The sequence below is a fragment of the Dipodomys merriami genome, unplaced genomic scaffold (assembly GCF_024711535.1).
Source record: "Dipodomys merriami isolate MVZ:Mamm:240054 unplaced genomic scaffold, mDipMer1.0.p SCAF_1, whole genome shotgun sequence".
NCBI classification, from domain to species: Eukaryota; Metazoa; Chordata; class Mammalia; order Rodentia; family Heteromyidae; genus Dipodomys; species Dipodomys merriami.
Genome location: NW_027202270.1, coordinates 133694540 through 134271255, shown reverse-complemented (window position 1 = coordinate 134271255; position 576716 = coordinate 133694540). Strand labels below are relative to the sequence as shown.

The following is a 576716-nucleotide window of genomic DNA, read 5'->3' as shown; positions in this document are numbered from 1 at the left end:
AAGCTGGGCAAGAGCCTAAGGCCCTGAGTTCAAGAGCCTTAGCAGTGGCTTATCAGTTACTAAAAGAATATTTAGTTACTATGCGTAATGGAATATGCCTATAATCTCAGCACTTGGGAAGCTAAAGTTGGAAAGTTAGGAATTTGAAGCTAACCTTGGCTATCTAGGAAGACTGTGTCAAATTAAATTTAATTTAAACAATTAAATAAGACAATGTATTGTTAATTCTTGCCAAGAAAAATAATCTCCATTCCTGATGAAATAAAATAGCTAAATATCTTAAACTTTCTCATGCCTGGATTTAGGTAATATTTTGTTTTGATGAGTTTTTATTGTAAGAATGTAAGTACTTTAATTATAATTGAATTGGAGTTTTCTTTTGTCACTTCCTTTCAGAGTATACTCCTTGTTAGAATAGGCAAAGAGTGATTGATAGATAGATGGCAGATAGATAGATAGATAGATAGACAGATAGATAGATAGACAGACAGACAGTCAGAAAGATAGATCTCACTATTTCAAGGTTTGAGAATCTAGTGTGTAAACTCCAGGTATGTCTAGTTTACCTCAGCCCCAAGCACAATGTTGGGCTTATAATTAGTACTTTTAAGTATCCTGTCTTGACCTTATGAAAACTGATTGATAAGGAGTAATTCACAGAAAACTCTTTGTTTTTTTCCCAGTATTCATCAAGCCCTTAAAGACACATTTAGAAGGATCTGAATTTGGAGCTGATTTTCACAGTACAGAATACAATCAAGAAGAACATTTTTTTGAATAGCAAAAGCAAAACTACTGTTATGATGAGTTTGTGCCTGTTGTCTTTTGTTGTGATTTTTTTTTCGGTCGTGGGGTTTGAACTCTGGGCCTGGGCGCTGTCCCTGAGCTCTTTAGCTCAAAGTGAGCACTCTACCACTTGAGCCACAGCACCATTTCCTGTTGTGATTTTTTAACACCATTTACCACTTTTCCTCCTATTCTAGATTCTGCATCTATATAACTAGAAACAATTATGAAGCAAGAAAACCCAACCCCTTATGAGTTTACTGAAAGTATCTATTGAAAGCATACTAAATTTAAGTCTTGAAGTTAAGTCCTTTGGAGATCACAATGGGAAAAAAAAGCATACTTTCTACCATCATCAGTTTTGGAGGGAAATGGTCAGTGACAAAAGGATCCTATAAATCACTATCTAATTACCAGTTAGGAAAGTGCTGTGGAAAGTAGGATAGTATGATACATTGCAGAGGAAGAGACAGACTGAGCTAGGTTCTGAAGCATGAGTTAACAGTTAAGTAGGCAGAGGAAGTTAAGAGTTAAGATAAGGTATCGAAACTGGTTCCAAGGAGATGGATCTGCATATGCAAAAGCAGAAAGATCATGGAGCATCCTAAGAAATGGAAGATGGCCAAGATGGCTGAGCCCCAGTATGAAGAGTGCAGAGTAATGAGATCACAGGAGGAGGCCAGGGCTATATCAGCAGGTCCCTGCACACATACCCGGGCCCCAGAGCCTTGTGTTCTCAGAGTTCCTCCAAGCTTGCATCTGACTCAGATTTACACATTTTCCTCATGTACTTTAAAATCTCCTTTCACTCCTCCTTCCTCCCCAGGAAAACACCAGGCTGTCCTCCTGGACTAGCTTACAGAAACATTATACTCAAATCTCTGTCCCTTTTTGTTTTCTTTTCTGCCTTCTTGTTTTTGCTGCTTTATCAGTGAACAGTCTTGCCACTTTTTTCTTTCTTAGTTCAAATTTACTTAGACATACCCCGCCATCACCATGATACATAAATATCTGCCAAGGATATTGAACATTAGAAGGGAAAACAAGGCTTCTCAATTTGATTTACTTTGAAGGGCCTTCAGGGTTGTAGTTTTAGAGAGGGAGAAAGTTGTGGTTTGACATACCTGAGTTCTTTTTTTTTTTTTTTTTGCCAGTCCTGGGGCTTGAACTCAGGGCCTGGTCACAGTCTCTGAGCTGCTTTTGCTCAAGATTAGCACTCTACCACTTGAGCCACAGCACCACTTCTGGCCTTTTCTGCTTATGTGGTGCTGAGGAATCGAAGCCAGGGCCTCATGCATGCAAGGCAAGCAATCTAGCACTGAGCCACCTAGCACACACCTGAGTTTTTTAAACTTGCAATATAAGCACATACCATTTTTTCCCCAAACAAAAATTTTCCCACTTCTAGTGGAAATACAAAACTGAAACCACTATCCCAAGTTTCCATAGACCAGTGAGGGGTGAGGTGCAATTTTTGTCCCCAGGAAACTGAGCATACTGTCTGGAGATATTTTTGGTCTTCACACTAGAGTGTGATGGATAGTGATGCTGGTGACAGCTAGTAAGTAGATGTTGTTGACATCTGAAACATCCTAGAGTGCACGAGATAATCCCAACAACCAAGAATCACCTAGCCACAAATGTTTAGACTGATAAACCTTTCAAAAACTCCCTTCAACTTGGAAATGACAATTCAAGGTCAACATTCTTGATTAATATTATTCAACTGTCAATTATCTCCACAATGCACTTAAATAATTAATGCATGTCCTTTCCTTCATCCATCTTGGCTCTCCTACTTAGATATTTGAAGTCTTCAAGAAAATGAAGCAACTTTAATGTACATAGTAACCAAAAAAAATCTGGTTGAGCAATTGGCATTTGGCAGTCTTACTCTATGTTGATAGAGATTGTTTAGGTTCCCAGGAAGTGAAAGAAATGAAAATGCACAGCTCTCATCCTCTTCTTACAGTCCCTGACCTCAGCTAGCCCAATTACTTGGGCTAGTGCTGAATAGACAAGGTAGACAAGCACACTGTAGTATGGCAACCTTAACATCTCAGTGGCTTTAAAACTATAAGATTTTATTGCTCTCCATATATCTTCACTGTAGACTATCATGGGATTTCACTCTTTCTAGCCATTTAGTGTCACAGGTTAGTGAGTGTTCTGCCATGTTGAGGTTTCAGGGCTCATCTCAGAAGATCAGAAGTGCTAGAGAAACAGGCCCCAGTCATGAACTGATAGGTCACCTTTGTTCATGGCTCAGAGGCCAAACATTATCATATACACCCATCTAGACTACAAATGGCAGTAGGCATAACTAGAGCATGTAGGAGAACAGATAGATTATTATCTAATATTGAATGCCAACATTACCATATATTACCTGGGAGTGTTTACTTCTCTAAGCCTCCATTTCTTCATCTGTAAAATGGTAATCATAATAAACATTACTGCATAGAGTTGTTGTGAACATTAAATGAGATGTTCTGTGTATGATCCATGGTATATTTCAGGTATATAGTATGAAGTCCCTATTGTTATTATATGGTGACAGTAATGACAATGTTGCTTTTTCTTGGGCAGCTTGCATGCCTAGGTCTAATAGATCATAAGGCCAAACAGACCTAAGAAGAGACTTCTTTGCTGGTGGGCTTTTGTTTTTACCATGGTAATTCAAACTTTTCTTTGTATAACTGAGAATTAATAGTGCTTTGTCAACAAAAAAACATTATTGAATACCTAGTGTATTTTAAGCATTATACAAGAAGCTCAAGTAGAAAGATGATAGAGACTTCAGTCCTATCCATGAAGAGTTCACAGTCTAGGGCTTGGAAAAGTCTAGGAAAACTTTCGGACAGCACTCAGCCAATAGGGGAGCAAAAATCTTCTGTGAAGAAAAGATGACTACAGGGCCAATGGAAGTTATCAGGGAAGGGAGTAATCAGGACAAGGGTGAACAAGCCAGCCAAGGAAGGAACGTTTGCAACCATATGTAAAGAACTTAGTACATCCTGTTATTTAGTAAGGTCAGACAACTGAGAAGACAGGAATGGCAGGAGATGGGACTGGAAGGGCTTTATTATTATCATGATTATTATTTATTTACTATCTTTAAGTAGTTGTACAAAGGTATTGCAATTCAACAAATCAACTCATAAATACAATGCATCTTGGTCAATGTCACTCTGGAAGGACTTCTATACAAAGAAAATATTTAAGCAGATCAGTGACAGAATCATATGTATTTCTGAAAGAACCTATAGCAAAATAGCTATGGACTAGGTGCTTAAACAACAGAAATTTATTTTCTAATAGCTCTGGGGACTAAGTCCAGGATCACAGTGATATCAAGGATTAAGGCCTCTCTCCTTGGATGCCTCCTCTCTGTGTCCTCACGTGGCCTTGTCTGTGTGTATGCATACTCCTAGTACTTCTTCCTCTTCTTATAAGGACACTGGTCCTATTGGATTCGTGTCCCACCCTTAGACCTTTATTTGCCTTAAAATTAGCTCCTTAAAGGGTTCATCTCCAGATCATTCATATTGGGGCTAAGACTTAAATGTATGAATTTGGTTGGGGAAGACAATTCAGTCTGTAAGAGTAGGCATGCTTGAGAGCAGGCAAGCTAGAGAAGAAAAAGCTGCCACTATGCAAGTAAAATACTATAGCCTGCACTGATTGAGGGAGCATAAAAATGAAGTTGAAACTATCTGAAAAACAAAAAATTGCTAGGAGTAGGTATATGGTCTCACGCCAGAATGAAATAGAGGCTAGAAATAAAAGAACATGGCATTATCAGCATAGTTAGAGGCTAGCTAAAGATACCTAAGCAGAAAGAAAAGAAGAAGTAGCCCAAGTTCAAACTTTAGAAAATACTATTTGAAATGTAGATAAAGTAAGAATTACTAGTGGTTACAAAAAAAAAAAAAAAGGAATTGAAAATTCAAGAACATTTAAGGTTAGGAAGTGGCGCTGTAGCTCAAGTGGTAGAGCACTCCCCTTGAGCTGAAGAGCTGAGGGACAACACCCAGGCCCAGAGTTCAAGCCCCACGACCGACAAAAAAATAAAATAAAATAAAATAAAATAAAAATAAAAAAGAACATTTAAGGTTAGGAGACAGAGAGAGAAGTGGGATAGGGAAATTTCAAGAAAACCCTAGTTATAAGGGTCAAATGTCACCAAGTCATTAGCAGTGTGGATTTTAAAAAAGATTAAACACACAGATATCACGAGTGACCTCAATGAAAACAGTTGTGAAAGAGAGATAGGAAAGGGGAAAGGAAAGACATCCAGTAAAAGAACTCTTTGCAGTTTGACTGGGAAAGAATGGAAATTAATTATTGCAAATAAAGGAAACCATGGGACCTATATTTCTTCAGGTCTGGCTTATTTCACTTAATATGATTTTTCCCAAGTCTTTCCATTTCCTAACAAATGGAGTGGTGTCATTCTTTCTGATGGAAGCATAGAATTCCATTGTGTGTATATACCACATTTTCTTGATCCATTCATCTACTGAAGGGCATCTGGGTTGGTTCCATATCTTAGCTATGGTAAATAATGCTGCGATAAACATAGTTGTGCTTGTAGCTTTAGTATGGCCTTGTTTGTGATCATTTGGGTAATTTTATCAGATGAGCAGAAAAGCTCAAAATCTATGTACATATAACCATGTAAGATGATGCTAAGCAAAATGAACCCCAAGATATGGACACAAGAGGTTTTTCTTTGTTGCTATTGTTTTTAATGTACTATTTGATTTTTTTGTTTCTTTTGTATGTTCTTCCCCTTATGGTATATCCCCTGTTGTCATTGTATTTGATTTTGGTACCGTGCATTTTGTATATACATTTATCTAATTTGGGGAGGGGAAAGGGAATAACAAAATGCTGAAACAAGGACACAGGATGACCCATTGCAACAATGATACCCACAAGACACTATGTTGCAAATGAACTTTACAACTTCTGGGAGAGGGGAGGAGTGAGGAAGGTGGGGGAGGGAAGAGATAGTAGTAGAAAAACAAAGGAAGAGGTAACAATGTTCAACAAGAAATGTACTCACTGCCTTACTGATGTGACTTTAATCCCTCTGTACAGCATCTTTACAATAAAATAATTTTTTAAAAAAAGAATGAAAACTAAGGGGGAACTAATTAGCACATGAAAGGTGTAGGTTTTGTTCAGACTTCAGCATCTTTACATGCAGGTCCAAGTTACTAGATCAACTGAAAGTTATATAATAGACTATAGAAAAGAGATGACTTATGAATCCCAGAGCCTCGTCCATAATCAAAACAGAAAATATACGTCTCCCTCTGTGGTCCACAGAAATCTTGGACTAATTATTTTTTGCATACATGTCTTCTACTGTTTTACAGACCTTTGTCCTGATCAAATATCTCTCTGGTTTTTGAGGGCAAAGACATTTTTGTAGGTTGGGCTATTGTTATCTAGACATATGGGATTTAGCATAGTCCCTAGTGTAATAGATTCAATAAATCCTGGTTGAGTAACTCATTTTAGGGGCAGTGCTTTAGCCTGTGCAGGTAATGCCTTGCACCTTTCATGGACACCAGTGAATGGACCATATGGTAGTCAGGTGAAAAGGAAAAGGCAGGCAAACTCACACAGAAGCTCTCTAGGAAAGATTCATTATTCATTCCACAAACATTGACTGAGCGACCGTATGGTATTGCCTTCAGCCATAGAACAGATGGCCCAAGGCAACTGATACACGAAGCCTCCTCCAAGCCGGAGGATTCCCTACTCCCCACAAATGACAAATCAGTAGCTGTTACATGCACCCATCTGCCAAGATGTAGAGCTCAAATATTCACTCTAAATCCTTAGCATGGGGAAGCAGATCACTACCAATTTTTCTTTCTGTCAACAGGAGCTGAGGAATAATTATGCCCAATTGACATAAGCAGCTCCAATTGCCTTCAGAATTTGGCCTGAAGCCCAATTATATTTTTCTAGTTGGTGCCACAGTACATGAAAAGTACAATTTGTCTCATTTCTTTTTCTTACTTTTTAGAATATTCAAGAAATTTTTCACTCAGTGAAATCAACCAAGCATGTTCTTCAAGAATAATTTGGAGCACAATCCATAGCCAAGTTATTATGATGTATATCCTAAGACAAATTCAGTTGAAAGAAGCTAGATATATTATTTTAAAATTATATGCACATGAGTAAAGTATATTGCATACAAGTAATTTTAAAATGCTGTTGCTAGGTTGAATATAAATCAAGGTTATAAATATGTTCATGTACACACATACACAAGGTCCCAAATTCACCAATGAACTGTTGTGTAAAAATTATTTTCTAAGCTGGTTGTTTGAAATTTAGATATTTGTTTCCAAGAATAATGCAGAAATGATAGGCACCTTCCTAGGATTGTCTCCAAAACCCAACTTCACCTGTTATTCAGATGAAGTAGGTAAAACTGGTCTGGCCCCCAGGGCCAGAGGAGAATGTCTTTAAAAGGGATAAAAAGAGAAGGATAGGGGAGCAGAGGACAAGAGAAAAATAATGTCAGAAGTAGTCTTTGCTTCCTCCCTATTCCAAGACCCCCATTGCTGCCCTGTATCTCATATTCTAGAATCTTTTCCTTGAGCCTAGACTTCCACTTGATAACAAAGGCTCCAAAAATCCACTGTGCTCATCCCTGTCCATAAAACAAAATCCACATTCCCTCAAAAACACAAATGTCATTCCAGTACTGCCTAAGGGTTTACCTTCTGGAGTAGGTCCCAGTCTGGAACACATGGGTGAGACTCAGATCAAGGGAGAACTTTGGATCACTCAGTGTAGACTTGCTTAGTTTTTTTTCTCCAAATTGATTTAGTTGTTAACATTCTAAAATCAAGAGTAGAACAGATATTACTTGTGAGATGAACATCTATTTTTCCTCTTCTGGGCATACTTCCCAGACCCTTAGCTGTAGATGAAGGCCAGTGACTGCCTCTGCCCAATGGACTATGAGAAGAAATGGGTGTCTTTGAGTATGAGGAAGGAGAAAGCTCTGATATATGATTACCCAGTCTTTTTCTTGGGCTGCTATAATGAGGTACCACAAACTGAGTTTGGAGACTTTGGGAGTTGAAGAGGATTTGATAAGCTTTTCAGAGAGAAGCCATCATAATTGAGTATGGGTGGCTTCTTTGTATCAGGAAGGAGAAAGACCAGAAGACATGAACACATTCCCTGTCTTCTTCCATGTGATAGCATGTGCTATCACAGAATGCTGCTGGCAGGAAGGCCATCACCATATATGGCCCTTCAACCCAAACCTCTTGAACACTACAATCAGTCTCTTTTCTTTACCAGCCTATTTACTGATCACATCTTGATCAGCCTCTGTGAAGAGGCTGTCTCTAAATAAAAGATCACATTCTGAAATACTGGGCATTAAGCCTCTAACAAAAAAAAATTTTTTTTGAGAATACAGCTCAACACTAGCACTTGGCTACAGAAAACATGGAGATTCAGTGTTGAGATGGTAGACTGTGGATGGTGGAAACTGCTGAGACTCCAAGGATATTTCTTACGAGGGAGAAATAAACTTGTCAAGCCCCTGGGGTTTAGGGAGCTCTTTGTTATTGTAGCATAATCCAGTTTAACCACAAAATGATACAAAAATATTTTATGTAAAAAAAAAAATCTAGATTTAGAGCTGGGCACTAGTGGCTCACTCTAGCCACTCAGGAGGCTGAGATCTGAGGCTCACAGTTCAAAGCCAGCCCAGACAAAAGTTTGTGAGTTAACCACCAGAAAACCAGAAGTAGCACAGTAGCTCAAAGTGGTAGTACTCTAGCCTTGAGTGCAAAAGCTTGGAGACAGTGCCCAGGCCCTGAGTTTAAGCCCCAAGACCAACAAAATAATAATAATAATGATAATAATAATAATAATAATATAAAGTATCCAGATCTAGATTTGCTCCTTGGATGATCTAGCCTGAAACATTTTCATCTCTGCATAGCAACCAGCAATCAATGGAACAGCCATTTTCCCTTAGAATGAACCAAAAATGATTCTTCAGTCCTAATTTCCTATCATTGTCTTCATATTATCAGTTACCATTTTTCATTTGGTTTCTCCTGCTATTTTTCATCCTCTTCCCCCTGTTCCATTTGTTTTTATCACCTGCCAGCCCTCTGTAAGCCTGCCCTCTGTGAGACTGCCAACTATGTTCTAAATGGATCCTGTTATTCCTAGCTGCCTCTTTACTTTCTGACTCTTGAAATGATAATTTTTGTTTGTGTTCTCGATAGCTCCCTAGGCGGTTGGAGGTTATAATGGAAGAGTCTTTTCTAACTTCAGGTTCATAATTACTTGTTTTTTTCCCCCTGTTCACTTTTAATGTAGAGACACAAACACAATTCGGGGTAATTCTAAATGTATGTTGAAAAGTCATCATAAATGGAACTTTATACCTATGGTCAAAACATTCTATACTCATGACAATTCCTACAGGCTTATGGCAACAGTATTTTTTAAAAATCTTTCTTGTAAAGGTAATGAACAGGGCAGCTGGGGGGGGCAGTTACAGTTACATAAATAAGGTAATGAGTACATTTCTTTTTTTTTCTTTAGAAATTTTTTATTTGTTTTTATTGTAAAAATACTGTACAAAGGGGTTACAGTTACATGAGTAAGGTAATGAGTACATTTCCTGTCAAGCACTGTTACCCCCTCCTTTGTTTTTCCCCTACCATCCCTTCCCTTCCTGCCTCACCAACTCCTCCCTCCACCCCCCCTCATTTTCAAGGTAGTGTCTTGTACACCTCATTGTTACAATGGGTCAAATGGGTCAACCTGAATCCTTATTTCAGTATTTTGTTATTTCCCTTCCCTTGTCTGTTGTATGGCTAGGGAAGCCCAATCTATGGGCTTTCTGTTTATCTTGCCAGCTATGCCCTTTGCCATGCAGAAGCTCTGCAGTTTGATACAATCCATTTGTCCAACCTTTCTTTGATTGGTTGTGTTTCTGTATCTTTTTAAAGAAATTTTCAACCTGTGCCAAGGAGTCCTACTGTTTCTCCTATTCCTTCCTGTAATATTTACCTTGGGGTCTTTGACCCATTTGGAACTGATTCTGGTGCAGGTTCATATATAAGGATCTAACTTCTGTTTTCTACACATATATAACTAATTTTGCTGGCACCATTTATTTGTTGAAGAGGCTTTCTTCCATCCTGTATTGGGTTTTTTGACTCCCTTATCAAAGATTAGGTGGCTATAAGTCTGAGGCCATGAGTCATTTCTAGGTCTTCAGTTCTATTCTACTGGTCCTCAGATCTGATCTAAGTAGCAAGCCATTTTTATTACTTTGTAGTAGAGTTTGAAGTTTGGTATTTATATCCCTCCAGTACTGTTCTTCCTGTTAAGGATTGTTTTTGCTATTTGGGATCTATAATATGAATTTTTGGATTGCTGCTTCTGTTTCACTAAAGAATGAAGTTGGGATATTGATGGATATTGCACTGAATTTGTAGATAATATTGGCAGTATTGCCATTTTCACAATGTTAATCCTCTCAATCCAGGAGCATGGGAGGTTTTACCACTTCCTTAGATCTGCTTTAATTTCCCTTTCCCAATTTTTAAAGTTTTCATTGTAGAGTTCCTTCACTTCTTTGGTTAATTCCTAGGTTTTATCTTTGACACTATTAGAAAAGGAGTTACTTTCCTGCTTTCCACCTCGCCCTTCTCATTGTTGGCATACAGATGAATGAATTAGTTTTATACACTGCTATTTGCCAAAGTTTCAGATCAGCTCAAGTAACTTGGGAGTGGAATATATGGGGTTCTCTAAATACAGTATCATGTCATCTGCAGCATCAGTATTATTACCATATCTTTATCAAGGAAAAGATAAAGAATAAAGGAGATGTACACTTGGTTCCAAAACTGTTCCAAGTGAAGTTTGTTACACCTATGTTTTTAAGCCAGGCATAGCATTACAGCCTGTGATCCTAGCACTTGGGAGGCTCAGGCAGGATGATTACAAATTTTGGAGATCTACATGGTGGGACTCCCTTTATTAAAAAAAAAAAAAAAAAAAGAGCCATGTTGTTTTTCTCAATGTCTAAATCTCAGTTTTCTGGGCTGGGAAATTGGCTTAGTAGTAGAGTACTTGCCTCGCATGCATGAGGCCCTGGGTTCGATTCAGCACCACATAAGCAGAAAAAAGCCAGAAGTGGCTCTGTAGCTCAAGTGGTGGAGCACTAGCCTTGAGCTGAAGAGCTTGGGGACAGCACCCAGGCCCAGAGTTCAGGCCTCACAACTGACAAAAAAAAAATATCTCCGTTTTCTCACAGAAAAATGAACTTACTTGACAAGTAAGTACAAGTTTACGAATTCATTTTTAATTGTGGAACTTTATTCTAGCCAAAGTGTGCATGAAGCAGACCAAACCAGATAAATAGTTCTGGTTAAAGTAAAGATGGCATTTAAATTCAGGAGAAAATACAATTCACTAAATATTTGCCTCTTAACATATATAGCAATTTTCTTTTAATTCCTTAATGTAGTAGTTTGAACAGTAGCCACTCTCCCAAAGGTGTGAATATTACCTTATCAAATAAATAACTAAGTATTTCTTTCTTTGGATAAAGGGTCCTTGTAGATATTTAAATAAGTTAAGGAGATGATGAATGATCCTAGACTATTTGGGTAGGTTCCAGGCTAGTGACAATTGTTATTGTAAGACAGAAAAGACAAAAATATTCAGGGAAAAGCCATGTGAAAATGGAGGCAGAAATTAGCATTATACAACCACAAACCAAGGTATATCCAGAACCACCAAAATCTTGATGAGGAAAGATTCTCCTTTAGGAAGGATGTATACCTTTACTAACAACTTGATTTCAGAAGTGTGGCCTCCAAAAAACGTGAGTAAGCTACCAAGTATGTGCTAGTTACAGCAACTACAAAAGTCTTATGTAGCCTCACATTTAAAAAAGTGGGCGGGGGGGAGGGGGACATAAAGCCAACCTAACTGCATAGTATCTCGATTCCAAGGTGAAGAACTGAGTTCAAGTTGAAGGATACAGTAATGAGGGATGAAATTTGGAGAATATGAGGCCCCTGGCTACACCAAGTCACAAATTATTTCATTCATCCATCACAGTTAAAGACATTTTTGTTACAAATACTTAGCTTCTTATTCTCAGCCCAAGAACACGTAGGAAATTGCCAATTATATTTCTAGTAGTTCTCTTAGAACTTTTGGTAATATTCCTAGGTAATGCTGGTTTGGAAAGATAAGCCTAATAGTCCCTGATATCCCAATGCAATTAGACTTCTAAGAACTATGTTTAAAGTGTTTCCACAGTGAAAAAAAAAAAAAATATATATATATATATAAATTCACACAATAGATAAATAAATAAAAATAGAAAATAAAACTCATCATAACAGCAGTAGGGGTTGAAACAAAAGTAAGGATCAAGGTGTAGCTATTACACACATAATTGCTGATAAAGACTGGTGACTTTATGAATTTACAAGATCCATTTGTGATGACAGAATTCTATCAAGACAGACAAATCAAAGAGCCCTGTTTCACCCAGAAAACTGTCAACTGTCACTGATCTTCCAACACCCTGAAAGTCCCTGAAGAGACCTTAAGAAACTCCTAAGAGATCTTTTGCCAGAGTTTGAAAAATGTTGTTAAAGTGCCTCTCCATTGTAACATTCAATAAATGGGTGTGGATGTGTTTTACAGACAGTCATTAAATAATATGACACAACCAAAAGCTATTAGAATGGATACCCATAAATTAGTTAATGCCTATCAGCAATCAGAAAACTAGTAACTTCTCCCTCTATTGATACTTATGGCTGCAACTTAATGAGGTTTTTACTTAACCGATGGCAGCTGTCTCCATGAAGAGCTATTAGTACATTAGCTCTTTATTGAAACTGACAAACTAATAAATAATGTTTTAGCTTCTCTTTTGTTCACAAGGTTAATTGTTATTTAATAATATTCTTGTAATGTGTTAAGAGCTTCCAGGAAATTGTATATCTGAACCATTAGACTAAAATAGAAGTCTCAAAAATCTACTAATTTACAAGTTGTTGATAGACATAAAAGTAACAAAGTACTGATGATTACCCAGGATTTTGTACTGCTTTACCTTTTAAAATATATAGAAGTTTTCTTATCAAAAACCTTAAGTTACTAACTCTAGGAATTATGATGGTTAATAAGACACCATTTCTGTACTTGGGAAATGTCCAATTTAAGTGAGGATACTAGACCTGTGTAAGAACATTGTTAAATGAACTACATTCAAGAATACAAAAGAAAATTACTCCAGCTTAAGTATAAAAAAAACTTTCTTGTATAATGCTCTATTTCATTCACCAAAATGTGTTTAAAATTTTTTCAAGTCCATGCAATTTGTTTTAGCACTATTAATTGGTTACTTTGTTATATTCTGCCAAACAGACCCTAACTCAGCTGTGGTCATAGGACATCACGTTTTTCAGAGTAGAATAGGATCTGAGTGATCAGTCATTTTGATCTCTCTATCTGCCAAGGAGGAGAGTAGAAGCCAGAGAGATGAAGTGTGGGCCTGAATCACAAGGTCACAGCAAGTCTGAAATAGGGTTCAGGGCATCAAATTTCTCATTTCTTTGAGGTCTTCAAAGATGGCCTAACATCTGCCAAGACATCTTTTAGAGTTTACACAATTAGAATATAAATCTTAAAATCCCAACACAAAAATCAGACACATAATATAAACAGAAGAAAAGAGGTTGGTGGCGGGGGAGGGGGGATGTCAATGGCGATGATGAAGAAAGAAGAGGAGCAGTACAGTAAGTGGAGAAAACAACTAAATCTAGTGAGATGGATCAGGTGATTGTTTTTCAAACACATCTACTGTAAGCATCTAACTTTACAGGCAAGGAAAGAGAGACGTTAAATACCTATGGTCAGTCACACAGTAAGAGCTATTAGTAAATGTGAGATTCCAGATTGGTCTGATTTCACAGCCCAGATTGTCAATCAGAACCTTTCATGGCACTAATGACGGGGGGGGGTGAAACTTCTTATAAGCCCTGACCACCTTGCAAGGCTAGACCAGCGTTTGGGCAGTCCTCATTGCAAGTTACTGAGAAAGGCCTGAAAAGAGCTCAGATTGTTACATACCCCAAATAGCATTTCTAATGTTCTTACTCTCTGTGGTGCATTCAGTTACCAAGACAATCGTCTCAAATAAGAATTCCACTGAAGCTCAGAGCAAATTAATTAGCCATGCTGCAGACACATTAAAACTCTGCAAGCAGTTACCATAGTAGGTAACCTTGCATGTTTTACAAAGTGTGGCGTTTTCATTTCAGCTCATGTTGAATAATGAATAATTTTCCTTGCCCCCTGATAGTCAATGATGAGAAACCCCTTGGTAATTCAGTAATGTTGAATTAATCTCATGGTAAAATATCCACATTTTCTACAAGCTATTGCACCTTACTCTAGTTGTATCTGCAGTCTTACCCATCTTCTTCCTCCAACAAGTTCCAATAAAAAAGGTCGCAGTTCATTTCCAGCTAAGAAAACATCAGAAAAATTTCCCATGGTAAGAAAATGGGTGGGAGTAGGAGAGAGCCTAAAATTTCAGACCATGCAGATACTGTGGTATAGTACAGCAGTCTTAGTGCCCTCTTTGAACCCACCCTGCTGTGAGGCATCATCACTGGGCATGCCCACCTAAGGGAAACAAACACCCCTTGTCCTGCTTTATATGTCTTCAGAGAAAAAGAAAAAAAAAAACTTTATCTTTCCTCTTGTAGTCATTTCCTTCCACTGGATATAACCACCATTATGACAAGAACTTTGTTCATTCTTGTCTCCCCACACCTACAAGAGTGTTCAAAACAGAGAAAGTACAAAATTATATTTACTGGATAAATAAATAAATCCCAAATGCATTTACCAGTACTGCTTTTTTTCTGAGAATTTCCTAGGTAGATGGAGGAGAGAATAAAATTATATCACATAGCAAGACTTCACACAGCCTCCCATTACTCATCTGTTTTCTGATCTAACTCCTGTCATTTTCTGACCTAGCCTTAACAACTGTCCCTCAAATGTCCCAACAATCTATGAGTCTATGTGCCACCATCAAAACAAAACCCACAGAGCTTCTGTATCCTTTATCAACATCAACCAAACCATTCAAACACCAACATGGAACTGTAGAAATAAATTATGAAATGTTCATAAAAGAAAGATGCTATTACAATGAATTAGGTTAATGGCAGATAAGTGGTAGGTAGGTAGATAGAGAAATAGACAGACAGACAGACAGATAGATAGATAGATAGATAGATAGATAGATAGATAGATAGATAGATAGATAGATAGATAGATAGATGATCAATGGATAGAATGATAGTTTAATCTTAGTAGACTCTGGAAACACTTGAGAAATTATTAACTATGTGTTTTAAAAAGATAGCCAGGAAAATAAGCCTGGGGACAAAAAGACCACTTTTGTGCATTTGTAGGGGGAGAGGGAGAGGTATAGCTGGGTGTGGGTACGTAGTACTAGGCCTTGAATTCAAGGTCTGAGCACTGTCCCTTAGCTTTTTTACTCAAGGGTGCTGCTCTACCACTTAGAGGCATCTCCTCTTCCAGTTTTAGGTCATTAATTGGTGATAAGAGTCTCATAGACTTTCCTGCCTAGTCTGGCTTGGAACCACAATCCTCAGATCTCAGCATCCTGAATAGCTAGACATGAGTCACCAAAGCCTGGCAGGAGACTACTTCTTCTATTTGGGGGCAGGAGAAGTTACAGTATTAGAAGGAATTGTGGTGTTTGAACTTTTTCTTCAAAAATTAAATAATAAATAAAATTAAATTAAAATTAAATCATTATATATTACAGAAAGAGAAAGAGTACAGATGGACCAGCAATTGGATAGTCAAGCAAACCATCAATCAATTTCAGCATACTCCTGAAAGAATTCATCCAACTAAACAAAAATTTAATGCCACAGGGTGCCTGCTGATAACCTAAGACTTATTTCACAGGAATTGAATCTTCACCCTTCCATTCTCTGTGAAAGTGAAACCTTAAAGCACAAAATGGCAATGGCTGGATCCCAAGGCCAAAAAATCTCAGTGAACTGATCATCAACTTAAAAATGCATTTGTTCCAGAGAAGCTATTTAGATGTAATTTTGGAGTAGCTCTTCCCAGAACTTTTAGCTCCCACAGCCATTCTTTTCATGGAGAACAATTTCCCAACTAGAATAAATTGTCAAGACAATGTAAGAAGTGTTTGTAAACATGTTAGACCTATCAAGGACTCATCAATCACATCAACTTGGTTTTCTGGAAATTTCTTTCTCACTAAAGTATGTGTTATCTGCTGGTCCTGGTGCCTGCGTCAGCTACCTGCCCATGAGACCTAGGAAATTGCCAGGGAGAGAACAAGAGCAGGGGTTTCCTGTTTTGGCATCAACATCCTGGGGTAATCCAGTTTGGCTCTCTAAGGTACTGTAAACTCACCTAGCAGGGGAGGTATGCATTCTTTGAAAACTGTTAACTACTAACTGAGCCTTACATCCGAACTCTGAGGGACAGCTAGGAGTTAATCCAAAGTCCAAGAAATGTGCAGTCAGGGATTCTCTTAACTCCTACAGACCCTGACAGTCTCCTCCCTTATATACCTGCACCAAAATCTCATGACTTTTCTCTCTGACCAAGTTGGTCCAAAGGTAAGGGAGATTGAGTATAATCAAGAGAAAGAAAGATTAGTGAACTTCAATCTTAAAAGAAGTGAGGAGAATTTCTGTTAATGTGGCTCTGTATTCTTGGACACTATGAAGGAGATCACAATGGAAAGAACCATGTTTAAGAATAAACAAGATTGGGTTTGTACCTCCAAAACAGTTGAGAAGAGAAAGATTTGGAATAAGAACTGAAGAGTAAGCCCCATGCTACCAAATTCTTGATAAGCCTGATGATTCCTGGCAGTACAGGGGAAAGTAAGTTCAGAGCTATAGACATATTGAGCTATAGACATATTTAGGCTCATATCTTCACAACTCTCTAGTTTGCATCTTCCTGGAACTAAAGAAAATGTGCTAATGTAATCAGCAAATCCCTGGATCACTGACAATTGCAGAGGAAAATTAATAATATGGCATTTTAATTTAGGGGCTGATTAACTAATAAAAGAGGCGCCATTTAGTGCTGAAGGATACCACACTTCCAGCCTGAGAGCTTCACTTCCCTAAATATAAGGCCTTGGCAATCATTTGCAATACATTAAAGATTTAGCCTACTTTAAGTTCTTATCAGTCATTTAAAACCTAATGTGAGTTAATACCTTTTACATATCTCCTTAAGTATATCCTACATAATTAAGAAGAGTGAGGAAATGGGTGTAGGAAAGGGATGGGTGAGAATGTTGAAAGGGGTGACATTGATCAAGATACATTGTATTCATAAACTGCTTTGTTAAGTGGCAATTCTCTTGTACAAGTACTTAATGATAAAATGATTTTTAAAAAAAGAATAGATTTTCATGAGGAGGACTGAGAGCAGTGTCAATTGTTTCAGTGGATAGGATAGTTGGGTGCTATCATAAAACAGGGTAACTGGGAAGAAAAGATTGGAGGTACAGAATTAACACCCAAGTCAAATTTCACATTTTTCTTGACAGCCAGGCTTTTAAGCAGCAGAGCACTTTGATTACCACACATACTTTTGTGGCTGAGTATAAGGTGCTTTCCTGGCATTTCCTAATTTATATAACTGCATCTTTTGAGAGCCTCATCTAAAGGTATCTACTAACTGTCCAAACTCTGGTTGTTTGGCCCATTCTTTTTTTTCTTTATTGAAAAAGTGATGAACATGGGGTTACAGTTACATAAGTTAGGCAATAAGTCCATTTGTTTTTAATCATTGTTACCATTCCTCATTATCTCCCACTTACTCTCCCATTCCCCCCACCCCAAGTTGTAATGTTCATATCCACCATAGTGTCAATCAAATGAGTATCAATGTTGTGGTTCATCCATTGTCATGCTATTTCTGTGATTCCCTTTCCCTTCCACCTATTGCATTGTCTAATATGCAAAACACACAGTACAAAAATTTTAAAAAAAACTAAGAGAAATGAAGAAAAAAATAAAACGGGAAAAAAGAATGAACTGCATACAGGGTATAATAAGAACCTCTTGTTTCCATAAGTTGGAGTTTATGTAAATATGCTTCATTATATATGGTCCTATGCCCTAAGCAGTTGGGTTATAGAGGACCCCTGTTAAAAATAGCATATACATATTCTAGTTCTTACAAATGAGGGGGATCATGTGACCTACTTTTGTTTGGATCTGGCTTACTTCACTTAATATAATTTTTCCAAGTCTTTTCATTTCCTTATGAATGGAACAATGTTATTCTTTCCGGTGGAAGCATAGAATTCCATTGTGCATATGGACCACATTTTCTTGACTCATTCATCTATTGAGGGGCATCTGGGTTGGTTCCATATCTTGGTTATGGTAAATAATGCTGCAATGAACATCGTGGTGCTGGTAACTTTAGTGTGGCCTTATTTGTGGTCATTTGGATAAATGCCCAGAAGTGGGATTGCTGGGTCAGAGGGGAGCTCTACATTTAGTCTTTTGAGGAACCTCTACACTTTTTCCAGAGTGGTTGAACAAGTTGCACTCTCACCAATAGTGTAGTAGCATTCCCCTCTGTTGGCCCATTCTTTAACAGCAAAATAGCACAGCCTCACTCTCACATTCCACAGGACTCATTCTCTGAATCAAGGTAATGACCACCTGGACACTGCTTCTTCCCTAAAGCATAGTAATGTTGTGCATCTTACACATTAAATATAAATTTCATAATTGTTTCTGAATTCATTTGCATAGTCTGTCATTGGCAACTTCTTGAAGAATCAATCCTAATGTTAAATGTATCTTCATTAAGAAAGCTGTTAAGAATAGATTCTAGCTGAAATCTAAAGCCAGAAACTTGACATTCAGAGATGACTGAATTTCACAATTAAGATAAAATTGTTTTGAAGTCCTAACCCCTAGTACAGCAGATAATGGCCTTATTTGAAAATGTGGTCTTTGCAGGTAATGTCATTAGGATGATGTCATTAGGGGAAGCCTTATTCTTGTGAGTGTTGTACTATGTTCTTATGTAAAGAAGAAATATGGCTACAGATACCCACAGAGAGAATACAACATGGACATGAATAGAGTGATCCTAGTGACTTGTCTACAAGCCAAGGAAAGTGGAAAATTGCCAGCAAACCACCAGAAACTACAAAGGCAAGGAACAGCTTCTGCCTAACAGCTTTCAGAAGAAATCAACCCTACATAACACTTCTATCTCAAAGTTCTAGTCTTCAAAACTATGAGACATTACATTAAATCATTGTTTCAGCCAGTTTGTGGTACTTTGTGACAAGAGCCTCAGGAAACTAATATACTTACCTGGCTCAATATCCATTGACTTGAACCCTAATATCTAAAAGTAGTTCTTTCTCTACTCTTCTCTATTCTCTACCATATCAGGAATAAATATTAAGTAAAATAGCTTCTAATGGAGATAAACATTGTGTTCGCAACTGGAAAAGACAAATATGGGATTCTGTCCTGATTGGCTAATTGCGGACTTGACATTGTTTTCACATCCTTCTACCATAGATTTCTGAATGCAATATGCGGAGGCTGGATAAATTCACCTCTTATTCTATTGATTTGATCCTATTCTAATTGATTTGCAGTTGTCATCTAGATCCTTGTCTTCACCTCTATAGGTGGACTTGATCCCTACATGACCTGTTGGCTCTGCTCATCTCATCAGATGACAATCAGATAATGTAATGAGTTCTATTGATCTCTTCTACATACTGTTCCAATAAGCTCAAGATCAGACTCCACACATTCCAATAAAGCAAGCATTTCAGCTTTAGATCACTCTGCCTTGATGAGAAGATGTCTTGCACACACACACACACACACACACACACACACACACACACACACACACACACACACACACACACACACACACACACACACATACCTTTTCTCCTATGTTCAAGGCTTTGGTGCTATCAGGATTGTCTATAGTAGCCATACCAGCCGATGAAATGTGTTTTCTATTCGGGAACAATAAAGTGACCACTCATAAGGCATTGTCTATGACCTTTGCAGTTTAAGTCGTTGGCTATTTTACTCAGAGTTTATACCAGTCTAAAGGGTTCCCAAGAATTCTAAGTGATTAGGAGCCCTGGATATTGTTAGGATACCACAGCGAAATTTCCCAACATTCAGTGATTGAATGGAGGTAAAGCCATCATCACAATTTAAAAAAATAAGTGAATACTTTACAGAAAATATATCATATATTAAGTAGAGACTTCTATATATTTATTATTTATTTCTATATATGTATTATTATCCTCATAATTATCTCCATGCTAACTTTAAGGATCAAAAATCAGAGAGATTAAATGACTCAATTACAGAGCATGAACACATTTTGAGGTTGTATTATTGCTCCAATCACTCAACAAATTATTTAACCTTACTCACGAAGATATTATCATATATAAGTATGCCCTCTTTAATAACTGTAGAGATTCATCAAATGAGTAGAATTCGCTTGTCAGGGATTGCATTGAGTAAAGACCAGATTTAATAGGGTCTTAAACTATGTCCAAGTAGCTTTTCCCCAAAGCAGTGGAATTGTATCTCTCTGAAGCAATCTGGGTAAACCAGATCGTCATAATTTCATGTCTGATTCATAGGCTCTGCTTCCCTCATGTTAGGAATCCGAAAAATTTAAGCAATAAGTAAATCCATGTTACTCAGTGTGCCAAGCAGGTAGAATCTGAATGACTACCTCTTTTTTTAATCCATACTTACCCCAGTGCAATGTACTTGGGGAGCACTGTTCTTGCTTCAGATTCCTTTTCTCCTAGAGTCAAATACCATCAGTATATCCAGTTGTCAAACTCACCATAAATATAGACCACTACAGGAAAGCAACCATCCTTTACCACTTTCTAGGAAATTAAGGCAATCAGCCTATTACTATCACCTACCTTTTCCATCATGTTTCTCTGAGAAGAAACATTTTTGAAACATTGGCAACTAGAAGCAACAAGTTTTACTTTAGTCTAAATTTTCTTCTGCAACTAAAGACTAAAGAAAACTACAGTGAGAGCCCAAAATAGTCCAGGCCTGCTGTGGAAAAGCACACATAATGAGGATGAGAGATCAGCATTTCGACTGGCCCCTGATCCTGGGGAGGCTTCAACTGGAGTTGTGTGGGGGCGAGCAATGAAAGCTCTCCTCAGGAGGTGACGCTGTGGACAAGTTTAGAACAGTGAAGAAGTACAGGTTTGAGTCCTAAAGAGCCAGTAAGTGTTGGGAAGAAGTAGAAATACCACTATCCTTCTTTGCTCTTCACAAGCATTACTCAAATCATTTGCCAAAAGGGCAGAGCAGAGGTTCCAAATAAGTCTTTCAGGTTGAGGTAGCACAGAACTCATTATCAGATTAGAGATTGAAAGCCACCAGGGAGATTGCTGCAGGGCAGTCCTCCCACATCCCTGAATCACTCATCCTGAGGCTGTCCACCCACACCATTGCACAAGTATGGCCATTTATCAAGTGTCTGTGGTATATCTGTGAGGCTCAAATGCTCGGAAACTTTTTAGGTCCTGTTTTGTCAGACTTTTCATCATATGCATTTTATTTGATCACTCTCTACTTCTTTTCCCCTCTGCTTTTTTCCCCTGTGCTTCTACAATCCCATGTTCTCATTATGAATACTCTATCTAATGTTTCACTCAAATCTTCTCTAATTCTAAAATGTTGGAATCCCTAAAAGAGTTTTCTGATTCCGGAATTTTTTTTGTCTCTATTTAGACTTTCTCCTTAGATGATCTCATTCATTTTTATCATTTGCAATATTATCTATGTGCTGGATGGTACGAAACATTTTCTCTGCAGAGATCTATTTTCCAAGTTCTAGATTCACTTATTCAACCACTTTCCTGTTATTTTAACTTAGATATTTAAAAGGTTACTGAACTTACAAAGACAGAACTGAAATCTTCCTCTGATTTCCTGCACAGATATTCAAGAAAGACAGGCAGTGAGTTATCCCAGGAGAAGTACTTCTGGAAATGATAGACTAGATAAACCGACTAGAAAAGCTGGAGGGCGGGGGAATAGTTCAAAAATCTCCTTAATGGCATCAAAGAAGGAACATAGCAGCAAATGACTAGTAGAAGAGTAAGATTTAAGAAAGGATAGCAATAAAGAGTAATGAGCTCAGCATCTATGATTACTTCCTCCCTACTAGAATTTTCAATCCATGTAGAATTGCTTACCTGAGAAGCTGAGAAACAGATCAAAGCTTTCAGTAAACGTACAAAGCAAGAAGACAAAAGGTAGAGTTACCTTTAGAGGCCCGTTAGAGAAAAAAAAGAAATCTAGCAAATAAATTTCTGAACTTTTCTTTGGAACTCTTTTTCTCCAGAAAAACAGAACCAATAGCAGGTGTGTTGTGTGTGTGTGTGTGCATCAGTCATGAGGCCTGAACTCTGGGCCTGGGCACTGACCCTCAGCTCTTCAGCTCAAGGCTCGTGTTCTACCACTGGAGCCATAGCACCACTTCCAGCTTTTTCTGCTTATGTGGTGCTAAGGAATCGAACCTAGGGCATCATGCATGCAAGGCAAGCACTCTACCACTGAGCCACCTTCCCAGCCCTTGATTTACATTCTTATTCAAACCTTTTAACTCATTAGCTGAAACAGCTGTTGTTCCAAGATCCATGCTTTGAATTTTAACAGTCTAAGATTCTTGTATTATTTGGTATGATGAAAAATACTACAAATATGTACTAGCTTTTGGTAAGTTCAGAATTTATAATATAATCCCTAGGATATACAATAGAGGAACGCTAAAATAATGTTTAACTTGGGATAATAGAAAATAATCCCTTACAGGTGGACCCACTGCAACAATGAGATGTACAAGTCGTTATGTAGAAAAACTAATTTAACAACTTTGGTGGGGGATGGGGGGAGGATTGGGTGGAGGGAGGGGAGGAGTAGGGAAGGGATGGGAAGGGGAAACAACGAGGAGGTAACAATGCTTGATAAGAAATATACTCATTATCTTGCCCATGTAATTGTAACTCCTCTGTATGGTATTCTCACAATTTAAAAAAAATACTCAAAAAGAAAAGAAAGAAAATAATCCCAAGATAAAGAAAGGAGAGATTGTTAAAAGAATTGGTGGGCTAAATAAAAAACAAATAGTAAGATGGTAGATGTAGACCCAAATATATTAGTAATTTCCCTCAATGTCAAATGAACCAAACATAGAACACTTACTAAAATTGCAGTATTTAGAGCTATACAGGAAGTCTCAACATATTTTTGAAAAACCATCAGGGTATCAGTGTATGTTCTGTGGTTTCAGCAGTATTAACATGAATAACTAAACATCAAATCTTTGTGTTTAGATATTAAGAGTAAATGTCGATGGGCTAGATGTGTGACTGAAGTGGAACAGTGCAAGCCCAGCAATTCTGAAGCACTGACTAAAAAGTGCTATACATGGGTGCCAGTAGCTTGCTCCTGTAATCTTAGCTACTTGGGAGACTAAGAATATGAAGATCACAACTTAAGGCTGTTAGTAGCCTGTATCTCTAGCCCCAGCTCTATCAGCTGAATGCCCTCCACCCAGACCTAAACGCCACCCTGCCCTTTACAAAAAGAGAGAGACAGAGACAGAGACAGACAGACAGACAGACAGACAGACAGACAGACAGAGACTTCTCCCTGGGGTTCCCGCTGGTTTTCTCCAGGGACAGGTCCACCTACCTTCTACTTGGACCTAGCTGTGCAAGCAGAGTACCTCCCTCCTCTAACCTCAACATTATGAGGATGCCTCTGAATAAGGATAGGTGCCATTTCTCCCTCTCCCGTGGGGCAGGTGGCTTTGTCAGCCTCCACTGGCAATAAACTCCTTTCCCTGTATGTGACTGTGTCCCTGTGCTCTTCTGGGATGGGTGCTTTCAGAGACCAGCCTGGACAGAAACATCTGTAAGACTGGTCAATAGGCTAGATGTGACCTATGATTCCAGTGACAATGGAAAGCCAATAGTAGACAGATCAAAACTTAGGCACACGGTGGATGCAAAGTAAGACTCTATCCTAAAAATAATGACTGAAAACCAGGGCTGGAAGCACAGCTTAGCAGTATCATACCAGCCCAGAAAGTGCAAGGCCCTGAGTTCAAAGCCCTGTGACATAAAAACAAAACAAAAAACAAAGAATAGTTATTCATACCAGTAATACAAGCTAACCAGGAGACCATAGGATCATAGGACCAGAGTTTGAAGCCAGTCCAACTCAAAAAGTTAGTGAGACATCCTCTCAACCGATATGCCAGGCACAGGAACACATTTGTGATCTCAGCTATGTGGGGGGGTATAGGTAAAAGGATTTGGTCTGGAACACAAAAATTGAACTCAAAGATATTAAAAAGAAAATAATGATAAAGATAATCACATATACAAATAAAAATTATATGAGAGAGGGCCATCAAATTAAACAGCAAATATGTTTAAAAAAAAGAGTGATTGACTCCTTCAAGGAAAGACACAGTAGTCAATGTCAGGAATGAAAAAGCATCACTTTAAATCACAATAGTACCAGAAGGGTAACAAGATACTACATCATACTATGCCACAGGACACATATGCACACACAACTTAGAGAAAACTAATATTGATTTTAAAATTTTTTCACTGTTTAAAACCTTCCTGTGAATTAAACTCTAGGTCCGCTTATTTTAAGAACAACGTAATTACTATATAAAAGAGTGCACAGTAATCGTTCGATAAATCATGAATGAATGCTCCATATATAATAAGTATTCTAAAAGTATGAACATATTTTTCAGTATATTCCTTTTAGCATGCATATTTGAAAACACCATTGCTAGTCACTGTGACAATAATAAACAGTTTCAGGTTTATAACACTGAGCTACCAGACAAACCTGAAAGCCCTAGCAAATGATCAGTCTCACTTAGACCCTTGCAATTAATTCTAACTCCTAAAGAACCTTATCTGCAGATAGTAGTGGTTGCTGCCTATAGACCTTATACAGAGTTAGCAAATCAACCAAAGGCAATGTATCAAGAGTTAAAAGCTTTTATTCTGTTGGAAATAGAGTTTCCTAGCTGAGCAGACTTCAAAGTCAGATTAAAAGCTACATTTTCATAGCAAGCAAATACTGTTTCTAACATAAAATGTGCAGGCAGTGATATTTATTTACAAATGCTCTATGACTACCTTCTAAGAAATGTTAAGTGATGGTAGAATTCTAAAAGGTACCATCACCAACACAATCTTCCTGTTTAAAAGATTATCTTCATGTGATGGCCACAGTGAGATGATTTTTTTAATCATATTTGCAACAAATCTTTAACTCTAGACTAATACAAAATTAATTTGGCTATGACTCTATACCTTGCTTTTTCTACCTTCAAAGGTTGTCCACTAATGCTACATAAAAATAGAATCTATAGAAACCTCATATTCTCAATATACTTTAATGATGGAATCAACTCTGTCATTATCTCACAAAGAAAGGAAATACAATTGTCTTTTCTCTTTATTAGCTGAAAGACATGGATAAAATTTGTACTATGAATGGAATGAGGTTGATTCTAGAGCTCTTTCTAGGATTTAGCTAAAATCAAAATAACAAGCAAAAAATGTAGTTAAAGCAGTCCAATAGGCAAAGGAAGAGTACAGTCCATTGTATTTTTACTTGAAGAAACAAGTCCAAATAAACATCAGGCAGTGGATATGAAAGGCACTTATGGGATCTAGAAGCAGTAAAGACTTCGGGGATGGGACCATGTCCACCCGCCACAGGGTTGGGGACTCTGTCCTCTCCAGGTCCTGAGCTAAATCTCAGCTCTGTCACATGCAAGTTGTGAGCCAGTAGACAAGTTTCTAAACTTTACTCACTTTCAATTTCTTTATCTACAGAAAGAGGATAACAGTCCCAACTCAAAAGTTTTCTGTGACAATGAGATATATAAGACACCATGTTGAAAACATGGGGGGGGGAAGGGGGGGGAAGAAGGGGAGGAGGCAACAATGCTCCATAGGAAATGTACTCATTACCTTCATTACCTTGCTCATGTAACTGTAACCCCTCTGCACAGTATTTTTACAATTAAAAAATGTACAAAGGGCTGGGAAGGTGGCTCAGTGGTAGAGCACTTGCCTTGCATGCATGAGGCCCTGGGTTCGATTCCTCAGCACCACATAAGCAGGAAAAAAAAGCCGGAAGTGGCACTGTGGCTCAAGTGGTAGAGTGCTAGCCTTGAGCTGAAGAGTTGAGGGTCAGCAGCCAGGCCCAGAGTTCATGCCCCACAACTGGACCCCCCCCAAAAAAAGTACAAAAAAAGTTTCCCGTAAGGAAATAGAAGTTGTCTACAAAAATTACCTGGTACACAGTAGGATCTGCTCAGTAAGTGTTATTCAGTTGAATAAATATTGCCATTTTTCCCTACTCATCTTTCATAAAAAATAAATTAAGAACATGAAAATAAGAATGAACAAAGAATATTCATAAATGTCAACATTGTTCCAGGAAACCTAAAATACAGCAACAATAACAAAAAAAGGAATGCTAGGCACAAGGCTAGTCTGTAGAACTTTATCTCACCTTACCAAGTTAGCATCTAATAAATCAAATGATATCAACTCTGTATTATACTGAGAATAAATTTTGGAACCCCATAGGAAAGAGAAAGAAAGGAAGAGAGGCAAGGAAAGTAAAGGGAAGAGGAAAAGAAGGGAGATAATAGAAAGGGAGAAGACACAGGCAGAAACACAACCAACTCCATGTGGAAAAGTTTCCTTAGAGAGAGAACAACACGGACCTGTCTCTTTATGCTGTATTTCCTCTGAGGGCGCAGGCTGTGTCTGCTTTGCTCACTCTGTATGCCCAGTAACTATCAGTGTCTGAAACATCACAGGCGTTTAATAAATAATTGTTGAATATGCAGATGAATAAATGAATGAGTGCTGCATATATCTCTAGAGTCATAAATATTCACAGTATAGTCAAGAACTCAAAAACCACAAAGGACAGCTTTTATGCATTAACTTTGAGTACTTAGAATGAGAAATCCAGGTGTGAAAGCCCCTTGGTTTGTACCTAATGGCTACCAGTTTCTATCCCTCTGGCCCCATAAGACGGCTTTTTCAAATAGATGATTTAAGGGTCCTGAGAGGTGGCCCCAACCTCAGCTCTCACTCTTCCAGTCTCTTGGTTGCCTCACAATAAGTTTCTGGTGCTAGTTATTAAAATGCAGGAAAAAAAATTTTTTAGAGACTCAGAGCTACATGTAAAAGAAAAATCAAAGACAGAGCTGAGCAGTTAGAAATCCATCAATAGAGTGTCTCCTCTCATTACTAAGAGAAGCTTAATCTCATTATTCATTTTCAGGAAAGAACAGGAAGCATGTGGTGAAATTCAATACAGACAATATATAGAGAATCAGGTATGGCGATAACAACTTAGCAACCAATAGGATACTGCCTCAGCTACCAATTTCAACATAAATTCACCAATCAATGGTTATGAAAGCTTAGTCAAAACATTATAAGAATATCTAAGTTTATATGTTGATTATTAATATTTTTAATCTATGAAAAGAAATAAAGAAAGCTTATAGAAATTGCTTTTAGTTGTTTAGGGATGCAGATATAAACCACTAAAATTATGTTTTGGGAGTCAGGATCAGTTCTGTGGTAGAGCATTCACAAAGCCCTGGGTTCAATCCCAGAACTGCAGCAGAAAAAAGAAAAAGAGAGAGAGAGAAAAGTGAAAAAAAGAGAGAAATAAATATGTAAATATGTTTGGGACCTTATTCCAGAAAAATTTGCATAAACCCACTTTTAGCAAAACGTAAAGCCATGAGGATTAAATTTAAGAGTATATGTTAAAGTGTTTTGGAAGCAGATACCAGTAGCTCATGCCTGTAATCTTAGCTACTTGGAAAGCTGAGATCAGAAGGCTCATAATTGGAGGCCAACTGGGAAGGAAAGTCCATGAGAGACTCCATCTCAGTGGAAGAAGCTGGGTGTAGTGATACATGGCTGCCATCTCAGCTATACTGGGAAGCCTAAAATAAGTAGGCTATGGTCCAGGCATGTACCTAGTCAGGAGGAGAGACCCAATCTCAAAAATAATCAGGGCAAAAAGTGTTAGAGATGTGGCTCAGTGGTAGAGCACCTGCCTAACAAGTGCTTTTTAGTTCAAACTCCAGTACCGGAAGGAAGGAAGGGAGGAAGACAGGGAAGAAGGGAAAGAGGGAGGGAGTGAGGGAGTGAAGGAGAGAGGGAGGGAGGGAGGGAAGGAAGGAAGAAAAGGAGGGAGGCAGGATAGATATACATATACATATATATAATATCTTTATTTCTTTCATCAGTTGCAGGTAACAAGTAACCAAGTCACCTTTCCATTCTTACTGTCTTTCTAAAGAGGAAACTTTTTTCTTTCTTTCTTAAACTAATGAGATTGTGAAAAGCAATCTTATCTTTCCGAAGCAACCATATGTTTAAAATGAAGTGATTTATGGGTGGTAATTACATTGCAAAATGTTTATACATCACTTGTGCATCATTTAGGAAAAAAAGATATAGTGTGTTACTGCTATTATTAAACTCCAAAGACTCATTGCTTGAGAATATGAAGATCCACCACTTGTTTTGTTAGGTAATTAGCATATTTTTTCCCACTGCTTCCAACCAGCCTAGCAGGATCCTTTTCCTATCATCAAGGAGAATCCCCAACAATGTATTAGAAGGGGCTACTGAAAGGTGATGCCAATTAATTGCCAAAGTAATTATCATTTTGTAATCACATTAATATCTAATTTGCCGCCACTAGATCATTAAAGTGCCAATTACATATCTCTACTTTCATGCATTCATAAAAATCATACATGCATTGCCTTTATAATTCCTGAGATAATTATTTAACAGGCTGAGGGGATATTCCTTTGGCAACTCAGCCAACTGGACAATCACTTTGAAAGCTCTGATGGTTTGGGAAATAAGATACTGGAACTAACTCATTACAGCTGAAACCAAATAGTTTGGCCAGTCTGGGATAGAGTTAAAAGGAAGTAAGAATTTTCCTCTGCAAGATGCTTTATTCCCTCTTTTCTGCATTCTTCCTCAGGTAGGAATCAAACAGAAAGAACCTTTGTTCAGGAACAAGAAAGTGTTCTCCAGTTAGTTTAGAGGTCATAAGTGGGAGTTTGAATCACATCCATGCTTGGCCCCACTGCTGCTAGAGGAAGGTGGGACATCTCTACATCATGGAAAAGGGAGCCCGAAGCACTGACATGACAAACAAGACATGTTTCCTGGGTGTGGTTTCATTTTTATGTGACAATCATTATCTTACTGATGGTCCTTTACTTGTCCTCACAGTGTTCTAGCATGGAGCCTGGCCCATATACCAATCCAACCCACATTCTGTTTTTATAACTAAAGTTTCATTGGAAAGCATCCATGCCCATTTGTTTATGCATTATGCATATACATCTCAACTTTCACCACCCAACAGCCAAGTTGAGCAGCTGCGATAATGTCTAATCCATAATATTGCCTGGCTCCTTTCAGAGTATCATTTCCCATCCCCTCTTCATGTGGGGTAGTTTTTCTCCTCTCTCAAGACTATCACTCTACCACGTGAGCCACAGCTCCACTTCTTTTGGTGGTTACCTAGAAAGTCTCATGAACTTTCCTCCTGGGATGGGCTTTCAACTAATCCTCAGATATTCGCCTTCTGTAGCTACAATGACAGGCATAAGCCATTGGTGCCTGGCCATGGGGGATTATTTTTTTAACTGACTTATTACAAAGTCTTCTGCCAAAATAACTATTTTTACTTCATCTTGACCAATTATTTTTTTCTTCTCTCTGAATCATTCTTTCTAAATTATAGCATCTTCTTTAGCTCCTAAAATTTTACTGCAATGTTTCACACACATTCCACAAGTGGCTGAGAAAAGCACCTAATATTTTCTTTTACCCTACTAGTTATTACCCACTATGTGGCTGTAAAAAGTTTATTCCTGTCTCGGCAATGTTATGCATGCATCATAACATCCCAACCACAAAGTAAAGCATATATAGGAGTATTGCAGTCCTAGCTACTTAGTCCACCTATTCAAGTTAACAGACAGATGATAAAGACTTAGGCTACAAAACAAGTCCCTCTCCCATCTAAAAACTCAATCTGACAGTGAAAATATCACATACCTCAGAGTGTTATTGATGATGCAATTGTTGTTGGTTTAAACGAGTATTTTGTTACACAATAAGAACTCCACGAGTTCATTTGCTCTCTATATAAGGTATATACTATTTTATTCTCATTTTACAGATAAAGAAAATTAGATGCAAATTGCGACCTATAAATATAAGGGAGAACTATTACAAAGGTTTAGTCAGATCTACGTCAGACATGTATTAAGTAACCAAGTTGGGATTTCAACATAAGAGAAAGTTAGCTGCTGTCAGGACTTCCCCAGGACAAGATTATTTTCCCACATGCTTTCTACCAGACAGAAACTGACTTATCCATTGACCAAGGGTTATAACTATTGGCACTCTTCACCTCTCTGTCATTTGTTTTCATCTGATCACCAGCAGATTAGCCTGTCTCTGGGTTCAAACAGAGAACAGAGAAAAAGAAGAAAGATGCCAAAAATAACCACTTGCACAGGACAAAACTCATACTGAAACCATTCAGGGTTCGCTAAGGCTTAAGAGCACTCTTTCTGAAAGGAAGGGAAGATACTAAAGAAGAGAGAAGACAGCAGAAATCATGGCTTGTAGGGCAGAAATAGCAGATGGGAAAAATTTGCAGGTGCCTTGGTAAGCAGTCCCCTGGAAAAACCTCACATCGCTCCCTCAATTCTACTACCAGCCATAGCCCACACTACAGACTTTTCTCTTTCCTTGTACAGAAACAAAAATAGGGGAGAGCACACTGCCAGAATCCTTCAGGTTTTCAAGTGCAAAGGTAGAAAAAGGTAATCACCTATTCATGCTTCAATAGGCTCAGCAAGGCTCAACATGGGCAGCCAGAAGCACAGACTTTTGGCAGTAGCTCAGCTACATAAATAACAAGGTCCAAGCCTCCAGCCTCCTCATCCCCAGAGGAGACCCATTCCCTCTATATGACAAAAAGAAAAGAGACTCATCACATAGATTCTGGACACTCTAGTGGACTCTCTGAAAACTGACTGCAGAGCTATGCAGCATTCATTCTTATCCTATTTATTGACTGGGTTGTTTTGTTGTTTATTTTGTTGTTTTAACCCTCTAAGAGTAGAATTTGAAGAGAGATGATAGAAATGCAGGTGATTATTGTCCATACCACTATGAATTTTTTTAACCTTGTCGCAATAGTGACTCTAAACATTGTGTTTTACTAGTTTGTAGAACAGTAACCATTTTCTATCTATTAGCAAATTCATTTCTGCATTCCAAAGTCTCCATGGGTCTGTTCTTCAAATTCTCCTTTGGCCTGATTTTTAATACCTTACTAGTTTATCCACTAACTATTGAGTTACATAAAGTCTTTAATGTGTTCATTTTATATATGTGTTGGAATTTTGATTTTACCTTTTGGAAAATTGTATTTTAGCAGGACCAATCACTGTAGGAGGAGTGAGACCTTACATGCAATGAGCAAAAGGCAGCCAGTAAAGCAGGGAAAAGAACTGGAGGGTTAGGGACTAAAGTTGATGTGGGGCAGGGGTTTGGAAGAAGGGAGGCATCAAATTAATTTCATCTTACCTGACCACACAACTGCGGTCCACACACACACACAACACAGCCCTCCCTCCTGCTGGGCACTAACAATCCCTCCCTTGGGACCAGGCAACCTTTTCTAAAGCACTCAAAGCACAGGGCTTCTTGTTCTACTCTGCTCTGGGGACCAAGAGGCTACTGTCTGACATTTACATAACCCAGGGAGCCTACTCAAGCATTCTATGAAGAACAAGGAACATAAACTTCAAGGTAATTTTCTGTTCCCAACTTGACTGTGAATCAGATGCCACTAAAAATAGAAGGGGGGGAACCCTCAAATGTAATGTGTCATGCACTCTTCCTGGAGAGAGAGAGAGAGAGAGAGAGAGAGAGAGAGAGAGAGAGAGAGAGAGAGAGAAATAGTATTACATTATATAGAATATACTGCATTATGTAGATATATATAGTATTATATTATATAGAACATACTGTATTATGCAAATATAATGTATTATGTATACATATAGCATATAAAGTATATACACTATATAGTATAGTATATACTATACATACATAATATATACATAATATATATGCTAATTATAATAATATGTACTATATTATATATACAATATGTAATATAGTATATATGTGACATATACTATATAATATATGGTACAGACAATAATATATAATATATTATGTAAAATATATAGTATATTATATACAATGTAATATATTATATTATAAATATAATATATATACATACCCTGCTACACTAACATCCTTAGAGGTTCACACCTACTTGACATCTCTGGAGACAATCCATTGTCAAATTAGATCACTCCTATCACTTCCACCTCACAGATGGAAAACTGAAAAGAAGTATGCAGCTGGTCTGAAAATGTGTAAATTACTCATTGCCTGAAAGTAAACCTGCTTTTTTTTTTACTTCTTAAGCAAGCTTGCTATCTTCACAAGTCTAATTTTCCTTCTTTCTCCTATGCTCTGACCTTCAGACTGGAGGTATTCATTATAACAACCACCTTTTCCTGTCATTTTCCAACTCCTAGGGCCTGTAGAATGCAAGAGCATTTGGGAAAATCATCAAAATACAACCAATACAATTTTTGTTGTTGTATAGTTGGTTGGTTGTTTTTGTGTTGGTACTGGGGCTTCAACGCAGCATCTCTTGTTCTTCTTTGGCTTTTTGTTTAAGGCTGGATCTCTACCACTTGAACCACATCTCCACATCCAGTTTTTCACTGGTTAATTGAAGACAAGAGTCTCACAGTCTTTGCTGCCCAAGCTTGCTTTTCACCATGCTCTTCTGTAGCTAGAATTATAGGCAGGAGCCACCAGAGCCTGGTTCAGGGTTAGTTTGTGTTGTTGTTATTGTTGATGTTGTTTGAGGTTTGGTTTGGGTTTTTTTTTAATATAAGTCCTAGGGATTGCTTGAAGATACTCTTCTTTTTCTTTCATCCTCATCTGTCCAGGTTGAAAGACATTCCCCCAACCACCAGCAGACATCATTGGCTTTCCTTTACTGAGTACCTAATGAGTGGATCAGCCTCTTGAATTGGGTGTTCTGTTGTGCCACCTGCTAAGAATTTTCCAGATGTACCCCAAAATGACACTTTAGCTAACAATCATTAAGTTTTCTCCTCATCAGAAGAGCTCTGTAAGAAATTGCCCCTTTGTCTAGAACTGGAGACAGCTAATCCCAGATGGTCTCACTTTTTAGCATTACAGTTTCTAGAGAGAAAAAAAACAAAAACAATTCGACAATACAACAGAGGCCTTACCCCAGCATACACCTTTCCATTTGCACCTGAAGACAAAATGTCAAAGAAGTCCTGGTGAGTGTTTTCGAGCTGTAAAGCTCTTTGTGCTTTTCAGGGAATAATTACACCCCCAAATCAGATGTCATTTATAAGTGCAGATCAAAAATGCCTGTGGTAAAATTCCAACAGGTGCCAGTCTTAAACTTTAGAGCATTGGTGTATTCTATGAAGCTGTCGCAAGATGGCAGGCTTTAACCTCTTACAGATGCTTCAATGCTTAGCTGCCTTGCAGGATAGGAACACTTGAAAAGACAAGTGGTAGGCAGAGACATCTCCAGTTATTAATGTTCTCGGGCACAGCTTGAGGAGGTCTCATAATATTTGGCATTTATTTGATTTAAGGAGAACAATTCTTTAATTATTTTCGAGTGAGGTGCTTTTAAATTTTAGTTCATGCTCTCACAGGAAAAAAAAAGTCTATACACAGAATTTCACCTCGTGTTAACAACAAAGCAATGGCATTTTTCAGAAGTCCTAAAGGGTAATTTATCCAGTGGCAAGGTAAATGTTGATACACATTATTGAAACACAGTACACAAATCAGAATGATAAAATCATACTAATAATGACTCACAAAGACTGTTTCCAGTTTCAACTCTAATTGCTATGCTCACCAACAGTCCCGCTTGGTTTTTTTTCTTGTAATGACTCAGCCAGTGATTAAAAGGCAAGACAACACAAATTGATATTTTAAGGTGTCTGGACATATCTTTAAAAAGCAGAGAACCAAAAATCTGTTTCAACTTCTCAAACAATTATGCACCTGTACCCACGGGGAATCTATGGAGATCTATGGAGTAGGGAGGGACCTGCTGGGGAGGGAAGGAAGGGAACAAATAAAGACTGGGACTCTCACAGGGACCATGGATGCACAACCAGAAATAGTCTAGATTCTCTTGGCAAAAATGAAGAACTAATATGATTGCATCTGGTTCTAGCAGATTTTTGTGCAATAAGAATCAGGTAAGGGGATAGAGTCAGTAAGGGACATTTTTGATTCATAATTATGACATAATTTCCTTAGGGCCTTCAAAATAACAATAACTTCCAGAAGATAGGTAGCACACAGACTTGGAGATTACTTCAGCTCATCTTGTTCATAAAGAGATACTCGTGGGTCCACCCACAGGAGCCAGTAATTAGATTCTACTACTCCCTATCCCAAGCAGTCTTGCATGATGACCATTAACCTCTACCCCAGAGGTGGGAGAAGTGATCTGAGAATGCCATCTACACAGGTCAGGGCTCATAAAGTCAGCAGCAATTAACCTCCCTCCAAGTGTGTCTGCATGGGAGGGGAAGAGGGACGGGGCTACACTTGGTACATTAAAAAGCATTTATAAACAGTAGGTTAGAAGAGCTCAGGGGAAAAACTTTGTAATGAGTGATGGTTATTAATGACCATTATTATCCTTGTCCCGACCCAAGGACTATTCCTTCAAGATTGTTGATTAAGTATGCAGAACTGGCACTCCAACTCGAAAGGTTCTGAACCTCTATTAATATGCTAGTTTAACAGATACAGGAATTTGCTCTGTAAAGTGATGTTCTTTTCCTTAAAATTAATATATATACGTAAACATTTACATATATAAAGTTTATATATACATCTATATGTATATATATTTATATAAACTTTATAGCCCCCATGTTCCACCAGCAGAGAATGGATCGATTCTTTGAGTGGCAAATCACATAGCATAGAGCATTAGGGCAGGTTTAACGTGAATAAGGTATTGATTTCTTCTTGTTGTTATTTGATTTAACTTCATTCCTTTCAGATTGCCAAAGGCCTCTGTGACAATATAAGCTGGGGTCTAGGAGGTGATCAGGAGCTGTGACAATATAAGCTGGGGTCTAGGAGGTGATCAGGAGCTGTGTTTTTATTTATTCATTAAAGTTTTGAACTAACAATATCTTGGTGGAGTGAGAAACCGAGACAGAGACAGAGACAGAGACAGAGAGACAGAGAGAGAAAAATCTATCCAGAAAACAAGCCCACAAATATGCTTGATGCTTTTCAGACAGGCAGAATGTGCAGGTTACTGTAGAGGCATTGAGACAAAGGTATATGCAGGCGATTCTCAGAATGGCTCGTGCTATTTTTCTGGGGTTTGGTTTATATTTTTACTCATTAAGATTTCATAATTTATTAATACAGTCCTATTAATATTTTATATGCTACAAAAGCATTTTGAGGTGAAAAGGACCATCCTTCCTCTTTCATAAACCTGCTTCCCTTAACCTATGTATCCTCTATTAGTCATGCTATTCACATAGATCTATTGTGAGCAAGCTGTCAGGATCATAGATAGACATACTTGTTTCTTTCCATAATCACAAAATTTACTGAAAAACAACAAATTCCCAAGCAATATCAATTTCATTGGTGTAATTCACCAAATACTACTGAACTCACTTGATTACCTAGGCCACTGGCAACACAGATTCTTTATTCCAATCTTAATTAATAACACTGACTCTCAGATCACACATTATACTTCATAATATAGACGTTACAGGATGGTTAAGAAAAGGTTATAATGATTATTGGGCTCAAAGAGATCTTATGAGAGAGACAGAGCCTAGTGCAAAGAGTAATGGCAGGTGGACAGATACTAGTCACAAACCCAGACACTGAATATTGATGTCTAGTGATATACTTGGATAAATTCATGGCCATGGTGTTTCTGATACAATATAATTGATTATTGGGACAAATAAATTATCAGCTGTGCCTTATAATGTGCTAACAGGTAGATAGTAGTAGTTGTTTCCATACACAAAGAAGATGTAGAGTCATTCTGTTTTGGCACTTACCCTCAAAATAGAAATGGCTTAGGTAAAAATACTGTTTTACAAAATCTGGAGCAGGTCACAGCCTCAAAGCTATGGTTTTACACATAGAGTAATTCACAGCAGGCTCAACCTGCTAGATATATCTCGCTCCAAAACTATATCCAGGATATATATCTTGTCAATGTATAACAAAGATTTTCTGTGCTTTTATGCTTCCTCTCTCTCTCTCTCTCTCTCTCTCTCTCTCTCTCTCTCTCTCTCTCTCTCTCTCTCTCTCTCTCTCTCTCTCTCACACACACACACACACACACACACACACACACACAGAATTTTACAGTCTTACTTTTAAGAAAGGAGAATCAAAACCTATATTCATCACCTTTCTGTTGTTGTGACAAAATACTTGAGGTTATAGACTTTTAAAAAAATGAAAGGTTTGCCAGGTGCTGGTGACTCACACCTGTAATCCTAGCTACTCAGGAGGCTGACATACAAGGATCCAGATCCAAAGCTAGCCCAGGCAGGAAAATATGTGCAACTCTTACCAACAATTAACCACCAAAAATCCTGAAGTAAGGCTGTGCCTCAAATGCTAAAGCACTAGCCTTGGGCCAAATAGCTCAGGGGAAGGCCCCAAGCCCTGAGTTCAAGCCTCAAGACCAGAATAAAAACAAAATCAAAAGCAAAGAAAAGATTTATTTGGGTCACAGTTTCAGAGGTTTCAGTCTATGATGACTTGGCCTTGTCATTTTGGGCCTATCACAGACAGAACAACATGAAAGCAAAAGATCAACAGAAAGTAGCCAGGTCTCACTAGGAATCTAGTTTCCACAAGGCTCCATCTACAAAAGGTTCCATCACCACAGAACTGGCAAGAAACACTTTATCATAGGGGTTTTGAGGAACTTTTAAGTTCCAAACAATAACAAGACTATTCACATTGTTTGTTTGTTTGTTTTGTCAGTCATGGGGTTGAACTCTGGGCCTGGGTGCTGTCCCTCAGCTCTTCAGCTCAAGGCGAGCACTCTACCACTTGAGCTACAGCGCCACTTCCGGTTTTCTGGTGGTTTATTGGAGATAGGAGTCTCACAGTCTTTCCTGCCTGGGCTGGCTTTGAACTGTGATCCTCAGATCTCAGCCTCTTGAATAGCTAGGATTACAGGCTTGAGCCACTGGCCCCTGGCAACTATTCACATTACTGTAGAACTTAATATGTCTTAAAGACCTTCCAATGCCTTGTACTTTCCAATGCCTTGTCCTATTAATACTTATTTCATCATCCTTCCAAACGTTTCCAAGTCCCTAATTGCTAGTGATGGCTCAGTTCATACATATGTGTCTCTTGGTATTGGAGCAGCCAGAAGAGAGGCAAACTGGTGGTAAAATAGGTCTTGTACAGCAGGGGCATATCCTAGGAACCCTCTTCCCTGCCTGGATAACTCATAGTCCCAGGGACAGGCTCAGGACAATATATATGAAAGTTTTTCTTACCCTACTTTACTCCAGCACACCCTACATCACTCAAGACTGATAGCAACAAGAGAATGAACTGTCAGAGCTGGTGAAGCTTCATGCTTACAATGTGGGTGGCAGCTGGGCCATAAGCTGGTGGCTTATGCCTGTCATCCTAGCTACTCAGGAAGCTGGCATTGAAGATCATTGTTCAAAGCCAGCTAGAGCAAGAAAGTCTATGAGACTCCTAACTCCAATTAATCACCAAAAAGGCAGAAGTGGTAGAGTGCCAGCTTTGAGCTAAAAAGCTCAGGGACAGCACCCAGTCTCTGAATTCAAGCACCAAGTCCAGCACCCAAAATCAAAAGGTGGGCTGGGTGGTGATAAAACGGTAAAATGGTAAAAGTCAGTGGCCTGACAGGGTGGCAGGGAAAGTAAATGCTTCAGTAATATACAGAGTATGTACAACCAAAACAACAAAAGCAGAGACACATCAATAGAACCCAAAATGGACAACCTCTGCCTATTGTTATAGCCTGCAGAGAAGAAGATGGGAAAGGAGGCTGACATCAGGGGATGATGAGTTTGAGGCCAACCTGGGCTACAAAGCTGGGATTCAGGACAATCTGGTTTATACCGTGAGGCCTGTCTCAGATAAATCAAAAGAAACAAACCACAAACAAAAAGAAAAAAAGATATTGAGTCCAACTGAAGATTCCCAAATTTGCTTTGAATTTGTAACTTCAAATTTATCATTATCAATGAAAAGAAAAAAATCAAGGGTTGTATAGGCCATATACAGCATTCATACAACTAAAATTAATTGGCTGTCTCAGAGTTGTAGAGGCTAGAAGTTGGAGACTAGGGTGTCAATAGGGTTGTTTCCTATAGAGTGCTAAGAGAAGTATCTTCTATGCCTCTGCTCTAGCTTCTGGAGATTCATTGTCAATCTTTGACATTACCTGGCTTGCGGAAACATCACCCAACTTCCTGTCTTCATCTTCTCCAGATGTTCTACCTGTGTCCAACTCTATGTCCAGATTTTACCCTTTACTAAACCACATTGGATTAGGACCCATTCTACTAACCTCATTTTAACTCAATTGCTTCTGCAAAGACTATCTCCAAATGGAACTTTATTCTGAGGCACTCGAGGTTAGAACTCCAACCTATTTTAGAGGAGGATCAAAACATAATCCATAACAAGCACTAAGCTTGGTTAAAGAGAACTGTTGCATACTTGAATTGTGTAGAATGAATTACTTTTTCACTGTCATCAAGTAAGAGAAAAAAATCATGGAAAGAGATGGATGTATTTGAAGATACTAGAACTACAGCCTAGAATAGGCTTTTTACCTTACTTTATCTCTCAGTTTAGCAGAATGTGCAAATCAATTCTTGAAATTCACTTCCTGATTTCAGAAGCAAGACCCTCAATGAGTCAAGAAAGACTCTATGGCCACCAAATCCATCAGAGAAGAGGCAATCAAATAAGTTGGAACCTATCTTTGCAAAGATAGAGAAATCTAAGACCAGCCAAGTGGGCCTTGCAGAGTGTCTATGCAAAACATAGATTCCTGAGCTCAGGAGTAGAATAGAAGCCTCCTGGAAGACCAGGTGACAGATCTATTTTTGATGCAGCCTTCCAGAACCTACTATTACTTAGGATCCACTAGGGAGTGGCCTCAGGGAATAGTCTCCGGTTTCCAATCTCAAACGTTGATCTAGTATCCATTCTAGTAGCTTGAATGATCAAGTAGAAAGCTAACAAGGTTTGTTCCACACTCAGAGCGAAAGATACTTGTCAGAACCTATTTTTCTCTCAACTAGTAAATACCTAAACTGAGGTGAGCAGTTCAGTAGCAGGAGGCTTTTTGTGGAGTTTCCAAAGGACTTCAATATCTACCATTCTCTCTTGATAAGTTCTGTGAGATCTTGCCAGATATGGGGCTGATTATGGAGCTTTGCACAAGGCTTACTGTCTTTATATATGTCAGAGGTTTCCAGCAACTGCAAGGATGTGTTTGTCAGCTCTGTAAGAGGGTGAACTTTTGGGGACAGCTGCAGGGCACCCTACCTGAGAGTACGGCCCAGAATGCTTATGGAAAAATGACAAAAAAGCACAGAGACAAGCCATGGGGATCTGGTGTCTCACATCTAGGTCAAACTCCTTAGAGCAAAAATGGAGTATTATCCCATTTTTCTAGCCAGGAGTGCTAGAAAAAATACCATTCCTTGTATGAGCTTGACTAATAGAAAGAAGGCAGCAAACACCCTGGCTCTCTTACTCAGACTGGGATAACGTTAGGCATCTTTTCTACCTTGGCATAAGAGTACCCGAAGGGCATAGAATTCAGCTCCCAGGGGTGACTTAATAACACCTTTTCTTCCCTGTCTTACTTCTCCTTTCTCTGCTGGCATTACCTGGGATCACTTCCCAGTGAACTACTGGCACCCAAATTCTGGTCCTAGGAAGCATTTAACAAGGGACAAGCACTGTGCAGCTGATTTCACCAAGGTATAGAGAACAAGGTCTGAACATGGACTTGCTAAGAAACTGATAAATATCAGTTATCCATGGGTGATGAGTAAATGCAAAAGGAACCTAAAATGGAGGATGGGTTCATAAGGTCTCTTGGAGAAAACATTGTGATTAAACTTCCCAAGCTACCTATGTGGCCCACCAAGCCCATGGGATATAACAAGATGGTGTTTTTGAGTACACATAAAGATTGAAGAAAGGCTTCATGCCAGCCTAAGGTTGGTCAGCTTTAGATCTAGCCCAAGGTGTTCCAGAATATTCTTTAGAACAACAGACCCTTAACTTACCTACTAGGCCAGTAAAACTATGACCTACAGGTCAGATGTAATTCAGTAGCCCTCACCCACCCTGATAGAGTGGCTCTGCTCCATGAGCTGGTCCTTGAGAAAGACTTAAACAAAACTCCAAAGTTTTTGCACTTCATTAAACATTGGTGCCTGGGTAAAAAGTCATTGTCATGCTCTACTCCAGTGATAGCCCACTTTCAATATATTGAAAGTGTATTCCTTTCCTAATAAATTTTCTATCACTTTTTCACTACTTTCATGCATCCTGCTTGATTCTTTGCTCACCAGATGCAAAGACCAAGGTAGATGGCTTTTCTGCCTTTCCATTAATAAAACCTATTCTTGGTTCAGCCCTGTGTGGGCTGAAGGAAGCACAAAATAAGCAGAAGGGCTATCTATGAGACAGGCAGTGAGTGAGGACTAAGTTTAACTAAGCAAGAGATGAAGAGTGTAGTGGAGGTATTTTCTCCTTCTGTTCCTGCATCAAGAATGTGTATCCTTTTGATATATATATATATATATATATATATATATATATATATATATATATATATAAAGAAATTCTACACACACACACACACACACATACACACACACACACACCTTTTTGCTCCTTTTTATGTCCCATCTGCTAACACAGGGAAGCATCCTGAAAACATGGTCAGCTCTCACTGACTCTCTTTGGGATGAAGTCTGGACAGAACTCAAGTGGCTTCCTACATATTCCAGGTTTTTCCATGCTGTAAAAGCCTACTAGATTCCCCCAATGGAATCTAGCTTTGAAGGAGCGTTAGGTCTCCTCAATTAGGTAAATAATGATTTAAAAATGGTGGACATAACACATAACCAATAACATATGATCTTTCATGTCATTTCTTCCCATAGTGCCCTGGGTTCCAGCTGAAATACTCTGGATTCCTGCTCAACCAATGTAAAGAGCTGAGGCAGTACACCAGGTATCAAGTAGTCCATTCAACCCAGAAGAGGAGGTATGAGAGGAGCCACCATACTATAATAACCCCTCTCTGAGAGGACTCCATTGTACTCCCTGGTCTGGAGTCTATCTCTGTGGAGAGCCTATACTCGACTTTCACTTTCAAATAAATTTGCTGTTTGCTTGAAATACCTTCCTGCCTTTTATTTCTTTAATTGGCAGAGAAAACAACCTGTGCTTCTTACAGGCAACTCCCCTACCTGTGATGGGGTTATCAGTTCAGTTCAGAAGGGGAAGCCTGTGAAGCCCAGATTCCCCCCTACAGCATACTGAGTTCTTCCAGGATTAGAATAAGAAAGCTATGAAGCTAGGTTTTTAGCCCCCAGACCCAAACTCCAAGAATCTCACATATCAGATCCAGCCATTCCCCTCTATATGCCAAATAAAGAGACTTTGTGAAGATCAGAGAAAGGAAATTTATTACATGTAACCACAGGAAGATAGGACTTGGGTACATCTCCAGCCATCCTCAGGAGTACTGACATTTGTCTTAGCTTTAAAAGGATAGAAAATTGAAGGGGAGAAGGAAAGAAGCAAGAAAGGAAGGAAGGAAGGAAGGAAGGAAGGAAGGAAGGAAGGAAGGAAGGAAGGAAGGAAGGAAGGAAGGAAGGGAGGGAGGGAGGGAGGGAGGGAGGGAGGGAGGAAGGGAGGGAAAGGGAAAAAGAGAAGGAAAGAAAGAAAAAGAAAGGAAGGAAGGAAGGAAGGAAAGAAGGGAGGGAGGAAGAAAGAAAGAAAGAAAGAAAGAAAGAAAGAAAGAAAGAAAGAACAAAAGGAGTATGCATAGTTAAAACTTTCCCAAGTCATGTCTCCTGATTGACCATTATCTTAGTCTTTGTCTCTGAATGGGTTTCAAAGGGGTTTCACTACTTGAGGGAGCAGGAACAAATCAGTCACTTTCCTGGCAGGTGGTCTGTCCTGAGCTTTTGGCTTTTCTCTTCAAGTTCTCTCCTTTGCCACAAGATGATACGAAGATGGCACTGACTTTTGTCACAAGATACTTATAGAGGCTAAAGGTTGCACATGCAAAGTGGATGATCTGGGATGCCTAACCTTTATCCTGCTTTTAGTTAACTCAAGGGCCCAGCAAATCTGTAAGTTGGCTCTTAAAGACACACTGGGCACTTCTGAATAGCTATAGCTGCTCTCATTTGGCTCAGAATCTAGAGAGCACATGAAGTTAGTAATTGGCACTTTCAAACAATAACCATCCCTAGATAGGCTACTTCCATGATGGAACAGTGGGAGAAAAACATTTCCCTTACTTGGCAAGAGGAGTAGTTTGTTATTTTGTTTTTGCAAGCAATAGGTCAGATGGTGGGCCCAAGAACAAATTGGCAGCCACAGATAGCAAGAACCATGTAGCCCAACTCCAGCTGCAAACATCTGGTTTCTCTTCTAACTCATTTAATGAAAATGAGTTCTCCCTACTCCCAGTTCCCAGAAATCTGCTGCTCTGGTAAGCAGAATTCCTGATTTGGAGTAGGGAAAAGAGAATTACGTGTGTATCCTCTGCCAAACCACTTCACCTCTCCTAGTGCAGACAAAGCCTGCTTCTTTTGTCCTGCTTTTCTTTTTCCAGGTCTGCATTGCAAGGTCCTCATGAACAAAAATGTTTTTTTTTGTCAAGTCTTTATCTCCCAATTGGTCCTTTACTGCATTCAGACCCAGCACATCTCAGGCCCAAATCCATGTCCACTGACATGATCCTAAATTCCTTCCTTCCATCTCCAGAATTCTATGGTTCTACCAACCCAGAGTACCTACACAGAAACTTTAACCGTCAACTCCCTCAGCCTAGGATCCACTATCCTTTTATCTAAAAGTTGTATTGCCATAAATAAATTCATGAAAATTACTTTGCTTCTCAAGAGGCAAGGCCCTTATGGGACCCAGGGCAAAGTCTGGTGGTGATAAAGTCCATCAGAGAAGAGCAATAGAGTAAGTTACCATGTGGTGGATGGATCCTGCTGTGTCACCAAGATAGAACCAAGAAGAAAAGGTAGATTAAAGGGGCCAGGATCACCCTCCCCAGAAACACTCGAGGCATGAAATCAATCCATGTCTAAGATAAAGATGAGGGCTGGGAGACAGAAAGAAAGTGAGGTTTTTCACAATCAGATTGAATAACTGTTTCTAAATTCTAGGCTATGGCCAACACAATGCCACTAGGGTCAATTTGCACAATAGTAAAATTGTTTAGATAGTTGTAGAAAGTTCTCTGGTTAGATAGTTGTAGAAAGTTCTGTTCTCTGGTGTAGACTTGACCCAAAGTAGATTCTCTTTCTCACACTATAATGTAACACTCTAGAAAAGCCACCTGGTTTTCCACTCAGAATTTCAGAGAAGGACCCAAGTTACAGAAGAAATAGCAAAACAAATTGGAATGATTCTGAGTAAGTAGAAAAGAAACTAACCACTGGCCTTTTCTCTGTAAAATATAACAGTTAAATTCAATAAGGTAAATTATTTTACCTCCAAGGAAAATATGTAAAGTGTCACTGATGATCTTGGCCCCAAATGCTATCTATGTTCTGCTGTCCTGGGGTCTTTGATATTTTCTGCCACCCTTACCACCAGTTTGGACACTGAAGCTGAGTAGTTGTCTTAGAATACCATTCTCTACCTGACACATAATTTGATTCATATAGTACCCCTATCCTAGTGGTAAAGACAAAAGACTGGGAGGTCAGAACCCTAGTCTTGGCTCAGCACTGAAAAGATAGAAATCAAGAAAAAAATACTTCATTCTAAATCCCTCCTTTTTACTTCAGAAAATACATGGAAAAAGCAGAATATTTCTAAGGTTCCTTCCATCTCTAAAATCTCTTTACTCATTCATTTTAAAAATACACAATGGTCTGATTGCTTGCATAGGCCACAGTTAGGGAGTTGAGAAAGAGAGGCAGAAAGTGAAGAATATACCTTTTTGAAGACACATTAAAAAGTAATTTATATTTCAAGACTTCCATTCTGTCTTCTTGGAAAGCCTGAAAGAAATTCTTTCCTTTATCTGGTTGCCAGACAACCTTTCTATCTATTGAAGCTTTCATTTCCCTCTTTATAAAAGAAATAAAAATCTGGCTTTAGATACCTACTCAAGAGCAAAAGCTGACTTTAGGTGTCCCTCAGCCAGAACATGAATTATGTTTGCCCATCAGGAGTTTGACTGAAATTGAAAGAATTTAAGAGGCATACTTGAAGATAACTGATGAAACTAAAAATTGCTAATAGATACTGGAGGTTAGAAGAAGTTACAGAAAGGATTGATAATTAAATGATGCATTGTAGTTAGTGATTCTCTAGCTTGCAAAAATGTCTTCTCAAATGGTATTTCATCCTCCTATTATCCTTTTGGAGAAGGACTGATCATTTCTTTTTACCTAAAGACAGATCATTTTTTTAACTGATGAGCAAATTACATTCAAAAGGGGAAGAAAATTGCCTTGACCTAAATAATGACAGAGCAGGTTTAAACTTCTTAGAAAGAATATGTTTAGTGACCCCAATGGGTTCTCTGGAACTCAAGCTTCAAAGCCTCTCCAGTTTAGTGCTTGACCTCTGGGTAAACAGCTATAGAAACAAAGTATTGTCATCAATCTATTCCCACGGATCAGCAGCCCAAGAATGTACAACACAAAGACAGAAAGGCAATGGACAGATGGACAATGTATCTCTAGTCAGGACAATCTAGGCTTACATAACCCAAGAAAATTGGATTTCCCTTCAAGCCTCTGTCCAGCCCTCAAACGAACATTCTTTACTAGGCAACTAGAGCAATAGCTCCTGTTAGGACCCAGTATGATATTTTAGAAAGAAATAGAAACAAACTCAATTGTTATTAGGATACAGCCAATAGTAGAATGATTAGACTTTGGGACCCTCACTCCACCTTGTCATATACAACTCTAAAGACCACTGATCACACTGTGATGTATTTGTTTACATGTCTAGCTTCCAGTTAGTTTGAATTCATTGAGGAAGAAAAGTAACAATGCATTCAACTAGGTTGAAGTTGGCAGGGAGGAACCACATCCACTACTTTGTAAAGCTGGATGTGTAAAGCAGCAGGACAGAGTGGCAGTTAAGAAAGTCATCCTCAGCCATTCCTCTTGATGCCCAGAGCACTACGGAGAGACAGGCATCATGTTGCTGCCCCAACCCAATCCTTTCATCCCTGGAACTTGCATCATTATTTAAGAATACATCCATACAGTCCCTGCTTCTGGTAGAAATATTTTCAAGAAGCCATCATCCTTTTGGTTCTTGAGCCAGATCCAGCATTGGGTAAACCAATCGAAAGACAGAAGTTTGAGTAGATAGAAGAACAGAAAGTAGAAACAGATACTCAGCTACTCCTGGACAGGATCTGTGCTCCAGGCACCCAGTAGGATTTTTCAATACTAAGTACTGAACAATTTTTCAGTACTAAGGATTGAACCCAAGGCTGAATGCATACTAGGCTAGGCCCCTCTCCAATCCTTTTGGTTTTATTTTGCTTTTGAGACAGGGTCTTGCTAACTTTGCCTGAGCTAGCCACTAACTCACAATCCCTTGGCTTCTGCTTCCCAAGTAACAGATTACAGGTATCTGCCACTATGCCTGGCATGGTAATTCCATTTACCTGCCACTTCTTGGATTCTTTTTTATTGTCTATATAATGTGTGCTCTAGAGTTTATATGCTCTATATAGCATCTGGCCAGTGGCTTGTACAGTAGAAAATGTACTTTACATGCATTTTTAAATGAATTGCTGTAATTGAATCTTGGCTGTGTTCCCATCTCAACATCTCTTTGCTCTTGTCCAAACTACACAAATCTGATCCCTGGGGACATTAAGTAACTTGAACGTTGACCCAGCAAGATAGTGGCACAACCTAGATCTTCAAGTATATATTCAATCTCTTTTATTCCACTGTACCACAAAAGCCATAATCATCTACAAGACACAGTGGTTCCCTGTGGCTTAGCGTATGAATTCAAATATTACTGCTCAGTCTTCCTACCCTCCTATCTCTCCCTTGTCTTCAGCATTGCCTAAAGATTCTCATTGCTACCTCAGCATAACTGATGCTCATCCCCTCACTCCTTCCTTTTTATTGACTATCATAAAATATTCCCTTGACTCTTTCTACAAATTTGTTTCTCTTTTTCTTCCTTGGAAACCTGTGTCCGATCTCAATTCTTCCAGGAAGCCCATCCAAACTAGCCCCAATTCTACTTATTCTACTCCAGCCTTCCACCCCATTTTTCAGCAGAGTTTCTATTATGCTGGTGTGGTGCCAGGTTCACACTGGCCTGTATATAGTGGGCATTGAATAGATACTTATCAGATGATGAATAAATAAACAATTAGATTCTGTAAATTCATTCTGTGAGCCATCTCTTAAGCATGTCCTTTCCTCCTTGTTCCCAAACACAACTTCTTCTCATGGACCACCAAAATAGTCTCTAAGAGCTTCCTCTCCCCTCCATCATTTTCTCTGATCAGGTTTCATACTCTCATCTGAGTGAACTTTCTGAAAGAAAACTGATCACATCTCCTATTCTTCATGTCTCCCTAGTAACTTTGGGATAACAACAAAAGCTCTTGGCAAACCTGATTAAAAAAACAACACCAAGTCTGAGGGGAAAAAAAACCTTCATGTTCTACTATTGATAACATCCATGTCTGAGTTTACTCTTCATATATACAGTGTAAGTCTTGAATTCAGGGCCTTAAACTAGCTTTGCTTTCTTTCTCATACCTGGTGTTGTACCATTTGCCTCCTGTCTAGCATTTTGCTGGTTAATTAGATATGAAGTTTCATGGAGTTTTCTGCCTGGGCTGACTTCAAACCTTCATCCTCAGATCTCAGCCTTCTGAGTAACTAGCATTATCGATGAGAGTCACTGGCACTCAGCAAACTAATGATCTTTAGTGTTTTGGAGCCTATCAATAATATTCCCATCACAGGGTGTCTTCCCTCCCCAACCTCACAGCTACCCTGCTCTCCTGTAGACTCCCTCAGCACAAGTCCACACTGAGCACAGTGAATTGTAATTGCTAGCTGGTTAGTTTTGCCTCTCCCTTTGCCAGCCTCTTGAACATAGGACCAAGTGTTCTTGTCTTTCATATCCCAGCCCATCAGTGCTTAGCTCTTACCGTGCTCTCAGTGTTACTGTGTTACTGAATAAGTGAACAAAGCATCTTGTTCACATAGTGTTAATTTGCATTCACTCTGAATCATACACTTTAGAGCTGAAATAACAGAAAATATCTTTTCTAGCTTACTCATTTTGCAAATGAAGAAACTTCAGCCCACAGGATTTCATATCATTTGTTGAAGGTTATGAGGAAGCAAGAAGGGGCACTGTGCTTTGGACATCTGTCTTCATTTTCCTGCTAGTCCTGGGCACTGGAGCTGGGCACTGTCCATGAGCTTCACTGGCTCAAGGATAGTGCTCTACCACTTAAGCCAGAAAGCCACTTCTGGATTTTTCTGGGTAGCTTATTAGAGATAAGACTCTCATGGACTTTCCTGCTTAGGCTGCCTTTGAACTGTGATCCCCAGATCTCAGCCTCCTGAGTGGCTAAGATTCCAGGAGTGAGCCACCAGCATCCAGCTAGACATCTGATTCATACTATTTTTTATTTTATCATACATGTAAAGTCATGATACCTAAAGACAAAGATAGGAACCTCATGAGTTAAAAAATCAAGTGTCATCTTTCTTTTGACTTGTTCTACAAAGCTCAATACCCTGATTTAAATTCAAGTATGACTGACTGAATGACACTTACAGACCTGAGGCTCTGCTTTGCAATTGTGTACTTGCCTCTTGATATCATTTTGAAGTGCATTTTAGTGAGCCAATTCACATGGCTTGAAATTTTATAAATTCTTCAAATCTATTAATGTCCTTAAAACTTCTCCTAGGATGATGTGTACTGACAGAGTTAAGTTAAATAATTGGGAACACTGACTTGCTCTAATATTTAAAATCCAACTATGAAGTTCCTAACTAATGCAATTAATCTAGATGAACAGCAATGTCTAGTGCTTCCATTCAGACTTTTCCCTCACAATATGAGGTGGGGAATAATTTGTACTTCTCAGATTGGGAAGTCAAAGAAAGCTGATAAAGCTATCATCTTAGTAATAACAGACCCATAGTGATGCCAAGGAACTGACACCCTTGGAAAATTGGGCGCTGTGATTCTTCTACTTTTCATTCTTCTACAACACTCCAATACAAAAGGAAATGCTTCTTTTCTGGGGGAAAATGGAATGAGCTCATACTTTCCTCTATTAAGCATTGCAAGATGATGCACACTTGGAGTTCAGCTCTTCTTCCAGTCTGTTGCCCCCATCATCATCAGTGTACATTCTTCTAGCAGAGAGCCAGTGTCTTAAAAGTTTCCAAGAATTTTGTTCAAGTAAATACACAACACAGATTATTCAATCACTTGTCAAAGAAAGGGAAATGGCCACTTTAGTGAGACTGAGTAGCATTTAACAGTACATTCTGCACTAATGTATGCACAGCCTGTAAGAAGAGAGGTTATCTGTGCCACTGCTGATTTCTACTCCTTTGTCCTGCTTATGGTTAAAACAGGCTTCAATAGTCACATGACTGTCATTTTGTGCTATCTCTAAGTTAAATCATAATGAGCTTTGAGATTGTTGGTTGTTTCTCTCTAGTTTCTGCAGAAATGCAGGCTCCTTTTTCATTTTGGAGGAGCTGAGCCTCCAGGTTTCTATGATTGCCTCTCACGCCTTCTCTCTGCTTTTATTCTCTTCTCTTCTTTGGCTCAAAAAGCAAACTCATTACCAAACCAAATGTATAACCCTCCCACACAGTTGGGGGAGAAAGCTATCCTATTTAATACAGAGACACCATTTCAAAGGCTAGCCACTGTCCACAGCTTCACTGGCCTGTGGAATGCATGAAGTAGAACCCCCGCTAAATTCCTTTAAGAGGCTGAGCAAAATTATTGACATGGAAAAGCAGTTACTGGGGAAGCCATGGAGTACTGCACTCACCAACACTTTATAATTGAACAAATAATGATAATGATAAAAGAATAAGCATTTAACTTGTACCAAACCCCGTCTCACTTATAGAAAAACACATAGTATACACTGTTTCTTCTTGCACACTGTTCTCTTTTTAGGCAATACTCTTAGTCAACCTGTCTGTTTTATAGACTCCTACACAGCTTTAAAGGCCTCCCTTGCTTACCTCGGCAGCATTGATGGCTGCTTTCTAGGTATTTGCATGTCACTTTTTAGGGCATTTGTCACATTATTTTTTATTTATTGGAGGCAAGAACTTAGATCCCAAATTTCTTTGCATCCCTAAAACCTAATGTCATGCCTATTTTGTACCAAAGGCTCAATAACCAGAAGTTGGATTAATCATGTACCAGCTGGCCCTTTTGCTTAGTTTCTTACTACTCAGAGTGAGATTCAGCCATAGGACTCTTGTGTCTGGGACATTCTTTCAATGAATGTGTTTAATGATCCTTTACAATAACCTAAAATCTATTTTGCTTTATCATCCATCCAATGTAACAGAGATTAATTGTTCTCTTAAATTTGTGGGAGTTCACACATCTACAATCAGCTATTATTTCTTTAGGCTTGGCTTGTTCAATATAGAAAGGGTGATTATATTAAGATAAATTTCCCTCCCTCAGTATAAAACAAGACAAGTCATGAAAAATTAGAATTACTCTGGTGAGGACAGAACAAAAACTAAAAGCTCTGTTTTTCAATATTTACAATAGAAATATACATATTTTCATGTTAAAGTTTTAAATTGGCCTTGAAATTCCAACTATATTAATATACACATAAATATGTAGAAGGCAGTTCCTTCTCCATTGCCAGCCACAGAGATGATAGTGTTTCACATTTAGAGCTGCTGAGGACCTAAAAAATGTATTTTAATTAGTTTCTCTTCTTAATTCTGGGTTGCAGGACCATATGGTTACTCATTCATTTTAAAGATGGGTAGAAAATAGTACAGAGGGTTAAATAATTTTCTGAAATTACCCAAATCACCACCTTCTGGTAGTAAAACTAGTAACAACCATTGATTGGAGTTTATGGTGTAGCAGACAAAATGTAGGTATTTACATGAATTATCTCAGCCTTCATGCCAGTGCCATGATAGTGCCATCCTATTTCCTCAGTTGTAAAGTGACTTTTGTTTACATTTCAACATCTTTAAGAGCAATGAGGTGTTTTTTTTTTTGTTTTTTGCTTTTTGTTTTTGGGTCCGGTTGTGGGGCCTGAACTCTGGGCCTGGGCGCTGTCCCTCAGCTCTTTAGCTCAAGGCTAGCGCTCTACCACTTGAGCCACAGTGCCACTTCCGGCTTTTTTCTTTTTGCTTATGTGGTGCTTAGAAATTGAACCCAGGGCCTCGAGCATGCAAGGCAAGCACTCTACCACTGAGCCACCTTTCCAGCCCAAGAGCAATGAGTTTTATAATCATGTTGCATCATACTTTAATTGGCATCAATTTTTCTTCCTTATTGTACACAAAATGTTGGTAGCACCCTAGGTTTAAAGAAATGGAGCATCAGCTGCATTTTTGCAGATAAAGAAACTAGAGATTATAGCAGCAATTTGTCCAAGGTTACTCACATGACTCATGAGTGGCTGAACCAGGTTTTGAACCCAGGAAGTCTGGCTGCAAACCACATGCTTAACTATATGCAGAACCAGCTTCTGTAACACTCCCTACTTACAGCATCAGCATTGCTGGCACAGTAATGAATGCTCTACAGTGCTCCCAGATAGCAGAAAGCAGACTCTGATTGCTGGGGTCAGTGGGAAGTGATGCATGATAAATAAAAGTGCATTTCCTCTGTCAGATGACCTTTATGTCATTTGATTACCTGTAGTGACACAAAATCTCTGTAAGAAAAGTAGTTGGGAAGCATCTGTTCCCTCTGGAGAGTAGAATTGGCTGCAACATCTTCCAGGGGTACCACAGAGTCATATCTCTTGCTTTCATCTCCCCTTTTTTCCATCTCTTTTTCCAAAGTAGCCAAACAAGAATTCCCCTCTGATCAGATCAGCACTTTCTGCAAAGTTATTCCATTTCCTAAAGTAGAGCCTGACTTTTCTCTACACTGTGAAAACCCTTCTAAGACCACAGTAAAGTTTCCGTTTTTGGTTGTGCTTTAGAAGAACAAAATTGGCAAGGCTTAGAAACTTGACAATAACAAAATAGGTATGTATTTGTCATTAAAGGAAGTCAGAATACAGTTGCATGCAGGAATTGGCATATGTTAGCTGCTAGGAGAGAGAAGTCGTTGATTTCAGGAAGCAGTGTAACTAATTAGGTTTTCTTTTGTGAAGGAATTAGTTTGTATTGATTCACTTATGTCTGATGTAACTCAGCAGTTCTGCCCCTGCCTGGGAAGCCTGCCTGGACTGGTAAATGACAAGAAGCTGGCAGAGAAGTTCTGTTGGCCTTTTAAGAGCTGTCTGTACCTCTTGGCCAAATCCAATATGCAAGGCCAAGATGACCAGATAACTTTTTTCCTGCTCAGATATAGAGTAGCCATAGAAATTATCCTTGCTGACTGGAGCTGGAAGACTTAACACTAGCAGCACCCCAAAAAATCACTGGAGAGACTCCAGATACTTCAGAAGGCTATAGGTTAACTCCTAGCAGGAATCATCCTGAGGAAGAGGAGTTTGCTCTTTGGCCTGTGACACAAGTATCCTTAAGTGCAGATGTTATGGAGGGAGGCTAAGACAGCGGGGGGGGGGGGGGTGTCTCAGACACTGAACTTTCAGACACTGAACTTTTCTGATTCTATAAATTTAACCAAGCCAGTATTTATCTTATTTCTTATCATGAGAAAATCTCCCTCCCCACATTCATGTAGCCCTTTATTGCCGCAGATTCTCTCCAGGGACCAAACTTGGCATTAACAGATTTAAAGCTCATGCAAATAGGGTACCCAGGACAACTTTGATAATGGATCTGCTTTGCAAAGCACCACACTGAATTTCAGATATGGTTTAGGAACAAATTTGCTGTGTTCCTAGACAAATGAATGACCTTCTCAGGGCCTGTGTTTCCTTATATTTCTCATATATAAAGATGATGGTAGTAAACTGATCATCACTAGAGCTCAGGCAGAATCATTTGTCCCAAAAGACTAGTGGTTTTTCACTGAGTTATCCATACTTGTTTGCCCAGAAACTGTCATCTTCAGGACACAATAATTTCAATAAATGGAAAGCAATTTGAGGACCTGAAGCCATGAATAGTATTAGTTCTGTCCAATACAGGCTTAGAGAAATTTAGTAATTGACTTAAATTCAGCTATTAATAGTAGAGGTAAAATATTAAACCAATTCCAGATTCAGCCCTTTATTACTGCTCTATTCTCTGGGAGCTACAGACCAAGGAGAGAAGAGCTCCGAAAATGGTGGTCCCTGGGAAGATAAACTGGGCACCTCCCCCCCGAAAATACCAAAGAATGTACAGAGTAACTACCAGAAACAGAAAACATAGTTTCTGGTGTCAAAGGGGGAGGCAAACAGAGATAGTTTAAGGAAATTAGCCTGCAAACAGAATGTCCGAAGAGGTCAACTCAGCTCAAATGAAAGGGCAACGCATAGAAAAGGATGCCAGTCCAGGCTCACCTGATTACAAATAGATCCATTTCATCCCAAAGCTTTATAAACAGTCTCAGAACTCAAACAGAAAGGACTTCTAATCTCAGTGAAACCCGATTTCCCCCCATCCACCCCCCACTCCCCCGCCCCTCCCCGCCCACCTAAGCCTTTGAGCCACTATGATTTCAAGTAAATAATGTTTGGAATTGTTTAAGTTCTTTGGTTACAAACAAAAGAAAATGACTATACCTAATTCAACTAATAAAGAGAAACTTTGGGAAGGATGCAAGGCAATTCACAAATACTGAAGAAAAGCTGGGGTCTTGTCCTTAAAATTGCCAGAAACAAAAGAACAGCTTGAGCAAGCTTGAATAGAACTCATGGACAATCAATTCAGGCCACTTCTCCAACTACTTTTCATCCTTTTGAGTCAATTTGTTTTAAGAGTTACATTTCTAAAGAGAGTATCTGACTGATATGGCTTCTCATATGCTGCATGTGTGCATGCATGGATACTTAGTGTGTATGCACATGCAAGCACTAGAAGACATGCTTCAGCTGGAAGTCTCACCAAGAGGTGTATGTGATATAGGAGGAATGCTGTTACCAGTAGATGGAAAGGATGCAGAGCAGAAAAGAACATGAGTGTCCACGACAGGGTTCCAGACAAGCTTTTCTAAAACAGAGACAATCTTGTACCTTTCTAAGAGCTATATCCAAAAAGTTCTTGGAAACTATTCAGAGGTAGAAGAGGATCCATGTAAACAAGTGGTAAGGAAGAAACTCGGAAACCAAACATTCAGAGTTGAATCAGAAAACCTAGACAGTACGAAAAAAATTCACCTTAGCCAGAATCATAAGTAGATCTCGCTGTGGTGAGGGCCTATCCACCACCTAGTTGAGAAAGAGAGACAGAGACAGAGGAAAAGAGAAGAATAAGAAGAGAAAGATAATGGATCTGTTTAGAAGTCCAATAATGGAAAACAATAGCAAGTCTTGGTAATAAGAAGACAGAAAAAGCTAAAATAATTCTGCTTTGGGAAAATAAGTAGATTCACCACCAAATAGGGCAGCCCCAAGTTTTACACATGCATGTGCAAGGCACACAAGCCTTGGGTAAGCCCAGATGCTATTATGTTCTGCTTCTCCCCACCTCAATTCAAAAACTTGGCCTTCAAACTCTCCTTTCCCACAGTTCTTTCATCAATTAAAAAATTGATGCATAATGTGATATGCTTCCACATTTTAAGACTTATTATCTTTTATTCCACCTGTGGAATAAATACTGCTATAAGTGTAGTGAAAGAGCATTTTACTTGTTGGGAGACTTGGGTTCACAAATCCAGGCTAGACATTCATCTCTATACTAATTTCCTCCTTACAATCCACTACGGCAGTATGGCATGCTTGGGAAAGAGTGGTGTCTAGTCATCTTTCCCTCTCCTTTGGCCACTCTTCTCCTCTAGGTCCAGGGCTCTTCTCAAACTGTTCTATCTTACAAATAAACAACATCCATCTCTCAGGACCAACGCAAGTACAGGTAGTGTAGCTTAGAGGAAAGGAACTGTTAACCTCTGTTCAAATCCCACTGATGAATGAGAAAGCCTTGGAAAAATAACTTGTGAGATGTTTTTCATAGTTTGTAAAGTAAAAATGACCATATCTTCCTATCAAGAAGTCTATGAACTAGTTTAGATAGAAAGCAGTGCTTACATCAGCACCTGGTAGCTATTATTATTATTATTATTATTATTATCTCTTTCCTGGAAAAGCCTTTTCACATGTGCTGCTCTCCTTTTCTCCCCAAACCTTTGGCATGAATTCTCTATATCATTTAGTCATCAGTGGCTCTAGGCTGCTAAAATGTTACTGTTCTTCTAACACATCAAAAAAAAAACCCCATGTATTCTTAGAAAAATATTAAAGGAATGGAATGTAGCTCAGTGGTATAGTGTTCATCTAGCATGCCCAAAGCCCTGGATTTAATTCCCATCATCACACAAAAAGTTATTTGACCATACATGACTTGGAATGTCCCACTATTGAAACTCCTCCCTTATCATTAAGTCTTAGCAGACTTAGCAGAATGAGAAAAATGCTTGAGTCATTTTGAGTAAAAAGGTTTATAACTATACCCTAAAATTCCAAATCTGTGAGGGTTTTTTTTTCATTTCAATTTAACTCAGACATGTTTTCATTCCACTCTGACGCTCATTGGTGAACCTTGAAATGAATACTTATTTCCCTCTCTTTTCCTGTCAGCACCATCCATAACCTGCCAGTCTTTGTCCTCGTTGTACATAACACCCTCCACATTGCAACAGTTTTCAGTACTGTGATTTGTCAGCTTAGGAAAAGCACCAAAGAGGGTAGAAATAAGAGCCTAGTTCTGGGTGAAATCCTGCTGGATTCTTCTATGTTACATCTCCTTAGGCACGATAGCCTGAGTACTGAATTTGAGGTTTGTTTCATTCAATTTTACTAAAAGTTCAGTAATAGTTTTATTTGTTAAAAATAAGCAAACAACTCCCCCACCAAAAGCAAACAATGGATAACCATGACATAATCTGGTTTTTGGTGGAAGAGATGGAAAGGCATGGTGGATGTCTTCCATGGTGGGTAGGAGGGAAGTGAAGGCTAGAGGCTTGTCTGTTGACCCTGCTTATTGTCAGGTATCTGGAAACAAACCTAGAATAGTTGAGCAAGATCAAATAACACATCAAAGGGCCATTCATCAAACCTTTATGCAGTCCCTGCTTAGAAGTCATGTCTATACCCCTGAGAAACCTCCTCCTTCTTTGTTGGGGCAGAAAAGGATAAAGTCTAGGTCTCTAAAAGCTTGATGGCTTGTTGAGACTCAAGAAAAATCTATGCCTCCTTCTTCCTTCATTTCCTAGGAAGACTCTAGCTTGCACCAAAAATAGATTCCCAGTTCTTACTCTTTATAAAAGGGAACACACTGAATGCCAGCAATGATATTACACTGTGTATAATTAGATTTGATCTCTATTCCGTGGGCTCACATTCAGAAGTGATGAGCCACTGAGATATAAATGAAAGAAGAGATACAAAGGCCCTCAGGGAGTGAGTGTGTGCCAGTCATTTTACATATGTTTTCTTGTAGAATGCTTTCTCCCACTGAATTGCAAGAGAGTATTGAGTTTTACACCTAAAGACTGCCTTGAGGGTAGTAGGTACTCCAAGGAATGGGAAAAAAATGAGACTTTGTTTTATCTACTTTTAAATAAAAGAGGGTGTTTGTCCTGATCACAGAACAAACCATAGTCCTGGGAATAAAACCATAACTTATGGACAAACTTCCAACTGCATTTCGTCAAGAAGCAGAATGAGTGCTATGAAGGGATTGGTTAAATAGACTCATAGAAAGGCATGGCATGATGGTGCACTTCTATAATCCCAGTACTTGGGAAGCAGAGATAGGAAGCCCATCTGGGCTACTCAAAACCAACTTAGACTTTATAGTGAGACCTTGACTCCAAACAAAACAAAACAAAACAAAGCTGCGTTAGATGAGACCCAGAATTGCAATTAAGGTTTATGTACTTAAAGATCTTGTCTGTATGATCTCTAAGATCAAGAACCAAGTAGAAAAGAACAATTGATAAAATGTTCCATCCAAACAGAACTTGAGACAATAAGAGACTCAAGGTTTTGAGCCGAGATACATGTTCCAATAAAGACAGAAAAATAGAAGGTAGTTTTGCAAAACATTGTAGTGTTTTTGCCAGAGAAATCTTAATTTTAGAAGTATTTCAGAAATGGCAGGGGGTATAGGGGGAAGATTCTCTGCAGTACAGTTTTCCATAGAATAAAATCCTAGTGTTTCAGAATTCGAAAATACCAAAAATCATGCGGTCCAATTAAGTTGCAAGTGAGAGCTGAGTTCTCTCAAATGAGATCTTTGCATTAGGAAACCAGATTCTCATTTCTTAACAATGCTTAGGATTTGGCTACAATTAGTTTTGTGCTTCCTAATTGGTTTCAGACCCTCTTCCAGGAAGTAACACTTGAATACAAAATTGGGATGAGATTTTACTGGGAGGGCATTCACACCAGGAAAGGGGTTCCAGGGAGGTATCCCTTAAGGAAAGAAATCTATACACTTTAGTAACAACAGCTGAGAAATGTTCTCAACAGACTTGCCACAAAATTGCCGCTAGAGGTGGAGAGAGGAGATGCCACTGCCTGTCAGAAACACAGCGTTTACTTTGGTTTCTTAGGAAAATAGTACATGCCCTTTCTGCTTCCAACTGAGAGTGAATTACTCTTGCCTGCGCTCAAGCAGAGAGAGGCTGCCTGGGCTGGGAGCGCTCAGCTACAGCCTATTAAACTGAAGTTGCTTTTAAAGTTGGCTAATGACAAGGAAAACTTGGTTTCCATCTCTGTATATATCTAAACTCAGACACAGGAGGAGAAAAGTTTGTGCAGAAAAATGCCTTCATCTTACAAACCCAAATATGTGACTGTATTGACAGATATAAACTCTTGAAAACATAGAGATAAAAATGAAAACTTTAGAAATGTATGCATTATCTTGTCCATGTAATTGTTAACCCCTCTGTACAGTATGTTCACAAATAAAATAAAATTAAAAAAAAATGAAAACTTGACTTGAAAATTTGTCTGTCTCCTCAGAGTCTAAATGGACGCATGCATGCTCAATTATTCACAAACAAAAGAACTTTCCTGAGGTCACACTGCACCCAGCTTTGTTAGGCAAAGGAGGCAGTCCACCTTTCCTCCCACTCAGTGACATTGTCATTGATTTTGACATTTACACCGTGCCAGGCTTTAAGCATTCCTATCAGCTGGCTTCAGAAGTAACCTTTAGAGTTCAGACCAGAGAATGCCATTTTGCAGATGAACCACAGAGAGGTTAAGTTATTTGCTCAGCATCTCAACTCAAGAAATAATACATTCAGTTCTTAAGCCAGAACTGAAAATAAGTTGTAAAGCTATCATATTCCTAATCTAAGTTGTTAATAAGTTAGGTCATATTTACTAGAAAAATTTCCAGGGCCAAACTATACCAACTTTTACCACTCAATTCCTGATATCCTCTTTACTCGTTATTGCAATCAGCTTGAGTACCTCTAAGATGAATTTTTAGATACGGAATAACTTTAACATACTATATTATAAACTACATTTTTGAAATATATATGAATGTGTGTACATATTGTGTACATATTCTCGGAATATGTATATATGTGCATATAATATATACATATATATAGAAAGCCTGGTTTGCTTGTTGATTTATTTTAATATTCAAGGCAATATCCAAGTCTTACATTGTTTTAAGGTGGTAGGAGTGGAACCTAAGGTCTTCTGTACATTAGACAAGCACTTTATTACTGGAGACTGCTTGTAGCTCCCCAAACCTCCTGCCCGGGCTGGCTTTGAACCGTGATCCTCAGATCTCAGCCTCCTGAGTAGCTAGGATTACAGGCGTGAGCCACCAGCGCCCAGCCCATTGCTTACTTATTTCTGGTAAGAATTTATCATTTAAAATTTTTACACAAATTTGAAACCAAGGAACAATTTCAGCTTTTAATAATCTATCCTTTAATGGAAAACAGAAAAAAAAAGCAAAGTCAACCTCATGTGCTATATTTGTTGATTATAAAGTTTACAGTAGAGAAACTATAAACAAATAAGTGTTTGTAGTGCTGGTGATGAAAGTGGTGATGAGACTATTGTTAGACCCACAAAAAAGCATAAGCTCCATCTCCTTAACTTCCAATCACATAGTCAATCAGCCTCAACTAATCTCAAAGTGTTTTGGAATAGCTAAAGATACAACACAGAAGCTCTTGACTAGAGATATGCAGATCAGAGAACATACATTTTATTGGAGCAACAAGAGCTCCATCATTTATCTGTTCTGATTTGGGAACACATCTAACAATAGAAAGATTCAGAATGTCAAGAAATGTAACTAGAAATGACCTGGGCTAACTTGTTCTTTTCTCAAGCAAAGGATACAGAAAACATCTGGTTCCTTTTCAGAATCAGAACATCCAATAACCTGTAGCAATTTTAGCCAGGTTACCAAAAACTATGAACATTTTGAACTTAGATTATAACTTATTAAAGACTTCCTAACTAAAATTCTGTAGCAATCATGAAAATATATACTAACTCATGTACCTACCTAAAGAACACAATACAACAAGCTACAAATAGCTATGTATGATTTCTTTCTTTATTCTCTTCTTGTAATGACAGCTCAAATTATTCCCAAAGTGGCAGTAAAGAACACCTTCACCCCATTCAGAGACCTATGTTTCTGGTACAACACCTAACTCATTGTTATCTTCAAGTATTTATTTCTGTAACATACTGCTGCCTCCTTCAACATCCATCCCCTCAAACATCCACCTCCTCACATACACCTCATGAACTAGCTCAAGTTAGTGCCTGAACAACTGACTAATAAACCAGTCACTCCTGAGATATGGATGCAGCATTTGGTGTGTGCATGAGTGCACACATGTGCAGTGTGGTCATAAGGCCACAGATTATGGAGTCAGCTGTAACTACTGGTACTGGGCTCAACAAAATGGAGGTGCCATGGGAGCAACAGAATTAGTAAGATGGATACAATTGTTTTAGAGTCTTACTGTAATAGGAACATGTACATGGAATAGTAACTGAAGGGTGATTTAGGGTCTGGAGAGTGATTTAGGGTCATAGGAGATGGGCTTGCTTTGAGACAGTGATCATTAAGTAGAGCAACTAACTGAAGTAGTCCACTGTCCACACAGTGCACAGGCACTCTGCTCTGATGCACAAACTCTCCTGATACACAAACATAGAGCTTCAGGAATCAGATACAAGTTGAAGAGTTACAGTGGTTTCCATCCGGGGTGTTGAAGGTATATAGTGAATCCTAAAATGACTTTATGCCCAGAAAGTATTACTCTTGGTAGAGTGGGAAGTACTTCTGCCCATAGGTTTCCTGCCCACACGTTATTTGGTAAATATATATTGCTGAGTATAGAGAATACAACTGCTGGTGAATTTGGGGAAATTAGAGAACTCTACACCAATGATTTATTGTCTTTTCTGCAATCAGAAGCCTTTTTTCTAGATAGTAATAACTATTATAAAACTGATGTTACACATATTTCTACCTTAGGGACTCAGATACTTAGGGACTCAAAGAAGCAATGATAGGTTGTAGGCATGTCTCTGCAGTATTCAGTGGCAGGGACAGAAGAAAAAATCCAGATGTAGGTACAGCTGGGAAAGACCTTTAGTCCAGAAACAGGCAGTCAGTCTGGCTCTATGAATGATGGGACTACCAGCTGTGAGGTGAGAGGTACCAGTATGTGTAGTATTCAAGACTGAAGACAGATCTGACACGATGCACCTGCTTGTGTACCCTCCCAGGCAAGATTCTACTAGTGCAGAGAAATACAATTCAAACATTTGAAGAGAAGTGTTTAATATCCTTAGGTGATATATGTGTGATATGTGTTTGCTAATGGACCTAAATCGTTTTACATATGAGAATTGAGAATTACCTCTTTCAATTAACATATTTATTAAGTAGTAGTACAAACTGGTTACTATTCAACAAATCAGTTTTTAAGTACAGTGCATTCTGATGTATATTATCTTTATGGCATTTTTAGCAGGAGTATTTAAGCTACACTGCTCATTCTACTAACATTCTCTATACGAAGGTTAAATAATTTCCTGGGCTTAGCAGAAATCAATGGCCCATCAATGCCCATTTTATTAATTTTTCCCCAGAAATCTAGTGATACCTCTTCTTTCTGCTTTGGATTGGAGTCTACCCAGTGTTAAATATAAGAAGAAAGAGTGCAGTAACTGAAAAAAAAGAAAGGTTTCCTAAACTTGTTTTATAGAATGCCTGTTTACTGTGTTGCTAATTTGGGCTTTGAATAAATGTTTCATTCTTTGCTATGGGAAAAGGGCCAATTCCATGTTTTGTGCTTGTTCACATATTTTTCCTTATGAACTATATGTGCTCACCAAACATATGATCAAGACTCATATTTAATTTTTTTTTTGTTGGTAGTGGGGCTTGAACTCTGGGCCTAAGCACTGTTCCTCAGCTCTTTAGCTCAAGGCTAGCACTCTACCACTTGAGCCACAGCACCACTTCCAGTTTTCTGGTGGTTAAGGGAGATAAGAATCTCACGGGGCTGGGAAGGTGGCTCTGTAGTAGAGCGCTTGCCTTGCATGCATGAGGCCCTGGGTTCGATTCCTCGGCACCACATAAGCAAAAAGAAAGCCAGAAGTGGTGCTGTGGCTCAAGTGGTAGAGTGCTAGTCTTGAGCTGAAGAGCTGAGGGACAGCACCCAGGCCCAGAGTTCAGGCCTCACGACCGGACCCCTCGCCAAAAAAAAAAAAAAAAAGAATCTCACGGACTTTCTTTTCCTAGGCTGGCTTTGAACCATGATCCTCAGATCTCAGCCTCTTGAGTAGCTAGGATTACAGGTGTGGAGCCACCAGTGCCAGGCTTCATATTTAATTTTTTAAGATGGGATTAAAGGAAGGAAGCTAAGCCTGCAGAGAGTATGTAAATAGCAGAGGTATTATCCTTGAGTAAGCAGGGTTAGGAGGTGTCAACTTCAGAGGCTCAGGGATGGGGTACCCAGTGCAACAAGCCAAGCTGGTTTCTAGGACAAATACAGTTAGCTTGTGGATTCTGGCTCTGAAAGCATTGTATCTTCTCTGAAATAATAAATAAGACCATAAGCTGAGAGTGAAGACTAGGAAAAGGTGTTGGGATGATTGTCTAGGAGGGAGGTTGAGGATGAATTGACTAGAGAAATGCTTAAGATTTCTAACTGCTTCATCTACTTGAGGTTTGTGGCAATTAATTCAGAGTGGGACAATAGAAAAAGAAAGAAACAATAGAACTGAGGATATGTGAGAGAAAATTATTCTATTATTAGACCACAGAATCTAAGCCTGTGCAGAGGTCTGCATGTTTGTTTCTCTCCAGACTTCATGTGTTAATACCTAATCCCAAATGTGTTACTTTAAGAGGTAGGGCTTAATGACTAGGTCATTAAAGCAGAGCCCCCCCATATGGGGACTCAGTGAGAAGATGCTATCCCTGAAGCAGAGTGAGCCCTTAGCAGATACTGGATCTGCTGACACTTTTTCTTCTTTTTTTCCAGCTTCCAGAATTGTGAACAATAGATTTTCATTTTATATAATTTACTCAGCCTAAGGTGTTTTGGTTTGGTTTGGTTTGTGCCAGTAATGAGGCTTGAACTCGGGGCCTACACTCTGTCCCTTAACTTCATTGGCTCAAGACTGACACTCTACTACTTGAACCATACCTCTATTTCCAGCTTTTTGGTGAAGACAAGAGTCTCCTAGACTTTCCTGTCTGGGCTGGCTTAAAACCAGGATCTTCAGATTTCAGTCACCTGAGTAGCGAGGATTACATTGGTGCCAGGCTTAACATATTATTATTTTTTATTTATTTATTTTTTTGGGGTCCGGTTGTGAGGACTGAACTCTGGGCCTGGGCACTGTCCCTCAGCTCTTCAGCTCAAGGCTAGCACTCTACCACTTGAGCCACAGCGCCACTTCTAGCTTTTTTCTTTTTGCTTATGTGGTGCTGAGGAATCGAACCTAGGGCCTTAGGCATGCAAGGCAAGCGCTCTACCACTGAGCCACCTTCCTAGCCCCAACATATTATTTTTATAACAGCCAGAAGGAAGTAAGACATGAGGAGAGGAAAAGACCAGTGCAAAGTAGATGGGGTGAGAGGATTGGAGGTGAGGGAGAACACTGGAGTCTGAATATGAGACTACTAGAAGATATGAGACAGAAAAACAGGAGATCATGGCAGGAAATCAGGTAGTTTAGATTTGAGACTGTGCTGGGAAATATTTCAATAGACATTTCCATGACTTGCCATATATCTAGGGTTCAATAAAAATCAATTTGATGAGCCTAAGAATACTGGACAAATGCCAGTAAGTATGATTCAGAAAATCTTTCCTTCCCTCTCTTCCTTTTTATCCCCCATTTTTTCCTCCTGCCTCCTCTTTCCCAACCTTAACTCTACTCAAGCTTCCTTGAGCCTCCCCCACATAATTCTGAAATGAAATATAATTGCTCAAATTTGAATTTAATTGAAAGCAATCCTCGATAAAAGTGCATCTCTCCTCCATTTGTACTTAAGATATAAAACAGAGAGAGAAAAAATGCATAACAGGGGCATGTTTCTGATAGAAGCTGAGAGGAAGAACACAAGAAATGGTTGTCTCTGACATTTAAGTAAGCCTGATGCTGGATGTTTTCAGATTTATGTGACTGATAAATAATACAAGATTCTCTGCAAAGGACAAATCAAAGTAAAAAAAAAAAATAACGAATTGAGAAGAGGTGTGTAGTTAGCAAGCTCAACAGGAAAGGCTGAGCTATCCTGAAATCCAAAGAACCTAATCTCTATCTTTCACCTGTAATATTGCACTACTGGCAATTAAATTGCTTTCCAATTGCCCCCATTTCTCTCTCTGTGAAATCTCATAATAGAGTTAAATTCTTATCCAGGTAAACTGAGCTACCTATTAAGGAAGAAAATTTCAAAAAAAAATTTTTTTATTTTGTTGTTGTTGCTTTAGTGTTAGTAGGGGCTCATCCTGGAATGCTCATTATTGATTTTTTTTTTTTTGCCCGTCCTGGGGCTTGAACTCTGGGCCTGGGCTCTGCCCCTGAGCCTCTGAGCTCAAGGCTAGTGCTCTACCACTTGAGCCACAGCGCCATTTCCAGCTTTTTCTGAGTAGTTTATTGGAGATAAGACTCTCATGGACTTTCCTGCACAGGCTGGCTTTGAACTGTGATCCTCAGATCTCAGCCTCCTGAGTACTAGGATTACAGGCTGAGCCACTGGCACCTGGATAAAATTATTGATTTTTATACAAGTGTGTGTTGCTTTTATGAAAATTATTGCTTTAGGGTTTTAAAACATTTGCACTTTTCTCATTCAAACATTCCAGTAAAGTTCTACATATCTGGTATTTCCAAGTAGGGGAGTATTTCTCAGAAAAGGGAGTTGAGTATCAGAGGTTGCTGTGCTTTCCCTAGAAGTGATCTGGTTTCACAAGGAAAAGAAAGCCAGCTGCAAGTAGCTCAACACCCATAATCCTAGATATTCAGGAGGTTGGGATCTGAGGACAGAGGTTCACAGCCAGACCAAGGAGGAAAGTCTATTAGGCTCTTATTTTCAATTAACCACCCAAAAGCCAAAAGTAGGGTTGTGGTTCACATGGTAGAGCAGTAGCCATAAGCAGATAAAAGCTTAAGGTACACAGCCCAGGTCCTGAGTTCAAGCCCCAGTACTGTCAGACAGAGAGAGAGAGAGGGAGAGAGAGAGAGAGAGAGACACACACACACACACACACACACACACACACACACACACACACACACACACACAGAGAACAAAAAGATGAAGAAAATATCTCTCCACTTTTTTACATTAAAAATTAAGATGTTGATATTTATATTTAGCAAAAGAAATGTAGATGATTACTAAACATATAAAGATATAACTAAGATACATTTATTTCATTTATATAGTATTTACTATGAACCAGGTATTGCCCTAAGTACTACGCATCATTCTAAGTTTTTATAAATAATTCAGTTAATCCCTATAATAATCCTATGTAGCAGGTACAATCATTTCTCACATTTTTAATGGGAATGAGGAAACAGAGTCACAGAGAACTTAAGTAATTTGCTAAGATCACAAAGCTAATAAACTGCACAGCTAAGCACTTGGGCTTTAGGTCCATGCTTTTGGATAACAAACCATACAATCTTGCCAAGGAAATACAGAATCAAGCAAGATATGGTTTTCTATCCATGAGGTTGGAACAAAATTTTAAATATTGATAACATCAAGTACTGGTAAGGCTGTGGGCAGATGAATACCTATGTATTATTGAAATCTTTTTAGAAAGTAACCCAGCAGTATTCATTAAAATTTAGAGTACATAAAGCCATCTCAACAACATTCCATCTTGGGAACTCTGGCCTGAAGGAATAAAAGTACTCCTATATAAGACTATACATGAAATTGCAGAGTGTTGTGATTATTTTTTTATTTTTTTGGTGGGTCATGGGTCTTGAACTCTGGGCCTGGGCACTTTCCTGGCGCTCTTCAGTTCAAGGCTAGCACTCTACCCCTTGGTCCACAGCACCGCTTCCAGTTTTCTAGTGGTTTATTGGAGATAAGAGTCTCTCAGACTTTCCTGCCAGGACTGGCTTTGAACTGTCATCCTGAGGATTACAGGCGTGAGCCACTGGCACCCGGCTGATTTTTTTTTTAATCCCAGAAATAAAACTGATGTCCATCCCAGGAGCCATAAATAGATTATTACTTTAATCACATGGAATAGTGTGCAGCTATTACTTAAAAATGTCTACAGATCTACAGAAAGCTGCAATTATGTGCAGAGTATTGTTCCATTTTTTAATCTTGGTAAACTTTTAGAGAGTATTTAACAGTGATTTAATGAAATAGAATAGAGCAAGGGAGATTATTAACTTTTTTCATATACGTTACTGAATTACTTGATTCTTATTGCCCTTATGATTTAAATTTCTTATTGAGTTAAAAATAATTGTAAATGTAATGTACTAATAAGCCTAGAAAATATGTTTTAGATCTTTGGTTCTACATAGAAAATTCTGTGAATAATGTAGCTTTTCAAACCAAAAGTGAAATATTAATTTATATTCTAGAAACCTCTTACATAGAAGCATTACAATTTATAGTTTTCTTTAATGGGTATTTCTAGCAACAAAAAACAAAAGAAATAATTTTTCCATTCTTTGTATAACAATAAAACTAGCCAGAAGAGACTAATATCATCTTAACAGTTAGTTTATGATTTACAGTCTCCATTTCTATTGCTTCAGTTTCACCCAAGTGGAGAGACAATTTAGAAGGAAAACGGAGGGCTAGAGGTGTTAAAAAGGTTTTAAAATTCCTTTCTTGACAAAAAGAGAATTTGAAACGTTTTTCTTGAGCTTTCAGTCTCTCTCTGTGTTTGGTGCCATACAAAGCTCAAAGAGCTCAAGCTGAAATCTGATAACCTGGCAGAAAATGTTGGGGGGAACAAACAACGCCTGCTGGGCAGCATTTGATTTCTGGTTGTGTTAACCAGTGGCCCTTCCCAGGCTGGTGAAATTTAAAGTGCTACTGCCATCTTCAGGAGATACCCATTGGCATATTTGGATAAAGTTATGAGGCAATATAATTGAATTAAGATTTAGAATTCATGTTACTATACGTGGGTTCATACAGTTTATAGTATTTAATAACTGGCTTCTTTTATTTATTATAATGTTTTCAAACTTCACTTATCTTGTAGTATGTATGTATTTATCAAATGTTTTACTTGAAATTTTTTTAATAAATAGGCTTCCCAAAAGAGACATGACTGAGAAATGTGCAATGGCTTTTAAAAATGGTGGGGGGGGGTTGATTTATAATATTTGTATGCACCTTCTAAGTGTGTGTGTGTGTGTGTATGTGTGTGTGTGTGAATACAAGGGCTTGAAGTCTTGAATTCACTGCTGATGTAGTGTCTCAAATGCTTTTTGGCTCAAAGCTGGTACTTTACCACTTGAGCCACCACAGCTCCACTTCTAGCTTTTGGGTAGTTAATTGGAGATAACAGGATCACAGAGTCTCCTGCCAGAGCTGATTTTGAACAAAGATTCTCAGATCTCATATCCTGAAAAGTGAGGATTACAAGCATGAGCCATGGGAACTCAGGAAACTTGCTGACTTTAAAGCCCAATGAGTTAATCTCCCAGAAGATTCTAAGTCCAGTTTCCAAAACCAATATTAGGTTTGGAGAGCATTTGGCCAGAAGGAACCTGTGGCTTCCATTTTTACCTGATTTCTGTGTTGACTGGTTAATTTTTTTAAGTGTAAACTCAGCCTCTCTTCTCTGATTACTTAAGTTATTGATAGTTGCTATGAAAAATTGCCTATCAGAACTTTCAGCATAAAGCTCTACTTGTTTCTCAAAATAATTTTACTTCATTGCTTTGTGAAGGAGAATCAGTTAAGTCCTAAGACCAAAATGGCTCCACTGACTTTCTTCACAATGGGTATCCTCAAATGGTCTGCGAAGTCTGTGAGAATGGAGGCCCTCAGGAGGCAGTACTCCAGTCTTCAAGTTGTAATACCATAGCATACAGCTCACTTCATATTTGTTTATTCATTATGTTAATCAATCTTGAGTTCCCACAGGAACTCAGGGTTAATTTTTTGTTTGTTTTACATTGTTAAAAGGAGAGAGCATAAGTTCAGCTCTAAAAATATTATACATTATTTTATTAGATATCCAAGTTCCCATTCATTACAAATCTCCCTGTTGAAAGCATAGATAGAAAGCGATTATAATTCAATTATAAGACACCACTAGCATCACAATGGATGCATTATCATTAGCATGACACTTTAGAGACTGCTGTATTTGGTAGATTGTTCTTGTTGCCTGAAATTTTCCCTTGGAATTTAATCATTTCCTCAGTAAAAACTGTCTAAGGGTCTATTAATATGCGAGGCACTACAGGCAGGCACTTCTTTTCTTTTCGGAGCCAGTCCTGTGGCTTGAACTCAGCACATGGGCATTATCCCTGAGCTTCTGTGCTCAAGGCTACCAGTTGAACCACAGCTCTCTCTACTCCTGGCTTTTGGGTTTGAGATAAGAGTCTAATATACTTTTTGCCTGGTTGTCTTTGAACCTTAATCCTCAGGCTTAAGCTTCCTGAGTATTACAGGCATGGCCATCATTGTTCTTCACAATGATTTCATGGTCATATACTCTCATGTAGCAGATAAGGACACTGGCACACAGATAGGTTAAGTACTTACATACAGTCAGAGAGGAATGGGACCCAAGTATGCCTTATTCAAGCCCACACAGCTTGGACCATTGCATCACCAAAACCACACAGCACCCTTCTTCCTGAGAGCTTTCCTGCCTACTATGATTATGAAACAGTCATCCAATGAATAGCTGACTCTGCTATATCATGTCATTGTAAGTCTTATTAATAAAGCATTTAGAGAAGAAAAAAGTCAGGCCTAAAATAGGACCATAAAAGAAGAAAATTTATAAAAATGGAAAGTATGACCGAAAGCATATTGAGCTATTTGTGCTCACTGCCACTGGGGGCATCGCTGACTTATAAGTAGGACAGGTGAAAAGACTGCACACTGGAAAAGTTCCATAACCTGAAGAAAACAATAATCCATCTATAGTACCACGTAACAACAACAACAACAACAAAACAGGAGAAAACCTAATGCATACAATAGTGCATTTGAGCACAAAGTAGCAGTTTGTCCAGAATATAGATGACAGATAGATACTAGAATTTTTATTTTATTAGAATTTTTATTTCTCCTTTATTTTCTACTCTCATTTCCATTTCCATCTGGCCACTCAAGCCTTGAAGTGGACGGAAGAATGATCCCTTGAAAAATTTACCCCATCTTGTTTTACATGTAGTGTTGTTTCTATTCTGGATCTCAGACTCTGTAGCCTTAATTCAGTGTTAAGGCAATGTGGCCATGTCCAATTTCACTGCTACTCTGTCTGTTCTTCCTACAGAGCTCTAAATGACCTCAGACTCAGAAGTTAAACAGTAAAGCCACCATCACAGCCCAGTGTCCCCACAAGTCTCTAGTACCACTGTACAGCTGCTTACAGCTTAATGAACCACTGTTTAGCATACTGCTAAATAAGATTGCAGAAAAGCAAACCACCTCTAATAGCTTGGGCTTTTTATTGGAGGAAAAGAGTTCTCATCACTTACAAGACTTCACCCGAAGGACAAACACACCCTCAGCCATTTGCATTTGGGTAAACCAGCCAGAGTTCAGTGAGCAGGTCCATGGCTTTGCATGCAGGTTTGATTTTCTGCTCTAGCAGTCATCATTAATATTAATGCTAAATTGGAAGGTGAGATGTTGGGTCCTCAGGCAGAAAGTAAGCATAAAAGGCTGGCTGTGAATTAGCCAGGATAGATGGGCCAGACATAGTGCTATAATACTTTCTTTTTAAGCTGTCCATTTCTCAAGTACTTTTTTGAGGAGTTCAGATGAATGCTACCCACACTCAGACTAAAAGCAGTGTAATTATCAGTGACATCATATATACTAAATATGAAAAGTTGAGAAAAGTATTGGTATTTTTGTTTAGGAATATACTCTATATACAAGGGGCCTCTCTAGCCCTCAAAGGGTCCTCTAGATGAGGACATTTGTCTGCACCTCTTATGGCTCATTTCTTTCCCATCACCTCACTCTCAGTATGGAGAGAGTACAATTTAGCATCCCTGGTATTCTGAGCCACATCATTTTTAGCTCACTTGATGATATCTCAATTTTTCCAGAGTATCCAAAAATAACATTCTGACTTTTCAGTCTGGTCGAGATCTTCTGTGATCATTCCTGTGTCCACTGTTCTTGCATTGCTCCAATCAGACCAGCCTTTCTCCTGTCCCAGAAACAAGCTACAAGCATTTCTGCCTCTGTGTTATTATTCAGGCTGTTCTGCCTGTTTCTTCTTTGAGATAAATCCTACTTTGTTTTGTTTTGTTTGTTTTGTTTTTAAATTCAGATTAACATGACCCACCAGATTAACATGACTCCCAATTTTATCTGCATTCATTTCTTCTAAATACTATTTCTAGAGACTGAAAAGGTAGGTTGGTGGTAAAGCATGTGTTTTGCAGGACCCTTGATCAATCTCCAGCCTGCACTGCCAAAGAAAATGTATAGCTAATTCCTGTAGAGATTGCTGAGCACCACTCAGTTACCCCACCATAATAATAGTAGCTAACACATACAGAGCTTACTATGTTCCAGTCTTATTATTCTGCTTTCGTGTATTAACCTATTTTTAAACTTACAGCCACCCTATGAGGCAGGCACTATTTTTACTCCCCTTTTAAAGCTTAGACATTGAGAATTTATGTAACTCATCCAAGGTTACCCAAGTAGAGGACTACAGAGCCAGAATTTGGACTCAGTAAGACAGCATCAGAACTATGCTCTTTAATGTACTACATTTCTAACCATCTTCTGTTAACCATTAAGTGCTTGTGCCTACTTTTAACTTCACAATAAGATCTTTAATGCCATGACTATGTCTTATGTCTCATTTTATCACTTCCTCTAACTAGTATATTTTGCACATGGTTAGTTCTTTGTGGTCTACTGACTATATGTACCTTAAAGTTCCCTTAAACACTTCCCGGGAGGAAAAAAAACAGAATATAAACAAACTTTGGAAATTTCTCAGAAACTAATCTTTCTAAAAAAATTGTGACTAGATCTTACAGAAACTTTTATCATCTTCCTCAAATTATAATCTGGAAAATCTGACTTCACAGAATATATGAATTCCAGCAGCAAGAGCTATAAAGTGAATCAACAGAGCCCCTCCCCCCACACTAATTTCCAATGTGATATTTACACAGTTTTCAAAGGGGAAATAATTCAAAATAATATTCAAAATAAATAATTCTCACATTGTGTTATATTCAAAATTATCATCAAGGAAGATTTGACTAGGCTTATCACACTTAAAATGCCCTTTGCAAATGGATAAAGAAAGGATGAACAAATGCAGTCATTATATTTAATTCTCATATTTAACTACATAACTTGATCAATGGGGGAGAGTAATGGAAGGCGTGACACTGATCAAGATACATTGTACTTATAACCTGACGAATGAAATTGTAACCTCTTTGTACAACTACTTAATAATAAAATTATTTTAAATGCTGGATTGCAAAGTTAGCCTAATAGAACCTTTTGCAACATTTACATCTTTAAATTTTACATCTTTAAAATGTATAATCACCTATGCATTCCAGAAAAAATTCCTGTCTGGTACCACATTTAAATTTTTCAAAACAATATGAAAGATACATATTAGGTCTTTAAAGGTGCTCTAGATTGATTTTCCAAAACTTGAGCTTGTCTTGCTTTCCCCATGTTTCCTTAGAATGTATTAGCCTCTCCTAAGTCTACAGATTCTCCTCCAGAACCTTCCAACCCCTGCAGTTTAGTTCTCTTTCTGGGCCATTACCTTGTCTACACATAAAATTTGCCTGTAATATCATGCTTGCCAGCAGATGCTGCCATTTGCCACAGGATTTGCTAATTTTACAAATTTCCCTAAATCACAGACCCAAGATTGTATAAACCAGTACAGTGCCTAATTTATCAACTTGGCAGGTTTGAAATGCTATGAAGTCAGTTACTTAAAATGACTGATACTTGTAATATGCCGCATGGTTTTAATGAGCAGGGCTCTACTGCTCTACCAAGACAACAGGAGGCCACACTAAAAAAACAAGCAGCAGAAATGTGAGGTTAACAGAATAGCTGGAAATTTTGTTTTGTACCCACAAGATCACAGTAGGAACAATATGTTCAACAACCGTGTTTCCCACTGGCAAGTAAAAGGAACTCATCTTAGGATCTTCTATATCTGTCTTCCCTCTCCAATTCCATACAAGGTCCTTTATATCCCATATAAAAATTTTCCAGTATGCTATGACTTTTCTTGTGTTTCTCAAACCAAGCCATGCTATGCATTGCTAGAATAATCATCCTAGAATAATATTAAAAACCCTCAGTGACTTCCAAGTCTTCATAATCAAGACAGCCCTCTATGGTGTTAAAGAACATACCAGGCCCTATAAATCAGGGTCAGATTTCCTATGTGACCTTACCTTTTCTTATTTCCAGATTTCCCACCAAGGCAGGGGATTTTATTCTTCCCAATAGTTTAAGCTCATTCTCATTTAGTACCTTTGGGTCTTCTAAGCCACACAACTAAAATAACCCTCCTCCTTCTCTTAACTCTTTAGTCAAAGCTATTATGATATTAATTTCCCAAGAGTAACTAAATGCATGGAACATTGCTGGTTAACATAATCCCTTCAGTTAGCATCACTGGGAACATCTGATATATAGGAAAGACATGCTACAACAAGACAACTATTAATAAAACACACCACTGCTTAACACTTATGTTGAACATTAAATAAGTATATGACATACAGATAATTGCTGGGGGACCTTAGTCAGTATACGCCCTTCTATGTGCCCAGTCATTTTTGCCTTCCCAACTGGAATGTGATTTAAAAGCAGCCTCCATACCTTCTCAGGACTTGACTTACCTTGACTACACTAGTGGAATCTCAGAGGTAACTGGGAAAAATCTCAACAACATTTGAAGCTCCATTGGTCCTCCTTCCAAGCTACTTGATGTCATTGTTGTCTATCCTACTGCTCTAGACCTAAAGGACAAGATTTCAGCATCCATTTGTACTTCCGTACGGAGGGAGGCCACCATGATATATAATCTCTTCTCTATACTTCCATAGGCTAGCCAGACTAATTTCACAACTCTAGTTAGGCCTCCAAGAGTCTGGCTCCATACCCATTCAGCCAACTTCTATTTCCTCTATGATACATTGCTGATTTACTGTGGTCTATTTGGAACCAGAAATCAAAAGGTTCAGACTCAAGTTCAACTCAGCTATTTCTATTTCTATTTCCTTGGAAGGAAATAGAAATGGAAATTCCTACAAATTCAAGAAATAAGCTCCAAGATGATCATGCATGTCAAGCACATTTAAAACCATGCAGCAACACACACACACACACAATGTAAAATGTGTGTCTGCACACTCATGCCCAGAGCAGTCACAAATATACTCCATAAGGCCAAGACTCTATGAGAAAAGCTAAATCCTGGCAGAAAAGGGAACTCTTTAATTCCTTATTCTTAGCATCATTAAAAAATAGAAATAAGAATTTGTCCACGGGGTATAATTGGGTGGGGGGATAGGGAGGCGGGGAAGGGAGGTGAAGGGTAAACAAAGGAGGAGGCTGCAATGCTTGGTAAGAAATGTATGCATTATCCTGCCCATGTAATTGTAGCCCCTCTGTACAGTATGTTCTCAAATAAAATAAAATAAAATTTAAAAAAAAAAAAAAAAGAATTTGTCCACAAGCTCTGTCTGAATGCCCTCTAGTGGACACACACTCCTGTGAGAACAGAACTACAAATGCAAGTGTTGAATTCATATGAAATCAGTTCTGTGGGTGTTATCAATGTGCAAGGTGAGCTTTAATCTTAAAAGAGACAAATTATAACCACCTGTAAGGTATAATAGCAGTATGGAGGTTCCTCAAAAGACTCCACATAGAGCTCCCTTATGACCCAGCAATCCCACTTCTGGGCATTTACCCAAATGATCACAAACAGGACCACACTAAAGCTACCAGCACAACTATATTTATTGCAGCATTATTTACCATAGCTAAGATATGGAACCAACCCATATCCCCTCAGTAGATGCATGGATCAAGAAAATGTGGTATATATACACAATGTAATTCTATGCCTCCATCAGAAAGAATGACATTGCCCCATTTCTTAGGAAATGGAAAGACTTGGAAAAAATTATATTAAGTGAAGTAAGCCAGGCCCAAAGAAACATAGGTCCCATGGTTTCTCTTATTTGCAATAACTAGTGTATGTCTGAGTCAAGCAGAAAAGGTCAGATAAGTTGATGTTAGGGAAGTGAATCCCAAGATAAGTATTCAAATGTTTTTTTTTTCTTTCATGCAATTGTTTCTAACATATTTATAAGATGATTTCTTTGTTGCTTTTTATGTCCCTCCCCAACAGTATAAACCCTGCTTTCACTGTATTTGATGTTGGTATAATTTGTGGATGGGAAGGGAAAAAACAAATAGTTTAAATAGGAATACAGGTGGACCCAATGCAACAATGAGATGTGCAAGTCGTTATGTCGAAAAACGAACTTTACAACTTTGGGGCGGAAAGATCTGGTGGGAAGATGGGGAGGGGTATGGGAAGGGATGGGAAGAGGAAACAAAGGAGGAAGCAACAATGCTTGATAAGAAATGTACTCGTTATCTTGTCCATGTAATTATAACCCCTCAGTATGGTATTTTCACAATAAAAAATTCCAGGAAATGTGCTAGTGTTTAGTGATTCTTTTCCCCATCCCATATTGTGCTCCAAACCTCCTCATCAGAACTTCATTTTTTTTCTCTCAAGCCTTACAGGGTTTTTAATATTCTAACATTTTTTATTAAAATTAAAACACTCCTGGGTAAATACACTCTTAAGTCTCTTTCATAGCTTAGCTGAATTTAGCTGAAGGTAAATAAAGAGCCAATTCTTGCAGAAACAGAAGTCAAGAAAGGCAGGGAAGCGTACAAGGCCTCGGACAATCATGAGAGGGTCAAAGAGGAAACCCAAGGAGCTAAAGATAAACTCTACACTCTCTAGTTTTGCTTTAGTCAGGTCTTGTGGATTAAAGAATTGATGGGCAGACATTAATCCTTTTTCCTTTTTCTTTTTTAAAAATAGGTTTCCATTCCATAGTCCAGACTGGCCTTGAATTCACAATCCTCTGTTCTCCATCTTTCAACTGCCAGGATTATAGGCATATACCACTATGCCCAGCTTTTAATTCATTTTGTATCTTTGAGAGAAAGGAATGTGTGTGTGTGTTTACACTTTATGTGTGGAAACCATCTAATCATACACACAAGCTGGGAGTGGGGGTGTAACAGGAGGGCACTTGCTTTGTGGTTTGAGTCCAAAGTGGACTGTCAGCAGCCCTAGCCTGGCAGCTTAGCCCTGCAAGCATGCCTTTTTAAAAACATGGCAGAGCCCTGATTAGCTGTGTCTGCTCCTTCTCAACATGCTTCCTTTCCCATCTACAGTATTTAGAAATATGAGAGACGATGCTGTGAAGAACACAAAGGCTTTTGCAAACCGTCTCTGGCTTCATTTTCAAAGCTGTTGCTATCAGGGTTGGATTTAGCAACTTGGCATTCGCTGGGTAGGACCACCCCTGTTGGCAGCCATCTGGAGTCTCTTAGAGAATTTTTAAAGAAGAACTGCTTAGAGAAAAATTCTGTAGTGGAGAAAGTGCTAGTGTTCAATTCAAGAAGCCTAGGTTTGAGTCTACTACCAGTAGCCAAGTGACCTTAGGTGATCCACTACCCTTCCTTGGAAACCTCAGTTTCTTCACCAGTTAAGTGGCAGGTAATTCCCCACAAGATCTAATAGCTTAAGGCAAAGGCTCCCAAAGTGTGATCATTGTTCTAGCAAAACCAATAATACCTGGGAACTTAATTATTAGAGATGTGCTTTCTCATCCCTGATCTAGGCACTATGAATCAGAAATTCTCAGGGTAGAACCCTGTAATCCGTGTTAAGGAAACCAACTAATTCTGAGAAACAGTCAAGTTTGAGAACCACTACTGGAAGGTCTTATTGTTCTTTGCTGTTTCTCTCTCACACACACAATATTTGCAGTGGCTCAAAGGTGTGCCAGAGACCAAGGCAGACACTCAGTTGCAAAAGTCAGCTGACTGGAAAGCCAGAGAGATTCAAATCAGAGTATAGACACAGAAGTCCTGAGGGATAAACATCTGTCACTCCATAAAGCCCTCTCTTGACCAGAGTTCCAGAAAGACTCAAGATATCTTGGCTGTGTTCTCACAGAACATTTTTACATCAAAAGTAGCAAGTACAAAAATGTCTTTGGCTAATGATGCCAATATAACTTTCCACTATTCTTGTGTATAATCCCCATTGATATATGCCATTTAGTCCTGGACAAGGAAAATTGCTGTTTTCTTTTTTTTATTTGTTTGTAATTGTTGTTGTTTTTCCCTCTACCTTTTCTGACAGCTCTTCATTTCCTCTAAGTTATCAGAGACAACCTGCAAGTGTGGTGCTGGGTTCCACAAGGGAACCACAGTTTCCTAGCAACAGCCAGAGCCTGCTGGGCCATTTTGTGAGTCATCAGCTCCAGGCAGCTCTTGATAAGCAGCTTGGCTTGCAGAGGAACCCTCTATAGGCATCACACAGCAGCCTGAATGTCCACGTTTCCTTCATAGGGCAAAAGGATCTATAGTGAATCAATTATTGATATGGCATAAAGAATGACACAACAGGGGGCCAGTATGGTGCTGTATATCCATAATCCCAGCTCAAGAGATGACATAGGAAGAAAATGGTTTAAAGATAGATAGCACAGGCAAAACAAAGTTAGTAAGATCTTATCCCCAAAACCAAGCTGGACTTGGTGGTACATTCCTGTGGCTTCAATACAGGAGTGGCATAGGTAGAAACAATCAGATTTGAGGCCCTTGGTCAAAAAAGCATGAAACTTTATGTGAAAAAAATGAACAAAAATGAGCTGGGTATGTGACTCAAGTGAAAGAGCCCTTGACTAGCAAATTCAATTCCCTGAATTCAAGCCTTAGAACCACCAAAAAAATCTAAAAGAAATGACAACACAGTCCTCTTTATTCTAAGCTAAATAAATCTTGCTCCTGATTATTCTACGGGATATTGGAAGAGGAAAAGAAAGAAGGAAGAAATGGAGAAAAGAATAACGTTTTTTTTTCAGCAACCATCCCAAACATCCACATTGTATCCTGTATCTGGATTCTTGAATTGCAAAATGAGGGAAGGTGTGACATGGTTCGAAAAGAAATGTACTCCTTACCTGACTTATGTAACAGTAACTCCTCTGTACATCACCTTTACAATACATTTTTTTTTAAAAAAAAGGAGAAGATTCTCCACACTGCTTTCCAGAGTGGTGGAACAAGCTTACACTCCCTCCAACAGTATAATAGGATTCCCTTTTGGCCACATCCCCTCCAGATCTGTTGTTATTAGATTTCTTGTTTATAGCCATTCTAACTGGGGTGAGGTGGAATCTCAATGTTGTTTTGATCTGTATTTCATGTTGAGCATTTCATGTGTCTGTTGGCAAGTCTTATTTCCCCTTCAGAGAAGTCACTCTTTTAAGTTTTTAGCCCACTTATTAATGGGGTGGTTATTTCTTTGAGGATTTGTTTCTGAGTGATTTAATTTTTTGAGTTTTAAGTATATTTTAGATACAAAGCTCTTGTCCATGGTATGGCTAGTGAAGATCTTCTCCCAATCCATGGGCTTTCTATTGATCTTGATAGCTTCTTTTGCCATGCAGAAGCTCTGCAGTTTAATGAAATCCCATTTGTCCAACCTTTCTTTAATTTGTTGTTTCTGGATTAAGAAACTTTATTTATTAAGGAACTTTCTAGAAGAAAGTAGAAGAAAAGTTTGTTATTTTTCATCTTTTTGTTGTTCCTCTTTCTTGACCTCTCTTAATGTTCAATAAAGGTTAGAATTTTAATGTATAAGCTGTTATTTCTTCCTCTTCAAGTATAAAGGATTCAGGAATTTAAAAAGAGAGAAAGGAGGGAGGGAGGAAAGAAAGGAAGAAAGAAAGAAAGAATGGAAGAAAGAAAGAAAGAAAGGAAGAAAGAAAGAAAGAAAGAAAGAAAGAAAGAAAGAAAGAAAGAAAGAAAGAAAGAAAGAAAGAAGGAAGGAAACTTTCGTCCTTGCCAAGAAGCCCTAGAGTTTCTCCTATTCCTTCCTGTAATGTTTTCAGGGTGTCTGCTTTTACTTCGAGGTCTTTGATCCATTTAGAGTTGATTCTGGTATAGGGTGATATATAAGACTCCTCAAAAGACTATACATAGAGCTCTCCTATGACCCAGCAATCCCACTTCTGGGCATTTACACCAATGATCACAAACAAGACCATACTAAACCTACCAGCACAACTATGTTTATCACAGCATTATTCACCATAGCTAAGATATGGAAACAACTCAGATGCCCCTCAGTAGATGAATGGGTCAAGAAAATATTATATATATTTCTCCATCAGAAAGAATGACAACCACCCCATTTGTTAGGAAATGGAAAGGCTTGGAAAAATTATATTAAGTGAAGTAAGCCAAACCCAAAGAAACATAGGTCTCATGGTTTCCCTTATCTGCAATAACTAGTATATGTCTAGGACGAGCAGAAGAGGTCAAAAACTATGTTCACATGACCATATAAGCTGATGCTAAGTGAAATGAACCCCAAGATAGGGACACAAGAGATTTTATCTTTCTTGCTGTTATTTTTAATGTACTTATAATGCACTATGTGACTTTTTTTGTTTCTTTGTATGTTCTTCCCCCCTGGTATAACCCCTTTTGTCACTATTTGATTACGGTGCCCTGCATCTTGTATATATATATTTTTTTTTCTAATTTGGGGAGGGGAAGGGAAATAACAAAATGCTGAAATAAGGATACAGGATGACCCATTGTAACAATGAGGTGTACAAAACACTATGTTGAAAACAAACTTTACCACTTTGGAGGGGAGGGAGGAGTTGGGGAGGTGAGGAGGAAAGGAATGGTAAGGGAAAAACAAAGGAGGGGGTAACAATGCTCAATAGGAAATGGACTCATTATCTTTACAATAAAATTATATATTAAAAAAGAAAAGAAAATGTGATATATATATATATATATATATATATATATATATATATTCTATGCTTCCATCAGAAAGAATGACACCGCCCCATTTGTTAGGACATGGAAAGACTAGGAAAAAATCATATTATGTGAAGTAAACTGGACCTAAAGAAATATAGGTCGCATGGTTTCCCTTATTTGCAATAATTAGTATATGTCTAGGATAATCTTATCAGATGAACAGAAAAGTTTAAAAGCTATGTACATATGACCATATAAGATGATACTAAGCAAAATGAACCCCAAGATATGGACACAAGAGATTTTTCTTTGTTGTTGTTGTTTTTAGTGTACTATGCGATTCTATTGTTTCTTTTGTATGTTCTTCCCCCTATGGTATAACCCCTGTTGTCACTGTATTTGATTTTAGAACCCTGCAAGGGCAAGGGGAATAACAAAATGCTGAAACAAGGACACAGGATGACCCATCGCAACAATGATACTCACAAGACACTATGTCAGAAATGAACCTTACAACTTTGGAGAGGGGGTGGGGAGGAGTGGGGGAGGTGGAGGAGGACAGGGATAGTAGTAGAAAAACAAAGGAGAGGGTAACAATGCTCGGCAAGAAATGTACTCATTACCTTACTCATGTAACTGTAGCCCCTCTGTATAGCATCTTTACAATAAAATATTTTTTTAAAGGAGAGAGAAAAGAATTGCATAATCAATTAAGTTTGACTTTCATTTTCTTTTCTTATTTTTCTCTGTCTCTCTGTCTCTTTCTGTCTCTCTATCTCTGTCTGTCTGTCTGCCTCTCTCTGTCTCTCTCTTTGTCTCTGTCTCTGTCTCTCTCTCTCTCTCTCTCTCTCTGCGTGTTTGTGTGAATACTGGGGCTTGGACTCATTACCTCCTGCTCTTCCTTAGTTTTTTCACTCAAGATTGGTGCTCTACCACATCTTGCTTTATGCTGGTTAATTGGGGATAAGTCTAACAAACTTTCTTACTTAGGCTGGCTTTGAATCCCTTAGACCTCAGCCTTGTGAGTAAATAGGATTATAAGTATAAGCCACTAACACTCTCTTTCATAAGCTTATATTCCAATGGAGGAAACATATCAGCAAACTTAATTTACTGATAAGTCATGAATAGATTTCATCTGAGTGGAAGTTGGGTCTATGATAGAATGTAACTCCCATAACCTTATGAACTATGCATAATAAGGCCACATTCAATTTTGTAGTTTTTCTACTTTCCAATAATTTTATCCTTATCATTGAGATTCCCAAGTGTATTGTTATGCATAGTATGACTCTTTCAATAGTCTTGATCTCAATAGCATTTTTATTGGTGTATACTGGTACCGGGGCTAGAACTCAGGGCCTCTCACTCACTGGCTTTTTTCTCAGAAGGCTAGTGGGTTTGTTGCTGTTATGTTTTGTTTGTTTTTATGCACCTGTTTTAGGGCTTGAAATCAGAACCTGGGTACTGTCCCTGAGATGAAGGCTAGTACTCTACCACTTGAATCACAGTTCCACTTCCAGATAAGGGTCTCTTAGCTGGACTGGATTCAAACCATGAATACTCATATCTTAGCCTTCTTAGTAGCAGGATTACAAGACTGAGCTAGCAGCACCTGGCTGATTTCAATATCTATGGCTATACTGCCCTTCTTTTTTCTTTATGCTATATCTTTCTATCTTTTATTCTCATTTTTGTGATGAGTTTTTTCTAAGAATTTTTGTCCTTTATTGACCATTTTGAAATAGGATTTTAGCAGTTCTACTCTTCTAAATGTATTGATTTCTGTTTTTATTTTTTATTGCTTCCTTCATCTTACATTCCTAAAGTTATATTGTATTTTATGTCCTGTTGAGTTGAAGCCATAATTGAATGCATTTATTTTTGTTTTTCTTATGTACTAATAGAAGCCCTAAAAGCTGTGAATATCTGATTTTAAGTTTGACTATCATTACACATCTTAATGTGAATTATGTCCAACAACCTTATTTATTCTTGTTGTCTTTACCTAGCAAAGGGATTAAAGTCATGATAATGGGTCTTATAGATGTTCTTTTATGTTTCCAAAAGGTTTTGAATTCATTGTTCAGAAATGTACTTAATAGTGATAAAAGAAAAGAAAGAAGGGAAAAAAAGAAAAGGGAGGGAACAAAGGAGAAAGGGAGGAAAAACTCCATTACATATTATTTAATGGTCTCTGCCTTGAATTTTATATTATCATCTGATATTGATTTTTGTCACTCCTGGTTTACTTTTATTGCCCGGGCCTTCCTTACTCTGTGTAGAAATAGGTCTTAAGTTTAGTATGGTCTTTTTTGTGATCGTTTGGGTAAATGCCCAAAAATGAGATTGTTGGGTCATAGGGAAGCTCTATGTGGAGTCTTTTGAGGAACCTCTGTACCATTTTCCAAAGTGGGCAAACAAATTTACACTCCCACCAACAATGCAGTAGGGTTCTCTTCTGGCCACATCCCCTCCAGCATTTGTTGTTATTAGAGTTCTTGATTATAGCCATTCTAATTGGGATGAGGTGGAATCTCAATGTTGTTTTGATTTTCATTTCTTTTATAGCTAGAGAGGTTGAGATTATTTACCATACCTAAGATATGGAACCAACCCAGATGCCCCTGAGTAAATGAATGGATCAAGAATATGGAATTCTATGCCTCCATTAGAAAGAATGACATTGCCCCATTTGTTAGGAAATGGAAAGACTTGGAAAAAATTATATTAAGTAAGCCAGGCGCAAAGAAACATAAGTCCCATGGTTTCCCTTATTTTCAATAACTAGTATATGTGGGACAAGCAGAAAAGTTCAGATAAGATGATGTTAAGCAAAACGAACCCCAAAATAGGGACACAGGTGGTTTTTTCTTCCTTGTTATTGTTTCTAACATATTTATAAGGTACCATGTGATTTTTTTGTTGCTTTGTATGTCCCTGCCCTATGGTATAACCCCTGTTTTCACTGTATTTGATGTTGGTATAATTTGGGGAGGGGAAGGAAAAAAACAAATTGTTTAAATAGGGATACAGGTTGACCCATTGCAACAATGAGATGTACAAGATGCTATGTGGAAAAACGAACTTTACAATTTAGGTGGGGGGTGGGGTGGGTGGTAGCTGAGGAGGTGGGAGGGAAGGGATGGTAGGGGAAAAACAAAGGAGGAGGCAACAATGCTGGATAAGAAATGTACTCATTACCTTGCTCATGTAACTGTAACCCCTTTGTACAGTATTTTCACAATAAAAAACTTAATTAAAAAAAAAGAAATATGTCTTAGGTTTTGGCCCAATGTGCATAGTCTTGGACATGGTCTGGTCCTATGTACTTCTATCCTTCTCTCACTTAGTTTTGCATCACAAGGGGGTCCCTACAGACTAAATTAACTGGCTTCCAGATGGGTTTGGCCAATAGAAGAAACCAGGAGGAGGAAGGAAGAAACCAGATTATTCCAGTTCCCCTCCTTGCCCTCTTACAGCTTTCTGTCATCTCTGGTTCTAGCTTCTGCTTGGTTCCAGACCTGTTAAGTGACCCTGTTAATTCTGTCTTCTCCCTTTATGTTTCTAGTATTGAACAGATAGTGGCTTTTCAAAGCTACAATCTCTGTCCCCTATTTAGTTTTCTAGTCTTCTAGACGCTATGACCAACTTTCTGAATTATATTCCTTTTGTTTAAAATATTCAGCATGGTTTCCATTCTCTTGAATGAACCTCAATACACCCAATCTTTTTATTTTATTATCAAAATTTAACCTCTTCAACTTTTGTCACAAATACTGTGAGTTGGTTTATATAATACCCATCCTAGACTCATTTTTCCTTACCTTATTCTACTATAAAGGCCACAGAGTCCAAAACTCAAAATTTTCAGCAAGCAGAGCCATGTAATGCAGTGAATGCTAAGCAGAAGTCCATTGAAGATTTCTGGAGGGAAAACTTGTTTCCAATTACATATTACTCTTTCCTCTTCCAGTCCTTCTTTCTTCTTGTTTGCACTTGATGGATACAGCTTCAGCAGTCATTGTGAGACTATCAGGGAAAGGTAAATAGGAACACAGTGAACTGGAGCTGGTTGATTCTTGCAAATGGCAGAATATTTAGCACTTCTGCTAAATACCAGTAATACCACTCAACTATTAAGCAAGTAAAAATCTTCCTCAAATACCTTAGAAAGCAACAGATTTGTACCCTTTCCCCGACCAAACACAAACACAGTATACATACAAGTTTTGTTGCTGCTAATCATTTCAGCAATTATGTGGACTTGCTGCCTCTCCTACAGAACCCCCCAAATCTTCCTCTAGAATCATTATTATGCAAACATAAGGTTAGATTATTTATTACACTTTGGGGGAGTGTGAAAGGTTTTAAAAATAAAGTACAAGAATTAAAAAAAAAAACAGTCCTGTATCCACTACTCAGAATTAACTAAGGCTAGCATTCTGTCTCTTTGATTTAGACTTTAATAAAAGAAGTAAGACATTATGCAGGTAAAGTGCTTTGTTGCAATCCAAGTTCTCAAACCTCTCCAGTTCTTTCTCCCCAAAGGCAGTCATTATTATGAATTTGGCATGTTTCTTTTTGGCTATTGTTTCTTACTGTTACCTACTATTTATTTTGAATATATGGTTTTGAAGTATGCTAACTACATCAACACCACTCAGGCTATCTATGTACAATTCTAGAATTTGCTGATGTCTTACTAAACTTGTGTTGTAGTAGTTAATATAAAATGTTATTTGCTCATTCTAACTTAAGTCTTCATTGTTCAATTATAGAAGTGATTGTTGTTTATTTACCTGGCTCTCTTTTGATGGGTGTTCAGATTGATTACATCTTTTCACTATTATAAATCATGCTTCCTTTGAGAAGTTTATATATGGCATATTTACAAACACCTTTATGGTAAATACCTAGAAAGTAGAATTCTTCATTTTTTATTGTTATTGCCAAATTCTCCATTGTGTTAGTACTAATTTAAAGACACAGAATAGACTGATTTCCTATTTCCCCAGTCATCAACACTGGTAATATCAGACATACTGATCTTTAACACAGTGCTAAGAGGAAATTGGTATGTCTTTTTTTACTTTGATGTCCATTTGAAAGTATTAAGTAGAAGCCGGGCACCGGTGGCTTACGCCTGTAACCCTAGCTACCCAGAAGGCTGAGATATGAGGATTGTGGTTCAAAGCCAGCCAGGGCAGGAAAGTACATGAGACTCTTATCTCCAATAAACCACTCAGAAAACCGAAAGTGGTTCTGTGGCTTAAGTGGTAGAGCACTAGCCTTGAGCTGAAGAGCTGAAGGACAGCACCCAGGCCTAGCATTCAAGCCCTATGACCAAAAATAAAATAAATAAATAAATAAATAAATAAATAAATAAATAAATAAATAAATAAAATAAAGTACTAATTAGGTTGAGCATAATATTTTTAACTTTATTTTTCTTTTCCTTTATTTTTGGTTTTTCTTTCCTTGTTTGTAAATTATATCATTGTTTCATTTTCCTATTAGATTCTATTAGACTATCTTTATTATTAGTTTATGGAATTCATTTAGGTCTTTAAAATTCAGCTAAAATATTTAAAATGATTATTTGGATCTAGCTCATCATTTTTAATAACTTTTGCTACATGTCATAAAGTTATCAGTAATTATTTATACACTAACACCAAATTTTACTGGTTCATTTCTTGCAAAAAGTTCTATTATGCTCTCTCTGCCTTTCCCCAATTTAAATTATTCACCTTTACTTCTTTATTAATTGTTATAGAACTTCTTCAAGAAATTTTCCTCCAGAACAGGAAAACTTTATAAGTTTTTTGGCTTTTTGAGAGTAGATGCTCTGTTACCCACAAGCATAAACTAAATAAGAAATTCCAGAGTAACAATCTTTTCTCTCTATATGTTCCCTATCCTATCATTTAGTTTCGTGAAAAGTAGCATGCTGACACATGTGTTTCTCTTTTCTAGATGTTTTTCCTTTTGTTTTTCTTTTTTGCCTGAGTGCAAGAAGGAGAGTACAGTAGACTGTATCTCAGTGTGGGAGTCTGTACACTAATTTTACCTGATAGCTCGTAGACATCTGAAGACTCAAGTGCTTCTTGAAGTTTCAGATCTTTTTTCTAGTATTTCTTTATTGCTACCTTTTGTCTTGTACATACCTTCTTTTGTTATTATTATATTTCTATGGGTCTTCTGAATTTGTCCTCTGCCACATTTTTCATTTACACAAATTTGGTTATGTTTGTGTATTTTCTTCTCTGTTCTAGGAGAATTTCTCAATCTAATCATCAAATTCACCAATTCAATTTATTTCAGGATTCAATTTTCTCTCTGCTGCTTCTATTTAAATATTAATTTAAGGATTATACTTTTGATCTTATGTAGTATTTCTTAGCTTCAGATTGTTGTTTTCATAAATATAGTGTCCTCTCTAGTCTTGCACTGAAATATTTAAAAGAATTGGTGATTCATACAAGGTTTTCTTTTTTCTGATATTTTTAATCAATCCACTTCAGAAGTCATCTCCTCTGATGGTTCCTTTATTTGAGTATTCATTCTAAATATGCTAGGCACCAGTGGCTCATGCCTTTAATCCTAGTTGTTCAAGAGGTTAGCATCCGAAGATCATGGTTCGAAGCCAACCAGGGTGGAAAAGTTGTGAGACTTGTCTGCAATTTACCACCAAAAAGCCGTAAATGGAACTGTGGTTCAAAGTGGTAATGCCTAGCCTTGAGCACAACAGCTCAAGGACAGTGCCCAGGCCTGTGTTCAAGCCCCAGGACTGGCACACATACACATAACACAGATAAATTCGTGCCCAGTGGTTTTTCCTTTTTACCCATCCCTGAAGCTCTTGATGGTCCTATGTGCTTTTTTTTACGTGGCTTCAAACCTTTGCATATGATGTTACTCTGAAAGAAACCCTGATCTTAGTATAATACATAGCACCCAATAAGTTTCCATTAAAAATAAGTTTAATGAATCCGTGACACTGTTTTTCCTGTTTGGGATTTGAAAGGTGGCTGAGGAGAAACTGGTTCTCTGAAAAAACTGCTTTCTCTGGTCAAGCTTTTTCCTTTTCATACAAAGGAAGAAGTAAACTTCATAGGTTTTAGTTTATTTGTTTTTTTATACTTAGTTCATACCTTGAAGATGGGAGAAAGCATATGCAATTAAGTTTATCCCTGTGCTCAGTGGATGCTTTCCTGTATGTTATGGTTTCCTGGCACCAGTCCCTTTTCTGATAGGCTCACTGGAAACCTGCTATGATGAGGCTTCCATTTTATTGGACGTAGCAAGTCATGGCCAGTTGTTCTGTGTGGCATTAAATCCAACTTTTTATGGTCATTCTAGGGTTCACATTTGTTCTATATTTGTTTGAGTCCCTGTTGCTACATCCTGGAAATTTTCAGAGGCTCTACCCACTTATTTTCCCAGGTGAATATGTCTTTCACCTGAGTTGAATTACAGTTGAGTCACTACTTCCCTAAACCCACTTGTAAAAGTTTTCAATCAAGTTTGTATTTATTTCCTAGGACTATCATAACAAACTACCACCAAGTAGGTGACTTAGAATGGAAATGTTTTTTCTTTCACAGTTCTGGAGTGTAAGTGAAAAATGAAAGATTCAAGCTGGGCACTGGTGATTCACACCTGTAATCCTAGCTACACAAGAGGTTGAAATCAGAGGCTCACCATTCAAAACCAGGCTGGAAAAAATTTTGAGACTATCTCTAATTAACCTACAAATGACAGAGCACAAGCTGTGAGCAAGAGTGCAAGGCCCTGAGTTCACACCATGCTACCAGTGCATGCACACACACACACACACACACACACACACACACACACACACACACACGTGCACAGAGAAAGAGAAAGAGATTAAGGATTCAGCAGGGAAGATTGCAAGCTTAGGGAAGAATCTTTTGCTTGCCAACTCTCTGTGTCTCTGTCATCACATTGCTTTCTTTCCTGTGTGTCTTTGTCCAACTTTTGTATAAGGGCACCAATCATTTAGTTAGGGTCATCCTAATCCAGCATGATTTTATTTCAAATCCATCACAACTACAAAAACCCTATTTACAAATAAGACCATATTCATATGTACCAGGAGTTAGGACTTGAGGACACAATTCAATTACAACAGAGTATAAATAAAATTTCTTAAATAAGAGTTTTTCATCACCATACAATAAGACCTTAGGAAGTGGCACTGTGGCTCAAGTGGTAGAGTGTTCGCCTTGAGATGAAGATCTGAGGGCCAGTGCCCAGGCCCAGAGTTCAAGCCCCAAGACCCACACACAGAAAAAAAAATTCAGTAAGACCTTAAATCTAATTTTATGTAAACTATACCCTATAGAAAGTTATTAAAGATTCTGGCCTGAAGGTGGCATCATTTTCTGTTCTCCAAGTGTGTGTGTGTGTGTGTGTGTGTGTGTGTGTGAGAGAGAGAGAGAGAGAGAGAGAGAGAGAGAGAGAGAGAGAGAGAGAGAGAGAGAGAGAGAGAGAGAGAGAGAGAGAGAGAGAAGAAAGATCTGAAGACTGTGATTCAAAGCCAGTCTGGGCAAGTAAGTCTGTGACTTATCTCCAATTAATCACAGAAAATGCCAAAAGTGATGCTGCGGCTCAAGTGGTAAAGCACTAGACTTGAGCAAAAAGGAGCTCAGGGACACCACTCAGACCCAGGACTGGCAAAAAAAAATAAATAAATAAAAATAAATAAGTAACTAGGTAGAATTAACTCAATATAATTAACCATAATTAATAAACTTATGTATGTTCTTATTAAAAAAAAACATTTTTGGCCATTTCAAATAAATTTGGAAGAAGGAAGGAGAATAAAGTGGGTAAACCCAAATCACATCACCCTCTTCATATGAAATATCATCTCAGAATTTATTAACATCTCACTTCACTAATATATATTAAGTAGGACTCATAATAAGCACTAAAAAAAATAATGACACTATGGCTTTCAACTATGAAGGAAGCACAGATAAAATGACCCATAATGTCAAAAGTCTTTGCCCTGAATTATCTGTCACTGAACATCAGCTCAAGACACATTCTTTCCCTCCACTGAAGAGAAGTCCTCCCCGCTCCCCCCTCTCCCCCCGAGAACTTGCTTAGGTGCCTGGCATAGAAGATATTTAAGGGTGGTTCTCAAAAATGCTTTAATGTCAGTAAAAATTGAAAGATAATATGCAGTGACATTTCCTCATTCTTCCTGCTGAAGGGAGAAGGGAAGCCCTGAGGCTCAGCTTGAACTTAGGGAGCATTGAGGAGTCAGCTGCCTGGATGAGGCAGACAGCCCGAATGTTGGGAAGACGTGAGGCACCTTTGCTGTGTCAATAGTCAGGCACCATGCTTACACTAACTCACTTAATCTTCACACAATCCTGCAAAGAGAATGGTATTGATTCCATTTGTTCAGTCTCAAAAGGGTTCTTTTGGCCAAGTTCATGTAACAGGGACATGGCAGAAGGAAGGGAGAGGAGATAGAGTGATGAAGTAGAAGTAAATATTGGGCTAAGCATGGAACAGGAAGAACTATCTTAGACAAGGCTTTGGAGTCAGATAGATTTCTTCAAGCCTTTCCTCTGCTGAGTACCAATAGCAGAGCAAGTCATTTGGTTGCTTTGAGCCATGGTTAACTTGCTTGCAAATGGACATAATACTGTCTACCTCGATGACGTTAAACGAGTCTAAATATAAATTACTTGTTTTATAACACACCGATTCTTGTCCCAGCTTTCCCCACTTTACAAGGGGAAATGTCCCCAGAGGACTTCTGACCTGTCAGCTTTGTTATATACCAACAACATCTTTTCTTTCAGGTGTGTTGTCCTCATCAACCCTGCGTATGAAAGTCTAGGACCCACCTACCCCTCTGTTTGGGCTGATGAAGGAATCACTATCTCAGAGGCACTGAGAAAATCTTCCATGGTCACAGAACTCTAGCTGAAGCTGGGCTCCAAATTACCTGACTTCTGGTTACAGCTTCACCTAATGGAGCAGTCCCTAAGCATCACATTTGCTGAATTACAAAGTGGTGTGGCTGTACATCAAAGCCAAAAGCTGTAACAAGCTGACATGACAGAAATTTCAAGTTGAGTTTCTATTGACTTCATAGCTATCTACTCCTGACCGAGGCATTAACTATCTTACCCTTTCTCTGCTCAGTGTGGGGTTCCAATAAAGAGTCAGATAGGGACCATCCATCAGTGTCACCTGCCATGTCTGGAGCCCTCTTGGAAATGCAGGTGGGGAAGAAGCAACATGACCCTCAACCTATACACTTAGCAGTAGACTCACTTAACATTTAAATTACCATTCTGTCTCTGTATCTGATTCTCTCTCTCTCTCTCTCTCTCTCTCTCTCTCTCTCTCTCTCTCTCTCGCTCACACACACACACACACACACACACACACACACACCTTCATATGCATGCATATGCACACACACAAAATGTAACTTAGTCCCAGATTTACGAGGTACATTTATCTTGATTTTCACAAAGAAACAAAAGCAAATGTTAAATCCTTTTCCATATTTGGATCCAAATCATAATTCTGAGAGTCTTAATACTAGGAGACAAGCTCTAGAGTAATGCTCAGTTAAGATGCTGCACAACCAGCCTCATTTCCATTGCAACATCTTAAACTCTTGATTTTAAGCCTTCTGTAGTGGGAATCCTTGGCTTACTATTCCCCTCATGTGCAGGCTGCACGATCAGCTTCTCAAAAGTGAGCGATGCTTTATGCCAAGGTGATCGCAGGCGATTGCACACAAAACACAGCAGACTTTGCATACAGGGGAAATAAATCTAAATGACCCTAAAATCTTTCCTTCATAATCGGTTTTCTTTCCTATAACTGCATCTCTCTGAGGACCATCCTGGGCTTTACTGCAACAAATAAGTTAACATAGAAGAGAAAACAGATGGGCTTGACTGCATTCTGGGATTTTTATAAAGCAACTCACTTTGGTATGTGTAAGTGAGGTTTTTCTCTACAAACCCCACAAAGAAATGAATAAATAGTGGGAATTTAGATTCCAAAACAACAAAGAGGAACAGTAATTAAGGTTCTATCCAACAAGTGGCCTGAGACTCTAATCAGAATCAGTGAAGTTCCAAATGTTAATTCTAAGATAGACACCAACTCACTTTATGATCTTATACATATCAATTAACAGCTCCTGATGGGCTTGGAATCATTATTTGCCTCACAAGTTTGATGTAAAAAGTATTCAAGTGGATGTATTACTTTTTACTCATCACTGGAGATTTCTATATCTTGTCTTAAAAAGAAAAGTTCAAAGAGCCGTTCAATTTAAAAATAATAAATTCTCACCAACTGGCCCCTTTTGTGATATGACTATTCTAAAGGTGATATGGTGAGGGGAAAGTTAGACTGGAAGGGAGAAACATAAAGCCCAGAAATACATAGTACACCTTCTTTTCAAAGTACTGATGTATGATGGGCCTTTTCACCTATATCTCACTGCCCACTTTCATCCTAAGCACCTACCATACCCAATGGTAAGCCATCCTATGATTGCAATGAGGAAAACTGATTTTGCCTCCTATTTAAAAATGGGCCTCATCACCGATTGCTGGTAGGAAGGTAAAAAGATACAGCCACTGTGAAAAACAATATGGCGGTTCCTCAAAAGTTAAGAATTAGCATATGACTCAGAAATTCCATCTCTAATTATATGCCCAAAAGAATGAAAAAAAATGTGTTTTCACCAGAACTTTTATATGGTTCACATCATACACTGATGCCAAAACTAAACATGAATACTACAAAAAATTATAAATCCATAATCCATATCCCCCAAAGAGCACAGATATAAACCTCAATGAAGCAGTCAAAACTAACATTGAAATGATTATTCATCCCAAACAAGTGGGATTTACCTTGGGATGTAAGAATATTACAACATATGAAAACCAAATAAATATACATCACAATAAAAATGGTTAAAGGATTTTAATGGACATTTCTTAAAAGAATATCTACAAGTGCCCAACAAATATATAAAATATGCAACATCTCTAATTACTAGATATGTAACAATAAAACTACAAATGAGACTGGGAATGTGGCTTAGTGGTAGAGTGCTTTCCTAGCATGCATGAAGCCCTGGGTTCAATTCCTCAGTATCACACACACACACACACACAAAGCCAGAAGTGGTTCAGTGGCTCAAGTGATAGAATGCTAGCCTTGAGCTAACATTGAGTTCAGTGCCCAGGCCCTGAGTTCAAACCCTAGATTGGCAAAAAAAAAAAAAAAAAAAAAAAAACCCACCAGAAAACTACAAACGAAAAATTACCTCAAACCTGTTAGATTAGGCATTATGAAAGGATAGAAGAAAACAAGTGGTGTCAAAGACATGAAGAAAAGGGAACCCTTATTCACTGTTGGTAACATTGTAAATTAGTACAACCATTCTGGAAAATAGTACAGATTTTCTCAATAAACTAAATATAGAATTAATATAAGCTACAGCAATCCTACTACTGAATGTACACACAAAACGAAGTTTGTCTACATGTCTATTGATATTGCAGCATAATTTACAGTAGACAAAATATGGATTAAAAACTAAGTGTCCATCAACAGATAAATGGACTTAGAAAAATGTAGCATATAGAATGAGCATGGTGATCCACACCTGTACTCTCAGCTACTTGGGAGGCAGAGGCAGAAGGGTGGCAAGTTCCAGGCTATCTATCCTAGACAAACTTAGCAGGATCCTATTTCAAAAAGAAAAGAACTGGGGCTGTGGCTCAAGTGTTGGAGTGCTTGCATAACATGCACAAATTCCTAGGTTCAGTCCTCAGTATATTGCAAAAGAGGCTGAAGAAGAACAAAAGAAAGGTATGTATGTATATATGAATATATACTATTGTAGATATACATATATATACATATACAATGTGCAATATGATTTGGCCATGACAAGGAAATTTCACAGGATCATTCTAAAGGACTTTGGGTCAAGCGAAATAAGCTAAGCAGAACAAGATAAATGCTGTATCATCATACTTGCATATGAATATCACTACACCTTTTGAAGTCATAGCAGAGTAGAATGGTGATTACCAGGAGCTAGAGAGGAGAATAAAGGAAGGAACAGAGAGATGTTGGTTAAAGTGTACAAAGCTTCAGTTAAATAGAGCCTTATTGTGCAACTGATTATAATTAATAGTAAAAAGAATACTTGAAAGTTGTGAAAAGAGTACATTTGGCTTTCTCAGCTTTAGGTTTGAATTCTGAATCTTGTGCATGCTAAGCAGGTACTCCCTCACTTGAGCCACATTTCTGCCACTTTTGCTTCAGTTATTTGGAGGATAGGTTCTCATGCTTTTGTCCCAGACATCCTGGATCACAATTTTATTTGTGCATCTCAAACAGCTGAGATGAAGATATGTACCATCATGCCCTCAAGTCCAGATGTTGATTGCGATTTTCACTAACTTTTTACCCTGGCTGACCTCAAACTGTGATCCTCTCCATCTCTCCATCCCAAGTATTTGGGAAATTTAATCTACCATGTCTAGCCCTAAAATAGTAGATTTTAAATGTATGAGGTAACTAATATGATAATTAGTTTGATTTAAAATTTTACAATGACTAAAAAACATCATATTATACATATAATTGTGTAATTTGTGGTGTCAGAGAAAATTTAAATAATAAAAATTATTATGGCAATGTTATTGCTAATAGTTTAAAAAGTAGAAACAAATTAGGTGCTGGTGGCTCAAACCTGTAATCCTAGCTACTGAGGAAGCTCAGATCTGAAGATCACAGTTAGATCCCAGTCAGGGCAGAAAACTCTGTGAGACTCTTATCTCCAATTAATCACAGAAAAAACTGGAAGTGGCTCTCTGGCTTAAGTGGTAGAGCATTAGCCTTGAACAAAAGAAGCTCAGAGACAGCACTCAGGCCCAGAATTCAAGCCCCAGGACTGGCAAAAATAAAAATAAATAAATAAATAAAGTAGAAACAACTTAAATGTTTACTGGCTAGTGAAGAAACAAAACATGGTGTATGGTCATAAATGGAATATTGCATGTCATAAAAAGTAATAAAGCACGGTACATGCTACAAAAGGGATAAACCTTGAAAATACTATGTCCATAAAAGAAGTGAGATACAAAATCCATATATTATGTTATGCCATTCATGAAATGTCCAAAAGATGCTAATCCAGAACCAGAAAGTAGATTAGTGGTTGTATAGGGTAAAGGGACAGGAAATAATCAGGAATAGCCAATCATTAAGGAGGTGATGGAAATATTCTGAAATTAAGCATTGGTGAAGACTGGACAACATAATAAATATACTAAAAATCACTAAAATATATACTTTAAAATGGTGATCTTTTCATGAAGTCTAACTCAAATTTTAAATTATATTTTATTACCTTTAAGTAGTTGTACAAAAGTATTGCCAGTTAACAAAGCAGTTTATGAATACAATGAATCTTGATCAATGTCACCCCTTTCAACAGTATCGCACATTATTCCCCTACTTACCCCTACCCTCAGGCTTCTTCATTTTTTGGACATACATTAAATTCTTGGCTGCATTCTATCCCTCTTCTTCTCTTCATACCTTCTTCTCATCGACCCCACCCCACTCTTTTCAAATAGCTGCTTCCTGGTGTTTATTTCGGTGAACTTTGACTTTGGCCTTTTTTGTTGTTGTTGTTGGTTGTGGGGCTTGAACTCTGGGCCTCTGGGCCTGGGAGCTGTCCCTCAGCTCTTCAGCTCAAGGCTAGCACTCTACCACTTGAGCTACAGTGCCACTTCTGGTTTTCTGGTGGTTTATTGGAGATAAAAGTTTCACGGCCCTTCCTGCCAGGGCTGGCTTTGAGCCATGATCCTCAGATCTCAGCCTCTTGAGTAGCTAGTATTACAGGTGTGAGCTACTGGCACCTGGCTTGACTTTACCTTTTTAAGGAAATTACACTACTTGAGTTCTTTCTTGAATCTGCCAAATTTCATATACACAAAAGATTATAAACCAGGATACAGTAAATCTACTAGCACAACCATGTTCATTGCAGTCAAGGTATAAAATCATCCCAGATGCTCTGCAATGGACAAATGGATCAAGAAAATATAACATATACACAATGGAATTTTACTCAACCATTAGAAAGAATATTGTGCCATTTGTAATGAAAAGACCTGGAAAAATATGTAAGGGGAGTTAAGTTATGCCCAGAGAGACAAGAATGATTGTTTTGGTTTTTCTTCTTTAATAAAAAAGCAAAAGGGAAGTGGTGCTGTAGCTCAAGTGGTAGAGCACTCGCCTTGAGCTGAAGAGCTGAGGGACAGTGCCCAGGCCCAGAGTTCAAGCCCCACGACCGACAAAAAAAAAAAAAAAAAAGCAAAAGGAGTAAATTATAAAGCTATGAGAAATAGAATAAGAGCACCTTAAAACTCAAGCACTGAAGGGACCATTTAAGAACGTTCATGATGAGGAGAGAAAGTTAGTCAGGCAGGAAAACAGAGAAGGGGCAGATATTCATGACAACAGCAGAGAACAGACAATTCACAATCCCAAGAACTGTGAAGCTCTGAGTCCTTGTAAAGATCTTTGCAAATCCCAGCTGAGTATTTTAACCCTACAAAGAGATCTCTAGACCTACTTAATAGATCTTCCTTTGCTCCTTAAGGTGGCTTAAGATAATACCTGTTACTTGAAACCAGACAATCCCACATACAAACACAAGACAAACATCAATAAACATAGCATCATTGTCCTTCCTACACTATGAAGAAGTTAAAAGCACTTTATAGATTTTCCAGAATCTCTACTAAAAATGAAGAGGCTTTAGTGCTAAATATCTAATTTGGGGGTTGGAGGGTTGGAGGGAAGAATGTTCATGTGCCAGTACTGGGGCTTGAACTCAGGACCTGGGCATTGATCTCAGCTTTTTTCATTCAAAGTTGGCACTTTATCACTTTGAGCCACACCTCAACTTCTGGCTTTTTGCTGGTTAATTAGAGATAAGAATCTCATAGACTTTCCTAACCAGGTTGACTCTGAATCATGATCATGACACCTCAGGCTCCTAAGTAGCTAGGATTACAGGCATCATCCATCAGTGCCCATCTCCAAAATACCTGATTCTTATGAACAAAAAGATAATTCGTTTCCACTCAGTCAGCCCAATCATAGCTTAGAGAAACACTTGTCTAACTCATGGTGAAGCAGACACAGAGGGGCAGCAGCTGCTAGTCTTTGCTGATTTCCTCAATCAGTGTTTGAGGGGAAACCACTCCCCACTTTGGAGAGTTCTTCTTAAGTTTTCCTCCTCCTCCTTTGTCTTGGACAAAGAGTCGAAAGAGTTGTGCTATTTCAATGGCTGTCTTTTGTTAAAATATCCCACATAAGATCTTAGCTTTCCTTTCAGAGTATAAAAAAATGTGATATATGATCAGAGACAGACTTGGTGAACACCCTTCCTAAGAGCATCCATGAAAATTAACTTTCATCGATTTGCTATTAAAATTCTACATCCATAACCACTTTGTATAATGATTTACTGGGTAGTGCTGATTTTGAGTCATGAGCTGGCAGGTGCACAGGTACATTTATAGAAGAGAGTACAATCCTTTTAAGGACATGAGGGGTGATGCCGAAACTCAGCATTGCTGTTCATTCCAAGGTTCCTGAAGACTGGAATCTCCACATTTTCTAGAGATGTAGCCTATGAGAAACTATGGCTTGCAAAATCAAGATGTCTGTGAGGTCACTGGACCTTGGCCTATATCTAATTTGAATAATTACATTTCATTCTACCCTGAGTCAGTAGAGCCCCCTGATTAATAATCAGCATTTGCTACATGCCAGTGAAGTGTTTGCTGCTATAAATAGACAAAATTAACAATCTAATTAACTATAAGAACTGGCAAGATGAACACTCCATTCAGGGAGAATTATAGATAGCAGTATTTCTGATTACTGAGCTGTCCCTGACCCTAATCCATCAGCTGTTATTGTCAAAGGTCACTCTGTTAACCCTCATTTCAAAAAAAAATCCTTTGCAAAAGCTGTCACCTTTCCTTCCTAGGTGCAGACATTTCATCAATAAATTTTCTATAATTATACTATAGGACCTTGAGGCATTCAAGGATAAGACATTGCTCCAAGAAGCATGTGTTGCTGTCATTCTAACACCTCTACATATTGATAGTTCTCAACCCTTGGACCTGCCACCCTCAGGGACAAGGCCCCTAACTCCAGCAGCCAAGCAGGGAAATTTTTTTTCACAGAAGTGCTTGGCTCTCATAGAATCTCTTTGACAATTTCATTTACCCAAGTTGCAATGGAATAAAACCTAGTACAGGGCATTATTCCTTGGGCAAAAGAATATGTCCTTTTCAGTGATTTATCACCTGAAATTCACAGTCCATTTTCTATCTGAGAGTATCAAAATCTCATCTACTATTGGATTAAAATAAACATTTTGAAAATATTTGATTTCTATGATTCTTTCTTTTGTATTTCATTTGCAATAATTTGTCTCCCTCCCTTGTTTTATTCCTCTAGGGATACTTGAGTTAGATTATTGATACCTCATTGTTTAGATAATCTTTGTCCTTTCCAAGTCTTAAAGATGTGATTTTGGTTAAAGATGGGATCCAAATGCATGCAGCATTGCAGTGGTTATGAGACGAGAGCGTGGGGACAGTTATGTCATTATGTATTTCTCTCCTTTCTTACTGACAAGCCATCCCACTGAGTGTCCATATCTGTTGCTACCTTGTCAAATGCCAACAATATATTCTGATGACAAAAAAAATTCTCAATTCCTTGACTTTGTTGAAATACCTGCCTCCACTGAATTTTTTTTTCATTACTCCAATTCTCTCTTCCCTTTGGGAAAAGGGAACTTTCTTTTGATTCTCCTTTGGTAGTGTGGTTGTCAGTTAAATTTGATTTCAAGACTAGAACTAGTAGAGTGCCAGCCTTGAATGAAAAAGCTAATCAAGAGCACAAGGCTCTGAGTTCAAGCCCCTGTACTAGCACATCAAAAACAGTTATTTCAGATCAATAATCATGGGGCATATTTAGACCTGAAATTATTTATTTTTATCTGTAATTCAAATTTAACTAGGTATCCTGTATTTTATCTGGAAACCTTATTTGTCTTTGATTTATCTCTACCTCTTTCTCTTCAGACTTCAGGCTTTGTTCCTATTATTTCTTTTATCCTCACTTGTCCTTCTCAGAATTTATCTTTTCTACCAGGCTCAACAATCATATCACTTCTAGATCATCTTTCTCCTCTCCTCGGAACTCTTGAAATAGATTCAGCATTTTATATGCTTCCTTGTCACATATATCTCTTCTATTGTCTTAAATTATTATTCAAACCTCTCATGTGTTTATTATTTGTTGCTTACACTTGATTTTAAAACTCCTGGAGGTCAGAATTCTCTTTTGTATTTCAAAATGTACACTGTAGTTCCCATGGGTGAGCTGTCAACAAATATGTGAAATTCCTAGTCTTTTTGTTTTCTATTTATTTTTAGACAATGCTGCATTCTACATTTCTTTAGCATACTCACAGTTTTCACTATCCCGGATGGCACACCTCTCCCCCATCTTCACTCCTTAGCTGATGACCTTGCTTCCCACATTGCTGAGAAACTAGAGAAAATAGCAATCACAGAAAAATCCCATGAGCTCTCACTTGTATAACAAAAAGCCTATCAGTGTCTAGGCTCATCTACCTTGTCTGCTCTCATGTGACAATGAGTCCTGGGGTGTGTTCCTTCCTAAGGCTGGCCTCTCTTGTTCACTGTCTTCTGTCACTCTGACTGACTCAAGGGCATTGCCGCAGTAATTCCATCCCCTACAGAATTTTCAGCTTTCTAGAGATTGTAACCAGTAACATGCTTTAATATTTTTCTTCTTAATAAGTAAACAAATAAACAAACCTTACTCTCCCTTGACATCAAATTACCTTGCAGCTACAGTATTTTTCCCCTCTTTGTAGAAAAAAAAAATCAATCAATCAAAGAGTTTGTACTGCATCTCCATTTGAACTCCCAGCATTTCCCCTTGAATTCAGTGCATCAGGATTTTGTCCCATCAACTCCTAAACTGCTTCTGTCAAAGCTACTTATTAACCACCACCCCCAAATTGCCATACTAAATGAGAACTCAGTGCTCCACCAGTCAGCAGTATATGAGCTGAGTTTATTGCTTTAGCAATTGTCCCTCTCTCTTCTGTGTAATAAGTTTTGAAACATTCTTGAAACAGCATCTTCCCCCAGCTTCTACATCATCACTTCTCTCACAGTTCTGCAGTCCAGAAGTCTGAAATCAAGGTGTCAGCAGTGCCAGGCTTCCTCTGAAAGTTCGAGGGGAAATTTTTTTCTTTGACTCATTCTAGCTTCTAATGCTTGCTCCCAATCTGTGGCATTTCTTGACTTGTAGGTACTTCTCTCTAAATTCTGCCTCCAATGTCACATGACATTCTCACAATGTGTCATCAATTTTTTGTTTGGTTGGTTTTATTTTGCTAGTTACTGGGGCTTGAACTCCAGGCCTTCTTCTTTCTTGGCTGGCACCCTACCATGTAAGCCATCCCTCCAAACCAGCTTTTTGCTGATTATTTTGGAGTTAAGGGTCTGACAGACTTTACTTCCAGGGCTGACTTTGAACCACAAGCCTCTGGATCTTAGTGTCTTGAGTAGCTAGAATTATAAGCATAAGCCTCTGACACATCAGTTATTGAACCAAAACCCCCCATAATCCAGTGCGACCTCATGGTAACTTGATTACATCTGGAAAGACCCTATTTCAAGTAAGGTCGCTATTCATAGTCTGAGAGTTAAGTAAGACTTAAATGTATTTTGGGGGGATGAGAGCAGGAGCACAATTCAACTCATATCAACTCAGTATCTAAAGGGTCTGGTCTCTAAAGAGCAAGCCAGAAGACGTTAACGTTGCTGGAAGGTATGTATATCCAAAGACAGTCCAGCTTTGCCTGACCCCACACACACCAGAGTTTCCCTTACAACTGAAAACAAATGGAAGGCAAATCAACCTCAAGGCATGAAATTGTCATCCTAGTGCAGGAAAAGTTTGGCAACACGCCCTTGCTTCTCTAAGAGGCAGATTGATCCATAGAGTAATCTACCTTAATCAGCATTATGTAATCCCGCTAAAGGACGTGCAGTGAAAGCCAGGATGCAAGCAGGGCAGAGCTCAGGGAGAAATCTTGCCCTACATTGTTCTGCAGAGCTACTGCGCAGCTGGCACACCTTTCCGCTTGCTCTGCCTCCAGCACCTCGAACGTCCAGCAACTAACCCACTTTGCTCAGCCTTTCCAATGGTAAGGCAGGATCTATATTTAGCCCGTGTTCCCTGCCTGGGGATGAGCTGAACCGGCTGCAGTGTCACACCTTCACGTAGCTCTCTTCCTACCGGTTGTGTTTGTTGGGGGAACCAGGAGCTTCCTCTGACACATGAATTTAACATGCTTTATGGGGGAGAGGGACCACAAAGAAACCCATCTAATTCAACTCCTTTATTCTAACGTCCAAGTGCAGACTTTGGAGCCTGAGATTGAATCGCACCCCCAACACTGTAGCTGTGTGCCTTTGGATCATTTTCTTAACTTCTCTGTGCCTCTTTTTTTTTTGTCTGTTAAATGCAATTTGGCTCATAAGGCTGTAGAAAGATCAGTAGATGGATGTACTGCATTTAAAGCAGTGCCTCACATATCGTGAATTAAAAAAAACTTTGACCCTTGCTGTTGTCATCACTTCAGATGAGCACACTAAGGGTCAGACATGACTGCCCAGGTTAACCAGCAATTTAGTACACAATCTGATCTGGAATTGGTCTGCTGAGGCACTTCCCTCTTATTTGGTCTACAGTTAGCACACTTAGAGAAGCTCCTTGGAGATAGATAAGAAAGGTAGGAGCCATGCCTCACCAGCTCCATCCACTCTGGCTTTAATTTGTTTCCCAGCCTGCCTAATTGTCACTATGTAAGTCAGGAGATGGTCCTAGGGGGTCTGAGACATAACAAAAGCAGCAAAATACATTGGAGGGGTGTGAGATTAAAGGCAGGTAAATCACTTAGTGGCCATTACCGTAGTCTAGCTGGTAAATAATTAGATGAAAAGGGAAGAAAGAATGGGGAGTTTATTTTTTTTTAAAGTCATAATAAACCAAGATAATTTATTATCAGCAAAGTGCAAGTCCAGCCAATAAAACATGTAAGGACTCCAGATCCATGAGACTGGCCCAATGAGATTATGCAAACTTCAGACAGCTATAAGAGGGAAGAATTGCTTAGGTAAGGTGTAGGCAGGTGTAGAAACTACTTTAATCATAAGAGGAAGGTGAAGAGGAATGTGGGAGGATTCTTCCTTTCATTCTGCATCTATGTAAGCAGGTGGTAACAACTATTATTGAAAAGCCCAAGAAAACAGCCTGGTCTATACAGCACAGGAAAGCGGTATATGACATCAAAAAACAAGCATCTTAGGGCAAAGTACCAGGAAATAGAAGGAAGCTAATATTTTAGAAAGTAATATTTTTAAATATTTCTGGTACATCAGTTCATCAAATCAAGCTCTTGGACCTCACATCAGATCTCAAAGGACAAAAGGGTTAAAATGCCCCCCTCTCCACATCTTTTTTTTTTCTTTTTTGGGGGGGAGGGGTCCAGTCGTGGGGCTTGAACCCTGGGCCTGGGCACTGTCCCTCAGCTCTTCATCTCAAGGCTAGCGCTCTACCACTTGAGCTACAGCACCACTTCTGGCTTTTTTCTTTTTGCTTATGTGGTGCTGAGGAATCGAACCCAGGGCCTCATGCATGCAAGGCAAGCGCTCTACCACTGAGCCACCTTCCCAGCCCCCCTCTCCACATCTTATAGAGAAGGAAAAGCATTACAGGTAGATGAGGATGTGAGGATGAAGGAAATGAGGTTGGTGCCTTGATTTCTGATGAGCTATTTGGAGAATGGAGGTCTTCTCCCATTCCTACAATTAATAATTAAAAAAACACTTCCATATCCACTTATTATTCCACCAAAATATTCAAAGGTTGCTAATCACAAAAGCAAAATTTTAAATTTCACTTTTTAAATTTAAGCCTCCAAACATTTCTACAAGATAGATTTATTTTTGTAGTTTTTAAAATTTTTATCTTTATTTTTATTTTTATCTTTGCAGATAAAGAAACTAAGATCCATGAGGGTCTTGGAGCTCTGGTTTTCTGACACTAACTCTGCAGTACTTTCAAGACTGTCATGGCAACAGGTCTGGTAGGAAATAGAGCCAAATATGGCAGCAACTAAGAAAGCTACACCTAGAAAAGCTCTGTGCCAAAGTCCTAACAAGACCCATGACTACAAAATGTCACATCCAGCTGGCAGGACAAGAAGATCACTAGCCTCACCATATGTGTAGTCTTCAAAATGAGAATGTTTAGCCAGATATGGAATTAACCTAAATGTTTAATAGCAGATGAGTGGACAAAGGATCTGTGATGTCTACATACAATGGAATACTATTCTGCCTTTAAAAAGAAAGACATGCTGTCATTTGTGATAACATGGATGAACTTAGAGACTTGCCTAATGAAACAGCCAGGTACAGGAAGAAAAATATTACATGGTCTCACTTATATGTAAAATTTATGGAAATAGAGAGCACAATGGCTGCTACCCAGGGCCGGGAAGAAAAGATCTTGATCAATGAATACCAAGTTTCAGTTAGATAGTATGTTTTAAACATCTATTGTACAATAATTTCAAAATGAGTAAAGAAACAATTTACATATCCCTACCAAAAATGTTTTTAAGTATATGAGACAATACATAGGTTAATTATCTTGACATAATTCCACAATATGTTAATCACATCATATCTCAAAAATACATATGATTGTCAACTTTAAAAAATTAAGATTTGAGCCAGGCACCAGTGGCTCCCATCTGTAATCCTAGCTATTCAGGAGGCTGAGATCTGAGGATTATGGTTTGAAACCAGCCCAGGTAGGAAAGTCCATGAGACTCTTATCTCCAAATAGTGACCAAAAAAGTCAGATGAATCTGTGGCTCAAGTGGTAGAGCACCAGCCTTGGCAAAAAAGCTCAAGGACAGCACCTAGGCCCTTAGTTCAAGCCCTAGGACTGGCACAAAAAGTATTATTATCATTATTATTAATATTATTATTACAGAAAAAAGACTGTGGACCTTTGAACAAAATCTCTAAGTAAATTCATTCATTCACATACATACTTTTTGTAGTTTACATACTATTTGTCAGGCTGGTCCTGCTAGAAAGGCTGGGGATGCAGCCAGAGTTAACAAAACCAGGGTTACAGTGCTTTATTTGGTGCTCAAGAGTAGGACACAGAGCATAAGCAAGTAAATAAGAAACTTTCAGACCATGTTTTGAGTGCTACAAAGAACATAAGTCTGAGGCAACTTGTGTAGGAGAGGCGAGAGGGTATTCAGAATCTGATAGGAATGGGTCAGAGAACATGCCCTCATCTACAAAGCACAGAGGGGGAGTCTCATGTGCATCAAGAATCAGCTTTGCTGAGACCAGGGCCAAGCATTTCCCAGGATACACAGACCCAAAGTTGAGCCAAGAAAATCTCTGAAGCTAGAGAGATATGCACATCAGTCTATCTAGTCTTAGAATGCTAAGAGGTTTAGGGGTTTTTTTTAGTTGAAAAACCAGTGAAGGATTTTTAGGGAGAAGAGTGACTTTTTTAAATGTTTCCAAAATTCCTTTAGTTGCATCATGGAGAATGAATTTCAGGGCAGCATCAATGACTTCTGGGAGAACCATTAGCAGATAGTCTGCAGTTGAAAATGAGACATCTTAGTGACTAGGATTAGGATGAATGACATGGAAATAGGAAGAAGTAGATGGGTATGGCATTTTACATATGCCAAAAAGCTGCTAGATTGGATATAGAAAGTGAGAAAGAGAGAGAGAGAACTAAAAAACAACTTGAAAATAACTCATAGAGATATACCTTTAAACCTAGTTAAAGGGTGCAGTAAATCAAAGCAACCAAAGCAGTGTAGGAGTAACAAGTTCAACAAGAACTGTTCTTACTACCTTATGTATTAACTATAATCCCTCTTTATATCACCTTGACAGTAAAATTAAGTTTAAAAAACAGATCTAGCAAGAATTCAGGCTTTAGTGGTAAACCTAAATTTAATTTCTGGTTCCACTGCTAATAGTTGTGTGTCTTTAGGCAAAATTTTGCTACATCTCTGAATATGCATGTTCTCATCTATAAGGAGACAAATGGTGCCTGTTTCCTAAGATTTGTACCAAAACATCCATATAAAATACCACAAAAGTAGTATATAGTAACTGTTTAATAAATACTAGATTACTGTTGTTACTTTTATAAAGAATTATTTATAAGGAAACAAGCCGTTACTTTTTTGTTTTTCACCATGCTTGGCTTCTCAAGCTCTTACTCATAGTTAAACAGGTTATTTTCTGAAAAATAGTATCTCATTGAGTTGGGTCCATAATACAAAGGCAATTGATCACATGCTCTCTGAGTGTCCATGTCAGGCCAACAGGCCCAAAGCATATGAGTTTGCCCCAGGTATATTGCTAGAGATGACTAGTAATTAGAATATTTTCATAGACCACCCTCACCAACTTTGCTCAAGGAGACTAGAATTTCCTTGATTCCATTTGAAATATTCAGCTTCGTAAATCAGGTACTAATGTTTTATAATAAAGTGTGGTTATTCATATATATAGTCATGTGGCAATAGAGTCTTATTTGTCATCTTCGAGGCCAGCATCTCTAAACATATATAGATATTCTGTACTTATTTATGACATGTCTACCTACCTATCTATATATACACATACATAATTTTAAACAATGACTTATACTTCATAAACTAGTTACTCCATAACCCAGTATTCAGTGTATAAAAGTAACAAACCATCATGAAACATCAATTCTCCTTAGTACACATACTCTACGCTGTTCCTATCACCACCATTATCATCTTTTTTTTCTCCAAATTCTAGTTAAATTCTAATTAAACTTATTTCATGACCCAAGTTTGCAAAGCTAGGCTGGAGGATCACAGCTGGTTTTTTGGTTTATACTTCTTTCTGTAAACCTACTTTCTCAGAAAGCTTCTGTGCCTGTAGCCCCACTTTGTGTGGTTTGCTATGATTTGCATGTATTTGAACTCTCTGCATCTGTATAAGGCACTCATTGCTTGTAATTTTTCAAAGGATGCTTTTAACTCAAGTGCTTGCCCATCTGTTAAGACCTATTTATTGCTGTTTAAGAGAAAAAAAATTAAAAGCAAATTAGGAATTCCAACCTCATGCTAACCAGGATTTTTTTCCCCTTTGTAAAAGCCTTCCATCTGTCTGCCCTCTTTTGGACACAACTCAAATAGGAGCACACATCTCATCAAATCAAATGTGGATGCTGTCAAAAGCTGTTGAACTAAATGCTATTGATTTTCCTTTTTTAAAGAGAATTAAAGTCACATTGAACATAATGAGTTGTTTTGTTGCTTTTCTTTCCATTACAGAAACGTGGATCTCAGTTTACTATATCTGGATGTTTATAACAGCCTCTCAGGGGTACTCCCAAGGTACTCTAAAGTAACACTGCTAGGCCAAAGATTACAGGTGAAGAAACCTTAGCAAGAGGAGAGCTCTAGTTCTGAACCCTGTTAGACGAGGGACTCGCGTGAGGGCAATTATATCATCTGGCTTACTTTGTGGGTTTGTTGTTTCTTCTACAGAGCCTAACCCAGAGTAATTTACTCAATGCTCTCAAATTCCATTTCCCTGACAAGCCATTTAATCTCTTTCTTGACCTAATTTTGAAACTTAAAATAATAGCTGTCTATTCATTTTTCTAAAGATTTTGTGAGAAGAATCAGGAATTAAAGAATCGTACACGCCAGACACTCATGGCTCACACCTATAGTTCTAGCTATTCAGGAGGTTAAGATCTGAGTATCTTGGTTCAAAACCAGCTTGAGCAGACAAATGTGAGAGTCTCTTGTCTCCAATTAACCATCAAAAAGCTAGAGCTGAACTCTTGGCTTAAGTGGTAGAATGCTAGTTATGAGCAAGAGAGCTAGAGCACAAGGCCCTGACTTTAATATGGAAGCACATGCATGTCTGTACAAATACACACACAGACACACACAGACACACAGACACACAGACACACACACACACACAAACACACACATAGAGCCATATGTAAGAAGATAGAGACTAAATTGTTTCTGCCCAGTTAGCTTATGACAGAGCCTTATATCTCTTGGATGGCCTGCTCCTCCCATTCTTCCCAACCAAATGGAATCTCAAGGTCTTAGATCTACAGTCCACTTTGAACCTTGATCAAATCACACAACATCAATTTGGCAAGTAAATGAGAATAAGTCATATGGAGCACTTAGCATACTCTCTTTCATACATAAGTCCATGTATGGCAGATGCTAGTACTAGTGTTATTGTTATTAACAAACTGAAGTGTCTTGTAAAGACAGCATAATCAAAATGTGTCACATTCTATAATAAAAAGGAGGAAGACTATATGCTTAGGATAAATCTGATGGCAAAATCAAATGCTGAGAGTTTGAAAAGCAATGACACAATGAAAAATAAAAGACAGATGAAGGTGAAGAAGCTGGAAAATTATTTTAAATGGAGTATTGAGGAAGAACTGCTTTCCTGAATCAGTGTAATGTCATGGTGGTTGGGTCCTGTTTAATCATGCAAATATCTTGTTATCTAATCATAGACTTATTAAAGCAGAAAATTATTTTTCAATTTCCCTTCACATCATTTTCATCTCTTCTCATCACTTCCTTATTCTGTAGGGTCCTCTTCAAAAAAGCTAATTTTTATTTGGGCAAAATATACTTGTTATGGACTCTGCCACATCTTCTCCCCTAATCCCTTACTCTTGTTGTATAATGTTAAGTCATTTTCAATGGTTCTAATCAGTATGGCCCTTGAATAGTCCTTGAATATTCTCTGTGTAAGCTCTGAAATAAACATAATTTAAAAGGAATGCAGAAATCTTTACGTTTGAATATCCAGAGAGTCTAAAAATAACAGTTGTAATGCTTTTTGTTGGGATTTAGCAACATCTTACTGACAGTGTTAGGATAAACTATTTACCTGGTCTGATTATTTTATAAATAAGAATCTTGGCTCTAATTTTCAGTTCAATTCAGCAAATCTCTTACTGTCATCTGACAGGGTTCTTTTAATATAGAATTTCAAAAAAATTCACTTCCTAACTACTGAGAAATAATCTCTTTCCAGCTCTAATCAATCCACTTCTAAGGCACACATATTTATGGGGGAAAAGAATACATTTAGTTGAACTTTCTCGGTGATTTATTTTATTATTTCAGAAATCCTTTTATCCTCATTTCTGATTGGCATTTGGCAGTGATTTCCCAGACTCGCTATCAAGTCACCAATGACCAATAAATAAAATGTGCCAAAGAAAATTTGATATACAAAAAAATTCTGCTATTTAAGAAAATGTATTTGTACAGTAAGCATTATTTTATAATATGAACAGTCAGCTCTTAATTAGATTTCAGTTTTCACATAGCATTTTTCTTAATGCAAAATCATATACTGTGATGAAAGACAAGTCTGTATTAAAATCCTAGTAATCTTAGCTTTTTCGGTACATCTTAGGCAAGATTCTTAGCTTGTCAGAGTGTTAGTTTCCCTACCAATTAATGGTAGTGAAAGCTTCTACTAGAGTACTGTGAGGATTGTAAGTGATAATGTTCCTGAAGCATAGGGGCCCTTAATAAGGGCAGCAACTATAACTAGATTTCCTACACGAAAACAAGAGGCTCATGAAGCCAAATCAGAAGTAATACTGGAAAATTATTTTTTAAGTGGCATATTCAGGAAGAACTGTTTTCATGAGTGTCTCTGTAGTGTTCTCACTCTGAGTGAACAGTCAACTCTTGTCTTTCTATTGGTATGTGGCCCTTTAGGGGAAAGACTGCAAGCTTAGGCTTCTGTTTTATGGGACTTTTCCACCGTGATGATTTTCTGCTGTGTCACTTAGTTATTTTGTTTGATTTATCCAAATATTATCTGAATCTAAGGCTGGTCTCTTTATGGGAAGCTAGTACTGATATTTGTTAATGAGACAGTCAATCAGGATTAAAGGAGATGATATAAAGCTGGCATCTTAAGTGTTTATTAGCTAATGATCAGTTGCTTTTATTTTTAAGCATCTAATAATCAGATGAACTTATTGATTCAATTTTGGGTCTTTTTTCCTAGTCAAGTAGTTAGGACCTTGAATTCAGGAAGAATTATAAGGCAGAACATACTCCACTAGTATCTAATCAGCTATATGAGAAAGGTTAACTTCAAGCAAATTAGGTATCTTTGATAGAACAGCCCTTAAATTCACTTCTACCATAATTTCAACATAAAACATACTAGCATGATTGAGTCAAACTATGCAAACTCTAAAATTCAATAACAAAAAAGTATTTTAATGATAAGGTTTTGAAACTTACTTGCCGATATCTATCTAAATGTCTGGGATACTATTTAATCCCTACATAATTCATATACATTTAATTACAGGGTATACGTGACACATACTCTAGTGATATTGTATATAATATATACAGATTGTATATTATTTCCCCTACTGTGGCCAGTAAGTATTATAATCCTGCCATGTGTCTAGAAATTTTGATATTTTGTCTTTCAGAAAACTCAACACAGTAACTTGCCTAAGGCAACCTTTCCCATAGAACTGATCAGGTCTGTAAAGAGTATTTCTGCCTTTCAATCCCTCATGAAATCTAGGTTCTAGCCATTTGACCTCCTGAAGGTAAAGATAGAAAGAAGAGGAGAACAAAAACTAAGTCAGTAAGTTTGGCTGATTATCTGATGCTTTGGGGGCAAAGTTTGACTGAAAAAAAACTTGTTGAGATTATCAGTGAAAAATACAATGAGTGTATCTGTAGAGAGTATACACACACCACTAAGACAGCAAAACTGCAGTCATCAGGCAATTTGCTAATCCTTAATCTTTCAAGGAAAAAAAAAAACTTCCACACACTGTCTCCATAGTACTTATGTGGTACTTGTAGAAAACCCTATATCCATTTTCACAAGTAAGAAAGTGATGCAGTGTCTCATTACAACAGTCAATATAATCAACAACAAAAGTAGTTTTATTACCAGGCACCCTTGGATATGGCCTGCAATCCTAGCTAGTCAGGAGGCTGAGGTCTGAATATTGCAATTCCCAGATAGCACAGGCAGGAAAGTCTGAGAGAGACTTATCTCCAATGAACTACAAAAAAAAAAAAAAAAAAAAAGCCAGCAAGTGGAGCTTTGGCTAAAGTGGGAGAGCATTAGCCTTGAGCAAAAGTAGCTCAATGACAGCACCTAGGCCTTGAGTTTAAGCCCCAGGACCAACACAAAAAAGTGGCTTTATGTAAGAGTATGTGCTATAAATAGATCCTGAAGCAGGGAGATTTACTGTTCCGGTTTCACTAATAAGAAGTATCCCAGAATGTGTGACTTTCAGTGCTAAGACCAGAAATCCCTAGACAAATCAGAAACTGTGTATCCTACTCTGAAGCTATCTTAAGTACAGTTCCCTTCCAACTGTTTTTTTTCATTTTAGGAAGGTACTTGAGCACACAAAAAAGGATATGAACTATAATGAGAGGGTGATTACAAAACTTTCAGGTACCATTTGTACCCGAGTTCATATTTAAGTGTTATGCTATTCCAGATAGGAAACACAGAGTAAGACTAAAAAAATAATTCCAACAATATATACTAGTAGGTATATTTTGTTCCTTTCTTCAAGCTTATCTCTATAGTGTAATATTTTTATAATAGCCAAACATTGTGCTTTTTACAAAATGATCCTGTTACTATGCAATCCAATAAAGTCCATTCAGAGAGGTACTTGTACAGTGGCATTCATTGCAGCACTATTCACAATAATCAAAAAGTAAAAACAGCTCATGACCGTCATAGATGCTTTAATTTAAAAAATGTAGTGCATTCATACAATGTAATACAATGAATGAAGCTTGAAGATTTTGTGCTAAGTGAAATAAGCCAGATACAGATATTAATGAAATTCTTAGAAAAGGCAAATTCATAAAGTATAAGCTAGAGTTTACTGGTAAATTTTAAAGGCAGTGGGAAGTTACTTATCTCATATTTAAATAGTTTCTGGGATAATGAAAATATTTTGGAAATAGTGGTGATGGTTGCATAGCACTGTGAAAGTAATTGATGCCACTAAATTGGATAAATGGTAAATTTTATGTTTACACACATACTTTTTTTGGCAAGTACTGGTGCTCTACCACTTGAGCCATGCCTCCAAACTGGTTTTTGCTGGTTATTTTGGAGATAGAGTCGCAATGACTCTTCTGCCTCAGCTGGCTTTGAGTCTCTATTCTTCAGATCACTCTTTAGTCACTGGAATTCTAGACATGAGCCTCTGACATACAGCAAGGTAAAATAATTTTAACCTCCGTAAAAAACCACTCTTGCCCATCCCTCTCCTATCTACCCCTTCCCTCACTCTTCTTAATTTTGGAGGATATTCTTTGGGTTCTCACCTGCATTTCTCCCCCTCTTGTTCTCTTCATTCTTCAACCCTTTTCCCCTTGACTCTACCCCCACCCTTTTCAGGTACCTGCTTCCTGGTGTTTTATTTTGCTTAACTTTGATTCTGACTTTCTAGGGAATTATACTCTTTGAGGTCTCCCTTAAATCTTCCATATTTCAGCTAATACATCTGTATTTACTGGCATATCACCCAATGTATTTACTTATGAGCTTGTAAATTAAATCTGGTTTCCATATATAAGCAAAAACATGGGTCTTTTTCCTCTCTGAGGAAATTCTTTACAAATAGTACATCATTCTTTCTAATAGATGTGTAAAATTCCATTCTGTATATATACCACATTTTCTTGATCCATTCATCCATTGAGAGGCACCCAAGCTTATTACATACCTTGGCTATGGTGAAAGGGGTGACATTGATCAGATATACTGTATTCATAAACTGCTGCTTTGTTAAGTGGCAACTCCTTTGAACAACTATTTGCAGATAATAATAAAAGATATTTTTAAAATACCAAAAAATGTCTAAAGGCTGAAAAAGTAAGGAACAAAAATGTAGGCAAAATGTTAGATATGATAAATTCAGAATTACATCTGGTGAAATATGAAATAGCTCTCTCCCTCTCTCTCTGGTATGACATCAGCATTTCTTCCTTTCCTATACCAGGGACTGTCAAAGGTAAGCATTTTTTAAATATAGTTGAAGATCTCCTCTACATTCTCCATTATAAGTATCATAGAACTGTATGGGTGAAGTTAGCTGTTTAAGTGCCAGAAAAACGAAGGCTCTTCATTCCAAACCCATAGTGTGTAGTCAGCATCACAAATATACTTAATAAGTCTAATCTTCAGAAGTATAAGCCAACTCAGAACTTGAAGCACCAAAAATTGTACCAAATTGAAATATACCAGAAAAAGTCTCTTTTAGAAATCATTCTGTAAAATTCTAAAAACTCTGAATCTTGCTTCAGACTGTCCACTCAATAACTCTTTCCTAAACTGTATCCAAAGAGTGATTTTTGCACAAAGATTTCCAACTGTTTCAATACATTTGCTGAAAAACATTACATTTTTTATTTAATTGCCTTGACATCTTCATCAAGAATCAGTTGAAAATATATGCGTGTATGTCTAGTTTTAAACAGACATTTGTCCATTTTTATGCCCAAATCCCACCCTCTTGATGTTAGTCCTAAAAATCAGATAATGCAAATTCTTCAACTTTGTTCTTTATTTTCCAAGGTGATTTGTCTATCCTAGATTCTTTTGTTTCTACATAAAAGTTCAGAATCAACTTGGCAACTTCTATTCAAAACAATAAAAGTTCAGAATTAACTTGGCAACTTCTATTCAGATGCTAGTAGACATATTAACATTATTGAGTCATTCAATTCATGAGCATTTAGGTCTTCTTTAATTTCTTGCAACAATGGCATGCAATTGTTATGTACAGATCTAGTATATATTTTGCTGAATGTATTCTAAAATGCTGCATATTTCCAAAGCGATTATAAACACTATTGCTTTTAAATTTAATTTCTAATTGTTGGTTGAAAGTACAGTCAAATTTTTATTTATTCATGGTAGTTTAATTCCATATGGTCTCTGCAAACACTGAATTAGCAAATAGTGAACCACTGCTCCTAAGGAAAATAAAACGTTAACTCTTGCAAGCCTGTGGTCACATTTTCAACCTGATCAGTGACTTGCTTTATGTGTATTATTGCTTAAAGACACTTTATTTAATATATATTTCTACCAGTACTACAAATTCTGACTGAACTCACTGACACAGGTGTTTTTTTGACCATACATTTGCTAGGCAGGCACTCTACCACTTGAGTGACAGGTACTTTTAAAAAAATACTCTAACCCCAAGATTTTTAAAAATAGTACTACAGATTGAACCCATGGCTTTGTGCTTGTTAGGTAAGTGTTCTACCTTAGGAGCGATGTCTCCAGCCAAAACTTTCTTGTACTTAAGAACACTTAATAGCATTCAGTAGTATTAGACTATTAGACACAGCAAAGTTACCAACAAAGAGCTTTGATTTCAGAAATGTGACATTAAATATGACAAAATAGAAACTTGCTTACATGAGAAACAAAAAGACAATGTACATTTTTTAATCTTAGCAAGGAATGTGAACTTCAGATAATTCAAGTTTTTCACTGCTTTTTACATATCTAAAAATGATTTTGATAGTGCCATGAGTAGAAACTTAGGGTTTACAAATAATTAGTAGTTAGGAAAATTTGCAAATACAAAAGAAGTGGATAATGGGTATTGATAGTGTATATAAAAACAATTGATTTATCAGATTATATATATAGTTGATAATGACATAGTAGTGACCTTGCTAAACTCATTTATACATTTCAGTAGTGCTTGGAGATTCCTTGGTATTTTCCACATAGATAATCATGTAGCCTGCAATTTTCCTACAATGTTACTGATTTTCTGTATATTTCTACTGATAATTACTGAAAGTAATGTTGAAATTTCCAACTATACTTATGGATTTCTATTTCTTATTTGAATTCTACCAGATTCTACATTATATTTTTTTGAATATTATTTTACACATGCATACTTGGAATTGTGTTCTCTATGAATTAATCAAATAATCATGTGTAGTACTATTCCTTGTTCTGAAACTTACTTTATCTGATAGCCCTTTATTTATACATCTTTTGAAAAATACTGTTTTCATGTTTCTCTGCTTTAAAGTATGTTGCTTATAAACAGCATATAGTTGGGATTTTCTTTTTAACCCAATATGACGATCTCTTCCACTTAGCTGGATTGTTTAAATAATTTACACTTAATGTGAATGTTGATGTAATTGTCTTTACTTATCTACCAACTTGCTATTTTCTATTTGTCTCATCTCCTTTTTAGTACTTTTTCTCTTATTCTTCCTTCTTGAATGTTAGTTGAATGCTTTGGATGATTCTATTTTATCTTCACCAGAGGCTTATTTTATAATCTTTTTTGGCTTGTTATTGCTCTAGGATTTTTGAAGAAATTATAAAGCTACTACCCAATAGCTCAAATAAAGACACAACAGAAGCTGGGCTTGATGGTGCACATCTGTAATCCTAGTTCTTAGGAGGCCAAGGCTTTGAGAGTTCAAAGCCAGCCTGCATTACATAGTGAGACACTGTCTGAGAAAAAAAAAACAGCTATGATGATTAGATATAGGTATCTATGAAGAGAGAAAAGGACTGATTTTTACATTTGTTTGGGCAAAATATGGAGCTCAGGTAGTAACAGACTTTGAGAGATATAAATAAAATGGTATCTATAGAAATGTACTTATTCAGGTGAAACCACTATGTACTGGTTGACTCTCACTGGCGTGTTTATGGCATGTTCATGCATGTTGATCCATCGTGGATTGACTAACTTCAGGGGCAAGAAAGGGGATGACGCTGATTGGTTGCCTGGCAAAAGTAGATTCACTGACATGAGTTGTTGAGGAGTATGAGATACTACCTCATCCCTGTTAGAATGGCTATAATCAAGAACTCTAATAACAACAGATGCTGGAGGTTATGTGGATAGAAGGGAACCCTACTGCATTGTTGGTGGGAGTGTAAACTTGTTCAACCTCTTTGGAAAGTAGTATGGAGGTTTCTCAAAAGACTCCACATAGAGCTCCCCTATGACCCAGAAATCCCACTTTTGGGCATTTACCCAAATGATCACAAACAAGACCATACCAAAGCTACCAGCACAACTATGTTCATTGCAGCATTATTTACCATAGCTAAGGTATGGAACCAACCCAGATGCCCCTCAGTAGATGAATGGATCAAGAAAATGTGGTATATATACACAATGGAATTCTATGCCTCCATCAGAAAGAATGACATTGCCCCATTTGTTAGGAAATGTTAACACTTGGAAAAAATTATATTAAGTAAAGTAAGCCAGGCCCAAAGAAACATAGGTCCCATGGTTTCCCTTATTTGCAATAACTAGTATATATCTGAGACAAGCAGAAAAGGCCAGATAAGTTGATGGTAGGTGAAATGAACCCCAAGATAAGGACTCAAATAGTTTTTCTTTCTTGCTATTGTTTCTAACACATTTATAAGATGATTTCTTTGTTGCTTTGTATGTCCCTCCCCCACAGCATAACCCCTGTTTTCACTTTATTTGATGTTGATATAATTTGGGGAGGGGAAGGGAAAAAATTGTTTAAATAGGGATACAGGTGGACCCATTGCAGCAAGGAGATGTACAAGACCTTATGTTGAAAACGAACTTTACAACTTTGTGGGGGGGAGGCAGAGGAGAGGTGAGGGGGGGCCGGGAAATGGGAAGGGATGGAAAGGGGAAATGAAGGAGGAGGCAGCAATGCTTGATAAGAAATGTACTATTACCTTGGTCATGTAATTGTAACCCCTCTGTATGGTATTTTCACAATAAAAAAATTAGTTCTATGAGGTACTTTCTAACATGACAAAACTTTTCTAAAGTTATGAAAACTTTAGAAAACTTTTCAGGTTTAAATATATCTTTATGGGCTGGGAAGATGGCTCAGTGGTGGAGTGCTTGCCTCGCATGCATGAGGCCCTGGGTTCGATTCCTCAGCACCACATAAGCAGAAAAAGCCAGAAGTAGTGTTGTGGCTCAAGTGGTAGGGCGCTAACCTTGAGCTGAAGACCTGAGGGACAGCCCAGGCTCAGAGTTCAGGCCCCATGACCAGCAATAAATAAATAAATAAATAAATCTTTATCACCTCTCCTTCAAGTAATATGTTACTATGTGTATCATAGAAATATTTTTATCTTGAAATAATTATACAAAGTGATTTCCATGTTACATACCCATTTATGGTTACGATGCCTCTTGGCCAGTGTCATCTGCTATCATCATTTTCCCCATCCCTCATAACCATCCTACTACATTTTATTTTTATTTCTTCCCTGTCAGTTATGTGATTGTGGTATTATATTTTAATTCTGTGTATATTATTAATCACAAAACACATCATTTGTTCTTATTTATATAATCTCTTAAGGAGTTTTTAATGAAAAATGTTATTTCCAATCTTTTTCTTTCCTTCAAATAGATCTGTATTTTATATATTTCATTTTCCTTCTGTTTAAAGAACTTTGTTTTACATTTAACAGTCTGCTAATGGTAAGTTTATTTTACTTTTGTTTTTATGAATATGTGACTTTTTTTTTTGGAAGATGTTTATGTCAGGTATAAAATCTTGAGTTGCAAAAAAATCCCCCAAGAACAACTACCCCATTAATAAGTGGGCTAAAGACTTAAACAGAAACTTCTCTGAAGAGGAAATAAGAATGGCCATGGACACATGAAGAAATGCTCAACATCTCTGGCCATAAAAGAAATGCAAATAAAAAAACCCTGAGATTCCACCTCACCCCAGTTAGAATGGCTATTATCAAGAAATTTAATAACAACAGATGCTGGAGGGGATGTGGCCAAAAGGTAATGCTACTGTACTGTTGGTGGGAGGGTAAACTTGTTCAATCACCCTGGAAAGCAGTATGGAGGTTCCTCAGAAGACTGAACATAGAGTTCCCTTAAGACCCAACAATCCCACTTCTGGGTATTTACTCAAATGACCACAAACAAGGCTATATTAAACCTACCAGCACAACCATGTTCATTGCAGTATAATTTACCATAGCTAAGATATGGAACCAACCCAGATGCCCTTCAGTAGATGAATGGATCAAGAAAATACGTATATATACATACAATGTCAGTCTATGATTCCATCAGAAAGAATGACACTGCCTCATTTGTTAGGAAATTGAAAAACTTGGAAAAAATCATATTAAGTGAAGTAAGCCAGACCCAAAGAAACATAGACTCCATGGTTTCCATCATTTGTAATAATTAATATACGTCTAGGATAAATCTAGAAGAGGATCACAATAGCTCAATAGCTATGTACATATGACCATATAAGATGATGCTAAGTTGAAATGAACTCTAAGATATGGAAACAGGAAGTTTTTCTTTGTTATTGTTATTTTTAATGTACTGTGTGAAGTTATTTCTTTTTTCTTCTGTTTTATTTTTCCCCTATGGTTTATCCCTTGTTGTCACTGCATTTGATTTTGGTACCCTGTGTATTGCATGTATGTTTATCTGAATTAGGGAAGGGAAGGGGACAACAAAATGGTGAGACAAAGGACAAAGGGCGATCCAATACAACAGTGATATTCACAAGACAATATGTTGGAAATGAACTTTACAACTTGGAGAAGGGATCTAGGGGGGAGGGAAAGTAGAAAAAAACAAGGGAGGGGATAACAATGTTTGACAAGAAATGTACTCACTACCTTACATATGTAACTGAAACCCCTCTGTACATCACCTTGACAATAAAATTAAATTTAAAAAAATTTTGGGTTGGCAGATTTAATTCTTTCTGTATTAAACAGTATAATTTTGATATCTTCTGATTTTCATGGTATAATGAGAAGTGCATTATCATTCATCTCTTTATTATTATTCATGTACTATATATTTTACCTCTAGCTGTTTAAGATTTTTTTCTTCATATCTGATTCATGCGGTTTTCTTCTCTTTCCTATACTTGGGATATACAACACTTTTTGGAACTATGGACTTATAGGGTTTATCATATTTGAAAATTTTAATAATAGCTCTATAAATATGAACCTATCCTTCTTATTGTTTTCTCTTTGGAAACTGGAACTCAATTATTTACACAGTAGATCATCAGATAGCATTCCATGAATCACTGATTTTCTTGTTACTGACATTTGTATATTTCTTAACATATAATTTTATTATTATTAAAGTGTTATACAGAGAGTTTGCCATTTCATATATCAGGTAATGAATACATCTCTTTTTTGGACAATGTCACCTCTTCCTTTACTTTCCAATAGTTTTCTCCTCCTGTCCCTACCGACAAGTTCCACAGTTCATTTTCCACCTATCTTTATATGTTTTATTTGGGGTGTTTGATATTATGATGTTTTCATACTTATTCAAGTTTAATCTGAAGAATTAGAATTATCCATAAGTCTCATTGAATTGTTTTTTTCATTTCTGATGTATTTTCACTTATAGAAGAACTTTTATATATTATCTGTTATCTCAACATTTTTATCACTTTCTTTCCTTCTCAAATATACGAAAATGTAGTTTTAATGTCTTTGGCAGATAATTCCATCATTTCTGTTGCCTTGGGGATCCTCCCAGTTTTACTCCTGAGTCTTATTTTTCAGCTTCTTCAGATACCTGCTGATTGTTTTTTTTTTTTTACCCAGGATATATACTTACCTTATGTATCTGGAAATTAGATTTGTTATATTCTTTTAGTTATTGCTAAGCTTTGTTCTTGAACAGCGATGTTACTGAAATCAATTGGATCACTTCAAGCTTTACATTTAAGTTTGATTCTATGAATTTCAAATAATCCTTGATCGAATCTAGGATTAATTTGTCCTTATTAGTAAGCTAATGCCTCTATGAGGATTTACTTTAGGTTCTTTGTATTAAGAGATCTTACTACTTTGGGGAAGACAAAAGATTCTCAGCCAATGCAATCTGCCTACTTCTTCCAGAGTTCTCAGATAATTTTTTCACATTTACTAGCAATTATTAGCTGTGGATAGACTCAAAGATTCCCTTTCCAGATAACTGAACTTCTGTTTGTCCATCCATCTGCCTATCCATCTATCCATCCATCTGTGTGTCTGTGTGTGTCTCTCTCTTGCACACAGACACACAGACACACAGACACACAGACACAGACACAGACACACACACACACACACACACAATAAACTATTACCTCTCACATTTTGATTTGAAAGTTACTACCACTTTGGTCTCTGGTCTCCCTCAACATCAAGCTCTGTCTTCTCAACTCAGGTTAGCTGTTAACATCACTTTGGGTTCCCCTTCCTGTGAGCAGTGTTTAAGTGTCAAGCTCTAATTATAGGGTTTACCTCATTTGCCTTCCTCCTCTCAGGAATGTTCCTGTGCCACCTGTGATCCAATGCCTGAAATCTACTGCCTCATCTAGTTTGTCTAGTTTTATAGTTGTTTGCATATGCTCTTTGCCATTTCAGAATGGCCAGATGTTCCCTCAGGGGTTCCTTTTAAGGCAAGACATTTTGAGACAAATGACTAATTGAGACTAATTGAAAATGGTATATACATATAATATTGAATATTATTTAACCTTGAAAAAAAGAAGGAAATCATACCACTTGTAACAGCATGGGTAAACCTGGAAGACATTGTACCAAGTGTAATAAATATGATATACAAGAATAAATACTACATAATAGCACTTATATGAGGAAACTGAAACAATTAAATTGACAGAAGCATAGAGTAGAATGATAGCTGCCCCAAACTAAAGGATGGGGTAAAAATGAGAGATATGAATCAAAGGTGCAAAGTTTTAGCTTTTTTTTTTTGTCGGTCGTGGGGCTTGAACTCTGGGCCTGGGCGCTGTCCTTCAGCTCTTCAGCTCAAGGCGAGCGCTCTACCACTTGAGCTACAGCGCCACTTCCAGTTTTCTGGTGGTTATTGGAGATAGGAGTCTCACAGTCTCTCCTGCCCGGGCTGGCTTTGAACCGCGATCCTCAGATCTCAGCCTCCTGAGTAGCTAGGATTACAGGCGTGAGCCACCGGCGCCCAGCTAAGTTTGAGCTATTGAAGTACATAAATCTCCTGCATATGGTGACTCTTGTCTGTAATCCTAACTACTCAGGAGGCTGAGATCTGAGGATTGCAGTTTGAAGCCAGCTCTGACAAAAATATCCATGAGACTCTTTAAAAAAAAATGTTTTTAATTGTGAAAATACTGTACAGAGGGGTTACAATCACATGAGCAAAGTAATGAGTACATTTCTTTTTTTGGGGGGGGGTCTGGTCGTGGGGCCTGAACTCTGGGCCTGGACGCTGTCCCTCAGCTCTTCAGCTCAAGGCTAGCGCTCTACCACTTGAGCCACAGCACCACTTCCAGCTTTTTTCTTTTTGCTTATGTGGTGCTGAGGAATCGAACCCAGGACCTCAGGCATGCAAGGAAAGCGCTCTACCACTGAGCCACCTTCCCAGCCCTGTGAGTACATTTCTTATCAAGGATTGTTGCCTCCTCCTTTGTTTTTCCCCTATCATCCCTTCCCTCCCACCTCCACAACTACATATCTGCCCTCCCCTAAATTGTAAAGTTTTTCTACATGGCGTCAATCTCATTGTTGCAATGGGTCAAACTGTATCCCTATTTAAGCAATTTGTTTTCCCCTTCTGCTCCCCAAATTATACCAACATCAAATACAATGAAAACAGGGGTTAAACTGTGGGAGAGGGACATACAAAGCAACAAAAAATCACATGGTACCTTATAAATACATTAGAAACAATAGCAAGAAAGAAGAAACTGAAATGTACAAGTCATTATGTTGAAAAACGAATTTTACAACTTTGGTGGAGGGGGAGGAGATGATGGGGTGAGGGGAAGGGGGAGATGAGAAGGGTAGGAAGGGGAAACAAAGGAGGAGGCAACAATGCTTGATAAGAAATGTACTCATTATCTTGCCCATGCAATTGTAACTCCTCTGTATGGTATTTTCACAATTTAAAAAATTCAAGTTCATAAGAAAAAAAGAGCTGGGAAGGTGGCTCAGTGGTAGAGCGCTTGCCTTGCATGCCTGAGGCCCTGGGTTCGATTCCTCAGCACCACATAAGAAAAAAGCCGGAAGTGGCGCTGTGGCTCAAGTGGTAGAGCGCTAGCCTTGAGCTGAAGAGCTGAGGGACAGCACCCAGGCCCAGAGTTCAAGCCCCACGACCCGGACCCAAAAAAAAAAGAAAAGAAAAAAAGAAAGAAGAAACCCCTTGTGTCCTTATCTTGGGGCTCATATCTCCGATTAACCACCAAAAATCCAGAAGTGGAGGTGTGGCTCAGGTGGTAGAGTACTACCCTTGAGCAAAAAAGCTAAGGGAGTACTCAGGCCCTGAGTTCAAGCCCAAGCACACAAAAAAGATAAGTCCTAGAGATCTATTGTACTGTATAGTGTCTTTAACAATACTAGTTTGAATATTTAATATTTTGCTAAAAAGGCAGATCTTATGTTGTGTTCTTATTACAAAATGATAATGATAATAATACATAAATGGAGAAAGAAAACATTTTTGAAGATGATGGACATGTTTATGGCATAGTTTGTGGTGATGGTTTCACAGGTACATACTTAACTCCAAACTCATTACATTGTATGGACTAACTTTTTATATGTCAATAACTTTTTTATACTCACATGATAAGTAATAATAAGCAATAAAGTATTTTTAAACAATAATTTTTGGAAGTCTTTTGTTATCAAAGATCTAACCTAGTTTTTTTTTAACATACATAACAGCTAAATGGGTGGGTTGTGCAATCATATATGTCTTAATTTTACTCCTTCCATTTATAATTCTGGGTGGGCCTGTTCTATGTTCTAATCCTTCTTTGACTCTGCTTCTTCAGCTATGAAATCAAAGTGATAATAATAACTATCTTATAGGGTTGTGTGGGCATTAAATAATCAATAGTATAAGAACTATATCCATAATAGCTGTATAGCAAGCCTGCCTAAGAAAATACTCTAAAACTTAAGAGATATGAAAGGAGAATCATTTTTATTCAACTCACAATTTGGTAGGTCACAATTTGGGCTGGGATCCTTTGGGAAATTCTTCTATTGGTCTCTACATACTGTGGCTGATTAGCTGGCTCATCTGCCTTTTGGATTTCAGTTCATTGTGGGCTCTGATGATGGGGACAAATGAACTGAGTTCCCAATCCCCTCATAAGGGTAGCCTGGGCTTGTTCTAAGCTGTTCTAAGAACAGCTACAGTACAATTGCATTTTTCAAGCTATTTTAAAATCTGCCTGTTCCACATTTTCTATTTTCCCATTTATTAATACAAATCATATAGCCACTGTAGGAGGAACCCAGAAGAGGTATGGATATGGTGAGGGAACAAACTTATAGGCATTCTTGCCATCTACCCTAGGCATTTAGCAAAACTGTTAACACTTAATACATGTTAGTTATTTTTCTTTGCTTTATTATAATATACCATAAGTACAAGCGCACGGTTGATATCACTATTTATAAACAAAAGTCAGTAATCATGTAGCTGAGGTGTTGACTGTTAGTTCTGTCTCATCAGTGCTCTAATATATTGCCTTTCTCTTCGTTCAACTGACCTTTTCACAATGCTTCTGCGCACTTATTATAACTTCAGGAGACATTTCCTGCCTCTAGTCCTACAATCATGTTCTGCTGCAAAATTCCTTCTCTCTGCACTCTTCAGCAGGAACACTTGTATAAATCACCCCAAATGTTGGCAAGTAAAGAGCAACTTTTGGGCCGAGTGCTCTTTAAAAAAATCTTTCTGCTACCAAGAAGTCATTTACATAGGTTAATTTCTGGAGGTTAAAATCTATGACACCCCCTGCCATGCTGCAGTAGTTGTGGGAGTCTTTTCTGCAGCATCACAGAGGGATTACTGCTTAAGCATTTTATGCACACTTATATGCAGACACTCTTGACAACAGAAACACTATTTATTGCTCCTGTATATATAGCTCTGAATAGCCCTGCCTCTCTGGGTATGCTACTCTCCTGACACCAAATGTCACATTTATTGTCCCAATGAAATATTGCTTGAATTGTCCTGGATCAAGTATCATCTCAAATCATTGCCCAATCATTCTCTGGTCTTACATCCCAAATTTGATTCAATCATAGATAGTGTATGCATATCCCCCAAGTCTTCACTGAACATCAGTAACCTATAAAGTCACCTACTTCTTTGGGTTAGGATAATTCACTGAGATATTCATTTTACCTTGTCCTCACTGCTGTAGGAGAATGCAAGGAATGAAAGGGAAATTTTCCTCATCTCTTCCAAGAAGAATAATCATGCCCCTGTTATCAGGCTTCTTTAGTTTGTGGAAATTATTGCAATAACTTCTTTGTTTTTCAAGAAAGACTCCATAGGCAGCATCCTTCTCACTATCCCCAGTCTTATCCCCAGATCTTTGTCTGGCAAAATAGAAACAAGCTATTAATGGGCCTAATTCAGGGAGGGAGGAAGAGAGGGAAGGAAGGAGAAGGGGATAGAAGCAGGAAGGGTGGGAAGGACTTCCATAGAATGAGAGGAAGAGGGGCGCGCTTGGGGTATGGAAGACCTTAGTTCCATGAAGTAGTCCAGGACTAGTAAGACCTCCAGCATGGCAACAAATTGACAGAAGGTGGAACCATGGTCAAATTTGGTATAGGAGATCAGTCATATTTTGTAGCAATGAGATGTGTAAGACACTACGTAGAAAATGAACTTTACAATTTGAGGGGCAAAGGGCGAGTTGGGGAGGTGGGCAGAGAAGGGATGGTAGGGAAAAAACAAAGGGGAAAGTAACAATGCTTGATAAGAAATGTACTCATTACCTTACTCATGTAACTGTAACCCCTCTGTACACTATTTTTACAATAAAAACATAAAAAAATAAAAATTAAAAAAGGTAAGTTTGTACAATGAGCATTTAAACAGCAACTATGAGAACATAAAGACCCGAAGCCCTGTCAAATGTATTGTATGAACTTCATTGTATAAACTCTGACCCAGTTTCCAGTCCCTCAATCCTTAACCCATATACCTGCAATTATATTTCCTATTAGCCAAATCATGAACAAGCTAGAAAACAAAGACAAGTAATACCTTTCTGAAATCCTAGCCAAAGTGCAAAATTAAGCTGGCATTCTCTTAGAAATAAAGTTGTCATGAACAAGTTCCTAAGAGTTGATCTTCTAAGCTATTTCCCATGGTTAAATGTATTGTTCTCAAATTAATCACCAACTCCCAGGAGTTACAGAAGATACACAGTCATATCCTAGAGTTAGTGGGAATCTAATATGTCAGCATGGAAATCTCCTCTAGATCTGGTACACAATAACTAGCTGGCATCAGCTGGCCAGTTAGCAGGTGCAAGAGAAAAAGAGGATGCAAATCCTTCGATGGCCCAAAAAGCAATTACACAGAAATGTTGCTGTAGGACGTAACATTAAAAACTCTCCATCAGTTCTAGTTGGCTCTATCTACTTGTCCAAGAGCCATTTCCTTCCTAACGTTTAGCATTATAGATTCCCTCTTTCCCTCTGAACCTGAAAATCCAGCTGTGTTCTCTCGCCTCTGACATCAGCATTCCTGGCTTTGGTACCGTCAACCATCTGGTTGATGAGGCATGAGAGGAGAATGGGATCCAGCTCACTGTTCCCTGCTGTTTCCACATGAATGTTGCAAAACTCACTGGCATCAACATGGATGGTGAGCTGTGACTCAGACTTAGGAGGAATTAACATGTTAAGTGACCTTGAACCATAATTTCAGATATTTTCAGGCCAAGACTGAAATGTTTCTTCTTGTGATATCATAGAACTTTGAAGGATACATCTAGTCAGGTGGTCTCTCTGAGATTCACCAGGTGATATGAAATTTTCAGTAGAAATGTTAGAATTCTAGATTATTTAGAGAAGGAGTTAGCATTTTTGGCTATTTCATTGTTGTATGTGTGAAATGTATCTGTTCATTTACTGGATGAATTCATACTTTTAAATCTGCTATTTATTTTTTCCTACTCCTTTTCAACACTGTGTCTGTAAGTAGAAATGTTCTACCCATCAGCATTAACCATTTTCTTTGCCTTCCACCCCCAGCCTTACTCCCCCAGCTTTTCTGTCATTTCTGACTTTGGGAATTATAAAGAGAAAAGAAAGACAACAACAACAATAACAAAAAGAGGAGTAAATTTGAGAAGGACAGTATGCTGGTGGAAACAGATTTTGCAATTAAAGAACCTAAATTCTGTTAGACTCTATATGAGCAATTTTTGTTGTTGTTGTTGTTGATTGTGGGGCTTGAACTCTGGGCCTGGGTGCAGTTCCTCAACTCTCTTCAGTTCAAGGCTACCACTCTACCACATTATCCACAGCAGTACTTCTGGTTTTCTGGTTGTATATTGTAGACAATTCTCATGGATTTTCCTGCCAGGCTGGCTTTGAACCACGATCCTCAGATCTGTCTCCTGCGTAGCTAGGATTATAAGCATGAGCCATTAGTGCCTGACTTATATGAGTAATTTTTAGGTAACACTGTGGCTCAGATTCCTTTAGGGGGTAAAGGGAATAATATTGGGGCTTGAACTTAGGGCCTTGCACTCATTAGGCTGGTACTCTACCACATAAGCCATAGCTCCAGCGTATCTAGTTAATTAGAGATGGAGTCTAGTAACTTTTCTGCCTGGTCAGGCTTCAAGCCACAGTCCTCCAGATTTCATCCTTTTGAGTAGCTAAGATTATAAGTGTGAGCTATCTGCCCCCAGAAAAATTATCTATCTATCTATCTATCTATCTATCTATCTATCTATCTATCTATCTATCTATCTATCCATTTATCTATCTATCTATCTATCATGTATAGATTCTCTACTACTAAAGCCATATCTCCCAACCCTCAGATTCTTAATTTATAATAGGGAAAACAATAGTGAATGAGTACAGGGTATGTGTAAACTAGAAAGACATACAATTGCTATATATTAAAGAAAAAGTAAAAGCTTTTGAATTTTAGATCATACCAAAAATAGAGACAATAAAATGAAAGTAGCTAAAGAATACTATAGTTTCTCCTCATTTTTCCCTATGAGCTCTGAAGTAGGGACTATATCTGCTTGGTATTTTCATCATGAAAATGAATTCTTTGAGTAGGTTTTCCCTATCAGAATGATTAAGGTTCCCTACCCTTTCTCAGAAATCTAGGAGTTAGAAACAACATCATCCTAACATACAGACCCTCTCCTCATTTACCTGTCTGTGTTCTCGGGACTGCCCAGTTGTCCTTGTCCTTTTACCCTTTGAAGCTGGTATATAAAAAGAAACAAGATAGCTACAGCTTTGCTCAATATGACAAAGCAAACCTATTTCATTCTTATTTTGTATTCAAGACACATGCGCTCCTCCTCCCGTAGTATTTGCTGATATACTTTGCACTCCAGCTGCTGCAATATTTAAATCAGTGATTCAGTACACAGACCACACGATGTGCCACTACACTCCAAAAAGCAAGGTCTGTCTCTCCATGGGGACAGAGGATCTAAGCATCTGTCATTCTCCTCCTGTCGCTTATAATTAACCACACACCCCTTTACACACATAAATATTTATGTGCAAAAATAAAACTCCCTGGTGTTTTAAGCCAATGTCTCTTCTCCTCAATAAGCTTTGAAATTTTGAAAAATGAATTTTTACTTAACTCAATACTCTGTTTTGTGTGAAGAACTTATAACATATAATTTTATTCCCAGAAAATAATATAAAACTTCAGACTTAGAAGTATGCTGTATATAAACATTGAGAATATAAACTCTATGAGGGAGACATCTTTGCCTGTTTCATTGATATATCTTAAGTGTTTTGAACATACTGAGACTTCAATGAATTCTTTTAGTATTAAATGATTAAATATACACAAACACCAACTACAAAAAAAGAAAAATTTGAAACTAGAATATCTCTTTTTCACTCCTGACTCTTTCTTTCCCTCTCTTTCCAGCCCTGCTGGGGATTAAACCCTGGACCCTGGACCTGGAAACTCTCAGATATTAAGAAAGAACGTGACAGAGTGAGAAACAAATATAAGATGTAAAGTTCATTTATTTATATACTATACACTTAGTAAAACATTGCTAATATTGCCAAGCATCATCACATTAGGTTCTGAAACAATTATTTTAAAATTAATAACTGTACTCTCAAAGAGTTCTTGGCTTAGGCACTGGTTAACTCATCTATGTAATCCTAGCAACTCAGGAGGCTGAGATCCGGAGAATCACCATTTGAAGCCAGTCTAGGCCACTCACCCCTCCAAAACAAAACAAAACAAACACGACTTCATCTCAAAAATAACCAGAAAAGACTAGCTTGCAGGGGTGACTTGAGGGACAGAGCACAAACTGAGCAAACAAGTCGAGCAAATGTGAGATGCTAAGTTTAAATATCCGTACTGGGGGAAAAATGGTTCATGGATTACATATCAGTGTTGGGTGTTGATTTTCAGTTTCTAACCCCCTGGGAATCAATCTCAACAGACTTTCTCAGTCAGAATCATTTCAGATTGTCCAAGAAATCAGTATTTTCAACTTGATGGCCAGGCAACACTATTGATACTAACACCAAAGGATGAACCATTGTAACAATGATACTCATAAGACACTGGGGCTGGGAGCAGGGGAGTAAGTAACAAGAATTGTACTCATTACCTTACTCATGTAACTGTAACCCCTCTGTACAGCATCTTTACAATAAAAATAATTTTTTAATACAAATTTTATGTCACTTGATTTTTTTTATTTTAAACTTAGTCTTTGTCCAATTAACTCTCCACCTCCACACTATTATATATGCAGGGATTTCTAAGACCTTATTCATAAGCTGGATTTTCTTTTTTTTATTTTTATTTATTTTTTATTGTGAAAATACTGTACAGAGGGGATACAATTACATGGGCAAGATAATGAGTACATTTCTTATCAAGCTAGCCTCCTCCTTTGTTTCCCCCTCCTATCCTTTACCTCCTCCCCTAGCTTCCCCCGACCTAATCCTCCTCCCCACTCCACCAAAGTTGTAAAGTTTGTTTTCGACATAACGACTTGTACATCTCATTGTTGCAATGGGTCCACCTGTATCCCTATTTAAATGATTTGTTTTTGCCCTTCCCCTCCACAAATTATACCGACATCAAATACAGTGAAAACAGGGGTTATACCGTGGGGGAGGGGCATACAAAGCAACAAAGAAATAATCTTATAAATGTGTTAGAAACAATCACATGAAAGAAAAAAAACATTTGAATACATATCTTAGGGTTCATTTCCCTAACATCAACTTATCTGACCTTTTCTGCTTGACTCAGACATATACTAGTTATTGCAAGTAAGGGAAACCATGTTTCTTTGGGCCTGGCTTACTTCACTTAATATAATTTTTTCCAAGTGTTAACATTTCCTAACAAATGGGGCAATGTCATTCTTTCTGATGGAGACATAGAATTCCATTGTGTATATATACCACATTTTCTTGATCCATTCATCTACTGAGGGGCATCTTGGATGGTTCCATATCTTAGATATGGTAAATAATACTGCAATAAACATAGTCATGCTGGTAGCTTTAGTGTGGTCTTGTTTGTAAACATTTGGATAAATGCCCAAAAGTGGGATTTCTGGGTCATAGGGGAGTTCTAAGTGGAGTCTTTTGAGGAACCTCAATACCTTTCCAAAGTGGTTGAACAAGTTTACACTTCCACCAACAATGCAGTAAGGTTCCCTTCTGTCCATATCACCTCCAGCATCTGTTGTTATTAGAGTTCTTCATTATAGCCATTCTAACTGGGGTGAAGTAGTATCTCAATATTGTTTTGATTTGCATTTCTTTTATGGCTAGGGAGGTTGAGCATTTCTTCATGTGTCTATTGGCCATCCTTCTTTCCTCTTCAGTGAAGTTTATCTTTAAGTCTTTAGCCCACTTAAAAATACAAAATTTTGACAGCCAAAAAAGAAGTTATTCTAATGGAACTCAAATTATTTGATTAGTTCAGTAATTACATAGTTCCTATTTTCATTCAGGTAATATTTATGTCATCACTAATGTAAGCCATAGTGAATGGGTTAGAATATAATAACAGTAAAATAACATGAACATACAAAACAGTCCTATTTTAAACAGATCCTTACTGAAACTGGTGGTTTGACATGATGAATTAAAAAGATGAATATACAGCATCTACTTAAAGACTTGGAGAAATAGGCCTAAATCAAGCTTCCTCCATGTTCTCTAAGTTTCTAAGTTTCTGAAAATATTGTTTGAAACTTGCCTTGGGTTTTATCAATTTCAAATATTTCAGTGTTTCCATGAATTTGTCCTGCTCAGCACAAACTCAAAAATTGACTGACACCTGAACACTTCTCGCAAAGACTAATTAGGTCCTCCGTGCCCAAAATGTAATCCATATCAACTACCATCTGGCTCAGGATGGTGCTGCCTAACATTCTGAATGTTTAACTTTAATTATGTGTTTGTGTAATTTAATGCAATTTTCTATGGACTACTGACATAGCATATCTTTAAACTACTTTGTTGACCCTTGTGGATAGTAAGATCTTTTTCTCAGTTGTTCTTCTTCATTTGAATATCTCCTTGGAACTGGCTTCTGCAAGAAGAGCCTTTTTGCATCTTTCATTTCTCCAATTTTTGTTTGGTTCTCTTTGTATTTACACATTGTGCAACAGTATAATTTCTACTGCCTCATGAATCTTTGTCCTTTAAAGTCCTGACAGTTTTAATAATCATTCGCTCCATTTTAACATCCTTGTCAATCCTCCAATTCTCAATCCATTCTTTTAAAACTTATTTATAAAAATTTCATATTCTTTTCCTTGCTTTGTGCTTCAGAAGTGTGAATTTGCTATTTCCCTAAGAGTATAAGCTGAGATTTTGATCACATAGTAATTATGTTTATTATTTATATGTTACATTGCACTTCCAGTCTTTATGGAAGAGGTATATTAAAGTTAATGCCAGCTAGAGGAAAAAAGACTTCAGTAGTTGCAAACATTGGCCCCTGAGCTAGATTCAAACACATGTTTAACATTTGGGGTATAAAAACATATTAACAATGAAGTAACCCTATGTAATGTCTTAAAGTTAAACTGCATATTTGCTGTTAATCAAAACAAATTTTTCAACTCAAAGTGACGGTACTTAATGTTCTGTTAATTATGCAAAGAGCTAATCAATTTGTTCCTTAAATGGATGTTCAACTGATTAAGAAAAGATAATCATCAGTTATGAAATCCATAAGGCACAGATGAGTCAGGTTCAAATGTTTCTTTGCTAACTTGGGGTCGATAATTCAGTCTCCTTAAATTACCTCTTATTTCAGTTGGGAGAAGCTATTTTCTGTCCTTACATATGTAAGATTACACTCTTACCTATGAAAATTAAAGCCTTGTTTAGCCTGTAGTTCAGAAATAAAACAAAAGACGATATTATAGTGGGGTAAGATTACACTCTTACCCATGAAAATTAAAGCCTTGTTTAGCCTGTAGTTCAGAAATAAAACAAAAGACAATATTATAGTGGGTTCCATTTCTAATTTAATCCCTAAAGGAATTGTGGTTTGGCATTAGGAATAGATTGTTATGAATTAAGTAAAGCAGTTTATACATTTAATTCCCCTCCATACTATAAAAAAGACTTATCAAGTATTTTAATTGTTGAATATTCAAAAAGATCATGGACTAGGAAAGAGGTTTAGTGGTAGAACATGTACTTAGCATGTACAAGGCCCCTAGGCTCATCCTCAGCACCACAGGGAGAAAAAGTAGGGAACAGAAAGATAATTTCATCTGATAACATTCAATCCATCCAACAAATGCTTATTAAGCATATGTTATGTTCCAAATATTGCATCTTAATTATACCAAAAATTGTAAAGACTCATAAAATTCAGTTTCTGACGTAAGCAACCACCATGATAGACAATTATATTTTTATATGCAAGAGTCACTAAAAGTAAACAAAATAAAGCCAAATAAACTTAAAACCAGACTCACAGCAATGTGCTATAATTTATGCATCAGAGATTAACAGACTGTAAAAAAGCTACCTATTTCAGAAAAAAAGGCACAGTTCAATGACTTTAAATTCAATGGACCAGAAATTGGAATGCTTGACTTTAAATTGCAGTTTCTAGCTATTCCTAGTTTGATCTTGAAAGTATTTTAATTCTCTCTTTGTATTTCAACTTTCTCATCTGCACAAGATCAGTGAACTTTCCACCATGCTTTAGAGGTCAATTTTAAATCATTTGAAGAAACATCAGGGCATCTTCCAGGGCTTCTTCAAATGAAATTTAAATGTAATGAGAAGAAACAAAATGATCACATTTTCCAACTTGTTGCCACCGTTTTTGGAAGAAAACAATTAGCAGGCAATAACAGTGAAGAACAAATTTATTAATATCTATTGAGTAATGACTATATATCAAACATGTTTTGTAGACTAAGGATCTTTCATATGTTGGGCCATTTAAGAATAAGAAAGCATATGTAATTAAAAGCTAGGCCATATAGTCTTTTAAGGGGTTTTTAATGCCAGAGAATAGAAATATGTATTGGACTGCATTCAAGTTAAAGGATTTGAGCCTGAGATATTGAGCTATTGGGAACAGTGAAGGTTAGACAGAAAGCAAAATTTTCTAGAGAAAAAAGATCAGACCCCAAAAGACAAGAAATACAATAAATAATCTGAGTGTATCTATAGACATATGCATTTACTGGTACAGATATCTTATACATAGTGGGAAATTAAAGGCTGACTTTAAAAGTCAATTAAAAATTTTCCTGGATGTCAATTTAAAAGAGAGTATGTAAAGAGACAGAAAATATTTAAAGCAGTGAGAGGTTGAAATATCTAGAGAAGGAAGCTGATGTGATTTTTTTATTTAAAAAAGAGGTTTAAAAACCATGAAATGTTAAGAAAATAAATGTAGGTTCATTTAAAACAAAAAAAGAGGTTTAAGGAATATTTTCTAAATTTTAGGGTGCAGCAACTAGACAGACCATCAGGTTTTTGGCTCTTCAGATCTTATACTTCCAATTTCTGTAACATTTAAATCAGAGATATTATCTTATTATTTATAAAATAACATATCACTTGGAGATATTTTAAATCTTCTCTTTGATTTATTGGACCTGCAGTGACAGATGGTTTACTCAGTTTAAGGTGCTAATCCTCCTTGCTCAATTTGAGAATTCACATGCAAAGATTTTTTTCTCAAAATTAGAACCAGTGTTTCTTTGCCCACTCTTTATTTCATCACTGTTTTCTTATCTAGTTTTCAGTTTAGGCTTGAGTTAAAACAGAGTCCACAAAATAAAACCATTAATCCTCTTTCTTCCTTCAACATTCAGGCACAGTCAGTACCTGGCATGTGAAATGAGGCCAGGAGTCTTTCCGGCTCGTCAAAGCTTTGGCTGGGATAGAAAGCCAAAGATCCAATAGAGAAAGAAACAAGATGAGACCAACTACAGCAACTTGCCTCTCTTTACATCCAACAGGGAAGGTAAACAGGAAAGAAAGTGGACTACGTGTGTTCTGTAAGGCTGCAAGCTCTGCTCAGAACTCAACCTTGCTTAAGTCTAGGAAAGGAACCACAAGAATACATCAAGACACAGGCTCAATTCTGTAACTGCCCAAGTATCTGAAGAGACCTCCCCCCAGTAGAAATATTTGCCTTCTCTCCTTCCATATCTATTTTTCTCCTTATCTAAATTCTTCCCTCCCAACTTCTCTCCCTGAACAAAACTAGACTCCCTTTATGTTGATAGGAGAGAAAAGGAAGTTCTTTTAATTGTACACAGGAGGGACTGACATTTTGATTTTTATGGGGGAGCACATTTTTATATTATGTTTTGTGCCCATGTGCCTGTTTCTCTAAATATCATCTCTCTAACTACATATTAACCACATTCCCTTTTATTAGCAAGGCCATGGTTGGGGCTGGGGAGTGGAATCTTGATTCCTAGGCCTATTTGAAATTTCATAAATGTATTTTTCTGCCATATTTTATTCCTCCCTTCTTTTTCTCATCCTATCCTTCCTGGCTCTGTTTTTCTCACTGCATTCTCCTATGGAAAAGAGAAAAACACACAAGCAAAGGAAAAAATGGTAAATTTTCTGAAGAAATATTAACTCCCAATAGAGTAGACATGCTTTCTGAAATGGAGAGAGGATTCTCAAAACAGGAATCCCAAAACAAGACACATTTGTTTCATTGTCATTTTTTCAATGGCCAAATGACATCCTTCTCCCTTACATGGGTGGATCTAAAATTGGGTCCCTTTAACCTAAGTCCTGTTCAAGATCCCAAGTATCATTGAGCTACAACCCTACATGAGTGGGGAGAGTGAATCTCACCTCATCTGTATTCAAGCATCAACTTCAATTACTGTGCACAACACAGAAATGTTGACATGTCCCTCTGAATTGGAGAATTAGAGAAGATCATCAAGAATCTGGACCAAACTTTCTGAACATATCTAATTCTCTCTCATTCCCTACCCCCCAGCATTCATGTGAATGCACACACACACATTTATTTTTTTATTTACTCTATTTTTACAACAAAGAAGTCCTAGTTTCTTGTATTTTCATCCATTTTAATTTCATAGAAAACACCAGCACTGGTTGTTCTTTTACTTGGAAATACCATATTCTAATTATGTAATAGTACATGGAATAATTTGTTTCAGATTAAGTTATGATTACTTCATTTTCACAGTGCCCTAATCCTACTCTGTGATCCATTTTGTAGTGAGAAGTAGGTAATATTTTTAGAAAATAGGAAAGTTAAAACAACCTTGAGATTCTACCTCACCCCAGTAAGAATAACTATAATCAAGAAATCTAATAACAACAGATGCTGGAGGGGATGTGGCTAAAAGCGAATGCTACTATACTATTGGTAGGAGTGTAAACTTGTTCAACCACTCTGGAAATCAGTATGGAGGTTCCTCAAAAGACTACACCTAGAACTCCACTATGATCCAGCAATCCCATTTCTAGGCATTTACCCAAATGACAATAAACAAGGCCATACTAAAGCTACCAGCACAACTATGTTTATCTCAGCATTATTTACCATAGCTAAGATATGGAACCAATCCAGATGCCCTTCAGTAGATGAATGGATCAAGAAAATGTGATTGATATACATATATGTAAATGTATATGTTTATATATGGTGAAATTCTATGTTTCCATCAGAAAGAATGCCATTGCCCTGTTTGTAAGGAAATGGAAGGACTTGGAAAAAAATCTTAAGTGACATAAGCCAAGCCCAAGAAACATAGGTCCCATGGTTTCCCTTATTTATAATAACTAGTATACATCTAGGATAATCTTAGCAGATGAGCAGAATAGCTCAACAGCGATGTACACATAATCATATAAGATGATGCTAAGCAAAATGAAATCCAAAACATGGAAACAAGAGGTTTTTCTTTGTTGTTGTTCTCAATGTGCTTCATGATTTCTCTTTTCTTTTGTGCTTTTCTCCTACAGTTTATCCCCTGTTGTCACTGCATTCGATTTTGGTACCAAGGGTACCAAAATGCGTATGTTTATCTGAACTAGGGAAGGGAAGAGGAACAAAAAAAATGGTGAGACAGGGCGAAGTGGGAACATATGCAACAGCAATACTCACAAGACAATATGTCAGAAATGATCTGTACAACTTGGGGAGGGGATAGAGGAGAGAAAAAGGGGGGAAATGAGGGAGGGGGTAACAATTTAAACAAGAAATATAATTACTACCTTACTTAGGTAACTAACTCCTCCTCTGTGCATCATCTTGACAATAATGTTTTTTTTAAAGAAAAGAAAGTAGGAAAGTTGTATTAAGTATTTTCCAACTTTGTCCATTCAGAACTAGTGTTCAGATTGTTAGTTCCTAGATTTTTAAAGTCTTCTTGAAGAAAAAATATTCTGTTAGCTAGTTAATAATAAATTTCTATCAGCTAATTAGTGAGACAAAAATTTTACATACATCTGTGTATTAAAATAGAAGAACAATGGAACTATGTAACGAGGGAGTGGATGAGGATGAGATACAGGAGGAAAAAATGATAGAAGGGATGACACTGATCAAGATGCATTGTACTGATAAACTGACATGTTGAATTGAAACCCCTTTGTAAAATAAATACAAACAATAAAATAAAATAGAATAAGATTAGAAAAGAACCCAAGATCAATTTTCTTTATGTGCTTGATATAGTATCAGATCTTTACAAATTTTAATCTTTACCTCAGAGTGATGATGGGAAAATAGAAGAGGGCACTTAGAGTCAGAAATTTAATAGCTTTTAAATATTTTGACTCTATTTGTCCTGAAAGTCTGAGTAAGATATATTTTGATCATTTTTCTTCTAATGAGGTAATATAGTATTTTACTGGTTACATTAAGTAATGGCATTCCCTTTTAGCTTATTTGAAGTTCATTTTAAAAATTAGAATACATTTTGATTCTTCTTGCCTTAGAATGTTTCAGACACATGCTGCTCCATCAGACACATTTTACACCCACATTAATCAAAGCACAGAAAAATGATTGCTGGAGATGTGAGATTGATAACAGTGTCTTTTTAGACACTGCACTAGACTGCAAAGAAGATAATAATATTCAACCCATACACCCTATCTGGCCTCTTCCCTCCTTTTCAATAGATTCCTAGTAAGCTTTTTATTTATAAGTGAAAGAAGCTATTGTATAGGATAAAAGAATCTATTGAAATCCTCTTTACAACCATATATATTTTTTTCTGCGTCAACATCAATATTTTGGTTAGGTTTTATTTTAGCTTGGTAAGATATTATCATTGGGGAAAAAACTAGTAAAAAGTACATAGAGTCTACATTATTTCTTTTTTTTAGAAGTTAATTCTTTTTCGTATATGTTTTTATTGTAAAAATACTGTATAGAGAGGACAACCAGATATATTTTTGTGTAAATAAACAAAAAAAGATGTCACTATAGGATTTTCAAGTGAGAAGTCCCTCTGCTTCTCAGAAGCAGTGATGCTCATTTGATTTTCACAAAACTCATTCACATTAACATTTACCATTGTGTGGAAGTTCATTCCTTCCTTTTTCATAAAATATTTATTTGAAGCTGAGCACTGTAGTGCATGCCTATAATCCTAGCATGTGGGAGGCAGAGACAAGAGAATCATGAGTTTCAGGCCATCCCAGGCTACATAGCAAGGAAATACATACATACATGCATACATACATATAATTTAAATTAATGTAAATTTATATTTAAATAGTCATATTTGGCTAGTGACTGCCACATTGGATAATGTGATATTAGTGAATGCAAGAGTATGTGCAATGTGTTGTGTGTGTGCGTGTGTATACTTTGAAGAGATAGTAAACACACTCTATAATAAACACAAAAATGAGTAAGAAGTATCAGATTAAAATGCAAAGCATAAAACTTAAGTAAGCTGGCATAATAAAGATTGTCCAGCAAGAAACTTTAGAGTGGGTGGTTGAGAAAGGTCTCACTGAAAGAATGCCTTTAAACTGATATCTAAATAACAAGGGAGATCCATGAGATGAGCAACACAAGTAGAGGGAGCAGCTAGGGCAAAAACTCTAAATTGAGAATAAATCTGATGACCTAATACACTGAACAAAGGGAAAGTAGTGTGCTTAGAGGGCACATACATATATTCTTGCGCAGTTCTGGAGACCAGAAGTCTAAAAGCAACCTGTCACAGATCCCACTTTCTATAAAAGCTCCAAGTTCTAGACTTTACATTTTTTCCTCTTCTAGCCTCCAGTGGCTTTTGGAAATCTTTGCTGTCTTATACCTCCTATCATTGCCTTCATCTTCTCATGGCCTTCTTTTCCTCTGTTTCTTTGTGTTTTTTTCTTCTTCCAAAGATATCATTTGTATTAGTTATCCAAATCTAACATGGCATTATCTTAATGACATTTGTTAAATTCTATTTCCAAAGATCATGTTTTGAGGTTTCAGGTAGATATAAATTTGGGGGACACTCCAACCCACCATAAGACTCTGAAGGACTGTACGCTGTCCACTGGACCTTTTCCACTCACCAGGCATGTCTGCCCTCCCATGCCTACCATGGCCATGCTTATGAAATTAGAAGGAAGATGGTGACTGGTAGACAGCCAAGGCTTTGATGAGTACATGAAGGAAATAGGAGTGGGACTAGCTCTGTGAAAAATGGGTACAATGGCCAAGCCAGACTATGTTATCACTTGCGACAGCAGCAATAAGGTTGACATAAAAATGAAGAGCACTCTGAAAACAACACAATTTTCTTGTGTCCTGGGAAAACAATTTGAAGAAACTACAGCTGAGGAAAAGAAAATTTAGGTAGTGTGTAACTTCACCATCAGGCATTGGACAGGAAGGAAAGCACAGTAACAAGAAAACTGAAAGACGGGAAGTTGGTGGTGAAATGTGTCATGAACCATGTCATTTGTATTCAGGACTATGAGAAAGAAGAATAAAAATTTTATCATCATTTTGGACAGGAATTAGCTGCAAGAATGAAAAAGCTTGGTTTAATGAGCAAATCTCCACACATCTACTTTTTCACTACTATGTTCAATAATATATATCAAAACATTTTAAATGCAACAGCATCAAAGTGATGGCTTAACTGGCGTCATCCCTTTAGTTATCAAACAAATGTGTTTGTGATAACTAAAAAAAAGACAGAAGTCCAAAATAAGGTGTTTATTCTAAATTTAATGAGATGCCACTCAGGGGTTTGGAGTAAGGGAGGGACCATTACTTTCTACACTTTTGTTAGTATGTGTAGCAAATGTAAATATAAATTGATAATATAAATAAATGGGTGTGAGGAGATTGGGTCTTAGAGAAATGAAAGTAGAACAGAGAACAGGAAATCAACTTTTGCAGAAGGCTAGACTTGAAATAACTACCTTGGATAAGGCAGTGCTGCTAAAGGTGGATAGATTTGAAATGTTTCCAAGCAAAGGGGATGATGGGCTGTATATAGGCGTATGAAAAAAGAAGAATCAAAGACACATACTAGATGTCTAGATTGAGCAAAGAGTGGGTAGTGTTGCCATTTCCATGATAGGGAAAAGCAGACTCTATTTGATGATACAAAGTTTGAGAGGCCTCTTAGACAACTCAGGTGATATACAAATTAGGGAAGCTAAGGATTTCCCACCAGGACACACAGCTTGTACATGGCAGAGCTAAGACTGGAAACAGAGAAGTCTGGCTCTAGAATACATGCATTTAAGCAAGGCAATGTACTATTCATTGGACTCCAAAAGGAGATGAGTGGTTTTAAGGGGAGAGAACATAGAAATAACAGTAAAGAAAATATCTGTTGCAGTTGGTCATCGTACCTGAAATGTAAGCCATTTGTATTATGAGTTACAAATAAATGAGAAATTATCCTCATTTAATCAAACATGCTTCAATCTCAATGTGTACAGATATTAAAGGAGACTGTTATAAAAGTGCATGTTTTCTGCAGAAAGTTAACTTGGATACTGTCAGGAATTTATTTATAATAAAAATCTTATGTACTATATGAAAATTAAAACCTGTCTGTCTATCACTGCCTTCTGGAAAGGACAGTCACCACAATCTTCCCTGTTGAATCTGGGTATTTTTTATTTTTCAGACTAATTGAGACAACATGAATTTACCCAATAAAATTCATCATTTCCTGAGCAAGTAGAGTCATATGAATTGTTTATTTTTGTCAACTATCTGAATTTTGTAACTAAACTATAGTACAGATGACATAGTACATGTTGTGGTTTGAACTGTTAATACTTTAAGGATATTCAAAGATGGTACAAATTAATTTTATACTGAGAAATGGCCATGAATCTTTGGGGGCCAGGAGTAGAATGTTACAGTTTGAGTATTAGCCCTGCAGGTTCGTGTGTTGGATACTTGGACCTTAGATGATAATGCTATTTGGAGAGATTCTAGAAAGTTAGAAGGTTACTAGGACAAGTCTTTGAAAGTATCTTATCCCTGGTCCCTTGCTCTCTGTCTCTGCTTCCTCTCTTCCAAGAAATGCACAGTTCTTCTCTACAACTTGCTAACATTGCCATGATGTTCTGCCTAAGTACATGGAGCCAAAGACCATGAACCCTCTGAAACTGTAAACCAAAATAAATCTTTTCTTCCTTTAAGTTGCTTATGTCAGGTATCCATAGTTATGAAGATGTAACTAAATAGTTCTGTATAGTTGTCATGGGTCAAGTATTTAAAATAGCTTATCTATTCATAGTGACAATGGTAAAATCATATTAAAGTCACTTTTCTTTCCTTACTCCTTCCTTTCCCCTTACCCTCCCTTCTTTCCTTTTTTTCTAGTTCTTTCTTTTCTTTCTGCACTTGGGCTTAAACCCCAAACCTCTTACTCTCACTCAGCTAGCTTGTTCAAGGCTGGTGCTCTTCCACTTATGCTATGTCTCAAAGTCCATTTGGCTAGTTAATTGAAGATGGAGTTTTAGGAAGTTTTCTTCCCAGGCTGGATTCAAAACTCAACCCTGCTGAGTAGCAAGAATTATAAATATGAGCCACAAGTGTCCAGCTCATAATCACTCTTTTTGTTAGAAAGACAAAATAGCATTGGTGGAAAATTTAAATTTTTCAAAGTAGGAAATTTTGGAAAGATAGTATGTGCAGTACTTTCCAGGTTGTTGTATTCTGGAATGTTCCCTGTTTGTCTTTCTAAGTAGTTCAATGTCATAAATGGGAAGCAGCAAAGCACAGGTGTTAAGACCATAGACAGCTCTGGTCTCTGCTATGTACCTATGGGCTTTGGGAAGGTGGTTTAACATTATCTTATCTCTATTACTTACCCACTTATTAAAGTTATGGTTGGACTAAAATGAAATAATAAATGAGAAGTGCTAAAGCACAGCCTGACATATAAATACTTAAAAATGTTAATAATTTTCAGATTCCCTCACCTTACTGAGCTTTTTGATCTTGGTTTGAAATAATTGTCTAATACAAGGTAGGAAATCTATGTTCCTATTTTTAAACTTATAAAACTAGCCTTTCTTAAGAATGTTTTTCAGTATGAAAACATATACTCTACTGCTTTTGATTGCATCTGCATTTCAGCTCTTCAGAGCTAAATATTTCCTCCAAGATATCATTCAAAACCACCACCAACAACCAAATTCCACTTCTAAACTACCAAAGGTTAAATAAATTAAGAAAGCATAATGCTCAGCCATAGAGGGTTGAATAAACTGCCTAAGCACAAGACGCACCCATAAATACAATAAACTTTTAAGAAACTAAAAAGAATCCTCTATAAAAATGATAATGAAGCTGAGCACTGGTGCCTCACACCATTAATCCTAGCTACTCAGAGGGTTGAGATATGAGGACTGAGGTTCAATGGCAGCCCAGGAAGGGCAGTCTGTGAGACTCTTAACTCTAATTAACCCCCCAAAAGCCAGAAGTAGAGCTGTAACTCAAAGTGTTAGAGCACTAACCTTGAGCACAAAAGCTTAGGAACAGTGCTCAGGCACTGAGTTCAAGACCCAGGATGACTACAAAAGGAAAAAAAATATAACAAAAAAAGCATACAATATATATCTTTAAAGAATTTAAGAAGCAGACTAAAATACAAAATGTATTTTTTTTAACTGCAAGAGAGTGAGGGAAGGGGTGACATTGTCCATAAAGAAATGTACTTTTAGCCAGGTGCCAGTGGCTCATGCCTGTAATCCTAATTACTCAGGAAGCTGAGATCTGAGGATCATGGTTCAAAACCAGTCCACTCAGGAGTCCGTGAGACTCTTATCTCCAGTTAACCACCAGAAAACCGGAAGTGGCCCTGTGGCTCAAGCAGAAGAGCACTAGCCTTGAACTGAAGAGCTGAGGGAAAGCGTCCAGGCCCAGCATTCAAGCCCCACAACAACAACAACAAAATACTCTTTACTTGATTTATATCACTATGACTCCTCTGTACATCACCTTTATAATAACAATTTAAAAAAATCAAAAAGCATATTTTTAATTTACATGTAACCATAACTATGAAAAAAATCTGGAAGGTTTAGTAACTAAAATGTAGAACATTACTTACTTGCTCCTCCCACTAACCTACAAGGGTTCTTCAAACAAGTATAGGTAATTGGCTGTTCTTGGGTAATCCCATCTTAAATTATCCTTATTAAGTAGAGACTAAGAAAAGAGAGTGGGCACACTGGTTACAAGCTATAAGGAAGGAGCAGCAGTCATCTGTCCCTGTCTAATTCTCACCTGTGTACTTCTCAGTTTTGAGGATTTTTTTTCCGTGAGGTCTCTCTCATGTCAATGTCATAAGTAGCTAAAATTGTCATGAAGATGATAGAGCAAAAAGTTATAGTCTTGCACTGGATTTTGTACATGGTCATTGCTGTGGTTCTGCGGACATTCAAATTATTGTAATCATTGAGGGTTGTAAGATTATTGGAATAGTAAATTAATTTCTCTGCTTTTTTATCATAATTGGTAACATAAAAACAAATTATAGAACCACTTTATAATTATATTTTTAACCACAGTACTATGATATGCTTGTTTTAATGTCAGAAATGGAAGGACTGCTGTGTGTCAAGCTAATCAATATTTAAGACCATTAAGTATTTTTACAATACATTCTGATGGTCAATCCACAGTCTCTGGTAGGAGATTTGCGATTAACCATAAAAGCTAGTAATAAAGATGTCAGCTTCCCATATTTCAATGAAGTTGCTATAATATTTGTTCTTATTTCTGAGATCACTTTTCAGTCTTGGCATTTAAAAGCAAAGAACATTAAAGCACATTTTCCTTCATATTTCATTGTTTCCATCACTTGAAACTGGAGACACACTAGTCAATAATTGATAAACTAAGATCAAGCCATATGAAATTTGCAGATTTTAACCCATAAAAATTGACAATTTCATATGACTCATCCTAATAAGGAAATACGTAGATATAAATTCATTTATTTGTTTGTGTGGTACTGGGGATTTAAACTCAGAGCCTTGCTGAGCCACACCTACAGTCCTGTTTTTCATTAGTTATTTATAGGACAGGTTTCATTTCTGCCTTATTCTGTGCCTGAGCTTTAATCTGCCTACTTTTAGGCTTCTTGTTGTTGCTAGTATCACAAGTACGTGCCACAATATCAAGCTTCTGTTTTTTGGAGATAGATTCTTGCAGACTTCTCTGCCTAGGCTGGCCTGGCACCACAATCCTCCCAATCTTAGCCTCTCATGTAGCTTTAGATGACAGCCATGCACCATTGTGCCTAGCTATAGGTGAAGGTGGGACCTCTGGAGCTTCTCTACCCAAGCTGACCTCAAACTATGATCTTCCCATTATCAGTCTCTCTAGTAGCTAGGAATAGAGGCAGCAGCCACTAAGGTCCAACTATAAATTATTTCAAAATAAATTTTTCTAGAAACATTTTTACCCAGATATTAATGCCACATCCAACAGTTTTTTTTTCAACCTGATATTTACTGTAAGTTTTAAAATTGTACTTATTTAGCCTCCTTGTATTACAGGGTTTTATGCTCATTGTTATAGACGAAAAACTGTGATCCTTCTGGATCTCAGCCTTCTGCAGCTAGAATTACTTGGACCAATCGTGTCCAACTTCAAAAAATACTTCTTGAAAAAAAAATATTTCTTGAATACATACTATGTGAAAGACACTGTGTCAAATGCCAAAAACAAGCCAGTGAATAATTTCTTCATGAAAACTGTAAACCAGCTTTTTACGTAATTCTTTGTAAATGTTCTAATATATATATTTCTTACTTAAAGCCTAAGAGACACATAGCTTCTAGTTATGTTTTTCTCACAATAATAAAATGCTATTGTTTTGTATACAAATATGATTTCAAAACTATTATGTTTCACAATTTATATGTTTATGTTTTTGTGTACCATATCATTCCATTACATTTATTATCATAGTAAAATACATAAGACAAAATTTCCATATTTAATATTGTGGTTACATGTTTCTTATTATTAAGCATGGAAGCAAATTTTTAAGCATATGTACATTTAACTTGCAGGTGTTTATGCATTGGACTCTGTAAGCCGGCCTAGTGATGTACCAAAAGTTAAAAAAAAAATACAAACCAAATCAAGACCAGCATATCCTTTGGGAAACTTGCAATCAGAGCATGGAACAACTTGGCCTCAAGTTCTAGATTAGTATTTTCCAAACATACTTGACCTCAAAATACATTACAATGTGGTTGTGAAAGATCAACATGAGCTCATGAAATATAATAGACATCTAGATTAAAGTAAGCAGTAAAAAATCATCTCAAGGGAAGCACAGGTACAGTAAAAAATAATCAAATTTTGATCTATATCAAAAATATGCATAATAGAGGCTGAAGATCACAGAATAGTAGCTATACATCAAAGTTCACAATCAGTTGATAAAACAGTAAAGGCCGATGACTCTGCATTGACCATCAAATTGAGCACCAGCTATTTATCCTTCCTTTCTTTGTTCTTAGGATGTCTTCCAGATTGTTCTTTGGATTTCTTTCTCTATTTTTTCTTTTCTCTTTTCTTTTTCCTTTATCTTGAAAGTTATAGCAAGGATTTATTTTAAAACAGAGTTTAAAAAGGGAGAAATATAGAGAAACTGTTCCTGTGCTCCTCACAAGAAATGGGAGTTAAAGACTAGCACACTTAAAAAAAAAAAACAACAAAAAAAAACAACTAGCACACTATTTCTTAAGGACATGCTTTTGTATAATAAGGATAGGAGAAATATACTAAGAATTTTTCTTTTTTAAAAATATATTTTATTGTTATTGTAGGGGTGATGTACGGAGGGAATACAGTTACATAAAGAATTTTTCTAACATATATTTCCTGACTTTTGAAGGAAATATTGCTAACACTGTATTGTTGTTTGGTTTTTGCTGAACCTGTAAATATCTTAGGACAGTTTGGTAGCACTGTGCTCTATCATGAAAAGCTATAAAAGATTAACAAAAATGGCTTCAGTCATGTGTGGCCTATCACCTAATTTTTTAAAACAGATTTTATTAACACCAAGAATATTTTCCAATTTATGTGACTGTAAGTGATTTCATATAAGTTTTTTTAAGACTGGAACATTAAATAGAAAGCTAAGATGACCAGTTAATTAATTAAGGAGTCCCTTCTTCAGACTATAAACTCTAATACAAGGTAATTAAAATACCCTACTCATATCCTTAATCTATTCCCTTTTTATATCTTATTGACCCGCATAGTACCATGCATGGAGTAGACATTAAATAGATGCCTTTGGAAAAGAGGGAGTGTGGCCTAGTCAGATACCCAGGGATTTACAAACCAAGTAGCCACAGGCAATTTTGTCATCTCAGGAAAACTGAAATAATAAGTATGTATGCAGGACAATGTGTGGGTACACAATAGAGATTTAATGAATGTTGGATCATTTTTCTTATTTGATATATTTTTCATGCCAGAATGAATCCTAGAATAAACATTTAAAGTGAAGTCACCTTCCTCTTTCTCTTTTAATACCTCCTCCACAGTGGTTCCATCCTTATCACCTTGTACTGCTATATATCCTCTCTGTTGGTACATTACTTAGATAGGACAGGGAAGTCAGACCTAAATTCTCCGTCTCTAGCCCTCTCTTAGCTGTATATCTTGGTCAATCCATTTGACATATCAGGGATAAGGCCTTAGACAATTTTATTGCAAGATTGGTTGGTCTCCCAATAAAATTATAGGGTAATTAAAAAAAAACCTCTCTTAAAAATAACTTGGCCTGGAAGTTCAAGTTCCCTCTCTGTCATTATAGATGGGTTGCTAAGAAAGTTGGTGACCTCTGAGTTTTATTTCTTTCAGCTCAGGAATTCTTTTAGCTCATCATTCCCTCTACCCTTTCCACCAAATTTCAACTTAAACCTGATAAACTAGGCATCAGGGAAAACCTACTGCATATTGCCCAAGGCTTCCAGAGGCAATTTTCTGGGCACAAGCAATTAGCTGCCCTAGGCAAAACTGCACAGTAGGCAAAGCGTGCCTGTTCCCTCTACTGCAGTATTCACCCTCTCTACTTACAGGCTTCTAACTGTCTTTAGTCTCCAGAGCACTCACACCTACCTATGGTCTTGACCTTCACCCACATCTTCAGATAGAAACATTTTCCCCTCTCTCCCATATAGTGTTCTATTCCTTCTTTGGGGTTACTATGAGTTAGGTTATTCAAGGTGATTTGATTTGAATTTTTCTGATTGAATATGCATTTTAAAGAAGAATATGCTAGCATAAGTACTGAAATATTTTGAGGAACTATTTCTTGACTTTAAGACCATTAAGAATGCCCTTTGTTTACTCTACAGACTAGCAGATCTTTCTCTACCAGTTTCAAAGGAATAGGGGTCATTTCTTGTACCCTGAAACACTGCTATTCCTTGTGGAAAATTAGTACCTGTAGGGTTCTCTTTTAGTTCAGGAATAGAGTTCTCTTAGATAACAAGTCACAATGACCCTTCCCATTTCTTCTTTAGTCTGTAATACCCTACTAACCTTCCTCCATCTATTTAAAACAGAAGTTTCACACTGATGACCAAATATGTCTAGAGGGCCCTTGCTGTGCTTTGTTTGGTCAAGTCATTGGGCCTGAAATGAGCTCTGAGTCAGATGTTATTCTTTTCCAGCAACAAAAGCAAGTCAGCACCAATTATGTTATATCTAGTATATATTTGTTAATTACACAAGATGCTTGAGTTAGTGGACCCTTTTCATTCATCAAGATCCCATCCAAAAGTCAGCTTCTCTACAAAGGTTTGAAAATAAATACACTGCATACTTAACAGCCAGCATTTTGCTAGTTGCATTAAAGGCAGACAGTATTGCTGCAGGAACTTCCAATCTTACACAGAGGCTCCTCACAAAATAGTAGACTGCAAATGCAATTCAATAAAATGGGTTTCCTGGTGGAGATTTCAGACTTTGACACTTAGGAATCAAGAAGTATTTTAAAACTAAATGGGTTTTTCTGTGCCCTGAAATTGCCCAATATAGGATGCTGACACTACTCCCCTCCTCAAGTATAGTTATGTCTAGTATCAACTTGTACCTCTTTAGTGACTCGAGAACTAATCTGTATACTTATGTTCTCTATATGCCATGTCTACAATTAGACAAATTTCACATGTATTACAATATGTTGTATCTCCTACCTCCTCCCTTACATACCCCTATACCCATTTAAACTAAAAGGGCCATTTGGATCTCAGCCAGGACTCACTCTTCTGTTGCCTTTCCCTCATCAAAGTAAAATAAGCAAAGGCAGAACATCCTGCTCTCACTTCCCTTCACATGATTTTCCCTAAGAGGGTAAATGTAATAATAATGACAGTAATTACCATCAGAGTAATAGCATAAATCTAGTGTCTTGGAGCTTTTATTGTGGCCTATAATATTACATTCATTCTCTTAGTATTTTGGTAACTGGACTCCTTGGACTTGAAGTTGAAATGAGCTAATATTATTCAAAATCTCATCCTTTTGCATAGAGGGTAATGGCAAAATTCCAGCATAATGATGCTGGACATTTACATAATGCCCCTTCACAGACATTCATAGTGCTTTGCAAAAATTTCGTATCTATTTTCTCAATATTAGATAGAAAAAGTGAAGAGATTATTGATTCTAGGTGGGGAAACAGGGAATACAGCTTGAATTCCAAAATAAAAAATTTAAAATATAATAAAAATAAAGTGTAAGGCAGAAAGTTAATAAGGACTCCTGACTGTGAACCCAATGTGATTTCCATGACCCTTCTGATAGCAAAGGGTTTTTTTTTCTATTTTTTTGAGTCTAATATTCAGTGGCACCAAGTGAATAATGAAAAGCAAAAGGAGAACATTAAATGACCCTGGAAATTGGATGCAAGCAAGAGATATGTTTAGAAGGCAGGATTTATTTAAAATGAGTTCCAAATAAGCCTCTTTTTAAAATTAAGACACAAAACTACAGGAAATTTTAAATACTCAAACTAGTAACGCATCTTTGTGTGCCCTAATGATAGAGATATAAGAAATTGTTAGCTTAAGAAATGATGCAACAGCCGGGCGCTGGTGGCTCATGCCTGTAATCCTAGCTACTCAGGAGGCTGAGATCTGAGGATCGCGGTTCAAAGCCAGCCCGGGCAGGAGAGACCGTGAGACTCCTATCTCCAATAAACCACCAGAAAACCGGAAGTGGCGCTGTAGCTCAAGTGGTAGAGCGCTGGCCTTGAGCTGAAGAGCTGAGGGACAGCGCCCAGGCCCAGAGTTCAGGCCCCACAACCGACAAAAAAAAAAAAAAAGAAATGATGCAACTATCCTCAAATAACCTAGAAGTAACCAGTACAAATTATAATTCATCTAATAAATTTCTCAAAACAAAAATACAACCAGTCAGTACTCACTGGGGATGTTTTAGAGTACCACATTTAGAAGGCAAAAATAAAAGTACTTTTTTTTAAAAAGTGGGGGTGGAGAGGGTAATATACAGAATGATTAAAGTTGGAGTTTGATTTTTTTAAAGCAATATAAAGAACTAGTGATGTCACAGTAGCCCCGGGGATTTAAAGGAGTTTCCTCCAATACGTCTGTAGAATAAGAAACACTGGAAAGAAAATAAACCCATTAATAAATGACAAATGAGATGAAATGAGATTTTGAAACATTTGGGCTATTGAACTGCTCTAAAAAATAGATATTTTAATAAGAAAAACCAAAAAAAGAGAGGCTAAGAACAGAGAAGGAACAAGACTTGTCAGCAGAGTGTTGATAAAGAGCAAGCAAGGGAATTCAGTCCTTGCAAAAATAAGGATTTTCCAAATCAGCAGACTTGGGGGCTATGCCTTTTCACTGGTGATACAAAGCAATTGAGTAATTTGTATTCTGGACAAGATTTTTTTCTTGTTTTTTCATCTAGCCAGGATGATCAAAATATTATAAACCCTTGATACTGCTTTAACTTTATTCAAATCACCTGTCTTACCTTCTCTCTCCTAATACCCTCAGATAATCTTCCATGGCTTTAGCAAACATTAATTATCCACTAGTGCCAAACACTATATTAGATGCTTTAATACAAAGAATGAAACTGCAGGAATTTTTTTCTAAGTCTTCCTGTTCACCATAGGCTCCTCAATTTTGACACAGATTCCCACTTGTCCTTCAACACACACACACACACACACAATTACAAGCATACAATTAATTATGTTTTTCTTTAATATGACATTTACTGATCTTCATTCCTGAATTAATGACCGAGAAATAAAATTCCCATGATCCTAAATAAGCCAACCATATCCCTATTTGCTCCCAGAAGAACATTCTTTTTTAAAACATCATTAACAAGAATTTTAACTAAGAAAGTAATTAATATATGTGGTTAACATTTCAGACTTTCAAAAGGATAGATGCATAATTAAAATTAGACATTTCTCCCATCCTACATCACAGTCCCTCTACCCAAAAGTCAGATCTATAACAAAATCATAACTGTTGATTTTGTGGCTTTTCACATTTTTCAAAAAATGTTTATTAAAAAAATAGCTGTGGGGCTGGGAAGGTGGCTCAGTGGTAGAGCACTTGCCTTGCATGCATGAGGCCCTGGGTTCGATTCCTCAGCACCACATAAGCAAAAAGAAAAAAGCCGGAAGTGGCACTGTGGCTCAAGTGGTGGAGTGCTAGCCTTGAGCTGAAGAGCTGAGGGACAGCACCCAGGCCCAGAGTTCAATCCCCACGACTGGATTCCCCCCCACCCAAAAAATAGCTGTGCTGGGTGCTAGTGGCACCCAATAGCTAATTCTTAGCTACTTAGGAGGCTGGGATCTGAGGATCGCGGTTCAAAGCCAGCCCAAGCAGGAAAGACTTTTATTTCCAATTAGCCACCAGAAAACTGAAAGTGGCACTGTGGTTCAAGTGGTAGAGTGCTTGCCTTGAGCTGAAGAGCTGAGGGACAGCCCCCAGGCCCAGAGTTCAAGCCCCACTACTGACAAAAAAACAAACAAACAAAAACTAATTTTAAACCTTGTTTTGCATTTTGCCTTTTTTTAAAAAGTTAACACTTTTTAGGCATTTTCTTATATTAGCATACGTAGGTCTTTATAATATACTTAAGAATTACATGGTTACTATATTTTCTTAAAAATTTCCTAGATTGGGGCTGGGAAGGTGGCTCAGTGGTAGAGCACTTGCCTTGCATGCCTGAGGCCCTGGGTTCGATTCCTCAGCACCACATAAGCAAAAAGGAAAAAGCTGGAAGTGGTGCTGTGGCTCAAGTGGTACAGTGGTAGCCTTGAGCTGAAGAGCTGAGGGACAGAGCCCAGGCCCAGAGTTCAGGCCCCATGACCGGACCCAAAAAAAAAAAAATTTCCTAGATTGGTATACTGATTGCTTCTTTTTTTTTTCTATTGCAATGAGTCATGTTATTCATGGATTTATGGAAAAAAAGATAATATACTTTTGGGTAGGATTATCGCAAAAATTAAATTGGAAAATTTATGTTCAGCACCTAGAATACCTGGAACACAGTAGGCATTTTTAGAATACGCTCACTAAACGAATGGATTGAATAACAGAACAAAGGAGTCAGTACTTTAGTTTTGCTTCCTGGTATCTGCTACCACCCATGAGAATAAGAACCTTATGGAAGTAGATCACTCATTTTGTTTTTGTTGTGATTTCTTTGGGACTTTTGTTGATAATGTTGATGTTGCAGGAGTCAGATCGACTCCAGTACCTAATGCACATTAGGCAAGGACTCTACCATGAACTACATCCACAGCCCATAGATCAGTCTTCTTTGTCTTCGATTACTGCCTCCACAGAGCAAATGTGTAAATAAATTACTGATAAATGAATAGTCAGTCATCATTCTCACTTCCCTCTGATCCATAGTTCTAATTTTAAGATGAAATAGAGTTATCTTTGACAGGAGATTATTTGTAACCTGATCTGGAGAAAAATTAAAAATCAACATCAAACCGAATAATTGTGGGACCCTGACAACTCAACTTGTTTTGCCTGCCCAAGATATCTATCTAGTCTCCTGTAAAAGAAGTCTGCACTAGTAAGGTGTGGTGGTACACATCTTTAATTGCAACTGTTTCAGAGGTGGAGGCAGAAAGATCTCAAGTTAGAAGTCAGACTGGCAGAGTTAGGAAAATCTTAACTCAAACATAAGATTAAGAAATTTTAAAAACAAAACACTGGACTGTGGCATGGCTCAAATGCCACAGACCTGGGTTCTGGGTTCAGTCTCCAGTATTGAAAAAAAAAAAAAAGACTGCATTGTCAGAAATTTTATAACCCTCTTTGAGGATCACTGGAGGCTGAGAATTTTAAAGTGATTTTAATTACACTCAGACAAAAGGAATACATGACCCTCCTACCTAGTCTGAATTTTAGGACAGCTACCTTCATTACCCTACCTAAGGCTAAGACCATTAAAGACAGAAAAAATTTATTAATGAATAACTATTTTGAAATACAGATCAAAGTAAAGCCAAGCCTTTCTTTATAACATTATGATCACTAGTATTATTTTTTTTAATTTGAAAAGAAAAGAGTATTAAATAAATGTCTCAACTCTGAATTTATCAAGGGTATTTGTTGCATTTTGTAAATCTTATGTCCTGTATGTTGCCAAAGGGAAAAGAAATGTTTACAGCCATTGGTCTGGATTAGGGTTTTTTAGGTCATATGAGAAAATCATTTGGATTTTTTAGAGCCATTTAACTATATATCTGGGTCAACCAATGTCTTAAATTTGAGGATTGTGATATCACTCATAAATTAGGTTGAGGCTCACCAGGCTCATCCTCAAATTCAAAGACAAACAGTGGGGAGTCACAAAGGAATCATTAGTGTTCTTTCACCATTATTCTTCCCTCCCTCCCTCCCCTCTCCCTTCTTGCCTTTCCCTCTGTCCTTCCTTCCTTTGGTTTCTTGATAACTCCAAAGAGTAGAGTACATTCTGAATGCAGACTAAGAATCTTTTAAGTCTCTTTCCCATAGCTTCAACACATGGGGGATATTCCTAAAAAAAAAAAAAAAAAAAAAAAATCCCTATCAATTGTGTGTGTGTGTGTGTGTGTGTGTGTGTGTGTGTGTGTGTGTGTGTGTGTGTGTGTTCATGCTAGGGGTTGAACTCAGGACCTTTTTTCTCACTTGGCTTTCCTGCTCAAGGCTGATCCACAATTACAGTCCTTGCTCTCAATTCTTAACTATTTTAAAACATAACCTATACCCAGCAAGGACATCTATCTCTTTTCCTCCTATCTCTCTGATATCAATTTCAGTTAATCTACTTGGTATCAGGTATTTGCTTTGGATGTATGTCATTCCTTTGTAGACATAAATGCTGATTCAGACAGGTATCTTTCATTGTCAAAATTTCCTGCAAATGACTTGAAAGATTTTGATTTTGTTCTTTAATATTCTAACATTTAAAAATATATGGGTGGTTGAATATTTTCTCCATTTTCACTATATTTTCTATTTGTAAAATTAGTATGCATTTATTTTATAAGGAAACTTTTTTTTAAAGCTTATATATATTCATTGGGGAAATTTTGAAAAATTCTACAAGAAGGAATAATAAAATCATTAAAAATTTATTTTAATGCTTTTTCAGTTTTCTAAGCATACACGTCTACATATTATGCTGTGTTCTATTCTTTTTGACATCATATTTTGATTTTTTTCTATTTTTATTAAATATCCCTAAAATATTATTCTAATGCGCCATTTTATATCACAGATAACTCAGCCTTTATATTGTTTCCAATTTTCACAAGCCTATAATTAATGCAATTAATCTTTTCATCTATATTTCCTTAAGACAAATCATAAAATAACTAGATTTACTGACCCAAATAATATCATCTATAAATTTAGTGAAATTTTTCAATTATATCATCAATAGTCTGCTCTTGTCCTAAAATTCTACAACTTTAAAGATCAATACAATAACTTCTCTTACATATATTATCCCTTAGTTGACATATCAAAATTTTATAACATCTTTTTTTCCAGTACTGGGGTGCTTGAACTCAGGGCCGTGTGTTCAAGGCTGGCACTCTACCACTTGAGTCATACCTCTATTTCTGTCTTTTTGGTGGCTAATTGGAGATGAGAGTCTCGCAGATTTTCCTGCTTGGGCTTTAAACTGTTATCCTCAAATCTTGGCCTCCTAAGTAGCTGAGATTACAGGAATAAACCACCAGTATCTAGCAACCTAGCAACACCTTTATTTTAGGTAGTTGATATGCAGATATATATATATATATATATATATATATATATATATATATATATATATACTTTCACCAATACTGTGATGCTTCTACAAGTAATCTAACCAGTATTGAGTGTTTTTAATACTTGATCTCTGCTGGCAAATTTGGCCACTATTTCAAACATATGCTGTCAGAATCTGGCCATATATTGATTGTCCCATGAATCCAGCTCAGGTCCTTTGAGAACTCATTTCATCTCACATTGCAGGGATATAGGGGGCTGATTCCCTTCACTTAGAGAATCATTACTTTACTGGGGCAGACCAAACCCAGTTATTACCATCTTGTTATTCATTAGGGTTTACTTTGACTAATAATAATTAAAGGTTGTTTGCAGTTTGTAATCTCATGCTAACAGTTTCTATGTAAGCCTTCTTTCTGTATGAATAGCCCAAAATTCAGAATATACAATTAAGTATGATTTATTATGTGTTATTAAAACTAGGCTGATGTATTATTTTGATTCAAGTCTAGATATTAGAAAAGAATTATTGTTATTATGAATTATACAAATATTATTATAAATTATATAAGGGCTCTAATATGCTGGAAAGATCATGGAATAAAGAATTAAATTGTAGGGGCTGGGAATGTAGCTCAATGGTAGAGCACTTGGCTAACACATATAAGGGCCCAGGTTCTCATTCACTGCACCACAAAAATAATTTTTTTTTATTAAACACCAAAGTTCAACTATGGTCTTGGCATTACTACTAAGTAGTAATCTTATACTGGATTAATTTAAGTAACTTTTGAGAGTTGATTATACTTTTCTTAAATTTATTAGTCCTTTAATTCTAAAATTCTACAACTTAAAAATACTTTAATGTAATTCAGTATCCAATTATCCAGTTAAAATGTACCTTAAGAGATAATAATTGGATTCTGTGTTATTGCATCAGTAGGAGTACAGCAATTTACCTACCAGTGTGCTGTTAATATATGTTTAATACTAATCTCTCTAAAGAAAACTAAAAAGAAAAATCCCTGATATGTTATCTTTGACTCCATCTCTAGAGTAAATGCTTCCACTATAAATGATTTAAAGGTACCAACTTAAAGTCACTGAATGTGGAATTGGGAAGAAATGGCACAATCATTTCACAAGTTAGTGTGAGCTGGCTGTATATAACCCAACATGAACCTGCACTTACATAGTACTGCAGGTAAAATAGATGTAGCTACAAGTAACAGCAAATATAGCTATCTGTGACTTAACAAGAAAGGCATTTAATTATAACATTAATAAGAAGGCAGAGGTAGTAGTTCAAAGGTTAAGTAGTTCTACAACCTTAACTAGTTGGGACAATTTCTTTATAATTTTCTTAGCCTTGTGCTTCGTTCATGCAAAAATGGGTTTAGGGGCTGGGATGTAGCTCAGTGGCAAAGCGCTTGCCTAGCAAGTGCAACATCCTGGGTTCGATCCCCAGTACCAAAAAAGAAAAGACAAAAATGGGTTTAGTAGCTCAAAACTTTCTTTCTTTTCAGGACAACACCCAAACTAGAATGAAAGGATAAAGAGTATATATTTGTTCCTTGCTTTTTTCCCCCTTCCTTTTCTTTTTTTCTTTTTGTTTTAGCGAGGAAAATTTAGACCCACTAATTTCAGCAATCTTCCTCTTCTATTTCATTAGCCATTACTGAATCATATGTGCATCCTTAGACTACTTCTTTATCACTGGCAACGAGTACCTGAATTGCCACAATTGGTTTAGATTAGTTGTAACTCTAAACCTGGGACTGGATATAAGGAAGCAAAGTGAAAGAGTACTGATGTACACAATGATGTTGCTGCACATTAAAAAAACTTTTTTTCCATCTGACAAGGGCGCTGAGGGTCACACCTGTAATCCTAGCTACGCAGGAGGCTGAGATCTGAGGATCGTGGTTAAAAGCCAGCTTGAGCAGGAAAGTCCGTGAGACTTATATCTCCAATTAACCACCAGAAAGCCAGAAGTGGCTCTGTGGCACAAGTGACAGTGTGCTAGTCTTGTGCTGAAGAGCTTAGCCCAGAGTTCAAGTCCCACAACATATATATATATATATATATATATATATATATATATATATATATATATACAATCTGAAAAATGTTGATGCTTTAAACTCTTAACTGCAATTTGATTTGATAATTAGTGAATCTATTCAACAGGCAAGACCAAAATAATCTGTCTCTCCATTATGATTACATCCCCGATGCTGGGACTTCCCAGCATAACTATTAATACACGTTCATCTTTTTAAAATTCTTTAATGTTCCTAGAGAGATCATATTTTTAGATGTCAATCCATACCATAACTTCCAAAGAAATTTTACTTACTTATATGAACCTCCTAAATCAAGCTCTGTGACCATTTAGATATGAGTGAATAATTCTGAATGAATTTTAAAAATAAGAGTTACTGTTCCTATTCAGGTATTTTATTATTATTATATGTTGCTATGTAATGTGCCTTATTTTATTTATTAGTAAACGCTATTTGGAGTATAGATTACATATATTATATTATATGTTTTATATATGTTATAATATATATTATATATGTGTTATATATGTTATGATATATAGATGTAATATATATAGATTATAATACATGTACCTAAGTAATAAAATTTCATTTATTTAAAATGTTTCTGTGGTTCATAAATGTTGTATTTCACAGTTTATTTTGTAATATTCAGAATGTTTGCTTTAATGCTATCAAATTTTAAAAGACTTACTATATTAAACATGACTCTGAATAAATTTTTTTTTGCATAGAAAAGACCAGTTTAGCCGGGCACCAGTGACTCACGCCTGTAATCCTAGCTACTCAGGAGGCCGAGATCCAAGGATAGCAGTTCAAAGCCAGTCCATGCAGGAAAGTCCCTGAGACTCTTATCTCCAATTAACCACCAGAAAACCAGAAGCAGCACTGTGACTGAAGTGGTAGAGCGATTGCCTTGAGCTGAAGAGCTGAGGGACAGTGCCAAGGCCCAGAGTTCAAAATCTATGACCGACAAAAAAGAAAAAAGAAGAAGAAAAAGACCAGTTTATATAAGTCAGACAGGTTTCAACTTCCAAGACTACAACTTCCAACTATAATCTTAGCCAGGCACAGGTGGCTCATGATTATAATGCTAGCTACTCAGGAAGCCAAGCTCTAAGGATCACAGTTTGAAGCCAGTCTGGGTAGTAAAGGCTGCAAGATTCTATTTTCAACTGACCAGAAACAAACAAATGAATAAAATCTGGACTCAAGTGTGACAGCCCTGAGTCAAGTCAACACACACACACATACACACACACACACACACACACACACACACACACACACACACACACACACACAAACCCACCACCAGCACCATCACCAACAACAATCTTATGCTTGATACTGATAACTTGTATTTGTAATTCTAACTATTCAGGAGGCTGAGATCTGAATTATAGTTTGAGACTAGCCTAAACAGAAAACTGTGAGATTCCGTCTCCAAAATAACCAGGGAAAAAACAGGGCAGGAGACATGGTTCAAGTGGTAGAGTGCCAACTGAGCAAGTGTAAAGCCCTGAGTTCAAGTCCTAATACAGGAGGTGGGAACTGGGGGATATAAGCTCTGCTTTGATTCTGCTTCTAAATATTTATAGTTATCATTCATATTCCTCTATTTATCTGAAAATGTAAGTGAAAATGGTTGCCATAAGAAAGAAAATACTTGCTGGGCACCAATGGTTCCCACCTGTAATCTTATCTACTCAGGAGACTGAGATCTAAGGGTCCAGTTTGAAGCCAGCAGTGTGGGAAAGTCCATGAGACTCAACTCCAATAAACTACCAAAAAGCCAGAAGTGGAGATGTGCTCAAGTAGAAGAGTGCTAACCTTGAGCAAAATAAGCTCAGAGACAGTGCCCAGGCCCTGAGTTCAAGCCCCAGGACCAGGACAAAAAAATAAAATTTTACTGATATGACAAATGTCTTATCTTTATAATTTGTTCACTGAAGCAGTATAGAGGGTAAAAGATAAATAATTAGGCATTTATTATTTATTTTAAAAATATTGATTTGTTTTACTAAATTAATAAAATTACAGTATTGAAATACTTTAGGTTGTCCAATAATTTTGGTTGCAGTAGCATATGAATATATAGGAATATCTAAAATAGATTTAGAGAATTCTTTGCTCCATCTAGCCTACTGAGCATTTTGACTTTTGTCTTATGTATGTAATATGACTAGGTTGTTGAATTTGAGATGACCAATTTTATATTTTATTAAATATCTAGTTTAATTAACATCTAATAAAATATAAACTGCCCCACCTAAAATTTTATGCCCCACCTGAAATGCCTAACAATGTCAAGAAATACCTGTTATTTGGGGTTTTGATTTTCATTTTCCTTCAAAAGAGTGACCTCTGTCATTCACTCTCTAACATTCTGAAACAGGTTTGATTTCTATCAAATGAAGAAATGAGATCAAATGAATAGTTGATATAATTTAAGTCAACACTGCTTAAATTATCTGGATTTAAATACTTTCTTCAAAAAGAACAACAGGGCTGGGAATGTGGCTTAGTGATAGAGTGCTTGCCTAGCATGCATGAAGCCCTGGGTTTGATTCCTCGGTACAACATAAACAGAAAAAGCCAGAAGTAGCACTGTAGCACAGCACTAGCCTTGAGCAAAAGAAGCTCAGGGACAGTGCCCAGGCCCTGAGTTCAAACCCCAGACTGGCAAAAAAAAAAAAAAAAGGAAGAAAGGAAGAAAAACAAATGGTACACCAATGAACAACAACAACAACAAAAAATCTTTAGATAGAAAACATAGTACTTGATCTGGAATTGAGTTTCCCAAATGGCAGGCTGCAGGCCAAATGCAACCCACAAACATATATTTGATCCACACAGAATTTAAAGGCCAAGAGCACGCGCTCTCTCTCTCTCTCTCCTCCCCTCCCCCATCCCTTCTCTTAACATCAATAAGGACTAGCAGAATTGAGTTTGCATTTTCAGCTTGACTTGACTTCCCATTTCTCACAACTCACTGTAGTCAAGGCTCATACTGCCTTCTAACTGCACTCCCATCTGCAAGCTTCTCACATTTAAGGTGTCTAACCTGCATACGGTTGTGCAGTATGGATAAGTAAACTCTCACTGAAGGATCAATTAAGGGCTCTTCTCATCCTCTCCTCTTGCTAGGTCTTGCAATTAATAGGTCTTATTGCCTAGAAAGAACATATATTTCTATTTCATAAAATGATTAGCATTCTTTGCAGGACTCTGATCTAAGCCCTGAATTTTTTTTTATTTGTCTCATTTCACTTTATAATCTTGGGACTGGGCACATCCTATGTATTTGCTTTTAGTTAAAAGTATTTTCAAAAGATTTTAAAATATATTTGTAGCAATATTGTCATGTTTGTAGTGATTATCCATAGGATCTAGACTTTCTTTAACATAAATTCCATGAGCCTGTAAATTTATTTTCTGGTTGCTCCATATTGAGAGATCCCACTTCCCTTTCCCATTTGCTATTTACAGTGTTCCCTAATAGAACTGAAGTGTGATTTTTCTAGTCCCTCCCACCCCATCTAGTTTGTCTTACTTTATTTGTTTGTGTTCCTGAAATCCCAATCTGCCTTCCAGCTGAGTGCACTCAAAATATAGCACTAAATTCCATCAACTCACTCTCTCTTGCACAAACAAAGCAAATTTTCTTTATACCACACACACACACACACACACACACACACACACACACACACACATATACACACACACAGAAACACTTTGGGTTCCAATACTTCTTTATGGACAAATCAGCAAACTAGTTTGTTTTTATTTTCTTCTGATTTATTAGAGATTTTCAGAGCCGTTTTATGACTTTTAACATTTGAGCCCATACTAGTTACTAGGAGGACAGAGATTATGATATCATAGTTTGAGACCAGTCTGGGAATAAAAAAATTTGTGAGGCTCCATCTCAACCATTGTTGGATGCACTGGTACACACCTGTCATCCCAAGATACAGGGGAAGCATATGGCAGGCCTGTCATCCCAGCAACAAGGGGAAGCAAAATAGGAACATCACTGTCCAGGCTGGCCTGAACATATAGGGAGAACTTATCTTGAAAATAACCAACACAAAAAAGAGGCTGCCAAAGTAGCTCAAGTGGTAAGAGTGCCTATAAAGTAAGCACAAGCCTTGAGTTCAAACTCTACTATTGCCAAACACATACAATTACACACACACACACACACACACACACACACACACACACACACACACACACACACACATTGATAGAGAAAATACATTTTGCTCAGTTTTTTACTTCTATTTATGTTCAAAGGATTTCATGGTGGTGAAAAACAAAAATTGATTTTAAAAACCCAAGACAAAAATATTGTAATTAGATTACATCATAAGCAGGTATTAGGGCTCAAATGTCGAAAGTCCTAAAAGGGCTTTTGAAAAAATCAGAAGAAAATAAAACCAAATTTGTTTGTTGTTTTGTCCATAAAGAAAAAAAAAAAAAATATATATATATATATTTCTCCTCCAAAAACAGCATTCTCTGTATTACTTAATTCTGATACAAACTATGATATGTGGCCCCCTATGAGCAATAGTGGTGGTTGGGGAAAGTTGGTCAGGGAATCATGTTTCAACTAATTTTCTTTTACAAATGCAGGAATGGCTGTGGCCTGTTTCATACAACAGCATCTCAACAGTGAAGGTGTGATAAAAGTGTGACTCAGAGGGACATTTCTAAGATGGTCCAGGGAGTGGGGAAGAGGGGAGATTCAAGTAAGCAGATTTTTGCTGATGCATTGTAGTCTAACAAGAAACCTTGAAACCAAATTTCTTGAAGACAAGTCTATAGATTCTATCCCAGAATCACCAGGGAGTGCTCTTTAAAACCACATATTCTCTGGATACAGTAGGAATCTCTTGGGGATAAGCCTGCAACTTTTACCAGTTTCCCTGGTGATTCTTAAATCCCATCAGAACCAGAGAACTTTTGCCCTAGAGTAGTGGTGTCTAGACATTTTGCTTAAGTGATCTAAAAGAAGTCTGAAAAAGTAGGTAACATTTCACAAGTTTTGAAGAACACCTAAAATTTTCATTCTAATTTTAAATAAATAGGAAAAATAAATTTTCTCACATATCATAACATTGACGTTTCCAATGTCAGTTTAAATTCAATGACTCAAATGCACACATGTGATAACATTGAAGTACATGAACAGGCTTTTTCAGCATTCAAAATTTTTCTCTTTCTCTCGAACTCCTATTTCTATCACTATATCCACAGAATTTTATTCTAATGTAATATATTTTATGCTTTGTAAAAAATATTCTGTCTTTGTAAAAAATATTCTGTCACACTTCTCTACAAAGTAAGGTAGAACTGCTTGCCCAGCAAGCATGAAGTTCTAAGTTCAGTACAACTGAAAAATCTAAGTCTGTACATATATATATGTGTGTGTATGTGTGTATATATAGATAGATATAATATATAGATACATCTACATATGCTTATTTTTGAAATAAACTTTCCAGACCCAGGGCTGGGAAGGTGGCTCAGTGGTAGAGTGCTTCCTTTGTATGCATGAGGCCCTGGGTTGTTGAATTCCTCAGCACCACATAAGCAAAAAAAAAAAAAAAAAAAAAAAAGCCAGAAGTGGTGCTATGGCTCAAGTGGTAGAGCACAAGCCTTGGCTGAAGAGCTGAGGGACAGCATCCAGACCCAGAGTTCAGGCCCCATGACTGACAAAAAAAACAAACAAACTTTCAAGACATGTATATACATATCTATACATATATGGGCATATATACACATTTCTTGTGATCTTTATCTGTTGTGTTAAATTTTTCAGAATTGCTTATATATGCAACTGGCAAGAGCATATATATATATGTATATATTTGTGTGTGTGTGTGTGTGTGTGTGTATATATATATGATAAGCACTTTTTTTTTTTTTGGCCAGTCATGGGGCCTGACCTCTGGGCCTGCGCGCTGTCCCTCAGCTCTTCAGCTCAAGGCTAGCGCTCTACCACTTGAGCCATAGCACCACTTCCAGCTTTTTCTGCTTATGTGGTGCTGAGGAATTGAACCCAGGGCCTCATGCATGCAAGGCAAGCACTCTACCACTGAGCCATCTTCCCAGCTCCATAATAAGCACTTTTTAAGTATAAAGTTTTTCTTGAAATCTAGTGTTGGTGGTTCACATCTGTATTTCAAGAGGCTGAGACCTGAGGATCATGGTTCAAAGCCAGCCCAAGCAGATAAACCCGAGAGATTCTTATCTCCAATTAAACACCATAAAGCCAAAAATGAAGCTGTGGCTCAAGTGGTAGAGTGCTAGACTTGAGCTAAAATGCTAAAAGACAACACCAGGCAGGCCCTCTCAGGACCAGCACCAAAAATTTTTTTGAAGTATTTCTATTAATTTGATGGATAGGCTACTTCCCTCCTGATTTAGTTCATAAGTCTATTTGTTATAGAATAACAGGCTTTCAGAACCAATTTAATTCATACACTTGTATTATACATAAAATTTTCTGGAAAAAATAAATTTATTTAAACAGTAGATGGAAATGGAAGATGTTTTGTATGGCAGTGTCATTAAAACGTTTGAAACGCCTTCTAAGTCTAAAATCAAATGGTGATTTGTTATCATAACTTATTCTTAATAAGTTGTTTTTTGGGGGAGGGGTCCGGTTGCAGGGCCTGAACTCTGGGCCGGGGTGCTGTCCCTTCAGCTCAAGGCTAGCGCTCTACCACTTGAGCCACAGCGCCACTTCTGGCTTTTTTCTTTTTGCTTATGTGGTGCTGAGGAATTGAACCCAGGGCCTCATGCATGCAAGGCAAGTGCTCTACCACTGAGCCACTTTCCCAGTCCCATTTAATTATAAAATGTCCTACAATTTTGTTAAAAGCAAAAAATTGGGAAAAAAATGCAAAAGAATTTGAAATCTAGTCATTAACAATCCTTCAATTAACTCTCTTCAGCTCCAACACCAACATTTTCAATTGTAATTAGTGTAATGTTCTCAAGTAATTTATATACACACACCCTCCAAAGCAAATCGCTGAAGAGCACTAGTGTTTAAAGGTATTTCATTCTTTTAAAAAGTGAGCAAAAGGCCGGGCACTGGTGGCTCACACCTTTACAGGTATGAGCTACTCAGGAGCCTGAGGTCTGAGGATCGTGGTTCAAAGTCAGCCCAGGTAGTAAAGTCAATGAGACTCTTATCTTCAATAACAACCAGAAAACCAGAAGTAGCTCTGTGGCTCAAGTGGTTCAGTGCTCACCTTGAGCTGAATTGCTGAGGGACAGCACCCAGACCCAGAGTTCAAGACTCATGACTGGGGAAAAAAAAAAAAAGTGAGCAAATGTAATTGGGGAGCCGGGAGCCAGTGGCTCATACCTGTAATCCTAGCTACTCAGGAGGCTGAGATCTGAGGATCATGGTTCAAAGTCAGCTGGGGCAGAAAAGTCTGTGAGGCTTTTTTTTGTTGTTGAATGTGTGGCTTGAACTCTGGGCTTGAGCGCTGTCCCTGTGCTCTTCGGCTTAAGGTGAGCAACTCTACTGGGACTTTCATGCCCAGGCTGGCTTTGAACTGCAATCCTGAGATCTCAGCCTCCTAGGATTATAGGCATGAGCCACCAGTGCTCAGCTTCCATGAGACTCTTATCTCCAATAAACCACCAGAAAACTGGAAGTGGTGCTGTGGCTCAAAAGATAGAGTGCTCATTGAGGGGAGGAGGGTAGGGGGAGGATAGGAAGGGATGAGAAAGGGAAACAAAAGAGGAGGCTACAATGCTTGATAAGAAATGTACTCATTATCTTGCCCATGTAATTGTAACCCCTCTGTACAGTATTTTCACAATTAAAAAAAACTTCAAAAAACAAAAAAAAAAAAGATAGAGTGCTCACCTTAAGCTGAGGGACAGTGTACAGGCCCAGAGTTCAAGCCCCACGACCAAATAAAACCAAAAAAGTAATTGGGGAGATGGAAGAGACCAAGGAGGAATTATCAGGTAAATCCACTTTTGTGGAAAGTACTTATGGAAATAGAACATACAGGAAAATATTTTCTAAAAGTGCTCTTGCTAAATTTCTTGAGAAGTCTTTGTGAAAGTACACGTTTTAGATCAAGACTGTTGTATAAAAAAATCTATACATACTAATAGAATGCATTACTTAGAACTATTTTATAAATCCCAATAACTTCAGAATTAACAGAATTAAAGTGTCCCAAAATTTATCTCAATTTTGTCAAGTCCTGGTTCCCGGCAAATGCAAACACAGAATAAGTACAGCTATAACAAAAGTAAGGAGTTGGGATGAGAGGAAGATGGCAGAGAAGAAGCTGGAGGCTAAACAAGCTCTCACACAGAAAGCAGTTTTAGTGTTCCAGTAAACAGTCCTAGGCTAGGTAATCACACCAAGTGTGCCATCATAGTACAGAGAGCTTGTCCAGAGAGGGAAAATCCAGGCCGTTTGGTCAAGGAGACAGATCTGAGCACTTGCCAGTAGCTGTGGCTACTGTGGCAGTGGTGGCTGCCAACAACAGAGAAAGTCCAGGACAAAGGTGCCAGATACCGCTTGCAAGCAGATTCTACTCACTACCAGAAAAAACTGACAAGAAGCAGAAATCTTCACCCTGCAGACCAGGGATGGCCCAGGAACCAAGAGTCTGGCGTGAGTAGAACCGTGATATCCTCGCTCCTTCTTGGTGGCTCCTCCCCTACCACCAGAGAAGATCTCCATTTTGATACTGACAAAGGCCAGCCCAGCAGCTAGCTCCAACCCAGGCCTTGGAAGGAAACATTTAGAGCTATTAGCAGGTTACAGGAACCTGACCTGACCTGCCAGGCTCAGCTCCACCCAGGGGAAAGTCACCCCACCCAGGCAGAGAAGGCTCTGCCCCCAGAGGTGTGACTTTCTTCACTGAGCTAGAGGCTGCCCCTTCCCTCGGCAGCCTAGACAAACAGTTTGAAACTCAGTAAACATAAACCTTGAGAATGGCTCCAGTCTGGGATCTGTGAGTGTCTCAGGAGCTAGCCCTTCAGGAAAAGGCTACTGACTACTGATAGGCCTCAACCCTACCCAGAACCTAGCCTCATCACAGCAACTCCAAACTAGAGGAAACAGCCATTTCCTCTTTTGTGATACTCAAAGCAGATCTCCCTCCCACTGAACTAGCCTGGGAGGAGGATCACAAAGCCCTAGATAAGGCAGAGCTGTCTGCCTGCTCAAACAAACTGACTTAAGAAATCAATCAAGCCACAGGAAAACCAAACACCACAAGCAGACTAAAGACTCCACCAAGAGACTGGTTACAGACACAGGGGAGAAACAAGATCTTCCTCCTCCAGCCCCCCAAAAATCAAAGAACTCTTTTCTCTACCTACTTTTTATTATTATATTTTGTTTTCTATTTTTTTTCTTTCATAATGGAATTCTATGCCTCCATCAGAAACAATGACATTGCCCCTTTGTTAGAAAATGGAAAGACTTGGAAAAAATTATATTAAGTAAAGTAAGCCAGGCCCACAGAAACAGGTCCCATGGTTTCCCTTATTTGCAATCACTAGTATATATCTGAGACAAGCAGAAAAGTTCAGATAAGATGATGTTAAGTGAAATGAATACCAAGATAAGGACACAAGTGGGTTTTTTTTTTCTTTCTTGCTATTGTTTCTAATGTATTTATAAGGTACCACATGATTTTTTGTTGTTGCTTTGTATGTCCCTCCCTCACAGTGTAACCCCTGTTTTCACTGTATTTGATGTTGGTATAATTTGGGGAGGGGAAGGGAAAAAATAAATTGTTTAAATAGGGATACAGGTTGACCCACTGCAATGAGATGTACAAGACGCTAAGTCGAAAAACAAACTTTACAATTTAGGTGTGGAGGGGAGTGTACTTGTGGAGATGGGAGGGAAGGGATGGTAGGGGAAAAACAAAGGAGGAGGCAACAATGCTTAATAAGAAATGTATTCATTACCTTGCTCATGTAATTGTAACCTCTGTGTACAGTATTTTCACAATAAAAAAACTTATTTAAAAAAGGAGTTGCAGTCAACAAGATGGTCATAACAAACAGCATAGGGAGATGAGAAAAAGTCAACAAATTTGTTATTATGATTTTGCCAGTATTTTCTTATTTTAGTTATTGGAATTCTTATAGTCTTTTCAATGGTTAAACTCTGTGGGACCTCCATCTATTATATCCTGGATCCAAAAGAGACACCAAGACACCCAGTTAAAGGAGCTAGAAACTTTATTACCACCATGCAGGAACGGCTTCCTACCATGGGGAAAGTAGGAGAACGGCCTTGAGCTCAGGGTAGGATGGGTTTTTTATATGGGTACATTACATAGAGTTACATAGGTGAGCTATGCAAGGCAGGTTTGGCACATTTTCATTGATTACAGTTATATGACCTTTAAATTCATTTGTTCTTTATGGAAAATATCATATGTAATAATTTGCAATAGGACACTGATAGTGGGACCACCCAGTGGTGGTCTTGAATTGGTGGGCTTAAGACGCTGTTACTGAGGCAAGCAAGCAACATTACAGAAGCAAAACGTAGCAAACACATAGCCTTGAGTCACAGGAGCATAGGCAAAACATAATCTCGACTTGGTCAGCATGACAAATAATATCAACACTATTGACACTATTACAGAAATTATTCTTACTATAAGTTCCTGACTAACACAGCAACTCAGTGCAGCTGGTGATAAGCCTGAACATTTTCAGTAGCCTTCTGCAAAGCTGCCAGCTTGGTAAACTTGAGAGATGTTCTTTTGCTTTTTAACAAGGATGGAAAAGAGGCTAAAGCTGACCAGTGGTTAGCCTTTGCCTGGGTTTTTCTTTATGAAGAGGTTTGGCTCTTTATCAATAATTTTGTTCTGTTTTCTGATTTCACATTTTTTTTGGTGGTCCGGTTGTGGGGCTTGAACTCTGGGCCTGGGCACTGTCCCTCATCTCTTCAGCTCAAGGCTAGCACTCTACCACTTTGAGCCACAGCACCACTTCTGGCTTTTTTCTTTTTGCTTATGGGGTGCTGAGGAATAGAACCCAGGGTCTCATGCATGCAAGGCAAGCGCTCTACTACTGAGCCACCTTCCCAGTCCCCCCCTCCCCCCCAATTTCACATTTTTGTTCTCATGGATATCCTTCTTTTCCAAAGAAAAAGGGGTTCAGGGGAGAGAGTAAATTTCCAATAGCAGCAGGGACTGAGGCCAGACAATAGGAGGAACTTTCTGCCAGTAAATAGCAACTCAGTTATTACAATCATGGGTCACAAAGGACCAGAAAGTTCTCACATTTCCTCCATGAGAAGTTCTCTAAGTTTGTTGCTATAGCTTGACTAGAAAGGATAGAAAATTCCCCCCCCGCCCCCCCCGCACACACACTTAATATGAAAATAATTGTGTCTATTCTTGGAGACCTGGCTTAATTACACTAACCTGACTTTTTGCTGGCAAAACTAACTCTAAATGGTATTGCTCTGAGACTTCTAATTATAGAGCAATCACACCTTTTCTTAACAGATATCTAAACCAAATGCTATAATGTTGGATGAGGTTATTGTGAATGACTTGTTATTAGACCTATTTTGAGGTACCACATGAATTTCAGTGAATACTGTATTATGCAGTGACAGGAAGAAACAAAACAGTTTACCCCAGAAAAAATATAAATTGCTACTATAGTTTGAGCAGCAATGAACCTCTACAAGTTATTTTGTAAGAAATAGGTTCCCTGACCATTATCCCTTGTTCTTCAACCCCGAAACTCCTCAGTCTCAACTCCCATATGCTTTCCACTCTCTTAGCCACCCCAATCTTCTTCCCCTGAACATCCTGAATTCAATGATTGACCTTTTGATGATACCATCCCTCATTCTCTCAGCCCCCTTACTCCTTTGAACTTCTGCTTATCCCTTCTGCCAAGTTTCAACCCAGAGTCAACCGACCATCTGTTCTCTCAACTATAGCTTCTAGTTTGCCAACTATAGCTAAGGAAAATTGTGCAACTGCTGATTCATAGCATGACAAATCTTCAATTTCCAAACTCACCTGACCCTTAGCACTATATGGCACTCCTTTCTTTCTTGCCTGGTTGATTTTCTTTCCTACTACTCAGGTGCAATTCAAAAGCTCAAGTTAGCACTCTCCCGGGGTTTTCTACCATACCTGTTCAGTCAACAAATAATCTAACTTCCTGGATTATCAGGAAAATGTAGTGTTGGACTTTCCTCCCTTCTACTTCTAATGGTCATCTGTATCTCCGCAGTCCCTTTTCTCTCTGTCCCAGCTAATGTTGTACATCAACCACCCCTTCTCAATGCTATTGATTTTTATTTCTTTAGGGTTTTTCATTTTTACAAACCCACTACAACATCTCAATATGTTATTTGAAGGCAAAAATTGTCCTTAGAAGTCATATTTTGAGTAGAAGATAGACATTAGAATTTTTTTTTTTTAAATTTGTGTGTTGGTCCTAGGACTTGAATTCAGGGACTGGGTATTGTCCCTGAGCTTCTTTTGCTCAAGCCGAGTGCTATATCACTTGAGCCAGATTTCTACTTCCAGCTTCGGTAAGTTTATCTGGGGGAAAAAAAGTCTAATGGACTTGCCTGATCAGGCTGGCTTCAAACTATGATCTTCAGATCTCAGCCTTCTTAGTAGCTAAGATTTTAGGTGTGAGCCACCAGCATCCTGCTGGATATGATTGGCCATGGAAATAGGAAATGTCCTCCTTTTGGAATCACTCACAATCAAGGACAGAGAAGAAAGTGAGTTGGGATGCTACCTGCCCATTAAATGTTTTAAAATTCTATCATAGTTCTGCCAGCCAAATGTCACAATATGAAATTTAAATAGGCTATGTTTTAATGATCAATGTCATTTTTGTCCTCTACTACTTGATACCATATGCTCTTAGTAATAATTAGTCTGCCAAGTGGCTACCTTTAACTATGTGGAGTTTGTTCACTATGTTCAACCCAAATTTCTGTGGAATATTCTAAGGGAAACCAAAGTGAATTTAGTTGATCTGTTATAGTTTTTCTAATTTAATGCCACATTGTGCTAGTTATTATTTTCAAGTGACACATAGATGATTTGGCAAAAGCTAGAAGCTAACTTGCTGTAGAGGATACATAGGGGAGGTTATGTACCTTATCTAACCTAGGGCAGGTACAGATTTTGTGGGACTCTGATTACTTATAATCCCCAAAGGAATACAAAGTATAAGTATAGAATGAATTTCAGGGCCCTTGATAGAGGCCTTTGAAAATGAGGACTCTAGCCAGGCATTGGTGGCTCACACCTATAATCCTAGCTACTCAGGAAGCTGAGATATGAGGATCTTAGTTTAAAGCCAGCCTAGACAGAAAAGTCCCCATGAGACTCTTATCTACAACTAACCACTCAAAAACTGGGAGTAGAGCTGTGGTTCAAGTGGTAGAGTACTAGCCTTGAGCACAAAGAGGCTCAGGGACAGTATCTAGGCCCTGAGTTTAAGCCCCTAACTGAAAAAAAAATTAGAGAGACAGAGACAGAGAGACAGAGACAGAGAGAGAAAGCAAGAAAGAAAGCAAGCAAGCAAGGAAGAAAGAAAATGAGGGCTCTAAAGCTTAGCTTCATTTAAATCACCTCTGTAAAATCTGACCACTTAATTGAGAGCATTAAATAAACATAAACAAAAGAAACTCACTAAATGTCAATAGCAGTCATAGTATGTTTACTTTTTTGTTGTTGTTGGTTGTGGGGCTTGAACTCTGGACTTGGGCGCTGTTCCTGCACTCTTCAGCTCAAGGCACGCACTCTATCACTTGAGCCATAGCACCACTTCTGGTTTTCTAGTGGTTTATTAGATATAAGAGTCTCACAGACTTTCCTGCCCAGGCTGGCTTTGAACCGTGATCCTCAGATCTCAGCCTCCTGAGTAGCTAGGATTATAGGTGTGAGCCACTGGTGCCCTGCTTTATGTTTACATTTTAAACGTGTATGTCTGTGTGTGTATGCATGTTTGTGTGTGTACCTGTCCTGGGGCTTGAACTTAGGACCTGTGTGCTGTTCCTTTTTTATTTTTTTTTACTCAAGGCTAGAACTCTGCCACTTAAGCCATAGCTCCATTTTCTGCTTTTTGGTGGTTAATTGGGGGTAAGAGTTTCTCAGACTTTCCTGCCCAGGCTGGCTTCCAATGGAGATCCTCAGATCTCAGCCTCCTGAGGAGCTAGGATTACCTTATCAGCCCAATAGTACCATTCTTATTCTTTCTCTTAATATTTTTACAGAAGTGGAAACGAAGGCTCTGAGAATTTAGAAACTTGTTCACAGGCATTACTCTGCCTACAGTGAAGCTGAGATCCAAACCAAGTTCTGACTAATTTAATTTTGTGTTTTTCACTGTAATGCTTCAATTTGGGGTTTCCTCAAAGATAAATATTTTAAGTTATTTTGGAGAACATTTTAAGAAAATGGCTGGAAATTATGTCAATATTTGAAATGGGCTTTCTTTTCAGTAATAGAGTTTGAACTCAGATCTTCGCTCCTGTTAGATAGGTGTTGTGCTACTCCAGCCCCTTTTTGCATTGGTTATTTTTGAGATGTTTTTCCTTTTTTGCCTATCCTGGCTTATTTCACAATTTTCCCATTTGTTTTCCACCATAGCTGGGATGATAAACACAACATTATGCACAGCTTTTTCTGTAGAGATGGGGTCTATGAACTGGCTAGTCTGGAATTGTGATCTGATCCTTCTAATATCTGCCTCTAGAGTAGTAGTTGGATTTGAAGGTATGAACACCAATTGCTGGCTTGACATTGACATCTCAATTTCCACTTATGAATTCCCCTAAACTTATTGCCTACATTTATATTTAAACGACACCAATGGAAACAAGAAGTATTTTAGTTTTTTGTTGTTTCTTTTCTTTTTGTCTTGTTCATTTATTTATTTTGGGGAGGGTAAAGAGGGCATAGAAATGGAGGGATGAAGGGTAAATAAATGCAGCAGTGGTATTCGATACTAATGAAAATGAACTAGACAACCTGGGGCAAGGATGGGAGGGAAAAACAGGGAAAGAGTGAAGGAAAGGGTGACATTATCCAAAAAGAAATGTATTGAACACCTGACTTATGAAACTGTAACTTCTCCATATATCACTTTTATAACAATAATAAAATTTAAATGTCAAGACCCCCCACAAATATTTAGTTCTCTGGATTATCTTTCACTTCAGATTGATGAAGATAGAAGATCTTACAGTTCAGAAGACATGTGGTAAACTAAAAAGAAAAAAAGGACAATAGATGTAAAATCACAAACTGGAAGTGAATGTGGAATTACAGCCTTCCAGGAGGCTGGTATGGAAGGACACAGTGACAATGTGCTCTTTCACAAATTAAAACCTCTTGCTGCATAGCAAATATTCTCTTACGTTGAAATTATGACAAATCAAGTTTTTTTATTGTGCCAGTCCTGGGGCTTGTACTCAGGGCCTACCTAACTGTCCCTGAGCTTTTGTGCTTGACTAGGACTCTACTATTTGAGCCACAGATCCACTTCCAGCTTTTTAGTGATTAACTGGAGATAAGAGTCTGATGGTCTTGCCTGCCCAAGCTGACTTAAACCATGGTCCTCAGATCTCAGCCTTCTGAATAGCTAGGATTATAGGCATGAGCCACTGGAACCTGGCTCCATGAAGTTCAATAAAGCAAGTTTTAAAGATTAGAAAATAATTACAATGGCTCATATATTACATTACTAGATTACATTCATACCCTTTTGTCAGTTTTGTCTCCATTATTTTAAAATGTCTTTTAGAAGCACCTTTTCTTCCTTCTAAAGCTCCAAAAAATATGTGTTGTGTCTTTTTATCTTTTCCTCACTCAGAATCTAGAACTTTGAACAGATAGGCATTCCACAGAGGTTTGTTGCCATGGTGTTGATGAGTTATTTTTGATAGGTTACCATTTTCTAACACAATAGGAATTCCGCTATGTAGATATGTTGCCATTCTATCTTATTCATTCAATGATACCAGAATAAGACTTGGCATTTGGTTAAAGCTAAGACAAGATGGAGTTAAGATCAAACACAGTTAAGTATTTTCAGTCCTCAAGTTGCTACTGGTGCTACTTAAAACACATGCTATTGTGACCTCAGCCTGTAGCTATAAGTCCAGTGCAAAAGGAGTTTCAACAGCAGCACAAAATGATGTCTTAACTAGAAGGGAAAAGAACGCATATATTTTCAAGAAAGCTTCTTTATTGTTAGAGTAGAAGTTTCCCTTCAAGATGACAAGTGATCCAAATCCTTCAGGATCTTACTTGCTCTCAAACAGGTAAGTCTTTTGATGAAAGAAGCCAAATGGCAACAATCCAGGAGGGAAAAGAGGGTCTTTGTTAACACAAGCTAAAGACAGATATTATGGTGTCTGCACAGAAATTCTAAAACAGATGACACCTACTTGAAGGAACTGAATGAAGACTTAAAGCTAAGGAAGCAGGAACTGCTAGAGATGCTAAAACCCCTAGAAGATAAGAACAACCTTTTACTCCAGAAATTATTGTCTAACTTGGAGGAAAAACAAAGAAGGTAAGGATATCCTATTCAAAAATCACAGAGACAGAAAAGAATGGTTAATAGTTAAATGGTTAATCCAGTGGTTATTTATACTATCTGTGCTTGAATTTGATTTTCTTTTAAGTTTAGGACACTCAGCTAAAGAATTCATAACCACAAAATTAGGTTGAAGACAATCTTTTAATTTTTTAGTAAAATTAAATATGACCCCCAACTCTCATCTCATGAAGTTGATTGTTACTCTTCCTCCTAGGGTGCCCACCTGAGAAATAGGTAAACTTCGTTAATAGTTTGGACCTATCAAGTTCACACTAATAGTTTACAATTCATGCTTATACAATCACTTTAGGATAAATGACTCACCTCTTTCTATACCAAGCAGTGATCGTAGAGAGCCTCTGTGAACATACAAGGCAACTGAGGTCTAACCTTGCTTCCAGAACAGTGGTTCTTGGGACCCATTAACTCAAATTTCTGTTTCCTTTTTGGTCTGAGAAAAATCACATTTCAATTATCTACATTCTTTCTATACCTGTTATAAGAATCTCGCTGGGTGCTGGTGGCTCATGGCTATAATCCTAGCTACTCAAGAGGCTGAGATTTGAGGATTGCGGTTCAAAGCCAGTCAGGACAAGCAAGTCCATGAGACTCTTATCTCCAATAAACCACCAGAAAACCAGAAGTGGCACTGTGACTCAAGTGGTAGAGCACTGGCCTTGAGCTGAAGAGCTGAGGGATAGCGCCTAGGCCCAGAATTCAACCCTACAACCAACCAAAAAAGAAAAAGAAGAATCTCAAGGAACTTAGACTTTTAAAGAACAAAAGTTAAACAAAAATCCATGATCAACGTTTTGCTGCTTACATGCCAGCCAACAGAGACTTCTAGTAAAACAAGAGAAGGAGGTTTGACTTTCTGCTTATACATGGTGGCAGGGATAGGGAAAGGACATGAATAGGTCCAAACTATTAAAATAATATTCTCACAGTCTAAGCTTTGATACTAATGCATATTCTCCAATGGCTTGCATTCTTCGGGGCTACCAAGGATGTAAGTAGTTTCTCCAACAAGGTCAAATACCTGAAGACATTTGGAAACTGAAGGGGATAGCAGGAGGTAGACAGAGATAAGGCAGGAATGAGTTGTCAGGTATAACTCTGAGATTCATCATAAAAACAGACTTTTCAGAACCTTTCTTTACAGGGACAGAAGGACTCCTTCCTCCAAAAAGTCAAATGCCAAAACATTCTTTTGAGGGAGATGGAACCAAATCTCATTGGCTGTGGAAAATATGTTTCAGCATTAAAGAACTCAGAACTTACTACTGAGTACATGACTAAGGAAAATGACAAAATAGAAATTATATCATTCTAGTTATAGGGACTTACTATGTCAAAGTGAAATGGGGAGGCTGGGTCTTGCTGGGGCCATCATGGCCACGTGGTGGATAGGGAATTGGTTTTAACTGGAGCCATCTTGTCTTCATGGTGGAGGAAAGTGAAGTCCTACCCTCCAGGTGGTGGGTATGCCTGAATTCCTACAGGCAGGGGCAGGGACTTGGATGATAGGTTACTAGACCTGTCAGTCCTGTGTCTTGAACTTGGGAGAGTCTTGAGTTTCCTGTGATCCTGCACCCTGACACTATTTAGGGGCAGACCAGCTCAGGCCTTGTGTTCATGTACCTCCTATCTCCTGGTTCTTCTCCAGTTACCATGATGTCTCACTTCAGCTTTTTATTGGGGTTGATCTGGTTTGTTGGTATTGTTTCTCTGCTCTTTCTTTTCTCTGCTGCTCTCATAACTAAGTTTTCTGACAGTGTATTTGAGGGGCTTGTAGGTCTTTGTGACAAGTCGGCCTACAGTGGCCAGCTCTCCAATAAAGACTCCCCATTTGACCTCTCAAAATGTGCCTTCTGTTTCTCATGACTGAGATTTACCTTACAACAAAAGGACTTCCATAATTCCCAAGATTTCAATACTAACCTAACTTCTATAGCAGAGTATTTCATGGCTTCCTTATAGGAAGCATGTATGATTTATGATGTATCTCTTCTTCTAGTCTGCAGATCATGAGGCAGATCATGACAGGGAAGGGATGCGATGAATCCTCAGTCATGGAGCTCATTAAGGAGGCAGAGGAGATGAAACAGAACCTGGTAAGATGTTTGTGGCTTCACCAGGAAACAGCTTTCTGAACAGACTCAATTCTACTGCTACTGTCAGATATGGGGGAGGGGGCGGGGGGAGAAGAGTATTAATCTCTAGCATCCAGTGCACAACTACTCATATTCCTTCCAGCTAGAAAATACATGGTGAAGCAAAGGGAGTCAGATGGAATGGAAAATACAGACTGGCAAGATTATTTTTTGACTTTTTCAAAACTTTTCATCTAGAGGCTAATGAATATAAACATATTAAACATTCATATTTTTAAATAGGGAATACCTATAAAAGATCTAAGTCCCAGAGAAATTGTTTTATGATAACATCTTGTGTTAAAAGCTAATTTCTATTGATATTATCTCATAGCCATCATAGTTGAAGTTATTACTTGAAATAATATTTCTTTAACCATCATTATCATCAAACTCATCATTCATGTTCCCGGATTCCCTGCCTTCCTGTGTAGTTTGCTATGTCCCTGGACCCCTTTCCCATCATTAACTTAGTAATTTCTTCCAATATCACTTTAATGGCTGGACAAACACATGTCTCTGTTTGGTTTCTCCCCCTCCAACAGGAAAGGAAAAACAAGATGCTTCGGAAGGAAATGGAGATGCTATGGAACAAGGTGTGCCTCTAAGGATCTCTTGAAAGTATTGTTGCAGATAATAATGGAAAGCACTTCCAATTCCTCTGGTCCCATATCCTCATTTTTTTCATCTCCATACGTCCACTCATATTTCATTCTAATCCATTCTTTGTATAGCAAAGTAATCATTTTTAAACAATAAAAATATGACATTCTTCTGATAACTGTTATATGGATAAGGAGTATGACTCAAATGTTAGAATGCCTGGCTAACAAGTACAAGGCCTTAAATTCAAACCCCAGAACCATCAAAAGCACGGATAATCATAACAAAAACACAACATTCTTATTGCGGCATAATCTGGCTTCTCTATGGTTTCTCAAAATGGCAAGTTTTTTCCTATTTCTAAACTTGGATTTACTTCCTGTCTATAATGTTATTTTTATTGTTCTTGCTTTATACTTTGTGTGTACGGATATGTGTGTGTGTGTGTGTGTGTGTGTGTGTGTGTGTGCATGTGCGCATGCTGGGCTGACTTTGAATCACAATCCTCAGACCTCTGCCTTCTGAACAACTAGGATTATAGGCATGAGCCATCAGCCCTCAGCCGTTTGGTTCATTCTTATCCTTCAAGTCTCAGGTGAAATACCCCTTCAGAAAAGCCCTCCTTGTCTGTACTATGTAAAATACAGTACCCTCCCCCACTTTGTACTACCTACCTCTGTGCAGGCCTTTCATGGCACTTTATGATGTAAACTTGTAATTTTATTATGTTATTTTTATTACTCATTTCTTATCCTTTTTCTCCCTTTTTGGGTATAACTTTTTCCAGTACCTTGACTGCTTTGTCTGAATTGCTAACACCCATCACAATACTTGGAACACAGTAGACAATAACTGAGTAAGCTGAGTGAATAAACAAACGAATACCTAACTGAATACCCCCATGCTTTTATAACAATCAGAACTGTTTAAGATAACAATAGTATGGCCTTTTGCAGAAACAAGGAGAAGAAAGTCCTTGAGGGACCAGTCCTTGGAATCTGAGTGCTCTAGAAGAGCGAATTGTGTCCTGTGATATAAACATTTGGGTAGTATGATGTCTGCTTTTTTTCATCTCATTTTTTCACAAATAATCAGGATACCTGCAAGCTCTGTACTTATACTAAAATCTGCTCCTAGTTCTCAGCACCAGCCATAAGACAATCCAATGATTGTCAGAAGATTTACACCCCATGTTCTTAAGTCTTTGTGACAGCAAATGTGCCAGCACAATTCCTCTATAAAAATCCAACTTCACCAGAGTTCTAAAAATACTTTTTATAAGAGATATCCATACACATTAGCTTGTGATCAACTTTCCTAAGGAAGAACTGGAAAAAAATAACATACCTAGTGGCTAAGAAAACAGACTTCAGAATCAGAAAGATCTGATTCTATCTCTAGCTTGGTATGTTTCTAGCTGTGTGACAATAAACAAATAGCCTAACCTCCTCATGTCTCAGTTTTCTCATCTATAAAATGGAAATAAAAAGTGGTCAAAGAGTTATATGGACTAAATAAGAAGTATCAAGAAGCAATAAGGTAGTTTAATATAGTGAAGTAGCTTAGTGTAGTGATTGCCATTTTAATACAGTTTGATTAATAGCGTTTGTAATTATAAGGTAAACTTAGTGGACAAAATGGAAGAGCTTATTACATTCTGAATTCCCTTTGGTAGGTAGGACAATTTCCATTTTGGGCCTCAAGAAGTTGCTGACACTGGCAAGATGATTATGCTGTTTTTCCACTTTCTCCCCATTCTCACCAAAAGTTTTGCCCAAATGTCCATCCACAGACATTCGAGACAGAAGAGGTTCATGATCAACAAAACGCAGCACAGATAAAACCTAAGGCAGATTTGCAGGAGAGAAAGGCAAGTAGACTACATGTACTTAGAATTTTATGATTGTTGATGTCACACCACTGGAAATAACCTAATGATAGAGCTAGTTTTGCTAGTAAGATAATTAGGACCAGGGCTTAGGGTATATACTGAATTTATGGTTGGCCAAGACATTGTACTTTTTTCTAGGACCTTCTATTCCTTTAGCTCTCTCCCTTCATCCCAGGTTCCCACATTCCCCTCAGCTATGCAACCCAAAAGTGAACTGGAGATATCAGTTGCAGAGCAAGTGAAAGAGAAAAAGAAGGTAGTACAATCAATCATTCTGAACAGTAGTAGCCTTTGGAGATAATAAGGTAGTAGGAATCTTCCTAAGTTATGGTGTGCCCCCAAACCAAAGTAGATTTTTATAAGCAGTATGGTACTCCCAAAGTAACTGAATCAGAGTGGTATCACAAAGTTTCTGGGAACTCACAGCACAAATTGTGTTATGTATCACAAAGTGAGAAAAATTATGCCAGCATTGACAACTCCACGATAGCTATGGGATGTCAGAACATTTGTTCATTTGCCTTGGAAAATTTATTTGAAGGTGTCACATTTGCATCTCATCTTCCCATTACCAATTCTTTCACAGAAAATGATCTATCAATTATCCTTTAGCTTTTAAAGAGTGGATTATACAAAGGAAGCAATTACAGAGGCTTGTATGGTTGAAATCAACTTAATAGAGAATCTATGACACCATAATTTTGCTATAAGGTAATTGTAGCATATTGAGAAAACTGATTTTTTTATTTTGATTTACTTTGTCACCCAGAGGCTCTTTCTTCCACCAGGAAAAGCAACAGAGGAAGATGGAATGGGTCAGGTACCAGGAACAAGCCAACATCTTTCAGGTACTAGGATTTTCCAAGGCTAAACATGGGATGCATTTCATTCATACAATATAAAGGCTTTAGCTTCATATGTTAAGCCATGTTCCCTTATCATGGGTTACCAATTGTCCTGCTTAAAAAAATATGATAGTCAAAGAGAGAGAGAGTAAAGGATAGGGTGGTAGTAGGTGGGACATGTGATTTGAGTACATTTTATATATACATGAAAAGAAAATGAAACCAACTAAAAACTGCCCCAAAAGGGGTGGTGGTGGAAAAGGGTTAAAAGTAATATAAGTATAAATTTGATCAAAGTCCATTATATACATATATGTTTGGAAATATCACAATGAACCCTTTTTGCACTATTTATCAAGAAACAGCAAAAAAAAATATTGCTGAGATAAAGATGTCTAGAGGCACATCGTACATTTTTTATTCGACCAATATAAAATTTTATAAACCACAAAAAGAAATGTATCATGAGGAGATGCTAGAGTGACCTATCTATATTTTACATCAAGTAACTTGGAATAAATATCATTTCATCCTGTTCTTGATTTTTCTTCCATGTGACATAAAGGGAAAATAACTGTTCAATTTTAAAAGACTGGGGACATTATTTTTTAATAATGGATAAAGAACATTTAGGTAACCGTGGATTTAGGGAGGCCAACATTATATGAGGAATTTTGAAAAATACCCTCTTTTAGAATGACTTTCATGGCAAAGTGATTGAGCTGAGAATCGAAGCCTTGAAGAACTACCAGAAGGCCAATGACCTGAAATTATCACTGTACTTACAGCAGAATTTTGAGCCAAAGCAAGCATTTTTAAATCTTCCAAGGTCCCAAGGTAGGAAAAATAACATAGGTTCACAGTCTGAGGTTTTATTTTGTTCATTAACATTAGAGATCTCATAAAGCCTAGCCCACAATAAGTTATATTTAGTAGTATAATAATACATATTTTCACTATCGTCATTATTAATATCACTCAGAAGCTCTTCTACCAAGGTAAGGATTCTCTCTGGTGAAATTAAAATGTCCTTTGTAAAGATGAAGTAATATATCATGTACTTAGTATATATAAATACTAACACAGATGACACTCAGAAAGTATTAGCTTCTTTCTCACCTTTTCCCCTTTCCTAGAAGTTATAGTTGTTTGTTCTCCTGAATCTTATTGAAATAGACTCCTTTGCTTCAGGGCTGAAGTCCAAGGAAATAGACATTAGATGATGGTTTTGAGTTTCAGATGTTCCTCTGGGAAATCCAGTGATTTCCCTTAGACTTTATGGTATCATCACAGGAAATCACATAGTGTTCCATTAAAAATATAATAAAGTAATGGACTGAGAATCAGGGAAAAGATTCTTAAATGTTCATGTATCTATGGATCTAAACTCTAATTGAAAAGGGACATGCATAGGAAATTATAGCCAAGGGTGTCAATGACCTATGAGTATCAGTATGTATGCTTCTACTCCAAAAATGGCTTGAATGACTTGGACACTCACACACAGTATGGGAGATTAAATAGTTGAGAAAGTCAAAGGAAAGGGAAAATAAATTGAAACTAGGTAATATACATGATAATCATACTATGGTTCATTCTGAATTTCCAGTAACAGGAAACATAGATTTGCAGTGTACACAAGATAGTGATGATTGCTCTAAAGAAACAAGCTCTTCCTGGTACTAAAACCTAAGCAAAATTTCTCCTCTAGGCCTTCATAGTAATTGTAGGACTGTGATGATAAAAGTATTTCCATCAATGCTTTTAAAAACAAATTCAGAATCTAAATATTCTAGTCTTTTTCTTATCTGTTCCTTGGCACCATATAATGACACACTATTCATTTGACAAAACAAAATTAAAGAGATAGACTAACTAAGACACTTTGTTCCAGATACATAGTATTATGCCTTAATGAACAGGTAAAATTTAGAAAATCTAGAAAACCATCTACTTATCCTTTAGTCAGAGTTCCATACATATTTTTCTTTCAATTTATGTTTTGAGAAGGATTGGTTATCAGGAAGTTGGATATAACTTGTAATACAACCAGAGGTAGTATAAAGTTCTTAGGTTACAAACTTAAATGATAGAATATAGTCTCATTCAAAGTTAGCCCAAGGTTATATCTAGAGATTCAGAGAATAAAGATTCAAAAGTTTTATTTACTCAAGATTTCAGACAAGCTCAGATTAATATATAATCAAAGTTTCCGTTCAGTTTGAATTCCTCAACAGATTTGCCATCAGCAGAATACTGAATCATTTGGAGTTGGGACAACACATACATAAACACACTCCCCTCCCTTCTCTCCTTTTATGCTCCTGGAGAATTAAGTGATAGGGTGCTACACTGTCACAAATTAATGTAGCTACAGGCATGAATGACCCATTTGTCTTATGTTTTATTGAGTGTGCACATTCGTTGAGCTAGTTATCTTTTGGAACACACATATTAAAAATCTTTGGATTTGTTTAAGCTCAAATGTTTGAGGTCCAAAATGTAACAGAGTCCTAGCGTTTGGTTATTAAAAATAAGAAGAATTTTGAGATTTATCTTTTTTTCTTTTTTTTGTCAGTCATGGGGCCTGAACTCAGGATCTGGGCGCTATCCCTGAGCTTTTCAGCTCAAGGCAAGCACTGTACCACTTGAGTCACAGTGCCATTTCTGGTTTTCTGGTGGTTTATTGAAGAGTCTCATGGACTTTTCTGCCCGTGCTGGCTTTGAACTGTGATCCTCAGATCTCAGCCTCCTAAGTAACAAGGATTACAGTTGTGAGCCACAAGCACCTGGCTGAGATTTATCTTTTTTAGAGATTAGCATCAACAGTAATATGGAAAGTATTGAAGGATACTCAGTTTCCTAACTTTATCATCTGGCTTCTTGTTTACTATCTCCTGTTTAAATTGACTTTTCTCATAATGTATTTCTTAAAAGTAAAATGTATGCTATTGAATAAAGAACTAATATTTTTCCAGAATATAAGTAAACTAAATAAAAAATGGATGAAATCAAAATTTTACAATTCTTACAAGATGCTCAAGTCTGAACTTTCTTTTATCACCGCTGAAATGTAAGATTAACAAGACAAAGGTGGACTGGAGGCAAGGCTTAAGTAATAAAATACCTGCTCCAAGCTCATGTTTAAGCCCCCGTACCATCAAAACCAAACAAGACATAGGTAATTAAAAAAACAAAATAAACATTGACTTTCTCCATGGATACCATCAAGTTTTAAAGCACTTAAAAAGGGAGTGATTTTCTTTTTAGGTTTTATAGTACTTAATATTGTGTTCAAGCACATCCTAAATCTATCCCTGTTGTTTCCTAAAATTCTTTCATGATCAAAATTTGAGAAGTTGCAATTTCATTGGAAAAGCACTGGATTTAGAGTCAGATAGATACATATGATGTCGGCCTTACTCTGAAATCTAGTGGTGAACATGATTTGGTTCATTTGGTTTCAGGTTTTTCTTATTGTAACATAAAATATTATAGAGAATGCTGAAAATTTCTCTGAGTGACCTCTTAAAAGGACCCTATGGGATAGGAATCATAGAATAAAAAATAAACTCAGGAAAGATTTCTGACTCCATTGTCAAAGCTTAGCTTATAGATTGTCTAATAAAATGGCAGTGATAAAGTGTGATGTTTTTATGCTTCTTCCATTACTAAAATCTATGATTTGAACGAAAACTTGTTTTAAGTATCATCCCAACGAAGAATCATATTCCCTAAGTAACCTTCGATGAGAGAGAAAAAAACATGGTTACAAATTAATTGAGTGATTTGTGATTTTTCATTGAGTCCAGTAGGTGGCACCAACCACATCCATGCTCCAAATTCAGCACAAATAGTGGTAATTTAGGAACCCTCAAATGGTATGAAAGATTGGTTATTACCCTTAGGACAAAATGTGCCATACTTACATACAAAATAAAAAAATCACAATTTACTGCTATTTTGTGCACCAAGATGCATTACAGATCCTTCATTAAATCATATTAAATTCTATTGCATGATTCTTATTATTCTACTCTCTGAATTATAGTTCTTTTCATTAAAAAGGTTTTTAAAATTTTTATTTTAAAAGTTTTTTATTGTCATGGTGATGTACAGAGGGGTTATAGTTACATAAATAAGTTCGTTCCTTGTCAAACTTGTTACCACCCATTTCCTCATTTTTCTCCTACTTTCCACTAAAGCTGGTGGAAAAAGAAAAGTCACTGCCCCTTTCTCTACAGTTCTTGTCTAATACTATTTTTCTCTACCACCAATAAACAAGGTGATTAGGAGGCTGACGTTAAAAGAGCTGGACAATTCCAAGGTTAAGTACTTAATAGTGTTTCTGTGTTCCTTTTATTCTAGCTTCAAAAGAATTGTTGTATAAACCTGTCTTAAACAAAGAGTGAAATGTCAGTTAATAAACAACTAACAGCAAGTCAGGGTACATGCCCTTCTGTTCTAGATCATTTTCTAGTAAAGAGAGGTTTTGCTCCAGGGCTCTTTGCCAAAAATCTCTCCTCCCTGTCCAGTGTGCTGATTCGCTGAGTTGAAGTAGTGTGATTTATTTGGTTGGCAAATATTAGTGACTTTGTTATACTTACGCAATCCCTACTCAAAATTTTCTTGAGACTAGAATGTAGCACTTTTTTTTCCTTGTTTACAACTTGGATATAAACACCCAAGTTTACCCCTTTTGTTCTCTTCAGAGACAGGTCATGTTTGGAGGATTTACTTTCCCAACCACTGTAAAATTGTAATTTAATCTAGGATGAATGGGAGTCTTCCCTGACTTTTTCAGCATCAAGAGAGCAATTTGTGGCCCTTGACAGCCACCTATCTTAAAGAACACAGGCAGTAAGCAATTTCTAAATTCAACTGAATTACACTCATCATACCTGCTGTTGTTTAGAGATTTATCTTCAGTGAGAATATAGCTTGAAATAAAATATTTGCTTGTGACAACCCTACTGTTTTCTTACCCACTCTCAACTCAATATTTCCATAAGCTATTTGAAGAAAAATGGAAAGTTCTCTTTTGTGAAGAAACTGAAGGTTAGATGTGGACATTGTGCTACATTCAGACAAAAGCCCAGTGAGATGGGAAATTAATACTCTTGAGACTTTACTTATTCCATAACCTTCTGTTCAGAAAGCAAGTCACTCCTCTTACCTTTAACCTTTACTTCTTTTTATTATTAGTATCTCTCATGGCTAAAATATATTTCAGCAGGTGTGGCTGAAGGGAAAATAGTAGTGTTGAGTTAAAATGTTGAAAAGCAGGGGAGGAAAATCACAAAAAGCTCAAATCTGAGTACTTGATAAGTAGTATTGCTCTCAATTATAGGCATTTTTAAGCTTTGAGGCAATCTGAACCTTTTCCATATGGAAGATTTATGGTATCAGTAGGTAATGAAGCTAATTTCTAAGCTAAGTTAACATTTTGCTTCCCATAAACACTTACAAAAGTCTAGGGATAGACAAGAACAAAATCCACTTCCACTGAAATTAAAATTTGAAGATTAAATAATCAAACTTCCCCTCATTAATGAGTGACAAGAGATTCAACTTGCTTGTATCACACACTTAGAAGAGGAACAGTATAGGCTTGTCATATTTATAAGTGTACTTACTTTTAGGGCCCCAAGGTAGGAAAGACTCATTACTGGACCTATGTAGCAACCATTGTTTGTCCTCTTTCTCCCTCTAATGCCTCTCCCCTCTCAGTATGAACCTTAATTCCTTTTGCCTCCTTTTTCTCTTCCCTCACCGCACCTTTATCTTTTGTTCTCACATGTATGGAATTTGTCTGTGTTATCTGAATATGTGTAAATGTGTACATGATTTATTATTCTTTTTCATTTAAATGTTTTAGAACATTTTGTAGACTGTCAATGTTGTTTTAACTAGCATGTAATCTTCAAATGATTTTTCTTTCTATGGGACATGAACTTTCAACAGAAAAAAAATTCCACCACTCCAACTTTAAAATATTATTTGATGAAGTTATTTTTTAAAGTAACAATTAGTAATTTCATATTAATGCTAATACCAGTCAGTGCTAAATATCTGAAAACAGTGTGATGTTAATAGCCTTGTTGTGTATTGTTTTTGTTAATCTCAAAGTTAGTGTTTTCTTTCAAAAGCGGCTTTTATTTTTCAAATGTTTTCCACTAGGTACTATGGGTAACACAAACAAGGGCAGAGCAACTACTGAAAAAAATGAACCCAATGTGGTAAGAACAACTTCTTTTTTTAAAAAAAACAAAAACAAAAAACAACCATATTAATTAATTAATTCCTTCAGTTTTAGTGATGGAACCCAGGGTCCTAAGCATACTAGGAAAGCATTCTGCCACTGAGCTGCACCACTCCCGACTATGCTGCAATGCATTTGTTAACATGAATTCTAATGTATTATTTTTAAGGTATTTTTAAAATGCAACGTTTCACCTCTTTTTCTTTTTCACTTTCTTTTTTCTCCCACTTTAGAGAATTATGGGATCAAAGACCTACATAGAACAACAAGAAGCTACAGAAACTCAGTCTGATGATGTAGGAGAGAGGCTCTTTATTCTGAGGTCACTGCCAGAAGAAGCTCTGAAGGATTAGAAAGCTCTCATTCAATTTGCTTTGGACTGATTTAAAGACAAAGCACAGTCATTTGTGTTAATTAAAATCTCCCAAACCTTTGTTTTCAGTGCTGTTTTTCCTCTCTCCTACCACCAATCTGGGTAGAAACATTAAATGTGTGGCCTTAGGCATATCAGGAATTTAGTCAATGGTAAACAGCTTCTGATTATTTTGATCACTTTTGGATCTGATGATTTAAATCACATTGTATATAGTTAAATCCACAGAAAAGAGTTCTCTTTCTTGGATTTAACCTTAAGAAGATATAGTGCTGGCAGATAAGCATTAGATGAAAAAAGAAAAAGAAAATTATATTCCCTAGACTGCTCTTACTTTCCTACCAACCACAACCACATTCAATTGCTCTACTGATTCTCTTTATTTATTGAAATGTGTGTGTGTGTATGTGTGTGTGTGTGTGTGTACATGCATCAGTACTTAAGGACTTTTTCCCTCTTGCTTGGCTTTTTTGCTCATGGCTACCACTTGAGCCACGACTCAAGCCTGACATTTTGTTATTGTTTTTGGAGATGGAATATCAAGACTTAAAAAAAAAAATCTGGGTTGGCTTTGAGCCTATTCATTAGATCTCAGTCACCTGAGTAGTTAAGACTATAGGTATAATTACTAGCACCTGCTATTCCTTGAATATCTCCCACCCCTCTGTTTTAGTTCAAGTCCTCTTTCTTACCACTGCTTTATAATTGGTTCTCCTGCTTCCAGGACCTCTAATCCATCTTTCATGGTACCACTAAAGCTATTTTTTCTAAAAGAGAAATGAGGTCATGTCACTTCCCTACTGGTTTCTCACTGACTTTACTCCTTCATAGGCCATAAATGGTCTGCCCCCTGCCTCCCTTCCAGCTTATCCTTCGCTTTTCCCCTCAAATCATACATTCTACATTCTATGGAACAATTTACAGTTCCCGACATACGGTGAGAGCCATTATTCCTATACCCAAAGCTGAAAGACTCTTCTTAAGATCATCCTTAAAGACTAAGTTTGGTATTCTTTTCTATCCCAGTGATTCTCAATCCTCAGTGTTTGTTAGCATTCTTTGTGGATTTTTGAAAGATAGCATTTCACTGTGCCATCCGACCTGATTTACATTATGATCTCTCTGTGTAAGGAAAAAATATCTGTAATCTGAAAAACAAAAGATCCTTGGAAATTTTAATGTTTGGTCGGGTTTGAGAATCAATGTTCCCAGCTGTCTTCTATCATAGCACTAGTATATTACCATTACTTTTACTCAGCTGTCTTTTCCACCGGGTGGTGAGCTCTTTAATGCACATGACAATGTCTTGTTCATTTCATTTTTACCAGCTAACACAATGTCTAAGAAATAACAGCTCAGTTAAATGATACTGTAAAAAGGCCACAGAGTTAATTGCCAAGTATCAGGTCTCTTGATGCTCATCTTGTGGATTATTTGTAGTTACTAAGATCTTCAGATCTTTTTATTTACTGTGATTAGCTTGGCAGTTCTTTCCTATCCCATGTCAAAGAACATTCCATAGCCCATATGTATCCATTACAGTTTGGAGAAAATGTCCTAGGCAGGCTCATTTGTTGAAAAAAAACAACTTGGGTCTCTAGCTGGTGGTAGTATCTTGGTTATGAAGCCTTTAGGAGGTAGAATCTAGCTAGAGGAAAGAGATCACAGGGGGTATGCCTTTGAAGGTTATGCTTGGTCTCTGTTCCCTCTCTGCTTCTTGTTCATGAGAAAACAAAAAGTCTCCCCTGTCACACTTCCATGTCCATGTTCTGCCTAAGTACAGGGACCCAAGCAACTACACTGAGCATTTCAAACTGTGAGCCAACATAATTCTCTTTTAAGTTGTTCTCTCAGGTATTTTGTCACAGCTATACAAAACTAAATAGAAATCCTTTTCTAGTAATAGGCAAAGCCAATCTTTCCCAACCCCCAAGGTCAGTTTGTCTTTAAGCACATATTTTAAAGGCTTTAAAATTTTTTTTAGTATGTACAACTTTTAAAAAAGGTGATGTACAGGGGGCTTGTTGTTTTTTTCAATTATTATTATTGCTGTTTATGCACACAGGGTTTGAACTTAGGGTTTCATGCTTGTCGAACTGACTGAAGCTCTACCACTTTAGCTATGTCTCTGGCCTGGGTTTTTGCTGGTTCTCTTTGAGATGATTTTTCTAGAAGAAGTGATAGAATTCTGGTATTTGAAAGGAATTTTAGATAAGTATAAAGTTCCTTCACTTTACAGAAAAAAAGAAATTGTGGAGTTCAGATACACTGAAAAGATGTCCAAAGTTCCACAGCTAGTTCAAGCCAGAACTGGTTACCAGAGCCTAGATATTATGACTAACAGCTCATATTCCAGTCTAACTTGTATTTTTCCCCTGATGACAACAAAACTAAGACTCTAAAGCCTTAAGATGATTAGTTTCATGTTCTGCTGACTAAGTCAGTTGAGTATGTAATCTACATTGTTTCAAGATATACTTACATGGTCCCTGAGAGACTTTGGCTGTCCTGAAATTTTCCAAATCAACTGAATTAAGACATCAATAAGAACAAAAGAAAAAAATATAAAACAACAATTTTTACCTTGAATTAGTCATTAACTGAGGAACATAGATAACCCATTTAAAGACTTGATTAAAAGCACAGTGACTGAATGTATTTTATGACTACACTGAATTTAGATTAGTATGTGATCTCCACCTCTACACTTCTTTGTTGTTAATTAAGGCATTAAGTAAGCTAGTTTATTCTTAAATTTTCATTATTTTTAAATAATGAATCCCATAATTTTACATTATGAAATGTAAGTGCATTATCCTTCAGGGTTATCACCAGTCCTTCAAACACTCCACAAACACTTAACACAAAGATAAAATATTATACCTATTTTTAATCCTGCTTAAGATTACACATTGTACTCTTTCACCTATGGAAATTCAGGTTATCTGTCAAATTGGCTAGTTACTTATCAAATTGTGCCAATGGTTTCATAAATAAGGGATATGGATCTCAGCTTTATGAGCACAAAATTTGTCAACTGATCCAAAAGATCAGAGACCTAGTCGTGCTATTCAGACTCAAGAGATTACCTGATAAACCAAATATTAATTTAACTTACAGAGAGAATTATAGCTTCTAATTTGGTGGAATATGTCTATACTTAATATCTAGAGCATTCTCATCTCTCCATAAAGTTACAGGAAACTGAAATAATCAGCAGGAAGTATTTGGAGGCAGAAGCATCATTATTTTTGCTTTACTTATACTTATAATATTCCAATTATGCTTTGTTGAAAATAAAATACCTGACATCTTTGTACTTGGGAGACACTTTTTAATGTCAATACCAACTGAAGAAAAATACCGTCCTTTCAGCAATTTTTACCTTTGGGTGGTACTATTTTTGTGGCTTATCTCATTTTCTTGCTTTTTTTAAGCCATTTAGAGGATATTTACTCACACCTATCCCCAAAGTTGACTTTCTGCAATGACTACAAAGCAACCAGTATTGTTTGATACACTACATGAAATAATGCTAATAACAGCCTGATACTTCCATCTTTAGTTTAGAACTTAGAACTACAATTATCAGAAGGAAAGATATTTGGAAACCAATTAATAATTTAAGAAAAGCATATTTTTGATTTGTAGAAAAATTCCTTAAACTCAATTCATGTCAATTTTTAGATCAGGGAGTGTGTGTGTGTGTGTGTGTGTGTGTGTGTGTGTGTGTGTGTGTGTGTGTGTGTGTGTGTGTGTGTGTGTGTGTGTGTGTGTGTCTATTGTTTGTGTGTGTGTGTGTGTGTGTGTGTGTGTGTCTATTGTTTGTCTCGTAATAACTGAAGAAATGGTAAAGAGCCCTCTTCAGAAATTAAATAGAAAGATCAATTGAGACATCAGTGAACAAAAGGTTAAGTAGGAAACAGCAGCTCTCAGTAACACTATGGATACCTGTAATTCACACTGTTGAAGAATCTTACAGTTCCCAGCAACTCCAGACTAGAGTGCCTATATTTCACAGAACTTCACACTACCTTGAAAAAGAAGTTGACGTTGTGTACCACTTCTACCACTATCCTGTTCCTAACCCAATCTGTTCCTGTATAGCACCTTCTTGACACTGGTGCCACAGTAGAGTGTTCTGCTCCAGGAAATAAACTGCTAAGAGGCAGTCACCACTCATATCCCAACCAGCACAGTTCCTCAGCCCTGGTGTTTTTGGAGCCTAACTCCAGTACTGATTCACACAGTACTCCTTCCTCCAAAGGAACAGGCAGCTCTGTCTAGCAGGAGGTTGGGCCCAGAATGATCACACACAAATAACTACTAGTCAGATTCACTTTTCTAAGACCAGTTCCACAGCCATCTAGAGCTGGAAAGACAAACCTAACAAATTCCTACAGCCAAATCCACCAAGACATTACAGGAATAGATGATAATCACTATCGCTGAAAAAAAGCGGCACAAAAACTATACTGCTACACAAAGACTACCCTACTCAACTAATATCCTAAGATACATCTAAAGAAAAATCTCTATGAAAACCATTCTATAAAACTGGAAGAAGTGACCATTCTATCAGATGCATATTACTTAACACAAGGACCCAAGAAAAATAAAAAAAAGTAACCATGATACCACCAAAAAAGTATGATAATCTTTCCACATACTAGGCAAGTGCTCTACTACTGAGCTTAATTCCCAACCCAACTAGAACTTTTTTTTTTTTTTTTTTTTTTGGTGCCAGTCCTGGGGATTCAACTCAGGGCCTGGATGCTGTTCCTGAGCTGCTTTGCTCAAGGTTAGTGTGCTACAACTTGACCCACAACTCTACTTCCAGCTTTTTTGGTGGCTAATTGGAGACAAGAGTTGCTAGGATGTCTTCCTGCCCTGACTGGCTTCTAGCCATGATCTTCAGATCTCAGTCTCCTGACTGGCTAGGAATATAAGCATGAACCACTGGCATCTGACCAACTAAAACATTTTTAAGGTGAGCTCTTACAGAAAAAAAAAAAAAGTGAAGGGAGAGTGATAGAGTGAAATTGATTAGAACATATTGTAAATGCATGGAAATGTTACAATGAAATCCTCCTCTGTATAACTAATGGAAGCTACTAAAAATTAGTAAAAAAAAAAAATAAAGAGAAAAGAAAGAAAAGTTTATCACTACAGAAAGCCATAAAGAAAAACATTAAGGGAAGAGGAAAGGAACAAAACAATAAAAAAATTAAGATAATGGCAGGAGTCCTTACCTGCCAATGATAACTCTGAATATAAATGGAACAATTTCTCCAATGAAAAGATATAGACAAGCTAGATTTGAAAAAATATGCAGAACCTAACCATATGTTGCCTACAAGAAACTCACTTCCTCCCTAAAAGCAGAGGCTGAAAGTAAGGGAACAGAAAATGATATTCCATGCAAATACTAGCAAAACAAGAGCAAGAGTAGTATACTTATATGAGACAACAATAAACTTTAAGTTCAAAACCACAATATAATGACAAAGGGATTAGTTCAACAAATGGATATAACAATTATAAATACTCATACTGTTCGTACTCAATACACTAGTAGTTCAGTATATAAAGCAATTAATATTAGTTCTAAATGACAGTTAGACTCCAATGTGGTAACAGATTACCTCAACACTCTAAGCAATGGGCAGATCATTAAGTCAGAAAATAAACGCTGGATTTAAACTCACTCTAAACCAAATACACCTAACAGATGTTTATGGAACATTCTATCCTACAGCTGTAGTCTTGACATTTTCCAGACTAGATCCTAAGTTAGCCTATAAAACCATCTGAAACAAATTTAGGACAATTGCAATCGTTTCAAGTATCTATTCTGACCCTAATGGTATAAAGTTAGAAACCAACAAGAGGATAAATTTTATAAATACTAGCTGAAACTTATTTTCTTGAACTAATGGGTAAAACAAATTAAAATGAAAATTAATTTATTATACTTTTTACTTAAAGAACACTTAGTCTATCACTTTCAAGTCTAAAACTTAAGTTCACAGAACCTGTTAGTGGGCACGGTTAAATCTCTAGAAGTTCAAATATTTTTTTATCATAAAATTTCAGTATGTAGTAGAGGATAAAGATAGAAATCAACTTCCTGATCTTCATCTTTAAGATAAAGAAAGTAATCTTTTTTGGACATGCCCATCTGTCTCCTCATTTGAAACCAGTTAAGATTCTCTTGGCTATCAGGATTTATCGTGGTAATTATGGGAAGTGAGTTAATGATCTGGCTGTTACATCTCCTCACAATTTTATCCCACCTAAGTTTCATCCGTCTCCTTTGTACTTCATTACTGAATGAAATACATAATGTGACTCTCCAGACAACAGAATGATTTCGTGTTCCAACTGGTACAACATTCGCAACCATTGAATAGGTTCTGAGACTTTGTGTCCAAAGGATGATAATTATACTTTTCTTGATACTCCACTTTTCATTTTTATGCTTTCAAGTTTTATTATGGCTGATAAAGAAAAAAAACGTGCTGGGAAAGAAAAAATACGTGTGTATATACATACACATATATTCACACGTGGAAGGATCAGAAAAAGGCAACTAAGACACCTACACGAAGTGGCCGCAGGTAATTAATATCTCATTAAAGGGACACAAATAAAAGTCCACAGAAAGATGTCTTATCCCACCAATTCTGAAATGAAACTCAATTGCCATGGCAACTGATGGAGGTTCAGTCGGAAGAAACGTCCTTCTCTAAGACTAAGTAGATAGATGTTACAGCAGAGGTGGTGGTGGCCCAGGAAGCTTACAGCCTCACGAACGGTGGGACAGAGGAAAGAGAAGAGCCAGGAACCTGCTCTAGATGCCCTGCCAGACCCCCAAGCTTCACGTGTGGGGTTCCTCTCTTAGGAACTGTTTGGAGAGGGGATCCCAAAGCGAGGTGAGACAGACATACTCTAAAGAGGGCGAGCTGACCGAGGAACGGGCGGCTGAGGCGGGACAGGAGACCTCCCTCTTCGCCCACGGCCGGTTCTGTGGGCCACCCACACGGCATCCCTGAAGCCACCTCGAGGTTCTCTCGTGCCTTCCACCGGGTGGCCCACCGCTTTCGAGAGCTGCGGGGAGGGACCTGGAGTGCCCAGCCACTCCGGGTCTCCGGCGCGCGCGCCACCCTCCAGGCGGTCCGCCGTCGGGAGGGCCGGCCCGTGGCGGCCGGGAACGCAATCGGTATCAGCTCGGCGGGGGATTGCTTCTGCCTGGGGCCCGGCGGAGGCCGCGTTCGTGCCTCGCGCGCACCCGTGCCGCGTTCTCCCAGCCAATCCGGCGTTACTCGCGCGCCCAGGAGCGTTCCCGGGTCCTCTTCAGGCTGGGCCGGCTCCTTCCCGTACTCCGCACCCCCAGCGCTCATTCCTCCCCTCACTCTCCACGAGTTGCACGCCACGGGTGTAGCTCCGCCCCCGTCCCTAGTCCGCCCCCGCCACCTCCCGAGCTTGTGCTCCCTTTTCCTCCCAGTCCCCCGCCGTCCAGGCGTCGGGGGTCTCACACGCCGCGCCGCCACCGGCTTTCTCTCTTCACGGGCCTCGGTCCGCCGCCTCCGCGCGCTCGGCTCTCCCAAGGCTGCCGCCGCGTTCCCCGCTTCCCCCCCACCCCCCTCCTCCGAACCCCAGCTCGCCTTTCCCAGCCGGCCTCGGGGTCGCGCGCCCCAGCTCCGCCTCCTTCGCGGACCCGCGCACTCCTCAGCGCGGCCTGCCCCCCTCCCCCCAGCCCCACGCCGGCCACTGGGCGCTCCGCCGCCGCCTCCTCGTCCACCCGCTCGCCTCGCGCTCCTCGGGCGCCCTCGCTCTCGCGCTCTCTGAGGCGAGCGCGCTCCCGGCCCGCGCGCTCCGGGCTCCGGCTTTCTCCCGGCTCCTGTCAGTGCGGTGACTGCGCTGGGAAACATGGCGACCGAGGGAATGATCCTCACTAACCACGACCATCAAATTCGCGTCGGAGTCCTCACAGGTAACCGCGGGGAGGGGAAGGAAGTCCTGGCCCCGCTGTGACCACGCTGTTCCCGGCTTGACGGGGGCTTGTGGCTTGTGCTGGCCTTCCTCTGCGGCCTCGGGAAAAGGGGAAAGGCTGGGGAAAAGGGGGACCGGGGGAGGGGGGGGTGCATTTTACAACCGCCGAGCGATGCTGGAGGTTGGGGTGTTCCCGCGTGTTCCCCCAGGCGCCGGGGCCGGCCCCCGTGAGAGGTGTCAGGCCCCCAGCGACTTCGCCACCTAAGTCCCCAGCCCCCGGGGGACCGAGGGGCCGGTGCGGCGGGCGCTGCGGGGCTTCGTGCTGCAGGTGCAGGCGGCGGGATCCCGGCTCCGCAGTCCAGAGCACGCCGCTCGGGGCCGGCGGGGTGCGTCCTCCGCTGAGGCTCTTCCTGCGAGTGGGGAAACCCCATCTCCACCCTCCTCCCCTACCCACGGCCCCACGCCGGCCCCGGCCCGACCTGTCCGGGGCACCGGCCGGACACGACTTGGGTGTGGAGAAGGCGAAACTCTGCTCCGCCTCCGGCTGCCCCTGGCGGGCCGGGTATCCCTTCAGCCGCCCGCGGGACAACCCTGGGCCCCCCCCCTCCCCGCCCCCACTCTCCACACACACCCGGGAGCTGGGGGGCCGGATTGCGTCCGGACCTCAGAAAGTCTGCATTCCGCCTTTCCTAGCAAAAGGGCCCTCTGTCTGCCTTCTTTTCCTTCGTGAGGACTGGCTGCAGCCTGCGGCCGGGGGTTCCAGCCCTTTTTACTCGTGAGGAAAGGGTTTCCTCTTTGGGGCTCCTCTCCCCCCCTCCCTCCTGGGAACCCCCTGCTCCCCACCCCCGGAGGATGGTCCTGAGGCTGGCGAGGAGCGTACTTTTCCCGGGTCGCCTTTCCCTCCCTCGCGAAAGTCGTGTGTGCTCTGCATGTCTGATGCCGTTGCGTTGTATTTGGGTAATATCCCCGAGTTTGGCGATAGGCGGTTGCTGCAGGGCACGACTTCCAAGATGAATAGCTAGCCAATTTGTAGAGGTTTCTGCCGTGGTTCTGTAGTTGGCGAGATGTATGTGTTAACTGAGTGGCGTGGCAAGGGTTAAAGAACTATATTTGGAAACCGAGGGCTTAGTTTGGAGTGAAGGAAATCCAAGACTCACTGGTGTGATTTTGGGGAAAGAAGCACTGTAGACGGGAATCCTAGTGTCTCCCATGCTTGTTTTATTATTCTTTTTTCCTTTGTCAAATTCTGACAGGTTGAGATGGTGCTAAAGAGGGACTAAATTGAATGAGACCTGCGTGTATTATCAGGTAGAAACAAATTCTGAGACTGAGTAGATACAATGGTTTTTTTACCTGCTGAGTTTTATGAGAAGGGGATACTTACTGTCCTCTTTCCTCTTTTTTTCTTAGTAATTGAATTGTTTTCACATGGCATTATTTGCAGACACTAACAGCCATTAATTGAATATTCTCTGTCCAAAGCCCCTGTGGTAGAGAAGCTAGTCTAAGCCAGTTACAGAAAAGGGAATTCCCCCAATCCAAACATGCAAAATAGCTGCTGTTTTTCTTTCAGCGCTGAAGCTGTTTGTTCAGTGTTACCTCAGAATTCTTAAAGTTGGCATTGCTGGTTTTCAAAGAATCTGATCATGGGATATAAGAGTGTATTCCTTCAAAGTGTATATACCTCAATTGCACTTTAAATTCTGGCCATGCCTTTAAAATTAATAGAATAATGAAAGTGAAATTTTACAGAACCCCCCCCCCCAAATGTCAGCTGTTTATGGAAACAAAAGGCCATAGATGTTTAAAAGTTAAACTATAGAGATTAAAAAAACAACATTTATTATTTACGTTTTTCCTAATATTTTTATTTAGCCAGTCAGCTTACCTTGATCAGGTTAGGGTGTACCGGAGTACTTTGAAATGGAGCCCATATATGACAGAACTGTGGTCCAGTAGGGATTACGTGGATGAACAATTGAAGAAACAATTAATTATTGCACAACAGTATTGCACAACAGTTAATTATTAATTGTTTATGTTAATTATTGCAAGAAGTTGTCTAAATACGTTAACCTGTGTATTTGGGGGGGGTCTAAGTTCAAAAGAAATTGCATATTTGCATGGAATTAAAGCGAATGTACTAAAGGGATGATTTAGTATATTTAACAGGGTCAAGAAGAAACTGGCATTTTTAAGGGGAGTTGAAAGTCAGTTGCAACCTTATAAATAATTATGTAGTCGAGGATGAGGCTCTTGAGCAGAATAAAAATGCAGCATAAAGGCCTTGAAAACCCCAGGTGGAAGAGGTAGGTGGCATAATGTCAAGGAGAGAAGACAACTTGGCAGTGGAATTAAAGACAGTTTAGAGAAGCTCTCTTGAGAATGAAGTTCAGTATTCCCTGGGGAAAAGTCTAGTGGCAGGAATAGGGATGAATCTGAAGGCTGGAAAGGGAAGTTGCAGATATGTACAAAGTAGTAACAGAGGGCAGTTAAATTTGATTATAAAATTGATATTTCATGTCAGAAATTACACTAAAAATTTTCATTGAAACTTTACTGACAATTATCTAATATGATGGAACCTTTAAGTGGAGAAGAATCAGAGGAAAAGACTAGTTAGTCAGTGGGTAGTGGAGTTTATTTCAAACAGCTTAATTTTTATGGTATTGACCTTCCATGTGGTTTTGAGAAAAAAGCCAACTTGCATTGTGCAGTGGTGTGTATTTTAGACTTCAAGTGTTGCAATTTTACAGTGTAAAAAATTATTCTTCACAGAATTTAAGTATTAAGATAGTTGAGAAAACGAGGAGGCCATACTTGAAACTGATTTTACACAGTGTAATTTGTGGCTTTTTTTTTTTAGACAGATTATCACTATGTACCCTAAGCTGGCCATACACTCCAGCTTCAGCTTCTAGAATGTATGCATGCATGATAGCCTGCAACCATGCATGCACAATTACATGCATATGCCACAAAACTGGCTAGTTTGCATCATTCTTGAAAGCGAAGGACATTTTCACAATGGGCATAGTGCTAAATGGCAGCTTGGATTAGATAGGGAACGTCTTGTCTCAAGATAAAATTTTAAAAATTTTACTAGCATGTTTCACTGTAGTAATTTTAAAATATTTTATCTAAACCTAGTTTATAAGGGGAATGGGAAAAAGTATGGTACATCCACATACATTTTATGATGTGTTTGATACATTAGTGAAAATGTATTGTCATTTGTAAAGTACTTAATGACTTCTGTGGCATTTTTATTATCTTTGAAAAATATTATTTGTACTTTGAAACTTTTTATCCTCTAAATGTTTTTCTTCATTTCATTTACAGATTTGGACAATATAGTTGTCTATGAACTGTCTTAGAATTTTGAAAGAAAAGGAAACATTCAGCAGCAACAGCATTTCTTTTTGGCTTGACAGTCTTGAATCATTTAGGACTTAGAAATCAGATTATGATAATTAATGCAAAGTGCATATTTTAGCTATGCTAATTTTTAGTGGGAAAATGATAACCCATGTATATGAAATTAAGTTGTACATGGAAATATTTTATGTTGAAGATTATTGGTCATGTCTAAGAAAAATACCTTTATGAATATCTGACTTAATTTATCAGATATGAAAGTTTTTTAAATTTTGTGTTTGTTGGGGGCAGGGGCAGAGGTTCCTGGGGCTTGAATTCAGGGCCTGGGCACTGTCCCTGAACTTTTTTATTCAAGGCTAGTGCATTTATCATTTGAACCAAGATCCACTTCTGGCTTTTTGGTGATTAATTGGAGATAGGAGTCTCACAGACTTTGCTGCCTGGATAGCAGACTTTCCTCCTGAGTAGCTAGGATTACAGGCATGTGCCACAGGCACCTGTTAGGCATCTTGCAGAAATGCAAGCTATATACATACATTTTTATAGCCTTTACTTATCTAAGGTCTAGCTTTTAATATTTTTTTCTTTTGCTCTTTATTTGAACAATAGAGACTAAAATAATTTGTAATAAACAATGTAGGACAAGTAAGTGCTGCTTAAAAACTAGAGACAAGGTAGGACAGATGTAGATTTTTAATAATAGTTTCAGTAGTTATTATACTTATAGTCAGTCATAACAATTGCATAGCAAGTACACTGAATTTGAACATGTCACTTTGCTTGTACTTTTCCACCTTGAAAGATGTTCTTTATCAAGGCAGCACGTTAATTCTACCACTCTAAAAAGTTCAAAGATAGTCAGGTGCCGGTGACTCACGCCTGTAATCCTAGCTACTCAGGAGGCTAAGATCTGAGGATGGTGGTTCAAAGCCAGCCCTGGCAGGAAAGTCTGTGAGACTCTTATCTCCAATAAACCACTAGAAAACTGGAAGTGGCGCTATAGCTCAAGCGGTAGAGCGCTCTCCTTGAGCTGAAGAGTGCAGGGACAGCCAGAGTTCAAGCCCTAAGACCCACCCAAAAAAAAAAAAAAAGTTTAAGGATATTTATACGTCTATAATATAGAATAACAGACTATGTTCCATTGGGTATTTTATACCCATTACCTAATAAATTTTCAGAGATTGGTTTAGGTAACAAAAGAATTTAATTTTTTAAAAAAATGTTTGACTTGAGTCTTGTTATGTAGTCCAGGCTTGCTTTGAATTTGTGATCATTCTGATTTAGTCATCTGAGTGCTGAGATTATAGGCGTGTTCCTTATTCCCTGCTAGGAAGGGGCATTTTAAAAACTCATATTTTACTTCAATAATGTTTATTATTAATACATTTTATTACACTAGGCTATAAAGTTGAAATTGTTTGGAGATAATGGAACAAATATTTATTGATGAAGATACCTAAGTATATCTTTGAGAATAAATGTTGTCTTTAGGCAAATTACTGTGGCAAACCCAAATCCTGTCAAATGGGATTGTGTGTTCAGTAAACTTACCTTTTCCTTGTTAGAGTTGTAACATTGATCTATATGACCCTTTTCAGAGAAGATTGTATTAAGGTTTGTTTTATTCATTTACTTTGTTTTGTGCAGGTATTGGGGCTTGAACTCAGATTTTCACAGTCTTACTCTGCTTTTTCACTCACACCTTGCACTCTTCCATACATCTGGCCCAACTTTTTGTGTTGGTTAATTGGAGAAAAGAGGCTTGAGGACTTTTATTTTTCAGATAGGGTCTCATTTTTGTCTGAAGCTGGCCCTGGAAAAGTAGAAGTAGGAAACTTCTATTTTCAGCAAAGCTGGGATTATAGGCAAGGTCAATCATGCCCCATGTGTTTTTGAGATAGAATCTTTGTAATATTTTGCTAGTTTCAAACCTCAATCTTCCTATCTTTACTTCCCAAATACCCCATTATAGATATGAATCACTGCAGTTAGTGACTATATGTAACTGTTCTTGAAATTTTTCATAATAGATCATTGTTTTCTGAATTGTGTGTTTGTGTGTATGTATGCATGCTCAAGGCTAGTGCTCTATACTGGAGCCACAGCTCCATTTCTGGCTTTTTGGTGGTTAACTGGAAATAAGAGTCTCATGGACTTTCTTAATCATAATGCTCAGACCTCAGCCTCCTGAGTAGCTAGGAGTATAGGTGTGAACTACCTGCCTGCCACCAGCAGTTCTATGAATTTTTGTTTGGAAGCAGTATATTAAAGAATTAAATATTTATTCAAAGTAGGAATATACTAAATTAATTTATCATCATTATACTTAATGGTATCATTATTGGACAGTTTACAATCTGTTAATTGTTACAGTAAGAGTTTTAGCTATATTAAAGACATATTTTGTAATTAGACTTCATATTACTTCATGTAGAACCAACAGTATGCTTTTGGGGAGGGAGTAATGAATAAGAGTCTATTTTTATTCTTACTGGTGATAGATTCCTGGATAAGTTGAACAGGGTGCTTTTATGGAAGTCAGTAAATTAGATAAATCTATACTTTGCTTTGTAAAGAGGCTTGAAGAACAATCAAGTATCTGTAAATAGGATTGACTAACAATAAAGTATTCTTGGAATTTGAGATCTTACAAAAAGAAATCTTGAAAACAAGAATTTCTTCCTTTGCATCTAGGCAGAGAGAAAATACTAAGGAAGAAGAAAAGATTACTTAACCTGGATAAAAGTAATTGGAACTTGTGTCCATAAATACCATGTACCTTTATATTCACGAAGATACATTTTTGAGTGGCCTGTCAAAAAGCAAACATTTATATTGCCAAGTAGAAATTCTCTCTAGGTTGTGTAAGGAATTTATAACTTAACTTATTTAATTAATTTTAACTGAGCAAAACCTCTTGAAAATTTCATAATTACAACTAACCCTAGATGCCAAACATTGTAGCTCACTTCTGAAATCTCAGATACTTGGGAGGAGACAGAGATTGGGAAGAGCACAATTTGAAGCCAGATAGAAAAAGAAATTAGTGAAACCTTTACCTGGATCAACAAGCTAGGAGTAATGGTATGTAGCTGATTCTAGCCACATGAGAGACTGTCCATACTAGAAATTACAGTTGGTCTGAGGACATCCAGAACAAAAACATAAGACTCTAGATGAAAAATAAATCATGAGATGTCTGTGGGCATGGCTTAAGTGATAGTGTGGGTGCTTAGCAAGCTCAAGACCTTGAGTTGAAACCATAGAATTGTCACAAAACAAAAACAACCAAAAACCAACTCTAGTAAGTTTTATAGTAGTTTTGTGAATTTATACATATCAAAGAGTAAGATTAAATCTGCCACATTTTAAAATGTTCTTTCTTCAGAAGTTAATGAATAAGGAAATAAAATGTAAAAAAATTCCATGATATATGTACCCTTTTGAGGATAACATGGTATTGCATCATGGGCTACTCTAAGGCTTAGACTGTAAGCTGTGGGAGCAAATAATACTTTTTGAAGCATCAGTTTTACTTCAGAGTATATAATTTAAATCAGTTTAATAAGATAAGCAAATGAGGCATTGAAATCAGTAAATCAGGCATAGAATGCAGACTTCACATGTTTTTAACATAAAATCAGGAGGTTCAAAGAATTTCAAGCAAAACCTTTATGAGTGACTTTATAATTCTTTTCAGTTATTGGTATTTGATGAAAAAAATTAAGGAGCATACAGTTATAAGATGTCGGGAGACCTATACTTTAGTCCTAATCTGGCTAAATTGTGTAACCGTGTAGTTTTTCTTAACACTAAAAAATTATTCTTTCACTATACTGCCAAGAAAGGCTCTCGTGCAATATAATTTTATCTTTTAGTATCTCAACTGCTGAAAAAATAGAAATATAGGATATTAGACTCATTTTTTATTTTTATTTTTTTGTCGGTTGTGGGGTCTGGTCTCGGCCTGGGCACTGTCCCTTAACTCTTCTGCTCAAGGCTAGCACTCTACCACTTGAGCCACAGCACCACTTCCGGCCTTTTTTGCTTATATGGTGCTGAGGATCGAACCCAGGGCCTCATGCATGCAAGGCAAGCACTCTACCACTGAGCCACCTTCCCAGCCCAGACTAATTTTTTTAACTTACAGTGAAAATGATTGTGACAGAAGTTAAATTGTATGTAAATGTGCAAGAAAATAAGAAGGATAAAATTTTCTGTGAATATTTTTCAGTATTTAAAAACCAAAGGGAAAATTTTGAATTTTTAAAAGCAACACCTGTGACATTAATCTTTCTGTTGCTATTAGTCAGGCCTTAGACTTAATTTCAAAATCAGTTCAAGTTTCATTTCCTTAATAAAATATTTCCTAGGAGTTAGTTCTCTTCAATGTGTTTGTTATTTTTCTAGTATTTGTATGTGTACCCCATAATTATGCATGCTTAGGAGCTACATAGTGTATTTAAAAAAGTTACTAGAGCTAGGAAGACTTGGGATGCTAGACCAGTTTTGTTTTGGGAAGTCAGTTAACCTTTCTGGATTTTAATTTGCTTCTCCAAGTCAAAATGGCAATAACTTATTTTAAAAAGTGTGTTGTGTGTGTGTGTGTGCGTGTGTGTGCAGTATTAGGGTTTAAATTCAGGGCCTCATTTTTGCCAAAGCATGGACTCTTAACCACTGAACCTTATTTCCAGCACTTATTTTTGCTTGTTTTTGATAGGTTTGTCTTCCTTTTCAGGTTTGGGCCTGGGTATGATCTGTCTATGTTAGGATTCCCAGACACTCACTACCATGTCCAGCTCTTTCTTGAGAGAACTTCTGTGTGGGCTAGCCTCAAACTGATTCCCAAATAATCTCACCCTCCCAGGTAGCTAGGATTACAGTCATGAGCTGTCTGCAACTGGCCTTTACAAAGTTTTAAAAACTGAGATTATACATGTGAAAATGTCTACCATGTATGATATGTATTTGACTCAAAAATGCTCAATAATGTTTACTTTCCTTTGTATGTTGTTTCCAATGTTGTATGTTGTTTACTAACAGTTCAAGTTTATGTATCTTGCTCAAAATAGATTTTAAAATTCTTGAAACAGCTGATTATATTCTTCTGGTTTTTTTGGTGCTCTGTTGTCATATTACCATTACTGAAGTAATTGCAAGATATTTAATTTAAAAATTGGATAGTGTGAATTTATATATTATCATATAAAGCAACAAGTAGATAAACCAGCTTTTGACTCATTACAAAAGTGACAGCTGAAGGTAGATGGAGTGGAGTTGAGTTTTTTTTTTTTCTCAGACATGGGGCTTGAACTCTGGGCCTGGGTGCTATCCCTAAGCTCTTCAGCTCAAGACCTAGTGCTCTACTACTTGAGCCACAGCGCCACTTCCGGTTTTCTGAGTGGTTTATTGGAGATATGAGTCTTGTGGAATTTCCTGTCCAGGCTGGCTTTGAACCGTTATCCTCAGAGCTCAACTTCCTGAGTAGCTAGGATTACAGGCATGAGCCACTGATGCCTGGCAAGTTGAGTATTTTTTAAAAAGGTCTCGATTCCTGGTAATATGATACCAAAAAGGATGGCTTTTGTTTGTTTTCATTGTTATTTAAAGTATTGGAATTTGAGTCATATTAAAAACTGAACATTTGAATTTATAGCTAAGCAGTACTAAAATTCAGTTATGCTGAAGGTTAATTCTCCTGATTAAAATAGCTTTGTCAGGACCAAAGACTTACAGTTCCTTTACCACCTAAAATGACAGTCAGCCACCTTTTACTTCAATGTTCTTAGCTTTAATTAGGCATATTTTATTGGGTTAATATGAGGAAGAGATAATGTGATGTATTTCAATATTCAAAAGTTACTGTGTAGGGCTGGGAAGGTGGCTCAGTGGTAGAGCACTTGCCTTGCATGCATGAGGCCCTGGGTTCGATTCCTCAGCACCACATAAGCAAAAAAAAAAAAAAAAAGAAAAAGAAAAAAGCCAGAAGTGGCGCTGTGGCTCAAGTGATAGAATGCTAGCCTTGAGCTGAAGAGCTGAGGGACAGCGCCCAGGCCCAGAGTTCAGGCCCCACAACCGGACCCCCCCCCCAAAAAAAAGTTACTGTGTAGTGGGCTACCTACTAAGCGAGAGGTATAGCCACCTAGTAAGTGAGAAGTACAGTAGGGAATAAAACAGCCTCAGTCCTTAACCTCTTGTAGTTTATATTCTAGCAGTAATAAGAAATACTAATATTCAGACAAGTTGGATTTTGGCAAATTGTATTTAATTTACATTGCATTTTGAGGAAAAACTACTACTGTATGTTATTTTTCATGTAGGTAATTTAAAAGCTATTGAACATACTTCCTCTAACTCATCTTCTTCCTTCACCTCTTTTTCACCCCTCCTTTTCCTTCTCCTCTTCCTTCTTCCCTCTTGTGTTTCTGCTTCTGCTTTGTTTAACAATTTAAATCATTATAGCTAGAAGTTATTAGGCATTTATATGTTCTGTTTATACTAAGAGTTTGAATATGTTATTTAATCCTCACACCTTTTATAAGGAACTCTCCTACTCCTTTTATACTGCCTAAGGAGTAGAGAGGGTAATTTGTGTAGATTCAAGTAAGTGTGACTATGCTTTTAGCAATTATATTTCTATATTCCATTATAAATATGTTATTATGGAATGTGATAACAGTTGTAGAAATGTACTAATATATTCGCTTTTCAATTTTGACATCACACACTTGAACTTCCTCTTTTAATTTCTAATCTGCTATAACATTGAGAAATATATATGAAGTCCTTGTTACAAACTATCTGTGATGTTACATTCAGTTAGACTTGAGGGTCTAAAAAGTGAGTATTTTCACTTTTGGACTTAGGGAATAAGAGGATGACTATTACTATAATAAACGGTTTTACTTATTTCTTTGTACTTTGATTTCAGGACCATGACTGTGTTTTGCCTGGTTGTGAAGTTTTAATAAAAATGCATAAATTTGTCTTGGGGAAAGCATAAGTATAATCTGAATGCTAAGAAGAAATAAATTTTTTTATTCTCTATTTTTAAACATTAAGAAAAAGTATACTTAAGTGAATGATCTTTATGGTCTACTTCAGATTAAGGACTATTGAAATCTTAGAAATAGAAGTTGAATACAGTGAAGCTTATTTTCAGACATCAAAAAAAAAAGAGAAACATTTTAATGGTATGAGCTCCTCCTCCAACTATTTAACATTTTAATTCTAATGCAGACTTTAAAAATTATGCCTTCAGAAAGTTAATATCTACATAGTAGAAGTTACATTTGAATTAAATTGCAAATGAAAGCTCTTAAATTCTTAAGTCATACTCTTAATTAGTTTTAGAAACTAAAAATTAGTTTTTAAAATGAAAAAAATGTAACATAAAATGTTAAAGTATTAAATTAAGCCCCAACACCTTCTTCTCCAGTTTTTCTTTCTCTCTCTCTCTTTCTCTCTCTCTTTCTCTCTCTCTCATATTATCACTTAAAAAAATTGTTTTCCTAAGTGGGTCCTGGTAGCTGATGCTGCTTAGGAGGCTGGGATCTGAGGTTTGAAGGTAGTCTGGGCAGGAAAGTACATGAAACTCTTATCTCCTATTAACCACCAAAAAGCCGTAAGTGGATCTATGGCTCAAGTGGTAGAGTGCTAGCATTGAGCAAAAAATCTTAGGGATAGCCCTCAGCCCTGAGTTCAAGCTCTAGGACTAGCATACACATGCAAAAATGTTTCATATAAAACTCCTGTTTTTAGCTCCTTAAGATTCAGTAAAAACCACCATCAGGCAATATAACAAGTTGGTTAGAGTGACTATCCACTTAAGATAGAGCATGTGTTCTTGTTTCTCATATTTCCCACTTAACCTATTTGTATTATATGTCTGACTCTAGTAACATTTGAGTTTGAGAACATATAATATTCTGTTTCTTCTTTTCTTACCTCTTTCAGTAGCATATTTTGGACATCTTTTTATGTTGGTGAAAATAATAATAGTTAATTTTATTGAGCACTTACTAAATATGAAATACTTTCTAGATGCTATTACAGAGACTATCAAATTCATTAAATCATCATGATGGTATTAGCATTGTCACCATTTTTCAGTTGAGTAAAGTGTAGCCAAGAGTGATTAAATAACTTGCTCAAGTTACTGTAATTTAAAAAAAACAAGCTGCAAGTTGAATCACAGTCTATACTTAGAGTGTAAGCTCTTAACCACTACATCATATTGCTTGGCATGTAAAAATTTTAATATAGATTTTTAAAATGTTCATGTAAAGCTTTTTAGTGCCTCTGTTTTATTGCATCATTGGTTTTGTTACATTTAATTCCCAACTGGTGGACATTGAATTTTCTAATTTTTTACTTTGATAAATGTTATAGGTGATAATAAATGTTTCTCATTATGTTTTGAGGTTTTACAGTAGAATGTTTGGTAATAGCTTCCAAGTTGCCTTCCAAACAGGTTACACTAATTAATGTTACTACCTTTGTTGAGTGTTAGTTCCTAATATTTGTAACTTATTTTGATGTATATCTGTCTCTTTCTTGAATTAGATTAAAATACTTCTGTTATGAATTAAAGACACTACACTTAAAAGTAAGCTTAAGTGAAAAGAGGAATTTATTTGCATAACCACATAGCAGAGGGGAAATTATTATAATCACAGAAACATTTCTCATTTCGGTGCTCTGTTCAGAGAATGTTGAAGACTGTCTTTTTGTAGTCAGAATTGGGAGGCAAAGACAGTTTGGGAAGTTATAGTAATGAGCAATTGTAAACTGTCCTTTTCCCACCTATTGAGTCTAGAAAGATTTTTTTTTTTCCTCATGACTTTTTTTTTTTTTTTTGGTCAGTCTTAGGGCTTAAATTCCAGTCCTGGGCACTGGACCTGAGCTCTTTTGCTCAAGGCTATCACTCCGTGTTGTTGAGCCGGTTTTTGAGTGGTTAGAGATAAGAGATCCTTTGCTCTCAGCCTCTTGAGTATCTAGAATTACAACACCTGGCTCTCATAACTTTTTTTAAAATATATTTTTTATTGTAAAGATACTATACAGAGGGGTTACAGTTACATGAGTTAAATGAGGACATTTCCTATCGAACATTGTTACCCCTCCTTTGTTTTTCCCCTACTATCTTTTCCCTTCCCACCTCCCTAATTCTTCCCCCTTTCCTCCCTAATTCTTCCCCCTTTCCCCCCAGTTGTAAAGTTCGTTTCAACATTTCATTGTTACAGTGGGTCAACCTGTATCCTTGTTTCAGCATTTTGTTATTTCCCTTCCCCTCCCCAAATTAGAAAAATGTATATACAAGATGCAGGGCACCAGAATCAAATACAGTGAAAACAGGGGTTATACCGTGGGAGAAGAACATACAAAAGAAACAAAAAAAAAAAATCACATAGTACATTAAAAATAATAGGGACAAAGAAAAAAACTCATGTCTCTATCTTGGGGTTCATTTCACTTAGCATCATCTTATATGGTCATATGTACATAGCTTTTGACCTTTTCTGTTTGTCTGGTAAGATTATCCTAGACATATACTGGTGATTGTAAATAAGGGAAACCATGAGACCTATGTTTCTTTGGGTCTGGCTTACTTCACTTAATATAATTTTTTCCAAATTCTTCCATTTCCTAACAATGAGGCAGTGTCATTCTTCTGATGGAGGCATAGAATTCCATTGAATAGCTGGGCGCCGGTGGCTCACGCCTGTAATCCTAGCTACTCAGGAGGCTGAGATCTGAGGATCGCGGTTCAAAGCCAGCCCGGGCAGGAGAGACCGTGAGACTCCTATCTCCAATAAACCACCAGAAAACCGGAAGTGGCGCTGTAGCTCAAGTGGTAGAGCGCTCGCCTTGAGCTGAAGAGCTGAGGGACAGCGTCCAGGCCCAGAGTTCAAGCCCCACGACCGACAAAAAAAAAAAAAAAAAAAAAGAATTCCATTGAATATATATATCACATTTTCTTGATCCATTCATCTACTGAGGGGTATCCAGGTTGGTTCCATATCTTAGCTAAGGTGAATAATTCTGTGATAAACATAGTTGTGCTGTTAGCTTTAGTTATGACCTTGTTTGTGATTGTTTGGGTAAATGTCCAAAAGTGAGATTGCTGGGTCATAGGGGAGCTCTTTGTGTAGTCTTGTGAGGAACCTCCATACTGCTTTCTAGAGTGGTTGGACAAGTTTTCACTCCCACCAACAATGCCTTTTGGCCACATCCCCTCCAGCATCTATTGTTATTAGATTTCTTGATTATAACTGGGGTAAGATGGAATCTCAGTGTTGTTTTGATTTGCATTTCTTTTATGGCCAGAGAAGTTGAGCTTTTCTAGTTATTAATAGGGTGGTTGTTTCTTTGTGGATTTGTTGTTGGAGGATTTAATTTTTTGTGTTTGAAGAGATAAGAGGTAAGATATAAGATCAGAGATCCTCGGATCTCAGCCTCCTGAGTAGCTAGGATTCCTGGAATGAGCCATCAGCACCTGGCTCTCATGACATTTTTTTGTAGAATTCCTGAATACTTGGCTTACAAGTCCATCTTTAGGCAGTCATTGTGGGTAAGGAAGATTCAGCTTTTGTTTGGCTAAGTCTGTATCATATATTCATCCTTGACAGAGGAACATTAAATAGTTAATTTTACCACAATCACATATAAAAAGTGTCTTAGTCTCCTCAAATTGCAGCAACAAAATACCCGGGTAATTTATATACAACAGAAACTGATTTCATACAGGTTTGGAGGCAGAGAAGTGAAGATCAAGGTTCTACCAGATTTGGTATGATGAGGATCTATTCCTCATGAGTAGTACCTTCTTGTTGTGTCTTGACATGATGAAAGAGTAACAGGTCTTTCTCAAGTCTCTCTTGAAAAGATATATAGTCCCATTCATAATAATGGAGTTTCCATTCAACCCTCAACCCCATGTTCTATTTCTTAACTACCATCACATTGAGAGTTAGGTTTCAGCATACTAATTTTGGGAGACATAAACATAACATAGGGTAAAGAGAAGTTTTCAGCAGAAGGAATTTCAGCCACCAGAAGGGGAAAAGTATGCTGAACAACTGTTCTGAAGTTTTCTGAAGTCTTGGTGCTTTTCTGCTTTCTACTTTTTTCCCCCTAAGAATATACTTTATTATACTTGCTCTTTTTCTTCTTTATCTGCTGTTTTTGTTTTTTCCAATGAAAGACCCCCTCCCTAACCAACCAGGCCCTGAGCCTCTTTTTAGGGGAACAGAGTTTTGAAAAAGAGGCTCAGGGCCTGGTTGGTTAGGGAGGGGGTCTTTCACGATAAACATGTTTGTCGGACAGATACTTTTCAATTGGGAATACAACAAATTAGGGTGTGGCAACTAGTACCCAAACTTGGAGCCCCATAATATCAAGAATAGTTACTTTATAAGTCATTGCACTCATAATGTTGAGTAATACTCTTTCATACTCTGAGTAATAATGGTTATCAAAGGACATATTAGAAAAGTGATATGCATGCAATAAAAAGTGTGGTTTTTTAAAAGTCTTTTTTGTTTTTTTCTGTGGGTCATGGGACTTGAACTCTGGGTCTGGGCACTGTCCCTCAGCTCTTCAGCTCAAGAGGAGTGCTCTACCACTTGAGCCACAGCACCACATCCGGTTTTCTGGTGGTTTATTGAAGATAAGAGCCTTACAGGATTTCCTGCTGGGGCTGGCTTTCAACCACTATCCTCAGATCTCAGCTTCCTGAGTAGCTAGGATTACAGGTGTGAGCCATCAGCGCCCTACTAAAAAGTATTTTTTTATTGCCTTATTTTGAATTCATGATTAGCTGATCTAAAAGAATACCTCCTGCTCTTGAATAAATTTTTTTCTCTAGTGCAATACCAGCCTAGGAGATGTAAAAGTAAGTGTGGTATGAAAAAGATTTTTTTGGTAAAATAAATTTTGAAGATGGTAGAGAATATTTCTCTCCTTGTGACTGATAGCATGTTAAAGCATGTTAGCATATTGAAGATGTGAGACATATACAAATGTAAATCCTTTTAACTTGTATTTAGTCTAATGTATCCAAACCTTATTTGAAAATAGAATATGTTTTCAAGGCATAGTACAGTTCTCTGCAAATGATCCTTGGGAAGTCTATATAAGTCCTTTATATTTGTTCTTTTAATTATTTTTTTGTAGAAATAGTGGTTTACTATAATAAATACTGTAAAATTTATATTCTCCTGATTTACAATGACCACTTCTCATTTTGAAATCTTTTTTCCTATCAAGATGTTGATTAAAATATGCCTCATTTTATTCAGAAATTTATGGTAGCATAGGCCAGAGATTGACAAGCCTTAATCTTGTTAGTGTTACATGTAGGAAGAACACTGGATGAGGGCTAGGAAGGTGGCTCAGTGGTAGAGTCCTTGCGTCACATGCATGAGGCCCTGGGTTTGATTCCTCAGCACTACATAAGCAGAAAAAGCTGGAAGTGGCACTATGGCTCAAGTGGTAGAGTGCTAGCCTTGAGCTGAAGAGCTGAGGGACAGCACCCAGACCCAGAGTTCAGGCCCCACAACAGACAAAAACAACACACACACACACACACACACACACACACACACACACACAAAAACAAAACACTGGATGAAATTCTAGTTGGATTGTCCAAGTTCAAGTATCACTATCTATAAAACAAGATAGGCTGAAATCTCTCTTTTTGCTCTTAAATCTTATTAATCCCAGCCATAGGAACATATTCTGTGTTTACCATTCTATTGTTGCTTATATTCTTGTCATCTACAAGCTGCTACAGCATAATTATTGGTCTGAATTTGTCTTTATTTAAACAGGAAAAATGGCAGGAAAAGACACCAACATTCACACCTAGCAATAAATAGCAGTAACTGTCTGTTACCTCTACTCTACTACACAACATGTGCATTTTTATTTTATTCAATATCACATGGGACATAGAGTTACATGAATGTAACAGTTCTTACTATCAAGCTTAGAAGAACAGTGATGTAGGAGTATTCAAAGTACCACTTAAAAAAAAATTAAATGTGGTTACCAGAGACCTGATAAGCAAAAAATTATGAAATTATGAAATTCTGATTATTTTGCTATGACATATCTAAAATAAAGTTACTTCATAAAATAAGAAGTATACAACCCATGAACAATATTAGATAGTTTTAGGTTTACACAGATACTGAGAATAGTAGGTGGGTTTTGGTTTACATTTAAGTGAAGTACAGTTTTTAGAGTTACTTCTTTGAGTTTTAGTTTTCTCATCTGTAATGGGAGAGCATACTAATTCAGAGTTGCTGTGATAAGTGAGATAATAAATATAAGCATTTAGTGAATGTATCCACACAATAACTAAGTACTTATACATGTTTCTGTGTGTTATAATAAATTTGAATATAATTACCTTTGTAAATATGGTCATAGAAAGAATCCAATACAACTTTTAAATATCAGACTTCAATCTTGGTTCATCTTCAGGTTCTTTTCCCATTCTACATTTTTTAAGGAACAGAATCAAGTATCATTACTGATAGGGTATATTAGACTTTGCCAGAAAGCCATGCAGACATCCAGGTACGGAGAACGAAGAAAGGTTTATTGCCAAGAAAGGGGCCAGCAAGACCCCTACGCACAAGGGAGAAGTGAGAAGAAGCACTGGCTATTGTCTGAGGTGATCTATATAGCTTAGGAGGTTTAGGAGGGGCTAGAAGAGGCTAGGAGTTGTAGACCCTGGTGTGGACATGTGGGCCAGGGGCTTCATTATGGCAGACTAGGATTGATGGCTGCTGTCCAAATAGTAGTTAAGGAGTCCTGCAGCTGCCCAAACCTGAAGGTCACTCTAAGGGGGTTTTTGTTGCCTTATATGGTGGTAGCTGCCCCAGAGAAGTGCCATCTCAAGGGGCTTGGAAGCTGATTATTTACTGCCTTTACTACATGGGCCTAGTGTTGCCTAGGACGGGAGCATGCTAAGCTGTGAAGAGGCGAAGGAGTGTAGTAAGCTATGGGAAGGGAACTCATTTTGCTAATAATTACCCTACTGGGGTTCTGCATGTAGAGGTTCTTTTTTTCTAGCTTAAATTTTGAGTAGTGATGTTTGAGTAGTGATGTTTTTACCTAGGTAAAAAGTTAAGATTCAAAGTAATATGTGGGAAACTCCTGATACTCTTGATGGCATGTCAAAATCTGTAGAGAAAACTGACTACACATACATACATTCATGCATATATATTTTTGTTTAAATTATGAAATATTAAGTATTATAAATTTTTAAGTTTTATACAAATGCTATAGTAACATAAGATGGTAAAGAGGCAGCAAAGTGATATTTATATAAATGATAGTTGATTTATAGTAAAGTGACTTTTTAATTGATGAAGAAAGTAAATCCCACCAGATAAGGAGATACTTGGGGCATAAGGAAATAAGATACTATCTGTAAAAGTAAAGGGATGCTTTAGGACATGTCATATCTCCAAAGAAAATGTGTAGAATTTAGAGTGCTAGAGATACTTTCAGTAGGAAAGTTTGCTAATCATTTTCTGGGGTTAATAAGGACTTGGATTTTCCAATTTTCTTCTGCAGATCAGTTTGTGAAGTATTAATTTTAAAAATTGTCAATTTTACACCATCATAAAACATTCATTCCTTTCTGATTATTAATGTTATCTGAAAGTGGGTCATTTATAATACATGAAAGACTCAAAGATGAATACTGGAAACTCCCTACTGCTATAGTAGAAACTTTTAAGTTATATAGTAATGGATCTATTTTTACTATTGTATTGCTTTCCTGTCCATGAGTAATGTGTTAGTCTGATCATAGCCTCATTTGTTAACAAACAGTACAGTATGCACTATATGATGTATTCATATAGTGAGGTCAAAACTGCAGAATATTTATAATACTTTAACTATGAGATGTTGTAAAGTTAGTCCACATTTTACATCATCTTTTGTGTGTTTATTTTGTTTTTCTTTGTTTTTGAAATAGGGTCTCATGCCATTACCAAAGCTGGCCTCAAACTTGAGATCTTCTTGTTTCAACCTCCCAAGTGTTGGGATTGTATGTGTGTAGTCACATCTAAAATTTATGTCACTTTTACATTAAAACACTTGGCAATTACTGTCTAACAGTGTTTGCCAAACTTTTTCTGTAAAAATCTAGATAGTAAATTTTGTAGACTTTGTGTGCTATATACAATTTTTGTCATACTTTTCTAACATGAAAGCAGATATAGATAATACGTAAAGGAACGTGCAAGATGGTGGTCTAGTAAAACTTTTTTTAATGGCAAGTCATCATTGGCCTAAGTGCTATAGTTTGTCAGCCTCCTTTCCAAGACATAGCCTACATTAGGAAACTAATTTTAAGTTTTCTGCATGTAAAATGAACTTTCATATTGGCTAAAATATCACAAAACTTGTTACTTAAAACTACAATTTAATAATTCATATTTCTATGAATTAACTTGGTACTTTTGCCTCAGGTGGTATTAGTTAAGGCTCTGATGTTGTAGGTTTGACTAGGATTCTTGGCCAAGGCCACATGTGAGATTTTCAACATGATTGCTGATTCATTAGTCTCATTGTGTGATAGCTGGTTTCTAAGAAGTGTTCTAAGAGCAATTGCTTTAATTGCCAGGGCAATTAAGGGTTAGGTCTGAACTTGGCACAACTTTACATCTGTCATTATTCTATTGGTCAAAATAAATAGAAGCTTACCCCATAGTCACTGTGGGAAGGAAACTATATAAGGCTGTGAATTCTAGGAACCATGGTTAATTGTAGTGGGGTCCTTAATAATCTATGTAGGATTGCTTTGGTTGCAAGTGACAATTCAAAGTGAACTTTAATAAAAGGGAACATTTGTTATAAGAATTTGGGGGCTTTTTAAATTTTATTTTGTTCCCAGGTGGGGGGGAGAGAGGGAGAGAGAGAGAGAGAGAGAGAGAGAGAGAGAGAGAGAGAGAGAGAGAGAGAGAGAGAGAGAGAGAGAGAGAGAGAGAGAGAGAGAGAATGAGAGAGAATATGTGTGAGTGTGTGTGTGTGTGTGTGCGTGCGTGCGTGCGTGCGTGCGCGCGCTTATGCCAGTTCTGAGGCTTGAACTCAGAGCTGCGGTGCTATCCTTGAGCTTTTGTGGTCAAGTCTCTAACACTAAGGTACACTTGGAGGATTGTGGTGGTTAATTCAAGAGTCTCATGGACTTTCTTGCCCAGGATGGCTTTGAACCATGATTCTCAGATCTCAGCCTCCTGAGTAGGATTACAGGCATGAGCTACTAGGACCCAGCTCCAGACAGGGTCTTCTTATTTAGGAAAGACTGGTCTGAAATTTTCCATGCACTATAGTCTGTGCTGACTGTGAACTCTTTAGTTTCCTGCCGTACCCTCCTCAGTGTTGGGATTGCAGGTGTACATCACCATACCTGGCTTAAGGATCAGTATTTCTGTCTCAAAAAGGCCAAATACAGACTGAAGCTATAAGAATATTGGACTTAGCTTTGGAGGTTATAAGGACAGTTTCTCATCTTTGCTTTATGCTCTAAATAGCTCTGTTTTCTCTCACCACAGATACTCCTTTTTCACATTTGTAAAAGCCTTAGTTATTTACATCTTACCACTTAAGTTGTTAAGAGTACTGAATTTGATTTTGCAGTGTATTTCTAACATTTTTGGGGAAGAATTTGGATTCTCAGACCAGTCATCTGTGATGGTTTTGTTGTATCATAAGAACAGGGGGCAGGGTCAATCAACAGAAAAGGGTTGTTGAATGTCTTTTCTGCCTGTGTAGTTATTGACATAAAGTAATTACTGAATTATTTTAATAAATTCTTCTTCAGTTATAGGGTGATTTACTTTTTTATTCAGCTGTATGCCTTTGGCTATTTCATTGTTTTGCCAAAGATGAAGCTCAAATAAGGACTGAAATTAGTTTATTATCTTAAATATTCATTATACTATTTCATACTTTGAATAAGGACAATACTTTTGGTATCTAGTATCTTACTTTGCCACTGTTAATAAGGAATCAGATATAAAGATGATCTTATTTTGCCATTACCTAATTACTTAAAAGTTACTGATTTGGCTGATCTGACTGGTTGAATGAGTACGTCCTTTGGAAAGCACTTAAGTTGCATACATGAAAACAAGTACTGTAACTAAACTACAGAGTGAAATAAAAGCTAAAAGTACAGACAACATGATGTGGGTGCACAGAGGAAGGAACAATTAATTTTGACTGAATGGCTGTAGGAGGGATGACATTTTAAAGAGGGTAGTCTTTGAGCAAGGACTGTAAGAATGAATAACTCATCCTTAGAAAAGAAAGGAAAGGTAATCTAGTTGTCAAGTTTCCTGGCTGCTGAAGGGGTGGCACCAGTCTAGGCTAATGTAGATGAACTTAAATATAGGTATAGGAAATTCAGGATAAACAGCAGCAGGCAGTTAGGAGATTTTAACTTTCTCATATTAGAATTATGAGAGCTAATGCATTTTGGCTAAATTTAAGCTTAAATGACTGTATGGTAGTTTGCAGTTTGAGAATTCAGTTTTTGTGTTAAACAGTTTATTTTGAAGACTCAGAATTTTGGATCAGAATGAACTTTTAATGATTATTTACACTAACCCATTCTAGGAGGTCTAGATACTAACACTCAGCTAAGTGACTTCTTTAAGGTTACACATCTGGCTTCTTTGGGTATGGCTTGTCCCTAAGGGTTCGTATGCTGTTAGTTTGGTCCCTAATGTAAAAGTGTTGAAAAGCATTGATACTTATTAAGAATTGAGGCTCTGTGTAGGGTTATTAGATCTTTTCCCCCCCACCTGGGGTTTGAACTCAGTGCCAGGGCTCTGCCTTTGAGCTTTTTTTGCTCAAGGCTGAGTCTACCACTGAACCACAATTCCATTTCTGGCTTTTTTCTTTCTTTCTTTCTTTCTTTTTTTTTTTTTTTTATGCTTAATTGGAGATAAGAGTCTCACAAAGTTTCCTGCCTTATAGCTGGCTTTGAGCCAAGATCATCAGATCTCAGCCTTCTGAGTAGCTAGGATTACAGGCATGAGTCTGTAATGTTCCTGGATGGGTGACTGGATCTTCCTTGTAAAGGAAGTAATACAGATCCTCAATAGTGGATTAGATCTCATAGAAATAATGAGTTCTCAGCAAGAACTGGTTGTTATAAGAGCACACATGAAACTCCTGGTTTTCTTGCTTTCTTCTTCACACATGTGCAGAGGTTTTCTTCTGCCTTATTTTTATTCAGTAAGAGAGCCCCCTCAGCCAGACTAGAAACATGTTGTATGAACATCATAGCCACCAGAATTGTGAAACTAATAATTATCTTTCCTTTGTGAATCACTAGTCCAGGTATTTGTATAACAGTACCAGATGAACTAAAACAGCATACAAATGAGAGTTGGGACTAAAACCCTGGCCACACTACTCCTACTGTTGGTATTTTATAAGAATTATATGGTGTATGCACTGTAATAATATTTGCCCCCACATAAAAACTCACTTGTGCTGGGAATGTGGCTTAGTGGTAGAGTGCTTGCCTAGCACGCATGAAGCTCTGAGTTCGATTCCTCACTGCCATATAAACATAAAAAGCTGGAAATAGCATTGTGACTCTAGTGATAGAGTACTAGCCTTGAGCAAAAGAAGCTTAAGGACAGTGCCTAGGCCCTGAGTTTGCACCCCAGGACTGGCAATGACAAAGACACTTTGAATTGCTTGCTTTCTCTTGCTCTTAAATTTGCAATACAACTTGCATAAAATGTTCAAATGGTAATTGTGTAGCATGATGAGTTTTTGTTTAAGTAAAGGTGGTGAACATTTCTAGCACTCTGGAAGCCTCTCTTATGCCTCTTACTAAACATTATTTCTTGGCATCCCCAAATATCACTATTCTGATTTTTATCATCGTATATTAGTTTTTACTTTTCTTGACCTTCATATAAATGAAATAACGTCTTTCATTTAGAAATATTTCTGTTATGTCACTGTTTTCCATGATGTTGGTTTACATTCTTTTTAATGCTACATACTATTTCATTGAATGAGATTGTTGATTCTTTTAGTAAACATTTGTATTTCTAGCTTTTTAAAATTATAAATAAAGCTGCTATGACTATTCTTGTATGTTCGACTTGATGAATATCATTATTTTGAAAAGTGAAGATGCTGAAATCTCCCCCCCCCCACCAAAGTGACGGTACCATTTTACATCCCCATCATCAATTTAGGTTAGTTAGCATGGTCTATATTCTAGTTAGAGTTGAGTGTTGTCATTGTAGTATGCTTGGTACAACCCTAAAAATAATACAATATTTTAAAACTGTAGTATGATTCAAACAGAAACAAAATGGATAGTATTTAGCTATTCTAGTCCGTGTAATAGCTTTTCATGTTCATCTCAGCTGAGTAATAATAATGAGCACTTTTAAAAAATGTATTTTAAAATGGGGTTGTCTTTGTCTTTTGGGTTTGTTCCAGTTCTTCATATAGTGTGAATATGAAGTATGAGACCTTTGAATGGCAAATACCTTTTAATCTGTTGCCGGTTCTCTTAATAGTATCTCATAGTGCTGTTTTTGTTTTTGTGTTGATGCTAGCAGTTCAATTCAGGCCTCTTGATCCATGCCTCTGCTTCTGATTTTTTGGTGGTTAATTGGAGATAGTAAAAATACTTGTGAAGTATCTTTAAGTAAAGATACTGCCCAGGTTGACTTGGAATCAGGATCCTCAGACCTCAGCCTCCTGTGTAGCTATGATTACAAGCATGAGCCACTGATCCCAACTTGTATTTCATAATTTTTATTTTTAATTTTAGTGGAAGTCAGTTTGTCAAATTTGCTATTTCTGGTTAGTAGATTTTTTTAAATGTTTTTTTTTGTAAGAAATCTTTGCCAACTGTAGGGTCATGAAAATAACCCCCAAAGTTTTCTTCTAGAGATTTCATTGTTTTTTCTTTTTACTTAACTATGATACATTTCAAATTAACTTGTATGAGTAAAATAGAGATGCAGTTCAGATGAATTTGTGTGAATTATATGCAGTAGAATGGAGTGTCTTTGTTGTTTTTGATGTGGATATCCAGTTGAAATCGAAATCCCCCACTTTTTAAAAATTATACTTTCCCCACTGTGTTATAGAATACCTTTGATGTAAGTCAGGGTGATCTTCTTACTCTCTATAGGCTTGTCTGTTTTATGCAATACTACTCTTTTCTTTTCTTTTTGGCATTGAGGATTGGACCCAGGACCTTGGTATGCAAGCACATGCTGTGCCACTGAGCTGTACTCTAGCCCTAATCCCTGACCTGTTGTAAACATTATACCTTTATAATAAGCCTCAATCAATGTCTGGTAGCATAAATTCCCTAATATTTTCATCTTCAGTAATTTTGAAGGCTCTACTTCATCTTTTTAAAGAAATTTCTATGTTCATTTAGAATCACATTGTAGTTTAATAAATACTGTTAGCATTATGATGGATTATACTGAAAACATAGATCAATAGGAAGAGAATTGGCATCTTAACAACATAGTCTTTTAGTTCATAAATATGGATTGTCTGGCCATTTACTTTTATCTTTAAATTCTATCAACAGTGTTTTATGGTTTACATTGTAAATATTTCATATATTTTTCTCAGAAAGATACACAATACCAGGTATTTGATGTTTTAAAAATGCTCTTTTAAATAGTATTGCTTGTCTAAATTTTATTTTAATATTAATTCATAATTATACATTAGAATGCAGTTGATTTTCTCTTGTAATAGCAACCTTGATAAGTTTTGCTATTTTTAATATTTAATAGTCTGTAGATTCTTTTTTCTGAGAGTAGTAAGTATTGGTTTACCAGCAGCTAAAATTATTTATTTGGTTTTCTTTTTTTTTTTTGTCGGTCGTGGGGCTTGAACTCTGGGCCTGGGCGTTGTCCCTCAGCTCTTCAGCTCAAGGCAAGCGCTCTACCACTTGAGCTACAGCACCACTTCTGGTTTTCTGGTGGTTTATTGGAGATAAGAGTCTCACCGTCTGTCTTGCCTGGGCTGGCTTTGAACCGCGATCCTCAGATCTCAGCCTCCTGAGTAGCTAGGATTACAGGCGTGAGCCACCAGCGCCCGGCTTTATTTGGTTTTCTTCATTGCAGTGACCAAGATTTCCAGAACAATATTTAATAGAATAATGACTCTGAACTCATGAGAAAATAGTTCTGTAATAATTATGTTTACTATATGTTTTTGTCAGTGTTCTTTGTCAAGTTAAAGAAGTTTTAGATATCTCTAGTAGTCTGAGTTTTCTACATCATGGTTGATGTTAAATTTTAACAAATACTTTTTCTGCCTTTATTGAGATAAACCATATGGTTTGTATTCTCAATTCTGTCATTTGTTGGCTTATCTTGATTAATTGTCAATTGCTAAACCAAACCTATTGTCCTGGGAGAAACCTTACTTTGTTTTGAATTCAACTTGATCATATACTGTTTAAGATTTTTACATCTGTTCATGAAAAATACTGGCCTGTAATTTTGTTTCTTATAATATTTTTGTCAGTTTTGATATTAAGTTTACTTGGCCTCCAAAAATACTTAAGATTGATATATTACTTGTTTACTTGCAAAGATTATTCTGTAGTGGTTGAAGTTAGTGGTATGTATTATTCAGTTAACATTGATTAATCATGTTCATATTGTCCTATGTTTATTGTAGGGTTTTTTTTGCTTCATTAGTTAAGAGAAATGTCTTAAAGTCATCAACTGATTACAGATATAGCTATTATTCAGTTTCTTTCAACTTTTTTCACATATTTCACAACTCTTATAGGTATAACAAATAAAACTGTTATTAATTTATGATTGAACTGACTTTTTACCATTATAAAATAAACATCTTTATATCTCTGTTAGTATTTCTTGCCTGAAAGTCTACTTTAAACTTGTAATATTACAATTATTGTACCGTGTGTGTGTGTGTGTGTGTGTGTGTGTGTGCGTGTGTGCGTGTGTGTGTGTGTGTGTGTGTGTGTGTGTGTGTGTGTGTGTGTGTGTGTGTGTGTGTGTGTGTGTGTGTGTGTGTGTGTGTGTGGACATGTGCTGGTTCTGGGTGCTGTGTTTGAGCTATTCTGCTCAAACTAGCACCCTAACACTTGAGCCACAGCTCCACTTCTGGCTTTTTTTTGTGTGCTTAATTGGAGATAAGAGTCTTATGGATTTTCCTGCCCAGGCTAGCTTTGAATCTTATCCTCAGATCTCACTAAGATTACAAGCATGAGCCACTGGCACCCTTTTAATTAATATTTCTGTAACATATTTTCCCTTTTTATATTAAACTATCTGTATTCTTGTACTTGGAAATGGCACATAAGGGTCATGTTTGTATTCTATAATTTGACATTTTTTGTTTTATTTCTTCTGTTTATTGTTTATATTTACTATAAATACTAATATAGTTAAGTTTACATCTTTCCTCTCACTATTTTTTTTTTTTCTGTTTATCACCTCAGCTTTAAGAAAAAAAAAATTCCTCCACATGCTGGTTACTGGTGGCCCATGCTTGTAGATATATCTATACTCAGGCATCATGGTTCAAAGCTCCAGGACAAGCACACACAGAAAGTATCTTCCTTTTTTCCCCCCATTATGTTATTTTTCAGATTTTCTATGTTCCCTCTACTAGCTTTCCAGTTCTACTATAATTATAATTTTTAGTCATCTGAGATTTTTTTTAACTGTATTTTTTTTTCTTTTCTTTTTTGGTACTGGGGATCGGACCCAGGATGTTGCACTTGCTAGGCAAGTGCTTTGCCACTGAGCTACATCCCAGCCTGTCATCTGAGATTTTAATAAGTATTTTTGATCAATGTATCTTAATACTTGTAGTTTTTCCCCAAAATGTATGACCCAAGACAATTTCACTTTGTTTATTCATTCCTGCCCATTGTTCTCGTTCTCTCTCTCTCTCTCTCTCTCTCTCTCTGTGTCTCTGTCTCTGTCTCTCCCTCTCTCCCTCACCCTTCCCCCCTCTCTCTCTCTCTCTCACACACACACACACACACACACACACACACACACACACACACTACTTTAATATGTGGTATCAACCAGAGAAATTTTGGCAATCAGTACTCTTTCAAATTTATCCACATATATACTCTTTCCAGTGCTCTTTTCATTTTTGCAGTTCTTTATTACCATATAGAATAATTTGAGGAAATAACTTGAGGAAATTATTTTAGTATTTTTTGTGGTATGAGTCTGCCACAGACAAATTTTCTCAGTCTTTAAAAAAATTTTGTGGGTTGGGAAGGTGACTCAGTGGTAGAGTGTTTGCCTTGTATGCATGAGGCCCTGGGTTTGATTCCTTAGCACCACATAAGCAAAAAAAAAAGCCGGAAGTGGCGCTGTGACTCAAGTGGTAGAACTCTGCTAGCCTTGAGATGAAGAGCTGAGGGACAGCGCCCAGGCCCAGAGTTCAGGCCCATAACCAGACCTCCCCCCCCCAATTTTTTTTTGTTTATTTTAATTTTCTTTGGAAAGAAAAGTTTGGTACTGAATTATGGTGAGCATATTTTATTCTTTCAGCATTTAAGATGTATATTCTCTATTTCTCACTGCTATAATATTTGTTGAAAAAAGTTAGCCATTAGATTTATTGTTCTTTTATAGGGATATGTAGTTTTGGATGCTTGTTAAGTTTATGTTTAATGGTTTGACAATGTGATGTCTAGCCATTATTATTTTTTTACTTTTATTCTTTGCGTTTGGTCGTGGGGCCCGAACTTTGGGCCTAGGAACTGTCCCTCAGTTCTTCAGCTCAAGGCTAGCGCTCTACCACTTGCCACAGTGCCACTTCCGGCGTTTTTCTTTTTGCTTATGTGGTGCTGAGGAATCGAACCCAGGGTCTTATGCATGCAAGGCAAGCGCTCTATCACTGAGTCACCTTCCCAGCCCTCTATATCCATTATTTTATGTGCATTTAGTTTAGTTTGAGTTTACAAGGTTGATGTTTTTATAACCTTGAAAAAAATTCTTTTGCACTTCTTAAATTTTACTTTTATGCCAGTCTATTTTTCCTCTACTCACCTATGTTGGGTGTTTACCAGTGTTTCTCATGTCTATTGTGTTTTGTTTTGTTTTAATTCTTTTCCCTATGTGGTTCAGTTTGTGTTGCTTTCTCTACTCTTCTCCTTATTGTTTAGTTGAATAATCTCTGTTCTGTAAACTTACTAGTTCTGTCTTCTGTTGTGCTAGCCTAATATTAAATCCGTCCAATGAATTTACTTTTAAAATCGTGAATCTGATTTTACAGTTCCTCTTTTGTTGATTAGAAGTCATGCTTTCTTGTCTTTTTGCATATTTTATTTTCAGTTATGTATTAAACATTGTGTATAATTGAACTGAATATGTATATTAATTATAATTATATAATATATAAGTATTCATAGCTACATATAAATATAGGTAATTATGATGTATATAATTGAAGCTGAATATCATAATATCCACTAGAGATGATATCTTTTTCAACTGTTAGGCCAGTGTTAGGCATGAAGTACTGGCACTTCAGTTTAATTAGGAATTGAGCTGGATTTTATTAGGATTGGTTGGAATTGCAATTTCAGGAAGATTGAATTTTAGCCTTGGCTCTCCTCCCTTGACCTATTGGATTATCACATTTCTTCTTCACAGTTTTGAAAAGACTGAAGACTGAAGTCTTGAAGACTCAATTTCTGCTTTTTGGAGATTTTGAGATTAGTGTGTTGATCCCTTGCCCACACTGTCTCAGATTCATTGTTCGAAACTTATCTGTTTTGTTTTTGGTTAGTCACATTTGTCCTAGCAAGATTTCTTTCTAAGCATAGGAGACCTAGGGAGACTTTACCCTGTCATGTTTTCACTCTGACAGCTCAGTTTTGCACCTTCCAGCATTACTTAGAACTCATCAAGTGTTCCTTTTAGCCTTACATTTGGTACTTTTTAGTTTGCAACTACCATTAAAAAGCTCTTTTGCTTTCTATTTTTGCTAGTGGACTCCTGCCTAAGCCAATCTCAATTATTATTACTTTTTTTTGTTGGTCGTGGGGCTTGAACTCTGGGCCTGGGCGCTGTCCCTCAGCTCTTCAGCTCAAGGCTAGCATTCTACCACTTGAGCCACAGTGCCACTTCCGGTTTTCTGAGGTGGTTTATTGGAGATAAGAGTCTCACAGACTTTCCTGCCTGGACTGGCTTTGAACTGCAATTCTTAGATCTCAGCCTCCTGAGTAGCTAGGATTACAGGCGGGAGCCACCTGCGCCCAGCCCAATCTTTCAATTCGTAATCTATGTGCAGACCCTTTTGAAATGCTCCAAAGAAACAGAATGGCAGGTATTTTTTTTTTTAAAGAAGAATTCTTTCTAGAATTTTAGTTCATTTGTTTCATGTTACTTATAAGCACTCTGATATCTAAAAATGTCATAGTAACTCATTTTGTCTGTTTGTTGTTGAAGTAATGTAGTAACTGCTACCTGTAAAGGTTAATGCAGTGAAATCTTGTTTTATCTGATTATATAAGGTATTAACTTGTGCCACATTATTTGTAACCTCAATATTTCAGCAATTCATAACAATAACCTCTTGCTCTTGCTACATGGTAGCTGAATATTGGCACTGGCCCTGCTCTTGCTCCAGAAATCTTTTAACTCAGAGATCTAGGGTGAAGAACAATGCCTATATGGGCCATGCTGTTCTTGTAACAGAGAGGAAAAAGAAAGAGATTTGGCTGAAATACACAGTGGCTCTTAAAACTTGTACTTGGATGTTTGTTTATATCCCATTGGCCAAAGGAAATTAATAGATAAAACCAAATTCTGTGGGCCAAAAATGTTTATTCCTACAAGAGTTCTGTAAGTTACATAGGAACAGGTAGAGCTGATTATCCTTTTGAAAGAAGATGGATTAAATACATGCAAATTGTAGTAAAAATCCGACACATTGGTAACTGAAAATGAATGAGAGTTGTATAATGTTCATAAAATTCTGCCTTCTACCTTCCAGGATAATCAGTAATAAATATGTACTTTGACATGTATTCAGGATTGAAACCTTATTGTGTTAATTTGATGGTTTATTAAAAAACAATACTGTTGACATAAATTAGGAATAAGGCTTTTGTTATATCAACCATTTAAATACTCATAAGAGCAGTAGTCCTCAAACTGATTATGTTTAGTACTTGCTTTGCCAAGTATTCCTATATTTACTATAATGTTCAATTTACATTTCTAAGTATTAAATGTCTTGAACAAAAGTTTGATTTGGAAATGAAATGTCATTGCTATCACCTTCTCATTCCCCTAAAGGAGATAAAAATTAGAATTATATTATTTTAAGGGGTATATTTTTAAGGGGGTATATTTTAAGAAATAATAAGAACAAAAGGTTGTTAACTCATCAATTATTTTTACATAATGTATTTTACAGTAGAGATGAAAAATAAGTTAACTGCACTTTCTGTTAGGATAAAGATGCCTCTTAGGAAAACTCATTTAGTCATTTGTAAGCAAAAATATTTTTCTGTTCAGAGCAATTCTTACTGGTTTGAGTTTTCATGACTGAGGTTCATCTGTAGGGAAAAGTGATAGTAATTATATTTATATTAGGGAGAAAAAACTTAGTTTCAATTAGGACTTTGAACTTTGAAGGGTTCAGAGCATTGGGACATAGAGGGATAGGGAGATAAAGTTTGGGAAGAATTGTCTAGTTTATAATTTTGCTGTACATTCCTCTTCCTAGAAATTGATAAATCAACAAAGATCACATTTCATTATCTAGTGTTAATTCTAATCCAGGTATCAGTTCAAAGCTTGTGACTTGGACAGTTTAAGTCTTAGTTTTGAAACAGTTAATAATTAAGGAATGTCCTTCTTTTTCTGTGACATGCATCCTCATATTCTGTACATAAACACTTAACTTTCTTGCTTATTCAGTTGATCATACTCAGAAAAACTCTAACATAGCTTAAACCTAGCCTTCTTTCAATTCTGGCTACCTATGCAGTTCTGTATATCTAGAGAAAAATGCAAAATTATTATGAATACTTTGTATTTAAATTCATAGTCACGGTGTCAAGTCAGTTTTTAATATTCCCTAACATTCATATTACATTTTTCTAGGTCATTGTTCTTCTGTTTTCTGAAATTACTTATTTCATGTTTTCTCTTATATTTCCCAATATCTGATCCCCAGCTTCTAGTTCAGCATATTATTTTACTTTCTATCTTACTGAGAAAATTAAGACAATCAGAAATACACTGTATAGATTCTTATGATCACATTTATCCACCTATGAATCTTTTATCCATATATGTCTACACCTCTATTACTTTCTGCCTTTCTAAAGACAATCTTCCAGTTAATTATTAGCTTCTATATCTTCATGCCAACTTAAGGACTTGGCTCCTACAGTTTTCTGCTTTCTTTCCTATGTTTTAAACTTTTTGCAGTACTCTTTATCATTGCCATAAGAAGACAAACCTATTGCTATTTTTTATTTTCAAAATATTTTATTTGGTCATACTTCCCTTGCTAGGTAATGTTATTTGCTCTCCGGTTGCAACAAATTTCTTGAAAGTGTTGCCTATGCTCATAGTCTCCAATTCCTTTTTCCTTATTTCTTCTTACATCTGTTACTATTAAGCTTTTGCCATTATTGCTGCATTAAAACTAATCTTGATAAAGTCACCAATGATCTTCATTTTGCTAAATTTTAAGCTAATTTCTTATTATTTCTCTTGATGTAGCAATAGCATTTGATATAGTTCATCATACCTTCTTCCATATAACTTTCTTACGTGGCTTCTAGAACATTAAGGAAATTTAAAAATCTTTTTGTAACATTTGCCCTTCTCCCCAGTCTCTTAAAAATTGAAACTGAATATTTGCTCTAAATACCAACTATATGTAGACAATTCTTAAATTGTATGCCTATGTAAGGTGCAAGGGATCTTACACATAAACATCTGTATACTACTTCAATGCTATTTCATTATCAATATAATACACCTAATGTCCCAAACCAAGTTACTGATTCCTTGCCTTGTTCTTCCCAAAATATTAATCATGTTAGTAAATGTCTACTCTCTTTTTCAAAATGGAGCTGTGTTAGCTTTCCATCATTATACTGTCTGAGATAGTAGTGTGCTCTGGGAACCGAGCAAGGATATGTTAAAGAAAGAAACATCCTAGAAAAATGATTACTCTTGGCACAAGACATGTTTAAAGAAGAAAACTTACCTTGGGGATGGATGGACATCTATCTTGGCAGGAGTATATGATAGAATCCATCCTTTACTTGAATGGATGCCCAAACATCAATGACACAAGTTTAATTAATAGGCCAACCTTGAAATCTCTGGGCCCAATTAATAAAATTGTGTAAGAGTAACTAAATGTATCAGGCATAGGGACAGAGGGGAATACTTACCCTACGGTGAATTTGAGCCAAGCTCAAACTCCTTTTTTAAAAAATCATAAATACCCCTGATAGGAAAGTACTTTGAGATGTCTCCCTTAGAGAACCCACATTTTACCTACTAGAGCCTGTTTTCTGCTTATTTGCTCAATAAAGCTCTGCCAAATTTTTCTTACTGTTATATGACTTGTACTAATTTATTTAGTTATTTACTGGTGCTGGTACTGGGATTTGAACTCAGGGCCTCACTCATGAAGAAGGAAGGTGAAAAGGGGACCCCTGTAATGGTTCCCTTTGAAATCTTTATTTTGTTGTCAAAGTCAAGAATCTAAGACAAAACCCAGAGCTCCAGGGTAACCTAACTCTAAAGGAAATTTGCACAAACTCTCACCAGTTATTGGTGACAGTTGTAAAGGACCTACTAGAACAGTTACCTTTTTATTTTTATTCTTTTACTGCTAAATCAACTCTAGCTTCTGTTGCTTCATTGCTTCTCTTGGGATATGTGGATGGGCTTTTTTGCCTTAGAATTTTTGTACTGATGCTTCTTTTTGCCTCTTCATCTTAATCATATGACCAACTCCTTTAAAATGTCACCTTTTCAAGCCATTAAAATTAAAGTTGCAGCTTCCCCTCTTTCATACATTCCCCTCCCTCATATCCTTCTAATCCATTTTATCTTCTCTATTTTCCCCCTTAGTATTTATTAACTTTTAATAAAATTCCTAGCTTGCATATTGCATTACCATTTGTCTTTTCACTATTCTCTGTGTGTGTGTGTGTGTGAGTGTGTGTGTGTGTGTGTATGTGTGTGTGTGTGTGTGTGTGTGTGTATCTTTTTGGTGGTACTAGAGTTTTAACTCAGAGTCTTGTACTTGTTAGGCTGGCACAATATTGTGCAGCCATGCCTCCAGCACTGTTTTTAACTGATTATTTTTAGGATAGAGTCTTTTAGCATAGTGCCTTATGCTTCTGTTGTTGGAATTACAGGTGTGTGCCATCATGTCCATAGAGATGGCATCTCAAAGACTTTTCCACATGGCCAGCCTGGTACTATGATGCTGTAACTCTCAAGGTCTCATGTGGCTTGGAATGCCACTTGTGTGCCAGGGTGCTCTGCTGTGGGTTAGGAAAGGTTCATGAGGACTTTTCTGCCTGGACTCTGCCTGAACATCCATCCCCCAGTTCTCAGTGCCCAAGTAATAGGGTTGCAGAGGTGAGCCTCTAGTACCCTGCTCATAATTTGTGCATATGTGTGTGTGTGTGTATGTATGTGTTTGTGTATTTTTGTTTGTTTTGTTTAGTGATGTATTCTTTTTTTATTTTATTTTATTTGTGAACATACTGTACAGAGGGGTTACAATTACATGGGCAGGATAATGCATACATTTCTTACCAAGCATTGCAGCCTCCTCCTTTGTTTACCCTTCACCTCCCTTCCCAGCCTCCCCCCTCCTCCCCCACCCAATCCTTCCCCCTCCCCCCCACCGATATTGTAAAGCTCGTTTTTGACATGACAATTTGTACTTCTCATTGTTGCAACAGGTCCACCTGAATCCTTAAACGACTAGTTTTTCCCCATTTCCTCCACAAGTTATACTGACATCAAATATAGTGAAAGTCCCTGGAACTATGACAGTTATTTGATAAATACCGAGTGAATTTTTTTTCTTTTTTTTTTTCCGAGTGAATTTTTGTTGAGTAAAAGAAGCCTATCTTTTCAGACTAGATGTTAGATAGATGTTAAATGTGATTTTTTTCTTTTATTCTTCCTCTTTTATTTATTTTATTTTTTTAATTTAATTAATTTATTTATTTTTTATTTTTATTTATTTATTTATTTATTTTTTATTCTTTTTTTTTATACATCCCTTCTAAATGTGATATTTTGTATATGCTCACTCATTTTGCTCTTTTCCCCTCTGTTTATGTTACTTAGGCTATTTGAAATATTGGGAGTACTTTGTTTCTAGATACCTTGTTTTATCTCTTGCAGCTGATGACAGCTTTCAGTCATGTATCTGTTTGCTCTTCTCTTCTATCCAACAGAAGAAGTGGAAGGAGTTGCAGTTAAAGAAAGAGTAGGAAAAGGGATCTCAGAAAAGTAAATTTCTTGTAGATGAATAAAAAGTAAGACTTTTTCATTCTCCTGTTTTAATAGCTCTTTTTCTCCTCGTGTTACTTTCTGGTTTACAACTCTTTGTATGTACTTGATGTTCAATACAATTTTGAACAGTATTTGTCTCCCTCAGTGGAATAAATATTTTCAGACACACAGATGGTCTCTTCTGTGGATTGTAAGAAGCAGTAGTCAGAGAACTAAGAGTTAATTTACAGTATTAAGTAAAAGTAGATTACTGTTCTATCTTATGTGGAAAAAATACTGTTATACAGAGAATCAGAAATCAATTTTGGTAAGAATGAAGTATTGTAAAGTAAAGCCCCTTAGGTTTTAAAAGACATTTATTTGTAAACAAGGTCTCACTGTGTAGTCTAGGTTATAGCTGGGATTACAGACATACAACCACAATCCATCATACCCATCTTGTTGAATGGGCTGGGAGTCTCCTTAACTTTGTCTAGACTGACCTTGAGTCTTGGTCCTCTCCATTTTTACCTTTTAAGTAGCTAGGATTACAGATATGAGCCACTGTGTCAGGCTGACTTGTCAACGTTCTTAACCACTATCTTACATTTTATTGTTATTTTATTTCATTTTTTTTAAATTTTATTTTATTTTATTTGAGAACATACTGTACAGAGGGGTTACAATTATATGGGCAGGATAATGCATACATTTCTTACCAAGCATTGCAGCCTCCTCCTTTGTTTACCCTTCACCTCCCTTCCCAGCCTCCCCCCTCCCCCCCACCCAATCATACCCCCCTCCTCCCCCCACACCGACATTGGTTTTGACATGACATTTTGTACTTCTCATTGTTGCAACAGGTGTTATTTTATTTCATTTTAAAATGGCACAAGAAATAACATCATTGACTCTTTTAATGAAATTAGTGTTTTTGAGTGAGAGAATTTAAGCTATTTCAAAAATCATCTTCAAAGAAATATACTTAATAAATTTAGCAAAGTAACCCTTATTTGGAGTTTTCAAAACAATATTGAATTACTCAATTGCTTAGTTTTTAAATTGCTATATTGTTAATGCAAAGTTTGGGTTTATTTATGATAAATATTGATATCAGTAAGTTTTTGTTGGTATAACTGAGATGGAAAGATGACATTGAACTAGCTGCATTTCTAGTGAACCCCTTAAGTTATCCTTTTTAAGATGATGCTATTAAAATTAATGTAGAAATCACAGAAAAATATTTACATAAAAATGTGAAAATAAGATCATCTTAAACATGCAATGATTAATATCTTCTAGTCAATTTTGATGCCATTTTATGAAGACTGAGTTAAGGTAGTTGAAAGAAGCTAGATTTTACTATAAAAAATAGTTTAGGCAACCTCATTTGAGCTTTAGCAGTAATGATAGATGATTTCATTTCTGTAGCCCTATGTATTTCTTTTAAATAAATTATCTCATCAAGTCCCAGCTTCTTCCAAGTTTCTTTGATTATTTGCTACCTAATATACAATGTTTTTGTCTACAATCTGTTTATAAATAAACTGGGTCTTTTCTCTTTTTCAGCTTTATATATATATATATATATATATATATATATATATATATAGTACAGCTACTGTACAGAGGGGTTATAGTTACATAAGCAAGGTTTTGCAGCTTTTTATTATTAAACATGATGTGTTGTGAGTTGTAAAAGGGGCCACATTTTTTTTAGTACAATTTTTGATTTGTGAGATAGAGTCTGTTATTCCACCATGAATCTGGGTTTGTCTTGTTACTTGATTTGGCAAAGAAAATGTGGCTGAGGGCTGTTTTCAAAGTCCTTAACCTAGAGTTCAGGAGTCTGTTCTTTCACTGCTTTTAGGAGCCTCTCTTTTCTCATTATGTGTAGAAGCCTGGAACAGGCTCCAGGATGATGAGAGATACAGGTGACCTAGCACCCCTGTTCCCTCTCCAAGGCTCACAGACATGTCACTGAAGCCATCATCCAGGCATGAGTCAACACACCAGTGATGCAAGAGTAAACCCAGCAGAAATTAGCTAAACCCAGGTAGGTAATTTTTCCTATAGTTTTTACTTTACAATTTTACTCTGCAGAATTATGAGCTAAACAAAATGGATGTTGTTGTTGCTATTACTATTATTATTTTGTGCTGGGACTTGAACTCAGGACCTGGATGCTGTCTCAGCTTTTTTGCTCAAGGCTAATGATCTGCCACTTGAACCACAGCTCCACTTCCAACTTTTTGGTGGTTAACTAGATGTAAGACTCTCATAGATTTTCCTGCTAGAGCTAGCTTAGAACAGCAATCCTTAGTTCTTAGCTTCCAGAATTGCTAGGCTTATAGGTGTGAACCACCAGTACCCCCCAAATGGTTATTTTTAAGCCACTGAGTTTTAGAGTGCTTTTATGTAATAAAATATAACAAATACACATATTTAAGTCTTTCTGCTCCTGTTAAAACTGTCCCTGATTCCATGCTTAATCTTTTTGAAGGTTGTCTTTTTCTATCCACAAGTGAGATACCAACCCCCATACTTTGTCTGACATCCAAGTGAACAATGTTTTGTTGCCTTTGAGAATGAATGGAATAGCTTCTCTCTGAGTTTAACTTTATACAAGGCCAGTTCTAGCTACTTAAAGCCAACTGCCATTCTTCTAGGGATAAACATTAAAACTGTAGTTGCTAAGATGTATATCTGAAGCTTATATCCGTAGGAGTCATTCACTGTTAGCCCTACTCACTACTATGGGTTTGATTTCCATTTTTGTTCCTGATACTTAAGAGATTTTCTTTTCTTCCATTCACATTCTCCATCCTTTTCTCCTGACCAGCTAATTGTTTCTAAAAGTTCTTTAGAAGGAAACCAGGAGTAGGGAGAAAATAAAGGGTAATAAGAACATGAAATATGATTTAAGTACATCATATGTATGAAAATGTCACAATGAAACCCATTACTTTTGTATAATTAATATATACTACTGAAAAACATTTTTGTCCTCTAAATGGGAAAAAATGTTTTTTTATTTGTCACCTATTTTTTTTTTTTGGTCCGGTCATGGGGCCTGAACTCTGGGCGTGAGCGCTGTCCCTCAGCTCTTCAGCTCAAGGCTAGCGCTCTACCACTTGAGCCACAGTACCACTTCCGGCTTTTTTCTTTTTGCTTATGTGGTGCTGAGGAATCGAACCCAGGGCCTCAGTCATGCAAGGCAAGCGCTCTACCACTGAGCCAACTTCCCAGCCCTTGTCACCTATTTTTATGGCCACTTACTTATTAAGATACTCTTTCTCTCTGTTGTCTTAAATATTTGCATTGGAGAACTGTCCCTAGTTTTCATTCCATCTTACTCATTTTATATACTTTGTTAATTTCATTACTTTCATATTTTTACCTTCTGTGTATCTTAAGATTGTTGCCCTTCATATGCTTCCATACCATTCTCTACTCCACTCCACTATCTTCTAGTTAACTTACCATACTCAAATTAGAACTAATCCTTTCTGCTTGGAACTTTTTCATTGCAGTTCTCAGTGTAGCTAAGAGGAATCACTAGCGATACTAAAAACCAGAAGTCATTGTAGACATCTTTTTTTCATTTTTCTCCACATATTTTTACTTATTAATATTTGACTACCCAGTATATTTAGAAACCCATTCAATTTGCTTGCTTCTTTCAACATAACTACCACCATAAGCAATGTAAGAATATTTTCATCTCATCAGAAAGTTATATTTACAGTTCATCAGATAGATGTTCATATATCACTTTATTTCTTTCTCATTTTCTACCTGACCGATCCTGCTTTCTGGCTTTCAATTTTCAATGTAAGACTTTATAACAATACGATTCCATTTATGTAACCCCCTACCCTGTTATGTGTGTGTGTGTGTGTGTATGTGTTTATCATTTTTTTCGCTTCTGTATATCTTTTAAACCCAACTTTATGTTGTGTTGATATGTTTTATTTTATTTTTTGTCGGTCGTGGGGCCTGACTCTGGGCCTGGGCACTGTCCCTCAGCTCTTCAGCTCAAGGCTAGCATTCTACCACTTGAGCCACAGCACCACTTCTGGCTTTTTCTGCTTATGTGGTGCTAAGGAATAGAACCCAGGGCTTCATGCATGCAAGGCAAGGATTCTACCACTGAGCCACTTTCCCAGCCCCATGTGTTGATATTATTTGAATTCTGAGAAAGAAAATGTATTTACCAAAGTATTTTCTATTTCTAGTGCTTTTTATTTCTTTCTGTATGTATAAGTATCCATTTACCTCAATTTCTTTTTGGCTTGAAGTATATTCTTTAGTAATTTTTTATAGTGCACATTTACTAGCAAACATGCTCAGTTGTTTAATCATTTCTTACAAAAATAAGTGTTACATATTAATGACACATGGAATACTGTATACACATGAATAAAATGCATAATGATTACGCATTAATCAGGGTCATATCATCTCAAACATTTATTATTTCTTTGTGTTAGGAACATCCCAAATCTTCTCTACTAGCTATTTGAAATGTACAGTTAAATGTTGTTAACTATAGTTACTGTAATGTGCTATTGAACTTCAGAAGTTACTCTTCTTATCCAACTTCACCTTGTGCCTATTAATCATCCTCTCACTCTCCCTACTTCTTACCTTCCTAGCCTCTGGAAAATACAATTATATTCTCACTGAGATCAGCTTTTTAGGTTCTACATGTAAGTGAGGACATACAGTATTTATCTCCCTACTTGACATTTCATTTATCATGATGTTCTCCTGATTTATCAATGTTGCCACAAATGACAAAATTTTATTTTAAAGGTTCAGTAATATTACATTATATGTGACTACACCCCTCTTACATTTTTGTTAGTGGTCCATTTGCTGATGGACATTTAGGTTGATTCCATATCTTGGCTGTTGTCAGTAATATTACATTATATGTGACTACACCCCTCTCACATTTTTGTTACTTGTCCGTTTGCTGATGGACATTTAGGTTGATTCCATATCTTGGCTGTTGTGAACAGTGGTGCAGTAAGTGTAGAAGCATTGGTTTTTCTTCAGTGTGCTCACTTCATTCCTTTTGGGTAAATATCCAGTGGTGCATTTGCTACATCATATGATGATTCTGTGTCTATATGACAAACTCATCACAGGACAAGTTTGAAAATGAGATGGAGATAAAGTGATAGAGAAAGTGAATTAACTTTCTGAGGAGCTAAAAATATTCTTATTTTACTTTTCTAGTAGTTCAGGTATTGTTCATACTGTTTCTATCATTGCCAATTCACATTTTTACCAAGAGTGTATGAAGATTCCCCTCTTTCTGCATATTTTCTAGCTTTTTTTTTTTGTGTTAGCCATACTAATTAGCTAAAATGGTTTTGGTTTGCATTTTCCTGGTCATTAGTAATGCTGATCATTTTTCACATGCATATGTATATACACACATGCACACACATATTGTTAGCCCCTTATATATCTTCTTTACAGAAATGATTATTAGATTTTTTAATTGAATTATTTTGTGTTGTTGAATTATTTGAGTTTCTTATATATTTTGGATATTCTTTGTTGGTTAGTAATTTGGGATCATTTTTATCCATTCTGTTGGTTCTCTTGACCAGCTGGTTCTTTTTCTATATAGAAACTTTTTAGTTTGATGTAGTCACTTTTGCCAAGTTTTCTTTTGTTGCTTGTGCTTTTTAGGTCATATTTAAAAGTTGCTCAGGCCAAAGTCCTGAAGTGTTTTCCCTGTTTTCTCCTAGATTTATAGTTCTGGGTTTTACATCTTGATTCAAGTTGACTTTTATATCTGATGAGAGGCAGGAACAAATTTCATTTTTTTTCTGTGTATGGATTTCTGTTTTTCAAGCATAATTACAAACTGTTGTTTCACTCTACCACTTAAGCACTCTACCACTTGAACTACACCTCTGCCCCCCACACCAGTGCTAATTATTGTAAACCTGTCTTTTCTCCAGTGTATGTTCTTGGTGCCTTTGTTGAAAACCAGTTGGCTATACATAAATGAATTTATTTCTGCTTTCTCTGTTCTGTTCTATTGGTCTGTGTGTGTATTTTTATCCTAGAATCATTCTCTCAACTTTTGTTTAGCTGAAATGTCTTTATTTCACTTTCATTTTTGAAAGATGTTGTTGTAAAATATGGAATTTTTACCCCCTTGTACTTTAAAGATGTCATTCTGTTATTTTCTGACTTTCAGTGATAAGTTAGTAGTCCTTTTCCTTGTTGCTCTTGATGTCCCAGTATGTCCCTTTCTTCCCTGTGCTTTTCTGGCTGCTCTCAGGATTTTTTTCATTTATAGGGTTTATTAGTTTAACTATGATGTAACTACCTTCACGTGGCTATATTTACATATTTGTTCTGCTTGTAATAAGCTTAACTTGAAAGATATTTTTTCATCATATTTGAGAATTGGCCATTATTTTAAATATTTTCAAGTCTTACTCTTTTTCTCCTCTGGAATCACAATTATATATATTATATTATTACATATTATATAATTATACATAACTATGTGTAATTATATAATATATATAAAATCTTATGATGTTCCACAGTCTCTTGAACTTTATTCATTTTTCTTCAGTCCTTTTTCTCTTTTAGTTGAGGATCTTGATTAACTAGTTTTCAACTTCATGATTTTCTGCCTTCTCTAACATACTGTTAAAGCCCCTTCATTATAGTTTTAATTTCAAATATTATACTTTTAAGTTACTGAATTTCCATTTTGTCTTCCTTTGTGCTTGTACATTGTTAGTTTTTCAGGTAAATCATTGGCTTTTAATTTCATTTTTAACAGCTAAATTAGTGGATCTTCTTTATCTTACATTCAATTTCATCAGAAAACCCTCTCATTTTAGCTTGATTATAAAGTGCTAGTAGATACAATTTAGAATAAGTTGAAAATATTTGATTACATATTTAAAGGTTTACATTTTTGGATTTTTTTTTTTACTTTCCTACTAATTCTTTGTATTTTATTTATTTATTTTTTTGTTGGTCATGGGCCTTGAACTCTGGACCTGGGCACTGTCCCTCAGCTCTTCAGCTCAAGACTAGCATTCTACCACTTGAGCCACGGCACTACTTCCAGTTTTCTGAGTGGTTTATTGGAGATGAGTCTCATGGACGGACTGTCCTGCCCGGGCTAGCTTTGAACCATGATCTTCAGCTCTCAGCCTCCTGAATAGCTAGGATTACTGAGCCGCCACTAGCGCCCAGCTTTCTTTGCATTTTATATTAGATAACTACTTAGAGTCATAGTGGATGTGTGATCAAGGGTAGACATGGGTGTAGAAATGAGATTAAAGGCTGGGCACTGTTGGCTCATGTTGATAATCCTAGCTATTTATGAGTCTTAGTTTGGGAGAGTCTTTGTTTCAGGCTAGCAGGGGCAGAAAAGTCTGAGACCCCTTCTCAATGGAGAGCTGGTGGTACCACATACCTGTTATCCTAGCTAAAAAGGAAACCTAGCATAGGTGAATTATGCCCAGGTGTGCCCCCAGGCAGAAAGTGAGACCCTCTTCCCTAAAATAGCAAAATCAGAGCCAGAGGTGAAGCTCAGAGTTAAAAACATCTCCTGAACAAGCATGAGGACCTGAATTTAAACCTCAGTACTGTTCCCCTTTCTCCCCCACCCCCCAAATAAATAAAAATAAAGATATTAAGAGTAGGTCCTATAGAAGAGGCAGTGCAACAAATGAGACTGTAGCTTTAATTCAGGTTAACTTGCAGTAGATTTTTGGCTTTTGCCTTTGTTTTGTTTTTATACTGTCAGTTCTATAGCTAGGAACGATAGACTTTTAATACTAAATAGACTAAAATGAACCTGAAGACTTCATTTATGTTTTCTTAAAATGTTTGTTTTTTTTTATTGTGAAAATACTGTACAGAGAGAGGGGTTACAATTACATGGGCAAGATAATGAGTACATTTCTTATAAAGCATTGTAGCCTCCTCCTTTGTTTCCCCTTCCCATCCCTTCGCATCCTCCCCCAACCCCCCCCCCCACTCTTAAAATGTTTTTGTAGGATTTCATACACTTAGAGTTTCTACGAACAATAAATTGTGGGAAAGATAATATATAAGGGAAATGAAAAAATAAGGGCACAGTAAGGTTTGTCATGTAGATTGCCCTGGTACTGGTTCCTATGGGTTGATAAAGGTCTAGAGTTGTCTCTGGTGATTAGAAAATATTTAAGAATTATTCTCTCCCTCCTGGTAGAAAAAAGGAGGAAGGTTGGAGATATTGGGTGTGTGTGCTTGTGTATGCATGTGTGTAAGAGTGTGTGCACAAGCATATATGTGTGTGTTTGTACATGCATGTACTTGTGTTGTTCCTCTCTTTTTATTTTAATCAGTTGTCTTAAATTCATAGTAATCCTTTGGTATAAATAGGATATTTTGGAATAGCATACTTTGAACTCCTTTGAATATAAGATTTATTTGACAACTTTTGTGAGGAGGCATTGCTTTACCTACAAAATGTGTATATAAAGTACATTTCTTTACTGAGAAAGGTCATTGATATAATAGATGAAGTGCTTATAAATAAGCTGTAATGTTCTAGATCTCTTAAAGAATAACCATTTTAGTTATAAGATTAATTAACTTTGAGTGCTAGAAATAAGGTTTTGAAGAATAATATAGGATGTAATACTAATGACAGAGATAGTGAAATTGTGCAGACTACAGTGTAAAACTGTAGAGATAAAACATTGAAACTCCCTATAACAAATCAACAAAAACTCCCTATAACAAATCAACAACAAAAAGAAAACCCTAACACTAATAATAGATAATTTAAAATTTAAAATTTGGTGGAATAAACCACCAAAAGATTAATCAGGAGAAAGGTATAAAAATGCATTTATGTTCATGTGGGATAATCATAGGTGAGTGGTTAAACAGTAATCCAATGAGGTTCATAGGTTATGTACTCTTCTTCATAGAGAAGAGAGGAAAGTAAGACTATGGGAAGAAGTAAATCATTTTTTTTTAAGGAGGAATGAGTAAGTAAGAGGAAAGACAGTAGTTCATTAATGATTTTCATTCAAAGAATAGACCAAGGAGACAAATAATAGCTTGTGGTAGAGTCTCTTGAAGTGTAGTTGCAATCTTCAATCTTCTTTCTTGGGATATGAGTTTTCATAATGAATCCTCAGGGCATGAACAGAAGACACTTGTTTTCTTCTGTAACTAGCATTAGGCAAGTAAAGGGAATATCATGTAAAGCTTCTTCCAGGATCTACTCATCTCTAAGAACCTTTAATTTAAAATAATCAGAATGTTATAAATGGCGCTTTTTGGTGGGGGAGGGGTCAGTCATGGGGCTTGAACTCTGGTCATGGGCACTGTCCCTCAGCTCTTCAGCTCAAGACTAGCACTCTACCATTTGAGCCATAGTGCTACTTCCTGCTTTTTCTGCTTATGTTGAGGATTCGAACCCAGGGCCTCATTCATGCGAAGGAAGCATTCTACCACTGAGCCACCTTCCAAGCCCAAAATGTTATGTTTTGAGATGAAATTTCCTGGGTTCCTTGAAGCATACATAGGTTTTGCTACATGTTAAGTTTATTGCATCTGTAGCTACTTCTTTGTTGGTCTATTTCTGTTGCAAAGACGGAAATGGAACAGCTCATTTTGAATTTTTTTTTCTAAATACTAGCTTTCATTTTCAGTGTTTCCACTTTTCCTTTTAGCCTTAGAAAATTTTCTTCTGAAGTGGTGTTATAGTCATTTGAATATTCTTAGCCAGAACATAACATAGGACCAATCCTTTCTCTAAAGATGAAAACAGCTCTAAGTAGCTAAGCTGGTGGTTATATTCTCATTTGACATCCCATCCAATTGTAATGTCTTTCATGGTTTCTTTTACCCAAACCCTACTTAGTAGTTTTGGGTCAATATTAAGTGTACTATCTGATTGATCACCATCTCTTTGTTTAGAGAGTACTCTTTTTTTTGTTTTTGTCCATCTTGGGGCTTGAATTTTGAGCCTGGGCGCTGTCCCTTGAGCTCTTCAGCTCAAGGCTAGCACAGTACCATTTGAGTCACAGTGCCACTTCCTGTCTCATGGACTTTCTTGCCCAGTCTGGCTTTGAACGGCGATTCTCAGATCTCAGCCATCTGAGTAACTAGGATTACAGGTGTGAGCCACCGGAGCCCGGCTTAGAAGGTGCTCTTAAATCTCAAGACCCATGCTTAGATTTTTTATTTCTTTTTGTTGTCAACTTACTCATGGTAATTCTGAGTGTTTGCATTTCCATTCACTGGATGCTTCTTCCTTTGTTAAGTGCCATTAATTTTTAGTTGGCTTTCTTGTTACTGACAAATCCTTCTGATACTGAATGATAACTGTTATTCTGAGTTTAATGACACTATAGCAAGTTTAATGTTTTACATTGCCATCATGGCAAGTACAAGTAAAAAATAAATTAATTTTTGAAGTTTTTAAAGGGCATGAAATCATATTCTTTAATGATTTCCTAACTTCTGAAGTTCCCATTCATCTTTATACTTGTGATAAAATTGATAGGTATGTTAATATGATTTCCCTTAGATTATAGGGAGATTTAAGCTTTTTGTTGGGTTGAAAAGTAATTATCTTTAGCATCTATCCTAGTGTCTTTTAGATGCTTGGATTTCAGGCACTAGTATTAAAATGTCGGAGAATAGCTGAAGAAGTGCCAAGTTAAAATTTTTCTAAGTAATTGTATAGTGAAATCCATTTGTGAATTTCACTGGATTTCACTGTTATTTCGTAAAGAACATTTCAACTTAAAAATTAATTGGAAGGGCAAACTGAACAAATAGATTCAGTACATTGAGTTTTACAGAGAAAAGGAAAACATCTCATATTTTTCTTTGTTACTAAAGATAACTAATAGATTGTGAGCTGGGTATCAATGACTCACACCTGTAATCCTAGCTGCACAGGAAGCTGAGACCTGAAGATCTTGGTTTCAAGCCATTCTGACAGAAAAGTGTAAGACTCTTATCTCCAATTAACCAGCAAAATACTAAACTGAAGATCTGGATCAAGTGGAGGAGTACCAGCCATGAAAAAGCAAGCCAACCCACAGTAGGAGGCCCTGAGTTCAACTTGTAACACACATATGTGCACACACAAGGTTGTGGGTACCATTAATAAATATATTCTCCCTTTTATTTAAGTAGGGCCTGAGATCCAGGAGAATGTGACTTATATGAATACTAAAACTAGCTAGTGATTACTTGAATGCAAAGTATTGAAGGAATTTAGAAGTAATTTTTTTTCTTAGGGTGAATTTCCTTTAAAAACAAATCCAATGTTTTGATAGAACATATAGCAACTATCCTCTGCCTCATTACTAGTCTCTTTGCTATAAAAATGTTATATTCTCTCACTTTAAATGTTATTGTCTATTTTTCTTTGTTTTCTATGCCATTGAGCCATATTTGGTTATTATGGAAAGATCTAATGCCTTTTATTTCACAGTCTACTTAGTAATTTATGACTTATTTATATCTAAAGAATGAAAAGATATAGACATGATACAATACAGAAATATATAAACTGAGAGATAAGTTTACCTGTGTCCTCATTATTTCTCAATCTCAGTCTTTAGTTTTTCTCCCAAAATGAAATCACTATTAATATCCTGTGTAAGATGAATGCTGGTGGTTCACGCCTGTAAACCTAGCTACTCAAGAGGATCTGAGGATCACCATTCAAAGCCAGCAGGAAAGTCTGTGAGACTCTTATATCTAATTTACCACCAGAAAACTGGAAGTGGAGCTGTGGCTTAAAGTAGTAGAGTGCTATGTTTTTTTTTTTTTTTTTTTTTTTGGTCCATTGTGGGGCCTAAACCCTGGGCCTGGGCACTGTCCCTCAGCTCCTCAGCTCAAGGCTAGCACTCTTATCACTTAAGCCACAGCACCACTTCCGGCTTTTTCTGCTTATGTGGTGCTGAGGAATCGAACCCAGGGCCTCTTGCATGCAAGGCAAGCACTCTACCACTGAGCCACCTTCCCATAGAGTGCTATACTTGAGCCAGAATGTTCAGGGACAGTGCCCAGGTCCTGAGTTCAAGCTCCATGACTACTATCAACAACAACAAAAATCCTGTTTAACCTTTCAGAAAATCTTTATGCATAGAACTGTAGCTGGCTGCATTTACGTCTTCTAATACATGCATCTGTTAAGACAGACATAAAGCCAGATGCTGGTAGCTCATGCCTGTATTCCTAACTACTCAGGAGGCTGAAATTTGAGGATCAAGGTTCAAAGCCAACCTGGGCAGGAAAATTTGTGAGATTCTTATCTCCAATAAACTATTTAGCAAAAGCTGGAAATGGCATTATGGCTTAAGTGGTAGAACTCTAGCCTTGAGTACAGAGAGGCTCAGGGACAGAGCCCAGGCCCTGAGCACAAGCCCCAGGCCAGCCTAAAACAAAAAACATAAAAAGATAGAGTAGGTTTATCTAAGTGATTAACCTTGTTTTGACTTCTTTTTGTTTTTGTGTTTTAAGGAATTCATATTTAATTTATGTTTTCTTACCACATTTAAAACATACACCTCTGTTTGAAATTCTTCTTGGTACAAGTAGGGTTACAAATTAATAATGCCTTGTTAAATTTTTAGTATACTACAATTAAATCTAGATTGATGGTTATTTTTATTGCTTCTTTCTAAATGCTAATATGGTTGCAAGCCAGGAGTTAAATTATTTAGAAAGCATTTCTCTCTCTTTCTCTGTCTCTCTTTCTGGACTTACATATATGTATAGTCTCTAAATTTTTCATGTTTGTTTTTGTCAGCACTAGTACTGTAGCTCAGACTCTTATTTTTGCTAATAGGCAAGCACTCTGCTACTTGATTCACACTTCCAGCTCTTTTCACTTTTAGATTATGTTCAAATAGGGTCTTGGTTTTTGCCTACAGCTGGCCTTGAAGTGTGATCTTCTCTTCCTCAAATCTATAGGGAATTATGTTCAAGAAGTAAAAGTATACTGTTTCTAGTGAGTTTTTGTGATAGAACAATTGTTTATACAATTGGGAGGAAGATGAAACGTAAGAAGAGAGAGACTCAGCAAGGCCAGGACAAATTATTGTTATGGACAAAGCCTTTCTCAAATGTTCAACATGTCTATATGCAGAATTGAGTAGAATCTGACTCAAAGATTAAGGCAACAAAAAGTAGACACAATATGAAGACATATTCTAAGCTTTTTCATCCTGTTACTAGGGATTGAACCCAGGGCCTTATGTTTGTTAGGAACTGCTCTACTGCTTTAGCTTTCAGGTTTTTTTGCTCTTTATTTTTGAGGCCATCCCTGCCTGGCATAGCCTCAGTGCTGATACTCTTATGTCCATCTCCCTACTAGTTGATATTATAGGCATATATACTATACTCAGCCCAGAAGTCCCTATCTCTTAAGGGAACCATCAGTTCCCATGAGATAAATGCACCTCCTTAAGAGGTTCATGTAATGGGGTAATTTTCCTGCTTGACAGAGAGGAGTCTCATCATGGGGTGATTTGCCTGCAAGGCTTTCTGTTCCTGGAATCCAAGATGACTTCAGATTTAGGGCAATGAATGAAGGCACTTTCCCAGAGGCCTGGAATGAGATATAGAAGTTGGCAGTAAAATACGTTGGTTTCATTAGCCTTAAAGGTGGAGGTTTACCAGCTATAGATGAACACTTCTTAAATGATTAGCATGCAGTTTAGCAGGAATCTGATCCAAAGTAAAAGAGACAGATACAAAATGAAGCCAGACATATAAGGCTTTTTTTTTTTTTATCATGCTTTTAGTTAGCTATGGCATATGGAGGCCTATATGAAAAGTTAGTGTATGTAGTAAAAGTAGCCTCTAGGGCCCTTTTTATAAAAATCAATTAATGAAGAAGGTGAAAAGTTAGGCAAGCAGTTGGAAGGCTTAGACCAGAGGATCGTGAGTTTGAGGCCTGTCTAGGCTACATAGTGAATTCTAGGCAAGCCTGGGCTATACAGAAAGGTTCTTTAATAGAACAGAATAAAAATTTCAGCTACATAGGAGGCAGAGATCAGGAGGCTCATGGTTTGAGGGCACTGTGGGCAAAAAGATAATGAGACTCCATCTCAACCAATGAAATAGGTGTGATGGTGCTCCTGTGGTCCCAGCTATTGGGAGGCATGGTAGTCTGGGAGGCCAGTCATAGGCAAAATGTGAGATCCTATTCAAAAAATAAACTAAAGCAAAAAGGGCTGGAGCATAATTCAGGTGGAAGACCATCTGCATAGCAAGTGCATGACCCTCAGCATAAATCTCAGTACTAAAAACAAACAAACAACAACCCAGCCAACAAACAAAAATCTCCAAACCAAGAGAATGCATAAACAAGTGGAAGAAATATAATATTTCTTATGTTCAGACTGTGTGGTGACAGAGATGAAAAGAGAGATGAAGGTGAGATGAATTCCATAGATGACTTTGGAGAACGAATTAATATTTTAACATGCAATAAGAGAAGCTGAAAAGGTGACAGGTTAATGATAAATGAGCAAAGTAAAGACAGAAGCTTTCATTTTAAGTTTACTTTTTTAAAAAACCACCTTTTTTTTCAAGGTAAAACAAAAAGACTAGTCTTTTCTTTATAACCTATCAAAATTTTAACTTGCAGAACATCTAGGACAGTTGTTTTGGATGCTGTCCTCTAACTATTAGTTAATTAGCAAATTTTATTCATTGTTTGGAATGCCACGTTATTTTCTGAACCATTCAACCCCTTTAAGGATAATGTAAAACACATTTGTTTTAGCCATTGACAGTTTTTTTAATTTTTATTTTATTGTTAAGGTGATATACAGAGGGGTTACAGTTACATAATTAAAATAGTGATTATATTTCTTGTCTAACTTGTTCCCCTTTCCTCATTTTTCTCCCTCTTTCCCTCCTGCCCACCCCACCCCATGTTGTACAGATCATTTCCAATATATTCTCTTGTGAGTATCACTGTTGCATAGGTTATTCTCTTGTGAGTATCACTGTTGCATAGGTTCCTCTTTGTCCTTTGTCTCACCATTTTGTTGTTCCCCTGCCCTTCCCTACGTCAGATTAACATATATACAATATCCAGAGTACCAAAATCAAATACAGTGACAAGGGATATACCATAGGGACATTATTTACCATAGCTAAGATATGGGACCAACCCAGATACCCCTCAGTAGATGAATGGATCAAGACAATGAGGTACATATATACAATGGAATTCTATGCTTCCATTAAAAAGAATGATACCGCCCCATTTGTAAGGAAATGGAAGGACTTGGGAAAAAATCATATTAAGTAAAGTAAGCCAGACCCAAAGAAACATAGATCCTGTGGTCTCCCTTATTTGTAATAATTGGCATACATCTAGGAAATCTTAGCAAATAAGCAGAATAGCTCAATCAATAGCTATGCACATATGACTGTATCAGACAGATGATGCTAAGTGAAATGAACTCCAAGACATAGACACAAGGGGTTTTTCTTTGTTAAATGGGCCACTAACAGTTTTGAGGAGCTAGGAGCTGCTAAATCTTTGGATTAGATTAGATGTACTTTGATTGTTTTGTTCACAAGAAAATTTCAGTACACGTGGAAACAGGAACCTATTGAAAAGCTTTCTTGTACCTTTTGCTTCTTATCCAATGGATTGCAAATAATGAGTGTGTTGTTTGAATATCTCTAGTTAAGGATGGAAATCCTCAGTTGTCCCGAATGTAGGACTTTTTTCCCCCTCTAATTTGTTTCTATCCATCCAAATTAAATATTTGCTTCAGCAAAAGCATGCTGTTTTAACCCTTCATTTATAGTATTCAGTAACTTCTTTTTGCCTGGTTTGCATAAGTAGGTAAGTTAGCTTTTTCTCACTGTGATAAAATTCCTGAGAGAAATTAAGGAGGTAGATGTTTATTTTCAGAGGTCTTAGTTTATGGTTTGCTGGCTCCTTTACTTTTAGGTTTTGATGACGTAGAACATCATGGTAGGGGGCATATGATAGAGCAAAGCCATTTTGTTTATATCAGAGAGAAAGGGACCAGTGATGATATACTCTGAAGACTTTATACTCCTAGTGACCTACTTTTACCAACTAGGCCCCACCTTTTATTGGCCCAGTCAAATATGTTTGTCAATAAACAAACTTGTTGATGAGATTAGCACCCTTATGATGTAATCACCTTTCAGTAGTGCTCCTAGCTGGGGACCAAGCTTTCAACACATGAACTTCTTGGGGATGTTCCAAACCTAAACTATGTAAGATTCTGTTTGGGGCTATGACAGAAATATATTTTATTCTACTTCCAAGAATTGCTATATAGTCTTCAACATTTCTAGCATTTGATGGAACTTTTACATATGAGCTCACTTTTTTTTAAAGGTTACATAGTTCCATCATACAGTAGTATGACAGGTACAGGGTAATAAAACTTTGCTGTCCAATAAGGGAAGAATGGTAGAATACCAAGGAAGGGAAATGAACATGTAGAGCATTAAATCCTGTAAGTTTGTGTCCAGCATCTGGAGCATATGGCGACATGATGTGACCTCCAAAGGACTTGGACAGCCATGCCTCTAAATTCTGCTGGCAGTAGTTGATACAGCCTCTCTTCTGGGCTGGCTCTGCTTGTTGCCCTTGGCTTTCCTTGGCAGACATTCCACAATCCTAGCATCCCTAACTTTCTGGGTCTCCATTGCAGCCGTGGATTTACTGTCATCATAACCTTATGCTTTGACCTCTCAGAGGATGCTTGGCAGGAATTCCCTGTAACATATTGTCTGGACTCCTAGGTCTTCTTCTGGAATATGGGTGGAAGCCTGTGTGACCCCACAACTCAGTATATAGCTCTTTTGGATCATGGCTGCTGTAGTTTCTGAGTGCCTGGATAGCAGATCTTGTGAAATATTTACCTAGGGGTCTCTCTGTGCCCTCAAAGTATTTTCTCAAAGCAAAATCTTTGGAATGAAATGAGTTTATAACATTATGTTTTATTTTTATTTATTTTTTTAATTTAATTTAATTTTATTTGTGAACATACTGTACAGAGGGGTTACAATTACATGGGCAGGATAATGCGTACATTTCTTACCAAGCATTGCAGCCTCCTCCTTTGGTTTACCCTTCACATCCCTTCACAGCCTCCCCCTGCCCCCCCCCAATATAACATTATGTTTTAAAGTCTATGTTAAGTGGATCTGGTCAATTCATAAGATTTCTTCAATAGAATCTCTCCCCAGAGGATACTTGGCTTCTTTTCAGTAGTGCTAATCACTTTAGAACCTAAGCTTTCTTAGCTCCAACTTTAAATGCTCCTTTTCTGGCTAAACTACAAGGGTTTTTGTTGTTGTTGTTGTTGTTGTTGTTGTTCTGCTCTGCTTTTAGCTCTAAATTCTCACTAGAAACTTGGCTAAAAGCAGCTAGCAATAACCATGCCATTGCATGAATGCTGTACTACCTTGATATTTCCTCTCCCAGATTAATTAGTCCATCTTTAAATTCAGCTTCCCACAGAGTCTTATCTCATGAATAAAATGTAGATACGCTGTTGCCAAAATATAACTGGAGTAACCGCTTGTCCAGTTCCCAAGATACCTAATTGTCATCTGAAATGTCATACAGTCTTACTCTTTACATTACTATTTGTACTCAGGTCTTTTTTTTTTTTTTTCACTTGGAGCATCTTTTAAAAAAACTTAATTTCTTTTTATTGTAAAGGTGATGTACAGAGCGGTTACAGTTATGTAAGTCAGGTCATTGAGTATATTTCCTTTTGAACAATCCCCATTTTCTCCCAGTTTTTCTCTCCCAACTCCCTCCCCCACAAGTTAAATAGTCCATTTACAACATAGTTTCTAGTAAGTATCACTGGTGCATTTATTTACCCTTTGTTTTCTGTGCTCTCCCTTACACTCCCCCAAACAGATAAACTTACATAGAAGATAAAAGGCACAGAAATGAAAAATGGTGACAAAGGAGAAAAATTAACAAAAATCAAAAGTAAAAAGTAAAATAACACTCTTGTTTCCATTTCTTGGAGTTCATTTAGTTAAACATCATTTTATATAATCATATACACATAGCTATTGAGTCTTTGTGATCCTTTCCTAAGAATATCCTTCTTTGGTCTCACTGTGTGAATATTTACAGTCCTGAACAACATGAAGAAATGTTCAACATCTCTGGCCATAAAAGAAATGCATATCAAAACAACATTGAGATTCCACCTCACTCCAGTTAGAATGGCTGTTTTCAAGAAAACTAACAATAACAGATGCTAGCAGGCATGTGGCCAAAAGGGAAACACTACTACACTATTGATAGGAATGTAAACTTGTTCAACCACTCTGGAAAGCAGTATGGAGGTTCCTCTAAAGACTAAACAATAGAGCTTCCCTTTGCTTCAGCAATTCCACTCCTGGGTATTTATCCAATAGACCACAAACAAGGCCACAGTAAGGCTACCAGTAAAAACATGTTCACTGCAGCATTGTTTACCATAGCCAAGATGCCCCTCAGTGGATAATGGACCAAGAAAATGTCGTATATATATACAATAGAATCTATGTTTCCATTAGAAAGAATGATATTGCACCATAGAAAGACTTGGAAAAAAATTATATTAAGCGAAGTAAGCCAGACTTGAAACATAGGTTGGATGGTTCTCCTTATATGTGTGCCTTGTGTGTTTATATGTCTTATGTTTTAAAAATATAACATAAAGGATGCTTTACTTTGCAGCCATGTTCTTTCCTGTAATACATTGGTGTTTAATTATAAATAAGTTTTGACCCTTCAAAGTGTTTGGCTTATAACTAAGAATTAAAGTGAGTTTTTTACTTTTGTTTTTAAAAATAAGACTAGAGAGGAATGCTTTTGTGCTAATTTCTGATCTATCCATGACCTCTTTGGTCCAGGTGCACATTGACTTGTTAAATGCTACAGAGCAAGTATTTTCATTGTAATAAAAATACCTCTATTTGCTATTTCTAGCATAAAAACTAAATAAGGACTTGAAACAAACAGCATAATTAGAAAATGTTAGAATTCAAAGGTTATTAGTTCCAAATCTTCAGAGATTCTGATCTTTGGATAAATGATTGAACTATTTTAAGCCTTGGTTTAAGTGTGTATAATTTGAATGCAAACTTGTTAACTTTACATGATTGTTAGTGTTAATTAATGTAAAAGGATGATGTAAAATGTTAATGATAATAGCTATCCTAATCAAGATTAGTATATCCCAGTTTTTAAAAAGGAAAAAAACAGCAAAAGATAGCACATAACATATGTGACTTAGCAGATATTAACTTACTTTTGCATATAAAATTTTATTTTAGTAGTGTATACTGTTAATATTAAGCAATCTGATATTTAAACTAGGTCAAGATATGTTGAAGACTTGAGAGTAAAAGATGGTTTTGTATTTGAACATTTGAGACTTCAGGAAAAAAAAAAGCAATCGAAGAGCAAAATGAAAGCAAAAAAATTCATGTTTTTAGTTTCTATATATTCATTTTAGGATCTTTTATTTTCTTTGTTACACCATCAAATAGTTATTTGTGTTTCTTACCTTGATTAAAACTAGTAATTTTAGTACATATTGAACTCTTATGTTCTTTTTCACAAACACTCCATCCCTACCTTTACTTTCAGTTGCTAGAAATTTAGATAATTCATCTAGCCTAAAGAGCTATAATCTTAAAGTATCTTTGACATTTAATGTCTGTAGCCGCCTATGAAAATTTTTGTAAAAAAAGAGTCACTGTAATCTATTTAAGTGTTTAACAATCCCATTGAAAAGATACACCTTTTTGGTCAAATCATTAGGCTTAAAAGACATAAATCTTCATTCAGCTCCATATTATTATCTTTTTAAAAAAACTTTTGTGCCTAACTTTAGAAAAGAGCCAGGTTGTTTTATGAAGAAAAAAATAAATACCTGAGAAGTTATATTGATTGTGTTTCTGACATGTAGTAGGCAGTTGGGGAAGTTAAAATAGTTGTTATTAAGATATTTTTCATCATGTTTCACTGTGATTTTCCGTACATATATACAGTGCATCCTATTCTTATTAACCTGTCACTTTCCCTTATTCCCTCTGGCCCCTTCTTTAACAGGTTTTATTGTTCTGTTTTCTTATGCATGTAAAAGTACTTTGACCATATTCACTCTCATTCACCATCTATAATTACCTTTATCTACACTCACTGATCTCCCATCCTGCAACAAAACCTGTTTCACTTTCCTGTCATTCTTTTTTTTGCTGATTGTGGGGCCTGGGCTTTGTCCCTTAGCTCTTCAGCTCCAGGCTAGCACTCTACCACTTGAGCCACAGCACTACTTGTGGCTTTTTCTGTTTATGTGATGCTGAAGAATCGAACCCAGGGCCTCATGCATGCAAGCCAAACACTCTGCCACTGAGCCACCTTCCCAGCCTCCGTCATTCATTTTTTAAGTATATATTAATTATACCAAAGGTTTTCACTATGGTATTTTGAGTGTGCATGTATTTAATCAGAATAACTCACTTTATTGCTTGCTGTCTCTCCATCTTCCTTTACCCCCATCATCACCGGTTTTCAGTGAAATTCCTTATTCTGTCTTCATTCATACAATGTTTGCTATTAATCATTCTCCATCATTCTTTTCCTCTCCCTCTTCCCTGTCATCCCCTCAGACAGTTCTATAGTTATAATCATGTTTTATGTATCGCTTTCTATGTAAACACACATAAATGAGTATATTTATACAAGAATATAGATATATCTATACATAAATTCATACAAGTATGTATAAATGCGTGTATGAGCTAGGCACCGGTAGCTCATGCCTATAATCCTAGCTATTCAGGAGGCTGAGATCTGATGAGGTTCAAAGCCCAGCCCATGAGACTCTTACCTCCAATTTACCAACAGAAAACTGGAAGTGGTGCTGTGGCTTGCCTTGAGCTGAAGAGCTTAGGGATAGTGCCCAAGCCCAGAGTTCAAGCCCCATGACCCACTAAAAATAAAATAAAATTAAATGCATGTATGGATGTATATCTTTAGAATCTAGATTCCACAAAAGAATGAAAACATGGTATTTGGCTTGTGTGTCATTTATCTTGGGCAACATAATGATCTCTAGCACCTTTAACTTTCCTAAAAATGATATGCTTTCATTTTCTTTAATGGCTGAGTCATATTGCATGGTATTATGTACTATGTTTTCTTTATTCATTGATTATTGTACACAGTGTTCACCTATCATGAACAAAGCTGCAATGAACATGGCTATACAGGTATCTTTCTTGTTTCTTGATTCAGACTCCTTTGGATATATGTCTAAGAGTGCTGGGGTCATAAATTAGATCTGTATTTAGTTTTATGAGAATCCTCCATACTGGTTTCCATAGTGACTGTATAAGGGGACCCTTCTTCCTCTACTCTACCCAGCATTGTTACTGTTTATTTTCTTAATGCTGGGCATTTTGTGTAGGATGAAATGGAAGTTTAGCAAAGAGTTGATTTACATATCCTTTGTGGCTAAGTATGGTGACTTTATCTATTTTTTACCCATTTTAGTTTTTTCTGAGAATTATCTGTGTAATATTTTCTTTTACTATTTAATTTTTTAATTTTCTTGAATATTCTGAGTATTAATCTTTATTCATTAAATATCTGATTCACAAAGTTTTATTTTTAAATCTATATTTTTCTAGTCTGAATTATATTTCTCATACTCTGTTAACTTGTATGTATACTACTAGTTAATTAGACTGCTAGGCTGACATCCTTGAGGAAAGGAATAAGAAATTTTATCTTCTTGGTTTACTTGAACAAGTCATCCTACTAATTAGTAATCATTTGTTTTTTATTTCTTTTCTGAACTGTTGATAATTTGAGCCTTAAAGTCTTTAAGAGTGTTTATAGACGCCTAAATATTTTTTAGTAAAAAGTTAAGGTTGTGGGCTGGGATGTAGCTCAGTGGCAAAGCGCTTGCCTAGCAAGTGCAACGTCCTGGGTTCGATCCCCAGTACCAAAAAAAAGAAAAGACAAAAAAAATACAGTTAAAAAAAAAACCCAAACAAACAAAAAAAAAAGTTAAGGTTGTCACAGTTTATAAGAAATGACAAGGTTGAAGATGATTATTAAGGAGTGTAGGACTTAAGAGACAGCTTCTTGGGAACTATTGTAACTTCATGCTGACGTTAGAGGTTAAAGTAAATGTGTAGGAGAATAGCTGAAAGATGTTGTGGTTGTCTTTAAAACAGTGTATTTGGCATTATATTTTCAGATGAAACTAGCTCCAAACAGGAAAACAGGGCATATCTGGAAATTCAGTGTATGTAATCTTATTAAGATACATAATTATTATCTTTCAGCAGGATTCTTCAATGAACAAATTTGTAGGGCATGACTGTAGATCCCCTAGATACAGTATTGTCAAGACAAAAAAGCAAGTATTAAGGCAAAATCCAACCTCAGAATTAGGGATTGAAACCAGGGCTTTTTGCTGTTGCTAGGTAAGCTTTTTGCCACTGGAACTATGCAACCAGTCCTTCAGTTCTTGTGTACGTGCACGTGAGTGTGCATGTACATGTGTTTTGGAGATAAGATTTTGCTAATTTTGCCTAGACTGGCCTTTTGGAAAGATTGATCCTCCTTCTTCCTCCTCCTGAGTAGCAGAGATATTACAGGTATATATCACCAGATTCTGTGAATCTTGGAATCATGAGCATATAGGATTAGAGATGGAGTAATATTAGTCATGAGGGTGGCATCTCTGAGACTGGTGGGTTACTGAGACTTAGGATTTCTGTTAAAAACCCTAAGGAATTTTGTAGATTCTTAGTAAACACTGAATAACAAAAAATTGTCACACATATTACTTAAGTTCATTAATATAACCTCATTGTAGGCTAAGCAAATTATTTCCTATATGGAAAGACTAACAACTTCAGTACTTGAATGTAAAATCTGCAAGTTAAATTACTCTAAAATTTGTAGGCCTTATTGGTATTACTTTTGTTGTTTTTGTTCACTGGATATATCCTTGCTTAGTAGATAATTATTGAATATGTTATAACTGCATATTATGCTTACCAAATTTATTTTGTGCCTCTGTTAAGTAGGAGTTTACTGGGTTACTCACATACTATGAAATCTTTAAGTGAGTGCTGTTGGATATATTAAAAAGTATGAGATGGGGACTGGGGCTAGAGCTTAAGTGTTGAGTTCTCCTAGCAAGTACAAGGCCCTCAAACAAACCTTAGTACTCTCTCTGTCCCTCAAAAGGAGTAAGTTCTTAGGCCCACACTGTGGCTTACATCTGTAACTGAGTTACTTGGAGAAAGTGATTAGAAGGTAAAAGTTTATGGGCAATGTAGGTAAAAAGTTAGTGAGATTCTGTCTCAACCATGCATGAATTGCATGTCTGTCATCTGTCTATGTGGGAAGCATAAACAGGATTCATTCCCTGGCTGGCTAGAGTATGAATTGGGCACCCTATTTGACAAATAATTAAAGAGCAAAAGGTAAGAGGGAGATGGCTTAAGTTGTAGAGTACCAAGCTTAAAAAGAGTAGAGCTTTGAGTTCAACCATAAAAGGATTAGATAAACTCCCTGCAATTAGGGAGCTTAAGTAGCTCATAGAAAGTTATGTAACTATGCTAGTCAATAAAGAGTATAAATAGAAGCACAAATGTTTGAACTCAAAGCCCTTTTCTTGTTAGGCTGGTACTCTGCTGCTTGAGCCATGCCCCTAGAATTTTTGGCTTTTTTTTTTTTTTAATAGGTTCTTGGTTTTTGCACAGCCCAGTCTAGGGCAACAATTTTCTTATTTATACTTAACACATAGCTGGGATGACAGATATATTCTACTGCATCCAGCTTTTTATTGGTTGAGATGGGGTCTGATGAACTTTTGTTTTCAAGTGGGTTTGGTCTCAAAAACTAGCCTCCTGAATAATTCAGTTAAATGTGCATGTTTTTATGCCTGGAATTTCCCATTTTAATTAGTAGGTAATAACCAATTTAATTTTCCTTAGCTGTGTTATATTTCATTCATTATTTTTAAAAGAATTTTATGTACAGAATTCAGTAAGTGAAGCTACAGTTAGAAATGTACTACTAAAACTCATTCACCATATTTAATATTTGATTGGTTGAGAACATTCATAAGAATGTTCAGAATATTGCTTAATATTTTTAGAAAAAGCCCTTAATGTTTTAGTCTTGCATGCCCTTTTTTCCTCACTATAACATTTTAAGCCAGATTATTAGATCCATTTTGATTTAATGGGAACAGTGCCATCTACTGAGTCACCAACATGCTATAACACCTCTTATTTCCAGAAGAAAAAAGAAGGAAAGTATGTTTATTCAGCTATTTTTATTTCTTATTTTAAATTTAATTGCTTCTTTATTTGGTTTCAAAGGAAATTTTAATGAAAGAATGAGTAAGCAGGTGCTTTGATTCTAAAAATTTCCCTAGTTGGAAATAGCAATTGACTTTGAACTTTAAATACATTCTCTTTCTAGTACATTAAACAGATTGAATTCTATCAAAAGCCTACTTGCACTACTTATAGTATATATCACTTTATTATAATCCTATGTTTTCTTCCAATTATTTTCTCTCTTTCTGAAATACATCTCTTCTGATTCCCAGGTCAAAAAATTTTGAATAATGACTTGAATTCTTTTCAACTCAATTTTGAAAATTATATCGATATTCTATCATTAGTACTTACACATTAGAACATGTTTATAAACATATGGTTACATTTGCCCTAAAAATGTATTTCCAAGAATGTAATATGCTTTTCCAAGAGTAAAAAACGTTAAATGAAGTATATTGTTCTATATACTGTAATGAAATTCAAAACATATTCAGCACATGTAATCAAGTATGTTTTATTTACAATTTTAAAATTTGTTAATACTGATAAAGAACCTCTTAATAATTAAAAAGATGCCATTAAAAAGTTGTTCTTAAGAACTATGCACCAATAAATCTATCGGTGTGCTGTGGAATTGGTTATCATACAACTGAAAGGTAAAACTTACTATTATTATTATGTTAAGTTATAATAGATAATATTTTTCTTTGTCCAAAAGTGTTTCCATTCAGACTCCTTACTCCTGACACATTCACCATTGCACTTAAAAAAAAATCTAGCCAGGCTCTAGTAATTCACACCTACCTACTCAGGAGGCTGAGATACCAGGATCGCTGTTTGAAGCCAGCTCAGGCAGGAAAGTCAGTGAGATTCATAAAAAGCCAAAAGTGAAAAAAAAGCTCAGGGACAGTACTGAGTTCAAGCCTCGAGACACACACAAAAGAATACATTTCTTAGTTGAAAACTAAAAATTATAAACTTTAATGGTTACAAAATGATGTTCTGAACTATGTGTAATTATGGATTAACTAAACTCAGCAAATCTACTTATTTTGTGATAAGAACACTTAAAATATACTTTTAGCAATTTTCAAATATGTAATATATTGTTTTTCCTTTCTATCAGAAATTTGGTATTCTTTGACCAACATCTCTTTTATTCTCATTCCTCACCATAGGCCCCAGAAAACAACATTTTCCTCTCTTCTATATGTCTTGACTTTTTGAGAGTCCACGTGTGTGTGTGTACATGTACATATATAAATATATACATATACATAAAGCTATGTTTCATGTGTTTTCATATGTTTGGCTTATTTGCCATTCAAGTTCATTTGTGTTGTCACAAAAGACGAGATTCCCTCCTGTTTTTAAAACCTGATAGTATTCCATTGTGTATACACACCATATTTTCTTTTTCCTGTTTATTTGTTAATTTGGTATATTGGTTATAATACTGAAATGAATGTAGGCATTAAGTTTAAGTTATCTCATCAACCTACTGATTTTGTAGACATTGAATATATGTCCAGAAGTGGAGTCCTTGGATAATATAGTAGTTATATTTTTAATTTTGGGGGGAATTTAAAAATAATAAATTTCTATAGTTCATACCAGCATACCAACAGTGTGAAAAGCTCCCTTTTTCTCCACATCTTTGTCTGTATTTATTACCTTTTTTCTTTTTCATCACAAGCATTATTTTTCAACTTTTATCATTTAGCAGATTTCCCTTTGTCCTAACATTGTGGTTGGGAACTGTCCATGAGCTTCTTTTTCTCAAAACTAGTACTTTACTACCAGAGCCAGAGTTCTGGCTTTTTTTTTTTCTTTTCTTTTCTTTTTTTTTGGTGGGGGACAGTTTTTGGAGATGAGTCTCTCAAACTCTCTTGCCTTGGGCTGGCTTCAAACCATGAAACTCAGCTCTCAGCCTACTAAGTAGCCAGGATTATAGGTCTGAGCTACCAGCACCAGCTGAGAAAGGGGTGGGCGGGGGGGGGGGCAGAGAGAGAAGAGAGAGAGAGAGAGAGAGAGAGAGAGAGAGAGAGAGAGAGAGAGAGAGAGAGAGAGAGAGAATATGAATATGTTTTAAATTACATTAACAATTTAGTCAGTGGAATTTTTTACCAAGGAGGGAAAAAAAGCTGTTGTTTTCAACATTTTCAAAATGAACTTATTGATCCTTTGGATGTTTCTTTTGAGGAATGTTTATTCAAGTCTTTTGCCCTTTTAAAAAAAATTGGATACTTTGTTGTTGGACTTTAGTTATTTGAGGGTTTTGTTTTTGTTTTTTTTCGGTGGTGGGGCCTGAACTTTGGGCCTGGTAGCTGTCCCTAAATAAATGACCTAAAAAATTTCGTAATTATATGGGGCTGGAGATGTCGGCTCAATGGTAGAATATCTGCATACCATATACAAAATAAAAAATAATGGTCACATATAAGGAGACCACAATGAACAACATTCAGTAGCAAAATATTTAAAGCTTTTCTTTTATAGTCAGAAACAAGGAATTAAGAAAGAAGAAAACAATCTCATTTTTAATAAATGAAGAAATACTTTAGGAATAAGCTAAAATATAGATTAAAAGTATAAAACACTGATGAAAGGAACTGAAGACACACATATAATATTCCAAGGACTGAATTCATGTTAAAATGTTCACACTATATGAAATGATCTATAAGATTCAATGTAATTCCTATTAAAAATGTTCACAGAAATAGAATTAAGAATCCTAAAACTCATATAGAGCCACAAAGCATCCCAAACAGAAAGGATCAAAACTACAGACACCACATTACTTGAACTGAAAATCGATTAGTTGGGAGGTAGAGATTGAGATGACTGAGGTTTTAAACTAGCCCAGACAAAAAGTTAGCCAGACCCTATATTAGCCAGATGTCAGGCATGGTGGGGGATCCTAGCTAATGGGAGGCAGTAGACAGGGAGAGTAGCTTTGGGTCAAAAACAAATTTTTTTAATAAAATAAAATTTTTAAAAAAGAAAGCCTTAACAGGCACCAAGGGCTCACACAACCTTATTCCTAGCTCTTGGGAGGAGATTGGGAAGATCACAGTTTGAGGCCAGCACAGGTAGAAAGTTTGCAAGACCCCTTCTGAACCCATGGCAAAGATGCTGTGGCCCACACCTATCATCCCAACCTACATGAAGGCTAAGGATGAGAGAGATGGTTCCAAGACAGCCTGCGCAGAAAATATATGAAACTACACTTTGACAGATAGAAGCTAAATATGTTGACATGTGCCTATTATTCCAGCAATAAAAGTGAGCCTAAAAAATAAGTGTATATTTTACACACACACATACACCTAGGCATGAAGCAAGACTTTATCTCAAACACAGTCAATAAAAAACTGGGTTGAACCAGGTGCTAATGGCTCACGCCTATAATCCTAGCTATTCAGGAATCTGAGATCTGAGGATTGTGGTTCAAAGCCAGTCTTAGCAGGAAAGTCTGTGACATTTTTATCTCCACTTAACCACAAGAAAATTTGAAGGGACACTGTGACTTGAAATTTCAAGTCACTTTATTTTTATATATAATGTGAGAAAATGATCTACTTTCATTCTTCACATTCAGTTTTTCCAGTATTTATTTATTCTTATGGAATTTGAACTCAGAGCTTCAGATTTGCTAGGCTTGTGATCTACCACTTGAGCCACTTCTCCAAAACAGTTGTTGGGTTTTTTTATTGTTGGTCATGGGGCTTGAACTCAGGGTCTGGGCACTGTCCCTGAGTATTTTGCTCAAGGCTAGTGCTCTACCACTTTGAGCCACCGTGTCCCTTCAAATTTTCTTGTGGAATTTTTTAGGTCATTTATTGGTGCTTTATTTCCTAATTATTTATGATTCTTGTGGCCTTGTATTGATAGCTATATATTTGAAGAAGTAGGCATCTCTGGCCATCTTTAGAGAATAACTTGACAGGACAAGCCCTTCACAATGTAGTCTGTCTTGTAGTTCTGTATTATTCTTGCTGGATTCCTTGGCCTACTAGAGTGATTCTAGTGCCAGAATCTACTAAGGAGTCTTAGGTCCTAGGTCTCCTGAAGACCTTTCTGGTATTCAGGACAGTAGGCCTAGGTCTGTAGAGTCATTCCTGGAAGTTGGAGCTACTAGAGTGGACTCTACCGTGGCTGGTCTGTTATAATGGTCCACTGGGAGTATGTTTTTTGAGTTCACAGAGTGGTCTTGGAGATTGAGACCATAGGGTTGACCCTGGAGCTTAGATCTAGGGAGTGGCTTGTCACTGAGTTGGTGTCTCAGTCCATTTTGTGCTACTGTAACAGAATATCACAGACTGGACAGTTACTAATGAACAGAAATTTGCTTCATATTTCTGGAGTTAGTAAAGTTCCAATATGAAGGACTTTTGATGAAGGCCCTTTTGCTGTATCCTAACATGTTAGAAGGTATACATGGCGAGAAAGAGCCAGATGGAGCCTGGGCTAATCACTCTTAGCAATAAATCTGTTCCTGCCATAACAGTATTAATCCATTCCTGAGAGTAGGGCTCTCATAACTTAAAGACCTCATCTCGCAATAGTGCTGTATTGGCAGGTATGTGTATGTGTATCAAATTTCTAACACATAATTTTCCTGAATATATTTAAACCATAGCATGCAGGTTTGGAACTGCAGCTGTAGAAGTGGGCCTGTTGAACCAGAGAGAACCAGCAGGAAACCTGGGTTTACGTATTAGGTCCTGGAGCCTGGGCTTGGTAGAGTTGAGTCCTGTTCTGGAATCTACTAAGTAATCTTAGACTCTAGGTCTGCTGAGCCGTGGATCCTCAGATACTAGCCTCAGGCATGGGGCTGGCCCAGTACCAGGACTACAAGGATTGATTTGGAGCTTGGGTTCCTGGATCTTGACATAGTACATTGACATTTGGGACTTCCGGGAACCTTATTCCATAGTGTTGAACCCTGATCCTGGGTCTAAGGGGGCTAGCCCGGAGGCTAGGATCATAGAGCCTTATAATATATTTTTTTAAAGGAACTATAATTTAAGTAAATACTCAGCTCTTTTAGGCATTGCAAAATCTGGGTTTTTCTGATTTCAAAAGAGAAAATGTAATACAAGGAGAACTGGATTCAACCAAAGATAGGACACTATATCTTAGTTACTAGTTATAAGACTTTAGTCAGTTTAAAAGTCTTTCTGCTTTCTTATTTTGAAAAAAATGTATAATAGTCAGGATAGAGATTTGGGTGGTTAGAAAGGTAAAACACCAAGTCTTAAATTTTTATTAAGAATAAGTTCTATATACAGTCTAAGTTAACTTGTGGTTATTTGGTAGCATGTACTTTTGTGTAAATAACAAGAAAATGCCTTCAGGTCAATCCCTGATATATTTGTGTAATTAAGAATAGCATATTCTTGTTTTGTTTTGTTTTGTTTGGTCAGTATAGGGGCTTGAACTCTGGGCCTGAGCTCTGTCCCTCAGCTCTTCAGCTCAAGGCTCCCGCTCTACCACTTGAGCCACAGTGCCACTTCCAGTTTTCTGAGTGGTTTATTGTAGATAAGGGTTTCCTGCCCAGGCTAGCTTTGAACCATGATCCTCAGATCTCGGCCTCCTGAGTAGCTAGGATTACAGGCGTGAGCCACCGGCGCCCGGCCCAAGAATAACATAGTCTTAGTAAGTGCTGGCTCTCATTTTCCTCTTCGGTACTGAGTTACAAGAGTAACTTCTGAAATCCTCTTTTTCTTTCTAAAGGAATTCCAACCATTTAAATGATTCGTAATTTGAAACAATATTGCATTGTTCAGCCTAATTGTTCTTCATTTAACTTTATCATTAATGGATGGATACAAATTGCCTTTTTTTCCCTTTTCTCAAATCAATTCCTATGCCCCAAATTCATTTTCTCTTTCCTTTCAATGAACAGTTAGTTGGATATCTACTTAGTAGCAGAGATTTTAAAAATCCATAGCAGTGCTCTTCAAATGAGCATTTACAGGTAATTTTATAGAAATCTTGTTGAACTGTGGATTCTGATATAGTACATCTAGAGTGGGACCAGGGATTTTTCAATTATTACTAATTCCCAGATATTTCCATTATTCATCTATAGGCCACACTCAAAACAGTTTGAGACTTTAAATAGGATTGTACAGTAAATTATCACAAATATTTCAGAAATGGAATTTGACGAAATTGACAATCTATTTAAAATCATATACTACTTCTATTTTAGGACAAGGCACTAAGCCCAGAGAATTTATCTTAAACAATGTTCACAAAGCTAATAGTGAACTCATAAGTAATGCAGCTTACCTAATTACCTTTTCTTTGGTGCTTTCCATTCAAACTTCACTTCTATATCTTGTGGGGACTATTCAGATAAATTTATGGAGGAAGCCTGAAATCTCTTACTTATAATTCTTCCTTTTTCAAGTAACCTAAGATATTGTTAAATTGTGACAAGAATTTCCAACCAAGATCTCAGGGATATGTGTGTATCTACACTATTGGAGAAATGAATAATATAAGCAAATCTTCTGTAAGAATTACTGAAGTTTTATTTCCTTCTGTTTTCAGAAGATCTTTTATATAGAGACTTGTCCATTTTATTATTTAATAAAGCAAAGGAAAGTGTTTTATGTGGTGATAGGTTTAGTGGGATTTCAGTATGGGTAAATTTTTGAGTAGTTTCACTATAGTGTCTATCTTAGTAACGGTTATGAGCATTCTCTCTCTTCTCCTTTGTCTCTAATGACTGAAGCAACAATCCTATATCTAGATCAACAATGCTTTATATAATCAAGAATCCCACAATAGTAGAACATGTACATGATGCTAATATTGCTTTTGATAAGGAATGGGAGAATAAATATTCTTCATCCATCTCAAATTTATTATAATTAAAAAATTAAAGCAATCTGGACAAGAGAAGGAGAACATCATTAATTTGGCAAAATGTAAGATAGTGTAACAACTCCAATGCTAGCTATTTTTAATCTACTTCCTTTTAAAACAAAGATTCATAAATAACACTTTTACATTATTACCACAAGAAGAAAGTATGACTGCAAGGCAACAGTGGCTCATGACTATAATCCTAGCTACTTAGGAAATGTGAGGACTATGATTCAGAGCCAGCTCAGGCAGGCAAATGCACAAGACTCTTGTTTTTTGTTTTTTTTGGGGTTCAGTTGTGGGGCCTGAACTCTGGGCCTGGGTGCTGTCCCTCAGCTCTTCAGCTCAAGGCTAGCGCTCTACCACTTGAGCCACAGCGCCACTTCCGGCTTTTTTCTTTTTGCTTATGTGGTGCTGAGGAATCAAACCCAGGGCCTCAGGCATGCAAGGCAAGCACTCTACCACTGAGCCAACTTCCTAGCCCCTGCACAAGACTCTTATGTCCAAATAATCACAAATAAGCCAGGTGCTGGTGGCTTATACCTGTAATCTTTGCTATTAGAAGTCTGAGATCTGAGGATCTTGGCTCAAAGCCAACCCAGCCAAGAAAGTCCACGAGACTCTTATTTCAAGTTACCTGCCCCAAAGTTGGAAATGTGGCTGTGGCTCAAGTAGTTGAGCACTAGCCTTGAGCAAAAAAAAAAAACTCTGGGACAGTGCCAGGACTTGAGTTCAAGCTCCAGGATTGGCACACACCCAGAAAACCCCACTAAAGGGTGTTTTCTAAGCTGAAGGAAAAGAATGCTAATTACAAATGAGAAAAATGTATAGAAGTATAGAACATATAGTATACTATATAAAATAAGTATATAGTCAATTTCATAACCCATAATGATTTACAAATAAATTATATCCTTATATCTTTATGCCCTTTACATTAGAGATGTAAATAGTGACATCAACAAAAGGAAGGTGTAAAATTTATTTTCTGTGTGATTAAAATAGTCTGTAGTAGTAGTAGTAATACTAATATCATAATAATGTATTTTGTATAAGCCTTATTTAAGCCCAAGAAAACCTTCTGATACATTAACAACTGTTAAATGAAAGAATGATGAAAGGATGGCATTAATCAAGATACATTGTGCTCACACGTTAACATGTTGAATTTGAATTGAAACCCCTTTACTCGAGGATAGATTTTTTTTTTAGTGATGAGAGACAGCCAAGGTATAAGAAGGTAACAATGGATCTACAAAATTAGCAGAAATCAATTATAAAATATAATAAAAATATCTTTTCCTGTCAGTAGTAGAATGTCTTTTCCTATGAATAAGTACCATGAATATAAATGGCTAAACTTTCCAATCAAAGAGTATGAATTGATTTAGAAAATAAAAAGCAACTATATCCTACCTATAAATGACTCACTTTACCTTTAAGGACATAAATAGGCTAAAAGTGGAGGGGTGAACAAAGATACTCATGCAAATGGAAACCAAAGGAGAACAGGGCATGTATACTCATAACAGAAAACTATAAAATGAGACAAAAAAGTTCATCATATAATGATAAGGAATACATACGTACATATATCACAACACCAAAATATGTAAAGCAAATATTACTAGACACGACAGGAGAAATAAAACTACAATAAAATAGTAAAAGATTTTGATATTTCACTGTCATTAATACATACAACCCAGTCAAAAAATGAGTAAGAACCATTGGACTCAAATAAGCTCAAATATATTGATTATATCTAAGAATAATTCCTGCAGTATCAACAGAATAAACACTCTTCTCAAACACAAACTAAACATTTTTGGGGATAGTGTATGTATTAGTTCACAAAGCATACTTAGTAAATTTTCTGTGATTCAAATCATATCAAGTGTCTTTTGGAACCACAGTGGTTTGAAACTAGAAATCAGTAACAGCATTTCAGAAAACTCATGAATACAGAGACACTAAAAAAATATGCTACTTAATATGGACCAATGAAAGAAATGGAAATTAAGTGATATATTCAGGCTAATGAAAATAAATAGTTCTGAAAAGGAAAGTTTATAGCAATAAATATATTTAATGGAAAAAAGGTCTCATATAAACAACTAAAGAATTAGAAAAAAGGAGAATAAGCCTAAAATTAGAAAACAGAAAGATCAGATCAGGAATAACAATAAATAACAAATAATAGGGGCTGGGAAGGTGGCTCAGTGGTAGAGTGCTTGCCTTGCATGCATGAGGCCCTGGATTCTATTCCTTAGCACCACATAAACAAAAAAAAGAAAAAAGCTGGAAGTGGTGCTGTGGCTCAAGTGGTAGAGTGCTAGCCTTGAGCTGAAGAGCTGAGGGACAGCGCCCAGGCCCAGAGTTCAGGCCCCATGACCAGACCCCCCCAAAAAACCCAAGAGTTAAACAAATAATAAATAACAAATAATAAATAAGACTATAAAAACAGTAGAGAAGTTGGTCATTGGTGGCTCATGCCTGTAATTCTAGCTACTCAGGAGGCTGAGATCTGAGGATCACAGTTCAAAGCCAACCTAGGCAGGAAAGTCCATGAGACTCTTGTGTCCAATTACCCACCAGAAAACTGGAAGTGGCACCATAGCTCAAAGTGAAAGAGTGCTAACCTTGAGCAGAAATGCTCAGCAACAGCACCCAGGTCCTGAGTTCAAGCCCCATGACCACCACCACCAACAAAAAAAATGGAGATCAGTGGAACTAAGAATTGCTCTTTATTATTTTTTTTCCTTGTGGGGTTTGAACTCTGAGTCTGGGGCTGTCACTAAGCTCTTCTTCTCAAGGCGAGCACTCTACCACTTGAGCCACAGTGCCACTTCCGGTTTTCTGGTGGTTAATTGGAGATGAGTCTCATGGACATTCCTGCCCAGGCTGGCTTCAAACAGTGATCCTCAGATCTCAGCCTCCTGAGTAACTAGGATTATAGGTGTGAGCCACAGGCATCCAGCTAAGAATTGTTCTTTTTAGAAAGATAAATTGACAAGCTTTTACAGAGCTTGAAGAAATATAAAGATTTAAATAAAATCAGAAATGAAAGATGAGACTATACAGTATCTCATAGTAATTCAGAGTGTCATAAATATCTTGGTTCTTTTTTGTTTCCATTCTAAAATAACAGAGGTGGACTGGGAAAGTGGCTCAGTGGTAGAGTGCTTGCCTTGCATTCCTGAGGCCCTGGGTTTGATTCCTCAGCACCACATAAGCAAAAAGAAAAAAGTCGGAAGTGGTGCTGTGGCTCAAGTGGTAGAGCACTAGCCTTGAGCTGAAGGGCTGAGGGACAGCACCCAGGCCCAGAGTTCAGGCCCCACGACCGAACCCCCCCCCTCAAAAAAAAATAAAATAACAGAGATGATGGAATTTAGAGATCATGTTGAGGAAGGTAAGCCCAATTCAGAAAGCCAAATATCACATATTTTTGCTCATTTGTGGAATCTAGACATGGAAGGTATACATAGATATATACATACTTAAAAGTACATATAGAAGTACATAGAACATTATGTAACTGTAGGACTGATTAGGGAAGGAAAAGGGGAGGGGGAAGAAAGAATGATGGAAAACATTACCAACATGCACAGTGACTATTCATGATAATTAAGCTAGTGATGTAGAGAAGAAAGAGAGCATGACAGAATTATATACTGAATTACCATGGTGAGAAAATTAATACAGGTTGAAACTGGATAACAATGAATCACAAGAAAGTAAAACAGGCTCTGATGAAGGGTGGGAACCAGTAGGAATGGGAGGCTCAATGGAGAGGGTGAAAGAGGATGAATTGATCTAAGTAATGTATATACATGTATGAAAATAGAAAAATGAAAGCTGTTAAAGTTGTTTTAAGATGAGGAAGAGGGGAATGATGGAGATGAAAGGTTTGAGTTTCATCAAGATACATTGTATGTATAGAAGGAAATGTCACTATGAAACTTCCCATATGACATATATACTAAAAAATCTTTAAAACAGCTATTTAATTTATACTTTTAATTATTGTGTCATTTAGTTCTGGTTTCTTTGCTAATTTTTTTGTTTGTTTGGATGTTTGATGAAAGTAGAGTATTGAATTCTCCCACTATTTTTGTGCTAGAGTTTATCTGTGCTTGTAAACCCAAACTTAGTTGATTAATAAACTTAAGTGTACCAACATATGACTTACTTTTAGTGTAAAGTGTGTTTTCATCACATATAGGCATAGCTATTACTGCTTTGGAGATCCGTTTGCTTACCATGGTAAACTAGAGCTTCAGTTACACACAGTTTTTTTATTTAAAAAAAACGATAATTCAAATACAGAGCTTCATAACTCTTTGTATGAATTATTTTAAAGTTTGAATTTGTGTATAACTTGTAAAAATAAAGATAGTGAGTGCTATGATTTATATAAAAAGCATTTATTGAAGCTGTGGTAAGTGGTAGAGTACTAGCCTTGAGCTAAAAAGCTCAGAGATGAGATCATCTAGTCCCTGAGTTCAAGCCCCAAAACCCACTGCAAAAAGAAAAAAAAAAGTTCTGAAAAGGCAATTGAGTTGTGGGCTTAGTCTCATCTGGTATTGAGAAGTGTTTGGACAGTGAGACTCTAATTAAAAATTATTCAATGAGTCCTCTGATGGATTCATAATTTGGTGGTATTAATGGGACTTGATTAAAAATAAAAACTTTTAGGACCTAGTTAGAGGAGGTAGTTCCCAGAAGGCATGTTCTTGGGAGTTATATTATGTCCTGGGCCAACTTCCTTCCCTTTATTGTTTCTTGGTGGTTGTGAGGTGACCAACTGTGTTCTGCCTTCCTATCCTGTGGAACAAGCCAATCATGGACTGAAACCTCTGAAACTGTGAACCAAAATAAATCGTTCCTCTTAACATTGGTTCCTTTAGGTATTTGTCACAGCCTTTAGGTATTTGTCACAGCAACAAAATGTCTGGCCAACAGATTACAGCAGCTGAAAGATGCCTGTCAGTAACAATTCAGTTAGGAAAAGACAACCACATTGAATGTTAAAAAAAATCTGGATTTGTTAGAAAGTTAAAGCCTTAAGTAATTATGGGAGAAATTGGAAAGAAGTATGAAACTGAAAGAAGCAAATGGAAATGCAAAGAAAAATCACCAATCAGCTGTGAGGCACTACTATGGACGAATAAATTGGAGTTTCTTAGAAATAATGGACACCAGGCATCTCAGATTATGAGAGTGGATTTCCCATTCCTGAAATTATTGAGCCATTTGTTGGACATTTTCATTTCTTAATTTGAGAGCTCTCTGTTCAGTTTATTGACTAAGATGTATCTGTGTGTATGCACAGATGCATGTATGTCTGTATGCATGTATGTCTGTCAATCCTGAGGCTTGAACTTGGGGCTTAGGTACTGTCCTTGATCATTTCACTTAAAGCTAGCAATCTACTTCCTGAACCACAGCTCCAGTTCTTGCTTTTTTTGGGCCATTAATTGGAGATCAGTCTCATGGACTTGCCTGCTCAGGCTGGCTTTGAACCCTGATCCTCAGATCTCAGCTTTCTGAGTAGCTACAATTACAGGCTTAAGCCAGTGGCACTCAGCTGTTTGCTTAGTTTTTTATTTACTTATTTATTTGATGTTCAATACTTTGAGTTTTCTATATTTTTTTCTATTTATGTTCAGTTATTAATGCCTTGTCAGATGAATAACTGTCAAAATATGTTCTTTTTGTAGGCTCTTTACTCTGTTAGTTTCATTTGGTGTACTGAAGTTTGCTTCATTTGTTTTTGTCCTTATTTTGTGAGCTTTTGGAATCTGTTCAGAAAGTCATTGCTTATTCCTATGCCTTGAAGTTTTTTCCTAATTTTTTTTGAAATTTCAAAATTTAATAGTCAAAGCAAGTTAGAGGGAAAAGTGAAGGACAAAAAAACAGTGCTGGAGGTATCACAATACCTGAACTCAAATTATGCTATAATACTATAGGAACAAAAATATTATGGCTCTGGCTCAAAACAAATCTAGATCAATGAAATATAATAGAGGAAACAGAAATATGCTCATGCTAGTCATCTGATTTTTAGCAGAGGTGCCAAAAACATATCTTGGAGAAAAGACACACTATTAAGTGTTGCAGGAAAAACTGGATATCTTATTCTACATGTAGAAGACTGAATCTTGAGCCCCACCTCTCATCCTGTACAAAATCAACTCAAAATTAGTCAGTTCTTGATATAATTTTTAAATATATTTTTTATTGTAAAGATACCTTACAGAGGGGTTACAGTTACAGGAGTAAGGTAATGAGTACATTTCCTATCAAGCATTGTTACCCTCTCCTTTGTTTTTCCCCTACCATCTCTTCCCTTCCCACCTTTCCAACTCCTCCCTCCCCACCCCCAAAATTTGTAAAGTTCATTTTCAACATAGTGTCTTGTACATCTCATTGTTACAATGGGTCAACTGTATCCTTATTTCAGCTTTTTGTTATTTCTCTTCCCTTCCCCAAATTAGAAAAATGCACATACAAAAGCAGGGCACAAGAATCAAATACAGTGACAACAGGGATTATACCATGGGGGAAGAACATACAAAAGAAACAAAAAAATCACATAGTACATTTTAAATACATTAAAAATAGCAAGAAAGAAAAAAGCAGTTGTGTCCCTATCTTGGGGTTCATTTCACTTAACTTCATCTTATATGGTCATATGTACATAGCTTTTGACCTTTTTTGCTTGTCCTAGACATATACTAGTTTTTGCAGATAAGGGAAACCATGGGACCTATGTAATTTTGGACCTTGCTTACTTTACTTAATATAACTTTTTCCAAGTCTTTCCATTTCCTAACAAATGGGGCAGATTTATTCCTTCTGATGGAGGCATAGAATTCGTGTGTGTGTGTGTGTGTGTGTGTGTGTGTGTGTGTGTGTGTGTGTGTGTGTGTACCACATTTTCTTGACCCATTCATCTATAGAGGGTAGAAGGGCATCTTGTTTGGTTCCATATCTTAGCTGGTGAATAATGCTGCGATAAACATAGTTGTGCTGGTAGCTTTAGTATGGCCTTGTTTGTGATCATTTGGGTAAATGCCCAAAAGTGGGATTGCTGGGTCATAGGGGAGCTCTATGTGTAGTCTTTTTTTATTTTTTTGGTTGTGGGGCTTGAACTCTGGGCTTGGGCGCTGTCCCTCAGCTCTTCAGCTCATGGTGAGTGCTCTACTGCTTGAGTCACAGCGCCACTACCAGTTTTCTATTGGTTTATTGGAGATAAGAGTCTCACGGACTTTCTTGCCTACGCTGGCTTTGAACCATGATCCTCAGATCTCAGCCTCCTGAGTCGCCTGGCTTATGTGTAGTCTTTTGAGGAACCTCCTTACTGCTTTCCAAAGTGGTTGAACAAGTTTATACTCCCACCAACAATGCAGTAGGGTTCCATTTTGGCCACATCCCCTCCAGTATTTGTTGTTATTAGATTTCTTGATTATAGCCATTAATATAATTTTTAAATAAATTTTTATTTGATATGTTAAGATTTTACTAAAGCTTTTTATAGCTAAATAAATGTCCTATCATTATGTGTAATTTCCTTTGCCTGTTCAAAACTTCACCTCCTATTCAAACTGTAAAGAGTACTAAATCCTATATGTATTATGTTTTCTTCTATACACACACACACACACACACACACACACACACACACACACACACACACACACACACACACACACACACACACACACACACACACACACACACACACACACACACACACACACACACACACACACACACACACACTTTTTTGTCGGTGGTGGGGCTTGAACTCTGGGCCTGGGCACTGCCCCTGCGCTCTTCAGCTCAAGGCTAGTGCTCTACCTCTTGAGCCACAATGCCACTTTTGGTTTTCTAGTGGTTTATTGGAGATCAGTCTCACAGAGTTTCCTGCCCGGGCTGGCTTTGAACCGCGATCCTCATATCTCAGCCTCCTGAGTAGCTAGGATTATAGGCATGAGCCACCAGCACCGGGCTCCTATGCATGTATTTTGAACACAAAGTTTTAGTTCTAAATTAGGCACAGTAACAATAAGAGATAATAAAATATAACAATTAAAAGAGTATACTTTAATACACGTTGTGCATATATGGTCTCAGAATGTCTCACTGTACTGAATTCACTGTTACTGTGGCGATGGATATTGATACTTAGGTGATAAAATGAAGTGTGAATGATGTCAACAGTTTTAGGTTACTACTGACATTCTGGCAATATATCAGGAAAATCATCTGCTTGGTTATCATCCTGGATCATTGTGCCAAGATGATGTAGATGATTAGATGTCAGGAACATTTAATAGCAGTTATTGGGGTTTCTTACTCACTGATGCTATTTTACCTGGAACTTTTGGGAAGAAAATTATAATCTGAAGTTGTTTCTTTTCAGTTTACCCTAGTATTACTGTTTATAATTCTTGGATGATCATACAAGTGACTTTAATGCTAGGTTCCATCTGAAGGATTTTATTCCATAATTTCATCCTTTAATATTTGTGATTTGAAACTGTTAGCAAAATTGTCAATCTCCTTAATGTTGGTTCTGTTTCATTTTCACCTTCATCTTTCTCTAGCTCTCTAGATGACTCAGCAACTTTTCCCAATTCCTCTAATTTCTCATTTGTTATCACTTCTCTGTTGTCTTCAAATTGTTCTACTTTTTCTTTAAGCATGTTGAAAAATCATCCTCTTAACAGCTTGTTTTGCTGTATGAATGATTTTTCAAGTTTTCCATTGATTCTTGCAAAGCCTTTAAAATCACTCACAACTTAATGAGTTCTTCCAGTAGGCATTTACAGTTTCTGGTTTAAATTCATCCAGTGTTCATAAACATTATTGGGTCAAGACCAGCCAATGATTTCCAGCATTGTATTATGGGCATATTATGGTATTCATCAGCTGTTGATTGAATGATAAATTCATTTGACAAACTGAATAATACCAAGGAAGAGGAGATGCATTAAAAATTGTATATCAAGATAAATATATAACTTCAGCATTTTCATTTCTATATCATCTTCACAATGGTTTTTTATTAATAGGATTTTAAATCCTAGCTTTTCCAAGTATTTTTCCCTCTTGGATGAAGCTTTCATGGAACCATTTTTAAATAAGATGAAATATTTTTCAATCCAAACCTGGTTTTTAAAATTTTTTATTTTATTGTAAAGATTCTGTACAGTGAGGTTACATGAGTAAGGTAGTGAATACATTTCTTGTCAAGCATTGTTACCCCTTCCTTCATTTTTTTGCCTACTATCTCTTCCCTCCCCTACCTCCTTCACTCTTCATTTCCCCCCCTCCCCCTGCCAAATTGAAAAATTAATTTCCAACATAATGTCTTGTGAGTCTCATTGTTGCAATGGGTCATGCTGTGTCCTTGTTTCAGTGTTTTGTTATTCCCTTCCCTTCCCCAGATTACATAAATGTATATACAAAATACAAGGTACCAAAATCAAATACAGTGACAACAGGGGGAAGACATACAAAAGAAAATCACACAGTACAGTAAAAATAACAGCAAACCTCTTAGGTCTACATCATGGGGTTCATTTCACTTAGATCATCTTATATGGTCATATGTACATAGCTTTTGAGCTTTTCTGCTCATCTGATAAGATAATCCCAGATGTATACTAATTATTGCATATAAGGGAAACTATGGGACCTATATTTCTTTGGGTCCAGCTTATTTCACTTAATATGCTTTTTTGCAAGTCAACCTGTTTTTTAATATGTGTAATAACTCCTTACTTGCAGTATTGGCTTGGTGTCACCTTTTTTTCAGAGGCCTTGATGAAATCTTTACTTCATATTTCCTGGTATGACACTTTTTTTTTTTTTGGTCGGTCATGGGGCTTGAACACTAGGCTTGGGCACTGTTCCTCAGCTCTTCCGCTCAAGGCGGGTGCTCTACCTTGAGCCACAGCGACACTTCTGGTTTTCTAGTGGTTTATTGCAGATAAGAGTCTCACAGAGTTTCCTGCCCGGGCTGGCTTTAAACCAAGATCCTCAGATTTCAGCCTCCCCAGTAGCTAGGATTACAGGTGGGAGCCACCGTTGCCCGGCATGATGCATTGTTAATCATAAGATTTTTTTTCTCTTTATATTTTGTACTCAACCATATGCTTAATGGGTTTCCATCTTAACTACACACTTCTTTTTCCTTCAGAATTTCATGAATAGAAAATTTATTCTTAGCATAGATCTTAGCAACTCTAGCATAGGATTAATGTTCATTTAAATGAAACATTTTAATGCTTCTTTGAGATACATCTGAATTGTTAATATTACTATGTGTGGTTTAGGACCATTATTAAGTAAGGTAGGAGTTACTTGAACACAAGCACTGTTACACCAGTATAGTCAATCTAATTATTGAGACAGCTACCAAGTGACTATGGATGGATACCATATACTGTGTGAGAGAAAGAGATGATTCATGTTCTTGATAGGGTTGCATGAGATTTTACTACAGTACTTGGAATAGTGCCTAATTTAAACCTTATGAATTACTTGCTTCTGGAACTTTCTTTTTAATGTTTTCTCTTGTAGCATAATTACATCATTCAGGGATATCTTGATAAAGACTAATTAATGCTGGTTTCACCAAAGTGAGTTGTTATTAAAAAAGCAGATTCAAGCTGGGTGCTGGTGGCTCATGCCTATAATTCTAGCTACTCAGGAGGCTGGGATCTGAGGATCATAGTTCAAAGGCAGCCTAGGTAGTGAGACTCTTTTATCTCCTATAAGTCACCAAAAAAGGCTGGAAGAGCTATGGCTTAAGTGGTAGAGAGCTAGTCTTGAGCAAAAGAAGCCCAAGGACCAGCAAAAAAAAATTTTTTTTAATTAAAAATAAAACAAAACCAGTACCTGAGTCTCTCTGGCTGCTTGCTTCTAGTGATGTGGTCTGCTTTACTATTTATATTGTGGTGCTATCTACCATGCGGCCCTCATAAAATATTGATTTGCCCCCAAATTGGTTTGTTTCCAAAATTGTGGACTGAATAAACCTCTTTTCTTTATTAAGTATCCTGCCTGAAGAATTTGTTACAGGAACAGAAAATAAACTGACATTCTCCATAATTTCCTTTTGCTTTTTTTTTTAGGTTTATTCAAGTAGGAACATTTTGCTTTGTTAGTTTCTTAAAGTATGAACTTAGATTTTGATTTAAGATCTGTCTTTTCTTTTTATGTGAACATTTACTATTATAAATTTTACTCTAAGCACTGCTCTAACTGAACTGATATTAAACTATATAATTTACTGACATTAAGTATATACAATACTACTATCTACTTCCAAAACTTTTTTCTTACCTCAAGGAGACTATTTCAAGTAACTAATCATGCATTCCCTCTGCTCTTCAGTTCTTGACAATCACTAATCTAATTTTTGCCTCTAGAGATAAGTGTATTTGGGATACTTTACTTGTGAACTCATGCAGTATATAGCCTTTTGTGTCCAGTTCCTTTAAGTTAGCAATGTGCTTTCAAGGTTCATCCATGTGTAGCATATATCTTTTATTGATATTTCATTCTGTTTTAGGGCTAAATGAATTTTATGATGTATAACTATATATTTACTTATTCCTGAATATTCTGAATTGCTTCTGCCTTTGGATATTATCAGTAATACTACTATGAAGAAAACTATACAAACACCTCGTTGAGCTGGAAGTGTTCAATTCTTTGAATATATATTTATATGTGTATGTACATAGAAGTATAATTAATGAATTATATTGTAATTCTATTCTTAATTTTTAAAGGCATTATAATGTTCATAGTAACTGCAATATTTGACATTTTCACTAAGTGCAAAAGGGTGACAATTACTCATTTTCAATACTTGCTTCTTTTAGGAAAGCAAACTTTTTTTTTTTTTTTTTTTGTCGGTCGTGGGGCTTGAACTCTGGGCCTGGGCGCTGTCCCTCAGCTCTTCAGCTCAAGGCGAGCGCTCTACCATTTGAGCTACAGCGCCACTTCCGGTTTTCTGGTGGTTTATTGGAGATAGGAGTCTCACTGTCTTTCCTGCCTGGGCTGGCTTTGAACTGTGATCCTCAGATCTCAGCCTCCTGAGTAGCTAGGATTACAGGCGTGAGCCACCAGCGCCCGGCGGAAAGCAAACTTTTTAATGAGTAGTAAGTGATATCTTACTATAGTTTTGGTTTTCACTTATTTAATAACTAGTGATGTTTAGCATCTTTTGATAGACTTACTGGCCATTTGTGTATCTTCCTTGGAAAACGTATTCAAATTCTTTGCCCACTTTAAATTTTTGGATATTGAGTTGTAGGAGTTTGTTATATATTCTCATATTTATCTCTTAGAGATTATATAATTTGTAAATATCTTTGCCTGTAGGTTTTCCATTTGCTGATTTTGTACTTTTAATACGCATAATTAAAAACTTGTGTTTAGTATAGATATCTACTTCAATTTTTGTTGCTGGTTCTTGATATTTTCAATAATAATGACAAAATCACTATCATGAAACTTCCTCATGTTTTGTAGTTTTAAGTCTTACATTTAGGTCTTTGATACACTTTAGTTATATGGTACCTATTTTGATGCCAACATTATGTATGATATGATAGTTTTGTAGTATGTTTCCAAGTTTTGTAGTATGTTTTGTAGTATGTTTTCAAGTAGTATGCTTTCCTGCTCAGGATTCCTTTAGTTATTTTATAGAATTGTTTTCTGGTTTCATATAAATTTTAGGATTTTTTTTTAGTTCCATATAGAATTTTTTTAATTGTATTGATTCTGTTTAGTACTCAATTTAATGTATCTATTAACATTGACTTGTCCAACTCATAAACATGGGGTATCTTTTCATTTATTTATGTCCTCTTCAATTTCTTTCATGAGGTATTTTATAATTTTTATTATACAGACCTTTCATCTTCTAATTAAATGTATTCCTAGCTAATTTACTTAGTAATTTATAGCTATTGTAAAAGGATTATTTTCTTGGTTTATTTTTCAGATAATCCACTAAGTATAAATTATTGATTTTTCTGCATCCTAAAATTTCGCTACTTTTGTTTATTCTAATAATGTTTTGATAAATCCTTTTTAGTGTTATTTTCTATATATAGGATCATGTCAGCTGTGAAGACTGATAATTTGGCTTCCTTCTTTGCAGTGGGGGTGACTTATTTCTTCTGATTTCTCTTAGTAGAACTTCTAGTACTTTGCTGAATAAAACTTGTGTAAGTGGATTAATTAGCTTGTTATAGTAATTTTTTAGTTTTGTCCTTTTCAGTATGATGTTAGTGGTTGGCTTGTATGATCTTTACTGTATTGAAATATTCTCCTATATCTATTTATTCACCATTTCTGCATCTGTTGAGGTAATAGTGCAGTTTTTTTTCGTTCTGTTAATGTATACCACATTTATTGATTTCTTTGTATTGAACCATCCTTGCATCTCTGTGATGAATCCTATTCAAATGATGTTGGTGAATAGTTGATGTTTAATTGTGCTATTTGATTTGGTTTGCTAGTATTTTACTTGGTTTAGCTTTCTCTTTTGTTGTGTCCTTCTGTATTTTTGGCCTCAGGATGGTGTTGACTTCATTCAGGGTTTGGAAGGATTCTTTTAATATTTTGGAGTAATTTTAAGAATTGGTATGCCTTCTTTAATATTTGATAGCATTTACCACTGAAGCTATCTGTTCTGGACTTTGATTCTTTTAAATTGATTCAATATCATTACTTATTACTAGTGTGTTCAGGCTTTCTGTTTATGATTTAGTATTGGTAAGGTGTATATGTCCAGGAATTTACCCATTTCTTTTTTTTTTTGGTCGGTCGTGGGTCTTGAACTCTGTCCCTCAGCTGTCCCTCAGCTCTTCAGCTCAAGGCGAGCGCTCTACCACTTGAGCTACAACGCCACTTCCGGTTTTCTGGTGGTTTATTGGAGATAGGAGTCTCACGGTCTTTCCTGCCCAGGCTGGCTTTGAACCGCGATCCTCAGATCTCAGCCTCCTGAGTAGCTAGGATTACAGGTGTGAGCCACCAGCGCCCAGCTGAATTTACCCATTTCTTTTTGGTCATGAGTCATTTGTCTTCATGTTCTTGAAGCTTATTGAGTTTCTTTACAGCAGTATTTTATATTCTTTGTGCATTGGTTTGCACATGTTAATTATTGCCATTTGTGGTGCCTTATTTTGTCTTCTTTAATGAGGTCATGGTTCCCTGAATACTCGTATGATACTTGTACAATTTAATCTTTGTATTGTAAGATTTAATAATTTTACTAGGCTTTATAATTATTTTCATGTATGTGTTAGTGATTGTTCTTCCACCAATTCTAGTAAGCAACATATTTCTTTCCTGTGATCTAGTATTTCAGAGGTAGATGGTGCTAGAGGAACCCATGTCACAATTTTTTGAACTACCGTTACAACCACTTTTTAAAAATTTCATAATTATCTAGGAAGACAACTACTCTTTCTGTGTTGTGTTTCCTGTGGTTTGAGGGTGAGCAGTCCTGTGGCTACTAACACCACAATGCTGCAAACTTGGAGCGACAACTCCTCAGACCACTGCAGGCACAGTAGGATGACCAGTAGACCTAATTTGGATCAAGTGCCTCAGTTAATGGTTACTTGCCTGAGAACAGGTACAGTGCAGCTCTGCCTTGTACTCCGTTTCACTGTGGTGGGCCTACTGCTGAGTTTCAAGTCTAACATCACATTTCTCCCTATATTGTATTGCTTGAAGTTGCAGAGGTGTGATTAGGGAGGCCCTTTACTTGCTTTCTTTGGTGATGCTTTTACTATATACTAAAACAAACACTATGGTCTGTTATCTAGTTTCTTTAGTTGTCCTTGTTCCTGTCTCCTCTCCCTTAACCCTCCAGCTGAGGATTAATCCTATTGCCTTGTTCATGCTAGGCAAATGCTTTACCACTGAGTTACATCCCCCAGCTTTTCTTTATCTTTTTTTTTTCTTTAATTACCTCCTTAGCTTTATTAAAGGTAGATTAGTGCTTGAATAACTGTGCAAATGAATGTTTCTGTGGGGGAGGTGATTGTTCATTCCTTGAATCAAATTTTATGTCTGGTATAAGGTAAGAGTCCAACTTCTTTTTCTCCTATTTCTGAATTTAGATAGTCCTAACAATTCATTTTCATTTGTCTAAGGTTGTCTATTTCATTGGTTTTACCACCCTTATCAAATTCGTTAGACTGTACATGAAGAGTTGTGTCTGGGGTTTCTATTCTGTTATATTGGTCATTATGCCTGTTTTTAAGCCAGTTTCAGACTGCTTTCTCTAAATTTCTAGCATATTTTGAAATTGGGAAGTATGAGACCTCTTTCTTACTTTTCAAGATTATTTGGTATTTCGAGAATTTATAAGAAGCCATGCAAATTGTTAGGATGGATATCTATTCTTTCTTTTTTATTGGTTTTTGGAAGTGTTGACATTGTAATTCTAATAATCCTTCTAATCCTTGAAAATGTTTGCCTTCAATTTCTTTTGGCATCTCTTGATAGCTTTCTAGATGGAAGTCTTTTTTAGCCTTTGGTTGATTTGTAAGTAAGTGCAATTATTTTTCTTAATTTCTTTCTTGGATTATTCATTATTAGTATAGTGAACCTATCATTTTTGTGCGTTAGCTTTGTATCTTGCAACTTCGGTGAATTCAGCTATTAGTTTTAATATCTCCTTTTGTGGAAAAAAAATTTCTTCATGAAGCCTAGTTTATTTTTTCTTTTTGTAGCTTTTGACGTTGGTGTCATAACTAAGAAACCATTGCTACTGAAGCAATGAAAAATTCATGTAGCTCTTCTATCCCCAGACTATCATGTTTTGATTTATACATTTCAGTCTTATTTTGTGTGTGTATATGAGGTTATATTTTGAAGTATACTCTTAAGAAACTTGTTCCTTGATCAAAATATTTTGAATTACACTGTACAAAACTTGTTTCTCATGGATGAGCATATGCTTATATTTTAAATTATACTGTAAGAAACACATTCTTTGTCATTATATTTCCCTACATCATTAAAAACTCAAAAAAATAATGTAGCTCAGTAGCTCATGCCTGTGAACCTTTGTATCTAGAAGATACCTAGAAAGCTGAGATCCAGAGGATCATGGCTTAAAGGAAATCTAGGAAATTTTTCATGAGTTCCACTTCAGCCAATAACTGCTACTGGTGGTACACACCCATCATTCCAGTGATTCAGGAGGCTGAGATCAGGAGAATCAAGGTTCTAGGATAACCCAGATCCCCACCCCCCCAAATTGCAAGATCTATCTTAACAGAGAAAACAAGGTATGCTGGTACAGATCTATCATCCTAGCTAGGGCGGAAAGTATGAATAGAAATAAAATGTCCAGGCCAGTCCAGACAAAAAATGAGACCCTGTCTAAAAACAAAACAAAATAGCACAAAGGGCTAGAGACATGGCTCAAGTGGTAGAGCTCCTGAATTCAAACCCAAGTACAAATAAATAAATACACACATAATATACTAAATGCATAAAAATCAGTGCAAAGTAACTTTTATTTTTGTCAGTCGTGGGGCTTGAACTCTGGGCCTGGGCTCTGTCTCTGAGCTCTTGAGCTCAAGTCGAGCTCTCTACCACTTTAGCCACAGTGCCACTTCTGGTTTTCTAGTGGTTAATTAGAGATAAAAGTCTCATGGACTTTCCTGCCTGGGCTGGCTTTCAACTGTGATCCTCAGATCTCAGCCTCCTGAGTAGCAGGATTATAGGTGTGAGCCATCCATGCCCAGACAAAATAATGTTTAAATAGTGATTTCATTTAATGCCTGTAACATAAGTAATCTTTCAGCATTTATACATTAGGAATATCCAGTTTTCAGTTTTATGAATGATGTTAATTATGTTTATGAGCATGTTAGTATAAGTTTATAAACTATTATGTAATTTTATGAAAAAATACCATTTTCCTAAGATAGAGGGGATGGGATTTAAAAATCATATATTGATGGCACTTTACTACTTTGCTTCTATTTTCTATTAAATACTATTAGTGATGGCTTTAAATAATTTGTTGAATTATATGGCATACACTTGATGAACTGAATCATCTCTGTTTTTCTTTAAAGCAAATTTTTTTAGATAATAGAAATTTAATAATACAAAATAACGTAAAAATCAAATGTTAAGGATATTAGAAATAATATACATAATAAATCCAACATAGTACCCATAGTGCTGCAAGGTTAGACTTTATTTTTATATTATTTGCCAATCAGGCTGCTTTTGTAGAGATTCAAAATTTTTCTTTTTGTTCTAAAAACATCTGGACTGTAGACATCTCTAATGAAACCATGTGATAGTTGGCATACTGTAAGTGGAGCTTTGTGACCATCATCTTAATGACCTAACTACATCCTCTTGTAATGGAAGTAAGAGAGGCAAATATTCTCCCATAGTAGTTAACCTGATATTGCCACTGAAGCACATACATACAAGGAAGTGAAAAATCAAAGGGCAATTTTGTTTTTCTTTAAAGCAAAATTTTTAACATTTTGTTCTGTTTCTACATAGGTCAATTAAGGAATTTTATATTATTTCATCTTAAAGTTGTAAAGAAATAAGCTTATATTCATTTACAACTAACAATCTGATCATAGTCATATCTCTGTTAATATGTCTTCTAAAAATAATGCATCACTTATGTAAAGTCAGTTTCCCATTGTCCACTGTGATTAAGTAGACCTCTGAAATTAGGCTGTTGTGGCTTTAGAAAAGTATGCTTGATTTTTAATTTTAGTCTGTGTATCAGACTAAGCACTATATTGAATTAGCTCATTTAATTCTTCCAACATTAAATGAACAGTAGTTATTTTATCCTATTTTTAGATGAGGAGTTCTGAGTTTTACAGATTTTGCTAGAATCCATGCAATGGAAAAGTGCTAATGCTATGATTGTAATATAGGAGCAATTATTATTTTTTTTAATTCTTTATCTTTTTATTTAGGAAAATAATCATGCTAAAAGCAAGTTGTATTCTATATAGATTTTCAAAGAAAAGATTGATTGTGCTTTTTGAATTAAAAAAGATAGGGTATCTTCCAACCTCATTGACCTAAACCTTGTGGAATATAGTACTTCTAAACTAAAAACACACATCAAAAAGAAAAGTTATCCCAGAGGGACGGTTCAGAAGTTGTCTTTAGAAGGTTTTAGGATTGGCTAATTTCTGCTATTGTCCCACTGGCTGTGGCAAAAAGAATAGAGCTCTGCCTAAAATGTCTCCAGTTCCCTGCAGATTCTGCAGGCAACACTCAGACGACCTGGGTGCAGGTTAGCTGAGCAAAGCCTGGACCAGCAGCAGGCATGAAAACTGTCTCACTTGCTCTATGTAGGCACACGAGACAAGTGTCCTTCCCTCCCTCCCTCTCTCACTGTATCCTGTCTCCAATCCCTTCTCTCTAGTCAAACTCAGAAGCAAGCTGGTTTTTCCCCAAATTGAGCCACTTTGAGTACAAGATGTCTATTTGTTTCAATTATTACTCAGTGTAAATTACAAATACATGTTTTCACTTCTACAAGGAGCAATTATTTTAACACCCCTTTGTAATCATAAATTACCCAAATGTAGGTCTTTTAAGATTTCTGTTCTCTTCCTCCCATTTTTATATAAGCTTCATCCCTGAAAGTTTGCCTTCTTTTCTATATATTATTTCTATTAGTGTAAAAGCTGAGAGAACTTATATGTAATATATGTACATATGTGTGAATATATGTATGTGTTCAGTTGTGAATATTTACCCATGAGCTCAATTGAATGCTAATTTTACACTATTTCAAATGAGGATTAATATTAATATTAAAAATAGCTTTTTAAAATGGTATCTCATCTGCATTCAGGTGCATTAAGCTAAGTCTGAGAGCCAAACATGTTGGTTGGCATCTGTAATTCTGGCTACTTAGAAGACTGAGATCAGAAGGATCATAGTTTGAGGCAAGTCTGGTCAAAAAGTTTGAGAAGCCACAACTCGACTTGTATAGGCATGTACAGGTGGTACATGCAGGAAGCACAAATAAGAGAAACATGGTCCAGACTGGTCTGGGGAAAAAATGCAGAAAGACCTAGTTGTCCAGTGGGAGGAACTCTAAATGGAGTTGAATATATTTTTCCCAGCCACTGGGTATCAGAAATCCATTGAAATGGACCATGAACCCCAACTTTCTATGACAAGTAGATAATTACCAGGCCAGTGCCACTTGTAATACTAGCCACTTTTGAGGCTGAAATCAGGAGGTTTGCAGTTAGTGGCCAGCTGGAGGCATCCTTCTCAATTGGTATCTAGGCATGGTGAGTATCTGTCATTGCAACTACATAGGAAGCTGAGATTGGGAGGATCTTGGTTCCTGACAAGTTTGAACATAAAAGTCTGTGTGACTCCATCTCAGTGGAAGCAGCTGGACTTGGCAGCATGCATTGTTGTCTCAGCTATGACAGAAAGCCTAACATATGGATTTCAGTCCAGGGTGCACCCAGGCATGAAGTAAGTCCCTGTTTAAAAAAATAACCGGTACAAATAACCAGTACCTATTCCACAAAGCTCTGGAAGTGTGGCTGGCTCAGTGGTTGATCACCTGCCCAGCATTCGCAAGACCCCAAGTTCAAACCCTGGCCCTGCCAAAGCAAAATACAAAACAAAGTAAGTGAATGACACTTGATGTTGACATTTTCCTTTAAAAATGCAGGGGTTATGTGGTTTGAATCAGAATGACAAACAAGGTTTTCCTATTGGTAGGATATTTTGACCCATGACTATGCATACCTGCTAGTGAGTAAGATGCATTCTTGTGAATACACCAAGAACTGGAGAAAGTAAGTGTGAAGCTGTTTAGGGTTGCAGTTTGGACACTATTCTCAGTATTCTCAACTTGACTACAGTTAAACAACAAAACCAAAAATAAGGAGGGTATTCCTGTGCTTATCAGTACAATGATGCTTCAAAGCCTGGGCTGCCAAGAACTAGCAGAACCTGCAAACTTTTCATTCTCTCTCAGGAGACTTTCTTCCAAAGTGTGGTCAGAAAATTCTATAAAACAAAGAAGGCTAAGAAATATATGACAAAACAGCTGAGATTCAGTGCCTTATTACTCTGTGTGTCTTGTAATGAGAAAAAATGAGCAAATTAAAATATATAAAGAAGAGGCTGCAGAATATGCCAAACGTTTGGTCAAAAGAATGAAGAGAGCTAAGGTGATATCTGGCTGAAATAGTAGAGTGCTTGCCTGGAAAGTGAGAAGCCCTTAGTGCAAACTCCAGTGCTGGAGGGAGGGAAACAAAAACCTGTATATGATGACAGAGTTCTGAAATCCCTACTATTTATAAGGATTGCTGTGTGCAAAGTCAAAGTAAGAGAATAACCTGGGGAAAAAAGTGTGACATCCTATCTGAAAATAATCTAAAGCAAAAAGAAACAAGCCCATGGGTTAAGTAGTAGAGTGCTCGCCTGGCAAGTAGAAGACCCTGAGTTCAAACCCTAGTACTGCCATTTAGAAAAGAAAGAAAAAAAAAAAAAAACTGAAAAAAACCCCCAAAAGCCTTCAAGAATAGATTGTGAAGAGATGTACACTGTTCTCTCTGGAGAGAATTTACTTGTACTACTTGTACTTCTGAGTCAAATCAGAATTTTAAGAAAAATCCATCAATCAATCAATAGCACAAGACCACCCAAAATTAACATAGTTACTTTGCAGACATCTGATTGTAAAATAAAATCCTCTGAATGAAATCTGGTTTCTGGCTCTCATGGAAATGTAATTAAAAATAAATTTAAATGTCTTTTTTTAAAGGAAGTATTTTAGAAAAGCAGATTCTACTTCAGAATATTATACTATTTATACCCAAGCAATGCTCATAGCAGATTTATTTTTAAATTTTAAGCATATGTTTTTGTTATTGTTATTAAGTTAGGTAATACTTGTTCTTATATTAAAGAAAAATATTCAATGTCTGCACTATAAGAATGACAAATCAGACCTATAGCTTTAGGCATAGGGACCACTGCAATGAGATTTTTGCTGTTTGGCAGAGAGATTAGAGAATTCTAAACACATTATGATTGGCAAGTGAAATTTATAACCAGTGAGCAAGCTGGGGACCACTGGATGGGAAATTTAGATAGATGGTCAGGAATAAGGGGACTGGCTAACTTGAGTTTTTGCTGAAAATATCCGGTTTTAACCACCAGATTCAAGATGACAGCTGACTGATTACCCACAGGGTGAGGAATGAGTCTTAATTAGAGAGATAGCGAAACCAAAGCTATCTCCCCTACCCTCTTCTTTTATAAATTCAGATTGGTCCAGGACTATCTTAAGAGAGTTATGGGAAAATAAAAGAATACAATCTAAGAGGTATATAAAACAAAAAATCAGAAAATACTAGAGCAGTTCTGGTAACACATTCAGGATACCTAGAATTACCGAGATAAGTACATATAGGAACTACTCCAGTCTTTTTACAGGATTACTGCAGAAAGTCAATCATAATCCTGTGTCTTTACTTAGACATAGGGTAAACAACAACACAACCACAGTTTTCCACTGATATTATTCATACTACGTGTAAGCACATTAGTTAAATCTGCAGCCAGTCACAGTCCCCACAGGGCTCTAGGGCTCCCACACAGACTGATCAGTTTTGGCCAAGAAAAGAATATTTTGGTAGCCCTTCAAATAATGAAAGTAATTTTAATCATTGTAAACCTAATCTTTAATAAAAATTTTCCAGATAAGATATAAATTCAGAATCAAATATGTAAAGGGTGGTCTTTACTAGTAGTTATGTATTCTTTCCCCTCTTTGTTCTTTAGAAGTTACATGAAAGCATTTGTGATTCTGTGAATTAAAGTTTATTCCTTTGATTATAAAGCATCAGTTTTATTGTCCAAAGCTATTGGTGGTAGAGGGTGTGGGGAAGCTGAGAAAAGCTGAGGAAGAAATTATTGAATAAAAATCTCTTAGCATCAATATCAACATTTTTTGCTTTAGCCTTTCTGTAATGTCAAGAATACATAGGAGGGCTGGGAAGTTGGCTCAGTGGTAGAGCGCTTGCCTTGCATGCCTGAGGCCCTGGTTTCAATTCCTCAGCACCACATAAGCAAAAAGAAAAAAGCCGGAAGTGGTGCTGTGGCTCAAGTTGTAGAGCACTAGCTTTGAGCTGAAGAGCTGAGGGACAGCGCTCAGGACCAGAGTTCAGGCTCCACAACCGGACCCCCCCCCCAAAAAAAAAATAAAAATAAAATAAAATAAAAAAAGAATACATAGGAAATATACCCATTGCTATTTAGAGCAGTTGGTGGCAGTTGGGGAATCCTTTCCTGTACTTTTATTATAGTTCCATAACAAGATATTTAAAAACCATTCCAAACTGAAATTCTAACATCAATTGGATTGACACTTCTATAACATTGCCAGGCATATTTATCTTGAGGAAATTGGCATCAGACTCAAACTGGCATCAAACATACTTTGCTTTTAGTAAGTAAGTATTCTCAGTATTCTATTGTGTTAAGGAGAAGAATCTCAGAATTCCTTAAAGCTCTGTAATTTGATATTTGCTCTTTTGAAATCTTACCCATTAAACACTGAAATGTCTGTGTCATTAAGTCTCCATTCTCCCTATCATTGCCATGTTAGAGCAACATTACAGTTTACAGGGATGTTGTTTTGCTTCCATTATATTTTTTGTATTTCTACTAGATTAAAATTTACTTTAATTTTAAACTAAGTTTAGTTCTTAGTTACACTTGAGTTATAGAACAATTTCCTACTATCTGGTGTGTTTGTTATGGCCTACTATTTATGTATTGTTTTTTTCTGTGATATCCTTCTTCTAATTTTTAAGGCTGTGTATTAATTAGCATTTTTGTCACTCTGAAAAAAATACCTGAGAAAACTAATTTGGGGAGGAAGGATTTATTTGTCTCAACAGTTTCAGAAGTTTTAGTCTGTAATCTTCGGTTCAGTTGATTTTGGGCCCAATGCAAGACAGATTGTCATGGTGGCAGGTACATTTGGCAGTCTTCTTATCTCTTGGGAGACAAAAAAAGGGAAGAGAAGGTGTAACTTTCAAAGACACAGTGTCTCTTCCAGCTAGGCCAATGTCTCAAAATTTCTACCATCTCACAAAGTATTGCTACCAACTTAATACCAAGATGCTTCTCTTCCTTCCCCTTCCCTACCTTACTCCTTCTCTCTCTCCTCCTGTTCTGTCCTCCTTCTTTCCCATGGGAATTGAACTCAGGGCCTGGAATTTATTTAGGCAGGCACTCTACCACTTGAGCCACATTTTCAGTTCTGTTCTTTGTCTTTTTTCTTTTTATTGTGAGAATACCGTACAGAGGAGTTACAATTACATGGGCAAGGTAATGAGTACATTTCTTATCACGCATTGTTGCCTCATCTTTGTTTCCCCTTCCCATACTCCACTTCTCCCCCTACCCGATTCTCCCCTCACCCCCCACCAAAGTTATAAAGTTGGTTTTTCGACATAACGACTTGTACATCTCATTGTTGCAATGGGTCCACCTGTATCCCTAGTTAAACGATTTGTTTTTCCCTTCCCCTCCACAAATTATACCAACATCAAATACAGTGAAAGCAGGGGTTATACCATGGGGAAGGGACATACAAAGCAACATAGAAATACTTAAGCCAAACTCTCTTTGAAATACCCCAAAGTCAGTAATTTGTTTGTCATTTTGTTACACTGTTTTCTTCTCCTTTCTCTTCTCCTTTCCTCTCCCCTTTTCTCTCCTTTCCCCTTCTCTCTTTTCTACCCTTACCTTCCCTCAGTGCCTCACATTCTTGTTCAGGTTTCTTGCTCACAGCTGGCACTCTGCCACTTAAACATTGCTTATTAACTAGAAATGGAGTTTTGATTACTTTTCTGCCCTGGTCTTGAACCACAATCCTCCATGTCTCAAGCTCTTAAGTAGCTAGGATTTTAAGTGTGAACTACCAGCATCTAGCTTGTTTTTCTTTTTTTAAATGGCTTTTCCTCACTTTTGCGTGTAAAAGTGTCCAGTTATAACAACTTTTTCCATAAAGGCCTTCAAACAGATTTTTTTTTTTTTTTTGTCGGTCATGGGGCTTGAACTCTGGGACTGGGCGCTGTCCCTCAGCTCTTCAGCTCAAGGCCAGCTCTCTACCACTTGAGCTACAGCGCCACTTCCGGTTTTCTAGTGGTTTATTGGAGATAAGAGTCTCATGGTCTTTTCCTGCCCGGGTTGGCTTTGAACCATGATCCTCAGCTCTCAGGATTACAGGCATGAGCCACCCGCACCCAACCAAACAGATTTTTTTTTAGCACTTTAAACAAAAATTCACTTGTTCCTAATAAAGCTCACTGTCCTCCTCCCCATAATTGCTCCATACTCCATACTCTTTTTTTCTTCTTTTTTGGAAAATTTGAGGACTATGCAAACTAAACAGTGTGTTTATAGTATGATGATCTCTCATGTACCTATCATCTATATACAGTAAGTACCACTTTGACCTTCTCCTCCACTCCCTTAAAATATATCTCTAAGATAGGTCTTTAAGTTTTCTTTTAAGTTTCGTTGTTTCAGTGTATGGACCATTAACATCTATTGTCGGATTTCTTCCTAAACTTTTCTGTATTTTAGATGTTATTGGTGATTCTTTAATTTTTAATTTTATTTTCCAGTTGTTCATTGCTAATATATATATATATGTATATATACAGTTGACTTTTGTATATTAGTCTGTGGTCAGCCACTTTGCTAAACTTATACATTATGTTTAGTAACTTTTATATAGTTTTTGTCAATGGATAAGATGCTGATAAAGACCCTGCCTTATGGAAAAAGTACAAAGACATTTGCAGGCCAGGGTAGGAGATGTGAAGAAAATCCTTAGGATGCAGTATTTGATGCTTTTACTTAAGTGTTGGGTGTGAGGAGTAGGTAGGGGAATTCTGCCTGTATGTGAGTGCTTACAGGTTAAGCCATGAGGTTTTTATCAGTTAAGCTGCTCAAATGGCCCTTCAGTTGTCTACATCCTTATACAGTATCAGAGAAGAAAAAAAAAGAACATTATCCTGATAATGTGGACCTAGTTAAAAGTCAGTATTGTAGAGGCTACTCAATCAAAGAATCAAGAAAGGCAGAATAAATTGTGTTGGCACTGTGGATATAACTGACTGAACTAATGTTAGAAATTGTTTGGGGTGAACCATGTGACTAGTTCTGCTCAAAGCTTAAACCGTCTTGGTGCTTGCAGTTTTCTCAGTCTGCATTCCTCATATCCATTATCTCCATGTACTAATTTCAGCTACTTCCAGATGAAAAATAGTACTCTCAGGGAACTTTGACGAAATGGACAGATTCAAATTTTTTTTTCCAGTTGCTGATGTCACTGTTCTTTCTAATTCCATGGTGTGGAGAAAGTTGGGCAAAGGAATTACCTAAAGTACTACAGAAGAGGGAGAGAGTTCAATGGTCTGTAGCTTTCCCCTGAGCCATGGTGCTTTCCAAATATCAGAACCTACATGACAGAGGAAGCAAGTGTAGGGCTTGTCATGATAGTGGAACCAGCTGGCACGAGAAAAAGCCTATACAATGCTCCTGATTTCCCTCTTACTCCTTTCTTTATGTTATTCTTTATTTCTCACATTTTCAGTGTAGGATTATCACCAGTCACTTTATGGCTTTTGCTGTAACTCTACAGATGTGCTTTCAGCCACTTTAGTCCATCCACATTTTGGTGTGAAGGAAAATATCTGGTAGATTTCAGTAAAATTTACAGTGAACAGTGACATAAAACTCACTTATTTATAAAGCTCTTGAACTAATTTCATATAGTGTACAGGTTTATCTTCAATGTTTGAGCTTGGATCAGTGAAGCAAAATGAAAAGCTGATAGTGTCCACTGGGTGGCAGCCACCTTCCAGCTCCAAGGACATCTCTGAAAGACCAACTGTGGCTTGGGATGATCAGCACAGTAGGGTGAACTGAAAACCATAGTTTTTAGCTTAGCCTTAGGATCGGCTTCTGCCTGTATGCCAAATCTGTTGACAGCTAGTTTTTGTGCTGCCCTGAAGTTTGGCAAGTTTGGCATCTTTTACAATTTTTTTTTTTTTAAACACCAGCAGGATTGGGGGAGAATATGCGCCAGAGACTATATGGAGATAGCTAAGTCTAAGATATTTACTGTCTGTACTTTTCAAAATAAAAGTTTACCAAGTTCTGGCTAGATAGTATTTTCAAGGATTAAGCATGTTATGTTTTTCCTTCAGTGTTTAGATATGACTAATGGCCTCATTTAAGTAAAATAGCAGATTATAGACACAGGCCTTTCTCTATGGGACCATGAATTGTGGGAATGATTATATTAGGAATGGCTGGGGCACTTATATTAATACCTAATGCTTGTTTCTAATGAGATGGACTGGATTTCAAGCTGTTGGTCAAGCCTGTACTATTCAGGTCACCACATGGATACCTGATTCTATCCTTTTACCTGGTGTTCAGAGCATATCCACTCTTATAGCATTGTCCAAAAATAAAGACCATTTCAGAAGCCATTACTAACAATCAGACCTTTTACCCCTGGAAAATGTTAGCCTGTTTTTCTCATATTGCAGGAGGTTTTACCCCATCTTGAGTGTACTATTTATGTTACTAATACTTTTTCAGGATACATCCTAAAAGTGTAGTATCTAACTAGACCAACTAATTAATGTGTGAAGGTTTTGGACTTCTGTGCTATTTGTTATCCAATTATAGTGTAACTATAATCACAAAGGTCAATGCTAGGGATCAGTAGTCAGAGTATTTGATGCAAGTTCTGTAGTTGGTTTGATTACTTTAAATATCAAATAAAAAGAATTCTGACTCTAAACCTTCATCTGCTCCTGGCATACTATATCTAGGCAAATATGACTGTCCTCAGAAAGGAACCCTATCCATTTGAATGCTTCTTTGCTAATAATCAGGGGGACTGAGAGGATAGGAAATTACATTGATCTACTTAGAAAATTTGGGATTTTACACTGACCATGCTACATATACATCTTTCTTCTAATAGAAGCCCTAGGCCAGCTGGATTGTACACTTTCTGAGTGACAGGCAAAAGAGTAAAACTGATGGCTAATGACTGCAGACTTTCTTTGTGGCTGGGATTTTAGGGATTCTAATAATTTTTTTAAAAATCCACTTCTTGTTTTCCAATTTCACTCACTTCTGCTCATTTATACTTGCCACTGCTGCCATCAAGGCTGAAAGCAGTTCTCTTTCTTTTCTTTCATATTCTGAGTTTTAAAAAGTAATAAGTTTTTTATTGTTTTTGTTAAGGGTTCTTTTTGTTTATTTTGTTTTGAGACAGGTTCACTCTATGTAGCCAGGGCTGACCTGGAATTTTCTATCATAAGGTCATAAACATCTAATTCTCTCAGCCTCTCAAAAGGCTGGGATTACAAATGTATACCACCACATCCAGCAGCAAGTAAATGATCTTGGAGAGTGACATTCTGCTGTGATTATATCATATGTAGAGGTGGTCTCTAGGGAATGGTTTTAAAATTAGTTAAATATTTTCAATTAACAAACCAGGTGTGTGTGTGTGTGTGTGTGTGTGTGTGTGTGTGTGTGTGTGTGTGTGTGTGTGTGTGTGTGTGTGTGTGTGTGTGTGTGTGTGTGTGTGTGTGTGTGTGTGTGTGTGTGTGTGTGTGTGTGTGTGTGTGTGTGTGTTCCAATATAGTATTTTGAAATATATGTGGAATGGTTAAATCTAGCTAATAAATTTCTAGATTACATAACTATACTTTTGTGCTGAGAACATTAAACAGCTACTAGCTCTACATATTTCAATAATAATAATATCACTGTATTATACATAACTATACTATATCTGTTAACTATAGTCATTATGTAGATCCTTCTATCTCTCTGTGATAAACAGTATCTTATCTTTCTATCTTTCCATCTCCCCCAGCCAACCCAGCCCCTGGTAACCACCATTGTACTTGGTACTTCATTGTGCTCAATCTTTTTTTTTTCCCCCAAACAGGAGTAAGATAATTTTATGTTTATTTTTCTGTACCTGGCTTATTTCGTGTAACATACTGTCCTTCAGGTACATCTGTGGTGTTTCAAATGATGATTTTATTTTTTATATATTCCATTGTGTAAATGTGTATCACATTTCCTTTATTCCTTCATCCATTGGTGGACACTTAGTTGTTTCTGTATCTTAATAGTTGTAAATAGAGTTGTAAAGTGTGGAAGTGCAGGTTGTCTTACTAATTGATTTGATTTCCTTTGTATGTGTACTTAATAGAGGAATTGATGGGTCATATGGGTATTCTATTTTTTTTAAGAACTTCTATAATAATCCCTAATTTAAGCTTTACTAATTTACACTCCCACCAACAGTGTAGAGTTCTCTTTTCTGGAATACTGGCATGTGAATAGTTGTTCCAGTTGATGTTTGGAACAACTTGGGGTAATAATTGCTGGAGATCATTTCTATTTTGCCATCTTATTTTTTCTTCTCTTGGCAATAGCTAGGAGACAATGGCAAATAATGTAAAGTGTAGAAAGTATTTTTAGTGTAACACACATAAGGAACACTCAGTAAATGATAGATTTTATTTGTGTCATTATTATTGCTGTTCTTGTGCTCTTATCTCAAAGGAACACATTATGCAGTGAGATTTCATTTGTTTTGATTTCTTCTATGTCCAAACATTATAGCTAGGCAGATACAGGGAACTATTTGAAAAATATTTAAGATCAGATGCAGAAAATAAAGATTAAGTAGAAAAATAATCAGTTTTAAGCTTTACTTGGGCAGTCATGGGGCTTGAACTTAGGGCCTGGGTGCTGTCCCTGAACTCTTTTGCTCAGGCTAGCGCTCTCTCACTTCCATTTTTCTTGTGGTTAATTAAAGATAAGAGTTTTACAGGGACTTTTCAGCCCCATCTGGATTTGAACCACAATCCTCAGATTCCAGGTTCCTGAGTCACTTGGCTTACAAGCGTTAGTCACCAGTGCCAGCCTAAGCTTTATTTTTTTGAATCAAAAGGCTGCACTGAAATTAAATAACAAATGGAAGATTCTATCAAAAAGATGAAAATTAAACTCATTTCTTCAAAATTCATGTAGCTGTACATTATAAATATTTCATGAAAGATAACATTCATTATATATACTACTACATTATAAGTGGAAAAAGGAACAAAAGGTGATTAGTACATAATGGTTGCCAACTATGACCTTTATTCTAGATAAGAATTATGAAACTACACAGAAAATTATTCACTAAGTAACCTATTAAAGAGTCTGCTTCACAAATATTTTAAATATGTACTGATTTTGCATATTGATTCTTACTGAGTATAGGCAATTGTGATTCTCATGTATGTGTGCATGTATTTTGTCTTATTAAATTTCTTTAGTAATGTTTTTTTCAAATAAAATTTTTGAAGGCAATTTTGTATATCAGACAAAAACAAGCTTTTTGGCTTGAAAGAAGAAAAGACTCTTCGTTCCTCTATAGAACTTCCATCGAACTCATGATATATTAAGATAATAGTGTCTCAACCACTTAACTAGAAAAATCTCTGATGTTGTTTTTCTTGTATAATAACTAGTAAATGGACTTAATTGTTAAGAATTGTGATAAGGCTAGTCTACAGTCTTCTAAGTAATTTCCTTTTTTCTCCTCAAAACTAATTATTATACCAACATAAACCAGATTGAGATGAAAGCTTTTATTTGCAGTTTTAGTGTGTATTTCTAATGTAGCTTCTCTTGTTTATTTGACTGTTATGATGGCATATTGGGTCACTTTATTTATCAGTGGACTAGGGACTATAGTAATTCCATTAGAAGATATACACCTGAAGGAAAAAAAAAACAGAAAAATCTGATCAGAAAGATTGATATTGATGTGATTTAAATGTGAAAAAGTAGTCATTAGTTTCTTAAAATTTGTACATTCTTATGACTCAAAAGAATTGTTTGCTAAAAAAATTAGTAACAGTTTACTAGGCAACTAAATTTATAAAAATTTTCTTGAGGTTTCTGATTTTGTAACTTAAAATTTATATATGATATGCATTTTAGAACTGTGTTTCTTAACAAAATTTGTTTCATCGATAGCTGACTAGCAGATCTTTAAAAGACCCAAAGGCTTATTTCATTTCAATTAAGCTTTCTAAACTTTCAGACTCGAAGTTTTTATAACTTAGCCACTTGCCAAAACAGACAAGAAACATTATGAAAACAAATTTTATGGTATAATATACCTCCAGTTGTTAATTAGTTCAGCTTGAAAACACCTTTTCCTACAGCATGTCAACATTTTTAATTTTTGGGCCTCACTCAGGAGGTAGTATAATGAAGAACATTTATTTTTAAATTATAAAAGGTAGAAAAGCAATCACAAGTCAACAGGTTGAGACCAATGTTTATTTAATATGAGTTGAAGATTACCTGATAGCTTACAAAACAATGGGAAAATGTCTTGAGAGTGAATGCAGACTCCTCAACACCACGTAAGCAAAAAGAAAAAAGCCGGAAGTAGCTCTGTGGCTCAAGTGGTAGAGCGCTAGCCTTGTGCTGAAGACCTGAGGGACAGTGCCCAGGCCCAGAGTTCAGGCCCCATGACCGGACCCAAAAAAAAAAAAAATTAGATAATCTATGAATGGAACAAAACTTATTTCTTACATAGATTACAAGTGATTATGATACATTAAAAATATTCTATTGATAGTGACAGTAGTGAGTTACCTAATATTTGTGTTCACAAAGATAAAAATATGTAAGTGAATCATTTTACTTATTACATGAGTCTTATGACTGAAATAATCTGGATGTTACACTATTTGGTTCCAGTATGACCTTTTTTCTTTTTTCTTTTTGTTGTGGTTGCTCTGTTTCAATTTGTAAATTTTCAGCTGATATATCTTCATATTCACAAATCTTGTATTTTACTCTGTTAGACTACATGTGAAACCTATCAAGTCTTATTTTTATATACTATATTTTAAAGGTTTTTGTAGACTTTCTTTTGTAGACTTCTGTGTGTCATCTTGTACTTACTCTTTTTTTTTAAATAAGTTTTTTATTGTGAAAATATCATACAGAGGGGTTACAATTACATGAACAAGGTAATGAGTAAATTTCATATCAAGCATTGTTGCCTCCTCCGTTGTTTTTCCCCTACCATCCCTTCCCTCCAATCTCCACGACTACACTCCCCTTCACCCCCAAAGTTGTAAAGTTCGATTTTTGTTTTTCAACAGTGTCTTATACATCTCATTGTTGCAATGGGTCCACCTGTATTCCTATTTAAACAATTTGTTACTCTTTTTTCCTCTTAATTACTATTAATACTTTAAGCTTCTTCTGATACTTGAAATTTCTATTAAATACAGTGTTATTTCTCAGAACAGTAGACATCAACATAAATGTCCTTTTTCCTTCACTCCATATTTAGAAATATATGAAGAAGTGCTAATTTTTCTCTAACATTTTCTGTTATTTTGGACTCCACTGGATTTTAATCTAACATGGCATCCTGGAAACAATAAGAGCTGTGTTAGTTTTCCTGTACCCCAGGAATGCCCTTCTTTTTCAACCTTCATTTTTATCTCAATGAAAAATTCTCCAAAAATCAAAACTATCAGCCGTCTCAGATTATCTAAGAGAAGAATTTTACCATTCTGCAAGTTTACTTTATCTTTTTAGTTTTTCATGCTATTTAAAAAAAAAAAAAAACCAAAGGATCTAGGGCCATGTCTCTTTTGTACTAATTAATATGCAAGCAGTGACCTGGCACTGTGTATAAGTAAAATTAATCTTGTAGAAGAACAAAATTTTAAACCTACATGCTTGTTAAGTTACATATATATATATATATATATATTACATGCATGTCTAAAGATACTGAAATATTGACTTTATTATTAAATATTAATATTTGTTACTAAATTTACCAAACCTGGTAATCAGTTTGGTAAGTGTTTGGAAAAAATTAAGCAAATTTTTATTTCAAAATCACTTTGGTCAGCAAGAACTAAAGTGTAACAAAAATTAATTTTCTCTTTCCTTTTCTTTTGTTAGTGAGTGATAGCTGCTTCAGGAATCTTGCAGAAGACCGCAGTGGGATAAATCTCAAAGATCTTGTACAAGATCCTTCCTTGTGAGTATTTGGTTTTCAGTACTAATTATAATTTAAAACTTTATTAGTGTTGCTTTTTCAAAAGAGATATAATAGCTTATGATAGATCAATTTCTTCATTGTTTTGTGCTACAGATAGTAAATTTTATGACACAGCATTTTTCTCAGGAATAGAAGAGGTTTATTTCTTTTTTAAAGGGATGATGCCATCATGTAAAACAATATTCACTCCTCTAACATGATATCTTGCCTATGTGGCAGTACATAGCAGATGAAGATAATTATGAGTCATTAACTTGCTTGGAAAAATTAGACTAAATTTCCTCATATCAGTTTTAAGCTTTGTTGAATATATTACTTTAATAATTATAACTAGAGATGTAAAAATAATTACTCATAATAATAATATATACTTGCACATGTTGAAAATGTTTCTTTTGTTGGGGCAGTTTTAGGGCTTCAACTCAGGTCTTTATACTTGCTGGGAAAATATTGTGCCATTTAGCTATACCTCTAGCCCATTTGGACATATTTGAAAGGTTACATATTTCATGTACATGACACAGGAATTTTTGAGTTTTATAACTTTTAGTTTTATTTTTTTGTTTGAGTCAAATCCATTTTGACCAGCCTATAGTCCATACTTAAATAACCACATTTTACAATTTATATTTACTGGCAAACAAGCACACTATCTTCCCTATGAATTGTATTCACCTAGTAAGAACATCCTTTCTCTTAAAACGCACACACACTCTTTCTCTCTCTCTAAAACAAAACTAATCAAGGCTAGTTAAGTCTGTACAGCTGGGAAAGAGAAAATTGAGTGCTTGCAGGTGTTTTCCTTAATGAGACATAATGCATGCAACAAATTATACTAAAACAAAAAATCAGTCTTCCAGATCATATGTAATCTACCCTCGTAGATACTAATAAATCATTAAGAATTTTACAAAGCATAAAACACAATGGTGTCTTGAAATTGAAAATTATTGATTTATTACTGATTGACCAGTTGTTTACAAAAATGTTATAAAGAGTGGCAGCCAGGAGACAGAAAAATGTGTATCTGGGGGCTGGGAAGGTGGCTCAGTGGTAGAGCGCTTGCCTTGCATGCATGAGGCCCTGGGTTTGATTCCTCAGCACCACATAAGCAAAAAGAAAAGAGACAGAAGTGGCGCTGTGGCTCAGGTGGTAGAGTGCTAGCCTTGAGCTGAAGAGCTGAGGTCCAGCGCCCAGGCCCAGAGTTCACCCCCATGACCGGACCCCCCTCCCCCCCCCAAAATGTGTATCTGAATGAGTTTCCCAACATGCTCATTCTATTTTTTTCCTCTTCTTAATCTGTCTCTCTTTTCCTCACTCAAAAGTATGGTCAGTATTTTTTCTTGCTGATAATTATCCATATGAAGATTATTAGTTGCCTTTTTCAGTCTTGTAAAATTTTGACTTAGAATACAAATACTCTATATAATACATATGTACCTAGTGAAGGAATAGTGAATAACATTTATTTGCATAAATAACTCGATTTCCCTAGTGGATATGGGAGAAAACTTAATATTTTCTTCTAATGATTTCACCCATTTAAGTTATTACTTCCAATGTATTATTTGTAAGCATTTTAACACAGTGTAATTTCGTCCATTAGATATAAGATTATACTGAAAAATATGCTTATGAAATCTTCAATAATATAAAATTACAAAGAACTATATTTGAATAATGTGTTATATTAATGAATCATAGTCCTTTGAAATAATTTGGTGCTTTCTCTTTGAATGCAGAATAATATTCATCATTCATCCTATACTAAATTCCAAAGTTTTATCGTGGCATTCTATGAAAAATTCCATCTTTATTGGATTGACACAATAATTCTCAGATTTTATGTTTTAGAACAGCCAGCTATCTTAATTTAGTATCATTCTCTTAAATTGACATTAGCTTCTTGACATTAATCTGGAATGTAAGACTTGCAGTATTCAAGTAGGAAGAATTTATATTTGCTCATGTCCATTTGGATTTGGAAAGAATTTTTGCTGTGTTAATAATTGTAAAGGTGTATTGTTAATACTGTCATATCTTAGAGATATATTTGTTCAGTGGTAAGCCTTGTAGTAAGAAGTATGCAATATGGAAAAATATTTTTCTCTTGTAGGATGGGATATATTTCCTTCTGAGTTTGTGTACTGTGTGTTGTGAATACAATATTCATTCAATACATGTGTCATATATGTGAATTTAAAAAAGTTTGGTATCTTTTGTGTCCCATACTCTTGACATAAATCTTTTACTACTTTTTATCAGCTATTGTTCAGTATGTTTCTTGATGTTTATGTTAAGTTTTATTGACCAGAAAATTTATGCAAATATCTATTCTTACAAAAATACCTTCCTTAAGATATCATGCTGAAAACTCTAGTGTAATGATTATTAAAATTCTATATTATTTTAATAAATGTTTCAGAACAAAGTTTTAAATATGATGAGAATCAAATGATTGCTTGATATGTTAATGTGCCTTATAGGTTTGTATTATGAGTCACCTGCCTGAGCTGCTACAACTGAGGGAAGTTCATGGCAAATAGAATTAAATATTTCAAGGGAAAACAGAATAACAATAACAGAGGAAGAAAGAGCTGGGCTGAGGAAAAAAACAGGTTTATCTGGCCAGTAGCGACATTCAGAACAGCAGATAGATGAGAACATACAGAATATTTTGTGGAGAAAATACAGGAATAATATATCAATGATTTTTAGCCAAAAATATTCAGAGTTATACAAGGAAGAATTTGCTTCATTTGAGTAGATTGTAAAGCAGAGCCTAAAGTAGCTAGTTCATACTTTAAATCTATGCAGAATTAATAGAATATTATGATAGCTAGTAAGTAATTTATCTAGACTGTATAATACACACAACAATATTTTACTTCCAATGCAGTAAAACAAATTACTGGACTTGAATGAATTGAGTGAGTTATTGTCTGAACATGCTGAAGAGAAGGTCCCCATAAAAGAAATATGAGGGCTGGGAAGGTGGCTTAGTGGTAGAGCGCTTACCTTGCATGCCTGAGGCCCTGAGTTCGACTCTTCAGCACCACATAAGCAAAAAGAAAAAAGCCGGAAGTGGCACTGTGGCTCAAGTGGGAGAGCACTAGCCTTGAGCTGAAGAGCTGAGGGACAGTGCCCAGGCCCAGAGTTCAGGCCCCATGACCGGACTCAAAAAAAAAAAAACACAAAAAAACAAAAAAGAAATATGAGAAATTTATGAATTTCTTATCAGGATTCCCTCATCTTTCTACTTTTACAGCTTTCATAATAATGAGAATAAAATATGACTTGTGTTAAGTTTAAGGATACCTAACAAACCTCTTTTTCCTTGAGGGGCTGTTTCTGTCACAGTGTTATAGGTGCTAAGTAGAGGAACTTCAAACTCATTGGAGCTATTTTTCATGTGTTTATTTGAGTTAGTAATTGGTATACATTCAAGTTTTTGAAATTACTGTTTATAACCGGTATTTTTAGTCTCAGTGGTACACTGAAGAGTGAGTGTTAAGCTGATGTTGTCATCATATTAGAAATGTATTTAATGTGGTACTTAATGCTATTCCAACTGAAATGTTATTCTGTACAATATATTTAATTTTTCTTAAGTGGAGACATGCATATTACTTGTTATAATTGTTTAATCTTTATATGAAAAAGACATATTGTATAAGGTTACTTTAAGTTATATTTAATTGTATTTTATCTCTATAGAAGCAAACCTCATTACTTTTGAGTCTGTTTTGGAAGTGTACTACAGATAAAATATAGTACTGTGTTTATTATTTACATCTTATTGCTATTTGTAAATAGCATAATTAGTTGAACCTAAACACTTGACAAGACTTAGAGAAATAGGTCAGTATCTTTATGATGCTGCTACAAACATACAGATTCTCTTCACTGTCAATACAAAGAAAAATAAAAGCATAAATGAAGTCATAGGTAATTTTACAACCATCACATTTGAGAGAATTTATCTTTCCTATTTTGCATTGCTTGATCTATTAAGCATATGGATTACAAAATATTGATAAAATAGTTAATTGAAAAATAATTGTATAGTATTTGTATTAATATTTAATGGATAATATATGAATTGATAAAATATTTAATATTGATATAGTAAATGTATTTTGATATAATATGTCATTAATGGTTAAATTTAAAAAAATGATTATTAAATATAATAATGTACATTTATAAATTTATCCAATATCAAAATTGTATTTACTTTATGTTCTTCACAAATTTTACCACTTTGAGTGGAAACTTTATTCTTCTTATCCTTCTTATCCAGCCTTATCCTCCTGAACATACTTGTCATTCATACTACAGTCTGATTAAATGATATTTTTTCCTTGGATCATGATATTTAATATGAAGGTAAGACAGGATTGCTGTCTAGAAAGCAGTCATTTCTAAATATAGTCTGTACTAATGCTGGTATTAAAACAGGTTGCTATAGAGAATTGAATTTTTTTTAATGCCAGTCAGCAAAGGATAAACGACCATTTCTGAAGTTGCTGTGCACATGTTAAGTATATAGATATAATTGAGTATAATATTTCAAATTTAAAGTATTTTAAGATCTTTACTATTCATTAAACAAAACAAGACTTTTTGAATTGTTCCCCTTTGTTTCTCCACAAGAACATATCATTTGATATAAATATTTTTTCCAATGACAGTATTTTAAACATTATTGACTTTTATTTTGCTCAACTGCAAACAGTTCTGCTAAATCTGAAAAAAAAAATCTAAGGATGTCTTGTTTGTAAATAATACCTCTAAGTGTTTGCTTTCAAAATCATTTTAAATTAGGTTCTTTTATCTGACTTCTTAGATTGTATACTTACTGTTCTATAATGTGTAGATTAGAACCATATAGTTTACTCTCATATTATGGTATTTAATATTTTAGCATATATTAATTGTTCAGAGTAAGGGGTTTCATGCATAATAAGTATACTTTGATTTCTCTTAATTCTCTCTCTTTCCCTTTTCTTGTGCCTTTCCACTTGTCATTGTCCAATGCCATGATGTTTTTAGGTCTTAGGATTTGCATTATTTTTCATGACCTGTTTTTGTTTTTTGCCTTCCCCCATCTCTAGCTCCCACTCCTAAAAGAAAGCATGCAGCATTTCTTTTTGTGGGAATGGCTTTTTTCACTTAATGTGACCATCTTCAGTTCTATCAATTTTTCAGAAATGACATAATTTTATTATTTATTGTGACTTTATCTTTTAATGGACTCTAGAGCTGGTTTTCTCATTTGGCTGTTATGAATGTGTGTATACAGGATTGGCTCCCTAGTTTGGCTGTTATAAATGTTGTATACAGGTATCTTTGGAGAAAGATACAAAAAAATTGATTTTAGGAGAGGTATGCATTCAGAAATAGTACGATCAGGTCATATGGAAGTTTCATTTTTTGAGGAACCTCCATATTAATTTCCATTAGTGGCTAGTGTAGTTTGCATTCCCACATCTGTAGCCAACTGAGTTTTAGACAAAGGTGCTAAGAATGTCTCTTGGAGTAGGGACAGAGTTTTCAGTAGATACTTGAAAAATTAGATATACACCCGCAGATTAAATTTGTATCTGCATTTCATCTGTCGTGATATTTTTGTTGAAACTTGTGAAGATAATTGTGTTTGAAACAAATATGAACTTTAAATACAAGAATATTTTTCTAATTTTTTCAGTAATTGTAATATTGTTTGATATTATGCTAAGCCTGGATAATAATTAATGGTTAGTTTCTTAACGTTATGTACTATCTTGGAATCTGAAGCCATATTAAAGAACTTTCTATAATACTATTACATTTAAGTTTATTAGTTTACTAGAATAGCCAACTTAATATTAAAAACAAGGAAAAAGACAACTGACACTATTCAACATTAAGACAGTAAGTACTACAAAGATAGTTATCAAGACAGTACTGTATTGATAAAAGAATAGACAAGTGGATTAAATATACTGAGGGGAAAGTCCAGAAACAGACCTACATAAATTTATATATGGTCTGAGCCTTTGTGAATCCCCTAAATTCATACTTGAAATCATATCCACAGTATGAAAGAGACTATTTGGAGAATGGGTCTTTGAGAAATGACTAGGCCCTATCTGCATAAATTGAATTTGTATCCCCAGTAAGAGGCTGAAGAGTGAATGGTCTTTTGTCTCATCAAGCTTGTGAAGTTATAACTAGAAAACATCTATCTATGAATCAGGAAGTTTTCCCTCACCAGGCACAAATTATGCTGGTGCCTTAATCTTGGCTTTCCCAGTGTCCAGAACCGTGAGAAATGAATTTCTTTTGTGTATAAGCTACCCAATTTGTGTTATTCTGTTATAACAATCCAAACAGATTAAGACTATAGTCAACAGACCATTGACTAAGAAGCAAAAGAAGTTCAGTAGAGCAAAGATAGTCTTTTTTTTTTTTGATAAATAGGGCTGAAACAAGTGGACATTCTTATACAAAAGAAAAAAAAATGAATCTTATACCCTTCACCAAAATGAACTCAAAGTGGTATTGAGCTAAATGTAAAAGAATTATAAAACCCCTATGATAAAGCTGAGGTGATATTGTATGTCAGTAACATATATAAAATGCCAAAGATATAATCCACAAAAGAAAAAAGAAACTGATTCTGGACTTCATTAAACTGAGCACTCCTTGGCCAAACACATAAAAAAAAAAACTGCATTAAAGAACTACTACTATTTTCATCAATGAGGAAAATGAAAATAACCCAGTTTTAAAAAATGGGCCAATGATCTTTAGATATGATACCAAGTAAGCTATATAACTGGCAATAAGATATGAAATGACACTCTCTATTATGTGATTAGGGAGCTTCAGTTGTCACAACAGATAGACATGCACAGATAAGTCTTTTCAACAAAGGGTGATGGAACAACTGGAGACCTGACTGACTACTCACTTACTAGAATCTTCAAATCCAGAACATTGACAACATACATGGTGAAGGAGGTGTAGATAAAGGAATTTTCATTTTGATTTTGGAGGGCGAAAAATGATGGCATAGCAATATTAGATAACACAGTCATGGTTTCTTACTAAACATTGGATCCAATCACAGTGATATTTACCCAAAAGATTTGAAATCTACAGCATATTAAACTGCACATAGGTATTTGCAATGTCTTTATTCACTATTGCCAAAATTTTGAAATGACTAAGATCTCTGTCAGGGGATAAATTGATGAGTAAACTATACTGCATACAGAAAATAGACTGAAAAAATAGAAAAAATAGACAAAAATGGAAAAGATAGAAAAAAAATAGTGAGAGAGAAAAAAAAGATTGATAACAAGTCATGAAAAGATAAAAGCTGGGTATCAGTGGCTCACACCTATAATCCTTCCTATTCAGGAGGCTGAGATCTGAGGGTCATCGTTCAAATTCATCTCAGGCAGAAAAGTCCATGAGACTCTTACTTCCAAATAAATGAAAAAACAAAGTCAGAAGAACAACTGTGGCTCAAGGGGTAGAGTGGTAGCCTTGACCAGCACCAAAAAAAGAAAAAAAGGATAGGGTGGAAATGTGAACGAATGTTATTAAGTGGAAGAAACCAATCTGACAATGTTATATACTGTACTAACTATATGCTATTCTATAAAAAGCAAAACTATGGAGGCAGTAAGAAAATCATTGGCAATCAGGGAGAAGGTAGTGGAAGGAAGAATGAACTGTTCAGCTGTAGAGAACTTATAGGGCACAAAGAGTCTTATAGTGATGAAAACATGTCATATATATTGTTTAGAACCATTGAATGTACAGCAGTAACAATAGACTTTAAGATATAATGTTATGGCCATGTAGGATTATCAGTTATAACATGTACCATATGGTTGGTGGATTTTGATATTGGGGAAGACTATGCATGCTGCTGCCACCGCATCTCCTCTTCCCCCTCTTTCCCCTCCTCCCCCCTCCTCTTCCTCATCTTCCTCATCTTCCTCCTTCTCTTCCTCCCCCTCTTCCCCCCCCCTCTTTCTCCCTCCTCCTCTTCCTGCTCCAATTCAATTGAGGTCCTTGAGTATACTACCTATCACTTGAGATACTACACCAGCCCATGAAAGAGGCTGTTCATGTTTAGGTTTTGCAAATACATGGAATATCTTGATTCCTTTGTTGGAGTTGCTGTGAACTCAAAAGTACTTTAAGAATATGAAGTCTCGGGCTAGGAAGGTAGCTCAGCGGTAGAGTGCATGCCTTGCAAGCATGAGGCCCTGGGTTCAATTCCTCAGGGCGCTGTGGCTCAAGTGGTAGAGTGCTAGCCTTGAGCTGAAGAGCTGAGGGACAGTGCCCAGACCCAGAGTTCAGGCCCCATGACCGGACCCAAAAAAAAAAAAAATGAAGTCTCTTAAAAATATACTTCGGTCCAGTTCTGGGATAATAAGATTAGATGTATTTTTCTCTATTCTCTATACTCAGCAGGGTTTGTATGGCTGGGGTCAGCAGGAACTTTTAGCATGTAACTTGTTTTGCAAGTTTGAATAGTTTCCGGCTAGTGTCCCCAAAGAATGATTGGGACAGGAGTGTATAAAGGAAGTGGCTTTTCCCAGCTGCTTCTGCCCTCCAGCGGCCTGTCATACAGAAAGAGCAGAAAATGAACTGAACACACTAGATCAGCTTTAATGGAGAATTGAAGAGGGAGTCCATGATTCTCCTGAGGAGAGTTAGGAGAAAGGAGGCTTGCATAATGAAGGCCAGGTAGATGCATTTAAGTAGGATAATGGTTAGATGACTGGGTCCCAGGTAGTTTTAGGGTTTAAAGAGTTTTAGTTTTAGGGTTCAAAGAGTTTTTGGCTGGTCCAGAAATCTATTGTTTGAGCAATCTATTGTCTCCTGCCTCTTTTGCAAGGAACTCAAATGCCTATCACCTGGGGATGGGGTAGGGGAATGGGCTTTTATATGTAGATTAAGACTCTGGGCTAGAGACTTGGCTGGTGAATCACCTGAGGGAAGGGTAGTCAGTAAGCAAAGCCATGGGAACCATACTGAGTTATGAGAACAAAGCAGATTCCCATCAAATGTTGTTTATAAAATGTATCTAGAAACAAAATGTTTCCTGTGCCTCTTGAAGTAGGTCCAGGAGATATCAGACACCTGAACATGTAATTTATCATTCATAAGGAGGTTGTGTTTGAGATAAAAGGTTTATTAAAAAATAAAATTATATTTAAATTTTAAATACATATTTTATGTTTATTACCTTGTTGTTTGGGAACTCAATCACTATCAACAGAAGCCACATTTTGAGAGAGAGGTCCAATTGGGAGTCTTCATTGGAAAGCTGGCTACTGCAGGTGGATTGTTGTCACAGAGACTTGCAGCCCCTTGAATACACTTAACACTGAGCTGACAGTCGTAAAGCAAAGAAAGAGCAGAAAAACAATACCAAAACCCAGATCACCCCCAATGGAGAGCTGAAACGGGATGCCATGGTGACCAGAGGGAGACACGGAGACACGAACACAAGGTATGGCATAATGGTGCCTGAGCTGGTCCGGGCCTAAATAGAGTTAGTGTCAGGGACTAGGGTCAGAGGAAACTTGACAGTCTCTGAGTTCAAGGCACAGGACAAACAGGTATAGTAACCTATCATCTTAGTCCCTGCCTCTTCCTATAGCAATTGAGGCATGGGGGTGGAACTTCCCTGCCCTCTATCAGGAATACAGGATGGTGCCAGTTAAATCCAATACCTTGTCATCCACCACATGGCCAAGATGGCACTGGTTAGACCCAGTATCCTTATTTCAACCTAACAAATTTGATTTATAATGGTGAGCTCATAAAACTATTCTGTTGAAAAGCAATTTTAAGTCAAAACTCTCTTAAATATATACATTGATAACTTTGTAGTGAGAAAGTGAATTAGACTTCTTTATCTTTTTTTCTTCAGTTCTGGATTTGACTTCAGAGCCTTTCTTTTGCTAATCAGGCATCTTGTGACTGAAGCTATGCCACCAGCCCCTTTTTGCATATTTTCTTAGTTTACATTAATTTAACAGAAGGGGATTTCATTTCCACACATGTTTATAATATGTTCAGTCAATCTCACAGGGTAGGTTATTTTTAAGATAGGATCTCACATTATATCTCCGCCAACCTGGATGTGATCCTACTGTTCATGATGCCTTTGTAGCTGGATTGTTAGGTGTATGCCCCCCATAGCTTTGGATGACTGGTGTGTACTACCACGCCAAACCATCGATTGAGATGCAGTATCCTGAACATGTTTGCCCAGATTGGTCTTGAACCATGATCCTTTGATTTCTGCTTACTAAGTAGTTAGGATTATTGGTTATTATTATTATTATTATTATTATTATAGGGGAAAGTGTTGTTTTGGTGTTCATTGCTTAAACATTTTGATTAAAAATTTCCCACTGTTTAAAAAATATAGAGAGAGCTATAGATATACACATACACACCTAAGTTTAGATGGTTTCCTTATGGAAGTGATCAATGGCATTATAAATCACATTGATTTACCAAAGATTTCACAGGCTTACTTTGTTTTGTTCATTGTAGTTTATTTTAGTTCATTTTAGAGGCAATGGAAATATTCATGATGCTTTTTAGAAACATTAAGTAAAAGAATATTAGGTTCCATCTTGCCAGTTTCCTACTTTTCTTCTTTCCATCAATGAAAGATAGTAGGATTAGAGAGATGATAAAAAAAAGTCTGTGGTGCATTCAGTCTCTATGCTTCCATAAACATTTTGAAATATTTTGAGAAGATGTACAGTTGGTGACATGTTACTTCATTATGTTATCACATTATATTTTATTATCAGTATTATATCTCCTCCTTGTATTTCAGAATTGAACCACATTCAAGTGCCCACCAGCCCTTTTTATATTAATTTATAATATAAATATTTCCTTCTTATATAAGCAAATATTTTATTTGCTTAAGAATTTTATTATGAACTATAGAGCTCATTGGCACAGGCCAAAATTTGCTTAATAAAGATCCAGAAATACAATAAATTAAAGAAAATTTGGACAAATGTGGTTGCGTGAAACTACAGAGTTTCTGCATGGCAAAGGACATAGCTAGCTAGATCAATAAAAAGCCTACAGACTAGGAGAAAATCTTTACTAGCCATACAATGGACAAGGGTCTCATATCAAAAATATACTTAGAACTCAAAAAACTAAATCCCTCTACAACAAATCCCTCAAAAAACAATTGCCCGTTGAATAAGTGGGCTAAAGACTTAAAGAGAAACTTCTCAGAAAAGGAAATAAGAATGGCCAGTAGACACAGGAAGAAATGCTCAATTTCTCTAGACATAAAAGAAATATAAATCAAAACAATGTAGAGATTCCACCTCACCCCAGTTAGAATGGCTATAATCAAGAAATCTAATAACAACAGATGCTGGAGGGGATGTGGCCAAAAGGGAACCCTACTGCATTGTTGATGGGAGTGTAAACTTTTGTAGCCACTTTGGAAAGCAGTGTGGAGGTTCCTCAAAAGACTCCACATAGAGCTCCCCTATGACCCAGCAATCCCACTTCTGGGCATTTACCCAACCGATCACAAACAAGGTTACACTAAAGCTACCAGCACAACTATGTTTATTGCAGCTATTTACCATAGCTAAGATATGGAACCAACCCAGATGCCCCTGAGTAGAAGAATGGATCAAGAAAATGACACACACACACACACACACACACACACACACACACACACACACACACACACACACACACACACACACACACACACACACACACACACACACACACACACACACACACACACACACACACACACACACACACACACACACACACACACACACACACACACACACACTGGAATTCTATGCCTCCATCAGAAAGAATGACATTGCCCCCCCCCCCACACACACACACTGGAATTCTATGCCTCCATCAGAAAGAATGACATTGCCCCATTTGTTAGTAAATGGAATAACTCACACACACACACAGACACACACACACACAATGGAATTCTATGCCTCCATCAGAAAGAATAACATTGCCCCATTTGTTAGTAAATGGAATGACTTGGAAAAAAAATCTATTAAGTGAAGTAAGCCAGGCCCAAAGAAACATAGGTCCCATGGTTTCCCTTATTTGCAATAAGTAGAATATATCTGGGACAAGCAGAAAAGGTCAAAAGCTATATACATATGACCATATAAGATGATATTAAGTGAAATGAACCCCAAGATAGGGACACAACTGCTTTTTTCTTTCTTGCTATTTTTAACGTATTTAAAACGTACTAAGTGATTTTTTTGTTTCTTTTGTATGTTCTTCCCCCATGGTATAACCCTTGTTGTCACTGTATTTGATTCTTGTGCCCTGCATCTTGTATATGCATTTTTCTAATTTGGGAATGGGAAGGGAAATAACAAAAAGCTGAAATAAGGATACAGGTTGACCCATTGTAACAATGAGATGTACAAGACACTATGTTGAAAATAAACTTTACAACTTGGAGGGGGGAGGGATGGTATGGAAAAAACAAAGGAGGAGTAAAAATGCTCAGTAGGAAATGTAGTTATTATCTTACTCATGTAACTGTACCTCCTCTGTACAGTATTTCTACAATAAAAAAATTAACAAAAGAATTTTATTATATAGTAAAATATGATCAGAAAATAGATTTCAATCCATAGTAATATACTACTAAATATGAGAAATTACTAAATTGTTTCCAAAAAACCCAGTTCTTAAAGGAATGCATTCTAAAATGTTACTTTTTCTATTTTTAGTGTAAAGTAAGTAGGTATAACTAGAGCTTTTATATAACACTAGAGAGTATATAACATGGCTTTCTGTTTGCCTTCCGCCTAATTTTAATTCAGTAAAAAGTACAGAAACAGAAAGCCCGTATCATCTGTACATTGGAATGAAAAAAATTAAAAATTTATAGAATTGACATTTAAAATTATTAAAACAAACATTTGAACAACACTTAATGTCTAATATATATTATAATAGTGCATAATAGTACCTTATGAAATATAGTAGTACCATATAATAGTAATTTATTAAATAGATTCATCCGGACACCGGTGACTCACGCCTATAATCCTACTTACTCAGGAGGCTGAGACATGGTTCAAAGCCAGCCTGAGCAGGAAAGCTTGTGAGACTCTGATTTTCAGTTAACCACCAGAAAACTGGAAGTGGTGCTGTGGCTCAAGTAGTAGAGTGCTGGCCTTGAGCTGAAGAGCTGAGGAACAGTGCCCCAGCCCAGAGTTCAAGCCCCACGACTGACAAAAATAAATAAATAAACAAGCAAATAAATAAGATAGATTCAAAGATATTCAATATAACTTAATACTATATTATGATGAGTTCTATTTAAAATGCTTAGATCAGGGCTAGGAATGTAGCTTAGTAGTAGAGTGCTTGCCTAGCATGCTTGAAGTCCTGGGTTCAGTTCCTTAGTACCACATACACAGAAAAAATCGGTAGTGCTGTGGCTCAAGCAAAAGAAGCTCAGGGCCAGTGCCCAGTCCCTGAGTTCAAGCCCCAGGACTGGCAAAATAAAAAAAGCTTAGTCTTCTGTCACTTATCTATGTGATTAATATAGTGCCTTATTGTAATGTTAGAGTTCCTATGATGACCTTAACATCTAAGCAGTGTGTCAGTGGCTTTTGATACCTGAAGATTTAGCAGGCTTTCTAAATAATCATTCTTTACAAAAATAAGAAAATAATACTAGAATGTTGGAGTTCTGACCCATATTAAAAGAAGCATGAGAATAAGAATCACATCTGTCCCCATCAACTTTCATTCTTCTTATCACAGTCCTTTGTATTTCATAGTTTCCTTAATAAAGTCAAGACCTAAATTTCAAATCCCTCTATTTGTATTGCAGATATGTAGCATGTAAAAGGGAGAGTATATGACCTGCATTTGAGCTAGTAATATCCATGATAAGATGGACTAAAGAAGCAAAGTTGTATGAAAAAAAAATAGGAATTGTATCTAAATGAATATCCAGAACATTAGCTATATAGAAAAAATAATAGGAAGGTATGTTGGAAACAGTTAAATAACAAAGTAAGGGAAATTTTTGAGTAGGAAAGACTTATGTGGAATTTTCCTTTTAGAATATCCTTAAATGACATGTGTGAATAAAGATAGACTGAATACAGAAAAGTGTAGAGACACAATATACAATAGTATATTCTTTATATGCTATTCCTGTAAATCATTGCCAAGACCTCAGTTATTTGTATTTTAAAATGTTATTGATGATTGTATATTAAAGTCCCTAAAACTTTAGAATTGTGTTTTCCAATACAAACATATGCTATTACTTCTGAACATTAGTCACTTAATACTTTCTCTTTGTTTATAAATCTCAGGATGTGTTTCAGGATTTGTAATCTGAAAAGTCAACTTTTTTAAAACCCTGCACATATTAAATGAGCTAAGTGAAAGTGAATCTAATCTTAGCTTGTGCATTACCACATTTCAGAAATTGTGTCGTGATATGCCTTTTTAACATAAATATGAATATAAAATAGTCTATATATATAAGATCCCATTATCAATGACTAACAAGTACTATTTCTTTGCATATTATATTTTAAGCCACTTTAATTTTTTTGACAGACATCTTAGTAGTTAGATATGCTCTCTTGCCTTCAGGAAGAGCATCTAAGTTAATCAGCTTTCCTTTACTATAATAAAATATAGTAAATAAAATATTGTAAATAAATATAATATAATATAGTAAATATAGTAATACAGTAATATAGTAATATAGTAAACATAGTAAATATAATATAGTAAATAAATATAAATATAAATAAAATATAGTAAATAAAATGTTACCAACTTAAAAGGAGGTGCCTAGGTGTAGTTCTAATTACTCAGGAGGCTGAGATCTGAGGATCAAGATTTGAAATCAGCCTGGAAAGGAAAATCTGGGAGACTCATCTCTCCAATTAGGCACCAAAAAAGTCAGAAATGTAGTTATGAGTCAAGTGATAGAGCACTATCCTTGAGCATACAAGCTCAAAGCCCTGAATTTATTAAGTAAATAAATAAGAGTTATTAAAGCTTGATTCATAATCTCTATTGCGGGGAGCAGGGAGGCAGTACTGGTACTTCTACTCCAAGCCTCTTACTTGAAATACTGGCTGTCTACCAGTTATTCCAAGCACCTGCCCTTCTTTGCTTTTAAGATTACTTGTTTCCTTCAGTAGAATCTTGTGTTTTTGTCCCTGGATAGTCTTTGACTACATTCTTCTTAACTTTGGCCTCTAGAATAGCTGGGGTCATTGCTGCTTAGCTCTGAGTGGCCTTGAACCTCATCTCCACTCCCTGACTAGCTGGAATTAATACCATGCCCTAGTTCCAATTTATTTCTTCAGCCATTTTTTTTCTTAAAAATACAATCTAAATGCTTATTTTTATTTATCCATTATTTCCATAGATGATATTTTTAGATGATATGAATATACAAATTATTGTTTTATCTGTTCAGTGGATCATTATATAACCATTAAGGTTTATAATTGTGTAACAAAAGATGCAACTCAATGTTAAAGCTAGTTTAATCTCCTCACTGCAGATGTTAAAAATATATGTATATAACTGAGCATGTATATATATGCATATATATATATATTTGACTGTGTTAGAAAAAAAATGACTGAAGCATAAATGACAGTGGCTGTGACTCGAGTTGTAGATCACCTAGCAAGTGTGAGGTGATTAATTAAAAATACCAGTTCTGCTGAAAAACTGTAATTTTGGTACCAAATTAACTTTTCTAAGCGGCCTTATAATTATTTGTTCATTTAAGTTAACCCTTGCTCTGAAAATTTTATCAAACATGATGCTTTAGCTAAACCCTTAGTGATTGATATATTAGTATATTCTATTCTGATTTAACAAAATACCTGAAATGGGTATATGATTTTTATAAATGACAGATTATTATTTTCACAATTTTAGAGGACAGGAAGTCTAAGGTCAGAGGGTTTGTATCTGCTGAGGGCAATCTTGTTACATCATCACCAAGCAAAAAATTGGAGGGTAACAGAGCACACAGAAGAGGGAGAAATAGAAAGAAACCAGATTTTTTATTTGATCATTGATCTATTACTTCTAAAGCTAATTTTTAAAACAAACATAAGTAAATTCATTCAATTTTAATCAGCACTGACCGCACAAGATGCATTTTCCAAGATTCCTTTTCTTCTAAATTGCCCACAATTTAAAAGATGTATTCAGTTTTATCTTACTCTTTCTATTGTACTTGCTTGCTAACTATTTTTTTCATAGTTTTGTTTTTTTTAACTATAATGAAATACCTGAAAATCTGTACTTTATAAAGAGGCTTATTTAGCTCAATTTAGTACTAGCCACATCCCAGTTCTTGTAAGTCTTACTGGTGGGTGACATTATGGTGGGAGTATATATGAGTAGGAGAGATAATAGACAAGACAGAAAGCCAGAGAGAGAGATAAAATATTTGTTTCTTCTTGTGAAATATAATTGGAATCCCACAGGAACAGTCCTAACAGTTTTGATTTCTTGCATGTCTAGTTAATTTTTTTGTCTATGTTTGAATTGCTGGTTAATATATATATATATATATATATATATATATATATATATATATATATATATATATATATATATATATATAGCCAGGTGCCAGTGGCTCACTCCTATAATCCTAGCTACTAGGGAGACTGAGATCTGAGGATCATGGTTCAAAGCCAACCCGGGCTGGAAAGTCTGTGAGACTCTTATCTCCAATAAACCACTAGAAAACTGGAAGTGGCACTGTAGCTCAGGTGGTAGAGCACTAGCCTTGAGCTGAAGAGTACAGGGTCAGCGCCCAAGCCCAGAGTTCAAGCCCCATGGCCAAAAGAAAAAAACCAAAACAAAACTATACAAATCTAGCTATTCTCCTAAATAACTTTTCTTGTTGACAAACCAGGAAAATGTCTAAACTATCAAGCAAATAATCTAACAAGTTAAATATATGGTCCCTCACTTTTTCTTGTTATTTTTGTTAATCTTTAAGTAGATGTACAAAGGAGTTTACACTTAGTAATTTATAAATATATCTTTATCAGTGTCAATACTTTCAACATTCTCATCCATTCCTTCCCTACCCACCCCTTCCCTCCTTCTTAATTTTGTAGGATATACATTGGATTATTGACTGCATTCTTTTCTCTTCTTCATTCACCCTTTTCTTTTGACTCTCACCCCACTTTTAAACACCTGCTTCCTGATGTTTTTGTTGAACTTTGATTTTTGCCTTTTTGAGGAATTATACTTTTTTGAGTTCCCCTTGAATCTACCGTGTATCAGTTAATACATTTGTGTACACTTGCATACCTCCCAAAATATTTACGTATAAGTTTATAAGCTAAATATAGCTTCCACATATTAGGGAAAGCATGTATCCTTTGTCTTTCACTGCCAGACTTACTTCACTTAACATAATTTCCCCAAGTCTTTTCATTTCTGTACAAATGGTACAATATCATTCTTTCTAATGGATGAGTATAAAATCCTATTGTGTATATATACCACAGTTTCTTGTATATATACCACAGTTTCCACTTCGGCACATCTGGGTGGATTCCATATCTTGGCTATGGTAAACAGTGCTGCAGCTTATGGGGGAGGCATTGTTTGTGTTCTGTTAGATAAATGCCCAGGAGTAGAATTGCTGCATCATACAAAAGCTCTGTGTTTAATTTTTTAAGGAATCTCCACACTGTTTTCCAGAGTGGCTGAACAAGTTTACATTGCCACCAGCAGAGTATTAAGAGTTCCCTTTTAGCTGCATCCTCATTTTCTTGATAATGGACATTCTTACTGGGAAGAGGTGGAATTTCAATGTTGTTTTGATTTGCTTTTTGTTTATGGGCACAAATTTGGAGCATTTCTTCATGTGTCTATTGGCCATTTTTACTTCTTCTGAGAAGACTCTCTTTAGCTCATTAGCCTTTTATTAATTAGGTTATTGATTTCTGGATATTAGGCTTAAACATCTAATAATGATAACATAAAGTCTTTTTGTTTTGTTTGCTTACTTGTAGTGTTAAGGACTAAACCTTGAATGTGTTAGGCCCACTAAGCTATAAACCCAGTCAAATATAAGATTACTTAACTTGTAAATTTCTGTGAGAATATATAATACATATCTCTATTATATTTAATGCTGATAATTGTGAAGATATTCCATTTATATTTTATCAACAATTTTAAATGAAGCTTATTTCAAAATTTAGATAAGGTTTATTTTAAAATTGAAGCTTCCTGCAAATCAAAACACATTGATATTCCTTCCACCTCACCCCAGTTAGAATGGCCATTATCACAAAAACAAATAATAACAGATGTTGGCAGGGATTTGGCCTAAAGGGAACACTACTACACTGTTGGTAGGAATGTAAGCTGGTTCAACCACTCTGGAAAGTAGTATAGAAGTTCCTCAAAAGACTAAACATAGGGGCTGGGAAGGAGTCTTGCCTTGCATGCATTAGGCCCTGGGTTTGATTCCTCAGCGCCACATAAGCAGAAAAAGCCAGAATTGGCTCTGTGGCTCAAGTGGTAGAACACTGGCTTTGAGCTGAAGAGCTGAGGGACAGTGCCCAGGCCCAGAGTTCAGGCCCCACGAATGGACCCCCCCCCCAAAAAAAATTTTCTTTTAAAGACTAAACATAGAACTCCCCTATGATCCAGCTGGGCATTTATCTAAATGATTACAAGCAAGGCCACACTAAAGCTACCAGAACAACTATGTTCATTGCAGTATTATTTACCATAGCTAAGATACAGAATCAACCCAGATGCCCCTCAGTAGATGAATGGATCAAGAAAATGTGGGACACACACACACACACGCGCACACACACACACACACTCACACACACACACACACACACACACACACACACACACACACACACACACACACACACACACACACACACACAGGAATTCTATGCTTCTATCAGACAGAATGACCTCACCCCATTCATAAGGAAATGGAAAGACATGGAAAAAACATATTAAGTGAAGTAAGCCAGACCCAAAGAAACATAGGCTCCATGTTTTCCCTCATTTGTAATAATTAGTATATGTCTAGAATAGTCCTAGCAGAGAATCACAATAGCTCAATAACTATGTACATGTGACCATATAAACAATGCTAATTGAAATGAAGTCTAAGACATGGAAACAACAGGTCTTTTTTTGGTTGTTGACCTTGTTGTCATCTATGTATTGTATCAAGTTATTTCTTTCATTTCATTTTTTTTTCCTTTGGTTTATCCATGGCAATCACTGTCTTTGATTCTGGTCCTCTGAATCTAATATATGCTTATCTGATTTGAGGAAGGGAAGGGGAATAACAAAATGGTGAAACTAGGACAAAGGATGACCCAATGCAACAGTAATACTCACAAGACACTATGTTGAAAATGAACTTTACAACTTGGGGGTGGGGAGTAGTGGGAGAGGAAAGGAATAGTGGGAGAAAAACAGAGGAATGACAATGTTCAACAAGAAATCTACTCATTACCTTACTTATATAATTATGACCCCTTTGTACAGCACCTTTACAATAAATTTTTAAAAATTGAAGTTTCCATATTTCTGCAAGTTTAAGGAACACAACTTATATTAAGACTTGTTTTTTAAATTAAACTTATTGTATGAAATTTAAATTTTTTTATTTACAGGGTTGTAGAAAGGGGTTTCAGTTCAACATTATAGTTTATGTGTACAATGTATCTTCATTGTTGTCACTTCTTTTTATCATTTATTTAATGAGTTTTTGAAAATCCCATATTGAGGTAGGAAAATACTACAACATTTATATAACTATATGTGTACATAGATGTAGATATAATACTTTATTCTAAAATTTGAGCTGTGAATTTATAAAATTCATCTGTTAATATAAAATAACTGTAGTCTTTTTGAGTGCTTAATCTTTTTTTTTTTTTTTTTTTTTGGTCCATCGTGGGGCTTGAATGCTGAGCCTGGGCACTATCCCTCAGGTCTTTAGCTCAAGGCGAGCACTCTACCACTTGAGTCACAGGGCCACTTCCGGTTTTCTGAGTGGTTTATTGGAAATAAGAGTCTCATGGAGTTTCTTTCTCAACTGACTTTGAACCGCAATCCTCAAATCTCAGCCTCCTGAGTAGCTAGGATTACAGGCGTGAGCCACGGACACCTGGCTTGGGTACTTAATATTTAACTGAACAGTATTTCTGACAAAAGGAATAAATTGAGGTTACTCAAAATGAGAGCTTTGTGTTTTAACCATTATTTGTGGACACAACATGTATGGAAGCTGTGGAATAAAATTCAGGAAATAACTGAATGGATAAAACATCTACTCTACTTTCAATTAACCTTTTTGCTTTCAACCTAAGGCAATTACTTTTCAGGGTCTCAGTGTTGTGATTACAGAGAGGCCTGAAGTTTGATTCCAAAGGATTGGGAAAGAAGAAAAATCTACCAGAGGTACATAGCAATGCTTGGGAAAGATAGAAGGATTTGAAAAGGCATGTGTCAAGAATTGAAGGGAACCAAGAGACTACCAGTGGTGACTAAATGAGAGAGGCAGAAGGGAAATAATGGGAACAGAGAATTATTAAAACCAGTTTGGAGAGAGCTGAAGTTTGCCAGAGGCCAATGAGATTAAAATTTTTCCTTACCATCATGTTGCATGTATGCATCATGAGTAATATATCAATAAATTCCTAGAAACTTACTGTCTAATTGCTGCTATGCTTTATTGGTGGTAATCAGTGATTCAACATCTATAGTCCTAGTTATTCTGGAAGCTGTGATCTGAGAATCCAGGTTCTAAGGCAGCTAGGCAGACAAAACCAGGAGGCTCTTGTCTTCAGTTATCCATAAGAAAGCTAAAACTGGAGATGTGGCTCAAATGAGAGCTAGTCTTGAGCAAAAAGAGCCAGCTAGAATTCAAGGCCTCAAGATCAAGCTGTATTGCATGTGGGAGCTAGACACTTGTAACTGCACTCTCTCTGTCAGGTTCACCCAGGTACTAGAAGCCTGTTTTTGAATTTGTTTTGTTTTTTCCATACTGTTGATTATATTTTTTCCCCCAGATTTAGGAAGTTCAGGTCTTTTATGTTGGGCTGTTGTGCCATTAGTACTTTCTGCCACTGTTACTTTAAGTGCATAGGTGGGGCAAAATTGGCACCCCAAGATTCAGAAAGAAGAAGAAAAAAAATAGGGTAAGATGAGAACCAGACTTCTCTGATGGTTTTTCTTTCTCCCATTCTCTGAGTGCTTTCTGTCTGCAATTGATTCCTTACTTCTTTCTTTTACAGATTTGTGGTTTAATATTTTATGTTTTCAATTAACCTCAGTCTACTTTTTCTGATGTCTCCACCTAGCTAACTTTTCTATTAAGTCACATACTTGTAGGTCAGTTGAGGGAAAAAGAAGTATAGATGCCAGCAGTCCACCATCTTGAATCCTCTGCATTTTACTCTTTTAAACTTGTTTAACTTTAAAACATATATATGGATGATGTAAATTAGTCTAATTTGTGTGTGTGTGTACTGTTTCTAGAGCTTGAACTCAGGGCCTGGGTGCTTTCCCCTCTACCACTTGTGCCATAGTGCTACTTCTGGCTTTTTCTGAGTAGTTTATTGGAGGTAAGAGTCTCATAGACTTTCCTGTCTGGGCTGGCTTCAAACTGCAATCCTCAGATCTCAACCTCCTGAGTAGCTAGATTTCAGGTGTGAGCCATCAGGATGTGATGTTTATATCACAATTTTATGTATTTTTTTAATTTATATAACTAATATATTTTATTTTATTTTTTTAATTGTGAAAATACTGTACAGAGGGGTTACAATTACATGGGCAAGATAATGAGTACATTTCTTATCAAGCATTGTAGCCTCCTCCTTTGTTTCCCCTTCTCATCCCTTCCCATCCCCCACCGACCCCTCCCACCCACCAAAGTTGTAAAGTTCATTTTGGACATAACAACGTGTACATCTCATGTTGCAATGGGTCCACCTGTATCCCTATTTAAACGATTTGTTTTTCCCCTTCCCCTCCACAAATTATACAGGCATCAAATATAGTGAAAGCAGGGGTTATACTGTGGGGGAGGGACATACAAAGCAACAAAGAAATAATCTTATAAATGCATTAGAAACAATTGCATGAAAGAAAAAAAAATTTGAATACATATCTTAGGATTCATTTCCCTAACATCACATTATCTGACCTTTTCTGCTTTACTCAGACATATTGCAAATAAGGGAAACCATGGGACCTATGTTTCTTTGGGCCTGGCTTACTTCACTTAATATAATTTTTTCCAAGCCTTTCCATTTCCTAACAAATGGGGCAATGTCATTCTTTCTGATGGAGGCATAGAATTCCATTGTGTATATATACCACATTTTCTTGATCCATTCATCTACTGAGGAGCATCTGGGTTGGTTCCATTTCTTAGCTATAGTAAATAGTGCTGCAATAAACATAGTCGTGCTAGTAGCTTTAGTGTGTTCTTGTTTGTAAACATTTGGTTAAATGCCCAAAAGTGGGATTGCTGGGTCATAGGGGAGCTCTATGTGGAATCTTTTGAGGAACTTCCATACTCCTTTCCAAAGTGGTTGAACAAGTTTACACTCCTACCAACAATGCAGTAGGGTTCCCTTCTGTCCACATCCCCTCCAGCATCTGTTGTTATTAGAGTTCTTGATTTTAGCCATTCTAACTGGGGTGAGGTAGTATCTCAATGTTGTTTTGATTTGCATTTTTTTTATGGCTAGGGAGGTTGAGCATTTCTTCATGTGTAAGAAACAAGGAAAAATTGTTTTTAAAAGAAACCATGAAGATGTTAAAAATTAATCCTCTGACCACAGAAAAGCAGTAATAAACATGCCAATAATAATTACAAAAAACAATCTATCATAATAAGGGGGTGTCAATTTTTTTCAGTACTACTTGGTTAATACTTACAATAACTTATAAGTGTTTTCTGTCTCACATTTTAAAGTAAAAACATCCAAATGCTTATATTCATTTTTTTCATGTGTGCTTTATTTTTAATATTTTTGCTTTACCCATGTATTTTGAAAGAAAATACTGTGGTGGTATGAATAGTGGATATGTAAGATAGTACACTAGTGATTATTTTGAGGATATGAAAAGATAGGACACTTAAGTGACAGAAGAAAAGTAATTGTAGAAATTTCAATATAATCTGGTGTCATTGCATGCCTATAATCCTATCTACTCAGGAGCCTGAGGATTTAAGAATTGTGGTACAAATCACCCAGGCAAAAAACTCTTATCTCCAGTTAATTGCCAAAAAGCCAGAAATTGAGCTGTGACTCAGGTAGTAGAGTGCTAGCTTTGAGAAAAAAGTTCAGGGACAGTGCCCCAGTTCTTTGTTCAAACCTTAGGACTGGCACATGCACATGCACAAAAAAGTTATAAATAATTTATTTCATTTCAGAGCTTCTTGGCCTGTGGAGATATATTTTAGCTATGTTTTATAAATAGTAATTTCACATATATTAAATGGCTATCAATTTATTGCAAGCTCCTGAAAAAGAATATTTACTGATTTAATTTTGAACACTGCATATTTTATATATATATGCTATATTCTCAATAAAAAGATATTGAATAAATGTTTCTAGTTTTAGTCACCTAATATTTTTTGGTAGAAATTAGTAACATTTGTCTGTTCCTTAGTATAAGAGCCATTTTCAAGTTATATAAAAATAATATTTGCTTATCTTAATTCAGTAAATGTATGATTTTAAATTGTAACTGCTAATTTCCACTCATTAAAAAATATGTTCCTTATGCTAGTTTGTGTTAATTATGTTATATAGATCTACTGATCATCTGCTTTGTGTATGTAAATATTTGTTTAATCCTACTAAAAATTTTGAGAACTTTAATGAACAAAGACTGATATTCTTCTTGATGTTTTAGAGCATGTGAACTACTGTAGAAGGCACATATTCATGAAATAATCACTCTATAATTAAAAAAATGAAGTTAATGGAATAGACTTAAACATAAGCCTGAAGTAGCCTGGTAATTTCCTTGCATAGAGACTAGTTTAGATGGTATTTGGGGTTGAACTTATCACTATTCTTATAAACAATACATTTATTATTAAATAAATTTTTACAAGCAATCGCTCTATACTAAATAATTTGCAAGTAGACAATTTCAGTGCTCAGTTATTTAACTAGTAGGTTTCTGAATGATAGTAAGTTACATTGTTCTTTCTAATTACTTATCATTCCTTAAAGTTTGAATAAATAAAATAGACATGCACTCTGAAGTTCAATCCAATACTATGTACATTCTTGATTTTTCAGCTACTTTTCTTCCATATCATAATAACCACTCACTCAGTGTAGATAGTTTACTAAATCATCAGTTTTCCTCCAAAATTTTATCAAATTTGTGTATACTACCTTTTCTAACCTTGGTTCAAATCAACATCATCTCTAACACAAACAATTCTAATAATTATGAATACTTGTTTCCACTTGTTTCTTCTCCAATCTGTCCTCCACACAGCAGCCAAATAAACTTTGTATTATGAGGAAATGAAATTGTAACATTTCACAACAAAAAAATTAAAAAAAGAAATTGTAACATTTCTTATTCTCAAACCATTTAATAACAATATAATAATCAGAATAAAATGCAGTCTATTAGAGTACCAGACCCTGGTTTCTGATCTCCTTTCCAATTTCATTACCATTTTTCTCTCTTTTTACAAAAGCTAAACTGGCTTCCTTTTCATTCCCATAATTATTGATGGTTTTAGTGCTTTCCCGTCCCCTTCCAGACGTTAGTGAGGCTGGCAGAGCTGAGCAATCTTTGGACCTGGGCTAAGACCTTTTAGTCCCATCTGGCAGCACACTGCAGTCACAGTTGTACAGTCAGTCAGTGGGGAGTTAGCTCTACTAACCTAACTACAAGATTGGACTTTGAACTATTCTCTGAAGTGATCTATCTATTCTCTGAAGTGATCTATTTGTGAAAGGACTGCTTCCAAAGAAGGTGAGACTGTCTACTACCCCACCCTTCATTGTCCTCTTTTCTCAGCAGGCCCACAACTAACATTCTCCCATCCATTCCTACCCCTTGTGAATCTGTCCCAACCCATCCATACATTCTGGGAGATTTGCTGGACTTGGAACTGTTCCTTCTTTTTTTTTTGGGGGGGGGGGGTCTGGTCATCTGGTCATGGGGCCTGAACTCTGGGCCTGGGCACTGTCCCTCAGCTCTTCAGCTCAAGGCTAGCGCTCTACCACTTGAGCCACAGTGCCACTTCCGGCCTTTTTTCTTTTTACTTATATGGTGCTGAGGAATTGAACCCAGGGCCTCAGGCATGCTAGGCAAGTGCTCTACCACTGAGCCACCTTCCCAGCCCAACTCTTCCTTCTTTTCAATGACCATAGTAACTCACTCTTAGATAATAAGGCCCTCTCAGAATGTCTCTAACTGAGATACAAGAAGCAACAACACAGATTTCATTTCCAATTCTGGCCTGCCACACCAGATAAGTCAATGTAATACAAAAATTTTAAATTGGACCAAAGACTTTCAAGAACTATGCCCTTACACTGTGACTAGGAATGCCAATGTGTTGTCACCAAGACTGTATGGTTTCCGTCATATTGATGATTTTAGTTGCCTTACCACTCTAGGGAGCTGGGATTTGTGCTGTTTTTTAGTTTACTTTCTATTTCTCCATAGCTTTTCAGTTGTCTGTCATGTCTCTTGATCTTCTTCCTCTCTTTCTCTTTAGAGTTAAGCCTCTCCTTTGTTACTCTGACTCTTTAGTCACAGTCACACAGGAAGGCTCTGTTCTGTCATCTTATGTTGGGATCCACCATGGAGTATTCTTTGATTAAAAATTAGCAGCATCTGTTACATACAACACAAAGTTCTACAGTTTTAACATTAGTGACACTTTTTTTTTTATGTGCCTATCCTGTGGCTTGAACTCAGTGATTGGGCACTGTCCCTGAACTTTTTTGCTCAAGGCTAAGGTTCTACTACTTGTGTTGCAACCCCTTTTCTGGCTTTGTGGAATTTAACTGGAGATAAGAGTCACATATTTACAATAGTAGTTATTTGTGAATAAAATTACACCACAATTTTCTTTTAACTAAAAAAGTATGTAACTACTAAGTTGTTAGAACAAATTTAAGTTACTACAGGCTTAGTGAGTTGACACAAGTTTGTAATCCCAGCTACTCAGGAGGCAAAGATCAGGATGATTACAGTTAGTGAACAACCTAGACAGTTAATGAGATCCCCTGTTTCAACAGTAATAACACAGTGACAGACATCTGTAATTTCTGTTACTGGGAGGCATAGTTAAAAGGATCATAGTATGAAGCTAACCCTTATTGAAAATGCGAGATTCCATCAAAGGAAAGTACTAACGCCAAATAAGGAAAGTCTGGGAGCATAGTTCAAGTAGTAGATCACTTGCCTAGCATGAATGAGGCTCAAAATTGCAAAAGCCCCAGTCCCCACAAAAACAAATACTTAAGTTACTTAACAAAGAGATCTATGAGTATTTATTTACTTATTTTGACTTATGGAAATTACCATGAACCAGTTCTGAAGACATTCAGGGAAACTGAAAAGTTTTGAGAACCACTATGATAGTTTTTCTTTAAAAAAAAAAATAATATCTGGGTGCTGGTGGCTCACGCCTATAATCCTAGCTATTCAGGAGGCTGAGATCCGAGGATCGTGGTTCAAAGGCAGACAGTAAAGTCCGTGAGACTCTTAGCTCCAATAAACCACTCAGAAAACCGAAGTGGCAATGTGACTCAAGTGATAGAGCACTTCCCTTGAGCTGAAGAGCTGAGGGACAGTGCCTAGGCCTGGAGTACAAGCCCCACAACCAATAAATAAAACAAAATAGAATAAAATAAAAATGTGATTTTAGTCTGTTTATAGTTTTTTCTAGATATATGGTTTGAGGCAAAGGTGGAGTATTTGGAACTTTTTGCCATGATTGACAGTCAATGAAAATTGTTTTATTGTTTTATATAGTTAAAATTGTAGGTTAGTAATCACCTACAATTTAATAGTCCATAGTAATTCTTTGGAGGTAACTCTTCATTGTAAATTTCATTTTGAATATATGTTCTGTTCTTACCAATGGTTTTGAATATATATCTATATCTATATATATGTATTTTTGCCCATGATTTTTCTATAAAGAAATTTTGGTTCTTGTCCATGTAATTGTAACCGCTCTGTACAGTATTTTCACAATAAAAAAAAAAGTTTCTGCAAAAAAAGAAATTTTGGCTTACCATACTTGTTCTTCATTTTGTATGTTATCTGGTTCTGAAGTTTCTGTAGTGTTTCATTTTTTCCCAGTTATTCTTCATATCTCTTAGCCTTTTTTGAAATTTTATTTTTGCCTATATTTTGACTACATTCTATGTCACTAAGATCTGGTTTTCAGTTTATGGATTCTCTTTTTAGTTATGTCTCTAGTGATATAATATGTTCTCTTTGTCTCCAGTTCTAAAATCTTATATGTTTCATTATGAGTATCTTGGTTAATTATTTTCAAATAAAGTTCTAGTTTTTCCTATGAGTGGTACTTTAAGCATGTAACACACTCATTTATTTAACAATTTAAATAACATTTTGTTTCTGTAGTTTGATATTTCTGTGTACTCATGCCCTCATATAGATTTTTTTTAATTTTCAGGTAATTTATTAAATGCTATAAATTTTAAGCAAACAAATCAAGGTCCGAAGGTTACTAAACTTCCTTTCTACTTCTTTTTTTCCCCCAGTAGGTCTAAGTCAGGGTTTTGCACATGGTAAGCATTTTTTTTTTCCAGTCCTGGGGCTTGAACTCAGGGCCTGAGCACTGTCCTCTTTTTGCTCAAGGCTAGCACTCTACCACTTGAGTCACAGCACTACCTTCAGCTTTTTTTGTTTATGTGATGCTAAGGCATTGAACCCAGGGCTTCATGTATGCAAGACAAGCACTCTACCACTAAGCCACATTCCCAGCCCTAGTTTGTTTTTTCTGTACATGGTAGATTTATTTTTTCTTTCATGTTTGTTGGGTGAATTTTGAAGGTATAGATGTTATTTGTTTATCGGGGAACTTAGTTCTCCTGCAGACATGGAATATTGTTGGTCTGAAATCACTTCAAGTGTTTGAGTAGTATGGATTGAGATCATAAAGTTACCTAACTGTGTATAGTGATTGCTGGTTGAGGAATGTTTTTTCTCTTTTCCTTTTCTTAATCTTTTTCTCTTCTATACAGATGAAAGGAAGATAGACATGTATCTGTCTACTTTCTACTTATGTTTTAATCTCTTTTTCATAATCAACACTATGAATTACATGATCTGATTTCATAACCACAGTGAATTTTAAATTCCTGTTTCTTCTTCATTGGGCCCTTTAATACTCAGGATATATTCCAGAAGATCTGTAGAGTCTACCAAAGTCAAGCAAATATTTTCCCTTTCTTAACCTTTACCTCCTTTTTGCTATGACCTTTCATGAATTTTGTTTGTAATAAAATTAATAAAGTTTGGAGATTGTTTATGTAAAAGTTTTAGATATACTATATTAATATGAGCATTAACTGAATATATTGGTCAGCAGTAATTTGAAAGTTCACTCATTTTGTTTTCTGGAATATTCTGACAGGTGTCTTTGCTGGTTGGAATAAGAAGCAAGTTCTAAGCCTGAAAAGTTATTTATATGGATTTGTGGTTATCTTACTTGAAGTGTAATTAGAATTCTTTGATGTCCTTGATCATATCCGTGTGACTCCTAGTTCTCCAGAGCTATTAAAATTATAAAAATTGCCTGAGACATAGCTGATTCTTAAAGACTAACGAAATCTGCAAAGCTTTGCTAAGATAACTAGACTTATTCTTGCTCAGATTTTTTATTCTTGAAACAATAACCTAAAATTTAATTTAGCAATTAAGCCTCTAATTCAAAAGTAACATTATTTTAATGTGATAGACTAAAACAGACTTTTATCCTAGCCTACAAAAGTTACATAAGAACAGTCTGTAGTCACAGAAATCATTCTATTATATAGGGTCTTTTCTATTTAAAATGTTTGAACCATCTGCCCATAAGTATTTAAAACTAAGATCTAGAAAATGAAAACACTTCAAAATTCTTTTCATTATTGACTGTTGATTTTCTACCTTACTGAATGTTTTGCTTTGAATAGCTGAAAACGTGGTGTCATTTAAAATGTACTTTTGAGCCCTTTATATAAATAACTATGTTTATCTGGATGAGTTGATTTCATTGAAATATTGAATTACTAGTTTAAATAAGGAAAATAACACTTTTGTGTGTGTGTGTATATATATATATACATATATATACATATATATATATATATCCCACAGTAAATAACCTTAATTCCTTAAATTTGGTGTTCTATTGTTTGTGTGTTGATTATTTAAAATCATTATCTGAACAAAATCCCAAAATATTAATATTAGTACATGTGCCTGGAATCCTAGCACCTGGTAAACTAAGGCAAGAACATTGCATGTTTGAGGCCAGACTGGGCTACATAAGTTGTATTGTGTTTCATTAAAAAGAAAAAAGAAAGAAAGAAAGAAACAGGATGGGTGCCAGTGGCTCATGCCTGTAATCCTAAGCTATTTAGGTATCTGAGAACTGAGGAGCACAGTTCAAAACTAGCCCAGGCATGAAAGCCCAGGAGACTCTTATCTCCAATAAACGCCCCCCCAAAAAGCCAGAAGTTGAGCTATGGTTCAAGTGGTAGAATCTAGGATAGGATAATTGTGGTTGGAGGACCAGTTTAACATAAAAAGATAATAAGACTATCTCAAAGAACAAGCTGGGCATTGTGTTGTATAATCATCTCAACTCTGTGAAGATCTTAGAAAGCTCTCCATCTGAGTCTCAACATGAGCAAAAGATGAGGACCTGCCTGGAAAAAAAAAAACTAATATAAAAAGGATTGGAGATGTGGCTCAAGTACCACAGCATTTGCTTACCAAAACAACAACAACAAATGTGAGACCCAGGCTGGGAAGGTGGCTCAGTGGTAGAGCGCTTGCCTTGCATGCATGAGGCCCTGGGTTTGATTCCTCAGCACCACATAAGCAGAAAATAAAAGCCGGAAGTGGCGCTGTGGCTCAAGTGGTAGAGCGTTAGCCTTGAGCTGAAGAGATACCCAGGCCCAGAGTTCAGGCCCACGACCGGACCCAAAAATCAGAAAACAAATGTGAAACCCTAATGTCAAACCCCAGTGATCAAAACCCCCAGAGTTTCTCCCTACAATTCATCACAATTATAATTAATATTTGTACATTTACCTTCTCAATGTCTCCAGTATTATCTCTTATTCTGTCCTTTATTCTCAATCACAGCATATTTATTGGCACATAGTAGTTGCTCAAAATTTATTGAATATTTTCATGGATTTGAATGTGTGATCAAAAATTAATTTGGGAATAATTATGGAGTATTGGTGGATTTAGCATATAAACAATAAGTCTAAATACTCACTGCTTGGATACCTACCAATATGAACAACTACCAGTTATTTACTGTCTACTTAAAATTTACTCACATTTTTGTGTCTATAAAGCCCTCAAAGGCTTTTGGACATCTCTTAATCTAGACCACAGTTTATCTTCATTGTCTTAACTATATTAGCGTATTCAAAAGTTTATGTCCAAGTCTCCTTAACAAGTAGCAAAAATCTCACCTGTGATGGTATGTAAACATCAAAAAACAAATTACATACTCTCAAAGTATAATGGCAAGGAATTAATATTTCCATTACAAAAGGAAGGAATGGGTTATAAATAGGGGAAAGCAAGACTGAAATGCAGCAAGACATACATTAAATGTTAGAATCATTTCTGGCATCTGATGCTTAAGGTAGTGTGAAGTGAGGTGAGCTTCAGTGAGGTATTGCCTTGCCATTTTCTGTCCCTAAGCCTTAGGCTTCTTCCACTTCTTGTCTGCAGAATTCCTTAGGAGATGTTGCACATTCTTAGCATCTCTTAACATGCTGATTCTCATTACACATTAACTGACTCCCAGATTTTTATATTTTAAAAAATATATCAGGAATTGAAGCCTCCTCATATCCCTATAACATTCTATTATCATATGAATATTCCTGCAAAATGAACACCATGTTGATGAAGCTCTAGATATGGTGCCAACTCAGCCAATAGCCTTTCCCTCTTGGAGCCAGTATGCTGTGGGTCACTGGGCTGCCAAACCTGGGAAAACATCTCCCTTTGTGGTCAGTCTTATGAGTTTAGGACACCTCCAAACTGACTTTTTAATTTTTCGAAGGAGTTAAAAACATTTTCACACTTGATCTTTCCATGGGTGTAGGCTGGCTGAGTAATTTCTTAAATGTCTTCATGTAGCCTTTCTATTGTCCTTGTGCAAAGTATTTAATTTCTTTTAATGGTATTACTCTCACATTTTGATAATCATTCAATCTCACTGTGTTTGTGTATTTTCTGTAGTTTCTATTGAGATTTCTAAGTTTTTTCATTGTGGTCTGACAAAAAACATGGATTTATTGCAGTTTTCTTTTTTTTAAGGCTTATTTTATCCTAAAATGTGATCTTTCATAACTTGGTTAAGGTTCTTGAGATTACTGTGAATTACAAGAAGGGACTAAATTACTTATTATCAAATTATTTATGTACATTGCCCCAAGGTAATAAAAAATATCCTTGTAAAAAAGATACATATGTAAATTTTATATACAGAGAAGAGAACAGTACACACAAAGAGAAAAGGGATATAAAGAAAAAAGACGAGATTAGAGTCATATGACTACAATTAAGAAGTATCCACAGCTACCACATGCTAAAATTCGCAAATAGGTTCTCCTTTATGAGACTCTAGAGATTGTACAACCTCCCTGACACCTTGATTTTAGCAATTATCTATTTTAGTCAGAGTTCTGACCTCAGAACTGTGAAAGATTCCGGGTTTTTTGTTTTTGTTTTATTAATCTACCAAGAAACTAATAGTTTATGTGTAACTCATAAAGCTAATTCTACTATCACTGTTCATCCTTGCATTTAATTTCTTGCAGCTGAATATAACTAGATAAAGCCATACAGCCATGCCGATTGGTATGTATGTCCTTTTATTAAAGATCACTAACTTTTTATTATTGCATCTAATACCCCTAACATTTTTTCTCTAGTTCAGATATTAGACAACTATGTTTATAACTAGTCGATATTTTATGCTGTTGCCAAGTCTTTCAAATGTTCAGTTCAGCTATTTTAGCATAAAGGTAGCTATGGACATATCAACAAATGAATATGGCTGTGCTCCAGTAGAATTTTACTTAAAAAAGCAATTAGTGGCTAGATTTGTAAACCTCTCCTGTAATCCATTCAGTCTTCCATTATTAATACTTTATCTTCTCAAACCTATACATCTTCTTACCAATTCTTATTATTCATCTTATTAAGAACCAAGCCCATTAATACTTTACCATTTTATCTACCTTCTTTAACCTGTCTTAAATACTATGTCTTCTCATATTATAATGATGAATGTACATGGAAGAACTGTTCAGGTCTCTGGTACTCGAGCCACATCTCCAATCCTTTTTATATTCATTTTTTGATCCATTTATGTATTTTTCTTTTTAAATACAACAAGTTCTTAGAGCTTCCCTTTTTCTATGCACCCTTTTGAAAATGCCATGTATAATTGCATACACACAAATTATACAAAATTTGTATGAGTCCTTGTGTTCCAATTTCACACCATCACCAATTTATATTTCTTGACCACCCTGTCCATATTACTACTGGATTATTTTTAAGCATATTAATGGCCAAGAGATTTCATCCAAAAATATTTTATACTGTAAATGGTCCCATACTTTGTAGACATGACCACAGTACCATTACTATACCTAAGTAAAAATCAACATTTTCTTAATATCATCATATACCAAATAAATTTTCAATTTCCTCATTTTCCATCTGGTTTTATTGGCTTATTAGAATCAGCATCCAAGAAAAAACACTTTTATTTGTTACATCTCTGAAGTATTTTTAAATTGATCAGTTCTTTTTTATACTGTTTTGTTTCTTATAAGGTGTTGAAAACACGGATTTTTTTTCCCTTAGAAATAAATACATTCTAGAATATTCTGATTCTGTGTATGGATAACATCTTATTCAGTTTTATGTATACTTAATATTTGTTGATTTTTCTTTTATTTTTCTGTAGGTTATGTGTGTATTTCTGTCTGGAGTCACAGGTCTTTTCTATAGTAGCTATTAATGTTTAATTGCCTACATCCAGTATTTGATTTGGAAGATCCTCATTTTTCTTAAATTCTAAGTAGTTTTAAATTCCTTGTTCCACCAATTATTTTTTTTTTTTTTTTTTTTTTTTTTGGCTTGAACTCTGGGCCTGGATGCTGCACCTGAGCTCTTCAGCTCAAGGTGAGCCCTCTACCACTTGAGCCACAGCACTATTTCTGGTTTTCTGATGGCTTGTTGGAGATGAGAGTCTCATGGACTTTCCTGCCCAGGCTGGCTTTGAACCATGATCCTCAGATCTCAGCCTTCTTAATAGCTAGGATTACAGGAGTGAGCCAGTGGAGCCCTGCTGTTCTTAATCTTGCCTTACTTATCAGCTTTCTTTTCCATTTTTTTTGCAGGTTCTTCTTAACATTCAAATATCCTAAGCTTCAGTCTTTGAACCACTTCTTTCTAGTTTCTATTCTCTCCCTTGGAAATTTCATGGTCTCATTACTTTAAGTTCTAAGTATATAAAAATATCCCCCACATTTATGTTTCCAGACTGAAGTCTCCTTTGATTTGTATATCCAACTATTTATGTCTCACATTTGATATATAATTGAAATGCTATATTGCATTTATCTAAAACTAAAGTCTTTGTTTTCTACCTTCTAAATATCTTCACAGCCTTATGGATTCAAATCTCATTTGAAGGCATCAGTGCTCTTTCAGTTTTTCAGGTTGAAAACTTAGAATCATCTTTCCCTACATCCATGTTTATAATGCCAGAAATATCTTTTATCAGGTCTATATTAAAAATACGTCTACAATCTGACCATTGTTTTATCATCTCTAGTGCTATGAACCTGGTTTATATTAAAATCATATATCTTAGTTGCTTATTGCAATAACTTCCCAAATGCTTAATTTACCCTTGCCTACTCACAGTCTTATACTTTACCTAGCATCTAAAAGTATCATTTTAAAGTAAAATAAAAAAGAGAAATAATATTATAACTGTTTTAAAAAATCTAGTGATATTCCCTATCACAAAGTGTTATTACTAAACATGATATCATAATGACATACACGTTTTTTATATGTTTTTCCATTATTACTCTTTAGGCCTCTTCTGACCTTCTTTATTTTGCAGAAGACATCCTGGCCACCTTTTATTAGGAACTTTTTATTTGATGTTCTTTCTGATTGAAATAATGTTTTCCCACATGTTAATATGACTAGTTTTCTTTCAAATGATGACTTAAATCTTTATAAAATTTTCCTGGTCCAATTTATGTAAAACTTCCTATTTTGTTATTTTCCTCTATCATATTATTACCACTTATTACACTGTCTATTTTGTTTGCTTCTTGTCTGTTTCCTTTCTGCCTCTATACTAAAAAATAATTTGCATAGGACAAGAGAAGAGTCTTTTATTTCCCAATGTGTATGCTGCACCTAGAACAATGCATGGCTCATACTAAGTGCTTACTTAGTATGCATTGAATGTGGTTAAATACATTTTACAACATGGTTTTAAACATAATTAAATAGATTTCTTCATTGGGAAAATTCCCAGGGCCTTTAGTATGTGAATAAGAATTATGAGGATTATCTCCAATAGAAAGATTTAACATGTTGATTTCTTAAACTAATATGTACGCATACGTCTAAAGTGTAGAGAGTGTGTATTAACTCCTAGAAGAACCTAATTTAGCAGTTGCTAATTAATCATTCAGCATGCATTTGGACATTGTATAGAAATAGAAGGTTAATCTAGTCATGATCCTAATGTTTAGGAGTATATGCTCTAGTTTTTTTTGGTTTTTCTTTTTTAAGCCTGAAGGATATAAACAACTTCCTTATCACCTGCTTCAAATATACTTCATTCTCATTTTTCTCCTCTCAGCCAAAAACATGAACTGACTCCTTGACTCTGTAGGGACAAAGGGAATTTCTTCCTCCTTCACAAAGTCCCAGTCTTTCATTAGACCAAAATAAATTAGCAACTCATAGAATAACAGGAGCAAAATCTTCAATTTATGTAGCACCATACAATTCAGAAATTTACCTTCCATCTTGAGAGAGGAAAATGGGAGACTTAAGCATTTTGATGGATAGTAACTAATATATTGGGAGATGAAGGAACCTGAGGTACAGACAGTAACCTAGAACAAAGCTTTCCTAGGCTCTAGATGTAGTGCTTGGTTTTCAGTTTCTTACTCTGGCTGCAATGGAGTTTGAATTTAAGGGCTCCTCACTACCAAGGACACTATCACACAGACACATCCTTAGCGTAGTTTCTTACTCTCTTTTCCCCACCTTTTTCTCAATACTGGGGTTTGTACTTAGGGTATCACACTTGATAACAGTGTGCTCTATCTACCATTTGAGCTGTACCCCTGATCTTCCTTACTTACTACTCTTGTTAAATTTAATCTTACTTACTACTCTTGTTAAATTTAATCTTCCTTGGCAAGTGAAGTTTTAGAAAAATTATTGAATGCAATTGCATTCCTCTTTGGTGAATACGTGTAGCAATCTGCAACTCTCTTTCATTCAAAATTATCCGCTACCCCTGTGCTAATATTAACTCCATGTCTTGGAGTATCTTTTTCAAGCATCAACATTTCATCTTTCTTTTGTTTATTAACACATTTTAATTGTACATGCTAGATGTTTCATTGTGATATTTTCATACTTCCACATACTTTGAATATATTTGCATCCTCTCTTACTCTTATCACCTTTGTCCCACCAACCATTTTATCTTCCTTGAAAAAAAATGGCTTTTATTATGATGTTTTCATATGTGCTTCAAGTAGACTGCCATCATATTCTGTCTGTTGCCTTCTTTTCTACCTCCTTCCACTTATTGGTTCTACCTAATCTGAATAATCCCCCTTTTATGTTCAGATCGTTTTTATCTTTAGATATCAGTTCTGCTTTTGAGAGAAAACGTGATATTTGTTTTTCTAAGTCAGGCCTTATTTGGCTTAACACAATGATTTCTAATTTGTCTTATCCATTTTCTTTCAGACAGCATGGTTTCATTCTTCTTGATGGCCAAATAAAACACCATAATACATATACCTATACATAATACATATACAAAGCACATACACTTTTTTATTTTTGGCTGGTTGTAGGGTTTGAACTATGAGCCTGGGTGCTGTCCCTGAGCTCTTCAGCTCAAGGCTAGTGCTCTACCAGTTGATCCACAGCACCACTTCCAGTTTTCTGGTAATTAAATGAAAATTAGAGTCTCATGGACTTTCCTGCCTGAACTGGCTTTGAACTGCAGTCAGATCTCAGCCTCCTGAGTAGCTAGGCATGAGCCACTGGTGCATGGCCCATACATATTTTTTTAATAACAATTCTTCAGCTAATTGGCCCCTAAACAAATTTCATAATTTGACTATTGTGAATAGTGTTATTTCATGTTCACATCTAGTAGTAGTGTATTAGAATATATGCTAACTCTATTAATTGCTTTGTGGGGAACCTCATACTGATTTACATAGAGATTGTACCTAATGTACATTCCCACTGACACTGTCTGAAGGTTCCTTTTTATGTATGACCTCACCCCCATTCATTGATTGTTTACTTGATGATAGCCATTTTGACCGGATTTAGACTCTCAGTTTTGATAACACTTATTTTTATTAATCATTTACACCCATGAAAGCTTATTTTAATTCATGTGTGCATTTATTACTTGGATTATTTGTTCAGTGTTGAATTTTACATGCTACTTACATATTCTAGATGTTGTCATATGAATAGCTGGAAAAGATTATTTTTTTGCATTATATAAGCCATCTCTTCACTCACAAAATTATTTTCTTTGATGGCTCCTCCTATTCCTTGACAGTGCTGGAATATGAATTTAATACTTTAAAAGTCTAGTCAGAAGCTCTGTCACTTGAGCCACACTCTCACCCTCTTTGGTTAATTTATTTTTCAGATAAGGCCTTGTGCTTTTTCCCAGTCTTTTCTGGACTACAGGGGTTTGGATTTATAGATATATGACAGGTTATTTGTTTAAGTTGGAGTCCCAGAAAGTAATACTGCCTGGCCTCAAACTATGATCCTCCTATAGCTGGGATCAAAGTAGTTGGGATAAAATGTACGTACCACAACACTTAGCCAGTTTCCTGAAGCCGTTTTATGTTTCATAACAAAAATGATTTGATTAACCTTTGAAACAGGAAGTTATTGATTAAGAGGAAGTCAGAGATTCAGAGCTTTATTTCTTCATGTCAGATAACTCAATAATGTTGTTTGAATAAATAATAATGAATAAACAAATAATGACCAACCTTATAAATATGCATTTAATACTTTTCCTCCCTAATGGGTAATATTAAAATTTTCCATTTTAATAATCTTTCAATTGACATACTCTCACCTCAGCCTTGTTATTTCTAATAGAATTTTAACGAATCAGATATATTAAAAAAATGAATCGTTAAGCTAAAATCTATAACTTGCACTGTTAAATCTGTTCTTTTTAATGTCTATTATCTTTAGGTAGTTGTGCAAATACAACAAAGCAGTTTATGAATACAGTGCATCTCGATCAATGTCACCCCTTTCAACCTTCTTACCCATCCCTCCCAATACTTCCCTCACTTTAATTAAATTTGTAGGGTATGTATTAATTTTTTTGCCATTTAACAAAACAGTTTATAAAAATAATGCATCTTGATCTGAAACCCCCTTCAATCCACCCATTCCCTTATTTTTCCTAATTTTGTGGTATATACAGTGAGTTCTTTAAAATATTTTTTGATAAATTAACAGTTGTGCAGATTATACTTGTTACCCCAACTTTAAGTTTTTGCAGTTTTTCCAAGAAATAATTGACTATATTGTGTATGTGCACACGTACGTGTGCATGTGCGCGCACGGACACACACGCACACACACATACACACACACACAATTTCCCCCCAATATATCCACACTAAAAGAATGTAGGCTCGTGGGACTCTTTCTTTTTCTTTTCTGTCTTTCATTTCTTCAATCTGTGTTTAATTCAGGCTATTCCCTTCCTCTGTGTGATTTGATTTAGGTCAATGGATTGAATGTTCTCTTCTTTTTAGAGATTGCAAGTAAGTGGTATTTTAAAATAGTACTCTTGTTTGAGGGAATTATGAAGAGATAGACATCTCATAAACAACATATCAGGAAATAGATTGCAGGCAACATGTTAATAAGTATACATTTCACATAGTGATGAAGAATAACAAGCATATATGAACACAATAAATCATTAACATAATACTTGCTAACAAATATTAAGTATGCTGCTTTGGAAACTCCTTTGATACTATTTTTCCTAGTTCATAACACTCTTCTATAGAGTAAATCACTGAATTTACTGTTCTAAGTAATTTCACGTATACAGCATTTCGTTGTCATCAGTTCCCCGATAATCCTTATATTTATTTTCTGAATTCCTTTGCAAAACATTAATCATTATACCTCTAAGATGAAAGTATACACCATATAGACTAACTTACATCCAAATACTGCCACTGAAAGAACATTATTTTAATTCAGTTTGGCAAGAAACAATGTAGTTTTTCTTTTTATCTAAGTTCATTAATATGGCATAGCACAATTTCAAATATGTATATATGCATATATATATGAAATATATATTCCAGATATTTGATACATAGTGCCAGTTCTAAGGCTTGAGCTCAGGGCCTAGGCACTATCCCCAAGCTCTTTTGCTCTAGGCTACCACTCTACCATTTGATCCAAAGCTCTACTTCTGGCTTTCTTTCTCCCCCTTTGGGTCATGGGGCTTAAACTCAGAGCCTGGGTATTGTCTGTTAGCTTTTTTGCTCAAGACTTGCACTCTACCACGTTGAGCCACAGCTTCACTTCTGGTTTTCTGCTGTTAGTTGGAGATAAGAGTCTCATGAACTTTCCTGCCCAGGCTGGCTTCACACCATAATCCTCAGATCTTAGCCTCCTGAGGAGCTAGGATTATAGGTGTGAGCCACTGGCACCTGGTATAGCTGCCTTTTGGATAGTTACTTATGGAATATCCCCTGCAAGGGCTGGCTTCAAACCACAATCCCTAGATCTCAGCCTTCTGATAGCTAGGATTACAAATATGAGCTACTACTGCCCAGCTTAAGTCTATATATTTTTTACCTTATACACTAGACTCAAAATGCTTTAAAATCCTTCCCTTGAAGCTGAACATTTTTATAATACAGAAAGGTTTCTCATTTTGTACTTATACAGGGTTTTTTCTTCTTTGTTGTATTTTTTATGTTTAACATTGTAATTCAATTTTGTAATAAGTAGGAACACTCAAAGTCTTAAATACAATTCTGTTATAGCCATAGTTACATTATTGTTCAAAACGAGCAGGTCATATGTTCTTCCTTTTTACTATTAATGTGCATCCACATTTGGGAGTGTTTCTGTATTTTAGGCAGCTCATTTAGAATCTATAATTATATTTGGAAATGACAAAGTTTACTTTATTTAGAATACATGAAAACTTAACAGGCTATGATACCCTGTATAAAATTTTATTTTCAACTCTTTGCAAATACTACATCATTTCTTTAAAACATACTTTTCAATAGAGCATGGTGGCTCATATCTGTAAACCCAACACTGAATTCTGAAACAAGAACATCATTAGTTCAATGCCAGCCTGAATTATACAGTGAAAATGTATTGCAACCCCCCCAAATTTTAATATTAAATTCTTTCTTATCAATACTATTGACATTGAAGCATTGAAATTCGTAAATTTGTATCCTCTTCCAAGGGAATAAAACCTAGAGGAGAGTTGACTTATGGACTTCTCCAGCAACTGTATTTTAAAAGACTGATGCATATATTGACATTTTATATCCTATGAAGAAAATTATGACTTGGCCTATTATTCAATAATTTCTTTTTAGGAGAATTTTTTTGTCTTAATTTTTTATTTATTTTTCATAAAGTGACATCATTTGTTTTAGGTATTTGATGATATAGCATTTCATAAACCCTAAGTAACTCAAAAAGCATTATGAAAAGAAATGATTGTTGAATTGAACCTCAAAATAAATCAGTTTACAAATATAAAAAGATACTCTTGCTTTTTAAATTTTTAATTTTTGTTATAAAGGTGATGTACAGAGGGGTTATAGTTATATAGGTCAGGTAGTGAGTACATTTCTTTTTGGGCAGTGTCTCCCCTTCCCTGACTGTCTCCCAGTTTTTCACTACCATGCCCACTCACAAGTTATACAATTCATTTTCAACATAGTGTTTAATGACTACCATTGAGATTCTGTTTATTATTGATATAATTACCACTTTTGTGAGTGTTGTAAATTGTATTATTTAAAATAAAGCAGTGATGAACCATGTTGCAATGAGTTATACTATCCCATAATTATTCCTTTTTAAACTTAGAGCTAAAAGATTTATAGGCCACCAGTGTATCTTTGGCATAGAAAGCACTAAAAGTTATGTAATATATTAAGTGTAAATATTCTTTAAGTAAGGCACAAGTTCTCAATTTTATATTGAATAGGAGCTTACAAATGGTATTTACATATTTCTTTGCCACAATTTAGACAATATCTTTATAGGAAAATATAAAATTAATGTTATGTAAACTGTAATGTGATAACTCCTACAAGTGTCAAGAATCAATCCACGTATAGAGATATTTTAGATACTCTGAAGCACAAGAGATTCATTAAGGTATAATATATGAATTTTTTCAGCTGCTTATGAAAATCAGTAAACAATGCTTGCTTCTTCAATCAAGATGAAAACTTTGAGAGTGGAACGTGGCCCAATTATTTTGTAGAAGAACTCAGTGTGTATTATAATACATGTACAAGATATATTTGATTTAAAAAAAAACATTAAAATAGAGATGTTGCCCCTAAACAAAGGATTTACTGAAGATGAGTGGGAAAATCGCTTGGCTATTTTTAGTTCCTCTAATATTCATTTTTGTCAGTTACCAGACTAAGAATTTAGTATGTGCTAGATGTTCAGAATCTAATAAAAGTTGTAGATCTCAAAGTAAATATTTCTGATGAGATAATGTAGATATTTGTGAGGTACTTTTTCATCGTAATAGACACATAACACATATCCCTGTGTCCAGAGCTTCTGTAACATACTTGGATCTTAAAGGATAATTAGGAGTTTGCAAAGCCATGAAGGACATTCAGAATAGGGCATAATTCCAGGAGATTGCTTGATGTCTTTATGAGTATGGCTAAAACTCAGAAGGACTGGTCAGGTGAAGTGGAATAAGGGATAAGGTTTAGAATTGTCCTATGAAACTTAAGATAATATGTGTGAACCCAATATAGATTAATATATTAAGTTATTATGTATCAGATGACTTATTAGATGTATATTGTTAGATGTAATTCATATGTACTAAAGGCATGAAGAGAAAACGGATGGCAAGATAGCAAGTGGAACTGTATAGGAACAGTGTTTTTTTTAACACTATTCAAGTTAAGTTTATATCAATTCAGACTAGATTGTTATGAATTTAGGATATTAAATATACCCTGCATGATAAATACAAAGAAAATATGCAAAGTATACAAAAATAAATTCAAAGTAAATCAAAGTAATTTACTACATGAGAAAAAAAGGAAAAAGAAAAAAAATGACACACAGAACAGAACACATTATGGAAGGAAAGAGGGAATAATAAGGAGTAAAGTGGAAATGATTGAAGTTGAAAATGAAAAGCAATAGAAATAATCAAGGAAACAAAAACTTGATTCTTTATTTTGAAAGGAACAGTATAAAAACTGAAATTACAAATGGAAGTGACAATATTGCTACATCAATCAAAATAATAAGGGGATACTATGTCCAATTATATTTAACAGTAAAAGGGAATAAAGTTTTGCTACATGCTCCAACATGAAGGAACTATGGAAACACATTATGCCTGGTAAAATAATTTTGACACAACATGATTCCACTTACTGGATGACATGTCAAGAAGAGACAAATTTCATAGGACAGAAAGTACACTATGGATTAACACCGTATAGGTTTGGGGAAAATAGAATTATTGTTTAATATTTGAAGGCTTTTTTGTTTTGGTTTATGTAGATGTTTTGGAAATAAATATAAATATGAGAATGTAATTAGTGGCATTGAATTATACAAGATGATATTTAAAATTATTAATGTGAAACTTAGCTAGCAATATTTTTTACAATAGAATGTAAACCAAAAGTCATTTATTTATTGTCAGTCATGGGGCTTGAACTCAAAGAATATAAACTAAAAAAGTCAGTTGCTCAGAGATAGGTTATTCTATACTATCCTTCTTCTTCTATGACTGTTTTTTTTCTTTTTTAGTTTTTTTTATTGTTATTATAAAGGGGTTACAGTTATATAAATCAGGTAAAGAGTACATTCCTTTTTGGTCAGTGTCACCCCTTTATTTTGAACATAGTGGATAATGAGTAATATTGCTGCATTTGTTCACCCTTTTTAATTGTCTTTAGGTGTACAAAGCAGTTTGTGAATACAATGCATTTTGATCTGTGTTATTCCTTTCATCATTCTCATATTTCCTTCCCAATCATACCCCTTTTCTCAATTTTCTCAATTTTATAGGATGTACATTGAATTTTTTTATTGTGAAAATACTGTACAGAGGGGTCACAATTACATGGGCAAGATAATGAGTACATTTCTTATCAAGCATTGTAGCTTCCTCCTTTGTTTCCCCTTCCCATCCCTTCCCATCCTCCCCTTGCCCTCCCACCCAATCCTCCCCTCCCCCCCATGCATTTAATTTTTATGACTGCATTCTCCCCCTCTTCCTCTCTTCATTCTGTTTTCTTTGTTTTGTTTTTCATTTTGTTTTGTTATAATGGGGTTTGAACTAAGGGCTTCTTGATAGACAGGTGTTCTGCCATTTGAGCCATACCTCCAACCCTTTTTGCTATAGCTATTTTTCTGATAGGGTCTTCTTTTCTTTAGTCTTTTTTTTTATATAATAAATAGAAAACTTAAGCACAAAAAGTTTTCTTCCATAATCATTGGTATGAGTCTTAGGAAACTATTGGTGAGACTCTCATACTAATGGCATCAATTTTCCATATTTTTCATACACTGTTGCTGGTTTTGAGAATATTCTCTTCTCCTAATTTCAGGTTGGGTGGGACTATATCAGCATACAAGATAGTACCAGATGAAATAGAAGAAATCAAGGTATAGTATGGCACTTTTACCTCTTTAAAGACTTAATATCTTAGTGGGAAGTGGGAAAATAGTTGCTTTTTCTTTATATTTTTGAGTCTTTGTGTATGTTGGTACATCATTAAATTCTACATTACTGTACCTGAATTTTTAAAATATGTGTAATAGGAAGTCATCATCAAATTTTATCTACCATTTACAGTACATTTTCTGAGGAAAATATTAGAAGAATTAACACAAAACCTTTCTCTAAGCAACTCATTGAAAATGTACCAAACATTATATAAAAATTAGTATATATAGTGGATTATCTGTTTATTTTGTTGCTATTTCTTTTTCTTGTATTGCTTCACCAATTAAATAATATCAGTTTTGTTATAAATATTTTCTGGTTCATTGTGAAACACAAACATCAATTTCATTTAGAATTTGTATCACACATTGAGAAACCACCTTATTAAAATAATATAATTTCCTTTCTCTAAATTTTTACTGTTTTATTAAATATTAATCATCTAAGCGCACTTTACCCTCGTATAAAAGCAGTTTATAATATGTCGTGAACTAACTTTACCATCTGTTTCATAAATGAAGTTTGATTTTGGTCATAGTATTTAGGATCAAGAATACTAGATAAGATTGACAATTACATGTAAGAATCTTACCTAATCAGGATGCTTAATTTGAATAAAGTTTTTACTATCACCTTCAGTCATTTTAGTTTTAGTAAATCTATAATTTATTTGCTTTGTCTTTAATTCATTATTAGATTATATGTAATTAGTTCCAGTATATCAATTATTCTAATATGAGGTCATTGTCAAGAATTAGGACATAATTTTATTTAGCACAATTTTATCTAGCATTAAAAATTTTTAAGGAAACTCATTCCAACTTGTTGAACTAAATGTAAACTCATAATTTTTGAGAATTTAACTGAGGGAAATGTTAAGCCTAATCCTTAGCCCTCATTTTTGAGATTATGAAATGGAAATAAATAAAATAACCTTGCAATTAATTTTCTTTGATTGCTTAAGTGTTCTTAATATTAATTTGATTATTTAAAGGGTTCTTAAAAGGCAAAAATCATGAGTATGTTAGTTCTTGAAATATTTTTATAATGGCTCAAAAATTTGATCTCTAGAAAATTTAACATTCAAATATTTATATATTTTGGGACAGCATTTTAAAAAAAGTTTAAGTTCATCTATTACTTTCTCTCTCTCTCTCTTTTTTTTTTTTTTGCTATTGTTGTGGGGCTTGAACTCTGGGCCTGCGTATTGTCCCTGCGCTCTTCAGCTCAATGCAAGTACTCTACCAGTTGAGCCACAGCGCCACTTACAGTTTTCTGGTGTCTAATTGGAGATAGGAGTCTCATGGACTTTTCTGCCGTGCCTGGCCTTGAACCATGATCCTCAGATCTTAGCCTCATTAGTAGCTAGGTTTACCAGCGTGAGCCACCGGTGTCTAGCCATCTATTATTATTAAATAAATGAAGTAGGAGAAAAAAAATTGATTTAAAAAATACCATTGAACCAACCAAGTGGAAGCAATAATAGTTGATGATATCTTAGATATTTAGAGAAAGAAGGAAAAGTTAGCTAATGTTTCTGATTTGGAAGGTTAAGTAAATGTGTTGCTCCTAACTTTTTGCACAACTATCTCAGTTTTTTATAAACACTGATAGTAAAATTTAAAGGACCACTTATTACATTTTCATTTAATTTCATTTTCATTTAATTCTTCCCTCCCTCCCTCCCTCCCTCCCTCCCTCCCTCCCTCCCTTCCTAGCAAAGGAGCTTCCATTTACTAGTTTCATTTTGTTTGTGAGATACCAGACATTGTCTAATTATCTTTCCCCTAGGTAGCTTTGAATTTGCAATCTTCCTGCCCCAATCTTCCCCAGTAGGTGGGTTTAAAGATGCACTCCACCAGACTTAGCTTGCACTTTCTTTTAAAACTTTTTGGTGATATCCTATTTTGTTTTTGCTTTCTTTTTATTTTATATGCATAAAATTTACATATAGATTATATACATAAAAAGCTATATAGACTTTATAGTATAAGATACTTTTTAAAATTTGGATTATCAGTATATTGGCTTTTGCAAATAGTGCATGAGGAACTCAAGGAACTTATTCTGCAATGAAACAATCATAACTGATGAGAATTATAGGAAAACAATCATTGAAAGTATCAGAACATTGCTCTAGATGCCTACAGCAAATGACAAAATTATTCAAGTAAAAGTAAATATGAGTTAAAACAGTCTTTGGCACTGGAGCCACCATTCACTACTTTGTCTACACTGATTCAGGTTGATAGATTTACTCTGGGCAATGTGACCCAGAGTGTGGAGTTCCTTGTCCTCAACCACAAGTTAAATATGTCTGTCTGGGATGGACTGACCTTCATCATTTTTCATGCCTTCAGCCCTGATTGGGGAGGCTAAATTCTTAATCATTGTGACCAAAAGGTTAACTTTCACTCATTTACCCAACCCCATAGAGAATGAAGGCATAGTTAGCTAAAATGTCTCATGTATTAGAATACTGAGACCCTATTCACTTTTTTTTTATTATAAAGATACTACACAGAGGGTTACAGTTACATGAGTAAGGTAATGAGTACACTTCCTATTGAGCATTGTTACCCCCTCCAATGTTTCCCCCTACCATCCCTTCCCTCCCTACCTTCCCCGAGCCTATTCACTTTTAACACTGCTGTCATTTAGGGCAGTGTCCTATCAGGAGGTGAGCCAAAAGGATCAACTACATGATAGAGCATTTAGAACTGTGCCTCCAATTTTTTGTTTAAGAAGTAAAGCAGTAAGTAAATAAGTTCAGTTTATTCCAAAAGCAGTAAGTAAATAAGAACAGTTTGTTCTGAAGGTCTTTGCAAGGAGCTGACTTTATTTGAAACAATTTTGGGAAATTCAAGCCTTTGGACTCTCAGAAATAATGGACATTTGGGTGGTAAATGAGCAATTAAGAAGAGACTGAACACTGCTTTATCAGAGCACAAAACTAAACCAACTAGTTTATCAGAAACAGCTTAGAGAAGAAATAACTGAAAAAGAGTTCTTGTGGTTTGAACAAACATCAAAATCTAAACTGAAAAACTATCCTTGCTTGAATTTAATTGGATCAGACTGTAGAGTAATTTTTGTCCTAGGGCATGGTTTAAAACAATAGTGAAATTACAATGCTTGTTAAGAAATGTACTCACTATCTTGCCCATGTAATTGTAACCCCTCTGTACAGTATTTTCACAATAAAAAAAGAAAAAAAAACAATAGTGAAATTGGATGTAAATTTGTGGAATCTAACAACCTTATGCATTAGGGGGAAAAGGCAAATAGCTTAACTGAGAAACAAGGTATAAAAGAAACAAAGGCAACTCTACTTAAACAAAGATATTCAGTCTCAAGGTGACCCTGTGCTTCCCTTGACTGAATCCTCTGAGAAGTGATATTAGAAGCTTCGCTCTGAGTAGAAATAGACGTTACTAAATTACTCTAGCGAGTTCAGCAACCCAGTAACAAACAACAGCCAAAATATACCCTGAGGAGTTGGGGGGAGGGGGCCAATCCATTTCTGAAATTGCCTCAGTATATTACATAACATATCTAATTTTCAGCAAGTTAGGAGACATGTAAAGAGTAGAAGAATGTGACACATCCACTGGAAACAAGAGGAGCAGTTGCCTATGACATATTCTAACTGTTCAATTTAAAACAAATTTTAATGCAGCCTATCAAAAGAAAAAATTAGAAATCATATTGAAAAGCCAAAATATCATCTCATCAAATAGTTTATTAGAGGTATCCAGAGAAGTGGTATCAGTTGAAGATACATACATACATACACACATATATATATATATATATGGAGAGATTTATCTTGAGAATTGACTCGTGATAATCAAGGCCAAGGAGTCCCATGGTACACCATCTGCAAGCTAGAGACCTGGTAAGCCATGTTATTTAACTGTTATTTAAATCAGGTAAGTAGGCATGAAGGAAGTGGTAAGTTTCCCAGACTGCAGAAATCCAGATACTTCACATCCTTGTGGATCCCACTCCCCACAACAAAGTTAAACTGGGAAGGGGAAAAGGACCAAGGGGGAAGTGTAAGTCAAATGCATAGGTCTATATATTCTTGCACTGGGCAACTTCTGTTCATTGGCCAAACCATTTGTATAAAACTCGAAGCTAAGAGGACTTCTAGTTGGATAAAGTTTGGCCCTTATCCAGTTGCCCACCATCCCCTTCAGGTGTACTTTTTCATTCCTAATCATGCTTTACTATGTTTTCAATTCTAACTTGTTCTTTTGTAGTACTTAGGGCAGCATTCTAATATTAGGCCTTGTACCCAAGAACCAAGAAACATCTGGAACACCCTGTATACTAGTAACAGAACCAAGAATGCTTGTGATGTGACTTCCACTCTGAGGCCAAAGACTTGAGAACTAGAGGCCAGGAGTACTAGTGTCCAGATGCTCAAGGATCAGGTACAACAGTATCCCAGGGTAGAAGAAGGTGAATGTCATTGTAGCTCAAGGACAGAGACAGACCAAGTAGGCAGTACTCCTTACCCCCACCTTTTTCTTCTGTTTGAGCCTCCAGCAAATTGGACATTGGCCCCTGGGAATTTTAAAATAACATATAAAATGAACCCCTCCTCCATTAGACATAGGAAAAATGTAAAATAAATACATGCAGTTTTATTGTTGAGAGTTATCATAAATGAAATGGAAGATTTGCTTATGGGTCTCTACAATAAATTTGAGGACAAAAAAATCAATCACTTTAAGAACCGTATAATAAAAAATATCCAAGCCAAAGGACAGAGAGAAATAAACATGAAGAAAATTTGAACAAAGCCTCAACAAATGTATATCATCATTAAGTTAACCACTGTTTCCATAATGGAAGTTAAAAAAAAAAAAAAGGAAAGAAAACATAAGAATTAATGGCTGAGGGCTGGGAAGGTGGCTCAGTGGTACAGCGCTTACCTTGCATGCCTGAGGCCCTGGGTTTGATTCCCCAGCACCACATAAGCAAAAAGAAAAAAAGCCGGAAGTGGCGCTGTGGCTCAAGTGGTAGAGTGCTTGCCTTGAGCTGAAGAGCTGAGGGACAGCGCCCAGGTCCAGCGTTCAGGCCCCACGACCGGACCCAAAAAAAAAGAATTAATGGCTGAAAACTTGCCAAATGTTATTACAAACAAAAATTTATACATTCAAGAATATACCTTAACTGAAGGTAGGATAAACTCAGAGATTCACACATACATATCACAATAAAGTATGAAAGACAGAAAAACTGGGGCAGTAAGAAAAAAGTGAAGCTTAGTAAAATTAACATAAAATGTCAGCAGAAATGGAAGCTGAAGTGTATTCAAACAAAAATACTGTCAACAAGTCAAGAGTCTTACATCCAGCAAACTAGTTTTTGTTTTTTGTTTTATTTATAAATAGTTGTACAAAGGAGTTGCCATTTAGCAAAGCAATTATTAATATAATGTGTCTTGATCAATGTCACCCTTTTCAACATTCTCATCCATGTTTCAACCCGCCCCTACCTGTATTTTTCTTAAGTTTGTAGAATATACATTGAATTCTTGTCGACTTTCTCTGCCCCCTTCTCCTCTTCATTCACCCTTCTCTTTGTGACCCCACCTCTACCCCTTTCATGTACCCATTTCCTGGTGTTTATTTTGTTGGACTTTGACTTTGCCTTTCTACAGAATTACACTATTTGTGTTCTCCCTTGAATCTACTATAGTTCAGTTCATTTAATGAAGATAAAATATATTCTTAAATAAACAAAACTGACTTTGTTACTTGAAAACTATCTTCCTTTGTTAATTTAGTCACTTTAATTGCTTCTTTATAGGTTCTTTTTCTGAAAATTAGCTTTCTATTGAATTATAACTTTTAATGGGTTATTCAACTATCAGTCAAATAAGAAATAGAACATTACCAGCATCCCATAAATCTCCTAATATATCTCTCAGTTACTGTGCTCTCGCTCTTCCTCATATGTAGCATTATGAATTAACATTCTGAAATTTGTATCAGTGGAATTATTTATTTTATTTTATTCATCCTTTTCTTTAGATATTTGTGTTATTTTTCTGTTAGAGCCATAGGGAATAACTCAGTAAGGAATAAAGTCTTCCCAGACATTGGTGGCTGACACCTATAATCCTAACTAATCAGGAAACTGAGATGTGGTAGATTGTGGTCAAGCTACTGAGTAATTATGGCCCTGAGTTGAAACCCCACTACAGGACAAAAGCCAATAAGCAGCCTTAAACGTGTATTTTGGTGCACATATTTGTGCATTCTTATTAGATATCAACCTAATGAATACAACAGATAGGACCTAGAAATACTAGGTTTAAATATGCAAATTAATTGTACATAATAGATTCTGTAGTTTTTTTTCCATATGGTTTGGCCAGTTTATACTTCTTTGAACATTTTATAAAGTTTCAATTTGACTCAATCTTCTCAGTAATTTCATGTTTTCATTGTACTCATTTTGGAAAGTAAATAGTGATAGTAATAGTGGTTTTAATTTTTATCTTGATGACATGTTATTGAACATCATGACTTATCCTTATTGTTACTTGAATATCTCAGTCATGAAATACTTGGTCAAGACCTTTTCATTCTTAAAATTAAGGAGGGTTTTTTTTGTTGTTACTCTTGTTTTGTCAGTCATAGGGCTTGAACATAGGGCCTGTGCTCTGTCTCTGCATTTTTTTGCTCAAGGCTAGCACTCTTACCACTTTGAGCCACAGCTCCACTTCCAGTTTTCTGGTGTGTAATAAGAGATTAAGAGTTTCTTGAACTTTCCTGCCTCATCTGGCTTCAAATCTCAATCTCCTGAATAGCCAGGATTACAGGCATGAGCCACCAGTGTCCAGCTATTTGTCTCTTCTATTTATCAGTGTGAATGTGACTCCTTTGATTCCTGTGTAGCACCTATATTTTCCCACTCTATTTTTTTTCCTTTTTAATATCTTTAAAGTGTCTTTGTAGGATAAATGTTCCTAGTTAATGTATTGAGTTACAAATATGTGTTGGCTAATTGAATCATCATGAAAAAGTCTAGTGTATAGCACACAAAAAATTTGTTATATATGTGTGTGTTTGTATAATTTATATATCAAATATTTTTTAAGCTCAAAAAAGTCAGTAACTAAACTGTGGCTATAGGATCCAAGTTGTTCTTTTTAGGAAAGGTCATTACCTTAGGATGCCTAACTCAAAGAAAATATAAACAGAGGTCAAACATGTTTAGCACAATGTTTTTTAGAAGTGTACACTTGGCTAAAGAAAGCAATTGTTAAGAATGATTGCAGGAGACAAGCTAGGGAACACAGTGAGAATTTCATTGTAAAGGAGATACGTGTTTTCATTACAGGGAAGTTTCTAAAGATATTGAAGTAAAAGAACAACATTTTCAGATTTATTTCAGAGGATTTACTGTTTTTATCAAAACGTGTTGGCAGCACAAAGGCAGGTTACTTAGTATATATTATTGCAGTGGCAGCAGGAATGAAAAATAAAGGAGGTAAAACAGAGTGGTGAACACTGCTTGTTAAAAGATTTTGATATTTTGTGCATCTGAACCATTCTGCACATTCCTAAAAACACGAGTAATGAATTCTATCTTTAGTGAACAAAAAGAACTACTTTAATTGTTAGGATTACATTTTTTGAGAAGTATTTAGCATGTTATAGTACAATAAAATGCACTGTAAATGATGGCCGTATGATATTCTACTGTACTTGAGAAGTTAGGATTTGAAATAAAGCTTAATTCAATTTATTTATTTATTTATTTTTATTATAAAAATGATGTACAGAGGGGTTACAGTTACATAAATCAGGCATTGAGTATATTTCTTATTTTTTAACATTTTTTATTATTATCTTTAAGTAGTTGTACAAAGAAGTTCTCATTCTACCAAACAGTGTATGAATACAAGGTGTCTGACAATACAAGATATTGCCACCCATTGCTCCTCAGCTCAAACCACTTCATGAAAGATTATTCTAGCCCATGAAGTATAAAATAAAACAAAATATTTGGGATTGTGAGAGAGTAGAAGATGTGTAAGGACTTACCTATTTGTTGTTTTTTGTGGGTTTTTTTCACTCTAATTTACTTTCTTCCCTTATTTTCTTTCCTGGTATTGTTCACCTTAATTGAGAGCCCTTTTTTCTTTTATCTTATTCTCACAATAGAGTATTCCAGAGGATTGATGGGAAGAATTCAGTACTTTCTCAAGAATAAACATCATCAATTAGCTGCATATTTTTTACTGTATTTTTTATTGTGAAAATACCTTACAAAGGGGTTACACTTACATGGGCAAGGTAATGAGTACATTTCTTATCAAGCATTGTTGCCTCCTCCTTTGTTTCCCCTTCCCATCCCTTCCCATCTCCCCCCCAACCCTCTTTTTTACTGTATTTTTTAAATCTAGTTCCCCCCTTTTTTGTGTGTCAGTCCTAGAGCCTAGAACTCAGGGCCTGGGTGCTGTCTTTAGCTTTTCTTCTCCGGGTTAGTGCTGTACTACTTGAGCCACTGCTGCAATTTTAGTTTTGGGGTAATTAATTGGAGATAAAAGTCTCTTGGATTTTCCTGCTCAGGCTGGCTTTGAACTATGATGCTCAGATCTCAGCCTCCTGAGTTGTTAGAATCACTGACATGAGCCATCATAGCCTAGCCTTCCCTTTTTTAAAACCAGAGCTTCGCCTCACCATTTTATAATGTAGACTGTGTAATTTTCCTGTGAACATCAAAGCATCCTGATATAGTAAACAGTTCTTGACTCTTTGAAAAGATACCTTAAACCTATTCATCTTTTCATCATATTTTTTGCTGCTTATCTATATTCTGTTGTTTCACTTACTATTGTAATTATTGTATATCTTTATATAAAAGTCCTGGCTAGCCATGTGCTGGTGGCTTACACCTGTAATCCTAGCTGTTCTGTAGGCTGAGATCTGAGGATCACAGTTTAAAGTTAGCCCAGGCAGAAAAGTCCGTCAGACTCTTATCTTCAATAGGCTACTTAGAAAAAGGCAGAAGTGGTGCTGTGGCTCAAGTGGTAGAATGCTAACCTTGAGCACAGAGAGGCTCAAGAACAGCACCTAGGCCCTGAGTTCAAGCCCCCCCAGAAAAAAGGCCTGGCTAAAATTCAAATTACTGTTCTTTCTTAACTTTACTAAAATTATATACCTCATTTTTACATATGGAGATAGTTCTCTATATAGACAATACAAACTATGTTGTAACATCTTTCTAGTTTAGAGAGTCAAACCACAATGACATTTAATATATTAAAAGTTGTTACAAAATCAGATCTTTTATAGCCTACATCTAAATATTAGAGAAGCTAAACTTCAGATCTTTTTTTGTTGTTTTGGGGGTTTTGTTTGTTTCTTTTTTTCCTGTAGATCATGGGGTTTGATCTCTGGGCCTGGGCGCTATTTCTCAGCTCTTCAGCTCAAAGCAAATGCTCTACCACTTGAGCCACAGTGCCACTTCCATTTTTCTGGTGGTTAATTGGAGATAAGAGTCTCACAGACTTCCCTGTCTGGGCTGGCTTTGAACTGTGATCCTCAGTTCTCAGCCTCCTGAGTAGCTAGGATTACAGGCATGAGCAACTGGCACCCAACTCAGATCGTTGTTAAGTATTTTTAAACTGAAATTAAGTAAATTATATAATATGCTCATACCCAAATATCTGTCTGCCTATATTCAGCCTATAATAAAATGTTCAAAAGAAAGGCCATATGTATATGTGATTTTGTGTGTGTGTGTGTGTGTGTGTGTGTGTGTGTGTGTGTGTGTGTGTGTGTGTGTAAAATGTTCAAAAGAGGGCTGGGAAGGTGGCTCAGTGGTAGAGCGCTTGCCTTGCAAGCATGAGGCCCTGGGTTCGATTCCTCAGCACCACATAAGCAAAAAGAAAAAAGCCGGAAGTGGCGCTGTGGCTCAAGTGGTAGAGTGCTAGCCTTGAGCTGAAGAGCTGAGGGACAGCACCCAGGCCCAGAGTTCAGGCCCCACGACCGCACCCAAAAAAAAAAAAAATGTTCAAAAGAAAGGCCATATGTATATGTGTGTGTGTGTGTGTGTGTGTGTGTGTGTGTGTGTGTGTGTGTGTGTGTGTGTGTGTGTGTGTGTATGTGTGTGTGTGTGTGTGTGTGCGCGTGTGTGCGTGTGTGTGTGTCCGTGTCCCCTGAGGCTTTGTTTTTTCCTTTTTGCTCAAGGCTAGCACTCTACCATTTAAACCACTGTTCCACTTCTAGTTTTGGGTGCTTAATTGGAGATAAATGTCATGGACTTTCCTCCCAGAGCTGACTTTCACTACAATACTCAAATCTCAGCCTCCTGAGTAAGTACATTACAGGATTGAGCCACCAGCACCAAGGACTTTTTCAAAGGTATATCCCTAACATTTGAAAGGGTTGTAATTATTATAATTATATAATTATAATTATAACAGATAATTATGTATAAGTGTTTAATTATGTAACTTCAATACAAAGATTTTTTTCATACAAATTTTTTTTTTTTTTTTTTTTTTTGTCAGTCATGGGGCTTGAACTCTGGGCCTGGGCGCTGTCCCTCAGCTCTTCAGCTCAAGGCGAGCGCTCTACCACTTGAGCTACAGCGCCACTTCCGGTTTTCTGGTGGTTTTATTGGAGATAGGAGTCTCACCGTCTCTCCTGCCCGGGCTGGCTTTGAACCGCGATCCTCAGATCTCAGCCTCCTGAGTAGCTAGGATTACAGGCGTGAGCCACCAGCGCCCGGCTACAAATTTTTTAAAATATAATTTCATACAAAATTTTAGTATACCCATGTCAGTAATAAAAAGTATGGTTTTAGCAATTTTATAGTTGTTTTGTGTATGTGTATAGAAACAGGTACATTTTTTAGTTTCTTATGACACAATTATAGTAGATGCTTTTTAAAATTGATATATATTAAACATACTGATGGGTTTTAATGTGTTATTTTAAGAAATGTATACATTAAACATACACAGCAGCTCTTTATCGCCATCCTCACCTTCCTCCCTTTTCATCCTTAACGTTTATATTTAAGGATTTTTTAATATCTTCCATATAGAAGAGAAAAAAATAGGTGGTATTGTTTTTATGGCTTGTTTCATTTCATATAATGTTTTCTAGTGACATCTATTTGGCTACAAATAGCAGGATTTCATTTTCCTTATGACAAGATTTCATTTTCTTTATAGGAATTTTCTTTATGACAGGATTTCATTTCCTTTATAGGAATGGGCTTCTGGTTTGATTCCATATTTAAGTATTGTGAGTAGTACTATAATAGTTGTACTAATTTACACTCCCACCAACAGTATAAAAGAATTCCCTTTTCTCTACAATCTCACCAACATTCATTTTTCATAATAGCCATTATAACTGGGGTAAGTTTATGGTTCACACCTTTTTTGAAATGCATTTTTCTCATATCTAATGATATTGAACACTTTTTCATATATTTTTTAGCCAGTTGTATTTCTTTTTGTTCTATGAACATTTTGATCATTTGCCCATTTTCAGTTGAAATTTTGGAGGCTGTTTTTTAGAGTTAAGAGTTTCTTATAAGGACTGGGAAGGTGGCTCAGTGGTAGAGTGCTTGCCTTGCATGCCTGAGGCCCTGGATTCAATTCCTCAGCATCACATAAGCAAAAAGAAAAAAGCTGGAAGAGGCGCTGTGGCTCAAGTGGTAGAGCGCTAGCCTTGACCTGAAGAGCGGAGGGACAACACCCAGGCCCAGAGTTCAGGCCCCATGACCAGACCCCCCCGCCCCCCCAAAAAAAGAGTTTCTTATATATTTTAGATAATAATTTTTCATCACATAAGTAGTTGTCAAATACGGCTTTTTCCCATTCTTCAGGTTGTCTCTTCATAGTGTTGATGGCTTCTGTGCAGAATCTATTTAATAGTTTTTCATACTCCCATTTATTAATCTTTAGTTTTGTTTGTCTTTCTCTGGTTGGATATTATGAAGTGTTTCCTCCTACATTTTCTTCTCGTAGTTTTATAGTTTTATTTTATTTTATTTTTTTTTTTTAGTTTTAGTTCTTTAAGTCTGAATTTTCATGATAATTTTTGTTCAGCGTGAGACATGGGGGGGGTCATCTTTTGCATAATGGTATCCAGTTTTTCAGCACCATTTAGTGAAGAAGCTGTCCTATCTGTGGTGCATGATTTTGTTATTTTTTTTCAAGTATTGGTTGGCTATACACAAACTAGATGTCTTTTGGGGATCTCTATTTATTGGTCTGTGAATCTGTTTTTATGCTAGTACCATGTTGCTTTGTTTACTATGGGTGTGTAGTACCTCTTAGAGTATTATGATGCTTTTAATGCCATCCTTTCTTCCCTTTTCCCGTCTTTCATTCTTCCCTTTCTCCCTTCTTCTTTCCTTCACTCTTTTACAATACTTAGGTTTGAGCTCAGCATCATATGCTTGCTAGGTAAATGCTCTACCACTGTGCCATTCCCCCAACCCTTTTAACTTTACTTAAGTTTCAGTTGCATTTACAAGCAGGCACCTTTTTTCATTTTTATGCTTCTCACACTAGAAGGAAAGGTGCACAATGCCATACCTTGTTTATTAGTTGATAAGGTGTCTCATGAATCAAGCTGTCATTTATAGATGATGATATCTTGTTTTGAGTGGAGCATTTGAGTATACAAGAGATATAGTTGGGCCAGGCGCTGGTGGCTCACGCCTTTAATCCTAGCTACTGAGGAGGCTGAGATCTGAGGATCATGGTTCAAAGCCAGCCCGGGCAGAAAAGTCAGTGAGACTCTTATCACTGTGGCTCAAGCAGTAGAGCACTCGCCTTGAGCTGAAGAGCACAGGGACAGTGCCCAATCCCACAGTTCAAGCCCCACGACCAACCAAAGAGAGAGAGAGTGAGTGAGAGAGAGAGAGAGAGAGAGAGAGAGAGAGAGAGAGAGAGAGAGAGAGAGAGAGAGAGAGCGTAGTTGGGTAAGTTAACACTTCTACTTAACTGACATTATAGAGTTAAAGAATGCAGACAAAGGGCATTATTAAAGATTGTAGATGGTTGCCAGAGGCTCATGGTAGATTCTTAACTACTCAGGAATCAACATGAGGAGGATCCTGACATAAAGCCATACTGAAACTTCATCTGAACCAAAAACAAAATAACAAAAGCATACAGGTGCGAGTGGTCATGTCTATTATCCTACTTACTACTCAGGCTGCTGAGACCTGGAGGCTTGCTGTCCTGAGCCAACCATACTAGAAAGGTTTACTTACTCCATTTCCAAAATAATGAGCAAAAAATAAAAGAAGGGTTGCAGCTGTGAGTCATATAGTAGAAAGCCTGTCTAGCAAGGACACACAGGACCCATGTTCATACTTCAGGACCACCCAACAATTAAAATTAAAAAGAAAAAATAAAAACAAAAAGGGCTGCTAGTCGAGTATGGTGGAGTGTGTAAAGTGGGTTGCCTAGTAAGCTTAAGGCTCTAAGTTCAAACTCTAGTACTGCTAAATAAAAAGCTTAAGCATAAGTTGTATAATATATACATAATTTTATCACCATCAAATAATATTTTAGAAAAGATGTACTGTTACAAGCTACAACATAAACGTTTAAAACCATGCCAGATAAAGGACACTACTTACAATAGATGACTCTTTGTATGATTCCATGTGCTTGTAGACACGTAGATGAGACAAATCCTTAGAAACAACTTGTAAAACTGTAGATTTCTAGGATTTACCCATTTGAGGTGGTGGGGTACTGATGTTTATTGGGTCTCTTTTTGGAGTTTTGAAAATGTTTAAAATTAGATTATGGTAGTAGTTACACAGCTTCTTTAATGTACTGAGAATCACTTGACTGTGTACTTTAAATGGATAACTTTTATAGTATATAAAATAGAAAACACAGTTTAAGCCTTATACATGGGGTTTATATAGTGAGAAAAGAAGATATGTTAAAGGACTGATGGACAATAGTTAAATATATGCCTAAAGTGTGTATGATTAGTGATAGAATGTGTGATCATAATTTATTTGAGGCAGAGCATAATATATATGGGCCAGGTAGCAAGAAAATATCCAAAAAACACTAAATTTTTTTATTTGGATTCATAATGATAAAAGTATCATGTCAGTACTGTAGCTTCAATGTGTCTCTGTTATATGCTACAGTAGTAATCTTTAATCTTTTTCAATATGATTGTTGTAGTTGTGAATATCCGTCTTTTAAAATACAAATGCTTGAACTCAGGGCCTTGTTCTGGTTCAGCTTTTTTGCTTATTTTTTTTGGGGGGGTTGGGGGGGTTTCGGTCATGGGCCTGAACTCTGGGCCTGGGCGCTGTCCCTCAGCTCTTCAGCTTAAGGCTAGCACTCTACCACTTGAGCCACAGCGCTACTTCCGGCTTTTTTTTCCCTCTGCTTATGTGGTGCTAAGGAATCGAGGGGCCTCATATATGCAAGGCAAGTGCTCTACCACTGAGTCACATTCCCAGCCCTTTGCTTATTCTTTATAGCTGAATAATACTCTGTTGAATATATGTATCACCTGTATACCACTTGCACAGAGAACATCAGGGGAAACAAGAAGTCAGTCAAGATATAAAATTTTTCATAAATCTGTATTATACACAAGTCTTCAATAACACCCTTTCTGGTAGAGGCAAACATATATTAAGACTTGAAAGATATATTTTAGGTACAGAATAAAATGAGTGTGGTAAGATTATGTAAGGTTAAAATATCCAGAGTAGTACAAAACTAGAAAGTATATGTATACCTGAAGGAATCTTTTGAAAATTGGGTTCTGGTGCAGCAAAATTTCAAAGTAGCTAGATTGTTCATTCCTCCTCCTCTTCTTCCTCTCCTCTCCCCGCCCCCCAGCTTGAACTCAGCCTGAGCTTCTTTTGCAAGGCTACTTCATTTGAGCCACAACTCCACTTGTGGCTTTTGTGTGGTTGATTGGAGATAAGAATCTCAGATACTTTCCTGCCCAGGCTGGCTATAAATGTGGTACTCAGATCTCAGCCTCCCTGAGTAATTAGGATTACAGTTGTGAGATACTGCTGCCTGGCAGACTCTTCATTCTTAACATGCTCCCATGTGATAATAATACTGCTGGCATTCAGGCCATGCTATAAGTAAGAAAGTTCCAGAAAACTGCTTCTCTATTTGAGTGAAAACTTGAGACACAGAAACTTGCCTTATTTATTTTTACATTTCCATTACGTAGTGAAGTGCCAAAATGAGTATATTAACTGAAATATTTTTTGTTAAGTAAATAAACTAATGAAACAATAAGTGCATGGCTACTTGGGACTGGAATACTAGAATTCTGTATTAGTAGGTAAAGAATAATCCTTAGGCTTTGGAAAACCATTGAGTTGTAATAGTATATGATTATTAAGGTCACTTAAAAGTCTAAAAACCTAACTGTACTTCATACAACTTTTGATAAGAAAATGTTTCTTGGGCTGGGAAGGTGGCTCGGTGGTAGAGTGTTTGCCTTGCATGCATGAGGCCCTGGGTTCAATTCCTCAGCACCACATAAGCAGAAAAAGCCAGAAGTGGCGCTGTGGCTCAGTGGTAGGGTGCTAGCCTTGAGCTGAAGAGCTGAGAGACAGCACCCAGGCCCAGAGTTCAGGCCCCACAACTGACAAAAAAGAAAAAGAAAAAAAAAAAAGAAAATGTTTCTTTCTAAATGCTTAAATCTATAACTAAGCTTATAATATTGAAGATATTTGTACTGTTTCCAATTATTTATAGAAATATTGAATAATAATACTACAGAACAAGTTATTTTAAGCTGTGTGATATCTTTGTGGGCCTGTACAGTTGAACTAGTGGTGTGGAATTCACGCTTATATATGGTCTCTTTGAATAGAAGTTCTTAGTTGTTTGGCTGTATTATAGAATTATAAGATTTTTAAAACCCCAATGCTGTATGTCTCCAGGTATCTCTTGGTGTGATGTGAAAATAGCATCTACAATACCCTAAATTCAATCCCTGTATCAAAACAATAATGAGAGAGAATGGGGGGAAAGAAGGGACGAGGGAAGGAAAAGAGATACAGAGAACTAGTGTGAGGGAGGAGTGAAGATAGAAATGGAGGAAGGAGTCAGATAATGTGATGTCAGGAAAATGAACCCTTAGATATGTATTTTAATGTTTTTTTCTTTCATGCATGTGTTTCTAAAGCATTTATAAGATTATCTCTTTGTTGCTTTGTATGTCCCTCCCCCACAGTATAACCCCTGCTTTCACTATATTTGATGTCAGTATAACTTGTGGAGGAGATGGGGAAAAACCAGTTGTTTAAGGATACAGGTGGACCTGTTGCAACAATGAGAAGTACAAGTTGTCATGTCCAAAACAAGCTTTACAATGTCAGTGCGGGGGAGGGGGGGAGAAGGATTGGGATTTGGGGGGGGGGGAGGCTGGGAAAGGATGTGAAGGGTAAACAAAATGAGGAGGCTGCAATGCTTGGTAAGAAATGTACGCATTATCCTGCCCATGTAATTGTAACCCCTCTGTACAGTATGTTCACAAATAAAAAAAAAAAAAAAAGAAATGGAGGAAGGAAGGAAGCAAACCCTACATTAACTCAGCTATTTCTCATGTAACTTCATGGAAAATTAATACTGAAAAGTATAAAACTTTCTAAAACTTTCTAAAAGCATAAAATGTTGATCTATTAACAAGAACATAAGTTGGGATTCCAACACATCTAAGTTGAATTCTAGCCTTCTTGGTTGCAAGCTATTGAATATATAGGTAGAGCACCTTGAAATCATTTGAAAGAATGATTCTATTTCCTTACATATAAAAACAAGCATGAATATTTAGTTAGTAGGACTGATAAAATTATTAAAGAAAAAAATTACCATAGATAGTGGTCAATTCTTTTAATTGAGTAAACTTTATATGTTTGAAAAGAACTTCATGTAATCCACATAAATATAAAACAAAATTGTAATTCTATGGTATTTTTTGTTTTATTACTTTCAACAACTTGATGCTTTCATTCTCATGTTCAGTAATAAAAATAAATATCTCAAACTGCTTTACAAATTGATGAATAGTGAAACTTCTTCATGAATTGTCTTTCAAAATATTACTCATGTGAGAAGAATCTGTGTTAACTTGTTCAATATGAAATATATAAGACTTGATTATTTTTAGCAAGCAAGTTCTCCTTGTACAAATACTGTTACTTTCTTTCAGGAAACTCTAATAGATTGGTGTGATGAAAAGGAACTTAATTTGATATTAACAACTGGAGGAACAGGATTTGCACCACGAGATGTCACTCCAGAGGTAAGATAGTATATGCCTTTTATTTGCCATATTCAAGGAGTGCACTACTTAGGTTATTTCTAATCGCCTTTACAATTTTTATATTTTTTAAATAATTTTGCCAGAGAAAAATGTAAAAGTTTGACTCCTGATGAATTACTATGAAAAATGTTATTTGACTGTTTTAAACTTAACTATATATGGTAGACTATGAGGAAGACTGAACTGGTCTAAAAATTAATCCTTTACTTGATTTTCTATAGTGGCAGCTAAACCTTAAGATGTTATTGCAAAATTCTGTCTAATGTATTTTGTCAATACAATTCAAAATTCGTTATGATTCATCTATGTTAAGTTTCCTTGTCATTTGTCTTAAAGTATAAGTTTGAGGATGAGATTATTGCAAATAAAACATTTATAATAATTTTATAGCACTTAATCAAAAAGTATATTTTCTCTAATTTTAAATGGGAATGATACTTAATTGTAGAATTTCATAAACCACAAAAGCAAATTAATCTCTGAGCTTTATACCACAAGAATCACCTACCTTTGCAAGGAAAATATGAGAATAATAAAAAATAAATAATATTCATTAATATACAGGAAAAGGTCTGTATTTTGTTTCAAAGGCCTCCATAAATTCCAAGTGTCATATTGGAACAATATAAAACCTTAAATTACTACTTATGACATATTTTTCTTTGCTCTCCAAGAGTATTTCTATGCTTAATTTCAACTTGTTAGCTTTCTTCTTCTATTTTCAAATCAGTACACTATTGTATCTATACTTTATTTTCAGTTATATACTTTTCCCTTACATTCTTTAAATAATTCATGTCATTCTTTTTCTAATGCATTGTTCTTTTCAAACTTCAGCCTGATCAGATTAAGGTTGTGTTAAAATGCAGATTGCTGTAGACCATATGTAGAGCTTCTCCTACGTAGTATTTTATAGTAGTTGTTGCCCAGCTTCTTCTATAAAGAGAGTGTTAATGTTTTAAGCTATGAGGGTCATGTTATATCTCTACCATATTAATGAAATAAACATATACAGTAAAGGATTCCAGAACACTCACACATACATACACACATATATTCTAGACCTTGTAGGCTGTTTAAAAACATATTATCAATCTATTACAGATGCTATGGTGTTTAATGTGCCTTTATTATTATCTTTTTATTTACATGTTGTATTAATTGTACAGGGGGACTTTCATTATGACATTTTCCATACATGCATAAAATGTATCCCAGTCAAACTCCACTCAATCAATAATTCAGTAGTTCTTCATGGAGTCTTGAAAATCTGCACTTCTTTAGATGTTTCTTGTCTATAGACCATACTTCTGAACTTGAAGAACCATTACTCTAAGATATGAAAATAAAATTTTATAAAACAGGTAGTAAATTATTTACTATTTCCTATGTAAGCCATATAAAATGTTAATATTAGAAGTACAGCTACAAATAAAACAGATTTGCATTTAAAGCAATTCAAACATTGTACTGGGAGATTTTTAACTTTTTTCCTGGATCCTAACTAGAAGTGATCCTTTGGCCAATTTCTGTATTTCTTTCACACTGTGAGACTAGCTGAAAAAGTACAAGTGAGAAGGAAGCCATAGACTGAAATAGTGTTTGTATTTTATTTTGTTTCATTTTGTATATAAAAAATCTGACTACAGGGGGCTGAGAAGGTGGCTCAGTGGTAGAGCACTTGCCTTGCATGCCTGAGGCCCTGGGTTCGTATCCTCAGCTCCACATAATCAAAAAGAAAAAAACCGGAAGTGGCACTGTGGCTCAAGTGGTAGAGCGCTAGCCTTGAACTGAAGAGCTGAGGGACAGCGCCCAGGCCCAGAGTTCAGGCCCCATGACCGGACCCAAAAAAAAAAAAAAAAATCTGACCACATATGTAAAGACATATTTTTGAATTTGAGTGTTGCATTTAAATAAATGACCTTTATATACCATTAATAGTATGGTTTAATATTTTTATAATGTTATCAGAAAAGTAGAATATTTTTTATCATAGATTGCATTTATAAACAAATGATATTTTTACTTGTGGAAAAGTAAATTTATATCACCAAATATCCTGAATCCTTTGAGCTTCAATATTAGGCTGAACATGTAAACTTCTCTGAAAATTATAGTTCTGGCTCAACTGCTCACTAACAAGATAATGATTGATGGGTTTTTACTCACATTAATGACAAATGTATAGAATTCTCTCACAACATGAAATTATCTGACACTCTGAATACCAAATGTCTTTTGTTTCATTTTAATTCAGTTCTGTTATTGCTACCTGGAAGTAAGGTCAGCATAGATTTGAAGCTCAGTACCATAGACTGTAAACTTCAAGAACCATTCTCATATTTGGGACTTCAGATTACCTCCACTTTTGTCCTACTCTGTTACATAATCTGTAGATTTCCCACAACTTCCTCCTATCAGATTTGATATTTGACCTCAAATGTCTCACAAACCTCTGGGGATAGTCAATTACCAGTTTATTGTAGAGATAAAATTAATAAAAAGAAGTCACATGGGTAAAGTATGGAAAGAAGAATTTGAAGAGGTCCCACATTCTTTTCAAAATAGTACCATTTTGGCAATTGAGTGCTTGTGCCAGTTTGAGAGCTGTAAGTCTTTTTCTTGAGTTTTTGTACACCTTAGTCTCCAGTCCTGGACCCTTAATGGATGGGGTTAAATGTTTGAACTCTAATCTCTTGGTGCTTTAGGTGACCAGAATTATCCTGAGGCTATTGGGGGTTCTTTTGTGCTTTAAAGGGATTTTTTTGATGGATAGTAAAACATAATACCTATCATTCAGGAAATTCTGATGGTTTTCAAAATTTTATGTGAAGATCATGGGACAAAAACCTTTTTTTTTTGTTTTACTGCAATAGACAACATTTAACTACCCTATGCTTTATTTAAAATGGAAAATAATGTCTGCTTACCAAGGTTATTGTGAAAACTGGCATTTAATGTGAGTTTTCTCATACCGGTTTTTTGCTAGTTGCTATGCAGCTACTAAGTTTGGGGATAATTTGGGGATTTTTTTTTTATGTAATAGATGGACAAACGTGGGTCTTAAATAGGGTTCAGAGTATTTCCATGAAACTTACACAGCCTTTTAAAATTATTATTACTTAATTTTGATATAGTAATATCCCTTATAAGTCAATGATCTTGAATTTTCTGTTATTGTATATTTTTCTTTTCTTTATTTTTTCCCTTTTTGGGGCATGGGCGCTACTTATTAGCAAGAGTCTTATCACCATGCCTTGTATATTTAATTGTGCCCAAAATTGAGTAGGCTTTTAGTCTTAAAAGTTTTGTGATTATTTGAAAATCATCCTATAGTCTCAAACACCTATAGTAACTATGTGGTAAAGTTGTATTGTGGCTTTATTTTTTAATGCATTTAAAATACACAATCCACACTTCTTACAGTTTTAGTTTAATGTGAAAACTTTAATGTTTTAAGAATATGTTGCACATCTCTGATTTGATTCATTGGTGGTGTTGAAACACTAGTAGCTGTAAAATTCCATAAAATACAAAAGCATTGCTGTACAAATTATTTTCATATTGTTTTCATTTACTTACATAAATGATCTTTTATTGTTTTAAAAACAAAAGTTTAGTTATTAGTTTCAGAAGAAACTAAAAAATTAAAGAAGCAAAAATATATAACTATTAGTTATGTTTGATAATACAAAAACATTGTTAGTTGATCTTTATGAGGTAAATGTTTTTCAGTATTTTCAGAATACACTGAAGGTATAATGCCAGAAACAAGGGTTGTATACTAACATATTACCCTGATCATGAAGATTTAAAAGTCCAGTGTAGCCAGGCATCAGTGGCTCATACCTAGTTACTCAGGAGGCTGAGATCTGAGAATCATGTCCAAAGCCAACCTGGGCAGGAATGTCCATGAGACTCTTATCTCTAGTTAGGAAACAAAAAGCCAGATATGGCACTGTGGCTGAAAGTGGTAGAGCACTCCCCTTGAGCAAAAACAAGCTCAGGGACAGTGCCCAATCCTTAATTTCAAGCCCCAGGACTAACACACACACATACCCTTAATTTCAAGCCCCAGGACACACACACACACACACACACACACACACACACACACACACACACACACACACACACACACACACACACACACACACACACACACACACACACACACACACACACACACACACACACACACACACACACACACACACACACACACACACACACACACACACACACACACACACACACACACACACACACACACACCCTTAATTTCAAGCCCCAGGACTAACACACATACACACACACACACTTAATTTCAAGCCCCAGGACTAACACACATACACACACACACACTTAATTTCAAGCCCCAGGACTAACACACACACACACACACACACACACACACACCCTTAATTTCAAGCCCCAGGACTAACACACACACACACACACACACACACACACACCCTTAATTTCAAGCCCCAGGACTAACACAAACACACACACCCCAATCCTTAATTTCAAGCCCCAGGACTAACACAAACACACACACACACACCCCAATCCTTAATTTCAAGCCCCAGGACTAACACACACACACACCTCAATCCTTAATTTCAAGCCCCAGGACTAACACAAACACACACACACACACACACACACACACACACACACACACACACACACACACACACACACACACACACACACACACACCCCAATCCTTAATTTCAAGCCCCAGGACTAACACAAACACACACACACACACCTCAATCCTTAATTTCAAGCCCCATGACTAACACACACACAAACACACACCAATCCTTAATTTCAAGCCCCAGGACTAACACACACACACACACACACACACACACACGTTAGTGTACTCTTATAGCATAGCCAATCTTTCATTCAGAAAGCTATTTGGGGCTGGAAAGTTGGCTCAGTGGTGAGTGCTTGCCTCACATCCATGAGGCACTGGGTTTGATTCCTCAGTACCACATAGTCAGAAAAACTAAAGCTGGAAGTGGGACTTTAGAGCTGAATTGCTGAGAGACAGCACCCAGACCCAGAATTCAGCCCCTACAACTAACAAAAAAAAAAAAAAAAAAAAAAAAAGAGTCTTGGAGATATTTTGCCCAGGCTATCTTAGAATCACAATCCTAGATCTCAGTCTCCCTGAGTAGCTAGAATTATGAGTATGAGCCACGTGTATCCAGATTATTCTTACTCTTTAATAAGCGTTCAGTACGTTATATTTGCACACAAGTGTTAAAAATGAATAAAACCTGTTTTGTGTACCTAAAGAATTCATTGTCACAGGGATTAACAGACTGACCATTGGTCAATCCAGTCTATCACTGTTTTTACATGGCCTATTAAGAATAGAGTTTACAATCTTATATTGTTAAAATTTCAAAAATCGAATAATATTTTGTGATGTGAAGCTTATTTGAAATTTAAATTTCATTGCCTGTGAGTGACATTTTGTTAGACCATAGTACATTCATCCATTTATGCCTGCTATGATTTAAATGAATATGTTAAGGAGTTTAAACTAAAAATGTATAATTTATAGAGACTTTACTTCATCAAATGACTCTGAAGAAAAACTAGTCTACTAGATGACAATAAGTCATTTTACTCATTTTTAAAGTTTTCTGACTTTTACCTTTTTTTTAAGTAATACTGAATTGTAAGGTTTACCTTCTAATTTTTTTTAGTTTTAGATACAGAGAAAGAATACTTTTCTACCATATTGGTGTACATTGCCCTTTTATCTCAATAGGCAGTGTAACATATTCAAAAAAGTAATCATCCTTTCTTCTAAATATAATGTAAAATTTGGGGCTTTTACAATTAATGAAATTATTATATATTATCTAAATTCCTGCTTTCAAAGTATTTAAGGTGCTGTTCTCAGCAAGGCCTTCTAACAAAAATATGTTGATATAATTGGTCATTATGAAATAATCATGAAAAAGGAATAGCAAAATTTTCAGGGAACTATATACATGATAGAAGTAATATTTATTTGAAAGTGTTCATATAGTTGTTTCAATAGGGAAGTAAACAGATACCTATCAAAATGACTAATGCTAAAAAGGGAGGAATTCTCAAAGTCTGCTACAAAGAAAAGATGAAGTTTTAGGAAAAAGCCTGAATTCTAGAAGGCATATTCTCTTTATGCCCTTACTAGGTTTTTTGTTTTGTTTTGTTTTGTTTGCAAAAGAATAGTATCTAAGCTTTTCTACAAATAAAGCTAAGATAATTTGGAATTTTTTCATTTAAAAGTCCACTTTCTTACTACTTTTTATTAAAGTAATTATACAAAAGTTTTAATTCAACATGTCAATTTAATGAGTACAATGCATCTTGATCAATGTCACTCATTTTAACATCTTTTCCCAACCTATCCCAATCCCACTGATCCCCTCAAGTTACCTGCTTCCACTTTTACATATGTTCATACATTGAATATTATGACTAGATTTACCTGTCCTTCCTTCATTCCTCTTATCCTCACCCCTTAATCTCCACGTTCTTCAAGAAAAAAAATAAGCTTTCTCACATTCTGTTTGTTAGACTGTAAGTAAAATGTGAAATCCTTCACAAATTTGTGTGTTGTCCTTTCACAAGGGCCATGCTAATTTTCTCTATATCATTATAAATTTATTGTACATACTGCCGAAATGAGTACAAAAATGCCAAATTTCTAATACAAAGAAAACCCTAATCAGTTTATAAGAATTCATTTTATAATCAATTTTTCATCATATTTTTCAGTTTTTAGTTGCATGTAGCATGTCACGTATTTGTTATGCATCACTTACTAATTATTTTCTTATATGCTCGGAAAACAAGAAGATATATTGTATTCGTAAACTTCTTTGCTAAATGGCAACTCCTTTGTATAGCAACTTAAAGATAATAAATAATTTTTTAATAAGTTTTTAAAATCAAGAACCACTGTGAAGTACTGGGAAAAAGACAGTATTGGCCTAAGTTAATTGAATGTGCATGATTCTCAATTTTTTTCATTTGTGAAAGTGAGAATTTACATTTAACAAGTACACCTAAAAGTTAGCATCAGACATTTTAGCAATCAGAAAAACTTGTAGTCTATTAGTCTATCAGAAGCATAAGAAAAATGTTTTATCATGTTCCTGAGAGAAAATATTAACATGCATTTTTTAAAGCTGCATAGTAATATTCTATAGAAATTTTTGATTATTTCACTAAAAATGTAATATACTGACACTATAATATTTATGCTAGAATATACTGTGAATAATATTTTATTGTTCCAGAATTGTTTCAAGTAAAATACCTGTTACTTATAATAACTAAAGTTAATCGTAATGAACCAAGATTTTGAACATCTTGAAACCTGTTCTTTGTAAATAAGTTGCTTCAACAATGTAAAAATGATTTTAAAGCAAAATACTAGAAACCATTATGCTTCAGATATTTAAAATTAGATTGACTAATATATTTATGATCACTGAAACCAGGTATCATACTATCTCTCTCACCTTCATATCTCCAACAGTGTGATGAATTGTTTGGTGGAGTCTGAAAGCACAGATCAACAGAGTACCAGAGTCTCATAATTTTTCACTCCCAGTGGATAAAATTCCTTACTGTGTTTCCTCACTCTACTATCCAGTGCATTTGCAGGACACTAATACTTTCTGCCCCTGGGGCCATAAACTGGCTATTTGGCAACAAGTGGTCCTATCTCCTAGTAGCTTCCAGTACACAAAGAAGAAAAACTTCTGAGGTCAAAGTATTGTATGGGAATTCAATGGTAAGACACATTTTGAGAGGTTGAACCTGAAGTCTTTATTAGAAAGCTGTCAGCTACAAATGGACTCATGTCCTCCTCCCCCCCCCCAAAAAAAACCCTGCAACCTGTAGTATACTTAATAATACTGTTAGGAAACTGAGCCACAAGGGTAATAAAGAAAAAACAGAAAACAGTCTCTACAAACCTAATGGAGAGTTGAAGAGGGAGACCATGGTAACCTGAGGAAAGTCAAAGGACACCAGGCATGGCCCAATGGTGTCAGATGTCCAGGGGCTTAAGTAAGGTCATGGTTAGGGAGCAGGTTCACAGGGAGTTTGAGAGTTGAAAGCGTCTCTAGAGTTCATGTTACAGGTCTTGCAGGTCTGGGAACCTACTGTCCAATTCCCCTCCCCTGCTTCTTAGAATTCAGGCGTGTATCACCAGAGGGTGGGGGTAAGGAAGTGGTATTTCACCTCCAGAGTCCCCATCATCTACTAAGATGCCAGGATGGAGCCACTTAGACACAGTATACATATTTCAAAAGAAGCATAGAAGTAGAGGATTAACCCTCAACTAGGCTACCCTCAGAAATCATATAACTACTACCCGTATAAGGATTTATGAACTATAAGCTAGTCCAGGTAGTTTTCCTCTATCTTAGTAGAACTAGGATCTGGTATGGTGCCATAAGCCCTGCTGTCTGAATTCTGAAAATATATCAACTGCAAGATTGCAGGTGAATAAAACTTCCAACCAATAGTATGGCTCCAGATATGTAAGTTCCATCACAGAAACACAAAAAATACAAAAATACAAGTCAGTATGACGCCTTCAACTCCAACAATCTGACAATAATGGACAGCAATGTATAGTAGGAGGACCCCTACTTAGGCAGACAAGCCCACCTAGTCATCCAGTGTGACAGAGCCCACTGCAACAAGTTAACAAAGAAGCAACTTTGAGAAGGTTCCTATGCTGACCTGTCAGGGCTGCAGCTCAGGCTCAGGCGCTGATACTGCGACCCCTAGTGGCCCACATACTTTGGTTTTTAAAGGCAAAATCCATGAGGTCGAGCCTGATCCCGTGCAGGTGACCAATGGGATAGTAACACACACAAAGGATTGTAGTCATACCAGACCACACATGTGGCCAGTGAAGTTACAGTTTGTCTGTAATGGCTGTTTAAACCAGCCTATCACCTTGGTTTAAAATGGCATGCAAATTTAGTGGGTAAGGTGAGGTCTATCTTTTGGTGGGCAAAGCATGTACAAAAGGCAAGGTTTAAAGTAAGCAACTGGTGTCGCCAGTTGGAGCCAGATTACAACCTGTCTGTTTTAGGTCAGTCTTTAACTCAACAATCAAGGGTGAGTTAGGTTGTTAGGGGGACGGGCACCAGATGCATTTTTTTTTTCATTCTGGGAACTAGGCCCATCAAGTCTAAAATCCCTAAAACAAAGGCAGGCTCAAAAAGGAGTCATACCAGCTTGGGCCCCATCTCAGGGTCAACTTCAAAATGAATGAAATCGATGATTAAGTGAAGTGTATGACCTTACCTTTAAAAGAAAGACTGTAAAAATGATCAGTAAAATTAAAGAGGATATGTTAAAGTCTTGAATAAAGTCAAGAGAATGCAAATAAACATTTGAATAAAGCAAGGAAGACAATGTAAGATATGAAAAGAAATTCAATAAAAACACATAATCAAATTGAAATTCTGAAAATGAAAAACTCAGTATTTATGTTGAAAACTGTACCATTAGACTCAAGTTGATGATAGCTGTCAAGACTAGAAGGTAATTATGGAAGAATTGAAACATTCAGATATAAAGATAAAGAAAAAAAATAGACAAGACATACAACACTTCTGAAACACCAATGAAATACCAATCTACAAATTGTAGGGCATAGACAAAGGAGATAAGTTGCAACCTAAAGTCATAAAAATATTTTCAATCAAATACTTACAAAAAATCCCAAATCTTGAGGAAATAGTCATTTCTGTAAAGAAGACTTTTTTTTTAACTCAACCAGATCCGTTTCAATGGAAAGTTGAATAGGAGACATCATGATGACCTGAAGAGAGTCAGGACACACATCATTTGAGGGGTATAAGCACTTTGGGGCGTTGGTGTCTTTTCTGACTACTTCCTGCTGACATAGAGCATCAAGGAATATCTGGGACTGGTAGTATCTTCAGGGTCTGGGTCTGCATTGGGTAGGGCAGTGTCAGTGAAGCCTGGGATTGCTACTGTAATGGGACAGCCTTGACTTAGTCTGGCTTGGATGAGGGCAGTCATCCTGTTAGAGAAAAACTTTTTAATAAAACAGGGCCGAAGAAGGGGGAGTATGAGGATGACTGTGAAAGGTCCTAGTAGAGGGGCCATCCAGGGGACCATTGTGAAAGGAAATCCCACCAGGATGTCCTCTGTGATTCCCGTTGTCCAGGAGACTTTCCTGCTACTGATCAGGGTTTCTTGGAATACTCCCAATTCATTAGCATAAAAACACCATTCTTCCTGTAAATAGAAACAAAATTCCCTTCAAACAGCTGTGAGGATTACTGCTGCTAGTGAGTTGAGTTGTTGTTTTATGGCTGTTTGTGAAAGGGCTGTGACATCCTCTGTGACCTGCTGGGTCAGCCTCTTACTGGACCTGCTCAGAGGACTGTGCCTGATGTGTCTACACAATGAGAAAGATGGCAATAATGGGAGAGTGCAAAGAACATCAGGGAGGCCTCCAGGTGAGTGGAGTAAAGGAGGCTTTTCAGACAACAAAAACATCAGAAAAGAACCTCTCCAAAGCATATACTGTTTATTGTTCAATCCTGAATATACAGAACAGTGAGAGAATATTGAAAACTCCAAGAAAGAAGTATCCAATCACATATAAAAGTAAAGCCATCAGAATGACAACAGATTTCTCAAAAGAAAGGCTAAAAATGAAGAGGGCTTAAGAGTGATGTAGTCTTGAAAGAAAAATTATTTTCAGCCTGCATTATGGTGTCTGCCAAAGCAAATCTTCATTATTAAAAGAGAAATAAAACTTCCCATAATAAACTAAAACCAAAGAAATTTATTATTACTAAAGCAGCACTGCAGAAGATACTGAAGGAATCCTATACACCGATGAAGAAGATAAACACAAGCATGAAAATATGGAAAAGAATAAATCCTAGTAGATGAATAGTGAAGCTGTAGTAGGAAGACCCCCTACTCAGGCAGGCAAGCCCACCTAGTTGTCCAGAGTGACAGAGCCCACCACAACAAAGTTGTTAATAAAGGAGCAACTTTATTGAGAAGGTTCCTACACTGACCGGCCAGGGCCACAGCACAGGCTCGGGAGCTGATACTGCCACCATGAGTGGCCCACATACTTAGATTTTTAAAGGCAAAATTCACAAGGTCAAGCCTGGTCATGCAGGTGACCAATGAGAGTGTCACACACCCAAAAGATTACATAGTCATACTAGACCACACGCAGGTGGCCAATGAGGTTACACTTTGTCACATGGTGTTTAAACCAGCCTAACACTTTTGGTTTAAATGACTCACAAATTCAACAGTAAGGCGGAGTTTATGGTAAACTTACACAAAGGAGGAGTTTAGTGGAGTTCAACATAAACACGTGAAAAAGGCGGATCCAGATCCAGATTACTGGCTATCTGTTTAATAAGTCAGTCCTTAACAGAACAGTGAAGGGGGGTTAAGTTGTTAAGGGGAGGGGGACCTAGAGGCATTCTTTCCATTCCAGGAACTGGGTTGGTTGGAGCCAAGGTCAAGTTAACCTTGATTAGAGGTTTTTTTCATTTTTTCCTAAGATCCCTAAAACAAAAGCAAAGCCTGGAAAGAAGCTGTACCAGCTCGAGTCTCCTCTCAGGGCCTACTTCAAAGCAAATGAGGATTAGGACAGGATTGAATATCCCAAACACAACAAAATGACAGAAGTCATCATACATCTGTTAATAATTATCAAGTGTCTGTTAATAATAACTGAATCTTTATTATCTCAGTTCTTCAATCAAAACACAGAATGACTGATTGGATTTAGAAATGAATACACAGCATTTGTCGTCTGCATTCAGTGTACTCTGACAAAGACAAACACAGTCTTAATGTGAAACAGTGCAAAATATTACAAGCAATTGGAGCCCAAAAGTAAACAAAAGTAGATATACTCATCTGACAAAATAGACTTCAAACTAAACTTAAGAAACAAATAAGGTTGAGGACATAGCAGTCATAAATGCATATACACCAAACATCAGTGCACATGATTTCATAAAAGCAAACACTTCTGAACATTAATGCAATGCAATTACAATGAAGACTTTATTGCTGACTTTCACCAGTAGATGTCATTCCCCCCCAAAAAAATCAACAAAGCAACTTCAGAATTAAATTACATTATAGATCAAGTTAATTTAACTATATCTACAGAATAATCCACTTGATAACCACAGAATGCACATTCTTTTCAACAATCCTTGGAACATTCCCAGAAAGAGATCAAGTCTTAAGAAATGCAAAACAAAATTAAAATAATCTTTTGTATTAGATCATAATAGAATAAAAGTAGAAATGTAATAAATAGAGCAGTCACATTGAGTGATCAGTTGGTCTTTGAGGAAATAAAAGGAGAAAAAATTCCAAGAATCAGCAAAACCTCAAATAAATGCATCTCAAAACACAGAAATACTAAAATAAGTCAAAACCAAAAGTAGTAGCTGGGAAGCAATAGTGACATTTAGGTCAGAAATAGATGAAATTAGGACCTGAAAAAAAGCTTATAGAAACACAGATTAGAAAGGACATAACAACATAAAATGACTATAAATGATTTTTAAAAATCTAGCCAAAGTCATACTAAACAAAGAAAAACTTTAGACATTTCCTATAAAGTCAGTAACAATCCATTTTCTACTCTATTCTTTTTTAGTGTTGCAATTGAATTGCTATTCAGGAATACAAGGCAAGAAAAAGAAAAGGAATACAAATAGATATAGAAGTCAAATTTTCCTTGTAGTAGGAAGACCCCTACTCAGGCAGGCAAGCCCACCTAGTTGTCCGGAGTGACAGAGCCCACCACAACAAAGTTGTTATTAAAGAAGCAACTTTATTGAGAAGGTTCCTACACTGACCCGCCAGGGCCACAGCACAGGCTCGGGAGCTGATGCTGCCACCATGAGTGGCTCACGTACTTAGATTTTTAAAGGCAAAATTCACAAGGTCAAGCCTGGTCATGCAGGTGACCAATGAGATTGTCACACACCCAAAAGATTGCACAGTCATACCAGACCACTCACAGGTAGCCAGTGAGGTTAAACTTTGTCACATAATGGTGTTTAAACCAGCCTATCACTTTTGGTTTAAATGACTCACAAATTCAACAGTAAGGCGGAGTTTATGGTAAACTTACACAAAGGAGGAGTTTAGTGGAGTTCAACATAAACATGTGAAAAAGGCGGAGTTTATGGTAAGCTCCAGATCCAGATTACTGGCTATCTGTTTAATAAGTCAGTCCTTAACAGAACAATGAAGGTGGGTTAAGTTGTTAAGGGGAGAGAGACCTAGAGGCATTCTTTCCATTCCAAGAACTGGGTTGGTTGGAGCCAAGGTTGAGTTAACCTTGTTTAGAGGTTTTTTTTTCCCGTTTTTTCCTAAAATCCCTAAAACAAAAGCAAAGCCTGGAAAGGAGTCTCCTCTCACGGCCTAGTTCATCCTTATATGCAGATGATGTCATCCTGCTCTTTAAAAGACCCTAAAGACTCCACCAAAAAAGAAAAGAAACCTCTTACATTTGATAAACATTTTCATTATAGAACCAGAATATAAAATCAACATTCAAAACTTACTAGCTTTCTATATACTAATAATGAAAGTAATATGAAAAATAATCATATTCACAGCCAAACTAATCCCATTCACCAAAAAAACTGTCACATTCACGTAGCCTCAAAAATACACTGGGGCTGGGAAGGTGGTTCAGTGGTAGAGTGTTTGCCTTGCATGTATGAGGCACTGAGTTCGATTCCTCAGCACCACCTAAGCAGAAAAATCCAGAAGTGCTGCTGTGGCTCAACTGGTAGAGTGTTAGCCTTGAGCTGAAGAGCTGAGGGACAGCACCCAGGCCAAGAGTTCAAGCCCCATGACCATCCCTCCTCCCTCCCTCCAAAAAATATATTTTACTAAAAGAAGTGAAAGACTACAATGAAAATTACAAAACACTTGCCAGGTGCCAGTGGCTCATACCTTGTAATCCTAGCAACTTAAGAGGCTGAGATCTGAGGATCTCGGTTCAAAGACAGCTCAGGCAGAAAAGTCCATGAGATTCTTTTTTTTTTTTTTTTTTTGCGGGGGGGGGGGTCCAGTCGTGGGGCCTGAACTCTGGGCTTGGGTGCTGTCCCTCAGCTCTTCAGGTCAAGGCTAGCACTCTACCACTTGAGCCACAGCGCCACTTCCGGCTTTTTTCTTTTTGCTTATGTGGTGCTGAGGAATCGAACCCAGGGCCTCATGCATGCAAGGCAAGCGCTCTACTACTGAGCCACCTTCCCAGCCCATGAGATTCTTATCTACCAGAAAACTGAAAGTGGCACTGTGGCTCAAGTGGTAGAGCATTTGCCTTGAGCTGAAGAGCTGAGGGACAGCACCCAGGCCAGAGTTCAAGCCCCAGGACCAAAAAAATAAAAAATAAAAAAAATGCAGAAATAAAGTGAAGAGTATATGGAAAGCATAAAAGACCTCAAAAGGCTACAGCAATTGTAGCAAAAAGCACTGTTGGAGGTATGAATCTTTATCTTCAAACTATAGATACATAATGACACAAACAGCATGTTATTGTCACACACACACACACACACACACACACACACACACACACACACACACACACACACACACACACACACACACACACACACACACACACACACACACACACACACACACACACACACACACACACACACACACACACACACACACACACACACACACACACACACACACACACACACACACCAAGCATACCAGTGGAAGAGAATACCCAGAAATAAATCTGTAGACAGCTATGGACATCATTTTTCAACAATGAAGAAAAATACATACACATTGAGAAAAGACAGTCACTTCCACAAAAGGTTCTTGGAAAACACCACATGTAGAATACTGAAATTGGACCTTTGGCTCTCTTTTCAAAAATCAACTCAAAATGTATCAAAGACATTAATACTTTAAACTTTGACCATACTGGAGGAAACTAAGAATAGAACTGCTATATGATATATATACTCTTGGTCATGTATCCAAAGGATTGTGTACAACATAGAGTATATGGACTCGGACACCCATATTTATTGCAGCATTATTCAAAATAGCCAAACTATGGAATCATCAAAGCTGCCCAAGAATGAATGAATCATTAAAGGAAATGTAGTGCTACCACAATGGAGTACTAACCATAAAGTAGAATGAAATTATATTGCATGCAGAAAAATGGATAGGACTGGATATCATTTTGTTAAGATAGTCCACATGCAAAAAGACAAATATATTACATTATTTCTCATTTATGAAATCTATACCTGGAGAAACAATGGATGGTAAGAAAAAGTTTGATGAGTGGTAAATATAATGGACATAGCATAATAAAACCACTGAAAACTTTAAGAGGGTGAAAGAAGTAGTGATGATAAAGAATAAAAAGAGTCAAAATATAATCAAAATATATGTAACAGGAAGTACCACATTGGAACACTTTGTGCAATAAATGCATGCTAATATAAAAATAAACAGTAATAAAAAACAACATATATATTATAAAATCTGTTTGCTTGATAATGAAGTTTCACCACACTACTTAGATGGTCTCTCAAACTGAACTTAAATGATTTTTTCATCTCAGCTTCCCTGTTGCTAAAATTATACTATTCTTGGTCAGCAACTGTTTAAGCATATTTTAGCTTATTTAAGATTCAAAATTACCAGAAACTGAGGCAGATTAATGGTTTTGCCCATGATTATCTACGCTACTAAGTGACAATAATACACGTAAACAATGCAATATAATAATGTCATTTTTGTAGATGTTTATAGTGTTCATTTTTATTTGAATTTTTTCTTTTTTCATTAATAATGCTTCTGATTTAATTAGATATGATAACCTCAAATACATCTGCTTGTACTTCTAAAAGCAAGAGCTAAAAATAAATGTAACTGATGAATACATTAAAGAAAAAGTAAGACAGATGAAAAGAATTTCTGTAATCTCTATTATATGAAGAATGCAGATTATTAGTATGCTTAGATTAACTAGCTTCTTAATACAAATTTCTGGATATAAAAATAATTATGAACCCATGTATTACTGCTAGACCTATGAATTTTGTTTTAGTTTTCTAATTCCGATAGCTTCCAGTTCTTGGAATTTCAGTTGAAATAGCTCATGTGTGTGAAATGATAGGTAATTTTTGTCCATAGTTCTCTGTTTAAATTAAGTTTTTAAACCGATAAACAAAAACAAAATTTAAACTTATAGGATACTATGTAATGTTTCAATACATATGTGCTTTGTATAAGGTTTAAATCAGGTAAACAGTAACAAGGGCTTATGATTATTTCTGCATTCGAATACAAATATACATACAACTTCATGTTTACTAAAAACATTATCTTTGTTCAGTTTCACAAATACTTATGAATAACCTGGACATTATCTTGAGCTCATTACTAAAGTACTTGTGCTCATAATAGAATGATCACACTAAAAATTTACACAAAATAAACCTGGTACCAGAAATGTTGAACGAATTCAGACCTAAAGATTTCTTTTTTCTTTTATTTATTTATTTTTTTTTTGTCAGTCATGGGGCTTGAACTCTGGGCCTGGGCGCTGTCCCTGCACTCTTCAGCTCAAGGCAGCGCTCTACTGGTTGAGCCATAGCGCTATTTCCGGTTTTCTAGTGCTTTATTGGAGATATGAGTCTCATGGAGTTTCCTGCCCTGGCTGGCTTTGAACTCCGATCCTCAGATCTCAGCCTCCTGATTAGCTAGGATTACAGGCGTGAGCCACCCATGCCTGGCTCAGGCCTAAAGATTTGTTTGAAAGGAACGTAAACACATCTGAGTTGCCAGTAAAAATTTTAATGTTGCCGGGATTGCAAGGGTCAAGGGGTCTTAATTCACTAGGAAAATATTTGTCTAGCATGCATGAATCATCTTTGGGTGTGTCACGGAAAAAATGCCCTGATTTAATCTGTGAACCTTGTAACTATCATCACAATTATTTTAGTACAGATTTTAAGCTGTGGAGAAGCACCAAGTCAAATTTTGTTGTTTTTCAGGGGAGGGGAAGCAGTTAATACATCTCTCAAAACCAAACCAACAAATAATTATTTCTCTAATTAGGTTAGCATTATATATAAAATTATAAACTTTATGATAGAGAAATCACGGTATCAGAGTTTGAAGAAAATAAAAAACCATCCTACTTTAAGCCTTAGCATGGCCTTTTTGTCATTTCTAGCTTTTGCCAGAATATCTCAATCACTACTTTTTTCACCTAAAACTTTATTGCTTAGACAATTCTAATTATTTGAAAGCCCAAACATATCAAGCTAACCATCTATCTATAACCATAAATTGCTACCCACTGTCCCTTTATCGTGTCCTGTAGGAAAGGACAAAAAAGAAACTTAATTCCTCATTTACATGACATTGTATAAAATATTACATTGCCTTTAAAGACCTCTTGCTCTCACTTTCATTTATTTTTACTAGCCATAGACTTTTATTACCTAGGTAAGTAGGGGGGTAGAATAGATTGACAAGTAGATATTCCCAACATTTCATATATTAAAAAATTCAGTTGTATAATTGATCTGGTGGGGAATCATTATTTTAAAATAAATCAGTTAGATACATTATGAGAGCTGTAAATGGCCTTTTATGTAATAGTCTTCGATTGAAAAGCTTCTATACCAGAGAGTAACATTAAAGAAGAATGCATTTATCAAATACATCCCATTACTGATACCAATAGGTTAGGCTTACAGTTAGGTTAGGTTAAAATTTTAAGAATGAGGCAAAACTAGACATTTTCTATGAGAAGAACCCACAAATAACATTATTCCTTCAGTTTTCTTTAAATTCATATCTTCATTGCCTGCCTCCTGTATAGCAGGGTATGTTCTTAGCTTTTATGGTGCCCTTTCAGGAAAGAGCCATTAAACCTTGAGTAAACATAGTTGCAAATTACAATAAATTCTCCCTGAACTAGATAATATTGTTCTTGTGGTCATTTCAGAAGTAATGTAATACAGTAGTTAAAAGATAGACTTTTTTTTTTTTTTTTTTTAGTTGGTTGTGGGGCTTGAACTCTGGCTTGGGCTCTGTCCCTGTGTTCTTCAACTCAAGGCAAGTGCTCTACCACTTGAGCCACAGCGCAACTTCTGGTTTTCTAGTGGTTTTTATTGAAGATAAGAGTCTCATGGACTCTCCTGCCTGGGCTGGCTTTGAACCTCGATCCTCAGATCTCAGCCTCCTGAGTAGCTAGGATTACAGGCATGAGCCACTGGCGCCTGGCTCATAGACTATTTTTGACTTAAATCTCTACTTTTTACTAATATATGTCCTTAAACAACTTAGTTGATTTTCTATACTTCAGATTTCTTATGTTCAGTATAACAATTATAAGAATAGTTAATTTATAGACTAGTTATAGTCTATAAATTAATTGCTCTTTTTGTTACTATAAAAATAAACATGAAATAGGATAATTTATAAAGAAATAAGATTTTTTTTTTTTAGTTCACTGAGTAGGAGTCTAACATCAGTTGGCTCTTAGCCTCTTGTGAGGGCCTAATGATGAAGAATATCATAGAAGTGAGGGTTGGAGATCTTACTAGACCTTACTAGACAGGAGGTAGAGCACAATTAGATCAATGTGCTCAGGCTTTTATAACAACTTGTTCTTGGGAGTAGTTAGGGATACACAAAAGCTACTATTTAGGAATTTTTTTCACATAGGGACTTTAATCTTCCTTCTTTCCTTCCTTCCTTCCTTCCTCTCTCCATTCCTCCCTTCCTTTCTTCCTGTCTTCTTTTCTCCTCCTTCCTCCTTCCTCCTTCCTAGATGAGAGTTATAGAAGGAAAAGATAGACCACTTTTATTAGGAAGTGATTTTGAATATGGTTTTAATAACTTTTAAAATACTTGCTCACAAAATGTAGATAGTGGAATCAATAAGAAAATATATCCCTTAGATACAAATACTATATAAATATATGTCATATTCTAACAGCTTGTTTACTATGATTCAGGATTGTATTATATAGGCAGCCATAATGAGGCCAATTAGTAATAACTTCATGGATGGAGAGAGATTCACATCATGCAAAGTTTCTACTATTATTAAGTAAGCAGTTAAAAGTTTGGTGATTATGTGATAATTTAGTGTGAGTTCTATCTGTAGGCCTTACTTTCTTTTTCATTCCCATTTTTTTTGGTCATTTTTGAAATTTACCTATAACGTATGCTATTCCTCAGCATAGAAGTGCTCTTTAAAAAAAATAAAAGAAGTGCTCTTTGGGCCACATAGATGAATAACTATCACTGTCAGTAAATAATAAAGGAATAAAGTATGTTTTCACATTATACTAAAAGTACATAAGTATAAATTTCCTTTCCTCTATGTATATCATGAACAACAGTTGACAGTTGCTCAAAATTAACTACTTTTGTCTTATGCATATGAATAGCTTCAGACAAAGGTGTGTGTGTGTGTGTGTGTGTGTGTGTGTGTGTGTGTGTATGCATGTGTATGCATGTGTGCACATGCTTGTCCTGTGGCTTGATAGAGCCTAGGCACTGTCCCTCAGCTTTTTGGCTCAAGACTATTGCTCTACCACTTTGAGCCTTATCACTGCACTAACGACTTTGGGGGTAGTTAATTGGGTACAAGAGTCTCAGAGACTTTCATGGCCTAGCTGGCTTCAAACCACAATTCTCAGATCTCAGCTTTCTGAGTAGTTAGGATTACAGTCATAACCCATCAGGCCTAGCTAGAAAACTTATTTCTTAAAGGGCCAAATGGAAAGTATTTTAGATTTTATGGTCCATATGGTCCTGATTGTATATACCTAATTCTGCCAGCTTTGTGGCAGAAAAGCAGAGCATTCATATAAATGTTGTATGTACATGGCTCTGCTTCAGCATGTCTTTATTGTGGTCACTAAAATTGTATTTCACATAATTTTCACATCATGAAATGTTATTTTTTAATTTATTTTTAATCATTTTCCGATAGAAAGGTCATTCTCAGATTACAGGCCATACAAAAACAGATAGTAGGCAGGATTTTACCCATATTTACCTACCTCTTTAGTCATTTCTGTCCTCTTACTTAGTAGCATCTATTCTTCTTTAAAAGTTTGTGGGCGGGGCTAGGAAGGTAGCTCAGCAGTAGAGTGCTCGCCTTGCATGCCTGAGGCCCGATTCCCCAGCACCACATAAGCAGAAAAAAAGTAAGTGGCGCTGTGGTTCAAGTGGTAAAGTGCTAGCCTTGAGCTGAGGGACAGTGCCCAGGCCCAGAGTTCAGGCCCCACGACTGACAAAAAAAAAAAAAGTTTGTGGGCTTCAGAAGAATGCGTTGAAATTTTGAGATCAAGAAAGAAGTCCCGCGGCTGGGAAGGTGGCTCAGTGGTAGAGTGCTTGCCTTGCATGCTTGAGGCCCTGGGTTCAATTCCTCAGCACCATATAAGCAAAAAAGAAAAAAGCCGGAAGTGGCGCTGTGGCTCAAGTGGTAGAGCATTAGCCTTGAGCTGAAGAGCTGAGGGACAGCGCCCAGGCCCAGAGTTCAGGCCCCACGACCGGACCAAAAAAAAAAAAAAAGAAAGAAGTCCCTCAAGAAATGTATGTTTCCTAGACTCAAATATGTAAGCAAATGCCTATCAGATCTATCAGGTATTATTCAAGATGTTGGCGGTATACAAATGAACAAAGAAGTCATAAGTTCCTACCTACCTTTACAGAGTTCACCCTATTGTTCCAAAATTTTACCTTAACATTACCAAAAGTTATTACATTTATGGAATTTTAATGTGGATTCATAACCTTAAGAAATCAAATAAGTAAAATGTATATTATTGGGTATGTAAAATTCTATGTATAAAATAAATCAATGAAGGATGAGGGATTGTCCAGGCAGGAAAGAACATTCTAAGTAGGCTCATCCATCAGAGAAGGTGACAGTTGAACCAAGACCTAAGAAAGAAAAAGAGGAAGCTATGGGTTCTCATGAAAACCTTTATGTCACCTTTAGTACAATAAACCAAAGACCTTGCATAATTTGACTCACATTTTAATAGGGAAACTACTTAGGAAGTTATAAGATAACTAAGAAAAAAAATTAGAGTACCTGAAACAACAAGTATTTTGTTCAGATAAGTAAGGTATAGACAATAAGATACACGCATACATATATTTGTACGCATATATGCATATATACATACACATATATATATATATATATAATATAAATGTGGGCTTTTGAAGCAAGGTCCCATTATTGTATCCAAATTGGTCTCAAAGTTCTGATTCTTCTGCTTAAGCCTGTCATGTGCTAAAATTACCAGTAAGCCATGACCATACCTAGCCAGTTGATTTTTTCCCAGTTGATGTATTTTGAAGGTAGAAGTAACAGATGGAATAAGAGAAAGAAAGAAGCCAAATAAAATATTCAGGATTTGATTTGAGCAACTAGAAGGACAAATTGCCTTTTAGTTAAATGAAGAATACTGTGGAAAGTTTAGATTTAATGGAAAAGATCAGTTTTACTTTAGTCACAGAAAACTCCAACTGGCCTTTCGATACCAGGTGGAGATGTTGAATTTTACTGAATGTATGCATGTGGAGTTGAGAGAAATTGTGCTAGAAAGCTTTTTTAGTGGTCAATAAACAAATTAATTTCAGTCCATGGCAATTGATGAGATCACCAAGGTATTTGCTGGGATTACCATGTAATCATTTATATTACTGTCCTGATTCTTTTCTGATCTACTTTCAAAGATGTAGACAGTTTCTAATAATTGTCCCTTTTGTTCACTTACCAAGAATGGTAGAAATCAGACTGAATTAGAAACTTAACCCACACAGAAACTGACACTTAGTTAATCATGCTCAATTTTTGCCATGCTGTAAACATGGGAGTGAATTTTCCCAAGTACCTCCTTGCTGGAAACTGTTTGCATTGGAGGTAAGTGTGAAAGGGGAGGTTGTGGGGAATGATGGGCTATGGGCTTCCTAAACCTTTCTCTGACCTCAAAAGTGGTTTGATTCTGAGGAAAGGAGAAGGTTCAGGCTGGTTCTTATTTCCCTGAACCAGTTCAAGTAGCCCTAAATTTGACCTGTTTCCTCAAACTGGGAATCAGAAATCCCTTTTCTCTTCTGTTTTTCTGCTGCAGAAATTCCCAACATTCCCATTTTGTGGGCTCCAGAAAGGGGTAAGCGAAGACTTCAATCCCAGCCAATCATTTCCGGATTAATAATTTTTAGTGTTTTTGGTTTCTTTTTTCATCATAAAATGCTTGGACCCATTTTTCCCATCTATTTAATTTTCTTGTGGACTGTTATGTATCTATGTTCTAGGGTCATCCTATATCCCTAGGCAATCTAGTTCAGATCCATCTGCTATTTTCATTTGTGTGCTGTTCTCTTGTGGATTTTCATGCAGTTTATGAATTACTATTTCTTAGTGGAAGACACCCAATTCAGGGACTATTTTACTCTCAGTCTCATCTTTTTTTGAGTAGTGTTTTGTTCCCCTGCTGACAGCTTGTCATTACCTTACCCAACTGCTTCTGATGATCTGTCATTGCTTCTCTACTGTTCTGTCTTCCTGCTTGATTGCCTTTGACTTTTTGTCTCTACTTTTTGCCTCACTTTACTCATCTGCTGAACAATTTGCTTTCTTGCTCACTAGTGCTTTGTCCATTAGCAAATAGCTGGTACAGCCATATCCATCTGCTGTGTTAGCACTTTAGACTGCCTAGCATTGTTTATCTTCTGTTCTACCATTCCATTGTACTATGGTCTATCAAGTCCTCTACTATCTAACTGCCTGCCTGATCTTCCTCTCTCCAATCTATACCTACAATATTGTAAGTAGGTACAGATTATTTAGCACTTTTGCTCTTTATCACCCCTTGCTTTGTGCTACTGAGTTTGACTGCTGAGTTTGCTTGACTATTGCCTCTACTTAATGCTTCCCATGGCTGCCACAATAATTTGTTTGAGACAATGCATTCATCACCTTTGAACTTGCAACTTGCTGATTGGCTCATAGTACCTCTTTTATATTTCTCTACACCTAATAAACAGTGGTGGTGTTCCTCTGTTGTCTTGTAACCCTGATCAGATGTTACCTTCAAGAAAAATTTTGCCTATATGTTATTCAAATATATTTTAGAAGTGAGAAAATGCTTTGGTATCTGAGTCCAGTCTAGTACCTAATCTTTTAAAAACTCGTTACCATTCATCTTTTCTGCATTTTTATACAACTCTACATTCTTTTCTTTGGGAATTTTTCATATCATTCCTCATCCTTGCTTCAGTTATCATATACTACATGTTTTGTATGGGATCTTTAATTTTTTTTCCATTAGCTGGGCACTGGTGGCTCATGCCTGTTATCCTTGCTACTCAGGAGGCTGAGATCTGAGGAACATGGTTCAAAGCCAGCCCAGCCAGAAAAGTCCCCATGAGACTCTAATTAACCACTCAAAAACCAGAAGTGGCACTGTGGCTCAAATGGTAGAGCACTAGCCTTGAGCACAAAGAGGCTCAGAGACAGTGCCCAGGCCCTAAGTTCAAGCCCCACAACTGACAAAAAAAAAATCATATACTACATTTATTTTCTTTCATTTTTCCAAGGTTTCATGAGGACAAGTGTCTTCTATTAATTTTATCCTTTTAACTAAGGCTAGAAGAAGTTTTGAAATTTTAAATTATCACTACTGAAAGTAATTTAATTACCTTAACACCTCTTTGTAGTTTGGATTAAAGTAATTTGAACTCTGTTCAATTTTTTTCTTTGAAAATATCATTTCTAACCCTCCCCATATCTTATATACTGTCAGTTCTTTACAAATTCATTTGATACGTTTAACTTTCCCTCCTTTTAAGCTGTCTTTTCTTGTGTTTGGGTAAATCTTTGAAATGGAATATTTTCCCAGTATTTGCAAAGTTCTTAGCGTCTAAAAATAATTTGCATTATAAAATAATCTGCACCATAAATCTCACAGTCTTATTTATATTAAAATGAAAATGCAGACATAATAAGCAGAGAAGAATTTTTGTGGAAGTTCCAGTAGTCTAGGATATATGAAGTGGAGTGTGTACATGTATATGCAGGTACATTTATATTTACAACAAGCTTAAAATATGAAGAATGCTAAGGTTCTATATTAAATTAAATTATGTTACTTTTATAAAAACAAAAGGAAAACAAAAATCTATTAAATGTCAGATAAAGTTGGGAAGTATGGGAACAAGTATGGGCAAGATTTTTTATGAAAAAAAATTTAGTTTGATATTTTTTATTTTCATAGTAAAACTCACATATAAAGGAAAAGGTTGCTTTAGGAATAACAAGACAATTATTTTATAGAAATTTTTATTGTAGAAAATATGTAACATCACTTTTAAGAATACAGTTCAGTGTTATTAGTACAAGGGCATTATTTTGTACAGTCATCGCTACTGTTTCCAGTACTTTTTTATTAGAGAAACTCCATGTGCATTAAACAAAAGCTCCTCTTTTACTACCTCTCCTACTCCTAATAAAACAAATTTACTTTCTGTTCCCATGAATGTGCCAACTCTTGATACCTCACAGAAATGGAAATATAAATTTTTTATCTTCTGTCTGCCTTATTTCACTTAACATATTTCCAGAGTTTATTCATGTTATAGCATATATCAGAACACAATTCCTTTTTAAAGACTGATAAATACTTCATTGTATGTATGTATTAAAATTTGTTTATTAGTTCATCTGATCATAGACACTTCTGGCTATCATCAGTAATACTTCTGTGAACATTAGTGTTTGAATATATTTTTTTTCTTTCAGTTCTTTTGGTTGTATAAGTGGAAATGAATTTGATAGCTTTTTATAATTTTGTCTATTTAGGAGAGAATTAAATCCATAGCAAGTAATCAGGGAAACTACATAATTGACATGAAAAGTATGTAAGTCTGAGATACTGTAGTAGAAGCAGAAAAAGATTATAAATTTTTAAGAAAGTTAAAAAGTAGCAAGATTTAGAAGTCTTTGAATTCTAAGAATGAAAGTATGAGAGACAACAAATTATTCTAAAGGTTAAGCATTTTTTAGATGCTAGCTTTAGAACAGAACTAAGTGTGGACATAGTAAGACAAGAGATAAGCATTTGGAAGATAAGGCAACGTTTCAATGAAAATGACTGGATGAGGAAACCCAGTTGTGTGTGCATGCACATGTGTATAACACACAATGTAAGTTAAATTGCAAGATAGAAGAAAATCCTTGTTTTTAAGAATTTCAATATGGTGTTTGTATGAGTGTGTGTGATAGATAGAAAAAGAGAGACAGTGGTATATATATATAGGGGTGTGGATGTGGGTATGGGTATGTGCATGCATGCACCATTCCTGGAGCTTTAACTCAGGGTCATTTCCTGAGCTCTTGATGAAAAGCCCCAGTGCTCTGTTACTTGAGTTGGACAGTTCCACTTTTGGATTTGTTATAATTGGAGATAAGAGTCTCACAGATTTTTCTGCCTCTAATGGCTTCCAATCACAATTCTCAGATCTCAACCTGCTAAGTAGCTATTATTACAGGTGTGAGTCACCAGCATTTGGCAGAAGTGACATTTGTAAAATAATGATTATGAACATAGAAAAAAAGTTTATCTTTCTCCTATGTTTGATCTATAGTCATCCTTAATATGTAAACCATTAAAGAAGCCAGAAGAATTTTGTAAAATAATTAACATTTACCTTGTGTTTTTTCATAGAAACATATGTTTCTGTGAAACACACACACACATACATACACACACATTTTTAACCAGAAGCAAGGTTGGAAATGCCTGGAGACATTTTACAATCCATTTAAGAGGCATAATTCATTGGTTGGGGTATATTATGCTAATATTTAATTTGTTGTAAAACACAGAAACTCTGTAATCATTGAGCAATAAATCCTCATTTTCTCTTAATCCTTGACAAACCTTAATCTAGTTTCTATCTTCATAAATTTCCCTATTACAGGTATTTCAATCATATAATAGTATCTTCTTAAACGTGACCTGTGTCATTTAGTGTAATACCCTTGGTTTATCCATGCTGCAGTATATATTAGAACATCATTCTTTTGTTGATGAATAATAACTAGGGTATAGTTTTACTAAAACCTATTTGTTAACGGACAGTTTTTTCATCTTTTCCTCATTGGGAATAATGTTTCAGAGAGCATTAGACCACATACAATTCAAGTTTTTGTTTTCTCTTTCTTTGGTTATATATTTAGAACTAGAAATGCTGGATCATGTGGTAATTTTGTTTCATATTTTAATGAATCAAACTTTTAAGTGTTTTGTAGTTTTAGATCTTTTATGAATGTCTTTGGTCCAGTTTGAGTTAATTTTTAATATGGTGTTAGATAAGGGATCACCCTTATTGTTTAGCTATGAAGATGGAGCATTTTAAATTTTTTGAAGGAATTACTGAAAATCTTGTACCAAACCTAATGTACAAGTTCCCCTTGTACATTAGCATACTTGTGATATTTATTGAGCATGTAATTTTGTCCTTAGATCACAACAGTTCATCAACAAACTAAAATAGAACTAATATACAATCCAGAAGTATCATTCTAGAGCATATTTTATCAGGATACAACAGAGACATGTGAACACCCATGTTTACTGCAGCAGTATTCATAGTAGCTAAACTATAGAAGCATCCTAGATGCCTTACAAGTGATGATTGCGTTAAGAAAATGTGGTAATATACACAATAGAATATTATTTGGCCATAAGAAGGAAATATATCATTTTCAAGTAAATCTGTGGCACTAAATAATCATAATGTAAAGCAAAATAAGTCAGATTTTGAAGGACAAAGATCTTATATTTGGAATCTACACTTAAAAGATATACACATAGGTGAATACATGCATAGGAAAAACATGATTGTTAATATGAGACTGTTTAGGAGGGACAAAAAAGAAAGAAATGGTAGAGAATTAGTAAGAACAAAATATACTGTATCTGTGTACAGAGAGAGATAGGTAAAGGAAAAAACTCAGTGAAAGCTGTTTAATAATAAAGGAATAGAGGGATGGAGAAAAAAGCTATAGAGGGAGTCGATCTAATTAAAATATATATACATTTGTGAAATACCACAGTGTAACCCTTTTGTACAATTAATATACATAAAGAATGGATAACAGGTTCTGTTGGGGGTTGAGTACAAGCTGCGGGTAGACAGCAAATGGAAAGGGTAAAGGAGATTAAATGTGATTGAAGTACTTTATTTAATGTACTTATGTATAAATAGAATACTGATATGTATTAAATATTTTAGGAGGATGAAGGTTAAAGGGAAGTGAGTGATAAAGGGAGTGAACTTGATCAGGGTACATTGTGTGTACACTGTGTACAATGAACTGCCTTCTGTACCATACCTGTCTAGCAAGCATGAGGGCCTGAGTTAACACCAAAAACAAAATCTCAAGGGTTTTATTTCTAGGGTCTTTATATATCTACAGTTTAAATGTTTCATTAAGTTATTTATTTCCCAGTAAAATAAAAGTAGATTTTCCTTCATCTAACTTGCATTTGTTAATGGCAGCAATAGAGCCTCGACTTGAGCTGAGTGAAACATTGCCATTTTACTTCTCCTGTTTAACACTTACTTGGGTCTTATTTCCATCCTGATGCTGTTGTAACAGCTATCATCCTTAGCACATGGATGTTATAGTATTAAGAGTTAGTATACCACATTTTCTTGATCCATTCATTTACTGAGGGGCATCTGGGTTGGTTCCATATCTTAGCTATGGTAAATAATGCTGCAATAAACATAGTTGTGCTGGTAGCTTTAGTGTGGTCTTGTTTGTAAACATTTGGGTAAAGAAAATGTGGTGTATATACACAATGGAATTCTATGCCTCCATCAGAAAGAATGGCATTGCCCCATTTGTTAGGAAATGGAAATCTTGCAAAATATTATATTAAGTGAAGTAAGCCAAGCCCAAAGAAACATAGGTCCCATGGTTTCCCTTATTTGCAATATCTAGTATATGTGTGAGTAAAGCAGAAAAGGTCAGATAATGTAATGTTAGGAAAATGAACCCTTAGATATGTATTTTAATGTTTTTTTCTTTCATGCATTTGTTTCTAACGCATTTATAAGATTATTTCTTTGTTGCTTTGTATGTCCCTCCCCCACAATATAACCCCTGCTTTCACTATATTTGATGTCGGTATAATTTGTGGAGGAGATGGGGGAAAACAGGTCGTTTAAGAATACAGGTGGACCTGTTGCAACAAGGAGAAGTACAAGTTGTCATGTCGAAAACGAACTTTACAATGTCGGTGCGGTGGGGGGGTAGAATTGGGGGGGGGCGGTGGCGGGAGGCTGGGAAGGGATGTGAAGGGTAAACAAAGGAGGAGGCTGCAATGCTTGATAAGAAATGTACGCATTATCTTGCCCATGTAATTGTAGCCCCTCTGTACAGTATGTTCACAAAAAATAAAAATTAAAATTAAAAAAAGAGTTAATATAAATTTATTGACTTAGCAATTTGAACTGTTTATTGTAAGTAGTGATACTTGCTTGAATATTTTCACCTTTGCTGTGGCACTTTGCTGTTTTTCATTATTTTCCATTGATAAAGGCTACACTCCAGGAGATGATGTTCCTTTTTTCTGCACAACATAATTTCAGGATCTTCACATCCTTTTCCTGTGTTAATCTGAGGTTATATGGTACTGTCCAAAGTTCTGATAATTGATGTCTATAAAGGTGCTGTTTCTTTTTTTTTTTTTTAATTTTTTTATTGTAGAGATACTATACAGAGGGTTACAGTTACATGAGTGAGGTAATGAGTACACTTCCACTTCCTCTTGAACATTGTTACCCCCTCCATTGAAAGGTGCTGTTTCTTGATAAATCATTATTAAATTTTCAAGATTATTGCTGGCATGCTGTGTTCTTCAGACATCTTAAGATAACTATATATTCAAAGCTCAATGTACTTACATTCTATGGTGCTTTTTGAAACTTAGAAGTATTTGATCATACCAAATACTAAGAAAAGTGGAAGGTATTTATTATCATTAAAAAGTTGTATAAAGGAGTTGCCATTCAACAAAGTAGTTTAAAAATACAATGCATCTTCTTAAAAATATTTTGATTGTCTTGGAGTAGTTGAATAAAAATTTGTCATTCAACAAAGCAGTTTAAATACTGAGAATGTCACCTTTCATCATTTTCCCCCAACCCTCCTAACTCCCCATCACTAGTTATTGTTTGTATTCTTGATTATGTCCATTCCAACTGGGGTAAGATGGAATTTCAGTGTTGTTTTGATTTGCGTTTTTTTTTTTTTTATGGCCAGACATGTTGAGCATTTCTTCATATGTCTATTGGCCATTTTTACTTATTCTTCTGAATAGTCTCTATTTAGCTCATTTGCCCATTAATTAGGTTGCTGATTCTTTAAGGTTTTAGTTTTTTACACTGCCTGTATATTCTAGATATTAGGCCTTTTCATCTGACAACAATGAGAAGATAAAGACTGAAATCAGGAAACCAACACTATTTGCAATAGTTCCCCCCTCCATACACACACAAATAAAATACCTAGGAATCAACCCTAACCAAGGATATAAAGGACCTCTACAACAAAAAATTGTGAAGAAGGAAATCAAAGAAGACATAAGGAAGTGGAAAGACCTTTTGTGATCCTGGATTGGCAGAATTAATATCGTGAAAATGGAAATTGCTCTAAACAATTTACAAATTCATTGTAATACCCATCAAAATCCCAACATTATTCTTTACTGAGACTGCGAAAGCAATCCAAACGTTCATATGGAACCACAAAAGTCCTTGAATCACAAAAGCAATCCTGGGTTGAAAAAGTAGTGTTGGAGGTATAACAGTACCACATTTTAAACTCTACTAAAGAACTATAGTAATTATAACAGCTTAGTATGGGCACAAAAACAGGCCTGAGAACCACTGAAAGCAAAAGACCCAGAAATAAACCCAGACATACAGCCATCTTAATATTTAATAAGGGAGCCAAAAAGCATGGGTGGAAAGAATAACAGCCTCTTCAACAAATGGTACTGGGAAAACTATACCCACATTCACCTAACTAGAACCAAATCTATATGTAACACCTTGTACTATCAATTCAAGATGGATGAAAGATCTGAAACTGAAGCTGTTACTAGAAGGAGTAGTAGAAACATTAGGACTCCTTGGCACAGGCTGGGGCTTTCTTAGTAAAGATCCAGGAGCCTAACAAATCAAAGAAAGATGATAAATGGGATTGCATCAAACTAAAAAGTTTATGCACAGCAGAAGGCACAGTTAACAAGCCAAAATGACCTTTGCCACTGTACATCTTCAGTGCTTTCAATAGAACTTTTCGGTTTTCACAATTGTTTTTATTATAGTCTATAACACCAAATTAGACAATACAAGTGACTTTAGATTTGTGTGCTAGTAGAACACAGTATTTGTTGAACATTGAATATTTGTTGAATTGTTATTGATAACACTGAAAGCTTTATGTGTTTAATCACATTTAGGCAGAGTACAAAAAAATCTTCCCTATTTCTGAGTAGGGCAATTATAATGCCTTATTGAACTCCCTTTTCTATTTTCTGTTTTTTATTCTATGCCTTACGGTAGTCACTAAATTTATTTCTATATCTATGTCTTTACTTATGAAAGGAGAAGTAACAAATTAATCTTCCCTACATTGTATAAAGCAGGAATATTAACTATTTAAATAGAGAATATCAATTGGTATCTTTAAAGAGTCACCATAAGTAGCACTAGTTTTGAAAGGTGTGGCTAAAATACATGCTCACCCACATCTGTAACTTGATAACATATATAATATCCTACTAGCACTATAAATGTTACCTTTACTTCACAAAAATTCTTTATGTTAATATTTAAGACTTAAAAGTATAGCAAACATAATGGTTCTCCTTCTATGAATGGAAAACTGAGACAAACTTCAGAAGCTCTAAAAGTAAGAGCTGCTATTCTTATGTGTATTATGAAAGATAATTATACTATTAAGTTATAAGGCAGGAATGAAGTATAAAAACATCTGATCACAAAGTGAAATATTAATATAATTTAAATGAATCTGCCTATAAGAAACCTTGGAGTGATAAAACTGTTTTAACTACATTACATCATAGCCTCTAAATAAGTTGTGAATACTTTTTCATCTCTTACCCTGCTATGGGAACAACTGTTTAGTTAAGCTTGCCTAAAGACAATGGAAATAATGAATTTGTTTGCTTTTAAGAAATATTGTACTCATTTTTTCCCAATTGCCTCCAATTTTAAACCTCCTAGCAAAATGTAGCACCTTTAAATAATAATTAAAATCTTTTACATGATTTTTGGGGGGTTTCTTCCTTCTAAACAGTTCTTTTCACTGCATTTCCTTTAGCTCATCTACAACCTACTCTTCTCATTTTTATCACTTTCACCTGTTTCGATAAGAATCTGATTTTATATGAAAGGAATTTCAGATGTGATAATCACATGTTCTTAGTGCAGATGCTTACTTTTTAATGACCACAAAGGAAAATTATCACATCTCAGAGCAAAAGAATTTCTAAAGTTTGTTGGCAGTAAGCTATTTGCAGATGAACTTCCTAGTCAAGGACTATATTTCTTTTTATTCTTAATTAAGATGTTTTAGGCAGCCTATATTTATTTTGTTATATGAACATTAAAATTTTGCTTTAAGTAAACAAAGTAATATAGTTTGTAGATTTTTTTTTGTAGGATAGCCAGTATCTTTCTGCTTATAGTAAAGTTTACTAGTCACATTTAAAATGAAAATAAACCACAGAGTACTTGGAGCTAAGATGCTAGGTTATATTTTTACCAATTCACTAACTGGAAAGAATCCTTATAGTAAAGTTTCAACATGAATTATCTTTCAGTTAATCTTTTTTTAGCCCTAGCTTTAAAGAAGTATAATTAACAAATAAAATTACCTACATTTATAGTATGATATACTTCATTTTGAAGTGTGTGTATATATATATATATATGCATAAATGATTATCACGATCAAATCTGTCACCTAACATAGTTTTCACCTAACATCAGCATTTCATTTTTCCCTGAAATGTGATTAAAAAGTAGGGTTATTTATCTAAGAATAATATAAAGATAAATGTGAAAATCTGTTATAAAAAGTGCTTTGTGACCCTTTCACTAAGGTGTTGCCTAAAGTGAAGTAAGAAGTACCTCACCCTTCCAAAGCAGAATCAAAGCCAAGGCTTTGAAGGGCAAGAAAGCAATGCTAAATGTTCTCCATAGCCTTAAAACTAAAAAGACACACACACATCATCCATCTGATGGCCCAAGACACTGCAGCTGCAGATAGCCCCAAAACCCTAGAAAGAGCTCCCATAGGAGAAACAAGCTTAACCACTATACCTCATCAAGATCCCCTTCACCAATGAATCAGCTATGAAGAAGATGGAAGACAACATATTTGTGCTCATTGTGAACGTCAAAGCCAACAAGTATCAAATCAAACAGGCTGTGAAGAAGCTCTATGACACTGATGTGACCAAGGTCAATACCCTGATCAGACATGATTGAGAAAAGAAGGTATATATTGACTAGCTCCTGATTGTAATACTTGAGATATTGCCAATAAAATTTTAATCATCCAAACTTTAGCCCATCCAGCTTACCTGGTGTTTTTTTTGTCAATCGTGGGGCTTGAACTCTGGGCTTGGTGCTGTCCCTGTGCTCTTCAGCTCAAGGCAAGCGCTCTACCGCTTGAGCTACAGCGCCACTTCTGGTTTTCTAGTGATTTTATTGGAGATAAGAGTCTCAAGTACTTTCCTGCCCGGACTGGCTTTGAACCGCCATCCTCAGATCTCAGCCTCCTGATCTACCGCTTGAGCTACAGCGCCACTTCTGGTTTTCTAGTGATTTTATTGGAGATAAGAGTCTCAAGTACTTTCCTGCCCGGACTGGCTTTGAACCGCCATCCTCAGATCTCAGCCTCCTGAGTAGCTAGGATTACAGGTGTGAGCCACCAGCGCCCGGCTCCTGGTGTTTTTGTTTTTTTTTTTAATACCATAAAAAAGTAATTTGTTCATCTGAATTCCCAGTTTGAGGTCTTCTTGGTAATTTGATTATCAAATTAATATTTACTTTAAGGAAAAAGGTTTATTTAAAGAAATGGTTATTGTGCTAAAGAGTGCTCACTTCTGTGTATTGGAGTGGATTGTTGAACAAAGGATGACATCTAAATATGAGCAAATTAGATGAGATGTTTTCATAAAGTGACAAAAACACATGGAAGATTTTTAATCAAAATGTATTTTACAAAAATGTATTATTTCTTATCCTTGCAACACTATTTTTTATCCTCATGTTGTTTTCTTGAGCCAGATGAATCAGCTTGCTTTATAGAAGTTGAACAACAATTATAAAGATACATAATTTCCTTACTATCACTGCTTCTTTCCTAGCATAGTGATTTGTTAATCACAAGAAATAAGATGAAATATGAAAACAATATGACATAATTTACTACCTTTTGCTCATTGCAGACTATATACTTACTAACTGGAATATGAGATGAAACTAATATTTAAATTTTTATTTTCCTTTCTTGCTTATTTCATACATTTATACTATCTTCCTTGGCCTTTCATCAGAACCAGATCTTAATTTATATATTCTACAAATTAAACTGGAAAATAAAACTATCTTTTCTCATAATAAAAGTTATCTTAGCCAGGTGCTGATGGCTCAAACCAATATAAGATATGATTATAATTTAAAGCCAGTCTACGTCTCTTATCTCCAGTTTACTTGCAAAAAGCTGGAAGTGCATGTGTAACTCAAGTAGTATAGCACTAGACTTGAGCAACAAAGCCGAGCAAGAGAGGTCCTGAATTCAAGCCCTAATGTCAACACACACACACACACACACACACACACACACACACACACACACACACACACACACACACACACACACACACACACACACACACACACACACACACACACACACACACACACACACACACACAGAGTGAGTGGAAGAAAATGTAAATATTTATGAAGATTAAACCCCAAAGAAAATACAGACAGTAGCAATAAGAATATTTCTTTAAAGTCATTAGAATAGCTTTTTATTTTTTCTTCTAAACTCTTAAATTTTTTTTTTTTTTTTTTTTTTTTTTTTTTTTTGGGTCCAGTCGTGGGGCCTGAACTCTGGGCCTGGGCACTGTCCCTCAGCTCTTCAGCTCAAGGCTAGTGCTCTACCACTTGAGCCACAGCGCCACTTCCGGCTTTTTTCTTTTTGCTTATGTGGTGCTGGGAATCGAACCCAGGGCCTCAGGCATGCAAGGCAAGCGCTCTACCACTGAGCCAACTTCCCAGCCCCATAAACTCTTAAATTTTTAACGGTATGTTTTAATCTCATAACTATTTGACTTCATACAGAAACCAACATCTACAAATTACCTTGATTTTTTAAAAAATTTAATCTAATTTTCATTAGCTTCAACATGTTGATTGATGAGTACAAAGTTTTACACTTTCCTTCATTCTCTCATCCCCCATCTACCCCAACCACATCCATCCCTTCAAGTTTCCTAGCTGCATTTTCACATGTGTACATTGAGTCTTAATGACTGCCTTTGCTACCATTCCTCTCCACTTGTCTACCCACCACTTAGCTTTCCCCCACCCCATTTTAGATAAAACATGTTTCAGCTTCCTGGATTTTATTTTGTTAAATTGTCTGTTAAATGTTCAGGTAGTTACACATAAAGATGTACATTGATTGTGTATATATGCACATGAACCTATATTTTTTCAAATTTATTTATATTTTAGATCTAGCTTCCACATACAATAAAAAGATGCTTCCTGTGTCTCTGAATCTGACTTAATTCATTCAACATAATTTTTGCATACATTTCCCTGAAAGCAAGATAATATTCTTTCTGAAATTTCCACTGTATCTATCAAAAGATAGATATCTTCCAATCTTTTGGATAAATGCCTAAGAATAGTACCATTAGGTCATAGAGAAGTTATATTTTTAGATTTTTGAGGAATCTGCACTGCCTTCCTTAGTGGTGGCACTGATTTACATTCCCATTGACAGTATAATAGCATAAGGTAAGATGACTAAGATTAGACCAAGAATGTATTTTATCCATTTCATCAGTAGTTTATTTTTTGAAGTTATGGCTCTCTGATCAGCATCATGAGCCATAACCTGGAAAATGTTAGAAATGTGTATTTCAAGACTTCATCCAGACATTATCACCATACTCTATTGTTTAGGGGACTGTAGAAGATTCTTCTTTTTTTTTTTTTTCCTTTTTTTTTTTTTAATGGAGGGATACCAGGTGCTGATGTTTACTCAGAGCCTTGTGCTAGCAAGTCAAGTACTATACCACTTGAGCCATGTCTCAGCCCATTTTTTTCTGTAGTTATTTTTTGAGTAGGGTCTAGTGCTTCTGTCTGAGACTCCCCTTAGACGGTGATCCTTCTATCTCTGCCTCCATTTTAGCTGGGATTAAAGTTTTTGGGCACCACACCTAGCCCTGTAAAAAATTCTGATGCACACTAACTTTGAACAACACTGTTTTAACCATTACCTCACCCTACTAGTATAGCAGAATTAATAGTAGCTTTGCCTAGTGTGTCAAGGATAGTCTTTGCTGTTTAAGATTAATCAATAGATGGAACCTTGGTAATTTTTAGAAGAAAATTTTATTACATCTACTTAACTAACAACAATGAGCATAAATCACAAATGTTCCACTCTGTTAATAAAAGCATATCATATAAATAAGTAAAAGCATATACTAATGATATTTAACAATGAGTCACCATCATATAAAATATTTTCTCTAAAGTTTAAAAATTGGCATGCATTTCATCAACAAAATTTTTCTCAGTTACATTATTTATCAGACCATTTTGCCACTTAGCAGTCTTTGAAGGAACTTTCTCACTTTAACATTTTCTTCAAAAATTTGTGGATACAAGAAAGAGATCATACTTACGTGACATTTCATATGTAGTTCCAACTTTCAACGAAAATATTTAGAAGATAAATATCTTCACTAAAGATAGTAGCAAAATCCAACCTAAATGTCCTTATTTTGAGACCTACCAATTTCAAAAAAAACAGGTTTAAAAGAAATGATATGAAATAAGAATATTAATTCCTTTGTCCTTGAAGGAATAAAAGAACTTGAAAACCAAATTAATCAAAGTAATAATGTATAATTATGCTAATGAAGAAAAATATCTCATCTTTTAATAGCATCCTTTTCCAGACATCTCTGTGGAAATGAATATTATCATAGTGATAATAAACACTAAGAGACACAAATAACCTTTATTTCTCTTGTTTTGTTCTACATGTGATTGAAAGTGATTACTAGCTACTCTGAAGCATATGAGACTCTTATCTCCAATTTAACAGCAAAAAGCCAGAAATGAAGGTGTGGCTTAAGTGGTACAGAGCTAGCCTTGAACAAAAGAGCTAAGAGACAGTACCCCGGCACTGAGTTCAAGCACCAGCACCAAAAAAAGAAAGAACTGAGGGAAGAAAGGAAGGGAAGGGGGAAAGTAGAGAGGTGCTGAGAAAGAAGAGAGAGAGGAGGGAAGGAAAGAGGGAAAGAAAAAGCGAAAACAAAAAGAAGATTGACAAAGCTACCTTTTAAAAAATCACTCTTCTGTTTGGATTTTCATTTAGACAATTATTTTTCCCTTAACATTCTAAATTAAGCTTTGTTCTCTGTGTTTCACTTTTTAGTTGGGCTTCTCCATTTATTGTGCATAGATGTTTACATTCAGCTCTTGCCCTCTAATACGTTCTTCTAATTCACACTTCATAATACTGCTTCTCCCTCATGCCGATCACAATATTTCAGTATAGCTCTTGCCCTGCACTTGCACTTTTTTCTCCATCTCTTTTTTTACCATCCTTCATCTTTGCTTCTTCTCTATTTCTAGTGGTTTTGTAGGTTTTCCTCTTATCCCTTTTGTCTAATTAATATGATCAAAATTACAGGATTGTGAGTTGCATTGGAAAGTTGATGCATAAAAAACATTGACATGCCTTGAGTATGTATTTTGTTGTTTTAGTTACATCATTGAACTATAATAGCCCTCTTGAAGAATGTAGATATGTTTTATTATTGCATACATCCCATTCCTAAGTACACTAAGGCTGAGAAGTTAAATACTTTTCTTCTAATTCATAAAGTGATAAGTAATAAAATCAGGATTCAGTTTTAGATAGGATAGCATATATTTCCTGAGTATATTATGTGTTGAACACTGCACTAGGTGCTGGGACAGACCCAACCTCTCTCATAAACATCTGTATGGTGTCATTGGCTGGCTTCACAGATCTTTGGGCTATGCCAGATGCTTAAGAAGAAGACAATAAAAGCATGTGTATAGTTGTAATGTTTCGTGGAAAATATATATTTGATAAATATGTAAGGAAGAGTTTTATACTATATTTAGGGAGACAGTATTGGAAAGGGAGAATAGTGTCTGCTCCTATAAAGAGTCTACCGTTCTACTCCCAATTAACACCACTTCATCATTATCAGCAACAGTGCCTATCCGTGGCATCACAATATATATTTTCCTTTTATGTTTCAAAATATAGAAGAACCATGTCTGTATGTCCAAATTTTCTAGATATTAAGAAATAATTCACCATCTGTCCTGACACATGATTAGAAAAAAACAAACTCTGCATAATATACTCAATAACATACTTTTCTTGATATTTTTAGAATTTGAATTTCCTAATATATTACTAGTCCTTTAAAAAATACCTCTTAATAAAAGTTTATACCATTTTCTCAAAAGGTTCCAAAACCCTATCAGATAGATTGGTCTAGGAAATAAGGTATAAGGCTGAGATAATGCTAGTTTATATTTTTTAGCTGTGAATTTAAATGATAGCATCTCACTTCAAAACTTAAAAATTAAAGATTTACTTTTTTGCTCACTCCTGGGATCTTCTGTTTAAAGATAGTTTTATTGAGAAGCATTATTTTTGGAGTTTCCTTTAAAAATTCAGCCACTGTTAAAAATTGCACTATGCTGAGATTTAGTATACCAATAGACACACCAATTCTGTATTCTATATAATTTCTTTATTCTATATAGTTATGAGGAAATAACAGTTTATATGTAACATTATTTAGTTTCTAATACATACTTGGTTATTTTAACAGCTTGTCAAGTCCTCAGCTTTGCTAAAAGGGTAAAAATAATTCTATTGAAATACTGAACTATCAGCCTTACCCTTAACCTTCCATAATTTATATTTTGTTGTTTTTCTTATTACTTATTGAAATTCTTCATTTGTAAGCTTTCTGTCCTGTATTGCTTCCAATCATTGTAACTTCTTTTATATATAGAAACTAAGGATTAGAAATGGATTGTCATGTATTTTGTTCCCTAATTTTAGCCTAAAATTTATCTTGATCATTCCAGTATAATATACAAGCATACCTAATTTTATAGAGCTTCAGTTTACTTCATTTCACAGTATTGCATGTTTTATAAATTGTAGGTTTGTGGCTGTCCTGTATCAAGTGAATCTATCAAAGCAAATTTTTCAACATATGTTCACTTCACTTCATGCCTCTATTTTAATTTTGGTAATATTCCAAAGTTTTTTTAGTATTATACTTGTTGATCAGCTGTTAAATTGTTAAAAAATTATACTATACTGAGATTTAGTATACCAATAGACACATCAATTCTGTATTCTATATACTTTATTCTGTATAATTATATGGAATTAACTAACAACTTATATGTAATATTATTTAGTATTTAATACAGACTTTTAATACATGTCAAAGTAATACATACATATCAAGGTAATATCATCCACCAGCAAACAATGGTGACACAATGAAGATTAAGATGATCTTTAGTATATTTTAACAATAAAATATTTTATGTAGGTAACTTTTAGACATAATACTAATTTACACTTAATAGACAACAAGATACTATGAATATAACTTTTGAATCTGTTATTAAACCAAAAAATTCAAATGATATGTTTTATTGTAGTGGTATGGAACCAAAACTGAGCTGTTTCTGGGGTATGCCTGTATAACTCATTTGACTTATCATTAGAAGTGAAATTTTCTTGTGTCCTTCACTGGCTTATTCCTTATGTTGAGAATGTCCTATCCTAAAACTCTTAGTTTAAAGCCAAACATTCTTACTTTAGAAAGTAGTCAGATGGTTTATTTCTACTGAAGATTGTAAGTTTACAGCTTTTTCTTATAGCAAATACATGAGAAAAGTTAACTTTAACTTTTTGTCCCTTTTAACCATATTATAAAATTATAGAGCAAGGAGGAATACAATATGATCTCAGCTTTTCAGGGACTAGTTATTGCAAGGGTAAAAATAAGAGGGCTGAGGATAATAGCTCAGTGGTAGAGTCATTGTCTAGTATGTGCAAGGCCCTTAATTAGATCACAAGCACCACAAAAAAAATTAATAGGCAAATAAAAATGCCCAGCTTTTTTTCCTCTGAAAGTCTGTTAAGCTATCATAGTAATCTGAGGCCTCACTTTTATAATTTAAGTTGTTAGGCAAAATGAGATTTTTGTCAAATACTTCTGAAAGTGTAGGAAAGAAATAAAATAGGACTGCTAATACTCTCCTGATTTCTTGGTCTTCATCTATAATTCAGTGATCCTCAAAACTGAGTTTGGATGCCTTAAGAAAATGTTTGTGTAACTATTGATTTATAGAAAGCAGTTTACAATTATTAGTGAAATTTTCTACTCTGCCTTCCTTTTTTTTTTTTTTTTTTTTTTTGGCTAAATTCACTCAGTCTGCTATTTAATCTTTAATTACAGGCCACAAAAGAAGTGATAGAACGGGAAGCACCAGGGATGGCCCTGGCAATGCTGATGGGATCACTTAATGTTACACCTCTGGGCATGCTCTCTAGGTAAGAAAGTCCACACCACATTGCAAAGAAAGTTAATTCCACTAATTAGTACCAATGACCAACACAATAGAATAACAGATCTAAGAAATTTAATCATAAAACTTAACTTGTTACCTTATATGCATGTGTGTAAATAACATAATGAAAACCTTTGAATAATTAATTTATGCTAATAAAAATTAAAAATAAAACTTAACTTGTTTTTATCCAGACTTGAGTCTTATTATCCTATCTAGTTATATCTTAGCCAATTTCCTCCATTTCTTCTATTTTTCTTCCTTTTTACCTTCCTTTCTTCCTTCCTTCCTTATATCTTCTTTCTTTCTTTTTTTTTTGGTTTATTATCCTCATCTTTAAAATCATGTTATATAAGTTTCAAAATGGCTGGTCATCCCTAGCACAGATAAGAGGACACTTTATGAATATGTAACGTTACTCTTTTTTGTGATTGTTTATAATCACCAAATGGTTTTTGTTAATTTTAACTAAATACTAGCTTAATAAAAACTAGATAAAATTTATCAAAATAGCTTACTCTCACAAGTCAGGAACATTTTTTCAATTTTTATAAGGCATATTGGTTTGATGTGGTCATGAAACATCAGTTCATAGAGATAATCACTACAGTTTTGTATATTCAAGTTAGTGTATTAAATTAATAGTATATTACTATATTGAATTAATATATTCAAAATTATACCCTTGTTACTGACATCTCTCTTTAAGATGATGGTTTAGTTATTGCTATTGTAGAATCTCTTAAAATCTCCTAATTGAGTACAATATCAATATACATAATGTAAAATACAATTAACAGAATATGTTAATTTCATGACTAGAAATTAATATACAATTAATCTCAGAGCGACCAGAAATACATAACATATTTATAATTTCATAGTCATTTGTAGCCACTTATGTCCTGTGTGCAATGTGAATATAAAAGTAAATGTATCTGTTTATTTCTGTGTAATGTGATTCATAATGTTCTTTCTGTTACTTGGATTGAGTTTATATCCCATCAATAGTAGACACTTGGAACACAGCCAAAGGAGAATATGAATGGATCATTAGTTACTACATTGTCTTTACTGTCATATGAACAGAATTAAAACATTTAATTAAATAAGAGCAAATAAAGAAAGTAGCATAATAGAGATTTTTAAACTTAAAATACATACAGAACTGAAATTGTTTTATTTTTTTTTATTTTTTTTTATTTTTTTTTAATTTTTTGTGTCCGGTTGTGGGGCCTGAACTCTGGGCCTGGGCGCTGTCCCTCAGCTCTTCAGCTCAAGGCTAGCACTCTACCACTTGAGCCACAGCGCCACTTCCGGCTTTTTTCTTTTTGCTTATGTGGTGCTGAGGAATCAAACCCAGGGCCTCAGGCATGCAAGGCAAGCGCTCTACCACTGAGCCACCTTCCCAGCCCCAGAACTGAAATTGTTTTATACTACATTTTAAAACCCTTACTGATATTACCTATACATACATAGTGAAGGGTCATATTTAATCCCATTTCTTCCTGTGGAATTAAGTAGTGTTTTGTTTCTTAAACATAGAAGAATTTATTCAAGAAAGAATTTAGCTTCATTTATTGTTAATTCTTATAGTGAAGTTTTAATTAATAAAAATAGCAATACACCTAATTGCTAGGACCTGTCTTAAGCATTAGGCATTCTAAGGATATAAAGAAAATTAAGACATGGTTTTTGCTTTGAAGATCCCACATTTCAACTGAAGAAATTATTCTTTTCAACTAGTAGTATAATTCTTTAATGCGAAGATAGCTGTCATAGACCAATGTAGAAATACCACTATAATTAAAATGTTTTTTGGTGCTAAGTTTTCCTGTCTCTTCTTTATCTTCATAATTCTGAGCATTATACTGCTGAGTAGAAAGTGATTCTAAGTAATTTGCAGTAAATCAATCTTTATTCTGAAGGCTTTAAAAATTAATATATGTGCATGTTATAATGCTACCTTTTTCTTTTTTTCTGTACATAGTGATATAAATATATATAAATATATATATAAATATATATATAAATCAATCTTATTTACAAATTCTGTAAAGAGTAGTCCACATTAGCTATGAAAAAAAAAGCTATGGAAAGTTTTCCTAAAATCCTTTTTTATTTTTTGACAGTCACAGGGTTTGAACTCAGTGCAACATGCTTCCTCAGTTGATGCTTTCCATCTGACACTCACCTCAATCCATTTTTTTCACTGATTCTTTTGAAATAGAGTTTGCTTTGTAACTGGGCATGCTTGGGTCTCTATCTGCCTATTTTAGGCTGTTGGTCATAGCTGGAATAACAGGCATGCGCCAATATACCGAGTTCTCTATTGAGAAGGGGTCACTCAAAAAATTTTCTGGGAAGTGGTGCTGTGGCTCAAGTGGTAGAATGCTAGCCTTGAGCTGAAGAGCTTAGGGACAGAGCCCAGGCCCAGAGTTCAAGCCCCATGACCAACAACAAGAACAAAAAAATTCTGTTTGGGTGGTCACAAACTACAGTCTTTCTACGTTAGCCTCCCTTGTAGCTAGGATTATAAATGTGAGCCACTGACTGATACCTGGACCTCTACATGTTGGTTTTTGTGTTTCTCAGAAATTTTAAGCCAGTCACCGGTGGCTCATGCCTGTAATTCTAGCTACTGAGGAGGCTGAGATCTGAGCATCATGATCCAAAGCCAGCCCGGGCAGAAAGGTCCATGAGACTCTTATCTCCAATAAACTACTAGAAAACTGAAAGTGGCGCTGTGGCTCAAGTGGTAGAGCACTCTCCTTGAGCTGAAGAGTGGGGACAGTGCCCAAGCTCAGAGTTCAAGCCCCACAACCAAAAAAAAAAAATTATAACAACTACTTAATATTACTGTGTTTGTATTTTTCCTCTTTGAATGAGTATATAAATAACAACAAATTTCTGGAATCAAATGTGTTGATATCTGTAAAGTGCATAAAACAATAACTGATTCATCGTAAGTTTTAACTGGCCATCATTGTAATGGTTTGCTCTTGAATTGTAATTTTAAAGCACATTTAGTGGCAAAAGCTTTCCTTAGTTTTCCCTATTCTGAAAATGAAAATATTGGTTCATAGTCCAGGTAGAAATGATTTTTACAGTGCATATATTAGACTTTTTAATAGAGAAGAACAGAAAGGAAAAACTTGCAAAAATAAAAACAAAATATGTAGTTTTATTACATATAGAATTATAAGTTGAAAAAAAAGAATTATAAATTGAATTGACTGTTCTTTCAGCACTTATTAAATATCTTGCTCTTACCATTTTCTGGGTCCATGTTCCTGAAGAGTTCAGTAATTAAATTGTTGTTTCTGTATGTGTAACATGAGTTTCTTTCTGACAATACTGAATATGGTTTTTCTTTGATTTCAAACATGATCAAGATATATCTGAGTGAAGTTTTCTTTGAGATTATCTTTTGGGGTTCATTGAACTTCATTCTGTAAATTTATATTCCTAATCAAATTTGGAAAGTTTAGTCATTAAATTTTCAAGTTTGTTGGGTTTGTTTTGTCTTCCTGCACTAATTTCATTCTTCTGGGATTCCTATAACAGGAAATTTAGATTTATTGATAATGTCCCTCTTGTCCCTTAAAATGCATGCCTTTTTTCTTTGTTTTGTTTTATTTTACATTTTCTCTACTTTTTTCAGATATTTATATGGCATAACTCCAAATTCTTAGACATTTTTCCTTTTATCTCCATTTTGCTTTTGATAATCCCATGAACTTTTCTTTTCAGATAAAGTTTTTTTTTCATTTTCCAGATTTTCATTTGGATTTTTTATGGTTTTTATTCCCTTGCTAAGAACTTCTTTGCACTTAATTCATTAAATCTTTACCTCTAATTCAGAAGCATTGATCTTTACGTCATAGAGGATGGTTATGTTAGCTGCTTAAAATTTTTTCTGACAATGCCAGTATCTGGCTTATCTTGGAATGTACACTAACTTCTTCTCCATAAATGTTCACCTTTTTAAATTCTTCCTGTGTTGAATTTGTTAATTATATCCTAGACATTTGGAATATTATGGTGTAAGAAAATATCGTATATAAACCTTGCTAAATCCTCTGTATGTTGTTAGTCAAGTCTATCAATCCAATTGAGTTCAGATTGTATATTCTTTCTTACCTTGTGTGAGTGAAAATTCTACCTTTGCTTTACTATTAGGATTAGCCCAGGAAATAAATTGAGTCTTGAACAGTGGTGTACATCTTAAAGGTTTTTCATACAGTTCTTCAAACTTTTCTTACATATTTATGCTTCAGAATTGAGATGAGAACCTATGTTAGTTTATGCATAGAATTATTTGTAATTTTAGTAGAGCATCTGTATAGAGAGATGAAGACAGAGTTTGAACCCCAATTTTTCCAACAAAAAATTAAAATAATAAAAAATATTAACAATTTCTTCCATCTCAGTTCTTTTGATAATAGGGACTGCTTTTCTACTATTGTGGACAGAATGCAAAAAAAAGGCTATTCTTATATTAAAAATATCAACTCTTTATTGTCTTCAAACAACAGACATTGTAGTTACATCCCTCTATCTTCTCTGTTACCACAACAGCAAGAGCTCTATCTTTAATAGTTGTCCTTTAGATCATATCCTATCATTTCCCAGTATATAATTGCTTGTCGTAGGCAAGTTATTTAACTAAGTTCAGCATATAACATTCTGAACCTATAATTTATGGGTGGAAAAGATCAGGTACTTTTTTCTTCCAAACTTCATTAAAAAGAATAGAGCAATTTTCGAACTTAAAATTATTCAAACACTTGCACCTCCTAAATGCATTCCTGAATGGTAAAATGTGGTTCATTTTGGTCAATTCAGCCTAATGTGGTACTAGCTATCTATCAGCCTCCTAGCCCCATGGCTTCCATTGACAGCGTACAAAAACCATAGTAGGAAATACATACCCTCCAAATATTAGATGTCTGGAATGACACCTTCTAAGCCCAGCAGAAAGACCTAAGAAAACATGAAGTTTATACTTCAAGCTAATCTGACACAGACACCATTTAACACTTTTTAAAAAATTAAATGAACTTTAGGTAAGGGAGAGAATCTTACTTCCTTAATTATTGTACTACAAGATTAAAATGTCCAGTTTTAATGAGATACTCTTCTCAACCAGTAACTGTATGTGGCAACCACATGCTTGTCATCTCAGCTTCTTCGAAGGCTAAGCGGGAAGAAAACAGTTCCAGGCCAGCTTGTGCAAAACATTCTGAAAGACTACTTGTCAATGGAAAAAGCTTGGGATGATAGCATATATCTGCCGTACCAGCTAAGGTGGAAGGTTTAAAATAGGAAGGTTAACATGGAGTCAAACAAACAAAAAGATCTCATCTCAAAACTTTTTTTGCATTGGTAAGTGATCAGATGGGTTGGAGGCATGGCTCAGCAGTTGAATTTCTACCTAGTAAATACAAGACTCTCATTTGAAACCCTAATATTGTCCCCTATACCTTAAAATAAAGCAAGGTAAAGATGGAGAGAGAGAGGGAACAAGAGAGGGAAGAAATAAAAAGAGAAATTACACTAAGTACTAAGGAGTCATTTTATCTACATAATGTTTCCTTAATGCTTAATGTATTAGTAATCTGACTGGACTCTCAGAATAATAAAAGCATATCAGCTAAAAACTAGTAAATAATAGGCAGTGAGTGGGCTTTAGTTAGTAATAATGTGTCAGTATTAGTTCATTAATTGTAACTAGTTTACTAATGTAAGATACTAATATTGGGAAGTGTTTGCATACAGTTCACTCCTTGAAAATACACTATAGTACTTTTTTTTGTTTTTTCGTTAATCTAAAATTATTCCAAAAAGTAAGGTCTTATTTATTTTTTAAATCCCTATTTCAATTAATTTTTGAGACATGCTCTATCCAACTTTCAAAGAGCTAATTATTCCTAAGAATAGTAGGAAAGTAAATATTTTCCCTTCATATTATGAGTTGAAGACAGTCTTTTTTTCAAAGCCATCATCATAGTAGAAAACAAGAAAAATATAGGTTAGTATCTCTTATGACCAGAGATACATAAATTTCAAAAATAAATAATATACCAAAAAGATAATAAAAAGACAAATGTAGATTTATTTCAAGAACACAAAGATACCCATTGGATAACTAATTAATATGAGTCAACTAAAGGGAGAAAAATCTTAGGCTTTTCTCAATTGATTCAGAGAAAGCATTTGATATGATTTATGCCCATTTTTGAAAACTGTGTAGGTGAGAATTAGAAGGGAAACTCCTTAATCTGATCAAGCAAAAGTAATATATACTCATAATCAGATGTTGTCAGTATTCCTTTTAAAATTAGAAATTAGACAGAGAACTAGTGTAATGAAAGAGTTCATATTATTGGATACAAGTTTGCAATGTGTCAACTTCTGTCCTATAATCAAATTTTATATATATATATATATATATATATATATATAGTGTGTGTGTGTGTGTGTGTGTGTATGTGTGTGTGTGTGTGTGTGTGTGTGTGTGTGTGTGTGTGTGTGTGTGTGTGTGTGTGTGTGTTTCATGGGGCTTGAACTCTTGGCTTGGGCACTGTCCCTGTGCTCTTCAGCTCAAGGTGAGCGCTCTATCACTTGAGCCACAGCGCCACTTCCTCAAAGTATATTCTTGCTTTTGCATTATTGGCCTAAATGCTTTGTACTTGCTAGGCAGTCACTCTACTGCCTGAGCCATACCCTATCTTCTTGCATGTCTGCCCAGGACTAGCCTCAGACTATGATCTTCCTACCTATGACTTTCACATAGCTTGCATTACATTCATATACCACCATGTCCATCTTGTTTGTTGAGATGGAGTCTCAGTAACTTAAAAACAGGGTAGCTTAAAAACACAATCCTACTGATCTTTACTTCTGAAGTAGTTAGGATTATAGGTATGTGCCACCAAAAAAGGGAGTCATTTACAAGGCTTATTTTGTAACTTGTTTCTTATTTATTTCATGACATAAATGTTGTATCCATAACACAATTCTCTGAGCTTTCCTTGCTTCATGAAAGTAGATTTATTACATAAATTATTATATTATTATCCTCGGTGCTATTCAAAAAGGTCTCTCTAAAATTTCTTCATTTTAGTGAGACTCATTTTGTGCTAATATAACAATACCTAAGACTGGTAACTTACGTAAAACCAAGAATTGTTCTTACAGTTCTAGAGGGTAGGAAAGATCAAGGTCAGGTAGCCTATATTGGGCAAAGGAGTTCTTGTGGTGTCATCTCATGGAAGAAGTGGAAAATCCAAGAGAGAAATACTGAGATTGAATTTATACCCTCTATTCCTTGTAAATGTTAGCATTAATCCATTCATGAAAGTAGAACATTCCAGTTCCTAGCTTCCATCCTCAGTGTATTTTTAATTGGGTAGAACAGCAGCAGAGAGGAGGATAATGGACAGTATGAGAGATTTTGCATTTCTGACTTCCAAAAATACTGTGTATGGTACTGTTTGAGGGACCACACATTATTAAATGCTGAATTATTAGACTACAACAATTTTTATCTATAAAGTCTTAATTCCCTCACCCTCAAATGTACTTCTATTTTCAATTCATATGACAGTTTACATCATCACTATCTAATGTTGTGGTTACTTGTTTATATGCTTTAATATTTTATATTGCATTTATATCCTCCTTAAGAACTTAGGTCATATTTATTTTATAATGCTTAGTGCAGATACTTAGTTGTTTTAATAAACATTAGAGGGTGGTAAGATGATGGTGATTTTATAAGCACTTATACTAACAAATTGTTTATAGTTGAATAATTTAATTTAAATAAATGAATAATTTGATTCACTGTAATAGTGCTTGCAAACATACTTTTTTTTTGGTCAGTCATGAGGCTTAAACTCTGGGCCTGGGTGCTGTCCCTCAGCATTTCAGCTCAAGGCGAGCGCTCTATCACTTGAGCCACAGCACCACTTCCAGTTTCCTGGTGGTTTATTGGAGATAAGAGCCTCATGGACATTCCTGCCCAGACTGGCTTTGAACCACAATCCTTAGATCTCAGCCTCCTGAGTAGCTAGGATTACAGGCATGAGCCACCAGCACCCAGCTTCAAACATGCTTTATTAAATATAAAGTAACAAAGTGAAATTACTTTGGATATCCCAGAGTGAAAAGAAATACACCCCACAATTCTTTTTTTTTTCTTTTTGTCAGTCATGGGGCTTGAACTCAGGCACTGTCCCTGAGCCTTTTTGTATTCAAGGCTAGAGCTATACCACTTTGAGCCACTGCACCACTTCTGGTTTTCCAGTGGTTAATTGGAGCTTAAGAGTCTCATGGGGACTTTTCTACCCAGTCTGGCTTCACACCACTATCTTCAGATCTCAACTTCCTGAGGAGCAAGTATTACAAGCATGAGCCACCAGCATGAGTAATTGATGCTATATGATTTAAAGGAATACCGTGCTTAGTGAAAATTCTAGATTTATTCAATAAATTGCCAGATTTGTTATATAAAACTAGCAGGTCTTAGTATTGTTAACATTATCATTCTAATCACTTTGCTTCTCAAATTATAATCAATTAGCTATCAAATGATAAAAGCCAGAGAATATTCCTAATAGAACATTTTAAGAGCTTTATAATTGTCTATTGCAGTTTTGGCCCTGAAGTACTTTTTTTTTTTTTTTTTGTCCATCATGGGGCTTGAACTCTGGGCCTGGGTACTGTCCTTCAGCTCTAAAGCTTAAGGTGAGCACTCTACTGCTTGAGCCACAGCACCCCTTCTGGTTTCCTGGTGGTTTATTAGAGAGAAGAGTCTCATGGTCTTTCCTGCCCAGGCTGGCTTGGAACCACAATCTTCGGATCTCAGCCTTCTGAGAAGCTAGGATTACAGGCATGAGCCAGTGGCTCCCAGCCTGAAGTACTTTTTTATTCGATTCTGACTGCCAAAATGAAAGCAAATTTTGAAAAACTAACACTTACATTAAAGGTTAGAGAATGAGACTTAAATTTTTTAATGAAATTCTGAATTCCCTGAAGATGGCCAAGGAATGATTAATTAATCATTTTCAGATATATGAAAGTTTAAGTAACTGTGATCAACTCTTTTCTTTTGAACTTGTAGCTAGGATATGACAAAGTAATAAAGTACAAGATATGTTTAGGTTGCTTTAGAAATAAAAATGTTGCAGAATATTTCAATCATAGAACATTTGGAAAAATATTCTTATGTGACTAAAACCTTACAAAAATTTTAAATAGTATAATTTTTGTTCTGTAGATGAAAATAAGGTCGTGTTATCAGATCAAAGTAAAACAGTTCTCATTCCCAAGTAAAATCAGGACTTTGAGTCTTTGAAGACTCTTTACTCTTTACTCAGTTTTCCACTGCTTTCTCACTGTTTCATTTTTATCTTGCTAATTGGTTTAAATGTGGGCTGGAATTAACAATGATCTCTTAAATACATTTCTAGTTTAAATTGCTTATGATCATCAAAGGATCTGTTAGTAATTGAGCTCTCTAATCACTTTACCAATGCCTTGTTTTTACTTTAAAACTTTTGTTAATAAGCTTTTTATTGTGAAAATACTGTACAGAGGAGTTACAATCACATGATCAAGGTATTGAGTACATTTATTATCCAGCATTATTGCCTCCTCCTTTGTTTTTCCCCTACCATCCCTTCCCTCCCACCTCTACAACTACATACCAACCACCGCCTCCCACCCCCTCCCCCACTGCCCCCCCAACCCCAGCCTAAATTGTAAAGTTCGTTTTTCCACATGGCATCTTGTACATCTCATTGTTGCAATGGATCCACCTGTATCCCTATTTAAACAATTTGTTTTTCCCCTTCTGTTCCCCAAATTATACCAACATCAAATACAGTGAAAATGAGTTAAACCATGGGGGAGGGACATACAAAGCAACAACAACAAAAATCACATGGTACCTTATAAATACATTAGAAACAATAGCAAGAAAGAAAAAAACCACTTGTGTCCTTATCTTGGGATTCATTTCGCTTAACATCATCTTATCTGACCTTTTCTGCTTGTCTCAGATATATACTAGTTATTGCAAATAAGGAAAACCATAGGACCTATGTTTTTTTGCACCTGGCTTACTTCACTTAATATTTTTTTTTCTTCAAAACTTCTTAAGAAGCAGAATCTAAAATCTAAATCTAGTCAGCTCTTGGGTACTGTATGAATTAGACTTTAGAACATAAATGTTACTGTTTTAGACATTTTTGTGTACTATCTCATTGGAATCTTAGAATTTATGGGAGATTCACTAAAGCTAAAATGTACAAAAGATCAAACAGCTAACATTAGCTTTTGACATGGTTAAATTGCTCAAATGATGATTTATTCTGATTCTACATTCAATGCATTTTTTTCTAATCCATTACACTAAATATCATTATAAAAACATCAGCCAGAATTACTAATTTGTGTACCAATTGGTGAATATTTTAACAATTTTTTTAAGCAGTTGTTCTCATGTGAAGAAAGTTGAATGGCCTTTGTTGAATATATTTATAGTGAAACATTTATTGCAGTTCATTGTCCTTTCTATTTCCTTTTAGGCCTGTTTGTGGAATCAGAGGAAAAACTCTCATAATTAACCTACCTGGTAGCAAGAAAGGATCTCAGGTAAGCATTCTTGACAATTTATATGGTTTATTCATGAGACTTTAAACCAACTATGAGAATAGCCAAGCAAAAGTGCACATTCCATATGTCCGGTCGTGGGGCCTGAACTCTGGGCCTGGGCACTGTCCCTCAGCTCTTCAGCTCAAGGCTAGTGCTCTACCACTTGAGCCACAGCACCACTTCTGGCTTTTTTCTTTTGCTTATGTGGTTCTGAGGAATCGAACCCAGGGACTCATGAATGCAAGGCAAGCGCTCTACCACTGAGCCACCTTCCCAGCCCCATGCTCACATGTACAGAGGGGTTACAGTTGCATGAGTACATTTCCTATCAAGCATTGTTATTCCTTCGTTTTTCCCCTACCATCCCTTCCCTTCCTACCTCCCCAGTCCCTTGCCACCCTCCTCCCCCTCCACCTCCACCCAAAGTTGTAAAGTTTGTTTTCAACATAATGTCTTGTACATCTCATTGCTACAATGGGCAACCTGTATCCTTCAGTAGTTTGTTATTTCCCTTCCTCTCCCCAAATTAGAAAAATGTGTATGCAAGATCCAGGGCACCAACATCAAATGCAGTGAAAAAAGGGTTATACCATGGGGAAAAAACATACAAAAGAAACAAAAAAAATCACATAGTACATTTTAAGTACATTAAAAACAACAGCAAGAAAGATAAAACCTCTTGTGTCCCTATCTAGGGTTCATTTCGCTTAGCATCATCTTACAGGGTCATATGTACATAGCTTTTGACCTTTTCTGCTTGTCCTAGCCATATACTAGTTATTGCAAATAAGGGAAACCATGGGACTTATGTTTCTTTGGGCCTGGCTTACTTCACTTAAAATAAATTTTTTCCAAGTTTTTCCATTTCCTAACAAATGGAGCGGTATGACTGCTCACTTCTGACACTAATTGCAAATCATGCTAAGATTTAGTTAAATAATTCACTAGAAAGACTCACTGAACCCACTTGTACCTCAGCCTTAGAGTTTATTAAGAAAAAGGATACAGATTAAATTAGTCAAGAGAAGTACGTTAGACAGGATGGCAAGCAGGAGTTTTTCATCATCCTCTTTACCTGAATGCGTGAATATATTACTCTCCTGGCATCAATGTTTGAAATACACATGGAATATCACCAATCAGAGAAACTCACTCATGTTTTTTGTCCTATTTTTTTTTCTGTCAAGTAGTTAGGGCCTGGGCACTGTCCCTGAGCTCTTATGCTCAAATTTAGCACTCTACTAATTTGAGCCACAGTTTCACTTCCAGTTTTTGAGTGATTAATTAGAGGTAAGAGTCTCATGGGGACTTTTCTGCAGACGCTGGCTTTTAACTGTGATCCTCAGATCTCAGCTTCTTGAGTAGCTACAATTACAGGTGTGAGCCACTGGCACCTGGGTTGATGTCTATTTTTTTAAGCTCATCACATACTCTTCATGTATCTGATCTTTAGGTCTTATCCCTTCCAAGAGGTTGGACTGATACCTTTAATCTCAAAAACAACTTCAAGAGACAAAAGTAGTACCCATGTAGACCAAAGCCCTCTCTGTAAATGACATTGTTAGAACACCTAGTGGTCACAGACTTCTATCAAAAAAGAATCTTTGTCAGGCATGAAATTCTAATGACCTGTCATATCCTCCTAGCTGAGGCAATATGGAGCCAACATACAGTTAAAGACACAGCCAATTTATCTGTGAAGACACTATATACATTTCTATATATTTGTAGCAATTTAGTAATTTCCCAGTTGATATACTGTTCTTTGTAGATAGAGTTAAACTTCTCTTACTTAGGAATTGCCCTTCTTCTAACACTCACACTTGTATCCCAGTTATTGAGAGTATGATACCAAGTAGAAAATAAGGTGAGATGACATGGGCAAAATAAAGAAAAAGTACTCATGTAGGTAGAAATTATAAGCCAGGTGCAGGTGTCTCACACCTGTAATTATAGCTGTTCAGAATGTTGAGACATAGATCATTGCAGTTTGAAGCCAGTCTGTGCAGAAATGTCTGCAATACTCCATCTCTATAAACAACCAGCAAAAAAACCAGACAATCAAACTGAGGAAGTATGAAGCCCTGAAATCAAACCCTGGTACCAACCAAAAGAAAAGAAAAGTAAAAAGGAGAGATGGAGAGAAGAGGAGAGGAGGGAAGGTTGGCAGAGAATGATGACATTGGTAAAAATTCATTGTATCCATATACTACTTTGTTGAATAGCAACTTCTTTGCACAATTACTTAAAAGATAATTAATTAATTAATTAATTAAATAGAAATAATCATGCCATCATTCTTTCCCACACCCTCAAAGTTAAATATGATCACAAACTCATTAAGGTATGTAAGACAGTATTTTATACCTTTATTTACCTCCACTGAAGATAACAAATGTTTCAATTATCCATGGATCCTCTGTCAAATTATTACTCTACGAATGAAAGTGCTAGGACCTGTTGTTTCCTCTAGGAGCTATTAGCATTGATCTGATTTGCTAGTTGTGTGCAGGTCCTTCCCCCTGTAGCCTTCTAAGGACATTGGCTTATTTACAAACAGAACCATTCTTGGCTTGGCATTTTAATGCTAAGGTAAGCCCTCCTTTACATAGCTACAGCCTACCAGTATCTGTGATATATGTTATGGACCCAGGTAGCCATATCAAAAATTGTGATTCTGTTCAACTTCCAGTCTTAAGTGGGAGTTCTTTTTAATAGATACTTACATATCCTTCTCTAATATAGTCATGTCTTCAACAGATTGGTTTTTCATTGCCTTTCTGCCTGTTAGACATTGTCAGCAAAAATCCAAAAAGGCAAGAATTGTGCAGTTCAGACCTTTGGACTGATTTGAATTCTTCAGTCAGCTACATAATTGGAGCACCCCAATGACTGGTCTCACTTATGATACCAACTGTAAATCGGGATTCCTAAAATGTACTCTTGTGTTTAATAACACACTAAGATTCATAAATGGTATAACTGAAAATGGCTATACTTATGGTTGAATGAGATACAGATTAACAGCAGCTAACAGAAAAAGTACATAGATTTGAACGTAATAGAGATAACAAACAAGGAACTTTCACTGTTCCTCTTTCTAAAATCATTTACATGTTATCCTTCTGGCGTAGATGTATGTCATGATACATACAGACTTTTGCCAACTAGGAATACTATCCTGTGCTTTTGGTGATCAGAATTTTTAGAATTCTTGGTGGCTAAAAGGAACATGAACATTTAGGCATGACATTCTGAAAATCTGAACAGTACTACCCAAAAGCTGATAGTAAAAGCTAGGACTCCCTAGCTTTTACTAACTCCCAAGGTTAAATTCTTTATTACAAAATATTTGAACAGTAAACTGATAAGACATACAAAGAGACAATAAAAGTGTTCTAATAAGCCTCCAAAATTTTAAAGATATTTTTCATACCTTACATTTTAAGGGTTACTTTAAATATGAAATATGAATGAACAGAGTGGAAGACAATTATGAAACTAATACTACTGGTGTCAGTCTGAACCAATACAAATATCTTTCCCAAATATATCTGGCTCTGTGTTCTAGTTATATAAGTTCTTGCTTATTCTCTTTGATAATGCACTATAGGTTATAGTAGCACCTGAGCAGACAATTGTATTGATTTTTCTGTATGAACTTATATGACTTTTTTATGAACTTATATCTATCTTTAAGTATTGTACAACATTATACAGTAGTTAGACTTGTTATACTTATTTCATGATGGTACTCAGAAGTTTGGTTTCTGAAGAAAATTATCTGGTCCTCAAATGAGTTATTCATTCTAGTGTCTTACTGTAATTAAAAATGTGAAAAAATTTTCCTGCCTTTTCCATGTTTCTAATAAAGCATCTCTGAACTCCAAAGTTATTTCCAAATTTTATTTTATTTATTTATTTTGGCATACAGGAGTTTATACTCAGGGCCTTGTGCTTGCTAGGTAGGTGTTCTACCATGTGAGCCATGCCCCAGCTCTCTTTTGCTTTAGTTAATTTTCCAATAGTGTCTTATGTTTTTGTACAAGTCAAGCTCAGACTGCAATCTTCCTACTTTTGCTTACAAACATAATTACATGCATAATTCACCATGCATACTTATTCGATGAATTATGATCTGAATAACTACACTTCAGCAATAATAATTCCAATCTCTGACTTGAAAGTAACTGGAATTACAGGCATATCCCACCATCCCCAACCTCATTCTCAGTGTGTGTGTGTGTGTGTGTGTGTGTGTGTGTGTGTGTGTGTGTGTGTGTGTGTGTGTGTGTGTGTGTGTGTGTGTGTGTGTGTGTGTGTGTGTGTGTGTGTGTGTGTGTGTGTGTGTGTGTGTGTGCGCGCGTTTAAAACAGGCTGTGTCTTGGCACAGTGTCTGTAATCCCAACTACTAAGGAAGTAGAAGCAGTAGGATTTCATACTGATGCTGGCCTGGGAAAAAGCAGTGAGACCCTATTTGAAAAACAAATGAAAATCAAAGAATAAGGGTATGACTTAAGTAGTAATTTTTTCCAGAAAGTTCTAAGCCTTGAATTTAATCCTCAGTACTGCCCAAAAAATAATAAAGAAAATGTTGCACTGGGCATGGTGGTTCACACCTATAATCTCAGCTGCTTAGGAGGTATAGATAGGAAGATCACAGTCCATGGTTGGCCTAGGCAAAAACCACATACCCTGTCTAAAAAATAAAACCAAAAAGAGCCTGTCTTAAGTTGTAGAGCTCTTGCCTAAGTAAGCAGAAGGCCCTGAGTTCAAACCCCAGTACCAATAAAATAATAATAATACGTGCTCATTTAGTACTGTAGTTTTCTAGCGTGTGGAGAATATTGTTTGCCATCTTGCTTCATATTTCACTTGGAAAGACAATGCATGAAATATGCATCCTCATGATTAATGGAAGGAAATACAAATCAAAAATCAGTAATCAGTTTCATTGCCAGCATTTTACATGTCTATAAATTGGCTTCATTTTCATTGTTTTTCTCTTGTGGACAGGAATGCTTTCAGTTTATACTGCCAGCTCTACCTCACGCCATTGACCTTTTACGTGATGCCATTGTAAAAGTAAAGGAGGTGCATGATGAACTTGAAGATTTACCTTCCCCGCCACCTCCTCTTTCCCCTCCTCCCACAACCAGTCCCCATAAGCAGACAGAAGACAAAGGGGTACAGTGTGAGGAAGAAGAAGAAGAAAAGAAAGACAGTGGTGTTGCTTCAACAGAAGATAGTTCTTCATCACATATAACTGCAGCAGCCATTGCTGCCAAGGTAAGCCTGCTGAGAGAAACTCAGAGGTCTTAGAGATCCAAAGGTAAATTATTGATTTCATCCTTCTCTCTATCTCATCCCTCTATAAGTTTAATAACTTCTTAGGAAATCCTAAAAAAGTAACTGAGATATCCATTAATCTCTATCACTGTGTCCTTTCCTGACAGATTTCTTGTAATAGTTGACATTTACTGTGTGGTTAAGGCACTACCTGTTGAAATTAGAGCTGCAAGATAAACTGTGTGACATTTAAGAACTCTTTCATTTTTATCTTTTCTGTGGATATGTTAAGTTTATAATAGTTATATAGTCAAAACATGAAAATTTCTGAAATTCTTGGATGAACAAAAATCCTCAATTTAAAAGACTTCAGATAATTCAAGAAATTAATTAGTAAAAATTAATTAAATTATTTTTTTAAAACAAAGACTTAAATTAGTCATTGAATTTTATTTAAAGTACTTACTCAAATATTCCTAAACAGAAATTACACTAGCGATATTAGGAGGAATTAGATATGTTTGATTTTTTAATGATGTAATAATATTAATAAAAAATACCTAAATATTTTAAATTGTTTTTAGACAGTTCTGGAAGTTAATATGGTACCATAATGTGTTTGAGTAAATTTAATTAATTTTTCAGCCTGTATGCTATCAACAAATTAATTATTGTATGTAGTAATTTATAGAGATTTATCGATCACATATTCTGGCTGTCGGCACAATAAGGTTTTTATTGAGAACATATGGATTGAAGTCATAGATAATTCATTTTGTATGTTGACTTAGGAACCAGTGTATGGTTCTTTCGCTGAAGACTGAATGATTTTGCCTCTAGATCATTCAACGATCCATGGAGTCTTAACATTAATAAGATTTTAAACTATGATTTTTTTAATGGAACCAATTGGTGAAATAGGTACATTCTAAAAATCATTGTATGTTCTTTCTCTTTTACTTAAAGTTAAAAGAGTGAAAAAGTACCATTGATTTTAGTCTTAAGGAAAAAGCTTATGACATTTAAAATCAAAGCTGATTTTCTTCATTCTACATTTAGAAAGTTTTGGCATTTCATTATTCCTTTGTTTTCTCTGTTTTCCTTTTTAGTCATTTTGTTTGTATAGTTTCATGTTTTCCTGTCACTATATTCATAACTGTTATATGTTGTGCATTAGAAGCATCCATTCTGCACCAGTCCTGCTGTTATAATGGCACATGGTGGGCAGCTCATTCCTGGTCTCATCAATTATTCCCATCATGCAACAGGCAGTACAGATGAACCGGTAAGACAAAAGCGTTTACATTAATGATTATGCAGATATACATCCTACTTCCTCTCTTTGGAGGTAGCCTATTTCATTGAGATGGATCTTCACCCAATGCTTTGTTGGGAAAGTGTAAGTACCACTGAGCATATTCCATCCAGAAATTTAACAATTTCTCTTATACCTAAAGAGTTCTGCTATCATTAGGATTCTATTATTTGTGGCACTAAATTTTCATCACATGACTTTCTACAAACTTGCTATGCCAGAAGTTTTGTTTCTGCTAGCAATTTCATTGAATATCTTTAAATAAATTGTATAGATTAATTTATAAAACTCTTAACAGAATCATTTTGCTTCTTATACCTAGACAGATTGGTCAAGTTAACATTTAACTTATATTAACCTTGCTTTTTTATTTTTCTCATGGTATTTCATCTCATTTTCATTTGTTCTGTTTTCATTTTGATCATTTAGAAAGTTAAATCTTCATGTAAATTCTGTGATTATTAATCTTTAGATACAAATTCTTAAGGATGCTTACTAGTTCTTTAATTTTGCAAAACAGGCATGGTAGTGTATGCTTATAATCCAAGCATTTAGGAGGCTTCGTCAAGCAGAACTTGAGCTTGAGGCCAGCCTGGTCCAAAGAGACTTTGAGGCTACCCCAAACTATATAATTAAACTCTTATCTTTAAAAAAAAAAAAAGCTGGGCTTAGTGGCTCACATCTGTAATCCTACCTACTCAGGAGGCTTAGATCTGAGGATCACGGTTCAAAGCCAGCCTGGGTAGGAAAGGCCATGAGACTCATATCTCCAGTAAACCACTCAGAAAACCGGAAATGGTCCTGTGGCTCAAGTAGTAGAGCACTTGCCCTGAGCTGAAGAGCTGAGGGACAGTGCCCAGGCCCAGAGTTCAAGCCATAAGACCAACCAAAAAAAAAGGAAAAGGAGAGGGGAGAGAAAGGTAGATGGAAGGAAACAAGGAAGTGAAAAGAAAAGGAAAACAAAAGAGAAGAAAAAAGTCTGTACTAAACTAGGTTAGAAAAGAGTAAATTGTTTAGTGTTTATCATTAAACAGTGATAACTTAATAAACACTAGTTGCAAAATAACATCAATTTCAGTCCAATATGTACATAAAATGAGAGGGTACAGCAAATAAAGACAAGTAATAATGTGAAATTTGACTCAAATACTTAGGGGGAAAAAAGGACACCAAAAATATGGAGAAAACGTGGAAAAGTTCCAACAATTTAGCCTTGGTGGTCTACTGGGAAATACACTATCAAGTGAAGACTTTAATATGTAATCCGCAAAATCATACCTGGCTAGAACTAAATAGTATATTATATGTAGTAGAATATTATGTGTGTATGTATAATGAAATATTAAATATATAGTTGAATTATTTTATATTCTTGAGCCATTCATCAGTTGTTGAGCATCTGGGCTTTTTCCATAACTTGTATAGGTGAGTATTGGAACAATGAAGGGGGTAAATAGGTATCCTGATTTTCAGTCTTTTAGGTGAATGTCCAAGAGTGGTATACTTGAATAATAGATGTGTTCTGTTTTTAGTTTTTGGAGGAATCTTCATTCTGCCTTCCATAGTGATTGTACTAATTTTTATTTCCACCAACATTGTGATAGGGTACTTTACTTGCCAACATTTGTTGTTCATGGTCTCTTTTTTGTTGTTGTTGGTTGTGGGGCTTGAACTCAGGGCCTGGATGCTCTCTCTGAGCCTCTTTATTTGCAAGTTTAGTGCTCTATCATTTGAGCCACGGCACCATTTCTGGTTTTTGAGTGGTTAATTAGAGAAAGTCTCATGGGGACTTTTCTGCCCCAGCTGCCTCTGAACTGCAATCCTTAGATCTCAACCTCCTGAGTAGCTAAGATTATAGGCATAAGCCACCAGCAAGTGGCTTGTTGTTGACATTTTTAATGTCCATTCTAACTGGCATGAAATGGAATCTCAATATTGTTTTGATTTGCATTTCCTTTATGGCCAGAGATGTTGAGCATATCTTCATGTATTTCTTAGCCATTTTTACTTCTTAAAAGGTACTAATATACACATTCCTATACAAGCTTTTGTTTGAACATGTGTTTTCAATTCTATTGCAATTAAATTTATTTTTTATATAGAAGTATACTTTTTTTAGGTAAGAGATGTAATTAAGAAGAAAGCAAAAAAAATGAACAAATATCTATGGAAGTAACTAGGAATAATAGATCTCTCTGAAAAAATTCTAAATATCAGTGTGATTTTTTTTCAACATTCAACTTCAGTCACCTTAACTATCAAACAAAGCAAACAGGTCAGGACAGATATCTGAGGCAAAAGTCACATTTAGTATATTGGTAAATGAATGGATTTTCATGAAGTAAAAATAGAAAGAAGGTAACTTGATTAATTTCTGATGATTCCATTATTTAGAAAATTCCAACTAAAGAATGTAGTGACACTGGAAGTTAGATCTATAGGTGTGCATAAGTAGATGATATTAAAACTTCTTTTCAGGACACAAACTGACTACTCCAGCTAACAAATAGACTCTACTCTCCCTTTACAGTAACCTTGGTTGAAAAGTAGGTACTAAAAGTCACCTTCTTTCCAAGGAGGTTTGCCTCCAAACCATCGTCAGTGCAGATATTTCTTATCCCTATCAAGATAAACTCCCAGTAGCATCCACAGAGGCCTTTGCTGAATCAATCTCTCCATAGTTCTTTTGAACCATGTGTCCCTTCCATTGCTCTCTCCCAGTTTTTCCCTCCCATCCCTACCCAAAAGATATCCAGTTCATTTTCCACATAGAGTGTTAGTTTATATGATCATCTGCACATAGTTATTGAGCCTTTGTCAACCATTCCTATGCATATCCTCCCTTGGCCTCAGTGTGTGACTGTCTAGATTCCTATATAGTTTATCAAGTCCCAGTGTACGCATATATATATGTGTCTATATATATATATATATATATATATATATATATATATATGATGTTGGTTTGTTTGTTTTAATCATTCAGTGTGTTTACTTGTAGATTTATAGGCATATTCTACTTAACACAAATGAGGAAAACCATGCAGTCTATGTTTCTTTGACTCTGGCTTACTTCACTTTTTTTCCCAAGTTTTTCCATTTCCTTAATAATGACTTAATATCATTCTTTCTGATGGATGATTAGAATTCCATCGTGTAGATAAACCACATTTTCTTGGTCCATTCATCCACTGAGGGACATCTAGGTTGCTTCCGTATCTTGACTATGGTAAACGATCCTGCAATGAACATGGTTGTGCTTGTAGCTTTACTGTGGCCTGGTTTGTGGTCCACTGGATAAATGCACAGGAGTGGCATTGCTGGGTCATAGGGTAGCTTTATGTTCAGTCTTCTAAGGAACCTTCATACTGCTTTCCAAAGTGGTTGAACAAGTTTACATTCCCACTAACAGTGTTATAAAGGTCCCTTTTGGCACATCCCGGCCAGTGTTTGCTATTGTTAGTTTTCCTAATAATGGCCATTCTAACTGCAGTGAGATATAATCTCAATTTTGTTTCAGTTTGCATTTCTTTTAGGCCAGAGATGTTGAACATTTCTTCATGTGTCTATTGGCCGTTCTTTTTTCTTCCTCTGAAAAGTCTCTCTTTAAGTCTTTGGCCCACTTATTGATTGGATTGTTGAGTTTTTGAGGCTTTGAAGGGGTTTAAATTTTTGAGCTCTAAGTATATTTTAGATTTGAGGCCTTTGTCTGATGCCTAGCTGGTAAAAATTTTCTCCCACTCTATGGGCTATTTGTCTTGCCAGCTATGTCTTTTGCCACACAGAAGCTCTTCAGTTTGATACAATCCCATTTACCCATTCTTTCTTTGATTTGTTGTGATTCTGGATCTTTACTTAGGATGGAACACCAAATAATCTTCCAACCCAGAATACATTTAAATGAAAAAGGTGTCGTTTAGTGATTGTGCCCAGATAAGTAGAACCCCAGATTATTCAAGGATCTGTATGCTTTTACATACAGATTTTTTTCTATAATTCTTTTTCTTCTGTTAACCCTTTGACAAAGATATAACCTAGAATTTTCAACCATCATCTCTCATTTTTTCACATAGTCATATTAAGTGGTCTGAAATATTTTCATGGCTATAATGACCACTTGTATTGATCATTTCTAAATTATTTATCTGGTCTTAACTTTTTAAATTCTGAACTCAAATATTTGTGTCCGTGTGCCCATACCAGGTTTGAACTTAGAATCTTGAGCTCCGTTCAGCTTTTTCACTCATAGCTGACAGTCCACCAGTTGAGCCATGCCTCCAATCTGGCATTTTTTTCTGATTAGAGATGGAGTCTCTGTACTCTCACGTTTCAGGCTGACTTTAAACCACAATCCTTCATGGACATCTCTAAACTAGTAGTCCAGCATACATACATCCAAAGTTATCTCACCCTTACATATCCCACTATTTTATTTCCATTCATACCCAAACATATACCTAGTAATACATAGTGCACTTGTTGATGTGAGTCTGGAAACACACACACACACAAACATACACACACACATACTCATACATTCATACATGTAATCACATATAGACATTACCTTTTGTAGTGCCTCATTAGGTCCTATACATAACATAGTAGTGAAAAATCTGTTCCATCATGCCAGTGCATTCTAGTATAAGAAATATACACTGATCAAACTATTGCACATATAATGCTATGTAAGGATAATTATTACGGCGAAGGAATGGGATTTGGTACCATGCAAGGTGTGATAGGAACACTTGGCCTTATTTTAATCCTTGACCTTATTAGACAAAAGTGGCAACAAACAGCTTTTCTAATTTGAATTATCTCTATTCCTTGAAAATACCACAATTCTGTACCATGACATACAAGCAAACAGAAACTTTTTCTTTACAGATTTTTTTGGCTTTTCATTCTGCTTTTATCTATATTGTTCATAAATCACATGGTATCACAGCATAGAAATGGGGGATGCAATAAGTATTAAGAATGTTGAAGTAGAAACTAAGGGAGCTTCTGTAGAAATAGTGTTAGGTCTTTTTATGACAAGGAGATGGCATGAAAGTAGGAGTACTAGTCGCAATATAGCTGACTCTCCCCCCCTTCTTTTCATATAATAAGTGCTATTTGTTAATTGTTTTCTTTTTAGCATATAAATTTCAAGTCTTCTGCACAAGAATGGGAATAGAAAGATTGGAGAGAGGAAGGAAGGGAAAGAGGGAAGGAAAGAAGGCTTGATCTTGTGTGTGAAACTTGAAAGGGTTTAAACTCTAATTCTTAAGATTAGTAGACCTGTGAATGCCCATTACTACTAGCTCAATACATGAACTACATTACATATACTTAAAGTTATAACCAACATAAATATTAATACTTAGTATGTTTTACATTTTTTGTCCTTACTGATACTTTTCGAATAGTAATAGTTGTATCTGTCTCTACTGTATCTACTGTCTCTACTGTATTAGTTAAATCTATCTCTAAGCTATTAAAATAATAATAGCCAGCATTTAGTAAATAGTTACCGCTTTAAAGTACGAAATATTTTCTATATATTGTCTCTCCTAATACAATAATTCAAGAGTCAAAAGATACCTTACTGGGGTGGGAGAGGGGGAGCGGGGAGGATTAGGTGGGGGGACAGGGGGAGGATGGGAAGGGTTAGGAAGGGGAAACAAAGGAGGAGGCTACAATGCTTGATAAGAAATGTACTCATTATCTTGCCCATGTAATTATAACCCCTCTGTACAGTATTTTCACAATAAAATTTAAGAAAAAACAAAAGATACCTTACTCTCAATTTATAGATAAAGGAAGTGGTGATTTAGGTGATGCTCTTCTAGGTCCTAGAAGATATGAGCTAACACATTTAAGTAAATAATTGAGATTTTTAATAAGGGTCTTACAATTTTAAAGATTTGGGCAGAAGAACTATAAACAAGAGCTGTAATCTTGAGTTGACAAGGACACAATAAACATGGTGACCTGGTAGAGAAGGAATGAGAGGAATAAATACCAAACCTTATTCTCCTCTAACACTTAGTCTCATACCACTGCCTCTTCCTGAACCCAACTAGAAGTTGAACCCAACTAGAAATCAAGGAACATGAAATAACTTGGTGATGCTCTCAGGTTGCTCTTTATAATGGAAAATGCCTTATAAAGGAACAAGGAAAGTATGTAGTATTTAAATATTTTGTACAAGATTCCTGACAAATGACAGTATATGAATGGCAAACTCTTGACCATAATGCCGTACTTACACAAATATATTTCATGAAATATTATTTGTCGGGAAAAATATGTTATCTAAAATTTTCTATCTTATTCCAAATTATATGTGTTTGTATCTAATAATAAGTGATATCAACTATATGAGAGCTGGATAGCCAAAAGTCCGAAAAACATAATCGAAATAAGATATTGACATTTAATTAGCATTTTCAGAATATTAAATTATAATTGTTCTCCTTGTTCAGATTCCAGACTCCATTATTTCTCGTGGTGTTCAGGTGCTCCCACGAGACACAGCCTCCCTCAGCACTACTCCTTCAGAATCGCCTCGTGCTCAGGCTACATCTCGCCTCTCTACAGCTTCCTGCCCAACACCAAAAGTAAGTACAATTCTTTGGCACTTTACTCTTGCTCTATTATGAAATCTTGGAAACTAACTGATATTTTCCCTGCTTGTCAAGGTTGGATTGCATGTTAGATACTATGAGAAATAAGTAGAATATAAGATAGTTACTACCCATTATTTCACAAATTATCATATAGTCAAATAGTAAGACAATAGAAATTTCATGTAGTATATCTCGTCCTACATCACAGCAGAAGGTATCACTTCTATAGCTCCTGTTTCTTTGTTGTAGACCTGTTACTTTTGAGGATACTCATCAGTATAGAAATTATTTCTTTATGTAGATGAATTATTTTGTGCCAATAAACAGCAGTTAGCAAAATATTGTCACTGATGGGCCTTTTTTTTGTTCAGGCTTTGGTAGCTCCCTGCTATAGTATCATTCCAAATTTTTTCAAACTTATTCAACTTGGAATGTTGCTGCCTAATATTTGGAAACAAATCTAAATTTATTAGCAAGAAAGTTTTAATGCCAACCTCTGGGGGAGGGATGAATTTCATAGCCTTTACTTTTTTTTTTAATACTCTGTTACAGAATCAAGGTGGGTAGAAGCTGTCTCACATCTTTGTGTATATGATAAATTAGCAAACTTAATGACTGCTATGACTTGCTTCTGCTGAATTGCCCCTTCTCTGGTTAAGTCATTTGTGCCTTCAAGTTACTTATGTGATGGAATCACTGCTGGTATCAGAAGACTAACAAGATATAGTGTCAGGTATCAGGGTACACACTAAATTTATTCTAGGGCTATAGCACATAACTTTCAAACTGTGACCCTTTTCTCCTGTCATCAGATTTAAGAAACTATATAGCTGTCTCTCTCAGTTCCAACTTTTGTATCAACTAGATATTATGAATACATTTGATTTGAAGTGGTCTCAAACAATTCTTGATGTTATGTACTAAAGTTTGTTTTACATTATGTGATCCAACCTTTTAGCAAAATCTTTGTTGTTACTGCTATATGTCAAAAATAACTAGTTGTTTCATTTAAAAATTGAAGTTATAAATCATCAGTGAAGAAAAACTATAGTAACATCTTAGTTCTAAAATATGGTAATGTCATTTGGGTGCCATTTATCTGGATTTTTAACTAAAGGAAAATAAGAGGTTCTCCAAAGATTGAACTGTATAGGAAAATCTTACCTGTCTATTAAAATTATAACTATTGTTTGACTGCATTACATTCCAGCTGTACAAGCTAAACATTTTTATAAAGTTTAGGATCTTATTAAGACTCAAAGTTAGGTCACTACAAGATATTTAGTTCACCAGGATTTAACACCTAAATGTTGAAAATATAAAACTACATAATAAATATTTTATGATCATAAATATTTTAGAAAATACATTAAGCTAAATTTAGTTGTGTACAGTGGTTCTAGAGAATGTTTATAAAAACTTGTAATTATATTTTATTGCAAAGAAGCCAAATATAATTTTTAAACACAATTTTTAAAATTACTTGTACATCCAAATTCACCAAAGTAAAATCCTAAAAATAAAACTTCTATCAAATTAATATTTTATTGAAAGACTTCAGTTAATATTTAAATATTCAAATGGACAATGAATTTAAATAAAACACTAAATATTTGTGTGTGCACATGTGCGCATGCACGCTCATCCATGTATGTGCTGTTTCTGGGGCTTGAGCTCAGGACTGGGGCACTGTTCCTCATCTTCTTTTGCTAAAGGCTAGCACTCAACCACTAGAGCTCCATTTCTGGCTTTTTTTGATAGTGTATTGGAGATAGTCTCACAGACTTTCCTGCCAGGGCTGGCTTTGACCCATGATCCTCAGATCTCAGCCTCCTGAATAGCTAAGATTATAGATCTGAGCCACCAGGGCCTGGCTAAAGCACAGAGTTTTTACCTAGGAAAAGTCTTTTTGATCATTTTTACCATATATAACTTAAAGGTATATTTTTTGCCTATTTGTAGTGTTTATACTGTATATTGTTTAATTAAGGTGTTAATGTTATAAAAGAAACTAGTTATATAATGCTATTTTTAAAAAAATTAAAAGAAGTCTCAAATATTAATACTGCTTAATTGACTCTTAAGTAGGTAATCTTTTTTTTTTTTTGCCGGTCATGGACCTGAACTCTGGGCCTAGGCGCTGTCCCTCAGCTCTTCAGCTCAAGGCAAGCGCTCTACCACTTGAGCCACAGCCCCACTTCTGGCTTTTTCTGTTTATGTGGTGCTGAGGAATCGAACCCAGGGCCTCAGGCATGCAAGGCAAGCACTCTACCACTGAGCCACCTTCCTAGCCCTTAAGTAGGTACTCATAAGTACTTTAATATCAGTGACAGATGTAGCTTTACTCATTACAGAATTTACATTCAATCAAAGGCATGTGAAAATAAACAAGTAGAAAAGCAATTCCATTATTATAATTTCATAACAGTTTAATGATTGTAATTGAAATACATAGCAAGAATAGAGCCTCACTTAAGATAGGGTAACCACAAAGATATCTGCAAGACTAACATTTCACCAGTATTATGAAAAATGACTGAAAGCCAAAAAAGAGTGTTTGTTCAGTGGAAATTTTAAGAATTATGTTCAGCAATAATGATCACTGTAAAGGCATGAGTCACCAATCAACAACTTTTCATTATTATCTGAAGAGACTTCACTCAGTGATTGTCAATTCCTTTTATGTCTTTAAGTGAAATTTTGTACTTAACTCTTTCAGATAAATTATTATTATTTTGTTATTTTAAATTTTACATTAAAAATTGGGATATAAAAGAAGTAAAAAAAAGGTTCTTAAGTTTCTAATTTAAGATACAGGGTATACGATGGTATTATTAACTATATTAAGGATTAAAACAAAGCAGCAAGTTTTCAGGAAAAATGCAATCTGGTTTTGAATGTGTTCAATCTGAGGTATGTTTGACACATTCCAGAAGTGTGACATTCAACACAAAATTAAGAATAACTTTTTAGCTTGACATTCTTATTTTTACTGTATCTTTTATGTAATATTTATTATTTAGTACATAATAGTCAATCCCATAGAAATGTCCTTTCTATGTTTCAGATTAGATGAATGCCAGTATGAAGAGCAACAGCATTTCTATTTAGAAAGAAGTATAAAGGAAGTATAAAGAAAGAAGTATATAAAGGAAGCTGGCTCTTTCATACCTGTAATCCTAGCTACTTAGGAGGCTGAGATCTGAAGTTCAAAGCCATCTTGGACAGGAAAGTCCATGTGACTCTTATCTCCAATTAACCACTAGAAAATCAGAAGTGGAACTATGGTTCAAAGTGATAGACTGTTAGTCTTGAGCAAAACAGTTCAGGGACAACACCCAGGCCCTGAGTTCAAACCCCACAACAAACCGAAAAAAAAAAAAAAAAAAGGTATGAGGTAGAAAATAATGGAAAGGAGTAAAAATAATACTTTTAAAAATCCAGGATTTTGCCAGGCACTGGTGGCTCATGCCAGTAATCCTAGCTATTCAGGAGGCTGAGATCTGAGAATCACAGTTCAAAGCCAACCCGGGCAGGAAAGTCTGTGAGACCCTTACCTCCAATAAGCCACCAGAAAAATGGAAGTGGCTCTGTGGCTCAAGTGGTAGAGCATTCACCTTGAGCTGAAAATCTGAAGGACAGTGCCCAGGCCCAGAGTTCAAGCCCCACAACCACCCCCCCCCAAAAAAAAATATTCCAGGATGTCAATCAAATTACCATTCCCTTTTGATTTTACTTTTAAAAAAAGATATTATTTTGAAAGATCAATCTTTTGTTCTCAAACATCTGAAATTTAACTTTGAAAAAGGAAATTAGCTTTGTAGTCACATAATCCTTGTGCATTAAAGGTTAAAAAAGAGGGCTGGGAAGGTGGCTCAGTGGTAAGTGCTTGCCTTGCATGCATAAAGCCCTGGGTTTGATTCCTCAGCACCACATAAGCAGAAAAAGCCAGAAGTGGCGCTGTGGCTCAAATGGTAGAGCACTAGTCTTGAGCTGAAGAGCTGAGGGACAGCACCCAGGCCCAGAGTTCAAGGTCCCACGACAGGCAAAAAAAAAAGTAGGGGAGTAGGGGAAAAACAAAACAGAGTATTTCCATCAGACTAACCAGAAGGTTGTTCTCTTCTACTTAGGGAGAAATATAAGCACTGTAATATTGAACTGAACTGAAATTAAACCAATGATTTTAAAGTATTATTGAAATACCATCATATGAAAACAATATTCTTTTGTTATATTAATATGGATAATTAGAACTTGTTTGTAGGCTTCCTTTGTTCTTTGGACAAACTTTTTTTTAACTAAGAATTTCACTGTGTGAGACTAAAAGGTAATGAGAACTCCTTTACGTATAAAAATTCCCTTTTGTGATTTACTCCTAGTAACATTAATTTTTACAAGCTGTTTCATATTTTTACTAATTTCCTGTGAATACTAGTGATTATGAGATGTGGCTAGTCTGTTGTCTTAAGTCTAAGATAACTAATCTGTGACTAATCTGATCCAATTTTTGTAGCTCTAGACTAAATAAGAGTACTAACCGGTGCTCTAAAATCATTTGCTACTAGTTTTAAGAGTTTAAGCAAAGTCAGAAAACTACTCTAAAACCGGGGTTTTTTCCTTTTATCTAAAATTATTTCAACATTTCCATATCCATATTTGCTCAGCTGTGAAGGTCAGTATAGAAATTTATGGGTTCTAGATGAAAAACAAAAAAATTGGAAATAACTGAACAAGTAAGAGCAAAAACCCAGCCTCTGAGCAAAAAAGTTAAGTTTTCTACATATTGGGATATTGAATAAAATATTACTAATACTTTTAGTCAAACCCAGCAATTCTCTAACTTACTAGTCTCAAGATCTGTTGGATAATTTTTAAAATTATTAGGGATTCCAAATAGCTTCTAATAATGTGGGTTCTATCTGGCTATTTTTACTAGACCAGGAGATAAAGCTGAGAATTTTATAAAATATTTATTTATTGCTTTAAAATAATAAAGCCTTTATTTGTTAATGTAAATAATATGTTTTATGAAAAAACAAAGTTTATTTTTCAAAAGGAGAAAGAGCCACTGATGGCTGGTTAAAGACAGTCTATTTGTGATATATTGCTCTGATTGAAGAATATAAAGAAACAAGTTCAGTCTCACACAATTCTGTAGTTAGAAAAGAAACTATGATCTTTTATTGATATTTTCAGATAATTACTGTTGTATTAATACTAAACTAAAATGTTACTTGTTAGTTTATTAAAATTTAGTTTAAGTGTAAATTTGGAGTGTTGTCTAAGACCATTCCATATTCTGATATATAAAAACTCATTGGTCTATCTTGCACTTTTGAATGGATCTTCAACCCATGCATGATTTTAGAATACATATTTGTCATTTGGAGAAAGTATAGCTCTTTCCAAGTGTTGGTGTATTTCATTGTATCAAGAAATCATTTTCATTATTATTACTACCCAGTTCATCTAAGTATTTTTGGAAGTGAAGCTCTCAATTTTATAGTGGCACATACACATGTTCTATTCTGATTTTTGCTTAGAAACTAGAATTTTGTATGTGTGTTTGATACTGAGCAAGAATCAAATATTTTGTTTTAATTAATATAATACTGTTTAACTGAAAATAGTATTAAATGAACCAGCTTTTTAAACTAGTAAGTGGCAGTGAATAATGCAGGCACTATAGTGTTTGGATTCATTTTCTAGATTCACACTACACTATGAATTCTTTATTACTATTTGTACAAATACACCTATCCTAAAGAAGATAAATAATGTTTTAATACTATTGGTAAACTTGATTTTGACCTTGTGAACTACTGAAAAGTTCTCATATACCCTAACAGATCTACACTGTTCAAAGCACTTGTAGAGCAAAATGGTATGTTTACTGAAAATATTTTGGGTCAAAACTGATGTATGTTGAATCTTATTTTTTTCTACATTTTCCACATAGAAATAATGTTATAAAAGTAAATTTAGCCGGGCGCCAGTGGCTCACGCTTGTAATCCTAGCTATTCAGGAAACTGAGATCCGAGGATCACAGTTCAAAGCCAGCCCGGGCAGGAACATCCGTGAGACTCATCTCCAATTAACCACCAGAAAACTGGAAGTGGCTCTGTGGCTCAAGTGGTAAAACGCTTGCCTTGAGCTGAAGAGCCCAGGGACAGTACCCAGGCCCAGAGTTCAAGACCTATGACTCACAAAAACAAACAAAAAAGTATATTTAGCACAAGAGGTCTGATACTTTATGTACATTGCTATGAGTACTGTGCTTAAGCATTATAAAATAGTTTGTCCTGACTTTATGATCCCAGAATTTTCTTTTGTAGGGAACAGTTACTCTTCTCTGATTGAAAAATGAACCATGAAATTTGTTTAGATAGGCCTAAAATTTCCATTTTCAACTGATTCCACTCAGTTTCAGCATATTGTTACATCTACATTTTGCTTACAATTAATATTTGCTTAGGATATTCAGAAAATGAGTTGGAATACATGAAATACTCTTTAAAGTGAATTTTTAAGAGTTGTTTTAAATATTTTAAGTTTTTAGATACTTTTATTGGACATGTAATTTAGGGCTGGGGTCTCAGTTTTAGAACACCTGTCTAAATGGGAAGGAAGGAAGGAAGGAAGGAAGGAAGGAAGGAAGGAAGGAAGGAAGGAAGGAAGGAAGGAAGGAAGGAAGGAAGGAAGGAAGGAAGGAAGGAAGGAAGGAAGGAAGGAAGGAAGGAAGGAAGGAAGGAAGGAAGGAAGGAAGGCAGGCAGGCAGGCAGGCAGGCAGGCAGGCAGGCAGGCAGGCAGGCAGGCTGGTTGATAAGTGGCATGTTCTGTTTTTTAAAAAGTAATAAACATGACTTACTTCGTAAACTCATGGAAAAAATTTACAAAATTCACTTCATAAGAAAACCACTATTAAAACTCACTATATCATTGGGGATTTTTTTCCATATATTCAAATATTTTATCATAATGAGAAGATAGTGGGCTCAGGTTCTGGAGTTTGATGGGCCTGGTGATAAATCTCAGCTCTGACACTTCCTACCTGTATGGATTTGTGAAATTTCACATCTATAACCTTAAAATTATCTTTATCTATAAAATGAAAAAAATACTAGTTCTCCACAGGAATAAGAATTAAATCTAAAAATGTGTATAAAACAGCATAGTACTCAATAACTATTAGCTATTATTATTAATCTCTATAATATTTTAAGCTATCTCATTCATTTAGTAATTGGAACATTTTTCCATGTTATAAGCATATATACATGTAAATAAGTTTCCTTTTACAAAAATCATTTATTATATGGTATTCTAGTTGATGGTATAGCACGGTTTTTGGTTTTTTGGGTTTTTTTGGGTCCGGTTGTGGGGCCTGAACTCTGAGCCTGGGCGCTGTCCCTCAGCTCTTCAGCTCAAGGCTTACACTCTACCACTTGAGCCACAGTGCCACTTCCAGCTTTTTTATTTTTGCTTATGTGGTGCTGAGGAATCGAACCGAACCCAGGGTTCGATTCCTCATGCAAGGCAAGCGCTTTACCACTGAGCCACCTTCCCAGCCCCTAGCACGTTTTTTTTTAACTAGGCTTTATTTTAGATTCTTTTGTTTTTTACTATTTTCTAGTTTTGAAAACATAAGTTATCTCCTGAAAATTAAATGTTTTATAATATTAATTAAACCAAGCAACTTGTGTGATTCTTTGTTGTAAATATTTCAAGAACTTTTACATTTATGATCCTTACTTCATGAATGCAAGAATAAATTAATTTTCTATCATTATGAATTCAGTTTAATGATACCTTGGAAGCCCTTGTCCATCACCTTATAACTTATGAGAGACAGTAGAGCCAGTTTCTGTATCTGTAACATCACGTTTTTAAATAAGTAGATCTGTACCTTTGGAATACGTCCTATTCCTATTGAATATAGATTTTATATTTATCCCTTTTTCCTGATATGTATTAGTTTCCAATTAATAGAAAAATATATATATTTAAGCTTTTGTATTATGTTTTCATAAAGTCTGAAAATTCTCTAAGTTCACATAAGGTCTTCCTCTTTTAGGTCTGTTTATTGATTTCCCTTGGTATTCACTGCAGTTTTCTCAAGTTAAGGAAGATCAGGAAAATAATAGTAGAAATATAAGAAATAGTGAAATTAAGAATACTAGTTGTCAGTCTAATTAAATGCATCTGAATCTAGTAAACGCTTTTTAATTTTCATGCAAAAGCAGCCCAACAAAAAAGATCTGTACTATAATTTGAGCAGCAAAACTGATTAGCATAATGATTCAAATATGTATACATGAGCTTCCCATGTTTAATAGTAACATTAATAGAGTATATTTCAAGCTAAGCTTTTCTCATGATCTTTATATTGTAAAATGATACATCCTCTGAAATTGCTATTTTCTGATCCAAAATTTCAGGATTAATCACTTTTTGTACTCATTCTATATTCCTGACAAACAAAGCAGATTGATACAGAAATTTATCCAGTGAATGGCTTAGTGCACGTCATGTATCAAATACTCTACTTTGGATTGGAGATGCAGCAATGGATACACTTAATAATTCTGCCCTATTTGGAGTGATATGAAAATAAAATATTTACAACCAATCTTTAAGGCAAAGGATTGATAACCTCAAATATCCTTCTTAAACATGTATTTTAAAAAAGGGATAATTAAAAAACAAGCCAAAGTCCTACATAAAAGAAATATACAGGGCTGGGAAGGTGGCTCAGTGGTAGAGCACTTGCCTTGCATGCCTGAGGCCCTGGGTTCGATTCCTCAGCACCACATAAGCAAAAAGAAAAAAAGCCAGAAGTGGTGCTGTGGCTAAAGTGGTAGAGCGCTAGCCTTGAGCTGAAGAGTGGAGGGACAGCACCCAGGCCCAGAGTTCAAGCCCCACAACTGGACCCAAAAGAAAAAAAATATATACACAGCAAAGACATAGATGGAAAAACTGTTCCCTAGAAATCTTCTAAAAACTAGAAATCTCCCAAAAGTTTAAAACAATACAAATAATGCAATCGAATTTATTACTATTTTAAAGATTATAATCATCAGTATCATAAGAAACAGTAACATGGATGTTCCTATTTACACTAGTAAGACTGTAAATTGGTATTAGCTTTCAAGCAAAGGGCATACATTTTACACATATATGAGAGACAGAGACAGAGAAAGAACCTTAAAACTTTCTTTTAACTAATCATATTGTTTGTTAAATGTTATGTAAAATGAAGTATCAGAGAGACCACAATGAATCTCCCTAATCTAAAAACCTGAAACTCAAAATGCTCTGAAATTAGAAACATTTTGAGTGATTGACACTCTTTAAGTTTTAGACTTTAGAGAATTTTAAATTTCAGGATTAGGGCTGTTTAACCAATAAAATCTATTCCAATATCACATAATCTAAACAAAAATCTTCTAAAATCAGAAAATCTTTCTGCTTCCAAACTTTTTAGATAATGTATATTCAACTTGTATAAACACTTCATGGTTAACTTCTTATCTACCTAGACAGATGGGGTTAGCCTCATGGTAAAGTAGTATAAAAATAGATAGCAAAATAATGCTCTTAAGAGTTCTGAAAAGTAAGTTAGCCCATCTTACTATTTTGTGATTTCTTTTAATTTTTTTTCTTTTTTTTTTTTTTTTTGGTCAGTCATGGGGCTTAAACTCTGGTCTTGGGCTCTGTTCCTGCGCTCTTCAGCTCAAGGTGAGCACTCTACCGCTTGAGCCACAGCACCACTTCCGGTTTTCTAGTGGTTTTTATTGGAGATAAGAGTCTCATGGACTTTCCTGCCCAGGCTGGCTTTGAATCTCGATCCTCAGATCTCAGCCTCCTGAGTAGCTAGGATTACAGGCGTGAGCCACCAGCGCCCGGTTTTTAATTGTTATTTTTAAAAAGACATTTGTATTAGCTATGAATTTCTTTTGTACTATTTCATTATAATCGACTTAAAGGTTGACTAGAATAAATGAGAAAATTAAGATTTTTAAATTTATTGATTTCAATATTTTCTGTTCAAGTTTTAATTTTTTTTTATTTTTCTATTTTTTTTGGATCCGGTCGTGGGGCCTGAACTCTGGGCTTGGGTGCTGTCCCTCAGCTCTTCAGCTTAAGGCTAGCGCTCTACCACTTGAGCCACAGTGCCACTTCCAGCTTTTTTCTTTTGCTTATGTGGTGCTGAGGAATCAAACCTCAGGCATGCAAGGCAAGTGCTCTACCACTGAGCCACCTTCCCAGCCCTCAAGTTTTAATTTATAGACAAATCTTTTCCCAATTTTTCCTAGTACTTTTCAGTATAGATTTTATTATTAATGTTGTCTAAGAAGCTACAAAAAAATGAAATGAATTGCAACCACTTCTGAAGGTTTTTTAAAAAATCTCATTGGTTTTCTGGCCGACTTGTTACCAGAAAATTAATGTCAAGTATTGATAAATTGCTCCCAAAATTTCTGTCCACTAGTCTGTTACTCATATTTAGAGTTCAGTGGTAACTGTTCTTTTGTTCTTACATTTCATTCTTTCAATTTCTGTTCTTGCACTTGGAAATGGAATAGTAGAAGACATATAGAAATACACTAAGAGATAAAATTATTTCATAGCTAGATAGACATATATATATATATATATATACATGCTCTTATTAGCATGGATTTTTTTTCTAGCCCTAATTTATTTCCAAGCCTATAAAGAAAATGTAACTTTAAATTAGAAATAAAAAATAAGTATAACTACATTTGTCATTATTCCAAGTTTAAGAAGGTACTAATGTTGCTGGACTTAATGTATTTTTAAGGCATGTAGAAATAAAAAACAATGTCATTTCTATTTAATGATTATAGAAAGCTTAAGTTCCGTTTTTAGAAAGTAATATGACGTAGTAGACTATTATTTATAGGTAACTACCAGAACTATCTTTATAATTAGCCTCTAAGATACAGATGTTGTGAGTCTTCAGGTAGGATGATCAACAGACTTTACTATAAAGGTATTTACTGAGATAAAAGAATATATAGCACAAGAGAATGAGTAGATATTATAAACTGAATGAATTTATTCTAGCTTCAAAGTATTGATTGATCTCTATTATTTTTAAATTTGGCTATTTTATTTTTAAATTTGGCTATTTTGTTTCACTAAGAAAAGTGGTAACTAGCCAGGCAATACTGGCTCAATGCCTGTAATCCTAGCTACTCAAGTCTGAGACCTGGAGGATCACAGTCAAAGCCAGTCCTAGCAGAAAAGTCCACTAGACTCTATTGCCAATTAACCAGTAAAAACCCAAGCTTGAGGCACAAGTGGGGCACCAAGTTATTGGCAAGCAAAGCCAAGGGAATGCTAGACCCCAAGTACCTACCCTAGTACTAGAAAAAAATAAATAAATAAGAAAATTAATGTTTCATCTTTGAGCAAATTATTAGCACTAAAGAATTACTTTTTTAAAGTTCTATTAAATCAAGCACAAAATCAATTCTTATAAAGATGCTTTCTTCTTTTTATTTAAAAACAAATAATTTTCTCTGTATTCCCTAGTACTCTCCATATGTTCTCAGAGGCATTCTAAATGGAATAAGACAATCTGTATTCTGCTTTCAGGAATGCTTATAATATGGTCATGTTTTTCTTAACCATATTTTCATCAGTACTTTGGCTCTAGGAATATACCATCATGCTTATAGTTCTACTATCTCCCATTCAAAAAGGAGCATCACAATTAACTTGACCCTAGGCTAGTCTCATTTGAGACCACCATTATGAAGGAGAGTGATTTTGGTATAAAACCACTTGAAATTTTTCTTGCTCCTTCCTCTTTCGTTTTTGTTTTGTTTGTCTCCTCTTTAACCAAAACATTATTTCTATTTAACCTGTACCAAAGAAAAAAGTCTCACTTCAGAAGACACTTTGTATTGACAGTCTTCTTTTATTCATTTATAAGTGATTTGGAACAAGTTTTAAAATAGCAATCTTACTTTTCCCTTCATCTATCTTTTTTGCTGTTTGATTGTTTGTTTTCAGTTATTTTTTGTTTTGTTTTGTTTGTTTTGTTTTGTTTTGTTTGAAACAGGGTCTCATCCTGTTGCCAGGCTGGCCTTCAACTTGTGCCTCCCAAATGCTGGGATTACAGGTGTGCACCATTTTCTGGCTCATTTTCCGTCTCATCTGAAAGAAAACAAAACCAGAAAGCTTTGAAAGAGTGACTATATCTAACATTGGTCTGGCATTAAAATTTTCTGGTTGGGCAGCATAATTGTTTAATTGGGACTTCAGTGACAGCTGAACAACTCCATGCTTGGGTCAGCAAGCAGAGGAGTTTCATTCTGTCACCTATCAAGAATGATGCTTGTCAGGACTGATCTTCCCACTTAAAGAATACTAATGCTTCTAGTCTTACCATTGATGTTTTGTGATATTAGATATTACAGTGGAATAGACAAACACTGAAAGAGAAAAAGTGCATAGGTGTATTTGTAATTCTTTGTTTTTTGTAAGCCATATGCAAATGTTACACTACTCCAGATACTGCTTCATCAGGAGTCCCCAAGATAACCAAAAGTAAGTGCCAATTTCCTCATCTCAGGAATAGTGCCATAATGAAGATAAAATTCTAGTGACTTATTTGCAGAGCATGTCATACAGCCTCTGGATTAGTTAACTCCTTGGCCTCCTAAGAGGTACCTGAGTCAGCTGATGATTTTGCATGTATTATTTATTAATGTAAAGAAAAAACATTTAAGTTCACTTTTTCTTTATTCTGTCTTTTTTACCCATCTTCCCTCATTGTAGCAAATTAGACGGCCGGATGAGAGCAAAGGAGTTGCTAGTAGAGTTGGATCCCTCAAAGTAAATATGTTTCTAACATTTTTTGGCAAGATTTTGTCTATAACCTACACTTATTTTTGGAGGGTGGTGGGAGGAAAGGGGGCTTTTTCCATTTTTCACCATCCCATTTTTTATTTTAATATTTTTATTGGCTGTTGGGTCATATTTCTTTTTTTATTTCAGCTACACATAGAGCAACCAGCTGAAGGCAAGCTGCCAAATAACTAGCTTTGAATGGCACCACAAACAACAGAAAAGGCAACTGCCTCATTACAAGTGCCTATAATTTTGGGTTCTAGAGTAAACCGTTCCTCTGATTGATGTCACTGATTTGTGATAAGTTCCTCTTAAACAGAGAACTAATATAAATTCAGAATGTTATTTTCCCTTTTAACTTTTTTGTAAACAATATTTAATTTTACTTAGTGTTATTAGCAGTAATAGTTAATTCCAGTAAAAAAACTATCAATAACATGTATTAGATATATGTCAGCATAAGAACTAAAATGGAATTTGTATGATGATAGTATAATAAGTCCACATATAACTTATAGTGATAAGCACCCTTAATATGTTTTAAATTTATGTTTTAAATTTTAAATGATTTAAAAATAGACAGAAAAGGATATGTTTAAATGTGTACCCATCCATATACATGATTTCTAGTATACAATTCAAATATTTTTTATTTAATGACACCATTTGCTAGTGGCTAAATGCCAATTGGTAAACATACCTTGGACACTTATACTTTTAACATTTAATGACAATGTAAAAGTAAATAAGTTATCAGAGTTAAATAACATAATCACTGATTATTTGTAATGCTGCCACCATTAATTTAAGTAAGAAAATTGTCAACTCTAAAAATATACAGAATTATCCTCCATAAATTTAACTTTTTTTTTTTTTTTCTTTGGATCCAGTCGTGGGGCCTGAACTCTGGGCCTGGGCGCTGTCCCTCAGCTCTTCAGCTCAAGGCTAGCCGCTCTACCACTTGTGCCACAGCGCCACTTCCAGCTTTTTTCTTTTTGCTTATGTAGTGCTGAGGAATCGAACCCAGGGCCTCTGGCATGCAAGGCAAGCACTTTACCACTGAGCCACCTTCCCAGCCCACAAATTTAACTATTTTTATATCTCAATTCCATTCATCCTGACAGCAAAACAATCATTAATATCAAAAATGCAAAATTACTTATTCTACGTTGTCCTAATTTAATAACTACCTTGTAGCCTAATACTGAATCATTTCAAACCTTACATACCTCCAGTTTATTTCCATTTAACAGTTTATGAAATACAGATTTCTACATTCTTTCCTCTCTTTGCCTCTTCTGCTTTCTTGGTTTTATGTTTTTGTTGTTTATTTCTTTCTTTGTGTGTGCACATGTAAGTGCACATCAGTAAAGGTGTGTTGTATGTTTGTGTTCTTTATTCAAGGAAAGCCATCTTATCTGTTCTCTAACACCGCTTTTACAGTGGGAAGCAATTACATTAAATGTTACATCACCAAAGATAATCAGAAGGGCAGGAAGTGTTGATTGTATGCCTAAATCAGTCCATTTAAGATTATTCTGCACAGAAAATGTGATAATATATCGAGGCCATTCCTCACTGTCTACTTGTGAGGTATTATATTTTACCTTTGTCTTTAAATTAAAAATCTATTATAGTATGCGTTATCACACAGAATTAAGTGAAAAAAGTACAATACACTATCATTAACTAAGGATATTGAACTACAAATAATAAATGGAATGCATAATTTTAGCACCTGAAGTAAACTAGATTGAATATATTTGAGACACAGAGAGACTCTAAACTCAGCTTTTGCTTATGTAAACTTAAATGTTATAAATGTTTGTCTTTTAAGTGTGTATACAGTATTATTATGTATGTGCACATACTTTGTACTGTTAAATGAGCTTGTTTCAATATGGGTAGAGCCTAACCTTGAAAAATTATTTCTTAAAGACAAGCAAACTTTTTAATACTTTAATAGTTAATATTTTAATTCTATATTCCTATCAAATAGAAATCTTTAAATGAATCTTTAGGGAATTATAAGAATAGTTGCAGCATTTATTTTCACTAAACTTTGTAGAGAAAGTTTAACAAAATAAATATTGTTACGTTACATAAAGATCCTGATGTTTTAAAATGTTTGCCAAAGGCAGTGAGAAATGTATGCTACAATATTACTTTGAAAAGGAAAATGAAAAGTTACCATTTCAAATTATTTTCTGATGTTTACATGTAGCTCCATCGAAAGCTGGAGGAGCTCAGAGATCACCTAGAAGGCAATGTGAAAGGATACTCTCAGAGTAAATGTACGATTTCACTTGGTGACTTTTTCCCCCTACACCTCTGCTGACATAATTCCAAGTCTGATTGTTTTGTCCTTCATCTGCATCTTTTTACTTTCTGTCTCTTTCTCACTTTCTTTTCTAGCTGCGGCTTCATGCTCACATTTATGAAATGAAGATTAAATTGTCAACATGTATGACCCTTAAGCCACACTAACATTGCAGTTAATTTAGTAATATTTTGACCCTAATATAAACTAAAAATTTTTCTTTTTAAAGTGAATATTTGTTATGTAATAGTATAATTTTTCAGGGGGTCTTTTCATAAGACTTCCATTTGGAACTTTTCCACTGACTATGTCTTTTAGCCTATTGTTAAATGTGATAGGAAAATTATGGACTAGATCCAAGGAGTAGAACTTGATAGTTTAGTTTCCATTTTTAAGAAAAATGATAAATATTAGTGTCATCATAGATAATCTGGCAAATAGACACATTTATTCTGAGTTAATAGACTTCTCTAACTCAGATTCTTTTGTAATATTTATGTCATTCTTTGTTTAATAATAAGGTTAGCAGCAACATTTTCACCAGGAGCAAATACTTCCATGTAACATCTTACAAATGCTTGAGCACAAAGCTCAGATACCCAAGACAATTTTTTAGGAGCATCACTTTGTAGCCATTTGCTATCATACTACTCACATAGGCAGTACTTACAACTGTATTTTTTGTCACAGATAATTCAGACTTTTAAAATGCTTAGTCCTCTTTCTTTTTAAGAAGTTGAAGTAAAATCTCCAAAAGAATATATGATATAAATATGATAGAAGAAAGATACATTATTATACTGAGTAATTTTTTTACTTAAATCTGCTTTTCCATTCCTAGGACTTGTGGTTATGAAACGTCTTGTTTATTTCTTATATTTCAAGATTATTACCACTTATGTAATTAATATTACTAAAATTTTATTATAAAAGTAGAAAGTTGCTGGGTGCTGGTGGCTCACACCTGTAATCCTAGCTGCTTGGGAGGCTGAGATCTGAGGATCACAGTTCAAAACCATCCCAGGTAGGAAAGGCCATGAGACTCTTATCTCCAATAAAACACTAGAAAACTGGAAATGGCGCTGTAGCTCAAGCAATAGAGCATTCACCTTGAGCTGAAGAGCTGAGAGACAGCGTCCAAGCCCAGAGTTCAAGCCCCACAACCAACAAAAAAAAAAAAAAAAAAAAAGAAAGAAGTCAATTTTCTGATATCTGAATTTCTAATTGTATTTCACATAATCATATATGTATATTAAATTTCCAGTTAATAAAATCCAAAGTAGTTTTATTAGTATCATTCATTATATCTTAAAACTAAACAAAAAAATTAACTTTTTTTATTTCTCTACTTTCTTTGAGCCAGTTGTCTTTTCCTGTGTTCTTACAGAATGAGATAATTCAGCCATAATCAAACCCTAGAATCTACTATACTATCTTTAGGATTAAATAAGGACTAATATGTATCTGATGACTAAGCCAAGCTGAAACAATCCAGAATAACTATTCTACAAAAGTATTTTTAAGTCCTAATATATGTACTTTAGTGTTATGCTTTTCTCCATTAGGAGAAGTGTTATTTTTCTTTTTATTAAACTAATGCTACAAAGTTGAAAGTTGCTAAGGTTTGTATGGGAAAGATTTAATGTAATACTGGAATTAATTTAAAGCTGTAGTCTTAAAAGTTGGGTTATCTCATGTCACATTTTTGATTTCTGTTTTTCAGTGCATCTGCTACTATATAATCTCTAGTCTCAACATCTTCATATTTTGTTTCATTTCACTCAGAAACATTTCGTTCTGATTACATTCTTTCTTTTAAAAAGGCACAAGATGTGTTGTTCTAAGGATTCTATTAACTACAAGGTATAAAAACAAACAAAATATTAAAAAAAAGTATCATCTGAGAAAGCATACAAATCAAATGCTTAGGTAAATGTTCAGTTTTTCTACTTCCTCTTTAATCCCTATTACCTAAGTACTTCTTAAACCATGCTTTATCTGTTGCTTAAAAGAAAAAGTTACTCTTAGAATCATAGGCTAAACAGATTTTGTTTCTAAAAATAACTTAGAAATTCTTCATCCTACGAAAAATTATTGCACGTGTTTCCACAATAAATGCAAAAATATGAGTACTTTTTAATTCATTTCATCCTACATCAGTAGGATGAAAAATTCAGAACCATTTGCCAATTAAATTGATGATGACAAATATAATTGACGATGACAAATCATCCAGAAATGTGAGATAAGGTATTAAATTATAGGGACTTAAATCATTGGTATTTCCATCAGTATAATAAATATATCATTAGTTTAGAAAGAGAAGATCCCTACATCTTGATGGATGAGCCCTAATTTTTTTAGGGGAGTATTAAATTTTGTTTATTAAACTTATACCTCACCTTACATTGATTCTTCTGTAGAAAAAGCAGGATTAGAATTTTGATTTCTAAATTGTGAATATAAATTTTCTATATTGTCCAAAGTGGGAATAAATTGAGCCCTAAGTGGATTTTTACTAGCTTTAGAACAATAAAATTGCTAGATGCTGATGGCTCATATCTGCAATCCTAGCTACTCAGGATGTGAGATCTGAGGCTCACAGTTCAAAGCTACTCGGGGCAGGAAGGTCCATGAGACTCTTACCTACAATTAACAGAAAACCAGAAGTGGAGCTGTGGCTCAAAGTAGTAGAGCTCTAGCCTTGAGCAGAAATATTCACGGATAGCTCCTAAGCCCTCAAGCCCTACAACCAACAACGATATAAGTTCAAGCCCTCGGTTCAGCCAATTAAAAATAAAAAACATAAGGAAAATTAATGCTTTGTTTAGATAATATGAATCAGATAAATTTACTAATAAGTTAGTAGAGGAACAATGGGACCAAGATAGTTTAAATATTAAAATATTCACAAAACGCTATTCCTGAAATAAAAATAAATACAAAAGAAGAAAAAAGAAAAGTAAAAATACTCATAAACCACAATTTTGTATTTTTATCTGCTCTATGTAATGTGATGATAACTATCTGCTGAGCTACAGAAAAATCTAGCTATGTTTTGGCTATCCAGTTATATTTATTTTTAAAGGCTTCAGAAAGCAGTTAACAGGGAGTACAACTTATGATGTCAGATTAATAAGTATATTTTAGTAAGTATATTTCAATGAGTTAATGAGTTAATTTTAAGTGTTTAACAATTTCCTAAATGCCTAAATAAGGCTATGTGAAATAAAGCTAATATAGATGATAAATTAGATTACTTATTATTAGGCCTTTTAATATCAGCATTTTCATTCCAGCCTGAATTACTTGTTTTATATTTTTTATAGATAGATATCTATAATCTTTGGAAACTTTTTTACTTTCATTTTCATTCTGTTCTATAACTCAGAGATTGACAAACTGTTCTGTGGTCTAAGTCCTGCTCTTTTTATAGGGCCACAAACTGAGAATGAGTTTTGCATTTCTTGTGATGGCAGGAAAATAAAATGACATTTCATGGCATGTGAAAATTATAAGACATTCATATTTCAATATCCAAGTTTTATTGAAACACACATTCATTTGCATATAGTCTTTAGTCTACAACATAAGTTGAGTAGTTGAAGCACAGATTATGTGGCCCACAAGGCATAAAACATTTGCTCTCTGATCTCTTATAGACAACATTGGCTGTGGTGGCTGTAACTGTTTAGTGTATCAAAATAACATGACATGTTCATAATAGAACAGAATTTTAGAGCTTGAGAAAAGAAGTTGCTCATTTTTCAAAGGATGGTTCCAGGTTATTGTGCATGGAAGGACATGTTTAAACGAGTTGTTTCCTGATATAATCTACCTTTATATTTTTATTTTCCCTTTTGACATTGTTTTCTTCCATGTGCTTTCTTCGCATACTGCCTTCCCCAACATATTTGAATTTAAAGTGAACCCACAGACTTACCATTAAACCTTTGAACATATAGAGTATAGAGTATAAATTCTTCTATTGGGGAATTAGAGTGACTGGTAAATTTCATTCTTCTCATGAACCTTTTTTTTTTAAGTTTAGAGTATTTTTTCTGCATTTTTCTGTTGATTACTTCATGACATGCTAAAAAGGTTCTTCCCCTGAAGCCAAGTTCAACTTTTGGTTTCTTCTAAGTCACCTGTTTTACCTGACCTCAGTATCTTTTGCCTACTACAAGAAATCAACTGAGAAGTACATGATCCAATAACACATTTGTACATTAATAATACAGTAATTAAAATCTAAACATTATCTTCATTCAACCATGGGGGGGGAGGGTGTGTGTGTGTGTGTGTGTGTGTGTGTGTGTGTGTGTGTGTGTGTGTGTGTGTGTGTGTGTGTGTGTGTGTGTGTGTGTGTGTGTGTGTGTGTGTGTGTGTGTGTGTGTGTGTGTCCAGCGTCGTGTGTCCTGGGTGCTGTCCTTTAGCTCTTCAGCTCAAGGCGAGTGCTCTATCACTTGAGCCACAGAGCCACTTCTGGTTTTCTGAGTGTTTTATTGGAGATAAGAGTCTCATGGTCTTTCCTGCCTGGGCTGGCTTTGATCTGTGATCCTCAGATCTCAGCCTCCTGAGTAGCTAGGATTATAGGCATGAGCCACCAACGCCCAGCAAACCAACCAGCTTCTTATTGAGCAGAAATGAAGAGTTAGAAACATAGTCCTTAGAAAAGTAAACCATCAATAGACTAGATAACTAACCACTATTTGTAGTGTCTACTTTCTTTATGCAAATAGCATCTTTTGCTTCTTATCTGTAGTACATTATTGGAGCCTCTGAGTTTTCTGTTTTATATTTTGACAAGTTGATATATTAAAAACCTCTATTTAATATTTCACTTATAGTAATTATATAACATCCTGACTCTCTTGGTAGGTGATGACTTGTCAATATCATCATCCTATAATAATGTTGAAGATGATAGTAAATCAATTCCATGATTATCTCTTTGGGAAATTATCTCTTTTTCTACTTTCACTTTATAAGAATTCCTTAAATTGAAAAGGTTAATTCAATTTTGAAATTTCAGTCATACTGAAAAATTAGAAAACTCTGTCTTATCCTATACTTCAAAAAAAATCTCACCAGGTACCCATGACTCATGCCTATAATCCTAGCTACTCAGAAGGATGAAATCTGAGGATTGTTGTTCTAAGCTTGCCAAGGCAAGAAAGTCCATGAGACTCTTACCTTCAATGAACTACCACAAAGGCCAGAAGTGGAGCTATGACTCAAATGGTAGAGCACTTGCCTTGAGCAAAAGATACTCAGGGACACTACCCAGGCCCTGAGTTCAATTACCAGGACTGGAAGGAAAAATCTCATATAAATCATTTGAAATGGAAATGACATATCTGTAAAATTGTCCTCTCAAAATTAGCTTTCATGCACAATAAGGTACTTATTAAAGATCTACATGACAAGTGAATTTTCCTAGGAATAGAAAATAGCCAAGAGAGAGACAGAGATTGAAAGAAGACAGGACTAGAGGTATGGCTTAAGCAATAGAACACTGTGAGCAAGAAAGTTCCAGTAATGGCAATATATATAATTGTGTTAAACAGAACAAATTTATACTGCAAAATTATCATCTTGCTAGAGAATATCAGGTACAAGTCTTTGTGTTAGCATCTTTAGAAATTGTGAAAATTGATTCAGATTAGTTTTTTAGGAATTGTTAAAAAATAGTTTATATATTTATTCATTCAATAAACACTCACTGAGCACCTTACTGCATTTAGCTGTGCTTGGTGCTAGAAATACTGTTAAAAAACAGATCTGCTAAGATTGTTTCTGATTCTCCTACTTTGTTACCTTCTCTAGTAGAAAAAGATGCATATTCCGATTACTTTGTATATGCTGAAACTTTATGCAGAATTGGATACTGGACAATGAAAATTTACTAATTTCTGCCCGTGTGGCATTGTGAAACCCCATGAGAGAAGCCACATAAGTGAACATGATAGTTTGACACCCTAAAATAAAGGCCCTTCCTTGGTCTGAATAAGTGGTAGAGAACTTACCTAGCAAACATGAGGTCTTCAGTTCAATCTCTAGTACTGGAAATTTTTTTTAAAAATAGATAAAAATAAAACAGGCCAGAAAATAGCCAATTTATAGCTATTAAGATTAGTCCTATGTGATGTACTTCTGTAGTCTCAGTTACTCCGTAGGATGAGTGTAGCAGGAGGAGTTTGTGGACTAGGGGCAGTCTGGGCAAAACTGAGATTAAATGGGTTTTGAGTATAAAATAACTTTAAAAATTCAGTGATAAACCAGATACCAATAGATCATGCCTGTAATCTTAGCTACTCAAAAGGCTGAGATCTAAGAATCTCAATTTTAACATAGCCCAGCAAGAAAGTCCATGAGGTTCTTGTCTCCAGTTAACCAACAAAAATCTGAAAGTAGAGCTGTTCCTTTAGTGGTAGAGTACTAGCTTGAGCAGAAAAACTCAAGGACAGTGCCCAGACTCTTCATTCAAGCCCTAACACCAACACCAACACCAACACCCAACACCAAAACAAAGGGTCAATGATAAAATAGTTGGTCAGCCAGATTTTATGGTACCTGCATATTTTCCCAGTACACAGGAAGACTACAAGTTCCTGGGCAGCCTAGTCTACATAGACACTGACTAAAACAACAAAAGAAACAAACAACAATAAGTAATCAATTTATGTAGCTGTTCAGAAATATCAACGAAAAAAAAAAATCAATGAGCCAGGTGTGGTGGCACCAGCACTGAGGACAAACTGAGGCAGGAGAAATGCTTGAACTCCATAGAAAGATCCTGCCAGACAAGACAGGTGAGAAGAAAAGAGACGAGGAGTAGGATGGAAGAGAAAAGAAGAGATTTTGATTTTTTTTTTAAGTTGAATTTTGTGTTTAAGTTTTTGTGTCTTATTGTATTGCTAGCAGCAGAATGTGAGGCTTGTTCAGTAATGCGAAAAAGTAGAATATTAATAATCACAGAATATTGAACTCATATTGGACCCCTATTTAGAGAATACTGTTGATAGTAAAGTTAGAAACAGTCAGAGGTGTAGTTCCCCGGTGTTAATTAAGCCAATGAAAATCAGTGTGTTTCCACAGTAAAAATTGTCCACTATCCTACTTTTTTTCTTTAAATAAAGATCTTCTCAGCAAGATTGTACTACCAGCTAGTGTCATCTCTGTTGTGATTTTTTTTTTCTTTTTAGCAAGATTTAGTGTTGGTGTTGGTGTATTACAGGGTTCTCCTTCAATAACTTGAACCCCTTGGATGTTTCTGCTTGTAAGGCTATTATATTTCCAGGCAAATGTGTTGGTGATGGGAGCCATTTGAACTTTCTGAGACCCTTACTATTCTATCATGTCCTCTTTAACAGTGTTTTCTTTTCCCCACTGCAAAACCAGGCTCGGCTTCCCTCGTGCTCATCTACCTATAGTGTATCTGAGGTATATTTTGCACGTATTTTCTTACATGGTTAACAACATGCTCGCACTCACCATTTTTATTTTATTTTATTTTTGCCTTAATTTATTTTGCCTTGCACTTTGCACTTGGCTGAAAGGGGAAAGTCACCTGTATATTTTTTTATAATGTATTGTTGTCTGGATAACTTTATTTTGGCAGCCACTATATTATAATAAAATGGCTAAAGGCCAAACAGCCAACTTTATTATTTCCACCAGCTTAATTCCATAAAGACCTTTGAACCAGGTAGTTTATTATTAAACTCATATTGGATAAAACAGATTCTATTTTGTGTATATATATATATGTGTATATATAATATATATATATAGATATATATATTATATATACACTTTTGATCCTTTCCCACTAGTTAAAGGCATTGGAAAGCATCCAGAATTTTTTATTAAATGAAAAATCTAATTCCTCACAAAGTGATTAGATTCTTAGATTCAATAACACTTATTTTCACAAGATTCTTATAGTTCACAGGAGTTTATCAGCCATGAAAATCTATAATCCTAGTTACTCAGAAGGCTGAGATCTGAGGATTGACTGCAGTTCAAAGCCAGCCTGTATACCAAAAGTCCCCATAAGACTCTTATCTCCAATTAACCACTGAAAAAACAGAAGAGGAGCTGTGGCTCAAAGTGGTAGAGTACTACCCTTAAGCAAAAGAGCTCAGGGACAGTGCCAAGGCCCTGAGTTCAAGCCCCACAATGGACATAGACACAATATGTATTTTTTCAACAAATAGATATATATATTCAAAATTGACCCATATTATTTGCCTTTTTAGAATTTTAGTCTTATTCCTATTGTGTTAACCAATAGCATAAGTGGATTTTCTTGTTTTTACAAAGAACATTAAAACATTGTTAGTAGACTTTGAATAATTGGTTAAGTGTACTTTCCAAAACAGAAACTGTTGAGTGATAAGAAGAATATATAGCTCAAAATGTGGCAAATAAGCAAAAGAGCTTTAGTAAAATGTTACATCACAGTTTTAGTCTTTATAATATAACATCCTTCTATTTATATTTCCTTATGTGACTAATACAGCTACTGTTTTTAGGCCAGTATTGTCAGCTAGTATTTTTTGATCATAGATATATTATGTAAGCAAGCTTTCCCTGATCCAAAACAACAGAAAGATGCTACTAGCTAAAATACCAGGTGCAGAACCACAGGTAGAGTATCATCTTTATACTTCAAATTATAATGGAAAGTTTTAAAAAGTAATATGACTAAATCTAAAGACTTAGAAAGTTAAATTTACTGCATCAGTAGAATCAGACTCATCCACCATGCTCTCTAGCTCAAACCTATGATCTTAGCTAAAGAGGCAGAGATCACAAAAATTGCAGTTGAAGGCCATCTGGGCAGAACAGTTAGTAAGAGTCCATCTCCATGAATAAGCCAGTCATGATGGTTTTTATCTGTAGTCCCAGCTATGTGGGAGACATAAGATATGAAGATCATGTTCTGAAGCCAGCCCCAGGCAAGAAAATGAGAGACCTTATCCAAATAATAACTAAAGCAGAGAAAGACTAGGGCTATTACTGGGACCATGCCCCAAGTGGTAGATCACCACCTAACAGCCAGAGGTCCTGAGTTCAAACACGAAAGAATTGTAAGCATCCTGTATAATTTTTACTTTATAAATTAAAACTGTCACAGATTACTAAAACTGATTTATCAATTTTTGCTCTTTAAGACAAGGAGACATTTATTCTATATGCAAAACTGGTTATAGTAAAAGCATGCTTTTAAAATAAAATTAAGAAAGAAAAATAATTATAGCACACTTTTATGTTTATATGTAAGTATACCCCCCAAAAATACTGAAATTTCACAAAGAGCCCAGAAACCAAGTACCATAAAATAATGTAGAGCTTTAAAATTCCCTATTAAAGGAGAGATATGTAGACAACAGACTATATGGAACCACCTATAATTTTATTTTTTTCATTGTTATTTTGATATTTTAAGTATTAAATACTGCTTGAAGCCAAGATCGGTAGTGCATCGTTATCTTCCCAACTTCATGGGATGCTGAGATTGAGAGAATTATGGTTTTAGGCCAACCTGGCCAGAAAGTTTGAGAGACTTCATAACAATGGAAAGAGGCTTGGTGTAGCAGCACGTACATGTCATCCCATCTATAAAGAAGCAAAATATAGGGACTGTGGTTCCAGGCACATGCCCACACACAAAGGAGTATCCTGTCTCAAAATAATTAGTGTAGAAAAAGGCTGGAGGTGAGGCATCCCTCAGTATAGAACACATGCCAAACAAGCTCAAGGCCCTGAGTTCAAACCCCAGTACTCAGACAATTCAATTAATTTGTGCTTGAATTGTATAGATGGTAGGTTCAGTATAAACATATTCCTAGTCATGTGTTTAATATAGTGCCATAGTCATCATCACAGTGAGATTTCACAAAAGGCTGAAGTTTTAAGATCTTCAAGCAATGTAAAATGCTTTCTACAAGTAAATAGCATGGAAAATCTATATGGAAAATTTAGACCCAAAAAGTCCCTTTCCAAATGATGCATCATTAGAGATGCTGGTTATTACCATAAAGATGAAGAGTTGGTTTCTTCTTGAAACACAGTGATGAAGAAGTATTAACAGATTAATTAATCACTTCTCGGCCTTTTGACTAAGAGCAAGTATAGTATCTGTTAATATCTGACATGTCCTCTATCCAAGGACAATAAATTAAATGGATTTTTAACACTAGGAGATGAAATAGAAGCTTGCTCTGTTCACTCCATGCATCCACCTAGTTTTGCAGTACTTCCAGGAATGGTGCACTCCCCTTCCAGGGAAATTATTTTTTGATTAAAAATAAGAGTGCAGGCTGGACGCTGGTGGCTTGTGCCTGTAATCCTAGCTACTCAGGAGGCTGGGATCTAAGGATCATCATTCAAAGCCAGCACTGGGAGGAAAAGCTGTGAGACTCTTATCTCCAATTAAGGAGAAAACTGGAAGTGACCCTGTTGCTCAAGTGGTAGTGTGCTGACCAGGAGCTGAAGAGCTGAGGGACAGCGCCCAGGCCCAGAGTCAAGCCCCATGACTGACAAAGAAAAAGAAAAAGAAAAAAGATGAACTAACTACTTAGGACATTAACAGACTTTTGAAAGAGAGGTTTAATGTCATATCATCCTCACATTTTCCATAGATCTTTTCTCTATTTCTTCAGGATCATGACACATAGTAGAAAAATATGCATAACATTTTTTTTCTGCCACTTGGGGCAAATCTTCATTTTCTATGAGACTGTAAGAACTCTATCATTGATACCATCTCCAATTACAGCCTACAACATCCATCAGAGTATTACTTTCTGTTATAATGTGTACAGAAAGGCTCTCTGGTTGGACTGTGGACAGGATTTTGAGGAAATTATGTCTGCTGTGGCAGTCAGCTCTTAAATAAAAGCTGACTCATCTGAGTTTGTTTCTTTCATTGTAATGTATTGTTTGTCATGAAGTGTGTTTCTTTTCTACATTTGTCATTTGTTGTAGGATTACTCTATTCCACTCAATGTCACACTTCATTGGTCTCCATAAATTGTGTTTATGTTTATTTTATAAAGGCCAATAAAATAATGAACTAATTGAGGAATGATAATGATCTGCATACAAATAACCTATACTTGTTTTCTGTTTAAACTAAAGTTGGTATATCTTCATTTCACAAAATTTTAGACTTCAGTTGTTGATAATTATTAATTTAAGGAATGCTTTCATTCTTAAATTTTTTACTTGGGAACTGTTTGGCAGGTCTAGTGTAGAGTGTATTTATTTTATAGCATTATTGTGAATAGCCAACCTTCTGCAGCTCAATATCTGCTTTACATTTACATCATCTTCACTTAACTGCACAAATAAGTAGTTTCCAACTCCTAATATAGCACATTGGCTTTTCTGGTTACACATCACAATCTTCTGTGACATTCATAAGAGGAAAAACTATGTCCTGCTCAGAAGTGAATTTAGCCATGAGTTGTATAAAACAAGATAATTTAGCACTTCCCCTGGCTGATTCTGCCGTAAAAATGTTAGTTCATATAATCCATGTCCCCTTTTTTTAAAAATGTGCAATATAAATAAAAGGAGAATTCATTTTCTAGACTTCTAGCTGATCTTCAGCTTTTTCCAGCAGTGTGTATTTTTTTAATTCTATGAAAATATTGCTTTGGAATTTCCTTGATTTAAACAAAAACCAAAATAAATACTCCTTATAGAAATAGTGTTCAGTTAAAAGCTGAGATATAAGTATAAATTTAATATTATGTGTAACATAATATCTAAAAAATAAATATTAAAGTTGTAAAGCTTTTATAGTCCAAATTGAACTCTTGTGGAGATAGGGATTTTTTTTTTTCATCCAAGGGCCATTTGGATAGTTATAACATTGTTCACAGGCAGATGGGTCTCAGGAAGCTGAGGGTAGGTATGCATAGCTGTCCCATCGCTTCTCAAAGGATTTCAAAGGCTTATATGGCATTCAGGCCAAAGGATTCTTGACCCTGGTTGAAAACCTTTTCTATAATATCTGAGATTTCTCAGTGAAGTTGACTTAGATAATTTAAAATTTTAAAGTTAAGTCATTTCTTTGATGCTGTAGACAGACTGACACTTAATTTTATTTTTATTTCATGCTCAAGAACTTTCAATAACCTAAAGGTAAAATAGTGTTTTGAAGTTATAGTATGTAAAGCATAGTAAGCATGTTGCCATTGTCCTTAGAATTCTAACAGATTTATTGAAACACCAATTCTGAACTCACCAAACCTTGACAGAACCACATTTTGAAACTTTTGCAAACAGAAGTTTCAATTGAATTTTGCAGTAAATTTTCAAGGAAAGAAAAGAGGAATGGAAGCAAACATCATCAGGATATTAAATGTAACATTTTTGTTTTTCAAAGGGAAAAAAATATTTTAAACATCACCAAACCACAAAGTATTTAAAGTGAAAGAAACTATATCCATAAAGATTATACAGTATGAAGCGAGGTGCTGGTGGCTCACACCTGTAATCCTAGCTCCTCAGGAGACTAAGATCTGAGGATCGACATTCAAAGCCAGCACTGGCAGGAAAAGCTGTGAGACTCGTATCTCCAATTAACCACCAGAAAACCAGAAGTGGTGCTGTGGCTCAAGTGGTAGAGTGCTAGCCTGTAGCTGAAGAACTGAGGGACAGTACCCAGACCCAGAGTCAAGCCCCATGACAGACAAAAAAGCCTTTAATAATTGATTATTATTTATCTATTTACACATACTTGTTTATGATCTACTCTTTCACTAGTATATTACATTAACACAAGTCTTAAGAAACGTAAGGAAACTATAGATAGTATTCAGTGGATCTGTTATATTTTAGCTGGGAGCCAGTGGTTCATGCCTATAGTCCCAGCTACTCAGGAGACTGAGACCTAAGGATCATAGTTCAAAGCCAGCCTAGGCGCAAACATCTGTGAAACTCTTCTCGCTAATTAACCACAAATAGCCAGAAGTAGAGCTGTAGCTTTAGAGGTGGAGTGCTAGCCTTGAGCACAAAAGCTTAGAGACAGCACCCAGGCCTAGAGTTCAATCCCTAGTACCAGCAAACAATTAATAAAAGTAGTAATAATAATAATAGTAACAATAATACCTTAAAACCAAGCACAGTGGTTCAACTCTATAACTAGAGTTGCTTGATTGGCATAGATGAAGGGATAACAGTTTGGATTTAGCTCAAGCATGAAAAGAAAAATCCATAAAGATAAGGAGAAAACATATACTTTCTCTAACAAATCTAATTAAAGCACTCTTGAAAATAATTGAAAAACACTAGCTAGTGTTTAAATTTCTACAATAAAAATATTTTTGAAAAATATTTGAGTAATAGTGAGTGCTTGAACAAATAGGGTAAACTTTTCTAGAGTTTATTAGTTTCTTCATCTGAGTTTCAAGGAGAGTTCGTAATTTATATAAAGTATCATTCATTGACATAATAAACATGAGGTAAACAAGTTTTTCTTTTCTTACACAGAAATTTGATTCCTAATCTCCTCAGACTTGGATTACTAGATTAGCTACATAATTGGTTTTCCTTGGCATTGTGCTTCTTTCCTCATATGCCAAAGTAATCTTGCAAAACCACATCTTTTGTTAACCTGAGTTCTTTAATCAAAAAAGCTCTAAAAAAAAAAAAAAAGCAAAGCTATAAACTTACTGTGTTTGGAATAAATGTACCTCCCTCTGTCTTTTATACTTTGAAAGTCTTTTTTTGAAGTAGTATTTTTTCATGATTAATTCCTCTCAACTAGAGTAACATTATCAATTTTAGCACTAGAAATCCCATTTCCTGAGACTGTCCAGTTTTAAAACTGGAAGTTCTATATCACAGGAACCCCCTAAGACCTGAGCACACCTGAACAGCTACTTACTCCCTGTCATGATTTCAATCAAGGGGAACCTTTTTGGAATTATGTTCATTCTTCTTAGCCATTATTTGTTTTGTTTAGTCTCACAGAAATTCCTTGAACAGCTTAGATACATCTTCCTTCAGAAAGTCTTTTTTTAATTAAGTTTTTAATTGTGAAAATACTGTACAGAGGGGTTACAGTCACATGAGCAAGGTAATGAGTACATTTCTTATCAAGCATTGTTGCCTCCTCCTTTGTTTTTCCCCTACCATCCCTTCCCTCCCACCTCGTTAGCTACACCCCCCACCCCTCTACCCCCTGCCTAAATTGTAAAGTTCATTTTTTGACATAGCCTCTTGTACATCTCATTGTTGCAATGGGTCAATCTGTATCCCTATTTAAACAATTTGTTTTTTTCCCTTCCCCTCCCCAAATTATACCAACATCAAATATAGTGAAAATGGGTTGTACTGTGGAGGAGGGACATACAAAACAACAACAAAAAAAAAATCACATGATACCTTATAAATACGTTAGAAACAATAGCAAGGAAGAAAAAAACACTTGTGCCTCTATCTAGGGGTTCATTTCGCTTAACATCATCTTATCTGACCTTTTCTGCTTGTCCCAGACATATACTAGTTATTGCAAATGAAGGAAACTATGGGACCTATGTTTCTTTGGGCCTGGCTTAGAAATTTTCTTAATAGAGACTCAGAAACACAACAAATAAAGAAAGGTTGGACAAAGGGGATTGCATGAAGCTGCAGCACTTCTGCATGGCAAAGGACATAGCTAGCAGAAAGTCTTTTCTAACAACTTCTATTCACCCTCATGACTCTTTTTTTTTGAATATTTTTTTTAATTGTGAAAATACTGTACAGAGGAGTTACAATTACCTGGGCCAGATAATGAGTACATTTCTTTTTTTTTTTTTTCTGTGTTGTTGTTTTTAATGTACTAGGGGATTTTTTTTTTGGCAACGTTCTTTTTTTTTATTATTATTGTGAAAATACTGTACAGAGGGGTTACAATTACCTGGGCAAGATAATGAGTACATTTCTTTTTTTTTTTTTCCTGTGTTGTTGTTTTTAATGTACTAGGGGATTTTTTTTTTGGCAACATTTTTTTTTTATTGTGAAAATACTGTACAGAGGGGTTACAATTACATGGGCAAGATAATGAGTACATTTCTTATCAAGCATTGTAACCCCCTCCTTTGTTTCCCCTTCCCATCCTCCCCCCCACTCCCCCACCCAATCTTCCCCGGGGTCCCCCCCCACCACCAAAGTTGTAAAGTTTGTTTTCGACATAACGACTTGTACATCTCATTGTTGCAATGGGTCCACCTGTATCCCTCCACAAATTATACTGACATCAAATACAGTGAAAGCAGGGGTTATACTGTGGGGGAGGGACATACAAAGCAACAAAGAATTTATCTTATAAATGTGTTAGAAACAATCACCTGAAAGAAAAAACATTTGAATACATATCTTAGGGTTCATTTCCCTAACATCACCTTATCTGACCTTTTCTGCTTGACTCAGACATATACTAGATATTGCAAATAAGGGAAACCATGGGACCTATGTTTCTTTGGGCCTGGCTTACTTCACTTAATATAATTTTTTCCAATCTCAAGAAAATGTGGAATTCTATGCCTCTATGAGAAAGAATGACATTGTCCCATTTGTTAGTAAATGGAAAGGCTTGGAATGAGTACATTTCTTATCAAGCATTGGTAACCTCCTCCTTTGTTTCCCCTTCCCATCCCATCCCCCCCACCCCCCTAACCCTCCCCCCCCACCAAAGTTGTAAAGTTTGTTTTCAACTTAACGACGTATATGACTCTCTTAAAGACAATCGTAGAAACAATCTTACCCAATCTTTTGCTTCTGCATACCTGGCTGTTACTGTGAGATCTACACACAGTGGCCATGATTTGTTCCAAGATTCTCTTCTTTCATTTCTCACTACATATTGTCATTGTGCCTACCATATCAATATTATAGCACTACCTAAGTTTCAGGTTAGAAACTTGAGAGTTAACTTTATATGCCCAGGGCCAGTTATAGTCCTACAGATTCTGCCTCTTTTGTAATTTGGTTTATAGCCTATTCTCCAGAACTACTTTCAATGATGTGCTCAGATTTCTCATCAGGATTACTATCCTCTAAATAAGTCTGCTTACTGTCATAGTTCGTTCCCTAAATAACCCATCTTCACACTGTTTACCAGAGTGGTGAACATACTAAAATGAAACGTAACTGTTCTGTCCCCTGTTTAATATTCTTCAGGCATTCTCCATAACCCTAGAAATTTTTATCTCCTGATCTTAACATTCTCCATCATAGACAAAATTTTGTTTCAACTATATTTGCAATTTTTAAGTCACCAGGATCTCTAATATCTGTGGGTTGTACTTGAATTTTTCTCTGTGACACTTTATATTCACCTGACAAAATTGTAATTCTACCTCAATTTTTTTTTTCTCTCCACTCATAAGCAGACTTTGCCACAGTCTTCAGAAAAAGCACTAGCCTGCTGAAAGTTTGATTTGGCAATCTAGGATCCAAAATTGGTACAATAAATTTTGATTGATTTAAGCTAAATAAACAACAGCCACAACAAAACCCTCTATTTATAATTCCAGCTCCAGGAAGTCCTTCCTCATAATTTCCTCATACCCTATCATGTCTTACATATTCACTTAGCAGTTAGTGCTAGTTCTCCCATAATGATTAGGTATGTTTACTTGACTTTATTTTATTCTGAGCAATTGGAAAGCAGACATTAGCTTTTTTAAAACCTATAATTTACAGGTTAGGTCAGTTTAGGACAAATAATAGCAAACAGTAGATAATCAATGAGTATAAATGACTGGATAATTACAGTTATGTCCTAATGAATTTAAAACTGTGTTAATAAACTATAAAATTTGGTTCAGTAAAGTTGTTAACAAAACTTCTGTTGGATCTTACTCCTTTCACCCATCTAGCACACAGTAGACTCATGATAACTGACTGAATCTTGGGTTAAAACACTGTCTCAGATGTCCCTTTATGTGTCATATTTCTCTAAGATTTGCGTGCAGGTTTATAATTCTCTAAACATATCAATTTAAGTCGATGCTTATAAAACATTTTAACTCTATTCTGACTGTTCTTACAGTTTATTTAGGACAACTCTGGTCTCTCTCTCTCTAGCATGCCAAAAAAAGGAAAAAAGAAGTTATAGTGAAGGATAGTGAAAGTAAATGTATTACACACATACACAACATATGAAGCCGTTGGAATAGAAAAGGGAACATTTCAAGGCATCTTTTGCCATCTTCTGGATTCCAGAATGGCTACAAACTGACTGTAGAAGAGAATGGCTTAGGGCAAAGGACATAGATATAAAGTGTATGCTGGAATGCTTTTTATTCTTTTTTCAGTTAACTTACAGACCCAAGTAAGAAGTCAGTGTTTTTCAGCCAAAGTAACTGGTAAACCCCTGTTATGACCGTAACAAAAAAATAGCGCTTGCAGACAATTTATGTGGGGGGAAAAAATGGGTCATCATGTAAATTTCTACTGCCTTTTTTATTACTCTCATTCCAGTAAAGAAATTGGTGTTTGTATTCTTCACTAGGTTAATAGAATATTTTTTGTATTCTTCACTAGGTTAATAGAATATTTTTTGTATTCTTCACTAGGTTAATAGAATTTCTGTAATGTCCCATTATATGCCACAGGTAGCATTTTGTCTGCATGTCTCCTCTTTCTTACTAAATCTATGTAAGGCCAATGCACACTTGCACAGCTTCCTGGAAATAACAGAAGTCTAAAGAAAGCAAAACATTTTACACTCATATCTAGTTATGATTCATGCCCATAAGACTACAGAAGCCTTAATTTACCATTCATCCTAGTTTATTTTTTAAAGATTTAAGTAAGTATCTTCTTGACTACCAGTAGATAAATTTTCCTTTGCTTTATTTCATACAGTATGGAATTTCATACATACATTATGTATTTGAGTACAATGACATGATAGCCTGGACTTCAGCAAGTGGAGTTACTTGTTTTCTCTAGTCACTTTTTTTTCCCTTTCCTTCTTAACTATGTTATCTTTTGTGTTGCCTGGAAGATTATACATTATATGTTTTATGAAAGATGTTTATTATAAAACAATAAACATATAGTAATAAAATGATAAACATACAATAAATAAGTGCATTAGTGCTTTATTCTCTCCTAAAATTGAGAAAGATTTACTAATTCTTTTAAGTAGTTCTACTTCTGAAGCCATTTTTTATTTAAAACTACACTTTCTTCCTTTGGAAATTCTCCATATTCCCTTTTACTTTGGATACCTAAAGTCTAAGTAGCTATGCTTACCATGTGAATTTAGGATTTGGTTGTGTGAGGCTTGTCTATATTTCAGGGGTTTTTAAATAATGCTTTATTTTTCTAAAAGAAATGAAGTCTAATCAGCTTACCACTGTATTCGAGTTGTTCATGCTTTGGCAATCATTAACATTTTTTAGGTTTGTAAAGTTGCTGAAGATTAATTCAGCATAGTGTTCAAACGTTGAAATTTAGGGCTCAACTTAAATACTATCCCTGGATTTGAAAATTAGTAGTTTTATAACTACTAATTAACTCTCTATATTAACTAACCAGGACCTATTTATTATCTGACAAATCTTAAATGGAGGTAGAAACTACATTTGCTAATTCTGACAACTCTACTTAGCACGGAATACTAGTTGTGGTAGAAGATTAAGATTAAATTGGAAATTTTAGAACAGATATTTCCCCACAGCATCATAATTTAAATTTATTGGATGAATGTCTGAACTATATCTTTATATTGGCATTTCATGCTTATACAAATTTCAGTAAGACTCGAAAGTGTGTATTAATCCAGACCTATAAAGAATATTTCTTGCTGCCTTCTCCTAGTGTGTGCTAATTTTTCTGAATAATTATTTATCATTTTATTAAATATCTTCATTAGAATTTTGTAAACAACATATTTACAACTGAACCCTTTGACCAAAGTTAAAAGAACATATGAGTGAGTTAAGGGAAATGATGACTTCTATGCCAGATCTTGCTTCATTTAGTCAAACATGGTGAGGTGTTACTGTATTTCCTTATATCCCAGTCCCTGCATTTCTGAAGTTGGAATGAAGTAGAACTTTTGTTCTTTAAAAGGGGATGTTCTAGAAAAGTTTCAGGAAACAGAAGAAATTCATACAAAAGCTAATTCATTATAAATGTATCAAACAGAATTTTTATTTTTTTATCTTTTTTTTTTTTTTTTGTCAGTCATGGGGTCTGAACTCTGGGCCTGGGCGCTGTCCCTCAGCTCTTCAGCTCAAGGCTAGCATTCTACCCCTTGAGCCTTAGCGCCACTTCCAGCTTTTTCTGCTTACGTAGTGCTGAGGAATTGAACCCAGGGCCTCATGCATGCAAGGCAAACACTCTTCCACTGAGCCACCTTCCCAGCCCCAAACAATTTTTAGTCCTGTTAAAATATTAATAATATAATTTTAGAAGATTGGGTCTTGATTACCCTCTGTGCATTTACTTTCTATATCAAAATTCCATCAAAGGTCATAATGTGGAGATGGTAGAAGGATACAGGGGATTCCTCCCTTCCCTGCTGAAAGTCCTAAGTCTGCTGAAACAAAATGAAAACCCATTAACAGGAGAAAGGGCATATAAATTTATTGACATACACATGTGCATAGGAGCTAAAGTATGACAACTAAAAGGGACAAATAATGGAAACTTAAATATCATCTTTATATGGGATACAGTAATGGCAGGATGAGATGTAGACAAACTTAGAAGGATATTAAAATAATTTTTAAGAGAAATGAATGTCCTTTATTGTTTAGTTCCCAAAAAGAATTTGCTAAGTGTAAATTTTCCTACAATAGATTTGAGGTTTTAAAGCTTCGTTGCACAACTTTTTAATATTTCATATTTTTGAGGCTACATAATTCTACTAGATATGGTTACAGACTAGTAAGGATTATTTTAATGAATTTGCCAAGTACAGACCTCAGACCTCTTTGGAAAAGAAAGATAATAGAATAGACAAAGCAAGATATTACTCTTTATAAACAATACTGATTAGAAGAGTATACAGCTTTTTACCCTTTTTATTATCTTCTTCTTTGCTGAGTTACTTAATACATTTTAGTGATATAGGAGAGCCTGACAGAGGATTCTATTAGGCATTATAGGTAAGAGTCTTCATATATGCACAAAAAAATATGGTTTGTGAAAGTGAGTATTGTCTTTTTTTAAGTCTTCTCAGTACATTTAAAGGCATACTTGGATCTTGTGGAATGTAATTTTGAATCTTTGAGTCCTTCCTATGCATTTATAGCCACTACTGGTGCTGCCTAATAAATGCTTGCCACCCTTTCTGATTTCAGTTATCATTCTCTAAAGTGGATTTATTTATAATGCTTCCTATGTGTACTATGTCTATTACCCAAGATTTGGAAGCTTCTCCTTGAGAAAGAAATCTTTTTGTCATTCTTCTTAAAAATAATAATTAAGAATCATAGAAAGTTGGGGTTTTTCTACATGGTGCTTTGTTGTCCAAAAGAGGTTAAGCTAGAAGTAGAAATGGAGAGTGTATAGTGATATCCTTTCTATGAGCTTGAAAAGTAACTTGTGTAATTACATGTATATAATCCCAAACTATTTTAGAGATAAGATTTATTTTTATTGTACTGACTTCAGCCTAAATAGTTGGGAAATACAGACTAATTTCGAAGTTATAAGATATAGTAATATATTCTTATAAAATAAGATATTGATATAAAACAATTGCATAGTGATTATACCTGAGAAAGCTAAACACTGCATATATATTTGGAGAGAAGAATAAGTAGTTACATTACTATTCAAGTGTTTTACATCTTAACAGGAAAAAAAGAATCAAAAGAAAGGAAGGTGCAACAAAGAGGGAAAGGATGAATGGAAAACAGAAACATAAGAGGCAAACCAATTGTAGGATTTTCTTTTACCTTTTTATGCTTAAGTATTTAAAGAATAGCTCACTTACAAACTTTCCAAGTTAGTTAGAAAAGCAGAAGACAGAAGAGCAGCAACAGCTTCTTACAAAGCAGGGTGAATTCATAGAGTCCTTAATATTTTTGGATTCATATTTCAAGAAATCCTGAGTGGAATTGGGATTCATATGTTCTTTTTATAGCCATAATTTTCAGTTATATTAGCAAATTTCACCATCCTTTTTCTAAGTCTGCCTTGGGATAAGAAAAGGAAGGTCTATTTTTAATTTTTTTTCTACATCATTCTGCACTCAGTATTGCCTGAAGTAATCAAAATCCAGCTTGCTGCTACTTTTTTTTTTTTTTTTTTGGCAGCTTGGTACTACTGTACTAACACAGCAATTAAATCTGATTCTGTTTGAGCTACCATGCTTAACTGCTCTGGTTGAGAAGCATGGCATGAACTGATGCATGGCTGTTTGAGGATGCTGTTGTAAACCTATGTACTAAAATTCCTCTTTAAATTTTAATATTATATCTGCAGATTAATGATTGTGTCTGTAGTACTTAACTTAAAAAGAACAGCTCTTAAAAACTTACTTCAGTTTCCACTGGAACTGAATCATTTTCTACAGTTGAATGTTATGCTGACCCCTGGTATACCGTAGTTGTGAAGGATAGGCACCCTGGAAAGAACGTGCTTTGTTTGGAAAATAGGAAGGAGAGAATAGATGTCAGTGAGAACTGAATTCTCGTTCAGTATGAGGAAATATTGGATTGATTATCATTTGCTGCCTCCATATTTGGATTAGAGTCTGAAGTTGTTTAGGTCAAATTAAGGTGATTTTAATTTTTACCATAAAATTTCACAACATAATAATTCAGGTTAAAATATGTCACACATGAATATTCTGAACAATTCCAAACTATTTTCAATAATCTTTATTACTGCCTTCAATATTCTAAATGTTTATTAAGAGTGCTGGGTTGAGGATCACATAATTAGCATCTTTTAAGAGTTCTGTCTCATACATGCACGCTTGATTTTTTTGTTTAGGGGGTTTTGTTGTTGTTGTTGTTGTTTTGTCAGTTGTAGGGAATGAACTCAGGGCCTAGGTGTTGTCCCTGAGCTTTTTCACTCAAGGCTAGTGCTCTCCCACTTTGAGTCACAGCTCCACTTCTGGTTTTCTGGTAGTTAATTGGAGATGAGAGTCCCACAGGTTTTCCTGCCTAGGCTGGCTTTGAACCACAATCCTCAGATCTCAGCCTCCTGAGTAGCTAGGATTACAGATGTGAGCCACCAGTACCTGGTAATGCATGTTTGTTATTAAAAATAAATAAAATATCATTTTCCAAGTAGAAATAAAAATCTCACTTTTTTGCCTTTTATTATTGCAGGTTCATATTTGGTGTTCAGTCTCTATATTCCTAAGCCATTTTTCTGGCATAAGTTACTAAGTTTGTTTAATTTATATCAGATTTTTTCCCAAACAAAATATAAGTGCATTAATTGAGTAACACAACTGTAAGTTATTCCAACCTTTTATGAAGCAAAGAAAACATGTTATATGGCTAGAAGCTTACAATCCTTTAAATAACCTTTATAAACAACAAGTTTAACCAAAACCTTTGACTGGTTTTAAATCATGTTTCAAAAGTTCATGAGACAGGTCACTATAATCTGAGGTTGTTTATTCATCCTCTACTGGTACTATGGAGCAAGGTCTCATATATAATCTCACAAGTATAGTCACTTCTCTCACTATTATAGACAATTGCTTTATTTTTTTTCTTTGTGGTGCAGGAAAACAAATTCAAGGGCTCACATGCATTCTATGACTGAGCTATACCTCCAACCCTCACAGTAGCATTTCTACAGTATTTTGGGGCATGTAATTACTGTTGTTTCCATCCTCCTATATCATTATCTGATCACATCTACTTCTCTAACTTACAGATACAATGAGCTCTGTTAAGATTCTGATCTCAAATGACTCTCCACTAGTTATCTACTTCACTTTGGCTTTACAGATTTATACATCCTTGTAGATGTAGCCATATTACATTATAGCTTTATCCTATGCCTGAAATCTCTTTGGCTTCCTTTCAAAATAAGGAGAAATCTGTTGTTCACAATGTGAATTAAAATGCCTATCTTTTTTTGGGTACACATATACATGTGTTCAGCTTTTATAGCTATTGCCAGTTTGACTTTAGAAGATAATTTCAGATCCGAAATGTTGTTTGTGTTTTAAGGTTTGTCATGTATTCTGAATGTTGAAATAACTGTGAAGAGGGAAATAATCTCTATTAGAATGCCTATTCCATTATTTGCTGCCTCATTTACTTTCATCAATTTCCTCACTATGCAGTTGCCTATACTTCACTTTTTCCTGTACTGCTTTTCCCACTCTTTTGTGTGTACCTGTGTGTTGTTGTCATTTTTGTTGTTCCCATGAGGAATCACTGTTCATCTTTATCTCTAGCTGTTTTTTCTGTTCACTGAATAACAATACATTTCAACCACTGGAAACAATGAACTCTAGTAATTATTGTTCAAGTGAATTTGGCAATCTAAATTTGCTTTAAAAGAACAAAAAGGGATGTTCATGGCTGCTTTAATATTGCCTAAATTTAGGTCATATAGTTCACATGAATATGGGAGAGAGGATTTGTAGGTAGAACATTTCTAGTTATAAAAATTCTAAACTGTACCAAGAACTTGTCAGAAGAACCTTTTCAGCTTAGTTGAGTTAAAAGATAAAAGTCCATGGTTTCAATAGGTGATAATAGACTTTTATATATGTAATGTCAAGACAAATTTATACAAATAATAAATAAATAATAAATTTATAGCAAATACAATGTTTAGATTTATAAATTTTTATTCAAATATTTTCAATAGCAATTTCTATTTTTCCTCTTATTTAAAATAAGCTTTTTCTTATTTTTCACATGTTCAGAAAATAATATAGGTGAGCGAAGAGTAAACAAAAATTCTTAGCTTCTTCCCAACTTAACAGTTGTTAGAAAGAAATAAAGATGATGAGTTGAATAAAAGAAAAGAAATAGTAAGTTCCACAAAGAATATAAAATCAATAGAAAAATAAATGAATATCTATAAGTTTTAAAAGTTGAAAACCTCTGGTGAATGAATGATTTTTGCACTTTAATTTGATTACATTCCTCATGTAACCTGTAAGACACAGCAAAGCTTTCTCAGACAACCCTGAAAAGGTAAAAGAAGTAAATTAACCAGTAGTGAAACTGTCTTAGATATTAGTTATCAGTCCTATAAATACTTAATAACTATGTTAGTGAATATATCATTTTTTTAAAGCAGACAAAGCAGGTTTATTTGAAAGCAAAAGAAACAGCAAAATAAGCTTCATGCACAACTTTGGATCCCACAACCAGGTGTCCCAAAGTATCATTTTTAATTTTTTTTCTCAAGGTTAATATAAGAGGGATAATTCAAACATTGCAAATTCTAAACATGAAAAATCTAAAGTATTGATGAACATTGGCAGTCTCATATAAATGATTGTCCCATCACATGCACAAATCTTTTTTCAATATTCTTGTTTTTTATTAAATATTCTAAATATTTTCTAGAAAAGAAATTAAGCAGTACCATATGCTAGTCATGTAGTTTTGGGGGAGAGTAGTGTTGGGAATGAAACTCAGAGTCTCTACAGAAAGCAAACACTTAACCACTGAGCTACAGCCCAGACACCATATTTTTTTAATCATAGATGCTATCATTGGTTTTTATGAAATATCAAAGTTTTTTAAATGACATTGTATTGTTCACTGTGCTAGAACCCTAGAAACAATCACCTGTGTTTCTTTTTGTTACCAGTCTCTCACCCTTTCAGCCAATTATATCAGTTTTATTTGATTTGGAAGAAATTCATAAACTGTTCTAGCCAAAGAAGAGAGGAAAGTACTTTTAGCAACTAGATTTGAGTAGTTGATAAGTCATTCTACTCATCTTCATTTTAACCTCAGTTTTTATCATCAGAATAACACACATTTACCCTTCATTAAACTTCAGATATAGTATCAAATGTTTTTAATTCTCTATCTCATTACTTTGGGTATTCAGCAAAGCACTTGAGCTCTTGACTGGCTCTTTCCTGTGCCTTGGAAGTTTTTCCCCCTTGATATTCATCTGACTGTCTCAGGTCTACAATAATACTTACTGAGAGAATAAACCTAAATTTAACAATATAAGTCAAAATTTAACAATGCTATAAGAAAAGAATTCCTTTTCTTCAGACTTTTTCTACCATATGATTACTTAGCTTTTTCTTTTCTAATAAAAGTTTCTAAAATGAATCTAGCTTCATCCAGAAATGTAGTATCTGAATTGCATAGTAATTCCAGGGTAATATATTTACCTTATATCAGATATTGTATTTCTCTTTCCCTTACCACTTTCTTGGCTGAATTTTGATTAGTTAACATTCAAAGTGCATCTGCATTGGACTTGGGTGAAAACAAAAACTATAAAATGTGTTGTAGGGTTGGGGATTTAACTCAGCGGGAGAGTGCCTCCCTGATGAGTGCAAGGCCCCGAGTTGGGTCCTTAGTTGGTTGAGGGAGGGGAGAGGGGAGGGAAGCTATAAAAAAATGTGTTGTAGGGCTGATGAGTATAGTTCAGTGGTAGAGTACCTATTGAACATGCTCATGGCCCTGGATTCAATTTGAGTAACACACACACACACACACACACACACACACACACACAAATTTGTTATATATTAATCCTTTAAAAATCATATATTTAGAAAATTTTTTATAAAAACCAAGTTTTGAAATGATAAATTACTATTTTAATATTATGATTTAAAACACAGTTTGAAATGTGGCTTAGTGGTAGAGTGTTTGCCTAACATGCATGAAGCTCTGGGTTCGATTCCTCAATAGTACATATACAGAAAAAGGTAGAAGTGGAGCTGTTGTTCAAGTGGTAGAGTGCTAGTCTTGAGCAGAAGAAGCTCAAGGATAGTGCCCAGTCCCTGAGTTCAAGCCCCAGGACTGGCAAAAAAAAAAAAAAAAAATTCACACAGTTTATTTAAAGTGACCATACTAGCTATGCTTAAACTCTTAGAAACCAAGGGTATATACCATAAGACAAACTCTCAAACTAGAATTAAGTTTATAAACAAAATAAAACTAAACACTAAATAAAAATAAAAGATTACTGGCTGCCTTGTTAATGACATTCTCTCCTAAGCTATTGTACAACACTAAGTTGTAGTATACAAATAGTAATACAAATGATCCAAGTTTATAGTTGAAGAGACAGCTTTATTTTTCCCCTATGATTGGTCAACTATCTGCAAATTCATTGTAACTTTCCCAATTGCACATACATCTGTCTGTTTAAATCTCTTTTAAACCAGTTATAACATGTTACTAATTTTTTTCATTAATTAATATTTTAGATAAAGCCTTTGGCACACATTCTTTTTTATATTTGTATTAGAGTCATGAATTTACCCATTTCTTAAAAATATAGTTATCCCTTCTTTGTACACTGAAAGTGCAATTTAAATAGCAATTGGTTTTCTGCTACTCCATGTAGGCCCAAATACCTAAAAATTAAACATTCAGAAAACTAACAACAACCTATATAACATAAACAAGAGGTTAATTAATACTAAAGTTATATTTGTTAACTCCTAACATTGTAGGACCATGGGAGGATTGATTAGCACCACAATATATACTGTACATTTGTGTAATACAGGCTTCAGAAAGCTTAATATTATCTGTACTTCTCAAAGGAACTTTCCACACAGATTCTAAGTCATTGCTAGTGTGTATTTTTGTATTTGGACATCTTCCCTATGCCTATAAAATGCTAGTTATGTTTTTACAAAACTATAAGTCACTTTTCCTCTAATACTTAAATACAGTTTTCTGATTTAGAAAGAAAATCAGTGCATCCATCTGATATGAAATATATGGGGGTAGAGCGCTAGCCTTGAGCTGAAGAGCTGAGGGACAGCGCCCAGGCCCAGAGTTCAGGCCCACAACCGGACCCAAAAAAAGAAAAAAAATATGAAATATATGGGGCAGAGGGCAGGGGAGGACAATTATACAAGTTAGTTAATGAGTACATTTCTTTTTGGATAGTGTCACCCCTTCTCTCTACCTTTTTATGAAACACTACTTTTTTATGAAAAATAAATTGGTATAGGGAGGCATTTAAGAGCAATAACAAAGAATATCAAATTTAATTAGAAACTCAGTATTTTAATACTCACATTTTATAAAAACATGACTCAGAGGTGCCAGAAAATGTATAATGATAACAAATGCTCAATAATACAAGTTGTTAGATTATTGGTTATATCTGTCCTTTAGTCTCTATTTTTAAAACTAGTATATTTCAATACTTCCTACTCAAATCTTTACCTAAATTAATCTTACTTGACCTTGTCAGAGCTGTCAAGAATCAAAAAATAAACCACCATTTTGGGTGTGTGTTGTAGGGGTGGATACGGGATTTCTGGGTTTGAACTAAGGGCCTGAGTGCTATCCCTATAGGGCTTTTTTTTTCTCAAGGTTGGGCCCTATCACTTGAGCAACAGCTCCTCTTCTGTTGTTTTTTTTTTTCTGAGTAGTTTATTGAAGGTAAAGAGTCTTGTGGACTTTCCTGCCTGGGCTTGCTTCAGACCACAATCCTCAAATCTCAGCCTTCTGAGTAATTTATAAGTCATAAGCTACCAGCACCCAGCAGTCACCATTTTTATTACAGATCAAGAATAATCCAAACAAAAATACGATAGTAGTAGTAGTAACAAAAATACATTATTTCACTCAAATGAATAACTCTTCTAAACAAGCATTTTTACATCTTATTTTTCACAATTATCCTGAGTATAAATAGATGTTATTTATTTATTGCATGAGGAAATGAAGACCTACAGATCTACAATGATGATGTTTCTTACACACTGTTAGACAGATAATATTGGTAGAACCAAGATTGAAATCCAGGAAGTTGCTCCAGAATACTACTTCCTAACCTGGTTTTTCATTATACTAGTTTTCCTTCACTCTTGCATACACATTCCTATTCTCGATGGTTTTGTCATTGCTAAGAGAATAGTCAAGAACCATGAAATTCAAGGAAGTCTGATTAGAAATACAATAATGACCAATTGCCCTTGTTATTTTGGGAAAGAAAAAGGTCAAATAATAGTATATAGGTAATTAAATTTGGAAGTCAAGTAGGACAGTTCTATGCTATTTTATTGTGTAACATAAATAATAGTAATAGTCCTTGCCTTCTAACCTCTAGAATAAAGATGAATTATTCTACAAAATAATAAACATTAATCTGAAGATTGGGCAGTATGTCATAAATACTCTGGATCCCCTTATGTCAAAAAAAAAAAAAGTCATTGAACTGAGTAGTGTATTTTCTTTATACTTACAATCAATACTAAAATTCTCAAAATAACACTAAATCATAAATGTTGGTTCCAAGTGTAGCCTTGTTTGGGACTTACAGTTTCTACAGGTCATTAATAGTGACTCAATTTAGAATTAAAACTTTATATAGGACATACATTAAGAATATTTACCATTGATGATCAAATTCATACTTCCTTGAGTTACAGTGAAAACCAAGTCTATCTTTAGGTATGTTATACATATAATATTGTACTATAGCTCCCCTTAAAGAGCAAATAAGAAACTTAACACGTTACTTGTAAAGAAGCATAAACAAACTTTGGTGTTTAGTGGTAATTGTAATTCATTTCATCAACTACATAGCCTGCCACAACTTGAGCTTCTTTGGAAGTCAGTAACAAAAAAGAATTCTTCACCTTAACTTAGGACTATGCAAAAGTTTAATGGAGTGTAAGACAAAATATTATATTACTGTAGGCAAACATTTAAAAATGGTCATTTGAAAACTTCTATACTGTTTTTGCTTATAAAAATTATCTATGTGCCTATAGAACTGTATGTTACACATTGATAAGAATGTTGCTTTTATCTGTAAATAATAAATGTCTAAGGTTGAGGAATAATTTATTATGGATACATAAACATTTGTATTTGCATATATAGTATGCATATGTATGGAAGTTCATCTTTGATTAGGGTTTTTAATATGATGACTGGCAAGTTATTTTTCCATTTAATCATTTAAAGTAATGGGATAAAAATAAAGTGAGACAGAATTTTTTAACCCTGAGATGCATAGAACTTTTTTCTGTAGCAGTTTTTTGTTTTTTGTTTGTCTATTACATGTAAACGATTAATTCAGTGATCAATTTTATATATTTTTTAAAAGAACTCCTTTATGGATGATTTGATTAAGGAGCACAAAATAGAGGTGGAAAGAGGTTTTAAGAGCCACAAACTCCTACAGCTAAAAGGAAACTTGCAAATTATTCTAGAGGTTTTTAAGCTTAATTCTGACATGGAGCCATTTGTTATTCCATCAAATCCTACAGATTTCATTTCAAAAACATTGTAGTTATATGAATAAAATGCATAGGATTACAAATAAAATCAAATAATTTAAAATTATGATCAAAAGGTATCAAAAATAATCTGTAATATAATAGCTTTTCTTTTAAATATATTAAATAACAAATGCTATAAGCTGGCCCAATAACTATGTAAGATGAAATCATGCTGAAATAATATTTTAATATATAACTTGAAGTAAAGGATTCTATTATTACTGTGGTTTGTTGTCTAAGCTTATAATGAAAGTAAATATTGCTAGGTTTCTAGGTATAAAGATTACAATTCTATTTTTGTACCCAGTAAATGGATCTCTGGATTTTTAACCTTAGATTTTCTGAAGGGGCCCATTGACTTCAGATTAAAGCCCTGGAAACATCCTCATTTTATAGATGATGAAACTGTGATCCATAGAGAGGAGGTAACTTGCCTGAAGTTGCACAATGCAGAACTTAATCCTTTTGAAGTAATTTCATACCTCAGCCTTTATCTGAAACTTTAGCCTTAAAAAAAATCAGTTATAATCTGTTAGTTGTCACTGATTCATGGCATGATCTAGAGGAAAATTTTTATTCACATGCCTTAGATTCTACTTGTGTAAAATACAGGTTACTTACTATCTACCTGAGGATAATAATGATGATTTAAATTTATACTGCACTTTCTGTTTAGAATAGTTTTATTTTCACATATATTAATGTACCTAATTTTCCCCATTTTTGAATCAGGAAATTCAAGCCATGTCATGTACAAGGTAGCACAACTAGGAAGAGGAAACTACTGAACTTCAAAGGACGTTTCCTATATCATGCACTTTCTCATGTTCTAAATAAGTCAAAAGTGTTGTGATGTGGTAACCTAATTAAAGACAAAGAATTATCACTAGGCTTAGATAAGCCAAATACTTGCATCCTGAGTTGTTCGAATAGAGTGATGTGTGAAGGGAGTCATGGAAGAATACATTTCTAATTTTCCCTGTAATATAATAGAATGTAAGCCTCTAAGATTGTAGAGTTGCTGGTTAGTTATTTAAGTCTGATCTCTTCTTTTTGCTCCTTTGTAGATGAAAGAGGCAAGTAAAGATTATAAATGAGGTTCATTTTTTCTGTCCTCTTGAGGGTTGTTTTTTTTTTTCAGAAACAGATTACCCTTAAATATTTCAGTTTGGTAAGGCACACAAAGTAAAATCAGAAAGGACCAAGACTAATCAAACTCTTATTATCTCTGCAGTTCTAGTGACCTGACCCTTTGAGATGGTAGAACATCTTGCTCTGTTAGAAAATAAGGAATTTTATCAACCTGACCTGAACCCAAATTGTAGGTAGACAAAATTTTATTACACTCCACACGTTACTATTTGATTAACCTTAAGTAATATCAATACCAACATGGTTTCTAAATTTTTGACATCATTCTGTTAGGGTATCCAGATTATACTCTTACTCATAACCTACTTGCATTTCATACTTTATTTCTAGATACTATAAGATCCAATAAGTAAAAATCCTTTGTAAACTGATAAAATAGTTTTATATACTTCAGGGATGACTGTGATCATACTTATACTATCAGAAATAAGTTTTAAGCCCGGTACTAGTGGTTCACACCTATAATCCTAGTTACTCAGAAAGCTAAGATCTGATGATCACAATTCAAAGCTAGCACAGTCAAGAAAGTCCGTAAGACTCTGATCGCCTGTTAACCCAGCCAGATGTGACTGGGCACTGATGGCTCACACCTGTAATCCTAGGTACTCAGGAAATCTGAGATCTGAGGATGTGGCTCAACACGAGCCCAGACAGGATAGTCCATGAAACTCTTATCTCCAGTTAACCAACAGAAAACCGCAAGTGGCACTGTGACTCAAACTAGTAGAGGTAGAGCACTAGTCTCCAACAAAAAAGCTCAGGGATAGTGCCCAGGTCCTCATTCAAGCAAGCCCATGACCAACAACAAAAGCCAGATGTGGAGCTATGGATCAAGTGGTAGAATACTTGTTAAAAAAAAACTCATGGATACTGCCTAGATCCTGACTTCAAGTCCCAGGACACACACACACACACACACACACGCACACGCACGCACACGCACACGCGCGCACACGCACACGCGCGCACACGCACACGCGCGCACACGCGCGCACACGCACACTCTCTCTCTCTCTTTCTCTCTCTCTCCCTCCCTCTCTCTCTCTCTCTTTCTCTCATACACACACACACACACATTTTAATTGCAGAAATTGAAAAGAACAAGAATTATAGCAAAATGAACTTTAAAATTTAGCAAATATTTGCTCTGTACTGTGCAATGTATTTGACACATTGAAAGCTTAAAAGAATATTAAATCCTCTCTCTCCAAATCTGAATATTCTAATTGAGGATTTATATCAATACTTGGAATATAGAAGTTCAAATAAGACATTTTGAGAAACTAAACAAAGTATATCAATATTGTTGAAATAAAAATGCTATTAATTATATTTCTGATTAAGGAACTGGGGAAATATATAAACATATATATATACATTTTTTTTTTTTTTTGGTCAGTGCTGAGGCCTGAACTCTGGGCCTAGGCACTGTCCCTCAGCTCTTTAACTCAAGGTTAACACTCTACCACTTGAGCCACAGCGCCACTTCCAACTTTTTTCTGCTCATGTGGTGCTGAGGAATTGAACCCAGGACCTCAGGCATGCAAGACAAGCACTCTACCACTGAGCCATCTTCCCAGCCCTGGGGAAATATTTTTATCTACAGGACAAGTAGAATTTGGATCTGGGGCTGGGAAGTTGGCTCAGTGGTAGAGCGCTTGCCTTGCATGCCTGAGGCCCTGGGTTCGATTCCTCAGCACCACATAAGCAAAAAGAAAAAAGCTGGAAGTGGCGCTGTGGCTCAAGTGGTGGAGCGCTAGCCTTGAGCTGAAGAACTGAGGGACAGCGCTCAGGCCCAGAGTTCAGGCCCCACGACCGGACCCAAAAAAAAAAAAAAGACATGGAATTTGGATCTGAAAATAAACAGGATATTCCAGAGGGAGAGAGAATAGCTTTATCTAAAAGATAATGAGTACAAAGCATTTTCTAGATGAGCATGTTTAGACTTTGCTTCATATCTTAGATGATGATATGACTTGCCTTTCTGCTTATAATCATATGCTATGATATTTTTTAAAGGTCTGGCCAATCTCTGTTGAAAAACATATAACAGTATATTGCATTGTTTGCTCTTTCTCTCCCCACACACATTGGATGAAAACTAAAAACTTCTTTCTACTTTGAAATAATGTGGAGTATGTACAATTATAGTATCATCCCACAGCTCTGACTTCACTTAAAACAACTACTGTATGTTTCTCTCTTTACATCTTAAAATCAGTGGTACATATGTCATTTCTTTGAATCCCACAACAATCTATTAGCTCTCCATTAGAAGGTAAGATTATGAGATGACACATAGCCTAAAATGCTAAAGAAGAAAAGAAAAAAGTCAAGGTGTTTTGGCATGTGAAGAATACAGTGAAAGAGGAAAAATTGTGATACAAGTGCATGGCCTTTCGAATAGTCACAGATCTGTTAACTAAATTTAGATGCCACACACGAATCAAAATTTATCTTATACAAAAAAAATTAAACTAGATGTTAAGTGCTTCATCCAGTAATAGGAAAACACACTTGTTTTTTTTTCTGATGAATTAATATTACCATATTAGTTGATAAGAACAGCCCATATTAAATTTTATTGCAAATAAAGTACATAAGAAATTTATTTTCTAAATAGGTAGCCCTCTTTTTTTTTACTTTTAACTATATAAAAAAAAACCTTAATTGTGTCTTTCCAAGGACTTCTCAGATTACAAAATAAACATATGTACAGAATTTTAATTTCTAATTTAAAATGATAGTTATTGACTATTAAAGTCATGCTAAAAATTTAAAGGTTTTTCTTAATGTCCACCAAAGATGATTTCTTTTGCTCTTGACTTTGACCCCATCTGACCAACTGTTCAGAATTTTTCTATGTAAGCCACACTATGTAGCATTTGCAAAGAAAATATGAATTAACCTGGTGAGCAGCAAAATAGAGGCAATTTTTGTGAAATCTGACTTGTTAACTTGTAGTCAATTATAACCTTCATTTTAATATTTATACATCTGTATTGTTATGAACCTGTCCTTAACATGGGTTTGATTTTATTTATTTCTCTCCTTTCTTCTGTGAAATGCAGAAGGAAAAGGATGTTTATTATTCACACATTTTACCCCACCAACTGGTGTTACCCATCTGGCTTCCACTGGAGAGCCCCTGACATCGCAGGGAACGGTGATCAAAATTCCACACACTAGCTTCAAGCTGGGGGCTCGTAGCTATTGCAGCATTGAAAAGGGATCTTTTCCTGGCATCTTTAAAATAAGCATGGTGATGGGATGGTTTAAGGGAAGAACACCTCAAATTACATGACCACTGCTGCGCTTACGTGTGTCCTGCTTTCTTCATAACAGCTTGGCACTACATTCTTTCCCTGAATCTTAGTGGGCTTTTATGTGTTTGAATGGGATGTGGGTTGGGGAGATAAATGGATGGTTATACATTATGCATGCATCTTTTACCATTAGAATGATGTGCCTTCCCTTATATGTCTCAAATTATGATCATATGAAATCTCTGTGTTCCGAGAGATTGATTCTCCCTTCTCAGTGTGAGACTTTATATGTTGTGGTATGTTTTGATGTTTATACCCCCAATTGTTCTTCATGTTGCATTAAACATAAGTTGAAATGTTCTCCCTTAAGAGTTAGCTTTTCATGTTGGGCTGAAAAAGTCTTCATTTTTGTGTAGCAATTCATGCTATTATAACCTATGGCTTTCGATTGTACCTCCCATAATGAAGAGCTGACTTTAAACACTGTGCTATTCTTGTTATGACCTAAGTATAAGGTAAGTGATTTCTCTAACTGTACTAAAGATTGTGGTTGTTTGTTAAAAGTTGCTCAGATTTTTTAAGACATTCTTGCTTTTGTTTCTTAACATTGATTATGTGCTCGCCCTTCTTTTGTTTTCTGTTTCATACCTTAAGCTTCTTTAATACAACAGTATGATCGTCAGCAAAAATTGTGTTGCATATGTAAACACATTCAATTGAATTGTTTTATGTCTAAAAGCAATCTTGATTAGTAAGTGAATATGTTGTCAGTATGTCTCTTGTATTTTTCATTTCCTCCATTGACTTTAATAAAAGTAGTGTTTTTAAATAGTTCTTTAGTTTTGATTCCAGTAGAAAGGGGAATTATTTGCCAACACTATAAATCCAGTCAGATATTAAGAGTAGTAAACTAATGTAACACAGTAGAATATAGTAATAGGTAATCTGTACCATACCCTTCATTCAGCCCTTCATTTTAATACCTGAGACTTAGGCCAGAATCTCAGTTTATTTTGTCTCTCAGTCTTTCTCCTTTTCCCAGAAAGAAAAGATGCAGTGAAATTTTAAAACAATAAAAATAGTATTAACATTAAACCTTAAAACTTGAGATAGACCTACTGACCTTTTTTATAGCCCATATATGTAAGAAAAAGTAATGCTTGTTTCTCAGCTTTATTTTTTTAAGTACATCCTGTTACATTGTGAGTTATTTAAGTCATTATATTGATATTTTATAAAATTAAGTAAATATAAAGTAACCAGTTTCATAGTGCAGTAGAAGGTCAGGCCATTCAGTCCATGCATAAACAGTAAAGTTTTAAATTTCCTCAGTTTTTGTTATGCATATTCAATATCACTAAAGTAAAGAAAGTTTCATAATCATTGATTTTTAAAAGGCATTTCATTCGAATCTGGTTCAAGCAGCCAACCTAAATGAGAAAACATTGGCTATACTTCTGTTAGCAGTTTCTACTTCTTGATAGATCTCCTAATTCAGAGAATTGAATTGTTTTCATCATCCAAATGTTTCCTCTAAGGCTGTTTGAAATATACAGTTCCAAACTATAATGCAATCTGGGTTTCTTTATTAAAATGTTATGAATTATTTTTGCTAATTTTAAGCTACTTAGGCAAGGAGAAAGATTTTGTTGCTGTTTTTCTTATTTTTATTATATAAATATAAAATCTAGCTAGTTCTTCACTATTTCCATTATATACATTATTTAATGTATATAATAATATATGTCTGTTGGAACATTTTATGAGACAATTTGAACTACTCATCTGAACTGCTGTGTTCATTGTAAATCTCTTGTTTCTATCCACACACTAGCTCCACTCTAGATTGGAAGGGCTTAAAGATGAACTCTGGAGGAATAGAGGCTACGACTTAAGAGTAACTATTACTGATCAAAGGAGCTACTTGCCATTCGCAAACACTGCTTTGCGCTATGGGTTTGGGCTCCTTCACATCTTGTTTCACACCTTGTTGAAGACTTTCTTGACTTCCATTTGACTTCTTTGAACTCTGTTTTTGTCTTTCAACATTTCCCTTTCTTTTCCTACTTCCTCCCAGATTTTCTCGCGCACTTTTAGCTTTCTCTTGTGTTCTTTGAATCACTTTTTAAAATGTAGTTTCTCTCTTTGTTAAAGCTTGTCTATTAATTTATGTTAGTGTGTGTTTCTTTTCCTCTTTAAGGCTGTAGTGGTATAGTTACACTTATTTTCATTCTGTAGTGTGCCAACTTGCTTATTTATTTTGCAGCAAGTTCATTAGTCATTCTTATCTTCTTCTTATGAATTATCAATAAGAAATAGCAGAACCTTCTCCATTTATATGTCCCCTTCTGTAAGCCTGTGCTTTCTTTTCTGTCATCTAGATTTATTCCCTCTAACCTCTCTCTCTTCCTTTTCCTTGTTCTCATACTTTTTTTTCTTAAAACAGTCACTAGTTTCTTTCCCATTTGGTCCAGGTTGTTCTTCAATGAGATTTCTAAGTCAATAAATAATTTTATATTCCAGATTAGAATCTTTATTAAATATACTTAAAGGCACTTAAACAATCTGGGCCAAAAGAGAATAACTAACATTTGGATGTTTTTTCTTTTCTCTCTCTCTCTCTCTCTCTCTCTCTCTCTCTCTCTCTCTCTCTCTCTCTCTCTCTCTCTGTGTGTGTGTGTGTGTGTGTGTGTGTGTGTGATGGTTTTTTGCTTTGTTTACCCTTGTCTGTATGTTTGTGACATTTTAATTGTTGTTTATTTAAACATTAACAATTTTTTAGGAAAGGACAACCATAATCCACTCTAAGTTACAACATTCCTTTCATAAGCTGTTTCATGCAATAGTAGAATGTGTTAAGATGTAGAAAATAATTTGTTGTGTATATATCCATTTGGGGCAAGCTGCTGTGGAGTGGGAAGAAAAGGTGTAGAGCTTAAATACAGTTATGTCTGAAATTAAAAAATTCATGTTAATGCCATCTTACATGGCCTTGAATACAACAGTTTGATATCCTTTAAAAGAATGTGTCACTTTGACCTGAATTTATGAATAAAAACATAAAGGCTTCTGATTGATAAATTATATTCATAACCTCAAAATTGTAAACAAATGGATTTAGTTTAATTGATATCTACAGAAGCATCTTTCATAATCAATATTATAAATAATTAATCAGTAAATCACAAAGATAATTAGGATCAAAGATAAATGTATATCAGACTTCTCTATTCCCTATCACTACATTTTATATCTCTATGTGTAAATTACAATGGAATATTACATCTTCTTACTTGAATTTCATTATTCTACTCAAGAGCTAAACTAAATGCCTTCAGATTAAGAATCTGTATTCATGCTTTAATATGTGATAACCTGAAACTTTTTCTATACACAGTCATTCCTTGGTATCCATGGAGAATTGGATCCTCATTGATAGCAAAATATATATATATATAAAATGGTGCAGTATTATGCATATAAGCTACACATATTTTAGAAATACTGTATACTTATGAAACGGAATACAATATAAATGCTATGTAAGTAATTTCTATCTTGTGTTCTTTAAGAAATAATAAGAAGAAAATGTCCAGATGCAGGATGTTTCTTAATATTTCTAATCTACAGATATGGAACTCACAGGGCCACTGTACTGATTTAATATACATGAATTCAGTAATGCTTTTGGTTTTATCTCTGTCCAATTTATAATAGTATACCTGTAATTTTTCTGGAAGTCAGTCTTCTTTAAAATATGAAAAGGATGAATTAAAATATATATTAACCAAAGTACATATTTTTACTAACATGTTATGACATCTGAGACATATAAAACCCTTTGCTCCTAGACCTCAGGAGTTTGCCCACTAAATACACATATCTGGCTGTCTGTTATGAATCCTATTACTGAATCTATGCTCTTTCTACAGGTCCAGTCCAGGTGCAGCAGCAAGGAGAATATCCTCAGAGCCAGTAAGTATTTCATCATTACAAGTAGGCTACTAACATAGAAATTGTGGTTCAATAGCCTGGATTTAGCACAATGAGTTGTTCTTCCTCCAAACTTCTTGATTGCCTATTTAGACTTGTTTTTTATCTTTCTGTTTTTTCTTTACCCTGTACTCTAATACTGTACCTACAGTTTCCCATTCTCAATGCTAAATGGTGCCTGTATCCCTTTAGACTCTTTTCACCACTGCATAAACTTTCTACTCCCTTATTTTTCTGTATGATTCTTCCTTATCCATAAAGCGTCAGTTCAGGTATGTTTCCTGTGACTCCTCTGAATTTCCCCCAGTCAGATGATTAAACCTTCTTCTATATCCTATTCTTTCTACTTATAATCATGTTTTACTTAGTTACTAAATTAACTGTCTTCAAGGAAATAGTTCCAAAATGAAGCCAACATAAAGACAAGTATAATAAACTTTTTTAAAACATACATAAAAATGTGTTAATATATCAATAGATACTAGAAAACAGTTAGAATTTAACAGAGTTTTATCTAAATTGTTTAGGGAAGAGCTGACTTTATTCTCTCAAAGAAAAACTAACTTTGACTCCTTAAAAATACCATAAAAACTGCCAAGTATAGTAGTTTACACCTATAACCCCAGCTACTCTGTACATGGAGATTAGGAGGATTGTGGTTCAAGGCTAGCCTGGGAAAAAAGTTAGTAAGATTCTATCTCAGTAAATAAGCTAGGCATAATATGACTACCTATAATCCCAAACTGTTAGGAAGGCAATAGCAAGAGTATCTAAGGCCAACGCTGGCCCCTGGAAAAATATAAGGCCTTAACTGAAAAATAACTAAAATAAATGATACAAAGGGAAATATAGGAAGCATAATTAAAGGAAACCTTAGCTGGGATACAAAAGAACTGAAAACAGCAATAAAGATTTTTAGTAAAGATGCAGATTAATGTATAGTTTTTATTCTATTGATCTTAGATATAAAGCTCTTTATATCTTATGAGTGAGAATTGCCTCTTTCAGAGGTCTTTGTGTTTCTAAAGTTGACATCTTGTATAAATTTTAAAATGGGTGTATAATCCATGAAAGATGTATACCCTGTAATTGAGAAAATAAACTCAGAGATCAAACCATGAGAACTAAACTGCTGTCATACTAGTTAATAATACCTGTTAAGACTCTTTTAAGTGGAATTCCAGAGCTTTCTCTGGTACATTTTTCAGGACTAGGTTTCAGGTTACAAAAGGGTTATTTAGGAATTGTTGAGTAAAGGTTCTCATACCTGTTGATGATAAATTTGGAGTTACTGGAAGAGTCTCTTATAATAATTGGCCATTTCTGCTTATAATAATGTAAAATTTAGAACCAAAGATGAGAACTGAGATGTAGTTCAGTAGTAGAGCACCCTGTATAGCATGCTCTACATCTTTTTTTGGGGGGGGTCCGGTTGTAGAGCCTGAACTCTGGACCTGGGCGCTGTCCCTCAGCTCTTCAGCTCAAGGCTAGCACTCTGCCACTTGAGCCATAGTGTCACTTCCGGCTTTTTTCTTTTTGCTTATGTGGTGCTGAGGAATCGAACCCAGGACCTCATGCATGCAAGGCAAGCGCTCTACCACTGAGCCACCTTCCCAGCCCCATGTTCTACATCTTGAATTTAATCCTCAGCAACACACACACACACACACACACACACACACACACATATCCTCTTGAAGAGGATCATAATCATGCAGTCACTTTGGAAAATGAGTGTGAAGTGTTTCATAATAGAAATAAACAAAAAATTCCTATACAACAACTATAGCTTTTCTAAACCTCTATATTTTCCTATACAATTCAGTCTTCATCTTTAGATTATTCCCATTCTGCCTTTCCTTGGGGGGGAGGCAGTACTAGGGTTTGAATTTAGGGCCTTATACTTACTAGATGGGTGCTCTACCACTTGAATCATGACCTAGACCCTTTTTTTGCTTTCTTTACTCTTCATAGAAGATCTCACATTTATGCTTAGCAAGTCTCAATTCCTAGCATCCTATTAATGCTTTCATTAACCTAACAAATTAAGAATAAAGAATAAGCCAGATGTGATAGTACATGCCTGTTATCTAGTTACTTAGGTGATTGAAGCAGGAGGAAAGGAGGATAGGCTAGAGGGAGGGAGGGTAGGAGGGAGAAAGGTTGATGATGATAGGAAAAGTTATCCAAATAACAGCAGTCTGAGAAGCCTGATGCTCTTGAGTTTGCACAAAAGATTGTTTCTCAAGCTTCTCAGTGGACCTTATACCCTTTTTCCCCCTTATAAAATTTCTCCTTATAGAAATATAACCAAAAATGACAAGGATAATGTGTTGTTAATAATTAGACAGATGGAAGTGGTGCCATGGTTCAAGTGGTAGAGTGTTAGCCTTGAGCTGAAGGGCTGAGGGATAGCACTCAGACCCAGAGTTCAAGCCCCACGACCCACCCACCCCCCCCCCCAAAAAAAAAAGTGAAAAAAGTAATAAGACAGATATCTATGAAGAATAAAGGCTTTTCAAATTTAATCATACTAAGTAGGCCTTAAAAGGATTCCCTACACTTATGAAACAAAATAAACCTATTAATTTGGGAGCTCAAAGAAATCAGACTTTGATCTATTGTGATACCTCATTGGAACTTTAAAGATTCTTCCCTATCCCCAGTTAGGAGGCTCTGAGTCTCCAGGGATTTTTCAAAGCAAAATCCTTAACCTATGGAGAGTGAGAAGTCTTAGTCTTAACTATGTTTCCCAAGGACCTATCAAATGCTAGAATCTCACAATCAGATGTTACCACACTAAGGAAGAGCACTTCCTTGACTGAATCTTAGCATTCCCTGCTGGTTCACAGAGATCCAGTCTGTTTTTGTGTATGCGTGGGCTTGTGTATGTGTGTACATGTGAAATCTGCATAATGAAAATTAAAGTGAGCATCAATTGTTAATAAATTCTAGTATGGCACATCTATTGCTATCTTGTTCCAAAATAATTTCACATCCCAAAAGGAAACTTCACACCCATTAAGCATTTCCTCTTTACTTTCACCTGGAAACTACCAGTAGGGATTCTATCTCTAGGAATTTCTACCTCTAATCTCTGTATGTCACATAAGTGGGTTCATACAACATAAGATGTTTTCAGTCTGGATTCTTTTATGTTGCTTAATTTTTTCAGGCTTTACCAACACTATAGCATATATACATGTTCATTCCTTCTGTGGCTGTATAAAACTCTATTTTATCTTTACGCCACATTTTGTTTAGCCATTATTCAGATGTTTGAACCATTTCCAGTTCTTGGCTGTTTCAGTAATGCTGGCATGAATGTTTGTTTTGAGTACTTGTTTTCAATTATTTTTAGCATATACCTACTGTTGTGGTATATCTATCCTGATGCAAGTTTAAGTTACTATAGTCTTCTAGTAAGCTTCAAACTTGGGAGGTAAGAGAATTCCAATTTTCTTTTCTTTTTTAATATCTTTTTTTTAGTGATTTAGAGCCCTTGCCATTCTATTAAATTTGAGTACTAGTTTTTCTATTACTGGGGGTTGAGGGGATAAATGAATTCATTGCTGTGGGTAATATTTCCATGTATTAAAACTATCATCCAATCCATCTTCCATTGGTCTTTCATATCTCAGGTATTTCTCCAGTTCCACAATGCAGTATGTATTTTGAAGTATGTATTTGGAAGAGATTCTATTCATTATCACTAAGTAATCTGTAGATTTTATTTCTAAAGCAACTTTTGTTGTTGGTAGTGATGGTTGTCGGGCTTGAACTCAGGGTATGGGTACTGTACCTGAACTCTTTTGCTCAAGGCTAGTGCTCTACCACTTGAGCCACAGCACTACTTCCAGTTTTCTGGTGGTTATTTAGGGGTAAGAGTTTCATGGACTTTCCTACCCTGGTTGGCTTAGAACTGTGATCCTCAGATCTCAGCCTCCTGAGTAGTTAAGATTACAGGTGTGAGCCACTGGCACCTGTCTTGCCTAAAGAAACTTTTTATCACACCAGTGTCTCCTGCATTTTCTTACCTTAGAAGCAAAAATGGCATACCAATGTCCAACCTGGAACTAGTATGATCTGCAATGCCAAATTTTGACCAATCCCTCAGGCTGTCCTTCCATTTATTCCTTTAGTTGAGTCCATGTCTTGCAGGCCAGACCAAGCACCAGCCCCACTTCCTGACCAAAAGAGAGCTCACATGTGTATTATCATAAGCCCTCTACCTCAGAAAAGGCTCCATGCCAGACCTCTACCCATTCTAATCCTTAAACAAAGATGTGAGAGTGGTGGTTTAAAGCATGTTGGGTATAAACTATCTTTGATGCTATCAAATGACCTATCTTCAAGTTCAAAGATTATTTGTGAGCTGGGTGCCGGCAGCTCATGCCTCTTTAGCTACTCAGGAGGCTGAGATCTGAAGATCACGGTTCAAAGCCAGCCCGGGCAGGAAACTCTGTGAGACTCTTATCTCCAATAAACCACTAGAAAGCCAGAAGTGGTGCTGTGGCTCAAGAGCCCAAGAGCTGTGCCTTGAGCTGAAGAGTGCACAGATAGTGCCCAAACCCAGAGTTCAAGCCCCACAACTGACAAAACAAAAACAAAGATTATTTGTGAGGGTTGGAGATAGAGATCAGTGGTATAATGCATGATTTGCAGGCATAAGGCCATGACATTGACCACAGAACCACAAAAATAAATAGGTTTTTTTAATTTTTATTTGACATGTAGTAATTATGTATATTTATGGGATATATTTGATATTTCAATATATTTATACAGGTTATAAGACTAGATCAGGAGAGTTGTCATATTTGCCACCTTCAGTAGCACAGAATTCTGTTTTCTGTTTAATCAAATCTGCTTGTTGACTGATGTTTACTTGGCATAATTCTGTTCCAGAAGTCCTATATAGTTCTGTTATAATGTCTATCTCCTTATTGAACTTATGTGTTTTCTGAGCTTCCTGAGTTCTATTGCATCTCATTAAATATTATTTTGCATTCTCTTTCAGGAAATATACATATTTCCATTGCTGAAGGGTTGGTTATTGGAAATTATGGTTGCTTTAATAATGTTGTGTTTCCTTGATGTGTTTCTCCATGGTTCTGTTTTTTGTTTTTGTTTTGTTTTATTTTTTGCCTCCAATTGACATCAGCATATGTGATGAAATAGTCACTTCTTCCAGACTTTACTGAGTGGTCTTGCTAGAGAAAAATCTTCACCAGTGTATGAGCGGTTGTGAGGTAGAATGTATGGCAGTTCCAGCTCCAGAGGGCAGAGCAACATACTCCATGAACTGAGATCAGTATCAATTACAGAAGTCTTCAATAGCTAAAGCTAAGGATGCTCATATTTGCTGGCAGAGGCTGTTGGGATAATCCTGATGTCTTTTTCTCCCATGGAGGATGTCACAGCCAGAGACAGGTTCATGAGAGTTCTCTTGATATATACTATCTAAGAATTGAGTTCCAGACTTTGGAGCCAGGATATAGAGCTCAAAGCACATGGAAAGAACATAGCATTGGTCTGAACTGATGTCAGCACTAGTGCTCAGGGTACCAAGTGTCCCACCTAAAGAGTTAGTAATGGTATGTAAAGTGTGTTTGTCAAGCAATCTGGGAGTTCAAGCTTAGAACTACAGGCACATACCAAGCCGTAGAAGCCTTTGATCATGTGCACTCTTACTATAGCACTGGTTCTCCTGGAATAATTTCAGACCTGCATCCAGAGCATGCATGGAATGGGAGTGGAGGGTACAAACTTGGGGCAGCTCAGTACATAACTCTTGTATAAGAGGGTAGTTCTGACTGAAGGATAAATTTACCTAAATGGAAACCTGCCAGTGTCTTCTGCAGAGCAGGTTACTTCAGCATACTCAAAAATAGATGGTTTGAAATTGTGGAGTCAGGAAAGCAAAAAAGAAAGAAAGTGAAGAAAACTAAAGGGATTTATGAGAGGTCATCAAGCCAATCAATATATATTTCACAGGCAGTCCCAAAGAAAATGAGGAGAAAGAGACAAAAAATGTATTGGAAGAAATAATGATCAAACCACCCCAAATCTGAACATCTAAATGTATGAAGCTCAAGAGACAACAACTAGAATGAATCAAAGAGGCATATACCAAAATATGTTAGTATCAAATTGAAGAGAAAACTTCAAAAGGAGCAAAGGGCCAGACACCAGTGGCTCACACCTGTAATCCTAGCTACTCAAGAGAGTGAGATCTAAGGATCACAGTTCAAAGCCAGACTGGGCAGGAAAGTCCATAAGACTCTACCAAAAAAGCTTAGAAATGGAGCTGTGGCTCAAGAGGTAGAATGCTAGCTAGCCTTGAGCAAAATGAGTCTCAAAGCACCCAGACCCTGAGTTCAAGCCCCAGGACTGGCACAAAAAAACTAACACAAAAAAAGGCTGTAGATAAAGCTCAAGTGCTTGCCTGGCAAGTACAGGTCCACATTAGATCATGGAAAATTATTTACTTTTTCTTACTTTGGCCTTATAAAAATAAACCTCCTTGGAGGCTGGGAAGGTGGCTCAGTGATAGAGCGCTTGCCTTGCATGCCTGAGGCCCTGGGTTTGATTCCTCAGCACCACATAAGAAAAAAGAAAAAAGCTGGAAGTGGTGCTGTGGCTCAAGTGGTAGAGTGCTAGCTTTGAGCTGAGGGACAATGCCCAGGCCCAGAGTTCAGGGCCCATGACCGGACCCAAAAAAATCAATAAATAGATAGATAGATAAATCTCCTGAGCAAAAAGGTAGTCTTTAAAAATGAATTTACTGTTGCATATAGTTCTATTATTTAATCATTTAACTATGTAGTGCAGACATGGAGCAAGGGTAATTTTCTATTTCCTGACTATATGACTTTAACTAAAAATTATGGTTATCATTTTTTCTTATTCTTGCTTTTTTGCTTATGAAACTGACTCAGAACTGTTGAATGAAAAGTTAGGAAGAAGAGGAGAAATGTAAGTAGTTTTTAGTCTATTTGTAACTTTTTTAAATGGATAGTTCTAGTAAAGACAACTCTGAGCTAACTGACCAGAATAAGGTTTGAAGATCTGTTTAGAGCCTGTCATCATAACATCTTTGGGTGTTGATATTAAGATACTTTTTCATCCTTGAACTGAGAAAGTAGTTAAGAAAACAGGCCTTGTGTGTAACAAAGTATGACTATTTGGTTATAATGAAATATTCAGTAAAAATCCTAAAATAGAGTTATTTGTAATGCCTAAGTTCTTCAAGAATATAAAGGTCATACATTGTTTCATAGACAGGATACTATTGGAGAAAAATTTTGTTTCAGAAATGTTGCAAGAATTGCATGAAGAATTTATGTTCTATCATCTTTTTTTATTAATATACTATTTTCCCAAACTGCCTGAGAGTACGTTACAGACATGATGCTTCAATGTGAATCGGGGGTAAAACGGTGATTAGAAAGGAATAAAAGACATTATTTTATATAACTTCAGTACAATTATGAAAATCAAGAAATGAACATTGCCACAATACTCTTATATAATATCATACCAATTAAATTGTGCTTTTTTAAAATGATGCTCTTTATAGAAAAAGGAAAAATTATTCTTTTGTTCTGATCTGGGATCCAGCCCGGAATCATGTGTTATATTTAGCTATGATGTCACATTAGGCACATTTAATCTAGAACAATTCCTCAAGTTTTTGTCTTTCATGACCTCAATATTTTTGAAGAGTATATAGGTCAGTTATTTTGTACAGTGTCCCTCAAATTAGATTTTTATGGTGCTTCATCATGATTTATTATATCATTTGTCACCTAATGTGATGTATTTTTTTCCAATACATCATTACAGGGGGGCTTATGATGTTGGTCTGTTGTGTGACTGTTGATAATTAACTTTGATAACTTGGTCATAACGGTGAGTGTTAGATTTTTTCACTGAGAAATACTATTTTTGCTCTGTATTTAGTAAGTATCTTGTGTGGATATATGTTGAGACTAAATAAGCATATTTTTGTTGTGGTTGAAGCCTTCTAATTTTAAGAATTCATTGTTTATTTTGTCTGAAACAGTTATCACTATGATGGCTGCCATTGTGGTGCTCTCTAATTATAATACTTCTTCACTTATCAGTTGGCATTCTAAGAATTTTTTTTATCACTTTTTCATCTTTATCATGTTTGGGAGGTTTTTTTGGTCAGGCGTGGGGCTTGAACTCAGCCTGGGCACTGTCCTTCAGCTCCTCAGCTAAAGGCTAGTGCTCTACCATTTGATCCATAACACTACTTTTGGTTTTCTAGTAGTTTATTCAAGAGAAGTCTCACAGATTTCCTGCCTGGGTTGGCTTTGAACCACAATCCTCACATCTCAGCCTCTTGAGTAGCTAGGATTACATGTGTGAACCACCAGCGCCAGAAAATTGTACTTCTTAACATTAGAACTACTATGTGTTTATGGTCTTATTTTCCTTTTATCAAAGAAAGTCTGTTACTAACTTAATTTATTTTGGTGATGAACTTGTACTAAATTTGACCAAAGGAATACTCTTCAAGCTTGCTCCAGTTTATTTTTGACATATTCATATCATTATTTGATAACTTCCTCACTAAAATAAATTTGTGAATAAGGAATAGTAATTTCTGAGGAAACAAAAAGATGAGAGAAAAGTTAGTCCAGACAAAGAACATAGTGTTTGTGGCATAAAAACATGAAATAATACCATGTATTCTGATGTTTACAATATTGTTTATATTTAACTAACATGGCAATGGGCAGTGGAGCTGAAAATGAACAATAGTTTTATGTAATCATATACCACTGTAAAGAACTGAAATTTCATTCTGTGAGTTGTAAACCAATAATACAAAGCACTGAACTAACATTTTGTGAAAATGCTGTTTTACAGTCCTGATGTACAGAAACCTTAGGAGTATTTTCCTTTAATAATCTTTATTATTATCAGCCCTAGAAAATAAGCAAATGTTTGCATTCTAGTTTTATGAGAAATACTATGAGGCTCATTACCTTCAATACACAAGTATAAAACTTGTAAATTGAAGGCAAAATGAAATTAATTTCACTTATGTAATGTGTCTTGTACTCCTAAATCTATAAACTCAGTGTTTCCTAGAGCTTTGAAACCAAGTTTATCTTAATTGGAGAGATTTCTGTGAAAGGCAAAATGTTTCTGACATCTGAACCACGCATTTGTTAACTGTTTTAAGCTGATCATATGTATTACTATCATCTTTGTTCTTTAAATTTCCTAAGAAACTTGTCATAGGTAGTTTGCTATTCAGAAAGATTCAGGAAGTAGAAATAAAAGGGATTCTAGTTGCAAATACGTGAACTAGAAATACTAGAATTAATATGGATAGAACCAGTGTTCTTGGAGATTTTCAGTATATTCAAAGAATGAAAAATAATTCACACTTAGGTAGTTCAGACATTTTTTAAATTATTATAAGGCATAAAGCTTCCTCCTAAGATTTTTTATTGAATCAAGAACTATTTATACTTTGTTTCTACTTCAATCTGCTCTACAATATGAAAGCACCCTTCATTCATTTATAAGTTTAAAAATAGGTTTACTCATCAAGATGAAAAACTGTATATTAAGAGTTGGTAGATGTGCTGGGTGTAGTGACTCACACTTGTGATCCTAGATGCTCATTTAGTAGAAATCAGAATGATCATGATAGACCAGCTGGGGAGAGAGGGGGGGAAGCAAGCCAATAAGAAGCTGGGGTATACTGGCATGCACATGTCACCCCAGCTGTATGAAAGGCATAAATATGAGATTCATGGTCTAAGGCAGCCTAGGCAGAAACATGAGACTCTGTTGAAAAAAATATGCAAAAGTACTAGAGGCATTACTCAACTGGTAAAGCAGCTGTCTAGCAAGCTGGAGGCTAAGTACCCAAATACACACACACATGCACATGCATGCACACATATGATAGATTTAAGGCCAGGCATGGTTTCATGCACCTGTAATCCTAGTTACTTGAGGATCAGAGACCAAAAGGATCAAGTTCCATACAAACCCAAAAAATACCAAGATCCCATCTCAACAAATAAACTGGGTATTATAAAAGACATCTATAAGCCTAGCTATTCATTGGACAATGGTAAAAAAAACATCTTGTCAGCCAGGTGCCAGTGGCTCACGCCAATAATCCTAGCTACTTAGGAGGCTGAGATCCAAGGATCACGGTTCAAAGCCAGCCGGGGCAGGAAAGTCCATGAGACTCTTGTCTCCAATAAACCACTAGAAAACCAGAAGCCCATAGTTCAAACCCCATGACCAACAAAAAAAAAAAAGATCTCGGTCATTTGACTAGACAAAATTGAACCAAGAAGATAGAAACCACTTAAACAGGTCTATAACAAGCAGTGAGACCTAGCCACATTAAAGGTGGATTAAGTTTAATCCACCTTTAAGAAAGAATTTACACCAATACTTTTTATGAAATACAAAGGGAAAGCACTCTACTAGGCCCATTCTATGAAACTAGCTTGTTTCAAAACCAAACAAGGACACAAAAAGAAATACAGACATTTTTTTTCATGTAAATAAATGTAAAAATTCTCTCTGAAATTTTAGAAAATTAAATTCAACAACATATTGGAAAGATCATACAAAATGACACTGATTTCATTCCAAAGATGCAAGGATGGTTCAACATACATAAATCCATACTTTTAATACATCACATAAATTTAGTCAAGGACAAAAAAATCACATGGTTCTGTCAATATACTACTGGAATTCTTAGCCAGAGTAATAAAAAAGGAGAAAGAAGTAAAAGATTTGAATACAGAAAGATGTCAAATTATACCTATTTGCAGATGATATGTTAATCTGTACTTAAAAGACTCCAGATTTCACACAAAATAAAATTACCTCCAGAACTAATAAACATTCTCAACAACCTAGCAGAATATAAAATGAACATATGAAACTTGTCACTTTTCTATAAACCAACAATATAGATCCTGAGAAAGAAATCAGGAAAATAGTGTTCTATCTCTATCTCCTCAAAAATAATAAAATATTTAACCAACAATAATACTCCAGTAGTGCACTAGCCTTCAACAAAAAGAAGCTTAGGGACAGTGCCCAGACTGAGTACAAGCCCCAGAAGTGGACACACACACACACACACACACACACGCACGCACGCGCGCACGACGTCTAACAGAGGAAATGAAATAGATCTGTTAAAGGAAGCTCCTTGCTCTGTGAAATAGTACATAAAATGGAAGTCTATCCATAAAAAAATGAAATCCTGTTGTTTGCAATATCATTAACGGAACTAGAGATCTTTGTATGGAGTGAAGTAAGCTATATTTTTATTTTCTGGTTTTACTGTCAAAAAAATATATAAGAGGGGCTGGGAAGATAGCTCAGTGGTAGAGCTTGCCTCACATGCATGAGGCCTTGGGTTCAATTTCTCAGTACCACATACACAGGAAAAGCCAGAAGTAGGCGCTGTGGCTCAAGTGGTAGAGTGTTAGCCTTGAGCTGAAGAGCTCAGGGAAAGTGTCCATGGCCCAGAGTTCAAGCTCCACAACTGACCAAAAAACTAAAATAAAAAACATGAGAGATCAACTTAAAAGATTTATTTTAAATCTTGGTTTCAGAGGTTTTAGTCTATGGTTGCTTGGCTGTGTTGCTTCTAGGTGTATGAGGCAGGAATTAACATGATGAGGAATACATGGTGGAGCGAAGATGCTTACCACATGCTGGCCAAATTCAGGGAGAGAAATACGGGTCCAGGGACAAAACACATTCTTCAGGGACATGCTCCCAATTACCTACTCCTCCTAAAGTTCTGTCAGCTCCAGTATCCCATTAAGCTATGAATCTTTTGAATGGATTAGTCCATTCATGATGTCAGAGCCCTGTGATCCACTCACCCCTCAAATTTCCACCTCTCAACACTGCCTCAATAGGAACCTTCAACACAAGAACATTGGGGCAGTATTTAAGATCCAAACTATACCAACACAAAAGGATAAATGTTGCATGTTCTCACGGGGGAAAAAATTATCAAAGTTGAGAGTTGAATATTAGTTACCAGTAGCTGGTTAAAAAAAAAAAGTGGAGACCAGGATGGGGAAGTGTATATCAATGGGTCCTAGGTTATATTTAGCTGAGAGTAAGAAATCTTGGTGTGCTTTGGCACAATGGAATAACTAGATAGCAATAATATACTGCTTATTTCAAAGTATATGCTATCTGTTTTCCTCATAAAGAAGTGATAAATTATTTGATAAGACAGATATGCTTAACCTTATTTAATCATTAAACAACATGTATACCTGTATTAAAATACCACATAGTATCCCATTAATAAAGTGAATTATTCATCTAACATCATGGGTGCTCAAGAGGCTATGATTTGAGAATCAAGGTTTGTAACCAACTCAGAAAAATTCATGAGATTCTTCAGCCAAAACTAGAAGTGGAAGTACAGTTTAATTGGTAGAGGGCCAGTCTTAGCAAAAAACCTAAGCAAGGGTACAGGGGTTTGAAATGAAGTCCCACTACTGGCACCAAAAAAAAAAAAAAAAAAAAGGATGCTTTTTGAGTTTGAGATCAGGAGTATAACAGTTCTACAATAGCCCAGGTGAAAAGAGTTTTTGTAAAAACATTCAGAGTTTAGAAAAGTGAAAAATTAGAGCAGAAGGCAGTATTTTGCTTTGCTCTTTGCTAATTACCAACTTTCATCCTTGTTTAAAAAACTGGATATTCATTTGCCTTTCAAGTGTTTACTGAGTATTGTAAGTATAAGAAAGATATTTGCCTAGCACTGGTGGCTCACGTTTATAATCCTAGCTACTTAGGAGGCTGAGATCCAAGAATTGCAGTTCAAAGCCAGTCCAGGCAGCAAAGTCCATGAAACTCTTATCTCCAATTAACCACCAGAAAACTGGAAGTGGTGCTGTAGCTCAAGTGGTAGAGTGCTGGCCTTGAGCTGAAAAGCGCAGGGATGGCACCCAAGCCCAGAGTTCAAGAAACATGACCGACAAAAGAGAGAGAGAGAGAGAGAGAGAGAGAGAGAGAGAGAGAGAGAGAGAGAGAGAGAGAGAGAGAGAGAGAGAGAAAGACACTTTTCCTTCAAATGGCAAAGGATACAACAATTAATGAGATATAAACTCTGTCTTAAGTTTATAAGGTTAGGCAGATATTTAAATGTTTCTGTCATGTAATACCTAGCATAAGCCTTAAGAAATTATGAAGATCTAATATGTTTTAGAGTTGAGAAAGATTTTTTTTCTGGCTTATGGGTTCCACTACAGTTTACCAAAAAATGAGAATTATCAATTGCAATAAAGAACTATTGAATACTACCCTTTTTCTCTTGTTAACTTATTTTTTGTTTGTTTATTGCCACATCATTCTTTCCTCCTGGGCTATAATTCTGTTCTTTGAGAGTATATGTAACTGTGTATCCCAGCTCCATAGGTACCTGGTTCATTCATTATTCTTGATAAATATATAGTGATATATTTTATGTTAGCAGTGGCAGTCAAACTTGCTGATGAAAAGAAAACTTCCTTTTTATTCTAATACCAAGTATTCTCAATAAATAAACCTTTTATAACTAAAAAAAATCTGATTTTTCTCAGAAACTAAGCATATTTAGAAGGAAAGGTTTTGTAAGATTACTTTGTACTATAAATCACAGCATATGACAGGAAGATCAGACCTGAGACCTGTGTAGCTATATAGCTGAATAGAAAGCAGAAACAGCTCTTTCTCATTTTCTCCGATTAAACTGGTGTGATTGTATATTTTTATGGTATTTGATTGGCCAGACCTCAATGAAAGTCACTTACAAATAAATTTACATTGTAGTTACCTGTCATTTTGGTTTGTTTTTATTAGCATAAATTGTACAGAGATTTTATTGTGATACATATGGTCATATAATGTATTTGAATGAAATTCATCCTATCTATATTAAATTTTCTTAACCCCTCCTAAAGCAATTTTAGTGGGTTTCATCATGCTATTTTCTTACATACTGGGATCATATTTATCTTCCATCACTCTATCCTTCCCCCACCCTTACTGGTTCCATTCCCCCAGTCTCCCTTTACAATCATGTTATATTGTCTTTTCATATCTAGAATCTGCATATAAATGAAAACATGGTATTTGTCTTCTTGAGCTTGGCTTATCTCATTCAAACATGATGGTCTCCAACTCGATCCATTTCCTATAAAATAATCCTTTATTGCTGAGTAATTCTCTACTGTGTATGTGAACCACATTTGCTTTATCCATTTACTTGTTGTTGGGCACTTAGACTGATACCATCATTATTGGCTATTATAAGTAGTACTGCTGTAAACATCTGTGTGCAAGTATCACTATTATATATTAACATATTCTTTTCAATATATGCCCAAAAGTAGTATAGCAGGATAATAGGGTACTTCTATTTTTTTTTATTGTGAGAATACCATACACAGGAGTTACAATTACATGGGCAAGATAACGAGTACATTTCTTATTAAGCATTGTTATTTTTCTTTGTTTCCCCTTCCCTTCCCCTCCCATACTCCCCTCTCCCCCTCCCACCAAAGTTGTAAAATTCATTTTTCGACATAACGACTTGTACATCTCATTGTTGCAATGGGTCCACCTGTATCCCCAGTTAAACGATTTGTTTTTTTCCTTCCCCTCCACAAATTATACCAATATCAAATACTGTGAAAGCAGGGGTTATACCATGGGGGAGGGACATAAGGAACAACATAGAAATCATCTTATAAATATGTTAGCAACAATTGCATGAAAGGAAAAAACAAAACAAAAAACAGTTGAATACTTATCTTGGGGTTCATTTTCCTAACAGCAACTTTTCTGACCTTTTCTGCTTGACTCAGACATATACTAGTTATTGCAAATAAGGGAAACCATGGGACCTATGTTTCTTTGGGCCTGGCTTACCTCACTTAATATAATTTTTTCCAAGTCTTTACATTTCCTAACAAATGGGGCAATGTCATTGTTTTTGATGGAGGCATAGAATTCCATTGTGTATATATACCACATTTTCTTGATCCATTCATCTACTGAAGGGCATCTGTCCTCAAAAGACTCCACATAGAGCTCCCCTATGACCCAGCAATCCCACTTTTGGGCATTTACCCAAATGATCACAAACAAGACCATACTAAAGCTACCAGCACAACTATGTTTATTGCAGCATTATTTACCATAGCTAAGATATGGTACTTCTATTTTGTGTTTCTTTTTTGTTGTTGTTGTTACTACTGTGATATGAACTTAGAACCTTGAGTTGAAATCACAGATAGACTATTACTCTTTGAGCCAGACCTCCAGCCCTAGTTTTAGTTTCCTGCGGAACCTCCAAACTAATTTCTATAATGACTACACTAATTTATAATTTTACCAGCACTATTTTTTTATTATGAAAATACCGTACAGAGGAGTTACAATTCCATGGGCAAGATAATAAGTACATTTCTTATCAAGCATTGTTGCTTCCTCCTTTGTTTCCCCTTCCTATCCCTTCCCATATCCCACCCCCTACCACCCATGTCCTCCCCCTTCCGCCCACCCCCCGCCAAAGTTGTAAAGTTTGTTTTTCAACATAACGACTTGTACATCTCATTGTTGCAATGGATCCACCTATATCCCTATTTAAACAATTTGTTTTTCCCTTCCCCTCCACAAATTATACCAACATCAAATACTGTGAAAGCAGGGGTTATATGGTGGGGGAGGAACATACAAAGCAACAAAGAAATCATCTTATAAATATCTTAGAAACAATCGCATGAAAGTAAAAAACACTTGAATACTTATCTTGGGGTTCATTTCACCTAACATCAACATATTTGACCTTTTCTGCTTGTCTCAGATATATACTAGTTAGTACAAATAAGGGAAACCATGGGACCTATGTTTCTTTGGGCCTGGCTTACTTTACTTAGTGTAATTTTTTCCAAGTCTTTCCATTTCCTAACAAGTGGGACAATGTCCTTCTTTCTGATGGAGGCAATAGAATTCCATTGTGTAAATATACCACATTTTCTTGATCCATTCATCTACTGAGGGGCATCTGGGTTGGCTCCATATCTTAGCTATTTTACCAGCACTATTATGAAGCTCCCTCCCTCCTTACTTCAACCCTCTCTTGGACCTTCATAGCATTTGTCGTTTGCTTTCTTGTTGATGGCCATTCTGACTGAGACAAAATGGAATTACTTCCGTTTCCTTAGTTTTTTTTTTTTTTTTTTGGTCAGTAGTGGGACTTGAACTCTGGGTCTGGGCGCTGTCCCTCAGCTCTTCAGCTCAAGGCAAGCGCTCTACCACTTGAGCTACAGTGCCACTTTACTTCCATTTCCTTTGTAAATAAGAATGTTGAACATTTTTTTATGTATTTATTAGCCATTAGTGCTTGGAAGCCTTTCAACTTCTTTGCTTACTTATTAGATTATTTGTTTGTTTGTTTGTTTTGGTCTTTAATCTTTTGAGCTTTATGTATAACAAATGTCTTTTGTCCAATGAAAAACTTGCAAAGATAATCACCCACTCTATGAGTTATCTCTTCAATTTCACCTATAATTTTTAACAGAAATACTCTTCAGGTTTAGCACTAAACGATCTCCAGTCTTTTAGCTTTAAATTATTATGAGAGAGAGAGAGAGAGAGAGAGAGAGAGAGAGAGAGAGAGAGAGAGTGTTACTGGGGGTTGAATTCAGGGTCTTGTCACTTGAAAGGCAAGTGCTCTACCAATTTAGTTATGCCCTCAATTTTTGTGATTTTGATTATTCATAAAAAGAAAAGAGCTGGGAACATGGCTTAGTGGTAGATTTCTTGCCTAGCATGCATGAAGTCCTGGGTTCAACTCCTCAGTACCACACAAACAGAAAAGGCCAGAATTAGTACTGTGGCTCGAGTGGTAGAGCACTAGCCTTCTGCACAAAGAGGCTCCGGTTCAGTGCCTACACCCTGAGTTCAAACCCCACAACTAACCAAAAAACAAAAAATTTAGAAATGCCTTTATATTTTTAATAATGTTATTAGTCTTGGAATGGGAACACTGGAGAAGTAGGTTGTTTTGTTTTGTTTTTTTTGTCAGTCGTGGGGCTTGAACTCTGGACTTGGGCACTGTCCCTGTGCTCTTCAGCTCAAGGCGAGCGCTCTACCTCTTGAGCCACAGTGCCGCTTCCAGTTTTCTAGTGGTTTATTGGAGATAAGAGTCTCACTTCCAGTTTTCTAGTGGCTTATTGGAGATAAGAGTCTCATGGATGTTCCTGCCCGGGCTGGCTTTAAACAGTGATCCTCAGATCTCAGACTCCTGAATAGCTAGGATTATAGGCGTGAGCCACCAGCGCCTGGCTTTTAAGTCATTCTGCTAATCATGTCTAGAGTAACTGCTGAGGGTACAGTACAAGTACTAAATTTAAGAAAATACAACCGCTAGAAACAATCTTAAGGAATAAGTATAATTATTGTAAACTGGTTTAAAGAGATAAGAGCTGATTTATCCACACATCAGAAGTCTAGAGACAAGCAGTCATGGCTCATCTAGCAATTCACCTTTGTCACTAGGGACTTGGACTCTTTTTTTTTCTTATATTTCCATTAGTGTATGGGCTTACAGTCTTAGGTGAAAAATTACTACTGTGTCTCCATCCATGTTCCAGAAAGAGTTTTAAAAGTGCTAATGTTTTGTGGGGTTTTTTCCTCAGAAAGCTTTGTGTCTTTATCTTTTTATTTGTAATAAGATTTCTGCAATGTGGACAGTAAAGTAGGATAAGGGGAATAAAGAATGATGGTAGATACTAGTACATATCGTCAACAAAGGCCTCTCTGATATGATATTTGAGCAGAGACCTGAAAGAAATAATTGATGAATAATCTTGTAAAATCTTGAGGAAATCATCCAAGAGAGAAAACAGCAAGTACAGAGGCCCTGAGAGGAAATATATTTGGTATGATTAATGAAAAGAAAGGAGCTAGCATTACTAGAGAAGTTAGGAAATATAATTATAATAATATTCTGGGCTTATGGGTCCTAAGAAAAATTTTACAATGAGTGAAATAGAATGTCTGCAGAGTTGCAAGCAGAGAGTGGCATGGTCCAGTTTGTGGTTGAAGCCACAAACTGTGAAAGCAAGATTACCTAGGTTTGTATCTTAGCTCTTTGCTTACTTGCTCTGTGATCTAGGCAAATATATATATATATATATATATATATATATATATATATATACACACATATGTATGTATGTATGTATAGCATGGCTATGTATTCAGAGCAGGAAAAAATAACATTTTACCAGCTCACTTGAAATTGGATGTTAAAAGCCCTTACTTACTAAATACTTGTTAACCAGTGTTCACCGTCATATTCTCAGTTAACTATCTTCCTGTTTAGGCCACAGTGCTGTGGATATCACCAAGGTAGCTAGAAGACACCGGATGTCTCCTTTTCCTCTGACATCTATGGACAAAGCCTTTATTACAGTCCTGGAGATGACGCCGGTGCTTGGGACAGAAATCATCAATTACCGAGGTACTATATATTTTACCTGTTATCCTTTCTTTTCTTCATTTTCCAAGTAAGATTCATACAACATAAATATACAGTTTTGTTGAATGAGAAAGATGATTTGCTATTGTCATAACAAGTAAATACTTTTGGGGATTTTTCTTCTCAATTATATCATCCTTAGCAGTACAGAATATAGCACGGACAAAATTCCTTTTCAATTAAAAAAATGGGGAAAAAGAGCAGTTTTATATTCAAAATAGCAATACTCTAGCCTGAAATGAGTAATAATTTCCTTACTCACCACTAAGGGAGGGAATGATAGCTGAGTCTATCTGATGACTTTCTGCCAGAAGTGAGCAGTAACTGTTTTATAACCACACTGACCTGGTATAGAAAACCTACAGACAGTTCCTGATTTACAATGGTTCCACATAAAATGTTTCAACTTGCTAAATATCATTACTTGATTATTGTTAAATTTCTTTAAAAATAGTTCACCTATCATAGGAGTAAATTAATTATCCCTATTGTCTTTTAACAGTTTTCTTTAACATTTGTCCTAAGAAAAATCAAACTTAAGTCACATTTAAAAGGGATTTGGGAATGGCCATTTCATTTTTCCTGCAGGAGAAAAATGCTGTCAGATGTATTCTCTTTTCCCTTGATGGGGTATTTCCTCTTCATTTGTTCATCAGAGCAGTTGTCACTCATAAGTAAGCAAACTCTTCATGGATGGTTAACTTCTTTCTCAAGTGTTTCCACCGTGATTATGAAAAATAATAATGAGGTTTGAATTCAACCTTCGAATTGGATAAACTCAATTTTTAATGCAACAGAGAACACATAAGCACTTTAATTACTTCGAAAACATCATATAGAAAGCATGCCAGGCACTGGTGGCTTATGCATATAATTCTAGCTACTCAGGAGGCTGAGATCTGAGGATCATGATTTGAAACCAGCCTAAGCAGAAAAGTCCATGAGACCCTTATCTCCAATTAACCACCAGAAAACTGGAAATAGTGCTGTGGCTCAAAGTGGTAGAACACTAGCCTTCAGAAAAAGAGCTCAGGGACAGCACACAGGCCCTGAGTTCAAGCCCAACAACTGACCAAAAAATTAAAAAATAAAAAGCATAATTCAATTTGTTCAGCAAATGTTGGTTAAGCATCTACTAAGATAGTTACTGCATTAAGACATATTTTTTATAATAAAACAGCTGCCTATGAATCATAGTCAGTGCCAAGAAATGTAACTAAACAATATTCTCATCTCCTTTACTGGCTCTTTCTCAGACTTGCCTTATTTGTCAGCTCCTTGAATTAGGCTTTATTTAGGGTTTTCCACTATGCCTATTTTCATATCTTGTATGTGCACTGTACATGGCCTTTTTCATGTTAGTGGTTTCTAATACCGCTTACCAATTATTGAGTGATTTTAAAATCTGTGAAACTGTCCAGACTTTGTAAGAGCTAAAAAATCATATGTTGTGTAAATTACATATCTGATGCCAATAAATTTAACATGAGAAATACTAAGCTTTCTCAACTTCTGCAATACCTGTTTATTCTACATCCTCTTGAACCTATATCTCGATCTCCATCCCAACTGCTATTGTTTTTGTTTAGGTCTTTGGAATTTACTTCCTGGATTATTATATGTGCTCCAATTAACATCTTCCCAATCAATTATCTGATTAGATGTCAAAGTAATCTGTTCAGATGCAAATTTGTTATTAACACTCCTACTACAATTCTTCAGAACAGTGAAGGTGAGCATAGCCCAAGATAAAACCAAACTCCTTGACATAATCCTTTTTATACTTTCTTCTCTTACTCCTTTACCATCAAAACTTTCTTCTCCACAAACCTGATGTGCTATGTTTCTTTCCTCTAAGACTTAGATTATGTTGATAACCATACCTCAACCTTTTGGTTATGCTTGAGGCTTTATCTTATTTCTCTGACTAATTAATAAATTCTTAAGATGAATCTTAAGAGCCTCTTCTCTATGAGGACTTCCCTTGTGTCTGCTATCTTTTCCTAACTGATTTAACTATCTTTTCCCTCATGTTCATATGCTTTATAACAGAGACTGGCATTTGTTTGTGACCTATCGTGCATTGAAAAGAAGAGTGCTGGGCTGGGAAGGTGGCTCAGTGGTAGAGTGCTTGCCTTGCATGCATGAGGCCCTGGGTTTGATTCCTCAGTACCACATCAGCAGAAAAAGCCAGAAGTGGTGCTGTGGCTAAAGTGGTAGAGCACTAGCCTTGAGATGAAATGCTGAGGGACAGCACCCAGGCTCAGAGTTCAGGCCCCACAACCGACCAAAAAGAAAGAAAGAAAGAAAAGTAGAGTGCTGTAAGTGTGGGTCACTATGAATTGTCATAAGTTAAATATGACCTGTAATTCTCTTACTGAAAAGAGGAGTTCTCCCTAGAAGAAAAAAAAGGTTAGAAACACATTATCACTGCATTTTTCAATGTTTTCTTTACTTGGATATGTGGCAAAAATGGAGTAGAACTATCTATCCTCTTAGGGCTCTGCAAATAAGATCATGGTAGCAAAAGGAGAGACTAGATTCAAAATGAAGAAAGAGAGAGCATCAGGAAAGTAGTGATAGGACAACTGAAAAGGACAAAGAAACAGAAAGATGGGGTAGAAAATAATTCACAGCTCCGACCCCAGCTCCTCACAAGAGAGAAGAGTCCAAAGACACAACCAAAAGGTAAGCTAAATGTCCCTGGCAGCAAACTGGTAATTCTAACCTCAGGATAAGCCCACACTTCTCACTTGCCTTTAAGACAGTGTATGGATTTGATGTGACTGTAACTGTGCTTGAGTGGCAGGCTAACCTTGGAAAAGACAGACATTTTGTTACTCCCCTGTGATTGGATAGTTATAGCAAGATATATCTTAACAGAAAAAGCCTGATTTTCATGACTGAGCTACTCTCAGGATATGAAAACAAGGAGGAAAGGAATATACAAGTAATAATGGAAGAAGTTATATTTTCTTTAAAAGGCGCTGTGATGGCTAGGGGCATATGTTTTACTTAAAAGGGCCTCATGCTTTCTAGGGGCAGCGTTTTTCCTTTAGTTACTTTTTTTTTTAGATAGGGTTTGAAGTTTTTGCCTAAGCTGTCCAGTACTGTGATCATCTTATTTATACCTCCTGCATAGCTACGATTACAGACATGTGCCCAACTTTTCAAATGGTTGAGATGTACACTCACAGACATTTTGCTCAGGATAACTTCACACTATGATCTTCTTGAATAGCTAGGATTGCAGATATAAGCTACTTCAAAAGACAGTAGTTTTCTTTTGTCTTTGGTCTACCCTTTCACATATCTGCTATTTTTATCCTCTGTTTCCAAGTGAGACTTTTAAGGACCAAATACTCTGTTGACATAAACAGCTTTCTTTTGGTTTCTTCAGAGCAGGATAACTGGTGTTATGATTTGGATATATAGTACAGTGAGGGAGAGAGGAGGGGAGAAAGAGAGAGAGAGAAAAGACAGAGGGGGGGGGCAGGCTATGTGTTGAGGGGTTAGTCCAGCTAGGAGCTATTTGGGGAGGTGCTGGAAACTTTACCTGGTATAGTATAGTTGAAGGAAGTAAGCCACTGTGTCCTTGGGGCTATACCTTGACCTCTTCCTGTTCCCTATTTGTACCATCAGATAAATAACTTTCTTCCTCCTTGCCCCTCTGCCATAATCTTTCACCAAATAACAAACCAGAAATAATTTGTCTGGCTGACTATGGACTGAAACATCTAAAACTATGAGCTGAAATAAATATTTCTTCCTTTTATTCTCTCAGCTATTTTGTCATAGCTATTTAAAACTAACACACGAGACATAATGAATGATATTTGTACGACTACCATTTATGATTCATCATTATTACTGATAAATGTAATGACATGAATAAATTACACCTTCATACTTGGTATAGCACTAGCAAATATAAAACAAACTGAATGTTCTTGGCATTATTCCCTGAAATTGCCCTTTTCTTTCAGTTAACAATGAAAAAATTACAAAGTGCCAAAAGAAAAGATTCTCGTGTCTTGGGAACTTTGTCTTAGACTACAATCCCTAGCTTTCTTGTTCAAAATTACATGATTATGGCTGGCAATTTGGCTTAGTGGTAGAGTGCTTGCCTAGTATGCATGAAGCCCTGGATTCAATTCCTCAGTACCACATAAACAGAAAAAGCCAGAAGTGGTGCTGTGGCTCAAGTGGTAGAGTACTAGCCTTGAGTAAAAAAATGCTCAGGGACAGTACCCAGACCCTGAGTTCAAGCCCCAGGACTAGCAAAAAAAATTACATGATTAACAACTTCAGCATCTCTGACTTGGATTTCTTTTTTTTTTTTCCTGCAGAAAGCTTCAGCAGGTCTAGCTGAGGAAACTGAGCTTTCCTATTGAACTGAATTGGAAAGGATGAAACATCTCTTTTAGCATACTGACCACATCACGAACACATGTTCCTATTTCTGACTTCTAGCTTGCTAGCTGCCTAAATATTGGCAGTTATCTGTAGCAGAGATTCTCCTCTCCTGATTTCATTCAAACTGTCCTCACTAAGGTGGTTTACAAATCATGCTAGGAGTTCATTAACTCCTCCTCATTGTTCAGTAGCTAAGGAAGCAGAGAATAAGGAAAAAGAGAGCAAGATTTACTTGAAAGCATTTTACCATCAGATACTCCTTACCTTGCTCTGCCTTTTACCAGCTGAGGGACTAAAAGTTACCTTTTACTAATTATGTAACTGAACAAATTACATATATCCTCATTACATCTCTAACATATGTATAGCTCGTATTCTATTTCTGCATCTTAGTACATCATTAAATTTATATTTGTTTACATTTCTTTAACCAATTTTTTTTACAGTAGTCCATTGTAATCCATAGAAAATATGTTCTAAGGACCCTCCAAAGGGTGCTGCTGATAATACTGAACCCAGTATTATATAGGCCCTTCAGTATTACCACATAGTACCAGAGGTTTATGTTTTATGCCCTGATGTCTCCTTTGCCTCAGTACTTTTACTTTGGGGTTAATATTAAGAAAATGAGTGTTACTTGAGTACTAGCATTGCATTGCCTTGGTAGTTAATCTGATTTGCCAAAGTATCTGTCAGATGATTAATGGGCTGGTAGTGCATATAGTGTGGATACTCTAGAAAAAGGTATGATTTGTGTCATGGGACAGAATAAAGTAGTGTATTTCTTCATGCTACTCACAATGGTACACAATTTTAAACTTTTCAATTGTTTATTACTAGACTTCAGCACATAGTTGTTTGGGGGATAATTGAAACAATGAAGAAAAACTAGAAATAATAAAGGACTAATGGCCGGACACCAGTGGCTCACACCTGTAATCCTAGCTACTCAGGAAGCTGAGATCTAAGGATTGCGGTTCAAAGCCAGCCCAGGCAAGAAACTCCATGAAACTCTTATCCCCAATAAACCACTCAGAAAACCAGAAGGGGCGCTGTGGCTCAAGTGGTAGAGCGCTCACTTTGAGCTGAAGAGCTGAAGGACAGCACCCAGGCCCAGAGTTCAAGCCCCACGACTGACAAAAAAAAGGACTCCTGTATATATGTTTGTGAACTCTGTATGTGTGTGTGTACATACGTATGTGTATAATACCATACCTATAAATAAGCGTGAACTTCTTTATATTCAAAAATTGTATTTCCATAATGAATCAAGAAAATGTGGTGTGGGGGGGGGAATGAGTGTAATGGAATTCAATGCCTCCATCATAAAGAATGACACTGCCCCATTTGTTAGGAAATGGAAAGACTTGGAAAAAAATTATATTAAGCGAAGTAAGCCAGACCTAAAGAAACAAAGGTCTCATGGTTTCCCTTATTTGCAATAACTAGTATACGTCTAGGAGAATCTTACCAGACAAGCAGAAGAGGTCAAAAGCTATGTATATATGACCATATAAGATGATGCTAAGCAAAATGAACCCCAAGATAAGGGACACAAGAGTTTTTTTCTTGGTCGCTGTTGTTTTTAATATACTATATGATTTCTTATTTCTTTTGTATGTTCTTGTCCCATGGTATTATTCTGGTGTCCTGCATCTTTTATATACATTTTTCTAATTTGAGGAGGAGAAGTGAAATACAAAATGCTGAAACAAGAATGTTGGCCCATTGTAACAATGAGACATACAAGACACTATGTTGAAAATGAACCTTACAACTTGGGGGGAGGGGTGGAGTTGGGGAGGTGGGGAGGGAAGGAATAGGAGGGGAAAAACAAAGGAGGGGGGTAACAATGCTTGATAGGAAATGTACACATTACCTTACTCATGTACTGTAACCCCTCTGTACAGTATCTTTACAATTTTAAAAATTGTATTTCCAATAAATGCTCTGTAATAGGTACCTCAGGTTGTTTTCCCCTCACTATGGTGAATACCATAACTGTACTTTTACCCCCTTATATAAAGAAGGTTTTTAAGTGAATTAACTTATTTGGATATGAATCCAATGCCTAATTATACTGCATCACAACTAGGTAGACTAGGTAGACTCCCTTCAATGTATATACATTGTATATACATATACAATGTATATACATAAAGATGTATTTGTGTGTGTAATATATATATATATATAACATATATATATAGTACACATACATATATCCTCTTTTTAAACAAAAAACATATTATAAATTTATCTCACTTTAACCAGATTTGATGGAACTTAGTTCACATTTAAAATAATGAGGGGAAGTTGTTTGTAGTGGCCCAGAGCTGTCATCCCAGGACTTAGGAGGCAAGGCAGGGAGATTGTGAGTTCAAGGCCAGTCTGGGCTATATATGAAGTTGAAGCCAGCCTATGCTACATAGCAAGACCCTGTCTCAGAAAAGTAAATGTAACTGAATTAATTTTTCAATAAGCTTTTTAAAGTTGATGCACACAGCTTTTATTGAATATATCTATGCTTATAGAAATGAATCACTGGTGCTCACGTTTACAATCATAGTTATTCAAGAAGCTGAGACCTGGAGGATCATGGTTCAAAACTAGCCCAGGCAGAAAAGTCTATCAGACTTTATCTCCAATTAACCAGCAAAATAGCAGAGCTTGGAGGCATGTCTTAAGTGATAGATCAGTACCAGCAATGAGCAAGAAAAGTGAGTATGTAAGACCCTGAGTTCGAGCCTCTGGTACTAGCATACACACATACAATATACAGTCTTTAAAAATGTTACTTACTTTTTCCATTCTTTGTAAGTACCTTTTATGTTTTCAAATTTTCAATATACATGTATCATTTAATATAGTATATTTAACAATCTTTTCATGTTTCTTTTGAAGTGCCATAATTTCTATTAATAGCATTGAGTTGGTTTCAGAGCATAAACAATAAAGCATGTTGCATTTAAAATGGAAAGAAAACAAATTGTTTAAGAAGAAATAGCATCAGAATCCCTTCTTCCTGCAATTATGGGAATCACAAAAAGAGATCTCTCCTTTTTTATAATAACCACAGTAATATCCTAAGATCAATCAGTGTGGGAGAAGTTGGGAAATTTTTAGAGTACCAGATTTCATTAACCAAAATTATAAAAGTTATAAGAATTAAGTGCACAGTGAAACATGGGGCAATTTATAGGACAGCTATTTGAGATTATCATTTAAAAAGTACAGATTGAAGTTACTGAATGACCATTTTGACTTTTTTGTTTGTTTGTACCAAATCCTGACAGGAAAATTCTCATCTTGGACTTATATGACACTCATTCATCAGTGACACTCATTTGCCCTGAGTATTGCAATTAATTAATTAATTTTATTAGTTGATCATTAAACACTAAAAAGAACAATGACAATTTAAGCATTTTCTATGACTTTAAAAACATTTTAGAGGGCTAGGAATGTGGTTTAGTAGTACAGTGCTTGCCTAGCATGCATGAAGCCCTGGGTTCAATTTCTTAGTCCACATAAATAGAAAAAGCCAGAAGTGGTGCTGCACCTCAAGTGGTAGAGTGCTACCCTTGAGCAAAAGGAGCTCAGGGACAGTGCCCAGATCCAGAGTTCAAGCCCCAGGACTGGCAAAAAAAAAAAAAAAGATATTTTTTAACTGTTTTGCCTTAATATTCCACACACTAAAATGATGATATGTTGCAATGTCTCCCACTATTATTGAGCAGTCATTCTAAGTCCAGAAATATTTGTTAAATAAACTTGAGAGCCCCAATATTTGTTGTTGTTGTTGTTGTTGTTGTTTTGGGTCTGGTTGTGGGGCCTGAACTCTGGGCATGAGCGCTGTCCCTCAGCTCTTCAGCTCAAGGCTAGCACTCTACCACTTGAGCCACAGAGCACTTCTGGCTTTTTTTCTTTTTGCTTATGTGGTGCTGGGGAATCAAACCCAGGGCCTCATGCATGCAAGGCAAGCACTCTACCACTGAGCCACCTTCCCAGGTCCTGAGCCCCAATATTTGGTGCATATATGTTAACAACTTTTATTTCTTCTTGATAGATTGTTCCACTTTTAATATGAAGTGACCTTTATCTTTCTTGACTAGTTTTTTTTTTTTAAGTCTGTTTTTATCTTATATAAGTTCAGCTATTCCTGCCTGTCTTCAGGGTCCATTTGCTTAGAAAATCTTTTTTTCATCCTTCGTCCTCAGCCTGTATTTGTCTTTGCCAATAATACGTGTTTCTTTTAGGCAAGAAATGGTTGGATCTTGCTTTTTTTAATCCAGTTTGCTGTTTTATGTCTTTTGATGAAAGGGTTGAAACCATTAATTTTCAGTGTTAATATTGGAAGGTATGTCATATTTCCTATCCTTTTGTTGCTTTATGAAATTTACTTATTTTCTATTCCTCCTTTACTAACTTATTCAACTAGTGAGATTTATTCTGTCCTGTATTTTTCTGTTTTCATTTGTCTTATGTGTGTAGGATTTCTTCAAATATCTTCTGCAGTGCTGATTTAGTGGTCATGAGATCATTTAGCTGCTGTTTATGAATGGAAGGTTTTTATTTTTCTATTGATTATGTGTCCAGCTAACACTGACTAGATAAAGAAAATGCAGTACATATATATCATGGAATATTATACAGTCATAAAAAACAAATTTGACAAGAAGTGTACTTATTACCTTATTTATACAACTGTAACCCTTCTAGAGGTACATCACCTTGACAACAAATATGTGTGTGTGTGTATACAGAAAAATGAAATGTTTTTTAGGAAAGAGGATGGAACTAGCAACTGTAACCCCTCTGGAGGTTCATTACCTTGACAATAAACACACACACAAACACACACACACACCGACACCTCTCAGGAGGCTGAGATCTGAGGATTGTGGTTCAAAGCCAGCCTGGGCAGGAAAGTCCTCGAGACTCTTATCTCCAATAAACCACTAGAAAACTGGTAGTGGTGCTGTGGCTCAAGCAGTAAAGCGCTCACCTTGAACTGAAGAGTGCAAGGACAGCACCCAAGCTCAGAGTTCAAGCCCCACGACCGACAAAAAAATAAGTAAATGCACACACACACACACATACACACATACACACACACACACACACACACACACACACACAAAGAAAAATCAAGTGATTTTTAGGAAAGAGGATGGAACTAGAGAACACCATGTGGGGGAAGCGATGGGAAGTGAGAAGGGAATAGGATGGATAATATTGAAATGCATTGTTTATTTGTGTAAGGATGACATAAGGAATCACACTGAAAACTGATGAACAATGGGTGGGGAGGGAAGACATATAAAGAGAGGTTAATCTTATTAAGTTATAGTATATTTATGTGTGCAATATACCATGGTGAAACTTCCTTGTACAGTTAATATGTTAAAAAAGAAAAAAGTGAATTATAGGAAAATGAAATAAGCTCTGTACTGGCACAGGTACCAGCAAGTGGGGAGTAATTAAGAGTGTGAATTAGGGTAAATGTTGAAATTGTTTTAAGAGAGGAGGAGAATTGAGGAAGAATGATATAATGGGTGTGTGTGTATACATGTGTAGATATGTCACAATGAAACCCCCTTATACAAGTAATATCTACTAATAAAAATCATTCTTTAAAGTATATGTAACGCAAATTGAGGAATGTCTACAAATAATGGAGCTTAAAACAAGATAGATCTCTGCCAGACAAAAATAATATGAAAATTTTTAAATTATAGATAGATAGATAGATGATGGCCATTTTGTGCTATGCAGACTAGTGTCTTTCACTGCCAAGAGCTTCTCAGCTTCTCTTACTAACTGGGTACCAGCCTCTGACATCAGAAACAAGGCTCCCCACTCATTTCCATAAGGGCAGATGATCTTAAAGGTGCTAAAGCAGAGTTCTCAGGCTGTGACATACTGTTAACATTTGTGTCATATTCTCATGTGATCTCATTCTACTACTGCTGTGCCACAGATGGAGTTGTTTTCAAGAGGTTCATGACTAAGGATAGTGCATGTGTGCATGCGTGAATGAGTATGTACCCATTGCTAAGATTAAGTCATGCTACCAGCCATGTGTGATCTCATTTGAAATGCTATAATATACTGAAGTGTCCAGAATTCATTTAGTATTGGAAAGGAAATGTATGGTTACTAAAAAAAAAAGTCTGTTGATAGAAAATGCCCTGAGATCAGTTGTTGGATAACACAACACTTTTTTTAAAAATGCTGTACAGAGGGGTTACAGTTACATGGGTAAGGTAATAAGTACCTTTCTTGTCGAGCATTGTTACCCCCTCCTTTCCTCCTTTGTTTTTCTTCTACTATCCCTTCCCTCCCCCAACACAACACTTTTTTTTCAACCATTACAACTTGGTTTTTATAAAGTCAAAAGTTTGTATATTTTAAAGTTTGAAGAGTAGGTAAGTCATTTGTTACCTAAAAAATCTGTGAAATCAACTTTCTTTGAAGGAAAAAAATATGCTTTTAAGTGTTCTGTGGAAGTCATTATTTTTTATTGTATTGGTTTGATTTTCTCAGAATAAAAATCATAATTCTAATATTCAGAAAATTTAAAGCAAATACATTTTTAAATTTTCAAATAAATCATTTTTGTCTTTTTATTGGTATGTAAATATAATATAGTAAAGATTATACACTGTAATTTTTCATGTTTTAAAATATGTTTAAAATTTTTCCTTTGTCCATGAACATTCTTTATAAATAGCACTTTCACCTGCATGATAGTTCATCATAAGGATAGGTCATTTAAATATTTATATTATTGATCTGGAGTCTCTTTTCATTTTTTAGTAATGTAACCAACTCTGAAATAAACATGTGATAAAGATAAATGTATTTTCTTAATTTCTACAAGAGAAATTACTGGGTCAGTAAATATGACAGTGTTTAAGATTTGGCTTTGCTTTTAAGGAAAATCATACTTAAGTTGTTAAAGGATTAATAACACATCTTGTGAATGCATCTTGGTTGACATATATAACTACTCTGGATAATTGCTGTAAGCACTATCATGCATTGATTGTATGTAATCTTTTATTTTAAGCACCAGGATGCATCTTTTCTGTCTTCTATTCTTTGGGACAAGAGGTCTGACTGAGCCTTTTATAAGCTGTGCCATACAAGCACTCATATCTATGTTCTTTATGACTGTTTGCCTACTCACACTTCTTCCTTTTCTTTCAGATGGAATGGGTCGAGTCCTTGCTCAAGATGTATATGCAAAAGACAACCTACCCCCATTTCCAGCATCAGTAAAAGATGGCTATGCTGTCCGAGGTAAATGTTTTAATTTTCTTCACAAATAAATATTCTTCACTACCACCAGACTCATACTAACTTTTTTTCTTCCTTCTTTTGGCACCTACACTTATGATATAACAAGACAGAGCCCAGGTCTGGAAGTTTTCCAGATGTTTTCTAATTGAAAACATCTATATGATCCCAGCAGGGGATTGGGGAAATGAAGAGTTTCCCAACACAGGGAATAATTGAAGCAATCTGTTCTCTTGCTTTAAACTCAGACATCTGTAAAGGGCTTGATGAAGGCAAGCGTGAGAGAAACCTCTAATTCTCTCACAGATGCCATATTTTAAAGCTCTGGAACCCCAGATGGTACTGGCAGATCATGCCCTCAGAGTTGCCTGATATTGCATGAAGTTTAAAAGCAAATACTAAATAGTATTTGCCTGCCTACAGTCTAACCTTAAGAACTCAAGATTAGGGGCTGGGAAGGTGGCTCAGTGGTAGAGCGCTTGCCTTGCAAGCCAGAGGCCCTGGGTTCGATTCCTCAGCACCACATAAGCAAAAAGAAAAAAAGCCGGAAGTGGCACTGTGGCTCAAGTGGTAGAGCGCTAGCCTTGAGCTGAAGAGCTGAGGGACAGCGCCCAGGCCCAGAGTTCAGGCCCCATGACTGGACCCAAAAAAAAAAAAAAAAAAAAGAACTCAAGATCAAAATGTAACTAAATTGCTTAGAATCTTTTCATAGATTTTTTTTTTGCTTTTCCATACAAATAGGTATACATTTTGCTGTGGTTTTATTGAGCTAATTATGGTACTTTGCCTTTCATTCTTATTTCTTATGAGAATATTTGAAATCTATTCTTAGCAATTTTCAAAATGTGATATATTGTTATATATTGTTATAATAAAATATGCTATTATATTGTTATTCTGTTAGTGATTATTCAGTCTAAGCTTGTATTTTACATTTTCTTTCTTTTTTTTTCTTTTTTTTTGGTTGGTCATGGGGCTTGAACTCAGCCTAGGAGCTATCCCTCAGCTCAAAGTGAGCACTCTACCACTTGAGCTACAGCGCCACTTCTGGTTTTGTGAGTGGTTTATTGGAGATAAGATTCTCACGGACTGCCCAGGCTGGCTTTGAACTTCGATCCTCAGATCTCAGCCTCCTGTGTAGCTAGGATTACAGGTGTGAGCCATCTGTGCCTGGTTAATTTAAATTTTTCAAAAATATTTCCTGTCTGAGCCAGACACTGGGCTCATGCCTGTAATCCTAACTATTTAGTAGGCTAAGATCTAAGAATTGAGGTTCAAAGCCAGCCCAGACAGAGACTCTTACTAACCACTAGAACTAACCACCAGAAAACCAGAAGTAGAGCTGTGGCTCAAGTAGTAGAGCACTCACCTTGAGCTGAATTGCTCAGAGTCAGCACCCAAGCCCAGAGTTCAAGCCCCACGACCAACCAAAAAAAAAATCCTGTCTGGATGCTGGTGGCTCACACCTGTATCTAGCTACTCTGGATTGTGGTTCGAAGCTAGCCTAGAAAAGAAAGTCTGGAAGACTCTTATCTCCAATTAACCAACAAAAAGTCAGAAGTGAAGCTGTGGCTTAAGTAGTAGAGCACTAGCCATAAAAAGCTCAAGGCTAGTACTTAGGCCCTGAGTTCTAGCCCCAAGATTGGTACAAAGATAGATAGATAGATAGATAGATAGATAGATAGATAGATAGATAGATAGATAGATAGATAGATAGATAGATAGATAGATAGATAGATAGATAGATAGATAGATAGATAGATAGATAGATACCATGTAATGTCTCAATACATGTATACATTGTATAACACTCAAATCAGGATAAACATATGTCCTTAAAGGTCAGTTTGTTTTTAATGGTAATATGAAGCTTTTGTTTTTATTTTTCAACCACATCTAGCATTAAAATAATACTTTTCTTAAAATTAAGCACATTTATTAGTCACCATGTTATCCTACCATTATTTATTGTTTTACATTGGAGGCAGCATAGCAAAGGGTTAAGGCTAGGTATGGAACTTTCAAATAAAGCCCAGGGGATATGGGTTCTAGTACTAGATTTATTTCTATAACCTTGAACAAACCACTTAAAGTTTTTGAACCTCATTTTTCTCATCTGTAAAATAGCAATCAATATAACAATACTTACTCCAGCAGAGAGTTGTAAGATTTAAGACAATTGCCTGGCACACACAAAATAAGAACACTCAATAATTTTAAATGATCACATGATAGTACTATCCCTATTATTGTTGCTTTTGTGATGTATTTTCTTAGACATCTCTGAAAATTTGGAAGTAGGTATGGAGTTCATTCCCATAATCCCAGCACTTGGGAAGCTAACACAGGAGGATCACAGGTTCAAAGCCACTCTAGGCTGTAGAGCAAGACCCTCCCTGTCAAACAATCAACAAAAAAGCTGAAGAATAACATTTATATGAATTATTGCCTTCATTCTGTGTAAATAAAATAGTGGAGAGAATGACCTTATGTTGTAATTTGTACTAGTGTGTCTTTTTTTATACCAGTGTATTTTTCTAAGGATGTCTATCTTAAATGTGCCTTATTTAGCTTGATCTTATTAGACAGGAATATTTCTAAAACAAGCAAAATCCAGATACAGATAACCAATTCATAATGAGTACTATATTTTACCTTCTAAAATTGATTCCTTTTGTAGTATTTATGAAAATGAATATTGTTTTACAAGGAAAATTATTTTTCTCATAGTTTCATTGATTCTTCTTGTTTCTTATTCTTCATCTAAAAACTAAACTCTATTTTGACCTGATTGTTTGTAGTCATACAGGACTATAATAAAATGACTAAGAATTATCATTTGCAAAGTAGAACAAATGGCTACAGTGGTTGAAATGCTCATGACAAGCAAGTCTGTTTTTTACATTCTTGTAATATAACAAGGAGAGGGAGAAAATAAATTTTTATGCAGAATTTCTCTCAAAGAGAATGATATTCTGTGATTTTACAAGAGGTAAAAGCAGCTCCATAAAAAGAAAGTATTGTTCTGAGTTTTCCTTGTTGCCAAAAAATTAGCCTACATGTCACAGAAGAGCTTTTCTACTACTGTAGAATCTATTCAAGAAAATTTGTGTAAAATTATATGCTCGATCTCATTAATTCTTTTGATTCAAAAGAAGTTGCTTTTTTTCTCAAGAAACAATCTCCAATGACTTCTCATGAAATTTTTTAAAAATTCAAGAGATGTGCTAGCTGCTGATTTACATTTCTTTCCTATAAAGTGTTGATAGTTTTCTAAGATATGTAACATTTCTCAGAGACATAAAACACAAGGTAATCTTTGTGGGTATAGCTACATCACAAGTAGGAATGAATTTTCTATATTACAATTAAAATAGCAAAAGTCCTCAGTAAACAAAGAAATATGGTTTTAGAATTTAGGCTGGATTTTTCCCTTTACAGCTTATCAACTTTGTCTGTAATTCAGGACCATAAACTACTAGTAATTCAGGGCACTTTTTTAAATTTCTTTGAAGGTAAATCCATTCATTGGTCTTTTCATTGCTATAACCCCAAACCTAGGCAGTGTTTTTGTTAAAAAAAAAAATCCTTGAGGCAATTGTTGTAGCTTTCTACACTTTCTATTTCGTGTACCTCCTTCTTTCCACCTGTTATCCTTTACTCAGTTCCTTTCTCCCCACTCCCTTTATTCTCCCTTTTTTCTTCTCCTCTGCCTTTGCCTTAGGCCTTCCAGTAATAACCAGTGGCACTCGTGATCATTGCTAACCCTCTAGGTGTAAAGAGGTTGCTAACTTGCTCTGGATCACTAAGCATTAGCCAGTATCCTTCAGAAACATTTGGGATAAAACTCCAAACCAGTTGGAGGATCACTTTCTTTAAGGTATGTGGGCTGAAAAATCAAGATAGTAATAAAATGACTAAGAAAATAAATAGAAACAATATTTTAACAATATTAAGAAAGAATAAAATACAAAAAACACAGGAAGTAAATGATAATGTCAAAAATAATAGGAAGTCCTGTAGACAACTCTGAACAGAGGAAGAAGAATTTAAAAGACAAAAGTAGGAAAATGAAATTAAAGTAACATATTAAAGAATCAATTTATTTTTATCCTTTATATTTTTGAATTTTTAGTTTTCCCTCACAAGACCAAGCTAATCGATATAGTCACACAGTCTGATAAAGATGTGAGAGTATCTTATCTTACAATTTCTGCCTAGATGTTGAGAAGGCCAAAAGCCAAAATCTCTCACAATCCCAAGTTTAACTTTCTTGGAAAAGTTCAGTTTGAAAGGCATTTCCCTCCATAACTTGTTTTGGAATCATTTAGGAAAAGGAAGTGTTTTGAATTATTTTGAGATCCATGAGTAACATTCAATTTTGATAGACTATATTAAGAAATATCCAGACCATTTCGGTAAAGGTAATTTTTTAGGTTTGTTTTGTCTTTGTTTTACATATTTATTTTAAATATTTATGGAAAAGTGTTTTAAAATTTTTAAACTGCCTATTATCTAGCTGCCTGGCCATTATTAAATTTTTATGGGGTCTAATCCGTATCTAGTATATTGAACTGCAGTAAAATTAATGCAGATAGTACATAGCCATTCTGAATTAGAATCAGTTCTTAGTCTTTCAATGATACTCATGTTTTAGGACTTAATGTTTTATTTGAGTCCTCTCCAAGGTCTCAGTTCTTCATCTCAACATTCTATTATTATTGCCTTCCGCTGTAGATTAGTGTAGATGAAGAGGGCCCAATGATACAGAGAATATTACCTACATGAGCAGATAGATAATTTAGAATAATTAACTTTAGCTAATTCTAAAACAGTTAAAATATAGTAGTTAATGAAATGAGTACTCCTTTCCCAAAAGTAACAATAAATAGGTGTTATCCCCTGGAAAGGGGTTTACAAAATAGTTTCTCACTTATTCAGCATACTCTTACCTACCGCCCACAAAAAAGCACAGCAGATTATAAATTCAAAATAGTTTAGCTGGCTTATACTTCAGTCAGTATGATTGCCATAAGTTTGAATCTCTTACTCCAGTCACATCATCTTCCTTCATCACCTTCCTCACCCTAAACCTTCCTAGAATTCTAATTTTAGCATAAACAAAACGCCTGTTGCCCTGTTCCTATCCATTCTTACTGTACCTTCATAAACAATAGACAAATTGTTAATCCCTCTGTGAAAGACTTTCCTGGTATCTCTAAAGCTATTTATATAGGCCTCCATTTATTTGGCCCTAATACAAAGAAATTCTTAGCTTAAAATAAATGAACAGCTAGATAATATTATAAGAGGCTTAAGAAGAGGTCACATATGGCTGGGAAATGAAAATGAATGATATTTCTTTGACAGTGGTTAGAGGATACTTATTTTCTGTATAGTGACTATCTACTGTTTTCAATTTTAAATCAAATGATATAACCATAAATCTTTAATCTCAAGTGAACATTAATGAAACAGGAAAAAAATCCAGGTGCCTATGGCTTACGTCTGTAATCTTAACTATACAGGAGGTTGAGATCCAGAGGACTGCAGTTTGAGGCTAGTCTGGGCAGAAAAGTTGATGACAATCTCCAAAATACCAGCATAAAGCAGGGCTCGAGGTATGGCTCAGATTGTGTAGAGTGCAGTCAAGCAAATGTGAGTTCAAACCTTGTCATCTGCACAAAATAAAAGGAACAGTTTCAAGGTCTAGCATTAACCTATATGAATTGTTTACATAATCCATGTGTTGCTAGGGTTTGATTTATGTTGGTTTTATTGCTTCTCAAATTAAATTCTGCAGTTACAAAGCAGAAAAGAAAACTCATTAGTAAATTCATTAGAATTAGTGAGGGAAAGATTCCAGGCTTTGCAGAAGCCCCCAGAATCTATCCATCTTTTCTAAGAGTGTAGTATGGCTTATTTAATTTCTTCCAAGCTTTAGGCTCATATACCACCATGCCTCCACTTCTGTCCCTTCCCAGTCAAGATTTTAAGACTTAGCTTGAAAAAAATAGCACCTTTTTTTTTTTTTTTTTTTTTTTTTGGTCAGTCATGGGGATTGAACTCTGGGCCTGGGTGCTGTCCCTGCGCTCTTCAGCTCAAGGCAAGCCCTCTACTGCTTGAGCCACAGCGATATTTCTGGTTTTCTAGTGGTTTATTGGAGATAAAGAGTCTTACAGACTTTCTTGCCCGGGCTGGCTTTGAACCATGATCCTCAGATCTCAGCCTCCTGAGTAGCTAGGATTATGGGCAAAAATAGCACCTTTCTTAATAATTTAAAATAAATACCACCAAGTTAGATTGCTTTCTGTTTGTAAGAAATGGTAAGCCTTTTGATGTTCCTCGTAAAGTCAGATGTTTATGATTCACCAGTTATTTCTTGTTTCCTTTTATTCCAAAATTGTTAATAATCACTTGGTCTTCTAATGTTCTGCTTCTCAAAAATAGTGGTCTAAGGACAGCAGCAGCTATAGAAGCTTGATCTCAGACCTGATGAGTCAGAAACTGTTTTTATATGATCTTCAGATTAATTGGATATACATTAAAGTTTAGGAAACACTGTTGCAGAGTAAATAATAAAAATGACTCCTCTGGAGCTGGGAATGTGGCTTAGTGGTGGAGTGCTTGCCTACCATGCATGAAACCTCAGGTTTGATACCTTAGTACCACATAAACAGAAAAACCCAGAAGTGGCACTGTGGCTCAAGAGGTAGAATGCTAGCCTTGAGCAAAAGAAGCTCAGGGACAGTGCCCAGGCCCCCTGAGTTCAAGCCCCAGGACTAGCAAAGAAAGAAGGAAAGAGAGAAAGAAAAAAGGACTCCTTTGTTGATACCAAGGACCTTCTATATAGATGCTTGGATGAGACTTCCTTTGCCAGCAATAGTCACATTTACCACATGGAAAGTCAGGGAAAGGTAGAAAATGTCATCAGATAGCAGGTATTCTATCCCCAGATTCTATCACCAGATGGTGCACCTTTCCTGATAACTTTGCTTCTAAAGCATTCTTTCAGATATTTACCTCTCTGAAGCCCAATACTAAGTTTTCTTCTAGTTTGCTCTAGATAAGTACTCATCATTCAGTGATGTATGAGCATGTATGCACAATATTGATGGCAACCTTGAGGTCATTTGGGGAAAGGGGGAAGAACTAGAGAAAAGACTTGAATAGCAAACTATTTCAAAAGATAAATAAAGCCGGTACAGAGCTCATAATCTAGTTGAAATGGTTAAATACATACATTTATTTATTTTACATTTATTAAATACATACATATATTTTTAGTTTTTTGCAAGGTATTATAAGTCCAAGGCAGTTTGCAAACTTCGCTCCCAAGTATTGTTGAAATTTCAGACTTATTTATCTCCTCTTTTAATAAGAACTCATCATTAACAATGAGCTAGATACTGTGGTAGACAAAATGACATAATCTACATTGCATATTAAAGCAGTTTCTCTAAACATTCTTTTTTAAAAAAAAAAAAAGTGTTGGAGTTTAAACTCAGGGGCCTTGTGACTGGTAGGCATATACTCTTACCACTTGAACCCCAACTCAGCCTAAACATTCTTACGATGGAAATGCAGATTCAGGTTTCAAAGAAAATGTACTTGTATCAGCATAAAATACATAGAATAATAGCAGATATAGAACTTTTGTGTTCGTTATTTGTACATACAAAAGAATCTTTGGAACTATGCTTATTCACTTATTGAATATTCTGAGTATGTCACATATTGTATATTTATTTAACACATGCTATATGGTAAATGCTAGGGACTCCTTTGAAGCAAGTAAACAATTAACTGCAAATACATTTGGAAGCCAGGCTACACTGGAGCAGATTACACTTGAGGGGAGGCAAATCCAACAGGACTTTATTAAAAGTCATGAGCTCAGTCCTAAAACCTAAGATGTCTTTAATCTGAAGACACTGATAAGGAAAGTACACCACAAGTAGAGGAAGTAGCATGTCACAGACCCAATTTCTAGTGCCGTAGTTGCCCGAAGGTACCAAGATAAGACATCTTGGTACCTTTGGGCAATACGGCACTAGAAATTCTTGGTACCTTCGGGCAACTACAGCACTAGAAATTAAGAATAGTTAGATAGAATATAAGATGTAAACAACACATAAAGAGCTAGGCATCAGTAGCTCACACCTGTAATTCTAGCTACTCAAAAAGCTGACATCTGAGGATCATGGTTCAGATCCAGCCCAGGAAAGAAAGTCCATGAGACTCTTATCTCCAATGAGCCACCAAAAAGCTGGAAGTACAACTGTGGCTGAAATAGTAAAGTACCAGCCTGGAACACAAAAACTCAAGGACAGCACATAGGCCAAGGGAAAGGGAGAAATGTAATGTGTTTTTGCTTCTATATTCCAGTTCGGAAACAGCATTGTTTCTGATGTATTGTGGTGCCAGCTGTGTGGCTCTAACTCGGCGTCTTATATTCTAGCTAGGCTATTTCACTCACATCTAGTTCTCTACCACTTGAGTACCAGTTCTGACTTTTGGCTGGTTAATTGAAGGTATTATGGATTTGTCAGTTTGGCCTGGCTTCAAGCCATGATCCTCATACTCAGCCTCCTGAATAGCTAGGACTACAGCATGAGTGACTGGCACTCAGCTGATCTATTATTTTTTTAAGTGTTTTGACTGTGCTGGGTATTTAAAGCCTGGACTTTAGCACTGCCTATCCCACTAACCAAAACTTGTTTGAGATGCTTTTCTGAGTTGCTTATTGTGTAATTCATTTTTCAACTATACAATGAAGAACTGATCATATGTTCTTCCTACTTCAATTGAGTATCATGAAGACAGACAGGAAGAAGTCTGTAGAAAAGTGGAAACACAGAGACATGCATAGTGGTATATGCACAAACATATTAATGGCTGTGTACTCACATATTACAAATACATGCACTAGGATATGGTAATATTTAGGATAGGCAAAAAGAATATCCTACTAGAAAAGCACAAGTGTGAAAATTATGGAGTAACCGGAAATCTACCTGCAGTGTCACCAAGAAAGCACACAATTATCAACACCTGTACTGTACTGGAGTTATTGGATACTAAATATCAAACAGTATCAGCGATTGTCTAGTCCAGGAATTCCAAACAATATCTCACCTTTCTGAAAACTTGCCAAGTAATTGGAGTAAAATTTTTGAAACCCAGTACCACCTAACCACTATTACGGCCAAAGCATTCCCTATTGGTAAGACAGGATTTCTGCTTTAAAGTATTTTGGTATTTATTTTGCCATGGAGATATTTAGTGTGTTTCTCAAATTAAAAAATTCCTGGTTCAAAAAAAATTTTTGAAACCCAATATTAGGTCCTTGTTCTTCAACAGGTCCATAGTGATGCTTATACTTGGCTCTGTTTTATATTATAGCTGCTGATGGCCCAGGAGATCGTTTCATCATTGGGGAATCCCAAGCTGGTGAACAGGTGAGATTTATAAGCCCCAAAGAAACTGAAGATTTCTACATCATATACTTTGAGCTTGAAATTCTAAATTTTTGTCACCATAGTTATAGTAATGTTATAGAAGGATTACTTAGAAGCCTGTTAATGAATGGATAGTTCTCCTGAGAACCAAAAGAATCATTTCTTAATTTAAAGAACCTATGTTGAACTAGGCACTGGTGGCTTACTCCTGTAATCCTAGCTACTCAGGAGGCTGAGATCTGAGGATCACAGTTCAAAGCCAGCCCAGTCAGGAAAGTCCATGAGACTCTTAGCTCCAATAAACCACTAGAAATTGGGAAGTAGCACTATGGTTCAAGCGGTAGAGCTCTAGCCTTGAGCTGAACTGCTGAGGGACAGTGCCCAGACCCAGAGTTTAAACCCCATGACTGACAAAAAAAAAAGACCCTGGAAGTGGCGCTGTGGCTCAAGCGGTAGAGCGCTCGCCTTGAGCTGAAGAGGGCAAGGACAGTGCCCAAAGCCCAGAGTTCAAGCCCCATGACCGACAAAAACAAAAAAAATTTTTTTTAATGGTTACTTTAAAAAAAAAGACCCTATATTGATTAATATATGGCAAAATGTTGCCACAGACATGCCTCAGGATAGTAACTCTGTTAAAATATTTTTCTGGGTCACATGTGATGGTAATCCCAGCTACTGAGAAGGCAGAGATAGGAGGATTATAATTCCAGCCCAGCAAAAGTTAATGAGACTCTATCTCAGAAACAAGCTGGTCATGGTGGTTCTTGCCTGAAATTCCAGCTGTGAGAGAGTGGACCTAAGATGATAACCAAATAAGACTGGCCTAGGCAAAAAAAATCACAGGAACAAAAAAACTTAAGGCATGATTCAAGTGGTAGAACACCAACATAACAAGCAAAACACCCTAACTTCAATCCCTAGTGCCACCAAATAAAATGACAATTTAATGTAAAATAAAATATAAAATAAATAATAGGTTAACTATTAACTTTAACAAACTAAGGGAAATATTTCACAAATCATTTTAATGTATCATTTCAGTGGACTCCATTTACAGTGTGTATTGTCTACTTTTAAGTGGCTATATAAATGTTCTTATATATCCAGTATTTTTAACATTGAATTATCTGTAATGATAGCTGATCAGAACCCTTTGCCTGCCATTTAGAATGTATTATCAAAAAAAAGCCAACTTATCAAAAATCATTACAGTAGGTAGGCCCAGGGGCTCATGCCAGTAGGACCAACTGTTTGGGAAACAGATCAGGACAATCATAATTCAACGCCATGCAGCAAAAGAAGTTAGAAGTTAGCAAGACCTCCCCTCCCTATCTTAATCAGTAAGTTAGGTATTGTGGTACATTCATGCTATGCCAGAAGCATAAATAAGAATAATTAGTTCATGCTAGACCAGGCAAAAAATGGGAGACACTAACTAAAGCAAAAAGGGCTGGAAGCATGGCTCAATCATAGGGCACCTGCCCACCAAGTCCTAAATTCATACTCCTAGGACTATGAGGGTGGCAGGAGGACTAGGAGGAGGAAGAAAGGAGAAGAAAGGCAAGAGTAGGGCAAAGAAGAAAGGAAGGCAAGAAGGAAAGAAAAAGTGACTAGGTGGGTATATGTGCCCTGTGCCTATAGTCCTCACTACTCAGGAAGCTGAGATCTGAGGATTGCAATTCAAAGCCAGCCCAGTCATGAAAGTCCATGAGATTCTTATCCCCAATTAACTGTGAAAACATTGGAAGTAGAATTGTGGTTCAAGTGGAACAATGCCTTGAGAAAACAAGCTTTGTGTTCAAGCCTCAGGTACGTACACACACACACACACACACACACACACACACACACACACACACACACACACACACACACACACACACACACACACACACACACACACACACACACACACACACACACACACACACACACACACACACACACACACACACCACACACACACACACACACACACACACACACACACACTCTGACCAATTTCCCCATATAAGCAATAGTTCAATAGTATTAAGTAATTCATGACTTAACATTTTTAATATTTAGTAGACATCTTTGAAAATGTGTCTTCTATGAGGAAATTAATACTGTATTGGATTTTTCTTGTAGGGAGAATTTGAAACATTCCTTTTACCAGCTCTAAATTATGGTCCTAACAAGTGACTCTTCTGAGGCCCGACCAAATTTACTACATGAATCTTACATAAATATGTTTTCTTCATTGTAGAAGTTAACAGGGTAGATCCTGTCTCATATATCATCTGTACAAGAACATTGATTATGAATATCTTCTTTTTCAATTTCAAAATTAGTGTTTAATCCATGTCATTATAAAACCAGTTTACTTTTTAATGCTTTAATTACATTTGTTAGACATTTGTTACTAATGGATCATTGACCTAATACGTTTTTTAAAGATTTTCAAGAGCAGTAATTAAGATAACTTTTCTAGTTTGCTTTTTTTAAACAGAATTTTAGCTAATAAAATGCTGATTTTATCAAACTTCAAAACATCAGTAAATTACATAAAATACTGTTTCTATATTTGTCACTCACAATATCCTATGTTCTACCATTTTTCCTAACATACTCCTAAATCACTTTACATAAGAAAATTTATATTATTTTAGTGAAGGGCAAGTAGGGTAAATAAAAGTGACAGTTCATCAAAACAAGGCACTTGGAAAGACATCTGATAACTCATTTTCTTACAAACAAAATCAGCTTAAATCAAATTGACACCTCTTGGGTGTGATTACACCTAATTATCAGTTAGTGTCTATTACATTAGGCCAGAATGAGTAAAACCATAAGATTCTTTCCTTGTTTACAAAACTGCTACAACCCCTCCAGATACAGGAATAATCAACTGTTTCTTTTGTGTTTTTCTTCCAGCCAACTCAGACAGTAATGCCAGGACAAGTCATGCGTGTTACAACAGGTGCTCCAATCCCCTGCGGTGCTGATGCAGTAGTGCAAGTGGAAGATACTGAACTTATCAGGGAATCAGATGATGTATGTCACCACCAGGTTCCTATGGCAGTATTGCAAGTCCATGATTTCCACAGTGTTTATGAGATGACCTGAGGTGTTTTTTTTTTTTTAATTATGTTTGGGTCTTATGTTACCATAATATGTAAGAAATATGTGGGTAAATAAGAAATTGCATTAGACTTGAAAAATCATTTGTCACAGGAAGAAGGGTTTGGGGGCTGTTATCATAATGGAATTTGAAACATGTTTAACACAGAAATTCCTGTGTAAACAAAGAAACTACCTCACAACAGAAAAACAATATTAATAATTATATATCTTCTAGCTGAGAAGTTTGTTACTGACACTAGCTTTTTATAAAGTATGAAGGTTAGCTGGGCACTGGTGGCTCCTACTTGTAATCCTAGCTACTCAGGAGGCTGAGATCTGAAGATCGAGGTTCAAAGCCAGCCCAGGCAGGAAAGTCCATGAGACTTTTATCTCCAATAAACTACTCAGAAAAAGCTGAAAGTGGTGCTGTAGCTCAAGGGGTGGAGCATTATCCTTGAGCTCAGAGAGGCTCAGACACAGTGCCCAGGCCCAGAGTTCAAGCCCTGGAACCAGAAGGAAAAAGATAGATAGATAGATAGATAGATAGATAGATAGATAGATAGATAGATAGATAGATAGATAGATAGAGATAGATAGATAGATAGATAGATAGATAGATAGATAGATAGATAGATAGATAGATAGATAGTTGGTTAAATCAGAATTTAATAGACAAGAATCCCAAGAATTTAATAGACAAGAATCAAAGTACAGGGGCTGGGAAGGTGGCTCAGTGGTAGAACACTTGCCTTGCATGCCTGAGGCCCTGGGTTCAATTCCTCAGCACCACATAAGCAAAAAGAAAAAAGCCAGAAGTGGCTCTGTGGCTCAAGTGGTAGAGCGCTAGCCTTGAGCTGAAGAGCTGAGGGACAGCGCCCAGGCCCAAAGTTCAGGCCCCACAACCGCACCCAAAAAAAAAAAAGAATCAAAGTACATTTTGCCAGATTTTTTTTTGAACATCATGTTATAGCCAGATATTTCAACTAAGTGACCCTTTCACCTCTGATTGGTGCCACTAAATTACAACTTGGAAATGATACATTTAAAATAGTCCCTGCTCCATTGTTTCAAATAAAGGATTCTGGGGTCTTTTGAACTTTTTTTTTTTTTTTTTTTTGTCTATTGTGGGGCTTAAACTCTGGGCCTGGGCACTGTCCCTGTGCTCTTCAGCTCAAAGCGAGTGCTCTACCACTTGAGCCACAGCGCAACTTCTGGTTTTCTAGTGGTTTCCTGCCTGGGCTGGCTTTGAATCTCAATCCTCAGATCTCAGCCTCCTGAGTAGCTAGGATTAAAGGCATGAGCCACGGCGCCCAGCTCTTTTGGACTTTTAAGTAAGCCTTTTTTCTCACTGAACCTAGTGGCAATGGTTGAAACCAGAATATCAGCACAAATAAAAATAGGAAAAGGTACTGATAACTCATGCCTGTAATCCTAGCTGTGCAAGGCTGAGAAAAGGATTGCAGTTCAAAGCCAATCTGGGCACACATACAAGACCCTTTCATAACCAGTAGCTAAGTATGTGGTACACACCTGTCATACTTAGTTCATATAGATTAAGAACAGGAGTAAAACAGAAAAATCTGAGACTCCATCTCAATGGAAAAAAATGGGTATAGTGATATGCACCTTTTATCCTAGCTGCATTGGAAAGCCTAAAATCACTGATTACTGGTGCAGGTGTATACTGGAACAGGCAGCTAGAAACTTTCTCAAAAATAACTAATGTTGGATAGGGACATGGTTCAAGTGGTCATAGCATTCCTGCCTAGCAAGTGTAAGAGTGTGAGTCCAAACCCCTATATCATCAAAAACGAGGAGGAGGAGGAGAAAAAGGAGGAAGAAGATAGTGAACTGAAATTTTAATAACTGGAACTTTTACTTAGCTTTGGGAAAAGTTTAAAGTATTTTACATTTTTAAATTGAGGGTAAAATAATATGTATAATCTTAGGTTGGGAAGGTCATAAAATTTGTCCATGCCGTGAGACAACCAGTCTTTTTGGTCTGGACATTTTCTTTTTAATGACCTTCTCACATGTAGGGCTTATAAAATTCAAATCTTGGCATACAGATCACACTGCCTGCTGCTATAACTGTCCAAGCAGAGATTTGCTGGCATAAAGGAAGCCAGCAAAGCATTGAAATCGAGAACACACACATCCTTAGACTGCCAGATGACAAGACACAATGTCACAATATTAGTCACAGCCTATAAATGTAAAGTTGATTATAGCAGTTGGTCTTTTTTTAATATTTTTTATTGTGAAAACATTGTACAGAGGAGTTACAATTACATGAGCAAGGTAATGAGTACATTTCTTATCAAGCATTGTTGCCTCCTCCTTTGTTTTTCCCCTACCATCCCTTCCCTCCCATCTCCACAAGTAAACTCCCCTCCACACCTAAATTGTAAAGTTTGTTTTTTGACTTAGCATCTTGTACATCTCATTGTTGCAGTGGGTAACCTGTATCCCTGTTTAACCCTTCCACTCCCCAAATTATACCAACATCAAATAAAGTGAAATACCGTGGGAGAGGGACATACAAAGCAACAAAAAAATCACATGGTACCTTATAAATATGTTAGAAACAATAGAAAGAAAGAAAAAAACCATTTGTGTCCTTATCTTGGGATTCATTTCGCTTAACATTATCTTATCTGACCTTTTCTGCTTGTCTCAGACATATACTATTTACTGCAAATAAGGGAAACCATGAGACTTACGTTTCTTTGGGCCTGGCTTACTTCACTTATTTTTCCAAGTCTTTCCCATTTCCTAACAAATGGGGCAATGTCATCCTTTCTGATGGAGGCATAGAATTCCATTGTGTATATATACCACATTTTCTTGATCCATTCATCTACTGAGGGACATCTGGGTTGGTTCCATATGTTAGCTATGGTTAATAATGCTGCAATAAGCATAGTTGTGATGGTAGCTTTACTATGGTATTGTTTGTGATCATTAGGGTAAATGCCCAAAAGTGGGATTGCTGAGTCATAGGGGAACTCTATGTGGAGTCTTTTGAGGAACCTCTATAGTACTTTTCAAAGTGGTTGAACAAGTTCACACTCCCACCAAAAATGCAGTAGGGTTCCCTTCTGTCCACATCCCCTCCAGCATCTGTTATTAGAGTTCTTGATTTTAGCCATTCTAACTGGGATGAGGTGGTATCTCCATGTTTTGATTTGAGCATTTCTTCCTATGTCTATTGGCCATCCTTCTTTTTTTTTTTTTTTTTTTTTTTTTTTTTGTCCAGTCATAGGGCCTGAACTCGGGGCCTGGTCGCTGTCCCTCAGCTCTTCAGCTCAAGGCTAGCGCTCTACCACTTGAGCCACAGCGCCACTCCCGGCTTTTTTCTTTTTGCTTATGTGGTGCTGAGGAATCGAACCCAGGGCCTCAGGCATGCAAGGCAAGCGCTCTACCACTGAGCCACCTTCCCAGCCCCATTGGCCATCCTTCTTTCTTCTTCAGAGAAGTTTCTCTGTAAGTCTTTAGCCCACTTACTTACTGGGCAGTTGTTTCTTTGAGGATTTGTTGTTGGGAATTTAATTTTTTGAGTTCCAAGTATATTTTAGGTATGTGACCCTTGTCCATTGTATGGCTAGTGAAGATCTTCTCCCAATCCATGCATGGGCTTTCTGTTGATCTATTGATCTATGTCCTTTGCCATGCAGAAGCTCTGCAACTTCATGCAATCCCATTTGTCCAACCTTTCTTTGATTTGTTGTGTTTCTGGGTCTCTATTAAGAAAATTTCAGCCTGTGCCAAGGAAACCTAGGGTTTCTCCTATTCCATCCTGTAATGTTTTCAGGGTGTCTGCTCTGACTTCAAGGTCTTTGATCCATTTGGAGTTGATTCTGGTACAGGGTGATATATAAGGATCTAGCTTTAGTTTTCTACAAGTGATTAACCACTTTTGCCAGCACCATTTACTGAAGAGGCTGTTTTTCTTCCATTCTATTTTTTTAGCTCCCTTGTCGAAGATTAGATGACTATAGGTCTGTGGGTTCATTTCTGGGTTTTCAATTCTATTCCATTGGTCCTGAGGTCTCTTCTTGTGCCAGTACCAAGCTGTTTTGATTACTATGACTTTGTAGTAGAGTTTGAAATTTGGTATTGATATTCCTACAGCACTGTTCTTTCTTTTAAGGATTGTTTTTGCTATTCGGGGGTCTTTTGTTGTTCATATGAATTTTTGGATTGCCTCTTCTATTTTCTTGACGAATGAAGTTGGAACATTTATAGGTATCGCATTGACTTTGTAGATAGCCTTGGGAAGTATTGCCATTTTCACAATGTTGATCCTTCCAAGGCAGGAGCATGGGAGGTTTTGTCACTTTCTAAGTTTTGTTTTAATTTCCTTTTTCAGGTTTTTAAAGTTTTCATCAAAGAGGTCCTCCACTTCTTTGGTTAATTCCTAGGTATTTTACTTTTTGTGGGGCTATTACAAATGGAGTTGCTTTCCTGATTTCAGCCATGCTTTTCTCATTGTTGGCATACAGAAAAGCCATTGATTTTTGAGGGTTAATTTTATACCCTGCTACTTTGCCAAAGTTTTGAATCAGCTTGAGTAATTTGGGAGTGGAGTCCGTGGAATTCTTTTTTTCTTTTCTTTTTTTTTTTTTTGTTTTGGGTCCGGTCGTGGGGCCTGAACTCTGGGCCTGGGTGCTGTCCCTCAGCTCTTCAGCTCAAGGCTAGCACTCTACCACTTGAGCCACAGCGCCACTTCTGGCTTTTTTCTTATGTGGTGTTGAGGAATAGAACCCAGGGCCTTGAGCATGCAAGGCAAGTGCTCTACCACTGAGCCACCTTCCCAGCCCCTCGTGGAATTCTTTAAATACAAGATCATGTCATCTGCAAAGAGGGAGAGTTTTACTTCATCTTTCCCTATTTGGATCTCCTTTATGTTTGCATCTTGTCTTATTGCTGTAGCTAGGCATTCTAATACTAAATTGAAGAGAAGTGGAGAGAGTGGACATCCTTGTCTCACTCTTGAGTTTAGAGGAAATGGCTTTAGTTTTTCACCATTAAGTATATAATGCGAGCTGTAGGTTTGTCATATACAGCCTTTATTGTATTGAGGAATGTTCCATGGATTCCTAGTTTTTCCAGAGCCTTCATCATAAAGGGGTATTGGATCTTGTCAAATGCTTTTTCTGCATCTATTGAGATAACCATGTGGTTCTTATCCTTGCTCTTGTCGATGTGATGAATTATATTAATTGATTTGCATATATTGAACTAGCTTTGTGTCCCTGAAATGAATCCTGTTTGATCGTGTTTTTTGATTTTTTAGATGAATTGTTGAAGTCGATTGGCCCAAATTTTGTTGAGGAATTTTTCATCGATGTTCATCAAAGAAATAGGTCTATAGTTCTCTTTCTATGATGAGTCCCTGGCTGGTTTTGTGATGAGGGTTAAGATGGCTTCATAGAAAGAGCTCGGTAGTGAACTTTCTCTTTCAATTTCCTTGAAGAGTTGGAGGAGTATTGGTGTGAGTTCTGCTTTGAAGGCCTTGTGGAATTCTGCTGTAAATCCATCTGGTCCTGGGCTTTTCTTAGATGGGAAGAATCTTATTGCTGTTTCTATTTCAATGCTTGATTTGGGCCTGTTAAGTTGGTTTAACTCATCTTGGTTTAGTTATTGTAGTTAGTCTATAGAAACCTACTACCAGATATACTGTAAAAACTACCCTGAAATTTCTGAGGAATTTGGGAACCCTGACATGGTATTGAATCCATGATTCATGGGAACAGAAGAGAAAGGTTATCTTCATGAAACTTTATTTTATCTATTAGGGTAGGCATATGTGTGTGCATATATATGTGTATGTATATATGCATATATATGCATATTTACATACACATATATCACTTAATATTGCTTACAAAGTAAGATTCTGCATTTGAACTAATACATTTTTGAATCATGAAAGTTAAAGAAAATATTGGTTGATTGGTTTATTAACATCAAATCTAATTTTTTAGTTAGCAAGTTGTTTTCTGTTTGTTTATATTTTTATATATTCTGAGTTTATGTGGTGATAAAAGTACTTAAAAAGCTAAATTCTGTTCATCAAAAATTCTATTAGATTGCATTTGAAATTATATGATCTTCTCATTTTGTAGGGCACTGAAGAACTTGAGGTACGAATTCTGGTGCAGGCTCGTCCAGGCCAAGATATCAGGTAAGTTCATTACACAGCCATGTATAGCTTTTGTAACTACATGATCATAAACTCAGGTCAATTGACTCAGGTCAATTAGCCATTTGCTTTCAAGTGTTAAAAACAAGAAGCACCATGAAATTTCAGAATTTTATATCCCATATCTGCCCTGTTTACTTTTTAATGAAAAGTAATGATGTAGATGAAAAGTAAAAAAAAACACATGAGAAAAAGTAAAGTCATAAGCTCAAATAACCAACATGTCCCTTTAGATGATCCAGATTTACCCTCCACCCCTAGATTATCCATAAATTGGTATTAACACAGAGGATTCTAGAATCAAATATTGACTATTCTTAATAGTAAAATAATCTGCTATTCCTTATATACAAAGATGAGGCTACTTTTTTGCTATAATAGTGCATATACTTCCATTTTCTTTTACAATAGGACACGTTTAATATCATTACTAATGATTTGCCTAAAATCCCTTTGTAACAAATTGTGTTTCTCCATCCCTGTGGTAGCAGACTGAAGTGCATGTACCCAAGGCTTCAGTTAAATAATCTAAATAGAAATTACCAGTATAACAATAATTTCATTGGCACTATTACATTTCCCACAAAGCTAACCAGTTATGGATGTCACTAAGTATCTTTGCTTTGTGTCACACGAGGTTTGAAATTGGTATTTTTAACTATAATGCAGTATATCAAAATCTTTAAAGTAATTTTCAAACATGAAGTAACATATTCCTGTTTAGAAATAATAGATACATAAAAATCTTCTGTCTTCTGTAGTTTGATACCTTCTTAAGTTACAAACACTTATTTTAGAACCTTCTCAATGTTTTTATTCCTGCTTCATCTTTATTATTTTTCTCCCCTTGAATGTGCCTTTCCTAATACTGAAGTTTACCTCAGAGTTGAGAAAATGTTATTTTCAGACATACTATTAATGATTCTGCCTTGTCTTTCAGACCTATTGGCCATGATATTAAAAGAGGGGAATGTGTTTTGGCCAAAGGAACCCACATGGGTCCCTCAGAGATTGGTCTCCTGGCAACTGTGGGTGTCACAGAGGTTGAAGTTAATAAGTTTCCAGTGGTTGCAGTCATGTCAACAGGGAATGAGGTAATATACACACACACACACACACACACACACATACACACACACACAAAATGTGTGTGTGTGTGTGTATGTATATATATATATATATATAAACTATGTATATATAGTAAAAACTGGGAGAGAAGGCTTACAAGATAAAGGCATTTTTGTCCTCTTATTTTGTAAAGTTATGGATCTTACCAGTGGTATTACATTTTTATAATTAAGGAATAATAATTTGGCCTCAGAATAGTTAAAGACAAGATAAGAAGGAAAAACTATAGATGACACATTAAGAAATGTTCCCTTCCTTTTCTTAAGATGAAATATTATAGCCAATGACTTTTCAACCCAGTCAGTACGTATAAACAAAAAAAATTGGCTGTAAACTTCAGATATCAAGCTGTGGAAATATAATATTTATTTTAGTCTATTAAGACAATGACTATCTTTATTGCCTAAGGGATGGACCAACTGCATAAGTAGTAAATCAGTAAGTCAAGATACCATATATAGCCCTTATTTTTGTTAAAAGTGCTATAATCCATAATCTATTATCACCAAAAAGGGTTGATAATTATTTTGTTGTTGATAAAGTCTTTGATTTATATTGTTTGCCATTCTTCCCCTACTCTTACCAAAATTAGCTCTAGCTATGACTTTCTGGTGATATACTTTAATGTTACTGAATGAAATGTTTATTGTTTACCTCTGTATTAGGCATTATACACTAATGATAAAAAGAAATAATTCTCTTTCTCCTTGAAGTTCTATAATCAGAAAACAAGATACCCTCCTCCCCAATACATACATAAATTCATTTATTTTCAGAGACCAAAAGAAAATTGCACTTACCGGTTAATGTGGCAGGGCTATAATTTAGCCATACACAATATAAATTTCCCTTAAGTACTAGTTCTGATTTCTGTTGATAAATATGGCTTCATGTATGCCCATTTACAAGATATCTAAGTATACTATTTAAAACCTACCCAGTATTATGACTGTATAACTTTGTGAAGATGATAAAATTACTATAAAACTAGGAAAATAGAGCTGTCATTTGTAAAGAATGGCAGACTCAGACATTGTCAATTTCAATGAACTGTATATTAAAATTTAGGTAGTACCATTGTGGGCATACATTCCAAATTTTATGTATTTGCTCTATAAGTATATACTAAGCATGTGTTACATGCTGCAATACTCACCAGGGAGTTCTTTTAATGAGCCATTTAGCCTTGAGGGATAGAGAGTGTAGCTAAGAAGTATAACACCTGTGTAACCTGTGTGAAGCCCTGGTTTTAATTCCCAGTACTGGGGGCGCGGGGCGGGGGCGGGGGGGGGGGGGCGGAAAGGGATCAGATTGACAAAATTTGAATAGAAAGTACCTAAGCCCATTTACTTAGAAACATATTGGCAGGAAAGTGAGAAACAGTGGCTCAAGTTCATAAGTCTCATAGTGGAGACTGAGGGATCCAACTTTGAGGCCTGCCTGGACATCAGTTTATGAGAGTTCATTTCAACCAATAGCTATGCATGGTGGTTTGGACCTGTTGTCCCACTTACAGCTAAACACAATGGTTGGACACAGTGGTGGGCACCAGTCATCCCCAGGAAAATAAGGAAGCGCAAGTAGGTAGGTCACAGTGCAGGCTAACCCAGGCATAGAATGAGACCTCCTCTTCAAAAATAACCAATGCAAAAAAGAAGCTAGAGGTTTGGCTCAAGTTTGCCTAACTAGGGTGAGACCTTAAATTCAGTCCCAGTACCACAAAAAAAATGGATATTGATTTATATATTGATATTGAAATCAATACTGTTATTGACAGGAAACTTACCATCCATCAGGGAAACCAATAGAGTTTTTTCTTCAGAGAGACCAGAGCTCTTAGCAATCCATATAGTCATCCATGACTCTTCTGATAATTCTTCAAATGACAGCTCAGGTACAAGGAAGTAAGACTTGTACTAGGAGAGTGTGGAAGGCACCCAAACTTAGGAGCCTCATGTCCTATATAGATATCAGTACTTCTTATTTAAAAAATATATGTATGGGGGGGTACTTTTTAGGATCTCTATAAGGTAAGTGTGACAAGTGTTACCATACACATGGAAGCCCAAAACTGTGTCTCTCCACTAAATATTTATAGTACCTTCATTTATAATACTTCCCAGTCCTCATATATGATACCAAAGACCACTTTTACCATAAGAAATGTTGCCTAGTAACAAGTTGACATTTCATCTTTATCAAATTTCCAGGGGAACAGAATTTGAAATAAGAATGTTCTTGTCTGCAGAAAATGAGAAAACAATAATAAGACCTGACTAAAAATCAGTCTGCTTTTATTATCACCATGCACTAGCAATTCTAAACATATTAGAGATAAAATACTCCTCTCTAATGGGGCATACCACTTCTCATTTTATATGTAACTGATGGTAAGCAGTGTTCTGATAACTTCTTCTTGATAAACAGAAATAAAGATAGGTAAATTCCTGTCCATGTAGAATTTACATTGTAATTGGCAGATAGGTAGTCAATGAATAGTAATAAATTGCATAAATAAAATAAAGAGAAGTAAAATGGTAAACAGTGTCAGTAGAGAAGGTTTAAGCCAATATTATCTGTTGAAAATTTAACCTACCACAATTCTGTTATATTCTCCCTTTTTGCAATTAGGCTGGAAGCCTGGAATCTGGGTAGTCCAACCCTTCTTGTAAGCTTTGGTTTAATTAGGATTTAATGATTTGTTGTTGCTGTTTGTTTGTTTGTTTTTTGAGGCAGGATCTCACTCCATAGTCTATTTCTGGCACCAAACTTGGGGTCCTTCTATTTCAGCCTCCTGAATTCTAGAACTATATTATACACCACCACTCCTGGCCCCTAGTTATATTTTGCCATTGAAATGCATTCCTGTGGTATTAGAAGATGCAAAGAAAGTAAAAGCATTAGCAAAAATGCAAGCCCTTCAATCTCAGTAATGTCATTCCCTTCCCCCACAGCCTTAGACAACAGTGATTTACTGTAGTCCCTAATCTTGGTGACACAAGTTTTTCCTCCAGCTTTTACAACACATAATTCCCTATATTTGAAACTCCCTTTTCCCACCTCCCACCTTGTGAAATCCTTAGAAGAGTTGTGATTTTGTTTAAATCTGACAGTTTTCTGTTATAGATGAAGTAAGTAAATCTCACTATGAGATGAAATTTGAGTAGACATCTAAAGGCATTTAGAATATATTCTATGTGTGGGAAGTGTATTCTAGACAAAGAGAACCACAAAAGGAATATCCCTGCTTTTCATCTTTGAGAAGGCAGAAGAAAGTCAATTTATCAGGAAGCAAAGTAGAAGGTAACATTTTATTTTAAATGGACAGTTTTAAGGAAAGGAAACATAACATGGAACATAAGGGAATATAATATATCAAGTTTCTTAATGTATTGGCTTTTTTGTGGCAAGGCATATAGGCAGGACAGAAGAAAAGATCAGGACTAGAAAGCCATGGAATACTGTAGCGTACAGCGGTAGCTATAGAGATGGCAAGAAGTAATCAGATCCATGATATATCATGAAACTAAAACTAACCAGTCTGAATAGGGAATTCAAAGTAGAACATAAAAAAGTAAGTAATAAAGATGAACTCTTCAGGTACTATCCTAAGCAAGTATATATTATATGTGTATATATATATATATATATATATATATATATATATATGTGTGTGTATATATATATATGTGTGTGTATATATATATATATATATTGACCCAAATGAGAAAGAATGAGCCAAGGAAATAAAGGATTCCATATTGAACATATTAAGTTTAAAGTACTTATTAGGGCTGGGAAAGTGGCTCAGTGGTTTGCATGGTTCGATTCCTCAGCACCACATAAGCAAAAAGAAAAAAAGCCGGAAGTGGCGTTGTGGCTGAAGTGGTAGAGCGGTAGCCTTGAGCTGAAGAGCTGAGGGACAGCGCCCAAGGCCAGAGTTCAGGCTCCACGAACGGACCCAAAAAAACAAAATAAAGTACTTATTAGAAATTCCTCTAGAAATACTGAGGAGGCAGTTGACTCTCATAATCCAGAGCTTAGGAGAAGGATTTGAGCTAATGTACATGTGCAAGTTAGCTGCATATTCATAGTACTTAAGTTCCTAAAACTAGATAACATCACCTAGGAAATGAGAATATATAGATTAAAAGAGATACAAACTTTACACTTGGAAAGCAGCTATACTTTCATCTTTTTTCCCCACCTTTTATATTTACCTTGACTCTATTCACAGAATTTTTTTAAATTCCCCACTTTCAACTTCTTTTGGATATTTCTACCTGATAGTCCACCATTATCTAATTTTACATCTTTCTCTTCCACCCAAAAAAAATACCTTCTTCCTAACTTTTTATAATGATGTCACTATTCATTGAAACTTTTCACTAAGGTATCATAAAATTCATCATGCTAACCACTGGAGGGAGGAAAGAGGGAGGCAGTTCTGTATGTATGCCAGGACTGGGGCTTGCTCTCAGGGCCTAAGTTCTGTTGTTCAAGGCTACTGCTCTACCACTTGAGCCAGAGCTCCACTGCTGGCTTTTCACAGTTAATTGGAAATAAGGGTCTCTTGGACTTTTCCTGCCCAGGTTGGCTTCAAACTGTGATCCTCAGATCTGTCTCCCAGTAGCTAGGATTACGGGTGTAAGCCAACAGCACCTGGCTCATACCAACCCTTGTTAAAGGTAAATTCAGACCACTGAGGATAATCACATGCTTATACAGCCATTCACCAGAAATCCTTGCAAAACTGAAACTCTATACCTATTTAAGGACTCTCATTTCCCCTCAAATCTCACAGACACTTGGATACCATCATTTGAATGTCTGTCTCTAGGTATGTCACTACTGGAGTTAATACAGTGTTTCTTTTTGCAACAGCCTATTTCACTTAGTAAAATGTCTTCTACATTGATCCTTGTTACAGCCAAGATCCAACTTGCCTCAACCTATACTGGAGATTGAACCCAAGGTTCCACATGTGAGGCAACTGCTCTGCCACTTGAACCACATGCCTAACCCTTTTATTTTATACTTTATTTTTTAGATAGGGTCTTACTAACTTTGACCTGGCTGTCCTAGAACTTTTCATCCTTGTTCTGTCTCCTTAGTATCTGTGGTTACATGTAACTTCCACCACACCTACCTAGAATTTTCTTACTTCTTAGTAGTCCATTGTGTGCGTATCTCTTATCATTTCATTTACCCATTCATCTATCAATAGATAAGTATTTGCTACATTTCAGGTCATTATCATCATATACCATATAACTAGACTTCATATCTATATTCATTTCCTCTCATTAAAATCCAGTCACTTAAAGTAGTACTTTCTTTCTTTTTTTTTTTTTTTTGGTCAGTCGTAGGGCTTTAACTCTGGGCCTGGTTGCTGTCCCTCAGCTCTTCAGCTCAAAGCTAGACCTCTACTACTTGAGCCACAGTGCCACTCCTGGCTTTTTCTGTTTATGTGGTGCTGAGGAATTGAACCCAGGGCCTCATGCATGCAAGACACACACTCTACCACTGAGCCACCTTCCCAGCTCTAACATACTACTTCCAAACACAGTTCAGCCAGCCACCAGTGGCTTATGCCTGTAATCCTAGCTACTCAGGAGGCTGAGATCTGAGGATCACAGTTCAAAGCCAGCCTGGGTAGGAAAGTCCATGAGACTGTTATCTCCAATTAACCACTAGAAAACAGGAAGGCTGAAGTGGTAGAGCGCTCGCCTTGAGCTGAAGAGCTGAGGGACAGAGCCCAGGCTCAGAGTTCAAGCCCCACAACTGACACAAAAAAAAAGGAAAAAAATTCAAAAACACAGTTCAGATTTTTCTTCCTATGTAAGGCTTTCCATTAACATTCTCACTATATATGTTCTCTTCCTGTTTTGAATACTTGGGAAAGCTTTTAAAATATTTTCTGTTACCAAATACCTTAAGCACCACATAAGCAGAAAACAAAAGGCCAGAAGTGGCGCTGTGGCTCAAGTGGTAGAGCACTCGCCTTGAGCTGAAGAGCTGAGGGACAGCGCCCAGGCCCAGAGTTCAGGCCCCACAACTGGACCCAAAACAAAAAAAAACAAAAACAAAAACAAAAAATAAATACCTTAAAAATAGAGAAGAGGAAAGTCATATATAAACTCACCATGCTTTAACTGAAACATGTTATCACTTGAATTATTTTCATTTTCCAACTGTGAATATAGGTTTATATTGCTTCATTTGTATAGCAGTTATCATAATGTACATGTAATTTTATATACTTTAGGAATTTAACATTGTATGAAAGTTTTTTTATTACCTTGTCTCCTTAAAAAGTTGTTTTACTAGCTTCATAGTATCCTGTCCTTCCATTCTCATTCAGGAGTACATTATAGCATTGTACATGCGTCTTCCAAGTCTTACTACACCATATTTCCTTCCCAATGCCCAGAGAACTGATTAGTAAACTAATTAGAATGTATACTTTTACCACTTTAACCCTACCACTGTTTATATATCTTCTGGTGATTAAGCAACCAGTAATACATCAGAATAAGTTTCTATTAATATTAAAAATTCTGGTCTAATGTTGTAAATTTAACACATACTGTCTACATCTAGTTCTCTTTTACCTGTATATCTATAGCTAGATTATTACCTATTATATGTCTGGTCATTTTTCAGCCTAAGTTATACCACATCTTCTGGATCAGTTTTTATTTATACTATTATTGTATATTAAATTTACAGTAATTTTTTTATCCCTACAAGCAACATGTATCATATTCTTTTTAATGCATGATAATTAAGTATGAAGTTTAATAGAAAAACTAAAGGCTCTAGAGATTAGATATTTAGCCACTGTCCCACAAAGAGCAAGCAAGACAAGATTATTGTCAAAGGCAAGATATTAATATGTCATAACTAACAGCAAGAAATACTTAAGAACTCAGTGGTCTATTGTACTTGCCTAACATGAACAAGACTAGGGTTCCAACACCAGCATTATAAAAGAGGTGAAGGGAAGGTGAAAGGAAACAAATTTTCAGGATTATTTTAATTTTTAATTTTTGCCTTAACAGAGGCTTGAATTCAGAGCCTTGGGATCATTTAGCTGCTTGCTAAACCATGCCTCTAGTTCAAGAAATACCTTTTAGCCGGGTGCCAGTGGCTCATGCCTATAATCATAGCTACTCAGGAGGCTGAGATCTGAGGATCACGGTTCAAAAGCCGGCCCGTGCAAGAAAGTCAGTGAGACTCTTGTCTCCAATAAACCACTAGAAAACTGGAAGTGGCACTGTGGCTCAAGCGGTAGAGTGCTCACCTTGAGCTGAAGAACTGAGGGATAGCGCCCAAGCCTAGAGGTCAAGCCCCACAACCGACAAAAACAAAAAAGAAATATCTTTTAAATTAAAATCTTTTAAACAAATACTCATAATTATTACAAACATTTTAAATGTAAGTTTAAGAACATGTCATAAATCTACCTAAGGAAATACTATTTTCCAGAAGTATGAATAAAGAAAAAATCAGAACTATCAATTCACAGGCCAACATGTTTACTGATTCCAAATCTGGGAAGGGTATCTTAAGTCTTCTTCAGCCTGGCTGGAGAAGAAATGTCAGCTCAGCTAGAGAAGAAATGACTCAATTCCCTTACAGCTAAAGTCTCTTTTATTAGGCAGGGAGAGTGAAGTCAGGCAGGGCAGGAGTCTGGGGTAGTTTGTCATAGGAAGGGAGCTGGATGGGAACAGGGGAAGGGGCTCTTTGTGCAGATGGAATCTTACCTTGTGTTATAGGGGCTTTTTTAGAGCATCTTGTTGCCCAGTGGTATGGCCCTCAGTTCACAGGTTATCTTTTTGTTTAGTATATATTTTTTATTATAAAGATACTATACAGGGGCGGGAAGGTGGCTCAGTGGTAGAGCGCTTGCCTTGCATGCATGAGGCCCTAGGTTCAATTCCTCAGCACCACATATGTAAAAAGAAAAAAAGCCAGGAGTGGCACTGTGGCTCAAGTGGTAGAGTGCTAGCCTTGAGCTGAAGAGCTGAGGGACAGTGCCCAGGCCCAGAGTTCAAGCCCCACGACCGGACCCAGAAAAAAAGAAAATGATACTGTACAAAGGGGTTAAAGTTGCATGAGTAAGGTAATGAGCACATTTCCTATGGAGCATGGTTAACTCCTTCTTTGTTTTTCCCCTACCATCCCTTTCCTCCCCACCTCCCAAGCTCCTCCCCACCTCCCAAGCTCCTCCCCCACCCAGTTGTAAAGTTCGTTTTCAACATAGTGTCTTATACATCTCATTATTACAGAGGATCAACCTGTATCCTTATTTCAGCATTTTGTTATTTCCCTTCCCTTCCCCAAATTAAAAAAAAAATGTATAAACAAGATGCAACGCACCAGAATCAAATACAATGGGGTTATACCATGGGGGAAGAACATACAAAAGAAACAAAAAAAATCACATAGTACATAATAAATACATTAAAAACAACAGCAAGAAAGATAAAACCTCTTGTGTCCCTATCTTGTTATTCATTTCACTAAGCATCATCTTATATGGTCATATGTACATAGCTTTTGACTTTTTCTGCTTGCAGCCATAGGATATGTTTGGGGAGAGAGGGGGAAGAGATATGATCCAGCAAAGTCTATAGCAAGAGCAGTTCTACATATGGGGGGGGTGGGGAAGTTAGTTAAGCTTGTGTTAAAAATACTTGGGGGTTGGGAGCGTGACTCAAGTGAGAGCGCACCTGCCTAGCAAGCATGTGGCCATGAGCTCAAACCGCATGTGTCATGGTACAGTTTACCAGTTGATTTATATCGCATAAGCAAAGAGCAATTTTAAAACTTTTAAAGAAATTCAGGCCGGGCGCTGGTGGCTCATGCCTGTAATCCTAGCTACTCAGGAGGCTGAGATCTGAGAATCATGGTTCAAAGCCAGCATGGGCAGGAAAGTCCATGAAACTTTTATCTCCAATAAAGCACTAGAAAACCAAGTGGCGCTGTGGCTCAAGCGGTAGAGCACTCACCTTGAGCTGAAGAGCACAAGGACAGCTCCCAAGCCCAGAGTTCAAGCCCCACAACGGACAAAAAAAAGAAAAAAGGAAAAAAAAGAAATTCAAATAAAAAAAATAGTGAATGCATAGAATTGAGAATTTAAGCTGTTAATATGAAGTTATAGACAGATTGATAAGACAGTAAATGAAAATGAGGGGTAAGAAAGAAATTAAAATGTTCCTGGGCCCAGCCCAATGTCTCATACCCCTATTTCCCAGTTATGGAGGAGACAGAGATGGGGAGGATTTTGGTTCAAGACTAGCCTAGGCAAAACATTAGTGAGACTCCTATCTGAACCAATAAGCATGCATGATGATGCATGCCTATAATCCCAACTATTCATTAGGCTGTAGGGAAGGGCATCATAATTCAAAGCTGACCCCAAGTGAAAGAAGAACAGAGTGAAGAGGGAGGCTAACTGAAAAGAAAACCAAGAGAGGACTGGAGCATGGTTCAAGTGGTAGAGTGCCATCTTAGCAAGCTCAAGGCAAGTTTAAGCTCCAGCACTGTAAAAAAAAAAAAAAAAAAGATTGTTGTGAATAACTGAAGTATTTGGGAAGAGAATGGACAGCAAAGAGAACAACAAAGAAGATTCAAAAATTGAATATTTGAAAACTGAGAAGATAGTAGCATCATTGATAATACCAAAAATAAAGTTTAAAAAAAAAATTTTTTTTTGGTCCGGTCGTGGGGCCTGAACTCTGGGCCTGGGCACTGTCCCTCAGCTCTTCAGCTCAAGGCTAGTGCTCTACCATTTGAGCCACAGCACCACTTCCAGCTTTTTTTTTCTGCTTATGTGGTGCTGAGGAATCGAACCCAGGGCCTCATGCATGCAAGGCAAGTGCTTTACCACTGAGCCACCTTCCCAGCCCTAAAGTTAAAATTTAATATGTGGTATATAACACAAGTTTCAGGGTTATTTTGTTTCATTCTGTGGTTTTCACTCTTGTATATTTTAGCTGTATTACTAATTCCCAACATGATTGGAAATAAGATTCAGTTGTAAAGAAGAAAACTTCCGTTTCTGTTCATATTTATATTAGTATCCAGTCTAACAATCTGACACTTAATTCTTTGTTTTCCTTGGAATTATTTAAAATGAATTATAAATCCCACACCATCATTTAACTAGTTATCACTTCTTGTCCATTTACAGATAAATAACTCATCCTCCAATGATTCTAATGATTGTTATTCCCAGAACTGTTTCCAACAAAATAACAGAGAGAAAACAAAATGGGAAAGCAATCATCCCTATACAAAGAAAACCTTATTTACTTGGTAGTCAATACTCAAAAGAAAAAAATAGCATAAAGACAGAGTGTTCCTTCTAAAGTAGCTTGTCTGATGAAGTTACAGTTCCAACTTTTCCTTTATAAATTATAATGACTTGCCAGTCACTGTGGCCCGCACCTGTCATCCTAGTTACTCAGAAGGCTGAGATGGGAGGATCAAAGTTTGAGGCCAGCCCTGGCAAAAAAGTTCATGAGGCCATCTCAACCAATAAATGCTGACATCCATGTATCACTGGTTTTCACGTGTGGAGACAAGAATTACTTGTTTAAGTTTGTTAATCTCAGAAACAAAACATTTGTTTCTCTTAGCAAGGTTTAATTTGCTTTTTAATGATATTGATCCAAGTTCAGAAAATAAAATTCTAAAAAGCTTGAAAGAAAAAGAAAAGGATCATTATTCTCTTTAGTCCTGAGAATATCATGTCTCACAGTCTCTACTTCAAATGTTATCATTGAAAGCTAAATTGGAAAACTGGGAGAAAAAATATAGTTGTTTTATTTAGTTAGACAATAACCAATTACTAGGATGTAGAATTCTTGTCAAATTAAGCTGAAGCTAATATGAACTTTAACCTGCTGTTCAATCATAATTGAAATTTCTGGGTTTTTGTTTTTTGCGTTTTTTTTTTAGCTCTGTAGGGACATTTTCTCATTCTTCTTTACTCCCAATACTTATTCAAAGATCTTTTGAGCCTGTACCCGCCTACATGCCTGATACTGTTGCAGGTGCTAGAAGAAAAGTAAAAATATTTTTTCTATGAGAAATAGACAGCATTGTCTTAAGAAATTTATTGGTTGTGGGTTTTTTTTATTTTTTATTTTTTGGCTTTGTAGCTGCTAAATCCTGAAGATGACCTCTTACCAGGAAAGATCCGAGACAGCAATCGTTCAACCCTCCTAGCAACAATTCAGGAACATGGTTACCCCACAATCAACTTGGGAATTGTGGGAGACAAGTAAGTATGGCATTTTATTTTGGAAAGTTATATAAATATGAAGTTTTAGAGTACAAGTAGTAGAAAGTTGTTAATTTAATTTTTACAAATTTAATACTAATTTTTTTTTTGTCATGGGGCTTGAACTATGGGCTTGGGCGCTGTCCCTGTGCTCTTCAGCTCAAGGCAAGTGCTCTACCACTTGAGCCACAGCACCACTTCCGGCTTTCTAGTGGTTATTTGGAGATAAGAGCCTCACGGACTTTCCTGCCCAGGCTGGCTTTGAACCATGATCCTCAGATCTCAGCCTCCTGAGCTAGCATTATAGGCATGAGCCACCAGTGCCTGGCCTTAAATTGTTTTTTGTATCTTTATGTAACCCAAGTTTCTCCTAGTTTTATGCAATTACAAATAAAAAGGAATGCACATTGACTATAAACACTACTGTAAGAGCCATATTGTTCCATCTGCCAAATTACCTCAGCCCTCCAGTGAATTCAGCAAACATTTCTGGAATCTCCAGTGGTGTGTTAATCAAAAGAAAGTCTCTGCTTTCTAACCATCCTGCTCCCATGCAACATTGCTTGGCCCTTTCTTACCAGACGCTGTTTCTATGTTACTAGAGAAGTCTCTTCTTTACTAACACTCAAACATCAGCCTGGCTGATCAGTCTGAGTGATACACCAAGATGCATCAGTCACCATAATTGCCTCTCTTACTTAGCACTACCTTGTCACTTAGTAAAGCTCATTGTGCAGAGATCCGTGGATCAAATGTGTTTTTGAAGAGCTTTGCCCTACCATTCATGAGGAATGCTTTCACAACCTACTCTACCAAAGCCATCTTAGATACAAAGTAAACACACTACAAACCTTCCACACAAACAACATCATACTAATAGCTCTCAAGGACTTTTCTTCCTCCTGATTTTTTTTTCCTCTTAAAGACATTAGAGAAGTTGTTTGGTGCATTTTAAGCATCATTTTTCATTTGTATTAGCTCTAAATAAGTTCAGAATTAAATAACAAATTATCTTAGAGCACATGCTGATGAAGCCAATGTCTTAAGTTGCCCAGTATGAAGGTCCTTTTGGTATTTTTGAGACCAAAGTCTTACTATGCAGTTCAAGCTGGTCTAGAACTTGCTTAAAATCATGATCCTCCTTCCTCAGCCTTTCAAGCGCCTAGGCTACTATACCCAATGTTGTGTTTTATTAAAGGTGCTTAATATAATATACATATTGATAGTACCTTATTCTAAAGCCAGAACACTATTGAAAGTCTCTCATGATGGTTTAAATTGTATGGGAGTCCACACTCTTGACTTGTGCCCACATTTCCCAATAATTAGTATTAGTATTATATTAAACTCCAAAACATATCTTGAAAACAGCATAAAGAACAATGAACAGACACAGAAATAAACAGCTCAGAGAAATGTGAAAATGTCTACTGTATATACTTTTATTTGATAGTAATACCTAATATCAAACAGAACATTTTTAAAAGAGATTTATATAAATTTAGGCTTCTTCAGTCTAGAATGTTTTACTAAAAAAGCCCAGGATGAATGCTTTAGAACACAGAGGTGGGTTGTGGGAGGAAAGAATTTATAACTATTCTCATGAAAATATGTACTAGCAAAAGAAATAAGGTACATTTACTCTATAGCTTCTTGAGACTCTGAGTGTTGCCTCCTTCTTCATTCTACCTCTTCCCATGTAGCCTTTCGCTAATAAGAGCACATGGTATTATTATTCAGAACTTTCTGGGAGAAACTCTCCAGGGAAACTAGCAGAATCATAGGGAGAAACTCTTCCCTGTGTTTAAAGCAAAGAAATAGCTCAAGAATACCCTCAAATACAGATTTTGCATTTCTAAGAAACTCCCAGTTGATAGGAAGCTGCTGGTTTATAAATCACAGGAAGTAGCAAGGTTGTAGACAATTGAACCACAGATCTGGTATAAATTTTAGATCAACCACTAAAACAGATAAAGATCCTGCCACTAGGCTAAAGAGTAACAGTTCTATTCTTGTTCTCTTAAGAGGCTTAGATGTTGGGTGTAGTGGCTCTCACCTGTAATTCTAGCTATTCAGGAAGTAAAGATCAGGAGGATCATGATTTGAGGCCAGCAAAATATTCATCAGACCGCATCTCAGTCATCAGGTGGGGGCATGTACTTGGGATCTCTGCAAGGCAAGAAGCATAGGTTGAGGGTTGTAGTCCAAGGTCTACTCTGGCAAAAAATTGATAGATGTAGTGATACACACCTATCATCCCAGCGTCTTCAGAAGTGGAGATAGGAGGCCAGTGGTTTAAGGCTTTTGTTTAGCAAAAATTAATGAGACCCTATTTTAAAAACAAGCCAAATATGTTGATGTACACTCAATAAGTAGATATAAGAAGATTATAGTGCCCAAGGTCAGCCCCAGGAAAAGCCCAAGACCCCATCTGAAAAAAATTAAATAAGAGTTCTGGGTGCATGGAGTAACTAGTAGAGCTTTTATTTAGCAAACATTATCTTGCACTCAAAAAAAAAAAAAAAAGCTCACTATTCAGATTGAGCCAAGCACAGATATTACATAGCCTATCAGAAGAACAGTAGCACTATGGGCTAGAATAAGAAAGTTTTATAAATATGCAATTCCAACAAGAACTTGAAGAATTAGTAAGATTTAGACAGTAAAAGAGAACGTGTAAATTCAAATTATTTTTTAAAAAGTAACAAAAATAAAGAAGTATTAAAAAAGAAAAAGAGGCTGGGTGCCAGTGGTTCACATCTATAATCCTAGCTACTCAGCTGAGATCTGAGGATAGTGGTTCAGAGCCAGCTGGGGCAGGAACGTCTGTGAGACTCTTATCTCCAATAAACCACCAGAAAAACCAGAAGTGGTGCTGTGACTCAAGAGGTAGAATGCTAGCCTTGAGCTGAAGAGCTGAGGGACAGCACTCAGTCCCAGAGTTCAAGCCCCATGACCAACAACAACAAAAAAAAAGTAAATGAATAAGCTACTCAATATGATTACAACAGAAGGAATACAGGTAACTTAGTAGAAAATCAAAATCAAATGTTTAAAAGGGCTTAAAATCTAGATGGAATACCAAAAATCAGTTAAGTATGAAGCAAAAAAAAGTATTTTAGAAATTTAACTGAGATGAATCAGATGGGCTAATGATAGACACTGGATAGAGAAACACTAGAAATGTTTACCTGTAAGGATTCCTCAATCTTATTGAAAATTCTATTACGCAGCAAATCGAATGGCCTCTGATCTTGTATTTCTAACAAGCTCCCAGTTGATGTAAGGTTTAGGTCCAAGGAACACAGGCAGTATCAAGGTTATAGTCAATTCACTCACACATCTGCTATGAATCCTAAGTCGCCCACTACTGACTTAGAATATACATACTTAGAATATACATATTGGTTATTGAATAATATTTTATATAACTTAAAAAGAAAGATCAAATCAAAAGGAAAATGTGAAGGCTACTACATAGCACTAAACAGTATTAGCACTGATTCATCTTCATCAAGATAAGACCACCTTGATGATTTATGTATGTAAGCATCAGTAAAATGCCTACAAAATTTAGCTGCTAGGCTACTTCATCACAATTTTATATCCCTACCTAACAACACATTATTTCTACATCTTTATCTTCCATTTACAGTATATGCTTTCTTTGCTTTTGAAGTTCTCTATCTTTACTCATTCCCTAAATATGTTTCCATGGCTTTCTGTCCCAGTCTTTAGGCCACTGACTCCCTGTCTTATGTCCCTACCCTGAATATTAAAGTAAGCCAAAATATTGCAAATTAGCACAAATTTATGAGAGTTTATACACTTTCAAGCACTATCTCATTTAGAATAGGGAGAGGAAATGAGGAAAATTCCAAAGGAATTTAGGCGGCTTTTAACTTTAAAAATTAAAGAGAGCTGCTCTCTCAGGCATAAACAGATGTTCTTACTCATTTACCTCTTGAATATAATAGGCATTTGTTATGATCCAAATACACAATCCACTTGGGGATTTTTTTAAAATAAAGTTCCCTATTGACTTCATATTATTCCTAAAACTGGATTCAACTAGTAAGCTTTTCTAATTATATCTTAGATGTGAGTTCAGCATTATAGCTTCCCAACTGCCAATTTGTACCTTGCAGCCTTTCAAGACTGAAAGGTTGGGAATTTCTCATAATGAAATTCTCATAATTTCTTTCTGGAAAACTGCATCCACAGAAGCCTGCCCCACCAGAATCACGTTTGTCTTACTTGGCTCTGTCATAGATTGGTGTTCTGGATCTTACCTGCTTACTTTTGATGCTGCCAATTTGTTAAGCTGCTTTTTCACATTAAAGCATGAAGTAGAAGATTAACAAGTACTAAGGTAGTAAATTAGTTCTTACTAAACTGGCACATTCAGCCAGAATTATCAAGATAGATTTCACAGTATTTGGGCAAAGTTAGTATCTTACAGCTTCAAACTTATGACCCAAAATTGTCCTAACTTCTTAGTGCCTACCTACTGTTCTTAAAGAATTTTCTAATCAGTTTTTGAATCAGTATAATGTCTGTGTCTTCTGATCATTTATCAGCAAAGTTCTATATTCTCTATTTCTATTGAAAGCATATTCTTCCTACTCTCAATGAGAGACTTTTTCAATGGCTGATTACTCAACATCAGTTCTGACCATTGTCTCACATGTATTTTAATTTTAATATACTTGCTTTCATTTTAATATTGTCAAATTCAATAAATTATTATATAATTGTATAAATTATACATTATTGGGACCATACTTTCTTATCTTTTTTATGGCTCCACAGTGCCAGAAAACCCAGCAAAACTGAAAATGGTCAAAATGATGGCTATATATTATACATAATTTATTTTACTCATGAAGTAAACACCCAACAGCCTTTTGAAGAAATTAGTATGTGTCTCAAGCTAGCTTTTGTTTTGTGGTATGATTAACTGCTACTATTCTTTAATCTACAAAATCCTAGACGTTTTTCTAACTGTATAGCTGTCATCCTCATTCAACTTAAAATGATACAGCTTGCAGTTGGTATAACAGATGAAACAGAAAACTAATTAGCAGCTGCTGTCCATCTGTGTATTTATATTAAATATTTTAAAATAAAAATGCATTTACATTCTGAATACTCTGAAATTTAAAATCCTAAACTTGGGTAAAGGTTCTATCTTGGTCTTGAATTTGAAGAAGACTTCATGGTAAAGCAAAAAGATTTTTATGCTAAAATCAGGATTATAGTCATTTAAGGCCAAAGAAAATTTTAAAAGGCAAAGGAGTCTTAATGAAGTGGGATCTCTATACAATCAGACTTGCTGATTTGCAGAGCCAGAAAAAAAGTCATACTTTGTAGAAATTTTAATGCTCCCTTCACAGGAAGTATATATAGTTTTGAGAAAGTCATATTCATCCTGTTAGGTTTGAGATATATTTCTTGCTCTTTTTTATACCTGTCTGTTAAATTTGTGCTTCTCTGACATGAGATTAAAATTCTAGGCAGAGTGTTACTATTTTTATTGGTGCCATCTCCCAAGTTGAAGAGGAATGTTGTGGTTTCTATTTTTTTCACTTAAGTTAATATTTCTAACATGCAAACGGTAAGAGGAAGAAGAGTGTGATCTATTAAAATAGTACCATATCACAATCCTCAAGCCAATTTTCCCTTTTTTGGTTCAGTCTATATGTGTAGAAGAAATAGTCATTGTTTATGTAACTATTATATAATGTTATAGAACTGTATTGTTTCATTATTTCCATCATCTTGATCCATTATGAACTAATTTTGCAACTGGTGAGAGATAGGGATCTAATTAGAGTTGAAACATGTGGATATCCATTTTTCCCAACACTATTTGTTGGAAACAACATATATTTTTGACACTTTGTTGAAGATCAGATAGCTATAACTATGTGGGTTTATTTCTAGGTTTCCTTTTCTATTCCATTGGTCTATGAGGCTGTTTTTTACTAAGGCTCTTTAGTGTATTTGGACACCAGTTTTGTCATACCTGCAGTGTTTTTTATTTTGCTCAGGACTGCTTTGGCTTTTCAGGGTCTTTTATGCTTTCATGTCAGTTTTAGGATTTTTTTTTCTATTTCCATGAAGAATAACATTAGGATTTGATGGGTATTTTATTGAAGCTGTAGACTGCTTTCTAGTATAGATATTGTCACAAAATTAATTCTGGTAATCCATGAAAATATGCCTTTCCATCTCCTACTATCTTCTTCAATTTCTTTTATCAAGGTTTTATACTTTTCACTCTAGACATCTTTCATCTTATTTGGTTTAGTCCTAGACATTTTTTAAGCTATTATGAATGGGACTGGTTTCCTAATTTCTTTTTCAGCCTGCTAATTACTTAGTGTATAGAAAATTCATTAATTCTTTTTCTATTAGTATCCTTTTATTTCTTTTTCTTGCCTTAATGCTCTAGATAAGAGTTCAGGTGCTATATTGAGGAATAGCGTAGAGTGGGGACCCTGGCCTAGTTCTTGAATTTAGAAGAAATAGCTTCAGGTTTTTTTTCATTTCATGTGATGTTGATTATAGGCTTATTGTACATAGCCTTGGTTAAGTTGAGGCATGTTCACTCTATTCCTAATTTCTTCAAGACTTTCATCTTGAAGCCATTTGAATTTTATTAAAGACTTTTCCTGCATCAATTAAAATAACCATGTGATTTTGTCCTTTGTAGGCAGAGTATTGTGTTATTGGTTTGTGTATACTGAACCGTGTTTACATCCCTCATGTGAAACCAACGTGATTGTGATATATGATCTTTTGAGTTGTTGAACTCACTTTGCAGGTATTCCACTTCAGATCTTCATGTCTGCGTTCATCAAGGAAAATTGACCTATAATTTTTTTATTGTGTTGTTATCTGGCCATGATTTCAGGGTATAATTCTACCTTCATGAATTTGGCAGTATTCCTCTATTTTATTGACTAGTTTGAAAAGCATTGGTGTCAAGTTCTTCCTTAAAAGTCACATTCACATCCTAGCTACTCAGGAGGCTGAGATCTGAGGATCGCAGTTCAAAGCCAGCCCGGGCAGGGAAAGCTGTGAAACTCATCTCCAATAAACCACCAGCAAAACAGAAGTGGTGCTGTAGCTCAAGTGGTAGGGCACTAACCTTGAGCTAAAGAATGGAGGGACAGCGCTCAGGCCCAGAGTTCAAGCCCCATGACTGACAAAAAAAAAACAAAGTCATATTCACTAGAGAATTTGACCTATGGTGGGCTTTTCTTTGTTGGGAAACTCATTTTCTGCTTCAGTTTGTTTGTTGTAGGTTTGCATCATGTTGGTTTAATTTTAGTAGGTCATCTATCTCAGGAAATACATTTCTTCTACATTTTCGAGTTTATTAGAATATGAACTTTTGAAGTGTTCGCAAATGATCATCTGATTTTCATTGGTATTTGTTATGATATTCCCTTTTCATCTCTAATTTTGTAATTTGTATCTTCTTGCTCTTTCTTTTGATTGCTTTAGGTAAAGGGTTGTCTTTCAAAGTACTGTTCTGTGCTGATCTTTATAGTTTCTTTCCATCTGTGAACTTGGGATTTGGTTGGCTCTTGTGTTCTAAGAGCTTGAGGTACCTTATTAGGTAGTTTATTTGAAATCTCTGTTGTTGTTTTTATGTAGGTACTCATAACTATAAACTTTCCTCTTCACATATACTTTGCTGTGTCCCACAGGTTCTGACAAATAGTATTTCCCTTTACATTTAATTCTAGGAATTGTTTTATTCCACTTATTTCTTGAATGATTCAAAACTGTATTGCTCAGTCTCCATATATTTCAGTATCTTCTGAAGTTTGCCCTGCTGTTGATTTAGTTTCGGTCCTTTGTGATCTAATAAAATATAGGAAGGTATTTTATTATTCAGGTATTTGCTAAAACTTACTTTATGATCCAAAATATGACCTATTTTGAGAAAGTTCTGTGAGGTACTAAGAAAAATATGTGTTCTGCAATTGCTGAGTAGAACATTCTGTAGCTGTCTGTTAACTCTGTTTGAACCATAGCATTTTTTAGTTCTGAAGTTTCTTGGTTGACTCTTTTGTCCAGATGACATTTTATCTAGTACCTTCAGACTCCACTAAGCCATTCATCACCCTGTGGTGGGTAAGAGGCATGGGAAGCTGGGGAGTGTGCATGATTTATGGGATCTGAGCTCTAATCTCGCAGTCCCTCCTCATCTCTTGACAGCAAACTATAGGCCCAAGGCTAAGCTTTTTGCCAGGTTTAGTCTTGGTGCTTTATTCCCATATTATTACTCAGAATCTGGACCTTGTGATCACCAGGAAGGCCAAAGCCACTGACCACACTCCCTTCTGCTTAAACTTCACAATGGCTCCACATCAGACTATCTTTTTTATGAACATCTCTCGTGGCTTTCTACAACCCAGATGGTGTGGCAGGCTTTCCTGTGTCTCTCTTAGCCATTTTTGTTCCTTGTTTTCAAGTCCCTAGAGTAGCTTAGTTCAGTCTCAAGCAATAGTAGTTAAATCTCAACCTCTTAAGATGGTACTTTGCTATATTACCAGAGCTTTAGCTCGGGTCTCATACTCTCATTAGGCTTTTTCCACTCACAGCTGATGTTGTACTACTTGAGTCATATCTCTAGTCCAGCCTTTTTCCTGGTTAATTGGAGATAGACTCTCTCAAATTTATCTATCCAGGCTGGTTTCAATCATGAGCCTCAGATCTCAGCCTCCTAAGTAGCTAGGATTATAGGCCACTGACACCTCGCTATGAGTTACACTTTTTAATCCTCTGTCCTCAAGAAAATTAATATATTTTTCTCTCTCTTTAATAAAACTGAGAAAGCATGTTTTCATTACAATATGTGTGATTATAATCATTACATGTTTATTACCCTTTATTATTGTTTAGACTAATATCCTAGTCTTAGAAAGCAAACAGTTGTTGTTTTGGTCAGTCATGGGGCTTGAATTCTGGGTGTCGGCACTGTCCTTGAGCTCCTTTGCTCAAGCTAGCTCTCCACCACTTTGAGCCACTTCCAGTTTTCTGGTGATTAATTGGAGATAAGAGTCTCATGGGCTTTCTTGCTTAGGCTGTCTTTGAACCACGATCCTAGATCTCAGCCTCATGAGTAGCTAGGCTTACAGGTGTGAGCCACTGGTGCCCAGCCAGTGTTCAGTTTTTATTAAAATCTGAGGAGGAAATTTGAAGCAAACATGATAAAATACTACCATTTGGGAAATGTGAGAGATAAATACATAAGTACTGGACTATACTATCTTGTTTTACTTTTTACTATATTATTATATTTACTATATTGTTTTACTTTTTACTATGGTTTATTAGCATACAATTGTGAAAATGTTTTATAGTTCAAATTTTGAGTCCTAAAAGTAAAGCATATTTATGACTGGCCAAGCCCTTAAGTTTTGTTTAATCAAAACCCTTGTTTCCATACAAATTTAAAATTCAGAATCATGTTGGTTCATTCCATAGAACTATACAAACACTTGTACATCTGCAGTCATCTCCAGTCATTCCAGATAAGTTCCCAGCAAATCTGTTTTTTTATATTTTTGCTTAAGAGTCCAATCTCAAGAGAATCTTGCTTTCATCATATATCATATGCCTTAAAAATTCCACAATCAAAGCCGGGCGCTGGTGGCTCACGCCTGTAATCCTAGCTACTCAGGAGGCTGAGATCTGAGGATCGCGGTTCAAAGCCAGCCCGAGCAGGAGAGACCGTGAGACTCCTATCTCCAATAAACCATCAGAAAACCGGAAGTGGTGCTGTAGCTCAAGTGGTAGAGCGCTTAGCCTTGAGCTGAAGAGCTGAGGGACAGCGCCCAGGCCCAGAGTTCAAGTCCCACGGCTGACAAAAAAAAAAAAAAAAAAAAATTCCAGAATCAAGCCGGGCGCTGGTGGCTCACGCCTGTAATCCTAGCTACTCAGGAGGCTGAGATCTGAGGATCGCGGTTCAAAGCCAGCCCGGGCAAGAAAGACCATGAGACTCCTATCTCCAATAAACCACCAGAAAACCGGAAGTGGCGCTGTAGCTCAAGTGGTAGAGCGCTCGCCTTGAGCTGAAGAGCTGAGGGACAGCGCCCAGGCCCAGAGTTCAAGCCCCACGACCGACAAAAAAAAAAAAAAAAAAAAAAAATTCCACAATCAGGGGCTGGGAAGGTAGCTCAGTGGTAGAGTGCTTGCCTTGCATGCATGAGGTCCTGGGTTCGATTCCTCAGCACCACACAAGCAGAAAAGGCTGGAAGTGGTGCTGTGGCTCAAGTGGTAGAATGCTAGCCTTGAGCTGAAGAGCTGAGGGACAGCACCCAGAGTTCAGGCCCACGACTAACAAAAAAAAAAAATACACAATCACTTCTGATTAGGCAGAGATGGGGGTGGGGGGAATGCTTATGGAGAAACTAGAAGTTGTAGCTCTAGCCAGTTCTGGCGCTTACTGCTCTGCTGGGCCTTTCATATTCTACTTTGAACATAATACTCCTCATTCAGTATACCTAACAAGTTTATTGTGAGGTAATAAATAAGGAAATCCATGATGTCTGGGCAGACCTTCAGACGTGAGAAATATGCAACAGAAAGTAGAGTTAGAGAGGGGGCAAAATAGGGCACAAAAAGGTGGAACCCAGTTATGATGCTAGACAGAGTGACACAACTTGATATGCAGTAAAAAGCATCATTGTGTATATTCTTTGATAAATCACAGCAGTAAAGATATGAAACAAAATCCTTCATAACAAAATCCTTCATAACTTATTTCTACAAATTGAAACATTTCATGTTGACAATAATTGACACTTTTACAAAACAATGATGAACATGTCACTGATACTTTTTTAATGACTTTACAATAATCCTATAGAATCAGTGTCATAACTCATGTAAGATTGATGAAATTACCTACAGTCTCTGTGTGAGCACAAAATTATATTTTGCTAATATATCAAATAAATTTGCACCTAAACCACATTCTTAAGGTTCTGTGTTTGGGGTGTTTCTCCTGTTTCCTCCCTTTTCAGAGGTCCATGTTAGATATCCATAAGGAGAGAGGCAAAGAGCAGTGAGGGAGTGCTAATGAAAATGAACACCCTTTTCTTCCTATGTAACTTCTCAGTAAACAAGAATGCAGACTGGACATAAACACCTCAAAGGTATCTTCTCTACAGATGAAGAAAAATGCCAAGTGCAGGTTACATTGCTCAATAGCTCTGTATGGATTTAAAATAGTGATTAAACAGTCCCATTCAGCTAATCACTAACATTTCCTGTCCCTTGTTGAGTTCTGATACTTGACATTTTGTTTATTCTCAATCAATCCCAAGAAAGACCTGTGAAACCCTAAGGATAAGGTCCATTATCCTCTTGATGTCTTTTATCTCTTCTCTTCACGCCATATATGCCATCAAAGGGACTAGTATGCCTGCCTACATGTGACTCTCAGGAATATCCCTAGAATCAATCCTTAATATTCATCCTCTCCTTTTCTTTGTTTTTGTTTGTGTATTTTGTTTTTGTTTCAGAACAGGAGATTGAGCTTAGGCCCTTGTATCTGCTTAACAAAAGCTCTATCACATGAACCACACCAGCAGCCCTCATCCTGTCCTTTTACCTTCTCAGAATAGGTCATATAGTCTCTGCATTTCTTCTCATTTTTTCTCTATCCTTTCACTCCTCAGTAGACATCTACTCACTCTTCATACTGTTCATTTCTTATTAGATGAACTCCATATTCCATTCTGAACTTGAGATTCCTCCAAAATTATGTCTTGTCCTATCACAGTAGTTTCCAGCCATTGTCCACATTGATCTAGAAATACCACAGACTTGATCATAATTCCAAACTTTGACTAGTGTGTGTAGTCTTATTCATAAAACTCTTTCCTATTTCTTTCTAGCTATCAAAATCCAGACACTTCACAGGACCTCACTTAAGTCATTCACTCCAAAGCGTCTTATTTAATCTTCCCAACACCTGGGATTACCAACTGTCCTTGTGTGTCTTGGGTTTCTGAGGACGTAGTCCTAAAACCTAGGATATTCCAGCCAGGCAATGATGGCTCATGCCTATAATCCTATCTACTCAGGAGTCTTGAGATCTAAGGATTATGGTTTGAAGCTAGGAAAGTCCCTAAGACACTTACCTCCAATTAAGTACCGTCCCCCCCCCAAAAAAAAAAAAAAAACTAAAACTGGAGCTATGGCTCAAGTGATAGTAAAATACTTGAGCAAAAAAAACAAAGTTCAGGGACAACACCTTATAGTCTGCTTTCATTGTTTCATTGTGTTATCTAATTAGAATAAAGGACGCTGCAGAAGCACCTTGAATCCCTATAGCATTTGCAAGGGACTTTTCAATATGAAAACTTTTGCTCCTGTTGGACAGTCTTTTCTGATTCCCACTTCACAACTTCACACAGAATATATGGCTATACTCATGCTAATACCTATTGATTAGGTATATGAAGCAGTTTATAAGTTAGCACTATATCTAAGACATTTGCTTTGTGTGTTAATTTGTCTTTATTTTTTTCCAGCCCAGATGACTTACTCAATGCCTTGAATGAGGGTATCAGTCGTGCTGATGTCATCATCACGTCAGGGGGTGTATCCATGGGAGAAAAGGTATGAAAAATGGGACTCATATATATTCTTGATGTCAATTCATATGGCAGTTAACTGTGGTCAGGAAGTCTTTGATATTCATAGCCAGGCCCCCACAAAGCTGAACACCCATGGGACTTCAGAAATTACTATAAAGAACATGCTGTGTAGGTAGGTCAAGGAGCAGCCTAGCGAACCCCATAATTATCAGTATGTTTATCACTGTGTCCCTGGAGTTTTTACTCAATTTTATTCTATTTATAACTTTCTTTTTATGTTACATTTATGCCCAATATAAAGCTCCAAGATCTTCCTTTGACTTAAATTTAAACATGACCTCCCAGCACCACCTGTCTTATAGCCACCACATATTTCAATACCAACATCCTTTAGTAACCTTACCATACAGGCAAGAAATAATTAGGCAGTCCTTTTGCTGCTTTGTATAAAAAATAATAAATGAAAATATACAGATGCAAGATTTTATAGGACAAAGTATATTTGTCCATAGTATAAGTTTAGCCCTATAAAAACTTTAATATGAATACTATAATGTCTTTAACATTATACATCAATAAAACATTTTAGCTTATGATTATTGAACCCATTGTTTAATGTTTTATTCTCTGCCACAATAATCAACCTCACAAATACTTCAAATTATATAAAATGTTTACCAGACTATAATCCATTTCTGTGTTTTCTTCAATCTCACATTAATTATTTAAACTGAAAAATTATAACTACTACCAAAATGGTAGTTTCACTAAAATTCTTACTAAGAGTCTGATTTATTTTAAGACATGTATATGTATGTGATAATATGCCTTTCCTTAGCTATAAAACTGCCTACATTTATAATCTGACTTTCTGGCAGTAAACTGAGATCAAATCTCCAAATTCAGTAGCCTGAACAGAAAATGCCTACTGTCCATTAACAAATCTTAGTTTCACAATAATTGAGAATAATATTTCAGCTACCAAAAACCAGGGATGAAAATGCATATCAATCCAATTACATCCAGGAATGAAAGTGTTGATGTGAGTGTAGATATTCTTATAACAAATATGGCTACCCAAGTCTTTCCTGAATGTCACAGAAGAATTTAGCCCCAGGTAGAACAAATTCCTTCATCTCTCATGAGATCCAAAGGCTGGGCCTGAGGTCTGTACTGTAGTAGAGAAATAACTTGCAACAAGTCTGTTTTCATAATCATCAAATTGGTCTCAATATCACAAGAACAAGTCTGAAAGTCAGGACTAATCAAATAATAAATTTATTATTCCCAGGGATGTTTTCATGTAGTATTTATCTTTGTTCTTATGAACTTAATTGTGCGATAACACCTATTTGGCAGACCTAAAGTTGTCATTTTGAATAGTTCTAAGAGAGAACAAGCTTACTGCACACACAAGCTTGGTAGTTGTGTAGTCATGGCACAACTTTGTAGTAATGACAGGACACTTCTGAACCTTTTTTATTAGTACCAACAAAGGTGTCAGTCATCTTAGGGAGTTTTCTTTACAAATAAAGCCAGTATAACTAAGCATATTGGGTTTTTCATTTAGTTTTGATTTGCTTCTCTCTGTATGGTATGATAACTACACTACACCTTTAATTTACAAAGAAGAGATTTTAGAACCTGAGCATCCCAAAACATTCCCTCTGAACTAATATCACCTTCTGGAGTAGAGATAATGGTAGCCAGAAAGAAAGAGGTAAAATACTCATGCAGAAGATTTCTGCCAACCACCAAAAAGAATTCTATGTACTTTAGAAGTAGAAAGAAAAGTATAAAGGCTAGAACATCTACTTCAGCCCAAGAGCTGAACCTGAAGAACAATCTCTGAAAAAACAGGGAGATCAAGGAAAGATCCATAGGCATTATGTAGCAGATGTAAGTCTCTTAAGTACAAACACTCAGGTATGGGAGAAATGTATTTGACTACAGGAAAATCATATTCAGAACACCTTGCTACAGAATTGGCAAGAAATTTTATTTAAGCCATCACTGAGGACTGTTACCTCCAAGAATTATGTCAAGAAACCTGGAGGGGCTGACGCAGCACAGAAGCATCAGGGAAACACACCTAGCCACTAGTTTGCACTGGAAATATCTAGAGAATTCTGGTCACACATTAGATTGACTCCACTGAATTACAGTGTATTGGCAGCTGAGAATCATGGGGAGGTTGGGATGGTCTAGACAGCTATCTTCTTTCTGGGTACTTGCCAGCTATCTCCTCTGAAGTCTACCACATTCCCTGCTAAACAGAGTAGAAAGAGCAGCTTTTAGGATCCACGGACTTTTCCCTCTGCCAAGGATTAAAAACAAAAAACAAAAAAACTTGCCCTTACCTGTTCATAGCCCATAGCTATATATGTCTCCACATATCCACTTCCTTCTGCCCGCTCAGCCTTTTCAGTTTTCATCTTTACAAAACACAAAACACCATTTTCATATGATGGTGTCTCCACCACCCATGGGATCAGACTAACTCCAAATATCGTTACTGACCCCAATGAAAGGACTGATTGGTTGCACTACATTTGCCTTTAATGTGAGCCCAAGAGTATCAACTATATGAGCCCCCTTGAATTTATTTGGCAAATCCTCAGTTATTCAGTCATAGAGTATTTAAAACAAATCAATAATATACCAAATAAACACAAAAAGTTTTCCTTATAATTTCATTCAGTCCTATGTTATTTTTGTTCTGCTAAATCTCAAGTTAGCAGTCTGTTTTCACAAAAGTACCTGCTTTCAAACTTGAGTTCTGGAATTCCAAACTGGCAGAGTATAAAAGTTATTCATGATATATCACTACAGATGCCTGCATATAGCATCTGTCATTAGTTTGAAGCAGCTGTGCAGTCCTTTTCCCTAGTGCTCTGAACCTGTCAAGTTATTGATGGTGCTTATAACAGAGCCTCAGGCAAGCATCAGAATAAAACAGAAACATTCTGTAGATCACAGATTCTTAACAACTGTGTTTATATTGCTACTATAACCAATAAGGAACTTGGATGGGATTTCTTACAACTAAAATTATTAAGCTAGTCTCACTTACTAAAATAATTACCATAGCCATATGAACCCGAATTCTTAAAATTATAAGAAATATTTTTTCTAGTGTGGCACATTAAGTTACCAGGTGTGCTCATACATACCTATAGTCTCAGCTACTCAGAAGTCTGGGGAAGGATGCTTGAGACTAGCCTGGGCAACATACTAAAACTTTTCTCTTAAAAATTAATGAAAAGCCAGGTGCCAGTGGCTCTAGCTAATAATCCTAGCCACTTGGGAGGCTGAGAACAGGAGGACTCTGGTTCTGACCTGACCCTCCCTCCCCACACCCACACACACAAAAAAAAAGTCCACCAGACCCCTTCTCAACCAATAGCTGTGATGCAGTAGCACACACCTATCACCATAAGCTATGTGGGAAGATTACAGTTCCAAGGTAGCGGGTCAGAAAAGTTTATGAGAATTCATCTCAACAGAAACATGCTAGGTGTAGTAACATTTACCTGTCATCTCAGCTAGGACAGAAAACTTGTAACACTTGATTCTTGATCCTAGACACATGCCCAGCCAGGAAGCAAAACTGTATCTCAGAAACAACCAGTGCAAAGGCTGGAGGTATGGGCTCCCCAACAAGCATGGAACCTGCATTCAGACACCACTACTGCAATCCCAGTCCATGAATACTTACATTTCTTTATTTTCTGGAGATTTTAGGAAAGTAAGCATTATGTAAATAGAATATATCTTTTTAAACCAGTCAGAATAGAGTACCTTTAAGACACAATGTAACTTGATTCATAAATATCCACAGAAATAGGAGAACATTTTGCATTCACAAAACAAAGCAAATGTTTTCTGGATATTCAGACACATAAGGAACATAACAGCTTCAGTTCTACAGCGTCAGCCTCTGATTAATTCATCTGCCAACTAATAAAGAGCTATTTGCCTTCATATAAGACATAACTTCTTAATTGATTTGGTCTCAAAATGCACAATAAAAGAAATAAAGAAGAAATACTAATAAACCAGATTCTCTGTCTTTTCTTAAGAATTGACTTAATTTAATTGATTGAAGATGTCTCAAAATGGCTAAACTAGATTCTTGATGACTTCTGCCACAGCAGGAATATTTTATTGTGTGTGGAAACAAAACCAGAACCAAAATCAGCAGAAGGGGGCAAACAGACAACAAAAGTTTTATTGCCACTTGGAATTCACAACAGGAACCAAGTATATATGTGCCCAGGTTTCAGCCACCCATAAAGTGCATCTTCTCCCTGGCAGCAAAGTTTAACTGGCTCAGCCCAATAAATCACTGTGGCATCTCAGTTGGAGCCATCAAAATTGTTCAGGAATAATTTCTAAGATAAAATCCTGCATCTAGTAAACATGTAAAGTGAACACATGTAAAAGGTTTTTATGTAGCCTCACTAATGTGAGAACCTGTAAGATAGTAAACCAACTCAAAGGAAAATTCAAAGATCACACATGCAGATACAGGTAATTAGGAATGCTAAAATAAATTTGCCAATAGCTGCCACAACTAGTCTATACCCACAGGGAACGATCAGTTACAGTTCCATCAGAATTTATTTGCATTTATTTGAATAAACATTAGATCCACTGTCTTAGCTCAAGCTGTTGTATCAAAGTATTTTAAACTGAGTGACCAACATTTATATTCACAGCTTTGCAACCTTGGATTTCTACACTGAATATAATAGCATGGGCAGAGTTTGGTGAGGCCCATCTTCCAGGTTGCAGATAGCTGACTTTACCTTTACAAGGCAGAAAGAGTGAGGGCACTAATCCTGTTCATGAAAGCTACACAGGCACAACCTAATCAACTCCTCAAAGCCTGCTCCCACTGGAATTAGGGTTTGAACATACGAATTTGGTAGGGGAAGGGGACACATTCAGTTAATTATACTTATGATCAGTGTTCTTAAAGCTTTATTTATATAAATAACTCATATGTGTAAATAACCCAGAAGGTTGTGCTGCAGTTGATAGCCAGTAATCTTCCTTGGTCATTGCAAGTTCTTTCATAATTTTTCTAAAAGTAGTATTTGTCCTTACCTGATTGAGGAAAAGACTTTGCTCCTTCATTTAGTTTCTCTTATCTGACTCTTCGGTTCTGAGTATCAAAGAAGTTCCATGCTTCCTTAGTCAGATAGAAAGTTAATAATAATGAGGATCTTCAGCATTTATTACTATGTCTGGAATAAGCTTTCCCTCTATCATGAGGAACATTAAACACTTCTTCATGTTAAAAAGGACTAAATAGGAGATTAGTTTATAAATGGGAGATTTGTTAGCAAGAAAAATAAAGTATTTTATTCATTTATTAAGTATGCCTAATAAGCATCTACTTTCTAAACTGTTTATCATAACCTTCAAGTCCTTGAAGAAAAAGCCTCTGACCACTGCAAACTCAGCTTATGCTTCTCTCCACTCATTTATCACCTTTAGTCACCTTTTCAGTTCTAGATGCCCTCTGCTGCTTTAGAAGCCTTAATAAGTACTTCCCTTCCTCTGTAGCACTCTTCCCATGCCCAAATCCTTCCTATCCTTCACAACTTAGCTAATGCATCACTCTCTTCTAAGATGATCTCTTTTTTTTTTAATATTCTACCCTACCACACCATTCTCTATTTCAGTACCTGCTTATTTCTTTACAGCCTTTAATACAAATGGTAATTCTTAAACTTTTTGGTTTACTTAAGGCAGTTTAGTTCTAATAAATGTAATAGGACTTAATTGTTTCAGGAACTACGTCTTGTTTACCATTAAATTCTCAAAACACAGAATTTCTGTGATATAACAAAAATTCAAAAATACTAGTTGATGCTGATTGCAGTAGTTCATATCTGAAATCCTACCACAGGGGAGGTGGAGGTAGGAAGACCTCAAGTTGAAGACTAACCAGAGGTACATAGTGAGACCATGTCTCAAAAAAATAAAAACTTATTAAATTCCAAAAGGGAGGGTTGGAGAAAAGGAAGGCTCTGATGTTTCCAGAAGTCAAAAAGCCAGACATAAAAAAGTAGCTGAAAAACTAATGAATACAAGCAGAATGTCCAGTGTCTTGGGCATTTAGACCTGCCACCGAGAAAGGGCCCCAGAAAATACCCAAGGCTCTCCATTTAAAGTCTTATAAGACTGTGCTCTGGGGATAAGGACAAATGGGAAATAATCCAGCCTTACAATGTCCAAAATTGTCAAATTATATAATTTGACAAAATTTGACCTAATTAAGTCAAGATAATGTGAGTTTACCTTAGCTAACTTCCAAAAGAAATTAGGTCATTTCTAGAGAAATCTATAATCCTCCATTCTTTTCATATATAATATTTAATATTCAGCTTGTAAAATTACCAGGCATACCAGAGATAGAAAAAAGTACTAAAAATTAAGAAAAAAAAGCTTTGAAAGTGTGCTGATATTTATATTGTCTCTTGTAGACCCTAAAAGGCTATTATATGTTTGAAGAAACTAACAAAATGGAGACTTTCACTAGAAAACTGGAATCTGTATAAGAATCTAGTGAAATTTTCAGAAAAATAAAATATGGACAAGAACATAAAATATATATATAGGACATGATGATAGCTCTAATATGTAATTAAAGATCAAGTAAGAAGCCATATCTAAGAAGTGACACATTTAGAGCCATTTTTAGAGCTGAAACAGTTTTTCAAGCCAGTAAAAGACATCAAAACCAGAGAGAGATCAAGGAGTTCTATTAATATTAAGCAGGATAAGTACAGAGAAACAATACCTAGATAATCATAGCTAAACTACTAAAACCCAAAGACAAAAGTAGAATCTTATCAGAAGAACACATTACCTTCAAAGGATCAATAAAACCAAGAGAAATTATTTTAACATAAATGAGAGAAACTAGAAAACAATGAAATGAACTTACAATATTCAGGAAAAAGTTACTCCCAATATGGAAATATACATGAGCAAAATTTTCCTTCAAAAATGAAGGTAAAGACATTTTCGGCCAAAGGAAAACTGAGTAGATTACCCCAATGGGAGTTTTTTAGGCATCAAGATACTGGCAGCATGGAATGCAGAAAGGATTATAGAGTAAAAGAAAGGATTTAACATGCAGTAAATGCCAATGAATATTGATCACATAAAATCATACCTTAGGTGGTTTGAAATATATGTAAATATTATACACTAAGTATATATGTAGCATATGTACATACTTGGAATATGTAGAGTATGTATTATCTACTTGAAATATATAGAATATATGTAATAGTTGAAATACTTACTTGAAATATATAAAAACATACTTGAAAGTGTGAGATATATAATACATAGTAGCATAGGAAGTAAAGAGTAATAGTTCACAGTTTAAAATCCTTGTGTTACCTTGGAAATTATTTTTAAGCTACGAAGTCATGGTTGATATATAAAGCCAGGTAGATACTGTAATCTCCAAAATAACTATTAAAATACAAATGCATATAACTTACAATAGAAGGGAAAAGGTAATAGAAGGGAAAGAGGTATTTGCTAGAAGAAAAAGGAAAGAAAAACAGAAGTAACAAATAGGAAACAAACAATTTTAAGCTCAAAAATAACAGTATTAGACTAAACATAGACTGAATCTTCCCATTAAAACTCATCATTCTGAATTTTAAAAAGCAGCTAATTAAGCCTAGCTCTGGTGACTCATGCCTATAACCCAAGCTACTCAAGAGGCTGAGAACAACGTGATCCAAGTTCAAAGCCAGCCTGAAAATCCAATTAGATTCCATTTTCGGTTAAGCCGCAAAACAGGGCTGGGAGCATGACTTAAGGTGAAGTGCCAAGCCAAGAACAAGCAAGCCAAATGAGATTGCTTAAATCTTTGTTTTCCCAGATTGCAATCAATTAGGACCTAAATAAAGTAACTTTTAGTTTTTTAGTGTTTTTGCAAGAGGACTAGCATGTTTAGCTCAGTGGTAGAGCACTTTCCTGAGTTTGATTCCCTAGCACAAGAAGCAGGGGATTCGTAGAGGGACAAAGGATTACTAGACTTTAGGAGAAAGGTTTTTTGTTTTTGTTTTTTCTTTCAAGGGTTATTGTCTGTGGTTAGCTTCTGCTTTTTGCTCTCACAGGCTATTTTCTGTTTGATTAGCTTCTGCCCAAGTTTTATTTTGTGTCATTGTTTTTTGGTCTTTTGCAGTTCTAGGAATGAATTCAGGACTACCATTGACTGAACTATGTTTCCAGTCCTAGGATTACAAGCAAGTGCCACCACATCAGGCACATTTTGTCATTTGCCATAGAAAAATCCATCAGGAATATAGAACAAGTCTAAATTTACCACAAGTAATAATACAACCTCAAAATAAAAATAACTGAATTAATATATCTTCCAGCCTTATAGAGTTCAGAGAAGTTTCAGACAAATGAGACAGGGATAAGGAAAGGAAGAAAGAAAGAGGCAGAGGAAGAATATTTTCCAAGAGTGGAAACAAGACAGCTAAGTAGCTAAAAGCAATATAGTCCTGCAAGAATGGACAGAGAAAGACTGAAAGGGGCTGGGAAGGTGGCTCAGTGGTAGAGCGCTTCCCTTGCATGCATGAGGCCCTGGGTTCAATTCTTCAGCACCACATAAGGAGAAAAAGCCAGAAGGGGAACTCTGGCTCAAGTGGTAGGGTGCTAGCCTTGAGCTTAAGAGCTGAGGGACAGTGCCTAGGCCCAGAGTTAAGGCCCCAGGACCGACCAAAAATAAATAAATAAATAACGACTGAAAGAACATGTCTGGGTGAGAAGAAGGCTGACAGCAGATGATTATAAAAGAAAGCTAGAAAATATAGGAATCTTGGGATACTTTTTTTAAAAAAAGGCTTATTTCCTAAAAACCAGGAAAATGGTTAAGTATTAGAAGGTAAATTGCTCAAATGTGTCTCAGAGGATCTCTTGTACCTCTATGCAAGTGAAGAATAAATAGAAAAGATTAAATATTGGCAAAGGGACCTACTGCAATTCAGGCTAGGTGATTTGGGCTGGAGCTGGAGATAGAGGGGAACAGTCCTTTTTTTTTTTTAACAAGTCCCTTGTAATGTATGAAATAGTAGATTGACAGATTAGTACACTCATTCTTGGATTAATAAAGATTAAATTCAGAAATAGATCTTAAGATTTTATCACTTGAAAGAATTTTTTTTTTGTTGGTTGTGAGGCTTGAACTCTGGGCCTGGGCTCTCTCCCTGACCTCTTCAGCTCAAGTCTATCGCTCTACCGCTTGAGCCACAGTGCCACATGATTCTTTTTTTTGGGGGGGGGGAGGTCCGGTCGTGGGGCCTGAACTCTGGGCTTGGGTGCTGTCCCTCAGCTCTTCAGCTCAAGGCTAACACTCTACCACTTGAGCCACAGCGCCACTTCCGGCTTTTTTCTTTTTGCTTATGTGGTGCTGAGGAATCGAACCCAGGGCCTCGAGCATGCAAGGCAAGCACTCTACCACTGAGCCACCTTCCCAGCCCCCACATGGTTCATTTTTTCCTCTTTGTCTACAACCATATGGGGTCATGTTGTACCTTTTATTTTGTGAGGTCATTCTGAGTGGATCATGAAGACAGGCTAGCCATGTTGGGGGGAGAGGGGGGAGGCTGGGGAGGGGGGAGGGCATGTTGTATTTTTGTTGTTAGCAGAAGGTCTCTTTTAGAGTTCCTTCAAGTTTTCCTTTTAGTTGACATATTTGGATTAGCAAGCTGTGAGCAAATGACCAAGTCTCTCTTAAAGAAAAGTATATTCTTTAGGACCATTAAGTAGAATATTGCATGACACACACATGTGGTTGCTCTGCCAGGCAAAATTTAAGGCATAGTTGTTAAAAGTGTCTGAGAAAAAAAGATCAAAAACCCCATTAAGTAAGGATATTATACACTAATGTATGTATCTAATGTCCTCTACTGGAATGTTCTTCCCATAAGAGCAGAATTGTTGTCCCTTTTATTTGTGGCTATATCCCCCTGATTGGTACTCAGCACATAGCAGGTGCTCTGAAAATACTGATTAAATGAATGAATAAGGAATGAAGTAATATTTGTATTAAGCAAATCAATTTTACTAAAATAACAAAAATGTTTTAAATTCATGAATTCAGTTTATTTTCATTTAAAAGTATTACAAGTCTAATATTAAGATGTTAAAATGACTGTTTTTAATTTTGCAGGACTATCTCAAGCAGGTGCTGGACATTGATCTTCATGCTCAGATCCATTTTGGCAGAGTTTTTATGAAACCAGGGTATGAAAATCATTTTATCTCATATATGGAATTGATTTGGATTGCTTTACCTAATCCAGTTATATGCCTTCTTTTTACATATTCTATGTTAGGTTAACTTTTTTTTTCCTTTGGGGGGGTCCGGTCGTGGAGCCTGAACTCTGGGCCTGGGCGCTTTCCCTCAGCTCTTCAGCTCAAGGCTAGCGCTCTACCACTTGAGCCACAGTGCCACTTCTGGCTTTTTTCTTTTTGCTTATGTGGTGCTGAGGAATCGAACCCAGGGCCTCGAGCATGCAAGGCAAGCGCTTTACCACTGAGCCACCTTCCCAGCCCTTAGGTTAACTTTTTAATAAACAATATTTTAGTTCTGGAATCTTCTGAATACATACATATTTGGAATAAGAATCCATGTCACAGATGAATCTGGGTTTGGTACAAAGCAAACAATTTTCCAACCTCTTTTTTCTTTTTAATTTTCATGTCCCATTCCTTACTATTCTTTATCTATTTCTGCATACTAATTCATTCTCTTTTTTAATTAATTTAATTATTTATTTTGCCAGTCCTGGGCACTGTCCCTGAGCTTCTTTTGGCTCAAGGCTAGAACTCTACCCCTTGAGCTACAGCGCCACTTCCAGCTTTTTCTGAATACTTTATCAGAGATAAGAGTCTCATAGACTTTTCTGACCTGGTTTAGATCTCAGTCTCCAGCTCCTGGCTTCATTCACTATTTTTAAAGGCAGCTTAGTGGGGGGAAAAAAATCTCAAATATAAAAGTAGAGTATACAAGGAGCCATCTCCCATGTACCTATTACCCAGTTCAGTAACCATCAACACTTTTCTGTAATTGTTTCATCAGTTCTTCCATCCTACCTCTTATGGGAGGGAAAGGATGAGTATTTTAAAGCCAATTGTAAACATCATATCACTTTGGTAAGTAATGAGAACAATAAGAGCATTCTCTTATGTAAATACAAGTGTACTGTCTTACCAAGTTAATTCTTTGGCATATAATGTCCTGATATTCAAGTTCTCCCAAATGTCAAGGAAAATAATCCCTTTTCATAATTGTTTTGTTTGCTTCCAGATTCAGGCAAGGTCACTCACAGTATTTGTTAAGTGGCTGTTAAATCTATATTTACTCCTTCCCTTTTTAAAAAAACATTTGTTTATTATGACTTCTTAGGTAAACTGGAACACTTATGCTGACAAATGGATTTGGCAAATTGCCTCCTTGGGTTATGTTTAACAAGTTTCTCTGTCTATTGTGTATTCTCTGGTTTAATTAGATTCTAACAGTATTTTTCCCTTCCTATGTTTAACCCTGCAACCTACTATTTCCCAGGAGGAAAAAAGTAACCACATATTAAGATTTTGCATATTTCTAAGAATTAATAACCCAAAGTAAAAAAATGTTTAAGCAAATCCTCAAATAATGCCAAACACTGGGAATCTGCCTGCTCAGACCCCTGCTATTTAACCACCTTTGGTTCTCTATTCAAAGACCTCAGTGTATGAGTAAGCAGTTCAGCACACATCCATGGTGTTAGAGATGATGATTCTGTTCAAAATTATACTCAGATGGGTGCTCATGAATTCTGATAGAGAGTGGGATAGAACTTCCCAGTTGTTATAAATCAGCTATGGGAAATATGTTTCCTGAAGCCTTAAGTGTCAAGCCAGACTTCCTAATATCCCTGATTTATTGAGCTCTGACAGTGGTCAGGCTTTACTATCATGATTTGGCCATATTTAATAAAGATTATTTGTCCCTAAAGCTTTTTCCACACTTACATAGAATTCCTAATTCTTGACAGTTTATTTCTGTAGTTGCTTGTTGAATATTCCCCAGCATCTGCTGACAAAGCCCTTTTCATAAGCAAATGTTATGATAATCTTTTCCCCTGTTCCTTTAAACAGTACTAATTGAGTTAGATTTTTTTTTGGGGGGGGGGGGGGTCCGGTCGGTCGTGGGGCCTGAACTCTGGGGCTGGGCACTGTCCCTCAGCTCTTCAGCTCAAGGCTAGCGCTCTACCACTGAGCCACTTTCCCAGCCCAATTGAATTAGAATACAAAGGACATTCCCAAAATTTGCCATTGTGCTCATAATCTCAAAAAATTAATTAATTTTCCCTTTGTTATCAGAAGGAAGCCAATGTAACTTTTACTCTTGCCTCTAGAGGAGAAATATTACTTAAAACACAACTTCTATAGTGATTTTTTTTTTTTTGGTCGGTCATGGGACCTGAACTCTGGACCTGGGCACTATCCCTCAACTCTTCAGCTCAAGTCTAGTGTTCTACCACTTGAGCCACAGCACCACTTCCAGCTTTTTTCTGCTTATGTGGTGCTGAGGAATAGAACCCAGGGCCTCATGCATGTAAGGCAAGCACTTTATCACTGAGCCACCTTCCCAGCCCATATAGTGATTTTTTTTTTTTTTTTGGCTAGGTCATGGGGCTTGAACTCTGGGCCTAGGCACTGTCCCTTAGCTCTTCAGCTAAGGGACTGAGCCACTTGAGCCACAGTGCCACTTTCGGTTTTCTGGTGGTTTATTGGAGATAGTAGTCTCATGGACTTTCCTTCTCTGGGCTGGCTTTGAACCACAGTCCTCAGATCTCAACCTCCTGAGTAGCTAGGATTACGGGTGTGAGCTACCAGCACCCAGCTATAGATTTGTTTTCTTTTCAGTTTATTATTTACCACTTTCTTCCCCTTTAGGAGTTCTTCACTTCCTAATGTTTATTCTTCTCTCCTAAAATCATAACACTTTGGGATCTCAGTTATTGCATAAATGTTGTTAACATTCTGACATCAAGAGGAGAGTTAAACAAAGGATATGGCTTTCCAGGGCTTAAAAGCCTCATGGCCTAGCTGTAGGACACTTGTAATGGCAATGCAAGATAGCCAAATGTTTTCTTGTAAATAGAATCTTTTGAAAGAGAGTACTTTTAGAGAAATCACACTACCTATCTGTGAGATGCAAAAGATGATATGAAAGGGCCTCATAATTCATATCAACTTTGAATACAGTAGAAAGAAGAAAGCATTATGCATTTTCTCCTCACTTGTAGTATCTAGGCTGGTTCACTATAGTAAAGTGGTTATGAAATTTAAGTGTGCTTCTTTTAATTGGCTAAAATTTCATGCTTTTCTAAAGAAGAAAGTAGAGGTAATTGCTACTTAATAGTAAAATGAAAAGTTTTCTTAGTTTAACTTTGCTCTCTTCATCTACAGTACATTACAAATATAATATCTATTTCATTTTACAGACAAAGATACTCAGAAAAGCATTTGTAGTATTACCAAATAGATCTACCAGTCACTGGTTTTACATGACATCTATAGTAAGCATACCTGTTATCAGTGATGTAACTTGGAAATTGCTTTCATGACACAGTAATAAACATTTCCAAGTCACCTATCTGCAAATTGAGATGACAGCCTAAAATCACATATATTTAAAACAAAGAATCAAGAAATAAGCAAAATAGATGTCACAAAGTCCAAATACTAGCACTTCATTAGAACATGGTATAAGAGCTTTATCAAATATGGGCCATAAAGGTAAATAACCTTGGTTCCAGATCTTTTGTTTCCCCACTGAGTAGCTGAGTGATATTTGGTCAAATTGCTCAGTGTCTTGAGTTTCCATTTCCTTATCTATCCAATGATAGTTGTCACCTCTTAGTGTTGTTCTGAGACAATGAAATAATGAGGTAACTACTTTTTAAGTAATAGTTGATACTATCATATTAATATTGCCTTTTAATCAATATGACTATTACTACTGTTCTTTGATAGCAGTCTGGGATTAAGGAAAACCACACAAGAAAACTGAAAGGAAGAAATAGAACTGAATCACAGGCTCACAAAGGCATAAAGTTAAGAAAGTTCATAGGTTAAAAACAACCTTTCCATCCTGTGATCTGACATCACTAAGTTAAGGGATTATATTAATAATGACAGCTGTATATTAACAGAAATTCCAATATTACCATACTATTTCAAAAAGTACCAAGTGAATAGTCCATTTTTGAAAGATCAACCTGCAAACTAGTAAAAAGGAAATATAATTTTGGTGCTTAAAAGAATAAAATTTGGTCTGGAAAGGTGGCTCAGTGGTAGAGCGCTTGCCTTGCATGCATGAGGCCCTGGGTTCGATTCCTCAACACCACATAAGCAGGGAAAAAAAGCCAGAAGTGGCGCTGTGGCTCAAGTGTTAGAGTGCTAGCCTTGAGCTGAAGAGCTGAGGGATAGTGCCCAGGCCCAGAGTTCAGGGCCACTACCAGACCCCCCAAAAAAAGAATAAAGTTTTACCAATATGGGAGTTGTAATAAACATGAGATTGATAGCTAAAATCTTACATAAGGGCAATTAATAGAAAAAAAATCACTCTTCTCAATTAGTTACTCCCTCCAAACCACTTATCCTACCCATTGCTGTGTTAAGAGTTTATGTCATAATCTTGAGAAAGCATATCTGACAATATTCTTAATTGCTATCTGGTTATAGCTATAATATTTTAGTTATTTGTATATTTCAAAAGCTGATTTTGATATGTTTCATTTATACTGTTAAGTATAATGTTAAAAGGATAATACTTTAAACAAGAAGCAATTAGACAGATATGATCAAGTCTTCTTATAATAAGAATGATAGTTATAAATCACCACCAAAAATAAAACAGACTTGCTAAGTAGAAGGGAAACTTGAGAATTTGGAATGTTTCTGTGGCACTGACAAGAAAAAGAAAAGGAAACAGAAGATTCTGAAAGCAAAATCATTTAGATGCTTCTGAAATACTTCAGAGTATAAAGATTTGAAGGCAAGTCAACAGAAAAGTGGTTTTGTATGATAAGTGATCTTTATGAATAGCAACATAGGAAAACTGGAACACTTTATTTACTTCTGTTCCTTAACAATCACTAACAAGCATTTTAATTTTTCTTCTAGTTTGCCAACAACATTTGCAACTTTGGATATTGATGGTGTAAGAAAAATTATTTTTGCACTACCAGGTAAGAACTCTGAGATGTTTTCCACTTTTTCTGAAAAATATTATCCCCAAATTTTTGGACTTCTCAGATCCAGTTACCAATCAGATTAATTGATTTGGAATCTAAAAGCATTGGGACTTCAGTCCCAGCTTTTCTGACAAATCACTTCACCCTCTGAACCTATTTCTTCTATAAAATGGGATAATGCTTCTGGAGCACATTCCAAACCCTAAGATGATAATAAAATGTTCACTATCACTAGATCTTCTAGGGCACCTACCTTTTCTTTATAGGAAATTGGTCACAGGTAGCAGGCTAATCATTTTTCACAACTAGAAGTACCATGATCAAAGAGCCAAAGCCCTTGCTTGAGCTATCCATAAAAAATACTAGATTGAGCCAGGTGCCAGTGGCACCTGTAATCCTAGCTACTGAGGAGGCTAAGATCTGAAGATTGTGGTTCAAAGCCAGCCTAGGCAGGAAAGAAAGTGGCACTGTGGCTCAAATGGTAGAGTGTTAGCCTTGAGCTGAAGAGCTGAGGGCAGCAGCACCCAGGACCAGAGTTTAGGCCCCACGACCAAAAAAAAAAAAAAAGATTGAAAAATACAAATAAGCGAATAATGAATTCCAGCACTGGGGAGAATTAAGGCAGGAGGATCATAAATTGGAGACCATCATGAACTACATAGCAAGACCCTGTGTCTAAACAAAACAATTTTTAAAAACAACTGCTGTCTCTACTTATAAGATTTGAGGCGACTAGGGAGATGCACCTCTCCTTCCACTGGTCCTGATGCATCTCAGCCACAATCCACACATCATCAGTCTGATGTCTGCAATCACCACCCTTGCTCCCATCTGAGCAAAAACCCACATGTTCAGATTATAGAAAAAATAATGTGGTTCAATTGACAAGGATTGTCTAATTATTGTTTATTACTTTATTGGCCCTGTATTTAAAGGCTTGATAAATACAAATAATTTTTAAAGCACTTTAGATCTTTTATGTATCTACTTATTTTTTGACTTAAAATTACACTCTAATAATTCTGTCCAAGTCCCTGTTTCTGAGATAGATTTCTTCAAAAAATAACTTACTTGTTCCTTTCGGTCACAAATCTCATAGGTCTGGGCTATTTATTTGCTTTTTATATTAAGTAAATCTCAAATATAGAAAAATAAGAGTCAGGTAAAACATTTTTAAACTTTAACAACATTATAATCCCCTAACATTAAATTCCATCATGTAAAATATTTAAATAAAACAGCCTTTTTTTTTTTTTTGGTTGGTGTGGGGCCTGAACTCTGGGCCTGGGTGCTGTCCCTCAGCTCTTCAGCTCAAGGCTAGCACCCTACCACTTGAGCCACAGTACCATTTCCAGCTTTTTTCTGCTTATGTGGTGCTGAGGAATGGAACCCAGGGCCTCAGGCATGCAAGGCAAGCACTCTCTACCACTGAGCCAGACCTAAAACTCTACAACTTCCCAGACCTAAAAGAGCCTTTAAAATATATCTATGGAGCCAGGTTCTGATGGCTCATGCCTGAATCCTAGCTACTCAGGAGGCTGAGATCTATGTATCAAGGTTCAAAGTCCATGAGAATCTTATTTCCGAATGTTATAACCATCAAAAAACTGGAAATGGAGCTCTAGCTCAGTATTAAAGCACTACCTTGAGTAAAAAGCTTGGGGACAGCACCTAGTCCCTGAGTTCAAGCCCCAATACCAGGATAAAAAAAAAGGATGGCCTGAGATTACTGAAGGCCTTTACTATTTCCTTGGATACCATAAAAATCATATTACAAAATGGGGCCAGGCGCTGGTGGCTCACGCCTGTTATCCTAACTACTCCGGAGGCTGAGATCTAAAGATTGTGGTTCAGAGCCAGCACTGGCAGGAAAGTCTCCAGTAAATCACCAGAAAACAAGAAGTGGGGTTTTGGCTCAAGAGTGCTAGCCTTGAGCTGAAGAGCTGAGGCACAGCACCCAGGCCCAGAGTTCAAGCCCCACAACCAACAAAAAAAAAAGCGGGGGAGGGCCTTCTCTTACCTATGTTTTTCTTGGAAGAGATGCTACTTTGTCTTCAGAAGACATGGCTTAACGTGCGGACCATCAGTGACAGTGTATCAGTGTGTATGTGTATATATGAGGGTTTGAACTCAGGGACCCATACTTGCTAGGCAGGTACTGTACTTCTCCCATCTTACCTCAGCCCTACAAAGAAAACTTTCATGGGAACCTATTTTAACATTTCTAGTGAAGCAATTCATCTGCCAAAGAAAATACAAAATTAAAAGCTATCTGCAAACTGATTTGAAACTCACTCTGTTCATCCTGAATGAACCAAAAGAGAGCAGCAACAACTCACATGTTCAGATTCTAGACACAGCAAGTCATTCCATTTGTAAGAATTCTCAACTTCTAAGTATATTTCTAATTTCTTGAAGGCTATCAACTTAAAGGTTTTCAGTAAGTTTAATTATAACAAATGTAATAGTTTTTTATATTTACTTGCCAACTTTTTAAAAATTATAATAATACATGTCCACTATATATGAGCATAAATAAATATCTATAATTCCTTCTACCACCCAGAGAAACTATTATAACTTTTTGACAGTCTTCTAGTTTTTTTTCCTTATATAGAGCAATTCATTTTAACAGCAGCTGTATAGGGTAGTAGTATAGGAATTGTATACTCATTGGTAATATATTTGAGGCAAGGGAAAAGTAATACTAAGAATGTGGTATTTGAGGAGCATGATCATGCACACCTATAGTATCAGCACTTGAGAGGATAAAGAGCATTATAAGTTTGAAGTTAGTCTGATAAACTACATAGCAAGTGTAAGGTGAGACTGCGCAATAGTGAGACCTCACCTCAAAAGAAAAAAACCTGTTCTATTGAACATCTCATTTTTCAATTAAAATTATTAATATCAGTTGATCCCTTTCTACAACCTAAAAAGAAAAACCTACTCTCAGCTGGGTGCTGGTGGCTCATGCCAGTAATCCTAGCTACTCAGGAGGCTGAGATTTGAGAGTCATGGTTCGAAGCCAGCCCAGGCAGAAAAGTCCCCATAAGACTCTTATCTCCAATTAACCACTAAAAAAAAAATGGAAGTGGCACTGTGGCTCAAAGTGATAGAGGGCTAGCCTTGAGTGAAAGAGCTCAGGGACAGAGCCCAGGCCCTGAGTTCAAGCCCCAGCATAGACCAAAAAAAAAAAAAAAAAAAAAAAACTAAACTAAACCCTGATCTCAGTTATTTTGTGGTAGAAGAGAATTGAAAATATGGTTTTATCTAATAATAGACTAATCTGATCATTGCCTTTCTTTTACTTTGAGGAGGGAATTAACAGCACTTCAGGAAAGGGAACACAAAAATCTCATAAACCCATTTTCCTCCACTAGTTTACACATATATATATATATATATATACATACATATATATATAAATATATATATACATACATAAATATACACATACACATTCAGCTGTCAAAAAGAATAAAATTAGGACTTCAGAATTAGAATCTTAAGAATCATATAGTCCAACCTCCTCCTTTTGAAGTATGTGACACACTTAGATTATTTTCCTACAGAATTACATTTGAATTTCTTAAATCTTTTTATAACTTAACAAGAAGTTGGTATGTGTAGGAATTTGCTCTAGCATCTATAACAGTACCACAGACTGAGTAGTTTAAATAAAAGTCCAAAATCAAGGTCCCCATGGTGGTGTTTCCTGGGAGGCTCCTCTTCCTGATGTGTGGTCAGCCACTGTCCCTCTGCATCCTCACATGACCTTTCCTCTGTGCACACACACTTCTGCAATGCCTTCTTACTATACTGAAACCAGTCCTATCAGATTAACACCACCTTTGGTGAAACAAAGGATGAACTAATTCAGCAGTGATACTCACTAGGCACTATGTTGAAAGTCAACTACACAACTTGTGGGAAAGGGGAGTCGGGAGGGTAAAAACTAGGAGAAAATGAGGGAAGAGGTGGCACTGTTCAAAAAGAAATGTACTCAGTACCTGACATGTATCGGTAACCCCTCCGTACAACACCTTTACAATTAAAAAAAGATTAACTCAACCTCAAGTCCTCATTTAATTGTAACCACCCCCTCAGGGGCCTTGTTTCCAAATACAGCCACATTAGGGGTTAGGGCACACTCATATGAATTGGAGAAGACATAATTCAGTCCAGAGTATCTATCTCCATGTGAACTTACTTGGTGCTTGTTTTTAAAGTTAAAGACATCTCTGATTAGAATTGATTATAGATAAATTTCCTTACGCTTATCTACATTTTCCTATTTTTTGAAACCAGTCTTAACAGTTATACATTGATTTTAAGTACTTTAAAAATATCAAGAAGATACATAAAACATTTAGCCTGGTTTAAAATGTATGAGGCTAGGGCTCAGTGATGTAAATGCACAAGACTCTGGATTTGACCTCCAGTGTCCCTCGCTTTGAACACACACACACTCACACTCACACACACACACACTCACACACACACACACCAAAAAAAAAAAAAAAAAAAAAAACCTTTATCAGGTAATGAGTTTCAATACATGGCTGTCAAAAATCAAAAATATTGTCAAAGAGCTGCTGGTTATGAGAATTCTCTGTTTTATCAAAAGTAAATGTTAACCCCCTCGGTGGCATGTGATGGATAGTACCCCTGTACCTTTATTCTTTTACCCTGTTGGTTGCAAGATGTCTCAGAAGAAGACTGATTGTGGGATCATTTCCAACATGTCCTAAATACCCAAAGGTACAGATGGCTGTAATTGTTTGACAGCTTTATGTGATATGATATAAATAACTATTTGGTTGACTTTCAGGGAATCCTGTATCAGCCGTGGTCACCTGCAATCTCTTTGTTGTGCCTGCTCTGAGAAAGATGCAGGGCATCTTGGATCCTCGGCCAACCATCATCAAAGCCAGGGTAATGTTTTCTAATAGCAAGAAACTCAAGTGGAAGCTTCATAAAAAAAAAAAAAAGGATATGCTTTCTAATCCAAAGTAAACATATAGGATTCATGTTAATGGTGAATGACATATTGTTCTCCCCTTTGTGAGGTAAGAGGAAGAGTCTCATAATTTCCCCCCAGATGACTTCCTTTGCTAGAAGGCTATAAAAAGAGTCCAGAGAACATAATGTAATCCTTTAAACAAAGCAGTCAAGATCACCGACACACAATCTGTACGCACTGAGGGATAAAAATTACTTTTCTCCAGTGTAAAGTCACAGAGTACAGAAATTAACCTGTTTACTTTTCCTGTGACTCTAGTATTAAATCTCAAACAATCCAGAAAAAAAAGAAAGACAACCAAAGAACTAAAAAGAGAACTTGGAGATTCAGGAAAGGGTGATCTTATTGTTTAAAAAAAAGACAAACAAGACTGAGGAATTATATGTACTATATAAAAACCATTTGGAAATAGTTCACTTCTCCACCAACACTACTTAACTTACTCAACTAATTATATTATTCACTTTCTCTATTACTCATGAGCAACATTCTTGGCAATAAACTACTACACCAAACCATTACTTTTCAAGAGTTCTGAAGTAAATTCAGATATAAAAGAATACTCTGTTTGACAGGAAGAAGAGAAAACATAGAAGAGGAAATATTAACAAAAATATTGCTCTGAACATACATTAAATAAACAACAAAATCTAGACTTAATACAGTCTTAACATTGACCTTCTAACTACTGGGGTGAAAAAGGATGAAGAAATCTCTTTTCCTAAAACTTTTTTTTAAAAGTCCGTTTTTTTTCTAATCTTCACAATGGTAGTCCTATTTGAAATTAACTATTTTGATCAAGTCAGAAAGTCATAGATTTATACAAACCATTAACAGTAACGGTTACTAAACCAAGGAAAAAACCAAAGTCTTGTAAGAAGAATTCTCTGACTCTGAAAAGCCCTTATAAATCCTTATATTCATTTCTTGTTTTAAAATTTAGTATCTCTTTCTGGCATTGTGGCAGTCATCCATCCTAACAGCAATGATTTGATTGATGGTGGTCTCTCATCAGAATGATGCTTGATACACCGTTCATATGCTGCCTGTTTCCTGTCAATTCAGGGAACTAGGAACTGGTCCAAGAATCAAGTAAATACTTTTCTCCCACAGCAGCACCACAGGAACTGCCAACATGGTCCATAGGTATGTTTTGCTACTTGTCCCTGTTGTTTTTAACTCCCCAAATGACTCCCATACCTACACTGACATGACTGCCACTTGAGGACAATAACCCTATTTACTACCTGGAAGTATGGTACATCTTCTGATCTGTCTCTGCTGATGCAACATACAGCCTACAGCTTTTACCTTCTCATTACTGTTCTCCAAAATAGATGCCACAGTCCTTTAGTACTTTGGGGAAGTGGGGTGGATATTAGGACTCTGATATCATCATCTTATACATAGGGCAAGAAGCCTGCGTTATTTTTAAAAGGTCAGCACAGGGTGGGGACAGGAGAGAAAAAATGGAGAGAATGAGGGAAGGAGCAACATTGTCCAAAAAGAATATACTCATTACTGGATTATGTAACTGTCACTTCTCTGTACATCACCTTTATAATATTTTTTAATTTAATGTCAGCACATAAAATGTCACCCTTCTATATTAAAGCATTCAGATAAGTATCAGTTTAGAATAACCGCTTGCTTTATAGTTGGAAATGAAATACTTCTGGTTTTCAGTACATAATCCTAGTATTTAATGATCCAAATTATTGACATAGTTTTACCATAAGAGAACATCTTACTATGTTCTCTGATATACCATCTTAACACCCTATATTGCCCTTGTTCTCAACTTTTTGTCTCTAGAATCATAATTGAGGTAAGGCCATTAAAAATTCCCTCGTGAAAAAAACAAAACAAAAAAAAAAAAAACCCTCCCTCATGCAGTGAGTAAGAAATGGAAAAAGGCAGGGTATGATATCACACGTCCCAGCTACTCAGAAGCCATAGGTAGGGTGATTATGGCCTGAGGCCTGCCCTAGGCAAAAACTCAAGACCCTACCTGAAAAATAACTAAAGCAAAAAAGGGCTGAGGGCATGGCTTAAATACTAGAACACCTACCTAGCAAGGGCTAGGCCCTGAGTTCAAACCCCAGTACCACCAGAAAAAAGAATAGGACGAAAGGAGGAGAGGGAGAGGGGGAAGGAGAAGGAAGGGGGACCAGGGGAGGGAGAAGGGAGGAGCAAAGACGATAAAGAAGAAGGGAAAATACTTTTATCTCTTATGGGACTAAATCAGTCTTGGAAGAATGCATTCTTGCTGGATCTCCACCAAACTATTCTAATGTGTGAGCATTACTGTTCTGCGGCCGTAAGAACCTGATGAATACTTTCTGACTGATGTCATAAGCAATGAACTACAAAGTGTTTCTGTTTGAACACTGCTAAGGTTTTTCAGTTATAAAGAGAAATGTTCTACATTAAAAGATATAGGATTCCTGTCACATGAGAATATTATATATGACTTACCAATTTCAAACATATTTAAAGGAACAGAACTGCACATGATTCATAAAAAGAGTACATTGGTTGCAAATTATTACAAAATGAGAAATATAACTAGAAACTTTGGAAACATGAATTTGATTCATACCAACATATGTAAGGACTTTGAATGGATATAAGTTTTAGATGATTTACAGAGTAAATAAGCTCAGGGTCCTCTCTGGTGTACCTTTTAAGCAGTAGATAAAAAAAATCTAATTTAAGCTCTTATAACCCCTACTTCATCCTATAAGTTCTTGTGGTTCACCATTTTGTTCATCCTACCTAAAGCCTGTTATGTGTAAGACAATACATCAAACATTTGTGTACACTTTCAACTTCTTATTTTACTTTTCAACTCTAACTCACTCTAAAAATCCTTTAGTAGAATGTAGACCTGTAATCTCTGAACTTAGCAGGATGAGTTCAAGGCCATCCTGCATAGTAAGACCCTAAGAAAAACAGCAAGGGAGGAAGGAGTGAAGGAAGGAAAATGAAAAGAGAAAAGAAAGGAATCCACAAGCTTGGTTCAATCTTTTTTTTTTTTTTTTTTTTTTTTTTTTTTGCCAGTTCTGGGGCCTGAACTCAGGGCTAGCATTCTGACCACTTGAGCTATAGCTCCACTTTTGGCTTTTGGTTAAATGGAAATAATAATAGTATTGTAGTTTTCAGCTTATTTAATGTACTCTTCTTCTAACCTTGTCTCTTTTAAGCCCCTTTTTTATTTTATTAACTCACATTAGTTATTTAGAGGGGGATTTCATTGTTCTATTACCACATTTTTGCAATATATTACCATTAATCTCACCCCTTCTATCAACTACCGTCCTCCTTTCCCCTCTTTTATCAGTTGCCTGTCTTCAATGAAAATCCTTCAGTGCTCATCAGGATTAACTCTAAACTCCTCCTAAGGTACAGGAGGCCCTCTATCTAACGTCCTCAGTTTTCCTCTCCAGTTTCACCTGTTTCCTATCCCATACTCTGATTGTGCCAAGCTACTCAGTTTCCAAAAATGAAAGAAAATTCCATTTCTGCCTGGGATTCTTCTTCCTGAAAAGTTTCCACCATCACCACCTCCTTTCTTAGCATGGTAAATTCCATACGTGAAAGATACAGGCAAAAAAATCCCGAGAAGCCCTTCTCATTCACTTTGAATCACTTCTCTGTAAGATGAACTAGACAAAGAGGAAAGACAGAATAGTCTTTTGTTTTTTATTAGTAAATTTTTGTTTTAGAGCAATTTTAGCTCCCCAGAAAAATTGAGCAGAAAGAACAGAAAAGTCCCACATTTCCCCTCCCCACACAATACTTAGTCTCCTCCACTGTCAACATCTGGCACAAGAATGCTAATGTTTGCCCAAAATTGATTAACCTAAAGTAACATATCGCTGTCACCCAGAGTCCTTTCTTTGCATTGTTATTATTACATAAAGGTGATATACAGAGAGGTTACAGTTACATAAGTCAGATAAAGATTACATTTCTTTTTAAACAATGTCACCCCTTCCTTCACTCACTCCTAGGTTTTCCCTCCTATCCTCACCCAAAGTTGTGTAGTTCATTTTTAACACATTGTCTAGTGAGTAGCACTGCTGCATTTGTCCTACCATTTCTGTGCCTCCCTTGCTCTCCCAAAGACAGGTAAGTGAACAAACAAGACAAAAGGAAAAGAAAAACAGCAACAAAAGGGAAAAAACATTGTTTCCATTTCCCGGAGTTCATTTCAATAATTTTTGTTGTTTTTGTTGTTTTTGGTCGTGGGGCTTGAACTCTGGGCCTGAGCGCTGTCTCTCAGCTCATCAGCTCAAGGCTAGCACTCTACCACGTTAGCTACAGTGCCACTTCTGGTTTTCTGGTGGTTTATTGGAGAAAAGAATTTCACAGATTTTCCTGCCCGGACTGGCTTTGAACCAAGATCCTCAGATCTCAGCCTCCTGAGTAGCTAGGATTACAGGTGTGAGCCACCGGCACCCAACTAAATATTATTTTATATGATCAGATGCACATAGCTATTGAGCCTTAGGCTTCACTCTTAGTAGAAGTTATATAGGTTTTGACAAATGCTTAATGACATGTATCTACATTACAATATTATACAGAATAGCACTGTCATAAAAATTGTTTATGTGCTACCTGCTAATCCTTTCCTTCCCCACCTCCACAAACTCCTGATTATTTCCTTGGTTCCATAGGTTCCCCATCCCCACCCCTAAAATGCCATATTCTTGGAACCACATAGTATATAAACTTTTCAGACAGACTTCTTTTACTTAGCAATATATATTTAAATTTCTTCCATGTCTTCATGGCTTGATAGCTCATTTCATCTTAGTGTTGAATAATATATCATTGTCTGGAATTTATCCTAGTTTGTTTATCCACTGAGGACATCTTGTTTACTTCCAAGTTTTGGCAGTTTGAATAAAGCTGTCATAAACATCCATGTGCAGGCTTTTGTGTAGACATATGTTTTCACTTCATTTGTATAAATACCATGATCATATGTTAAAAGTATGTCTATGTTGACGCTGCCAGTCACTTGTCCAAAATGGCTGTGCCATTTTGCTCTTCCACAAGCAGTAAAAGCGGGCACCTCTTGCTACGCTTCCTTATCAGTGTTTGATAGTGTCTGAATGCTGGACATTTGGCTTTGGGGGGGCGGGGATCATGGGGCCTGAACACTGGGCCTGGAAGCTGTCCCTCAGCTCTTCAGCTCAAGGCTAGCACTCTACCACTTGAGCCACAATGGCATTTCTGGCTTTTTCTGCTTATGTGGTGCTGAGGAATCGAACCCAGGGCCTCATGCATGTAAGGCAAGCAGTGTACCACTGAGCCACCTTCCCAGCCCCACATTTGGCTTTTCTAATGGATGTGTATTGGCCTTACAATGTTGTTTTAATGAGCAGGTCCATAATGACATAGGATGTGGAACATCATCTTATATCCTAACTTTCATCTGTGATACATCCCTAACATCAACTGTTCTGGTCAGATTTTTGTCCAGTTTTTGAAACTAAATTATTCATTTCCTTACTGTGTTTTAAATGTTCTTTGTGTATTTTTATCCCATGGCCTATCTTCTCATCCTCTACACCTGTTTTTTGTTGCTGCTGCTGTTGTTTTAACTAAATCTCTCACACAGATGTTTCTGTGTAGACCATTCCCTATATTACAAAAGCTAGTCAGGTTTTTTTTCTATTGAGTGATTATCATGTACCAAGCAAATATATAAATGAACCAAAGGGAACATTCCCAGTCCGCAGAACTGACCAATTTTTATCACAAACAAAACACTCATCTTTTACAATGTTTTATTTACTAAAAAAAAAAATGGTGTACATGTGTGTATTTATCCTGGATGCATCGTTCTCTGAAGCACTGGAGCTCATAAACAAGTACTTTTTAAATTAAATGATATACTAGAACAATAATGTCAGTACAAATAAATATATTAGCTATTAAAGTATTCTGCATTTAGTAAATCACCCCAAAATCCAGTCCATTTCATTTATAACTGCAAAAGGAATTTCTGTTTCTCAACAGGGTATGAAAAAAGATTTCATTCACTTTAACTTAATTCAGTTGGCTTTTGTTTCTTAAATTTACATAAATGTTTTCCCTTAAAACAAAAAATGTTCATCTTTAGACTAGATGAAAGTAGCAGTTTAAAAATGTTAGGACAATAAAGCTTGAAGACATTTTAGCCATTATATAAGAGAACTGCATTGTATAGTTTTAAGCAGTTTTAAGACAACAAAATAACTTGCTAATACGGAATAGCAGTTAGCAAGAAATGGAAAAGAAAGCCGGGCGCTGGTGGCTCACGCCTGTAATCCTAGCTACTCAGGAGGCTGAGATCTGAGGATCGCGGTTCAAAGCCAGCCCAGGCAGGAGAGACTGTGAGACTCCTATCTCCAATAAACCACCAGAAAACCGGAAGTGGCGCTGTAGCTCAAGCGGTAGAGCGCTCACCTTGAGCTGAAGAGCTGAGGGACAGTGCCCAGGCCCAGAGTTCAAGCCCCACGACCGACCAAAAAAAAAAAAAAAAAAGAAAAGAAATGGAAAAGAACCTAGGAGTCCCTATCATTTCAGTGCAGTGCTGATTCTACTGTACTATCAAGAACAAATCAATACCATTGCTGAGGGAGAAAACTTGCTAAAACACAAGCAAACCAAACAATCCTGTGAGTGAGAGCTGGAGTGTAGCTAGCTCAGTGGCGGAACAGTTGCCTAGCTCCCTGAGGAGCTCTAACCACTTAGTGCTGGAGAACATACAGAGATTGAAAGACACAAAATGATTTGGCATGACGGCAGGTCACCCTATTGGCAAATATAAATGTAGCTGATGGCTAGTGAAAGATCCTTTTTATGTTGAAAAAAGTTCTATAAATGGGTAGTTGAATAGTGCCTAATACATTATTAGGTCCTCAGTAAATATTGGATGGATGGACTGATCAATACATATTACTGGATTTGTTTAGGTCTACCTCCTTTATTCTCAATGTTAAAGATGACTGCTTTAGTTTCTCATTTCACTGGCAGCCTCTCCCTCTTCATAAACCCATAAAAATACTAAGAAATAAACATTACCTTTTTAATCTGTTCTTCTTAGCCTTCTTTTCTCTTTCACTAGAGCAGTTCTGCCTCTGGCTTCCTGTCCTCAAAATAAGGAGGGAAATGAAAGAAATCATAGAATTCTAAGGGTATTTTCTGTGCCTACTGTGTCTTCTGCACAAGAGCCCCAGCTTTCTAATTTTAAGAAATGATCATGTGGCCAAATTTGCTTCTTTTCTTTATTCCTTAGTTATCATGTGATGTGAAACTGGACCCCCGCCCAGAATACCATCGGTGTATATTGACTTGGCATCACCAAGAGCCACTGCCTTGGGCACAAAGTACAGGTGAGTCATTCACTCAGGTATCCCTGGGCATTCATTCTGTTAAATCACAAAGTTAAAGACCATCCATGGAGACAGAGGTGTCAGAATTTTAATTCAAGGCCAACACACACACACACACACACACACACACACACACACGCACGCACGCACGCACGCACGCACGCACGCGCACGTGCGCGTGCTAGAAAAACAACCTCAATAAACAAGTCAGTTGTAGTGGTGCAGATTTATAATGCCAGCTATGCAAGAAGTGGAGATAGGGAACCATGGTCCAAAGCCAACCACCACCAAAGGCAAAGAGTTTATGAGACCCTAAAGCAAAAAGGGCTAGGAGTGTGGATCAAGTGGTAGAGTACTTACCTAATAAATATAAAACCCTGAGTTCAAACCCCAGTATTGCCATAAAAGAAAAAGTTACATCAAATGTTATTCCTTGGTTATAACTTATTTTTCAATTGTTATATTCTTTCTCTTTTTGAAAGTTTAAGCAAACTAATTTCCTAAACAGTATATGATTAAAAAAAAAAAGACAAGTTAAAAATAATAAAAGTTAGCCAAGTACTGATGGCTCACACCTGTAAACCTAACTATTCAGGAGGCTGAGATCTGTGGGTCATGGTTTAAGGCTATCCTGGGCAGGTCTCCAATCAACCACCAAAAAGCTGGACTTGGAGCTGTGGCCCAAGTGGTAGAGCACAAAAGCTCAGGGACAGTGCTGAGGCTCTGAATTCAAGCCCCAGGACCAGCACAAAAAATATAATAATTGTAATAATTTCATTGAACCATATTTTATATATAAACATTTGAAATGTGAAAAGGAACTAAATATTTGGATCTGTTACTTCAAGTACTATTTGGAGCATAACATGGGTTGTAGGAAAAGGAAGGCACTGCTGCTGTATCATCTTTCACTCCTCTTTGATGAAAGTGCAGTTTATACTGTGGTATTGGCAGCTCTATAGTACCTAAATATTGGTAAGTCTTAAAAACAGAGAAATTACTATTGTTAGTTCAGTGCTCTGTAGTTACCTGCTCTAGACTTCAAACTTTTTGTTGTTGGTCGTGAGGCTTGAACTCTGGGCCTGGGCACTGTCCCTCAGCTCTTCAACTCAAGGCAAGTGCCCTACCACTTGAGCCACAGTGCCACTTCCTGTTTTCTGTTGGTTTCCTGGAGATAAGAGTCTCATGGACTTTTCTACCCAGGCTGGCTTTGAACCGTGATCCTCAGATCTCAGCCTCCTGAGTAGTTAGGATATACAGGCATGAGCCACTGGCACTCAGCTAAACCTCAAACTTTTATCACTAACTTCTCTAGTCCTATTTTGCCTAACTTTGGATGCAATATCACAAAAACTGTATTATCCTTCAAACAAAGATCCTATATCAAGTGCAATCATCAGCCAGCTAATGTGGTTACCAAGCACATTGGCTTTGCTTTCAGAGTCCTGTATTCAAATTGCCTTCTAACTTAACATTATCAGTACTCTAAGCCTGTTACTTAGATACTTTTGAATCTTTGAGAGTCACATAAATAGTTAAGTACCTGTTACCCTGTCGGGCACTTGGTAAAGAAATAGAAGCTGCTACTGTTGTTATTCTTATTGTATTAACAGATTTTGGAAGCCTCTCTTTTCAGACACATAAAACATTTTAACCTGAACTGGGAAATTCTGTTGCATTTTACATAGTCTATAAATTCCTAATTTTATTCTTCTAAACAAGTATTTCTAATGTTTGTTTTTTCAAGTTTTGGCAAAAATGTGTAGGATATACTATGTAGCCACCTAAAAAGATCCTGAGAAATTTGATTTTCTCTCTTCCTCTTGAAGCCCTGCATTTCTGTTTGTCTGTTTGGGAGGGGGTGGGGTGTTTTAAATCTCCAAGTGTTCTAAATCCATATACCATCATGCTAATGCTGCTGTAATGAGAGACTTTCCTTCCAGGTAATCAGATGAGCAGCCGTCTGATGAGCATGCGCAGCGCCAATGGACTACTGATGCTACCTCCAAAGACAGAGCAGTATGTGGAGCTTCACAAGGGCGAGGTGGTGGACGTCATGGTCATTGGGCGGCTATGATAGTCACCAGCAGGAGAAAGCTTTGATGCATGTCCACATATCATTGACTGTATCCTGTAATATGCAACGGCACAGCTAGTTTTTCTGATTTGGATAAAAGTTGATCTGTATAGTCAACATCTTGAACTATATTTCAAATGAATTTAAATATCTTTTAAAGAAAACAACACCTAAGAATAAATCTTAACAGACAACTCTATTCTGATTATATCAAAGCAAAATTTTTCCTTTCTTGCAAATTGCTTTGTGTGTTCAATGCTAGGTCTGATAGCGATAGCTTTTAGTAGACAGCGGTAGGTGCCTGCAGAACTTGTGTTTTTCTCATCTTTAAAATACAACTACTTATGCTCTTAAATCAAGGCTGTCTGCTTATTTATACTAGCGTAGGCAACACTTGGATTTCCCTTCTTAGTATGCTTCATAACCGCTTTACAGAGAGCTTTTGCTTGTTCTTTATCATGTATCTCGTGTTTATGTGCACCGTGCCAAAAGAAGAGTGACTGGGTGGAGGTGCGGCCCTGCGTCCAGAACCCTCCCTGCTGAGCACCCAGGGAAGCCTCTCCCCCAAGCAGCCATGGCACAGGACTCTTGGGCAGTAACTGGATACCTTTTATTTGAACAAACAAACTGGGGGAAAAAATGCTTCCTTAAGTGCTGACAGCCTTTTTAATCAACACATTTAAAATTGTACAGAACAAAAAAAAAAAAAAACTAAATCAAAGACTGATCTTGTACAGATATTAGTGTTACCAGCATTCATGTGGAAATCAAGAGCAAAGACAAAATAATGTTAAACAACTCTGTACCATAACATTTTCTGTAATGATACTGAAACTTAATGAATAAAAAAATCCTTGATCATTATTTAAAATTTTGTTGTGTGAGCCTTATTCTTAAGAGATTTTCATGCCATTCTGATGGACCTCTGCCTAGATAAGAGGAATAGTTAGAGTATACCCCCAAAGTTAAATGCTGAGAGGGAGATTTTAAATGTGGTATAATGTAACTTTATCTTACTGTAGTATTTGTTTTAAAAAAAACAGCATTAGGTTCTTTAGCATTGTGAAACACCGATTAGAAAATAAGAGAATTGCAGTTTGCCTGCTCTATCCAGTGCTAGTTGGAGAACAGTAAGTACATTTCAATACTTGATGATTTAAAATTAAAATTACATGCCACAAAAGCAAATTTCAAACACATACAATTCTTTGAAATGAAAGAAAATTCATTAATGACTCAGAAAATTGGGGATTAAGTACCTGTAAGGCTTTCTTAAATCATGTTTGAAATACAGTAGGAACCAGGAAAATCTGTGCTGGCGATAAAATAAATGTCATCATCCAGAATAGCTCTATAAAAACATGGGGACACTTTTCAGATGGTGGTAATAGACAAGGGGGGTATTTTTGTTCACTGGTAATACCCCCAACCCTTGGAAGAGTTCCTGGTGTATGTGTGTGTGTGCATATATATACATACATATATATATATATATATATATATATATGTAAGCATCAGTAAATATTTATTCAATGAAGCACTTGGAGCTTATGTGCCAGGTACTTTCAATGTTCAGATTTTACAACAATCCCTACGTTTTTTATGCCTATGTTATAGACGAGGAAACATGAACCAGAGATATTAAGAAACCTGTCCATACTCATACAGCTAAGATAAGGGAACAAGAACTCAAATTTAGCAATCTGACTGAAAACCCATATCCTTAGACATAAACTATAGAAAAAAAGTTGATACAAGTTGTTGTAAGATTAAAAAGTATACATTTAACATCCAAACTATGAAGTTCTTAAATGCCAAGTTAACACATCTAGATTTATTCTAGAAGAATAAACCTAAAACAGTTAAGAGGTATTTGATCGGGGAATTTTCATAGTCAGAGGTGTCTTTTCAGGGAAAATCCCTGACAGCAACTGGAATGAGAATATCAGCTAAGAAGTGATGGAGGCTGTGCACGTATGGGGTGGGGTGATGACGTAGGAGAGATCAGAGGAGGTGAGTGTGCTCCTGGAGGAAAGCATGAATTTCATAACTGACTTCAAATTTGTAAAGGCTAAACCACTCATAAGAAAATGGGTTTTGTGGAGGAGCATTTGACAGCTTAGATTAAGAGTTCACAAAGAGATACTAGCTGGATACAACGTTGGTGACTGGTCATGTAATGATCTACAAGGTGAATAAACAAGATTGTCCAGGAAAGGTTTGCCAAGAGAAGAGGACAGGGCCTTGGTGTGTTAGAAGAAGCAGCTGTGGAAGGAACTGAGGAAAGAACAGTTTGTAGAAGAGAAGAAATGGGAGTACAGCATCTCACAGACCAAGGAGGAGAGAAAAGGAAGGAGAAGAGTTAAGGAAGATGAATGGTCAAGGAAGGAAGCACCACAGGAAATATAATCAGCTGTCAAGTGCAAAAGAAATGCCAAGAAGGATGAAGTCAAGAAGACTGAGTAATCATTTGTGGGCTATAAAAGCACAATTTCAAGGGGGAGAAGGGGCGGGTGAATGAAAACAAGAAAGGGGCGAGTACTGTCAATAATTCAATGTATATACAAAATTAAGGAAAGGGAAGGGGTGGGTCTGGATGAGTGGGTGAGAATGTTGAAAGGGGTGACAGTGGGGTGCATTGTATTCATAAACTGCTTCGTTGAATAATAACTCTTTTGTACAACTACATAGATAATTTAAAATCTAAAAAGCAAAATAGAAACTCAATTCTTCAGAACCTGTGCATGAGAAAGGAAGTCACAAAATTATGTCTTAAGGAAATAACTAAACATAAATTGTTTGGAACTTGCACATGAGAAAAGAAAGACCTAAGATGGCGTCTCACACTGGTAAGGTTTTAAAAGGAAGCTTTTCTACTTGTGGATTTTGAAAAAGGATAAAAAAAACAGTGTTGGATCTATAATCATGGACTATATGGGTCCTAAAAGGAGAAAGAAAAGGAAGAAGGGGTGGACTTAAGGACTATGATAGCTCAACCCACCTGACAAGAAGGAACCATTTTCCTTCCAAACTAGAAAAAGGAAAGTGTAAGTCATATAAGAAGTGGATCCAAGGGAAACTGATAAGTGGAGGATTGATGAAATGGTCCTACTTGGCATAGTGAGCAACAATATCATTTAATGTATTTGCATGTATTTGCCCAAAGTTATTAAAGAATTAAGTATATAAAACATACCATCTTCTCAGCTCATACTTAAGTCTATAGAAGATGTGTTCAAATTCTCACAACTCTCTAGAAGTTAACCACACTTTGCACTCTGTTTTAGTTGTTCCAAACTGTATCAGCACAATGCTTAAAAGAACTGAAGCAAATTATCTTACCAAGTAAATGTTGTTCAGTGATGTTCCATGTTACAGCAATTGGATTCTGTTGCTAATTTTCATTTTTAATGTAATTTTTTTTTTTTTTTTTTTTTTTGTCGGTCGTGAGGCTTGAACTCTGGGTTTGGGTGCTGTCCTTGCATTCTTCAGCTCAAAGGTGAGTGCTCTACCGCTTGAGCCACAGCACCACTTCCGGTTTTCTAGTGGTTTATTGAAGATAATAGTCTCACAGACTTTCCTGCCCAGGCTGGCTTTGAACCGCAATCCTCAGATCTCAGCCTCCTGAGTAGCTAGGATTACAGGCATTAGCCACCAGTGCCCAGCTTAAAATTATTTTTAAAACTATTTGCTAACTAAACTTTGTAAATCTAACCAATTTATCTATTTTTGATCTTCGTGAAACTCTTATAAGGTAAGTCATTTATCATTCCCAAGTATAGTTTACCTAGGTTAAGAATTCAAGCAAATTAGGGGCTGGGACGGTGGCTCAGTGGTAGAGCACTTGCCTTGCATGCTCGAGGCCCTGGGTTCGATTCCTCAGCACCACATAAGGAAAAAGCCGGAAGTGGTGCTGTGGCTCAAGTGGTAGAGTGCTAGCCTTGAGCTGAAGAGCTGAGGGACAGCGCCCAGGCCCAGAGTTCAGGCCCCAATACTGGACCCAAAAAAAAAAAAAAAAAAAAGAATTCAAGCAAATTAAATGTGTGCCTTGCTGTTCTGATGATGGTGGGGCTATATCAAGTAATGAATTGTACTCTTGACAAGCTTATAAGAAATATGCTTGACTCTAAGGGAATTACATTGTTGCAAAGTCTGTTGATGACTTAAAACCAAAAAGCTAAAGCTCAGTCCAGTTAGGCACCAGTGGCTCAAGGCTATAATCCTAGCTACCTGAGGACCACAGTTCAAGAAAGTCCATGAGGCTATTATCTTCAATTAAGCACCTAAAAAGCCAGAAGTGAAGCTACGGCTCAAGTGGAAGAGCACTAGCCTCAATCAATAAAGCTGAGAGAGGACCAGGTGCTGAATTCAAGCCCCAGGAACAACACATACATACACAAAAGGAATGAAGGGAGGAAGGGTGGGAGGGAGGGAGGGAGGGAGGGAAAGAAAAGAATCAATCCATTCTGGCCATTGTTTCAGCAGTAACCAAGGTATAGGCTTTTGTAAATTTCAGGTTTTACAAGTCACTAGGTTCCTACACGATGCCAGGCTCCATGGTAGGCACTGAGGACCAGAACAATGAATGAGACATTTATCCAATGGAAGAACTAGATTGGAAGCAGGGGGGAAATACTTTTTTTTGGGGGGGGGGGGCGGGTTCTGGCATGGGCCTGAACTCTGGGCCTGGGTGCTGTCCCTCAGCAATTCAGCTCAAGGCTAGCGCTCTACCACTTGAGCCACAGTGCCACTTCTGGCTTTTTTTTTTCTGCTTATGTGGTGCTGAGGAATCGAACCCAGGGCCTCATGCATGCAAGGCAAGCGCTCTACCACTGAGCCACCTTCCCAGGCCCGGGGAAATTCTTTAAATATACCTTAGGAAATGTCTGTGAAGACAATCTAATGATTTGTTAGAGTGACTGGAGTCCTAAAGCAGATTCAGTGTCAGTGGCAGGTCAGATCTTTTTTAAAAGGCAGAAATCACATTAAGAGATGCTATTGAGAGCCTTTAATGTATGAATAAGTAAAAGAGATGTTGGAGGCCTAGGAAAGCACAAAGAAAACACAGATTGTTAGAACTAATATCTAGAGAAATCAGCTGGCACAATATGGCCAGGGGTGAGAGGAAGAGATTACAATTCAGATTTAGAACCTCAGAGGTCAAACCCTTTGGAGCAAAGGATCTCACACTTTGACAACCCTCAAAGTACAGAGTCCTGCCCAAGGGCTGGGAAGGTGGCTCAGTGGTAGAGTGCTCCCCTCATATGCATGAGGTCCTGGGTTCGATTCCTCAGCACCACATAAGCAGGAAAAAGCTGGAAGTGGTGCTGTGGCTCAAGTGGTAGAGCGCTAGCCTTGAGCTGAAGAGCTGAGGGACAGCGCCCAGGCCGAGAGTTCAGGCCCCATGACCAGACCCAAAAAAACAAAAACAAAAAGCAGTCCTGCCCAACTACAGAATTTGAAGAGTGAAAAAGAATGCAGGCTTGAAACATTTGCTGTTGCCAAGGTGACACTGAGGGAAACAAGCCAAGTCCATTCTCTCCTCCCACGGCTTCCAAGCTCTTTTAAAGCAACCTATTGTCCAATCTAACAGAAAGCCAGCAGGTTCTCCTGCTGTCCTCCAGAAATGCAGTTCCCAGAGCTCCAGCCACAGCACCACAATGCAGTCTGTCATGGTGGATTTGTAGAGGAGAGACAATCACTTAGCCAGATCCAGACAAGACTCCCCACACGGGCAACATTTGAGCTGGGCTCTGAAGGATGAAAACAAGCCCTGTGTGTAAAAAGCAGGAAGAGGAACACGTGAAACAGAAGAAAGGGCTAGAAGATACAATAGAAGGAAAGAGACAGAAGTATGATAGGATGGGGGGAAATGGTCTTAAATATAATTGGAGAGAACACAAGCCAGTATGGAGCTGATCACACTCACCAGGGTCAGAGTTTTAGAGTACAGTACCAAACACATGACCCAGAGGGTCACAAACTCCAAGAGCACTCAGCAGCCTCTGAAGGGTTAAAGAAGTTACTTAGTAAATGCCAACTGAATGCAAGTTGCCATGCTAAACAAGGGTTCCTACAAACAAGGAACCCATTCTCTGCCTCCCACACCTGTTCCTGGTTAATGACACCATCCTCCATCCCGATTTGCCAACCAGAAATCTGTGAGTTGTCTTACTTCCTAACCCCTACATCCAGTGAGTCACCAAATTCTGACTCTGCTAAGAATTCCCACAGTAACTCCTTCCTCCGCACTCTTGGTGCCACTACCTTAGTCTCTGCCTCCAGACTCCAGAACTGCTCTGCTCAGATCTATCCTTCCCCACCCCCCTTGTCATGGGGCCCAAACTCAGGGCCTGGGCGCTGTCCCTGAGTTTTTATGCTCAAGGCTAGCACTATACCACTTTGAGCCACAGCTGCGCTTCTGGTTTTCAGGTGGTTAACTGGAGATAAAAGTCTCACAGACTTTCCTGCCCAGGCTGGCTTTGAACTGCAATCTTCAGATTTCAGACTCCTGAGTAGCAAGGATTACTGGCATGAAGCACTGATGCACAGCTTTCAGATCTGATCACGCCAAACCATATATCTCCCTATGTAATGGTTACTAGAAAAATCTCTGCAGCAATAATTTCCCATTACAAATTTATATCAAAGACCTCCACAATCGAATTCTCCAACCTCATATCTTTCTCCTCTCCTAACTTTAGGAAAGAGCAGTCTATTTGCAGTTACGTGCTCAAACCTAGTCATTTCATGCCTCTGTGCCTTTGCCCAGGCTGACTAACCTTTTAGGAATTCGCTTGTTATGAAGAAGTAGAGCTCAGGGCTGGGAAGGTGGCTCAGTGCTTGCCTTTCATGCATGAGGCCCTGGGTTCGATTCCTCAGCACCACATAAGCAGAAAATTAAAAAAGCCGGAAGTGGTGCTATGGCTCAAGTGGTAGAGTGCTAGCCTTGAGCTGAATTGCTGAGGGACAGCGCCCAGGTCCAGAGTTCAGGCCCCACGACCGGACCCAAAAAAAAAAAAAAAAAAGTAGAGCTCAGCTCATTGGTCTAGCAGGTACAAGGCTTTTGGCAAAATTTAGGCGTTATCCTCTCCAGAAAGAAATCCAGGAAATCTCCATGTTAGACAAAGTGTTCCCCAAGTTCCCTGGTATCCCTTTATCCCATCATTGTATCACCCTGAAAATAATCTGTCCACATGCTCCCTCCCCCATCCGAAGGGAAGTTCCTTGAGGGCAGAGACTGTTCATTTGTAGGCAGTATGGTAAGTAGTAGGTACTCACTACTAACTGACCAGAACTGACCTTGTAGCGCACGCACCGGGGAGCCAGGGATAGCCTGGGAGGAACTTTGCAGCCTTGGATGAGAGCATGCAGCTGAGGGGACCCCAGGCAGACAGGAATAAGGGACAAGAGATGAGGACTTACTGGTCATGGAGATCACTTTGACAAAGCACTTCAAATTCAGACTTGGTAGCATTGTCTCCAAACAAAGTCATGCCTGTTAAAATTCATCAGTACTTCAAAGATAAATATTTTAAATATACCATAATGTTTGTTTCCATCACTGGGCATTATTTCTACTTTTTAATATATCAGTAGCCTCAAAAAAGTATTTCATCAAGCTACTTCAAAATTAAATTAATATCTTCAATAAAGAAACCAGATGTATGCAAAAATATTTTCCTGGCCTTGGGAGAGGAAGAACAGGACCATGTCAAGCTGTGTTTATGTAATAAATATCCTGAATGAAGAAACAGATTAGAAAGCTAGTGAATGGTACCAGAGGTCTGCACAGGGAAGAATCTGTGCATCTCAGTATCCATGGCACTAAGCACAAAGTGTGGGAAACAGAGAGGCTACAGCAAGAATAACAGAGGCACCCCTCCAGCCATACAGAGAGGCGACCTTTACTGAAGACTGAGCCAGTTATACATGTGGAACTCTTACCAGAGTCTGTACCATTGACTATTTAAGTGGCTCATAGCCCTCAGCTCT

The 576716-nt window shown here is 36.2% G+C and overlaps 2 protein-coding genes, 1 long non-coding RNA gene, 1 other non-coding gene and 2 pseudogenes across 15 annotated transcripts; 4 read left to right on the top strand and 2 right to left on the bottom strand.

Annotated features, from left to right (window-relative positions):
• Positions 1-135204: 135204 nt before the first annotated feature.
• On the top strand, positions 135205-135596 carry LOC138806616 (fatty acid-binding protein 5 pseudogene; annotated as a pseudogene).
• Positions 135597-161019: 25423 nt separating this feature from the next.
• Ccdc196 (coiled-coil domain containing 196) lies at positions 161020-181271 on the top strand. Of its 4 annotated transcripts, none has more exons than XM_070031751.1 (9): positions 161020-161141; positions 168917-169069; positions 171114-171210; positions 171795-171845; positions 173645-173722; positions 174532-174591; positions 175284-175425; positions 180769-180827; positions 181084-181271. In XM_070031751.1, exons 2-9 carry the CDS (start codon positions 168993-168995, stop codon positions 181201-181203), a joined length of 684 nt encoding a protein of 227 aa, XP_069887852.1. In that variant the 5' UTR covers positions 161020-161141; positions 168917-168992; the 3' UTR covers positions 181204-181271. The 4 variants fall into 4 exon arrangements, with proteins under 4 accessions (XP_069887852.1, XP_069887847.1, XP_069887850.1 ...); XM_070031746.1 differs by lacking the exon at positions 161020-161141 and adding an exon at positions 168486-168815; XM_070031749.1 differs by lacking the exons at positions 161020-161141; positions 175284-175425 and adding an exon at positions 168486-168815 and having other exon boundaries at positions 174513-174591.
• Positions 181272-188950: 7679 nt separating this feature from the next.
• Gphn (gephyrin) lies at positions 188951-569592 on the top strand. Of its 9 annotated transcripts, XM_070031733.1 has the most exons (25): positions 188951-189219; positions 286619-286697; positions 330284-330341; positions 347628-347720; positions 369995-370033; positions 387767-387861; positions 398477-398543; positions 403560-403832; positions 405010-405117; positions 411621-411755; positions 424579-424635; positions 464734-464776; positions 483222-483359; positions 495009-495101; positions 504504-504559; positions 507476-507595; positions 513796-513854; positions 514813-514966; positions 526175-526296; positions 538860-538947; positions 549145-549218; positions 554154-554218; positions 559059-559162; positions 566548-566644; positions 568588-569592. In XM_070031733.1, exons 1-25 carry the CDS (start codon positions 189156-189158, stop codon positions 568719-568721), a joined length of 2415 nt encoding a protein of 804 aa, XP_069887834.1. In that variant the 5' UTR covers positions 188951-189155; the 3' UTR covers positions 568722-569592. The 9 variants fall into 9 exon arrangements, with proteins under 9 accessions (XP_069887834.1, XP_069887838.1, XP_069887835.1 ...); XM_070031737.1 differs by lacking the exon at positions 405010-405117; XM_070031734.1 differs by lacking the exon at positions 369995-370033 and having other exon boundaries at positions 188961-189219.
• On the bottom strand, positions 354344-354450 carry LOC138834843 (U6 spliceosomal RNA). Its single transcript, XR_011374276.1, has one exon. It is a non-coding gene; the product is annotated as a U6 spliceosomal RNA (small nuclear RNA).
• Positions 437081-437260, top strand: LOC138835446 (U2 spliceosomal RNA; annotated as a pseudogene).
• Positions 541286-566931, bottom strand: LOC138833373 (uncharacterized). Its single transcript, XR_011373866.1, has 3 exons — positions 566334-566931; positions 544038-544122; positions 541286-541360 (listed from the first exon to the last, which is right to left on the bottom strand). It is a non-coding gene; the product is annotated as an uncharacterized lncRNA (long non-coding RNA).
• Positions 569593-576716: the final 7124 nt, after the last annotated feature.

Coding starts and splice junctions, on each gene's coding strand:
- Ccdc196 (XM_070031746.1), top strand. CDS start 168,769: ATGACAAGTGATCCAAATCCTTCAGGATCTTACTTGCTCTCAAACAG. Junction 168,816..168,916: donor TCTTACTTGCTCTCAAACAG/GTAAGTCTTTTG, acceptor GTGTCTGCACAG/AAATTCTAAAACAGATGACA. Junction 171,846..173,644: donor TGGAGATGCTATGGAACAAG/GTGTGCCTCTAA, acceptor GTCCATCCACAG/ACATTCGAGACAGAAGAGGT.
- Gphn (XM_070031733.1), top strand. CDS start 189,156: ATGGCGACCGAGGGAATGATCCTCACTAACCACGACCATCAAATTCGC. Junction 398,544..403,559: donor GTAGCAAGAAAGGATCTCAG/GTAAGCATTCTT, acceptor TCTTGTGGACAG/GAATGCTTTCAGTTTATACT. Junction 566,645..568,587: donor GCCTTGGGCACAAAGTACAG/GTGAGTCATTCA, acceptor CTTTCCTTCCAG/GTAATCAGATGAGCAGCCGT.